The 576,716-nt window shown below is 45.7% G+C and overlaps 10 protein-coding genes, 1 long non-coding RNA gene and 2 other non-coding genes across 35 annotated transcripts; 9 read left to right on the forward strand and 4 right to left on the reverse strand.

Annotated features, from left to right (window-relative positions):
* Nucleotides 1-703: 703 nt before the first annotated feature.
* LOC124515355 (bone morphogenetic protein 8B) lies at nt 704-29,592 on the forward strand. The gene is made up of 7 exons (XM_047084167.1): nt 704-1,037; nt 17,315-17,504; nt 17,928-18,076; nt 24,450-24,644; nt 25,403-25,482; nt 26,048-26,158; nt 29,443-29,592. The coding sequence occupies exons 1-7, from the start codon at nt 704-706 to the stop codon at nt 29,590-29,592; spliced, it is 1,209 nt and encodes a 402-aa protein (XP_046940123.1).
* OXCT2 (3-oxoacid CoA-transferase 2) lies at nt 20,559-22,116 on the forward strand. The gene is given in 2 exon segments (XM_047084815.1): nt 20,559-21,802; nt 21,894-22,116. Coding segments are annotated over 2 exon segments (1,467 nt in total).
* A 5,249-nt stretch (nt 29,593-34,841) lies between the features above and the next one.
* PPIE (peptidylprolyl isomerase E) lies at nt 34,842-49,581 on the reverse strand. The gene is made up of 10 exons (XM_047084695.1): nt 49,547-49,581; nt 48,523-48,621; nt 46,962-47,005; nt 46,485-46,511; nt 45,266-45,347; nt 44,639-44,739; nt 41,699-41,822; nt 37,108-37,293; nt 36,005-36,147; nt 34,842-35,823 (listed from the first exon to the last, which is right to left on the reverse strand). Exons 1-10 carry the CDS (start codon nt 49,575-49,577, stop codon nt 35,755-35,757), a joined length of 906 nt encoding a protein of 301 aa, XP_046940651.1. The 5' UTR covers nt 49,578-49,581; the 3' UTR covers nt 34,842-35,754.
* Nucleotides 49,582-80,404: 30,823 nt separating this feature from the next.
* On the forward strand, nt 80,405-83,602 carry HPCAL4 (hippocalcin like 4). Of its 2 annotated transcripts, XM_047085322.1 has the most exons (3): nt 80,405-80,569; nt 80,835-81,050; nt 82,590-83,602. In XM_047085322.1, exons 1-3 carry the CDS (start codon nt 80,408-80,410, stop codon nt 82,785-82,787), a joined length of 576 nt encoding a protein of 191 aa, XP_046941278.1. In that variant the 5' UTR covers nt 80,405-80,407; the 3' UTR covers nt 82,788-83,602. The 2 variants fall into 2 exon arrangements, with proteins under 2 accessions (XP_046941278.1, XP_046941279.1); XM_047085323.1 differs by lacking the exon at nt 80,835-81,050.
* Nucleotides 83,603-91,537: 7,935 nt separating this feature from the next.
* NT5C1A (5'-nucleotidase, cytosolic IA) lies at nt 91,538-104,409 on the forward strand. Its single transcript, XM_047082456.1, has 6 exons — nt 91,538-91,672; nt 98,348-98,515; nt 98,976-99,105; nt 100,299-100,421; nt 102,322-102,506; nt 104,044-104,409. Exons 1-6 carry the CDS (start codon nt 91,538-91,540, stop codon nt 104,407-104,409), a joined length of 1,107 nt encoding a protein of 368 aa, XP_046938412.1.
* Nucleotides 104,410-123,549: 19,140 nt separating this feature from the next.
* Nucleotides 123,550-137,008, forward strand: HEYL (hes related family bHLH transcription factor with YRPW motif like). The gene is made up of 5 exons (XM_047083182.1): nt 123,550-123,629; nt 130,576-130,642; nt 131,885-131,968; nt 133,164-133,245; nt 136,335-137,008. Exons 1-5 carry the CDS (start codon nt 123,550-123,552, stop codon nt 137,006-137,008), a joined length of 987 nt encoding a protein of 328 aa, XP_046939138.1.
* Nucleotides 137,009-170,780: 33,772 nt separating this feature from the next.
* On the forward strand, nt 170,781-186,080 carry PABPC4 (poly(A) binding protein cytoplasmic 4). Of its 7 annotated transcripts, none has more exons than XM_047084541.1 (16): nt 170,781-171,527; nt 174,293-174,486; nt 175,264-175,379; nt 176,626-176,765; nt 177,115-177,209; nt 177,878-178,015; nt 178,607-178,702; nt 180,665-180,937; nt 181,564-181,651; nt 181,795-181,914; nt 182,418-182,504; nt 182,599-182,726; nt 184,101-184,194; nt 184,311-184,441; nt 184,669-184,728; nt 185,773-186,080. In XM_047084541.1, the coding sequence occupies exons 1-16, from the start codon at nt 171,335-171,337 to the stop codon at nt 185,788-185,790; spliced, it is 1,971 nt and encodes a 656-aa protein (XP_046940497.1). In that variant the 5' UTR covers nt 170,781-171,334; the 3' UTR covers nt 185,791-186,080. The 7 variants fall into 7 exon arrangements, with proteins under 7 accessions (XP_046940497.1, XP_046940500.1, XP_046940496.1 ...); XM_047084544.1 differs by having other exon boundaries at nt 181,564-181,636; nt 181,795-181,866; nt 184,669-184,771; XM_047084540.1 differs by having other exon boundaries at nt 170,782-171,527; nt 184,669-184,771.
* Nucleotides 178,963-179,097, forward strand: LOC124516836 (small nucleolar RNA SNORA55). Its single transcript, XR_006963224.1, has one exon. It is a non-coding gene; the product is annotated as a small nucleolar RNA SNORA55 (small nucleolar RNA).
* A 1,752-nt stretch (nt 186,081-187,832) lies between the features above and the next one.
* LOC124515702 (uncharacterized) lies at nt 187,833-213,226 on the forward strand. Of its 3 annotated transcripts, none has more exons than XR_006962869.1 (7): nt 187,833-187,967; nt 194,528-194,660; nt 197,040-197,163; nt 205,530-205,695; nt 205,855-206,072; nt 208,051-208,221; nt 210,969-213,226. It is a non-coding gene; the product is annotated as an uncharacterized LOC124515702 (long non-coding RNA). The 3 variants fall into 3 exon arrangements; XR_006962868.1 differs by having other exon boundaries at nt 194,543-194,647; XR_006962867.1 differs by lacking the exon at nt 187,833-187,967 and adding an exon at nt 188,691-188,830 and having other exon boundaries at nt 194,543-194,647.
* Nucleotides 210,779-239,252, reverse strand: LOC124515701 (bone morphogenetic protein 8B). The gene is made up of 7 exons (XM_047084711.1): nt 238,919-239,252; nt 226,843-227,032; nt 226,271-226,419; nt 219,728-219,922; nt 218,892-218,971; nt 218,216-218,326; nt 210,779-211,070 (listed from the first exon to the last, which is right to left on the reverse strand). Exons 1-7 carry the CDS (start codon nt 239,250-239,252, stop codon nt 210,921-210,923), a joined length of 1,209 nt encoding a protein of 402 aa, XP_046940667.1. The 3' UTR covers nt 210,779-210,920.
* On the reverse strand, nt 222,254-223,805 carry LOC124515805 (succinyl-CoA:3-ketoacid coenzyme A transferase 2, mitochondrial-like). The gene is given in 2 exon segments (XM_047084831.1): nt 222,254-222,544; nt 222,546-223,805. Coding segments are annotated over 2 exon segments (1,551 nt in total).
* Nucleotides 239,253-243,492: 4,240 nt separating the features above from the next.
* On the reverse strand, nt 243,493-474,788 carry MACF1 (microtubule actin crosslinking factor 1). 14 transcript variants are annotated; one of them, XM_047084212.1, is made up of 100 exons: nt 474,470-474,788; nt 450,709-450,770; nt 438,289-438,378; nt 433,557-433,634; nt 429,893-429,985; nt 405,699-405,865; nt 404,793-404,905; nt 404,586-404,692; nt 404,052-404,171; nt 403,803-403,898; nt 403,025-403,152; nt 402,843-402,936; nt 402,526-402,680; nt 401,465-401,741; nt 400,370-400,498; nt 398,808-398,885; nt 398,028-398,189; nt 395,874-395,978; nt 394,629-394,724; nt 392,778-392,903; nt 390,101-390,253; nt 388,636-388,790; nt 386,884-387,010; nt 386,167-386,350; nt 385,576-385,745; nt 381,427-381,605; nt 380,640-380,778; nt 379,923-380,116; nt 378,700-378,862; nt 377,737-377,820; nt 375,042-375,149; nt 374,750-374,848; nt 372,758-372,910; nt 372,364-372,452; nt 370,142-370,277; nt 360,965-366,412; nt 359,981-360,130; nt 358,265-358,480; nt 358,028-358,177; nt 355,591-355,824; nt 353,213-353,362; nt 351,701-351,934; nt 350,157-350,360; nt 347,276-347,794; nt 346,301-346,477; nt 345,911-346,034; nt 344,891-345,099; nt 344,195-344,512; nt 341,379-341,545; nt 339,931-340,087; nt 337,523-337,640; nt 334,101-334,163; nt 333,210-333,451; nt 332,263-332,392; nt 331,367-331,566; nt 326,775-327,270; nt 324,627-326,098; nt 296,853-297,014; nt 296,487-296,657; nt 295,687-295,853; nt 291,342-291,501; nt 290,660-290,986; nt 289,612-289,696; nt 288,860-289,101; nt 287,960-288,166; nt 286,306-286,425; nt 285,764-285,871; nt 284,646-284,864; nt 283,232-283,435; nt 282,473-282,481; nt 281,277-281,508; nt 280,189-280,415; nt 278,740-278,862; nt 278,546-278,647; nt 277,829-277,930; nt 277,563-277,736; nt 277,316-277,471; nt 276,974-277,171; nt 276,249-276,377; nt 275,397-275,570; nt 272,914-273,069; nt 272,603-272,809; nt 272,360-272,479; nt 271,515-271,684; nt 270,301-270,460; nt 269,298-269,492; nt 268,832-268,960; nt 267,566-267,709; nt 266,897-267,085; nt 266,055-266,175; nt 265,186-265,349; nt 263,468-263,630; nt 262,058-262,212; nt 261,112-261,186; nt 259,961-259,978; nt 256,850-256,967; nt 249,272-249,483; nt 248,637-248,747; nt 245,807-245,936; nt 243,493-244,961 (listed from the first exon to the last, which is right to left on the reverse strand). In XM_047084212.1, the coding sequence occupies exons 1-100, from the start codon at nt 474,576-474,578 to the stop codon at nt 244,705-244,707; spliced, it is 22,488 nt and encodes a 7,495-aa protein (XP_046940168.1). In that variant the 5' UTR covers nt 474,579-474,788; the 3' UTR covers nt 243,493-244,704. The 14 variants fall into 14 exon arrangements, with proteins under 14 accessions (XP_046940168.1, XP_046940171.1, XP_046940170.1 ...); XM_047084215.1 differs by lacking the exon at nt 474,470-474,788 and adding an exon at nt 469,446-469,539; XM_047084214.1 differs by lacking the exon at nt 474,470-474,788 and adding an exon at nt 464,315-464,428.
* Nucleotides 474,789-511,083: 36,295 nt separating this feature from the next.
* Nucleotides 511,084-511,190, forward strand: LOC124516711 (U6 spliceosomal RNA). The gene has a single exon (XR_006963120.1). It is a non-coding gene; the product is annotated as a U6 spliceosomal RNA (small nuclear RNA).
* The last annotated feature ends 65,526 nt before the right edge of the window (nt 511,191-576,716 follow it).

Here is a 576,716-nt window from a genome sequence, read left to right on the forward strand (position 1 = left end):
GAGCGCAGGGCCCTCATTTCTCCCGACTGCCCCGCTACCCTCGTGTCCCCAGGCCGAGGCCCCCCGCCCGCCCGACGGTGCCGGCTGGGAGGAGAGCCCAGCACGACCCCGACGACCCGGCAGCTGGACAGGGGACCCCTCGCCGGACCCGCCCACCACCGAACAGCGGAAGACATCTCGGCGTCACCACCACCTGCTGCACCACCCACGCCCCACCGCCCCTTCCCCCTGGCTTCAGTCCGGCGGCCTTGGCCCCGCCCCGAGCCCCCATTGGTCGGGAGCGGAGGGGGCGGGGCCCGACGGCGGCACGCGGGACCCACGGGCGGCGGAGGCGGGCGCGCGGCGCAGACAGCAGCTCCAGCTGGAGAGGCGCCGTCGGATCTGCGTCGTCCCGAGCGCAGACCGGAGCTCGCCCGCCGCCCCTGCGGCTGAGCGGGCCTCGGCAGCAGCCGACTGACGGCTCGGCCGCCACAGATTGGCCGCCAGCCCCCAGCTCCCGGAGGAGCCCCTGCCGCGTCCACGCCGCCCGAGCCCAGCAGGTGCTGGGAAACCGCAGGCGAGCGCGCCCCGTGCGGCCGACCCCGAACCCCGCCCGCCGTTCGCCGTTCGCGGTTCGCCGTCCGCCGTCGGGGCGGCCGCGGCCCCGGTCCCCGCCCGGCCGCGGAGCGGATGCGCGCCCGCTGAGCGCCCGCCCGGCCCGGCCATGGCCGCGCGCCCCGGGCCGCTGTGGCTCGTGGGCCTGGCGCTGTGCGCGCTGAGCGGCGGCGGCCCCGGCCCGCGCGCCCCGGCCGGCTGTCCGGCCCGCCGCCTGGGCCCGCGCGAGCGCCGCGACATGCAGCGCGAGATCCTGGCGGTGCTCGGGCTGCCCGGGCGGCCCCGGCCCCGCGCGCCGTCCGCCGCCGCCCGGCTGCCCGCGTCGGCGCCGCTCTTCATGCTGGACCTGTACCACGCCATGGCCCGCGACGACGACGAGGACGGCGGCCCTCCCGAGCGGCGCCCGGGCCGCGCCGACCTGGTCATGAGCTTCGTCAACATGGGTGAGTGAGGCCGTCGGGGTGGGCGTCCGGGGCCCCGGTGACCATACGACCAGACCACCGGGTGGACGCGCGGGTGCGGACGGGTCCAGGGGACCGCCTTGGCCGGTGCGCGCCCCTTTGATCGCGGCCACGCCCCCACAGAGGGCTGGGAATGCGGAGCTCAGGGCAGCAGAGTCCAAGGGCTGTGGGCCCCGCTCACTCCGACAGACGGGGATGTGAGTCCCAACGATGTGCGCGTTCGTCCCGCCCCTGGAAACACCCAAGGGTAGGAATCATCTCATGTCGGGTGGACCGGGCAGTGCCAGGAAGACAGTGTGGTCCTGGGGAGACGGATGAGTAAACAGGCCGGGATGCTGCCACAGTGATAAGGGCAGTACTGGAGAAAGGGACAAAGTTCAGCGTGGAAAGCCCCGGTGACATCATCAGAGTGCCCAGAGCTGAGATGAGAGCCCAAGATGTCATGAGTCCACAGCAGCCCATTCCCTGGCCAGAGCCCCAGCCCCTGTAGGTGAGGGTGTGGCTGTCAGGGCAGCGGGTGGGGAAGGAGTGGACTCTGAGCTCAGTGGGGCCGTCGGCGGTCTTGTCACCCTGAGCGCAGCACCTGGGATGTGGCTTGGCATGCTGTGAAGGTCCAGGCTGTGGAAGGACATGGTGGGCAGCTCGGACGCCCCTCCTTCTCCCACACAAAGCCCAACCCTTCCTCTCTGCAGAAACTCTGTACAAGTCGTGGAGCCATTTATGGTTAGTTTTCAAAGATGTCTTTCCTATTATTAAATGCTCTTTAATCTGCAGTCCTGACTATCTGTCCCCTATCCACTTTGCTTCCTGTCTGTGGGGTCAGGGCTGGAGCAGACACCAGACTGGATCTGGGGCACAGGGACTACAACTCAGGCTTAGATGGGAGAAGACCTTTGCCAAGGCCAACAGCCTCCCTTCACCCACAGCGTCACTCTTGACCTTCCCGACAGCCCTGTTACCAGACATGATCTTCATCCCCATCTCCCCGATGAGGACTTTGAGGCTCAGAGAGACAATGTTATGCCCAGGATAGCACAGCCTCTCCGTGGCCCAGTCAGGACAGCAGGTAGCCCTACATCCACCTCCTCAAGGAGCTGATATTTCTTTCTCCTGTCAGGAGGGCAGGCTTTCAGGGTGTAGAGAGCTTCCAGAGGGGTTTAGGCAGAGAAACCCAGGGGATGGAGCAGCGGCAGGTCTTGTGGGGTCTTTAGCCATTTGCTTCCTGCACTGGGGCAGGCCGAGGGGACAGCCAAGGAGGCCTCTGTCCCCGCCCCCAGCCCCAAGCTGGTGGGTGCCTGAGGTGAGGGAACAGCAGGAAGCGGCTGTTAACCTCTGCTGAGAGCCCGGTGCCAGGCACAGGACTTGGGCCAGTGAATGCCACCTTCCTGGTTAGAGGGCAGGGTGGGGGACGCGGGATAACAGAGACCATGTGTAAAACTGAGGCCTGTCCTCAGAACAAGCTGACCTGGGGCTCAGAACCAAGAGGGGCTGTAGATACAGTTATCCTGAGATGTCCCCAAGGGAGCCATCCGTTAGTGAGTCACTGCCCGGCCAATGTCCTGCTTCCCCAGCATCCCATGGTCAAGGCGCACACGGCCTTGGTGGGAGCTGCTGTTGTGAATCAAGCATCACCCTTAGTTCAGACACATCTGATTCCTCTTGTGCCTCTGCTGTGTGGTCTAAGGCACGTCCCTTGTCCTCTTGGAGCCACAGATCCCTCCTTGTAAAGTGGGGCTCCTAGAGATCAACGCATCGTCAGGGTTGTTGTGTGTTCAGTTGATAGATGGGAGGAACAGAAAATCATGCCTCTGGTTGGTGAGCCTGGGCCTGGTTGCTCCTGACTCCGGTCCCTCCCAGCTGCTGGCCAGCCTTGGTTGGATGTGTGGGAATGTCCCACACTTCTTTCTTTAACCTTTATTTATTTGTTTTGAGAGAGGTGGGGGTGGGGGAGAAAGGGAGGGGCAGAGAGAGAGGGAGACAGAATCTCAAGCAGGTTCTGAGCTGTCAGCACAGAGCCTGATGCGGGGCTCAAACTCACGAACCATGAGATCGTGACCTGAACCAAAATCAAGAGTTGATGCTTAACTGACTGAGCCACCCCAAGCCCTTTTCATGGGCTCAGAGAGGTTAAATGGCCAGTCCAGGGCCACACAGCACATCCATGACATCATCCAGGGGCTGTGGATTCCAGATGCCAGCTTCTTCCCACGCCATGTCTGTGTGTTTCACGAAGATCGAAGGCCTCTGACGCTGTGGGATTAACAAGCAGATCTTTGTTCAGTGGAAGCCCGGTCTGTGGGCGGGCCCAGCCAGCTGTCAGAGGGCCTCCTTTATTCTGATGTGCTAATTGCACTAGTACAACTCCTTCAATTTGAGTAGTTTTAACTGGTAATTACCTGGGCTGTGGGGGCGGGGGGATTAGACACCTACCAGGATTCTTTCCTTGTTTGGAGGCCCAGGCCCCAGGCCCCTGAACCACCACCGAGACTAATAGCAGAGTCGCTATGGTGTCAGCACCCACGCCCAGGCTCCCACACCTGTTGCCTCCAGCTCCACCTCCTGTTGGCCTCATCCGGGTCCTGAGAAGCCAGACCTGCTGCCTGCTGGGCCCCTGACCGTCCATGGCAGCCTGTGGAACCCAGAGACCTCTAGCCTCCCACAGGCCTCTGGCCCGTGGGTCAGGCCTCTGTGCCCAGGCAGGTGCTGTAGGAAGCCCGTGTCATGGCTGACAGTGTCTCTGTAGGGAAGCCAGGACTACGGTCAGAGCTGGGGCCCCTGCCTGGCCTGTCAGTGAGTCTCCACCTGTATGCTCTTGGCTGCCCTTGGTCAGGACACGGTATAATGGGGGCCGATACCTGTCCTGGGTGTCCCCTGTGCTCACGGAGTGGAGAGGCCTGAGCTGGGAGGCAACACCCAGGTTCTTGTACCGCCTGGGCTCGCCACTGAGTCCTTCCTGTCCCAGGTCACCTCCCTTCCCTCTCTGGGCCTCTTTTCTCATCCAGTCCACAGCGATGGTGTCAGAAAACACGGGGCCTCCCGGCCCTGACCCCGTGGCTCCGTGTTGGAGGCACCTCCTCATGGCACCACCCCGTCCCCTGGGCTGGAACGTGGGTCTGACTGGCTGCTCCCTGGGCGCCTCAGGCTGGCCCAGCCCGCGGGGAGGGAGGAATGAGGCCAGAAAGACCAACTCCGCACGTTGGTCCTGGTCCTTCTCCACCTCGAGCTGCTGGGCCAGCAGGTGCTGTGTTCCAGGTTGAGAAACTGAGGCACAAACAGCCGTAAAGGCAGAGGTCTAGCCAGAAATGCATCAAGCCATCTTCACTTTTGTGGAGACCCTTCTCCAATTGTCTAATTTATTCCCGTGCCTCAGGCAGCCGAGGACAGGGGGTGTTGACCTGAGGCGCTGGATTTGGGAGAGGCAGGGCTGAGTGGGAATGAGGGACCTGGCCCACGTCCTGCTCAGCCCTGTGACCTTGAAGGTACTTCCTTTGGTTCTTTACTAGGGAACTCTCTCATTTCTCATGAATTCACTCAACAGATAGTCATGTGGTACCTGCTCTGTGCCAGACATAGTTCTTTCTAGTTCCTGGGATAGGACAGTGAGCGAAACAAAGTCCCTCCCCTTGCGGAGCTGGCCTCCTAGTGGGGAGCAAGGAATAAATACTTAAGCCACAAAGATGGTTGTCTAGACCACTGGTCTAGACAGTGACCCCCCCCCAGGGGGTCTCTGGAGCCCAGGAGCGGATGGACAGTGGGAGGGCAGACAGGACCTGGGTGGGGGGCTCTAACCTGTGCATCTTGATGCCACCACCGAGTCTCAGTGTGATCTGGGCTCTCCAGGCCACCTCTCAGAGCCTCAGTTTCATCCTCTGTAAAATGGAGACACTCGTGTAAAATAGCCCACCCTGCAGGCTATTCGGGGAGTGTGTAAGATGGCACCTGGTGAGGACCCTGTGCTCAACCTCTGAGTCTGTCTCTTCATCTGCATCACACTTAAGGTCGCATCTTTGTTTTGAAAAGAGGAGAGTGAGGCTCAGAGAAGTTAGGTGGTTTTCCCAAGGCCACCCAGCAGGTCAGCTTCCTGTCTCCTCTGCTCTTCTCCTACATAGACACTGCCTCTCTGCCCAGACCTGGGCCTGGCCCACCATTAGGTGCAGTAAGTGTTGCCGAATTGGACTATATTGAATATATATTGGAAACTGAGAATCTCATTTTTAAAATTTCCTTGTTTTAGGATTTATAGAAATAATGCAAAAATTCATACCATATAAATTCATTGTAGAATTTCATTATACAAAATTAGACCATACGTTCAAAAACATACAATATGGAAGCCCCTAATAATCCTCTCTCCACTTCAGAGAAAACCAGCATTCTAATTCTTTGGTAGAGTTCCCAACCTGCCCTGACATTTTATCAATACAGATTCTAACATTTTATTATTATTTTTTTTTTACAAAGTATGACATAAATGTCCAGTCTTGCTACTTTGTCTTTCATTTAACAGTAAATCCTTTGTCCATCTTTAAAGCTATTAATGTGACCATATGCCCAAAGGTAGCATCTCTTATTAAAAAGTAATTAATCTAGTTTTTCTGATATATAATTGATATATAAAATTCTTTAAAAAAATTTTTTTTAACATTTATTTATTTTTGAGACAGAGAGAGACAGAACATGAACATGAACAGGGGAGGGGCAGAGAGAGAGGGAGACACAGAATCTGAAACAGGCTCCAGGCTCTGAGCGGTCAGCACAGAACCTGACGCGGGGCTCGAACTCACAGACCATGAGATCATGACCTGAGCTGAAGTCGGACGCTTAACCGACCAAGCCACCCAGGTGCCCCAGATATATAAAATTCTAAGATATCAAAAGTATACTACATGGTGATTTGATACACATAGACATTGTTCATGGATTCTCCTCTCTAGTTAATTAACACGTCCATCACCTTACAGATTTCAATTTCCCAATACTGTGTTATCAACTATAGTCCCTATGTTTTACATTAGGTCCTCAGACCTTATTCATCTTATAGCTGAAAGTTTGTACCCTTTTACCAATCTCTTCCTATTTGCCCCACCCCACCCAGCCCCTGGCAACCACTTTTCTACTATCTATTTCTGTGATTTTGACTTCTTCTTCTTCTTCTTCTTCTTCTTCTTCTTCTTCTTCTTCTTTTTTTAAGATTTCACTTAGAAGTGGTAACATGTAGTATCTGTTTTTCTCTGTCTGGCTTATTTCACTTAGCATAATGCCCTCAAAGTGCAGCTCGTGTTGTCACAAATGGCGGGATCTCCTTTTTCATGGCTGAATAATATGCCATTATTATCTACATACCACATCTTTTTTGTCCACTCATCTGTTGATGGGCGCTTAGGTTGTTTCCATATGTTGGCTGTTGTGAATAATGTGCAGTGAACACGGGGGTGCAGATATCTCTTTGGGGTCTTGTTTTAATTTCCTTTGGATGTATTCTCAGAAGTATGACTGCTGGGTCATATGGTAGTCTTATTTTCAATTTTTGGAGGAACCTCCGTGATAATTTCCATAGTGGCTGCACCAATTTACATTCCCAGCAACAGTGCCAGAGGGTTCTCTTTTCTCCACATCCTCAACAAGAGATTGTTATCGCTTGTCTTCTTGATGACAGCCATTCTAACAGGTGTGAGGTGGTATCTCGTGGTTTGATTTGCATTTCCCTGACGCGAGTGATGCTGAGCACCTTTTCGAGTACCCATTGGCCATTTGTATGTCTTCTTTGGAAGTATATCTATTCAGTTTCTCTGCCCATTTTTAAATTGGATTTTTTTTTTGCTCGAGTTGTATGAAATCCTTATATATTTTAGATATTAGCTCATTATCAGATATGTGGTTTGCAAATATTGTCTTTCATTTCACAGGTCACCTTTGCATTTTGTTGATGGTTTCCAAAGGTTTCTCTTTCCAAGCGTTGAAGGTGGGTCCCTTTTCTCTAAAACCCTGTCTGTCCACCAGGCTGGTGTCCCCTGTGGATCCCTGACAACTGACTCCTTACGTCCATCTCCTCAGTGTTTTCTTACCCTTCTGAGGTAAATGACTACTACCTCCCCCAGTTGACAGAGGAGGAAATTGAGTCTCAAGGAGTATTAGTGACTGGCCCAGACAGCCTGGGTACCCAGATCCACAGGGGCGGATGTGAAGAGTGGATCACAGCAGTGAGGAGGGTCAGCCCTGCAGGTGGGAGGCCAGAGTGGTGGGTTACTTTGGAGGAGGACACACGGGGCTTCAACCCTGGCTCTGCCGCTTGAGAGCTGTGAGACATTGAACAGGTTATTTAGAGTCTGTGCGTCTCAGTTTCCTCACCTTTAACATTGGGATCATCTACCTGTGTCCATAGTGCAACACTTAAATAGGTTAAGCACTTAAAAACTTAGCAAGTGCCTGGCAGTGCTCGGTACTAACAGCCAGCGCTATGGGGGAAGGGCCTGCCATGTTTCTCTGCACCCTACCTCGCCCCCCCCTCAAACCCAGCCCTACCATTTACTTAGGGACCTGCAGCCCAGTGGTCAGCTCAGGCTGCCTAGGTTTGGATCCCCATTCCACCACTTGCAGTTTGTAGTGGGTGTCGTGATGTTTCGCACATCTTCTCTTCAGGAGCGAGTCACCCATTGCCCAGCTGCCTGGAGGGTGGGCTGCTGGCAACCGAGTCCTTCTGTAGGCACCCATCAGCTAGGCCCCCAGGAGCTTTTTATCCGATGTTAGCCACCCTCCGTGGCGGCACCCCACATTTAATGGCTGGTTTATGGGGGTGTACATGTCCAGTCCCTTGTCTCCAGGAAGGCACCAGCAACCAGCCCCAGGGCTCCCAGTGCAGGTGGAATGGGCTGAGCCTTTGTGTGGTCAAATCACTGTTCGGCCATGCTTGGTGCTGCTCCCTCTGTTCCCTACAGAGAACACTCTCCCACTGAACGTCTTGACTCAGTCTTTTGCCCAGAAGCCTGATACTGTTTATATGATTTTTGTGTAAGTTAGTTAATGTTCTTTGCCTCAGTTTTCCTCATCTTCAAAATGGGAGACATAATAAATAGTTCCTGCCTCACAGGATTGCTGTATCACATGAGGTAATCTGTGTAAAATGTTGAAACAGTACCTGTTAAATGCTCATAAGTGTTAGCTTTGTCTGTTGGCTTTTAGCCCAAGGGCAGCTAGTTGGTAATAAGACCAGAAGTAAAACCCAATTATTTCCTTTAACTGCTGCCTCTATACCCTGAGCAAGCAGCCATTTATTCCCAGCAGCCTTGGGCTCTGAATACAGTAAGGGTTGGGGGGAAGTTGAAGGCTGGGAGACCTGGGGATGGAGAAAGTTGGGTTGTTCAGTCTGTGGCCATTCCTTAACGAACACTACTATGAACCTACTGTGTGCTGTTCCCTTTCCTGGTTATCCTGGGGCCTCCTCCAAAGTACAGCCCCAGCCCGAGGTCTGCTCATTAGAGTGGGAAAGGTGGGCCCAGAGACAAGTCCATATAAATTATGGCAAAATGGGAGGAATGGCCATTCACCTACTCAACAAACAGGAGCATGGAGGTTCAGTACAGCACAAGAGAGACATGGTGTTTCATTTTGTGGGAGATGAACAAGGCCCAAAAAAGAGGAAGAATGGTGTCCTGGCTGGGGGACAGAGAGGGCTTGGCAGGAAGTGTCATTTTGCTGGACCTTGAGGGAGGGTAGAACTTAGAAAGAGGTGGGAGGAGAAGGTGCGAGGGGAGGCAGGGAGGTGAAAAAGCTCTTGGGGTTTTGGAACCCCATTTCCTCAAGTGAAAATCCACTCCTAGCTTTCCCTGCTCAGAATCCTTCTGTGTGTTCCTTCGTGTCACAACTGAATTCAGGTTCCCCGAGTCTGCCACTCAGTGTCCAGTGTTCTGGCCCAGCTGAGCCACACAGTGTTCCCTTGACATGTCTCCAACTTGGTGAGGCTGTGGATGAAGGGAAAATACAGACTTTGGAATCAGACAGACCTAGACTCTCACCCCACCTTGGGTGCTCCTAGTCGTGAACTCATGCAAATCAGTTACCTTCCCTGATCATCAGTGTCCTCATCTATAAAATGGGGTGAATAATATCTCTTTCACTGAGTTGTCGTGGCCTCCAATCTGGTTCTCAGTGATCACGCCTCCTGGTGTTCATGTTCTTGTGTAGGCCCCTTTCACACTCTGCCATTGCTGGTCTGTGTGACCAATAGAATATGACAGTAGTGATGATGTGTCACTTCTGAGATTGGGTTATAAAAGACTGCCCCTTCCATCTTGGGTCCTATACCCCACCACTCCTCCGCGCGCCAGATTGTGGAGTCTGGGGAAGTCATGCCCGGAATGCCGTGAGCAGTCCCACGGAGAGGCCCACATGGTGAGGAACAGAACCCTGCCACCAACAGCCACATTAGTGAGCTTAGAAGTGATGTGTTCATCCCAGTCAGTTCTTCTGAGACCACAGCCCCAGCCAGCAACTTGACTGTCACCCCATAAGGGACCCTGAGAGGGACCCACCCAGCTAAGTGCCTAGATTCTTGACCCTCAGAAATATGTGAAATAATAAATGTTTCTTGTTTTGAGCTGCTACATTTGGGTTACTGTGTTACATAGCAATAGATAGCTAATACAATTATGTATTAACAGAAATGGCATGTGTGACATGCCCAGTATGATGCCTGACACAGTTCAGTGCTAAAAAAATGGGAGCTGAGGGAAGCCTAGCTCAGTCAGCTGAGTGTCCAACTCTTGATTTTGGTTCAGGTCAGGATCCCAGGGTCGTGAGATGGAGCCCTGCATGGGGCTCCACACTGAGAGTGGAGCCTGCTCAGAATTCTCTCTTGCTCTCCCTCTGCCCCACTCCACCACTCATGCTTGCTTGCTCTCTCTTTCTCTATCAAATTAAAAAAATAAATAAAAAGGGAGGTGGCACGTTATTTCCCACCTCTGCGCCTTTGCCTAAAATACTCTCCTCCATTTCTGTTTGTCAAAATTCTTCCACCACTTTCAAATACGTTTTCTAGAAAAGTGTTCTCTGACCCCTGCTCCCCAAGGTACCCTCCATGATTAGAGCCTTCATCCCCATCGTGTGTATGTCTCTTAGGATTTGAGTCACTTTCTGCCAGTCTCATTCAGGGCCATGTCTCACCCCTATTTTACTCCCTGGGAAACCATGAACGACCTGAGAACAGGGACAGATCTGAGTCTTTGGGGCACCCCCACCCTGCGCACCCCATCCCCTGCATGGCAGGCACTCAGGGCAGACTGGCAAGGTTGAGGGAGGACGATCACAGCTGGAGGCAGGGAGCTGAGAGCAGGGGCGGGAGCCTGGGCCTGGTCGGTGCAGCAGAGCAGGGCCGCCCTCACTGTCTTTGTGGAGGCTGACAGCAGGTTCGGCATCTCCCTGGGCGCTTCCTGGGACCTCCAGTGCCCCCAGGGCCCTGCCTGGAAGAAGGTGGCTTCAGCAGGCATTCTCGGGGGGGGGGCCCCCATTGAGAGGAGAACCTCATTGACAGGTGACTCCCCCATCGCAGTATCACCACCTGGAGGGAAGCTAGGGCCACTCATTTTACCTCAGCTGCAGGTCTGAAAGTCCACACGAAGGGCCCTCACCTGACGTGCGACCCCTGGCAAGTCTTTGCCCCTCTGGGCCTCAGTTTCCCCATGTCTGCAGGGTTGCCCTGGAGGCCTTTCCAGCTCTGACCAAAGAATGTGCCCACCCCTGCCCACTGATGGGGCTCCTCCAGGGGTGAGGCCCAGGGCAGGGAGGTACACCCAATCCATCTCCTTACGGAAATCCATTCCCTACGGGAGAGAGGGATGTGTCACTGTGACCGCATCTTTCCGGAAAAGTCCCACAGTTCAGTTCTTCCCCCGGGTTTGCACTGGGGAACCGTATCCTTGCTCAATCTCCTCGGATCTATTTTTGGCCTTGACAGACTTGATGTGGGGGAGTGTGCGGGTGTTCCCTTTTAATTTGGGGTCTGAAGCCGTCGGAGGCCTGGACCAGCAATCATGAGTGCAGAACCATTTATGGAAACAGCTCTTGAAAAAAGTCAGTAATGAAAACTGACTAAAAATACCTTAGAAATGGAGCCTTGGCCTCCTCTGGGAAGCACCGAGATTTCTGGGTGGGAGGAAGAAGCCCTTCAGACGCAGACTTGGTAGGTGGTCCATTCTGCAGCCCCTTGGTGGGCCTGCACTGGCCATGGAGACCTGGGTCTTGTTTTAGGTCTGAAGGGGTGGGGGGCCCTCGCCCTTGTCACGAGCAGGACCAGCCAGACAGGACCCACACACCTGCCTCTGGGACCTTGGGGAGCCTGCCCTCCCCCTTAGCAGCCTGGCCATGCAAAGGGGGGCCAGTCCCAAGGCAAAGTGACAACGTGAGTGGCTTCTGATGGAGGCACACCGTGACACGGAGGCCACTCCAGACCGGCAGCATGGCCAACCCAAGGGGTAGCGGCTGCTGGATGATGAGCCGCTGTCCCGGGGACCTTGGGAAGAACCAGCAGACACATCCCCTCTCTGGGCCCCCAGAACACAAGGAGCTCAGTGGAAGTTCACTGAGAGCTTCCTGTTTCCACCCCACATTGTGCAGTCCTGCCCTCAATTGTGCACCATCCAAAAGGGCACATGGAGCAGAGATGGGGACCCCTGGGACTGGGGAAAGGGAGAGGCTGGCAGGCTGATCTGTGTGGGGTCGGAGCAGGACGAGAGGAGAGTGGCCTTTGGACCAGGCGGGATGGGGGCAACTCAGGAGAGAGCGCTTTGGGGAGGGTGTCCAGGGAGGGTGTTTGCAGCCCGAAGGCCGAGGAGGCCATGAGGTTGGGCCAGGTCAGCTCAAGGGGTCCTGGAACCAGAGCCTGGGCTCCTCCCAGGGGCCCTGTGGGGCTGGGGAAGGGTTTGAGGGCAGACCGGTCAGATTTTCTTTTCTTAACAGCCACTCTGGGTGGCTTACTTATGGTCAGAAACAAGACAGATTTAGGTCTTCTGGATGACTCTAAATTTTGTCCAGGGCACAAAAATAGCCCAAGTTTTTGTTGGTGTAGGACTGGTAGACTCAGGGTGTGGCATCTGGAGACCTGGCCCATGAGTGGTGCAGGGCCTCAGATGCAGATTGTGGGTGGCAGTCATGGAGGGCGGAGGCCACAACCTCCCCACAGAAAGGGCCTTTCCCAAACATGGGATCTGGAGGTTGGTTTATCAGAGACTGAGGGAGAAGGCTGAGAGTCCTATCAACACATGTTGGTGATTCATGATTATTTCTTATTCTGGAAGCCACATTAAGGTGAATCAGAAAGTAAATTCATTTGTGGTTCCCCAGACAGAAGCTGGTCCAACGTTTGATCATTTTTGGCAGTTTTTATAATTATGTAGAAAATAAACATTTAGAAGTGCCAGGTGTCGCTCTGTGTGTTCCCTATGCCCAGTAAATACTTGGTGCGTGGCCTTTCATGTTTTTGCCAGTGCGACAAAGGGTTGTGTTGTTAAAGGGTAAATTCATATGTAATTTTGCCATGGTCCTGCAAAAGGATATTGCCAAATTCCTCTCCAATGCATTCCTTTTTTTTTTTTTTAATGTGTATTTATTTTTGAGGTAGAGCGAGCAATAGGGAGGGGCAGAGAGAGAATCCCAAGCAGCCAGCACAGAGCCTGATGCAGGGCTTGAACTTACAAACTGTGAGATCATGACCTGAGCTGAAATCAAAAGCCAGATGCTTAACCAACTGAGCCACCCAGGTGGGCATCTCTATCCAGTGCCTTCCTACCAGCAACGTGTGAGAATATTCATGTTTGCTCTCACCTACCTCGCAAAGGCTGTACTGAGCACCCTATGAAAAGTACCCTCTCCCTGTTGCCATTACTTTTGAGCCTATAACCCTCTATATTTCACTCACAATGTAAACAGCATCCCCTATCTTACTTGTTTTGTTGTTCATATTGTGTCTTCCCCCTTAGATCGTAAACTCCATCAGTACAGAGACCCAGTTTACCTGTCTTACTCACTGTATTCCCAGTGCTCAGAACAGTCTTTTTTTTTTTTTTTTTTGGCTTAAACAGAAAAACACTTATTTCTCACAGTTCTGGAGGCTGCAAGTTTGTGATCAGGGTGCCAGCATGCTCAGGATCCAGCTGAAGGCCATCTTCTAGGTTTTTTTTTTTTGGTTTTGTTTTGTTTTTTTGTTTTTGGTTTTGTTTTGTTTTGTTTTTAATTTTTAAAATTTTTTTTTCAACGTTTATTTTTTTTTGGGACAGAGAGAGACAGAGCATGAACGGGGGAGGGGCAGAGAGAGAGGGAGACACAGAATGGGAAACAGGCTCCAGGCTCTGAGCCATCAGCCCAGAGCCTGACGCGGGGCTCGAACTCACGGACCGCGAGATCGTGACCTGGCTGAAGTCGGACGCTTAACCGACTGCGCCACCCAGGCGCCCCTAATTTTTAAATTTATATCCAAGTTAGTTAGTATATATTGCAACAATGATTTCAGGAGTAGATTCCTTAAAGCCCCTTACCCATTTAGCCCATCTCCCCTTATACTACACCCCCAGCAACCCTCTGTTTGTTCTCCATATTTAAGAGTCTCATGTCTTGTCCCCCTCCCTGTTTTTGTATTATTTTTGCTTCCCTTCCCTTATGTTCATCTGTTCTGTGTCTTAAAGTCCTCATGAGTGAAGTCATGATATTTGTTTTTCTCTGACTAATTTCGCTTGGGATAATACCCTCTAGTTCCATCCATGTAGTTGCAAATGGCAAGATTTCATTCTTTTTGATTGCCGAGTAATACTCCATTGTATATATATACCACATCTTCTTTATCCATTCATCATTGATGGACATTTGGGCTCTTTCCTTACTTTGGCTATTATTGGTAGTGCAGCTATAAATGTTGGGGTGTATGTATCCCTTTGAAATAGCACACCTGTATCCCTTGGATAAATACCTAGTAGTAAGTACAATTGCTGGGTTGTAGGGTAGTTCTAGTTTTAATTTTTTGAGGAACCTCCATACTGTTTTCCCAAGTGGCTGCACCAGTTTGCATTCCCACCAGCAGTGCAAAAGAGATCCTCTTTCTCTACATCCTTGCCAACATCTGTTGTTGCCTGAGTTGTTAATGTTAGCCATTCTGGCAGGAATGAGGTGGTATCTCATTGTAGTTTTGATTTGTATTTCCCTGATGATGAGTGATCTTGAGCATTTTTTCATGTGTCGGTTGGCCATCTGGATGTCTTCTTTGGAGAAGTGTCTGTTCATGTCTTTTGCCCAATTCTTCACTGGGTTATCAGAACAATCTTACATATAGTAAGAACTTAATAAATTTGTTTATAAATTGAACTTGATAAACTAAGGAAAATTAAATGGGCAGATTAACACATTTATTTGGGAAAAGATCATTCCACTTCTTCCTTCCCTCTCCTCCCCCCAGCTTTGAAATTTCTGACATGGCCTCCTGAGGGTACCACATCTTAGCACAATGTAGGGAGATTGCAGGTCAGGCTCCTCAAGAACTCTTGTTGAATGGCCACCCCTCCCAGTCCATTGTCTGACTGTTTATAAAGTGAGGAAAGCTGGGCAGTACCCTTATTCTCAGTTCACAGAGGAGACGAGGCCAAGTATGTACCTGGTTGGTGCAGGGTCAGGCCTGCAGTGAATGTCCTGACCACTGGTCAGAGCTCCCTGTGCTGCCCCTAAGCTGCCTCTTTGGCTAAAGCAGGCTTGGTTTGCACTGTTAACAAAAGGGTCATAGAGGTCCCTGAAAATGCTTTCCCAGAGCACCAGCTTTTGGAAAATCTCTCTAGTGACTCAAAGCAACAGCCACAGAAAAAGAGGCAAATCCATAGGTTATCTCTCCGCATCCTCTCAACTGTCAGATGAAGGAGTGTTCTTTACCCAGTTCCACACTTCAGGAAATACCACTAATTACTGATGAAGAGCATTACTTTCCTAAAAATGTCCCTTTTAGTGCTTACCTGGAACAGCCAGGGTGGGGAGTTTCCTGTGCCGAACTATTGGGTGCCTCATCGATTTCACAAACCCACAATGGAAGCTGGGAACTGGGGTCAATGCAGGTACATGAGGCTCTCTCGACCCAGCGCACCTGGCCCCCCAGGTCAGCACGGGAGGGAGGCCGCAGGGTGTGGTGCTCTTGAGGAGCTGGCGGGCTCATGGGTTGTGCCCCGAGTCCCCAGATCCAGCATGAAATCAGCATTGGGCCTGCACACGGAGATTCCCAGGGGCCCCAGGACCCGCCCGTCAGCCACCACTGGGCCTTGGGAGCAGATACATTTATGATGCTCTGAGAGGACACAGGTGAAGGGTGTGACTGAGCCACCCTCCTTCGCTCTCCGTGCCGCACCCTGTGACAGCCAGCAGCCTAGACTTACGTCATCCTGCACGACCGGGATTACACAGCCACATAACAGGGGTGGTCTGTGCAGTCCTCGAGTGGATGGAAATTGTCACCAAAGCTGTGCGTGTGTGTGAGTGTGAGTGTGTCTGTAGGGGGGAGGGGACATGCGTGTCCATATTCTTGGCGTGCATCGCTCGGTGAGGGTCCAGAACCCTGCCCTCCGCGCTCTCTGCCTGTGTGGGAGGACCCGCATCCGCTCTGGGTCATGCTGCCTCCGCAACAGCCTGGGCCACGGGTGGGCATTTGCCGCGTGTCCGGCACGCTGTCAGAGGATGGACGTTCTGTTTCTTCTCCTCCTCGGCTGGGGATGAGAAGCCCGTCTCCTCCTGTCCAAATGTGCGTCCACGGGCCCCACCCAGCCCAGCTGTTTGTCCATCACCAGATCAGGTCCTCACCGTGAGGACGGGAAGTGCTCCCCACATCCGCCTCCGCCACCGGCCCGGTGACTTGTGGTCACTGAGCCCAGTAGCCGGAGAGAGAGAGTTTTTAAAAGACTCACAGACATGTAATTAAAATCTCAGTGTTGGGTTTTGAGGACGGCGCTGGGCGGCTCCCACCCCTGCTTTCCGGAAACACAGATTTGTGGTGTTTGAAAGTGACAAGAGGCTAAAGTAAGACGGTACTAAATATACTGTCCTGGGCACTTCCGGGCAGCTGGGGACATGTGGGATTGACTCGCCACCCACAGCCTCCTGCCCAGACAGTCCAGCCTCGCCACCAGGCCGCCCTGGCTCCCCTTCCAGCCTGCGCTTCATCTGCCCCTCCACACATACCTTCCTCCCCACCCCAAACCACACTGCGCCCCTGCTGCCCAGAGCCCTGAACCCCAGCGGCCAGAGGCACAGCCCACGCTCCTGGGCCAGAATTCCAGCCCTCCGCAGTCAGGCCACAGCCACTCAGGGCCCGTCCCCCACACTGCTGCTCTGTGGATGCCCCAGCACCCCACACCGGTGCCTCTGGGGTCCCCTCTGCCTAGGATGCCTTCCCTGCCACCTTCTCCACCCGACAAGACTCTGTCCCATCCTTCAAGGCCAGTTCAGATGTCCCCTCCTCCGGGAAGCCTGCTCAGATCCCATCACACCATGGGACTGTCCAGCTTCCCCAGGCCCTGACCAGGTCTCTCCAGGAGCTGTCACTCCTACCTTGCTACTCCTTGTTCCTTTCTGAGTCTGCCTCCGGCACACCTTCTTCCTTCCCCTTGTTCCCAAACGGGGCCTGCCATCATCTCACCCTTTGCTGTGTTTTATGGCTGTTGTTTCCCCTGCTGGCACAATCTGTTCCTCAGCCCTAGGCCTTTGCTCAGGTTGGTCCCTTTCTTGTGCAGTGTCCTTCTCTCTCGACATATCCGCTCTCACCCCTCAAGGCCCAGCCCGTGTCAGCTGCAAAGGCTCCCCCTCCGCAGGCTTCCATGCATGTACATCGGCAGATTCTGTACAGCCCCTGCCTCAGAAATGCACTCAGTTATGTCTCTGCTCCCTTACGTGGCCCTTTTCTGCCTTGGCTCTGATGTCCGTCTTCCCAGAGGAGGGACCTGACCTCTACTTCACCCTCGGGTCCCAGCGCCAGCAGGGAATGGGGATGGCAGGCCGGGTTTGGGGCTCGGGGGCCAGAAGTGAAGGCTGCTCTCGTTGAGCTGGTGTATGCTGGGTCCTATGCAGATGCCTCACCATGTAGCCCCACTGAGCCTTCTCGGCACCCAGCAGGCGGAGCCTGGGAGCAAGCCCCTTTGCAGAGGAGGGGGCCGTCACCACCCAGGCTGCCTTGGCCCCCAGCTCCCACCCAACTCCGCCCAGCCTGAGCCCAGAACACGGGTGACCGCCGGTCCCGCTCTGTCTTGCAGTGGAGCGTGACCGTACCCTGGGCCACCAGGAGCCCCACTGGAAGGAGTTCCGCTTTGACCTGACCCAGATCCCAGAGGGGGAGATGGTCACAGCCGCTGAGTTCCGGATTTACAAGATGGCCAGCACCCACCTGCTCAACGGGACCCTGCACGTCAGCATGTTCGAGGTGGTCAGAGAGCAGTCCAACAGGTGCCCGCCCCACGCCCCGCCTCCCGGTCGAGCCTCTGTCCGTGTATCGGGCCCAGCCCCGGAGGGGACATGTCCCAGAGGACAGAAGGGGAGCTCCCTGGAGAGCACACCCCCAGAGACAGAAAGATACTTGACCCCAGGCCTCGTGTCACTGTGGGGAGTGACCCAGAACCAGTCCTGCTGCAAGTCCGTGCCCCGCTGTCCTGGGGCAGGACCTTGGGCAGGTCACTGAGCTCCTGGGCATCAGTTTCCACATCTCTGCGTGGGCGCAGTAACACCTTTGTGGGGTAGATGCAGTGAGATGAGGAGAGTGAGGCACCCGGCCCGAGCCAGGCAGGTGCCCACTCGTGGTCCACAGGAGGGCCCTAGAAACACAGAGGCAGCTGTGCCAGCCCTTGGTTAATTGTTCTTTCGTGTCCACAGGGAGTCTGACTTGTTCTTTTTGGATCTTCAGACGCTCCGAGCTGGGGACGAGGGCTGGCTGGTGTTGGACGTGACAGCAGCCAGTGACCGCTGGTTGTTGAGCCGGAACAAGGACCTGGGGCTCCGCCTCTATGTGGAAACGGACGATGGTGAGGCCCAGGGTTGGGCGGCAGACCTTCTCCCGGGGGCTCCTCTGGTGCTGCTGGCAGCCGAGAGGGCTGCAGCCCCCTCCCTGGGCCCTGGAGGCCTGGCCTTTCTCAGCCCTGCGCCTGGGGTGACGATCCCTGCCCCGCCGTGGGGGTCAGCGGGGTGCAGGGGCCAGGTTCCCGCAGCAGGGGCCCCCTACCCCGGTGCTCTCCCTCCTCTCCTTGTGCGGAACCCACGCTTGAGCTGCTAAGAGAGAGTCTGTGTTTTCCCTCTCCAGGAGCAACCGTGTAGGGTGGGAGGTCCCCTACTGGCAGGGCAGGAGGGGAAGCCGTTACACCCTCAGACTTGATCAGAGAGGCCTGGGCTTGAATCCCAGCCCTACAGCGCTCTCACTCGATGACCTTGCAGGATACTTACCTGCTAAGCCTCCGTTTCCTCATCTGTAGAATGAGGATCACACCTTCATTCGTTACATAGGTATCCGGGGAAGAGCCTCCGTTATGGCAGGAGGTGGGATGGAGAGGCCGAAGGTGGGCACAAGATTGGCGTATCTGAGCTGCAGGAAGGGGCGGCCGTGGCTGGAGCAGGGGGGGCCAGGGCAGATGGGAGAGGAGACTGAGAGCTGGCACGGCGCATTCTTTTTTTTTAAGATTATATTTATTTTTTAACGTTTATTTATTTTTGAGAGAGAGAGCGTGAGCCAGGGAGGGGCACAGGGGGACAGAGGATCCAAAGCAGGCTCTGCACTGATGACAGAGAGCTGATGTGGGGCTCAGACTCATGAACTGAGAGATCATGACCTGAGCCAGTCGGACGCTTAACCAACTGAACCAGCCAGGGAGGGCCCCCAAGATTTTATTTTTAAGTAATGTCTGCACCCAACGTGGGGCTCGAACTCACAACCCTGAGGTTAAGCGTCGCATGCTTTACCAACTGAGCCCTCCAGGCGCTCCGGGCCCTCTGTGGGTAAACCAGGGCGTGGTGTTGGAGCGTGGGGGGTAGCTCACTGTATTTCATAGCAGTGGAGGATGGCAGGATCTGAAAAGAGCCCCCTGAAAACACCCCCCCTGCCCCCCCAAGGAGGACATCACTCCACCCCTCAGTGTGACAACGCTTAGCGACCTGCTTCCCAAAGTACAGTCGGGACGGGGTGGGGGAAGTAAGTTCACAGAGGAGAAAGCTGAGCGTGCTGCCTCGGCAGGTGATCAGGGTTCACGTGAATGTCACGTACCTCCCGTGTCCCCTTGACATGAAGGGATGGGAAGGGCCCTTCATCTCGTGGTCTTCCCCCCAAAACCCACACCCCGTCTAACCATGAGAAAAACCCAGACAAAGGGAAACGGAAGGGTGTACGGCAGAGTGCCCGTCAGGTCCTTCTCCGAACCGTCATAATTACAAAGCAAGTCTGAGTTCGTGTGAGAGCGCAGAGGCGCCTGAGCAGTTGTAGCAGCTGACGGCCATGTGGGATCCGGGCGGGGACCCTGGAAGAGAGAGAGGACATGGGGAAGACCGGCGAGATCCGAATATATCGTGTTAATTTATCATATTGGTTCATCAGTTGTGACAAATCCACGGCCCTAACGTAAATGTTAACATTTCCCAGGGGAAACCGGCTCTGGGTATCCGGGGACTCTGGGCTGTCAGTGCGATTTTTCTGTAAATCTCAACTAGGATAAAATAAAACCTTTCTCCGTATGTATCCAGAACGGCCCGCCCCTGACGTGAGCAAGGAGGGTGGTGTGTGGGGGACAAGAGCGCCGTCACAGAGGCTCAGGAGCCACCCAGCATGCAGGTGGAGTGGGGAGGAGCTTGTTGGTAGCGGCAGAAATGGAGAAAAGTGGGCAGCGGCGGAATCACAGAAAATGTGGAGTGAGCCAGGGGCCCATTTTTAATAGATTTGTGTCTGAGTGAAAGAAGAGGAGGGGGCAGGTCTGAGGCAGCAACCCCAGAGCACTTTCTTTGGCGGCGAGGTCATTGGGAGCCCTGGTAGACGTCCAGATGGCCGGTCACCCAGGACAGGTGAGCGCGGGGGCAGGCGGCGCAGGTGTGGGAAGCGCAGCCGTCTGGGTGGCCTGAGGGCCAGGGGACTGGAGCAGGTCACCCGGGAAGGGGGTGGTGACGGAGAAGGAAGGGGACCACCCAGAGTTGGGGGTGTCCGACAGGGAGAGGTGTGCCCGGAAGGGGCCCCGCGAAGGACCACCCTTGCCCCCGGGGCTTTGGGCTGGACACGGGAGGCCTTGCCGCCAACCCCGAGGACTCAGGGTCACGTCTTCCCCTCAGGAACGCCGCTGCCTCCGCAGCGGGGACGCAGGGTCCGGAATCCCCTTGGGAGAGGGGCCCCTCGTTGTGGGCAGGGGCGCCGGGGCCACCCGGTGTGAGCGTCACCGCCCCACGCACCCTCCCTGCTCTGTGACGCGGTGGTGGCGGCCGGCGTTGGCCTGTCCCCCGCCGGTCTCAGTCCGGGGCCCAGAGCCGGAGCGCACGATGACCGTCCTCCAGAGGCTCGCGCGGGCGCTCGGGCACCGCGTCCCCGCCAGCCGCTGGGGGCCCACGCTGGCCGAGGCCGAGGGCGGTGTGCGCGGCCTGGCCACCAGCGCTCGCGCCCGCGCCAAATTCTACGCGGATCCCGTGGAGGCCGTCAAAGACATCGCGGACAGGGCCAAGATCATGGTCAGCGGCTTCGGGCTCTGCGGGATTCCAGAGAACCTGATTCAGGCGCTGTTCCGCACGCGCGTCAAAGAGTTGATCATGGTCAGCAGCAACGTGGGCGTGGACGGCTTTGGGCCGGGCCTGTTACTGGAGGCCAAGCAGATCGCCCGCCTCATCTGCTCCTACGTGGGGGAGAACACGCTGTGCGAGCGCCGGTACCTGGCGGGCGAGCTGAAGCTGGAGCTGACGCCCCAGGGCACCCTGGCCGAGCGCATCCGCGCCGGGGGCACCGGGGTGCCCGCCTTCTACACACCCACGGCCTACGGGACCCTGGCTCAGGAGGGAGGCGCCCCCATCAGGTCCGCGCCCAACGGCCACATCGCCATCATGAGCCAGCCCCGAGAGGTGAGGGAGTTCCACGGGCACCACTATCTTCTGGAGTAGGCCATCACTGCCGATTTTGCTTTGGTGAAGGGGTGGAAGGCCGACCGCGCCGGGAACGTCATCTTCAGAAAAAGCGCCAGGAATTTCAACGTGCCCATGTGCAAAGCTGCGGAAACCTCCGTGGTGGAGGTGGAAGAAATCGTGGATGTGGGGACCTTTGCCCCCGAAGACATCCACGTTCCTAACATTTATGTTGACCGCATGATTCAGGGAGAAAAACACGAGAAAAGAATTGAGCATCTAGCCCTCAGGAAGGAGCACGATGAAAAAGCCGAGTCTGCAGATGACCCCGGGGCCCGAATTGTCAAGCGGGCAGCTCTTGAATTTGAGGATGGCATGTATGCCAATCTGGGCATAGGAATCCCGCTCCTGGCCAGCAACTACATCAGCCCGGACATGACTGTTCATCTTCACAGTGAACATGGCATCCTGGGCTTGGGGCCATTCCCCTCCAAAGATGAGGTGGATGCAGATCTCGTCAACGTGGGCAAGCAGACGGTAAGCATTTTCCCCAGGGGCTGTTTCTTCTCCAGCGATGACTCATTTGCCATGATTCGAGGGGGGCACCTCGACCTCACCATGCTGGGAGCCATGCAGGTCTCCAAATACGGTGACCTGGCTAACTGGATGATACCCAGGAAGAAGGTGAAAGGCATGGGGGGGGGGGCATGGACTTGGTGTCCAGTCCCAAGACCAGAGTGGTGGTCACCATGGCGCACTGCACCAAGCCAACGAACCCAAAATCTTGGAGAAGCGTACCATGCCGCTGACCGGGAAGCGCTGTGTGGACCGGATCATCACTGACAAGGCCGTGTTCGACGTGCACAAGAAGAAAGGCCTGACGCTGATTGAGCTCTGGGACGGGCTGACCGTGGACGACGTCACAGAGCACGGGCAGCCCTTCGCTGTGTCACCGAACCTCAGACCCATGCAGCAGGTGGCCGCCTGACCCGGGAGAGGAAGCCCTGGTCAGAGGGTGTGTTTCATTTTCGCCGCTGCCTCTCACCCAGAGGGGGTGTCATCACGCCTGTCCGTTCGTCTGACCGGTTCTCCTGGCGTCTCAGACTCGGCTACCGCCAGACAGACTATTCTCTCAAGAGGAATATGGCTTTAATTAAAAACAAAAGGAGATCTTTGGTGTTGCTCTTGCATGTTCTGTGAGTCCTGAGTTAGGTCTGGTTCCGTCGTCGGGCACTCGGACGCCCTCCTCACTGTGATGTTTACGTTAAATTCCTGCAGCTCGGATGATCCCACAGGAAGGCTTTCACTGAGGAGCCTTCTCTCCGGAACGAGCCACGAAATGTGGGGGGAAGTGATGAGGGAGGAGTAACCACCCCCGTATCCCCAAGGCTCCTTCCAGTGTCAGCCCCTGCAGCTGACCCCCCTCCCGTCCCAGCAGGATCGTTCCTGAGCGGTGCCTCTAACGTGTCCGGTGCATTTGTTTGTGGGAGGTGATGTCATAGATCAAAGTTTAGTCTCTGGACTGATTAGTTCAACCAACTTGGCCCGGGGCCCCAGGTCTAGAGCCCGGCTGTTTAAGGGCTGACCTTTGCCAGCTGAGCAGGACTGGGATGGTTTCACAGTGAATCAGGACACCCGCTAATGGAACAGACACGTAGCATCGTGTATGTGTATGTCTGTATCCTGTATGAGAAGTGCACGTGTGTTTCCATACGTACGTACGTACATGTGCCTGTGCCTGTGCCTGTGTGTGTGTGTGTGTGTGTGTGTGTCAGGGTGGCAACACTAAGGTGATGTACAGGAAGTAGAGCAGTTGGCACTGTGTTCTAAGGAGCATAAAAGTCAGTAATCACCTCCTGTCGTTTTGTTTAAGAAAATACCGTGGGAGGGGCTCTTAGGTGGCTGAGTTGGTTGAGCATCCGACTTCTGCTCTGGTCATGATCTCACAGTTTCCGTTTGTAAGTTCGAGCCCCACGACTGGCTCGCTGCTGTCCAGCACAGAGCCCACTGCAGAGCCTCTGTTCCCCTCTCTCTCTGCCCCTCCCCCACTCACGTTTCCTCTCTCTCTCTCTGAAAAATAGAAACATTCAAACAAAGAAAAAGGAAAATTCCACAGGAAATGAGAATGAAGAGATCTACCCCTTTCTCGTCTTTTAATGAAAGCCGGGAAATAACCTAAATGTCTAAAGTTAAGCTAATCTCTAAATATTATGGTACATTTTCTCAAAGGAATTTTATGCATTTGAAACGTTCATAGTGGAGACATTTTAACAGCAGTGAACATGTTTATGTGAAAAAGTTGGAAAACATACAGACTTCTTTGTTAAGATGACCATTGTGTAAAAGTTCAGGCGACATGAAAATATTCCAGAAAGATGAAAATGATGTGTTGGGGTGGGCAGAGGTTTCTGAGTGATATTTCTTCCCCAGAGGTTACCTTACAGTTGCCCTTGTGTTACTTTGACAGTTAAGAAATCAAGAGGTCATTTGGAAATACAAAGAGGTACAGGAAGTTGGTTTCATTGGTGGAGTCGACATTTCCAGGGATCGTGAGTGTGTTTCTCAGGGCATCCTCATCTCTAAGCAGCTGTGGGGTCAAATCCCATTTTCAGGGGTGTCCCTCTTCCTAGCCGGAGGTCCCCATCATGTCCAGCCCACAGCCTTTTCTCTCTTTTTTAACCCACAAACCCGGAGTAAGACCTTCAGTGGGTAAGAACTTGGGATCTGACTGAACCGCAGCTCCAGGACTTTGGCCAGATGTCTCTGCCCCACTGAACCCGGGGTCTCGTTTGTGGATGTCAGGGCAGAGTTAGTGCCCTGCTCTTGGCAGTGCTGGGCAGAGCAAGCCCTGGCTATGTCCTGGTGGCTGCTCTAATCTGCTGGGTCATAAATCCATCCACACCCCCAGAACGTATGGGGTGGAAGGGAGAACTCGGGCCTCGGAGCGCTCAGATGGACATGGGAACCGTGGTTCTGCGAGCCCCCGGCAGAGTGGCTCTGACGTTTCTCAGCGAAGCATGAGGTCCAGGGGGACTGTGGAGACACATAAGGTCACACGTGTGAACTAATTCGAAACCTACAAAGTGCTTCACAGATGGCATTGTTCACCGTTATCGCGAGTAATGACCCTGTGTTCGCGAGGCCCCCCTCCCTCCATCTCCCTCGGACCTGGGACTCCTGTTTCCAGAGGAGCAAACTGAGGCCCTCTGCCTCTGCGCTCCTGGGCCCGAGCAGGCCCTGGCAGAAGGGTCCCCGCTGTCCCACAGCCCCTGCACAGCCCCTGCCCGCGAGTGATCGCCCTCTCTCCTCTCTCCGTCTCAGGGCACAGCGTGGATCCTGGCCTGGCCGGCCTGCTGGGGCGACGGGCGCCGGGCTCCAAACAGCCTTTCCTGGTCACTTTTTTCAGGGCGAGCCCTGGTCCCGTCCGAGCCCCTCGGGCAGCGAGGCCCCTGAAGAGGAGGCCGCCCAAGAAAACCAACGAGCTGCCACACCCGAACAAACTCCCGGGGATCTTTGGTGAGGTCCGGGAGGGGCCTGGGGCGGGGCCCAGGAGCCACCTGGAGGGGACAGAACCCTCTGGGTCCTCAGTAGGTTCAGGCCGGGGGTCACCTTCCAGCACTGTTCTGTGGACCAGCCTCTGCCCTCTCCGTCCCTGCCACCCAGAAGTGCTTTCTCTGCCCTCCCCTGGCTCCCAGGGCTTTTTCCAGAAGTCTCCATCAGAATCAGGTGCCCCATCCTCCGGGCAGCACAGCCCCTGGGGACCCTGCAGGATGCACAACTGTTTATGCGGAGGTCTCTCCCGCAGACTGAGCCCCTCAGGATCAGGAGTGGGCCTGCCCTGCCCTCCTGCCCTCCTCTCCTCCACAGGGAGTCCGCCCTTTGGCCTCCGTGAGCCACTCGATCCCGTGGAATGGGGGCGGCAGGAGAGTTGGGATGAGGTCAGTACAGAAAAGGAGCCACTGATGGCCCAGGGTCCCCTGGGCTGTTTACTGAAGCATCGGGAGGGCCCACAGGTTGGAACTCAGGGGAGGCTGGGGTGAGTGCAGGGTTCCTCTGTAGCTATCGGACCACCTGGAGCCATCGAAGTTTCTGGAGCTGGGTCGTGACACCAGCAGAGCTGCAGGATGGGCTTAATGAGATCAAATGCGTCTGTTTCACTGCATTCATTTATTCACCAAGTGTGCCCGGTGGGGTGTCCCCCGCCCTGGGAGCTCCCTGTGGAAGCTGCCCAGAGCAGGAACCCCAGAACAGACCTGGCTCTTCTGTCCCTGCAGATGACGTTCATGGCACCGACGGCCGGCAGGTTTGCCGGCGGCACGAGCTCTACGTCAGCTTCCAGGACCTCGGCTGGCTGGTAATTTCTGGCTCTCCTCCTTCTTACATGACGGTCCCCACCCGGAGATGATAGGTGTATCTCCAGGGGCAGCTAGAATTATGGGTGACTTTAATTTTCTCATGCATTAGGTTCTTCAGTGTTTTCTGAAGGGAATATGTCTTTCTTTTATAGTGAGAAGGTGCTTTTTGGTGAAAACTATGGAAATGGGGATAGTCTGAATCCTCAGCCAGAACATGTCAGGGCTGCAACAGGGAAACCGAGGCTGGGAGGGCAGTGCGTGTGCACGTCTGCTGGGACAGCAGCTCTAGAAGATGCAGGCAGTGGGGCGGGTGGGGAGGACGATGCCCAGTGCACGTGAAGGGGACAGAGCTGTGCCCAGCCCTGCCTGCCGAGGGCCTCCCGGTGGACGACAGGCCTCTTGGGGGAGCCTGCCTGCAGGGACCCTAGGCTTGGCTGATGGGGCTGGGGCTGCAGGTGGGTAAGGGGCAGCCCTGAGTCGTCTTGTGCCGTGTGCTGGATTCAAGGGCTCAGTGTGTGTGGGGGGGCATCTGGATGGCACTCACTTTCTCCTCTTTCCCCCCAGGATTGGGTCATTGCTCCCCAAGGCTACTCGGCCTATTACTGTGAGGGGGAGTGCTCCTTCCCGCTGGACTCGTGCATGAACGCCACCAACCATGCCATCCTGCAGTCCCTGGTCAGTACCGCGTCCATCCTGTCCCCACCCACGGGGAGAGGGCTCGTGCAGCCAGGTGGATGGAAGCGCCTGCTCGGGTCTCAGGGAGCTCTCCCCACCCTTCACTGTGGGCACACGCAGTTAACTTCCCATGTCTGTACAGGAACTGGTCCCTATGTGGCCCCGTTCACATGTAGACCCCTAGGCATCTGAACCCACACACACCTGACTTACCCTGACTGCTTGTGCACACCCAGATCCGTGCCCTGCACATGCACGTGTAAGGCATTCACGTACATATGTGGGCACCCAGATTTACAAGACATGCTTGCTTCTGGTCACACATCACACCACAACACACATATAACATGTGCATCCCACCTGTGTACCTGTGTGCTCTAAACACACATCACCGTGTCCCCTGGCATCCTCGGCCTCCCGTCACACAGATGCCTGTGGGGTGAGTGACAGGCATGTGCATTCAGCCACCTGCTGCACGGTGTATGAGGAGAGCGTTACAGGTGTGGCCTGGGTGATGGGCTGGGCTTTGCCCCCCCCCCTTCTGTTCACCTCCCCATTGTCTTTTTCCTGGTCCCTTAGTTCTTTGTGTCTCCCACAGGTAGTAAATGCTTTTGATGCTGTCTGGGGTACCTTTAAATGCCGAATAATAGTTTCTGTGAGGAGCTTTGTTGCTGCTGTTTATTGCTAAGTGTTTTAAAAGTTTGTTGATAATAGGATTGAGATTTCTTTCTAGAACGTTTACCTAGAAGCCTACTTCCTGGTGTCCCTGCCCCTATGTTAATCTAGTAAGAGATTAAGTGATGCCCCTGAGTGAGAGTAAACATCACTGACAGTGGCTTTGACCCTGTGGTCACACTGCCTTTCTCACATCAAGTGGGAGTTGCTGCCCTCAGGGACTGCTTTCCTGGGAAAAGCTTGGTCGTGATGAGACACACATGGTTCTCCTGGCCCACAAGGGTGTGCAGCTCCCAAGTCAGGATAGCTGGGTGGGCTCGGGCTGCAGGGAGGAATGGGGGGCCGGGAAGGTGAGGTCAGAGGTTGGCCCGGGAGGGAAGCGGGACCTGCAGGTCTGAGGAGGGGCCGGGCTGAAGCTCTGGATGTCAGAGTGGCATGGGGCCGTCCCTCCAGTCCTGAGAACAGGTGAGCTTCTCTGGGGAGACGGCAGATGCAGGAGTGGAGGTGAGGACTGGCCTCCTCCATGGGGAGGCCGGGCAGTGATGGGGGACTTGGGGTGTCGTGAAGGCAAGAGAAGGAAGCATTTCCCTCTAGGCTCATCCTCTTAGCCCTTCTCCACACAGCAGCTGGGGATCCCACTAAAGCACAACCTAGCACCTTGTTCTCAGTTGAGAAACTTGGTCTCGCTTCCTACATTCCCAGGAGGAAGGTTGAGCCCTTGGCCTGGGACGCAGGACCCCTCGTGAGCCACCCTGCCGACCTCGCCAGTGTCCCCACACGTTCTAGTACCCTCATCTCCCTGCATAGGCTGTTTCTCACCTTCCTGCCTTTGCACCTGCTGTGCCCTCCACTTGCAGGGCCTCCTCCCCTGCCCTGGGCCCAGCCACCCCCTGCTCCCCTTGCACGCCTCATGTCTGTGGCCCTTCCCTGCCAGGGGTCGTCACCATGCTCATGCTCCCAGTGCTGAAGGCCTGCTTTGTTGTGCCGCTCCGGTGGGTCCTGGTTGTCTGCTGGAATATTCCCCGTCTCCCTTTCCCTCCCCACTGAGTCTGTGAAAGCAGGGACCATGTCTGGGACATTTCTGTGCCCCATGCTGGCAGAGCTGGCACAAGGCACATGTCCTAGATACATTTGTGTTGGCAATGAGAAAAGTACCATTCTACCCATTTGGCAGAGGAGAAAACGCCCACAGATGCGCGATTTGTACCCAAAGATGCACAGCCAGTAAGTGACAGACCCTTGGATTTGGTCTCCCGGTGGCTCAAAAATGAGCTGGGTGGAATGGCACATTAGCTTCCCCAAGTCATCCTGTTTGGTGCCAGATGGAATAAAAGACCTTCTTTCTGTCACTCATCTGACAAAGCTCTCGTCTGGGGCGTGGGGGAGGTCTCAGAAAGGCCGTACCCCCGCGGTGCCCAACTTCTCTCCAGCACCCCGACTCGGGCAAGACCCTCCCCTGTTCCCAGTCATTCAGAGCCCATGGCTGGGGCAGGCAGGCAGTGTCGCCTAGTTTTTCACGTGGGCCCATGAAGGCCAAGCCGGGCCACCGCATTTGGAGGTGGGGAAGTTGGGAGCAGTGGCACCCAGGTCCTGTCTGGCTGGACATCCCCACAGCGGCCTCGGCCTCCCCCTGGGCCCCTGAGAGGCTGTTGGGCCCTGAGCCAGCTGGTGTCCTCCCGGCAGGCTGGCTCAGAGCTGGGCACAGGGGAGTGGGGGCCAGACAGATTCCCCCACCAGACAGCTTCGTCCGGGTCCTGCTCGGCAGCGTCCGAGAGGGTGGGGGGCCCTGGGCTGCACGACACAGGGATGGAGCAGGTGTCCTCTTCTCTCCTGCCTCCCCACAGCCTCGGGCCGCCTTCGGGCCTGCAAGTGGGGGGCCCTGACCCGGAATTCCGTGTAAACTGCGGCTTGTCCTGCCAGGGCTTGGGAGAAATATTTTTAGGAAGCTGAAAATGGGCCGTTCCTCAGGCAGGCTCTCTCCTGGCAGTAAAGCTGTTCAGAGGGCAGCAGGTCAGCACACCCTGTCCAAGTTCCGCCACGCCTGAGAGCCATGCGACTCTGGGCACCATGCGGGGCCTCCGTGCCCTCCGTCTTGGTCGGCCCAGAACAGTAGTTGCCTTAGAAGTTATCAGGGGTGGCAAGTGCCTTGAGGAGTAACAGCACTGAACAGGAGGATGGACCTAGGATTCTAGGTCTCTCCTGTTCTGTGATCATTCACTGGCTCACAGCTGGGAGGGGAGACAGATGGCAAACAGCTAATGGGGACAAGATATGATCAGGGACGTTACAGGAGCACATGGGAGGAGCGGAGGGGACCCCAGAGGGGTGGTGCGGCAGAGGGACTGGGCACCGGGCACGCCATGTGCTGGAGACCAGTGAGCGGGTCGTGGCCTCTGAGGGGAGTGAATGTGGAGGGAGGGAGCCAGCTGGTGTGGGGAAGGGGTGAAGGGGGGCAGGGTGGGGAACATCTATAGGTTAGCGCCAGCCCAGGCTGCGGAGGATGGAGCCGGGGAGGGTGAGCAGCTGGAGACTCCGGGGTCGGTGGGACCTGGGAGTCGTGGGAGAAGGCCGCGGTACTCACACCTGACTGCCGTCCCTCCCCTGGCCAGGTGCACCTGATGAAGCCGGATGCGGTCCCCAAGGCGTGCTGTGCCCCCACGAAGCTGAGTGCCACCTCCGTGCTCTACTATGACAGCAGCAACAATGTCATCCTGCGCAAGCACCGCAACATGGTGGTCAGGGCCTGTGGCTGCCACTGAGGCCCGGCCCCACCGCTGCAGAGCCTCCCGCCTGGATCAGGCGCCTCTCCAGATGCAGAAAACTCTCAGACCCAGCCCAACCTTGGGGCGGGGGGGTGGGGGGGGGGATGGAGGGGTGGGCCCCCAGAGATCAACATATCTATGCCCTTCTTTTCTTCCTGCCAGGGCTGGATCTTCTCCAGGCCTCTCTGCCCCTTCCCTGCCTGAGGTTTGTGAAAATCTTTTGGCCTCCAGGCCTGGTGGTCTGAGTCACTGAGCAGGTTCTTTCCCAGCCTCCTCCCCGAGAAGCACATGCTGACCAGCATTTTGGGGTTGACACAAAAGTCCTATCTGAGGACCTATCCGTGTCCATTGCTGGTCCAGGCTTGTGGTGATTTGGGGTGAACTGAGGGGCACCTAGAACCCAAAATGGCTACCTCGGGCTCTTTACTATCCATTACAGGGCTTGGATGTGTGTAGACAGTCTAGTCTACCTCCGGTTGCCTGCCCCTCCCAGGTATTTCTGGGCACTTTTGTTAGAGTGTGGACTTGCCCTCATTGCTGTGTAGTTGTGGCTCTGAATCATCAAACTGCTAGCCACAGGTAGGCACGTGTGCCAACTCAAGAGCTGAATGAACCACATGACGTAGGGCTCAGGCCAATGGCATTTGTCTCTCCCGATCTTACTGCGTTGATCTGCCTCTGCTATCCAGGGAAGAGCTGCGGTGCATGGATTTTGGCCTTTGTAGAAACAAAAAACTGAGGAGGTTTCATTCACCTATCTGTCACCATGCTGAGCTCAGCTCCATGGAAAAGTTCTCTTTTTATTGAGCCCAGCATGGTAGAGAAATTGGGTGGCTCAGGATGACGATGCTGAGAACAGATGACATGACTACCCTTTCCCTTTGGCATGCAAACATCAATAATCAATCTTGATTTTTTTTTGCTTCCGAATCTGGATAGAATTTCAAAATGATTGGTATTAGAACTCCACTGTTTGCCATCTTCTGCCATAAGGAGCAATCCATTTCATCCACTGCAGTGCATCTGGGACACTGGGCAGCCTGGGGCCAGGTGTGGGGCAAGGGCAGGGTTTTCTCAGCACCTGCTTATGTCCAGTTGTCAAAATCAGGCTGGTCACCATAATCTGCATCACCCTGTGTGCCCAGGAGTGCCGTCCTGTCTCTCTAGGCCTGTGGACAAAAGAAAAGGTCCCTGTCCCACGGGAGTGACAGGCAGTAATTAGGCTGACCTGGGTGAAGGTTCCCGGAAACCACTGTTCTCCTTGGAGCAGCCGCCACAGGCAGTTGGAGTGTTTATTTGATTTCTGACTTGCTAAGCCTGTAATTTACCTGCTGAGGCAGACAGAGTCCAGCTGCCCGAGCCCTGAAATACTGTCATTAAAAGCAGATCCTGGGCCCGCCCAACCCACAGGCACAGCCCAGCTGAAGCGGAACCACCCCTGTGCCCAAAGACGAGCATCTCTGCCATCACTCTGCACCCTGAGGAGGGGCCCCGGACATCAGGCCTGGCAGCAGGTGTGGAGGCCAGGGGCCCTGCTGCAGGACAGCAGCCCCTCCACGGGGACCTGGAAGGGACTGTGGAGCAAGTACAGAGAAAGAGACCCTGGGATAGAGAGCAGGTCCAGACTGTCTGCAAGGTGGAAAGTTCCCCATCAGTTAAGGATCTAAACTCTGGCCTAGATGTTAAGAGAGCTGACCGGGTAGATGGTTTCTTCCTCTGGGTCTCATTTTCCCATGTGTACATGAAGGCATTCGGCTTTCTGGTCTCCAAAGGGCCTTCTGCTGGAAATCTTGTCTGCCAACCCTCTCTCACGCTGAGCCCAGATGCTGCCTCACAACCGTGAACTGGGGGCTCAGGTGGTGGTCACAGATCAGAGCTGGTATAAAATATAGAACTGTTTGCCATTCTAACACTTCCATCTTCCTAACATCAAAGATGACCTTTTAGGCAAATGTAAGTTTAAAATTAGCCAATTATTTTGACAATTCTTTACTTCACCCTCGCATCTTTTGTGCCCAGCCAGTAGCCCAACACAATTAGGGGTACACCAGGAATGTCTGTCAAATCACCCAAAGATTTATAGACAGGGATATATATACCTCACCTGTCAGGCTGGGCACAGCAGGAATGACTGGAGGTTGTAATCTTCCTTTTTCATGCACAACTGAAAAACAGGAAGCCTCTGCCTGCCTTCCTGGGTCAGACTTCCAGCAACTTCTACCATTCAGGCAAATGAGATCAAATGGAGAAAGCCCTGAGCAGTGAAACCATTGTGAATGGACACAAAGTTCCTGCATTTTATACCCTGTTTATTGCATGATACTGCATGCATTTATCGCATGTGTTAGATTTCCAGTTATCCGTTTGCTGAGCCAAGCACGGCAGCTGCAGGGGGTGGCCCAGGCTGGCAGATACACAGCACAGATGCCACCATTTCCCTTTCTCTTGCTCAGGGCATGGCTGGTTTATCTGGTTGCATGGGACTCGAAGGATACATATGGGTAGTTGGTCAGGCCCACTGACGACAAGGAATCAAGGACTGTTGCCAGAAGGGAGGGCATGTGGGAAAAGGCTGAGGACACATGCAGAGCAGTCTCGGCTTTGGCAGTGCAATGCTGGCCTGGAGGCCAAGTTATTACAACATCTGTGTTCATGGTTTTCTCAGGTGGGGAGGTAACCTGTCCTGGAAAATTCCCAAAGGAACAGAGGCAGCATAGCAAGAGTACAGCATTTTGGAGCCAAATGGATGTGAATCTTGGGTCCTTTTCTATGGTAGGGTAGGATATTGGTTCTTTCCTTCCAGGGCTATTGGAAAGATCAGATACGTACATACACATTTAGGACAATGTCTGCCATAAAAACACTTAGCAACTGGTACCCGTTGACCTTACAAAAGGATCTGCTGAGCCCTTTCTGTGCTTGTCCAGAACGTGTTCTGCAGGTGATGGTGTACTTATTTCAGAGCTGTGCTTTCTCCTGAAAATCTACACCCTGCAGTCTCTGGAGGGGGGACTTTGTGTTCCCACTTGCTTTCAAGGCCTGAGGAAAGTGGTTACGGCCAAGGCTGTGAACCTTTTTCCCATGTTCCCAGGGGCAAGGGGATCCCACCAGCCTGCTTAAAGGTACAAAGCACTCAACCCACCTTTTAAAAAACAGGTTTTTCATTTATTACAAAAATAATGCAGTTTTGGAGGACAAATTGGAAAAAAAAATCTGAAATTGTCACAGTTGTATGATTCATAAACAGTATTTTAGTGAATTTGTTTCTAGGCTTTTTCCTTAGGATACACATGTTTAGATGTTTACATGTTACAGGTATTTTTACAAAATTGGGATCACACCATATCATATAAATTGCTTTGAAATATGCTTTTCCCACTTTATTATGTAGTAGAAATTTTCCTGTTAATATTTTTTGAAAACATGGCTTTCTTGGTTTTTAACACCCGCAGCCTACAAGACTGTGTTCACAACTAAAAAGTAGGTCCCAAATCCCTTCCTGGAGTGTTGCTGCAGGCTTTTGGGACTGTGACATCACGGCCAGCCACATCCGAGGGCTGAGGTGCTGTCAAAGAGGAAACTCCAGCAGCCACGGGACCAACCCTGGGGCCACAACCTGAAGGAGTCAGTGCACTGGCAAAACCCAGCCCTGTTTGAGGTGCTGGGGCTGAGGCAATGCACGTGCAGACCAGGAAGCTACCTCAGACACCCTTGGGTACACTTCCGAAGGACCAGAGCCTTCCCAAGGAACAGGTTTGGTAGTATGCTGTGAGGAGCTGATCAGGTAGCCAGGCCACTGCTCCCCAGGCTCTGGGGCACCTCCTGTCTGGCAGGGAAGAACCCTGTTTCCTTAGGTCTCCCCAAAGGGTCCAGGCCAACTATAGGGACTATGTGTCTCCCTGAGGGCCTTGGGCCCCCTGCCATAGGCCGAGGCTAGAGCCCAATAAACTTCCCAGGACCCCACTTAACTAGGGGGAGGCAGGCTGAGCTTCCTATCCTGCTCTACCATGTTCTGGGACTTTGTAGCCATGTCACCCAGGCCTTGGTTTACCTCTGTATAGGGTTCTGCTGTGGATACAGGGATAACACCTGCAGATGGTCCGTAGCACACTGGGAGGGGCACTGGCACCCAGTGGGTGCTACCAAGGAACAAGAGAAAGCAACAAGGTCATCATAGGAGTCAGTCCCCTCTTGGGAGGTGGCTGTGCTATACCCTTTTATACACATCCTTTCCTGGTGGCTGACCTGTGATGGCCATAGTTTGCCCTCAGAGTGGGGGCCTGTGCTTCGAGGGAAGGTCTCTTTTGGGAGCTCTGTAGGGTCAAGGGTAACCATGTGGTACATCCTAGCCACAAGGAAAACAGAAACCCCAAGTAGGAGCTCAGCCAACATCCCTCACAGGAGCTATCCTGGGGTCACCAGGGCCAGGAGGCACCAGGCTCGTCCAGATCTTACCATCAAAAAGCCCAGCCCCATGGATTCTGAATGGTCCTAGCAACCCAACAGAGAGGTGCCTAGTGGCCACAGGGCTCGTCTCTGCTCAGGCCTTCAGCAGGTGAGGGATGCTTGAAAGCCACCTGGCTGAGCATGGAGAGAGAAGCTTGAGCTCCAAGCAGTGGCTGCATTAGGAGGACCAGACTGTGAGCTGAGCATGGGGTGGGACCATTTGTTTAAGCCATCAGCAAACTTTCTGCAAAGGTTCATGTCATAAATATTTTAGGCTTTGAGGCTGTGTTGGTTAGTTTTGCGTGTCAACCTGGCTGGGCCACCACGGCCAGTTTTTGGTCAAACACCAGTCCAGATGCTGCTGTGAAGGTACTTTTCAGATGTGATTAACATTTAAAGCAACAGGCTGGAAGTAGAGCACATTATTCTCCAAAATGTGGGTGGGCCTCATCCAATCAGTCAAAGGCCTTTAAGAGAGAAAAGACTGAGCTTGCCAGAGGGAGGAAGAATTCTGCCTCTAGACAGCCCTTCAGACTTGACCTGCAACATCAACTCTTCCCTGGGTCCCAGCCTGCTTGCCTGCCTGGCAGAGTTCTTGACTTGCAAGCTCCACGATCACGGAGCCAAGTCCTTAAAATAAATCTCTCTCTCTCTATATATACACATGTCCACACACATCCTATTGGTTCTGTTTCTCTGGAGAGCTTTAACATGGGGACCATATAGTATCTGTCACCAACTACTCAGCTCTGTCACTGTGATAAGGAAGCAGCCATAGAGAATATGTAAACAGATGGATGTGGCTGTGTTCCAATAACTTTATTCACAAAAAAGGCAGCAGGTTAGTTAGACCCAGGTAGCTGGGTAACATCTTGTCTCCAGACAAATAAGCATAGTACGTGGCACAGAGAAGGCATTTTGAGTTATAAAATATTGTGTGAAAAATTCTGTAGAATGGGAGCACCTGGCTGGCTCAGTCAGTACAGCATGTGGCTCCTGACCTCTGGGTTGTGAGTTCAAGCCCTACGCTGGGCACAGAGCTTACTTAATATCTGTAGAGTGAATATGAAGAAATAAACACATGAATCACTGAGAGTTGTAACTACACTTGCTGCCTACAAGACTAGCCAGCATGAGTTTAGGACCACAGGCAGCAGAAGACAGGAATTTCTCCACTATCTTTGATTTCCACCGTCCTGACAATGATCTGACAAGGGAACCTGGCTTGAAGATCTATTACTTGGCATCTCAGAGAACTATCCAAGGGAGTAGAGAAAAGCTATGCCCCATCCCTTTGCCAGCCTAATTCAGCAGGACAGCTTAGCCACAGACATAATCTCTGACAACTGCTAGGAACTAGCTGGACTCGGCAATACAGGAACTAGGATTTATTTTACTAGAAGAAACGTCCAGGAGCCACGCTGGCGGGCCAAGGAGAAGCTGTGGCAGCAAAGGCCGGAAAAGACCACGCACAGCCTGTCCACAGTGGGGAAGGCGGCCCCTGTGCCGGCTCCCAGGCCCACGGCCACGCCTGGGAAAGAGCCAGAGGGAGCCCAGGCCGTACCTGCAGAAGAGGTGCTCCGAGCTGAGTCCAAGAAGGGCCACGACACAAACCCCTGCTTGCCGCAAAGGGGACAGACACCCTCAGGTGCTGGTTCCCAGGCTGACAGCTCCCTCCTGGATACGCAGGGGCAGTGCCGAGACTTTGCGGACTCACACGTACTCCCCACAGTCGGCAATGATTACCTTCTGCTTTGGCTTCCCATCCTTGCTGCCCTGGGCCTTTGTGGGGACAGAAGAGGGGGAGAAACACGGGAGGGTGGAGAGTAAGGACTGGCTTAGGGATACCCTCCCCATCTGCCCACCCCTGCCTGAGCAGAAGCAGCCCTCCCTGGGAGCAGCCATGGCCCCTCTTCAGCTCTCCCACAGGGCTATGCACCCAGGGCCCGGGGAAGCCACCCACCTCAATCTGCCGCAAGACATCCAGGCCTTCTGTGACCTCCCCGAACACCACGTGCTTGCCATCCAGCCAATCCGTCTTGTCACACGTCAGGAAGAACTGGGAGCCGTTGGTGTTTGGGCCGGAGTTGGCCATGGAGAGCAGGCCTGGGGGAGAGAGAACAAGCACGTGAGCTCCTTCTCCCCTGGCTCCTGGCCGTCGGAGGGATGTCTGTAGATGGTGCAGTGTAAATGCTGCCGGGAGGTGGCACGAGCTGGCTACTGGCAAGATGGATGCTCTTGGCATCGTGGGAAGGGTGGTTTCAGTAAAGATGGGGCTAGAAGTCTGGCTGAAGGGGCATAGAGAGAACAAAAGGCAGGGAGTCTACACAACTTTTTCAAGAAGTTTTACTCAAGGGGATTGAGAGGCATGGAAGATAGCTAACAGGGACACAAGTCAAAGGAATTTTTGAAACACAGATACCATATGCTTTTACACAGACGGGCTGATCCAGCGGGGCAGAGGGTGTGGGTTACACAAGGCAGCAGAGGGACAACCACAGGAGCCAGGTTCCCAGGTAGGGGAGCAAGGATGGGGTCCGGACCACAGTTCGTGCCCTGCCCTGAGGGAAGGCAGAGCGGGCCCGTGTCAGGAGACGCAGGAGGTCATGCTTGGAGGGTGACATGGAGGTTTCGGGAGCGAAGGGAGGAACCGTCACCTCTGACTGGGACTGAGCATTAGTAACTAGGGGACTCTAGTAACGCTGCCAAGGACCCCTGAGGAAGTGTGGTCGTAAGTTTCAAGATGACCATTCAGTATAGTTGTTTTTCTCCAGTTGCTGGGGGACCAACCACTAAGAGAGAGAGGAACATCTAACAGAGACGGGGCAGCCGGGCTCAGGGACTAAGAGAGCTCACATCGCGGGCCCCAGGGAGTGCGGACAGGGAGGATGGGCAGTGTGTGAATGGAAGCCGCTTCCCTGACACCAGCCAGGCCACATGCAGGTGCTGGATCATCGACCAGTTGGCCTACAGACCTGAGCCCTCCGCCCGAACCACAGCCCGCTGCTCCATCCACAAAGCCACTGGCCTGGCCCCACATGCCACCACGCCCCGATCGGGTCCCACCTGGTCCCGTGTGTTTGAGGATAAAGTTCTCATCATCGAATTTCTTCCCGTAGATGGACTTGCCCCCAGTGCCATTGTGGTTTGTGAAATCGCCGCCCTGGCACATGAACTGGGGGATGATGCGGTGAAAGCTACTTCCCTTAAAGCCGAAGCCCTTCTCATGGGTGCACAGGCATCGGAAATTCTCTGGTGGGGAGAAAGGAAAAGATGCTGAGGTTAAAAACTAGAGCAGTTCCTCAGGCTTTGGGCACGCCTCGCCTTGCATTCCATGTGAGACGCAGAAGTGAGTGACCAAAGCCAAGAATGAAATGCAGGTGGCCATAGAGCCCTATAGACAGTCCCAGCCGAGCTGCTTTGACCACATGAAGATGTGCTTTGTGATGGGCTGTGCAGTGGGCACGGCGGCTGGGGAGCTCCGCACCACCTTCTCCTGTCTCAGGATTGGAATGCAGGGTCGGGAGCTGGTGGGCGGCATTGGGAAAACCATGATGCTGAGCATGGAGCCTGCTTAAGATTCTCTCTCTCCCTCTCTGTCTGCCCCTCTCCTCTGCTTGCACGTTCTCTCTCTCAAAAAAAGAAAAGAAAAGAAAAGAAAAGAAAAGAAAAGAAAAGAAAAGAAAAGAAAAGAAAAAAGAAAAGAAAAGAAAAAGAAACAAAATGGATGAACACAGGGGAAGGGGAAAAAAAAGTGAGGCAAACCCTAAGCGATGAATCCCTAAGTTCTCCTGAAACTAATATTATATGTTAATTAACTAGAATTTAAATAAAAATTTGAAACATTCAAAAAAAAAAAAAGGAAAGCTGGATCTTAAGTCAGAAGATCCAAGAAGCAACTCGCTTTATGTTGCAGAAATGCCAAAAGCTCAGGTACAGGGTAAAGGTGGTTCTGAAAACAGGAAAGTAGCTAACCACTTCCTCCCCAGTAGCTGGCTGGAGGTCTACTCTCTCTGGTAGGTTAAGGCAGAGGGTCTCTGGACTGGCTATACTACATGTAGCCGAGGGCAGAGGTACTGTAATGACAAATGGAGATTAAGTGAAAGTTTACATACTGCCCCCGTCTCTCCTGACCAAGATGGCAAACAGCTGGATGTAAGAGCCTCTAGCAGGAGACTAGACTCTTCTCAGAGGACTCTGTGCTGTCAAAGAGAACAGAAGTCAGGGAACGAACATCCGGGGTCTGACAGAGAAAGACCCCAACCGACTCATCCCACAGGTGGAAAGCCTCAGCCGGCAAGCCTTACTGATGCCTAGGAAGTTTCCGGGCAGATTGTTAGGGCCCCATTCTTTTTTTTTTTTTTAATTTTTTTTTTTCAACGTTTATTTATTTTTGGGACAGAGAGAGACAGAGCATGAACGGGCGAGGGGCAGAGAGAGAGGGAGACACAGAATCGGAAACAGGCTCCAGGCTCTGAGCCATCAGCCCAGAGCCCGACGCGGGGCTCGAACTCACGGACCGCGAGATCGTGACCTGGCTGAAGTCGGACGCTTAACCGACTGCGCCACCCAGGCGCCCCAGTTAGGGCCCCATTCTTAAAGATGAGGAAGGCATCTAACGTGAAAAGCAAAGACCAAAACAAACAGACCAAAAAGAAACCAACACATAACAACTCAGGAAAAAGGGACTTGAAACATAAGCCACAGGAAGACAAAACTTTAGTAATGTCCCCAGAAAGATCAATTATCACCTCTGTGAAATAAGCACAGAACGCCATTAAAAAACAAAAACAAAACAAAAAAAAAGACACTTAGGAAGGTTCCTGAAAGAGAGAAGAGAGAAATCAGAGGGGACAAAAGTGAAGAAGTAATTGAAAGAAATTTCCCCAACCAGAGGATAAAACACTGTCCTGTGGGTGTGGTACACAGGAGAAACATCTCTCTAAAGACATCCATACCAGTCCCTGGAACCTGAGGACGTGATATAGCAACAGAGCCTTTGCAGATGTGATTAGGGTTATGGATGGACCTTGAGTGGGGAAAGCAGCCCCAATTATCCAGAGGGGCCTAACAGAATCATGAACCTGTAACAGGGGAACTTTTCCTGGCTAAGAGATTCAAAATGTGAGAGGGACTGGATCACCACTGTTGGCTCTGAAGATGGAGGAAGGGAAGTGGCGAGCTTTCAGAAACTGGGAATAGCTTTCAGTTGACAGCAGCAAGGATGGGACACCTCAGTCCTACCCATGCAGGAAACTGAATTCTGCTGACAACCTGAATGCCCCTGGAAACACACTCCTGTAGGCTTTCCAGTAAGGGAGTGACCTGGCCTCCAGATGGGAGATAATAAATTTGTGTTGCTGAAAGCCACTAAGTTTGTGGTAATCAGTGACAAAAGCAATAGAAAACTAACATAGTAGGTCCCCCACTGAATATCCAGCATGATGGATGTAAGATCTATCCAAAGGCACATGGTTTCAGAACACAGCACAGACACCCTAAGGGCCTCTAGGCTAGGGCTATCTAACAGCTATTAAGCACTTGGCTAGTGTAGGGGCACTCAGGTGGCTCAGTCGGTTAAGCATCTGACTTTGGCTCAGGTCATGATCTCTCGTTTTGTGAGTTCGAGCCCCGTGTTGGGCTCTGTGCTGACAGCTCAGAACCTGGAGCCTGCTTTGGATTCTGTGTCTCTGCTCTCTCTGCTCCTCCCTCGCTCATACTCTGTCTCTCTTTCTCAAAAACAAATAAACATTAAAAAAACAATTAAAAAAAAAAAGGACTTGGAGGGCACCTGGGTGGCTCAGTTGGTTAAGCGTCCAACTTCAGCTCAGATCTCACGGTTTGTGGGCTCAAGCCCCGCGTCAGGCTCTGTGCTGACAGCCTGGAGCCTGCTTCTGATTCTGTGTCTCCCTCTCTCTCTGCCCACCTCCTCAGCTCACACTGTTTCCCTCTCTCTCAGAAATAAACAAATATTAAAAAAATATTAACAAATATTTAAAAAATTAACAAATATTAAAACAAATATTAAAAAAAAGAAAGAAAAAAGAAAAAGCACTTGACTAGTGTAACTGAGGAAATTAATTTTAATTTTATTTAATTTAAACAGTGACATGTGCCTAGTGGCTACTGTACTGGAAAGCTCAGCACTAGAAAGAAAGAAAGGGCTTTATATAAAGGACCAAGAATCAGAATGACCTTAGACTCCTCTAGAATTCTGTACCCTATCAATCAAGTGAGAAGGTACTTATGTTTAGATTTCAGTCTCAAAAAACTTACCTCCCAAGCTCTTTCCTGCAGATGCTACAGAAGCATGTCTTCTACTAAAATGAGGGAATACACCAAAAAAGAAGACAGCAGAGAACACAGGAGACCCCGTGACACTAGCTGTGCAGCAGGCTGGGAAAGCAATGGTCCAGGCTAAAGAGAGTTAGAAGGCTCTAAGGAGGACTTCTACGGGAGAGGGAAACCGACAGAATATCTGGTGTGTGTGAACATGAGGAGAGATTTACGCAGGCAGCAGAATTTGGGAGAGCATCAGGAATAAATGCATAGACTGAGCTTGTGTGAAAACAAGACAATTACAGATCCCAGGAAAACAAAATGCTGTGTGTGAATGGCAATTACTATAGTATGATGTTAAATAGTTAAAATAACCTCCAACTTAACCAAGCTTATGGCAACTAGATATGTCAGGAAGATAACGGGGCAGGGAAAGGGATTTAAAAAGCTGATTCCTTATCTCCTGAAGTGGAAGAGCCAACAGATGTCTAAAATGAAAAAACCAGGGAGCAGCAATATAAATCTCTCATCTACTGGGGCACCTGGGTAGCTCAGCCGGGTAAGCGTCCGACTTCGGCTCAGGTCATCATCTCCAGTCCGTGAGTTCAAGCCCCGCGTCGGGCTCTGTGCGGACATCTCAGAGCCTGGAGCCTGCTTCAGATTCTGTGTCTCCCTCTCCTCTCTCTGCCCCTCCCCTGCTCACGCTCTGTCTTTCTCTGTCTCAAAAATAAATAAAAACATTAAAAAAAAAAAAAATCTCTCATCTACTAATACAAAAACCAAAAGAACCAGCTAAGAGTTGAAACTGGCTGCCTCTGGGGAGCAGCAGATGGTGTTGGGGGGGGGGGGGTGGGGGGAGGTGCCCAGGGCAGGGGCACAGTACCAGGGGAGTGAGGTTTTTCATGACAAACTTTGTGAAACTGACGCCTACATAATGAAACTAGATGTAAAAAAAAGAATAAATAGAAGTGAATATTTACACGAGAAACTCAAGAAACTGTTCGTTAACAGTAGTTAGTTCTGGAGAGTAAAACTGGATGTGGAGAGAGGGAAAAAGATTTAAGTTTTCAACTTACTGCCTTCAGTATTGTTGCAGTATGTGTGTATGGTACTTGTTTTTTGTTTTGTTTTGAGCATGGATACATGTTTACTTGTGTTAAAAACAAAACAAAACAATTATTGTTAAAAAATAGTAAACCAGCACCTATAAAGCTTCAAAAGTGCCTGCTTCGACTCTTTTGTTCCTAGATCCCAGGATCTGAGATGCCTCAAGTCAACTCAGGTCAGAGACAGTGTCAAGGGCACAAGAACTGTGGCAGTGAGGACCTTGGGAAGGCCACTGCTCAGCCACCGGCATCCTGCCTGAAGTCCCACTCACCTGCCGTCATGGGGACAACGTCTGAACGCAGGAGCATCTGGATGCGACCGGCTGGCTTGTTCCCAATCTTGATGTCCATGTACACCTGAGGATTTGATCGGGCCTTTTTCGCAGCAGGCTCTCCCTGGGTGCAGGAGAAATCATTAAGTTGGGGAGAACTCTAACCCCCAAGTAGGAGAGCAAGTATTCCGAATATGCACCAAGAACCCAACAGCCGTGAGCGGGCTGCAGCAAGATGCTGGCAGGGAAGGCCCTGGGCCGTGAAAGGGAAGGCCACGGCCGCAGCCCCCGGCCGGACACCCAGTGACAGGACACCTCAGCACCAGCTAACCTGAGCCCCACCCCGCAGGCTCATTACCTCATCACACTTACCCTCAGACACGCCAGCTCGCTTCACCCTGCCCTGCGGTCACGGAACACTTTTCTGGCCCACAGAAGGTAGCTCTCAACACGTTCAAACCCACCTCACTCCAATTAAATAAGACGCCACCTCCTCCCTTCTATGCTCAGTCCTGCGCACCCACAGGCTGGCTACAACGGAAGCCGGGAGGGCAGCCCTCTGGTGTGCTCAGAAGACAATGGGGGAGGCAGGGGCCTTGATTTACACCCCAAGGAGACAAGGCTAAGAAGAGGATAAGGAGACATTTGCTGGGGTCACATGTGTTCCAAAGAGAAAAGTCAAGCAGTGCGCTGAGGTCGCCCGCTGGCACTGAGGATACTATTACTATTACTTGCCACTAGCAACAACAGCAGCAAACATTCACACAGCACTTGACAAGTACGGGGTACTATTCTCTGAAGGATACATATACTAGCTCATCAAGTCTTTACCACCACCCTAAAGATCAATCAGTACTGCTATTTATCCCCATTTTAGAGGTGGGGAAACTGAGGTACAATGAAGTTCAGTAATTTGCCCAAGGTCAGAGAAATGGTTAAATGGTGAAGCCGGAATTCAGGCCTAAATCATCCCCCCCCCACCCCACCCCCGATCCTGCGCTCTTAACCACATTCACCCACCTCACTTTTTAATTAATAAGATACTTAATACAAGGCCCCTACACTCACAGAATTACTGCCTAGAAAGGGACAGGCAAGAAACACCAGAGTAGCCTGCACAAAAGCAAAGACGTACAGCGAAACAGAGACTGGTTTTCCTGAGCTTGAAGTGGGGACCGGAGCGGGAGAGTGGAAGGGAGACAGATGGTGAGGTGGGAGGACAGGAACTGGGGAGCACACCCCAACTTTCTTCCTCGGGACAGGCAATGGGAGCCACTGAAGAATTCTTAGCAGGAATCAGGGGCTCAGTCTGTGCTTTATTTATTGATTTTTTATAATTTTTTTAAATTTATTTATTTATTTAAAAAAAAATTTTTTTTTCAACGTTTATTTATTTTTGGGACAGAGAGAGACAGAGCATGAACGGGTGAGGGGCAGAGAGAGAGGGAGACACAGAATCGGAAACAGGCTCCAGGCTCTGAGCCATCAGCCCAGAGCCCGACGCGGGGCTCGAACTCACGGACCGCGAGATCGTGACCTGGCTGAAGTCAGACGCTTAACCGACTGCGCCACCCAGGCGCCCCTATAATTTTTTTTTTAATGTTTATTTATTTCTTGAGAGGCAGAGCATGAGCGGGGGAGCGGCAGAGAGGGAGTCACAGATTCCGACTCAGTCTGTGCTTTAAACAGGTCATTCCGTCTGTCTCAATGAAGGACTAGAGAGAGGTCAGCAGCCAGAAGACTAGTTAGGGAGCTTCTGCAATTATCTGCACAAGGAGAGGCTAACTGGGGCAATGGGACAAACCAAGGAGGGGGACTCAGGAAAGTCTGAGAACACTTGGCAGCCTTTGATGATGTGCTGGCCGTTCTAAAGAGGGGGGTCTAAGGTTACTCCTTGGACTGTGAAGGCCATGTGTGCTCTGCTTTGCAACCAAATTTCTGGCTTGGGTCGGTGTGTGTGTGGCTGGATGGTGGCAAATTGACAAGATGGAGAGCAAGATTAGAGAGAGGAGGGCACTCGTGCTGGGCAACTCTAAGCTGCCTGTGAGACTTGCAGCTGAAAGATCTGAAAGCTGGACACTAGAAACAGAGGCCAGGAAAGGTAACAGCATGGGAGAGGCTGCAAAAAAAAATCAGTGACTGCTGGGGTGCCCAGGGGGCTCAGTCAGTTAAGCGTCTGACTTTAGCTCAGGTCATGATCTCGTGATCTATGAGTTTGAGCCCTGCGTTGGGCTTTGTGTTGACAGCTGAGAGCCTGGAGCCTGCTTTGGATTCTGTGTCTCCCCCTCTCTCTGCTCCTGCCCCGCTTGTGCTTTGTCTCTCTCTCTCTTTCAAAAAATAAACATTAAAAACAAAAAATTTCAACCAAGGAGAGGAGGGGAGATGGAGAGAGGGAGACAGACACCATGAGCCAAGAATGAAATCCAGAGAACAACAGTCACAAGGAAGAAAGGGGAAGCCCGGGGAGCCAGCCAGGGAGGGATGCTCAGAGTCAGGAGGGAGTGCTGGCAGGCTCCTCCTGGGAAGGGAGAGCCTCGAACCTGTGTACAGACTGAGGGAAGGTGGCACCACTCTGGCCTGCCTCCTCTGAATCAGGGCAGCGACAGGGAGACAGTGAGCCTCTGTAAAGCACTTCAGTGAAGGAGGGACTGGGCAGGAGGGGTGAAGAGGACCACTCGTTCACTTTCCTCACCTCAGGCTTCCTCCTCGTCAGTAGACAATCCCAACACGGGACTAGGCAGACCGGAGCAGCTCAATATGACACAGGGCACAAGGCTAAAAGGACTAGAGCCTCTCACTCACTCACTCACTCAATACCACCTTCATCACAACACTAAGGGTCTGCTTTTCACTCTCTCTGCTTTTGTGTATGTATTTGCAAATTTCCATAAAAAATTAAAAAAAAAAGTTTCCTATAGAAGCGCACGCCTTCACTCTCACCTCCTGGGTCTCCACTTTGGGAGGCTCTGACCCTTCTTCCTCTTTATTCTCTTCGAGAGTCTTCCCAGAGAACTTCTTCAACCAGTCATCATCTGACCACACTGAAAGGAGAAGAATCGAACAAATGCTAAGAAATTCAAGCTAACGGCCAGCTGCTCACTAGCTGTTTTGGTCAGCAAAGTGGAACATACTCCATGGCCCTCTGAGCCAGACACTTCTGCTGAGGAACTCCCAAGGGTAAGGAAAGTTCCCAACAGGAATGTGCGCCCTGAAGTCCAGCTCGTATGAGGCTAAGTAAAAAAAAACGACATCAAGAATTAAGTAAAAAAAACTACATCAAGGGTGAAGGCACAGCCTTGCCAGTTCCAGCCTTGAAGAGCAAAGTGCCAAGAAACTGGGGAAGAGAAGAGATCGGGCAGGGTTTCTCTTATAATACAGACAATCACTCTGAGCTCAAACTCTTTTCATTCCCCACAAAGGCGGCACATGCCCTTTGCCAACGTGAACCATCCTCTATTATCCATCTGGAGCGGCATTCAGTGCCTACTTCCAAGTAAACAGGAATAAAAATGTGACTAAGGCCACACTGGAGGATGTGATGTGGAATCTGTGGTTGTCCCCGCTCACCTGGTCTGGAAGAGCCTTCCTTGATCCTCATTGGTTTTGCCAAATTGACACGAATTGTCCGTCCAAAGAGCTCAGATTCATTCTGAAAAGATCGAAAATCCAACTGCTTAAACTCTTGTCAGGTTAAAAGAGAGTCAGACAGCTTTGCATTTGCTTCTAATACATCTGAGACATGCTCATGCTTCATTCTCCCTGAATCCCTGACCACTAACAACAAGCTGTGTGCCTACCATACAGCAGCCCAGGGGCTGCAATTCCCCCCCCCCTCCCCCCAGGGGTGCTCCTGAAAGTAACTCCAGAATGCTCTGGAATTACACGGGTAATTGCAGTTTCCAAGTACTTGGGTTCACCTTCAAAAGTCAAGATCTGCTTTGAAATGGTGAGAAATGATCTCTGAGGGCTAAGGAATATGTTCTGTGAATGGGTACCAGAGCAGGAGTAAAGGAGAACTTTATCATCCAAAGATAACTAGTACTGGGAAAGGTCACTTATCATAAATCCATTTTAAGCAGTGAAGACAAATTCAGAGTAAAAAGAGAAGGGGGGTAAAAAAAAAAAAAAAAAGGACCAGGACTTTGTTGTGGTGAAACTAAAAGTAAGGGAAATAAATTTCTTATAAATTTCAGGTTTAACTATGTACTAATTTGTAGAGCAAAGACGTAACGGGTGCTGATGAGTTTGCAGTGGTTTTCCAACAAAATTCTGTCAACAGTATATGACATTATTGCACGTCATATCTGATATGAAAATCACAAAGACGCTACAAATACTCTAGAGATTCATCATTATTCCCAAAGTCTTCTCCAGGGTATTCAAATCTTCCACAGCAGTAACACACCCTGCCATTACCCTTACTGAACTTCTCTTCTTGTCACTGGTCCGATGTTTCATGAAATTCTGCCTCTCTTGCAAAACGTGTGATTTCACCGTGCAACCAACTTACATAGTGTTTGCGATTATCCTAGACATGGGGCAGTCAGTGAGAGACTGGCCAATAGGGATGATTAGAATTTATATCACTGGTAAATGGGGAAGGCCGTTCAAGTAAGGACCAATCTTACAAGTGATCAGTTCACAGCGAATATTTGCACACGATGACAATTTTTACTTCCCCGTGCAACCCTGTAACTTTGGAGGTTAGGCAAACCAATCTAGGCATAAGGACTCTCTGTACCACCAAAAAGCAACTTCAGTTAGGAATGAAGATTCTCAGCCATACCATGTTGTCAATAGCTGCCGCGGCATCCTGCCGAGAAAAGACAAGGTACAAGTTTAGCTTCCTATGGTGTCTAAACGCATACTTGGCAGCAGATAAACAAAATTAAAACAAAATAGGAAAAAGTCACATCTTATACCTCCTGCCTTGGTTGTATGTGTGTCTAACAAAGAGCACTTCAGCAATTTGCCATCTAGAGGAAGACCTAAGAAATGATCACCAGTGTGGCCAGGCAGGAATGCTCAGTGAGCAGGGCTGCAGAAGCTGTGCAGAGCAAGAAGGGCAGGTCTGTGTTGTTAACTCTCTAAATGTTATTAACGGATGGGCAGCTTTCCATTAAGCAGCACTTCATGTCTCTATGGAAGCCTCAGCAAGAGGCCTAGACACCTAACCAAATGGAGACTGGTTCCCTTTGTAATCAGTAACAACATTAACACAAAACAAAGACTAATAAACAGAAGTAACACAGAATTTTCTCACCTCTGCCAACTCAAATTCAACAAAAGCAAATCCTCGGTGCTTTTCTGAAAGGAAAAAAAAAAAAAGGGAAAACAAAAACAAGTAATTAGCACTGGGGGCAATGGGAAGAAATATAGTCACAAGGACAGGGAAGTCAATCACATGCCATGTCCCGACATTGGAAATTCTACCCAATCACTATTTTGTAAGAAAGAATCTCCTTCTTTGATTCTTCCCGGTTTGAACAATATTTCCAGTAATATTGAACTCTGTCTTTTAGAAAACATGGCTAAAGAATGAACTGTACTTTTAATCTTTAAGGCATTCAATTCTTACCAAAGCCAAATTAAAGCCTTAACCTCTGCATACAAGGCAAGTAGAAAAATTAAGTTACTTAACTTATCAATTATTGGTCCCAAATACACATTTTGAGCATCAACTGTGCATAAAGCATGAATCTTAAAACCCGGATTAGCATGCTCACTCTTTACCCTCAGAAAAATGTTGACCTAACTTAAAAGGCCAAGCACAACAGTGCTAACTTAATTAAACCAACTAACTTTAGAGAACCACTATAACCTTACAGGTATACCTGGTTTTATTACATTTTGCTTTGTTGTGTCTCATAGATACAATCTTTTACAAACTGAGAAGGGAACCCTGCACCAAGCAATTCTGTCAGCACCAGTTTCCCAACAGTATTTGCTCATTTTGTGTCTGTGTCGCATTTTGATAATTCTCACAGTATTTCAAGCTTTTTCACCATTATTATATTTGTTATAGTGATCTGTGATTAGTGATTACAACTCTCTGAAAGTTCATGTTATGGCTAGCATTTTTCAGCAATAAAGTATGTTTTAATTAAGGTGGTACATTGCTTTTTTAGACATGTTATTGCACACTTAATAACTATAGTATAGATTAATGTAACTTTTATATGGAAAAGCAAAAAATTAACTTGACGCATCTTATTGCGATACTGGTTTGATTGTAGTGGTCTGGAACCAAACCTGCAATATCTCCAAAGTATGCCCATATTGATTTTTACAGATAAAGGTCCCAGACCCAGAGTGTTTAAAGACCTTGCTAATAATCGTGCAGGGTCGATGACTGATCTAGGCCTAAAACTCCAATCTTAAAAAAGACAAGAAAGGGAAAGTAGAAAAACTGCACTGTACCTGTGATAGCAATTGAAGGAAAACTCCCCCAGGTAAGCAGGGGCCAAAGTCCCTCAGTTGGGGCTGAGCTTCCCTGGTGCCCTGATTAACAGTGCAGCTGCCAAGAAAGGAGCAGGGGTGGTAGGGTACCCAGCAGGTAGTTTGAAAGAAGTCTGATCGCCCTGTAGCTCAAAATCTATCTTCCTACTGGGCTATCGAAAATTTTGTTATCTCACACTCAACAGATGGGACTCTGCAAGTTATGTTACAGCTTACAACCACAAGACTCAGAACATTCCTTCTCCATCAAGATCACTCTCATGCTGCCCTACTGAGGCACCCTCTTGAACTTTTCTACATATCAACCATATTTAGAATTTTTTCCTCTTAGTATTCTGAACATGAAAGACATGAAAAGGACTCACCTGTTTCATAATCCAGGGGAATCTGAATATCTGTGATGTCTCCAAATGGGATAAAAGCAGCGTGAAGAACTTTGTCGTCCACTTCCTCTGCCAGCCCACCTGCAAAGAAGCCAAGTGCCTTCTGAACCACTGTCTTCCATTCTCTTGAGAAGTCCCTGCAGCCCAGTTAGCATGCGACAGCCAAGGAGAGGGGTCGTTCCATCCAGTCCTTTGGGTACCACCCTTCTCATTTGCTCCCTCATCCGTCCTTAAGGAAACACACCTCTTTACGCTTCTCACAGACGCCCATCTTAGCGCCAGGATTACTGCAATAGCTTCTTAACTGCCCTCCCTCTCCACACAGCCAACTGGAGCGATCCTGGGATCATGCAGATTTTAACCCATTACTTCACTGCTTAAACTCCTTCAAAGATTTCCCACTGTCCTCAGGATAAAATACAAACTCCTTAGCAGCGTACACAAAAGGCTCTTGATAACCTGAGCCCCGCCAACTTTCCCTTTGCTTCCTCAATTCCCTGGGTTTCTCCCAAGACGACCCCTTTGTCCCACGTATAAGTCTCTTTCACATCTTCGGGGTTTTGCTCTTGCTGCTCCCTTTCGGTAAACACAACTGCCCCTACTTGGGCTACAAAGCGCTCATCAAACTTTGCTACTGAGGTTATTCTCACTGCTACCGGTTAGTCAGGGAACCCCTTCCTTTAGGGCAGGGGCCGGGACTGAGCCAGAGCTGCAGTGAGTGTCTATAAAATGAATGAGCGCGAGGATCTGGAGCCCCATAATATTCCTCTACCAATCCTCCGGGGCCAGTGGGTGAAGGGGTTCCTGTTAGAGCTCAGCCGTCCCGGAAGGGAGCGGGAAAGACTGTTACGTCTCGGGCTAACTCCCTGAAGCAAAGCAGTACCGCCATGGATCCCGCCTAGACAGCTGCTCGCTGCCCTCCGCGTTCGTAGACGCGTCCTGCGCTACGCCAGGACCCACTCCCTGCGGGTTCGCCCCGATTCCACCTAACTCCGGGCCTGCTCACCCACGTACAGCACACGCTTGGTGGTGGCCATCTTGCTCCCGCGCGCACCCACCGGAAACCGGAGTTCAGCCCGCCCCCTTCCGCAAGGCCCCGCCCCTCCGGGCCCGCCCCCGCCTCTAGGCGCTCACAGACCTCGCCCCTGGCTGTCAGTCAGGCGTCCGGGGTGGTGGGAGGTGCCCTGCCGTGAGTGAGCTGCAGCGCCCCGGCGTGGTAGGTGTTCGGTACTGGGGCAAACCGAGCTCGGCGGAATCCTCCGGCTCCGCGAATAAAAAACCGCCAGTAAACGATGGGCCACCCTCGCCTGCGTGCCCTTGGACAACCTGCTACAGACACGAGACAAACCCATTTTTAAAAAATCTTTGTTTAATATTTATTTATTTATTTATTTATTTATTTATTGAGAGAGAGAGAGAGAGAGAGAGAGAGGCTCCCTGCCAGGAGCACAGAGTCCACAGGTGGGGGGGGGGGACTCTCAGGGCTGGAACTCACTAACGGTGAGATCATGACCTGAGCCGAAGTCCACTGCTTAACCGATTGAGCCACCCAGGTGCCCCAGAGTTGGTGGCTTTTTACCTCCACTCCATCCTCCAGCTTTTTCCTAGGGTGATCTTTCTTCAAAATAAATCTAAACTCTCCAGAGCTCCTTCTTAAACTCTGCTGCCGATAGTTAACAAGGCTCCTAGAGCCCTTGACAAGGGGCCTTGGACGTAAGTCAACACCAACTTCTGGTTCTCTCTTTCCTCCATCTGGAGGCATCCACCAGTCCCTGTTAAGCTTCACACCCACCCCCGCCCCTTTAGACAGAAGCCATAGCTGCCAAATCCAGAAGCCAACTGGACCACACCCTGTAACTGTGGTCAGGTGTGTCTGTCTCTCCCACTTTGACACCAAGGCCTGTGCCCATTGGCCTCACCAGTCTCAGGCCAAACCAGGGAGGTGATCGTAGAAATGAGGCTGTGAGATCTGATTATGGGATCTCCTCGGGTACCTGTCACTATTCCAGACCAACAAGGTCACTCTCAAGAAGAATCTGACCAGGCATCCTTTAAGTGGGTGTGGTATAATTAGAAAAAAAAAAAACCACAAAACTATATAGGGGCTCCTGGGTGGCTCAGTCGGTTGAGCATCCGGCTTCGGCTCAGGTCATGATCTCGCAGTTTGTGAGTTCGAGCCCCATGTCGGGCTCTGTGCTGACAGCTCAGAGCCTGGAGCCTGCTTCGGATTCTGCGTCTCCTTCTCTCTCTGCCCCTCCCCAACTTGTGCTCTGTCTCTCTATGTCTCTCAAAAAATAAATAAATGTAAAAAAAAAAACTTTATGTATATACACCCATACACACACATATATATATGTATATATATTTGATCTTTGTCTCTAATACCTGGCACTGTTGGTCTTGCACCCCTGTGCCTCAGCTACATAACAAATTGAGAAGTGTTTATTCGTGAAAAACTGGTGAATTTCAGGTAAGAGCAGTGGGAACCCGTGGTGTTTAGCGTGGGGCTTGCTCTCACATCTCCCTGTCTCCCCTCCCATTCAAGGAACTCCAAGGCCATTGTGGCTCAAGTGGTGTGAGCTGAGGGAGAGCAGCAGGAGGTGAGGCCAGAAAGACCGCCGGGAGGTCAGATCACGTGGGCGCTTTGGAGGTGATTGTAAGAATCTTGACTTTCATCCTGAATAAAATGGGAAGACACCCCCGGTTTGCTTGGAGGAGTGACAAGACCTGATATGTTTCACTGGCACCGTTCTGGCTTCTGTGGCGAGTGAGGTCAGGTAGCAGGCTGTTACAGAAATGCAGTTGAGAGATGATGGCATGGACCAGGGGGAATAGCCGTGGAGGCGGTGAAAAGTGGTGGGATTCTGGATATATTTTGAAAGTAGATGTCAAGGAATGTGAGAGAAAAGACTCATGCCATATGCTTGTTTGTTTGTTTTATACACTGCTGGATTCTATATGCTAGCATTTTACTTCAGGAGTTTTGCAAATATATTAACAAGTTTGGGCTAAATTTTCTTTCCTCATACTAGCATCCCAGGTTTGTTTGGCATCGTTCCTTAGTAGGCCCACGATCTTTACCTGCAATTCTAAAATTCAAAGAGTTCTGAGAACTAACAATAGGTGTCTTTTTTGGGAGAGCACTTTTTCAGCAAACTCAGTTGGCAGCAAAGCCAGATCTGAATTGATGCAAGCCGATTTATAGCATTTATTTACCCCACTTAGTATGTTATACCGCAAAAACATTAACATATTTGATTGTGGGAGCTGGTTCAGACTTTGCTGGCGTGTTATACACAACTTACATATTACACTATCTTTCTAAGCTCCCCAGCCCCAAAGAATTTAAGATAAAGGATTGTGGACTTAGTTTAACCTAATAAAATGAATTGGTCAGCTTTCTTCTCTTTCTTTCTTTCTTTCTTTCTTTCTTTCTTTCTTTCTTTCTTTCTTTCTTTCTTTCTCAGTTTATTTATTTTGAAAGAGAGTGTGAGCGAATGTGTGTGGGAAGGGCAGAGAGAGAGAGAAAATCCCAAGCAGGCTCTGCACTGTTAGGACGGAGCCCAACTCATGAACCATGAGATGGGCTCGAACTCACGAACCATGAGATGATGACCTGAGCCGAAACCAAGAGTTGCCACTTAATACAATGAGCCATCCAGGTGTCTTTTCCTTCCTTCCTCCCTCCCTTCGCCCCTCCCTGCTTTCCTCCTTTCCTTCTTTCCTTTTATTGTTATTCGAAGTAGTTTGTGTATGGTGGGGATAATTTCCTTTTCTTTGAAATGTCAGAAACTCATTTGTAAAGATATCTGGGTTTGCCTCGTGTCTTGTGTGTGCTGTTGTTACTGTTGATAGTGAGTAACTGACTTTTCGTGGGAGTCACACTTCTCTGGTGCCTTGGTGCCCTGCAGTACCCAACTTGGCCAAGCTTTGCTGCTTCCGTTTTGTTTTGTTTATGTATTTATTTTGAGAGAGACAGAGGCAGCGTGAGCAGGGGAGGAGCAGAGAGAAGGGAGAAACAGAATCCCAAGCAGGCTCCACGCTGCCAGCACAGAGCCAGACACGGGGTTTGAACTCATGAAACTAAGATCATGACTTGAGTCTGAACCTAGAGTCAGACGCTTAACCGGCTGAGCCCCCCAGGCGCCCCAACAAGCCTTGCTGATTACATTTGGAGAAGCCTGATATTGCAATTCAAGGAGATCAGAGACACCACAAACCAGTGGTTATTGAACCATTTGATTTGCAGACACTACTGGCTTCTTTGCTGGACAGTTTGGGAAGAAAAGAGCTTTCCAGGAATTGCATTTAGCATAATTATAGAGTGCAAATTTTTAATTTTACCTCTAGGGGGCAGTCATGGATCATAAATTGGTATGCTTAAAAAAATTATCTGAAAGAGATTAAACTGAGTACCATTTTAGGTATGTATTATTTTTCCCATTTTATAGATGAGAAAACCGAGCCTTAAAAAAGCTAAGTAACTTAATTAGTTCATGAAAGTTGTAAGTGGTGTAAGTCAAATCTGGGATTTTAACGTAGATCTATTTAGCACTAGAGTCCATGCTCTTAACAATACTATATTCTTGGTTTCTTTCTTCCTCTCTCCCACTCTTTCCCTCTCTCTCCTCCTTAGAAGCAGTAGAAAAAAGTGGTTAAATGTATCAATTCTGAGGTCAACCTGAGCAGGAAGGCTTGGTCCACATGAGCACCTGCAGGGGAAAATGGCATCAGGAAATTGATTCCTGTGAAAAATAAGCCACCGACTTACCTACCAATGTCTGGCTCTCTCACTGACTAGCTGCGTGACCAAGGGGAGGCTACTAAACTGCTCTGTAGCTCGGGTTCCTCGTGGTAGAAATGAGATGATAAGGAAATGTTTGCTAAGTCTTGAGCGTCTGCAGATAGGCTTACCTGCTGCATGTCTCTGAGACTATATTGCTAGTAAAAGGCAAGAAGGCATTGGTCAGGGCTCAAAGCAACTGCTTCTGGGAGAAGTAATCAGAATCAGCAAAACGAAGAGCCTGGTGATGAGCCTGCCATACGTGTGATCTGTGTCTCAACTGTCCTATTTGGACTCAACCCGATGACTTTTTGGGTCAGTAAAGTTCCAACAAGTCACAAATGGAATGGGGGCTCAGGTCCATTCCACACCAAACAATCTTGTGCTGACAAGCTAAAGACTTACTTGAACCAACCAATCACTTTTGCTTCTGAAACTGGGGCTGTTGCCCTGAGAAGCTCACCTTTGCCTTTGAATGGAGTCAGTTTTCACAGGGCCTGTTCAGCCCTTGTACATTGTCTACCTCAAAGTAAACCTTTCCTGCTTCCTGAGTTGTTTGCTAACACTTCATCTGAAGATACAATCTCACATGGCCTAACTTCTTTTGTTTGTTTGTTTGTTTGTTTGTTTGTTTTGAGAGAGAGAGAGAGAGAGAGAGTGCACTCGAGTAGGGGAGGGGCAGAGAGAGAGGGGAAGAGAGAATCCCAAGCAGGCTCCACACTGTCAGTGTAGAGCCCAACACGGGGCTGGATCCTACCAACAGTGAGATCATGACCTGAGCCAAAATTAAGAGTTGGACGTTTCACCAACTGAGCCACCCAGGTGCCCCTCCCATGGCCTAACTTCCGTATTGGATCAAGTGGCCCTGCTTTACCTGGCAGTACATTACATTTAATACTCACTACGTATCAGTATTGATTTTTCCTTTTATTAGGGCTAATAGTTCCTATCTATAAGATTACTTTGATGATGAAATGAGATAATGCCTGTAGGGCACTTAGAACAAAGCCTGAGGTCGTAAGAACCCAATAAGTGTTATTGCTAGTCAACAAATTTTTTTTCAGTGCTACATTCTAAGGTATGTGTATTGGGAAGGGTCTGATCAGGATACAGAAACCACACTCTTTGAGCAGAGAGAATTTCATCTAAAGGACTGTCACCGAGGTATGAAGTTATTAACCGTTTAGCTGACAGGGCACGAACAGAAGAAGGTATCTGGGAGGAAGCAATTATTGGAAGCAATACCACCATCGGGGCTAGGAGAGCAAAGGGAAGGTTTAAAACTCAAGCTTAGTGGAGAGGCCGGGCAGAGCTGAAACTCAGATCTCTGAGTAGGGGTACTGGTCAGCTGTTGTTGGGGTTTCTGAGTGAAACACAATAAGGCTAGTGTCCAAATGTTGGGAAAACCAAAAACTGGATTCACAAGCCCCACGGGATCTGCTGTGGCTGTGGTGAAGAAGTTTGCTGGATAATAAAGGTTGGGCCACGCAGGAGAAGAAGCCAGTTCTTTCTTCCTTCAACCTTGCTCTCCCTCGTATCACCTACTGACAAAGCCCATAGGGAGCCTGCTTTCGACAAAGCAGAGATGTGGTTGGCAGGGTCCCTGCCCCAGCATCGCAGGGCAGAGTATGGAAGGGTGAGTTGGAGTTAATAGACAACAGCTTAATGAATGGCGCCATCCCTCCCTTTGGCTATTCAGCATCCCTACACACACATCTTCATGTATTTGAGCTTCCTATAAGACAATGAAAACAACTCTTTCTACCTAACAAAATAAAACTGTCCTTCATACAAATGGAGACATCTAATCTTCTCCCCCAAATGAGGAGATGCAAAGTTGCAGTAATGGTTGTATCCATTTTTGAGACATTCACACATCCATTTTTAAGATATGTTAATTACTCCTTAAATGCAGTCATAATTCCAGCTGAAGATTCATGTGAGCTCATCATCTTCTTTCTATAAGCACTCTGGTGCATTCAAAAGAATTCTTCTGCAACGCCCAGGTGACTCAGTTAGTTGGGAGTCTGACTTAGGCTTGGGCCATGACCTCACAGCTCATGAGTTCGAGCCTGGTGTCAGGCTCTGTGCTGACAGCTTGGAGCCTGGAGCTTGCTTCAGATTCTGTCTCTCCCTCTCTCTCTGCCCCTCCCCAGCTCATGATCTGTCTCTCTCTCTCTCTGCCCCTCCCCAGCTCATGATCTGTCTCTTTCTCTCTGCCCCTCCCCAGCTCATGATCTGTCTGTCTCTCTCAAGAATAAACATAAAAAAAATATTCTTCCTATACCATGGTCCTTGTGGTTGTCATTACTGCTGTAATGACCAAGTGAAACAGCCACTTTGTCCCCTGGTATTTTCTCTTTTTTTAAAGTTTGTTTGTTTATTGAGAGAGAGAGAGGGGGGGGGGAGTGGGTGAGGGAGGGGCAGAGAGAGGATCTCAAGCAGGCTCCACACTGTCAGCGCAGAGCCCAAGCTGGGCTTGAACTCATGAACTGTGAGATCATGGCCTGAGCCAGAGTCAGACACTTAACCAACGGAGCCACCCAGGTGCCCCACTGGCACTTTCAACAGTCATTTGACTATAGTCAATAGTCAGTCCGTTGACTGTGGGTCATAGTTTGTTGAATTGTGAAGTCTTCGCATGCCACAGATTGCTATCGTGCCATTGTCTGTGGGTAAGGTTAGCACTGAGTTCTATCCAAAAACACAACCAAAGTAATGCCAAAAAAAAAAAAAAAAAAAAAAAATCCCCTCCTGGCACATTTTCTCAGTCAGCCAGAGTCCAATCCGGAGACAGAACCCACCAATTATTTGAACATAGAGAACTGAATATAAATCATGGCTAACTAAGTAGAAAGTTGTTAATGAAGTCACTAAAGGAACAGTTAAAAAACCATCAAGGTACCGAGAGGTAGCAATTGCAGGAAGCAGCTACCACCCCCAGGGCTGAAAGAGCTCAGAGAAGAGGTGTGAGTAATCGAACCTCATGGAAGTTTGGAGGAAAGCACAGCAGAGCTGGAACGCAGGCCTCAAAAGGTTGGGCGCTACTTGGAGGATGCTGGTGTCTCTGAATCCGGAAGAGGGTTCCATGGGGCTGAGACCCAGACCTCTTGGGGACAGGGCACTGACTCCCTGGTGCTGGTATCTCTGAGACAGCACAATGGGGCTGGCTCTGCAAGTGACAGGAAATTGTAAACTGGACTCAGCTGCTGCTGCGGGGAGGCCCTGCTGTTACCAGGGAGTCAAAGCGTTGCTGGAGTGATACAGAGAGTGGAAGCCATCAGGAGAGCCCACGGGAAGTTCACAGGGCAACAATGCAGGGGAGTTTCTTCTTCCACCCCCGTCCTTGCACACTCCCTCCCTGTACAGGCACACCTTGGGCCCGGTGCTGACTCGGTTCCAGACCACTGCAATAAAGCAAATAGCATAATAAAACGAGTGAAAGGACTTTTTTGGCTTCCCAGTGTATATAAAAGTTAGTTTAGGGGCACCGGAGTGGCTCAGTAGGTTGTGTCCTACTTCAGCTCAGGTCATGATCTCACAGTTTGTAGGTTCGAGGCCCGCATAGGGCTTTGCACTGACAGCGTGGAACCTGTTTCAGATCCTCTGTCTCCCCCTCTCTCTGCCCCTCCCCTGCTCCTGCTCTATCAAAAATAAATAAACATTAAAAAAAATTTTTTTTAACAATTAGTTTACACTGTACTGTAGTCTAAAAACAAAGTATATGCCTTAATTAAAAAATACTTAATTGCTGGGGCACCTGGGTGACTCAGTGGGTTAAGCGTCCAGCTCTTGACTTTGGCTCGGGTCATGATCTCACAGTTCATGGGCTCAAGCTCCACATCGGACTCTGCACTGACAGTTTGGAGCCTGCTTGGGATTCTCACTCTCTCTCCTCTCTCTCTGCCCCCTCCCCTGCTTGTATGTGTGCATGCTCTCTCTCTCTGTCTCTCAAAATAAACTGAAAAAAAAAAAAAAACCTCATTGCTAAAATATGCTAACCATCATTTACCTTTCAGGGAGTCATAATCACTGATCACAGATCACCACCACAAATATAATACTAATATATCACAAATACATCACAGATATAATAATGAAAATTTTGAGATATTGTGAGAATGACCCAAATATGACACAGAGATGCGAAGTGAGCAAATGCTGTTGGAAAAATGGGGCAAACAGATTTCGTTGATGCAGCATTGCCACATTTGTAAAATAAAAAACAAGCAAAACAAAAACAAAAATCCACAATATCTGTGAAGCACAACAAAGTGAAGTACAATAAAATGAGATATGCCTATATTAATCATGCCTGTTTATTTTCTTTTATTTGATGCTTTGGTGTCTTGGGGCCTTACTGACTCTGGAGGGACTGCCCCTCTCCAGGCTAGCTTACAGGCCTTTAGAGATAGCACACAATTTGCCCTAGACCATGCCTTTCATATGCAAACCAACCATGAGTCTGGAGCCTTGAATGCCAACCACATCCTCTAGTGGGCTCTCACACTCCGGGCCACTATTCACTATCCACCTGCTCTAACTGCCTCAGGGCCAACTGAAGGACAACTAAGGACAGCCCCAATACCCCAGAGCCCACTGAAATTATTCACACTAGCCAATTCTAGACCCACTTACCCTGCCTTGCCCATCCCTTCCAATGAAAACTGCAATCAATCAATACTCCTCCCACATTTTCCCCTTACTCCCTCTCCCTCCTGACCCACCCTGGTGCTTCCCCCACATGGCCCTGCATGGTGTGCCTTGTCTTCCTGTTTCTAGGGACCGTGACTAAGCATCCTCCTTCATGACAGTCATTTCTGTGTGTGCACGTCCCACCTCATCTGATTAAACAAACCCCAGGTCCCCTTAGGGCAGTCTGTAGTGGCCTCATTGGCAGACCCCAACAGGGAGCCAGCTAGCAAAGCAGAACGTGGGCCTCAGAGTCCCAGCTCCAGCCTCACAAAGCCCAGTATAGAAGAGGGGTGGGGTTTGAAGCAGAGAGATTACAGCCAAAGCACTGGCCACTGTCCAAGTTAGATAAGATCCTTTTATTAAGGAGTTTCTAGTCCAGAGCAACAAAATTGTTCACAGTGAGATTGTACTAGTAGAAAGCTATGCCTTAGAGACAAGCCTCACCTGAGACCTCCATACAGGGAAGCCAGCACAGAAGCCTGGGAGCACTGGGCTGTCAGAGGAGGTGTCACTAAATGACATCCAGCAAAACCCATAGAAAAGGAGGGAGGAACTTCTGGATATCCAGGAGTCGTGGTGGATATCCTGGAGCAGAACATTCGGGCAGAGAGAAGAGTGAGGGTGAAGGTCCCGAGACAGGAAGGTGCCCGCCTTCAAAGAATGGCAGAGTCGCCGTGATGTTAATTTTATGTGTCAACTTGGCTAGGCCGTGGTGCCCAGTTCTTTGGTCAAACACCTTCTCGCTGTTGCTGTGAAGGCACTTTCTGGCTGTGATCGCTATTTCAGTCGGCGGACTTTGAGTAAAGCAGGTTACCCTCTATGATGTGGGTGGGCCTCATGCAATCAGTAGAGGCCTTAAGAACAAAGACTGAGGTCCTCCTGAGGGAGAAGGCCGTTCTGCCCCCACACTGTAACACAGAAATTCTGCGCGAGTCTCCAGCCTTCGGACTCCAGACTACATCAACTCTCGCCTGAATTTCCATCCTGCTGGCCTGCCCTGTAGATTTCAGACTTCCTGCCCCCATGCGATCGGAGCCAATTCCTTAAAACGAATCTCTCTCCAAATACATAATGTGCATCCTACTGGTTCTGTTTCTCTGAAATAATCAGACTAATGCAGGCCAGGGTAGCACAAGAGGGCGGTGACAGGGAGAGTTCTGTGCAATGGGCCTGGGGTGAGGCATGGGGTGGGGAGCTGACGATGTGGGGCCGTGTGGCCGTGGGGAGGGCTGTGGGCTTTCGTGGGCGAGGAAGTCACAGAGGGTGCTGAGCAAAAGGGTGGCCTCATCCTTGCATGTTCAAAGCTGCTGGGGCTGCTGTAAGGAGAATGGGCTGCAGGGCAAGGGCAGAGCAGGGGGATGGTGAGGAGGTGAAAGCTTGGGGGACCTAATGGAGAGAGTGGACAGGTGCCTCTTAGAGATTTGGCTGTTGGGTGCCTGCCTCTGGACTTCGGGGGCTTGGGCTGAGAAGCTCAGAGCTTGGAGCCGCCTGGCCCTCGACCACACAGGGAGGCCAGCAGTGCTCTGCCTGGGACTCGGGCCTGTGTGCTCCCCTCAGCACCTCACCGTGGGCTGTGTCCTGGAGCCTGCTGTAGCTCCCCACGCCAGTCCCACCCGGGGCAGGCGGGTAATACCCACACCTCTTCCAGGCTGTTCTCTGCACCGGGTCCTCACACTGCAGATCACCGTTTCCACAGAAAACAGGAATGAGCCTGGAAAACCCCAAACCTGGTTACCCATTAACCCAGCCCTGAGCGAGGGCCAAGGGGACGGGCCTCGTTTTCTCACCAGAGCTGGTTACAGTTAGTCCAGGGGAGGCACACGGGTTTCATCTTGTGGGCCAGTCTTGATTAGTTAAGTTCTGGGTAGAGTGTCTTAACGAGGGGGAAGTGGGCAGTAAGCTATCAGTGATGTTTCCAGTAATCAGTAAAGGGGCAGGGGAAAGGAAAAGCTGTTCTTTAAATTCCTGTAACATGGGCCTAATATTTAGGGAGTTTGAGGATCAGCACAAGGGTGGTATATACAGCTGAAGCAGTTGTACAAGTAGCTCGTGTGGAGTCCATTCATTTATTCAGGAAATAATTTTCCTGTGCCTACCATGTACCAGTCACTAAGCTCAGTGTGAGCGATAAAAAAATGGAAACAAACAGGTTCTTTAACCCTCCTGTCCTATTCAGCTAGGGCCGCCATAACAAAACACCACAGACTGGGTGGCTTCAACAGAAATGTATTTTCTCACAGTTCTGGAGCCTGGAAATCTAAGATTAAAGGTCCAGCCGATTCAGTTCCCAGCGATGGTCCTCTTCCTGGCTTGTAGACAGTCACCTTCTCACTATGTCCTTCCATGTAGGTATGTCCTTTCTCTGTAGGTATGCTTGGTATGGAGGAAGCGGGGAGAAAGCTGTCAGCACAGACCCCAATGCAGAGCTTGAACTTACAAGGCATGAGATCATGACCTGAGCCGAAGTCAGACGTTTAGCCGACTGAGCCATCCAGATGTCCTGAGAGAGACAGAGATTGACAGAGAGAGATCTTTCCCTTCTAACACCATCAATCCTATTAGATTTGCACCCCATCCTTCATTTAATCTTAATTACCTCCTAAAGACTATATATCTCCAAATACATTGGGGGTTAGAGCAACTTATGAATTTTGGTGGGAGGGAACACAATTCAGTCCATAGCACATGCCCTTATGGAGATTATCACCTCATGAAGGTTGACGATTCAACAGTATAAACATGTAAACAGAAATATAGTTACGAGTCCTACTGAAAAATAAACAGGGTGCTGTGACAGAGCACAGCAAGAGGGAGAACTTAATTCATACAGGGTGATAAGTGCTCTCTGGGGATATGACATGCAGTTTTGGACCTGAAGCATAAGAAATAGCCATTCAATGAGAAGGATGTTCCTGGAAAAGAGACCCACAAGTGCAAAGGCCCTGAGGTAGGAAAGAATTTAGTATGTTTAAGGAATTGAAAGGATGGCTTTTGCTTCTAAAGATCTTTCTGGTGTCTTTGTGGAGAATAAACAATGTGGAAAGAAGGGTGGAGGAGGTAAACCAATTCCAAGGCTTTTCTGTCTTCCAGGCAAAAGATGACGGTGGTTGGAAGTAGAATAGTAAAAGCAGAAACGGTGAGAAGTCGATTGATCCTGGTGTATATCTCTTGAAGCTGGAGTTGGTAGGATTTGTTGATTGATTAGAGTTTGGGGGTGTGAGACGGAGGCAAAAAGCATGATTCCTGGGTGACCAGCCTGACCACTAGGTGCAGAGTGGTGCTATGGATTGACATGTGGATGTGCGTGGGCGCCCTGGATCTGGAGGGGTTAATCAAGAGTTTCTAATTGGGCTTGTTTGATTTCAGATGCCTATTAGTATGCCACTGAAGAGCCTGCAGAAGGAGCCGTGGTGAAGCCAGCAAGTTATAGGAAAGGTGTGTTATAGGAGGCAAATGAAGAAAGTGTTTCAAGGAGGAGTTTGTTCAACTGCCTTATTGAGGGGATTAAGAGGGGTAACACCATAGAATTACTGTTGGATTCGGTAAGGGGGAAGACATTTGTACCCTGGACTGCCTTTAGATGGGAGGTGAACACTTCTCCATGTTCATGGGCGCAAAAGAGATCCAGATATCAGCTGATATCTGATCCAGATATCAGCTCTTTTATAAACTTAGCGATGGAAGACAATGGAGATTGCCCTTTTCCCTAACAAAGCGCCAACAAAACAAACTCATGAGTTGTGACCATTGTCTGAAAGAGGCATATGAGATCATCAAAATTCCTTCAAACACGTGTTAGCTGATAGGAGTTACGAGACCATCCTTTGACACGGTGACCGTGCCAAGGGTTCTTGAAATAGTGGGGATGCCGACCTCAACCACTAGAGATGTTTACAGCTCACCGGATCTCACCAGATGAAAGCCTCTGGTCGTCTGTAACTAGTAAATGAACAGAGATGGTTATTAGTCAGGGTAATGAATGTTAGCTGCTGTAACACACAGCTCCTAACTGTAGATGGCTTAATAGGAAGTAATCTCTCATTCATGTCACAGTCCGGTTCAGGGCTTTGAGGGCTTTGCTCTACACAGTCCCTCAGAATCCCAGACTTCTTTCACCTTTGGGTTTACCTTCTTCTAGGTCTTTGAAGTCCTGTGCATTCAGCTGACAGATGGAAAAGAGAAAGGATCATACGAGAAGTTTGTATGGGCCAGGCCTAGAAGAGATAGTATCACTTCCACTCATATTTCATTGGCCAGATCTCAGTCTCATGTCTACACAACAACAGCCCCAGCTGAGGTCCCCACTGACACCAGGATCAAGCACCTGATGTATGTGTGAAGATGGTTCCAGATGATGTTAGCCCTCAGTGTCAGATTTTCCCAGACATTGAGGAACAGAGAGAAGCCACCCCCCCTCAACCTTAAGGTTGAGGTTCCTCAACCTTAAGGAAACCCTACAGTTGCATAAACTCTAATCTCTTGATGAATTCCTTTTTCTATATTATTCATACTGTTTCCGCTTATTTGTTCCAACCCTGACTGATACAAACCATGAACTCTGGCCGAACATGCTTGCCATTCTGAATGGTACAAGGGCCACAGAAGGTGGGCACCTTTAACTTCTAATAAAATTGGGGTACTTTTTAATTCAACATTTATATTACTAGTAATTATTAATATCTTTAAAAAAATTTCTCCCCCAGATTCAGAAGACTTTTCTTTCTGATATTTAAAAGAAACATTTACCCTTGGGGCGCCTGGGTGGCTCAGTCAGTTAAGCATCTGACTTCAGCTCAGGTCACGATCTCATGGGTCATGAGTTCGAGCTCCTCATCAGGCTTTCTGTTGTCAGCACAGAGCCCTCTTTGGATCCTCTGTCTCTCTCTCTCTCTCTCTGCGCCTCCCCTGCTCTCTCTCTCTCTCTCTCTCTCTCAAAAATAAGTAAATAAGCATTAAAAAATAAATAAATAAATAAAAGAAACATTTACCCAAACACCACTGTCTCTTTCTTCTGGATGTTCATCTTTAAAATTTTTCTGTGGGGTGCCTGGGTGCCTTAGTCGGTTAAACGCCTGACTCTTGATTTTGGCTCAGGTCATGATCTCAGTTTGTGAGTTCCAGTCCTGCATCAGGCTCTGTGTTGGTAGTGCAGAGCCTACTTAAGATTCTCTCTCTCCTTCCCTCTTTCTGCCCCTCCCCTTCTTGTGCTGTCTCTCTCTCGCTCTCAAAATAAATAAAAATTAAAATAAAAATTTTTTTCTGTAAGTTCTGGATCTTCTAAGAAAATGTTAAAACCCTCCCCACTTACTAGTTATACAAGTATAATGCACCAACAAGAAAGCCAGCGGAAAGGGTAAACTATTTAGAAGCTCTAACATGTGAGTAATTTGAGGATAAAGATAAACTGATGATTCCTCTAGAGCACAGAGCGCTTCATAAAGAATGAGCAACGCAGCGTGTGCTGTCTGCAGAGACGTGGGCGAAGTAGCAGAGAGAGCCACGGGGGTTTCTCAGAAGTGACTATTTTAGGAGGACCATTGACCGATGTTCATGATGGTACCCAATGAACTAACGAATCTGTATTATAACTTATGTTTATAAATAATTTACTATTTAGTGCAGTTACCGTGTACCTTTGTCCAACTAGGGCATTCAGTTGGCAACATTTCATCAGCTGTCCCAGTTGTAAGGGTGCACACCTGCTCAGCAGCCCTGTGTAGCACAGTGCCTGCCATCATGGGGGCTGTAGGTGGGGCAGAACTGGGTGATTTACTTAGAAATCTCTCCCCACTTGCAAACTTTCCTTTCAGAATTCAAATGACAAAAGTGTTTTGTTTGTTCTTTTTAAACGAAGGGGAAAAACACTTCCCATTGCAGTCAAAACCTGGGACCTCACCCTTTGTACATCTAATTTATTGCGGGGGGCCTTTCTTTCCCATCCAGTGCTCCTCACCCAAGCGCACTCACTCTTCTGCTTTTTGCTTCTCCTCCTTTGGCCTGAGTCTTTCAGAACCGAAAATAGATAAGATAGACAAGTCAGTAGTCTGCGAACTTCAGTGTACAGAAAATGCCGATTCCCATGAGTCACCCCAGAGTTTCCAATTTTGAGACAGTGTGATATTTTCCGGATCACTTCGAACTCTGCCTTTTTCTGCCCTCCCCCACCCTCCACTGCTACCTCCCCAGTTTCCAGATCTGGAGCCAGATTCTCCACCCCATGGAACCAGGCTCTGTCTGCAGATAGGGGGTGATTTGGCTGCAGAGCCTCCCAGGTCATACAACCTGGTCCCAGATGGGGCACCTCTAGTCTCAGCTGGAAACTGGAGCTTTCTCTAAGGCACAGGGAAGCAGCTTCCATTTGTTGAATCCCTGCTATGTGCCTGACACTGAGCGATGTATTTTTTCATGCATTGCCTCGTTTAATGCTGACAACAAATCCTATGAGCCCGGGACCATTATTAATCCTACTTCAGAGAGGAGGACACCAAGCATCAGTGAAGGAGAGGTCCCAGCAGGGAGTACAGGGCAGAGTTGGGATTCGAATCAGATTTGTCTTGAGCCCTGCTCTTTCTCTTCCTACATGCTCACCCAAGAGCAGAAGCTAGAACTCAGATCTGGAATTGACCCCAGAATTCAATCTAGCTAGCCATTGTCTGCCAGGAGGAGAGGAATACGTTTAGTGCTTCCCTCTCAGTGGGTTGGCTACCGTTAGGGTTCTCCCCCCACCCCCACCAAGTACCCTGATACAAAGGCACCTTCCCACCCAGCACCCAAGAGGCTCCCAATATCCAGAACAGGGAGTCAAGCTCCCAGTTACCTTCCATGTTATTGGTATGGAAGGCCATGGGAGCAGGTCTGCAGACCCTTGTCCCAAGTTTTACCTGTCATCCCTCTCCATCAGGCTGCTGGCTCTCTAGCCCAGATTCCAGCCCTCCACCACTCCCATTCTCCCACCTCTACTTGCAGCCCCCCCCCCGCCCCTGCCCCAGTCTCTAGTTAAAAGCCTGAGTAACCCTGAACAATGGAATTCGGGATGTGTAGCCCATCCCCAGCTACAAAACAGTCTGATGGTACTTAGGATAAAATCCAGTGAACTCACTTCTCTCAGCAAACTCATTTCTTTTTCTGCCACAAAGGTCTTCTCTGAGCTCACACTTCCCTGAGCCTCACTCCCTCACCAGAATATTCTTCCTCTTCTTTCCCCTGGCTGTCCACTTCCAATCCTCAACATGGCATCTTCGTGGAGATGCTCCCCCGAACCTCCAATCTGCATTCCATTTGGGACCCGCTTATTTGATCACAGACCCTGTTCATTTGTCTCAGTCATTGTTTTACTTGTTGTGTCTGGTGCTCCTGTCTGACCATAAACTGCATGAAAGGAGTTGCCATGTTGGTCTTTACGATGGTTAATTTCACACGTCAGCTTGACTGGACGATGAGGTGCCCAGACATTATTCTGGGTGTGCCTGTGAGGGTGTTTCTGAGGGAGATTAGCGTTTGGATCAGTGGCCTCAGTAAAGCAGACTGCCCTCCCCAGTGTGGGTGGGCAGCATCCAATCCATTCAGGCCTACGTACAACAAAAAGCTGAGGGAGAATTTGCTCTCTCTGCCTGACTATCTCTGAGTTAGGACACTGGTCTCCTGTCTTCGGATGTGGACAAAGACCAGACCGTAGAACATAGGCTCTCCTGAATCCCCAGCTGGCTGACTGCAGATCTTGGGATTTCTCAGCCTTCATAGCTGCATAAGCCATTTCTTCTTCTTATCTATCTATCTATCTATCTATCTACTTATTATCTTCTTTTGGTTCTGTTGAGAACCCAGACTAATAGAGACTCTTTTATATTTCCAGAGCTTAGTACTTAATAGGCATCCAATAGATATGTGATCAATGGATGAATGGTAAAAACTAAAAGAAGACAAAGTAGGACTCACATGACAAAAAAGGCTCAGGCTTGTGAGGGTGGAGAAAGCTGAGCCTCCTCAGCTACCCCCACCACCCCAACTAAGCGCATGGCATGCTTCCCAAAGACTAGAGGCCTGTGTAAGGGGAGGAAGCCTCTTGACTTCCACATCTGTCCCCAGTTTTTCCAGTGTTTCTCCTGATTTCCTTTCCTCTCACCTCAAAGGGGTAAGTGTCCCCATTTCCCTTTTTCAGATCATTCCACCAACCTTTGCCCTCAGAATTTCCTTCCATCCCTTCTCTTCCTCTTCCTCTGCACCGAGGACCTCCTGATAACATTCCCGTTCTCTGAAATCATCTGAAGTCTGCGACTACTGCCCAGTAGCCTTTTTTTGTGTGCCCCTTGTCATTTTCTGGCTCTATCTCTGGACCTTTGATTATGTGCTCGGTGAGATGAGAGTAACAATAATAGCTAAAATGTATTAACAGTGTATAGGCCAGACAATGTTCTAAGCACTGAAGAAGGATTGTTCTATTTAATCCTCACGACAACCTCATCAAGCAGCTTCAAGTCTTATCCCAGTTTTACAAATGGGAAACCAAAGAGGTTACATGACTTGTCCAAGGTCACACAGTGAGATGAATGACATAGATACAATTGCAGCAAAGGTCCCGACTTTCCATCTCATCATCGTCTCCTTGTGTGTCCTCCCTACACTTGCTAGGATAAAATACTGCAAGGAAGAGCCTTCCCCCCACTGCCTGGCTCCTCCACCCATCTTCCCTTCAAAGGCTTCCAGAACCTTTGGGGCCTCTCTAAGAGAGAGCACAGTGCCCTCTGCTGGCATCTGCCTCTCACTGCACGTCCCGTCTCTGACCTTAAATGGCCTTTTATTAGTTGAGCCATTTGGCTGAAAGCCATAGAAACCAGCTCTGGCTAACTTAAAAAGGTGTGTGTGGGTGGGGGGGAGGGAGGGTGAGTGAGGAGAGCATGGGATGAACATTAGAAGGGTCATAGAGTAGCGCATGGGATTCCAAGACAGGGTTGAACAACCAAGGCGATTCACAGAATGGCAGACCTAGAGCGCCCCCCGCAGGAAACCAGAGGACTTTTCTCCCAGAGCACTTCGATCAATGTGCTTCTGCTGTAAAGACACTGAGGTTTCTGTGCCTCTCCATTCAAAATTCCAGATTCCCGGGAGACAACATCTCACTGGTCTAACTTGAGCCAAATGTCTTCCACGAGTACAGACTGAGGCTATGGGGCCTCTATGGTGGGTCTACCTCCTCTAATGGCCAGGCTGGCCCGTGAATGCCTTGATCTGCTCCTGTACTCCCAAAGGCCCTTGGAAGTCTTAAGAGCTGGCCAGGACTGCTGGAGTGTGTGTATGCAGGTTGCCAAAGGACCAGGCATTCCCTGGGCTCAGTGACTAAGCAAACCAGAGCCAGGGTAAGGAAGGAGCTGTGCCAGGGATTGGCAATGGCAGACAGGAGAAGGAGGTCACTAAGAAGATTAGCACCGGACCAAGGGAGTTGATTCCTCTCACCCTCTCACTCATCCCTACCCCAATCCTGAGCCCATCATCTCAATCGCTTTTGGTTCTTGAATTTCAATTAAAGTTTCCGTTTCACATTTGACTCAAAGCTCTTTCTCAGCCCCACCCCGTGAAGGGCAGACTTAAGGCTCCAGCGGCTGGAGGCAGTTAGGGAGCTCTTAGGCACTCACCCCCTTCCTTGTGATTGCTTCTCTGGTGTGGGCTTTCGGGTGGAGGGAGAAAGGAAAAAATAGGTTCTCATGTGACTGCCCATAGTGAGTTGGAGTAGGCGTCTTCCTGTGGGTCATAACCGCCATTCCCTGCACGAGTAACCACACGTTGGTTGCTGTGCTTTCAGTGTCCAACAGCAACAGCAAGTGACTTCAGACTTCCAGACTGTAGCATCAGCCAAGAGGGTGAGTTCCTGGCTTCCTTCAGGGCAGCAGCAGTGTTGGCTCTGGTGATGGCAGCAGCAGGTGCAGTGAGCATGGGCTCTGGCTGACTTCATTTTCCCTTCTGCTCCTCCAGCCTAGGTGGGGGTAGTGGCCTCCTCCAATTAGAACTCTCTGGGCACCCTCACCGTCTGCTTCCTCCACTCTCTCTTTCCCTTTCCACTGGCTGGAGATCCCAGGGAATGGTGGAACCACATGGTAGATGGAGCCCCAGTCCCAAATCCCTGCAAAAAGGAGAGCCACCCATCCACCTGACAGCGACCCTAGACTCTATGTAAACAAGAAATAAACTTCTCTTTGAGTTATTGTATGTTGGGGTGTATTTGTTACAGCAGCTTAGCCTTTGCTCCAACAAATACAGCACTTTCACAGCCATGGTTCATATGTTTATGTGAATGACAGGCACTTCAGTAAAGACTCTATCTTCACTGGGCCCTCACAAAACAAGTAGTTCTTTTTATTATTCCCACTTACAGACTAGGAAACTGAACTGCAGAGGGGTGAAGTGACTTGTCCAAGAGCTGTCTAACTTGAAAGCCTAAGCACTCGGATAGATATATAGATACTTTACATACAAATACATAATGTGTGTATACAGAGAGATATAGGTATAGGCATCATCTATTCCTGTTAGGTTTGTTTTCTGCTTGCCTCCACTCTCTGCCCTCTGTGTGCCGCTCCAGGAGGCTGCTGTGGGGACTGCATCAGTGGGGCTTTTTTGCCCTCTGGCTTCCAGTTGGGTTTGGCCAATGGGAGACATAAGTAGGAGACTTCTGGGATGTGGGAATAGAAGGAGATCAAGGTTGGGGCGCCTGGGTGGCTCAGTTAGTTGGGCGACCAACTTCGGCTCAGGTCATGATCTCCAGTTCGTGAGTTCAAGCCCCGCGTCGGGCTCTGTGCTGACAGCTCAGAGCCTGGAGCCTGCTTCGGATTCTGTGTCTCCCTCTCTCCGTCCCTCTCCTGCTGGCACTCTGTCTCTCCTCTCTCTCTCTCTCTCTCTCAAAAATAAACATTAAAAAAAAAAAAAACAAAAACGAAGGAGGTCAAGGTGCTTATTCTACCCACCCTCAGTCTCTCCCTATCAGGCTATGTGCTGGCAGTGCTGTCCTTACCAAAGACCATAGCTTCCCTTGAAGACTCTCTTCTACAACAACAGCTCTGCTCCCTCTCCTTGCCCCTTGGGGTCTGGAGGTGGTAATGGCTCTCCAAGGGTGCTAGCCCCAGTGTTGGATAATACCTTGTTGATTTCTCTCAACCCTGCCCATATCTGTGCAAATAGTTCCCTCACTGACCTATCTTCAGTCATCTCTTTGAGTGCCGCCATCTGTTTCCTGTCAGTACCCTGATAGTAGAGCTTGGATGTGTTTTTATAATTTGGCAATTTCTGCTGTCCTTGGTAAGAACACCCATCTTTCCCTACTCTGGGTACACACTCTTTGGGAGGAGTTGACCTTATCTAGGGGTAAGCAAGTGACTCAGCCTTGGCCAATCAGTGCACTGTATCCCCTGTTTTCAGTGACTGTTCTGAGCTTAGCATGGATCCCAAACCAGGCCAGTGAAAACCATCCCAGAATGCTGGCTACCTGCACTGGGGGAAGAGAAGCTCTCTTCTTTTCTGTGGCACTCCAACCTGAGAGTGTGTTGGCCCAGAGATGTTGGCAGATATCTTGCCTTTATGTGGATCTCAAGAATGAAGTCAACATGGGAGAGCAAAGCCAAGCCCTGGAAAGGGGTCGGATATTAATCACACTGTATAAACCCCTGAATCAAGCCATCCCCAAAGTCCAATCTCCTCCTGGGTTTTCTCTTACTACAGTTTCTTTTTGCTTAATCCATTGTGAGTTTGGTTCTGTGTCACTTGCAAGCAAGAGTCGTAACAGAGAGAAATATGCCAAGCTCATATGTTTTCTGCAGGCAAGTAGAAATCTCCTTTAGATAATGAAAGAAAGAAAGAAAGAAAGAAAGAAAGAAAGAAAGAAAAAAGAAAAAGAAAAGAAAAGAAAAGAAAAGAAAAGAAAAGAAAAGAAAAGAAAAGAAAAGAAAAGGAATTTTGGGGAGGGATGTAGGTGGTTCATAGAACCAAAGGAAAAGCCGAAGTAGGTCTTGTACGTGGATGTGTGCTAGAGTCACTCCCGAGGATTCAGATAGCAGGAATGAGTGGACAGTCATCAGAGCACTGCCCTGGCATAAACCAACGGTAACCATCTAGTGTCCTTGAGTCACTTTACTCAAGATTCAGATTCGCTTGGACGGGGTGGGGGGTGGGGGTATCCATTTAACCCTACTGGGGTCTCATGCCCAACCCTGTCCACAGGAAGGCAGGGCACCCGGATTGATAATTCCACCAAGACTGTACACAATATGGGCTGTGTAATTCCCCAAAGCAAAATCTGTTCTAAGCACTTTGCATATACTAACTCATTTTAATACTGAGTAACCCTTTGACATAGGTACTGTTATTATTATCCCTTTTTTACAGATAAGGAAACTGACACACAGAGAGGCTAAGTAATTTGACTGTGGTCACACAGCAGGTGAGTGATAGAGCTGGGATGAAAACCTGGAAAGCCTGGCTCCAGAGTCTGCACATCTAACCCACTATGCTATAGGGCTTCTCCAGAAGAAGGGGAATGAAGGGCAGACAAAAACGCAAGGTCCCCTGCATGGAAATGCTCAAGGGAGGAATGGGGGGGGGGCAGGAATTTCCACTCTCTCTGTACCATTTGTTTAGCCATCATGTATTAACAGGAAAAGAAAAAAGATAATAGATTTCTATTTTGGAAAAGAAAAAAAAAATGTCCCGCTTAGCCAATAAGGGAGAGGAAGGAGCCCAAAGCTGGTGATCTCACTCTCTCCCAGCCACAAAAAAGACTGAAATATCTAAGACCCAGGGGAATTCTAGCTGTCACCAGACTGCAGGAGCCAAGTCTGAGGAAACCCAGGGAGTGAGGAAGGTGTTATCCATCATAAAGGCATCCTTGTTGTCGGTACCCGATGTGAGGAATGCTAGCACTCTGGTGAAGCAAATTGAAGTGTCCGCTGCCTGCAGACCTCTGTCCTCATCAAAACCTTACTGAGGTTTCCCTCTGTGTCCGCTCTTGGGGTCTCCCACACATGCACGCTGTCCCATACAGCCTGCCCTCCTCACTCTGCAGGGGCACGGCCTGCTCTTTTCAACAACATGGAACAGGTGTTGCCAAGGCTCCAAGCCTGAGAATAGTAAGGCCACAACAAAGTCCCAGAAGTTAAACCACATTCCCCTGGCTCAGCCTTTAGCTGCAGAAAGTGGAAACCCCAGCTCTCTCTTCCTAGGAACACAGGTCAGTCAGTACTAAGAGTGTGGGTTCTGGAGTCAGACCTAGATTGGAGTCCTCTCTGTCACTAATGAGCTGTGTTACAACGGGCAAATTGTCTAAGCTCTCTGAGCCTCCATCCACTGCCATGAAATAAAGTATGCTAGGGCTGAAATTCAGTCCCCATGCCTGGTACAGCTGAACTGGTTGTTAAAACACCAAAATACTTCCAAATTGATTGGTAAATAGGTAATCGTAGGCCTTGGGCGCCACACCCCCCCCCCCCACCCCACCCATCCCTAAGCTTCTCTCCCGACTATTCCCCTTGATCCAATAACTAAAGTGTTAACTCTTGGCAGAACGAAGACCTACTAAGTCTTTGGTCTAGCACTAAGGTCAGCATCCACTTTGATTGGTGATGCTCATGTTTGAATGGATTGTTAGATATCTTTAATGGCAGGGATCATCCGTGGGATTATGTGAGATGATGCAGATAAAGGACTTGGCAGGGAATTTAATACATAGGGAAGCAACTCGGTAACAGCCACCATTATTGTTTTAAACACCAAACCTAAAGGCAGAGACAGGATCAAGATCAGGATCTCAAGTGTTATAAGCAGGGGAAGATGGGTTATGACCGGCAGGTCAGGAACAGTCACAGGGCCCGGGATGATTCATGGGCGAGGCTGCATGAGTGGTCCTGCCTGGTTTAAACAGCCAGAGAAGGACCAGTATATCCTGTTTCACCGACTGCCTTTGCCTTCCTTTCTCCGCTTACCTGGGATTCCTGGATCCCATGCTGATTCCAGGGTGGGGGATGGGGGAGTCAGGTGCAGCCACATTCTGGCCCTCTTGCAGTCCAGGAGAGCTTGGAACCCTATGTCTCAACCACTTCAGAGTTCCAGAAGCTGCTCCCAGGAGGCTGGGCTTTGTTTGCCTTTCTCATGCCTTGGAGGATCAGATAAAGAATATTCCAATCCAAGGTCCCTGCCATTAAGGACTTGAAAGATCTTAAAGAGAGGCAGTATTTTTTCTGTCTAAGAGTGTATTCTGGAGCCAGCCTGCTTGGGTTCAAATCCCAGCCCTGCAGCTTTACTAGCTTTGTGAGCTTGGGCTAGTCACTTAAGGGCTCTGAGCCTCAATTTCCTCATCTGTTACGTGGAGTCATAATAGTACCTGCCTCATAGAGTTCTTGTGAGGAACAAATTAGGTAATACATATAAAGTGTTAGGATACAAAATGTACATCATATTTACATAGTGCCAATGCCTAGCACAAAGTAAGTTCTCATCAGTATATGTTAGTTGTTGTTAAGGAGCTCACAAGTGTAGTGAAACAGAGTCATGCCCACACAATTCTGTCCAGGGTTGCAAACAGTCTGTCTTCACTCTTCTACTTGAAATTCTTCCCCTGCTCCCCTGGGCCTCTGGCACCAGCTCTCACAACTTCCCCGTAGACTGGGAAGCCCAGAGAGAGAATGGTCTTGACTTTGGTAATACGTAGCATCATTGGCAAAGGTAGGGCCCCATTGTAGAGTTTCAGATACCACTTCCAGCAACCCATGCTGCTGCTTCCCACTTTCTCATGCTTTGGATTATGCTTATCTGTGAGCAGGGATGAGTTCTTGCCTGTCTCCGTGTCCCCAGGGCAGGTGAAGGTGCTCAGGAAGTGATAGTGTCAGGACTTTCAAACACCTGTCCCTGTGAATCATCAATCAAGGGGCCAGGGATGTGCCAGCTAACTGGAGGCCCAGGTAGTGCTGTCATCCTGTTAGGGCCCCAGAGAGAAGACAGTCTGCAGCCGTAAGAAAGGGACAGCAAAACGGGGGTTCCACAGGAATGGGTCGGGTTCCCACAAAGAGACGTCCATGGGTTCCTTCCGCCGGGAGCTTGGCCCGGGAATTTTGGGGACCAGTCGTTGAAGCCTCGCCTCCATTCTTGGCTGGCCTGTCCTCATCTCCTATAGCCGGCGCACCTCAACTTTTGCTCTTTCGGCAGAAGCCTCACCTCTTCCCCCCCTCCCCCGCTGCTCTTCAGCATCCCCGCTCCCATTCGGCCAATCTCCAGACGCCCCGCCCCACTTCTGACAGATGCCTAGAAGTCCCTCCTCCGCACGTGGCCCAGCGGGAGAGATACCTGCTCCCCTCCCGGCCAGCCCCCTCCCAGTTTGGAATAAAAAGGTTCCTTCCCACCTCCTTGGGTGGGGAGCTCTCAGCTGCCAGGGCAGCCCGTCCGGGCTTTGGGGAGACCCCTAAGTGCGGGGAAGAGGTGTTCCCGGGGCCCTGAAACCTTCCAGACTCACTCAGTGTAAACCACCTCGGGTTTGTGTCAACATCCGAGGCCGGAGACTGGGAGACTGGCGGCGGCTGGGGACCGGCTCCGTCTGCGGGACGGGAAGATGGGAGGGTGGAGACTGGAAGGTGCATGGGGTAGGCAGGGGGACCTTCTGGGGGAGATCCCGAGAGGCCTCTTGGGGGTCCGTGAGCAATAAGGAAGGCCTGTCTGGAGAGGATCGGAATTAGGGGCTGTAGGGAGCCCAGGACTAGCGTGGGTCCAGATAGAGGTTGGGCGCTTCGCCACTGGCGCTGCGTTCTCCGCGCCCGCCCACCCTCCTCTCAGTTCCCCGCCGGTAGCGCAGGGCGTGTGTTGAGGGGGCGAAGCGAAGGCGTGGGCGGGCGACCACCCCAGCTCTTCCCTCCACCAGTCAGCTTCTCTGCAGCTCCCCGTCGCCCTCCTCCAATTTCGGGTGGGACTTGGAGGGGGTCGCATCTTGTGACTCATCCCCTCTTCCATCCCCACCCCCGGCTGGGGCCCTGGAAGGGAAGGCTTAGAGACTCGGCTGTGGCTCTCCCGTTTCCACAGCAACCGTGCGGTTGTTTGCGCGAATCCACTTCAATCATCACCTTTGGCCGCAGACTGAGGCCCGGAGTCTGAACCCTAGGGCGGGGTACAGTCGGGGGCACAGCCCTTCCCCCTTCCTCGCGACTACGAGAAGGTCAGCGCGGGCGGGCGGGGCGCGCTCCGGCAGCCCGGCCTCACTGGCCATCCAGTCCCCACCTGAAACCCCGCCTGCCACTCCGCCCCAGCGGAGCCAATCAACGCCCGATCTGCCCGGGATGAGGCGGGGCTTATGCAAATCGTGTCGCCTCCGAGAGACATAGTGATACAAGAGCTGGGAGGCGGCTCCGGTGCGGACCTCGGAGAGCCTGGCCTCCAGCCCGCGAGCCAGTCTCGTTCCCCGCGGCCCGCCGAGGCTCAGAGCCATCCAGCGACCCGGCGAGCGGCCTCAGGTAACGCGGGCGGGGCCGGGCAGAGGCCCTTGTCCCCTCCCCCTCCACTCTCCATTCCCATTCTCCTCTCCTGTTCCCCTCATTCATCTCCTTGACCCCTGGTTCCTCCATAGGCGGCAGCATCTGCCCCCGGGCAGGGACTCCCACCCTAATCCAGGCCCCATGGGTCTCAGGGAAGGAGGCAGAGCCGCCTTCTTACTCCCAGCTCAGGTAAGAACACCCACTGCTCTGGCCCCCAACACACACACCGCACACCCACACCCACACCCACCCACGCTGGGGGTGTGGTGTTGCTGGTGCTCCAGGAGGCAGTAATCACCCTTCCCCTTTGCCTATGGGTAGTTAGTTGCCCAGCACCGTGGCAACCTCCCACCTCCACAGATAGCCCCCACCCATGCCACCCGGCCCCACCAGCAGCTAGCTCTGCACTTCACATCACAAGGTCCCTGTCCCCAAAGACAGCCCCCACCTCCATGGAGAGCCTACTCCCACCTCACGTTGTCCCCTCGGACTGTCCCCATCTCCCACCCCTCAAGGTGATAGAGCTCACAGCATACCTGGGGGAGGGAAGAACACCTCCCCCCCCCCCCCAGTTCTTCTCCTCACACTTCCTCAACAGCACTGCCACCTCCCATGGTCCCGGGGCTAGGCAGTGGTCCCATGTTTGGCCTCTTTCATCCTGGCTGGAGGATGAGCCAGGGGCACCACCCCCAGCAGGCTACCCATACCTGACTGTCACTGCTGTCAAGGTCCCAGCCTTCTCCTTTCCCCTCACCCTTCACAGGTGCTGAGTCCTGCCTCTCAAACATCTCTAATTTGAATCCTTTCTGGCCTTCTTGCACTCAGTCGCTCTCTCTCTCTCCTATCTTCCTGCTGCCCCACAAGGATCTGCCAAAGCTCCATGTGGACTGTGTCACTCCTTTCCCTAAGGTGGCCTGAATCTGGAGGGCAGAAGAGCTGGGTTAAATCTTCCCTTTGCCCCACCTGCTGTTTGCCTTTGACCAAGTTACTTCCCTTTCTGACCCTTCGTGAAATGGGGAAGGGGGCCGGACAGAGGGTGGACTTGATGAGATGGTCTTGAACGGCCTTCCAACCCTGACATGTTCTGGTTCTGTGGCTAATTATGGGCAGATGGGACCATTTCACTCTTGCCCTAAGCCATTAGGCATTTCAGAGAGGAGGCCTGGGGGGGCGTTAGTCCTCACCAAGGGGGCATTGCTTCTAACCCAGGCCTCCCCCTCCCACACACTCTCCAAGCCAAGGCCCGGTCTCAGCTGTCCGGAGTCCCCTCCCAGACCACCAGCCCACGTGGCATGGACAGTTCCAAAGTGGAGGTGGTCACTAGGGCCCACGTTTTGTTTGTAATGCCCTGCCCCTCGTTAAGGAGGAGAGGGAGAAGACGTGCCGCTATGGCAGCTGCTTGGAGAGGAGCAAAGGGAGGAGAGGAAGGAGAAAAATCTCCTGACCAGGGAGCTGTTGTCACCATGGCAACCGTCTCAGCACCAGCTCCTTTGAAGCTGGGTGAGGGTGTGGGATTATTGCCTCCCTCAATCCCTCCTACCCTCACTGCCACTTCCCCATTTGAAGCCCACAACCTGGAGCTCTGCCCTCTGGAAGAAGCCTGTGAGCACAGAGGGGCAGCAGCTTTGTGTACGGGGCAGTGCCAGCTCCTTCACAGCTGGAGGGCAACCCTCAAGAGGTAGGCAGGGGAGCCTGCAGATGTTCAGCGGGGCCACAGTCCCAACAGAACATGCCCCCAGGGCCTTTGCCTTGCTACTGGTGGGCTGTAGTTGGCCTTCAGTGAACCCTTCCTTTCCCCGGGTCTGGGTTCCACTGTCTCTGAAGTGGGTGCCATGGCAGGAGAACACAGATAAACAAAAGAGACTGACGCCATTCCAAGGAGGAAGACGAGGTTTCTGCCCCTCTTGTGTAATCCACCAAGGGGCATTCATTGAACTACTCTGTGCCAGACATGGCCTTTGGGTCTCTGCCGGCGGTTCTGCATAGCCACAGAGGGCAGAGCGGGACTGGTGTGAGGCAGCTACCAGAGGGCAGAACTCGGAATGATGGGAAAAGTGCTTTTCTCACTCTCCGATCTGCCCCAAAGTGGACTTGGTTATATGGCGGAGGGGGATAAACACTTTGCCATTGAGCAAAAAACTTAAAAGAATATTTTTTGGCTTGGGCCAGGGCTTAATACGAAGATCTCTCCCAAATCAGGTTCCCTTCTGGAATTCTAGAGCACAAGGTGAGGGTCAGAGAGTTCTGGAGTCCACACACTTGTGGGGCTCAGTTCCACAGCCCTCAAAGGCTGGGTGCATGCTGCTGACTGTCCACTGTCCAGGCTGGGAAGTAGGCTTCAGCCAGGCCTGAGTGCTGAGGATAGCTGCGTCAGCCCAGAGGGGAAGAAAGGATATTAGGGGAGGGGAAAGCCACTATGCAATAGGGAAATAGGTCCTGGCTGTGTGAAAACTAACTGAAAAGCATGTAGTTATGAGGGGAGCAGTGGGAAGTAAGGCTAGACAGGTGGGCACCTTGATGCCAGATTCTAGAAGACTCTAGAGTACAAGGGGGCCCATGGGCATATCCACCTCTAGCCTGTATCGTATACTTATGGGCAAAACCAGAGATGAAGCTGCTTCAGAACGGAGAAATCAGAAGAAAGACACTTCCTCTGAGGCAGCTGAGCCCATGGGCATGGCTTCGCATGCAGTGCTCCAGCTGGATCTCAGCCCCTTTAGCTGTGCCCCTGGCCTTGACGATGGGGGGTGGGGGGAGAGAGGACATGGTGAAGTTTCCAGGAGAGCATCAAAAGAAAGAACAGCAGGGCTTGGTTGCAAGTTGGACCTAGGGAAAAGGAAGAGGGGAAAGTAAAGGTAATTAACATTGCACTTCCACTCTGGGATGGAGGAGGAAAGGAAGGAAGGGCCGATGGAGAGAGAAGGTGGCCACAGGTTGAGGGTGTCTGGTTGTAGATGAGGGGAGTCAGAGTTGCTGTTGGGCTACCCCGAGGGGTGGATATTTCCTGGATGTCAGATACAGTGGGCTGGAGCACAGTAAGATGGACCCACTGAGGCCAAGAGGGAGATCAGAGCTAAAGTTTTCCCAGAAGGCAGGCAGGAGTGGGGAAGGTCTGTACTGGACAAGAGTAGTCATAAATTGGAGAGAGTAGTCCAGGCAGGTGGCATGGATTCAGCCTGGGTGTTCATCTGGACCCTTCCACTGACCTGATGTGTAACTCTGAGCCAGTTGTCTCCTTTCTCTGGGTTCCAGTTTTCACTAAAATAAGGGGATATCTTTTTTTTTCAGGTTTATTTATTTATTTTGAGAGAGAGATACAGAGAGAGAGAGAGAGAGAGAGCTAGTACAAGCAGAGGAGGGGCAGAGAGAAGGAGAGACAGAATCCCAAGCAGGCTTTGCACCCTCAGCACAGAGCCCGAAGCGGGGCTTGAACTCACAAACTGTGAGATCATGACCTGAGCCGAGATCAAGAGTCTGATGCTTAACTGACTGCACCACCCAGGCGCCCCCAAATAAGGCGATATCTTAAAGGGACTGCCAGCTTTGACTGGTAATCCAAGAACAACAAAGGAAATGAAGAGAAATGAAGGAAGAGGCATAATCCTGGGACCAAATTGGGGCTGGGAACAGGTGTGACCCCAAGAGATAGAGAATTGTGGGAAGGGAGCACAAGGCAGGAAGGAGTCAAGGGACGGAAGGCCAGAACCACACAGACATCATGACGCACACACGCAGACATGTGTGCTCTGACAGATTTGCGGTCTCATTCACTGACATGCTCCCGCCCACACCCAGCCCCTCACACAGACGCTCAGGCACATCCCCCAGAAGAACGCGGGAAAGGCTCCACCTCCCCTATTGGACACCTCTCCCTCTGGGTTCTCTAGCTCGCTTGGCTACACCCTGAGCCTGCAGTGTGCTTTGGACTTGGGGAGGGGTCAGCAGGGGATGTTGCCTCCTTCTTCTGCCCATAGGTGTTCCAGAGGCATCCTTGTGCCCAGTGCAGCTGTTTTGGACCCCACGTTCGGGGTTCCTGAGGATGGCATGCCTCCCCCTCCCTGGCTTCTCCTGGGAGCATAGAGGATTCCTCATCCTCTGGGGGTGGTGGGCGGGGGAGGATGTCGCTCCCCCACTCCTGCTTGATCTTCCTCATGGCACACTGGAGGCATGTGCGGCCCAGAGATATCTTGTAACTAACTTGAAGCCACATAGCAAGGGAGGGGACATGGAACAGACCAATCTCAGATCTGGTTGTTCAGGGCACCCCTAGCAGTAAGGATTAGAAGCCACACTGGCATGCAGTGGGCTATGGAAGAGGAATTTCTTCTGCTAACCTGACAACTTCCTCTTCCAGAGTATCTTCATGACAGGCTACCCTGGGGTCGGAGTCTGGTGCCTTCCCAAAGAGACTCCAGGCAGGTCAAACTCACCTCCAGGGCCAGGTCCTGGAAACAGTTCCTGGAGGGATATTCCTCCCATGGAGGTCAGCCAAGAATGTCTACCTGGCCTTCAGGGCCTGGCAAGGCCTCACTCCTGATACATCCTGGGGAGGGCCTGTACCTCCCTCTGCAGAAACTCCTCTGTCACAGGCTACATGAGGGGCTCCTGTTCCAGTGGGGGAATGACTCTTCATCCTCCCCAAACCCGCTTCTCAGCAACACCACCTCCACTCATTCAGCCCCAAATCTGAGCCTCTGCCTCAACTTCTGTGTTGCTCTCATCCCCACATTCAGTCACCCGAGTCCTGCCAGCGCCTCCTCCTAACATGGCTCGGTCCATCCATGTCACTCCACGGCCTCTGCTCAGTGTCACCATCTCTCACCTGAACCACGCAGCAGGCCCCTCTCTTCTCTGTACCTTCCCCCACCCAGGTCATCTTGCACGCTGTAGCCAAAGGAAAAATTCTAAAACACATTCCTACTTTCTCATCCCAGCGCCTAGTTCAGGACCTGCCATTTGTAAGCATTCTGTGTTGATGGACTGAATGCTATCTTCTCAGCCCTTGCTTTAAAATCCCTGTGGGTAAAGGCCAAACTCCTTGGCATGGATTGAAGGCCCTTGACAATCAGCCAGCTACCTCTTTGGCCCAATTATGAGCTATTGAGGGTTGGCCCGTATCTACTTTATCCCCATCACTGGCATGGGACCTAGCACAGCCAGCCTCAATAAATGCTCAGGGAATGAGTGACTAATGAAAAACAGGATTAGTCAGGGTCATCAATGCTATCAGCTAGGACTTTTATTTGTACAGAGGAGGGGAGGGACAAGCTTCCTGCTGGGGTGGCCCAGAAAGCCTTGAGGAAGAACTTGGGAGATGGTGCCGGGGGCGGGACATATGAGGAACCTTCCTCAGGTCCTTGAGCAGAAAAAAGCCTGCAGAGGCGGGTAGGGGCCAAGCGTGGAAAGCTCTAAATAGCAAGGAGAAGGGATTAAGACTCTAGGGGTGTGGGGGGCTATGCCAGGTGTAAACGGGAGAGGGGAGGATGCAGGCTGTGGCATCAGCGCCAGTCAGCCAGAAGGCCAGGAGCCGAGACCTGGGGGTGGTGATCCTGGGTGCCAGGAGGGAAAACCTGCTGCCAGGAGGGGGGAGGGGCCGCTATGGGAGAGAAATGAATGATGAGGGGAAGGGGGTGGGGGAGGCAGGGCGTCCTGTGGGAAAGTGTGTGAAGGATAGAGCCTAGCTGTAGGAAGTGGGGGAGGCTGTGGAGGGTGGAGGTGAGAGCAGGAGACCCATCCTGCTGTGGAAGGAGGAATCCTGGCTGTGAGAATGTGGGACTTGTTATGGGAGGGGTTGTTGTGGAGAAAGAGAACCTGTCCTATGGGGACCTGGGGACCGCTGGTGAGGCGGCCTTGCCCTGAACCAAACTGAGGGAGCCCCTGTCCTCTAGGCCCTGCCATGGGGAAGACCAACAGCAAACTGGCCCCAGAGGTGCTGGAGGACCTGGTTCAGAACACCGAATTCAGCGAGCAGGAGCTGAAGCAGTGGTACAAAGGCTTCCTGAAGGACTGCCCCAGCGGCATCCTCAACCTGGAGGAATTCCAGCAGCTCTACATCAAGGTGGGCGGGGCCAGGCCATCCCAGGAGGTGGGCTGATGGCCAGGGACGGGGCCAATCAACCCCAGGGGGCGGGCCGGATGGCCGGGGGCAGGGCTAGGCAACCCTAGGAGGCGGGCTGACAGCCAGGGGCGGGGCTAGGCAACCCCAGGGGGCGGGCCGGATGGCCGGGGCGGGGCTAGGCAACCCCAGGGGGCGGGCCGGACAGCCGCGGGCGGGCAGAGACATCTAGACTGCGGCTTCACCACTACCCGCGTCCGCGCCTCAGTTCTTTCCCTACGGCGACGCCTCCAAGTTTGCGCAGCACGCATTCCGCACCTTTGACAAGAATGGCGACGGCACCATCGATTTCCGGGAGTTCATCTGTGCCCTTTCCGTCACCTCCCGCGGCAGCTTTGAGCAGAAACTCAACTGGGCCTTTGAGATGTACGACCTGGACGGCGACGGGCGCATCACGCGCCTGGAGATGCTGGAGATCATCGAGGTGCGCTGGGGCAGATCCGGGAGGCCGGGGTGTGCTGGGGTGACGCGCTCCTGGCTTCGGGGCATGTCCTCTCCAGCCATCTCCAGTCACCTTACTGTCGGGCCTCAGGAACATCCCCGCTGCACCCCACCTGCCCCCGCATCCCGCCTCCCAGGACCCAGTGGCTAACTAGCATTGGTTTGGCGTGCAGTGTAAGGACTGGCCTTATGCTAAGTGCTTTACCCAATAACCCTATGGAGTAGGTACTGGCAGAAACCCCATTTTACAGATGTGGAAACATAGCAAATAGTGGTTCATGATTCAAATCTAGGAAATCTGACTTCAGAGCCTATGTTTGTAACTCATTATTTTTTCAACAAGTATGTATTGAGTGCTACCATGTGCCAGGCACTGTTCAAAGGTACTGCTTTTTGCGGGGGGAGGACATTCCTTCTACAGTGAGAATATTTTGAAACAACAAGAAAAAAACCCTGTGCATGTGAAGCAATAAATGTTAGGACATAAGAAAAACAAAGTAAGGGGAGCTAACGCGATGGAGGAGGTGTGTATAGGGTGAAATGTGAGAAGCAACCTGAATAAGGTGAGGGAGTTAATCATGTAGATTAATCTGGGGGTGGGGGAGAGTATTCTGTGCAGAGGGAACAGTAAATGCAAAGACTCTGAGGTGAGACTGTGTTTGCAGCGTTCAAGGAGTAGCCAGGAGAGCAGGGTGGTACAAGAGAAGTGAGAGAGGGGAGAGTGGAAGTGGTCAGGTAGGCAGCCAGGATCCCGGTCTCACAGTCTGGGGTAGAGACTTAACTTTATTCTGAGCAAGAGGGAAACCATTTAGAGCCCTCTGTTCTCCGTGTGGAGAATAGACGAAGGGCATGGGAAGGCAGCAGAAGCAGGGAGACCAGTTAGGAGGTTTCCACTGCAGGCCAGTCAGGAGCAGTGCAAGTGGTTGGATATGGGACCTAATGCAAAATCTGGGCTGACGAGTTTTGCTGAAGGATTGGACTTGAGGGAGAGTCAAGAAAGTCAAGGTTTTTGGTCTGAACAACTAAAAGAATGAATTTGCTCTTTTTTTTTTTTTCCAACGTTTATTTATTTTTGGGACAGAGAGAGACAGAGCATGAACGGGGGAGGGGCAGAGAGAGAGGAAGACACAGAATCGGAAACAGGCTCCAGGCTCTGAGCCATCAGCCCAGAGCCCGACGCGGGGCTCGAACTCACAGACCGCGAGATCATGACCTGGCTGAAGTCGGACGCTTAACCGACTGCGCCACCCAGGCGCCCCTGAATTTGCTCTTTAATGAGAAAGGGAATGCTGGGGGGAGGGCAAGTTGGAGGAGAAGACTTGGGTTTTAGACATCTTTGGTTATGAGATAACCATGAAATATTCAGTCTTAGTGACCATACATCACCTTCCAGTATCCTTGCCATCTCCCAGTGTTCTCTCTGCCCACCCCTATTCATTCACCACCCCGCCCCCCCCACCGCCATTGTCTCTGTTCACTGTGGGTGTTCACAGTTCCCCTCTTTCCCCTCCACCCCTGCCAGGCTATCTACAAGATGGTGGGCACTGTGATCATGATGCGTATGAATCAGGATGGGCTCACGCCCCAGCAGCGTGTGGACAAGATCTTCAAGAAGATGGACCAGGATAAGGACGACCAGATTACACTGGAGGAGTTCAAGGAGGCGGCCAAGAGTGACCCATCCATTGTGCTACTGCTTCAGTGCGACATGCAGAAGTAGAGGGTGGTGAGGGGCAGGGCCCCTGGCCAGGAGGGGCGTGGCCACCTCCCAACCCGATGACCTCTCAGGGGGAGGGGTACTCTAGCCTCACTCTCTGGCTCACCCACCCCTCTGCCCAAGCCCTTGCTCCCCTCAGTCAAGATCCTTGAGGGACCACCTCACCCTGGAAAACAGACAGATCCTCAGGTATTCTGTGGTCTAGCCCCACCCCCCAGTCATGGCCCTGAACATGGGCATAGAGAGTTGGCTTTTGCCCCAAGAGACAGGGTTGAGGACGGGGGGGCTGTGGGTCTGCTTTGAAAGTCTATTCTTCCTGGGATTATGCTTTACAGGATGTGGCCCCACAGATCCCAATTAAAGGGCCAAAGTGGACCTGTCCTTTGCTGAGGATGTAAATTCCTTAAAGGTGGTCTCTGCCCTGCCCCCTTGACTCTACCTGGCCCCTCCAGCCCCAGCCTTTGGAGCGTTCATTCAATCCTTTCTTCACCTAACGTTTATTGAGCACCTGTTCAATGCCAGGCACCTCTAGGTGCTAAGGTTATGGTATTTTACAGAACACATTCCATGCCCTCTGGAAGCTCATAAAGGAGGGTGAGGCAGTGGTCAGAGTCTCAGATGGAAACGTCACACACAGCTGAGCAGAGGGCATGGAAAGGCTAGTTAGTTCGAAAGGAACTATGAAATCTTTCAGCTCAGCTCCACCCAGAGCTGCAGAGAGATGAAACGAAAAGTGTTTGGAAGTCTAGGAACCATGTGAATGGAAGTTTTAAGAAACACTGATATTTATGTAATACTTATTTTTTTAGAACCCTTTGAAAGAGCTAAAGTCATTTTATTAGTTTAGGATATTAAAACATACTTTATATTACTTGGTTTCTTGTAAAATGATTAAATGAATATAGAAAATGCTAATTTTGCAGGGGGGGGGAAGGGAGAGCTGAGAAAAAAGAGGGAAAATACCAGCAAACTTACCAAATAACACTTTTTCTTATCAGATCAAGTCCTGAAGTGTCACTGTCAGCAGCTTCTGCTGCTTCCTTTTTAATGACCATTTTCAATTCAGTGCGCAACTCTCTATTATGCGCTTGCTCTGGTTGGATGCCGACTTCAGAAACAGAAAAGACAGGTTTGCTGAGAGTGAGACGAGTGTATCTTCCACATGTTGGTAGTTCCTTTCCGGATTGGTCTAGTTTCAAAGAGGGGCTTTTTCTTTCACTGCCACAGAAACAGGAGGACCTAGAAGAAGAGGACCACCTGGCCACTGTTCAGGTTGCCAGACTACACTTATGGACCAAAATGCCTAAAAAGTGCTGGGGATGTGCTCCATTTGAAAGGCTTTTTCTAACCCCAGATCCTCAGTCTGCCAGGTAATTCCTCATCTTCCAGGTGCACTGGCTTTGCTTTCCAATGTCTGCTTTCTGATTTTGGATCCGTGAGCTATACAGCTGCATGCTTTGACTGCCAGAAAATTAATCTTGCTCCTTCAAGCCTTTCACTTTATTTTCTCCTGTACTTGTGATCAGAAATTAGCTTTGATATGCAGTGACAGATTTCCTCTTAAGCTGTTGGTGACAACAATCTCGTATACAGGTGCTGTCAGCCCAGGGTAGGAGCAGGGAGTGATTGTCGAGTCAGGAGTACGGGATTGTATCTCCAGGAAAGAGATGCGGCCTGCCTCTTCTTCTGAGTGCTCACCCGTCCTCCCTTCTTTGCAGGTTGCTTGAGGATGCTGACCTTTGGTCCCAAACTCTATTGGACCTTCCTTCTTGCTGCCCTTGGAGGTAGCAAGGCCACTTAGCTGCCACACTCTTTCTGTCTTCTGCCTATGACCAGCCATGTGGTAAGGCTGGGAATTCACATCCTCAGGCAGTAACCAGCAAGTTTTTATCCAATAATGCCTCAAGGAATGTTCCATTGCTCCGAGGAGCTGGTCATTAGGTGTATCTTGTGCTACCACTCAGCACTGAAGATGCATAGATATTCAACAGCCTGGCTTAGCTGAGACTTCCAGTGGAAGGCTTTTTACAAACTGGGGTTCCCATCCCCCAAATATTGAATCTAACCTAACTCACGATCACAAAACTTCGTGACTTTCAAAGGCTTGCCATCTACTCCATTTCTTTCTATTCTCCAGCCTAGGAAATAGAGATTTTCATTCTCTTTCTCCAGGCTTGGGAAGTGAGACACAGAAAGGGGGGGAATCCCTTGTGCAAGAGCACACGGTCAGGGAGTGTCACAGTGCTAAGGCTCGAACCCAAGGCTCTAAGAGGGTTTCTTCCCTCAGAGTCTCTCCCTCCTCCTCTGTCTGGATCTGAGTCATATGAAGTTGCCTGTAGGGCAGGCTAAGTTAGTTTTGGTCTTGTACATGCTTCCTGCTAAGAAGTTTCTGAGGTGGTGGTCTTCCAAAAATAAGTAGGAGCTTGGTTGAACTCCTGACATTTTTCAGTATCTTGTTGTCTGCTTCTAGGCAGCTCTGTTAACAGGTCAATGCTGTCCTGGGAAGCCCCTGACTCAGATCCCTGGAAGCACCCTGCACTTTCTTTGCACTGTCTTTACTATCCTATTCCTCCCTACGAGAACTGTTTTTGTCTTTCTCCAGTTGGTGGGTAAGTCCTGCCCGTGAGAGCATGTTTGGTCACTCCAAGCTTCTCAACGTATCCTGTGGGTGATATTTGCCAGTCTGGCCAAACATTGTCAGACAGCCCAGTGATGTGAACACATAAAACCAGGCTGGGAACTGGGAACACCATCTTGCTGATAGGAGGAGCCCAGGCAGGCCACGTCTTGCTCCCACATGCTCCCGGATGTCCTACAGGCTGCATGCTCAGGAGTTCCTGTGGTAGAGCACTGACCCTGCCCTGAGAAGAGAGGCAGGCCTCCAATCCCTGTGCCAGTATGAGGGACTTGCCATAAAGCTCAAGGTTAGTGGAGATTGAAGTATGACTTGTAGAGACACAAAAATATATAGACAATGAAAACAATACATAGAGTATATTCAAACTCTCCTTTTGAAGTTTTGTCTCTTTTTGCAGCAAGTCTGATTTACAAGGTTTCAGAATCTACCTTCTAACTGCATTCTGTCCTCGTTCATCCTTTGGGGCTGATTGATGAGCCCCTTATTTCTTATCTCTAAAAATCATCAGCAAAGTCTACTTCACATGGCCACTCCAGTCCTTTGAGCTATAATCAGGATTATATAACTTACCTTCAAATCAAAAGTTAAGAAAAAGGAAGCCCATAAGCTAAGGCACTGAATCTTTTCCTGACAATTTCTAGAGGTAGAATTTCATCATGCTGCAGAGAGAGAGAGAGAGAGAGAGAGAAGGAGGGGAGGGAAGAGAAAGGAAAGAGAAAGAATGAGAGAATAATGTGGTGTTTCTACACAGGGTAGTAAGCTGACACTGTAAATGTTTTTACACAAAAATTTACAAAATCAACACATTTTCCTGAAGATCCACCCTGGGTGAGGTTTTGTTCTGACTTTAGAGATCACTGTGGAAGCAAGAATATATTTCTTAAGTATTTTATTTATCATTTTCGGGAAAAAAAAGTCAAATTCTGCAACTGAAAAGTCTCAGAAAAACATGGAATTTTCTTTCTGAAATTTTCAAGGTTTTCTTTTACCTTTGCCAGAAGGTGGGGCAGGACCAGGCCTCCCAAGGTGTATGGCCCTTCCTGCTTTGTGGAGGCTGTGGGCATGTGGAGACCTGGGGAAATAGGGGAGCTGGGTGGCAGAGGGGGCATCCCAACTCATTCTCTAGTGTGGCTCCCTGTCCTCTCCACATGTGCTGCTCCCGACTGTGCCCGCAGTGACTGTCCTCACTATCCAACCCTGTGCTGTATGGTGTGTTTTTTCACTGACAGTGAATAAAAGGTGTGACCATGCTGAGGTCTCTTATTCTTCCCTAAGCTAAGAGAGGGTTGGGGTTAGGGACAGGGGAGAAGAGGCCCCGGGGAGGGGGGTGGGGAGCTCATCGTTGGGGGTACCTCAATGACTCCCTTGGGGCTGAGGTCCTTATTCTAGCAACGACTCTGGTTATGTGGAACAGAGACCCACCGGAGTTAGTTCAAAGAAAGGAGGAGCAGATTACAAGGGACCCTGAAGATGAAAAATCAAGAATGGCTGGGCCTCAAAAGAACTGAAACTGGCCACAAGGTCTCTCCCTTCTCCTCTCTGGGCCTCACAGGCTCTTTTCCTCTTGGCAATATTTGTATCTGTGTTCTTTTCCTCGGTTTCTCTTCAGATTTCCTTGGTTTCCCTGCAAAAGTGGCTGCAGCCCCAACACTGTATCAAGACTCACCAATAGCTGACAATACTCTGCATCTCTTAGTTCCAGTTTTCAAGCAAAAGGGTCTGATTGGCTCAGCTTGGCTTACAGAGGGAGGCCTTGGTCCATTCATCAATAGCCAGACCAGGTACTGATATGTGGGCCTGTGAGCAGAGCAGTTTCCCCAGAAGGGAGCTAATGGCAGCCAACAATGGACTTTGTTTCTCCCTCTGTCCAATGGAAAGCAGCACAGAGCCCAAATGAGTGGATAGTGGGGAGTGAAGAGAAAAGCCAAGAGCCAAGATTATAATTAGGCCATATGGTGCCCTTTTGAGCAAATTAGGAAAAGCCACCCCTTCTGAGTGTAAACAGCCTCCTAAGTATACAGCTGGGCCAGTGGATGGCACCTTTGGCCTAATGAGAAAAGTATACCCCTTCTTCTGAACAAATACAGCCTTGTCATGCCATGGTACACAGCTTGGCAAGTGGAACAAATCCTGGATTTCAGTCTCACCTGCCCTGCTGGTCAAGGATGTTGTGTAGCGTGTAACCTGCTCCACCATCCACAGGAGCTCAGCCCAGGCCCTGAGACCTCCCTGGGATGCAGTTAGTGTTGACGTGTTTTTCTTAGAATTTTCCCTCTCGTCCTCCTTCCCCTGCCCTGTAATGGCCAGAGAGGCACTGTTTGTTGTTGCAGTAGTTGGGGGCAGTGGCAGCTGGAGGTGCCTGCTTTGTCCTGAAACGCTCAATTGCATTAACAAGGATTTTCTCAAGGACGCTTGGAGGGGGCCAGCTTCCTTGGCAGGAAGCAATTAGGACAGAGGAAGGAGGTTGACCTGGCCTCAGGGCAGCCATGAACCCAGAAGGTGACTCAGGAGCCTGAGAACTTGGGGCTGCTATTCCCAGCTGAAGCCTCACTGGGGGGATGGGGAGTTTTATTCCCTGCCTACCTTGGGGTGCACAAGTCCTGGGTTCCCATCTCTTAAGAACTTCCCCCTCTGGCCTTCATCACCTCTGACCCAGGCTGATCTACCTCCTGCTTTCAGGCTTACCCTCTGTGCCATCCAGCTGTCCCTAAGAAACCAGAATGTTTTCCCTAAAGTGCAAGTCTGGACCATGTCAATTCTTCAAAATCTCCCCTCTTTCCTCAGTGTGATAAGCTCCTTAAAAGTCCCTCAAGGCCCGGCATGATCTTCCTGCCACCTGCTGACCTCTGAAGCCTGTTTTTCCCCCACCCCCCTCCTTCCCCCTGCATTTGAGTCATCCCGTATTGTCCTCCATTTTCCTTAAGGCCTCTCTCATGTTTCTGTGGTTGTACACAAGCCATTGCCTCTGCCTGGGCCACCCATTCCCTGTCTCAATGATGTCTCTCTCAGTGAAGCCCTCCCAAGCCTCAAACAGTTGACCCCTCATGTGGACACAGTCCATCATAGTTACCAAACAGCTTTCTGTTTGATTCCGGGTCAGCTGAGCCAAGCACATGTTTAAGTTTCCTTTTGTTTTGTTTTTTTTTCAAGGCAAGGAAATGAAAGTTCAGGGAATGGTAAGGCTGCAACGTGAACTCAGGTCTTCTAACGTCAAGGTTACTGTTTATTGTGCTTTCTGTGTGTGGGGGGGTCGGGGGGTCAGGAGAAGGGTGAAGGGGGGCTTCATGGAGTAGGTGGCTTCTTGCCCCAGGTCTCGCTAAAGAGCAGCCAACAGGACCAGGCATGCTGGGTTAAGGCTGCTCAGGAGAGCAGTTCAAGTGCAGGGATCCTGGATTTACGTGCAAAGGGGTGTGTTCCCAGTTTATTCATCTGCAGAAGAGCTGGACCCTGAGGGGAAGTGCTGGCCAAAGTGCAGGAATGCAGAGAGCCAGGGAATCCCTGCATGAAGCCAGTGGTCAGGGTGTGACAAAGAAGACAGAGACGATGGCCAGAAGCCAAAAAGGGTGGAAAGAAGAATCTAGGATTGAGTTCCAACCCTTCCAAAGAGGGGTCTAGGGAAAGTTCTTAAAGGAACTGAAGCCGGAGTCAGACAGAATCCTTAGAGGCCTACTCATGTCAGTATGAGTAAGAGGACTGGATTAGTTGAGGCTTTTGGTTTGGGGGGAACAAAAGCCAATTCAAACAAGCCCAGGTGTAAAGGGAGGCTTGTTGGCTCCTGTAACTGGGAATTCCAGCACTGATGGATCCAGAGGCTCCATGTTGCAGCCTCTCTCCCTCTCTGCTTCCGCTTTCTGTCTCTGTGACCTCACTGTCCACTCCAGATGGGCTCCTCTCATGTGCTTTAACCTGCCACGGGGAAAGATGGGTTCCTAGCTCACATTGTCCCAAATTAATAATCCCAGAGAAGAAAAAGCCAAATTCCCAGCAACCCTATATAAGAATGCAGGAGAGTGGCGCAGCTGTGGTCGCATGCCCATTCTTTGTTCAATCACTGTGTCCAGGGAAATAGGGTTTTCCAATTGGTCAGGTCTAGCTCACATGCTTACTCCTGTGACCGAGGAGGCAGGGAGGTAGGGCCCATTAGTACAATTGACCCTTGAACAATGCGGGGCTTAAAGGCACTGACCACCCTCTACCAACAAGCATTCGACAATACACGTATAAATTTTGACTCCTCCAAAACTTAACTACTAATAGCCTACTGTTGGCTGGAAACCTCAATAACATAAACAGCCAAATAACACATATTTCGTATGTTATATGCGTTACACACGGTATTCTTACAGTAGAGTGAGCTAGAGAAACATGGCTTTAAAAAATCATAAAGAAAACACATTTACAGTACTCTCTCTATATTTATTGAAAAAAATCTGCATTTAAGTGAACTCATGTACTTCGTACCCATGTCTTACAAGTGTCAACTGTAGAAGAAGGTGGGAAAGGTTGCTAGACAAAATCAATAGCCGCCAACTTTTGAGGGGCATTTGTTGACGGGGTGTGGAGCATCTCATGGAGACTGAGAGATGGACAGTATCGTCTGGCCTCATTTGGGGCTTGGGAAACTGTCTGGACCAGTGGCAGCTCCCTATCAGGGTAGCATGGTTTCTCTTTCATGGGGTCCCTGCTGCCCTCTGCACATCTTTCCCCATCTTTATCTGCTGATCGGCTCATTCTGCTTAGAGTTTCTAACCCCATTTAGCTTTACGTGGCACACAGCTGCAGCTTGCTAAGGCTCATCTAGGTCTCTGTGTCAAGCCACACTGCCAAAGGGCAGTCAGACTGGAGTTTGGGGCCATCCATGGAAACAATCTATCAAGTCTGGAGAAGGGCAAGTCTAAAGTACTTACCCCAATCCTAAAAGCTTTGATTATTTCCCCCTTCCTCCCACACAAGGTTTGGTTGGTTCCCCCCAGGACCTGGGAATATCCTTTTATTTTGTGCCCCCTTCCAGCCAGACACCCTCCAGGCTAAGCCAGTATGTTCTCCTCCTGCTCCCACACACCTGTGCTGACTTCTAGGCTCACACAGAGATGCCCCTTGTCTGCTTCCTGACCTGTGCCTTGGGATAGGTGGCACAAGTGGCTGCACACTAGGCTCTGCACCAAGGGAAGACAGTGCCCTGGAACTCCAGGGTGGTGGTCCAATCGTCTTTGGTTCCCAAACTCCTTTTCTACTCTTCCCCTTTCAGTCACTCCATAGCCTGTGACTAACCACCCCAAGCTCTGCAGGTGGAACCTGTGAACCCGCGCCCTCTGCTGGCCCGCAAGGGGCCAGCAAGGACCTGGGTTCAGAGTCCCCGGGTGTCTCCCGTGCCTGAGTCCCCCGCCAGGCTGAGGGGACCTGGTCTTACCAGGGACTTGAAAGACCCTTTCGCCTTGGTTGAGAATAGCTGCCCAGCTGGGCCCTCTATTGTGTGCCCGGCTAGGAGCAGAGTCCTGCTCCTGGACGGAGCTGTCCATCCACCACCACCCCCTCTCCCTCCTCAGAATAGACTAGGGTCTGGGAGAAGGGGACGCCAATCGGATCCCCAGGGCCCTGGCACCAGAGGGGAAAGAGGCGGGTTAGCTTTTGGCAGGGTGGACGGGGGGGGGGGGGGGGTTGGAATCTAGCTTTTCATTTTCTTCTTTGGGGATCACCATCCTGGGAAAAAAGTTGCGAGGCCTCTCCTTTCTGGGTGCCCTTGAGCACCAGTGAAGAACACGATCCCCGAAATCCGGAATCCGCAGCAGCCCGCAAGCCCAGCTTTAGGGCCCCTCCCCCTGGGAGTCCCAGAGGCCAAACCCTCCCTAGTGCCCCCTCCCCGCCGCCATTCATTCCTGGACTCCGCTGCCACCCAGTACACATCCCGCAAAGAGCAACGCGAGGGCAGCGAGGAGGGCGAATTTAGCCACCCTCCCTCCGGCCCCCCGCCTCCCCGCGGGCTAGCGCGCGCACACTCCCCGCCGCGGCCCGCCCCCTTCTCACGCCCGGGACGCGCCTCCCTGCTGCAGCCCAGCCCCACCAGCGCCGCGTCCCCGCCGCCGCCTGCTCCCGCCGGCCGGGTCGCAGCCGGATCATGGAACTTGGGGACCCCCGCGAGCCCCGCGAGCCCCGCGAGCCCAGGCCAGGGGCAGAGACCGCGGCGGCCCCGCGATGGGAGGAAACCAAGACTTTCTACGACAACCTCGCGCCCAAGAAGAAACCCAAATCGGTAACATCAGGGCCTGGGTACGGAGGAGGGCTGGGGAAGGGTCACCGGGGGAGGGTCGTAAGCCCCCTAGAGAGGGGCCCGTGGCGGCCCTCCGGGAGGGGAGGCGGCTCCTCAGCACCAGAATGCGCCGGGCAGTTGGCGCTGGCTCACGTTTATTTTGGGAGCTCCGCGCCGGTGTTGATGTTGTTGTTTTAACCGGCGCTCGGGTTCCACGCCAGGACCCCCTCCCCCATGCTGTCATCAGGGCCCAGCTCCTCTGACAGCGGGCGGCCAGGGGCGCGCGGACAGCAGCACTTGTTGGCAAAACGGGTCTGCGGCGCCTACCGAAGCGCCCCGGGCTCGGGTAACCTGACACTGGAAACCCGGCTCCTCGCTGTGCGCTCAGGTCCCTGCGATCTGGGCACCGGGCCCCGGACCCGAGCGCCTGCGTTCGGACTCTGGCTCAAGGCCCTGCGCCCTGGGCTCAGGGTGCTGCTCTGCCCGCCTCCTAAGCTGCACTGGGATCTTCGCTCTGTGTTCAGGGCTCCCGACGCTGGACTCCGCCGCACAGCTCCGGGCTCTGCTCCCATCGCAGTAGTCACCAACATCCCCGTGCCCCCCATGGTGGTCCCAGCCCTCTGGTACTCACACAGAGGAGAGAGCTCCTCTCCCCATAGGACAGATTCGCCTTGGCGTTGCTCATCCCTGCTTCCCAGATCTCACAGCTTGGGAAGGGGACTGAACGGAGGTTGGCCCAGAGGCATCCTCTAAACAGCACCTGCCTGACCTTAAAGCATCCTGCTGCTTCCCTCTGGCCTTCCCCAGGAGGCCCACCCTGTCAACAGTCATTTCCTGCAGCACCTCTAGGCCCTCCCTGCTCAGCAGTGGGGATTGAGAGATGAACTGGGTTGAGTCCCTGCCTCAGGAGCTCACAGTGCACTGAGGGAGACCCTGGACATAGTGAGAGCTCAGATAAAAGACCCTACAAGGTGCCTGGGATGGGGGGAGAGGGAGCATAGGGGAGCAAGTGACGGCCCACGAAGGAAGGCTTTGTAGAGGTGGTATCTGAGCTCACCTTAAAGCCTGAGTAGACAGCATTTCCCAGGCAGACAGGAAAACGGGACGGGCAAAAGGCTTGGGGATGTCTTTGAGTGGGAGAATGCAGGATCTTTGGGAGATACATCAGAGCGATGCCAGAGACCCACATGGGGCCTTGAGTGCCATATTAAGGAGCCTGGGTATTCAGTGGGTTAGGGGTTTTAAAACTAGGTTCCATTGGGGCCCCATGTTTCTGGGGGTCTGCTTATATGCAGATCAAATTTATTTTCATTTTCCTTCCAACTTCCTTTTAAACAATTAAAATGTGTAATAAAGCTCAGTTCCCTCAAATGTGTTATGTGGACGTCTTAGCACCTTGTATACCACCAACATATTAACTTATGCTACAGGTTCTTTTTTTTTTTCTTTTTTAGCAAAAATCAGAATAAAGCTTTCCCTGTGAACTGCTTAATAGAAGATTATCTTGAAATTGCTGGCAATTACTATTGCTGAGTATCTTGAGACTTGTAGTTTAAAACAATACAATTTTTTTTTTTTTTTTTTTTTTTACCATTTGCAACTGCTTATTGGTGTGACTCAGGACTTTCTCAATACTGTGCAAAAACCAACAAACACAGAAACAAATAACTAGATGATGAAGCGTAAGTCTGCATTGGCAGCCTAACCCCCAGTTTCAAATTTATCACCTGTACAACTGTGCCATTTCCACTGGTTGACATTATATCATGTGCATGTAATACATTTGAATCAAATAGTAAATTAGTAAAATAAATTTATACTCATAAACTATAGTAATATCTGATTTACATATTGGGGTTCTGCCCAGGAGTTCATTGAAATAAAAGTTTAATCTTCTTTTTAAAAAGTATGACAACGATTAGGGTGCTATTGCAGGATTTTTCAGCAAGGGATTAACTTGGTCCCATTTCATTTTAGCAAGATTGTTCTGGGGCTGTGTGGGAGATGGCTGGGAGAGGGTGAGTCTGGCAGCAGGCAGACCAGTGAGGAGGCTGGTCCCTGCCTGAGGAGGAAGTTTGACTAATGTCATGGCATGGCCCAGGGGATGGAGACTGGGACTGGGGTCGTGTGTGGAGCTCACCAATGTATCTCCTCCGTGGAACCAGGGAGCTCAGGTCCAGTTGTCAGTCATGACCCCTGATGCCTCATGGTCCTCTGGGAGGCCAGGACCTGGCGGCCTCCCAGCCCCCCGCTCCTTCCTGTAGCAGCCTCCCCTCCCAAAGGCTATTTTGGGGGCTTTAGGCCTCCTGGGCCCCATTAGAGCTTATTCTCATTCCCGGGGGCTTGAGTGAAATATTTAAGCCCTGAAAGCCCATAGGAGCCCCTCACCTCATGGGGTCAGAGAACTCCTCAGTCCAGACCTAGCTTGTCACTCTCTCTTCCAGCAGCTCTTCTCCCAGCATGACTTTTTAGAAATAACAGCTTTTGGCTACGTTCCTCTCTTGGGCCCAACAGGCAGAATCTTGTCAGTCTAAATGAGAGCTCCTCTGGCAGGCTGGGCGGGGCCGCCTTTCCTGCATTATCCCTCCTCACCGGCCCCCCAGCGCCCGCCCGTGGAAGGCAGAGAGAACTGGCAGGACTGTGGCTCCCTGGAGCCCAGTGTTCTCGGGCTGAATCCCTGATCTGGGAGAAGGGTTGCTCTGACCCAATTCCCGGCCTGGAATCTGGACTTCCTTCTGCATTCTGGAGGAACTGTTCCCAGGTATGCCTGACAACACGTGAAGGGGTGGCCTTCCTCTGCAACTGGGTCTCCAAGTGCTTGGCTTCTCCCCAGCTCTGGTCAGCCCTTCACCTGTCCCTTCAGCTCTGCCTAAAGCCTGGAGAGGCCACTCTCTCTGTATCTCCCACAGCAGTTCATGCCCTCTGGGCCCTAAGAACCTATCCCACTTGTACAGTGTCAAAGCAGATGGAGCTGGCAGAAGGGTCCTGCCCTGGGGACCTCCATTCTGAGGAGAAAGAGAGCCCTGCCCATAGGAACCTCCACCTTAGGGCATGGTGTTCCCTCATCATTTCTCTCAAATCGGTAAGGGGAAGTCTGTGTGGGCCAAGGGTCCCAAGGAAGTGGCTGACATGGAAGGGGTTGGGGTCATCTGGGAGCAATCAAGGAGGGGTTTATGGGGGGAGGTGCTGCTGTGTGGACAGAGGCCGAGTTAGAGACCAGAGACTTGGGATCTTCCATACCTGCCTCTGCCTTGACTTTGCTGTGTGACCTAGAGTAATACTCTGCCCATCTCTGAGTCTACTCCCCCATTTATAAGAGAAGAAAGGCAACTGGGATGTTTTTCCTGGGATGGGATGGGGTCTGAATAGCTCAGCCAGAGGGGACCCAGAATGCAGTAGTCTGGCAGGGACTGTGGGACAGCAAGTGAGGAGCGAGACCTTGGCTGGCTGCCTGGTTTGGAGCGGCTGACTTGGGAACCTGCCTGAAGGGGCTGAGAGGGCAGCTGGCTGTCTGTCCTTGAAGGGGTGATGGGCCTGTCCCTGGGGGCAGGAAGCCCAGGGGGTGGAGCAAGCTCAGGCCCTGTCCTGAAGCCCAGCAGGTTTCCTGGGTTTGTAAGAGTGGTCTCCACACTCCCCCTATCCCACCCTCACCATCCCTGGCCAGGCCTCTATCACCGCTTTCCTGTTGGTCTTTTAACTTTACCTTTTTTCCTTGAAAGCTCACAGTTGCCAAGGAGATTGGGAGGTACCCAACCCATGATCAGGGGGTGCTTGGCAACTGGGAGAGGCACTTGGGTTGAGTCCCAGAGAAGAGGCACCTGTCTTGTCACTGCCTTTCCCTGGCCCTGCTGGCCACAGACACCATCTTGGTTGGGGTAAAAGTCAAATGCAAACTGAGGTTTACCACATGAGCTTGGGGAACTCTTTGGTCTTCTGTTACTACTTTGAGGTTTAGAGCTCCATTAGCCACTAGCCATTCATAGCCACTGGGATTTACATTGATTAAAACTCAATGCAATTAAAAATCCAGTTCCCCAGTCTCACTAGTCACATTTCAAGTTGCTCCGTAGCCACACGTATCCACACAGACAGCACTGAACGTGTCTATTATCACAGAAAGTTCTACTGGACAATGCTGTTCTAAAGGATGGCACAGATCTCTGCCTTGGGGGTAGATCATAAGCTCCATGGGAGCGAGGATCATGCCTGTATTGTTTCCTGCCATGTCTCCAGCACGGTGCCTGTCACATGGTAATCGCTCAATGTTGTCAACTGATTGGGACCCAGGCTTGACTCCAGAGGGAAGCAATGGGGTTGAGCGCATGGCCCACAGTGCTGGCAGCAGCAGGTCAGAATTTGAGGCCCATTTATGAGTGTTACTCTCACCTTGCACCTGTGTTTCCTCATCTATAAAGTGGGAATCACAGTTCCAGGAATGCTCAGGCCACACAGATGTGCTGGGACTCTGGGTGCGTGTGCACCCACAGGCAAGCACCCACATTCTAATCCTCCCCGTGGATTATGAAGGGTCCAGCTGCTGTCTGTGGTGGTGCCCCTTTCCCCATTCCATTGCAGGTGGTGAGGGAACTCTGAGGCCCTCCGAGGCCCCGACAGAGGCCTTCTAGCACCTGCCCCCTCTTCTGGGCTCATCTCCACCCACACCTGCCCTGGTCTCTGCTCACCTTTGTGAATGCACTGTGCATGTGTTCACCTCCTATGCCTCCCTTCACCTGACTCCTCCTTCCGGGCTCCATGCAAATACCTCCTCTCCTGTGGCAGCCTACTGTGAACCCCTGTCATCAAAACTCTGCTTTCACCTGTGTTCTATTACTCATTCTAACCCCCTTTTGTGTCTCTGTTTACCTGCTTTTCTTCCCTATTAGCCCGTGACTCTGAGGGCAGGAGCCAAGTCACTACCAGGGCCACTCCCAGGCAGAGCCCAGGGTCCTGGCACAAAGGACCAGTTAATGCGTGTAAAATTTGCATCAACCAAAAAAGTATTCTCTGAGCACCTACCATATGTCAAGCAATCTGAGCAGATCGAGGTACTGCGCTGGAACGTCCAGTTCGCATTAAGTTTGTCGTGGCAAATACTGTTTCTCGTTGAAACAGATTACTTGAGCATTGCAAATTTACCGAGCACCTGCTGGGTGCTAGGCACAGTTTTAAGCACTCTAGATACAGTAAATAAACAAGATAGTCCTGGTTCTTGCTCCCTCAGAATTTAAGCATGGTTCCTGCTTCCTCCCCAGATCTGTCTAGAAATGGAAATCGTTAAATGAAGGCTGCACTAAATTTGATTAAAAAAGGAAATCTATGGGAGGGGTAGCAAGCCCAGGACTAGGAGCAAGGAGTGACTTCCTGCAGGCAACATGCAGTTTGAGATCTGCAGGCTGGGTAGAAATTGGCCACATGGAGGGGCGCCTGGGTGGTTCAGTAGGTTAAGCATTTGACTTTGGCTGAGGTCATGATCGCTTGGTTTGTGCGTCGGGCTCTGTGCTGACAGCTTGGAGCCTGGAGCCTGCTTTGGATTCTGTGTCTCCCTCTCTCTGCCCCTCCCCCTCTCATGCTCTCTCTCTCTCTCTCTCTCTCTCTCAAAAATAAATAAACACTAAAAAAGAAGTTAGCTAGATGGAGTCAAGGAAAGAGCAGATCAGGCAGAGGGGACATCACATGCAAAGGCTCAGAGACAGACAGAAGGGTATGTTCGGACATGAGAAAGGTCAGACTGAACAAAGTGGGATAACAGGAAGGTGACAGTGGAGAGAGATAGGGGTCTGTCTCAAAGGGCTTTCTACTCCATACTCAAGGCTATGGAACAGAACTTAAGAAGAGTGGGTACCACTGAAAGGGGGAGGGGCATCATCAGATGTGAACTTGAGAAACATCCCCTGACAACAATATGGATGACCTGGGGTGGGAGATGGTGATGGGCTCGACTTTGGCAGGGAAGACGCAAAGAAGTAGATGGATTCTATACAGTTGACGGGTTTTGGTGATTGATTAATGGATTGATTGATTGGTGGGGGAGGGGGAATTGAGGAACAGGGAGGAGCTGAGGTTGACATCTCAGCTCTGACCTTAGTGTTGAGTCCATGGTGGTGCTGAGAATGAGATGAGGAGGTGGGTGGGGGATCAGGTTTGGAGGTGCAAGGGGTGGTGGGAATTCAGCTTTGGGCACGTTGAGTTTGAGTGTCTGTTGGTCAACTGGGCAGTTAGATGTAGAAGTCTGGAACTCGGGAGAAAGATCTGGGCTGGAGATAAATTTTCTTATGTAACTGCTACGTTTCTGGGCACCATTTCTTCCTAAGGGGCATATAGCTCTCATTTGGTAATGGAACCCATCAGGAGACCATCTTGGGCATCAATACTCTGGCTACATACACTGTATTCATTTTTCCGTTGTGTCCAGATAGCTGACTAGATTGCAGCCTGCCCGAGGGCATATCCCTCCCACCAGATCATGCTCTTTGGTGGGGAGCCACCATCTCCCTCAGTTCCTGGCTGGGTCCCGCATGGAGGGGGTCCTGACCCAGGTCTGCCCCTGCCCAAGGCAGAGGCTTCTTAGGGCAGAGACGGGGCCTGGGTCTTCTCCCTGTCCCCAGTACCCAGGGAAGCTGGCATGTGCGACCTGCCTCAGGGAGTGTGAGTAACAGCCCTCCTCCTGCACCTGCACAGCCCAAGCCTCAGAATGCCGTCACCATTGCTGTGTCCTCCCGAGCCTTGTTCCGCATGGACGAGGAGCAGCGCATCTACACGGAGCAGGGCGTGGAGGAGTATGTGCGCTACCAGCTGGAACATGAGAACGAGCCCTTCAGCCCTGGGCCGGCCTTCCCCTTCGTGAAGGTGGGTGCCATGTAGTGCTTTTGTGGGGATCAGAAAAAGCACTCCTAGGTGTTTGAGTAAGGAAAGCCACCCCCCCCCCCACCACCCCCGGGCAGATGCCAGCCCACGGGAACTTGGCTTGGCAAGGGGACAGAGCCATTGTGGGAAGAAGCCTCCCCATCCTCTGTGCTAATGCAGCCCCTCTCCAGGTAACTAGCTTGGTGAGTGGAAATGGACTGGATTTCAGCCTCCACTCACCCTTTTAGTGAGGCCCCCCTGTGCAGCCATCAACCAGCATGATGTGAGGTTAGGATGAGACAGTCCAAGTCCACTGTTCTCACCCCTGGCCAGTCCCTGACCTCCCCTCTCCCACTCTCCCACCATTAGATCCCAGCTGACCCCCCTCCTCCCCAGCCCTGGCTACCAACTCCAGATATCAGTCCCCGGGGCTCTGAGCAAGAGGGTCCTCTCTCCCATCCAGGCTCTGGAGGCTGTGAACAGGCGGCTGCGGGAGCTGTACCCCGATAGTGAGGACATCTTTGACATTGTCCTCGTGACCAACAACCACGCTCAAGTGGGCGTCCGTCTCATCAACAGTATCAACCACTACGGTGAGCATCAGGGGCTTGGCCATGGGACACCCTTACTAGAGGCTTGGGGATAGGGCCACACTTCTGCAGGAGGGAGGCGATACCAACTGGAACCTGAGCCCAGGGGTATTCTGGTAAGCTGGGTCTTTAAGAAAACAAAACAAACAAACAAACAAAACTCTGATTGCCATCTTAGGGCATAAATATTCCCACCATGGCTGATTTCAAGTTGTCAACAGTTGAACAATCTAACTGGCTCAAAAAAAAAAAAAAAATCCCTGAATGCTTAACATTAGGCTCTCACAAGCTGGTACAAGCCAGCTCCGGTACACCACTGCACAGGCCACCCTGCCTATGCATTGGGCAGGGCACTTGCTGCCTCCGTGCCTCAGTTTCTCTGTCTGCAGTGGGGCTCACAGGCCTCACAAGGCTGCTAGGTGAAGTAGGTGCAGTTGTCAGAGAGAAGGGACTTTGTGTCTTAGTCCAAACTCTTGATTGGAAGTAATAGATCCTCCAGAGCTAGCTTTATAAGTTTACAAGTTCTTGTTTTAAGCAACCAACAGAACTTCGGGGGCATTTTTAAAATCCTAACTTCAAATCGCTGGGAGCGATGATATTCAAAATATTTAAGTGCCCTAGGACGTAAGCACCTAGTAAACAGGAGACACCATCTACAGTACTGGAGCATGGCCTTCAAGGGCCCCTGCTGCACCAGGCATTAGCCCTTCCATTGTGGATTGTCCCTCATGGGGGCTAGGGTAGCGATGGAATAACTCAGTGGGCTCAGACAGCCTCTTAACCAACCACCAAATCTTTTACAGCCTCCGCACACAGGGGCAGGGAGTCACTATCAGCCCAGGCTTGGAGAGGATCTGATTGGCCCAGCTTGGGTCAGGTGTCTGCCCCTATCCAATCAGCTATGGCCAGGAGGGCCAGGCTTGGCTGGGGACCCACCTTTTGTAGTACTGTGACTACCTGGCAAGAAGATATTACCCTGAGCCAGGCAGTCGCTCCTGGTTGCCCATCCATGTTACATGAATGAAGGATGGAGGGGCTCAGAGAGAGGAATGGTGACGTAAAATCACTCAGAGAATCCCTCTGCTGCCCCACCACCACTCAGAACCAATATGGCACCCACTGGACACCAAGGGACCACTCTGAGGCCCTGAGGGTTGACTCGGGCATCACCTGGGTATTCTCTACCTCCTCCCCAGACCTGTTCATTGAGCGGTTCTGCATGACAGGTGGGAATAGCCCCATCTGCTACCTCAAGGCCTATCACACCAACCTCTACCTGTCAGCTGATGCGGAAAAAGTGCGGGAAGCCATTGATGAAGGTGAGTCAAACTGGGAAGGGAGAATATGGGGGAGTCTGACAGAGGGGTTTCGGGGGGTGCGGGGCCTGGTCCTAAAGCTCTGAGCAGGTGCTAAGGGTTACCATGGTAACTGGAAAGGAAGTACCTTCCTTAATTCCTATGACCTGTACTCCCTTCTAAGAACCCTCCGGGTCAGTAATTCTGATTCCTGTGTGACCATGAGCAGCCTCCGCCCCTCGCAGGGCCAGTGGGGAAGAAGGTCAGTATCTAGAACATCCTGAGCACTGGCGTCTGGGAAATGGCTGGCATTGCAGCAGCTGCCCTGGCCGTGCCGAGGTGAAGTTAGGAGACACAGCTGCAAGTACTGACGAAGAGAATTTCCCAGAGTCCATGTGTCTCTCTCAAGTGGCAGTTTGGGGTGGCATCCACAGTCTCGGCCCTCCTGACAGGGTGCATATCCCCCTTGCTCGTGGAAGAAAATGGGCCCACAGGGGAGGAAGGACTGTCCCCCTGCCTGAGATGGCTCCTTAGGCTGAACACTACTGGTGGGTTTCTCTATCAACCAACAATATATCCACTTTCCTCTTTCGTGCTGTCTCCTGCCTAGAAGCGTGGCCTCTTTCCCACTGATGCCTCACTCTTTTGAGTTGCTTTGGGCTCCAAGAGGCTTTCTTTAACCAGAAACCGGAAGTGATTTCCCTAGGCAGATGTCACACCCTCTGGTTGGGGCCTTGGCAGTGACCTGCATGTGTGTCTCTATATGTCTGTAATTTGAGCTCAGGCTAGCAAGCAGGGGATGGTCAGGAGGGAGGCCCTGCCCAGAGTCGGGTGGTCCTGGTTCATCTTGGCTCCAGTGTTGCAGGTGCTGAGAAGGTGCCTGGCCTGATGCCCAGGACCTGGTCCTACTTAGAGCATCCTCAGGCTGCTGAAGGGAGCCTGGCACTGCTCTCTCCTCACAGAGCTCTGCCCTGGTCCAGCCTCTGTGAGCCTAGATTCCCAAGAGCAGGGCTGAAGCAGCCTTTGGAGAGATGGCAGCTAAAGAACAGATCCCCAGGCCTCCAGCCTCTTAGCGCTGGCTCTCTGCTGTCCAGTGCTGCTCTGGTCTGGGGCCAGGGCTCCCACAGGCATCCCTGACCCCTAGAGAAGCCCAGGCTTGCAGAGATTCTATGTACACAGTCACATAGCATTGGGACTGCCCTTGATGGTCACCCATGTAGCTTTAAGGAGGCCTGAGTGGGGCATACCTGGTGGTCACTGTGGCAGTGGACTGGGGGTGCCTATAGGCTTCAGCCTGGAATCTCAGCTCCAGACAGAGCTCAGACACCCTTAACTCTACCTTGGTCCAGAGAAGGTGAGAGACTTTGCCAGAATCAACAGGAGAGGGTAACTGAGGCCAAGCCCAGGTTAGGGCTCCTTCCCAGCCCCTAGCAAGTCAACATCAGGTGCCTGTAAGTAGCTCCTAGAAGGACAAAAGTGACCTGGGGGGCCCTTCCTTCCAGTCAGGACTGACATTTAGCTGGTCCATACCAGCATGACCTTACTAGATATTAAAGAACTGAAATTTCTCCCTACTGATTGATAAACAGCTGCTTCCCTGCGTTCTCTGAATGACCCCTGTTTCCTGCTGCCCCCACCCCAGACCTTCCCACACAGCAGCAACTAAAAGGAAACCCTGACCTGGACCAGCGCCCTCAAAGTCCTGCTCAGAGCAAAAGTCACTGTCCATTTTTATTGGCCAGTTTTTAAATATTCTGAAAATGAGCCCTCATTAGCCTTGCTCTGAGTCCTGGGTGAGGCCAGTGGGACATGAACAGCCTGAGATAGTGGTCTCCTGGCCCCAGGCAGCTGAAGCAGGTGTCAGGGCACCCTTCCCCCCCATTGCCTAGATGAAAGCAGACAACGCTTGCCTCTCTCTGCCCAGGGATTGCAGCCGCCACCATCTTCAGCCCCAGCAGGGACGTGGCTGTATCCCAGAGTCAGCTGCGCGTGGCCTTCGATGGGGATGCTGTGCTCTTCTCCGATGAGTCGGAGCGCATCGTCAAGGCCCATGGGCTGGACAGGTTCTTCGAGCATGAGAAGGCCCACGAGAACAAACCTTTGGCTCAGGTGCTCCACACACTCCCCAGAACCCCTGAGAGGGGCAAGGAGGGTCCCCAGAACTTGCCCTTGGCTGGAACTTTGAGCCCAGAACCAAACCCCAAGCTCAGCCCAGAATCCAACTGGGTCCCCTCAACCAGGCCTCCAGCCCTCATCCCTCTCACCTGACCCCTGGCTCCCCTCAATGAACCCCATCTACCTCAGTGCAATCCCACCCCCCTTTTGAAGCCCCCGTTCTCTAAGTTCCCCTGCCCTCTCCGAAGCTTCCCTCCTCTCTTCAAAGGCCTCACCCTCTCTCCAGAGCTGCCATCTTCTCTCTGGAGCCTTTGTTCCTTCTCTGAAATTCCCTCACCCCTCTGAGTAGTCTCCCAGGTCCTCAGGAAGCTCCCATTTACCTCACTGGAGAAAAGGAAAAGCTGGACGGCTCCTCAGGGGGCAGGAGATCCAGACAAGGGTGGGGTCTGCAGCAGCCTACCTGCTTTGGGCCACACCGGCCCTCCTACCTCCTGCCATCTATCCCTTGGCCGTGAGGCTCAGGGGCCCTCCCATGGCTTGGAGTCTCCCCGAGACTGTGCCCTGGAGCCTGTGAAAAACCCCTGGGGTTAGAGGTGTTGGGATTCTCAGACCCCCTGGGAGCTCCTATTTGCGCTTTTAACAAAAATCTCGTTACTCAATAATCCCAGAACCACTTTCTCCAGAGCTTAGCAGGCTTTCTGTAGTTGTGGCCCCCGGATAGTCATCCAACTTGCATTCTTTTGGGATTCCTCTGAAATCCCCGGGAATCCAGGGCAGGACAGTTTTACCACTAAGTGGTAGGCAGAGTCCCAGGAGAACACTGCTTGCCAGTGACCCCTGTTTCACTGGCTCACCCAGCCAGTGAGGGGTCTCCAAGATTAGAAGCCCACAGGCCCTCATCTCCAGCTGCTGTTGCGATTTCCCTCTTCATCAGCATCTGGTTCTTTATTCACACATCCTCATTAAGCTTTGTTGTTCTAGGCACAGTAGAGAGTAAATCCTTTCCCTGACCCTAGAGAGCTGGAACACGACACCCTGAGCCACCTGTGCCCAATGGGTAGGGCCGATATTCAGCAGGTACCCATTGGTCTGTCTGTCCCAGTTATTTGCAGCTGGAGTCCATTCTGACTGAAGGGTGCCCATGCCATAGTTACTAAGTATTTTTAATATCCTCCCTGCTGATAAGCACAGAAGGCCACACTTACACAGCTGCAGGACAGACACCCATGTACCTGGGGGGGTACATGGATGGATATACAGAGTAACAGTTGCTCTGGTATGGTTATTCTGACACAGACATCCCCAATCACAGCAGTGTGGAGACCAGACCAGTATAGGTACCTACAGTCCCCTTGATGCACACAGTGGCCCTAGCAGGCATAGCAGAAGTGGGAGATTCGGGGATCCCGAGAAGCTTTCCTGTCCCAAACAACAAGACACTCGTGCTTTAGGAAGGAGCCCAGCTGGAGGGGGGAGGGGGCAAATGTTTGGGAGATGGATGAGCTCACAGTGTTCCCTTGCCTTCTTGTAGGGCCCCTTGAAGGGCTTTCTAGAGGCACTGGGTAGGCTGCAGAAGAAGTTCTACTCCAAGGGCCTGCGGCTGGAGTGTCCAATCCGCACCTACTTGGTGACGGCACGCAGCGCGGCCAGTTCTGGGGCCCGGGCTCTCAAGACCCTGCGCAGCTGGGGCCTGGAGACAGACGAAGCCCTGTTCCTTGCGGGAGCGCCCAAGGGCCCCCTCCTTGAGAAGATCCGCCCACACATCTTCTTCGACGACCAGATGTTCCATGTGGCTGGGGCTCAGGAGATGGGCACAGTGGCCGCCCATGTGCCTTACGGCGTGGCACAGACACCCCAGCAGGCTGCACCTGCGAAGCAGGCCCCGTCTGCACAGTAGCTGAGCCGCCAGCTCCAGGCACAGCCCCCTGTCATATACTTCACCATGTCGTCCAGTGGACCCTTCTAGTTCCTCACCACTCTGTCCTACACGACTGCTCCCATCCCCACGAGTGAGGGACTGGTGGGGAATTATGCGGACTGAGCCAGAATTCTCACCAGCCCCTCTTTCGGGCAAACACTGTGCCATGATTCCGGCAAGGAGAGGAAGACTGCAGAGTAGCTGGGTTGCAGAGAAAGTTGAGGGAACGAGGGCGGCAGGTCAGAGGAGTCAGGGTGGGGCCTGGTCAGAGGAGCCAGGTAAGAAGGGAAGGGGCCTGGGATGAAAACCAGCTCAGTGGGATGCAAGGAACATGGCTTTGAGAGAGAAGGCATCTGGCTTCCAAGCTCCGTCCTGGCATTAGCTGTCTGACTTCGGGTAAGTCCCTCCCTTTCATGGCCCTCAGTTCCCCCATCTTGTAGGTGGTTTTCAAAGTCTCCTTCAGCTCAAGAAGCTTGGTTTAATAAGATTGCCCTGTGATAGGGCCGCTGCTAGTCCATATGGTACATTTGTTCAATTAGAGAAGAGCCCTGTCTCTAGAATGAATTTCAAAAAGACGGCCCTTCCTGGGGGCTGGCCCAGACCCACACTGGGGTCCTTGCCTTGCTCGGCAGCATGTAGCCTGTTTTTCAGCCCCCACTGGCTCCTCAGGCCAGAGGCCTTTGTCAGATGGGCAAAATGCACAATTGTCTGCAGCAACCCTACCTCTAATGCCACACGTTTGGAAACCACTGGACAAGATGACCCATCTGCTCCCTGTGATCCTCTACTCTGAGTCATGCACCAGGGGTCAGCTGCCAGGGGCAGGGTTTGCGGAAGGAGAGAGGAGCCAATTTAACCTGCGCACAAGCTCTCCTTCCACCAGCAGGGGGCACTGCAAGCTCTCCCAGGGAGGAGCGGTGGTGGCAGCCTGCCCAATGCTCCCTTTGCTTTTGCTTTCAGCCAAATTTCCTTTTGTTCCTGCCTCCCAACCCCCCCAGCTCAGCCCCCCCTCCTCCCTCAATGACCGCATCCTGCTGTGCTGCCAAGCAGCTCCGCCAGTGGGGGAAGAGGTGGGGTTTTGGGTTCACTGTTGTGGACCCAAATGCAGAGGAAGAAAGCTCAGGGGCTAAAGGGGGAGGTAGTCCTGCCTGCGTGGGAGGGAAGGCCCACCCCGGGTGACGTGGGAAGGTCGGATCTGAGACAGTGACCAGCTAGAGAGCAAGGAGCTGAAGTGTGTGCACTAGCAAGATTCTCCAGCTATGGGACTGCGAGCGGAAGTACTGAGCTCTCTGTCACTGGGATGCTGTGCAAGGGACTCCAGGATGAAGTGACCTCCCCCTGCAGCGCCCCAGTGGATCCTCCACCCTTGCAGGAGCCTCTGCAGCCCCTTTGTCACCACTTCCCGCGGAGAACTCTCACTCCTTGATGAGTCAGCCTCCTCCTTTGCAGACGAGCCTGGCTCTCGCTATGAAGGGAGGGTGGGGACACTGAGAACTTGTCCCTCGGGAAGACCCAGAAAGGGTGAGCAGCTGTCTGTGTGAGCGACTGATTGCCTGGCTCCGAGAAGAATCCCAGCGTGAGCAAGCACTCCGTGAAGCAAGCCACAGGAACCATCATAGGGACAGGAGCCTGGAGGTGTGTGCAGGAGGGTTGGACGGCTTATGAGGGCGGGAAAAGGGGATGAAGGGCCACGTGGGGCCTGACCTTCTGACCTTTGTCATTTTGAGGACTCGGCTCAGAGTCCGAATGGGTAATGGTTCTGGGCAGTGTAGGGCAGGGTAGTAGTTGCAGAAAGATAATCCAGGATGGAGAAAAAAGTGGAAAGACAGAGGTGGTTCTTAAAATGTGCAACAGTTGGGGCCAGAAGAGAAGTGCTGGGTCTGATTTTCACTCTGTGTCGGGGGCTGCAGGGAAACCGGGGGGTGGGGGGTAGGTCTAGACCTTGCTAAGTGCTTGGGGCAGACCCCGCCAATGACTGCCTTATCACAGGAGGGGCAGGATTCTTCTGGCCAACAGAGGACGCCTCAGGGCAGAGGGTCTGGTTTTTGAGCTCCTCCCTCTGCTCCAAGCCCAGAGATAGTGAGACCTAAGAACAGCCTGCAGGAAAGACAGTGGGAGAGGGAGTTATCTTTGATCTTGACTAGACCACAAAAGGGCCTCTGTCCTCCCCCCATCAGAATCACCCCCTTGGATGAGCCTCTAGGGCTCACAGAGCCAGCCACAGCCATAAGCAGCCTGCAAAGCTGGGCACAGCCGAGGTCCATGGAATAGTATCAGGCTGGATGACCAGGGCAGACATGTATATCAGGTAGCAGATGGCGCCTAATTAAGATAAACCCCAGGGCTTCTGGGAACCAAGAGGTCCTGCTTCCAGAACCTAGTGATAAACAGCCCTGATTCTTCTAAGTCTCTCAGGAAGCAGAAAAATATGATGCTGGAAGCAGAAAGATAAGGTGTAGTAAAAGTCGTGATTTCACTGGAGCCACCAGTAATAGACATGGATAGCCCTGGGCAGTGAGCGACACTGGGGTCCAATTCTATTATTAAAACCCTAAATGAGCATCTCAGGCCTGGAAAACAGCCTTCAGTGGCTACAGTCAAAGGCCAGAATCCTGGAGGCAGGCAAGGCAGCAGCCAGACACACGTTCTGATTGTTTCCAGTGGCGAGGAGGAGCTCCGGGGCAAGGAACATCCTTGATTGTCTCACTAGGCAAATTAAAAAGACAGCTGAGCACCAAAGCCCCCACTGGACTGCAGCATTGGGGCAGAGGGGCCACAGCTCCTGAAATGCTGGACCCCTGTAAGCCAACAGTCCCGCTCCCTGACAAGTCCTGTGGAACACTTCCCAGGATGTGCTTGCCAACATAAGTCCCAGACCCAGTGGAAACTGCCACTGAACATAACAAGCCCTGTTCTATGCACTGAGGCTGTTAAGATCAATGCAGAACTCCTCCCTCCTTTTCCTGAGTGCCCAATCAGAATGGTGGGGATGGTGGCAGAAAATGCCAGAAGAAATCAAAACCAGCAAGAAGTTCAAACCCGCGGTGGATCTGGCATTACAATGATATTCAACTGGTGTAACTGGTGTGCACCAGTACACCAAACTGGTGATAAAGGTATTGAAATACCTCCATAACAGTTAGTAAATAGCACTGGCCCGAGCCCGAGTGACCTTCCATGGCCTCAGCTGCCCTGGCCATCTTCCACTGTGACAACACCATCTTCCCACAGTTCAGCCAGAGGGGCGTCCAGGAGGCTGCACCAGCACGATGGCCATCATCCACTCGACTTAGAGACAGTAACCTGCCCAAAGTCACGCAGCTAGTAAGTGGCCGCACTGGTCCTCAAGCGCATGTCTGTTTGTTGGGACCCAGGCTCTTAGCCATTCTGCCGTCCAGCCCAGACAGCATAGAGGTGGCCAGAGAAGCTTCGTGACAAAGTGGGTACAGGTTTGTTGCAGTTTCCTAAATAGCTAAGAGGGATTTAAATTAGAGCCAAACATTTGTAGAACTCCTGAAACACCTCCAGACATCCCCCCCACCCCCGCCCGCCGCCCTTCCCTGGAACCCAGCTTGAAGACCTTTGTATTGGGCTAATGCAGGGTTTGGCAAATTATGGGCCACACCTAGCTCACCACCTATTCTTGTAAAGAAACTTCTATTGGAACACAGCCATGCCCGTTGGTTCACATATGTCTATGGCTGCGTTTGCACACAACAGCAGAGTTGACTTCTTTCAACAGAGAACAAGGAGCTGAAAATATTTATCTGACCCTGGGCTAAGGCAAACATCTCCAGTCTGCCCCATACTGGGAGAGACCAGCTCACATCCACCTAAGCAGTGGAGTTAGATGCTGGTTTTACTGCCAGAAAGGGGAGCATGGGGGTGGGGGTTCCATGCCCATCAATGAGCATCATTAGGGTTGCAGAAAATTGCAGGCCCCACCCAGCTAAGTGCCTTGACGTTGACTGCAACCGACTCTTGGCATTGGAGGATTTTATATTTCAAGTTTTGACTATTTTCAAGTGACCCATTGCCTGTTGTAATTTGAAGTGTTGTTGATGCGCAAATTTGACTTGAACGTGCCCTCCTAAACGGACGGGTGAGGAGCAGGGAGCGGGACCCCTGGCGAGGGCTGAGCCCAGATGGCTGTCCAACACCTGACCAACATGGCTTTGTAAGTTTGTCATTGCCCTCATAGGGCCTCTCGGGAAGTGACAAGTGCTGGTAGATGGATGGGTTTCGCTAAATATTAGTTTTGGATAAAGCAAAGTGCCCAATGTTGACTTCAGCACTCTGATCTGACAGGTCACTTGCAAGCTTTCTGTGGAAGCAAGAACAAGTTCTTCATGAAGAGTTTCAGTGAGGGCTTTAGCTGGTGCAGATGTTACCGATCAAGAGATAAAATTCCAGCAAAAGTCAGAGCGGCAATTGTCTTGTGCTATGCGGGTGTGAGCGACAAACACACATACCCTCGCGGTGGAATTGTGCATCACGAGAAATCTAGGACCCTGCAGGTTTAGGAACTTACCACGGTTGCAGAATCCACTGCAAGAATGGCAAGTGTGGAAGTGGTCCCACCTGTAGACATCACTGTTCCATCATGATACTCTTCTCCCATATGCCCAGACTTGGCCTCAGAAGCCTTATCAACCCAGCCTTCCAGGCGGCCCCTACCAGTGAGTTAGAGTTGGCATGAAAGATGAAACCCTATTTTGACTTCCCTGTTGGTGTTGGGCATTGCTTTCCAGAGGGCATTCAAGGCCCTGAATGTTCATTCTCTGATTCCGTGGTACAACTCAGGATGCCGGGGTCTCACCCCACTAGGGCAGAACACAAGGAGGAGGGGGGATGGCATCCTGGGGCTGGTGGCTTCCCTGGATCCCGTGCCTGGGAAACTACTGGGTTTCACCATTTTGAGGCAAAGTACAATACCCCGTCCCGCCAGAAGATGGCACTACAGGCCAGAGTTGGTGGTTTTATTCAGGGGTTGATTTTTCTCTCCCGTGTTAGTTGGTGCTGTGCTAGATTCCTGCAGGAAAGGACTGAAAATTTCCTGTGTGACAAGCTGATTGCTCTTACCAGCAACCACTGTGATTGTGTGTTTGGACACATTCATCTGAGTGTGTACAACAGGATAAAAACTGCATGTATGTTTGTTTATGTGAGCGTGTAATGGGTCAGATATATCTGCTGACAACTGTGTGTGTGTGTGTGTGTGTGTGTGTGTGTGTGGACAGTGGACAGGATGGTTATCTCTGTTAACTAAGGATCCTGGGCCCCCCATACTATGGCCAGCCCTGTTTCCTGGGACCGCTTCTGGCCATTCCCATCATCTCATGGGCATTTGCACATGTGCAGCATGGGGGCCACTTATCTTTCTTGCCAGCTTCCAGACTCTGGCCAACAAGATCTTGACTTATAATCCTCTACCTCCCAGTCCTACACCCTGCAGTCTTGGGAAAGAAGTGGTAGAATCTGTGCTAGGACACCCCTTTGGACTGCATTTGCCTCACCATTTCCACTTATTTCTTTTCTCCCCCTAATAGTCCCAGGGTTAACACGTACAGTTGGGCAGATTGTATACTGCACGAATCCAGATGGTGTCATTCACACAATGACATGAGTGGAGCTTTCTTAACACCTGCAAAACCTGCCAACCTCACGCAGCTGTCCTGGTCATCTCATGGTCATGGCCAGAAAAGCTACCTTCTTCCCTGCTCCCCTGGCCCAGCCCGATCTAGTCTGGGATTCCTTTCTCTGCTTGGGTGTTCTAGTCTGGCCCAGAAATGACTAACTCTTGGCCTTGATCAGGAAGTATCTCCCCAAAGCCTTTGGGATTGAATTTATGAAAGTGAAATATGGCTGGCAACTTTTCAGTTATTCATCTTCTTAGGATTAGAGGTCCCTGTAAGACAAATGAAAGTTCTACAGACTGGGGTTACTGCCTCCCATACTCCTGGATTGTGGGTGAAAATGCCTCCGTGGGCCCACTGTTAAGATGGGTCCACCATGGAATTAGGATAAAGGCCTCAAGGCTAAGCTTGTAGCTTCCACCAGGTAGAAAATCATGAGGTCACCACGGACTGGGTGTCTGGGCCTGGTCACAAGGGCCTCCACGGACCAGGCAGGAAACATAAATGAGAGAAGAGAGGCAGAGTCTTTAGTGAAAGGGAGTGTGCATATGCTGTTGTCTGACACGGTTTCTGCCACATGGGAAAGTGTGCTGGTGTGGCCAGATATCCCCACCCCATTTTTCAAGAGAAGCTAAAAATCTGGACTTTTAAATGTTGGCAACTCTTTTGAATTTGGAAAGCACTGCACAAGCCAAACAAAACACATCCTGCAGGCTCAAGCCAGCCCTGGAGTCGCCTGTCTGCACCTTCTGGCCCAGGCCCAGTGAACTGGGTTCTTCAGAACCGACTAACTGAGCATGTAAGGGTATTTCACTCAGGCTCCCAGAGTTTAGGATCTTTAAGAGACCTCAGAGATAACCTAGTTCATCCCTGTGTGTTTTAAACTGTGTGCATATCAAGTACTTTATTAGCATGTGTATCTTTAGCTTCTGGTTTCTACTTAAAAAGCATCTCAGTCCCCTTCCCCCCCTCAATATAGAACAAGATTTAAAGTGAAGCCTTATACATAGTGTGCTTGTATCTACCTGACTGAAGCCCTATTTATATCTTTATAGGTCTATTTATATCTTTGGCAAACATGGGCTGCCCTGGTCTTCCTTACAACCTAACCTCCTTGGGTTGTTTTTTATGGTAAATCTCCTAAGTGCCTCCTTAAACGGTTGGAGCATGCGCTTCGTTATCTATGTGAGTTCCCTTGTCTGAGGAGGGGGTGAGACAGCTCATACGTTTTCAGCTCAGCCCCTCTGTGGTCTGCCATCAGCCCTCTCTGGGCCCCAGCTCTGTCGGGCTCACAGCATTTACCCAGTCACGTGATACAGGGTGCTGTGTGCTTGTCAGTGTGGATCCCTCTCATTCCTCATGCTGGTCCTATACCTGAATTTTACAACATGAGCTTCTGCCTCATAAAAGCCATTCAAATAAATAGATGACTTTTAAAATAAATTTCTATTGTCTTCTTTTCCTTCCTCACAATTATATTTACTAACTGGTCCTCTCAAGAAATGCCAGTGGCATTTCATGTAGTGAGCAGGCCTGAGATCAGTTCCATCCAGGTACCAGTGTCTCTCTGTAGACCTTCCCCCACACGAAGACCACCCTGAGGTTCTGCAGCCTGAACCCATCAGAAGGCACGCTTTTCCTGATAGTGCTCTTGGCTCAATGGACTCAGTGTTCCCATCTGGAACTACCAAGGGAGGGTGGAATGGGGTGGGAGGAAGAAGAGGAGATAAGAGAGGGTGTGAGATGGAGGAGGAAGGGCATGACTCAGACTCTTGCCTCAGCCTTCACATTTCTTTCCCCCTACTCCTCAGCCCCCTCCACAGCCCCCTTGACACGGGGCCAATACCTCTCCACCATTCTGTCCACCGCCCTCATTTCTGCTGCCACTCGACTTCCCCTCTGCTGAGGTCCTGTCAAGACTCATCCCAAATACAACTTCCTCAACTAGGCTCTCTCAAAACCCAGGATATCATAAGGGATAGATCACTTTCTCCCTTGCATCCTAGATAGGCCCATAGTTCTTTCTTCCATATCCCAAAGGAGAATCTCCCGCTTCATTTTGGGGTCCCCCAGCCCTAAGTGGGTGTCAATAAATGTGCCTATAATTGAACAGTCAAATTCAGGGCTGTCAGGACTGGGCCAGCTGTTTGCAGCCAATGTCATTTCGGAAGTGGTTGTAAAATATTTTGAATATCCCTCCTAAAAAGATCACCAAAGGATCACCCATCTGGGTAGGAAACCAAAGGCATGGAAGTCTTATGGCACATTAGTTATCTATTGCTTTGTAACAAATTGTGCCAATTAACTTAGCAGATTAGAGCAACAAACAATTATTATCTCACGGTCTCTTTGGGGCCGGAATCTAGGATCAGCTTAGCTGGGTGGTTCTTGCTTAGAGTGTCTCAGGAGGTTGTGGTCATGCTGTTGGCTGGGAGTGAAGTCACCTGAAGACTTGTCAAGGGCTGGACGATCTGCTTCCAAGGTGGATCACTCACATGGCTGTAGGCAGGTAGGCTTAGTTCCTTGCCATGGGATTGCCCAGGTGTCCTCATGATATAGCTATGGCTTCTTCCAGAGTAATCCAAGAGAGAGCAAGGCAAATTTACTTTAAAAGACTGTCTTTTAAGACCCAGCCTCAGAAGTGACATATCATCACTTCTACCATGTGCTATTGATCACCCAGACCAACCTGATACAGTGTGGGAGGGAACTACACAAGGGTGTCAACACCAGGAAGTGAAGATAATCGGGGGCCATCCTGGAGGTTGAGTCCCACATACCATTACACCCATCAGCCTGGTATAACTGGGGACCTCCAAGTTTATCTTAGCCATTTCATTGCCTCCAAGCAAGACTAGGCCCAACTGTACCTCCTTGATTCTCCAGCCTGAAGTTCTCCACCTTCCCAGCCGACCAGGGATAAGGAGAAATGTGACTCCTCATCCACTTCCTTCCTCACACCTCCCATCCAGCAGATTCCTTGAGGGGTCCTGAGGTCACCTACTTGGGAACGTCATGGAAATTTTGTGTTCTGAGATGTCTCCGTCTCATTGTGAAGTTTTTATAATGTCCATAAGGCCAGCGGTACCAGAGTTGTTTATCCTGGTTGTCGCTGATGGGCCATGTCTAAGGTGAGGGAAAGGGCAGGGTGCAGAGGGGTGGTGGGAGAGCTGGTGGTCTAACATCTCCACCTGCCCAGGCCTTGAGCAAACAGACTGAACTCTCTGGTGCCCTAACTGAATCCTCCACTTTCTGACAGGATATTGGGCTGGATTTGGGAGCAAAATCCCTACAACATGGAAGAGGTGTGACTGTGCCTTGGAACAATGGGATGGAGAAATCAGGCACATAATTCTATCTCCTCTGTTGTGCCCTCACTTTTCAACCTGCAAAGCTGAAAGACCTGAGGGCTGAGACCTGAGAACTAACTGTTCTACTTCTTTGCCTTTCTTTCCTTTTCCTTATTGGTGGTCAGTTTTATTTGCCAGTAAGTCATTAAAAAAATTTTTTTATGAACAAGTAACTCGAGGAATAAATGACAAATTCACATCATAACAGTAAATATAATAGATTTTCTATGCACTTCATATAAATCAATTAATTTGATCTTCACAATAGCCTTATGAAGTAGGTACTAGCTATTATCTTGTTTTACAAAGGAGGAAACTGAGATTCAGAGAGGTAAAGTAACTCACCCAGAGTCCATAGTCAGTAATTCACAGAGATTGATTTAAACTCAAGTTGTCCGTATCTTAAGTGCTACTCTATACTAACTCTCTCCTGTATGTTTTTAAGATGAAACACACACCAGAAAATTTGAGCTTTGGGGGTGCCTGGGTGACTCAGTTGGTTAAATGTCTGACTCTTGATTTCGGATCAGGTCATGACCTCGCGGTTTGTGGGACGGAGCCCCACATCAGGCTCTGTACTGACAGCGTGAAGCCTGCTTGGGATTCTCTCTCTCCCTCTCTCTCTGCCCTCCCATGCTTGTGCTGTTTCTCTCTCTCAAAAATAAATAAACATTTAAAAAATTTTTTGAGCTTTCATTGTTAGTTTGAGCTATGTCCCCTTGAACCTCAGAGATTGTACAAATAATATTCTGCCACTTGGGTTAATCCAAGGGGAAAGTTTGAGGAGTGGCCTTTAGTGGGCACCTGTGTAAGAAGAAGAGCCATCTTTACAGAGATAAAAATACTTGTTCCTTTTGCCCGACTCTTTTGGATCTGGGCAGGGGAAGCATGAGTGAGATATTCTCCTCCACATCTTGCAAGGGTGAAAGCCAAGTGTTAGAGAGGAGAAGGAACTTGTCTGAGGACACACACTAGTAGTCGCGGAAAGGACATTTCATGCCAGGCCGTTGCTCTAGACTCAGTGCTATTCCCTTTGAAACACCATGTTTTCAGCTGACTTCTTCTGAATCGTCATTCTTTCATTCCTCTGGCAAAGCATCCCCCTGGAAGCCCTGCGAAGATCCAAGTGGTTTAAAGCTCACCCCCATGTTAGGACAGTGCAGCCACATCCCAGGAGTGTGAACTTGTCACCTGCTTGTTGGGCTGGGTGACCTGGCAAAGCACGGACCCTCTGCAGCTGCCAGGAGGGTACCTCACTCGTTTGTGCCTTCAAGAGAAGCGGCGGCAAGGGCTGTCATTAGCGAACAGTCTCCAGCGGCTGTAACTTCAGATCCACTGTGACTTTCAGGAAGTAGACAGCATGGTCTCCCGGGACTGCCCTCAGTCAGTGACTGGGCACAATGGAGAAACTAGAGTCGGGCTATTTCTGCTGGCTGTGGGACTCCCCTAATGGGGAATCTCTACCCCAGGCCTGACCAAGACCTTGTCAGAGCTGTACTGAAGTGTGAGGCTCTTCCTACCCAGTCCTCCTTCCTGTTCCCTGTCTTTCACAGGTGTCAGGCTAAAAAGGATCTTCCTACTCATCCCTGCTCCCACCCTTTATCCTTACAAGTGGTTTCCCTAATGAGTCTCTTGCACCTCTAATTCACCTTAGGGTATGTCTCCTAGAAGACCTGAACTGACACACCCTCTCTGGGCCCTAGGGCCCACACCCATCTACCCCCAGGATGGCTTGTGCCAGATGGTCTTAAAATTCTCCATCATCACTAACGGTGCAATAGAGTGAGGTTTCCTTGTCAATACCAGGGAGCATGGTGGAATCCAATTCAAACCAATGGGGCCCTGCCTTGACCCCATTATCACTTCCCAGCCCTAACCTCCAGGAGGGAGTTAGGGGTGGGAAAAGGGCCTAAGAGCCTTAGACTAGGGTTGGAGCCCTGAAGTCTAATATACTCTTTACTACCAATTTCTCTTCTCTGGGCTTCAATTTTCCCCATCTTTACAGTAGGATTTTGATTTGGCTGACCTGGGTAGGGGAAGGGAAACAGTGGCTGTTTTCTGGGTTTAAGAAATGCTTTGGCAGCTGGTAAGGACTATGCTACTCCCTCTTCCTGTTAAGACCAGACCAGTGGGGATATGTGGAGAGCTCTACCTGGTAGCATCTGGGTGAGAGCCACACATACAGCCATGTCCTGATTATGTTCTGACACCCGCATGTCGTGGGTGCTGTGCCTGGGCTCCTGAGAGTGGCCATCGGCCCCAGAAAGGACAGCTTCCTGAAGGCCATAGTCAGGGGAAGTAAACAGACAGGCAGTACAGGAAGATCAGGCTACCACAGAGGGCACCAAAGAAGTACAAAGAGGCAGTAGCAGTGCCCAAGGGAGGCTAGACAGGCTTCTTGGAGACGGACTCAAGTGCTGGGTTCTGAAGGCTGAGTGGGAATTTTCCAGATAAAGAGAAAGGCTTTCAAGATGGACAGAATACAGACTCAGAAGTATGAACCTATATTATATGTCCTAAAACATATGAAAAATGGCAGGAGTGGGGTAGAGGTCAGGGAAGCGATGAGAGGGTGAGCTGTGCCTCGAGCATGAAGGGCATCCCCCAAGGGTCAAGATTTTATAGCCTTCATATTACACTTAGGAAGGTAGCTGCTAGTCTTGTTTCTGTTTTACAGATGAGGAAACTGAGGCCCCAGAGATGGCAGGGGGCTCTGAGAGGAATGTACTGAGCAGTGTCGGGACCCAGTCAGGCTTGGGAGCAAGAGGTCAAGTCACCCCTTCTTTTTTGGGTGGACTCTCCCCTGTTTCCACTCTTCACAGCCATCTGACTTCAGGGAGCAAAGTGTCCTCAGTCCACCCGCCCCCCTCCACTCCCAGCGTCCTTGTCCTGCTGACATCATGCACACATGGAAGAGAAATTCGCAGAGATTCCAGAGGCCAGAGTGTGGGAACCAGGACAGATGCCGCTGGCGCTGCCCCAGGGCTGAGACTCCTCTGGAGCCTCAGGCGCTGCCCAGGGGGCTCTGGAATGTGTCTGAGGCCTCTGGCTTCCTCCATTGCGGGCCACCCCCCAGGGTCTGGAAAAGCAAGGGAGGCTCTGATCACCCAGGCCGCCATTCTGGTCCTTGGTAGTCTCGGGGAGGGGGAGGCGGGGGACAGGGGTAGTGCTGCCTACACACAGGGGCAGGGAGGATACAGGCACCAGGACAGCTAAACCAGCCCAGCCAGTCTGCCCTCAGGGACCCCCAAGCTGGGACCACTGGATCCCTGTAGATGGAGCATGGACTCTGCAGCCCAGGGACAGAGAAGGGGTCCAAACCAATACTGTCCAGCACCTTCCCTGGAGAAGGAGATCAGGACTCTGTGTGTGTGTGTGTGTGTGTGTGTGTGTGTGGTGTAGATGGATGAACAGACACAGACAGATGGTCCCACCCCCACCCCCGCTTGGCCCCAGGGGTAGCTGCGCACTGCCTGTTCCGCACATGTGGCTCTCAGCAGCTGCACATTCCGTCAGCGACCAGCTGTGGCAGCAGCTGTGGAGGTGGGGAGTGAGCACTGATAGGTCCCAGGGGAGCAGGGGAGGAGGGCAAGGGGAGGACAGGAAGGGCCTGGGACGAGCAGGGGTCAGGGAGGGGGTGAGGCAAAGAGGCTCAGATGGTTCTCAGGACGGAACAGCAAGCAGGAAAGTGCTGATGGGGATGCTTGACATCTGGGCTGGGAGCCCTGTGGAAGTGGTCCTTGGCACAGAGAGCCTGGGGGAGGCCCTGGGCAGGCCCGGCACACCATCCCTCTAGATCTTGGCACATTGGTGGACCAACACGAGTATAAGGAAAAAGACTCCGGGCAGTTGGATACATGGGTCCGAAGCTCTGAAAACAATGTCTGCATTAGATATATAAATTTGGGAACCAAATGTGGCTTAAAGGAGGTAAAGCCATGAAAGCGGATGAAGCTCCCAGAGAGAAAATGTATGGAGACAAAGGCTTATCCCAAATGCTAACATTTCCAAGTTTTCACCCTAAACACCAGGTATTTTATGCATCTTACCTCATTTTATCCTCACAACAAGCCTAAGGAGTGGGCAGCTGTGTTATCATCCCATTTTACAGATAAGAAAACCAAGGCACAGGAAGGCCTCTAATATCCAGGCTCACCTGCTGCCTCACCGTGAGGCCCTCCAGATGTTTCTGCCGCTCTGTGGGTCTCAGTGTCCGCAGACACAAGTGGAGGGGTGAGGGAAGACTGAGTGGCACCCAGGTGCTCCAGCCCTCCCTCCTTGGCATCTCCCCCCAGACCCTGGCTCCGGGTTGTGCCCACTGTGACTCTACTGTTTCCCAAGAGGCCAGGTACCACCTCCTCCACAGAGAAGGTAGAGGACTTCAGGAGTCCCCCAGCTGACCTCCCCATCGCTCCCACTCCGCCAATACTTACCAAACACCTACTAAGTGCCAGACATTGCTAGGCACAGGGGAGCTGACCGTGAGCAAACCTGACCTGCGTCCTGCCCTTGTGTCCCAGAGACTGACGAAAATTACTGCACCGCTGGGCACCTATGTGGCTCAGTTGGTTAAGCGTCCAACCCTCGGTTTCGGCTCAGGTCATGACCTCACGGTTTGGGAGTTTGAGCCCCACGTCGAACTTGAGATTCTCTCTCTCCCTCTCTCCCTGCCCCTCCCCCCTCAAAGTAAATAAAAAAGCTTAAAAAGAAATTTCCGCACAACTAGTAACTCCCAACCGCTGCCCTGAGCATCTCTGCACCAGCCATCCACCCCCCAGATACCGCTACCACCCAACAGTCAGAGGCTCGGTGCCAGACCCAGCAGAGGTCTCATGCAACCTAACTCTCTGGAGCTCTGGCCATGTCCATTCAGGAATCTGAATACCAGCCCCAAGAGGAGACGGGAGTGACCGAGGGTGGGGGCCGGACATTGGAGAAGTATCATGAGAGCTGATACCTGCCTCTGGAAATCTCCCGGCTTACTCAGCTCTGGGGTAGGGAGGACAGAGTAAGTGGGGAGAGCAGAGGTCCCGCCTCTGCCTCCCTCCCTTTGCACTGAGGCTCCCCGGGGCTCACCCTTCTGCCTATTCCTGACTCCCCTCCATCAGCAAGCAAATTCCTCCTGAGGCCCTGCTGGGCTCTCTCATGGACCTGTCTCTTCTTCAAAACTGCTTTTGCATTCCACAGACACTTCCCAATCCATGGATCTGGCTACTGCCTTGACCCACCCATTCAGGCCAGGGCCTCTGTGACCTTGTGACTGCACATCTTCCTCTTTGCGTCCCTGGACTGGTGACCCAGAGCTTGTTCTTGGTCTTCTCTGGCCTTGGCCCCTGGCACTCCATTCTTTTCTGATTTTCCTCCTTCTTCCCAGAGTTTCCCTTCCCAGACTTCCCAGCGTTCCCAGAGTTCCCTGCTGCTCCCCAGGGTTCTATCCCAGGTCTCCTCCCTCTTGCTCTGCACTAGCTGCCCTGGGTATCTCCTGTACCCCCATGGTTTCCAGTCTACGAGTCTCCAGTCTGCTCCAGGCCAGGCCTCTTTCCAGGTTCTCCTACCAGTATTCCATGGGTCTCACAAACAGTATGGCCACACTGAACTTCTCACCTTCTCCTGTGTTCCCATTGGTGCCTGTCACCTTTACTCACTCAGTCACCCAGACAACGATCCAGCATCACTTGGATTTGTTCCTTCTTCTTCCACCTTGAAACCAGTCCCTACTGCCTGGCCTGATGCAGGAGTCTCCTGCTTGGTTTCCCCCACTCTGATGCAGGATGCAGTGGTTACCAGCTGGTGCCAGCCTGCCTGGGTAAGATCCCAGCTCGACCGCTTACTGGCTGTGTGATCTCGGGGAAGTTATTTAACTTCCCTATGTCTCAAAAAAGCGGGATTATAATAGAGAGTCGCAGTAACCTCTAAGACTGTTGTGAGGTGTAAACGAGTTCATAGATGTCAAAATACTTGGTACGATGCTTGGAATAGGGTAAATGCAATAGAATTGTGTTATCAACATCATCATTACTTCATTTATTTCTTTTATAACTATTTTAGAATGCCCACTATGAGCTGGGCACTTTCCTAGGTATTAAGGGACGTAGTCATGAACAACAAAAATGATCCCCACCCCCGGGAACTCCATTGTCAAGCTGGAAGCCTTTTCATAAAAGTCCTTGCTACTGGATCCATACTCTACTCTTTCCCATCTTAAAACAAAAGCAGAAGCAAACAAACCCTGGATTCTACATCACCCTCCAGCTATTGTCCTAGCTTACTCTGCCATCACAGACAAGCTTCTCAAATGAGTTTATTCTGCCATCCAGTATTTATTTATTGTACATCTACTACATGCCAGACACTGTGCTGGGTGCTGGAGAGTCAGCAGTGAATGAAAGGGACAAATCTCTACCCTCAATGAGTTTATCTTCTGGTTGGGGACACGGACAGTTAACAAATATATCAGGGCACCTGGCTGGCTCCGTCAGTATAGCATGTGACTCTTGATCTTGGGGTTGTGAGTTCAAGCCCTACACTGGGTGTAGGGATCACTTAAACAAATATATATTAACATACATAATATAATGGCAGTGACATTAATAGATGCTGCAAAGTAAGATGAAGTGAGGGAGGGGACACAGAGTGACTAGGGGATTGGTGGCTGTTTAGATAGGAGGTCAGGAGGATCCTCTGCGAGGATGTCATGTTTGAGTAAAGTCCTGAACAAAGTGAGGTAATCTAAGAAGATCTGGAGGAAGAGGGTTCCAGGTAGAGGGAATAACAAACGTAAAGCCATGTGGTAGCAACAAACCTGAAATCTTGGTGGAGCATCAAGAAGGTTCTAGTAGCTGAGTGAGCAAGGCAAGGGCAGGGGCCAGAGCTTAGGATGACCATACACATCTGCATGCCTTGGGCTGTCCCGACATAGTTGTTACTATTGCCTCCTTTCACTCTCAAGGGTGCCCTAGGTTTAGATGCTAAATTATATAGTCACCCTATGTAGAGGCCATGGTAAGCAGTTGGCATTTATTCTGAATGTGATGGCAAACCTACGGATGGTTCTCAGCAGGGAGAGACGTGACTTGACTGACATTTTAAAGGATCATGACCAAGTACTTGAAACACTCTTTTGGCTGCTGTAACACCCCCCTTGGCTCTCCTCCACCTCCTTGGCTGTTCCTTCCCAGTCTCCTTTGGCAGCTCTTTCTCTTCCACTCAAAGCCCAAATGTTGGACTTTCTTTAGACCAGTGGTCTCAGCCAGCAGTGGTTTCTCCTCTAGGGGACATTTTGTACTATCTAGGGACATTTTTAAGTGGTGTAGGTACTACTGGCATTTAGTGAGTAGAGGCCAGAGATGTTACTAAACATCCTGCGATGCACAGAACAAACTCCCCCCCCCCAATAGTTTTCCAATGCCAATCGTGCCAAGGTCAAGTAACCCTGCACTAGATTAGCACTGCCCAATAGAAATATAATGAGAGTTGCATATACAACATTTTTTCTAGTAGCCAATTTAAAAAAAAGAAAAAGAAAAGAAGCAAAGTTAATTTTAGTATTTTATTTAATCCAATATATATATATTATCATTTTAACATGTGAGTCAATATTAAAGATATCAATGAGATTTTTTTTTTTTTTTTTAATTCTCAAGTTAGTTCACATACAGTGTAGTCTTGGCTTCAGGAGTAGAACCCTGAAGTGATTCCCCCTTAAGTATGACACCCGGTGCTCATCCTAAAAAGTGCCCTCCTTAATGCCTCCTTAACCCACTCCCATCAACCCTCAGTTTGTTCTCTGTATTTAATTTTTTTTAATGTTTTTATTTATTTTTGAGAGAGAGAGAGAGAGACAGAGACAGAGACAGAGCGTGAGCGGGGGAGGGGGCAGAAAGAGAGGGAAAACAGAATCCGAAGCAGGCTCCAGGCTCCGAGCTGTCAGCACAGAGCCCAACCCGGGGCTTGAACCCACAGACCAGACCGTGAGATCATGACCTGAACTGAAGTCGGTTGGACGCTTAACCGACTAAGACACCCAGGCACCCCTGTTCTCTGCATTTAAGAGTCTTTTATGGTTTGCCTCCCTCTCTAAAGATATCAATGGGATTTCTTTCCTTCTTTCCCTTCTACCTTCCTTCCTTTCTTTTCTCTCTCTCTTTCAATTCTGGTGTGTACTTCACACTTACTACACATAGTCATTTAGACCAGCCACGTTGCAAGTGCTTAGTAGCCACATGTGTCTCGTGGCTATTATATTGATGGCATAACTCTAGACTCAGTACCAGAATACAGAGCCTGATGTTTAAGAGCTATACAAGGAAATAAAGCCTAATGGTTTGGTTCTGGAACCCAATTCTCTTGTTGAATTCCAGCCCTTCCATTTACTTCCGGTCCTCTCAGTGTTTCTCATTTGTAAAGTGGGGATGATAATAATATTACTACTTTATAGAGCTGTCCAGAATGAAATGAGCTAGTACTTACAAAACAGTTTCAGGTGTTGTAAGTAGCTCCCTGTTAACTGTTTCGCTCTATCTCCACCCACACTTTCTCTCTGGGTAATCCGTCCACTCCTGTAGCTTTTATGTGCCACCTATTACATGATGACTTCCAGATTTAAGTATCCAGCTTAGACCTCTTTTCTGAGCTCCAGACCCCCTCTTTAACTGTGCATCCCATTTTGAGGACCTGGGGCATCTCCCATGAACATGCCCTCAACAGAGCCCTTGACCTTCCCCTGTAAATCTGCTCCACTGCCAGGCCTTGCAATCTGAGTCATTTCACAGGGCAGCTATCTGGTGGCATCTTTGATTTCTGCCTTTCCAGGGAATGCATAGTGGTGCATGGATTGTGCAACTTCTGTGTCGGTTGAGATTTCCACCCCACTAGTATATGTCCACAGAAGGCATGTGAGTGCTTGAGGGCACCTGGAATAAGAGACCAGAGGTGTGGCTGGGGTGACCACCGGGCCTCCTAAAGAAGAGGAAACACAGGCTGCAGGTGCAAACTGCTCCTGCTACCCGTGTATCAGAGTGTGTATGCGTTTGTGTAATTGGCCACGTGGTTGTGTCTGTGAACGTGTGTGGAAGGGGGCACAGGAATGTTATTTCACACTACCCTAACCAAGTGTCCCCAAGCAGGTTTTGCTGTGGGGGTGAAAGCACAGTTATTCTCAGATGAACAATCCTATTCTCCCAAGTGAAGGGGTGGCTTCCTCTGTGTCCTTGTGGGCAGGTCAAGGGGAGAGACCTCTGGTGTCTGACCCACCACATCAAGACCTTCCCATCTCCTCCTCCCTGCTCTTGAGGAGACCCAGGAAGGGAGGCTGGAGAGTACCTCCCCACCCCCCTTTTTGAGGCCCTGCCACAGCTTGGAGAATGAGCCCTCTCCTGGCACTCTTGGCCTCCCAGGCCAGTAATGCCTCTGGTGAACTGGAAACTGATTCCCAGGGACACCCACCACCCCCACCATCCAGTCTGGTTCTCTTGGCCTGAGCTGTTCTGCTCGGGTGGCGCAGGCACAACCTCAGCCATTCTTGGCGGGAATGACAGCCTCTTCTCATGTTAGAGCCTTTCCTCCCCCCTCCAGCACACACATTCCACTTGCTTTGTATCCCTATGGGAAAAGCTGCTGGGAGATTCTTGTCGAAGATCAGGCCACAGACACCCCCACCAACCTCACCAAACCCGAAGTGTCTGCCTCCTCCAGAACGCCAGGAGGCAGGAGCCGGTGGGCTCGACGCTTGCAAAAACTGGGGCAGACCCGCAGCGCCCGCAGCGCCCCGCTCAGACCAGGGACGGACGGGGACCCCTGGCTTCCCGGGGAGGGCGGGGGGCTCCAAGGGCACCTGCCCAAGGCCACCCAGCGCGCGGCGGCCAGGACTGCGGAACGGAGCCGGACCTCCCAGCCGTCGGAGGGGGCGGTGACCGCCCGGGGCCTTCCCACGGCTCGGCCTGCGCGTCACCGCGGGGGCGAGGGGGCGCGGGGGCGCCAGGGGCTGCGGCGCAGGAGAGGGCCCTGGGAAAGGGCGGCGGGGTTGGGCGGGGCTGGGCGGGGCTGAGGCGGGGCCGGGGCGGGGCCGGGGCGGGGCCCGACTTCCCGGCCGGTAGCCGGCACCGCCGCGCGGAGACCTGGAGCCAGCGCTGGCCATGAAGCGGCCCAGGGAACCGAGCGGCTCTGACAGCGAGTCCGACGGACCCATCGACGTGGGCCGCGAGGGCGAGCTGAGGTGAGGGCCGGGATGGGGATACTGGGAGTGCCTGGACGGGTTCAGCGGGCCCAGGACTCGTCTTCCGTATGGCCCCGGGAGATGCAGGTGTGGGCGACTGCCCGCAGGTGTGTGTGGGGTAGGGGTGAGGGTGGGAGGCGGGGACACTTGTGCAGCGTGGGCCGTGACACGCACGAGTGCCTGGATCTTCTGCGCTCTGGGCCATTCAGGGCTGAGGGTGTCGGGATGGAAGTGGAGTTCAGCTCCGGGATGCCGTGCCCAGTTGGTGATCCTCCTTGCGTGGAAGTGCCAGGCTGAGGCTCTTGGAGGAGATTTCCCTGAAGATCTTAGGAAACCTTCATAGACTATTGGTATCACACACCCCGGTCCAGAATCTGCCTGAGTAGGCAGAATAGCCGTACTTTTTCAATTCTACCCTAGCTTGGGTGCACTTTTCATGCAGTACACAAAACGCTTCCAGGGGGAAGGGAAACCTCCCCTCCCTTGAGCAAATTGGACTTTGGAATTAAGGCTTTGGTACTGAAGAAAATAATAGCTGACTTGTCAGTGCGAGGGCGGAGACTCCAATTCCAACACTCTTTCTACTGCACACCCTGCTGCCAATGTATTTCAGCTCTAAATATTCTGCCTTGCTTCAGACTTGTAGAACAAATTGCACTTGTACAGTTCTGCTACTTCTCCCAGTTCTGTGAACAATCTAAGCTTCAGTTTCCTCATCAGTAAAATGGTTATAAACAATATAACCGATCTCAAGTTTATTGGGAAAATCAATAAGATAGTGTATGTCATGAGCTTAGCACAGGGCTTAGCACATAGCAAGTATTTAATTCATGTCAGGCACCCAACATGTGATACCCAGAGCCCTGAAAGAGAGGCAGGGACTGATTGGGAGTCTGTGGGCCTGGGTCCCAAATCTGCCACCAACTCACCACGTGAACTTGGGTGATTATTTTTTCTTTCTGAGCCTGTTTCCTCATCAAAAAAATAAAGGAGGACATGGAGTGAGAAAGAGAGAGGGCTATCTGATCTCTCCTGGCTCATCCAAACCTGACTCTCTAGAATAGATTTGAAAGGGGGACTCAGGGGGCGCCTGGGTGGCTCAGTCAGTTAAGTGTCCTACTCTTGATTTCGGCTCAGGTCATGATCTCAGCGTCCTGAGATTGAGCCCCCAGTTGGGTTCCACACTAGGCGTAGAGTCTGCTTGAGATTCACTCTCTGCCTCTCCCTCTCCCCTTCTCCCCCTCTCCCTCTCCCCCTCTCCTTCTCTCCCTCTCCCCCCTCCCTCTCCCTCCCCCTCCACTGGCACTCCAGCATGCTCAGAAGAAAGAAAGAAAGAAAGAAAGAAAGAAAGAAAGAAAGAAAGAAAGAAAGAAAGATTGATTCAGCTCCTTCTTAGGGATGTTTTTGAGGGCATTTCATAATTTCAATGACTTCAGTTTTCTGAGACCAGGATATCCTACCTCAATCACAAATCCTTGTAAAAGGCCACCAGCTTCCAAGTATTTATAGCTTATAACAGGAGGTAAGGCAATAGATAACCCCCTTGCATCCTGTACATTAATTAGGTTTTGGGGTATATGATATAATTTCCTATGCAACTTATTAGCTTTCTTAAATTGTTTAGCAGAAGCTGCTATTTAGAGAAGCAATTCTCTGAGTCCGGGCCTGCTAGCAGCAGGGAAGGGCCCAGCCCCATGTGCTGCTGGTGGAAGGGGGGTCTCAAATTCAATGTCATTGGGTCTTCATGAATCAGAGGGACGAATCGATGCCAGAGAGCCGGCTCTGTCTTCTAAGAATTTGCAGCCTGGCCAGTGACCTGCCAGGTCACACAAAGACCATGGACAGGATAGAAGACAGAAGGAGAGACAGACTGTGGGCTGTGAGAGCACCCAAGCAGGGAGGGGTCACTTACAACCAGAGGCATCAGGGAGGGCTTCTTGAAGGTGGTGGCATTTGGGCAATGGCATAAAGGATCAGTGGGTAGATTTTTCCTATACAGCATTTTGTGCTTTTAGCCAGAGCCCATTTTTAGACACTGTCTAGATTCTTAGAGGAGCAGACCCCCTCAGAGCAGAGAAAGCAGTTGGACATCTGGCAGAGGCTGACTTATAGACCCCTCTTTGTAGCACTCACCAAAGGGCCCTCCCCCCAGCAGACATCAATGCTTCAATTCAGGGAGTGTTGAACGATGCCTGCTGTGGCCCAGACCCTGGGCTGGGCATGGGGGACCCAGATGTATCCTGCTAAGCCTCTGCCCTCGGGGAACTCTCAGAGAAGAAGAGCTTCATGTACAAAGAAAGTCAGATAAACAGTGGCAAGGGCCACAGGACTGGGGCAGCCAGCTTCCCTGGGGTCAGAAGCAGGGCGCAAATCCCTCCCCCCCCCCACTCAGAGATGTGAGAATAAGGAGCAGGGTGTATTCTGTTGTCCCTGTGGGCATCTGCCTAGTGATGGCATCTTGCCCCATATAAGAAAATCACTCCTATCTGAACCCAGCCTCCTGACACATGAGAGTATAGCCTCTCTCCCCTCACCCTCTCTGTGAACATTCAGTGAGCACCTGTCATATGGCAGGCACTGGGTCAAGGTCTGTGGGTCTTTCCTACATGATTTAGGGCACATGGTGGCCTTTGAAGTTAGATAGACCTGAGTTTGATTCTCACCACCATTAACTTGGGCATTTCTGAACCTCCATTTTCTCCCTTACAACACTGGTATGCTAATAACCTACCTCACAGGGTGAGCCTTTGATGAGATAATGTATCTAAAGGGCACAGCTCCCTGATTTGGCCCAAGGTAGCTTCTGGCAAGTGCTGCTCTCGAAGGGGTCGCCATTTAGTTGGAAGATGCCATGTTCAAGAGGCAGAATGGTCTAATGAAAAGACTAGAAGTCTGAAGACTTACTCGGCACGATTCTGAATTCTTTGTGTCTCTGTCACTCCATCTATCAAATGATTATTTTTCCTAATGTGAAATAGCCCCAATACTACTTAATTCACAAGGCTGTTGTGCAATACCTGAGACAAGTGAATGTGGAAGTACTGTCTAGAACAAGGAGTACTGGCTGCATGACACACGTGAGGGAGTGACACACATGGGGGGGGTGACAATACTGGATTAAAAGCCAATAGACTTGGCTCCAGTTCTGGAATTTCCTCTAATTTGCTGTGTGGCCTGGAACAGACCCTTCCCCTCTCAGAGTTTCCTTATTTTACAAGGGGGCTCAGCACTCCCTGAAATCCCTTCATTGGGGGACATTGTGATCCTGCCTTTCTTTGGCTGATGCAAAATGAGTGGGGTCACCTGCTTCCCGAGGGGGAAACCGAGAATGGGTGTTGAGGGCAGTCAGGACTGGCAGCCAGACCACCTTGAAATCTGCCCGCCCCCCCCCAAGAGACCTCCCCAGAAATCAGGCTAGGGACCACTCGAGGCCCATGGAGCAGATCTTGGTGGTCAGCATATCTTCTCTGGGTCTGTGAAAATCTGCCTTATTTTCAGACTCGCAGACAAGAAACTCTCACACCTCCCCCCAATGTCAGGGCCAGATCACAGCCTGGAAGTGAGCTCTGGTTGAGCTCTTGGGAGCTTTAAGGATAAGGGGACTGGAGGGCTATTCAGACAGACAGGAAATAGGAATCAAGAGGGAAAACAATGCTGAATTTGGAGCCAGAAGACATGGATTCCCATGCTGGCTTTGCTCCTTAGCAGCTGCATAGGCTGGGCAAGCTGCCTTAGGTCTCCAAGGCTCAGCATCCTCATCTGTAAAATGGGGCTTTTGTTAGGCTTGAAGGAGGGAAAGATATGTAGTAATGCCAAGACAACCGTGAAGTGACGTTTGGCTGTGAGATATGGGAGTCAGGGAAGAGGGATAATACTGCAGAGAACAAGTGACCGAGTGAGTGGAAAAAAGAGATAGCAAAGCCACCATGCCCTGAAAGGGGTGCGTCAGCCTCTGACAGATGGTCCCTGAGGAGGGATCAGGCTGAGGGGCAGTGACGTGCGCAGTGCTAACCCAATACCCCTGGAGACTCCTTATCCAGCCTAGGGGGGACAAAGGCCATGTTTTAGTATCCCTTGACTCTTGGGGCTTGTCCTGAGTGTAGCTTTGTAAACACAGTGCCCTCCAGACCTCAGGATCTGGCTATCGGAGCCCTGGACCCAGCTTGCTGGGCCATCCTTCCCAGGAGCTTCATAGGCCTCTTACCGGCCCTTCTCATCCAGATGTCTGGATGGAGATATCCTTTTCCAGACGTAGCTGGACAAAGCCAGGGACACAGCAGTGGGATTTGATCAATGTTGATGTGGACTCTCCTGCAACCTTCTTTCTTTGAGCAGCTGACGAAGATGATCTAACCTCTCATGCCAGGAGGGTAGTCACTTGGGCTGGCACCTTCCTCATGAGCCACACAGGTGCCCATTCCACAAAGGCCTAGCAGGTAGCTTTTATGCTGTCACTTCTCTGTTCCCCAGTGATGCCAAGGACAAGGGCAAGAGGAGGGAGCTCAACCATGAGCTCTGCCCTGTTCCAAGCACTGTTGGGTACTGGGGCTACAATAGTGAATGAGCCAGACATGGTTCGTGACCTCAGGGAGCTTATGCACTTGGTGGAGAGATAGACATTAATCAAATAATCATATAAACAAAAAAACAACAAATGAGCAATACATGCTGTGAATGCAGGATGCTAGGAGAGGGTAGAGCAGGGGCTATCTAGTGGGAGGGAAGATGTCAAGAAGGCTCCCCCAGGAAGATAACATCTGAGTTGAGATCTGAACAGTGGGAGAAGGTACTAGGCAAAGGGGCTTGGGCTTGGAGGTGGGGAGACAGCGTGCACTAGAGAATTTTAGGCTAGGGAACAGTGTGTGTAACCACAGGAACAAGTTAGGGCATCCGCAGGCTGGAGCACACAGAACAAAAGAGAGTTGAGTCTAGGAGGTGACAGGAGCCAGCTGGGCCACCTGAAAAACAGTGGTCTTGATCCTAAAAGCATTGAGAAGGCCCTGAGGAGGGTTTTTTTTTTTAATGTTTATTTATTTTTGAGAGAGAGAGATTGAGAGAGAGAGAGAAAGACACAAAGCACAAGTGGGGGAGGGGCAGAGAGAGAGGGAGACACAGAATCCAAAGGAGGCTCCAGGCTCTGAGCTGTCAGCACAGAGCCCAATGCAGGGTTTGAACCCATCAACTGTGAGATCATGACCTGAGCTGAAGTTGGACACTTGACTGACTGTGCCCCTTTTAATATATATATATATATGTGTGTGTGTGTGTGTGTGTATATACATACATATATGTATATATATGTATATATATATATTTTTTAAATGCGCCCTTTTTAATGTATATATATATATATATTTTAATGTTAACGTTTATTTATTTTTGAGAGCCTGAGGAGTTTTAAGAGAGTGACAAGTACATTTAAATGAGCGCTGTGCCTGTTTGTAGGGTCTTGCAGCCATCCAGGTGAGAGATGATAGAGGTTTGATCCTCAGAGCAGTGGTGGAGATAAGGAGGATAGAGGTGAGATGTGTCTTAGACACAGAATGGGCATGTTTGGATGAGCGGGTGAGGACAGAAGAAGAATCAAAAGTGGTAAGGGACACCTGAGTGGCTCAGTCGGTTGAGCGGCTAAGCCTCCGACCTCAGCTCCCGTCATGATCTCCCAGTTCAAGCCCTACGTCAGGCCCTGTGCTGACAAGCTCGGAGCCTGGAGCCTGCTTTGGATTCTGGGTATCCCTCTCTCTCTGCCCTTCCTCAGCTCGCGCTCTGTCTCTCAAAAATAAATAAAAATATGTAAAAAAAATTTTAAAAAGTGGTAGCCAGGTAGCCTTGTAGACCTGGGAGATGGGGTGCCTTCGCTGAGATGGGGGCCCAGGGGAGACAGGAGAGGGGGAGAGGGAGGAGGAGGCAAGCGCATGGGTGCCTGTTCATGTGGGTGGCACTTTGCATTCTGAAATGGCCCGGGAGTCACCTCGTCTAAAGTTATCTGTTGATAGGGCATCTCACACTCTGGGCCTCCCCGGCCACTCCGGGAGCTGAGCGTCTGGAGCGCTGGGACCTGGCCGACTGCGCATCTAGGCCAGCGCGGGACTTGAATGGGGCCTCCAGGGTGTTGGCCAAATGAATGGTCCTCAGTGTAACTCTACGAATCCCCTCCATTCCAGAAGAACCTCTAAGCAGGAAACCGTTAGGGGGTCGAGCAGTTGGGCTGCAGAAGATTTTGGTCAGTCTGGGCAGGAAAGACCCCCCGGGGCTGAGCCTCTTCCGGGTGACATCCATCCTGTGCCAGACCTGCGAAGCGAGGCCCGACGCGATGCGGGCCCGGGGCCTTCGCGGCATCCCAAGAGTCGGAGGGGGCCTGTGACCCAGATGCCCCCTCCCCCTCGTCCGGGCCGCGCTGCGTGGGAGGAGGCGGCAGCTGCCGGCGGGGCGGAGGGCGGCCGGCGGGCGCGCCCGGCCCGTGGGAAGCGGCGGCATCTGCTCTTTCCACGCTCTTCCCAGCGGCTCTCTCTGAAACCCAACCCGCCGGCCCTGCCCCGCCGCCGCCGCCCGCGCCCTCGCCCGCCCCGCCCGGGATCGGGTTGCAGGAGCCCCGAGGCCGGCTGCGGTTCCCCGACGCCCGCGGCGAGGGACAGGGGGCGAGGCCGAGGGGGGTCGGGCCGAGAGCCCAGCCCCCCCCACCTCGCACCCCGCGGCCCCAGCCGCCGCGCGACCCTAGTGCAGGAAACCGAGCGCAGGGGGGACTTGGCCGGGGGGAGCAATGGGCCCCCACCCACGCCTGCCCTGCGCCACTTCCCGGCCTGGGAGCCCTGAGCCGCCTGGGAGACCATGGCTGCCTGGGAGGGGGCTCTGCCCGCCCACATCCCCGCCTCCTCCAAGGTCAGCCCAGGCCAGGGAGGTGGTCCCTGAGCTCTGAAAAATCAGCCTTTCTCTTCTTCGTCTGCAGCCAGATGGCCAGGCCGCTGTCCACCCCGAGCCCTTCGCAGATGCAAGCTAGGAAGAAACGCAGAGGGGTGAGTGTCTGTCTCCGCGGAGACGCCCGGCAAATTTTTGCCCTGGGTCCCCAGGGGCCCAGCCCAGAGAACCCTGGTCGGAAATATCACCCAGACTGCCTGAGTGCAAATTCTGGCTCTGCCAGTGGCTAGTGGAGTGGCCTTGGGCAAGCCACTCAACCTCTCGGTGCCTCATTTCTTCAACTGTGTCACTGAAAAAATGACAGTGCCTACCTCAAAGGGCTGTTTTGACGACTGAGTTAATATAATGCGCCCAGAACCACACCTGACACACAGTTAGGCTTTATTATTTATTCCAGCCTTCTGTCTCTACTCTGAGCCCAGAATTTTCATTTCCTCTCTGCGTGCCAAGGGGTAGGGCAGGGGGATAGAGAAGGAAGCTCCCGGGCTTGCTATTGGCCGTCTTATCCCGGCACCCCCTTCTCTCCCAGGATGCGGCTATGCTTCTGCCCTGGGAGTCCCAAGACCTGGAATGTGGCAGAGACCAGCCCTGCCACTCACTTAGGCAAACCACTTCCTTCCAGCCCTCATCTTTATCTGTAAAATAGGGGTCATAATGTCTGCCCCGCTGTCAGCATTCTGCTACCAGTCTGGTGAGGTGAGAATGAGTGTGAATGGAAGGTCTTCCGGACTGGAAGCAAAGCCTCTTCATGACCCAGCAACTGAGGAGGTGACCTTGACCTGCGGGAACCTCCAGGAATTGCTCCCACACGGGAGCTGGTGTCCCTGTTCTGACTGGTCGGTACCCTGATGTGCAGTGGTTAAGCATTTTGAATAGCACCCCAACAGACCAAGACAAGAGATCTGAGTTCTACTCCCAGCTTTGCACTTCCTTCTTATGTGACCTTAGGCAAGTCACTGCTCCTCTCCGAGCCTCAGTTTCCTCCTCCATAAAGTAAGACTAGACTTCTCTCCTTCACAATATTTAAAAAAAATTTTTTTTTCAACGTTTATTTATTTTTGGGACAGAGAGAGACAGAGCATGAACGGGGAAGGGGCAGAGAGAGAGGGAGACACAGAATTGGAAACAGGCTCCAGGCTCTGAGCCATCAGCCCAGAGCCCGACGCGGGGCTCGAACTCACGGACCGCGAGATCGTGACCTGGCTGAAGTCGGACGTTTAACCGACTGCGCCACCCAGGCGCCCCTCCTTCACAATATTTTAAATACGAGTCAGTGGTCATCAAAGCACGTTGGAAACTGGTGAAGTGGCTGCAAGTAAATTCTTGTCGTTGTTTTTTAGATTATAGAGAAACGGCGCCGGGACCGCATCAACAGCAGCCTTTCTGAACTGCGACGCTTGGTCCCCACTGCCTTTGAGAAACAGGTGTGTGACATTCCCCATTGTGCTAGAGGAAGTACCATGCAGGTGGCAGATAAGGTCCATTTTTCATGGCATGTCTTACTGATTGGTGGCAGCTGCCTGAGGTGCTGGGGTTTTGTGTACTGATATCTGTCACTGGCCAGGGATAAGGGGAATGGAAATTTGTATTTACTGTGGCGTCTCAGATGTTGTGGCTCTGTGTCCATCACCCCATGATCCCAAAGGGTAGGGATTATTATGCCCATGGCACGGGTAAGGAAATTGAAGCACAGAGAGGTAAAGTAACTCACACTAGATCACACAGCTAAGTAAATAGCAGAACGGAATGGGAACACCGAACTGTGTTTGGTTCTAAAGCCCCCTAGCCCTCTGTGCTACTGACAGTCCCAGAGCCATTTGAAAGTGGAACAGGCTACCCGGGGAGCGAGCCCCCTGCCGTTGCACCTGTGGAAGAGGAAGACTACAGTGGAAGCCAGACAGTTAAACCAATCAGACTGCCTGGAAGATTCTCTACCCTGTGCTCCAAGGCATGGTCATAGGTCATGTGCCTTTCTTCCTGAGAAGAAGTCAGTCATTCCACAGACGTTCGTTCACTCAAACTGTCACAGGCCCAGCTAGACCTAGACCTGGTACCTGCCCTCAAGAACTTACGTGGAGAGTCTGACACTCAGGTTTCTCTTGGGAGATCAGGTGATGCTGGACGCTTAGGAATCATTGCTCAAGAGAGAATAGAGGAGGAGCAAGCGCTGTGGGGCTAAGATGATGAGCTAGATCTCGGGCGTGGTGGGTGTGGAGTTGATTCCCAGGAAAGCTGGTCTAGAAGGCAGATGGGCACGCAGGAGTGGCATTCCGGTGACGGTGCACTAAGTCATGGAGGTCACATACGAGACCTCCCAGGGAGAGTGTGTCTAGCGAGCAAGAGCCAGGTGGAAGAAGAAGCAAGAACACGGGGTGTCGTGGAAGTCAAGGGAAGGGGGGACGTTGCAGGAGGGATGCTCAACAGTGCAGCGGGCGGGCGGATGAAAATGAGACCTGAAGAGAATCTATTCGGCTGGGCGCCTTGGCCAAAGCAGAAGCCGAAAGGCTGGCAGTGGTGGAGTGGGAGGACGACCTTGAGCTGGTGAGGTTGCTGACGCCGCCGGGAAGTGAGAGAGAGGTCAGCTGGAAGCCTTCACACTTCTGTCCTCTGCGCACACAGGGCTCCTCCAAGCTGGAGAAGGCCGAGGTCCTGCAGATGACAGTGGATCACTTGAAAATGCTCCACGCCACTGGTGGGACAGGTACTGATGCTTTTCTCTCCCATGAGTCATTCAAGCAACAAATATGTGGGGGCGAGGCCCTGGGGATCCACTGGTGAGCAAAGCAGATGGGGTCCCTGCCCTCATGGAGCTCACAGTCTATGGGGGGGCTAAAGCAGGTCCAGGTGGAGCAGCCACAAAGCCTGTCTCTCTTCTTTCAGTATCGCCCTCTCCACTGTCAGTGTCCCCATGTGTCCCAACCTTGTTCTCAACTCCACTCCTTCCGGCCTTAGCCCTTGGAGGAGCTCTTCTACACAGACTGGCTTCCCCACCCTTAGCCCCCCTCTGGCTTCCCCACCCTTAGCCCCCACCCTCCTTAAGCATTAGCCTGAATGAACTCATTCTCACTGGGATCCCAGTTGAACCCCTGGGTGGGGCCTGCCTGAGATTTTTAGCCACAGATGTTCACTGGGGTGCCTTCTGGGCTAGTGCTGGGGTAATAGTGTGTCCTCAGCAGTGCTGGGATCGTATGTCATGCTCACAGTTCAAGATCGGTCGTGGGATTGTGGTAGCATACAATTGTAACTCATTCCGTTACTTTGAGCTGGTGCATTACAGTGAAGTCATGGAACTGTGGCTTTCAAAAGACTAAGCCTCACTGTATATTTTGGTGATTTCACAACCGAGAAAGCTGGAAAGCTCCACAGACCTTGACACAAGAACCTAAGTCCTAAAACCTTAACTTGCTACCTTTGGAGGGGACAGTTGCATTTTAATTGACCCAGCCTGGTGCTTCTCAAGCTTCAGTGAACTGCGCAGGATCATCTAGGGGCAGGCAGCCCTGGGGCACACCCCGGAGATTCTGAGCCAGGAGGTCTGGCCTGGAGGTTAGGAATTTGCAAGTTTAGCAAGCATGCCTGATGACCCTGATGCAGGTGGTCGCTTTGAGAACTTCTGCCAAAGGAATGCATGGCCAACAGTGAAAACTTCTGATTTCGGTCAACCAGTGGGGGAGATACTTCAAACTACATTTATGGTTACCCAATTAAAAGAAAAACAGTGACTAATATTTGGGGCAGCATTTTGTAGTTTCAAAATGCTTTCACCATCGTTATCTCATTCGATTCCTATAAGAATCTCGAGGCTGGGGGTTGTCGCCATCACCATTTTCTGGCTAAGGGCTAATGGGAAGACAGAGATGTGGCTTAGAGCACTGCCTTTGGGTTAGAATCCTGAACTGAGTTGATTCGAATCCCATGAATTGTGAGGTTGGCTCTATGACTTGCCAGCTCTATTACGTTGGACAAATGATTTAGCTTCTCTGTTCCTCAGTTTTCTCATCTCTGAAATGGGAGTAATGACAGGGTTTTTCTAAGGATTATCAGATAATGCAAATTAAGTACTCAATAAGAACTCAGAAAATGTTAGTTGAAAAAGAACAGCAAACACAGAAACTGAAGGGTTTTGCTCAAAGTCGCATAGTTAAGTATGCAACAAGGTCTTGCCCCCAAGGAGGCCTGACTCCAAACATCGTCTCCCGTAGAGCTGTCCCTCTGTGGGGGCCTCAGCCATGAACCAGGGACCAGATATTTGCTGCCATAGTCATGAGGCCAGTGCTCACAGAGGCTATTCTGTCTTTGCACAGAAGGCGGTTGATAGCGGGGCAGGTATAAAGGCAGTGAGAATGAAATACCTCTGTGGGCAGTCCACCTGGTCAGACCTCACTGAAACCAGCCAAAGAGAGGGTCCCAGCCTGATGGCAGCAGCTGAGGACCAGAGCGGGGTCCTGCTTTCCTGACAGCCCTTCAGGCTAGGGGACAGACTCAAATGCCCACAGGGGCCAAGCCAGTAATATGCCCTTGACCCTTGAACAACACAGGTTTGAGTAGCACAGGTCCTCTTCTATGCAGAGTGTTCGCAGTAAATGTGTTAGAAAATTTTTTAGAGATTTGCGACAGTTTGAAAAACAATTGCAAATGCACCACATAGCCTAGAAATATTGGGGAAAACGTAAGAAAAAGTTAGGTATGTCATGAATGCGTGACATAAATGTAGATGCTGGTCTGTTTTATCATTCGCTACCATAAAATAGACACGCATCTATTATTGACGTTACAACTTATCAAAACTTCCTCGTACAAATACTTACAGACTGCACATGGTGCCGTTTGCAGTGGAGAGAAATATAAATGTGAAGATGCATTATAATCTTAATTGCATAAAAGTCGCTGTAGTTTATACATACCGTGCTACTGTGATAATTTCCTAGCTACCTCCTGTTGCTCTTGCGGTGAGCTCAAGTGTTGCGAGTATCTGCTTAAGACTCCATGTGACACTAATCATCTCCGCGTGAGCAGTTCGTCTCTCCAGTAAATTGCTATCACGGTAAAAAGTTATCTCTGGCGGTTCTCACTCTAGGTAGTTTCTGGGGAGTCAAAAGTTTGCTCAGGTTTTCAACTGCACTGGGGGAGGATCAGTGCCCGTAACCCCATGTCGTTCAAGGGTCAGGTGTAAATGATGAATTCGTTGACTGTTTCTGTGCACCATTGCATTTAATTTCACCTTCACAACCCTGTGCAGCAAGTATCACTATATGCCCATTTTGCGGCCCCAAGGAAATTGAGGCTTAGAAAGATTAAGAGGCTTGTCCACAGTCAGGCAGCTAGTCAAGTGGAGAAGTTGAGGTCCAAAGACCTCAGGCTTCACTGTGACATCATGCTGCCTTCTCTGAGGAGTCCCCAAGCTCTGACCGCTGCTGCCGCCACCTCCCAACATCCGCCCTCACCAGCAGGCAGGGGTGTTCTACACCTCTACGTGCACAGGCCTGTCACACCTGGCAAAGCGTCCACTTAAATGACAGTATCTTGGTCGCAAAGTTTCTTTTCTGCATTAATCATGAATTTTGATGAAAACAATACTCTACATTTTATCCTGCTTCATAGTTCAGTGAACTCACTTGGTCCTCACAACACACCCCAGATACCCCAGGAAGGGGTGATTATTCCCACTTTACAGATGTGGAGACCAGGGCTCAGAGAGGTGAGGTGACACGCCCAGGGTCACACAGACCTGACCCCAGGATCAGCACTTGTCCCCCACCTGGCATGCCCTCATCATGCCTCACTTTGCAGGATTCTTTGATGCCCGAGCCCTGGCAGTTGATTTCCGGAGCATCGGTTTTCGGGAGTGCCTCACCGAGGTCATCAGGTACCTGGGGGTGCTGGAAGGGCCGAGCAGCCGTGCAGACCCTGTCCGGATTCGTCTTCTCTCACACCTCAACAGCTACGCAGCTGAGATGGAGCCTTCTCCCACGCCCGCTGGCCCCCTGGCCTTCCCTGCCTGGCCCTGGTCCTTCTTCCATAGCTGTCCAGGGCTGTCAGCCCCCAGCAGCCAGCTCACCGTCCTGGGAAGAGTGCCCGGTCCCATCCTCCCCAGCGCCTCCTCTCTGGTCTACCCCATCCCTGCCCTCCGAACCACTCCCGTGCGCAGAGCCGCTGGTACTGTCCTGCCAGCCCGGAGGCATGTGCTGCCCAGTCGAGGGGCATCTTCTACCCGGAGGGCCCGCCCCCTGGAGAGGCCCGCTGCCCCCCTCCCCGTGGCCCCCAACATCAGGGCTGCCAGGAGCAGCCACGTGGCACCCCTCGTGCGATCTTCTTCCCCCGTGCTCCCTGGCATCCTGGGGTCCCCTGCTTATGTGGGTGTTCCTGCCCCCAGGCCTTCTTCCCCAGGGGCTGCTGGGAGGCCAGCAGGAGCTGTGCTCTGCCACTCCTGGGTCTCTGAAATCACTGAAATCGGGGCTTTCTGAGGCGGCTTCTCCCCGGGAGTGAGGAGGGTTCTTTTTCCAGGAGCTCTAAAAACAGTGCTATCATCTGCCCTGCTTCCTGGCCTGGCTCATCTATCTATGAAGGCATCTTCCTCACCCATCAGAGGTGCCCCTTCCTCCTCTGGCCCATCTCCCCTCCTCACTGCCTGTCCCAGCTTGTCCACCCAGCTCTCTTGGAGCTGTTGTGATCTCAGAGGCCTCGTCTCATTTCTTACCTGGACAGATAAGTTGTGGGAGGGCCCCCACCAGCTTTGCCCAGACTCTTACCTGCCCCCCGGGCACACAGGGGGCAGCAGGCATGAATCTAAGGTCTGGGAACAAAGCTTTCACCTAAAGGCACAGTGGCCTCGGGCAGATTGCTTGCCTAGAGAGATCAGACCCCCAGCCAGAGCAGTGACTGACTGGTGCAGCCTTCCCAGGCCGCCAGGGCCAGAACGTAGTGTCTGCCTTGCTTCCGGAGACAGTAACCGAGCAGGGGCCACAAAGTTGTCTCCGGAGAACCCCTGTCTGCCCCTGCCCACCCCACTGCAGTGAACCACAGGACAGCTGCCCTGTGCACCACGGCCAAGGCCTGGGGATTAGGGGCCCAGCAGGGCCTGCTCGGGCCGTCTTCCCCACTACAGACACCTACCCTCCAGCTGACCCACACTTCCTGCACAGAGCTGGGAGATTTCTGGGCAGCAGTAAGACTCCAAAACAGGGCGTTCTCACCAGCAGGCCTGGGACAGCGTTCCCAGACAAGAGCCAGGATTGAGCAAAGAGAACCCAGCTCCCGGCCTCTCGCGCCGTCACCATCCTCCAGATGTGTGGTCCCCGTTGGGTGCACAGTGTGGAAGGTCATGTTCCCATGTGATGGCGCCCAGAGAGGAACCCTCTTGGGATTCCACACCAGACGTTTGTGCTGCCTGGTTTGTATCCGGCTCACAGAGCCCAGACTGTGGGGACAGCCAAGGGCCGTCAGGCTGGACAAAAATAACTGCAAGGAGGGGTGAGAGGAGGGACAGTCAGAGGCGGCTCGGCCCTTCAAGGTCACACGGTGGGTCAAGGGCCTGAGATCCTGTTCACCCAGGATTCCGCGCAGCTGGCTCTGCTCAGAGGCCATTTCATTACCCAGCTCCGCCTGGGCCTAAGAGAGGGAACAAATGTCCTGGTGACCATTCCTGGTGGAACAGCAGAGACTGGACAAGATCGGGGCAGACCCAGGACTGACATTCAGCTGGACCAGTACTGCCAGACCAGTTGTAACAAATGTAGAACCACTTCTGTGCTTGTTGGCAAGTATTCACATCCCCCGAGTGCCTCTAAGTGGCCCCCTGCCCCAGGTAGCTTTGGGTGGCTTTTCCCCCAGGACCCCATGCTGGTTAATACCTGGTAGACCCAAGACTATGGGGTCCTCCAGCTGGCAATTCCTTGGTGCTTATTGGCACTGGTTATTAAATACTTCCTTCAAATGTCACCCCTGGCAAGATTCTTTCACCCCCACCCTTTGATGGAACTACCCTCCCCAGAGACTAAATTGAGGAGGTCCTTGGGCTCAGAAATAGAGTTTGCTAAAACCCTGGGGGAGAGGGCCCTTTCAGATAAGTAGAGCAGAGGGCAGAGATCATTTAAATGACCCAGAAATCTCTTTTAAAAAAGGCAAATTCCTCAAGAAGGCATGAAGAGCTGAAGTGTTCTTTCAGTCCTCAGGGTTAGGTCCATCAGATCTCTGTCCTCCTGGATACATCTGAGATGTGTAGCAGTGGGGAGAGAGGGTGTCGTTTTAAGGAGGGGGTCACCGGCCTAGAGTGCTCCTGAGGGAGACGACAGGGAGGGCAGGGTGGTTAACAGGCTCCCAGGAGCAGGGAGAGGGGGACAGAAGGCAGAGCCCGACTTGTCCTTTCTCACAGAGGACGGGAGGGGCTGCTTCTGCTCCGAGACTCCCTTCTTCCCTTCCTCATCTCCCTGGCTATCCCAGCTGGTGGCTCACTGCTCCCCTGACACCATGTCAGTGCCACAATCCTGCAGTTTGGCAACTTGATAGCCCGAGAATACGGAAAGCCCATTTCCATGTTTCCAGTCCCCAACTCCAGGAGAGTCCGTTGACACCATTGAATGAGATGGAAATGGCCCAGAACTTCCAGCATCTGAGTTGACCTTGGGTTCATTCTCCCCCAAGAGATGGTGGGGAGGATTGGTGACTATGTATTTGTTTCCGGGGTTGAGGACTTGCATCTTTTGTTTCTATCCCCAACCCTTTCTGGTGTCCCCAACTCCTACCCCATTGCTGGGGCTGTTGCCGGCATCCAATAAAGTTGTTTTAGTTCTTCTAAAAACCTCAGAAAGATTCTACTTCTTAATATCTCTGGAGTCAATACTCTTCTCTCTGAACCTACAGCTATCACCCTGGTGTGGCCACTTCACCTGCCCCCAGATCACTGCCCTCCACAAGGTCACCTTGCTTCTCTCTTGCTTTGTCACTCTGTTCTCAAAGCAACCAGAAAGAGCTTTAAACATGCAAATCATATCATACCAACTCTGGTATAAAACCCTTACTCGATTACCCTATTATTCCAAAGATAAAATCCAAGCTCTTCCTCTTCTGGTCCCAACCTGATTTCCAGCCAGTTCTGATCTTGTTCGCTGTGTTCCTGCCACCCTGGCTTTCCTTCCTTTTCTCAACATTTCAACCTATTCCCACCTCCAGGACTTTGCATATGCTGTTTCCTTGCCTAGAATGCTCTTCCCCTACCTTTGTCATGGCTGAGCTCTTTACACCCTCAAGCCTTGGCTTTAACCCACCTCCTCAGAGAAGGCTTCCCTGACTGCTTGAATAGTTAGTTCATCTATCTCAAAGTCCCTTATTCTTCCCCTTCATGGGGCACTTGCCATTACACATCATGTGTGTTTACTTCTTGGTTGACCATCTCCCCTGGCAGCATGTAAGCTCCGTGAGGCCAGAGACCACGTGTGCTTTGGCTCTCTACCCTGTATCTGGTGCCACGCACAGTACCTGGCTCTAATTTGGTGTTCAATAAATATTTGTTGAATAAATGAACTGGGGAGGTGAGGAATCTTCCAGACTCAAGCTGCTGGATGGTACAGGCCCCTGTAGGGGTGAACTCCCAGCTGGCTGACTTTGTGGGGAGGCTGGAGAGCAAAGTGAGAGACGGGGCCAAGGTACTGGAAGTTCTGGCAAATGGGGAGGAGGCTCTGGCCAAAGAAAAGTGCACTCGCTCTGGAGCGCACACTGACAGCTGAGAGCAGGCAGGCGTCCCTGCCAGCAGGTATCGGTCTCCACTCTTGCCCTGATGGATTTGGCTTGCGGTAATTCTAACAAGCATTTGCAGAGGTCTGCTCTGTGCCAGACCAGGCATGGTGGAGCCAGAGGTGATGGGGACACTGTCACCCTGAGGGTGTGTGCCCTCCTTCTAATGACAGTTTGGTGAGGTGAGAGTGGAGTGAGGCCTGTTGAGAAGGCTGAGGGGACACAGAGGGGCTGTCTGCCTCTGCCTAGGGTGGCCACGGGGGAGGGGACAGCTACCAGAGGAGGCATTCTACCAGCACAGGGAACCTATGTGCAAAGGCCTGGAGACGTCACCAGGTGCCCTGCAAGTTGGTTCTAAGTTGAGTGCAGGCCTTCAGCAACGAAGGGAAGGCAGGCTAGCCTGGGCACTGAAGCCTGACTTCCTGGGTTCAGGCTCCACCTCTGTCACTTTTCAGGGTTGTGGTTTTGGGCAAGTTACTTAACACCCCTAAACCCCAGCTTCCTCATCAATCAAATAGGGATGATGCAGTAATAGCTATTAACTGTTGTACCTACACCCCAGACACTGTGGGGATGCTTTTCTTGGAGCGTTCCCATTTTATAAATGAGACAACTAAGCCAAGTCACCATCTCCTAAAGTTAGTGGAAATCAAATGGGGCAACACGCATAAAGCCCTCAGCCCAGAGCTTGTGCCGTATGAAACACTCAATCTTAGTCATTAGTGTCATTAATGGAAAGAGGCTGGATCCAAATTGGGGAAAACCTTGGGTGCCATGCAGAGTTTGGGCTTTAGCTTATAGGCAATACAAGCCATGGAAGGTTCTGCCAGGTGAATACCAAGGCAAATGCCAAGGTCAGACCTTTTAAGAAAGTGCTGCTTGGGGGTGGAGGGGATGCTGGGTGGCTCAGTCAGTTAAGTGTCTGACTCTAGATTTTGGCTCAGATCATGATCTCATGGTCAGGCTCTGTGCTGACAGCCCAGAGCCTGCTTGGGAATCTCTTTCTCTCTGTCCCTCCCCCGCTCACATGCTCACACACTCTCTCTCACAAAACAAAGAAATAAATTTAAAAAGAGAGAGAGAGAGAGAGAGAGAGAGAGAGAGAAAGAAAGAAAGAAAGAAAGTCAGTCCTGCTTGGGGTAGTGACTGGGAGAAGGAGTTTCCAGGTTCAAATCTACCTATTCATTGGTAACACCTAGATGCTTTTTATTTTATTTTATTTTATTTTATTTTATTTTATTTTATTTTATTTGAGAGAGAGACAGGGAAAGAGAGAGTGGGGGAGAGGGACAGAGGGAGAGAGAGAGAATCCCAAGCAGGCTCCATCCCACCACCCTGAAATCACATCCTGAGCTGAAATCAAGAGTCAGACACTCAATTGACTCAGCCACACAGATGCCACCACACCAAGATGATGATTTAACCTGGGTGTGGCAGGGCCCAGACATCCAATAAGGAGGTGGGAAGAAGAGTTGGGATTTCTTTACTAGTCAACATAAATTTCCATTCAGTAGGTGAACTGAACTCCAGCTTGTGAGCCTGGAAAGGACTGATACTTTCTGAGAAGCAAAGTGGAAATTAATTTCCACAAGGGCATCTCTGTCCTCCAGGTCCCTCCTAGTCCCTGGCCCATAGTAGATCCATAGGAAACATTTTTTGTTTTTGTTGGATGCTTTGGAAATTTATAATTCATTTAACAGTCACTGAGTATTTTTTGACTTTGTGGAAAATTCAAGACATTAGCTTCCTTCCCTCCTTCCTGGGGAAGGAGGGTAGGAAGAATCAGGCCCGGATACCAGCTGATTGCATTAATAACAATAAATAGTTTTGAGCCCTTGATTTACATGATCTCATATAATCCTCCTATAGCCCTGGGAATAAAGTACTATTATTATCCCCATTTTACAGAAGAGGAAGTTGAGATTCAATTTGTTAGTGAAAGCACCCAAACTTTACAACACTAATCAATGTTCTAGCCAAAGTGGAAATGAAGGTCTATCTGATTCAGTCTTACCCAATAGAGTGCACTGCTTCGTTCCCAAGCTGCGTCCTGTAATACAAAGCCTAAGACATCCAGTGGCAGGCCTTAAAGGATTGGTGGGCTGGACTATTATGTTAGCCTGAGAAGCCTTCAGCCCATCATGCTTTTCTCCCCTGTACTAGTGAGAGTAAGCCTTGGCTGCTGTAACAAAGAGGCCCAGCTATAACACAGTGGACGAAAGAAGATAGAACTTTCTTTCTTTTTAAAAAAATGTTTATATATTTTTTTTGAGTGAGAGGGAGTGAGCATGTGCAAGGTAGGGAGGGGCAGAGAGGGAGAGAGAGAATCCCAAGCAAGAGCCACACCGTCAGCACAGAGCCTGACACAATGCTCGATCTCACAAACCTCAAGATCATGACCTCAGCCAAAATCAGACACTCAACCAACTGGGCCACCCAGGTGCCCTAGAAATATATGTATTTTTTGTGTCACTGCCTGATGGATGTTCCAAGTCAGCAAGAAGCTCTGCCCAATGCAGGCATTCTAGAACCCAGATTCCTTCCATCTTGATTCCTTGCCATCCCCTAGGGCATTGTGCCTACATGGTTGACACTAGGTCTCCAGGGGTTTAAGCCAGCAGGAGAGGAATGAAAGTCTGGTAGAGGCATGACCAGTCTTAAAGCCAAGTCCTGAGAGTAGCATGTGTATATATGTCCATCCACTTGGTGAGAACTTTGGTGGTTGGCCACATCAAACTGCAAAGGAGGCTGGGAAATGCATTTTAGCCCTGTTCTCTGAAATAGATGTGAATGGACGTTGGCAGATAGTCTCTATCAGCTGGTCCTTACCTTCCAGCCTGGGAGTTCGACACGAATGGGAGAATCAGGGCCACTGTAAGCTACTGACTACTGTGTGTGCACACACACACATACACATGGTCCAGGGGTCAATTTACTTTGAGTTTAAGGAACCAGGTATAGGGACTCCACCTACAATTCTCTGATCCCACAGGGGTAGGTTGGATACCCTCAAATGGAATTGTGTCTGCACTGGGCCCAACTTTCTGGAGAACTCCCCCAGAAAACATAATGTAAGACTAGGAGGGCTGATTGCCAGTGGGTTCCAGGCAACCAATGATCAGTGTCACCTGGAGGGCTTGTGTGTCACAGTGTCACCATCCCAGCTCCCCAGCCACTGGGGAGGAGGCACTATTGATGTTCATACCTTCCCTGACCCAGACTGCCTGTCCTGCTTGCTTCTCTCCTGACTGCCTGGGACACAGCCTACCTGGAGCTTTGGTGAAAGGCTGGCCACATAGGCCTGCGGGTTCTGTTTGTGGAAATTGAGTTTCTCATGAATAGGGCTGCTGAGAGGGCCCTCATTAATCATTACACAGTGACAGGTGAAAAGAGGCCAGGCATTGGGTCTCCAAAGACCCCAGCTCTCAGGACTTTTTTTTTTAACTTCATGTCAGAGTAAAAAGAAGCAAGAGTATCATTCAGCCCATGAATCTTAGAAAGCTAGCTGGCCAACCTATCCTGCCCTGAGCCCCAGGGCCATTTTAAAGTCAGGGTTGACTCAGGCTTTTGGGCAGATCTGGATTGCCCTGCTCTGTTCAAAGAAGTCCAGTGTGTAACACCCCAGCCCAGGCACCCAGATGTTCTGTTAGAGCCTCTGTAAAATAATGAACAACTCCAGCAGCCATAAAAGGAACCAGTCAACAAGAAGGAAAAGTAATAATGCCCTATATCGTATAGCGTGTTACATTTCAAGTGCCTCCAAGGGTATTATCCCACTCACACCTCTCGACAATCTGGTCAAGGGAGCCAGGACTGGAATTATTATCTCCATAAGGCAGATGAAAAACCCAGTCACATTAAGAGGTAAAATAATTTTCCCCCACATCAGAAAAATAGTAAATGGCATAGCTTGTCTGGACAGTAGCAGAAAGTCCTGGATCATAAGCAGGTGCACAAGTCACATAACATTATCCAAACATTACTGAGCCCTTGCCCAGACCAAGTGCTTTACATGTGGGCTCTGAGTCTGTCTACACAACTCCACAGTCTGGGTTTTATTTCTATTATTATCTCCATTTTATAGGTGAGGAAACAAGCTCAGAGAGACTGAGTAACTTGTTCAAGATAACACAGCTGTTAGGTGGCAGAGCTCTTAACTGCCAAGTTCGACAGCCTACTAAGTGCTCTATCTTCTACCCCTTCCACATATCAGAGGAGGAGGTACCCAAGCCTCCACAACAGCTCCTGGCCTACACCTCAAAGCTTTGGCCTCAGACCCATCAGTATCAACTCAGCCACCCCTCGGGACATAGAAACCAGCTCTGCTTTCTTAACAACACGTAGGGAGTACTGACTATGTGCCAGGTACTCATTTAGGTGCTGGGATACAGCAATAAATAAAACAGATCCCCAGATTCACAGAGGCAGACAGATGATAAACACCTAGGCAAATACATATATAGGTGGAATGCTTGATGCGGAAGAAGGATGATGTGGATAAGGGAACAGAGAGTGATAGGGAAAGGTGCTGTTTTACATAGGATGGACAGGGAAGGCCAGAGGTAGCAGTCTGAACTGACACTAGGGGAGGAAGGTAGGGGCGGGGGGAGAGGGGAAGGGAGGGGGAGGGAGCCATGAAACTATCAGAGAAGAGGGTGTTTTAGGCAGGGAGGGTCAAGGACTAGTCCCAGAGGCCAGTGTAGCTAGGGTTAGACAGCAAGGGGAGAGCAGAAGGAGATAAAGTCTGAGAGGGGTGGGGGACAAGTCACGAGAGGGTGTTAGATTTTACTCTGAGTCAGGAAGGCATAGGAGGGTTAAGTGTCCAGGAGACTCTTGATCTGGTGTATGTATTAGGAATCACCATGTGAAGGATAGACAGCAAGGGGACAGGGGTAGGAGCAGGGAGGCCATGGAGACCCCTTTGATTCCAGTGACCTCAACTGCCCACACCCACAGAACCCACCATCATCAAAAATGGCTCCTCTAGAGAATCCTGTTTTTCAAATACTCAGTTCTCCAGCCTCCAAGTGCTCTCCTTCAAGCTCCCCCTCTCAGCCTTCCCATGGCAAAAACTCTCCAACCTTGGGGCACCTGGGTGGCTTAGTGTACTAAGCATCTGACTCTTGATTTTGGTTCAAGTCATGATCTCATGGTTCATGGGTTCGAGCCCCCTCATCAGGCTCTGCTGACAATGAGGAGCCTGCTTTGGATCCTCTGTCTCCCTCTCTCTGCCCCTCCCCTGCTTGTGGGCTCTCTCTTTCTTTCTCAAAATAAATAAATAAACTTAAAAAAAAAAAAACCCAAAACCCCTCCAACCTCAAGGAGTTCTTCAAATCATTGACCCCACCATCCCCTTCCAGCCATTGGTCACCTCCTGGTTCCACTTCCTTCCTTATCTTGCTAAGGGCTCATGGACCCTCATATCTGTAACCACCCCTTCAAATAACCTCAGTCCTTGTCCCACCTCTCCCTCCACTGCAGTCACCAGGTGTGGGAACAGACTTTATAATGGACCCCATGACCCCCACCTCCTGGTGTCCATACCGTTGTATAATCCCCTCCACAGATACAGGCAGAATCTGTGGCTTGGTTCTAATCAATAGAATATGGCAAATGTGAGGGATGTCATCCCCATGTTTAAGCTGTATCATACGGCAAAGGTGATGGGCTGCACCCCCGCCAATGATTGCCTTATCTTATATAAGACTGTCTTAGCCATATGGATAGAGGGACTCTCTCTGCAGGTTTGATAAAGTTAGCCATGGCTCCAACAGTAGCCATGTTGGAGAAGCCCACACGGCAAGGCACAGTGAGTGGCCTCTGGGGCCACAGGAGCAGTCTCCAACAGACAGCTAGCAAAAAGCCAGGGCCCCATCATGCAGCACAAGGAAGTGAATTCTGCCAACCACCTGAATGAGTTTGAGAGTGGAGTTTTCCCCAGTCAAGCCTCCAGATGAGCCTAGCCAACACCATGATCGCAACCTTGTAAGACCCTGAGCAGAGGACCCATCTAGGCCATGCCAGGCCTCCTGACCTACAGAAATTGTGTGCTAATGGTTATGTGGCAATAGATAATATACCAGGCAAAACCTGGATCTTGGTTACAACTAACTTCCTGCTTGTTCTATACCTGCTGTAAAAGAGTCATTCAATCAACTAGAAAAGTCATTGGTCTGATTCATTCATAATCAGAAATTTCAAATGAGGGCCTACTCTGCCTCTCCACCAGCTGGTTCTCCAGCTTTCTACCATAACCACATTATTCCTTGGCCTCTCTCCTCACAACCCGTTCCCCTTCCCATTAAATTCTCAGAAGGTGATCTTGCTTCATTCCTCATGTTGAATATGGAGGTTTTAGTGACCTTGAGAATAATATTCTTTCTTTCTTTTTTTTTTTTTGAGAATAGTATTATTTTCTAAGGCAACAGTATTGAGGTACAATTTACATACAATAAAGTTCACCAATTTTAACTGTACAATGTGATGAGTCTTGACAGTGTATACACTCAGGTCATCAAAATTGTGGTGTAGAACATTTCTGTCACCCCAAAAGTTCCCTTGCTCCCATTGGCAGTCATTCTCCTTGTGCTATGCCAGCCCCTGGCAAACACTGATCTGCTTTCTGTTGGAGCCTGGCTTCTTTCTTCACTGTGCATATGGTTTAGAGATCCATCAATCAAATTCTGTGAATCAGTTGTCCCTCCCTTTGTTACTGCTGACTAGTATTCCACTGTATGGGCATACCACAGTTTGTTGATCCATCCATCTGTAGATGGTCATTTGGGTGGTTTCATGAAGGTGGTTTATTAAAGAAAGTTTATTTGTAGAGTCCACAATTCATTTCTATCAGTAAAATTACTGAATCAAAACACTAGTTCTTTCTTAACCTCTAAAGCTTGGAAATCTTGTTTCAAGGGGTGCCTGGGTGGCTCAGTCGGTTAAGCATCTGACTCTTGATTTTGTTTGTATGTTTGTTTGTGAGTTCAAGCCCCGAGTTGGGCTCCACATTGACAGCGTGGAGCCTGCTTGGGATTCTCTCTCCCTCTCTCTCTGCCCCTCCCCCTTTCAAAATAAATAAATAAACTTAAAAAAAAAAAGAAATCTTGTTTGAAGGTCTAACAGATCTGCAGCACCTGGGTGGCTCAGTTGGTTAAGTGTCTTACTCTTGATCTCAGCTCAGGTCTTGATCTCAGGGTTATGAGTTCAAGCCCCACATTGGGCTCTGTGCTGAGTGTGAAGCCTACCTAAAAACAAAATTAATTTAAAAAAAGATCTAGCAGATTTTATCAAATGCTTCAAATGGACCTTTAACAAACTTGTGTCTTCAAATATTTTAAAGTGCATTTATAGATGACTGGATCTTCCGCATCTCACTTATCTGATAAAAACAAAAGTTTCCTGAAGATTTAGATCGTTCTTGTAAATCTAATAAACCCAACCTATAAGTATGGTGAAACTTAATTTCTCTTAAAAATCTATTTATATAAGAGTGCCTGGGTGGCTCAGACAGTTAAGTGTCTGACTTCGGCTCAGGTCATGATCTCACGGTTTGTAGGTTCAAGCCCTGCATTGGGCTCTGTGCTGACAGTTCAGAGCCTGGAGCCTGCTTCGGAATCTGTGTCTCCCCCTCTCTCTACCCCTCCCCTGCTCTCCCTCTGTCTCTCTTTCACTTAAAAATAAACATTAGGGGCGCCTGTGTGGCTCAGTCGGTTAAGTGACCGACTTCGGCTCAGGTCATGATCTCGCGGTCCATGAGTTTGAGCCCCACGTCGGGCTCTGTGCTGACAGCTCAGAGCCTGGAGCCTGTTTCAGATTCTGTGTCTCCCTCTCTCTGACCCTCCCCTGTTCATGCTCTGTCTCTCCCTGTCTCAAAAATAAATAAAACTTAAAAAAATTTTTTTAAATAAAAATAAAAAAATAAACATTAAAAAAATTTTTTAATCTATTTATATAAAAAACTTTATGTAGATTTCTTCTTTAAACAGAAATAGTATGCTAAAGTTTAAAAAAAAATTTTTAATGTTTTTTATTTATTTTTGAGACAGAGAGAGACAGAGCATGAGCAGGGGAGGGGCAGAGAGAGAGGGAGACACAGAATCTGAAGCAGGCTCCAGGCTCTGAGCTGTCAGCACAGAGCCCGACGTGGGGCTTGAACTCACGGACTGTGAGATCATGACCTGAGCTGAAGTCGGACGCTTAACCGACTGAGCCACCCAGGTGCCCCCTAAACTTTTAATTCTTGGTTTAGTATGCTATATATTTAATTCTAAATCTGCCTAGGGTTAACTTGTATACCCACATCAGGTGCCCTCTAAGGAAGAAAGTTTCATTCAGACAGCAGAAGTTAATTAATTCTACACCTTCCTGAGGTTGAAAGATGTGCTTCAACTAAAAAAGAAGAAGATGAAAAAAAAAAAAAACCCACAGACTTTCCAGTTCATGGAAGTCGCCTGACCACTAAGGAAGACAGCTGTGGGCTGTGGTTGCCAGCCATGTCCTCACCAGGGCCTCCCATCCTGCTTGTATGGCTGAATCTCTGATCCAAAGGACTGCTGAGAGGCCCTCATTATGTAGCTGGTGGGATGTGTGAAACGGTGACAGGTGTTGGCTTTGGGGGCTCTTCTGTCTGATTCAGGCAGGACTGAAAGCATCTGACTCAACCCTGAGAGTCTCAGGAAGCTGTATGGTGCTGCAATGGGCCCCTTTAAGTAAAGACCCACAAGCCTCTGCAGGTGGACCAGGAATGACAAATACCTGACACCTGAACAGCCACTTCCGGATCCTGTTCCCTTGACAGACATTGCTAGTCAATTGCTACGTCCCTTCCCTGTTGTTAAGACAGCACTACCCAGAGCCAGACAGAATTAACTGAAGTTGGCACAAGAGCTAAAACCCGCGTGCCTCCCCTGGACTAACTGTAACCAGCTCTGGTGAGAAAATGAGGCCCGTCCACCAGGTTTGGGGTTTTCCGGGCTCGTTCCTGTTTTCTGTGGAAACGGTGATCTGCAGTGTGAGGACGCGGTGCAGAGAACAGCCTGGAAGAGGTGTGGGTATTACCCGCCTGCCCCGGGTGGGACCGGCGTGGGGAGCTACAGCAGGCTCCAGGACATAGCCCACGGTGAGGTGCTGAGGGGAGCACACAGGCCCGAGTCCCAGGCGGAGCGCTGCCGGCCTCCCTGTGTGGTCGCAGGCCAGGCGGCTCCAAGCCTGAGCCTTGGGCTCAAATGTGCGCGTCTGAGCCCAAGCCCCCGAAGTCCAGATGTGGACACCCAATGGCCAAACCTCTAAGAGGCATCCAAAACTAACATGTCTTAAAACCAAACCTCTGAGTCTCAGCCCCCTCCCTGACACACTCCTCCCCAAATCCTCAGGGTCTCAGGAAAGGACAGCTCTGCCCTTCTAGCTGCTCTGTCTGAAAGCCCCGAGGTTGAGGTTGTCCTTGACACCTAATTCCCTCACGGTCCACACCCAGCAAATCCTGTCAGCTCAGCTCTGCCTTCAAAATACATCCAGGGGCGCCTGGGTGGCTCAGCTGGTTAGGTGTCCAACTCTTGGTTTCCGCTCGGGTCATGATCTCATGGTCTGTGAGTTCGAGCCCCACATCAAGCTCTGGGCTGGCAGCCCGGAGCCTACTTGGGATTCTCTGTCTCTACCCACCCCGTGCCCCTCCCCTACTCACGCTGTCTCTGTCTCTCTCAAATAACTAAACTTAAAAAAAAACATCCAGAATCTGTCCACTTCTCACCACCAGCGCTTGTGTCATCCAATTCAAGCCATCAGCATGTCCTATCTCTCCTCCGCATCCCTGCAGTGGCCTCATCACAGGCCCCCTGCTCCGCCCTTGCCCCACAGCCCGTTCTCCTCACAGCAACCCCAGCAGCTTTGAACATGCAAGTCTTTTGCTCAGCACCCTCTGCTGACTTCCTCGCCCACAAAAGCCCACAGCCCTCCCCACGGCCACACGGCCCCACATCGTCAGCTCCCCACCCCATGCCTCACCCCAGGCCCATTGCACAGAACTCTCCCTGTCACCGCCCTCTTGTGCTACCCTGGCATGCATTAGTCTGATTATTTCAGAGAAACAGAACCAGTAGGATGCACATTATGTATTTGGAGAGAGATTCGTTTTAAGGAATTGGCTCCGATCGCATGGGGGCAGGAAGTCTGAAATCTACAGGGCAGGCCAGCAGGATGGAAATTCAGGCGAGAGTTGATGTAGTCTGGAGTCCGAAGGCTGGAGACTCGCGCAGAATTTCTGTGTTACAGTGTGGGGGCAGAACGGCCTTCTCCCTCAGGAGGACCTCAGTCTTTGTTCTTAAGGCCTCTACTGATTGCATGAGGCCCACCCACATCATAGAGGGTAACCTGCTTTACTCAAAGTCCGCCGACTGAAATAGCGATCACAGCCAGAAAGTGCCTTCACAGCAACAGCGAGAAGGTGTTTGACCAAAGAACTGGGCACCACGGCCTAGCCAAGTTGACACATAAAATTAACATCACAGCGACTCTGCCATTCTTTGAAGGCGGGCACCTTCCTGTCTCGGGACCTTCACCCTCACTCTTCTCTCTGCCCGAATGTTCTGCTCCAGGATATCCACCACGACTCCTGGATATCCAGAAGTTCCTCCCTCCTTTTCTATGGGTTTTGCTGGATGTCATTTAGTGACACCTCCTCTGACAGGTGTTCAATTCTCCCATGTTCAATTCCCAGCCCCCCTCTAGCCCTGGCACTTCTTACCCTCCCTTCCATGCTCTATTTTTGGCCATCTTCATTACTCATACTGAAAGAATACAAAAGTTTTTTTTTTTTTTTAATTGTGGATCTCCCTCCCTAGAATGTAAGCTGCAAGAGGCAGGGATGCCTGTGCGTGTGTGGGGTGGAAGGTGGGTGGGAAGGGTTGTTGCTGTATCCTCAGTACCTACAGCAGTGATATTGAACACAATAGTCTTTTACTAAATATTAGTCGAGTTAATAATAACAGTAGCTCAAATCAATACTAAGTGCCAGACACTATTTTAAACACTTTTCGTGACTCATCTCATTTCATGTTTGCAAGTTTTATGAAGTAAATCCTGATATCCCCAATGACAGATGAGGAAACTGAGGCACAATGCTCTTACGGTGGTAGCTAGTCTGTGATGGAGCCAGAATTTTAATCCAAATACTCTGGCTCCAAAGACTGAATCTGAAGCCACTCTGTCTTGCTCTCAAATGAATGAAAATATGAACGAAATTAGAGTAACTATTTACTGTACCCATACCAGAAACAATAAATTTTGGAGTCAGACCTAAGTTAAGATTCCAGACTTTCTATATATTGGAATACGTGACTCAGACAAGTTTGTTGGTTTCCCTAAGTCTCAGCGTCCTAATGAACAGAAAAGGAAAAATCTACCAAATGTTGGCTGATTTAATATATGTACCCGTTCTTGATCTATTACTGCCCTCTAGTGGTCAGTTAAAAATAATGACTTCGTAGGTACCGCCCCAAAGCCAGTAGTTTCTGCAAAATAAAACAGCCCACGATTCTTGGTTTCTTTTGTCTCCTAGATCCTATTAGTCTTCAAGGTGTAAGTGAAGATCAGGCTTCCTCAAAGGGAAACATTAAAGACTAGCCCATGGTAGTCCCTGTAGGCAGAATGTTTCCAAAGAAATCATCCTCATGAAAAATAAATTACCCAACCTCCCTACCCAAACAAACACACATAAAAAACTTAACAGGCTCAGTAGGTTTTGCAGTTGAGTTGTCCACACCTTCAAAGAAGGTGTACTTTAAAGAAGGTGTACAAAGAGGGTGTACAAAGAAGGTGTACAAAGAAGGGCACTAAGAGTATTTTTGGATGATATTAACATTGCAATTGGTTGACCAAATAAGCAAATTGCCCTCTACATTGTTGGTGGGCCTCATCCAATCAGTTGAAGAGCTGAATAGGGAAAAAAAAAAAAAGACTGAGTAACAGGGATCTTGTCCTGCCTGCTATGTGGGCTGGGACACTGGTCTTTTCTGGCCCTCTGACTCAATTGGAAGCGTCAGATTTTTCTGTGGCTCAAGCCTGCTAGCTTTGGGACTGATACCAACACCATCAGTTCCTCTGGTTCCCAGCCTTCAGACCTTCAGACTCAGAGTGGACCTGGGTCACTAGGTCACATCAGCTCACCTGGGTCTCCAGCTTGTTGACAAAGATCTTGGGACTTCTCAGCCTCCATAAGTGTGAGCCAGTTCCTTATCATAAGTTTCTCTCTCTTTCTTCCTCCCTCTGTGTGTGTGTGTGTGTGTTTAAATACAAACATACATTCTATTGGTTCTGTTTCTCTGGAGAACCCTGAACCATACACCCTGTTTTATACACACCCCTTTAGAGGATGGCAAAAAAGGAAAACCACTTAACTCATTTTTCTAATGCTAGTATAACCTTGACATCAAGCCCAGGCAAGGGCAATCTGAGATGAGAACATTATAGAACAAATTTACTTATGATTATAGATGCAAATCCCCTAAATAATAAAACATAAAACAGAATCCTTATTTTATAGAAATATAGAATAGACTTTAGCCAAAAATGCAAGGGTTGTTTAACACTAGGAAAACAATTCCTATATTCTGAGCCTTAATACATTAGAAGAATACAAGCATATGATCACTTTAATAAATGTGCAAAAATCATTTGACAAAATTAAACATATTTCTTTCCTAATCTTAGGAAATTAAGATGTGTAGGGTAATACATCAACCTGATAGGGATATTTGCCAAATATCTAGGCATAATACTTAAGTCCGGAACTCGAGCATTTCCATAAAAATAAAAATAAAAAAAAAACCAAGGTAAGAATGCTTTCTACTCACAATTTTACTGGAGTTTCTAGCTAATGTAATAAAATAACAGAAAGAAATGAAGTTTAAGAAATAGAAGAGTAACACCATCCTTAGATGCATATGATTTATTTTATATCTAGAAAATAAAGGAATCTACATGCAAAGTATTAAACTAATAAGAATATTTAGTAGGATTGCTGAATACTGGAGGATCCTACATAAATCAGTAGCATTCTTGTGAATGCTTATTGGATTAGCAACAGGAAACAAGAAAATATAATCAAAAGGATGTCATTTCCAATGGCAACACAAATTATGAGACATCCAGGAATATATATAACAAAAACTTGCTAGATGTTTTCTCAGAAAATCATGCAACTGTTTCTTTGTAAAGGAATACAAATCTAAACCTATTCTTCCAGTACAATTTAGCAATCAGGCTGCTTGGTATTTACTCGAATAAGTTGAAATTTTATGTCCGTGCCAAAACCTGCGCACAGATATTTATAGCGGCTTTATTTATAATTGCCAAAACTTGGAAACAAACCAAGATATCCTTCAGTAGATGAATGGAAAATTGTGGTAGAGCCAGACAATGGAATATTATTCAGCTCTAAAAAGAAATAAGCTACCAAGCCGTGAAAAGACATAGAGGAAACTTAAATGCATATTACTAAGTGAAAGAAGCCAATCTGAAAAGGCTACATACTGTGTGATGCCAACTATGTGACATTCTGGAAAAGGCAAAACTATGGAGATGGTGAGAAGATCAATGGTTGCCAGGGGTTGTGGGGGAGGAGAGGATAAGGCTAGGCAGAACACAGAGGATTTTTACAGCCGTGGAACTATTCTATGTGATACTATAATGGGTATATGTCATTGTACATTTGTTAAAATCCATAAGGTATTCAACACCAAGAGTGGACCCTAATGTGAATCACGGACTTTAGATGACAATGATGTGTCAACATAGGTACTACTCGATGCAACAAATGTACTACTCCAATGTGGGATGTGCAGATGTGGGAGATGTTGACAGTGGTGTGTGGGGGAAGCAAAGGTTCTATGACAATTTTGTACATTCTGCTCAATTTTGCTGTGAACCTAACACTGTTCTAGAAAAAAAGTTCATTTTATTTTATTTTATTCTATTTTATTTTTTTTTTATTTCCTTATTTTGAGAAAGCACAAGCTGGGGAGGGGCAGAGACAGAGGGAGAGAGAGAGAATCCCAAGCAGGCTCTGCACTGTCAGTGCTAGAGCCCAATGCAGGGGGCTTGAACCCACGAACCATGAGATCATGACCTGAGCTAAAGTTGGATGCTTAACTGACCGAGCCACCCAGGTGCCCCAATAAAGTCTATTTTAAAAAGTAAAAGAAGACCTAAATAAATGGAACTATATAATTTGTTCATAGATGGGAATACTCAATATAATAATGATCCAGGTAACCTGCAAATATGTTTATGATTTCAGAACTATTCCAAAAAAAGAAAAGAAAAGAAAAATCCCAATAGGGTTTTTCATGGAACTAGTCAAACTGATTCCAAATCCACATGGAAGTGTAAAGGTCCAAGAAGAGCCTAGAAAATACCAAAAAAAGGAAAAGAAGGAAGGAAGGAAAAACAAGGATAGAAGGAAAGAAAAGGAAAAAGGGGAAACAATGAAAGAGAAGATAGCTAGAAAAAAAGGAAATACCATTGTAAATTGAAACTGCACAGCCATCAGATAGGCAAAATCAAAGTCTGATAATAACAGGCTTTGGTGGCAAGGACTCATAGAAATTCACATGCTGTGGATGAGAGCGTAATTGACACCACCACTTAGGGAGCAATTTGACAATATTTTGAAAATTTGTATTCCCTGCCATCCAGCAGTTGTATACCCTAGAGAAATTCTCCCAAATGCATCCCAGGAGACATTGTCAAGTCCGTTCATAGCAGCACAGCTAGTAGAGAAAAATTGCATCAACTGTAATGTCCACCAGGAGGAAAAGAAAATATGGCATGTGCTCTAATAAAAGGCAACTAGCAAAAAAAAAAAAAAGAAAAGAAAAAAGAAAAAAGAAAAGAAAAGAAAAAGAACCAGGCCTACATGTATCCATATAACGTTGGATGGGTCAACAAGGTGCAGAAATAATCCACAGAATGAAAGAACTCAGGAAAATATTTTATTTATTTATTTATTGAATTTTATCTTTATTTTAGAGAGGGAGAGTTGGGAGGGGGAGAGGGAGAGAATCTTAAGCAGGCTCCATACTCAGCACTGAACCCAACTCAGGGATTGATCCCATCACCCTGGGATCACAACCTGAGCTGATGATATCGGGGATGGAGTGGGATGCTCAACTAACTGAGCCACCCAGGCACTCCTAGGAAAATATTTTAAAATCCTGTTCTGGCTTTTTATTATTGAGATAAAATTCACATGACAAAGTTCACCATTTTAACCATTTTGAAAGGTACATTTCAGTGGGATTTTTTTAATTTTATTTTTTTTAAATTTACATCCAAATTAGTTGGCATATAGTGAAACAATGATTTCAGGAGTAGATTCCAGTGATTCATCCCCTACATTTAACACCCAGTGCTCAGCCCAGCAAATGTCTTCCTTAAGACCCCTTACCCATTTAGCCCATCCCCCCCTCCCTTCAGTGGGGTTTTTTAAAGATAGGTTTATTTTTTTTTAATTTTTTAAGTTTTTTTTTTTATTTTGAGAGACACAGAGACAGCGCACGTGGGGGAGGGGCAGAGAGAGAGAGGGAGACCGAGAATCCCAAGCAGGCTCCGCACTTTCACCTTGGAGCCCAATGTGGGGCTGGAACTCAGAAAACCATGAGATCGTGACTTGAGATGAAACCAAGAGTCAGATTCTTAACCGACTGAGCCACCCAGGTGCCCCTATTTATTTTTAACTAATCTCTAAATCCACTGTGGGGATGCCTCACGACCCCGAGATCAAGAGGCATATGGTCTTCTGACTGAGCCTTCCAGATGCCCCCATTTCAGTGGTGTTTATTATATTTACAGAGTTGTGCAGCCATCACCACCATCTAATTCCAGAACACTTTTATCATTCAAGAAGGGGTCTCATGCCTACTAAGCAGTCACTTGTTACTTACTCCTCCTTCCCCCCCCATCTAGCAACCACTTTGGCAACTACAAATCTCTTTTCTGTCTCAATGGATTTGCCTACCCTGTAGATTTGGAATCATACAATATGTAGCCTTTCGTGTCTGGTTTCTTTTGTTATGTTTTCAAGACTGATCCAAGTTAGCATGTAGTGGCCCTGCATTTCTTTTTATTTCTTAATAATATTCCATTATGTGGATATACCACATTTCATTGAGCCATTCATCAGTGGATGGGCATTTGGGTTGTTTCCACATTTTGGCTGTTACAGTTAGTGCTGCTATGAACACACACTCTGTTTTGTTTGTAGAAATAGATTAGAAGGACACACATTGGACTAATAATAACAACAGCTCCTGGGAATTAAGGGAAGGAGAGGAATTGAACCAGGAGGTGTACAAAGGGGCTTTATCTGTAGTGTTCTCTTTATTTTATATAAAAAATATATCTGGAGCAAACATGTTAACAGTTGATTATTTTGGGTGATGAGCACATGGATGTTTGTAACATTATTCTCTAGGCTTTAAAAAATTTCAAGAATTTTAAAATTAAATCCATATATATAAATATGCACACACATATCTGTGTGTGTGTATGTGAGTCCGTGTGTGTGTATATATATATATTCCTGTAGCAAAGTTCTGGCATTAGAGGTCTAAGGAGGCTGGGAAGAACAGACCCTGAGGGGTGGGGAGAGGCCAGGAGCAAGAGGCCAAGCCCAAGGCCAGGGAGGAGCAGCTGGAAACTCTTGGAAGAGACACTTGGAAAGTTGGGGCAGAACCCCTTGACCCCACCTGCACCTCTGTCCTGGGGCCCCTCAGTAAGAGGGCCTAGATCTGGTGTCCATGATCCTTGATGGCAGAGCCAGGGCCAGGTCAAGAAAGAGAGGCTGCAACCCCATTGATCTTCCTTCTCAGCCATGCTTCTGGAAGGAGTCATCCACCTCCCCCATGCCACCACCATTGTCCTCACTTTCCATTTTCCTGAGCCCTCTGTTCAGGGCCAGCCACATAATTTGTGAGACCTCGTGCAAAATGAAAATGTGGGGCCCCTTGTTCAAAGGCCAGGGCCAAGGCCTTCTAATTCCATGGGGGCAGCCACAATGTGGGTGGTGTGAACAATCAGGAGCCTCTAGGTCAAGTCCCTGGGCTTGTTCATTTGCTCATGCATTCACTCATTCATTCAAATGAGTGCTTCATATGTGGCTGGTGCTGTGCGAGGTGCTGGGAGTACAATGGTGAGCAAGACACAGCCCAGCTTCAAGAAGCTTGCATTCTACCCGGGGCTGTGGGTTGAATCCCAGACACAAAATAGATCCTCACAAGCTGCAGGAAGTGCTGCGAAGAGCAAATAGCGGGGCCTGTGAGATAGGCCCCTGACCACAAGAAAACCCCTGCCAGAGAGTGACGCTGCTGCAGAGTTCCCAAGGACAAGTGTTGGGGGGTGAGCTGGGGGAGAACATCCGGAACATTTCTGGCAGACTGGTGAGTGACACCTTCAAGGACTTGCAGGCCATATAGCAAGAGCCAGGGAGGCCCAGATGAGACCGCAGAGGGGCCTCTACTGTTCCAGTACCTTGTTCACGGGATTCCATTTGTACTATTATTCCCTTTAAAATTGTCTTCAAATTGGCTCCCTTTGTATCCTTACCCTGAGCAAGAATATTCATGAAACCAAAGGATTGACCTACCACGTACTTTTTTTCTAATACACAGCTGAAATTTAAAAAAAATTTTTAAATTCCCCCATGTCCCACCTACAATCATTTCCTTTACCACCGCAGTTTGGAAAATACTATTATCAGTTCCTATCTTAAGAGCCATGGGAAGCCTGTAACAGGATTTCAGCCTGTTGAGGCCAGTGACACGGTCTCATTTACATTTTTGAAAAACGATTCTGGCTGCTGCGTATAGAGTAGATGTCAGGGTGCCGGAGGGAGACGGCTGAGGGGGTTGTTGCTGGTATCCAGGGAGGAGCTTAGGGGATCTGTAGGGAGGGGGATCTTGGCCTTCCCACCCGCACCCCACACAAGCCCTACCCTCCACCCGAAGCCAAATCTCCTTTTTTTAAATGTCCCTGTGCTGATTCAAGGCCTTCCCAGATAAGCGGATTCTTCTGTGATCCTCCCACCTCTGTATCAGCACCAGCACTGCTGGGAATTTGGACAGCTTTTTCAGCGCACCCATGAGAGCCCAGCTTCACAAGCGGGTTCGGGCTGACCGCAGTTTGGCCTTCTGGGTCACATCCAGTCAGGCCCTGTGGTCTCCAATCCAACAACAAGGGCTCCCACGACACCCCAGTCAGCCCGCGGTTCAGGTGGTTTCTGTCACCTGTAGGTTGATGGCTTGTAAACCTATAGGACCCAAAATCTGCACCCTTAGCCACTGGACCCACCCTCCAGGGCCTGCCTTGCCCCCAAACTTTGTACCTTCTGCAAGACTTGACTCCCCTGACATTGCTTCCCTGAGGACCTGTTATCTACCCATTCTCCCACCCCCCACCAGAAGTGGCCTTCTCTATTGCTGTTCCAAACCGTTACCCCGACATTCTGTGAAACAACAGAACGTCTCCGCTTTTAAGACTCTTGCAGGGGCGCCTGGGTGGCTCAGTCGGTTGAGCGTCCGACTTTGGCTCAGGTCATGATCTCACGGTCCGTGAGTTCGAGCCCCGCGTCGGGCTCTGTGCTGACAGCTCAGAGCCTGGAGCCTGTTTCAGATTCTGTGTCTCCCTCTCTCTCTCTGCCCCTCCCCCGTTCATGCTCTGTCTCTCTCTGTCTCAAAATTGAATAAAACGTTAAAAAAATTAAAAAAAAAAGACTCTTGCAAAACTGCCCCCTGCTCTTCCAGTTCCATCAGCTTTTGGATGAGGGAGCGGGGAGGGGTGGGTAGGAGGAGGGCTCTAGCAGGTGCCGCCCCTGGCTAAACCCCAGAGATACCACTGTGAACTAGACTGCCCCCGCCAGCGCCCCCGTGCGGTGGGAAGGAGGCACTTCCAGCACTTCCGCGCGTCCACGGAGGAAGGGAAGGCAGGCTTTCTAGAGCAGGCGATTTCAGACTTGAAGGTTGTAAAAAGCCTGACGCTATACTGGAAGGCGGAGGCTGGGAGGGTGGGCTTTGGGTAAGGAGGGCGGGAAGAGCAGGGCCAGACAGTTTGGAAAGCCTTTGTCAAGACATTTGGTTCTGAAAGCAATGCTGAGATTCTGAAGGGACGAAGTAGGGGAGTGGCAGGTCTGGCTTCCCACTTTAGCAAGATTAACCCTGACTGCTAACTCACAGAGCAGAGGGGAGTGGAGAGGAGACCCCGGCTGAGACCAGTTGGCATAGAAGGCACAGCTGGGTCAGTCTGGGATCAGGATCTAGGACGTGATGATCGGCTGGATGTGGTTGGGGGAGAGGTTGAGAAAAAAAAAAAAAAAAACAAAACCCGCACCATGCCTGGGTTCTACTGGTTTGGGCAACTGCGAGCTAGGAATTGAAGACTTAAGCATGACTGAGACCTGCCAGGCTCTTGCCCTCACAGACACGTGCTCTAGATACAGAAGTACATTCTAGATTTTCATGCATTCTGGGAAGATAACAAGCAGAGTGCCATAAAGGAGAATCACAGAGGCAGCCACTGCAGAAGGTGGCCTCTCTAAGGAGGAGATAATGCAGCTGAGACCTGGAGAATGAGAAAAGTGCAGGGAAAGTGAGTCCTAGGAGAGGTCCCAGCTAATGCAAAGGTCCTACAGGGCCAAAAGGCCAGTGTGGCTGGAGTGTACGTAGGAAGCCAGGGTGGAGTGCTTCCAGATGAGCCTGGAGACACTCTTCTCCACCTGGGGAGGGACAATTGAGGGAATCACATTCTTCTGCCCCAGCCTAAGTCCTCCACTGGAGCTTCAGATCCCACCCCTTCTTCCCTTGGGGACCTTGTCTCACGATTCTTCACTCCCTCTGAGATCTTCTGTCTCTTCTATGGGCTTATCTCCTTCGGCAGTAAACACCTCTAGTCACCCTCATCTTTAAAAACTACCATGTAAAAAAAAAAAAAAGTTAAAAAGCCGGGGGTGGGGGTGCGGGTACCTGGGTGGCTTAGTTCGTTAAAGGTCCGACTCTTGATTCCTGCTCAGCTGATGATCTCATGGTTCATGAGTTCAGAGAATCCCTGCTTGGGATTCTCTCTCTCCCCCTCTCTCTCTCTGCCCCTCCCCAGCTCACGCACAGGCTCTCTCTCTCTCTCTCTCTCTCTCTCTCAAGGAGACACTGTCGGTCTCCTTCACTGTCCCTTCCATGTGGGCCTTCCATGAGGCTTCAGTGTTCTCTCTTCTCCCCTCCGCTGGCTCCTTCTGTCATGCGCATGCCGATGGCTCACAAACATATGGTCATTTGTTCATTCAACCAAAATGTATGGAGCACCTACTCTAAGGCAGATACTGTGCTAGGCAATGGGGATACAATGGTGAACAGGATAGAATGGTCCCTTGACTGGGTGCAGTTTATGGTCTGGTGAGATAGACCTCCTAGAACGGACAGACAGTGCTATAGCTGTGAAGGAAGCTGGCAGAGTTAAGTGGTGGCGACGCTGCCTGGACAGGATGTTCATCAAAGACCTTTGGTGGGAAGTGATATTTAAAGGGGTGCCTGAAGAATGAGAATGAGCCAGGCAGTCAGAACCTGGGGGAGTGGAGCGGAGAGCAAGTGCAAAGGCCCTGAAATGAGAAGAGTTCAAGGAACCGAAGGAAGGGCAATGTGGCTGGAGCAGGGGTGGCAAGGCATAAAGTGAGATGAGATTGGAGAGAAAGGCATCCGTGAGCTCTTAAGCTCGTGGGCCTCATAAGCCATAGTAAAGAGTCTAGAGGTTATTTGAATAGCAGTGAGAAACCTTGAAGGGTTTTACGCAGAGGAAAGGATTTTCTAGTGGATTCCTGTTGCTGTGTGAAAAGCAGATTGGAAGTCAACAAGAGCTGAGCAGGAGGCCAACTAAGAAGCTATTGCATTGGTCCAGGTGACAAATATTGGCCCGTCACCTCTCTTCTGAAGGCCACCCAGACTTGTATGCCCGGCTCTTCCCTGGGCATCCTCCCTCCATCCTTGAGTCCCCATCTTTCACAGAACTGTTGCCATCTATCCAGTACCCTACACTAGAAACCTGGGAGTGTTTCTTTCTCCCTCACCCTCCATTGCATTTGTGAGGGAGGCAAAATGATTTTCCCCCTACTTTTCTGATTTCTTGGCTGAGACCCCTGTGATAGAAGGCAGGTTAACAAGGGAAGAGTACAAGTGTGTAAACAGGTAAACCTCAGGCATTTGGAGGAGACACCCAGGGAAAAACAAGTAAGTCTCTGAGATGGCTTAATATTCAGGCTTAAACGCCATTTTGATAGGCAAAGGGGAGGGGGGATGTAGGCCTCTTAGAGGAGAGCACATGCATTTTAGAAAAGATGAAGCATCCCTTAGAAGAATAGATGAGAGAGAGAATAGTTTGTGACAAAGTTTGTCTGGGTGTGGCATTACTTCTAGTCTCCTCTTCTGTGATAAGAGTCAATCCTCTCTGGGTGACAAAACTCCCCAGGAGAGGACTGATTACCACTGAGTCCTCTTGGAGGATTTGTCTTTAGGCAGATAAGGAGAGTTCAGAGAAAGCCTCTCCTGAATGTGCTGTTTTCCAAGTGTTCCAAATAGCAATTTTCTGCTATTTCTGAATAAACCTCACTTTTTTGCTGGTAAAATAACTGACAGTTTTATTTTTAAGGTTAACAATCTTTATTCTCTTACTTAGAGTTTGGCTTGTTTCAACGAGCAAGAATTGCTTTTTAGTTTGAAAGAGAAAGTAAATTATGTCAGGAAAAAAAGAAGGACCCAGATGTTCCCTGTTGGAGAGAACTTTTCTGGCCTTGGCACTTAATTACCCCCCCCACCTTGGACTTCCACTGTGTCCTCTCCAAGGCATTTATCATGTTGTGATGGAATGTATTTGTTTGCATGCCTGTCTCCCATGCAATTCATCTTGGTTCCCTGTATCCAGCATATAATAGGTGTCAGGTAATTATTGGATGGACAGATGATGGGTGGATAGATGGATGGATGGATGGATGGATAGGCCAAGTTACTTCTCTCTTATGATTTGCCTGACATGTTATCTGTACCCCATTCAGAAATAATTTTTCATTCATTTTTGGAGGTTTTGTTTCTTATGCCTTTGTCATTTTTTTCAAATGACAGCCTTGAGCTACTCAAGGGCAGGGTCTGTGTCTGCTCCATGGTAGCTAATCTTGCTTTACACACATGGTTTTATTGAGTCCTCACAATGATTCTATGAGGCAGATACTCTTTTACATATATGCTAGCTTCATTGAGATGTAATTCACAAACCATACAATTTACTTATTGAAACCATATAATTCAATTGTTTTTAATATATTCACAGAGTTGTACAACCATCATCAAAACCAACTTTAGTACATTTTGATCTTGTCAAAATGAAACCCCTGCCCATTATTAGTCACTCCCCATTTCCCCTCAGCCTCTCCCCACCCCCAGTCCTAGGAACGACCAGTCTACTTCCCATCTCTACCAATTTGCCTCTTCTGGGCATTTCATGTAAATGGAATCCTACAATGTGCTATCTTTTGTGACTGGCTCCTTTCACTTATCATGATATTTTCAAGGCTCATTCATGCTGCAGCATGTACTAGTACTTTTTATTGCTGAATAATATTGCATCGTATGGATGTAAAAATCACCTAGTACCAGGGAAGGGCAGAGTGGATGGGGCACAATAGAATGGGGTTTCCCAAATTTTTTAAAAATTTTTTTTCACATTTATTTATTTTTGAGAGACAGAGACAGAGCGTGAGCAGGAGAGGGGCAGAGAGAGAGAGAGAGAGAGAGAGAGAGAGAGGGAGACACAGATCCGAAGCAGACTCCAGGCTCTGAGCTGTCAGCACAGAGCCTGATGTGGGGCTCGAACTCACAAACTGTGAGATCGTGACCTGAGCCGATGTTGGACGTTCAACCGACTGAGCCACCCAGGTGCCCCGGGGTTTCCCAATTTTATTGGGAATCTTGATGAAATGAAGATCCTAATTCAGCAGGTGAGGGGTGGGACCTGAGATACTGTGTTTCTAAGAAGCTCCCAGGTGATATGGAGGGATGTAGAGGACTTTCACTAAAGGTCAGAGAATTTGAGACTCTTTCTTTTTAAATTTTTTTTAAAAGTTTATTTATTTATTTTGAGAGAGAGGGAGAGCAAAGGAGGGGCAGAGAGAGAATCCCAAGCAGGCTCCACGCCGCCAGCACAGAGCCTGATGCGAGGCTTGAACTCATGAACTGTGAGATCATGACCTGAGCTGAAACCAAGAGCCAGATGCTTAACTGACTGAGCCACTCAGGTGCCCTGGGGCTCTTTCTCATATAAGGCATCCATGTGGCTTTAACTCTATGGGCCACCAAGGTTGCCTCTTCTCGATGAATGAATTCTTTCCAGACATCAAATTTCAAGTGAAGAGTCAGCATGGTGAGTATGAATTAGAGAAAGATGGATGGCTATTTTTGAGGGATGATTTGGTCCATCTCTGAGTGGAGCCTGCTGAAGCCTCCTCTTTTCTCTGGGTCTGTTTCTGTGTCAGAACCTGATCATGGGTCAGGAAGCCAAGCTGCCAGCCTGCAGAGCTACCCTGGAACATCCTGGGACATCCCTGTCCCTCCTGGGTGCCCCTCTCCATGCTTATGGCCATCAGACTTTCATGACAGGTTCCTGTTCCCAGGTGTTCAGACCCTGATTTATCAAATACACTTTCTGTCGACATAAAATGAATTTGTGGGTATGAACTGCATTGTCAACCTCAAGGGCCATCTGCAAGAGGCAGGATTGTTGAGCATATGGTCGATGTGTTAGTTTGGGTCCTCCAAGAAGCAGACACCAAGATGGGATTAGGTGTATGAGAGATTTATTGGGAAAAAGCCTGTGAAGGATAAAGGGGATGGGAGCAGAAATAGTCATGGAGAGCCTATAGACCATGACATAAGTCTGACACCTGCTAGGTCAGTGGGAAGGAAGAGCTTCAGACTGCAGTGAAGGTTTGAGGAAATCTTGGCCAGGCAGAGAGTCCATGAGCAAGGATATCCATTAGAAGAGTCTAATGCCAGACAGGAACAGTCTGTGCATTCCTCCACCATGCCCATCATTGGCTGTGGCCCCTGCGTGAGCGTGATGGTGAAGCCAAAGGGGTAACGGCTGTCGATCAAGAACACCCCCCACAGTAGGTTCTTTTGAAGGAGTTAAGAGTGACCTGGCTCCCAGTTTTCTACCAGCTACCAGTGGTCAGGTCACGAATGTCACACAACTTCCTCACCACCCTCAGTTCCCCCATCTGCCAAGTTGACGATGGTACCGACTTTCCATGACTGTTGTGAGGATTGAATGAAATGATATGTGTAAGCCTCAATAAATGTTAGTCATCATTATTACTAGTATTATTTTTGCCAGCATGAGATTTAGGGCAAGAAGAAACTCAAGTCTCGACCCACTCTTGCCAGCTTTGTGATCTTGGCCAGTTGCTCTACAGAGTTTGGAATAGTGCCTGGCATGTAGGAAGCACTGTGCAGTGTTTGCTGTTAATGTCATTATTTCCAAATAATAATATTGGGTCAATTACTTCTGGGGAATGCCACAATCTAGAATGGCATTCAAGGACCTCTGCAAAATCTCAAACTCTACTTTGCAGTTTCCTTCCCCACTACACACACACACACACACACACACACACACAAGTTCTAGCCTCATTGGCCACTCACAGCAACCTTGAAAATGTTATGCTGTCATAACACAGTATTGTATAATCCACTGTCTGTCAAGTGCTTATCTTATGGCTGGCAATGTGTGTAAGTTTACATATATTATGTCTTTTCTATTCTGTCAATGAGGAAACTGAGGCCCAGGAATGTGAAGTGACTTATCCAAGCTAATAAATGGCCTGTCCACCTCTGGACTTCTGTTTGTGGAATGCTCTCTCCCTGCCTCCATTTTATTTCTACCCTCTAAGACATTATCTTCCTTTAAACCCAGATTCATCACCACCTCCTCCTTCCTTGATCCTCAATCTTGGTACAGATAACCACTCCCTTAGTGCCTAGGGCTCCTGTCTGTGGCACCTAACTCCACAGGCACTGAGTGTAATAATTGATCTGGAAGTCAGTTTGTTCCCACAGGATTGTGACCAGTTCCAGGGAAAGGACAAAGTCTTGTCCATCTTTGTAGCCGGCATCCAGCCTGGGGCCCTGAACAGGAAGACAGCAGTTATGAATCTCCTCATTTATACCCTTGACCTCCACAGATGATGTTTTTGTTTTTGTTTTTTGTTTTATTTTTCAGGCCAGTTCCAGCTTTTAATACCCTGGTCTTTGGCCATGCCATGCACGTTTAGTCCTAGTTTGAGGTTTGAAAATGATGTCTTCCACATAGTCAGTGCTCAGTAAATGGTTGTTTATTCTTGGCATTTTCTGACTAACTGTAAAGGCCAGCAAGGGGTCATGCAGATTCCCAGCTCTCCTCGATGTGGGGAGGACAGGAAAGGAAAAACATCTTTTCTCCAGTGGTCAAATTCTAGGCCCATCTTCATTAAAGGGCTTACTGAGATCATCAAACAGATATGGAGGCCCTGAGATGTGACAACCGATGTCCGAAGTTCACAACTTGTCTTGGTTCCTGGAACAAACCTCTAAGATCTCAAAGATCCTGTCTGTACACAAGGAAGGGTCTTCCTTCCTGAGGGGCAGAACCTTTGTTGCTTACGAGGAAGAGAGCTTTTGTAGGTAGAGTTGGCCTTCTGCTAGGAGGATGGGGCTGGGTTTCCCCTGTTCTTACCTTCAAAAAGTTTCTAGATTCAAAGCAGTTTTCACAAATTTTACATGTGCATACACACACACACACACACACACACACACACAGACTCATACATACACTTATTTGTTTCTTATCTCTCTCCCCAGTAAGGACAGGTTGGTTTGTGAATGTTTAGCTCATAGTTCTGTCCCCAGCACACCCAGAGCAGAGAGAGCCTGGCTCTTAGGAATGCCTCATAAAGTTTGTTGAATGACAAATGAATCAGGAAGGTAAAGCTTTTACATCTCTGCTATACTGCAAACCCCTCAGCTGCAGAGAGCTACCCCTGTGTGCATCTCCTTACTTTGAAGTTGTATCCTCTTCCTCTTCCCAACCCTGGACATATTCTTTCTCTTGCTTGATATGTCATACCATCAAGTACAGACCTAAAAGTAGCGTCCGCCCCAGTGGAAAAAACAAAACAAAACAAAACAAAACTGCACCCTTTCCTGCCCCAGCAAAGGCAGATTTGACTGATGTGCTCAGCCCTCTTTCTAAGATCACTGGCCTGGTAAGTTTTTGTTTGTTTGGTTGGTTTTGGTTTTGATTTGAAGTGTAGTTGACACACATGATACGTTAGATTCAGGTGTGCAACATACTGATTCAACAAATCTATACATTGTGCTATGCTCACCACAAACGTAGCTACCATCTGTCACCATAACACAATTGACTCTATTGCCTATTGCTGTCCTTTCATCTCTGTGCCTTATTCATTCCATAGCTGGAAGACTGTACCTCCCACTCCCTTTCACCCATTTTGCCCAGCCCCCTCCCTTCCCTACCATCTGGTGACCATCGGTTTATTCTCTGTACTTATGGGCGTGTTTCTGCTTTTTGTTCGCTTGTTTTGTTTTTTAGATTCCACATATAAGTGAAATCATGTGATATTTGTCTTTCTATGCCTGACATACTTCACAGAGCATGGCACCCTCTAGATCCATCTGTGTTGTCCCAAATAGCAAGATCTCATTCTTTTTTATGGCTAAGTAATATTCTATTATGTACATATATGCCACATCTTCTCTATCCATTCATCTATCAAGGGCCACCTGGGTTGCTTGTGTAACTTGGTTATGGTAAATAATGTTATGATAAACATAGGGGTGCATGCGTCTTATTGAATTAGTGTTTTCCTTTTCGTTGGGTAAATACCCAATAGTGGAATTACTGGATCATTTGGTTTTTCCATTTTTAATTTTTTTGAGGCAACTCCCTACTGTTTTCTACAGTGGCTGCACTAATTTACATTCTCACCAACAGTGAATCAGGGTTCCTTTTTCTCCACATCTTCGCCAACACTTGGTATTTCTTGTCTTTTTGATTCTAGCCATTCTGATGGTTATACTGTGATATTTCATTGCAGTTTTGATTTGCATTTCCATGATGATGAGTATGTTGAACATCTTCTCATGTGTCTGTTGGCCATCTGTATTATTATTTTTTTTTCTTGGAAAAAATATCTATGTAGGTCTTCTGCCCATCTTTAATGGGATTATTTGGGGGTTTTTTTGGTGTTGGGTTATCTAAGTTCTTAACATATTTTGGATATTAACTCTTTATTGGATATATCGTTTGAAAATATCTTCTCTCATTCAGCAGGTTGACTGGCCTGCTAATTTGTCCAGCCTCTTCCCAGGCTTCTTTTAATCTGGAAAAAGTCCTCTTTGGATTTTGCAGGCCGGGAGTCCAGGTGGCTTTTTTTGGTGACTTTGCATATATCTCCCCTCTAAGACCAATTAAGTGATGCTCTTGTGTTTAGATATGGGGAATCGAAATTTTTTTGACTTCCCAGAACCTTGGGAACCATCTGTGACACCTATACTTTCTCCTTCCATATCCAATTAATCACAAATTATACTAAATTTTTAAAAAATTCAAGCCACTTTCTCTATCTCCACAGCCACTATCTATCTTAGTGGCCATAACTTCCAGGTCTCCCTGTCCCCACCCGCTACTCCTTTTCCTTTCTGTGGCCAGAGAGGTATTTTTAAAAATTTAATTTGAGCCAAGGCGCTTCCTGGTTAAAATTCTTCAGTTCTGCTCTTTGATCTCAGATAAAGTCCAAAGTGTTTCAAGTCTCCCAGAGTGGGCGGTCTGCAGGCAGTCTTTTCCACCTCCCACTCTACCACAGTCCTGCAGGCTCAGCTCCGACCCACTCCTTCTCAGGGCTTTTGCATGTGCTTTTCTCCTTGTCTTCATGAGGGTAACTCCCCTCTCTTCTCGGCACAAGTGTAGCTTGATAAAAATAACATTTACACAAAAGACTCGTGTGTATATATGTGTATTAGCTTATTCTCACAATAACCCTACTAAGTGATATCGTTATCAGTTTACTTACAGATTGGAAATCTGAGAATCAGAGGTAAACTTGCTTGTTCGAGGTCCTACAAGTAGCAACCCCCCCCTCCCCACGCCGCTGGACAGTCAGCTGCATGAGGACAGGGATTGTGTGGGCTTTTCTCATGAGTGCCTGCTAGTCATTCCTTTCTTTAACAAATATTTATTGAGCATTTAGAGTGTGCCATTATTAGGCACTGTTCTAGGTCCCTGCTTTCATGAAACTTATATACAGTGAGGAAAAGACAGGTATCAAGCAGGTAAACACATATTTGAACAATGTAATTTTAGGTAGTTAATAAGAGTCTTGAAAATAAAACAAAACAGGATAGTGTGAGAATGATTAACAGTGTTGGCAGGCTACTTCAGACCGCAGGGTAGTGGCTTCCCTGAGGAGGGGATCTATCTAGAGGAGTATTCCATAAATGTTTCTTGATATAATACACCATCTGGACTAACTCTCCATGAGAGAGGGACTTCCTCTGCCTTGTCTACCATGGTATATGCACCTATATCTGATGTTGGCAAAGAATAGCCCCAATTAACCACTGCTTTGGATGAATGTATATACAAATATGTGTATTTCTTCATTGCTTTACTTAAATCAGTGATTTTCTTTTTTTTTTTTTTTTTTTTTTTTTAAATTTTTTTTCAACGTTTATTTATTTTTGGGACAGAGAGAGACAGAGCATGAACGGGGGAGGGGCAGAGAGAGAGGGAGACACAGAATCGGAAACAGGCTCCAGGCTCTGAGCCATCAGCCCAGAGCCTGACGCGGGGCTCGAACTCACAGACCGCAAGATCGTGACCTGGCTGAAGTCGGACGCTTAACCGACTGCGCCACCCAGGCGCCCCTAAATCAGTGATTTTCAATGGGAGTGTCTGTGGGCCCTTTGTTAATTTCTGGATTCGTTTGTCATAGCGATGAGAAGGGTGGTTCCTGGCATTTTTGGCAGAAGGGATGTTGTATATCCTGCAACACATGGGACAGTCCCACATAATGTAGACTCGTCCCATATACCACATGACTTTCAAGTGACCTACTAGATTCTCGCGTGGATGAAAAAACTTTTTATAACTGTTGAAGTCTACACTGGATTCCTTTTTATGTGGAAACAAAGTAGTTTTTATTTTTAAAATTTTTACTGAAGGGTAGTGGACATATTAGTTTCAGGTGCACAACACAGTGATTCAACAATTATATATGGTATGAAATGCTCACCACTGTACATGTAGTTACCCTCTGTCACTGTACAAAGTTATTACAATATTATTGACGGTATTTCCTACGCTGTACATTTCATTCTCGTGATTTATTTCGTAACTGGAGGTTTGTACCTCTAAATTCCCTTTACCCATTTCAAATCTATTCCCCTCTCTGCCCCCGCCCAAGCAGAAATATTTTTGCGCCCTTAAATGTCAACTAAATTTCCAGGAATGCCACCACCATGTAAATAGAGGGATGATTGCATTTTGTTCCTTGGAAGCTTTCCCAACACTTAATCCCATCACCCATGGGTATTACTGCAGATGTGGCTGTCGGGTTCTCGGTACCTCTCCCTCTAGGTCCTAGTATTCTGAAAACATCAGAATGTCTTCTGTATTTGCACCCAAACATTTACATAATGAACCACTTATTATATAATTATACTTATTTCATGTCAGCTTTATTTTACAATAAGCAACACACGGATCCTAGACGTTACGTGTGTGGGTGGGTTGAAGGCGCTCTATCTATTCCCGGAGGGGCAGGTGGTGTATACAGTCGCGCCGTCAGGAAAGCCGCCCTTGGGTCCGGCGGAGACCCCAGCGGAACGGTCCTCCGCGCGCCAGGGGTCGCTGTGGCGCCGCGCGGCCGCGCCGGGTCGCTCTCGCGTGGCCGCCCCGCCTCGGGCCCCCGGGCCGAGTGGGCGGGCACGACTGCGCCCAGGTCGCGAGGCGCCCTTCGACCAGCAGCGCCCGGGGCGGGCGGGTATAAATGGAGCGGTGGCTCCCCCGGCCGCCTCTCTCCGCCCCGGGTCGCCGCAGCCTCTGCCGCTTTCAGGCCCAGCAGCCTGAAGGAAAAACAGGAAAAGAGTAAAAAAAAAAAACGAAAACGCTTTAAAATCTAAAAAAAAAAAAAAAAAAAAGAAGGGAGAGAGAGAGAGAAAGAAAAAGCGCATCCTCCTCGGAGAACCCGCGGGGAAGTCACTTCTGCACGCTTCCGGCCTGCCCGCGCCCGCCGCCGCCGCACCTTGGCGTCCGTCGGTCCGGTGGTGAGCCGCCCGCCCGCGTCCACGCGCCTCCGCTCCGGCCGCCCCCGCGCCGCGTGGCAGCCCCGCGCCCGCCGCCCTCGCCCCCAGCGCGCCGGCCCCGGGCGCACCACGTGTCCGCGCTGCCCTTCGCCGGCCCGGCGTGGGAGGCGGCTGCGCGCCCGGCCCCCGGGGCTTGCCGAGTCGGCACCGACCAAGATTTGGTTTCCCTCTTCCCCTGGCTGCTGTAATCTTAAACCGCCGGGAGCCCGAGGCCTATATTTATAGAGAAACGCGTGTCCTGGAGGCCGCCGTGGGCACCATTTGGTCGCCTCTTGAAGAATTTTTATAATTTGGAGGGGAGTCCCGTTTTAATACGTTATTTTTTTTTCTTTTTTGAAATTTGGAGCTTCAGACTAGGACAGCTGCAAATTACAAACTCCCAGGGAGGGCCATATTGTTTTTGAGAGCCTTTTGTCTGCGGTTTTGCAGTCTCAAACGAGCTGTCCCTGAACTCCTCCTTCCGGTCCTCCGTGTCTCTGAGCTACTCCGGCGTCTCTTAGCTTCAGTCTGCCACCTGTGAGCCGCGGCGCGGGCCACGGCTCCGAGAAGAGCCCCTTTTGTCCTGTGTGGTCCCTATAAGAAGTTCTCCTGGCGGGGCTCGGGGTGGTGGGGGCTGGGGAGATGAACGCTGCGGCCAGCAGCTACCCCATGGCCTCCCTCTACGTGGGTGACCTGCACTCGGACGTCACCGAGGCCATGCTGTACGAAAAGTTCAGTCCTGCGGGGCCTGTGCTGTCCATCCGGGTCTGCCGCGATATGATCACCCGCCGCTCCCTGGGTTATGCCTACGTCAACTTCCAGCAGCCGGCTGACGGTGAGTAGACGCTATATCCACAAATTCGTGAGATCCTAGGGGACCCTAGGAGTCTACCCCATGGAGGTGGGGAGCACAGGATGCAGGGGTTGAGAATGAGGATCCTGGCATCAGGTGACCGGAGTTTCAATCTCGCTTCCACTGCTTGCTAACTGGGTGACCTTGGGCTAATCAGTGGTGGCGGTGGGGTTGGAACCCAAGGAGACTGTAAAACGGGATTTGGAGGAAATCACTGTCATTCCATTGTGTGCATGGTCCTGCTTTAGTGGGAACCTTGTCTGGTCAGTGAGTATGGGCTCCTGCCCCTCACAGGCCTGCCGAAAAGGCAGAACATCTGAAACACAATTCCTGCCAGAATTTTAGGTTCTAAAGCTGCTGCCATCTCCCCTACTTTGACCCTGGACTGAGTCTGTCTGATTTTGTGCTGATAAGGGGTCTTTCAGGGAAGGTAGGAAGCAGTGAGAACAATTCTGTTGGTTTTACTTGAGCAGGGACTTGTATTGGCGCCACCAGCGCTGCATGTGCCAGACCAGCTCCCTGGTCTCCGGCTTTGCTCCTGGGGTGGAAGGGTCCTTTACTCTCTGGACAAAGCCCTGAAGTGTGGAGAAAGGGTAGCCAGGTAGTCTGGGGAAACACTGTGGAAACTGACTGGGCTGGTGGGGATTATCGCCTCACCTGTGAACAGTGCCTTACCCTTGTCTAAACCCTTTTCCTTCATCCCATTTGAAGAAAATGGGACTCCAGAGAGGGCAAAGGAGGTGGGAGGCTCAGCTGGGACTGCCAGTGCAGTGCCCCGCCAGCCCAGACTGGGCCCTTGCTTGGAACAGTGAAGAGGTATGCTGCAGGCGTGGCCGGAGAGAGGCCAGAGGAAACCTAATCAGGGGCTGCACGTGACTTCAGATTAAAAGGGAACAACTGTAGACACCATTACTGGGGGAAACAAGCCATTCTGTGGCAAAGGATCTCTGGGTCCCTATTTTTGTCCACACTTTGTTCACTGTCCATGAAACACAGAGAATGTCACTTGCCCGAGCTGCAGCTGAGACCAGAGAGTTGGACTTGTTGAGAGACAAGAGGCACTGATACCATCAATTCTGTGTGCTCTGAGTTGTGTCTGGCCAGAGGGAGGGCACAAAGGTGGCCAAGTGTGGCCTTTTTAGGGGGAGTGGTGGATACATTGGCAGTTGCCTGCCTTTTTGACACTTTCTGAACAAAAGTCCTGTCACTTAGAGATAGTAGCAGAAGCCATTGGTCAGTGTGTCTGCCAACACATGCCTCTGCAGGACCTCTCCCTGCTATAAATAAGTGCAGCCAGATTTGTTAGGCTAAGCCGACTTGCCTTCTGCAGCACTGTCTGGAAAGACACTGAGGAGCTGTGTTGAAATGGCTTCTTTGCTGCTAATCAGTCAGACACAGTTTGGGGTCCTGGGCTGTGGATCGCAGAGAGCCATCACAAGTGACTGCTTCTGTGCCTGGACTTTTCCTGAGTTGGAGCTGCCCAGTTTCCCCTTTCTCTGACCTCTTTCCTTCCCAGAGTCAATGAGGCCACCTGAGAAGGTGGGAAGGGTGGTTGGAAAGGGGTGAAAAGGAGATACTCCCTTGGCTGACTGGACAGCTGAGCTTGTGGAGAGGCAGGGTTAGGGAATTTTGTCCCTGTTATAAGTGAGGTGGTTCCTTGAGACAGGAGAACTACCCCCCCCTGCAGTCTGTTCATGGAGGAGATTCTGGGGGTTTCATCGCGTAAGTCAGGAAAAGTGGCCACCAGCTCTGGGAACTTGTCGCCAATAAGAGAAGCGTTCCTGCTGACAGGTGATGGTACGTTTTAGCTTCTGGTCCTTTTTGGTACACACATGGGTTTGTTGGGAAGCCAAGGAAGCATCCCAAAGCAGTGGATGGAAAACTTGGCTGAGCACCAGGGCACTTGAAGTCCGGAATTCCACAGAACTCAGATTAAGACTTCACAAGGCCCTGAAACCCCTAGGTGCAGAGTCTACTGCACTGTGTGCTTAGGCAGAAAGATGCGGTTTCATCTTTATCATCCTGATAATAAAAATATTTCCGTGCGTGACCATTAGTATTTATCATTTTGAGGCCTTTGGAATCTGTTTCTGTTCTCAGAAATTGAAAATACAAGAAAGTGGGCTGAAGATACAAGAAACGGATAGCGCTATCTCCCCAGTCAGTTGTTCCCAGGTTTTGTTCTGTCACTTGTTTCCTAGACAGACAGATTGTAGACTAAATGACAGCTCGTTGGTAATTTGATGCAATATCTAACTGAAAAATAATCAGAAAATCTAGTATTAGTTTCTTACTCACTAGTTAGCTGCACGGTTTAGCCATCCTGGACATAAGTTTGCTCATTTTATGAAATAGATAATATCACAACTGTTCTACCTGTGTCACCATGGGTGGTCAGCAGCAGATCTTTATAACTGATAGAGCTCGGTCAAATGTATGGAATTGTGACTTGATATTGGTGCCAGAAGGCCATTTAGATGCTCTCGCCTACCCCTTTTACACAACAAGGGTGCAGGTCCAGAGGGCTGGAGACTTGTGCCAGGAAGTGGGAGCAACTGGCCAGAACGTCTACCCTCACTGGCAACGCAGGCTGGAGGGATCTGATGCCTTTTAATTTTAATAGAGTTGCCTTTTATCACAGTGATTACCTTGAAAAGTCTTGGAGTCCTCTGTTCCTGGGATGGTGGCAGTTGTCTGCACGGAGTGATGCTTTATATCCTTGACCGAAATATGTTTCTCTCTTGCAGCTGAGCGGGCCTTGGATACCATGAACTTTGATGTGATTAAGGGAAAGCCAATCCGTATCATGTGGTCTCAGAGGGATCCCTCTTTGAGAAAATCTGGTGTGGGAAATGTCTTCATCAAGAATCTGGACAAATCTATAGATAACAAGGCACTTTATGATACTTTTTCTGCTTTTGGAAACATTCTGTCTTGCAAGGTAAGCATTGATTAAATGATTTCAGTAGAGTGATCATTGACTCATGAAAACAAGATAAATACCAAATGGGGAGCAGCCTTGGAATTGGGCGATGGGATATTGGGCGATGGGATATTGGGCGATGGTAATTGGCTGGAAATGGCTCCAAAGGCTAAAAGGTCCCTGTAGATAATCTTGTGTCACAATCCAGTATAACCAGCAGGTGCTTTTGTTTCTCTGTTTATTCTTCCCTCTGCCTGAAATATCCTTTCTGTTTTCTACCTTTGGAGGGCATTGAAGAGTTTATCTTTTCTGGGGGGAGAAGTAGAGCAGTGCCTCTGGTCTCCAGGCAGCTATACTTAGTCATCTCAGAAGTATAAATTCATCCTCTTCCTTCCTTCCCTTTGCACCTGTTTTTGTGGAGAATTTAGTACAACTGGTGTGGTGGTGGTATCTGACTCCCTACTAGACTGAAATTGTATTGTGGGCTTGGCCATTGATCACTTTTTCTGCGGCACGGTGGTTTTGCACCCAGATCTCAATTTTTTTTAATGAAATAAAACATTTGGACTGGAAGCAGCCTAATAGTGGCTGCCATTTGTAAATGGAACATCACTAGGTCCCTTGTAGTATGCTCACTATTAGGAAAAACCTTATCTGCTGGAGTCTCCTATCTTTTGACTATGGATGGGCTAGCGGCCTCTCGGACACAGGAGACTCTGAGGAGAAGGTCATGTGGTTGTCAAATACCTGGAGATGCCAGTGGTGCTAAAGTGGCCCCCCCCTTGTCTTTGACAGGTGGTGTGTGATGAGAACGGCTCTAAGGGTTATGCCTTTGTCCACTTCGAGACCCAAGAGGCTGCTGACAAGGCCATCGAGAAGATGAACGGCATGCTCCTCAATGACCGCAAAGTGTGAGTGTCCCAGTCCGGAGCAACAGCCATCGCATGAGCCAGCCGTGGCCCCACCTCGGTATTAACTGGCACACACAAGGCGGCTACTGGTTCTCTCGGCCCAAGTGTGGCCTGCTCCTACCTCTCCACTCCAGGGCTGGTGAGTCTCCCTGCCCGAGCCGTGGCAGCCCTTTTGACTCGCCAAGGTGGGCTTCCTGCCCAAGCCATGGCCTGCCTGCCGCCTCTCCCTCAAAAGCATCATTCGTCCGTGGGTTTTATGAGCATCGGCAACTGGGGCTTGCTAGAAGGCAGCTCTGAGCCCTTTCTGAGCAGGGGTCTTGGCCAGCGGCAGAGTGGAGAGGGCCCTGGACTGACCAGGAGCTGTGTACTAGCCATGTGACCTTGGCTTTCCTGTGATTCAGGTCTGTCCGTGGGGTCATTTGCTAGGAGTTGATGCCAAATTGTCCCCAGATCTCCACTTGGCTAACTTATGACTCAGTGGCCTTCTCATACAAGGCTGGCTCCACAGTAATGCTTAATTTGGTTATAATGAAAAAAATCTCTGATTGCAGAAGACACTGTTTATAGTAGACCTTCTCGCTTTGGTATGGTTATTGCAGAATGGGGACAAGAGAGTCTTAAGCCATTCAGGGAGAGAGAAGGGACAATAAGTCTTGGCTATAACAAGCAAAGATCATTTCTGTCCTTTGTTTTGAACAGACTAGGGGATGGATTGCATTGATAATGTGTATGTGGCCAATGGTCAAGTCTTCCAAAGGTATCACTGGAAAGAGATCTAAAGATTTTCAGTGTGTGGATACATTTTCCCATTAAGTGCAAACACCAGAATGTGCGAAGTGCAAAAGCAAAGGCTACCTCATAGTTCACTCTAGCAATCTCACCCCTAGGATTAACCACTGTTAACAGTTTGGTTTGTATCCTTCCAGACCTTTTCTATGCATTTACATAGATGCACAGAAATGAACGTTTTAATAATGGTCACCAGGTTTCTTCATGAAGGCAGTGTGATGTGGTAGGAGTAGCCCTGGTCTGAGCCAGGAGTCCTGGGACTGATCCTTGCAGGACAGTCCTGCCTCTCTCTTTCTGCTGGGGAGTTGGGGCATCTCTGAGCTTGCTCTCTTGGTGGTTGGATGGGGACTTGTGTATTTTAACCTCTCCTGTCAGTCTTTAACCTATATTCCTTTGGGCCCCTGGAAACCTGATTTGTTCTTCTGGGTAGTCACTGTTTCCTATGATTTCTTTTTAGGTTTGTGGGCAGATTCAAGTCTCGAAAAGAGCGGGAAGCCGAGCTTGGAGCCAAAGCCAAGGAGTTCACCAATGTTTATATCAAAAACTTTGGGGAAGAGGTGGATGATGAGAGCCTGAAAGAGCTGTTTAGTCAGTTTGGTAAGTTGGGCTTCTTTGCCCCATGTGCCCCCTTCCACAGTTCACCAGACCTAAAACGTGTGGATCTTAGTTGTTTAAGAGACAAGGGCACCTAGGCCCAGAAGTAAACTACCTTGTGTGACAGGGTCACAGAGTAGATAGGAATAGACTCTTGGCTTTATCCTACCTTGTCCCAGCCCCAGGGCCTTTCCAGTAGCTTGGTCTGAACTAGAAGACCAGGCACCGCGCCTCTTTCTGGACCCCATCTGGGTTCAGCAAGAATTGGCTTCATTTGGACACTTAGAGAAGCCTTCTCTCCTTGAGCTGCAGTAGAGATGGTGTTACTAATAGTTCTGTCCTTTGGTAATAGGTAAGACCCTAAGTGTCAAGGTGATGAGAGATCCCAGTGGGAAATCCAAAGGCTTTGGCTTTGTGAGTTACGAAAAACACGAGGATGCCAATAAGGTGAGAGTACCACGAGGGTCGGGGAGAAATTTTCAGGAAGTGGCCCCTGAGTGTGGTCAGGCCTGGCTGGTAAATAGAGTAGAACTGGAATTGCCCGGGTATCGTAGTGATGCAGTTACTGGCCTGAGGGACTTCACATGGTAATACATCATTTACCTGTTCCCAAAGCACCGGGCATGTAGCCTGTCACCTCAGCTGTTCGGCCCTGTAGGTTGAAAGAGTAGGATGGATGTTTGCTTCCATTCATAGTGAGGGGACTCCGTCTTCCCTCAGGAGTTGCTGACTTGATAACAGGGCAGCAGCTATTTTTGTAGATAAAGCATGGTGCTGGCCCTTGACATACATCACTCACTGCCCACAAGAGAACCTGAGAGACTTAGCTACAGCCAGATTATCAGCCTTGGCTCATGTCTGCCATGCTTGTATTTATAAAACTACCATTTTTTTTTCCTGTATCATATGGACCAATAATCCATTTAAGTAGTAACCCCCTTTTACTCATGAGGAAGTTTGGATTTGCTTAGCTGGCTTCAGAAATGGAATTAAACTAGTTTTTAACCCTGTAGGAAAGATTTCCTTCTCTCCGAATGTTTGGTGGGACTTTGAGGCCTCCAGGGCAAGGGCCCAGCCTCTACGTCTTGGTTTTAAGACCTGTGTTTCCTCTTTAGGCCGTGGAAGAGATGAATGGAAAAGAAATCAGTGGGAAAGTCATTTTTGTAGGCCGCGCACAGAAGAAAGTGGAACGGCAGGCCGAGTTAAAGCGGAAATTTGAACAGCTGAAGCAAGAGAGAATTAGTCGGTATCAGGTGAGAGGTGGTCTCAGCACAGCCTCCCCACTGAGGGTTTACTGTGCAGTCCCGACAAGAGCGCCTTTCTGTTTATCAGCCTTTCTCTTTGGGAACTGGGAAACTGCCTCTTCCTCTCCTTTCTCCCAAGATCCCCAGGTTTGGAAGGATATACTTACCAGATACAGCAGTGATTCTAGAACAAGGGCAAAAGAGATTGATGTATTATTTAGGGACTCACTCCCGGAAGCCTCAGTCTATTGTTCTTAATCATGTGGGTTCTTTTTACTTAAATGATTGCCTTTTGTTGGAATGGTGGCAAGAGCCTTGCTGGGGACAATGGTCAGAGCATTCCAAACCCTTATTGAGGGTCCCTTCAGAAACTGCGGCAGGAGTCTCAACCCTGAGCCTACATCAGAGTCCCCTTTAGGGCTTGTGAAAGCATGGCTTTCTGAGCCCCAGAATTTCTGGGGTCCTGGTCTGAGAATTTGCTTTTCTAAGAAGCGTCCAAGGAGGTGGTTGCTGCTGGTCTGGGGACCACATTTTGAGAACCAGTGTCTCAGGGCATCTATAGGGTACAGATGTGCATTAACTGTGGCCCCTCTGTTTCAGGGAGTGAATCTCTACATTAAGAACTTGGATGACACCATTGATGATGAGAAGTTAAGAAAAGAGTTTTCTCCTTTTGGATCAATCACCAGCGCTAAGGTATTTTATACTGTGGTTTGGAGATCGAAAGTAGAAATTGTAATTTTTTTTATTTCATTGAAGGAGTGGAATCTAAATTGTGTTCGTTGCTGAAAATAGCTATCACATTCATCTAGCATAATTCCTCCTGGCCTCCAATATTACGCATCTGAGTATGTGCTCTGGAGAATGGAATTTCATTAGGTTAAATGGCACCATCTCTCCCAGGCACTGAGGTATGGAGGTGAATCTGAGCAGTCCCTCTTGCCAACGCCCCTCAAGCACCTGAATCTTTCCCATTCTTTGCTGCTTTGTGCTGGTGTGGGGACAGATGGTGCAACAGTATGAGCAGAGGAAATCCAGACGGGTTGTTTTCCATTTGTCTTGGGGCCTGTCTCTACAACTCTGCCACACACTTTGTCCTTGAATGAAGGTGTTTGAGGACTTGGGAGCTGGGGTTAGGAACTTCTGTCCTGGCCTTATAAAAGCTAAAGGCACACAAAGAGGAGTGGAAAGATGACTCTTCCACATTTTGCCATGTGTGTCGTCTGCTTGGTGTTCTTTGATAGTCCTATCAACTGATACAGCAGGGTGAGTGAGTATGAACCCCCTTGTGGAGATAAGGAATTGGAGTCCTTGAGCATGAGTACACTCGTTAGAGGCTGGTGTGCCGCACGTCCTTGGTCCGTGGGGGGGGTGGATGGGAGTGGATGGTGTGTGAAAGTTTTGGGTTGTAGCCTTGAGGCACACGCTGTTCCTGCTCAGCAGAGGTGCAGCAGGTGTCAGAGTCTTTTCAGGGATGAGAAAGAGGCCAAGTGTCTGGTAAAAAGACTTTGGTGTGACCCTGTCTTGGCCCTTAGTTTAAGTCGTGCACAACCTGGGAGCGTTGTCAAAGGAACATTATCAGTTGTAGGAGAGTTGACCAGAGGCCACCCTGTCGGGTTCCTTGTTTCCTTGGCCCTTCCCTCTTATCACTTCCTTCACTGGCCTTCCATCAGTGTGAAGAATGATGGTCTCTCCTTATCAGCACAGTGCTTAAGTTGGCAGGAAAAGAACAAAAGAACCAGGTCTTTCAAGTTTCACAGCCCCTGTTTTCAAGATCAGGGTGTCATGTTTTCATACACCGTGTTGGCCCATCTCATTGGTAGAAAGATGTTGGGTTGATATACATCCTTACTCTCATGTCCTCCACCTCAGGAGGCTGTCCAGGCAGCGAGCTAAGACACAAAATGGTGCCAAGCATACCTCGTCCTGTTGCTACCAATTATTTCTGAGGATGTAGACCAGGGAAAGCAATAAGTCACCTTCTCAGGTGAGGATAAAGAGCTATCCATGAATGACTAGCTGTATGTGGGAAGAGAACCAGTAGACATGTGGTTTTGTGGTAGTTTGCCTTAGAGGTCATCATGGACATTGAGGCTCACAGAGGGCAAGTAAATGTTAAGGTCACGCAGCTTAGAGATTAGAGTTGGGACAAGAATCCCAGCTGTCTCTCCCAGCTGGCCATCTTTCTGCTGTTGGATTAATGGTGGTGGTCATTGGTTTTGTAATTCCTGCCCGCATGTGGTAATTCAAAACCATATCCTAACCTTGATAAGCAATGATTAAGGTTTTGTGCACCAAGGTCTTGAGCAGATGAGTTCTGCAAGTAAATAGCTTGACACTGCCCAGATTTCTAGTGGGTAGCCAAAGGTAGCTATGCTTCAGGTATCAGGAAACATCTTTTGAGTTCCTGGTTTAACCATTAGCTATGTCATAGTGTTTGGAAACTTTAGGATCACCCGGAGATCTAACAAAGTGAAAATGCCTAGGTCCTGTCCTTAGAGGTTGTGACTTAATTGGCCTGTGGGACATCCTGGCACAAGGCTGAGAACCCTTATCCTACGCTTGGGGACTCTTGCGGCAGGACCCAGGGTTTTTGACTCTTAATAGCTGTCCCCCAACATAGAACACTTTTTCCTTAAGTAGCTGGTCCCTTTGTAGGTAATGTTGGAGGATGGGAGAAGCAAAGGGTTTGGCTTTGTCTGCTTCTCATCTCCTGAAGAGGCGACCAAAGCGGTCACTGAGATGAATGGACGCATCGTGGGCTCCAAGCCGCTGTACGTCGCCCTGGCCCAGAGAAAGGAAGAGAGAAAGGCTCACCTGACCAACCAGTATATGCAGCGGGTGGCTGGAATGAGAGCACTTCCTGCCAATGCCATCTTAAATCAGTTCCAGCCTGCAGCTGGTGGCTACTTTGTGCCAGCAGTTCCACAGGTGGGTCTGCTTGTGTTCATGGATCTTTGGAACCTGCCCCCTGACAACTGCTCCGGCAGCCTGTGGTGTTGGGGGAGAGAGGTTTTGGATATTGGAGTTCAGACTGTTGGAGTTAGGACCCATGAAAATGAAGATATTTCTCTTCTCCCTCCCTGTTCCTTCCCTGCCCCCCACAGAGTTAAAATAAAAGAATCCCCATTAACTGGCCTTGAGGCTGCTGCTCCCCCCCCCCCCCCCCCCCCCCCCCGCCTTTGAGTAGAGAGTTTCTGCTTAATTAGCCTTGGGCCTGGCAGTAGGATGAGATCTTTCATGTGGATTCAGGCCCTTGAAATAAAAGGGCTCGGATGCTCTTTCTTTTTTTTTTTTTTTTTTTTTTTTTTTTTTTTTTTTATTTTTATTTTTTCAACGTTTATTTATTTTTGGGACAGAGAGAGACAGAGCATGAACGGGGGAGGGGCAGAGAGAGAGGGAGACACAGAATGGGAAACAGGCTCCAGGCTCTGAGCCATCAGCCCAGAGCCCGACGCGGGGCTCGAACTCACGGACTGCGAGATCGTGACCTGGCTGAAGTCGGACGCTTAACCGACTGCGCCACCCAGGCGCCCCTCGGATGCTCTTTCTTGCAGGCTCAGGGAAGACCTCCGTATTACACACCTAACCAGTTAGCACAGATGAGGCCTAATCCACGCTGGCAGCAAGGTGGGAGACCTCAAGGTAGGTGGTGGGGAACGGTGACTTGGTCACCCAGGATAAACCTATTCTGGTCTCCCCGCCTCTCCTCCTTGCCCCCTCTGAGGCACAGCCTAGGTTGTGGTCCATATGCTTGATTAGTGATGCACAGTTTTTGTCTTCACCAGGCTTCCAAGGAATGCCAAGTGCTATACGCCAGTCTGGGCCTCGTCCAGCTCTTCGCCATCTGGCTCCAACTGGTAATGCTCCGGCCTCTCGTGGCCTCCCTACTACTGCTCAGAGAGTCGGTGAGCAAACTGGCCTTGAGAAGCGTGGCCTGGGGAGGAGGGAGTCAGGTTGACTAGCTTCTGCCCAGAGTTGGTCACTTCGTTGGGCTCATGTTCCAGTTCTGGTTCTGTAATCTCAGCTGTGTGCTCTGGTTGGTACTTAAAGAGCAGAGAAACCATGGGAGTTCTAGGGCTATGTCGGTGACTTAAGATTTTTTTGCTCATTGGTGACTCATGTGAAAAAGGTTAATTATAGATGCTTGTTAGCTGGATGACTACAGAGGCAGCCTATTCTTCTGGGTGGGGTTGGGAGATTGAAGGAAACTGTTGTTTACAGAATGTGTCCTGTATTCCAAGAGGCGGGAAGAGTTGTATGTTATCTGTTGGCTGTTCCTCGAAAGTAGCAGTAGTGGCTCCACGTGTGATGTGTTGTGTGAACATGCTTTGGAATTGCTCCTTCCGTGGGACGTGGCCAGTTGGACCTCTGCTGCCGACACTGATGTGCATTTGCTGGTCTGTTGTAGGGTCTGAGTGCCCGGACCGCTTGGCTATGGACTTTGGTGGGGCTGGTGCCGCCCAGCAAGGGCTGACTGACAGCTGCCAGTCTGGAGGTGGTATTGGATGCACACAGAATGGGGAAAGATGGGATTTGACGGGTCTTTGCCCAGACTGATTGGCTTTAATTTTACTTATTCTTTTCCTAAGGTGTTCCCACAGCTGTGCAGACCTTAGCACCTCGTGCTGCTGTTGCTGCTGCTGCTCCTCGGGCTGTCGCACCTTATAAATACGCTTCCAGTGTCCGCAGCCCTCACCCTGCCATCCAGCCTCTGCAGGTGAGGTCTACCAAACGGAATGCTGAAAGGATCTGCCCTGTTTGCATTTGATTGAAAAGATGTCTTTGCTTTGATTCCTTCAACAGCCATTAATGCCTGCTCTGTGTCAGGGTGTTGTGTTTTCTATGATGACGCTGCCTTTTAGGGGCTTTCTTTACTGTGAGGGAAAGGGGCTGGAAAGCCTTCCCCCCCATAATAATTTACTTAGAAATGCCCCAGCCTCAGAAACAGCTGGTGCTTCTGCCTTCCTTTTTACAACATGTGTGCTCGCTTAGCTCTTTGAGCTTCTCATTTCCACTGGCTGAGTTGATGCTTAGCCTCTCTGTAAGATTGGTACATTAAGGCAGTAAAGAACTTCATTTTACAGATGAGACATTCAGTTTCAGAGATGTTAAGTTGGGGTTGGGGGATTAGACCCAGAACTCAGTAGTAATTTGCTTAGAGGAGCCACACTTAACACTTAGCCTTGTGACCCCTGAATTGCCTGCTCCTACTTCATGCTCTCTAAATTGGAGATGCCTCAGAACTTTGCTTATGTAGCTTTTGCCTACAGGGCCCTACTTTTAGAGTTGTGACTGGCGTTGACAGTGTATGTTGGTAGTCCTTAAGCATTTGATAGAATAAAAACGTTTGATATGGGGTGCCTGGGTGGCTCAGTCGGTTAAGTGTCCGACTTCGGCTCACGTCACAATCTCACGGTTCGTGGGTTTAAGCTCCACATCAGGCTGTCTGCTGTCAGCACAGAGCCTGCTTTGGATCCCCTCTCTCTGCCCCTTTCCTGATCACTCACATGTGCCCTCCCTTCCTTCCCCCACCCAAAGAAATAAGTAAACATTAAAAACATTTGGTATAATAAAGTGATGTGGGATATAATTATAAATGGAATCACTTGATAATTGTTGAGCCTTGTAGGTTTATTTTCTTACTCATTTCTTTTCTCTTCTAATAGCATGCTGTTTCCTTTGTTTTGTTTTGTTTTGTTTACTTTTGGGAGAGAGAGCACAAGCAGGGGAGTGACAGAGAGAGAGGGAGACACAGAATCCAAAACAAGCTCCAGGCTCTGAACTGTCAGCAAAGAGCCTGACACGGGGCTCAAACCCATGAACTGTGAGATTGTGACCTGAGCTTAAGTCAGACACTTAACCGTCAGGTGCCCTGCATGCTGTTTTCATTGTAGTTGGTTTTTGTTTATGCTGTGTACCCCTCTGTTGCTCATGTAACCCCTTCCTCCCCAAGACCGCTATTAGTTCCTTGGCAGCAAGGACATCCACCTCTCTCTCTTTCACATAGTAGGCTTTGAGAGCGAATGGTCAGGCTCATGACCATCAAATGTCCTTTCCTTGATGCTAACCTTCTGCCTCTCCTGATTCCCAGGCACCCCAGCCTGCGGTCCATGTGCAGGGGCAGGAGCCCTTGACCGCCTCCATGTTGGCTGCAGCACCCCCCCAGGAACAGAAGCAGATGTTGGGTGAGTGACCCATGTGTTGGCAGAAGAGGGAGCCAGAACCTGGTACTAACCTGGATACCCGTGTCCATTCTTTACTGGGATTCAGCCTGGTTTTTAATTAAATATTCTTCCCCCAGGAGAACGTTTGTTCCCACTCATCCAAACCATGCATTCAAACCTGGCTGGAAAAATCACAGGAATGCTGCTGGAGATTGACAACTCTGAGCTGCTGCACATGCTGGAGTCCCCTGAGTCTCTCCGCTCCAAGGTGAGCTGGTTTCTAGACCCTTCGGCTTTCACTTGCTCCGCCTGGGAGGACGAGGGGTGGCCTTGGCATCCTGGTTCAGCAGAGAGACGGAAGGCTGCTTGTGGGGTGGGTATTGGGAAAAGCATGCAGCACCAGGAGACCCTACTACTGGATCTGGGCACCAGGGAGGGGTGGAGGGCCTCTCCTCAGATGTCAGATGTCACTGACCACCTGGAGATTCCTCACAGGTGGATGAAGCTGTGGCGGTTCTACAGGCTCATCATGCCAAGAAAGAAGCTGCCCAGAAGGTGGGCGCTGTTGCTGCTGCTACCTCTTAGACAAGGAAAAACCGTATGTTTGGCTGTTTTTGTTTTTTGCAATGGTTTTGACTTGTGAAGATCTTCCTAAAAGATTAGGGGCAGCATATAGAGCCATGTTTCTGCTATTTAACCTGATAACTTGGGCAGGCTGTCACCCGAGTATTTTCTATAATCTGAAGGAGTTAATTTGGAGAAAAGAGAGAACAGGTTGTAAATTATAAGGAGCAAACAGGGCAGTTTTCTCCATAAGGAGCACCTGGTTAGATCTTTTTCAAGAATGACTTTTTTTGTTTAGATGGATATACAAGGTGTTGTCATAATCTGATCCCACAGCCTCATTTCTATGAACATCTCCCTGGTTTGGCTTAAGGTTGGTGAGGTGAGCTTGCGTGTGAAGCCACTGCTTAGCTCTGAGAACACAACGGACACAGGCCCTGTGTAAGGTGGGAGAGGCAGACACACCTGACTACAGTTACAGGGTGTGGTTTTAGTCAATTCCTGGACCTGGAGGCCATGGCCCCCATCTGCAGAGTGAGTGAAGCTTAACTAGGACCTCTGACAGGGACTGGTGGGTGCCTCTCCTGGTGGAGGAAGGAAAGAACCAAATAGGCAGAGGCAAGGGAAAAGGGCATATGGTAAAGGCCTGAACACTTTTCATTGGGGATTTAAGCAAGTGAACCATCACTTTGGGTACAGGATGGCCAGGAAGGGTGCGGGGTGGGGCTGTATAGTAAGTACATAGCCTCAAAGTGGGTAACTCTGAGTCAGGGGTGCCTCTTTGAGAGGACATTTGCCAACGGAGACCTATTTTGGTTGTCATACCTGGAGATGTGTTACTCACATCTAGTGGGTAGAGGCTAGGGATGCTGCTAAAACATCCTGCAATGCACAGGACAGTCCCAACACCATTGTCCATCCCACATGTCAGTAAGCACCGCTTTCTACAATACCGTCTATAAAGCCAGAGATTTCAGTGAATCTCTGCACTTTTTCTGATTATGTATTTATTTGTGTTGGTGCTTTTCTTTTCAGGATTCAAAAGCCAAATAACCCCTCCTGGAATTCAGCTCAAGGTTTGAAGATTTCTAGCGTGTCCTATGGACCTCAACACCAAGAACCACAAATTGGAAATTTAATAGGTCATTTTGTATCAAAAGGTCAATTATGAAGCACCTAGAATTTTTCAATTAAAAGAATATATTCTCTGGGTTCTGCTATGGCCCAGACAGTGTTAACTTTTTTTTTCTATTGTGGGTTTTGATTTTTTTCCCCCAGAAATTGGTTTTATTTGATGTACCCAAGTCTTAAGTTTCTCAATAAAGAAAAAAATCTCCATAAAACTGCCTGTCCTGTTTCACTCTGACCAGTTTTACCCTGTTAAATTCAGTTATCACTGGAAGTAACTTTTAGTATGTATAGCCTATCATCCTTTCCTGATGGTTATAAACAGACTATTTTGAGTTAGCCAGGTATACAGAACTGTCCCATTGCATTGTTGTGGGAGGAGTTTTATAATGGACCTCCATTTAACTTACAGGGAACAGAAGTCTGGCACGGGAGAATTGGGTACAGGTTGGGGTTGGCACATGAATGAAGGCTGTATGGGGAGATCAGCAGAACCCGGCCCCTCCCTCCTTGGATGTGTTAGCTGGGGTTTGTGGGTCCCCTTTCCTACATTCGGTTGATTATGCGGCTAAGATTTCCTCTGGCACTGGGAAAAGGCTTGGTGGCTAGGTCTGAGTGGCAACAGCAAGCAAGTGCTGGAGTCCTAAGTGTGTTGTGGTTCCTTTAGTCCTCAATTCTCACCTGGCCAAGGTCAACCAGTCTACTTGCCCTCACTGTCCTCCAGGAACACTTTCTCCTTTTCCTTGAAACCTGGCAGGCTGTCTTTTCTCAGGGCCTTACCCAAGGTATCATTTTGCTTGGAATATTCTTCTTAGCAGGCTCCCCATTTTCTTGAAGGTCTGGTTTCACTTTAAACTAAATAACTAAGGCCTGATCTGCACAGCAAAGGAAATAAGAAAACTAGGACAATCTGAATGGGAGAAGATGTTTGTAAATGACATCTAAAAAAGGCTTAGGATTCAAAATATATAAAGAACTACAACTTGGGGCACCTGGGTGGCTCAGTCAGTAAAGCATGCAACTCTTTAACTTAGGGTCATGAGTTTGAGCCCCACGTTGGGCATAGAGCCTACTTAAAAACACAAGAAGTGTTGGCAAGGATGTGAAGTAGGAACCCTTAATGCACTGTGAGTGGTAAGTAACCCAGCCACTATGGAAGACAGTAAGGAGGTTCCTCAAAAGTAAAAATAGAACTGCCCTATGATCCAGTAATCACACTACTGGGTGTTTACCCAAGAGTAGGAAAATACTAATTCAAAGGGATACACGTACCTTTATGTTTATTGCAACATTATTAAAATAGCCAAATATAGAAGCCCAAGTGTCCATCGACAAATGTACGACTGAAGATGTCGTGTATATATACAACGCAATATTATTCAGCCATAAGAGAAGGAAATCTTGCTGTCTGCAACAACATGGATGGAACTAGAGTATAATGCTAAGCAAAATAAGCTAGAGAAAGACAAATATCCTAGGATTTCACTCACATACGGCATTTAAGAAACAACAAAGACCAATAAAGAGGTAAACCAAAAACAGACTTTAACTATAGAGAACAATCTGGTTACCAGAGGGGAGATGGGTGGAAGGAGGAGTGAAACGGGTGAAGGGGATCAAGGTTACATTTATCTTGAGCACACAGCAATATTTGGAATTATTGAATCACTATATTTTACATTTGAGACGAATATAACACTTACTTATGTTACACTGGCATTAAAATAATTAGAAATAAAGGCCGGATCTAAAGTAGATTCTTCTATTTCTTGACTTCCCCAGTTAATGCCGCTATGTATTTGTGATCTCTATTCTGAGTGCCCTCCAAACATCCGCCGCAGGCCACTGGCCAGGAGCACAGCGGCTGCGCCAGCGAGCGAAAGGTCGGGCCCGGGGGCGGGGCCTGGTTTCGGCTTCCGGCGGAAGAGCCAGGGAGCAAGATGGCTGCCGACAAGACCGTGTTGTTCGTTGCCGAGCTAGCGTGGGTTTCTCTTGTGGCTCTGCCCCCTCAGCCTGTGAGCAGCGCCCGCGACTTGACGGCTCTGCTGGTCCTGGCGCTGCCCAGAGCCCTTTCCCTCTATGATCTTGGTCTCGGAGAGTTGGTAAGATCTGTTATTGTGACCTCAGACCGCATTCCAAACTCTCAAGCCCATTTATTCCATAAACTCCGCAGCCCTGACCCCTTAGAGGAAGGAATTCACCGAATAGTTGGGGAGTTTTGGGAACAGCCTTACTGCGCGGGCTGGCAAGCCTCATGATGTGACCATAAAATAGACAATGTTGATGAGGGTCGAGCTGAGGGCTTTGGGGAATGAACACTTACTCCATCAGGAGAGGTGAGGGCAAACTTTCTGAAGCGCAGAGGCCAAAGCTGGGTTTGAAAGATCATGAGTAGAGCTGTGGCCTGAATGGAGAGCAGCAAGAAAAGAGCCCGGAGAGGTGAGGTAGTCCAACATCTGGGATTTGCGTTCAGGGAGGAAGGCTAGATAGGTCGGCAAGGCTCAGACCTTATGAAGGTCTTACTATATGCCGTGTCAAGGAATTTGGGCTCCGTCCTGTGGGCGTTGGTGAGCTTTTGGAGACTATTAAGCTAAGCTGGATAGTGATGTGATCCGATTTGCACTTTCTTGGAATCATTCTAGTAACTATTGAAGAGATTGTGAAACTGGAGGCAGTGAACCTATCACAGTAACCAAGGGCTAGATGTAAGTCTGAAGGGGGATAGGGGAAGAGTGTACCTCACCGGTCATTTTGTATACCTAAAAGACTGGGGACTCCTTCTTCTCCCTGTGGCTGTCTTGCTAACAGAGCATCTGTACCAAGAGTATGTAGGGCACTGGTTCAGAAGGCACTTCCTCTTTGCTGGTGGGCTGGCAGAGGAGGTAGACAACAAAGTTCTTCGTGTTACTTTTATTTTTGTTTGGAGACATCATGGATAATTAGTTTTCCCTGGATTATGAAACAGGTGAGTTCTTTCAATGTCTCTCTTGTTCAGATTCCTAATGTCAGGAAAAGAATTTGAGAAGAATTTTAAGTCATGTGCATTGTTTACGGTTGATATGTAATGAAGTTCAGGAGGATGTCTCTCTAGGTCAACGTGACTATGATCTTGGTGATGGAAAAGGAATGTTCCAAGGACAACAAGGCCAGGATGCTGGTGTGGCTATGGGCTGAAATTTAGATTGACAGTTTGTTGGATTTGAAGAAAGGCTTTCTCCACATTGGAACCATTTGGGGGCTTTGATATTTGATCATTTAATATATAAACTGTATAGTAAGATTCAGTAGGAAGCTAGTTTTAGAAAAATCTTGAAAGGTCTGAGTAATGTTTCACATCCCCGTGCTGGGTAGCTATACCCCACCACACCTGCTGCCCAGACCTCCTTTATTGGCCGTTGTGATTTTAAATAGCAGCAGGCAGCAGGAAAGTTCAGCTGCAACAGTGGCAGGGCCTTGGACTCTGCTCATCTGGGGGAGTTTCCCTTAAATTGGTATTGTAGTTATGGTGCATATTTCTATTTGATCCTTGGTTGTAATTTTCTAAGATAGGAGTTTTAGAACCAGCTGTGCCACTAATTCTGGGTTGATACCTCTCTGAGTTCTTCATTTCTTAAATAAAACAGTAAGACTGGCCATTGGGGGCTCGTCTATCCCTGAATTCTATAAATTAGTAACTCTTGTTGCCCTTGCTTTCTGCCAGCTAACATGTTTTCCTGAGGACAAGCATGAGGCTCCTTCACTAATAATCACTTAACGCCATAGTGAGGTCAGCGCTCTGTCCTCCGTTGGTGTTCAGTTGGAATGAATAATTGGTAAACAACTTTGTCTACTTTCTGTATGTCTTATAAACAAGTTATTAAAATGCTTGGAAAGTAACTTAAGCCTTAAATTCTGTTGTGGTAGAATTGGATACTACAAAGTTTAAAAATTTAGTTCACTATTCAGCTATGTTTATTTAAAATGAACAAAATAACCTTAATATTTCTGGAAGCCCTGTTGACTAAACTAAGGAAACCCTAAAAATTAGATTTCCATTAAAAAAAATTTTTTTTAATGTTTATTTTTTTTTTGAGAGCGAGAGCGAGTGAGAGCAGGGGAGGCGCAGAGAAAGAGAGAGAGAGACACAGAATCTGAAGCAGGCTCCAGGCCCTGAGCCATCAGCACGGCGCAGGGCTCAAACTCGTGAACCGCAAGGTCATGACCTGAGCTGAAGTTGGATGCTTAACCAACTCAGCCACCCAGGCGCCCCTAGATTTTCATTTTTTTAAATGGCGTCTGGATATGGCATGCTTCCTTCTATTGCTCACATACTAACGATCTGCTGTTGTGAAAAGCACCAAGGATTTGCTCTTGTTGAGTTTGAATTGGCAGAGGTAAGAATTTTTCCTTGTTTAGTATTTGGTGTTGCCTATTGTCATTGGCTACAAAAGGTGCCACTCTCCATTTGGGTGGATGTAGTAGATTCCTGGGGCTGCCATAACAAACTACCACAAACTTGGCTTCACACAAGAGAAATTTATTCTCACAGCTGTACCTGCTCTGGAGGCTAGCAGATCTAAATCAAGGTATTGGCAGGACCATGCTCCCTCTGAAAGCTCTAGGGAAGAATCCTTCCCTCCCTAGCTTCTGGTGGCTCCTGGCAGTCCTTGGCATTCTGTAGCTTATAACTGCATCAGTCCAGTCTTTGCCCCTGTCTTCACATGGCCTTGTTCCCCACATGTGTCTGTGTCCCCTCTACTTACAAGAATACCAGTCGTTGATTGGATTTAGGACCACCTTAATGCAGTATGGCCTCATCTTGACTAATTATGTTTGCAAAGACCCTATTTGTAAATAGGGTCACATTCTGAAATTTGGGCAGACCTGAGGTTTTGGGGGATATGATTCAACCCCCAAAACCCTGGTTTGGTGGTGACAGTTGCCAAGGGACAAGAAGTTCTGGTTGAAGGAAGGCTCACCAAGCCAGGCTCATAGCTCCCCTCATGTAGTCAGAATGTGGAAGACAGATCCTGCAGAGATCTGTCTCTGCCTTCTAGAGCCTGCATTGCTGGTTCCTGTCTCCTGTGTGTTTTCAGGTTTCTGTGCCTGAGCACATATCCTTACATCACCAGCTCTAATAAGCAGTTAGTACATACACTTTGTTAAATGCATATAATCTAGGGAGGGAAGGAGGGAAAGTGTGGGGTTTTTTTCCATGTGTGTGCTACTGAGTTTTTATTTGAGTGCTAACCACAGGAAGAGTTGGACTACACACATGAACTCTTAGATTCTCTTAGCAGGATGCTACAGCGGCCATCGACAACATGATATGGCTGAGACTCTTTGCTTTTTACTGAAGCTATTTTTTGATGCTACTTTACAGTACATGGGACCCTCAGGTGCATATTGTGTTTCCAGGTTTCCAGTTTCCACAGTCTCAAGTTATCTAGGAAGCAAAAGTTGTCATTATTTGAAAGTATTTACTGTGAACTGACTACTTACGAAATGAATTCTTATTCAGAAAGCCTTCCTATTTAAATGTTTGCATAAATGCCAACCATCTTTGTTGGTGAGTCTCTCCCTGACACTTTGGTGTTTTTTTGTTTTTGTATTAAAAAATTTTTTTTAATGTTTACTTTTGGGAGCAGAAAGAAACAGAGCATGAGTGGGGGAGGAGCAGAGAAAGAGAGAGAGGGAGACACAGAACCTGAAGCAGGCTCCAGGTTCTGAGCTGTCAGCACATAGCCCGATGCGAGGCTCAAACCCATGAACTGTAAGATCATGACATGAGCTGAAGTCAGACATTTAACTGACTGAGCCACCCAGGTGTCACTTGTGGGTTTTTTAAAAAATGTTTATTTATTTTGAGAGAGAGAGAGAGAGAGCGCGCGTGTGAGTGAGCAAGCATGAGAGGGGCAGGAAGAAGGAGAGAGAGAATTCCAAGCAGGCTTCATGCTGTCAGCACAGACCCCAACATGGAGCTCAATCCCATGCACCATGAGATCATAATCTGAGCCAAAATCAAGAATCAGACACTCAACTGACTGAGCCTCCCCAGTGCCCCTCTCCCTGACACTTTTGTATCTATGTCAGGGGTCAGCAAATTCAGACGGCAGGCCACATCCGTCCTGCAGCCTGCTTTTGTATGGCCCATGAGCTAAATAGTTTTTTGTATGTTTAATGGGTTTTGGAAAAAAAGGGAAAAACATATGCAGTAGAGACTCTGTTTGACCCACAAAGAAATATTTACTGTCTAGGGGTACAAGGGTGACTCAGTTAAGCGTCTGAATTCTGCTCAGGTCATGATCTCATGGTTCGTGGGTTCAAGCCCCACATAGGGGTCTCTGCTATCAGTGCAGAGCCCACGTTGGATCTCTGTCCCCCTCTCTTTGTCTCTAGACAAACTCTAGATAACTCGTTTTCTCTCTCTCTCAAAAAGAAATAAACATTAAAAAAATTACAAACCAATGTTTACTGTCTGGCCGTTTACAGAAAGTTTGCCAGCCTCTAGTCCAGGGCAATATACTGCAAATAGAGTGTAAAAGGATTGCAAGGTAAACTTGTGAATCTGGCATAAAAGACAGGGTTTCATGGAAAACTGCTGTGGTTGGCTCTAGTCAACAAAGTGTAAACTTTTGAGCCATGGCTCAAAAGTGGCTCTCTCTAAGTAAAGTTAAACCAGAGAAAACCTGTAAGGTTTGTTAGGCTGAGTGCTTCAAAGAAAAGCAGTTTAAATTCCTACTGCTGCCGTAACAAATTACCAAAATTTAGTGGCTTAACAACAACACAAATTCATTATCTTAGAGTTCTGGAAGTCTTAAGTCCAAAATGTGTCTCACTGCATGAGCAGGACTACATTCCTTGTGGAGGCTCTACGGGAGAGTCTGTTTCTTTCCAGCTTGTAGAGATTGACCTCATTCCTCGGCTTCTGGTCCCTTCTGTCTTCAAGCCAGCAGTGGCCAGGTGAGTCTTTCTCACCCTGAGTCACTCTGAAACTAACTCCCCTGCCTCCCTTGTCACATTTAGAGGATCTTTGTGATTACACTGGGAGCACCTGAATAATCCAGTATAATATCCTTATTTGAAGGTCAGCAGACCAACGAGCGATAGCCTTCCTTCCTTCTTGCCATATAATATTACATATTCACGGGTTCTGGAGGATAAGATGTGGACACCATTGGGGGGGGGTGTTATTTTGCCTACAACAAAACTCTTACATGTTTCTACCCTCCCCTTTTTTTTATCTTTATGATAAACCTTTCTTGTCTTATAATCAGTCTTTATGATTAAATATGAAATAAGGGTATTTCATGCTATCATTCAGTCTTTTTCTTAATTGCTATAAGTAAAATTAGTACTTGATTCATCTTTGTTTCTAGGAACAAAGCATAGCTATAATTATAACTTAAATGTTACTAATTAAGGAATCCTATTTCATATTTTTTTAGTTTTCATGAAAAGGCCCAAAACAAACCTTTTTTAAAAATCTTGGGGTGCCTGGGTGGCTCAGTCAGTTAAGTGTACGACTCTTGATTTCAGCTCTGGTCATGATCTCATGGTTTGTGGGTTTGAGCCCCGCATCGGGCTCCATGCTGACAGTAGGGAGCCTGCTTGGGATTCTCTCTCTCCCTCTCTCTCTGCCCCTCCCTCCCTCCCTCTCTCTCTCTTAAAAATAAGTAAATAAACTTTAAAAAAAAAACTACCCAAGTGTCAGTTGTTCTTGGATAATATTCCTGTACATCCATGTTTTCTGTTACTTTTTCATCAAACATGTCCCCCACCAGCCAGCAATACTATTTCTTTCCCATTTAGTGCTGATCTTGACTTTTAAAAATGGACTCAATACATGGTAACTGCATTTACCCTTATAATTTCAGAGTTCTGAGCTCAGATTCAAAGGTCATGCCAGCACAGATCTTCCTGTTGGTGTTGAAAGAAAAGAAATGAGTAGTGGCTCAGGAACATTTTATGGTTGGTTTTGTGTTTAGCTTGCCATTGCGGGGTGTGGGCTCCCAGCATAGAATTAATCATGAGCAAATCTCAGACTTCTTAGAAGTAGAATGGAAGGTCTTTTATTAACCTTACAAGGTTTAAGCAGCTGAGTTGTATTGCAGTCATTTTAGAATGAACCTCAACTCTTTGGGTGGACAATTTGTGTCCGTTTAGCCAAACTAGTGAGCGTTAAGGAAGGCTCATTCAGACCAGGCAAGCGGGGCAATCACAGATTCCCAATCACATCCTCAACTTTGGCCTCTGTTGCCTTTTTATCCCTGTTTTACTTCCTGCTGTGGTGGGAGTATATACACGGGTAGAGTAGTGTACAGGGGAGGGGAGAATGCAGCTCCTCCATGGAAATAGACTTTGAGATTCTCTGCAAAGCTAGAGGCATGGTCTCTGTGAAAGTCTTGCTCCGGGATGTAGACATACACTGTTCCCTTTCGGCCTTGACAGTGGTTGGAACTTCCCTTTTGGCTCGGCTTAGTCCTCCCTTGTTACTCTTATCTGCCTCTGCTGAGAGCTGGACTTGAAGGCCTGACATTTCCCAGTGACAGCTTCCCTTGTCTGAGAGGTAACTTCTGCCTGTGAGAGCCACATGGTGTGTCCATTCTGCTGACAAAGTGAAGAACTGGGCACAGCTAGTGAACAGCTGGCCAATAGCCTGAATTTCTTAACATCTGTTCAGTTCTTTTCCTTTCAGTGTGGTCAGGTGATGACTGGTTGAAGAAGTTTTCTGGGCAGACTCTTGAAGAGAATAAAGAGGAAGGAGGGTCGGACGGAGCCTTCCAAAGTGGAAACCCAGGAGGTGAGGTTTGAAGGTGTGTGCTTCCACAGGAGGGGCTGGCGCTTTCCACCCAGGGCGCTCCTGATGTAGGTGGCGGCAGGTGAATGGAATGGAGAAGCGTGGCTTTCTTGTCTGTGAGGGGTTCTAGGTGAGAAGTATGGTATGCATGCTTGGATACCGATTTGTGATTGCTTGAACTAGGTGGGGGTCTGAGATGAGAAAGGACAGTGAGGACTCCCCCTCACCAGTATCCGCCATCCTCCTGACCTTTCCTGCTCCCTCGCTGAGACTTTGGCCCCAGGCTTGCTTTCTTCCTGTTCCTGGCCTGATTCCAGAGAGGCCTCAATCCCTCCGTCCTTAGCCAGTTGCTGCCTGCCTCGGCACTTTCTCCTGCTTCTCGATACACCATCCTGACCGTCACTTCTGGGGATAACTTGGAGGCTCCCTCTCCTCTGTCCGCCCTCTGAGCAGCGGTGTTTCTCCAAGTTCCTCCCTTAGCCCCCCACTCCTCTCTGCCCGTTGTCCTTGTAGTTTCAGCCACTGTGTCCCATGTCTGAGCTTATTGCAGCACTCAGTGTTCTGCTCATTTCCTGGTCTCTAGTCCTCACCTTGACCTTGCTCCTGAGTTTCACGGGTTTCTGCCTGCATGTCTCCCAGTTACCATAAATCAACAAAGCATGTCCCAAGTGGATTTCCTCTTTCCTTCCTCTCTGGTTGTCCCAAGTACCCAATCTTAGCAAATTTTGCCATCTTCCACAGTCACCCAAACCAGGGACCTCACTGTCATCTCTGACTCCTCGTCACAATCCACACCTGATGCACTGCCATATCCTGCTATCATTCTCTTTTACACCTGCCTGAATCTCTTCTCTCCTGTTTGCTTCTGCTGCATTGGCTTGCTGTAGCCTCTGTCATCTCTGCTACGAATAATGATGGTAGCTTCCTAGCTGGTCTCCCACCCTGGGCCCGATTCCTCTTGTCCTGAGCAGCCAGAGGGAGCTTTCTAAGGCATAGAGCTGACCATGTGGCTCCTCTCAAGCAGTCTAGGGACTCCTCATCTATAGGAGGAGTAGTCTGGGCTCCTTTAGGGGGATAGAAGGGCTCTCCGTGTTCAGACCCTGCTCACCTCTCCACATTGTATGTACATTTTACATTCTAGGACAGAGTTTGTAGGTACCTATAGGTGTCTGTGTTTTTACCTAAGCAGTTCCTTTGCCTAAATTCCCTTTCCCACTTACTTTGTCTCGCCATTCACCACTTATCTTTCATAGCTGAATTCGGTTGCTGCCTTCTCTAGGAACCTTTTTTGAATCCTCTAGTTGAGTGAGATCAGTGTCCCTTCCGGGCTTTTGTTGCCTCTGGGATTCTGTAGCACCCTCTATCCTGCATTTACAGCGTTATTTTGACATTATTTACTTAACAAATGTTCAAATGTTGCTTCCTCTAAACCAGCAACTGTTCTAAGTGTTTTACAAATATTTAATACTAATGATAATCCTTTGAGGTAAGTGCTAATATTATCTCCAACTCTTGGTGACAAAACTAGGCACAAGGAGATCAAATAACTTATCCAACATTACATAGCTCATAAGTGACGGAGCCTAGATTTGAACCGAGGCTGTGTAGCTCTGGGATCTGTGTGTGTCTCGTGTTTGTGGCCAGCCCTCCCCCACTGGATAGCCAGTTATTTAACAACTCCAGTACTGGGCCTCATAGCTCAATACCTGTATCTTGACCTATCAGTTCACACCACAAATAGGTCAGAGACAATAGAGCTTTCTCTATGAAACAAATGGTAGGGTTTGTACTGAATGTTGTGTTTATCGGCTAGTCATCCTGGTCCACCTGGAGCACAAAGCAAGGCCCAACCTCCTCATTAATCATGAGCAAATCGCAGACTTCTTAGAAGTAAAATGGAAGGTCTTTTATTAACCTCAGTCTTCTGAGCAGTCAGGCCCAAGCCAGAGAGCAGCCCTTTCTGCTTCCATTGAAGCCAGACTGTGAATCTGTAGGGGTAGGCATGGAGGAGAAGGGTGTGGGTCGCTGTAACAGGAGTGCGGTGGGTGGGCTTGAACTGGTGTTTGAATGTGTCAAGAGCTATGTGCTATGGGCCAGGAAAGTTCTGTGACCACAGGGCAGGGTGAAGCAAGCTGGCATGTCTGAGGGTAAGTGTGATGAGGGAATGAGCTTGCGAGGTGGGGCTCAGGTTAGCTGGTGCTGAAGTGTCCTGTCACTGGGTGTCCAGCCGGGGGCTGCGGCCGTGGCCTTCCCTTTCACGGCCCAGGGCCTTCCCTGCTAGCATCTTGCTGTAGCCTGCTTGCGGCTGTTGGGTTCTTGGTGTGTATTCAGAATACTTGCTCTCCTACTTGGGGGGTCGAGTTCTGTCCAGCCTAATGATTTATCCTGCACCCAGGGAGATCCCGCTGCGAAAAAGGCCTCATCAAATCCTCAGGTGTACATGGACATCAAGATTGGGAACAAGCCAGCTGGCTGCATCCAGATGCTTCTGCGTTCAGACATTGTCCCCATGACAGCAGGTGAGCGGGACTCTGGGCAGGATGCCGGTGGCTGAGCAGGCCGGAGAGGGGGCTTCCTGGAATCCTGAGCCTTTAACACTTTTAATCTGAGTCCTTCTGTTGGGATCCCAACATCTAGTAACTAACGAGACTGAGCAGACATTTTCGAAGTTCTGTAAAGGCTTAGGACTATTAGAAAGAGTAGGCAGTTGAAAGTTATAAATTGTATTTTTTTTTTTGTAGTTTTGATGTATTTGTAGACTTATGGGTATATGGAATAAGAGTTCTGTAAGAATAGTACAAGGAATGCATATATCCTTTGCCCACTCATTAATTTACTTTTTGCCCTCTACACTTTACATTGAATTGATATACATAGATGTATCTTCCCCCTACTGTCCCAGTTGAGAGGAAGTTGAAGACATCATACCTCTTGACTCCTAAATAGTTGAGTATATATTTTCTTAAAAAAAATTTTTTTTATGTTTATTTTTGAGAGAGGGAGACACAAAGCACAAGTGGGGGAGGGGCAGAGAGAGAGGAAGAGACAGAATACAAAGCAGGCTCCAGGCTCCGAGCTGTCAGCACAGAGCCCAACATGGGGCTTGAACCTGAACCAAAGTCAGTGCCCAACCAACTTGAGCCGCCCAGGTGTCCCAACTATATATTTTCTAAGAATAAGAATGTTCCCTTTCACTCTTATGTGGATCCTGAGAAACTTAACAGAAGACTATGGGGGAGGGGAAGGAAAAAAAAAGTTAGAGAGGGAGAGAGCCAAACCATAAGAGACTCTTAAAAACTGAGAATAAACTGAGGGTTGATGGGGGGTGGGAGGGAGAGGAGGGTGGGTGGTGGGCATTGAGGAGGGCACCTCTTGGGAGGAGCACTGGGTGTTGTATGGAAACCAATTTGACAATAAATTTCATATTTAAAATAAATTAAATTAAAAAAAATGTTCCCTTACATGATCACAGTATGACCATCAAAATCAGGAAGTTTAACATCAGTACAACACTGTTTACTAATTTTCAACCCATATTCAGATTTCATCAGTTACCCCGGTATTGTCCTTTATAGTAGTTTTAGCAATTGTTCTTCCCTGGCAAGGATTCACACACCACACACTAAAGAAGTCTCTTTAGTTTCCTTCTATTTGGAACAGTGTTTCAGTTTTTTGTCTTTTTTTTTTTTTTTTAAGTTTTATTTATTTTGAGAAAGAGAACATGAGTGTGAGCAGGGGAGGGGCAGAGAGAGACGGAGATAGAATCCCAAGCAGAATCCACACTAGGAGTGCAGAGCCCGATAAGGGGCTCGAACTCAAAAACTGTGAGATTATGACCTGAGCCAAAACCAAGGGTTGGGCGCTTAACTGAGCCACCCAGGTGCCCCTTTCATTGTCTTTCTTGATCTTGATGACTTTGAAGAGGACAGGCCCGTGTTTAAGATTATTTCTCAATCTTTGCCTAGTACTTCCTCATGATTAGGTGTAGGTGTGATGTGTTTTGGCAGGAACACCGCAGAAGAATGCTGTTTCCTTACCAGTGTATCGTGTAAGGAAGTGCATGATGTCCGTTCCAATATTTGTGATGTCAGCTTTGGTTGCTTGCTTAAGGAGATGGCTGCCAGCTTTCTCCCCTGGAAGTTACAACTATTTTTAGGGTTATAAATTAAAAGCTAAAGTTTTTTCTCCTCACTACCTCCAGCCCATCTCTTTGAGGTAACTACTATTCACATTCACAGTTGTGTGCTTCTTATTTTCTTTCTTTCTTTCTTTTTTTTTTTAATGTTTATTTTTGAGAGAGGGAGAGTGCGAGTTGGAGAAAGGCAGAGAGAGAGAGAGAGAGAGACAGAGAGAGACAGACAGAGAGAGATAGAGAGACACAGAATCTGAAGCAGGCTTCAGGCTGAGCTGTCAGCACAGAGTACGATGTAGGGCTGGAACCCGGGAACAGCGAGATTGTGACCTAGGCCGAAGTCAGACACTTAACTGACTGAGCTCCCCCCCTCCCCAAGCACCTCTTCCTATTTTCTTAAATATTCATATTTTTAAAATATGTTTATCAAAAGTGTTTTTTTTAAAAACAGTATTTCTTTTTTTTTATTTTTTTTTTTTAATGTTTCTTTATTTTTGAGACAGAGAGAGACAGAGCATGAACGGGGGAGGGTCAGAGAGAGAGGGAGACACAGAATCTGAAGCAGGCTCCAGGCCCTGAGCTGTCAGCACAGAGCCCGACATGGGGGTCGAAATCACAGACTGTGAGATCATGACCTGAGCCGAAGTCGGACGCTCAACCGACTGAGCCACCCAGGCGCCCCTCAAAAGTGTTTTCAAAAAATGTTGATCAAAGTCATAATTTGCACATAGTTTAAAGAAAATCATTGAAGTTTGTTATAATGTGATGTTCTTCTGTTCCCCCTCACCATAATTTTCCTGCCCTGCTAAAGGTAACATTCATTTTTTTCAGATGATTATTTTGGCTTTTATTGCTACAGCTCTAAAAAACATATTCACATTATCACTACTTGATTTTTTTTTTCAGTTTTTGGCTGTTTTGGGTCAGATTTTTTAGGAAACAGACTCATGGAGAATTGCATGCAGGAGGCAGGGAGTCATCTCAGGGACAACTCTTGCAAGGGAATGAGGGGAGCAGAGTAGGCAGAGTGTAACTGAGATGCCATCAGTCACATAGAGGCCTCAGCTGGTCCCGGGGGTGCATTGGAGCTTGGATAGCCCTTCTGAGTTGTTCTGAATTGAGGCCTGGGAACCAGGCCTCTGAACCCTCACATGGACAGTCATGTATTCTGGCTGATTCCCAGAAGGGGTGAGCAGCTCTCTTCAACCAAAGGCATTTACTGGGGTGGAACTTCTCCTGGAGCTGCTAGCATCTCACACTCCTGGGAGGTGAGAAAGTGAGAGTCTTGGTCTTGAAGGGGATCCAAGTGGCTTCCCAAAGCCTCCACCGCAGTCCACCTCTCACACCACTCAGATCCTTATTGGCTGCTGCGTCTCAAGTCTCTCCTGTCTCCTCCCTCCTGACCTCCGAACGGTTGCAGGGACCCAGAGCTCAACACTTTTTTGTCTTCTCTACCCTCACTCTTCACTTAATGGTTCTTAACGTATTAGCCTCGTGCCCACCTCTTAGAACTGATTCTTTACTGGGTGGGAATGAAAGTCACAGCTAATATATTCTTCCAACACATAGTTTGTAAAAAGAAAAAAAAAAAGTGTTATGTGGGGCTCCTGGGTGGCTCCATCGTTTGAGTGTCTGACTCTTGAATTTGGCTCAGGTCATGATCTCGAAGTTCATGAGATCGAGCCCCAAGTTGGGTTCTGCACTGGCAGGATGGAGCCTGCTTGGGATTTTCTCTATCTCTCTTTGCCCCTCCCCTGCTGGTTCTCACTTTCTCTCTTAAGTAAAAATAAATATATATTTTTTTAATATTTATTTTTGGGAGAGTGCAAGCAGGGGAGGGGCAGAGAGGTGGGCAGAGGATCCAAAGCGGGCTCTGCGCTGATAGCGGCGAGCCTCATGTAGGGCTCAAACTCATGAACTGCCAGATCATGACCTGAGCCAAAGTTGGACATTCAGCTGACTGAGCCACCCAGATGCCCCTAAAAATAAACATTAAAGTTTTTTTTAAATAGTGTTATGTAATAATTATAATATGAAAGAAAATGAAAGTAATTTACAATAAAATAGTATGTATTTCAGTATTTAAATGCTTGGACACAACTAAATATGTGAAATATTTAAACATACACTCTGCCTAGAGCAATAGTTAGCAGTGTGGACTGATATAGGTGTATTTTGTTGGCAGGGTCACAGTAACATGATTTCCTGACATGGTGAAAATCCCCTGGTAAAATTCTGAACGAAACCAAAAATTATGTTCCCTTCGTTTATGTAGTAGGTCTATTTCTGGAAAAATTCAGTGCAAAAGATAAGTCTTTGGATTTATATGTAAAATGGAGTTAGGTTCTCAGCTCAAATCATTATAAACAGATTTTTATCCAATACATGAATGTTTCTCAGGGCATTTGAAAGTCTGAGAGGATTAAGAATAATTCTTCCTGACATGTGACATGGCAGGACATCTGGATTCCCTGTTCCCTTCCCACTAATGCCAGTAGCACCCCCATTATTCCTGACAACAAGCAACATAGCTTGGAGTTTCCAAGTAGCCTCGAGGGGGCAGTCTTACCCTATTTATAACCAGTGCTCTGGCCAATCCCTTCCTGTCCCAGGTTTTCCAGGGTTTCCAGTCACATCTGTAAATGAATCCTGTCCACATGTCAGCCTCCATGCTGTTCTCTCCCTGTCGCCTTCCCCTGGACGTCCCCTGGATGTCTCAGACCTCACAGACTCTCATGTTCTTTTCTCCCAGACCCTTCCTCTCCTCATCCCTGTCTCCAGCAATGCCACCACCATCTCCCTAACTGCTTGCTCAGCTTAGGACCCCTCCTCGACCCTTCTCCTCCATCTGACATAGGTCAGATCCACGTGTTTCAAGTCACTTTCTCGTCTGCCCTTTCTTCACCCTTCCTTCACCAGTACCAAGTCCTCACACTTGTCTCCCTGTTTCCACTCCTACATCTTCCCCTCCTGGTCCAATATGTGAGGTAGTCAGAGCCATCCTTTTCAAACATAAACCCAGTCCTGTTACTGTCTGGCTGAGAGTCCTCCCGTGGGGCCCCATCACGCAGGACCCACTGGCATGAGGCCTGGCACCTTCCCAAGCTCCCAGAATGTGCTGCTCCTCCCTCTGTCCTCAAGGCAGTCTTGCTGTTCCTCAGTCACAGCTTACTCCCCCTCAGGGTCTTGGTCATTCTGCTTCCTGTCCTAGAATGTTCTTCCTCTAGCATCTACAGCGTTCACCCCTCACTTCCTTCAGGTGCCATGTACCTTGTCTTAGAGACCTGCCTTGCTCTCTGTCTAGAATGGGCATTCCTGTCATCTCTTCTTTTTAGTCAGCTTCATTTTTCTTCATATATTTAATACCTGAGATTATATTATGAAGTTACTTATTCTTTCACTTATTTTCTGTCTCCCTTTCTAGAATATTAGCCTCATGAGGGCAGGACCCAGTCTTTATTGGTCACCACTGTATTCTAGAATTGTGTAAATATTTGAATATTTAAAACTGATGTTCACAGGGCAGTTTTGTTATGTGTCAGGCACCTTGATCAACTCCATCATTGAGAGTGGAATGGAACATGGTCCCCATCCAAAGGGAGCATGCAGTCTAGAGCCCCAGCCATGAAAAGGAGGCTTTCTCACTGAGACAGATGAGCTTATAGGTACCCTCCCTCAGCCTCTGCCGAACCTGGCTCTTTTAAACTCAGATGTCACCTCCTTCAGAAAGCCTTCCATGGTGCTGTTGTATGTGTGTGTACGTGTGCATGTGAGAGAGAGACACACACACAGACACATATACTTTTAGGTGATTGCGTCTTGTGCTTCCATTCGCTGAACAGATGTCTGTGCCACGAGGCTTTGCTGTTCCATAGCATGATTTTCTTTAAAAAACAAACAAACAAACAGTTTTATTGGGATGCAATTCACATACATTCAGTTCACCCATTTAAAGTATACATTTCAGTGGTTTTTACTGTACTCAGTTATGCAGCTATTACCACAAATAATTTTAGAACATTTTCCTCCCAAAGGAAACCTCACACCCTTTAGCATTCTCCTTCTCCTTGTCCCCCAGGCCTAGGCAAACACTAATCGACGAAAGTCGATTAGTGTTTGCCTATTCTGGACTGTCATATAAATAGAATTCCACAGTATGTGGCCTTTTGTGACTGGCTTCCACTTAGCATGTTTTCGAAAAAGTTCATCTACGATATAACATGTATCTGTACTTAATTTTTTTTATTGTCAATTAATATTCAGTGTGTGCATATACCACAATTTGTTTATCCATTCATAAGTTGAACATTTGTGTTTATACATTTTGGTTATTATGAATAATGCTGTTGTGAACATTCATGTATAAGTTTTTGTGTGGACCTATGTTTTCGTTTCCCTTGGGTAGGTACCTACAATTGGAATTGCTGGGGCATAGGATAACTATTTTTTCATATTTTGAGGAACTGCCAGACTGTTTTCTAAAGTGGCTGCACCATTTTACATTCCCATCAGCAGCCTATGAGGGTTCCAGTTTCTCTGTATCCTCACAGTCACTGGTTATTATTTCTTTTATGTTCTCTTTATGTTATCCTAGTGATGTGAAATGCTGTCTCATTGTGGTTTTGATTTGCCTTCTGACTGATGGAAGCAAGATGTTGAGCATCTTTTCATGTGTCTATTGTCCATATTTTAATCTTCTTGGGAAAATGTCCATTCAGATCCATTACCCATTGTTAAATTGGGTTATTTATCTCTTTTTTATTGAAATACAAGAGTTCTTTAAATATTCTAGCTGTAGTTCTCTTATCAGATACATGGTTTGCAAGTATTTTTTGTCATTCTGCGGGTTGTCTTTTCACTTTTCTTTGTTTTGCTTCGAAACACAAAAAGTTTTAATTCTGTTGAAGTTCAATTTATCTCTCTTCTCTTCCATCAGTATATTTTTTGCATCATAACTCAGAAGGTTTTGCCTAAACTAAGGTTGTGAAGATTTACTCCCACATTTTCTTGTAAGAGTGTTAAAGATTAGCTCTTACATTTGGGTGTTTGATCCATTTTTAGTTCATTTTTGTGTATAGTGTGAGAAAAAGGATCTAATTTCATTCTTTCGCCTGTGGATGTCCAGTTGTCCTAGCCTCATTTGTTGAAAAAGCTGTTCTTGGGTGCCTGGGTGGGTCAGTTGGTTAAGCATCTTACTTTGGCTCAGGTCATGATCTCATGGTTCGTGAGTTTGAGTTCTGCTTCAGGTGAGCATGAGCTCTGCTTTGGGTGAGCCCTGCTCGCTCTCTCTCGCTCTCTCTCGCTCTCTCTCTCTGTCTCTCCCTCTCCGCCCCCCCCCCCCCGGTCTCTGCTCTTGTGGGATTCTCTCTCTCTCCCTGCCCTCGCTCACTTGTGTCCTCTCTCAATAAAAGAAAAAAAAAAAGGCTGTTCTTTTAATTGTCTTGGCATCCCTCTTGAAAATCAATTGACCATAAATGTAAGGATTTTGTTTCTGGACTTTCTGTTCTGTTTCATTGATCTATATATGTGTCTTATGCCAGTTCTACATTGTCATGTATTCTGTAGCTCCATAGTACGTTTCGAATTTGACAAGTGTGAGTCCTCCAACTTTGCTCTTCTTTTTCCAGATTGTTTTGGCTATTCTGGGTCTCTAACATTTCTGTATGAATTTGGGGAATAGTTCTCAATTTTTGCAAAAAAGCCGGTTGGATTTTGACAGAGATTGCACTGAATCTGTAGAACAATTTGTGTATTGCCATCTTAGCAGTATTAAGTTTTCCAGTCCATGAACATGGGATATATTTCCATTTGTTTAAATCTTCTTTAATTTCTTTCTGTAACATTTTATAGTTATCAGGGTATAAGTTTATATTTCTTTTGAATTTATTCTGAAGTTTATTCTTTTTGATGTTACTATAAATGGAATTATTTTAATTTCATTTTCAGATTGTTCATTGCTAGAGTATAAAATAACTTGATTTTTGTATGTTGATCTTGTATTCTGCAACTTTGCTGAACTAGTCCTAATAGTTTTTTAGTGGATTCTGTAGGATTTTCTTTATACAAGATCATGTCATCTGCATATTTCATTTCGTTGTTTTGTAGATTGCAGTTGCTGGAACATCTAGTACGATATTGAATAGAAGTGGTAAGGGCAGATGTTTTGGTCTTATTCCTGATCTTAGGGGGAAAACATCTAGTCTTTCACTGTGTGGTTTTTTTGTAGGTGCTCTTTATCAGACTGAGGAAGTTCCCTTCTATTCCTAGTTTGTTGAGTGTTTTTATCATGAGAAGTTGTGGGTTTTGTAAGATGCCTTTTCTGTGTCTATTGCGATAATAATGTGGGTTTTGTGCGTTATTCTGTTAATGTGTTATATTGCTTTTTGGATGTTGAACCAGCCTTGCATTCCTGAGATACATCCACAGTTATCTTTTGAGTGACTCTTTTCCACTAGACTATGAGCTGCACCAGGGCTGGGACCAATGTCCCCAGGGCTCAACAGGAGCTAAGTTACAAAGTAGACAATACAAGTATTTATTGAATGAGTGAAAGAAAGGATAAACCAGTATAAAATGATTTAAGCAACTTTGCTCACCATTTCACTATCAACTGAGTGGCAAACAAGGCATCCACATGGTATTATCCTAGAGTCTGAGCCTGCCGGGTTGAAGGGCTGTCAACAGTCTGCACAGATGTACGTCTGACAGCAGGGAGCCAAGGATAGGGCCTGACGTGCTCCTTCTCTCCCCCAGGCCTGCTCTCCATGGTCAGCTCTGGCCCAAACACCAACAGCTCCCGATTCGTCCTGACATGTGACAAGACAGATTGGGTAGATGGCAAGCACATAGTGTTTGGGGAGGTCACAGAAGGCCTGGATGTCTTGCAGCAGATTGAGATGGGTGCCCACTTGGGCCCTGGGTGCGTAGCCCTGTGGGAGAGCTGGAGAGAGGGGCCGTGGCAGATCCCAGGGAGGGCTGCTTCTGCTCAGGCAGGGGTGGGCAGATGGGGAGGGTATCCCTAAGCCAGTCCTTACTCTTCACCTTCCCTTGGTTTTCCCCCTCTTCTGTCCCCACAAAGACCCAGGGCAGCAAGGATAGGAAGCCAAAGCAGAAGGTGATCATTGCCGACTGTGGGGAGTACGTGTGAGTCCGCAAAGTCTCGGCACTGTCCCTGCGTATCCAGGAGGGAGCTGTCAGCCTGGGAACCAGCACCTGAGGGTGTCTGTCCCCTTTGCGGCAAGCAGGGGTTTGTGTCGTGACCCTTCTTGGACTCAGCTCACAGCGACTCTTCTGCAGGTATGGCCTGGACTCCCTCTGGCTCTTTCCCAGGCGTGGCCGGCACAGGGGCCACCTTCCTCATTGTGGACAGGCTGTATGTGGCCTTTTCTGGGCCTTTACTGCCACAGCTTCTCCTCGTCCTGCCAATGTGGCTCCTGGACATTTCTTCTAGTAAAATAAATCCTAGTTCTTGTATGGCCGCCTGCCAGGCAGGTCCCAGGTATTTTCAGAGAGCTGTGACTGGCCCATCTTCCTGTGACAAAGCAGAGCACCTCCCCTGCTGTTTCCCTCCCACCCGGGCTGGGTCCCTAAGACTATACCCTTTGCAGACTACTATAGGGCAGCAGAGGTCAGAGCTGGTGCCAAAGTGCCTCTGTCCTCTCCTCTGCTACGAGGCCAGTGAGTTAGGTAAGCCATGCTCTATTCCTGCCCTCATACCTAGTCGTGAGTCTAAGGGGCACCTGAAATCAGTCTTGGTGACCCATTCACTTATTATTCAGTCATTGAACCAATAGTCCACATTGTAGTACCGCAGAATGCCCAGAGTCCTTTTACCAGGCGCTGTGCGTGGTGCTGGGGAAACACGAGAAATCAGCCGAAATGGTACTTGCATCCTCCCCATACCCCAGCCCCAGTGGAAATCAAAGTCTGGTGCCACAGTCTGTAGCATGTGTGGCCTCTCACCCTATACCAGTGTTTGGCCAGCCGGGCCACCTCCCAGCATGTCCCATGTGCTGAGGCTGGTCACCAGAAACCATCAGTCATCAGAAACGATGTCCAAGGCTGCCACCTGCTCCTCTGCCGCCTGCCAGTGGCTCTAGATCAAGGTTCGACACTCAGAAACCATTGGGCAGGGCTGGTTCTCATTTTGGGTTGAAGTCAGGCTGAGCCTGGAGGGGAGGAGAGAAGCCTGCTGGCCTGTGACCCCAGGGCAGCTTCTGCAGAGGGTTGGAGGCTAGCCCTCTATCTAGCTAGCATCCTGGGCCAACCTTGGTTTCTGCCTTCAGGTGGGGTTTGGCTTGTACTCCTTTGGTTGGCTGGCGCCTGCTCCCGTCGCTGAAATCATGGCCTGCAGTATTCCCAGCAGGGACCCTCGCTCCCTAACCTAGGTGTCCCTCTAACTGGTATCAGTCATGGCTATCAGGACAGGCAGCAGCGAGGCCAGGAAAATGCCAGCCACTCAGGGCTGGTGTGATGTCTGGGAGAGAAGAGATGTACTTGAAATACTCAACAAAGCTGGCTCTAGGGATTACATGTGGGGAGGGGGAACCGACTGGCCTGAAGCCCCAGGAGGGAGGACTGGTCACAACTCTGTGAAACCAGGGGAGAGGTTGTTGGGGGGAGGGAGTTCTGTCCCTCACTGTGCTTCCCTGATTGCCCTAGGAAAGTGGGACTAGTACACTGGCCAGGAATCCAGTGGATGGGGACCTGACAGGTGGCAGTTGCTCCCTCTGTGCTCTGTAAGGGGCTTCCCCAAAATTTATCATGTGGGTCCACCCGTAACCCTTGTGTAGGTGGTGACCTGAGCCTCAGTGGTGAGATGCCAGGTCCCAATGCCATCAGCCTGCTGATCGCGTAGGTATTGTCTGACCAGAGCACCTGCCTTCCTGATGCAGGGCCAGTGCTCCCGATGGTAGGGTCATGGGGGCCCCAGACCTGCCTCCAGGGAGGGAATCGTGGCAGAACTGGGGCAGAGGGAATGCTACAGCAAAATCTGTTTTCAAAGAAGATTTAATAACAAATTTTCAATATATCATAGATCGAGTAAATCAGATCACCAAGCAGTAGAGTATGATCCTGACTTCATGAAATACCCAGATGTTCTATATAAAAACATGTATGTGTCAAAGAAAAAGACTGGAAGGAATTATTAACAATGCTTATCTCTGTGTACTGGGATTATGCATTTTGGGGATTATGCTGGGATTATGTTTTTTATTTTCAAAAATTTCCCTAGCACACAAGTGAGGAAAAACTTTTTTTTTTCTTTTTAAAGGTCCAAATGCTTGCTCAAGGCTTCATGGTAAGAAGAAAAACCCCAGGAAAGCTCCCCTTTCAGCTTCCCAGAAGCTGTAGGACTCTGGACTTTGGGAGGAAATGGGGACAAAACACAGCCCCGTCCTCAGTCCCCAGCAGAGGCCCCGGCTCCACAGGTCACCAAGTCACGGTAGGTCCCTGCACGCCAGGACTCCCACAGGCAGGGGATTGTGTAAGTCCCTACCTCATCCCTAGAGATGACCAAATTTAGATTTTTTAGGAAAAGCTCAGCTTTAAAGTAGACACAGCAGCACCTCCTGGACATGTTCTGGAAGGAGGGGGTTTTAACAGGAAGGTTTTAACAGGGGAGGCCCAGATATATAAATTCATTTAAAGTAAGACCACTAGTAAATGCTGTTCATTCAGTACCCATGCACGCACGGTGCTGAGTGCTTTGTGGACACACCAAATCCCCACGATGGCCTTGCAAGGGCAGTACTAATACTCCAGAGGAAAAACTTCTAACATAGAGGTGACATAATTTGGTCAAATTAACAAGAGGCAGAGCCAGGATTCTATGCCAGGTCTACTGGCTCTAAAACCCACCATATCCTATTCACAGCCTCCTTTCCTGTGAAATTGCAGGGCATTTCTCGAAGCATGTTACCCATTTCTTTACACAGAGACACAAAAGAACAGGGCTTTGCCTGGTGAGCTGTCGTCCGGGCCAGTACCATGCTCTGATTGTGGAGGTGCGCTGGGTGTGAGGCGCACAGAGCAGTTCCCCCTGCACCCCTGCCCCCAGACTTGGCTGTTCCTCTGCAGCCTCCCTTCCTGGCAGCACTTACTTTGCTGTCAGTGGGCCTGAGCTGACCACCCTTATGTATTCTAATGTGCAGCCTTGAACGTAACTTGGGGTATCAGGCAACCATATAAATGAGATGGCTGCCCCTTCATTGACTTTGCATCCATAATTCTCCCCCTTCTCCAAGGCCTTTTCTGGTTGGTTTCAATTTGTTGGTTGGCTGGAGGTTCTAGAAGTCTGTCAGGAAGTCCATGACCACTGTACTTTCAGCTTTATTGCACAGAAAGGGATTCAGATCATGATACTTACATTCCTATTCGGCACACCCAGTGGACAAGGCAGTCTGCATCTTTAAAACATTCATTCTACAAGCTTTCTTGGTATCCCCAAAACATGCCAGGTTATGTGCTAGGTGTTGAGGAGACCAAATACTGACATTTGTTAAAAGTTTTCAAACCTCCACTGCCATTGATACTGGGAGGAGAGAGCTGCTAAGGCCCCGAAGTGGCGGGTTTCATGTCCTATGTACACAGCAGCTGGGCACTCAGGCTGTCTTTGCTCTGTGACAGAGGAGACAGCCAGCGTTTCAGGCAGGAAGGAGGCTTATATCCTTGTGTCACAGATGAGGAACTGAAGCTTGAATCAGGAAGGGAACTTATCCTGACACCAAACCCATCAGTGGCTGAGTTGGAACCAAAGTACAGGTCTCCCGACATTCCAGCCACTTTGTGATTCAGTCCCTTGCCAGCCAGAGCTCAAAGCCCCAGGCTAATAGGGAACTCCCCACTTTGCAGACAGTCTGGGCCTGCCCTCTGTGTACACGGGGAGGGTCTCTTCCTCTGTACTTGCTCCACAGTCCCTTCCAGGTCCCTGTGGAGGGGCTGCTGTCCTGCAGCAGGGCCCCAGATTCCTCAACTGCTGCCCCGCCTGCTGTCCTGGGGCCCCTCCTCAGGGTGCAGAGTGATGGCAGAGATGCGAATCCTTGGGCACAGGGGTGGTTCTGCCTCGGCTGGGCTGTGCCTGTGGGTTGGGCGGGCCCAGGATCTGCTTTTAATGACACAGTATTTCAGGGCTCGGGCAGCTGAACTCTCTCTGCTCCAGCAGGTAAATTACAGGCTTAGCAAGTCAGAAATCAAACACTCCCAACTGCCTATGGCGGCTGCTCTGAGGAGAATAACGATTTTCGGGAACCTTCACCCAGGTCAGCCTAATTACTGCCTGTCATTCCCTTGGGACAGGGACCTTTGGTTCACAGGCCTCAAGAAACAGCACAGTGCTTCTGGGCACACAATGTGGTATAGACTGTTGAGCAGCCTGTTCTTAACTCCTCGGTTCTAGCAGACAGACAGTTCCCTCCTTGCCCTGTGCCTGGCCCGAGGTGGCCCAAGCACCATGCTGTGGGTAGAATGGGTTGCTCCTTAGTGTGGGGAAACTGAGTTCACTTTGTGTCAGTGCTAAGCCTCACATGGAAAAAAGGCAGAGGAAACTGGAAGCCCCCAAGGTTATTTGCTTCTGGGGTGGGGGCATCATACCACTTTCCCAAGGAGGGGAAGACATATGCCATAAAACATCCCTGTCACCCTCAGTCTTAGCATGAGGCTCATCCAGCTCGTTCTTCTTCCAATGTGCTGCCAGTGGGCCAAGTTAGGAGCCCAGTAATGCACTACTGAGCACAACTGCATCTCTGTGCCCTGGAAATTCCCAGTGTGGTGCTTATAAAGAGGGACAGACCCCCTTCTCCCCCCTCAAAGCCCAGCCAGCTAAGCTCACACTCCAGATGCTCCTCAGACAGGCCCGGGTCAGCTACAGTCTGGGTTGGGGATGGCCAAGGACAGGTCCTAAGACAGGATGTCTGAGCTGAAGACCGTGCAGTCAGCATGCCTCGGAGGCTGCTGCACACATCAGGCCAGCCAGTCTACAGACATCGGGGGGAGGGGGCAGAGGGACCTGGGGAGACCCTGGCAGGGATGCAAGTAGGGGTCCTTTCTGCCACCCCACCTGAGCTGTGATGGCATTTGAGGGTTTCCTGCGTCTGGAGAGGGGCCTGATCCAGGCGGGAGGCTCTGCAGCGGCGGGGCCGGGCCTCAGTGGCAGCCACAGGCCCTGACCACCATGTTGCGGTGCTTGCGCAGGATGACATTGTTGCTGCTGTCATAGTAGAGCACGGAGGTGGCACTCAGCTTCGTGGGGGCACAGCACGCCTTGGGGACCGCATCCGGCTTCATCAGGTGCACCTGGCCAGGGGAGGGACGGCAGTCAGGTGTGAGTACCGCGGCCTTCTCCCACGACTCCCAGGTCCCACCGACCCCGGAGTCTCCAGCTGCTCACCCTCCCCGGCTCCATCCTCCGCAGCCCGGGCTGGCGCTAACCTGTAGATGTTCCCCACCCTGCCCCCCTTCACCCCTTCCCCACACCAGCTGGCTCCCTCCCTCCACATTCACTCCCCTCAGAGGCCACGACCCGCTCACTGGTCTCCAGCACATGGCGTGCCCGGTGCCCAGTCCCTCTGCCGCACCACCCCTCTGGGGTCCCCTCCGCTCCTCCCATGTGCTCCTGTAACGTCCCTGATCATATCTTGTCCCCATTAGCTGTTTGCCATCTGTCTCCCCTCCCAGCTGTGAGCCAGTGAACGATCACAGAACAGGAGAGACCTAGAATCCTAGGTCCATCCTCGTGTTCAGTGCTGTTACTCCTCAAGGCACTTGCCACCCGATAACAACTTCTAAGGCAACTACTGTTCTGGGCCGACCAAGACGGAGGGCACGGAGGCCCCGCAGGCCCCGCGTGGTGCCCAGAGTCGCATGGCTCTCAGGTGTGGCAGAACTTGGACGGGGTGTGCTGACCTGCTGCCCTCTGAACAGCCTTACTGCCAGGAGAGAGCCTGCCTGAGGAACGGCCCATTTTCAGCTTCCTAAAAATATTTCTCCCAAGCCCTGGCAGGACGAGCCGCAGTTTACATGGAATTCCAGGTCAGGGCCCCCCACTTCCAGGCCCGAAGGAGGCCCGAGGCTGTGGGGAGGCAGGAGAGAAGAGGACACCTGCTCCATCCCTGTGTCGTGCAGCCCAGGGCCCCCCACCCTCTCGGACGCTGCCGAGCAGGACCCGGACGAAGCTGTCTGGCTCTGGGAGGGCAGGAGGAAACCGAGTCCCTGCCGGAGAAGATGCAGGCAGAGCTACAGCACTGAAGCAGCAGTTGGAAAAACCCCCTGGGCGTGTGGGAGGGGAAGCTGTTTACTCCTCTCAATAGAGAGGCCCCAGGGACAGAGATCACTGGGGGACTCCAGGAACAAGGGAGCAGGCCTGCGCTGTTTCCCTCCTGTCCCGCAGCATAAACCCGCCACCTGTGGGAAACAGCGCAGCACTGACACTGCTGCCTGACTTGCCACCCTGCCCTCCCCCAGCCATGCCCCCTCAGCTCCAGTACCCTGGGTCCCTTCCTGCAGAGGACAGTCGTGCAAATCCTGCTGACACCACCTCCCTGCACCCCAAGCCTTGGCAGCTCCACCCCTCCAGTCAGGCTGGGCCTTGGTCCCCGCAGCAGCTGGTCCCCTCTCACAGAGGTCTACCTGCAAACCTTGTAGACACTGCATGTCGTAGATCCACCCCCTCCAACACACCCATGGCTGGAGCCCATCCATGTGGGACCACAAGCGTGGCAGTGCGCGAACAGCCCCGACGGGGGTCAGCACCTCTTCAGAGACTCCTTCCCCGGAGAGAGGGAAGGACAACTACACATACGAGTCAGGCTGCACCCCAGCAGTGGACTGGGGGCAGACAGTCTGATAAACAGGCCCTGCCCACCAACAAAATCTTCTCAAGGGACAACCCAGGAAGAGAGCCCTGTGTTTGGTGCTACAGCATCTTGCGAATGCCTGGTATGACTCAGCTCAAGCCCAGAGTGGCCCCAGACCAGCCCACTAACACCACAGGGACCAAACACTGCCCATAACATCAGAGAACTATTGCAGATGACTGGGCTGAAGGAAAACGCGTCACAGCAGCAGGGTGTAGGTGGCACACACAGAAGACACCCGAAGCACCAGCTTCCGGCGAACAGGGGGGTGCACTGTGCTGCTGGGCACTACGGGATGCCTTCAGAAGGCCACTACTTTCAAGAGCTGGAGACATAGCAGGAACAGAGAGACAAAATAAGGAGACCGATAAATATATTCCAGATGAAAGAACAGGACAAAATCATGGCAAAAGACCCAAGGAAGACAGAGATAAGTAATATGCCTGATAAAGAATTTGAAGGAATGATAAAGATACTGTACTTGAGAAAAGTGGATGACATCAGGGGTGCCTACCTGGCTCAACTGGTAGAGCATGTGACTCTTGATTTCAGGGTTGTGAGTTCAAGCCCCACATTGGGCGTGGAGCCTACTTAAAAAAAGAGAGTGGAGGACATCAGTGAGACCCTTAAAGAGATAAAAAGGAACCAAACAGAGACAAAGCATACAATAAATGAAGGGTGCCTGGGTGGCTCGGTTAAGCTTCTGACTTTGGCTCAGGTCCTGAACTCACAGTTTGTGAGTTTGAATCCTGTGTTGGCATCTGCTGACAGAACCTGGAGCCTACTTTGGATTCTGTGTCCCTCTCTCTCTGCCCCTACCCCACTCGCACTCTCTCTCTCTTAAAAAAAAAAAAAATACAGTAAGTGAAATTTAGAACACACTAGGATGGAATAAACAGCAGGCCAGAGGAATCAGAAAATGAATCAGTGACCTGGAGGACAGAGTAGTGGAAAATAAGTTCGCCAGATGAGAAAAGTTATGCAAAATGAGAATACACTTAGGGAACTCAGCAACATCATCAAGCATATAACACTTGCATTATAGGGATCCCAGAATGAGAAAAAAGAAGGGGTCAGAAAATTTATTTGAGAAATAAGGAAACAGAAATCCAGATCCAGGAGGTACAGAGGTTCCTGAACAAAATCAACCCAAGGAGGTCCACACTAAGACATATAGAAATTAAAGTGACAAAAAGCAATGATAAGAGAATTTCAAAAGTAGCAAGAGGAAAAAAAAAAAAAAGTTCTATACAAGAGAAACCCCACAAGGCTTTCAGCTGATTTTTCAGTAGAAACTGCAGAGTAGCATGATATATTCAAAGTGCTGAAAGGAAAAGTTTGCAGCAACAGTACTCTATCCAGCAAGGCTATCAATCTGAATAGAGAGAGCTTCCCTGGAAATGAAAGTTAAAGGAATTCATGACCACTAAACCAGCCCTAAAAGAAGTTTAAAAGGGAGTCTGAGTAGAAAGAAAAGACCATAAGTAAGATTAGAAAAGTAGCAGCAGGGGCGCCTGGGTGGCTCAGTCGGTTAAGCATCCAGCTTTGGCTCAGGTCATGATCTCACAGTTGTGGGTTCGAGCCCCACGTCTGGCTCTGTGCTGACAGCTCAGAGCCTGGAGCCTGCTTTGGATTCTGTGTCTCCCTCTCTCTCTGCCCCTCCCCCGCTCATGCGCTTGCTCTCTCTCTCTCTCTCTCTCTCAAAAATAAACACTAAAGGGCGCCTGGATGGCAGAGTCAGTTAAGTGTCCGACTTCGGCTCAGGTCATGATCTTACAGTCTGTGGGTTCGAGCCCTGCATCAGGCTCTGTGCTGACAGCTCGGAGCCTGGAGCCTGCATCAGATTCTGTGTCTCCCTCTCTCTGCTCCTCCCCTGCTCATGCTCGGTCTCTCTCTCTCTCTCTCTCAAAAATAAACATTTAATTATTTAAAAAAAAAAAGAAAAGAAAAGTAGGAACCACAAAAGCAGTAAAAAATAAGTATTTATAAAAATCAGTCAAGGGAGTCACAAAATAAAAGGATTTAAAGCATGATACCATATACCTAAATCATAGTGGGGGCAGAGGAGGAATAAATAATGGGCTCAAACTTAAGTGACCATCAACTTCATATAGACTGCTAGATGCGGCAAATGTTATATACAAACCTAACAGTCATAAATAAAAAACCAATAATGGATATACAAGAATTAAAGATGTCCCAATACACCACTAAAGAAAGCCAACTAATCATGAGAGAAGAGCAAGGGAAGAAAGGAACAGAGAATATCTACAAAAACAACCATAAGGGAAGTAACAAAATGGCAATACATACATACTTGTCAATAATTGCTTTGAATGTAATTGGACTAAACAATCAAAAGCCAGGGTAATGGAACTGATACTAAAAAAAGCAGCAGTTGGAAAGACCACCTATATCTGCCTACATAAGAGAATCATTTCAGATCTAAAGACATGCAGACTAAAAGTAAAATGGAACATGAGCATAAAGTCAGGATGCTTATATGGGACAAAGTGGACTTTAAAAACAGACTATAACAGCCAAATTTGACACTATGTAATCATAAATGGAACCATCCAACAAGAAGATACAACAATTGTAAATATTTATGCATCCAACATGGGAACACCCAAATACATAAAGCAGTTAATAACAAACATGAAGTAGTTTATAGTAATACAATAATAAGAGGGGACTTTAACACCCTACTTACATCAATGGATAGATCATCCAAACAAAATCAACAAGAAAACTGGCTTTGAATGACACATTTGACCAGATGGTTTTGACAGATGTATTCAGAACATTCCATTCTAAGACAGCAGAATACACATTCTTTAGAAGTACACACAGAACATTTTCCAGAATAGGTCAGATAGGCCACAAAACAAGTCTGAACAAATAAAAAGATTAAAATCATATCATGCATCTTTTCTCAACACAACACTGAAACTAGAAACCCACAAGAAAAAATCTGGAAAGAGCACAAATACATGGAGGTTAAATAACACACTACTAAACAATGAATGGGTTAACCAAGAAATTGAAGAGAAAAAATACATAGAAACAAATGAAAGCAGAAACACAATAGTCCCAAATCTTTGGGATGCAGCAAAAGCTTTCCTAAGAGGGAAGTTTTAGCAATGCAGAGAAGTTTACTCAAAAAGCAAAAAAGAACCTCAAATAACTTAATCATATACTTAAAGGAGCTAGAAAAAGAACAAGCAAAACCAGCAGAAGGAAGGAATTAAAGGTTAGTGCAGAAATAAAATAGAAACTCAAGACAAAAACCAGGCTGGTTCAGTTGGTAGAGCATGCAACTTTTGATCTTGGGGTTGTGAGTTTGAACCCCATGTTGGGTGTAGACATTACTAAAACAACAACAACAACAACAAAAACAGAACAATGAAATCAGGAGTTTGTTCTTTGAAAAGATCAATAAAATTGATAAACATTTAGTCAGACTCAGGAAAAAAAGGGCTTATATTTTAAAACATCAGTAATGAAAGAAGAGATACAACCAATACCACAGAAATACAAAAGATTATGAAAGGTCATTATGAAAAGTATATGCCAACAAATTGCATAACCTAGAAGAAATGGATACAGTCCTAGAAACATACAACCTACCAAAACTGAAGCAGGAAAAAATAGAAAATTTGGACAGACCAGTTACCAGCAAGGAGATTGAGTCAGTGACCAAAAACCTCCCAACAAACAAAAGTCCTGGACCAGATGGCTTCACAGATGGATTCTACCAAAAACTCAAAAAGGAGTTATACCTATTCTTCCCAAACTATTCCAAAAATTAAGAGTGGAAGGAAAATTTCCAAATTCATGCTATGAGGCCAGCATTACCTCAATTCCAAAACCAGATTAAAAAAACAAAAACAAAAACAAAAAACCCGCTACAACAAAAGAGTACTATAGGCCAATATTCTTGATGAGTAACAGCAATATTCTTGATGAACAACAGCTGATGTAAAAACAGCAAACTGCATCCAATAATATATTTAAAAAATCATTCACTATGATCAAGTGGATTTATTCCCAAGATACAACAGTAAATCAATATTTGTAAATCAATATAATACATCAATAGGAGGATTAAAACCATATGATCATTTCAATAGATGGAGGAAAAGCATTTGACAAAATACAACATCTATTCATGAAAAAACCCTCAACAAAATAGGTTTAGAGGAAACATACCTCAACATAATAAAAGCCATATATGAAAAGCCCACAGGTAACATCATAATGCTGAAAAACAGAGCTTTTCCCCTAGGTCAGGAACAAGACAAGGATGCCCACAGTCACCACTTTTATTCCACAGTACAGGAAGTCCTAGCTATAGCAATCAGACAAGAAAAAGGATTAAAAGGCATCCAAATTGGTAAGGAAGAAAAACTTTCACTATTTGGAGATGATGTGACACTATATATAGAAAACCCTAAGGACTCCCACCAAAAACTGCTAGAATTGATACAATCAGTAATGTCACAGAATACAAAATCACTGTACAGAAATCTGTTGCATTTCTATGCACTAATAATGAAGCAGTGGAAAGAGAAGTTAAGAAAGCAACCACATTTACAATTGTACCAAAAAGAATAAGACACCTAGGAATAAACTTAACCAACGAAGTGAAAGACCTGTACTCCAAAAACTATGAAACAATGATGAAAGGAATCGAAGATAACAAACATGGAAAGATACTCAATACTTACTGATTGGGAGAACCAATATAGGTAGAATGTCCAAACTACCCAAAGCAATCTACAGATTTAATGCAATCCCTATCAAAATGCCAACAGCATTTTTCAACTAGAACAATCCTAAAATTTGAATAGAACCACAAATACCCCTCATAGCCAAAGCAACTGTGAAAAAGAAAAACAAAGCTGGGAGTATCACAATCCCAGATTTTAAATTCTACAAAGCTGTAGTAAAACACTTAGCTATAAGCAACAGCAACAGTGCTCTTCATGGAAACTATTTTTCAGCATGTGAAGTTACCCCAGACTCAGCACTGGTAGCCATACCTACTTTGGGAAACACAAAGAACTAAGGATCAGGAAGAAGACAACCGGAAGGTGAGCAGAAGGGGGGGTGGGGGCAAAGCCCAGCCCCTCACCCAGGCCACACCTGTAATGCTCTCCACATACACCTTGCAGCAGGTGGCTGAATGCACATGCCTGTCACTCACCCCACAGGGGTCTGTGTGACAGGAGGCCGAGGATGCCGGGGGACATGGTGATGTGTGTGGTGTCTGACCAGAAGCAAGCATGTCTTGTAAATCTGGGTGCCCAAATATGTACATGATGCCTTATATGTGCGTGTGCAGGGCACAGATCTGGGTGTGCAGTCAGGGTAAGTCGGGTGTGTGTGGATTCAGATGCCTAGGGGTCTACATGTGAACGGGGCCACATAGGGACCAGTTCCTGTACAGACATGGGAAGTTAACTGTGTGTGCCCACAGTGAAGGGTGGGGAGAGCTCCCTGAGACCCAAGCAGGCGCTTCCATCCACCTGGCTGCACGAGCCCTCTCCCCGTGGGTGGGGACAGGATGGACGCGGTACTGACCAGGGACTGCAGGATGGCGTGGTTGGTGGCGTTCATGCACGAGTCCAGCGGGAAGGAGCACTCCCCCTCACAGTAATAGGCCGAGTAGCCTTGGGGAGCAATGACCCAATCCTGGGGGGAAAGAGGAGAAAGTGAGTGCCATCCAGATGCCCCCCCACACACACTGAGCCCTTGAATCCAGCACACGGCACAAGACGACTCAGGGCTGCCCCTTACCCACCTGCAGCCCCAGCCCCATCAGCCAAGCCTAGGGTCCCTGCAGGCAGGCTCCCCCAAGAGGCCTGTCGTCCACCGGGAGGCCCTCGGCAGGCAGGGCTGGGCACAGCTCTGTCCCCTTCACGTGCACTGGGCATCGTCCTCCCCACCCGCCCCACTGCCTGCATCTTCTAGAGCTGCTGTCCCAGCAGACGTGCACACGCACTGCCCTCCCAGCCTCGGTTTCCCTGTTGCAGCCCTGACATGTTCTGGCTGAGGATTCAGACTATCCCCATTTCCATGGTTTTCACCAAAAAGCACCTTCTCACTATAAAAGAAAGACATATTCCCTTCAGAAAACACTGAAGAACCTAATGCATGAGAAAATTAAAGTCACCCATAATTCTAGCTGCCCCTGGAGATACACCTATCATCTCCGGGTGGGGACCGTCATGTAAGAAGGAGGAGAGTCAGAAATTACCAGCCAGCCGAGGTCCTGGAAGCTGACGTAGAGCTCGTGCCGCCGGCAAACCTGCCGGCCGTCGGTGCCATGAACGTCATCTGCAGGGACAGAAGCCAGGTCTGTTCTGGGGTTCCTGCTCTGGGCAGCTTCCACGGGGAGCTCCCAGGGCAGGGGACACCCCACCGGGCACACTTGGTGAATAAATGAATGCAGTGAAACAGACGCATTTGATCTCATTAAGCCCATCCTGCAGCTCTGCTGGTGTCACGACCCAGCTCCAGAAACTTCGATGGCTCCAGGTGGTCCGATAGCTACAGAGGAACCCTGCACTCACCCCAGCCTCCCCTGAGTTCCAACCTGTGGGCCCTCCCGATGCTTCAGTAAACAGCCCAGGGGACCCTGGGCCATCAGTGGCCCCTTTTCTGTACTGACCTCATCCCAACTCTCCTGCCGCCCCCATTCCACGGGATCGAGTGGCTCACGGAGGCCAAAGGGCGGACTCCCTGTGGAGGAGAGGAGGGCAGGAGGGCAGGGCAGGCCCACTCCTGATCCTGAGGGGCTCAGTCTGCGGGGGAGACCTCCGCATAAACAGTTGTGCATCCTGCAGGGTCCCCAGGGGCTGTGCTGCCCGGAGGATGGGGCACCTGATTCTGATGGAGACTTCTGGAAAAAGCCCTGGGAGCCAGGGGAGGGCAGAGAAAGCACTTCTGGGTGGCAGGGACGGAGAGGGCAGAGGCTGGTCCACAGAACAGTGCTGGAGGGTGACCCCCGGCCTGAACCTACTGAGGACCCAGAGGGTTCTGTCCCCTCCAGGTGGCTCCTGGGCCCCGCCCCAGGCCCCTCCCGGACCTCACCAAAGATCCCCGGGAGTTTGTTCGGGTGTGGCAGCTCGTTGGTTTTCTTGGGCGGCCTCCTCTTCAGGGGCCTCGCTGCCCGAGGGGCTCGGACGGGACCAGGGCTCGCCCTGAAAAAAGTGACCAGGAAAGGCTGTTTGGAGCCCGGCGCCCGTCGCCCCAGCAGGCCGGCCAGGCCAGGATCCACGCTGTGCCCTGAGACGGAGAGAGGAGAGAGGGCGATCACTCGCGGGCAGGGGCTGTGCAGGGGCTGTGGGACAGCGGGGACCCTTCTGCCAGGGCCTGCTCGGGCCCAGGAGCGCAGAGGCAGAGGGCCTCAGTTTGCTCCTCTGGAAACAGGAGTCCCAGGTCCGAGGGAGATGGAGGGAGGGGGGCCTCGCGAACACAGGGTCATTACTCGCGATAACGGTGAACAATGCCATCTGTGAAGCACTTTGTAGGTTTCGAATTAGTTCACACGCGTGACCTTATGTGTCTCCACAGTCCCCCTGGACCTCATGCTTCGCTGAGAAACGTCAGAGCCACTCTGCCGGGGGCTCGCAGAACCACGGTTCCCATGTCCATCTGAGCGCTCCGAGGCCCGAGTTCTCCCTTCCACCCCATACGTTCTGGGGGTGTGGATGGATTTATGACCCAGCAGATTAGAGCAGCCACCAGGACATAGCCAGGGCTTGCTCTGCCCAGCACTGCCAAGAGCAGGGCACTAACTGTGCCCTGACATCCACAAACGAGACCCCGGGTTCAGTGGGGCAGAGACATCTGGCCAAAGTCCTGGAGCCGCGGTTCAGTCAGATCCCAAGTTCTTACCCACTGAAAGTCTTACTCCCGGGTTTGTGGGTTAAAAAAGAGAGAAAAGGCTGTGGGCTGGACATGATGGGGGCCTCCGGCTAGGAAGAGGGACACCCCTGAAAATGGGATTTGACCCCACAGCTGCTTAGAGATGAGGATGCCCTGAGAAACACACTCACGATCCCTGGAAATGTCGACTCCACCAATGAAACCAACTTCCTGTACCTCTTTGTATTTCCAAATGACCTCTTGATTTCTTAACTGTCAAAGTAACACAAGGGCAACTGTAAGGTAACCTCTGGGGAAGAAATATCACTCAGAAACCTCTGCCCACCCCAACACATCATTTTCATCTTTCTGAATATTTTCATGTCGCCTGAGCTTTTACACAATGGTCATCTTAACAAAGAAGTCTGTATGTTTTCCAACTTTTTCACATAAACATGTTCACTGCTGTTAAAATGTCTCCACTATGAACGTTTCAAATGCATAAAATTCCTTTGAGAAAATGTACCATAATATTTAGAGATTAGCTTAACTTTAGACATTTAGGTTATTTCCCGGCTTTCATTAAAAGACGAGAAAGGGGTAGATCTCTTCATTCTCATTTCCTGTGGAATTTTCCTTTTTCTTTGTTTGAATGTTTCTATTTTTCAGAGAGAGAGAGAGAGAGAGGAAACGTGAGTGGGGGAGGGGCGGAGAGAGAGGGGAACAGAGGCTCTGCAGTGGGCTCTGTGCTGGACAGCAGCGAGCCAGTCGTGGGGCTCGAACTTACAAACGGAAACTGTGAGATCATGACCAGAGCAGAAGTCGGATGCTCAACCAACTCAGCCACCTAAGAGCCCCTCCCACGGTATTTTCTTAAACTAAATGACAGGAGGTGATTACTGACTTTTATGCTCCTTAGAACACAGTGCCAACTGCTCTACTTCCTGTACATCACCTCAGTGTTGCCACCCTGACACACACACACACACACAGGCACAGGCACAGGCACATGTACGTACGTACGTATGGAAACACACGTGCACTTCTCATACAGGATACAGACATACACATACACGATGCTACGTGTCTGTTCCATTAGCGGGTGTCCTGATTCACTGTGAAACCATCCCAGTCCTGCTCAGCTGGCAAAGGTCAGCCCTTAAACAGCCGGGCTCTAGACCTGGGGCCCCGGGCCAAGTTGGTTGAACTAATCAGTCCAGAGACTAAACTTTGATCTATGACATCACCTCCCACAAACAAATGCACCGGACACGTTAGAGGCACCGCTCAGGAACGATCCTGCTGGGACGGGAGGGGGGTCAGCTGCAGGGGCTGACACTGGAAGGAGCCTTGGGGATACGGGGGTGGTTACTCCTCCCTCATCACTTCCCCCCACATTTCGTGGCTCGTTCCGGAGAGAAGGCTCCTCGGTGAAAGCCTTCCTGTGGGATCATCCGAGCTGCAGGAATTTAACGTAAACATCACAGTGAGGAGGGCGTCCGAGTGCCCGACGACGGAACCAGACCTAACTCAGGACTCACAGAACATGCAAGAGCAACACCAAAGATCTCCTTTTGTTTTTAATTAAAGCCATATTCCTCTTGAGAGAATAGTCTGTCTGGCGGTAGCCGAGTCTGAGACGCCAGGAGAACCGGTCAGACGAACGGACAGGCGTGATGACACCCCCTCTGGGTGAGAGGCAGCGGCGAAAATGAAACACACCCTCTGACCAGGGCTTCCTCTCCCGGGTCAGGCGGCCACCTGCTGCATGGGTCTGAGGTTCGGTGACACAGCGAAGGGCTGCCCGTGCTCTGTGACGTCGTCCACGGTCAGCCCGTCCCAGAGCTCAATCAGCGTCAGGCCTTTCTTCTTGTGCACGTCGAACACGGCCTTGTCAGTGATGATCCGGTCCACACAGCGCTTCCCGGTCAGCGGCATGGTACGCTTCTCCAAGATTTTGGGTTCGTTGGCCTTGGTGCAGTGCGCCATGGTGACCACCACTCTGGTCTTGGGACTGGACACCAAGTCCATGCCCCCCCCCCATGCCTTTCACCTTCTTCCTGGGTATCATCCAGTTAGCCAGGTCACCGTATTTGGAGACCTGCATGGCTTCCAGCATGGTGAGGTCGAGGTGCCCCCCTCGAATCATGGCAAATGAGTCATCGCTGGAGAAGAAACAGCCCCTGGGGAAAATGCTCACCGTCTGCTTGCCCGCGTTGATGAGATCTGCATCCACCTCATCTTTGGGGGGGAATGGCCCCAAGCCCAGGATGCCATGTTCACTGTGAAGATGAACAGTCATGTCCGGGCTGATGTAGTTGCTGGCCAGGAGCGGGATTCCTATGCCCAGATTGGCATACATGCCATCCTCAAATTCAAGAGCTGCCCGCTTGACAATTCGGGCCCCGGGGTCATCTGCAGACTCGGCTTTTTCATCGTGCTCCTTCCTGAGGGCTAGATGCTCAATTCTTTTCTCGTGTTTTTCTCCCTGAATCATGCGGTCGACATAAATGTTAGGAACGTGGATGTCTTCGGGGGCAAAGGTCCCCACATCCACGATTTCTTCCACCTCCACCACGGAGGTTTCCGCAGCTTTGCACATGGGCACGTTGAAATTCCTGGCGCTTTTTCTGAAGATGACGTTCCCGGCGCGGTCGGCCTTCCACCCCTTCACCAAAGCAAAATCGGCAGTGATGGCCTACTCCAGAAGATAGTGGTGCCCGTGGAACTCCCTCACCTCTCGGGGCTGGCTCATGATGGCGATGTGGCCGTTGGGCGCGGACCTGATGGGGGCGCCTCCCTCCTGAGCCAGGGTCCCGTAGGCCGTGGGTGTGTAGAAGGCGGGCACCCCGGTGCCCCCGGCGCGGATGCGCTCGGCCAGGGTGCCCTGGGGCGTCAGCTCCAGCTCCAGCTCGCCCGCCAGGTACCGGCGCTCGCACAGCGTGTTCTCCCCCACGTAGGAGCAGATGAGGCAGGCGATCTGCTTGGCCTCCAGTAACAGGCCCGGCCCAAAGCCATCCACGCCCACGTTGCTGCTGACCATGATCAACTCTTTGACGCGCGTGCGGAACAGCGCCTGAATCAGGTTCTCTGGAATCCCGCAGAGCCCGAAGCCGCTGACCATGATCTTGGCCCTGTCCGCGATGTCTTTGACGGCCTCCACGGGATCCGCGTAGAATTTGGCGCGGGCGCTGGTGGCCAGGCCGCGCACACCGCCCTCGGCCTCGGCCAGCGTGGGCCCCCAGCGGCTGGCGGGGACGCGGTGCCCGAGCGTCCGCGCGAGCCTCTGGAGGACGGTCATCGTGCGCTCTGGCTCCGGGCCCCGGACTGAGACCGGCGGGGGACAGGCCAACGCCGGCCGCCACCACCGCGACACAGAGCAGAGAGGGTGCGTGGGGCGGTGACGCTCACACCAGGTGGCCCCGGCGCCCCTGCCCACAACGAGGGGCCCCTCCCCCAAGGGGATTCCGGACCCTGCGTCCCCCGCTGCGAGGCAGCGGCGTTCCTGAGGGGAAGACTCGACCCTGAGTCCTCAGGGTTGGCGACAAGGCCGCACGTGTCCAGCCCAAAGCCCCGGGGGCAAGGGAGGTCCTTCGCGGGGCCCCTTCCAGGCACACCTCTCCCTGTCGGACACCCCCAACTCTGGGTGGTCCCACCCCCTTCCCGGGTGACCTGCTCCAGTCCCCTGGCCCTCAGGCCACCCAGACGGCTGCGCTTCCCACACCTGCGCCGCCTGCCCCCGCGCTCACCTGTCCTGGGTGACCGGCCATCTGGACGTCTACCAGGGCTCCCAATGACCTCGCCGCCAAAGAAAGTGCTCTGGGGTTGCTGCCTCAGACCTGCCCCCTCCTCTTCTTTCACTCAGACACAAATCTATTAAAAATGGGCCCCTGGCTCACTCCACATTTTCTGTGATTCCGCCGCTGCCCACTTTTCTCCATTTCTGCCGCTACCAACAAGCTCCTCCCCACTCCACCTGCATGCTGGGTGGCTCCTGAGCCTCTGTGATGGCGCTCTTGTCCCCCACACACCACCCTCCTTGCTCACGTCAGGGGCGGGCCGTTCTGGATACATACGGAGAAAGGTTTTATTTTATCCTAGTTGAGATTTACAGAAAAATCGCACTGACAGCCCAGAGTCCCCGGATACCCAGAGCCGGTTTCCCCTGGGAAATGTTAACATTTACGTTAGGGCCGTGGATTTGTCACAACTGATGAACCAATATGATAAATTAACACGATATATTCGGATCTCGCCGGTCTTCCCCATGTCCTCTCTCTCTTCCAGGGTCCCCGCCCGGATCCCACATGGCCGTCAGCTGCTACAACTGCTCAGGCGCCTCTGCGCTCTCACACGAACTCAGACTTGCTTTGTAATTATGACGGTTCGGAGAAGGACCTGACGGGCACTCTGCCGTACACCCTTCCGTTTCCCTTTGTCTGGGTTTTTCTCATGGTTAGACGGGGTGTGGGTTTTGGGGGGAAGACCACGAGATGAAGGGCCCTTCCCATCCCTTCATGTCAAGGGGACACGGGAGGTACGTGACATTCACGTGAACCCTGATCACCTGCCGAGGCAGCACGCTCAGCTTTCTCCTCTGTGAACTTACTTCCCCCACCCCGTCCCGACTGTACTTTGGGAAGCAGGTCGCTAAGCATTGTCACACTGAGGGGTGGAGTGATGTCCTCCTTGGGGGGGCAGGGGGGGTGTTTTCAGGGGGCTCTTTTCAGATCCTGCCATCCTCCACTGCTATGAAATACAGTGAGCTACCCCCCACGCTCCAACACCACGCCCTGGTTTACCCACAGAGGGCCCGGAGCGCCTGGAGGGCTCAGTTGGTAAAGCATGCGACGCTTAACCTCAGGGTTGTGAGTTCGAGCCCCACGTTGGGTGCAGACATTACTTAAAAATAAAATCTTGGGGGCCCTCCCTGGCTGGTTCAGTTGGTTAAGCGTCCGACTGGCTCAGGTCATGATCTCTCAGTTCATGAGTCTGAGCCCCACATCAGCTCTCTGTCATCAGTGCAGAGCCTGCTTTGGATCCTCTGTCCCCCTGTGCCCCTCCCTGGCTCACGCTCTCTCTCTCAAAAATAAATAAACGTTAAAAAATAAATATAATCTTAAAAAAAAAGAATGCGCCGTGCCAGCTCTCAGTCTCCTCTCCCATCTGCCCTGGCCCCCCCTGCTCCAGCCACGGCCGCCCCTTCCTGCAGCTCAGATACGCCAATCTTGTGCCCACCTTCGGCCTCTCCATCCCACCTCCTGCCATAACGGAGGCTCTTCCCCGGATACCTATGTAACGAATGAAGGTGTGATCCTCATTCTACAGATGAGGAAACGGAGGCTTAGCAGGTAAGTATCCTGCAAGGTCATCGAGTGAGAGCGCTGTAGGGCTGGGATTCAAGCCCAGGCCTCTCTGATCAAGTCTGAGGGTGTAACGGCTTCCCCTCCTGCCCTGCCAGTAGGGGACCTCCCACCCTACACGGTTGCTCCTGGAGAGGGAAAACACAGACTCTCTCTTAGCAGCTCAAGCGTGGGTTCCGCACAAGGAGAGGAGGGAGAGCACCGGGGTAGGGGGCCCCTGCTGCGGGAACCTGGCCCCTGCACCCCGCTGACCCCCACGGCGGGGCAGGGATCGTCACCCCAGGCGCAGGGCTGAGAAAGGCCAGGCCTCCAGGGCCCAGGGAGGGGGCTGCAGCCCTCTCGGCTGCCAGCAGCACCAGAGGAGCCCCCGGGAGAAGGTCTGCCGCCCAACCCTGGGCCTCACCATCGTCCGTTTCCACATAGAGGCGGAGCCCCAGGTCCTTGTTCCGGCTCAACAACCAGCGGTCACTGGCTGCTGTCACGTCCAACACCAGCCAGCCCTCGTCCCCAGCTCGGAGCGTCTGAAGATCCAAAAAGAACAAGTCAGACTCCCTGTGGACACGAAAGAACAATTAACCAAGGGCTGGCACAGCTGCCTCTGTGTTTCTAGGGCCCTCCTGTGGACCACGAGTGGGCGCCTGCCTGGCTCGGGCCGGGTGCCTCACTCTCCTCATCTCACTGCATCTACCCCACAAAGGTGTTACTGCGCCCACGCAGCGATGTGGAAACTGAGGCCCAGGAGCTCAGTGACCTGCCCAAGGTCCTGCCCCAGGACAGCGGGGCACGGACTTGCAGCAGGACTGGTTCTGGGTCACTCCCCACAGTGACACGAGGCCTGGGGTCAAGTATCTTTCTGTCTCTGGGGGTGTGCTCTCCAGGGAGCTCCCCTTCTGTCCTCTGGGACATGTCCCCTCCGGGGCTGGGCCCGATACACGGACAGAGGCTCGACCGGGAGGCGGGGCGTGGGGCGGGCACCTGTTGGACTGCTCTCTGACCACCTCGAACATGCTGACGTGCAGGGTCCCGTTGAGCAGGTGGGTGCTGGCCATCTTGTAAATCCGGAACTCAGCGGCTGTGACCATCTCCCCCTCTGGGATCTGGGTCAGGTCAAAGCGGAACTCCTTCCAGTGGGGCTCCTGGTGGCCCAGGGTACGGTCACGCTCCACTGCAAGACAGAGTGGGACCGGCGGTCACTCGTGTTCTGGGCTCGGGCTGGGCGGAGTTGGGTGGGAGCTGGGGGCCGAGGCAGCCTGGGTGGTGACAGCCCCCTCCTCTGCAAAGGGGCTTGCTCCCAGGCTCCGCCTGCTGGGTGCTGAGAAGGCTCAGTGGGGCTACATGGTGAGGCATCTGCATAGGACCCAGCATACACCAGCTCAACGAGAGCAGCCTTCACTTCTGGCCCCTGAGCCCCAAACCCGGCCTGCCATCCCCATTCCCTGCTGGCGCTGGGACCCGAGGGTGAAGTAGAGGTCAGGTCCCTCCTCTGGGAAGACGGACATCAGAGCCAAGGCAGAAAAGGGCCACGTAAGGGTGCAGAGACATAACTGAGTGCATTTCTGAGCCAGGGGCTGCCCAGAATCTGCCGATGTACATGCACGGAAGCCTGCGGAGGGGGAGCCTTTGCAGCTGACACGGGCTGGGCCTTGAGGGGTGAGAGCGGATATGTCGAGAGAGGAGGACACTGCACAAGAAAGGGGCCAGCCTGACCAAAGGCCTAGGGCTGAGGAACAGATTGTGCCAGCAGGGGAAACAACAGCCATAAAACACAGCAAAGGGTGAGATGATGGCAGGCCCCGTTTGGGGACAAGGGGAAGGAAGAAGGTGTGCCGGAGGCAGACTCAGAAAGGAACAAGGAGTAGCAAGGTAGGAGTGACAGCTCCTGGAGAGACCTGGTCAGGGCCTGGGGAAGCTGGACAGTCCCATGGTGTGATGGGATCTGAGCAGGCTTCCCGGAGGAGGGGACATCTGAACTGGCCTTGAAGGATGGGACAGAGTCTTGTCGGGTGGAGAAGGTGGCAGGGAAGGCATCCTAGGCAGAAGGGACCCCAGAGGCACCGGTGTGGGGTGCTGGGGCATCCACAGAGCAGCAGTGTGGGGGATGGGCCCTGAGTGGCTGTGGCCTGACTGCGGAGGGCTGGAATTCTGGCCCAGGAGCGTGGGCTGTGCCTCTGGCCGCTGGGGTTCAGGGCTCTGGGCAGCAGGGGCGCAGTGTGGTTTGGGGTGGGGAGGAAGGTATGTGTGGAGGGGCAGGTGAAGCGCAGGCTGGAAGGGGAGCCAGGGCGGCCTGGTGGCGAGGCTGGACTGTCTGGGCAGGAGGCTGTGGGTGGCGAGTCAATCCCACATGTCCCCAGCTGCCCGGAAGTGCCCAGGACAGTATATTTAGTACCGTCTTACTTTAGCCTCTTGTCACTTTCAAACACCACAAATCTGTGTTTCCGGAAAGCAGGGGTGGGAGCCGCCCAGCGCCGTCCTCAAAACCCAACACTGAGATTTTAATTACATGTCTGGGAGTCTTTTAAAAACTCTCTCTCTCCGGCTACTGGGCTCAGTGACCACAAGTCACCGGGCCGGTGGCGGAGGCGGATGTGGGGAGCACTTCCCGTCCTCACGGTGAGGACCTGATCTGGTGATGGACAAACAGCTGGGCTGGGTGGGGCCCGTGGACGCACATTTGGACAGGAGGAGACGGGCTTCTCATCCCCAGCCGAGGAGGAGAAGAAACAGAACGTCCATCCTCTGACAGCGTGCCGGACACGCGGCAAATGCCCACCCGTGGCCCAGGCTGTTGCGGAGGCAGCATGACCCAGAGCGGATGCGGGTCCTCCCACACAGGCAGAGAGCGCGGAGGGCAGGGTTCTGGACCCTCACCGAGCGATGCACGCCAAGAATATGGACATGCATGTCCCCTCCCCCCTACAGACACACTCACACTCACACACACGCACAGCTTTGGTGACAATTTCCATCCACTCGAGGACTGCACAGACCACCCCTGGTATGTGCCGGTGTAATCCCGGTAGTGCAGGATGACATAAGTCTAGGCTGCTTACTGTCACAGGGTGCGGCACGGAGAGCGAAGGAGGGTGGCTCAGTCACACCCTTCACCTGTGTCCTCTCAGAGCATCATAAATGTATCTGCTCCCAAGGCCCAGTGGCGGCTGACAGGCGGGTCCTGGGGCCCCTGGGAATCTCCGTGTGCAGGCCCGACACTGATTTCATGCTGGATCTGGGGACTCGGGGCACAACCCGTGAGCCCACCAGCTCCTCACCCTGCGGCCTCCCTCCCGTGCTGACCTGGGGGGCCAGGTGCGCTGGGTCAAGAGAGCCTCATGTACCTGCATTGACCCTAGTTCCCAGTTTCCATTGTGGGTTTGTGAAATTGAGCCATGGGGGAGAAGAGGAGGACATACAATTTTCTTCTTCTAAATAAAAGATTATACAACATAAAAATATGTCAATTCAACTGAAATGCATTTGGATGGCATTAAGGTGCCTCCTTTTCACCTGCCTGACCTGTCAAGGTACTTGATCCTCTGGCCTCAGTATCCACATCTGCAAAATGGTCATTTGATCCAGGGTCAAATGTAACTGCAAAAGGCCGTGTTTGCTACTGCAGCAGGTACTTGGTTATTATGGTCCAGGCAGTGCCTCTAACGTATTATTCAGGAGCATTTCCTTCATAGTACACCTTCCTGCCCAGCCTCCACTTCCCCTTGGGGAATCTGGAATCTCCCAAAGATGCCCAGGCATAGAGAGGCAGCCCCTCAGAATCACCACTGAGGCTACTCTGGCTCGGGCAAAAAGCAGAAACTGACCCTTTATGAATGTGCTGTATAGTCCAGAACACCAGAGCTCCAAGGACAGAGGTCACTGCACACACTGTCCTTCCACTTTTATACACACAGAGAGAGGGAACCCAAGGGTCTTGACTCCCATCTGGGCTCCTTCCACTATATCAGGGTGGACCTCCGCCATCTGATGTTGAAAGAATGGCACAAAAATCAAGTTGGAAGTGGCCTGTTGCTGCCTCCCACACCCCTGCTCTCGTCGATAGTCTGCAGAGGGAATTTATGGGAAAGGCCAAGTCCGTACAACGTGATTTCTTGGGTTTTCCCAGTAATTTTTTTTTTTTTTTTTTTTTTTTGCTACTGCTTGCAGGGTTGGGAAGTTCATTTCCCGGTCCCCTGGCAGATTTGGACAGGCTGAGGGGCAGGGGGTGCTGGACCCCAGCCACATGAGATATGTCCTGCCAGGAATCATCTCTCTGTGGTGGCCTTGAGGGGGATCACTGATGCCTGCAGCAAGCTTTCTGGGAAGTAAACTATTTCTCCGATCTGCAACATCTGGGCCAGGGATTCCTAACGTTCCCATAATTTCACTTTTGGGCCTGTGGGAGAGGACTCCTGACTACACATGCTCAGGAGGCTTTCTAAAAACGCTTTTTCCATTCATTTTTCCTGGTGACATCCAGGAAAATGTATTCATTTACTCGACACATTTGGAAACAGGGCTTAGAGGATGCAGGTGCTGTGCACGGCAATGGGGAGGCTGCAGGCAGTGAGACAGGGTGACCCGCCCCCACGGAGGTTATGGTGCTCATAGGGCTGCAGGGAAGGCGGGCAGCAAACAAGACGACTGTATGTGACCAGCTGTGATGGACGTCAAGACCAGGATGGGACTGGGGAAAACGCAGGGAGGGGCGTGTGAGTCACTTGATGCCTTTAACTTTATTTTGAAATAATTTTAGATGATTTAGATTTAGAGAAAAGTCTTGGCAGGAATAGTACAGAGACTTTCCCTACACGCTTTACTCGGCTTCCGCTAATGATAACATTGTATGTAATCAGACCGTAGCATAATTACCAAAACCACAAAACTGATATCGCGCAGTGCTATTAACTATAGTCTTTTCTAGATTTTTGCCAGGTTTTCCACTATTCATCGTTTAAGTGTACCTGACTTCAACCCAGGGTCCCACATCGCACTCAATTGTTAGGTCTCCTGGGTTTCCTCTGATGTGTAACAATTGCTAAGACTCTGCTTTTCTTTCATGACATTGACACTTTTAAAGAGTGCTGGCTAGCTCTTTTGGTTTATCTGACATTTTCTTCCCTTTTAAAAAAAATCTTTATTGTTGAGAGAGATATAGACAGAGCACGCAAGAGCAGGGGAGCTGCAGAGAAAGGGGGACACAGGATCCAAAGCGGGCTCTGTGCTGGCAGCAGAGAGCCCAATGCAGGGCTTGAATTCATGAACTGTGAGGTCATGGCCTGAGCTGAAGTTGGATGCTTAACCAACTGAGTCACCCATGTGCCCCTGATGCTTTCCCATTAGACTGAAGTTATGGATTTTGGAGAAGAATACTACAGAAGTGATATCCATTTCTGTGCACATCAAATTGGACAACATGGTGTCAATATGTATTATTACCAGTGATACTAATGGATTTGTTGATTAAGGTGTTGTCCAGGGATTCAAAGAGGCTTTGTGACCTGGGAAGAATTTGATAAAACTCACCAGTTCTTGATGCTATGATAGTCCACGGCCCTGTGAGGTGGATTAGAAGCCAGCAGCCAAGAGAGGCTCTTGACAGCCAGCTCCATTGAGGTTTGGCAGGCATGGGCCCACCACTGGGGATGGACAAGGCCAGCCCTGTTTCCACAGGTACCTTATTTTCTGCAAAGCTCTACGTGGGAAAGCAAAGACTTTACTTTCTTAACTCCATTACTGTGGCTCCAGGAAAATAAACAATCACAGGACTCCTGGATCTGTGGTCTTCTCCTACAGCCTCTGATAAAATGACCCCTGCTCTCCACATTTGTGGGAAAGACCCACTGTGTGCAGATGTCCTTGACCACCACGGTCGCCAAATACATTCTAAGTCTGAGGCTCTGCACTCACCACTCATGGACTAGATCTCCAGATGCCTCACCCTGAGTCCACCAGCCCAACACCAACAAAAACTTTGGGTATTTTTGTGACTTAGACAAAATTTAGAGGTATCCGGATGATCTAAATCTGTCTTGTTTCTGACCAAATAGTAAGACTCCAAAAAAACATCTTTTTCCTTCAGCTCAGAGTAGCTATTAAAAAAAGAAATCTGACCTTTCTGCCCTCAAACCCTTCCCCAGCCCCACAGGGCCCCTGGGAGGAGCCCAGGCTCTGGTTCCAGGACCCCTTGAGCTGACCTGGCCCAACCTCATGGCCTCCTCGGCCTTCGGGCTGCAAACACCCTCCCTGGACACCCTCCCCAAAGCGCTCTCTCCTGAGTTGCCCCCATCCCGCCTGGTCCAAAGGCCACTCTCCTCTCGTCCTGCTCCGACCCCACACAGATCAGCCTGCCAGCCTCTCCCTTTCCCCAGTCCCAGGGGTCCCCATCTCTGCTCCATGTGCCCTTTTGGATGGTGCACAATTGAGGGCAGGACTGCACAATGTAGGGTGGTAACGGGAAGCTCTCAGTGAACTTCCACTGAGCTCCTTGTGTTCTGGGGGCCCAGAGAGGGGATGTGTCTGCTGGTTCTTCCCAAGGTCCCCGGGACAGCGGCTCAGCATCCAGCAGCCGCTGCCCCTTGGGTTGGCCATGCTGCCGGTCTGGAGTGGCCTCCGTGTCACGGTGTGCCTCCATCAGAAGCCACTCACGTTGTCACTTTGCCTTGGGACTGGCCCCCCTTTGCATGGCCAGGCTGCTAAGGGGGAGGGCAGGCTCCCCAAGGTCCCAGAGGCAGGTGTGTGGGTCCTGTCTGGCTGGTCCTGCTCGTGACAAGGGCGAGGGCCCCCCACCCCTTCAGACCTAAAACAAGACCCAGGTCTCCATGGCCGGTGCAGGCCCACCAAGGGGCTGCAGAATGGACCACCTACCAAGTCTGCGTCTGAAGGGCTTCTTCCTCCCACCCAGAAATCTCGGTGCTTCCCAGAGGAGGCCAAGGCTCCATTTCTAAGGTATTTTTAGTCAGTTTTCATTACCGACTTTTTTCAAGAGCTGTTTCCATAAATGGTTCTGCACTCATGATTGCTGGTCCAGGCCTCCGACGGCTTCAGACCCCAAATTAAAAGGGAACACCCGCACACTCCCCCACATCAAGTCTGTCAAGGCCAAAAATAGATCCGAGGAGATTGAGCAAGGATACGATTCCCCAGTGCAAACCCGGGGGAAGAACTGAACTGTGGGACTTTTCCGGAAAGATGCGGTCACAGTGACACATCCCTCTCTCCCGTAGGGAATGGATTTCCGTAAGGAGATGGATTGGGTGTACCTCCCTGCCCTGGGCCTCACCCCTGGAGGAGCCCCCATCAGTGGGCAGGGGTGGGCACATTCTTTGGTCAGAGCTGGAAAGGCCTCCAGGGCAACCCTGCAGACATGGGGAAACTGAGGCCCAGAGGGGCAAAGACTTGCCAGGGGTCGCATGTCAGGTGAGGGCCCTTCGTGTGGACTTTCAGACCAGCAGCTGAGGTAAAATGAGTGGCCCTAGCTTCCCTCCAAGTGGTGATACTGGGATGGGGGGTGGTCACCTGTCAATGAGGTTCTCCTGTCAATGGGGGCCCCCCTGAGAATGCCTGCTGAAGCCACCTTCTTCCAGGCAGGGCCCTGGGGGCACTGGAGGTCCCAGGAAGCGCCCAGGGAGATGCCAAACCTGCTGTCAGCCTCCACAAAGACAGTGAGGGCGGCCCTGCTCTGCTGCACTGACCAGGCCCAGGCTCCCGCCCCTGCTCTCAGCTCCCTGCCTCCAGCTGTGATCGTCCTCTCTCAACCTTGCCAGTCTGCCCTGAGTGCCTGCCATGCAGGGGATGGGGTGCACGGGGTGGGGGTGCCCCAAAGACTCAGATCTGTCCCTGTTCTCAGGTCGTTCATGGTTTCCCAGGGAGTAAAATAGGGGTGAGACATGGCCCTGAATGAGCCTGGCAGAAAGTGACTCAAATCCTAAGAGAAATACACACGATGGGGGGGGGGGGGGGTGGGACTTTCATCAGAGAAGGAGCCTGTCTCTTGAAGAGGAGTGGAGGTGGGAAACTCCTGCCTGCCCCTTTAAGAGGTGGAGGCAGGGATGTTCTATGCACAGGGTATGAAAGGAGCAAAGGCACAGGTGAAATGTAACAGAGTTCTCTGTTAGTTAAGTTCCTGCTGTTGCCAGCGTCTGCTAGCCTCCCCTCACAGTGCTGGGAATAGGCCTCATTCACCTGCTCTTAAAGGTGAAGAAAGGAGGTTCAGAGACTTTAACAGGAACCTGTCTAGCATCTCACAGCTCCCAGGTGGGACAGCCAGGATTAAAATATAGGCTCAATACATCCACGTGAGCACGTTCTGGGCACCTTTATTCATAACCCCAAACTAGAAACAACTCAATATCCACTAATAAAAATGGACAAATGTGGTATACTTGCAGAATGCAATACAATTCAATTATAAACAAGTGCTACAGGGGTGCCCAGCTGGCTCACTAGCAGAGGATCTAACTCTTGATTTGATTTTGGGATCATGAGTTCGAGCCCCACCCTGGATGTAGAGATTACTTTAAAAAAAAAAACAAAAACAAAACTTAAAGAACTAAAGATAGGAAGATAACAGGGATGAATCTCAAAAAAATTATATTAAGTGAAAGACTAGACATAAAAGTATATATAGTAGGGCTTCGGGTATAAGGGGACCAAAGAGAGGTGACATGAATGCATTGTGATAGAAATCAAAAAGTGACTGCCTGGAGGCACTGGGCTAGTGGGAAAAGGATGCCCAGGGGCACCCATGTTACAAGTTTCAATGTGGTATGAAGGGTATCATGAGCATATCTTATTTTGTAATCCCCAAACAATAAAACCACTTTAAAAACAGGATTCTCAGTTTATAACATACATTCAAAGACAGTCGAATTCAGCAACACTTACTGTACCTAATGGTGGGCCAGGCCCAGGTCTGGGCAGAGAGGCAGTGTCTATGTAGGAGAAGAGCAGAGGAGACAGGAAGCTGACCTGCTGGGTGGCCTTGGGAAAACCACCTAATTTCTCTGAGCCTCACTCTCCTCTTTTCAAAACAAAGATGCGACCTTAAGTGTGATGCAGATGAAGAGACAGACTCAGAGGTTCTGAGCACAGGGTCCTCACCAGGGGCCATCTTACACACTCCCCGAACAGCCTGCAGGGTGGGCTATTTTACACGAGTGTCTCCATTTTACAGAGGATGAAACTGAGGCTCTGAGAGGTGGCCTGGAGAGCCCAGATCACACTGAGACTCGGTGGTGGCATCAAGATGCACAGGTTAGAGCCCCCCACCCAGGTCCTGTCTGCCCTCCCACTGTCCATCCGCTCCTGGGCTCCAGAGACCCCCTGGGGGGGGTCACTGTCTAGACCAGTGGTCTAGACAACCATCTTTGTGGCTTAAGTATTTATTCCTTGCTCCCCACTAGGAGGCCAGCTCCACAAGGGGAGGGACTTTGTTTCGCTCACTGTCCTATCCCAGGAACTAGAAAGAACTATGTCTGGCACAGAGCAGGTACCACATGACTATCTGTTGAGTGAATTCGTGAGAAATGAGAGAGTTCCCTAGTAAAGAACCAAAGGAAGTACCTTCAAGGTCACAGGGCTGAGCAGGACGTGGGCCAGGTCCCTCATTCCCACTCAGCCCTGCCTCTCCCAAATCCAGCGCCTCAGGTCAACACCCCCTGTCCTCGGCTGCCTGAGGCACGGGAATAAATTAGACAATTGGAGAAGGGTCTCCACAAAAGTGAAGATGGCTTGATGCATTTCTGGCTAGACCTCTGCCTTTAGGGCTGTTTGTGCCTCAGTTTCTCAACCTGGAACACAGCACCTGCTGGCCCAGCAGCTCGAGGTGGAGAAGGACCAGGACCAACGTGCGGAGTTGGTCTTTCTGGCCTCATTCCTCCCTCCCCGCAGGCTGGGCCAGCCTGAGGCGCCCAGGGAGCAGCCAGTCAGACCCACGTTCCAGCCCAGGGGACGGGGTGGTGCCATGAGGAGGTGCCTCCAACACGGAGCCACGGGGTCAGGGCCGGGAGGCCCCATGTTTTCTGACACCATCGCTGTGGACTGGATGAGAAAAGAGGCCCAGAGAGGGAAGGGAGGTGACCTGGGACAGGAAGGACTCAGTGGCGAGCCCAGGCGGTACAAGAACCTGGGTGTTGCCTCCCAGCTCAGGCCTCTCCACTCCGTGAGCACAGGGGACACCCAGGACAGGTATCGGCCCCCATTACCGTGTCCTGACCAAGGGCAGCCAAGAGCATACAGGTGGAGACTCACTGACAGGCCAGGCAGGGGCCCCAGCTCTGACCGTAGTCCTGGCTTCCCTACAGAGACACTGTCAGCCATGACACGGGCTTCCTACAGCACCTGCCTGGGCACAGAGGCCTGACCCACGGGCCAGAGGCCTGTGGGAGGCTAGAGGTCTCTGGGTTCCACAGGCTGCCATGGACGGTCAGGGGCCCAGCAGGCAGCAGGTCTGGCTTCTCAGGACCCGGATGAGGCCAACAGGAGGTGGAGCTGGAGGCAACAGGTGTGGGAGCCTGGGCGTGGGTGCTGACACCATAGCGACTCTGCTATTAGTCTCGGTGGTGGTTCAGGGGCCTGGGGCCTGGGCCTCCAAACAAGGAAAGAATCCTGGTAGGTGTCTAATCCCCCCGCCCCCACAGCCCAGGTAATTACCAGTTAAAACTACTCAAATTGAAGGAGCTGTACTAGTGCAATTAGCACATCAGAATAAAGGAGGCCCTCTGACAGCTGGCTGGGCCCGCCCACAGACCGGGCTTCCACTGAACAAAGATCTGCTTGTTAATCCCACAGCGTCAGAGGCCTTCGATCTTCGTGAAACACACAGACATGGCGTGGGAAGAAGCTGGCATCTGGAATCCACAGCCCCTGGATGATGTCATGGATGCGCTGTGTGGCCCTGGACTGGCCATTTAACCTCTCTGAGCCCATGAAAAGGGCTTGGGGTGGCTCAGTCAGTTAAGCATCAACTCTTGATTTTGGTTCAGGTCACGATCTCATGGTTCGTGAGTTTGAGCCCCGCATCAGGCTCTGTGCTGACAGCTCAGAACCTGCTTGAGATTCTGTCTCCCTCTCTCTCTGCCCCTCCCTCTTCTCCCCACCCCCACCTCTCTCAAAACAAATAAATAAAGGTTAAAAAAAGAAGTGTGGGACATTCCCACACATCCAACCAAGGCTGGCCAGCAGCTGGGAGGGACCGGAGTCAGGAGCAACCAGGCCCAGGCTCACCGACCAGAGGCATGATTTTCTGTTCCTCCCATCTATCAACTGAACACACAACAACCCTGACGATGCGTTGATCTCTAGGAGCCCCACTTTACAAGGAGGGATCTGTGGCTCCAAGAGGACAAGGGACGTGCCTTAGACCACACAGCAGAGGCACAAGAGGAATCAGATGTGTCTGAACTAAGGGTGATGCTTGATTCACAACAGCAGCTCCCACCAAGGCCGTGTGCGCCTTGACCATGGGATGCTGGGGAAGCAGGACATTGGCCGGGCAGTGACTCACTAACGGATGGCTCCCTTGGGGACATCTCAGGATAACTGTATCTACAGCCCCTCTTGGTTCTGAGCCCCAGGTCAGCTTGTTCTGAGGACAGGCCTCAGTTTTACACATGGTCTCTGTTATCCCGCGTCCCCCACCCTGCCCTCTAACCAGGAAGGTGGCATTCACTGGCCCAAGTCCTGTGCCTGGCACCGGGCTCTCAGCAGAGGTTAACAGCCGCTTCCTGCTGTTCCCTCACCTCAGGCACCCACCAGCTTGGGGCTGGGGGCGGGGACAGAGGCCTCCTTGGCTGTCCCCTCGGCCTGCCCCAGTGCAGGAAGCAAATGGCTTAAAGACCCCACAAGACCTGCCGCTGCTCCATCCCCTGGGTTTCTCTGCCTAAACCCCTCTGGAAGCTCTCTACACCCTGAAAGCCTGCCCTCCTGACAGGAGAAAGAAATATCAGCTCCTTGAGGAGGTGGATGTAGGGCTACCTGCTGTCCTGACTGGGCCACGGAGAGGCTGTGCTATCCTGGGCATAACATTGTCTCTCTGAGCCTCAAAGTCCTCATCGGGGAGATGGGGATGAAGATCATGTCTGGTAACAGGGCTGTCGGGAAGGTCAAGAGTGACGCTGTGGGTGAAGGGAGGCTGTTGGCCTTGGCAAAGGTCTTCTCCCATCTAAGCCTGAGTTGTAGTCCCTGTGCCCCAGATCCAGTCTGGTGTCTGCTCCAGCCCTGACCCCACAGACAGGAAGCAAAGTGGATAGGGGACAGATAGTCAGGACTGCAGATTAAAGAGCATTTAATAATAGGAAAGACATCTTTGAAAACTAACCATAAATGGCTCCACGACTTGTACAGAGTTTCTGCAGAGAGGAAGGGTTGGGCTTTGTGTGGGAGAAGGAGGGGCGTCCGAGCTGCCCACCATGTCCTTCCACAGCCTGGACCTTCACAGCATGCCAAGCCACATCCCAGGTGCTGCGCTCAGGGTGACAAGACCGCCGACGGCCCCACTGAGCTCAGAGTCCACTCCTTCCCCACCCGCTGCCCTGACAGCCACACCCTCACCTACAGGGGCTGGGGCTCTGGCCAGGGAATGGGCTGCTGTGGACTCATGACATCTTGGGCTCTCATCTCAGCTCTGGGCACTCTGATGATGTCACCGGGGCTTTCCACACTGAACTTTGTCCCTTTCTCCAGTACTGCCCTTATCACTGTGGCAGCATCCCGGCCTGTTTACTCATCCGTCTCCCCAGGACCACACTGTCTTCCTGGCACTGCCCGGTCCACCCGACATGAGATGATTCCTACCCTTGGGTGTTTCCAGGGGCGGGACGAACGCGCACATCGATGGGACTCACATCCCCGTCTGTCGGAGTGAGCGGGGCCCACAGCCCTTGGACTCTGCTGCCCTGAGCTCCGCATTCCCAGCCCTCTGTGGGGGCGTGGCCGCGATCAAAGGGGCGCGCACCGGCCAAGGCGGTCCCCTGGACCCGTCCGCACCCGCGCGTCCACCCGGTGGTCTGGTCGTATGGTCACCGGGGCCCCGGACGCCCACCCCGACGGCCTCACTCACCCATGTTGACGAAGCTCATGACCAGGTCGGCGCGGCCCGGGCGCCGCTCGGGAGGGCCGCCGTCCTCGTCGTCGTCGCGGGCCATGGCGTGGTACAGGTCCAGCATGAAGAGCGGCGCCGACGCGGGCAGCCGGGCGGCGGCGGACGGCGCGCGGGGCCGGGGCCGCCCGGGCAGCCCGAGCACCGCCAGGATCTCGCGCTGCATGTCGCGGCGCTCGCGCGGGCCCAGGCGGCGGGCCGGACAGCCGGCCGGGGCGCGCGGGCCGGGGCCGCCGCCGCTCAGCGCGCACAGCGCCAGGCCCACGAGCCACAGCGGCCCGGGGCGCGCGGCCATGGCCGGGCCGGGCGGGCGCTCAGCGGGCGCGCATCCGCTCCGCGGCCGGGCGGGGACCGGGGCCGCGGCCGCCCCGACGGCGGACGGCGAACCGCGAACGGCGAACGGCGAACGGCGGGCGGGGTTCGGGGTCGGCCGCACGGGGCGCGCTCGCCTGCGGTTTCCCAGCACCTGCTGGGCTCGGGCGGCGTGGACGCGGCAGGGGCTCCTCCGGGAGCTGGGGGCTGGCGGCCAATCTGTGGCGGCCGAGCCGTCAGTTGGCTGCTGCCGAGGCCCGCTCAGCCGCAGGGGCGGCGGGCGAGCTCCGGTCTGCGCTCGGGACGACGCAGATCCGACGGCGCCTCTCCAGCTGGAGCTGCTGTCTGCGCCGCGCGCCCGCCTCCGCCGCCCGTGGGTCCCGCGTGCCGCCGTCGGGCCCCGCCCCCTCCGCTCCCGACCAATGGGGGCTCGGGGCGGGGCCAAGGCCGCCGGACTGAAGCCAGGGGGAAGGGGCGGTGGGGCGTGGGTGGTGCAGCAGGTGGTGGTGACGCCGAGATGTCGTCCGCTGTTCGGTGGTGGGCGGGTCCGGCGAGGGGTCCCCTGTCCAGCTGCCGGGTGGTCGGGGTCGTGCTGGGCTCTCCTCCCAGCCGGCACCGTCGGGCGGGCGGGGGGCCTCGGCCTGGGGACACGAGGGTAGCGGGGCAGTCGGGAGAAATGAGGGCCCTGCGCTCCCGCAGGGCGTGTCCTCCAGCACTCTCGACCGGGCGGGATCCGGGGCCTGCGTCCCACCATTGGAGTGACCCCGCAGTCCCCGCCTTAGTGCGCGGAATGTCGCTCCACGCGACACGAAGAAAAGCCTCAGTAGGGTCTAGAGGTAGAGAGGCCCAGAGGTGCCAGTCGTGCCCGGAGAGTGAGACGCGTTCCTTTGCCATCAGCCGCCACCTCAGTTCCTCGCTGGCCACCCGGCTCCTTGCCCGCTGTCCCTTTGCACGCGCTATTGGAGGCTTCTTTCGCGACACCTGCTCAGTCTCTGCTCCCAGCGTTCGTGCCACCCACCTGGTTCCCGCGTGCTCCTGGCTAGCGCCCCAGGCGAGACCCCCCATTCCCCCATGTTCCGGCGACCGCACTGTCACCGCCAGCCCTCGCTGTGCGCCCTGGGGATCCCCCAGTGCCCGCCTCCCGCAGGAGGGAGCCGCGCATCCGCCTCCAACTGGGCCAGGGAGCTCTGGGGCCCTTCCAGAGCGCCCGGGAGCCGCCCTTTACGCGTCTTAATTGTTGCGGCTTTCAGAGGCTTGCAAGAGAAAGAAGACTCTACACGGAAACTCGTTATTGACTCAGCCCCTTTCTGCACACTCTGCTCCTCCTGGGCGCCCTCTCACTACATTGATTCATTTATGGCTAAGGCGGTGGTGAGCTGGGAGGAAGTGACACCTAGACTGAGCTCGGAAGGCTGGAAGGAATCGGCCTGGGATGACAGGAAAGGGCAGAGGGAGAGCTGGAGAGCAGTTTCCAGGCAGAGGAAACAGCTGGTGTCGAGGCCACAGGACTCCAGGGAGCATAATGCAGGTAACACTTAGCACTTACCATGTGCCAGGCAAGGTCTGTGTCACTTCTTGAATGCTTGCACATATAGAGTAGATGCCGTTTCAACCCCCTCTTTTAACAGATGAGGAAACTGAGGCACACGGAAGTTAAGGGACTTCCCCTGCAGGTGAGCTGTTCAGTGGAGCCTGGAAAGCCTGGGAAACAAATGGCCAGGGTGAGGGTGAGGCTTGAGTGGCTGGCAAGATACGGACCCAAAGGACCTTTCGGGGAGACTAGATGAGGGCTCCGGACAACAGATGGTTATGGTGGCCCCAGTGTGGACTCAATACGAAACTTCAGAAGAAACTAAGAAGTCCATCGAACTTTAAAAATTCCCATCATCACTTCAAACTTTAAAAAAAATCAAGACTTTTCTCTCACATTCTAAATCGAACCAATCATTTGTTGGTGCTTTAAGCCCATGCCTAGTCTGCCTTTTATCCAATGGGTAAATTTCCGCACTGCTTATAAGCCCCATAAGGATGTGGCAGCTTCAGCACTGAAAGTGCCCAAGGCAGAGTCCGCTGCAGAGGGGAACATGGATTGCAGGGCTGAAGATTAGAGTCAGGGCCCACAGATGGAGGCAAGTACAGTAATGGGGTGGGCAATGACCATGATCCTTTCTGGTGACGGGGTAGAGGGCAGAGGAGAAGCTGTTTAGCAGGCTGCATCCCCAGGGCTTGGTGAGTGCATACTGGGGCAGGGGCAGGGTCAAGGGGATATCCCTGTGTCAGGCTAGTTCAGGGTCTCTGAATCTCCTGTCCTCCTCACTGTCCTTCTCTGGCCAGCCCTCTGCACTCCCCTTTGAGTTCACACCACATCCTCCGGGTCCTCAGATCTAGCCTGGAGTCCTCAGGTAGTGTATCGTGCAGCACTGGGCTTCCAGCTAGACTGTAAGCAGCCCAGGGCTGGGCAGATTCTTGTAACAGAAATCACTGATCTCAATTAAGGGTGAGCAGAGATAGCTGTGTTCTTTAAACAACAGGCCTCAAATTCCCATCAACCTAAACATCAGGTTTCAGTCATTCCAAATGGCGTCTCCCTGAAATTCAGTTCAGCGGCAACCACTGTGGGCTGCTCTGTGCTCTGGCCTGAGCCAGAGATGAAGCCGACGGTTCCCTGCCTCCAAGGCCCCCCACAACAGGGGCGACAGTCTGATGAATATACAGTCTTAACGGGAGGCAGAAGGAAGGCTGTGCTCCCACCGAGGGCCCGGTAAAGTGCCTGGATGGGCAGAGGACAAGGAGCTGGGAAGTGGGGGTGGGGATGTGAGTGGAACCCTGGAACTCCGGCCCTGGAAGGGAACTGAGGTGGGGGGGAAGATTTCTTGAGAGATAGTGTCAAACAAGGGCTTTCCCAGCCGCCTGGTAATGCTGTGACCTTGGGCACGTTACTGAACCTCTCAGGCTGTTTCTCATCTGTGAATGGGGGTCACAGTAGCTGGCTTGTACACGGAGCACTTAGCACAGGCCTACCACAGTCAATAATGGTCAGCTGTTACTGCATCATTGAAAACCCCAGGGACTTGTGTAGCGCTACCCAGCAGACACCAAATTTGTATCACGTGTTTAGCACCTGTATCCCAGAACTGTAATTTTTTCTGGCACCCTTACATTCTCTACATGGCCTTGCATATGGGTGTTTGTTAAATGGAAATGCACTTTGTATAGATTCCACTACTAGGTGACCTTTGTTGTACAGGCTGAGAGAAATCGGAATTACTTGGTAAAAACAACAGCAAATGATCACAGTCCAGAATCTGAAAAGGATGGAGGTCAAGTGTTTTAAATATGCTTCCACTGCCAGGAGGCCTAGAGGGGATGTAAATTTGGGTGAAAACACTATCCTACACAGTTCTGGCAGCTTGAAGTTACTTAATTCCAGGGGGAACAGAGTAAGCACTTCCTTCAGAATCCATTAGGATGGATTGTTTTTAATCCAGGTATCTGGCCTCAAACAGCTTTGGCAAACACCTACGCATCTCACCAAATTCCTGATCACATGAGGAGTATGGCCTAATGGTCAGAAACACTGGCAGCCTGAGTTTGAACCCCTTACCTACCTCTTAAGTCTTCTTTACTTCTTAGCCTAATTCCTTCTGTTAGAATTAATATTTGGCTGTTCTAATTATTATAAAGCCAAATAGGGGCTAGAGGAAATAGGAATGCCAGACTTGAGTAGGGAATCAAGGATTTGATTCAAGGTCCATTTTTTGCCATTTATTAATTCTGTGATCTCAGGCAAATAACCCTCTTTCCCACCCCGGTGTCTCCATCTGCAAAAGAAAGGAGCTAGATTTGGTGACCAATTTGGCATCCACTTCTGAAATTCTGTCATTTAACCAGATATCTCAGCATACTGTGGGAAATCAGCCCCATCCTCTCAAACCCAGGATCTCTTGATTTCTACTACAGAAGTTTTCTTACATATTGCTATTTGTGTAATCACCTAAGTGGAGCAGATACCCTACAGATTTACATTAACAATAGTCTGATTATTTCTTTGTTGCTTTAAAATTAACAAGGATGAAATAAACAGGAAAAAAAAATCTGTTAATGAGCTCCTTAATTTATCCACCAAGATGTTCTGATCTGAATAATGCGTTTATCTAAAACACAATCATACCCAGAGTAACATGTTATATATAATAGTTGAGAAGAAAATCAGGAAATACAAATTTGTTACTGCAAGCAATTTTAATACAAAAGTGTGTCTTGTTTTTAAACAGTTCATTGGTAGAGCTTCAGTTTCTGCCTCAATTAAAACCAATTGAGATAATTACACAGCAACATGGTCGGAGCTGAAGAGGAACAGCAGCTAAAAAACGGGAGCCCCAGACAGCCCCTCTTCATGGTCACTTGGTCAGTTGACTTTATTACGCACAAAAAAAGACGGAAGCAAACGGGACTTGATAACAAGTGTGCTGGTGAACTCCTTTAAAGGACGAGCAAATGTTTGTCTTATGTCCACATTTTCAGAATAAGCTCGTGGAATTCATTCCTCAGTTTGTGGGAAGTTGATCGACCATTTAAATAAATAGGAAAAATGCAGATAAACAAATCTGTAATTCACAGTGCCACCAAGGAGTGTCCCCTTGCCAAGGGCCTGGGTCCTGGTGAGCACAGGAGTTATTGGTGGCTGGGTTGAATAGAAAGTTACAAACCAGGACTCTTAAAAACCCCAATGTTCTGACATCTTCGGAACAGTCACATTTACCCCTGAATTCTAGCAGCTATTGTCCTTTAAACACCCAGTACTGAAACAGGATTCAGAGTATTGCGATGAACTCCTTCTGCTGATCATGTGCAAACATTACCTAGAGGAGGTTCCCTCTCCTCAGCTAAAATCACACAGCATTAAAAACATTGGAAAAAGCAATTAGAAGTGCCCTCCCCTCAGTTCTTGCTAATTGAGGTGTCTGTGATTTACAAAAAAAGAGTTCCTTAAACACTGCAGGATTCTTATTATTTTTTTAATATAATTTATCTTGCTGAGACAGCAAGTCAAGTTTATAAAGAAGATGCATTTAGGAATAATCCTAAAAGATAAAGCAGGTTTACAACCCTGCACCGCGCAGAAACCCTATTTAGAGGCATTTTTTTTTTTTTTTTTTAATACACATTCTCATCTTGACCTTTTCACTTGTTTTTCTCAAATATTTCATTTCTGGGCCCCATCCATTACAGGGTTACCAGGAGGCGAATTTTATCTACATAAATATTCACATGAAAATAGTAACTTACAAAAAGAAAAAAAATAAGGCAGCTTCATAACACAATTATTCTTTTACACTTTTAACAATATAACTTCTCCTGTTCAGAATAAATATACACCCAATGTACGGAGCAGGCTTCAAAGTGGATAGAGGCTTGGGGGTGCTTGTACAGTGTTATCGCTTGGGACCCGGAGTCCTGGGGGAGGCAGTGGTGGTCTTCTTAGACATGGTCGGGATTTTGGAAGGCTTGTTTAGCCCTCTTCTGGAGCTGCCCTGGCCTCCTGCAGCGCTGCTCTCCGAAGTATCTGAACAAGCAGACTGCGTCTCTAAAAGGTCAAAGTCAGAGGCATCGCTTCCTCGCCGGCTACTGGCCCGACTCCCGGCCCGACTCCCGGCCCGACTCCCAGGGCGACTGGCTGATTTTTTAGGGTCTGGAATTTGAGAATAAAGCAGCAGACTTAATAGAGACAACATGGGGGGTGGTGAGGACAAGCGACCAGAGGCTAGGGCTCTGATGTAAATACCACCAGATATGCTGTGTGATGTTGGGCAGATCAGAGCCTTTCTGGACCCCATCTTTTCATCTACACAGCAGCCACTGAAACCTTTTCGGGCTTTGTGATTCTGCTTGAGAAGCTTGCCTCCTGAGGATTAGACAGCAGCTTCTCTCAGCACAGTGACCTCCTGTGCCCCCAAAGTAGTGCCGAGTGGGGCTGCTCAGTCACCTGGGCATAGAGGAGAGCCTGCTAGCAGGGGTGGGGGATCGGGCAGGCAAACAGAAAGCCAGAAATGAGGCCAATTCCTGGACTCGCATGGGGAATATCAACAGGTGAACAGATGTGATCTTTCCCTGATGTTCTCTGCTTGCCAGTGGCTATAATAAATGCAGAATGTTGGAAAAATTACTAGCCAACTGCCAGCCCCAACACTGGGTGGCCTTATGAGGAAAAGCCCACTTCAGGAGGTCCCTCCTGCCTTTTAGATTCTCTCAAATACAGTCATTTCTGGTCAAGAACAGGGGCCTGGCTTTAGCTGTGGACACATCTGCTCTCAGAAGGCATGGCTGTAGGCAGCTACAGTGGCAGGAGGGAAAGGAAAGAGCAGCAGAAAATCTGCAGGTCTCTCTTTGGACATCACATCTGTGTGCTGCTCTGATTATCTGCTTTCCTTGGGGAGCAGTGAAGCACCACCCAGAGGCTGCTGTCCCCCAGTTCTAAGCCTGGCCACTCCCCTTCCCCTTTCACCCCAGTGCACATGGATGGGGGCAGGCACTTACCTGCCCGATTCGTTCTGGCACCTGTGGAGGCTGGGGAAGAACTATTGCTGGTATCACCAGCGAGGGATGTGCGGCTAGAGTGAAGGGCTGGGGTTGGTCGTTTCAGCTTGCTCCCTGTTGATGGAATAACCTTAAAAAAAAATTTTTTTAACAAGTTCTATTTACTAGGTGAAATTTTTGAAATTCAATCTGAAAAGGTCTATTTAAGCCTCCTTACACCTAACTGATTGAAAAGCAAATTAAAAGTCCAGGAAAACAAAGATTTTTGAAAGTATCCTAGGTCATATAGTTTGAGGATTCCACCCCAGAAAAGGTCTTATGTTCCAATTCAAAATTTCATAATGTCTTCTATATTTCCACTAGAAAGTTCCTGACAAATTTCCACCAGAAATGGCCAAAAAAAATCCAAATAATCCTGAGTGTCGAAGTGTTGGGGCTAGAAATTTCAAATATGCGTTCTAGGGGCGCCTGGGTGGCGCAGTCGGTTGAGCGTCCGACTTCAGCCAGGTCACGATCTCGCGGTCTGTGAGTTCGAGCCCCGCGTCGGGCTCTGGGCTGATGGCTCAGAGCCTGGAGCCTGTTTCCGACTCTGTGTCTCCCTCTCTCTCTGCCCCTCCCCTGTTCATGCTCTGTCTCTCTCTGTCCCAAAAATAAATAAAAAACGTTGGAAAAAAAAAAATATGCGTTCTAGCTCTAAATATTTCATATGGAGATGCCAATATCACTCCAACCTCTCTCACTGGATGGGTGCAGGAACTTCAGTCAAACCAAGATCTTTCAGTCCATTTCCCTCACTGGAAAAACTGCAGATAAGCACACTCTTTTTCAATCCACTGAGCCACCATGGTCTCCTCACTGTTCCTCCCACCCTGTTTCTGTGTGGCTCACTCCCTTGTTTCTTTTGGGCGGATTGGCTGAATGACCCATCAGAGAGGTCTTGCCTCACTACTAGAGTGACACTCTAACTTTCTATTTTCTTCCCCTGCTTTATTTTCTGGCATATCACTCATTACCACCTGACATACGATAGATATCCTTGTTTGTGGTTTGTCTCGCCTGTATTAAAGTGTAAGCTCCATGAAAGCAGGGACTTTGTTCACTGTCACATCCTCAGCACCTAAAACAGTGTCTGGCACAGAAGAGGGGCTCAATAAAAACTTGCCAAATGAATAAATCATGTGTGGAAGCACTTCCTAATGGAAAAAGAGCTGGACAGATACACGTTATTACTACTGCTACCAGCAGGAGAAACATTTCCCATTTGAGTGTTTTGTTTTGTTTTTTTTTTAAGACAGTAGTAGACTTAATTTGGAAGTCCTCATTAAGAATTTTTAAGTCTGTTTTAAATATCACTCATACCATAACACTATTCTAATTTTTCTTTGAAATAAATTGTGTAAACTGTTTTCCAGGACCTTTAAGATGTTCATACAAATGGAAGAGTAAAGCAACCTGTTTTCACTGTGTTTCTCATATTTAATTTAGGGAAAAAAAGCAAAAGCGACAGAAAGTGATTAACGGTCAAGCGCAAACGCTCCTGGCCACACAGGAGGAGGAGCACCAGTTTCAGAAGCTACTGCTCGTGAGCATGCCGCTGGCGAGACCGCAGCCCTGGAGGCCCTGGGCTGGAGTCCACGTCGGGAAGCGGCCCGTAGAAAATACCCACAGGTAAGGAAAGATGAAACCTCGAAATGAGCAAAAGGTAAAACCTTAAGATGAAACAAAAAGGCTGATCTATTAGAATCCTGTGAGTATTTTGTACTTTATAAATACATTTAAAATTTTAGAACTTTTGAGACTTTCATGAAACTGGAGCCATTAAGGAAGAAGGAAAGCAAGATAAGCAGGTAGAGTCCTGGGGTTTTGGTGGCAGGAGGTCCCCAGATCATGTTCTAAACCAGACAGATTTCTGAACTGGAGCTTTAGCTCAGAGCGGATGAATCCCAAAGCAGCAGCCCATTCACAGGCACTGGCTTCTTACATCTCCCGCCTTCGCCTTCTGGGGCTGAAGCTTTGCATGACTGAAGGCAATGCTATCTTTTGAGGCACAAGGAACCAGTATTTCCCAGCAGGAGCTAGAATGCAAATTTTCCCGCTATCAGACAAGCCACTAGCCCATGTTTTGTTTCTGAAACACTGCTCTGCCACAAATGCTTTGGGCATTTTAATGACTGCACTCAAACATGCTTAACTGCCAGCATGTGTATTCAAATCAAGGCTTCAGACACCCAAGTGACTAGGCCACTAGTCACACATCCGCGTGACTTAAATTCAGAAGTTAAAATCTGAGCCTTGGAGCAGTGTTCGCTGATGCAGTGTTTGGCTGAAGAAGGCAGCACCCGCCCCTCACACCAGTTTGGCAGTATCAACCACCTGAGGACATGGCTCAGGGCAGGGGACGCCAGCCACTCTTCTGTTCTAGCAAAGATAGAACACTGCTGAACATGCACCGTAGTTGAATTTCAAGTGTTCATAACTCGTCTGTGTATCTGAGGTTTGGAGACTCCGAGAGGCCCGAGTTTTATGAATAATATCCATCAACAGATCACCAGGAATGACAACTGTTCATCACCCTGGAAAAACATCATTCTAAACACTGGCAGCAAGTTGTTAATCCAGTTTTAGGCATCTCTTGTTTATCTCCAATTTTGGTGAATCCGAGTTAGAAACCCCTGAAAAGCACTTGACTAGATGAATCGGCTGTGAGAGCAAGCACCACACAGATGGAAAAGAGCATGGACTTGTGTCAGGAAGAGGAGCCGATCCAGTTCTTGGCATTAGCGAGGGCCTCGTCGTGACCGTGTCCTTAGTCAGCAAAACCATACTCTACCTCGGGGCTGGGCAGCTGGAGGTCAGGATAATGGCTGTCCCTGACAGGGGTGCCAGCTTTACTGTTTACCAACCAGGGTTTGTCATAACAGCGAGGGAACTGAAGTGGAGTCTGCGAAACGGAAATCCAAAGGGAAGGATGGGAACAATTGAAAATGGAACAGAAAAGAAGCAAATTGGGAACACAAAAAATAAATAGAAGACACTGAATTTTAAAGAAACAGAAAACAAAACAAAACGTGCATCAGTTTAACAGGATAAAAGGGACCAGGCAGAAAGGCAACAGCATACTTCATAAGTAACCCATCAAAACAACCAAATTTATTCGCTGGCTTCAGCTGCACAGAGAGTGCCTGGATTTCCAAAATTAGTAATTCTGGATGGGAGATTATGTGGAAAGAAGTGTTTCTGACTTAACGATCTGAGTTCATATTTTAATAATGTCCTTCAAAGTAAGATCTTAAAGGTCCTGTTCTCTACTGGGGCCTGGAGAGGCTGGTCTAGGTAGAGCTTGGTCAGTATATCTTCATGTTCCTCTCCTGGCTGGAGGCGTTCAGAGGCTACACTTAACACCAAACTTCTGTAAATATGGGAACAGGGACAAAGGCCATAAGAGAGGTCAGTGTCAGTACATACCTTGGTACCACTGGCTGGGGTGGCTGGAGAAGACGGCATGGATGTACAGCTGTGGTTACTCTGACTAGCACTGGAGCTGGAGCGGGTGGGGGAGGCAGCCCGTGAAGATGGTTTGGACCTTCGACCCCGTGATCGGAAAGGGGTCATTCCCTGGGATGCCCCCTCAGGCAGGATGAATTTCTCTCTAAGTTCGATGTTAGTTCTACCTCGTGCTAAAAAGGAACAAACACACACATACAATGTCAGTTAATCTTAAAAAAAAAAAATGTGTCTTTGATGGTCATACAGCTGCTTGACCCCATGATAACAGCTATATAAGTTATAGATTTAGTACTATCTGTGGATTCTTTTAAAATAAATTCATGATTTGTCAGTCTGTCATGATTCTTACCCATAGCAATGAAGTAATAAGCCTCATTGGTTTGCCATGATAAAGAATTTTATATAAGAGATAGCATCTCATTCTGTGGTAATGATCTTGCCATGTCACTGTCCCCTGGGGTAAGCACACCGTAACGGGTCAAAGAAAGCAGATGCAGCAGTGCACAAACCTCTGACATTAGATCAAAACCCCTCTTTTCTCTCTCATAGTACATGTGTACTTTTTGCTCAGATTTTTGCAGGATAGTGGAGAAAAACAGATCATTGCAATCAACATTGTCCAGACTCTTATTTGAATTCAGTTGCTAACAATCCTCAGGGAAGCGGTCCAGGAACTCAGGATGGTAAAAAGACTGGGATAAAATCATTAAGAAGTAAACATGTGGGAGGAGAGAGAGAAAGATTGAGACCATGCACAAAACTTGCCAGTGAGAAATGTGAGATCAAAAACTGAAAGCGACAAGAAGCTTAAGGGACAATGGTGAGTGGCAGGAATGTCAGGTGGGAGGCGATCTGGAAACTGCTCTGAAGGCCAACAGGTGCTGTCCCATGGCTTTCTGGAGCTGTATAACCAGAACTTAAAATTTGGATTCGGTCAGAGGATTCCAAGGATGACCAATGTAAATGTTAAATGTGAAAGACACTGCTAATTTATTTATTTATTTATTTAAAAAAAAATTTTTTTTTTCAACGTTTATTTATTTTTGGGACAGAGAGAGACAGAGCATGAACGGGGGAGGGGCAGAGAGAGAGGGAGACACAGAATCGGAAACAGGCTCCAGGGTCTGAGCCATCAGCCCAGAGCCTGACGCGGGGCTCGAACTCACGGACCGCAAGATCGTGACCTGGCTGAAGTCGGACGCTTAACCGACTGTGCCACCCAGGCGCCCCGTCACTGCTAATTTAAAAGAAATAATTCCTCTGGAATATGTCCTTAGATTATTTCTCACCAAAAGGGTTTATCCTGTAATAACTTCCTCCCTCCTTCATCTATCCTAAACTGTTCACTTTTTAGAATACGCTAGATAGATCTGAACAACAGGACCTCTGGTGAAACTTGGGAAAAGAACTGTTATAAACAAAATGTTTGTCATTCTTTTCTAGTAAGATTTTTCACTCTGGCCAGGAACCATGGGTTTAGCAGATCTGAGGTACCTGTGCCCACCCCCCTCTTCTGCCCAAACCTGCAGGTCTTCAAGGGAACTGAGGAATTTTGGTACAATGAGATTTTAAATCAGGTTTCATGGGTGTCCAAGCAGCGTATTACCAAATTCCTAGATCAAATTCTTCTCAATATATTATGTTGACATAACATATCAAAGCGTCAGGTTAAAAGGGCCAATGTGGGTATCAAAACCTGAGTTACAATCTAGGCTCAGCTACCAACCAGGTCTTCCTGCCCTGGGCCTCAGTTTCCTCCGGCTGATCCCATTGTCTCGATGGCCTACGAACGCTGTTTCCTTCCTCCTCAGGCCCCAACAGCATGTGCCCCTCAAGGCTCATTCCTTGTCCCTGGGTTCTCTACTCATGCATTTTCTGGACTTCAGTGTTTTCCCCTGTGTCTACACTAAAGATTCTCCAAGAGAATTTCCTTCAGCACTAACATGGGAACTTCAGTAAGAGTTCTCATCACTAATAACTGTGGGTTCAGGACTTACATTTCTTTATTTTGTGTTTGCTGAAGTGCCCAGCGTAACAGTGGACACACAACAAAGGCACTAAGATAATAGTGATGAATAAAAATCATCACTTAGCTGAGGATTCACCCCAAAAGAAATGATTATGTCCCTGAGCTGTACAGAACTTCAGTCGTGTAATTTAAACCTAGTAAACATTTAACAGTTTACTTGTGCACTGGCTCCCCCAGACAAAAACAACAGAGTGATACAAGAGGAAGACTCCGAAGCAGGACCTCAGGTGAGCGCCACAGCATTACATTTAAAATGTAATGATATGATATCATGTTGCTCGTGCACTGCACAATTTACAGAATGTGATCACATGCAGTAGGGCACTTGACTGTCACCAGGGACCTGTTAGCATCCCTGTCACAGACAAAGGAACTGAAGCACTCACAAGGCTGAGGTCAAGGAGAGCTGTGGTAGGGCTGGGACTAGAAGCCACGTCTCCACCTGAGCTCTCTCCCCGCCCCACGCTCCTCACATCCTCATCTACACTAGCGGTTCTCCACTCGTCCCTTACCTCACTCAGGCTCCCGTCCCCACCACAGCACCTAAATCACTCTGCCAAGTTATTACTGATAGCTTTAAACTGTACAAAGGTTGAAATATACAGAAAAGTACAACGAGAATAAAAATTCCTTCATCTTACAACCTAAGGGACATCACTTACAATGATGGTGTGTCTTTATTCCTGTGCACAACTGTGTATGTGTACATATATAATTTAATACAAAAACATCAGGAGCATTCCTCCATGCTTGACAGGTCTTGCATAATTTCAACTAGCTGCATGGCCTTATTTCATCATATGGACATCAATTTATTTAACCAACCCTACTAGTTATATTTTTAATTTGCTTACAATTTCTTAAACATCATATACAATGTCGTGACAAACTACTCGTAAAAGGTTTTTGTGCATATCGATGATTTCCTTAGGATAAATTTCTGTTAAGTGCATTTTCTGGGGAGAAAGGATGCACACGAGATTTCTGATACTTCTCAATTGATCTCCCAAATTTTATACCAACATACACTCTCCAAAATAATGCAGGAGTATACTGAAATTACTTCCTTCTGGCTAATGCTGTTATTAACATGTGCACACATATACATGTACAGATAAAAATCTAATAATCTGACAAGTAAAAACACCTCTCTGCTGTTGTAATTTCCATGTGGGGGGATAACTGCTCTTGTCTTGAAATACTCTCTTCCCTTGGCTCCCAGGACACTCTCTCTCCTGCTTTTCCTCCTTCCCGCCCATTATCAAACACTGATGTCCCCTGCTTCTGTCTGTAGTCCTGTTCTCCCTCTTAGTTTTTGAACCCAGTGGCGATGAGCTCACCGACCTGACACCTCATTGCCATCATACAGTCGTGCCTGACTCCAAACGTGTCCCGTGAGCAGACCCTTTGCTGGATCACAGAATCAGATTTAAATTTATTTTGAGAGACAGAAGAGTGAGTGGGGTAGGAGCAGGGAGAGAGATCAGAGCCAGAAACCAGGGGGGTAGTGTAGGTCTCTCCTTCCTGATGGCAGTTTGGCCTCCTGATTCTATCCTCTAAAGCTCCTCAAATCCCCAGTGCATTCCCACACCCCCAAACCTCCTTACACTTATGTGGATCATGGGCTATCTCCTCCACCATGCACGGGATATAACAGGCTTCCAACTGGTCTCATTTCTCATCTCATCCCCTAGAACTGAATTTCTAAATAAAAACCTGATAACTCTAAATGGCCCAAAATCCTTTCATGGTCTTCCATTGTTTACAGCAGAATTTCCCAAACTAAGGTTTTCTGAGAGGGTTCCTACAAAAAGAGCTCAATAAACACCTTCCCCCTTTGGAAGAGCCTTAATGAGATTAGCATTTTGTGAGCTCTAGGGAGACCTACAGTAAAGAAACCTGCCTTAGCTTTAAGCCAGTGTTTTCCAAAAACACTTAACTGTAATTTTTTGAAGATCACATATTGGAGACCAGGGCCTGAAGGCAACCATTCTAGTTTTTCAACACCAAAGGGGCCACCATTTTCTAAGGGACTTAGGCTGGCCACATGATGTTGGCTAGAACAGGCTGGCCAGTCACAATTGAGTTCTTAGCTCCTGTTTAATGGATATGGAAGTTCAGTTTTACAAGATAAAAAGAGCTCTGTGGATGTGTGATGGTAGCACAACAGTGTGAATGTACTTAATGCTGCTGAACGCTTCAAAAATAGTTAAGATGGTAAATTTATGTTATGTATATTTTACAACAATAAAAAGAAAAGGAAAACAATCAGTTCTAAGCCAAATTGTCTTTTAAATCTTCATGAATGAAGTGTTCTAGATCTCCACTTATTTGGAGGAACTAATTTGTCTAGTGCTCAAAAACATATATAGTACCCTAAAAGTAGATCTGTTCTTAGGCAGGGCACTGTTTTCATCTCTAACCAAAACATCACGATCTCCTTTGCCATGGATGAATTCAGAAACTGAAACCTCCAATTTTGGCAGTGTTGGGAACCTACCTAGTTGAATATTTTCACTGTATGTTTGGCTAAAGCAATGTGCGGTTTGAGAGCTCTCTCACTTTATTTTTTTAAGTTTATTTTCAGAGAGAGAGGCAGAGAGAGACAGAGAGAGACAGAGAGAGAGAGAATCCCAAGCAGGCTCTGCGCTGTCAGCACAGAGCCCTAGGTGGGGCTCAAACTCATGACCAGGAGATCATGACCTGAGCTGAAATCAAGAGTTGATGCTTAATTGACTGAGCCACCCAGGTGCTCCTCTCTTACTTTTTGTTTTAAATTTATTTTGAGAGACAGAAGAGTGAGTGGGGTAGGAGCAGGGAGAGAGAGAATCTCAAGCAGACTCTGCACTGTCAGCCTGGAGCCTGACACAGGGCTCGAATCCACGAACTATGAAATCATGAGCACAAACCATAGTCACGCTCAACCGACTGAGCCACCCAGGCCGCCTCTCTCACTCACCTTTTTAAGCAGCTATGTAGCAGGAGGTAACAAATGACTGTGTGTGTTAGTATTATACTGTCATAAATTTTGTTCTATCCTCAGTCTAACATTCTCTATGGTCTAGACAGCCAAGGAAATGCAACACAAATGAATATAAAATCTACCCTAAGTGGTGCTTCTCGAAGCCACATGAATCTTCACAGAATCCTAGATAGCTTCAAGAACTCTCCTCTTTGTGATATTCACGCCCTCCCCAGTCACTTCTTACATCCACCACAGCCCATAAGTGTTCACCTCCTAGTGCAATTTTTTGATTAGAAATACTCATCCTGTCACTGGTAGAGTTATGATAACTAAGACTGCTGGGCAGTTCTGTACTCTGCAATCAGCCCAATCGAGATGATTACTGAGTGCTAGGAGGTCATTCCTGGAGAGGCATAGAGGAAAGCCTTACCTTGTTTTCTCCAAGGGATGCTGAAAAGGCTACTATTTTCCACAGAATACAGGTACTAGACGGCCCTCCCAAACTTTCTTGGGGTTCCAGTTTTTAGCTATTAATGTAAGGACAAAGCAAGCAGTGTTCCCCTTGGCCATCAGCATAAAGTTATTGTAAACAGAGCAAGTAAAGCAGGCAGCAAACAGGCAACCAGATTCCAAAATGTCACATGCAGTATCTCTTCTGTTTATTTGTTTAGTCCAATCACACAAGACCCCCCCCCAAAAAAACACGAACCAAACAAACAAAAAAAAAACCCCAAAATCTTACTAATAGGTTTAGAAAAAAAAATGTTGTCTTACTGAGTTATGGTTAAAATCCTATATATACATTGCTCCTGCTCCTGATGTAAAACCATGAAAGAGGACTTTTATATCAAGGAAATTAGTTTGCAACATAGTAACTTCTAAAACTGATTAAACACTTTCAAGTTTTTATCAGAATAGGTGCTTTTAAAATTAACTTTTTTTTAATTAATGAAAATTATTTTTGTTTACTGGAGTAATTGCAGAATGAGTTAAAATAAAAGAAGCTACTTATGGGCATATCTGAATTCATGTGAGAACTGCACCCTTTAGCTCTAAACACTTCAAAATAGGACTATAAATCACTTCCAAAGAAGTTATGTAACTGTACTGTAAACATTTCTACCAGGTTTATAAATATGCCTCACCAATTTAATTACACAGGCCGAACCAGCAATCCACACACACAAAGGGGAGGTGGTGGGTATGCCAGCCTCTGAGACACATGGCACCTTGATCAGGAGCACACACTTTAGAGCCAGACTGTCTTGGAACTGAATCCTGTTCTGCCATTTATTATTTGTCTGTCCTCAGGTAAGTTATTTAACTTTTCTGTGCTTTAGTTTCCTATTCTGTAAAATGGAGACAATATTGGTCTGCACCTCATAGCCGTGTAAATATGTTATCATCTGTAAACTGCTTATAACAGCGTGTGGCATCTAAAATGTTATGTAAGTATTTGTTAAATGTACAGAAACTCTGAACAAATTCCATGCGTACTGTTTCAACAGAAGGGTTCTATGCTCCATCAACTTATAACAGTTAGAAAAGCTAGGGCTTGGCTATTTCAAAGCATTCGTAAAGGCAGCAGATGCCACAGAGCCAAGAGGCACCACAGTTTAAGAAGCAAAGCCATTCTCAGTGGGCTGGGGTGTGGGTTAGGGGGACAAAGCTTAAAAGCCAACCTATGGGAGACTGACTGGAAATCGAAGAGCTGGAATCAGAGCGCTTTATTTTACTCCCAGGATGGTGAACTAGAATAAAAAAATAAACAAACACAAAGAAACAGAGACAGAGCAGGAAACGCAGAAACTGGTCAAGAAAGACAAACTGGCAGACAGTGGAGGAGCCTCCTGTATACCCACATGCAGCTTGGCCAGCAGGAAAAGGGAAAGGCCGAAGTTGAAGAGGGTTTAGCCACCGGAACCTGATCCCCTCTCCTCTGTTGCAGCCCTCACATGCCTGTAGCTGCAGCTGCCATCGTTCGCATGAAATTTCCCATCTTCTTTTGCCTTTGGGCTGGCATGCCCACCCTTTCAAGTTCAGCACCCCAGGGTCTTGCTTCAGTGATCACCTGTCTTAGAAGCATCTGCGCTGAGGGCTAGGTGTTCATTATCCCCTCTCCTAGCCATGGGAGATGCAGTCCTTCCCTGCATGGGAGGAGCCCAACACCCTCCCCGAGTTTCCGGCATAGGAATCAGGAGCACTAACCAGGAACTTCAGAGGCTTCATTAGGCTCCTTTCCAGGCTAGTGTTAATTTAACACCTCAAACCGAAACACTGGAAGATGCCAATAAATTCCTAATTCTTGTTACTGTATCTCAAAACCTGTCTCTCCTGACAGCATCCACCTCTCCTGCTTTCTCTTCTTGGTCTACTCAGGCACCCTCAAGTTCCAGTCTGTGCTGGTGGAGTGACATCTAGGTAGCTTTACAAAGTAAAACCCAAACAGACCCACTACCAACACTTTGTGTAAGCATGAAAGATAAAGATCAGCGGTGAGGGAGTACCTAATGTGTGATTTATGCTCAGGAAGGTTCCTTACCTCGGCAGGGATCATTTTTCACTAAAAATTCATCCAGGGCCATCCATCCTCCACCAACTCGGACCATCACTGTGCTGCGCAGGATGCGGACCAGCCGCAGCTGCTGAGAGTCTCCAAACTGCAGGACCAAGGGGACAGTGATGAGTGAGTGTGTCCTAGAGCAGGCCGAGGCCTTCTTCCCAGAGCAGACTGTATTCAGACATGACACATGACAGTTTGACAGTCTGCAGGAGAATTTTAACTATTTGGCATTTTTCACAAAAGAATTTAAAATACGGAACAGCTGAGATATCAAGGTAAAGACCAGTGTCTTTCTATTGGGATCAAGTTAGCTTTTGGTAGTCATGCCTCTACTGTGGGGCAGGGCAGAGGATGGACAAATGTTAGCTCACCTCAGTTTTAAACATTCTGCCCAAATTAAAACCCAGTAGTAAAATTCTTTGTTACGTTAGTTTGCTTTCATAAATGGTAGACATAAAGTATATGTCAACTTCTGAATACAGTGCGCTCAAAAGGTAAATGAAGAACAGCAAATACTATTTCAAGCCTTAAGGAAACCCTTGCAAAGCCATCATTATTACGAGCTTAGAAGGAAAACTGATTTTCCACACAAGGTTTTCAGAAATAAGCCCTCTATATTCTCTAATTGTGAATTTAGCAGAAAGTTTCTTCAGCTAAACAAATGATTATAGAATTTTACTAAAAAATTTAGTTGAAGAAAATAAAATTTTAATCTACCATGATTATATAGTATTCAACAATTTCAGAGATTAAGACAAGTATGACTTTCTGATATTTATTTTTTCCTTTTTCCTCACCTAACATCCCTATTTCTTAGCCCCGTTAACATATGGAGTTTCCTACTACATAATAAATTACCCTCTTCCTAAAATAAAGGCAACAAAAGAGAATCATGCGGAAATCCCAAAACAAAAATCAAACATCTGGTTGGAGAAATAGCATTCCTAAAATTATTTAATTCAAGGAGAATGCTGGGGTTGGGGTGGGGGCGGGGGAGTGAAAGGACTAATTAATTAGTTAATTTACATTTTTAAATTTATAAAGGAGAACCACAACTTTGAAACAAGGCATAAAAATTGAAAATGCCAGAAAGGATGTTTGAGAAAGGCACATAACCAACCTCCCTGAAAATTAATATATTTGCAGTAATTCTCTGTATTACTCTGCACTGGCTCAAGTGCACTGTTTATATAGGCAGCAAGGTGACTGAAAAGTATTACCCCCCTCCCCAATCCTTTACTTTGAAAATGACTCCATTTTCAAATGACTATATCTCTCATCTACAGTTGTTAAGATTTCATACAGAGTGACCACAGCAACAGCATGGTGTAATATAAAAAGCACTGAAATGGGTGCCCAGAGATGTGAGGGAATAAACGTCCTGTCCTGGGAAGGAAGCTGCCTCTTGGGCCTCTGAGGGTGCCTCCCTCATCAGCTGGCCCAGCAGAAGAAATGGGGAGGCACCGCAAGAGGAATGGAGAATCCCACCACAACCAAGAGCAGTGACGCCAGAGTCACTAGTCGGGGTTCTCTCTGGCTTGGTGAGGAGAGGGAGGAAGTAAGGAACTCACTACATCCTCCACAGTGAGTCAGGAAGGGACTCCAAGTATCCTCCAATAGTATCCTTCTATTACTGTGCCCTGTACTTTATCTGTCAGTGCTTAGAATTACTTCACTTGACTCATTCCTCTTTAGTCCTAATTTTTTTTTCTGAAGTGCTCTCTGAAAGATTCTAACTTGTTTCTGCTGAGCTGTAAGGAAAAGGGGGTTTGATCCAAGCCAGCAGCAAAAGTGGCTGGGGGAGTTGAGGCCAGAGTAGTAGAAGGGGCCATAGCAGCTCTAAAAATGGGGAGCTGTGCAAACCTGGCAAAGCTGGGCAGTGAGGCAGAGGCCCCAGAAATGTCTTGGGGTGACAGTAACTTGTTTCCTTCTCTTCACTGGAAAATCCCTTACAGTGACCTGGGTTCTTGCAGTGGCTCTGACACTAGCTGTGTGACTATCAGCATGGGATCCTTTGGGTCTCAGGTGCCTCATGCACAAAATGAACTCCAGGACTCTGTTTCCAATATTGGAGCTAACTCATCTGACCCTTACTGTCAGTGGAGCAGTAGAGGAGGAGGTCACTGCCACTTCAAGGACCCGCCGGCTGTGTGTGCAGGTTATTAGCAAACAGGTACAACTTTTAGGTATGCTTGGCACTTTCATGCAATGACATTTTAAACCCAGTTTCTTTCTATCCTCTGTTCTTCCCACTGGCCCAGAATGTTACTGGAGTGAATGACTGTTGCAATACCTAGAACCTAATATTGACTGAAGGCCTCAAATAAACTCTTAGTGGTTCTGATTTCATATCACAAGACAGACTTTACCCATGCAACTTCCTTCCATTTGAAGGCACAGGACCCCAGAGCCCTCAAAAGATCTGTATGGTTAGAATTACCAAGCGGAGTCAAAAGCATTTAATCTTTTCTTGCAAGTCTAATTTGATCCCTGAGATTTTGGCTGGCTGGACATAATCAGCACACTTGAGGCTATGGCCAATCATGACTGCTACACTATAGTTCTCAGGCACCTTATAGTTATAAAACATGTAAATACAAGTAAATATTAATAAGGTCTTTAAATAGATGCAGTACTTAAGTACCCCAAGACTTTTTTGATTTATTGTACATTATAAAATTTGTGTTAACTGTCAAAAGACTGGTATAAATCAGAACTGTGCTGTTTGGTATTCTGATTTCCAAAACAGAAGTATAAGACCAGGTTGCTTTTAGAAACACGTTGGATTGATACCACAGCTTCAAATGCCCCTGAATCACATTACTTCAAACTCAGTCCAGCATAATACCATTTTTAGCCAATCTAATTTTAAATGGAAAAGTTCATCTCCTTTAAAAAATAACGTACTTCTATCCTGCTGCTAAGACAGCTTTACAATATCAGCCCTGTTAGCAGTTTCTCCACTTGGTAAGACAACCAGATGTGACCCAGGCATGCTTCAGATTATGTCCTCTCCCCACAGCAAAGAACAGGCAGCACGAGCTACACAGACCATTTCCACCGAGGAGAATGTTGCAAGGCACACTGTACCTGATTGCCGAGGAAGAACTATAGACAAAAGAGTAAAGGATGGAGGAAATGGAAGAAAAAAAAAAAAACAGAGAACATTTTGTCAAATTAACACTAAGGAACAAAAATCATGCAATCACGTTACCAGTCTTCAAACATATTCTTCGAGAGCTCCTGCCACAGGGGCGTGGTTTTACAAATTAATTAAGACCTAACTTTTCCACTCTATTGCTCTTGTTAATTCATGTCTCTCAAAGGCATTAAAAAAACAACAAGAAAATAAAAAGCAATAAGCAAGCACAAGATTGCTTAAAGTTTTATTAACTAGATGCCCTGGACTGGATCCAAGGCACAATCACCTAACACTCGCCAGCTAAAGAGCAGCCCAGGGTGGTTTTGGTGTACTTGGAAGACACTTTAACGTACTGATGGAACCTAGATTCCCTGTTTCTAACTCAGTACAAAAAGCTGTACAATCTGAACCCTCTTTACCAATCCTAGATTTTCCTTAGGACTTCAGAGAATCCAGATAAGCTGCTGAGTATATTTAGAAGTGCTGTTTCAGATCCCTCCTATGCCCCAAGCCAGGTCCCAAAAGAAGCTAGAACACAGCATCATTCATGGTCAATTATGTCCACACTCAGCACAGCCTTCCAGGGAAGACTACTGAGGCTGGCATCCCCTTAGTGCATCAGCTCAGAGCAGACAGAGCATCCTTTGGGACCTTGACAGAGTTCCTCCAGCCCCTTCTGAGCTCGGGAGCCACTCAGGCTCACAATGCTCAGCACTTTGGGGTAATCCGTCAGTCTTCAGGTAATTGTTGCCTTATCTTATGGAACAAGTGTCTCCATTTCCCTAAAGGCTTTGGTCAGCAAAAGAGAGAACTTCGATATGTCTCCTATACTAGAACTCAAGTACAAGCCTCTGTTAGCTAAATATGACGGTATTTTTCAGATGGGACTATGTAGGGCACTAAGCTTAGCCCAGCAGGACACCTGACCTCTAGAACCTACAGAGAGTGACCACATCTTAAGTCCTACTGGCTCTGGTCCTCCAAGCGTTGGTAGAGGGAAGGTGGGACCATCTGGTCAGCTGTGTGCCAGGTTACTTTCACCTGGAAGGACCATATAGGAGGAACAACTACCACAAAGGACTAGTTTTCTCTTCCTTACCCGATATTTATTCTCTCCAATCTGCTCCACCTGAAACCTTTTTGCACATTTGCACTGAGCCACTTGTCTTGTGACCTATTGGTTGTGAACAACAAAAAAAGAAAAGTGTGAGGGGTAAAACAAGACTTCCTCTTTAGAGAAACAAAGATTTTTACATGTAAACAGAAAGCTATTTGTTATGTCTCTTTTAGATATTTTAGATTTTTGATACATGCATTTATCCTTTATTCCAAGTTAATACATGTCACACATTTGTTGGTCATACATTTGTTTCCAAGTTCCTTCAGAAAAATGTGCTAATATGCATGCATCAAAATCAAACCAAGTACAGCAAACTATGAACTGTTTTAAATTTAAACCTAGGAGCCTCAGAGTCCCCAGAGGTCAGTCCTGGGGTGTTCCAGGCCATACCCAAGACCTGCCCCGCTAACCTCTCCTTTTCTAGGATCAATAAATCCTGAGATCTCCATGTGTTACTAATGAATTTGCTATTTTCAATGTGATGGATGAGATTTTCAACATGGAGAAAATTTTTAACTAGGCAGAAAGGTTGGTTGGTATACACCGTGTTAAACATTACTTCACATTTTACTCCTTAAATGCTTTATTTGAAGACCACATGCTCCTGGATACTGGCATAGAATGCCCAGGACTGACTGAGAGAGGACTTGTTCTAGGCAACATGGTGTCTGTGAACTGGAATGGGTGTGGTAAGTCTGTGAACATGGGAGGAACCACAGATGTGACTCATGAGTAAAAAGTCATCTAGGCTGAAAGAGAGAGCTCAATAGCCAGAGATACTCTGGGGAATCATCCTCCAAATGGGAATTTGCCAAACAGGACTCCAAATAATGATCTTGTGACAGGTAAGTCACAGGGCTGATATGGTCATTGCACCCAACCACTATGGTCAAACATGTGCTCAAAATACAGTTATTTCCCATACCTCATCTTCAATTTTATCCGCATCGGTTGTTGGGCGGTAAGCATCCTTGTTGGGATGCAGAGCAGCCACGAATTCATAGTAATCGATGTAGCCATCTCCATCTCGGTCAAAAATGTCAGCAACAGCAGTCATCTCTAACTTGGTGGTAGGAAACTCTGGAGAAAAGCAATCACATTTGGAACATTTTAACGAACAGTGCTTACTTGGCTTGCTGGAGGGCATATAAATACTTCTTGAAAGAAAAAACATTTATGTCTTGCTTTTTGCTCAAAAATAATATATGCCCACTTAGAAGATATGTTATAAAGATACAGTACCCAGAGACTACTTACTGTTAAGTTTTTGGTGTTTTGATTATAGACTCCCTCCTCCCCCACTCAAAAGAAAAAAAGAAAAGAAAGAAAAAAAGGCAATATTTCAGGTATATTGAAAGATGTGATATTACAACTACCCACAGGCCTACCATCCACCATGAGAATTTACTTATCTGCTCCACTACTGCTGGATACTTCGATTATTTCAGAATAGTGACAATGTGGACTAGGATGAAGTTTTTTTTCCTGTTTAGACAACTACCTTAGGCTCTTGAAAAACTGCTTCCCAAAGAAGTGTGAATATTTACAGTAGCCAGGGTGATTTATTAAAATGTGAATCAGATGGTCCCTCAGGTGAAAACCTCTGGTGGTTTCCCACTGTCCTGCTGCCTCTAGGATCAGAGGTCAGATCTGCTCTCTTCACCCAGGGCCTAACAGGTCCTGCACGAGTTGGCTGCTCTTGACCTTTCCAACTTCATCTCTTACCACTCCCCTAGATCATGACAGCCCAACCACATTAATCTTTCTATTCCTAGAACATGCCAAGTTCGTGCCCACCTCAGCGCTTGGAACCTGCTGTTCCCTTTGCCTCTCTTCCCTTAAATATCACCTCTGCAGATAGGCCTTCCTTGGCCACCCATGTAAAGTTGCACAGCTGTGAGATGTGCTCTGTGGCCCTGGCAAGTCACCTAGCTACTTTATGCCTCAATTATTTCTCTTGCTAAAAATAATTGAGATCATGTATTTTGTAAGCTGCATACAGATGTCAGAAACGGGTGTTATGAAAAATTTTGAATTTCAAACACTTTACTTAGAACCTTATCGTTCACAAAAGTTGGCTCTTTAATCTACACCTCAAACAGGTTTTACTTGCCACTCTGTGTCAACAAGACCTTTTTTTTTTTATTCCCAGCAAAATGAAATTCTTCTTTCCATCAAAATGATAGGCCAATTTTAATAATAAGCAGGTACATTACTTCCTCCCTAACCCTATTGCTTTAACTTCAGAAAGACTCTTTAGCCAGAATATCGCTTGCTTCTACCAAGTACAAGGAATGCAGATGTGACCCATGTTTGGAAGTATGAGTGAACTCACTGGATGCTAGAATGCCATCAATAAACTCCTGACGTGTTATCTTCCCGTCCTGGTCCTTGTCAATTCGCCGGAAGAAATCCATCACCCGAGATTTTTTGTGATTCATCCAACGCATATACTTTTTCCTCCAGACATCGAAGTCAAAGTTGGCAAATTCCTTCAACTAGAGAGAAATCATAGGTGTCAACACGATTTATTCTTTTGGCTCTCAAATCTGCCCGGAGCATACCAAAACTTTCAGACATTCAGTAAAGCCATGCAGGCCTTCCGGAGGGGCATCAACAATGACATCCGCGTGCTCTTTGTGAAGGCACAATCTGGGTCCTTCACTTAAAGCTGTGATTGTTTACATGAGCTGTGGTATAGCTCCCTTTGCACTTTTCGAAGGATCACCTTCTCAGATGTAAGGGAATGGATTCTATCCCAGAAGAGAAGTCCTTAGCACTCCTCACTTATGTGATTTTGAAAAGAACTGTGGTCACACTGAGGCCCGGGTCGGAAGGCTCATGTTTCCCATCATTTTCTGAGATGAGAAAATTTGAGTTCTGGCTGGAAGCATTAAGAATCCAACCCGTGCGTGCAGCAAGCATGTTTCTTTGGAATGGTGCCAGAGGGGGCAAACTGCCCGTCTGACCTCCATGTGAAATATTTGGCTTTGGCAGAGGACAGCAGGCCTGAGCAGTGGGCAAGGCGAGGTTTAGCTGCTCGGACTACGTTGGTGAGACAGATTCAGAATGACTGAGACAGGGCAGCCGCTCTCCCCGTGGTCATTCAAACTCCAAAGTTGGAAGGAATAGGGAAAAAAGAAAAAGCCAAAAACCAAATATGCTTAAAACTCAACTGACCTACAGAAATAACAACAAAAAACACAGAACACTCACTTCCGGGCATAGCTGCTTTGACAGGCACAAATAAAAAAAATATAGAAGATATTAGAGGTTTGTTTTAGAAATTAGGAAGTGTAGTACTAGATTTTTTTAGGTTGGTGTTAATGATACTTCAAAACAGATTTCCTCTTCATCATTAGTGAATATTCAGAGAAATCACAAGGTCATAAAAGTTACCCTTGTTTCCTAATTGTGTAACTTACACCTTTACATAAAGGGCCCAATAATGGTTGTTAGTGTGATAAGCTGCACACCTGGAAGTAACTCAGCCAAGTTCTGCTTCTGATTCTTTTTTTTTTTTTTTTTTAAATTTTTTTTTTTTTTTTCAACGTTTATTTATTTTGGGGACAGAGAGAGACAGAGCATGAACGGGGGAGGGGCAGAGAGAGAGGGAGACACAGAATATGAAGCAGGCTCCAGGCTCTGAGCCATCAGCCCAGAGCCTGACGCGGGGCTCGAACTCACGGACTGCGAGATCGTGACCCGGCTGAAGTCGGACGCTTAACCGACTGCGCCACCCAGGCGCCCCTCTGCTTCTGATTCTTGACCACAGCCAGGTGCTGAGGAGGGTCGCATCACAGACCAGAGCCTCATGGACTGGCTGGTCGCTTGCTTGCTTGCCTTCCACAGCTAGGTGCTATGTATGACCTACTCCGTTGTGAGTGGTCTCCTCACCCATGAGCTTTCTCCTAGGGGGCCTGAAGGACACAGTACTGGCTCACCCTGGTCTGTCCTCTCCTTCTAGAGAAGTAGGTCAAGGTACACATAGTAAGAGGGCCTCAGAAGGTTAAGTCACCTCCCTCCAGGAAAGGATGCTTGGCAAAGCCTTACCTCTTCCAGTCTATCCAAGGCATCGTTCAGCTTCCGCTGCCGCTCCAGTGCTAGCAGCCACACCTGCTGCCAGCGGGCAGACAGCTGGTTGATTCGTGGGTTTTTCGCTTCAGACTGTGAAAGGATTGGCATGGGAGGAGGGGTGGACTGACTCAAGGACTTCCCTAAAAGGAAAAATAACTACAAGATTAGAAAAGCTGCTTTTGTCAGTTCACAGAGAGAAAGTGCCATATGTGTTAACTTAGGAGACCCTTAAAATGGTATCCGGTCAGTAAATGCGAAAAAAAATATGGGCAATATTCATGTATTAGGACTGCTCGTTTCAAAACTATTGATCTTCCCTCCCAGCCAACAAGTACTTATTTCATATCTTCAAATCAATTCTGTCCTCAGCGAACTGAGGAAATGTCAACTCAACCAAAAAAAGCAGTGGCTCTAGAGGAGCAGATTTATCTTTTTAATTAAATTAACACAAGACAAACGTAAACAGCTAGCACTGATGACCAAAACACTGGAAAGGCCACTGCAGTAGAATCTGCTCAACCACTTCAAAATTATGCCAGTCCAAGAAAATGGAATATAGTTACTGCATGTTGGTATACAAAAAGTGAGTTTCAAAAAAACATTTTAGTTCAAATCCAATACAGTTTTTGAAAAAATGGGGAAGTTTTTTGTTTTGATTTGATTTTAAAGTAGGCTCCACAACCAATGTGGGGCTTGAACTCACAACCCTGAGATCAAGAGTCACATGTTCTACTGATTGAGCCAGCCAGGTGCCCCAAAAAGAAGTTTTTTGATAGGGACTTGGAAAGTGGTCATCTTCAAATAGCAGGAAGGAAACACCCTAACACAGGAGGCTAGAAACATACTGCTGCCGCTGCGGGATTTCTCGATGAAAGGCGCGTGAGCAGGCTCTATATTCTTCCTTTTGTACGTCTTGGTGACCCGGTCCACATCAGGCTGTTTGCGAGTCATTTCCTCCATAAACATCTGTCAGACACAAACAGGGAAAAGAGTTAAAGAGTTTTCTTGGACTGAGACAGAATCAGGCAACTTCACTCACAAAGCCCAAGCTCATGATGGACAGACCAATTCACAGATGCCTTTGTACACTGTCTCACTCCTTTCAAGAAACAACTGAGCAAGGCACTTACTTCATCAGGTATGGGAAACCTGAAGAGATAAGACATGGCTTCTGACTCCAAGGAGCTCACAGCTGAGTGAGGAAAACCAGGAAGTCAGAGCAATGAATGCCACACAGGATACCAAAGAAGGACCTAGGAGACCCTCTCCTGCTGGTGGCTGTGAAGACAGGCTGCCATGCTGTGAGCGGGCCAGGTGGCTGAGACCTGAGGGCAGCCTCTGGGAGCTAATGGTGATTCTTGGCTGACAGCCAGCAAGAACATGGAGACCTGGTCCTATAACCACAAGGAATCAGATTCTGCCAACAACTGAATGAGCCTGGGTGAGAACTTGCAGCTGGGGCTGACATCTAGATTTTGGCCTGGTAAGATCCTAAGGAGACCCAGCTAACTCAGGCCCAGACTCCTGCCCCATGGAAACTGCAAGAGAGTAAGTGTGTGTTGTTTTAAGCTGCTAAATCTGTATGAATATGATAAGCAGCCATTTAAAAACAAATACACAGGGCAAAGGAAACGGGCTCCATGAGCAACACAGGAAACACCGCGGCCACATGACATGGTGACAATACCTGATGTTCGGCAATGAGGGCTTTAACTCGGTCGATGTTCTGAGGGATCGGCTCCTGGTCCCGCTGAATGAGGGTGGTCTCGGCCCACTGGATCCACGCCAGAAGTTCTTCCAAGAGCTCGGCATTAGCCACCAGTTCTGACAGGGCTGTTTCAAGACGCTGCTGGTGCTGCTTAGCCCACGTCAGGACCTAGGGAGAGAAAGAAAATCCATCGCCTCTCTCAGTCAAGCACATCCTTTGTTTCCAAAGTTTTTTCTTCCATCTGATCCTAACAATGACTTTAAGGGGGAAGAACACTCGAATACTCCAGAGGCCTCACTCTTACTCTAGTGACAGAGCTGGAATGAGCAATCAGCACTCCTGGAAGCGAATCTAGTATGAATATCCTATTAAACACAGGACTTCTCGGGAAGGAAGGAAAAGTACCAAACCATGTCCACTGGAATTCATCACTGAAACCATCACTACACCACCGCTATTCTCTCAGACTGCTGCTCATTACCAAGAAAACAGTCATGACTAAAACGCTAACTTAATTCTTACTGACATATTCACGGTGGGTGAAAAGAGTCCTTATCTGGGGGTGGGTGGGGAAAGCTCAGTAGCATTTTCTCACCAGAAACCCGCTTCACGGGGCACGTGCTGTCCCCTCTGCAACCAGGAACCCACCTCCTCAAAGCGAGCTCGGATGATAGTGATCCAGTGCTTGATGGTAGTGATGCAATCAGGATGGCACACAGCCAGGATGGCTTCTCCCATTGCTACTGCCGCGTTAACATCCACTCGCTTTTCTTCCACTTTCTTCATGAACTCCTTGAACAAAAAAGATTTGAAAACAAAAACTTGAGAAATCTACTCTAGCAGCACTGTTAGTTTACACTGTGAGGGGGAAAAGATTTCAATGCATTTTTCCCTCCTCTATGTGTTAACACAGACCTCAAGCCTGCATTTGGGTGTCTCTGGCACTTTGTTCCCAGTTCTGAAAGACGTGAAAAGGTGAAGGGTTTACACAAGAATGACTTTCTCAGGGCTCCTGGGTGACTCAGTCGGTTAAGCATCCGACTCTATTTTGGCTCAGGTCATGATCTCGCAATTTGTGAGATCAAGTCCTGTGTTGGGCTCTGCACTGACAGTGTGGAGCCTGCTTGGGATTCTCTCTCTGCCGCTCTCCCACTCATGCTCGCTAGCATGCTTTCACTCTCTCAAAATAAATAAATAAGCATCAACAAATAAATTAAAACAATGACTTTCTCTGCTACAGATGACAAGGTATAGGGACCCAGAAAGGTACCTCCTATCCCACACCAGGCATGACCCTCTTCCTATTCTTAGTTTTTCTTCAAAAAAAAAAAAAAAAAAAAAAAAAATCCTGTTTTTATTCATTTCCATGCGTATAAACAATACAGTCTTAGACAAATGACAACTATAAAACACTATGGATATTTAAAAAATACTGAAAAAAAAATCTGCAACAGAATACCACATATAAAGCCCAGATCAAAATCTCCTGATTAATTTCCCACTTTATTAGGACAGACAGTGGCCCTCAAGACTGCATTATATTCTGGATATATATATTCTATATAGACCTTGGTAAGAGGTCCAGTGTCTGACGCTGGTAATGTGAGTAAAGGCAAATGAAGCTGTGTGCAGGTGAGGATTCTAGGGGGTGGTACAGCCCACATTTTTCTTTATATGATACCACGCTGTTTTCACTTGTTACAACCAATACACATTACTTTTGTAAAAACGAATGATGTTTAAGGTATCAAAAAACCCACTAGTCCTTTCCCTTTCATTCCTGCCAAACCAATAATCTGGACCCATTCTGGTTCCAGTCCTTTGCATGTGAGGTTGGAAATTCCCAAACAAAAGCAGGAGGCAGCCCTCACCCTGGTGGGTAGCATGGGTCACTGCACCCTGGGGCTGGATTACCTTATGGGTGTCAATGAGAGACTGCAAGGCCTCCGTGTCATCAGGAAGTGCTCCCCGAAAACGAAGCGTTTGCTCTGCTTCAGAAAGCCACTCCAACAGCATGTGGACTGTGTCCCGAAACTCTTCCGCCTGAAATAACGAAGCACAGCAGATTGAGCCTCTCTGCAGCCAAGGTCCCGGACATTGGGGTAATGTCAGAGAAAGGGTCGGGCCTGAACGCCTTTGTGTGTCACAGGCACTGATGACCCTATCAAGGCCCCACAAAGGTCATCTTTCATTTGTAGATCTTTAAAACCCAAATTAATTTTTTTCTCTAATATGAGTGAACATTAAAATCTTGTAGAATATTCAGAAGATCAATGTTTGGCTTTACATTCGAGACTGGGTGGAACTGATCCTGATAAAGAAATGAGAATGAATCTGCTAGGATCCTCTCCCTTGGGTTGTCGCCAAAAAAGTCTCTAACCTGTTTTAAGGCCTGCTCCAGTCGGCTTTGTTTGGAGACGGAGAGCTTACACACAGTGTCCCAGCGAGTGCTCAATTCCTGGAGCTGCCCTTTCACCCATGTGGTGTCATCACGGCTATTCTCAATCAACTCTCGGCCTGACCGCTTCAGTACCTGAACGGTTCCTGTTCGCTTTCCCAGTTCCTTCTGGAAAACCTAGAAAAGAAAAACAGAAGAATTAGTTTGCTGAGAAATGTTCTGAACCCATGACGTCAAACCACAGAGAAAAGGAATCGTTCAGTCCAGTTGTCCTTGGTAGGTGCTAGTCGTGTGTCTTTTATGCAGAGGGAGGCAGGACAATGTGTAAGAAAGAACCATCAGAAGAGGTGGCTCTCAAGATGAGTGGTGTGGCTCTGGGTAAGCTGTTTACCTGGAGTCCCAGTTTCCTAACTTGTAAAACAGTAGTAACGTTACAGCAAGATTTCCAGAATCGTGGGAGTTAAGTAAGAACACATTCTGCCATGCACATAATAAGAGTTTGTTGTAAATTCGAGTAAAGCTGAATGCTTTCTGCTAAAACAAGAGGATATAATGGAGGTCAACATGACAGGTATAGGTTACACTAAATACCACTGTGCAAGGTGCTGGGCTAGCGAGGGTCAAGGATAGCTCAGAAAAGAACTCATTTTCATTGTAGGAGTCAGTGGAAATGGGTATCTTGAGGGGCTCCTGAATTTAAATTCATTGTGTGACTCAACTGAGAGATACAAACAAGAAGGGGGGAACCCCAAGACAAATTGTACACATCACCAAATCCAAATCAAAGCAATGTTGGCGAATCCTTTGTGACTGATGCAGAATCCCAGCGATACACACGGAGCGAGGAGTGGTCTCTCTGACAAGCAGAGACACAGGCTCTTCCAAGACTTCCTTTCTCCCCTGGATGGTGAGTCGGAGCAGGAGGCCTGCTTAGGCGGAGGAACCCAGGGCTCTGCCTCCACGCGGCGCAGCTCCCGCTCCTCACCTTATGGGCGTCCATGAGGTTCATGACCAGGTCGAGGTCCCCGTGCACGGGCTGGTCCTCGGCCAGCTGCGGCTCCACCTTGTACAGCCAGTCGACCAAGGCCTGCAGAGCATCCATGAACTGACCCGAAAACAGCAGGGCCTCCTCCAACTTGTGCTGCCTGAGAGAAGCACACAAACCTCACTGTTTTGGGGGATCCCTTTTCTTTGACTGGCTCACAGTTCTGACTGCTGAAGGGAACACTGCTTGCACTCTACAGAGACAGGGCCCTCCATGCTGGGCTGGTTCGAAACAGATAAACAGTGACAAAGAGCTATGCCTAGACATTTTGAACCAAACTGCTCTCTAGAATGGATTTAGTATAGGAAACAAGTGCAGATACCCTTCTGGCATCTTAGGAGTCCAATGGTTATATATATGGATACACCCTAATGCCCCAAGTTCTGTGCTAATCACCTTACACCACTCAGGTGGAGGAGGACAGTTTCAGCCACGGTCTGAGTCAGGAGTTGTGTGACCCTGGGCTTTCTCTTCACCTCTGTGAACCTCAGTCACCTCATCCAAAAAATTGTGGAGCACAATATAAAGATATCCTAATACTTAGCATAGCATAGTGGGCACCCAGGGACAGGAGTACAACTTATGGAACCAAACTCAAAAGCTTCAAATCCCAGCTCTGCTGCTTAGTAGCTGAGTGACCTTGGGGGAGTTAAAAACCCTCCTTATGATAGTTTCCTCATGTGTAAAATGGGAATAACAGAGCCCGCCTCAGTGGTTGTCAGGTGGATTAAGTGATTAGTAGCCCCTTTTTGGCACATGCTCATTAGTGATTGCCCTGTCAAGGGCAGGTATTACAATGGTTACACGAGGTGCTATGTGCAGAGGCTTTGCTCAGTGCCTGACAGTGAGAGAACTGACACAGCCATCAGTGTCACAACTTAGTCACTGACAGAGAAGTGTAGTTACTAATCTTCTGTTGCTATTGGCTTGAGTTTATGGCCTTCTTGCTAATACGGTAAGGTTCAAGTTTAAAATGAGAATTTTAATACATTTTATTCAACTTCACAACTTGCATTGAATGAACCAGAGATATTGAGATGCTACAAAACCTGTTCTGATGCATTAGCTTTATTGCCATTTTATGGAATCCAATTAACAGTCTTTGTTAGTTTCAGGATGACATACAGACCCACAAAGCAAATATTCGTACTCACCTCTCCACAGACTTGCCACAAACAGTATCCCATTTGTCTCTGACTTCTCCCAGTAAATTGTCAAGTTTCTGAGTGTCATCAGGAAGCAAAGTCTTTTCTTTCAGGGCTCTGCCAGTTCGAATTGTGGTATCATACACAGGCTGTTTGCCACCAAGGGTTTTCTGAAATTCCTGTTTCCAAAGAGAACAGAAAGAATCCACGCTAAAAGATGATGTCTTGATTTGGAACAAAGAAAATTTTTCAGTGTTCAGGTTGGTAATGGATGTCACTACTTCTTGAGTTAACAACAGCTTATCCTCGAGAAATTTAAAAATTTTGGGTGCGCCTGGGTGGCCTACTCAGTTAAGCATCTGATTCTTGATTTCGGTTCAGGTCATGATTGCACGATTAATGAGATTGAGACCTACATTGGCCTCTGTGCTGACACCATGGAGCCTGCTTGGGATTCTGTCTCCCTCTCTCTCTCTGCCTGTACCCCGGTCTCTATCTCTCTCTCAGAATAAACTTTAAAAAAAAAAAAAAAAGAAAGAAAAAGAAATTTATAAATTTTTGTTTATACTACATGTAGCAGTGCACAAAAATTTCTAAAAGCTTGTTGTTTTAACTGGTTACTCCCACAATCACTTTGTTTGAACAGTTATTTAAATGAGTGATTCTTATGGTTAGACCCTATGTAGATACAAGACAGCTAGCTTCATCATCTTGATTTTTCAACATTAACCTTTTTTTTTTTTTTTTTTTTTTTTTTTTTTTTTTTTTTTTTTTTTTTACTAGCTCTGATTTCCATTTTTTGCAAACTTCAGTGAATACCAAGGTCAGGACCTAAGAGCCATGAACCGCTTTACCTTATGCTTAGAAAGCTGGAGTTTAATTTTGTCCGGGTCATTGGATATCTCCAGCTCTGAGTCCAGGTGACTCTCTGCATCTTCTAGCCAATCAATCAGTTTTTTCCAAGCTTCATGGAACTGCAATTATATAAAAAGTAAGAATGAATATGCAAGCTACACTTTCATGTAAATCATATCAGAGGCTCTACACATGCAGCCCAAGATTGTTCAAGAAATTGGTAGCTTTCTTTCCTAACTTACTTGTTTTGCCCTCTTCCTGGCATCATCCAGTGATCGCCCTCTTTCAATAGACCGCTGGACAACCTTCTCCCATCGAGACTGGACGCTGACCAGCAAATTCTTGATCAGAACAACATCCTGTTTTTGGCTAAGGAACTTTAACTGATTCCCGGTTTGATCCAGTTCAATTATCTGGTCTCGATGAGCATTGACCTCATTAGCAAACACCTGAGGGGAAAATATAGCTCTTTTTAAACTGAAGATAAGATAGAGGAGCTTCTTTCTCAGCTAGTCCCCTCAAAAGGCAGGCGACATTGTAATGTCACAGTTACCTTGTGCTCCTCTATCTGGGAGAGGACAGTGTTTAGAATCAGGCTGGGAGGAGAGGCGATGTTGAGATTTTGCTCTGCTAGAGTGAGCCAATTGATGAACTCTTGCAGGGAATTCTGGAATTCTGTTGCCAGGTTGAGGGCCTCTTCCAGCTTTGACTGAATTTTAATTAAAACACAAAAAGAGAAAGTGCCAAATTCAGGAATTGTAGTTTCCAGGACAAAGGCGTGAATTGTACACTAAAAAAAATGATCTCTAAAGAGGAAGCCTCACTTAACCTCCAAACATGCCCTGTTTACAAACAAGGGGGCAACGTTAGTGTCTGAAACCAAAACAAGGATGTATAAAAAGGAAAGAGCACAATTTGCAGCAAAGTTGCTTTCTCTGCCATTCCCCACTTCCTGGGACATTAAAGAACAGGGATAGAGCTATTCAGTAAGTGTAAGGGAACAGATCCTTCAGCGGTGACAGCTGCAGGGTCTGCAACTTGTTCTGGGCAAAGCCTCACTTCCCTTTGATGTACTTTTTCCAGTATAAAAACAACTGAATGAAAAGCACTTTACTGTAAAGATGATGGTCACTGCATTGCTCTATTTAAATGTTTTCAGAAAATATGGCATCTGAAAATGTGAGGCTGAAGCTCATTCTTTTTTTATTTTTATTTTTTTAAGGAAGCTCTAGGCCCAACTTATGACCCTGAGATCAAGAGTCGTGTTCTACCAATTGAGCCAGCCAGGTGTCCCTGAAGCTCATTTTTAAGCTACAAGCAGAAAAGGTGAGGGGGAAAAAAAAGCCATAATATTCTAAGCAAAAATGTGACACTAGATACAAATTTTTAGACACTGCTCTAAATCAGAATGGCAAAAACAATGGCTCATTCAGGGCATGTCCACTGCCCAAAAATGCACCCCAATTCCAGAGTCTACGAGCTCCAGAGAAGCTCTACCCACAACACGTAGGTGATGGCCTCTGTCCCTGGTCCATTTAGCAGGCAGGCATGTAATAATGACAGGTTGCTAAAAATGAATATATTTAAGATATTCATAGAAACCCAAGATGTACACTACAAATGTTATTGTTAACTGAGTTATATATACTGTATAGGTTTTTATTTTTCTTTGTATTTTCAAGTCACTCTTGTAACACAGAAAAACACTATTATCAATGTTACAAAAACGTACAGACCTAATGTAAACAAACCAAGAGAAAAATAAAATCTACCTCAAATTTATTACAGAAATGCTTAGAAATTAATAATATTGCAAGTTCCTAGATAACAGGAAATCTTTCCACATCATTTTATCTATTTATTCCTTAATATAGCACCATACACACTTACTACAGAATATTAGTGATACTAAAATGTAAAGTTCTTGCAAAATCAGAAATAACTATCCCTGACACCAAGCCCTTGTTTGACCAGTTCCACCAATGATGGGTAAGTATATCTTGAGGCAACTTGCTCCACTGATAGGAAAACATAGAAATTTCTTGATTAGGAGCCAGAATCTGCCTCAGTTTCTTTAATTAGTCTTAGTTCTGCATTCTGCAGAAATTAGATGATAGTCTGTCAAAGAATTAGAACACAGCTCCACACTCAGTGTCTCTGGTCATTCTTCATATAACAGAATTACCAAATCTCACACTAAAAAAATTCTAGGAAATTAATGGTACTCTCAAAGTATCCATTTATATGTGTGAATACTTCTGTCCATTAAATTTCACAATGATAGGGTTCATGCCTTTGCTTCCACTATATAGCTAGCACAGTGCCTGGCACATACATGCTTAATAACTGTTGAATGGATATGGCCAACAGATTTGAACACATATTTTACATTAGATCTGCGCAGTACAGAAACTCTGTGCTGAGTAATACTCCGAAATTTGGTACTCATAAAAAACAATGTTGTGAGGCCTTGATCCCTGATCACTTTTCTTTTGAAGAGAATTTGATTTCTGAAGAAGAGTGGGAAAAGGTCACAAAATTTACTCCTCTTCTGATTTTTTTAGTAAAATTATTTGCACACTGCCAAATTCCTGTGGAGAATATTAGCCCAACTCCCTGCATGTTCTGTTCCCACCCTCCCAATCCCAAGCCAGTGACTCCAACATGACCTTGTTTTTCAGTAGGAACACAGATCAGTGATTACTATGAGTTATAAGTCCATCACTCAGCAGTTAACAGCCTCATATGTCTCAACTGGTAAAGGCAAAAAAAGGAATGAACGACAAAAGCAAATATTGGCAGAAACCAGTACCATCAATGCAACTTGATATGGATGCAAAATAGAAATTTAACATCAGGAAAGATAGCTTGATTAGTACAAAAACGATTAAATCAAAAACGATAACCAGTTCTGCAACTTCTGGTACTATATAATGGTCTCTGAAAAATCTTCACAGAAACTAGATGGTAATTACATGCGATGGTCAAGCAAACTACTCAAGCCCAATAATCACACACTGTATTTTGTGGTGATACCTTTCTTTCTTCCATCTTACTGCTGACCACATGCCACTTCTGTTCCAAGAGAGCTACACTCTGTTCTGTCTTTGAGCCAGACCCAGAATCATCGCGGCTTAGAAGCATGAGCCTGCCCTTGTCAAGCAGTTGATTATAAGTCTCTTCCTTGGCTTTGAGCTGGGAATAGAGTTCCTACCAAAAAAAGAAAAAAAAGTCAAGAAAGGGATTGGTAATGCCAATTCTCTGAAAGCCACCCACACACAGATTTATAAGCACAGTTGGAAAAGTCCAGGAAGGTCTCATCTTGATCAAAACCCTTTCTTTTGGATTCAGTTCAATTCCTGAGCAATGAATCCTACCATTCTTCACTAAAATTGAAATAATTTTGTTATCAAGAAGATTTCCTTAAGGATCAGAGATCACAAAAGTAGACCCCAATAATTTATTTCTCCTTTACTTGAAACATTTGCCTAGAAATTATGTTGCCTTTTTTTCTCAGCCCCTTTCTTAAAATATTGTCACAGTATCTATCGATTTCTGTAAGTCCCTTCAATACTCTTTTCTTAGACACATGCATGTTAACATATTTGTCTTAATGCTCTCACCTTCAAGTCAATATTCTTAGGCCAACTGACTGACCAACTCAAAATTTAACAGCTCACCAATGTATTTCCAGTCAAGCTTCCCTGTCACCACTGCTGCCTGTGGTAGGGGCTCTTAAAAGCCCACGTAAAAAGCAGTAATCCTTAAGGTCATACTATATTGTCAGTAAAAATGTGCTGCTTTGTAGACTCCTAGATACATACAGGTCTGTGAATTCAGAAAGTTCTGAGTAGGGGATTATGTTCAACTTCAAGAAGCTTCCATTACCATATGTGTATCAAGCTGTTCCCTTGCAGTTTCAGGAAGTCCTCCTGTGGGCTTAGATGCAGAGAGTTGGGTCTCCATTCTAGTCAGTTCCAAGAGAAAATCTTCAATTTCACTGTGGAAACCCTGGGCCTTTGAGAAAAGACACATCAGTAAGGTCAGCAGTCAATTCTCAGCTTCAAAAGTAGACTTCCTAAATGACCACATGAAGAACCTATCCTGAGGGAGGAATTCTGGGTTGCTCACAGGGTTGTTCTGTTGCTGGATTAGCACGGGGCCAATATACTTATTTATTTTTGGAATCTAGCAGAATCCTTTGGACTTCACTGTAATATATGATAGATGTCTGATATAACCTGATGAATCAATCAACAGACTGAAGTACTATTGAACATGGACATGGGGGGATCCTCACTTGATTTAAGAAATAACTGAATCTGTGAGCAAGGTTTGTTATGGCAAAGATTTACTAACTAACTTTGAATAGTAAATAAAGAGACAAGGCTACAAACAAATCTGAAAAGAATCACTCAATCAAAAGCTATTCTTTCCAGACAAGTTCCAGCACAGAATTAACCATCTTCTTAAGACATGGAGCAGGGGCTGGGGTAGGGAAAGGAAGGTTGGTGAGACATTCTCCAAATTGTTTTCCTTTCACTGACTCAGACAGGCTTTCTTCGGATGTTATGTGCACAGCTCCACCTCCCTAACTTGGACAATACACGCACCTGCTGCAATGTCAACTGAAGCTGCTGTTCTCTCTCCTCTGTTTTTTGTAACACTGACTCCCAGCACTGGTTCATAGTTTCCAAACGGCTCCTTAGGCTGCTGGCGTCATCTCCAGCACTAGATTCAAGAAGCTCATTGCCAGCTTTGTTGACTGTTTCTACTGTGGCTTGATGGGCCAGAACATCATTTTTTAGAACCTAAAAGACGTTGAACAATGTAACTTAGCTCCACAGATATCATCAAGCCTGGTTCCCAACGGTACACACAATATCCAGAGGCTTCTGGTGACAATATTGGGTCTCAAGGCAACAGGCTTAGAGATGAAAACTGAGGGCACTTACATGGTGCTTTGCGAGCTCAACTTCAATGACTTTTGGGTCTCCGCTTACTGGTCTCTGAGCATCCAACAACTCCTCAGTGTGAGTCAGCCAACTCATCAGTTCCTCTAAGGCATGCTGGAACTGGCCAAGGGCCAGGAGAGCACCTTCTAGTTTGTGCTATTCAGAAAAAGACATAAAGGGAATGTTGGTCAGGAAATTAGAAAAAAGGAACTAGTTGTCCACTGATGTACTCTACCATCTGCCTCACCTGTCTGTGGGCAATTTTTTCACCCAGGTTCTCCCAGAGGTGTTTGAGTTCTGTCAGCGGTTCTCGGATAATGTCTCTATCCGTCTCATCAGTAGCTTTCTTTAACATCAGCTCACCCTGGTGATTGAGCTTCTCCATCTCAATTTGCTGCTGGTAAACTTCCACTTTGAACTCCTATCAAAGACATACTAATGTTAACATCAAACCAAATCTTTAGAAACAAAAAAGAAGCAACTCTTCTTCAAAAGCCATTCCTATTTACAAACCTTCATTTCATTTAACTGATCTTTAACAGTGTTGAGGTCCGTGCCAACAGGGGGCATGGTGCAGAGCTTAATCACAGTGTTATCTAGCCAGTCAAACATAGCCTAAGACAGAAATACAAACAGTCAAAAACCAAAAGAACACAAGGAGTTGGGAGAGAATTAGCATTACCTCTGCTGACATAAGTGGACAAAAATTAAAGTACCTTGTGATGTCTGTGTTTTCAGGTGGGGGTCAGAGGTAAGGGATAATGATCTTTATTCCAGTGATATGGGGATTTAAGAACAGAACCAGTGTTATCAGGATAATGGCCAAAATAAATTAAACTCTGGAAAAACTAAATGTGAATAGCAGTTGAGTATTTGTCATGGCCACCTAGCAAGCTCAGGATGTGGTGAAACTACTGTGCCAAGCTGTGCTTCAAGGTAACTTGGTTTTGGAACCTTTTGGCAAGCAATGACTTGCACAATAAGTCCTGCTTCACTGTACAGCCACCCTGAGGATAAATATGATGATGAAGAGCATGGCAAGAATCGTAGAAATTTGGAGGTATTTTTCTCACTAGGAGTGGAAAGCTTCAGCTGGAAATATCAAAACAGCACTGTCTTAGTTTGGAAAATGCTCCAGTCCTGTAAAGGTGATCCACTCAGATGCTGGATCCAAAATATGACAAAGAACATGGAACTTATTTCTATGGTGGCCACTGTGTGGCCTCTCACCTGAAGAGTGTCCTGATACTGCACAGCAGCTTGCATGGCATCCTCAAGCTTTTCTAGCCTCTCCTTCCAGGTTTTGTTTAAGTTCTCCCATGCATTATTCAGCTGGGGGGAAAACAGATTCTTTAATTAATAACCCTCTTCTGTGTGAGTCCACTAATGTTTCATCTGAATTCCTTATCCAGTTTTCCATATACCTCATCAATGCTCTTCTTTACTTCGGGCTTCTCAGTTTCTCCACAGGCAAAAATCAAATCTGCTCCAAGGATTCGAATAAATTCCAACTCCTCATGCAGACCATCTGTCTCTTCCTTAATAGTCTACATGTAAATGAACAGATCATAAGCCAAAACAGAAAGCAGAACAGAACTTCCCAAACTTTGCAAATGTAATTTATACCCCCATCAACAGCAGATGCTGAACAGAACTGTCAATTTCACAGAAGCCTTTCAATGTCCTTAATATTTCACTTATATAAACAGTGAAACTTCAGACTCAATTTATTTCTCTTTCTCTCTCACACACAATATGTATATATGGAATATATTTATATATATATAACAATACATAAAAAATAGTCTGGGAAAGGTCTAATGAGCTTTAATAATTTATGGAACGTTTATCCTTCCAGCTGCCAGAGATTTTCTCTTTTTTTTTTTTTGAGAGAGAGAACATGCTTGAGTGGAGGGAGGAGAGAGAGAGAATGCCACAAAGTGCAGAAAGAGGGAGAGAGAGTGCAGAGCCCAGAGAGGGGCTTGAGCTCACCTGACATGGTGCCTGAACTCAAAAACCTTGAGATCATGACCTGAGCTGAAGTCGGATGTTCAACCGACTGACGCAGCCAGGCGCCCCCACCAAGGAGATTATGATCTATAGCCAGAAGTCTATCATGGGGAAGTATATCAACAAGGCTAAAATAATATAGTACAAGTCACCAACTTCAGAGCTGAGAGACTAACATAATAGAAATGCTAGGCTGTATAATTGTGGAGAAAGTCCGTTCTGTGCCAGATCCTAAAAACTGGTTCATGCACTGGCAATGACAGGGGCAAGGAGGGGGGAGAATGGCAGAAATAAGACAAAATATCAAGATAGGCAGGACTTTACTTAAAGAGACAAAATGAGATGAAAAATGCATTTCATAAAAACTAGGCTCTCCAAAAAGACTAGAAAAGGGTAGGTCAAAGTAACAATTGTTATCTCTGGATGATGAATCCAAAATTTATTTTCTTTTCTATCTGCTATTTTTCTACATTAAAGAAATTTACTTGAAAAAAGAAATTTACCTGAGAAATAACGTACACTATGGAAAGAACTAAAATCAGAAAGCACATTCTACTAATTTGAATTAAGTTTAAAATTGATAAAAGGATTACTTTTGAGTGATGGAACTACCCTATATCAAAATTACAGAGGTTGTAGGAGTGTATCCAGGCGGTGAAACTTGTATGTATAAAGAAGAGAGAAATCTTTATTATAACGAGCACATATTTTTTAAGTGGAAAAAAGTCCTATTAAACAAACAACAACAATAACAACAACCTCTTAAGGAGTAGGCCTGGGTAAGCAGTTAACACAATATACTTGGATAAAGTGATTTTCTAGAGGACAAACACATAAAAGACAAGGTTTTGTTTCTGTCTTACCTCAGCAGCTTCAACCTGTTGTTTGATTATAGATGGGTCAATGCCTGGGCTTTCCAAGTCATGGACAATGTCCTGGGTGTCTCTGATAGTGGTCAAGAGAGCCGCCATGTCATACCAGAACTTCTCTGCTAGTTCAAGGACATCAAGGAACTTAATTTCTCGTTCTTCAGCTCGAGCTTTGATGTCCTCCCAGAAGAATACCATCTGATCCAATTTGTCCTGGATTTCTGAGGGAATAAACAACAGATATGAATGGGACTTGAGTACTTGAATCCACTTCATCAGAAATTTCACCCAGTTCTCACATTTTCCCCTGAAATTATCCTTTAAAAAGCTCTAAAAATTTATAACCTGAAGGACAGTTTTTTTTACCTTTGTTTTATTATTATTTCAACATTTGTATTTTCTGCTTATGGTGGTCTCCCACATAAAGAGATCACAGAGATGGCATGGAAATGTGTTATCATCTAATACAAAGGTACTGCTCAAGTGCAAAAGACCTAACTTCTAAAGGGGCTGAGATGAGAACTCTATTTCTTTTTTTTTTTTTTAATTTTTTTTTTCAACGTTTATTTATTTTTGGGACAGAGAGAGACAGAGCATGAACGGGCGAGGGGCAGAGAGAGAGGGAGACACAGAATCGGAAACAGGCTCCAGGCTCTGAGCCATCAGCCCAGAGCCCGACGCGGGGCTCGAACTCACGGACCGCGAGATCGTGACCTGGCTGAAGTCGGACACTTAACCGACTGCGCCACCCAGGCTCCCCGAGAACTCTATTTCCAGTGTTCTGTGTCAAACTCACTGTTTCCTATGGAAAGTGTTCTATAAGATAGTTATGCTCCACCTACATTGGACACTGCAATTCATATTAGGGGTTAAAAGAGCATCTGTTTCCTGGCCTAGGAATCCAGCTACCAATTGTAATCTTGTTTCAATGGGGAGATGTGTTCTGAATTCTAAATGACTTTCCAATTACTTGGGGACTGCCTTTACATTCAGTGAAGTATATCTGGTGGGATGCTGGAGTAAGCACAGCCTAGAATTTACTTTACTGATTTTCTTTAACAATAATTAGATTCATGAAGCACCTTTTGCAGCCAAGTCCTTGTCGGCTCCCTGAGATCGTGCAATGAGCTCTTCTCCACGGCGCTTCAGGGCCTCAAAGGAAGGCTGAAGCTTTTCCAGCTCCACGGTGGCGCTCTTGTTGTCACTGACACACTCTCTGATCTTGTCCACTTCGGCAGGGATCAGCGGTGGCATACGCAGGCGAGAGGAGAGATTCTCCAGAGTCTCCAACATAGGCTCGATTTTATCATGGAACTAAACAGATGTTGGAACGTTAGCCATCACAGCAATACTACTTCATCACACTTCTGCGGGAAATGTTAGGGAATAACAGGTTATGAATCTACTACTCTTTCTGGTAACTTGCATTCGGCTTAGCCCGATGGCTGTCAAGTGTTAGGTCTGCCTAAGAGACTGCTTTGGGCATAGCACACCAGTGCTGGCCCATCAAAAAAAGAAAGTAAACGTTTATTTTCAAAACAAAAAAAGATATCAAGTAATATGCCAGAAATCGACTCAAGTCATTAGTGCTGTCACAGTACTTCCCTGATCCCAACTAGTGTGACAAGGAAGGGACAAGACCATGAAACTGGTGAGAGTCAGTGTGTCAACATTTCAGATGACAGCTGCATGCAACAGATTAGACCAACAAGTTAGAGGCCCTCTACCAACTGTGTAAATGGATGGGGAACTCAATATGCCACATGACTTAGAGATTAAAAGTATCCTGGCATGCAATTTAATAACCCATTATATGTAATAGTGAGAAAGGAAAAGGTCAGCATGATGAAAGGTAATTAAAGAAGGCCAAATCTATCCTTATTCTAAAAGAACAATTTACCTTCCCGCTTTTCAGGTACTGTGAATAACATGATTGTAATTATAAAATTTTCATTTATAATCTGAAGCAGAGAAGGGGGAAAAGGGTGCAATGCAGATATTCTTGCCCCCTTAAGAAGTTCTCTAAAACCAACTCTGGATTCATTGCAATGAAGCTTAACTCTAGTGTCTTACACGGGAGACACAGTGGGATTTCCTTGACAAAATCACTCCCCGCTGCTCCCTCACTTTTAGGTTTTGCCCCAAGTGAGACTGGCATAATAAACCAGACTAATAAAACTTCTTCCACGACAGTAAAGGGCAATTTCCTTAAAGGTAAATCTTCTCAATTCTCAGCTTCATAAGAACCCCCTAATCCCAGTAGGGGTGGGTACCTTACCTCTGCAATCTGTAATGGTGGGCGCGGTCAACACAACAATGAAATGTGACGATGTGGGGAGGACAGGAGCAGGCAGCAACAACACAAAGTAACACATTCCACAATGTGAGTGAGAGATGGGACGGAAGGTGGGGGGAAAAACTTGAGTAAGTACAAATATTAACCAAGAATATTGACACTAAACATAGGAATAAAATACCCAGACATGACAAAAATACCACTAACAGCAATATATTAGTTGAAAAGTATGTAGTTACATGCTTTAAACTCCACTGCTGGTGGTTTATGTTTCTCTTTGGCTCTTACTTCTCCCTACTCAAGCATCTTTCTCTGCACCAGGAGCTAGCTGGTGGCCTCTTGAGTAAGAAAACTAATGTGCTGTCTTCCAAATCTCGAAAGTAAGAGGCTGATAGGAATCTCACTTTTCTTGACACATTTGTTGCTTCAAGGTGAATTTATCCAAAATCATCCCTGCTAAAGACTCATCACGATAGAAAAGTTTTCAAGAAAACTGTCAACAGACAGTATATACCAGCCAAGATGAGACACCCCCCTCCCCCCTGCAACCAGCCATAGTGTTGGTATACCAATGTTCCTTGGAATGAAAACGTAATAGGCACAGGTTCCTGATCTACTGATGACATATCATCTGCACGTTGGTCTAGACATTCCAGACCACAGAGGCACACCTGATACAGAGATCTCGTGCTTAGACTAAAGGGTAGTTGAAGGGAATAGGACTTAAAGACACACACATACCTGAGCCGACTGGGAAACAGCCTCGTCCAGAGCCAGTGCCCGCTGGCGCACCTCCTCTTTTATTTGGGCATATAGGTTTTCTGCTTTCTGGTATTTTTCCTCCACCATTTCCCCCTCTTCAGGGTTTAACTCCTTTAGTTGTGGGCCTATCTTTAGCAGCTTATCAATATGGGGTTTGTGTTCAGCAATGGATTCCCTGAGTTGCTATGTAAGAAAATAAAATGATTATTTTTGTACCAAGCTCGTATCAACTTTGAGAGGAAAAAATGGAATTGCTAAAAACCAGCAAGTCCCAGCATCGCACCATTTATGGAAAAGAAAAAAAAACGATCTAAGTCTTAGGTTCTAACACTACCTAATTCTCTTAATTTTCAAAAGCCAGTTCAGACGTCCCAACACCAGGAAGCCTTCCCAGACACATCATCTCTCACTCCTCCTCCCCCTCCCTGTTGATACAAGCTTAATCCCCCTCTTCTGTACATATAAATACTTCCATGCACTATAATTTGCATGGTTAAATAAGTATCTGTCCCCCTCCTCAAACTGAGAGACATTAAGCAGGACAAGGCACAAATGGCAACTTTTCTAGTAATCCAACCACTCCTTGACTCTACTGCTGGCCCCTTCCAGTTTATATCCATCCATGTATAGGAATACAGAGAAAAGAATAAGCGCAAGCCATTAGCCACAAATAAGAGAGACATTAAAAACTATCTTTAGGGGCGCCTGGGTGGCGCAGTCGGTTAAGCGTCCGACTTCAGCCAGGTCACGATCTCGTGGTCCGTGAGTTCGAGCCCCGCGTCAGGCTCTGGGCTGATGGCTCGGAGCCTGGAGCCTGTTTCCGATTCTGTGTCTCCCTCTCTCTCTGCCCCTCCCCTGTTCATGCTCTGTCTCTCTCTGTCCCAAAAATAAATAAACGTTGAAAAAAAAAAAAATTAAAAAAAAAAAAAAACTATCTTTAATGGTAAAAGCATTAGTTGAAGTGTCTACAAATTTCCCTTTTCCCTAAAGTCCATGCAGCCAATGCTTTCTGACATTGTTTCACTCCAGCTAGGGCTTACCCAAACGGAAAAAGCCACCCAACCATATCCCAAGTCTCATGACGCCCCACCATATCTGGAAAGATTTAAAAATACCCTTGATGTTTACTTAGTTCTTTATTTCTGCAGTACCCAGGTTTCTGACATCTCCATGCTCTTTTTCTTTAATGGATTCATATTAAGGACAAAGGAAGTAATTCAGGTATGTATTGTGTGTGTGTGTGCGCGCGTGCGCAAAAATTCTAACCAATTAAGATTTAACTTCATAACACAGAACTTCCACTTGGTAGGCACTAAAAAATATGTTGTTTTAAAATAAAGCGTAGAGCCAATTTTGAGTTCTGCCATTGCATAAAACCTGGATTGCTCCTTACCCTCATTTCCTCTTGCTGCTGCCTGAGCTGCTCATGATCAATGGCTGGAGGAGGTAACTGTGCTATCAGTGCCCGGGTCTCCTCAATCCAGGGGCTGAGCTCCTCGTAAGTTTCCCAAAACTGGTTCACCAAGACCTGTGCCCGTTCTAGGCGGGTGTAACGCTCTGAATTGAGCAGACTAATGGCTTCATATTGCTGTATTAGAGACTCTGTCTTTTCCTATGAACAACAAAATATAAAACTTATTACTATCACGAATCCTTCTCTTAAGGAAAAAATGTAGGTATATATCCATAAAAAATTAAAGAATTTCTTCAGTTTTTTATGTCCAGAAATGGATTAATTAAGCAAAATTACAACTGATTTTATTTTCTTTATACTTAACTGAATTTTCTATTTTTTCTTATCATATATATGTATTGTTTCTAGACTTTTTAACACATGAAAGTAGTTTCAAAGACAAACAGAGCAAGCACGACACAGCATAACAACCTCTTAGAGATGACATACAACCTCAGACATAGCATTATTACGGCAGGTCAGTTCAAGACAGAACATCTCAGGGGCTGAAATGGACCCTCTGCCCACTAACTTTGACTTGTCTTTTCTCCTCTGATAAAAATGTCTTCACAAACCAGACACTTAGGCTTCATATGTTTAAAATGAGTAGTTCAATTTATGAACATTTCGGAGGAAACAGTGGTTAACCATAACTTTTACAAGAACAAGCAAAACTGATCTACAAGTCTCTTGGCCAATCCTTTTAGAAATGGGTATGATCATTTACAAGGGCCTGAAGAAAGAATATCTGCATATGGGTCTGAAAAATCTATCATAGATACTTAGAGAGGTAACTCAAAGACCCTTATGGACTGAAGATACATAGCAATTCCTCTGTTATAAAGAAAACAAACCTGCAATGTATTTCACATCTTCTGGCAGGACTGTTTGGACATTTGTGCACATAGGGTTAGGGACATGGCTCCCCCCAGAACATCAAATTGCACTTTAATACCATTACCAGTGACAGAGGGGGAAAAACCTTGTCATTTCACAATTGTACTGATTCACCACCATCAAGACAAGATAAACATGGTAAATAAATAAATGCAATTCACCTGTAATATAGCTTTTTGTTCCTCTCCACATGTGCCAAAGATTTCACCACGATGACTGAAGAGTTCATCCATTGAATCTTTGTGTCGAATGATGTCAATAGAGAAAGCCTTTGAAAGTGAACTACAGTTAGGTCACGAAGTAAGAGAACCCCAAGCCTGTGTTACTGAAATGTTATTAGACACAATTTATGAAAAACTCCTCACTCTGATGAAGCCACATCAAAACTATTCTATAAAGTTTGACACTTTGCCTATCCATACATCTTCCATGCTTATCTTTTAGTAGCTTACAAAAGTATCATCTATCCTAAAAATCATCCAGAAAACTGCTAACTATTCTTTCCTGGATTAATGGGCCTATTGCTCCCTCTTCACAAAGCAAAAGAATCTCTTCCTCATCTTACCAATTATTTTAAATCTCTAGCCACCATCATGAAACTGCGTTAGTCAACCTGTGGCAGTCAGAAACTCTCGTAGTTACTCTAAACCAGTGAAGATTCTTCTAGCTCAGGGCACAGCAGATATGTCAGTGTTACACTTACCTTCTGTACCTGCAGCTGAGCTGTGGTCTGGTCCTGTTCTAGGCGAATTGGACCCAGGGCCATCAGTTTTCGTTTTGTTTCAGCAACCCAAGCTAGTTCTGCATCAGCAGCTTGCTCATACTAATAGGCATATTAAAGAAAAATGAAGAAATTATGTTCCTTAGAATTACCATTTCCTCAACACAGAAAGGCCTGGATTTTTACTAATATGGTTTATTTCTACAAAGGAAAGCCAAAACTGGGGAAAATTGCATAAAATCATAAATCAAGATGCAGATAATTTGTAACTGATTATACTTCAACAAATAGGAGTTGATCCTATTTCAACTTCTTTATAAAGAAGTCATAGAATTCAATTAGTGATCCTACAGCTAGAAACAACAATGGAAATTGACACTCCTAAGACTATACTTCTAATCACAATGCTTTTATGAGGCTGTGCTCTCTCCCATCTGCCAATCCTGTTTCCTACCCATACACTCAACGGTAGTTTTAGCCGTATGTTTAAACGCATGGTTAAACATGGCAACAGACAGCTGAGTCAAGCTAACTTGGAAGTACTCTCATAGTTGAAGAAGCGTAAGAACACCAAACCTTTAAAGGGTTCTGTGGAAACAAAGAAAACTAAGAACTTGTTCTATGTAACTGTTTAATGAGGTCCCCCAATTATTTCTCTTCAACTGTGCCAACAAACACCAATATTTAAAGAGGAAAGTAGGCTTTTCCCAAGCATGATAAATCTCATACCCAAGTATCTGGTCAAGGGTAGGGATACCAATAAAGACATGTTGGGGATGCACTTGAGAGTCACAGCAAACTTCTGTGTGGTTCACAAAGTATTTGCTTATTACTATGAACCCAAGAAGTCATGTTATATTTACTCTGCACCATGACACATTAATAGGTACGTATCCAGCTACAAAGGAAAGCAAATAACTTTTTCCAGAAAGCAGGAAGGAAAAAAGATCGAGGGAAATAGGACACCTGTGTTTACTGAGAAGGTTCTATTTTGGATACCTCTATTTTGGTTAGCATATTTGATAGTAATTATAGTTCTTGGTTCCTTCCCCTCTTCCAGCTAATACTAAAACAGTTGATTATGTCAAACTAAGATGGGATGCATTTGGACCTTCTGGTCCTAGATATTATCTACTATCAGAATCTGCCTCTTAACCGGTCAGTAGCTAAGAAGAGGGCTCAAACAGACTCTATCACAAATTCCCGTCTGCTCAAAAAGGGTCAAATATTATGGGTCGGGGCGCCTGGGTGGCTCAGTCAAGTAAGTGTCCCAACTCAATTTCGGCCAGGTCATGATTTCAGAGTTCAAGCAGGTTCAAGTGGGTTCAAGCTTCACGTTGGGCTCTGCACGAACAGCATGGAGCCTGCTTGGGATTCTCTCTTTCTCTCTCTCCGCCCCTCCCCCACCCTCAAAAATAAATAATAAATACAAAAATATTTTGAGTCAAACTGAGACCCATCTTCACATATCTTTATCCAATCACTTCCAATCACTGAAATAACTTGTTGGATCAGATTTAGCTTACTCTTATTATCCTTATTTCTGACCCTGTATTTATGTGGGTCATAATTTTGTGCTTCACACATACATCCCTGCTGCCTAAAACATTACTGTAGAGGTGTTAATAAACATTACCTGCTGTGATCTCTGAATAGCAGCATCAATTTCATCCACCCTTTGTCCCACAGTGTCACTGACCAGCTTGTACTGTTCGTTGGCATCAGACACAAGTTTATCCAGCCCTTCTCTGGCTCTCCAGGGCACCAGCTCTAAGAGAGCACGGCTCACTTCATTCACTGTGTCCAACACCAGCCTGTGCTCCATGACCTCCTTCTTTAATTCCTAAGGAGGGAAAAAAAGTTTTCAGGCCATTCCTTGCTAAATTAAGCACATTAGCAGCTGTGCTGGGTAGAAAGTGCTATCTCTACCACACATCCCAGCAGGGCTCTGACCTCCTTCCTCCACTTTTTTTCTTGTCTTAGATTTTTCAACCATTCCACAGCCTGACTTCAGGCTTAGCTGCTGCTTAGAACTGTCTGCAACACTTCTTGGGCCACACTATCTCTGGGTAGAACAAATACTGCCTCTTTCTTTTTTCTCCTTACTTCAATAGAAACGATAAAGTACTTTAGCCAAGGGCATTTTTAAGTCAATAAGTACCTACATAGTATTTCTGCACATCCAGAACTGCACTAGATCCTGTAGGAGAATCAAACAGAATCCTGAAGCACTCTCTAGAGAATGAGTTACAGAAGTCAATTTTAAAATGTTACACGTGAAGAAAACTTCCCAGGGATCTGGGATTCAGTCTTTTTTTTTTCCCTTCAGACCATAACAAGTGCTCTTATATAAGTCTGCCTTTATGTCAAATCTTACTGTCCATGCAAACAAGAGCAAACAAGAAAGGAGGCAGGCAGAACTTTTTGGTTTAGATTTAAGGTTGAGACAGTTGGTGATGACACTTAAACCCTTGAACTTAGGGATTGGAAGAGGTAAAAAAAATTCTTTCCCTTTACAGTGTGAAACTCAGTTCACCTTCTGTCTTTGCTGAAACTGGGGTATCTGCTCCCCTGTGGGAGACTGTCCTCCACTGGCTGCCAGCTCCTCCTCCACTTCCCTGAGCCACCCAGTCAGTTCCTCATAAGTAGACTGGAACTTGGTGGCCAGCTGCCGGGCTTGCTCTAAAGTTCGGAGGGCCTTGGAGCTGGTGACCGTGATGTCTGCATAGCGAGTCTTTATTCCGTCCAGTTTCTCCTGGATAAGCAATACCTCTTCACCTGTGGGGACAGTGCATAATTATTTATATTTAAGAGGATATGAGGGAGTCTCCTTTATCCCCCTTTCTTCGAAATGAGCTTAAATTTTATAGATGCTCTCTCCCTATGGAAGCAATTTCACCTAGAATCCCACACTATGGGAAGTGGGAGATAAACCTTCCAACTGATAAAAGAAGCCACTTCTGAGATTATTAAGATCTGAATTCAACTGCAAGTGTTTCTAAATGGTCCCAGCACCTCTTGGTGAATGCTGGCCTTGGACATACTGGAGAGCAGGGGGAGTCATCATCTATAACCAAATGTGAGATAATATCTTTTAGTTTTCAAAAGATTTAGCAGGAAACAGGACCCCAGGCTGCCAGCCTCCAGGAGCACATGGTAATACAACCAGTAAATAAATACTGAACTTCTTCTACGTACAAAGAGTAGTGGCTAGTGCAGGATGTTTATTTCCCTGGACATGTGCTTGAGTGACTGCAGAGGTGCTGAGAGATGCATTTTTCAAAGTACCTGTGGTTTGTTTTAGAAGAGCCTGACCATTTTTAATAGCTTGATCTACATTCTTCTTTCTATTAATGATTTCTTCATTTAGAGCCTGAAAGGAAAGAATAGCATGAATCTTAAAACTACAGCACAACAAAGGGAAAGAAAGGTGAGACCTTTAGGAGACCAAGTTTAAAGTAAAGAGACAAATACCAGTTTAGTTTATACCTCAGTTATGTTATTCCTTATCTCTTTGGTTACCCTATTTATTACTCAAAAACAATTAAATCTGATACTTATGGGCAAGCTAATCCCTTGCACCGGATAAGAAGAGATTAGGATTAAATCAGTTTTACCAATCTACTGGTACCAAACCTGAGCCCAAGAAAGGCAGATGTAGAATTCAGCAAAAATGTCTACTGTGTCCAAAACCAAGACTCAGAAAGTTCAAGAGAAGAAAGCAAGAACAGGCTGAGTTAAACCAGGATCATGGTTAAAAATTCTTAATATTTGAAGTCAATGAATCAGAAGAATCTTAGATTATTTAAAACAACAAAACAACTGCTTTGCCTATTTTTACTACCCTTAAAGAAATTTTATAAAAATGAGATGAAAAGAGAAAATTGTTCTTTCCATTAAGATGACAAATAATCCTTGGAATTTGGGCACATAAATTCTAGAAATATTTTAGAAGTTACAGCTACATGGTCAAACCTAGGGCGATATTTAGGTATTCTGGCTTTGTCACATTACACTCTCTTTCATAAAACTTCTCAGATGGAAACTGAGTGATACATTACCTAATGATGTAAAACATGAGTTGGAACTGAGATGGTCCCTGACTGTACTCTGGATCATCTTCTAGAATTATGGACTCAGTTTGTTAAGTTTGAGTATTTCCATGGACTCATCAAAAAATAGATTAGTCCTTAGCAACAAGTCTATAACTATGTGCTTATGTATAAAATGAAGTCGAAATGTTTGGAATTAAAAGAGAAAGAAATGAAGAGAAACATGAATCAGAATTACAACATAACTTAGTAACATGACCAATAAAAATGGAAAACATGAATACCAGGTGGTCAGCATGCTGTTTCTGCAGGACATCCTGTCTGTAATCCTTTACGAACACTGAACTGAGCTTGTCCTCAACCTCAGCCAGCCAGTTGAGCACCTCCACCTCATCCTCCCCGAACAGTCTAGCGTTACACAGTGCCTGTTCAAGCAGGGCTGCTTTCCGACAGCCCCAGTCTTGAATCTCACTGTATCGGGCCTGCAAGGAGTCTAGCTTCTCTGACAGCACACCCTGTTCTGCAGAGCATGTCAGGGAGGAGAGAGACTGCCCAATTTTGACTGCCTGGTGCACATCTGTTGCATGGCTTTCTATTTCTTCCTCCAGAGCCTGGAAATCCAGATGGAAAAAATGAATAACAGAAACAAAATAAATGAAAAGTAAACATGAAACAATGAATAACAAATGATATAATAAATTAAATAGAAAAAGTTCACCTACCAAAGGGCAAAAATAATATAAAAAGTGAGAACAAAAGCTGTTTTTTTTCTGATGGCAGCCTATTAGTCAATTGTTATTTTTACTTCAAGGATGTGACTATGTCAATGAATAATTTGACCATAGTTCAAATTAAACTTTAAAATATCCCCCCCCCAAAACATATCTTCCAGACTGCTATAGGCAGTTAACTTCTGAGATTTCTGACTGCAGTGCTGTGTTCTAATTTATGACAACTCCTCCCTACCTTGTGCCGGATGATCTGCTGCTGGATTTTGGCAGACTGAGTGCCAACAGGCTCTGAGTTAGCAAGCTTTTTCTCCGTGACGGACAAGAAGTCAGAAATAGGCTCAGCTGTCTCATGGAATTGTTTGGCCAGAACCAGGATATCTTCCAGCTGTTTTTGCCTACACAAATATACAGAACAAGCCGCTCAGGCAAAAAATCACATTAAGACTGATAATAGTACTATATCCAGTAAAAGACCAATCTTCAGGTACATTTTAAGTATCAATAGTAAACACGACACATATACGTAGCACTTTGTGGTTTTAAAGTTTTTCATAAGCATTGCCTCATAACCTTGTAAAGTAGGCAGAATAATTATCTCACTATGACAAAACAGAAAGCTAACCCTGAAGGCTTAAAGATTTGTCCAATTCACCCAGTGAGTAGTTAACAGTGCAAAGAGGACTGTAATCAGGCCTTCTAATGCTCTTTCTCCTAAGGGACAGAGCACATGCATCATCTGAACATAAGACCAAAATAAAGTTTAAAGGCATCAAAAAAATTATCAGTTTTCATCTCTTTCTCCCTGTCACTGCTACCTTCACTGTGAGTTAAGAGAGCATATGAGGAACAAATGCAGACTATGAGCTAGAACTTCTTCCCCATTTCCCCAGCTCCAGTGATTTCAAGCACCAGAACATAACTCTGAATCCAGATTTAAGGCAAAGAAAATGACCTCAGAGTAGCTGAATTTGCCAACACACATGGCAGTCAAAAGAACTGTAAACTTCACAGCTCACTTAGAATTTTAAGTCCTGATTAATATAACATCCATACTAAGCTTAGATTTCAAGATACTAAGCTGCAGATTAAAGGCAGCTAATTACAAAGGGGAGAGGAAGCCTGATAGAGAAAAGAAAGAAAAACCACCAAAGAACTGGATTAGCACACAGGTTAATAATAAAAGGCCATAATGATATCTTTTGGATGATTAAGAACAGACTAAACGCGACATCATTTAAAAAGGTCTGGGTATATGATGCACTTTAGTTCAACAAACCTTTACTGAACATCCACTTTGTGCTAGGTTCTATGCTGTGTACCCTGGACAAATTTATTTTAATAAGAAATGATTTAGAGGTGCCTGGGTTGCTCAGTTGGTTGAGCATCCAATTCTTGACTTCAGCTCAGGTCATGATCTTGGTGTTGTGGGATAGTGCCCTGCATCAGGCTCTGTGCTGAATGTGGAACCTGCTTAGGATCTCTGTCCCTCTCCCTCTGCCCCTCCCTAACTTGTGTGCACGCTCTAAAAAAAAAAAAAAAAAAAAAACAAATGATTTAAACATAAAGAATTACCATTTTAATGATCTGGAAATTCAATTATGTTTAAATATAAAGAAAAACATATTTCTAGATACTATTTTAATTTTTTTAAGTTTTATTATTTTTTAACGTTGAAGAATATGAAGCTTTTTTTTTTTAAACAAAGTAAACTCTAGGCTCAAAGTGGGGCTCGAACTCACAACCTCAAGAACAAGAGTCACATGCTCTTCCGACTGAGCCATCCAGGCATCCCTCTGAATGCTACTTTTAAATGTCAGTATGAAGTACAGAATAGTTTGTTTATGCCAGCCTTCAAAATACATCTTCAATTAATACAACTAAAACACATAATCTTAAAGATTATTATTAAACTAGTATATCATTAAAAAAAAACTGGGGGCCCCTGGATGGCTCATTTGGTTGAGCATCTGACTCTTGATATTGGCTCAGGTCACGATCTCATGATCCTGAGTTCAAGCCCCGTGTTGGGCTCTGTGCTCTCTCAAAATAAATAAACTTTAAAAAAAAACTTGTCCCTGATTTCTAGGTTTTTCTGACTCATCTCTGGTTTTTGGAATCTGAAAGTTTGAAAAACAATGTAATAGGATTTAGGGTACCAAAGAGCAAAAATAATTCAGCGGTATAAAAAAATCCAATATTAAAGAATCTAAATAAAAGTCTTTAGGATATCTGGAACAAATGAAGCTTCTCTTGGTATTTCTCTTTAAAATATTGACCCAGAAACTGTGTTAGGTTAGGAGGATGGAAGTGGGCAGAAGGAAAGAGTCATAAAAAGATACATTAGAAACAAATCAGCACTTTAATGAGCTTATGGGGCCTATGAAATAAGTATATAAAATAATGACAATACAAGGTACAAACAAAGAATTACAGCAGTGAAGAGGAAAATGAAGGTATTCCATCCTTGGGGAATAAAGAAAAGTTTCATAGAAGATAAACAGCATGCTTTCTCTCTCTTGTGTCACGGAAGACACAACACTATCAGTAAAGACAGAATTAGGAACTGACAGAAGATACCTAAGTATATGGTATACTTTACCAATAATACGAGGAGGAGGAACGTGGAAACAGAAATGTAGATTAGGGCCAAATAACTGAAGGCTTCAAATATTGGGTTAAAGAGTTTAGATTTTGTTTTATAGGCAACAGGGAGTCATTAAATTTCTGAGCAAGGCAAAGGGGAAGCCTGAGGGTAAGTGGCCATAGAGTGATGAGTGATTAGTTCATTAGGAAACTACCTCACATTGAGGAGCCCAAGTCACGACCTGAGGCAGGTGAGTAGGAATTAGAGAAATGGATGAATAGAAAAGACACTAGAGAAGTAAAACGGACAGAATTTAGCATCCTGACAGATGTGGGACACAAAGGAGTGGGGGAGAAAGGGTAAAAAATGGGATTAAGGTTTTAAACCCAGGTAACTGGAAGGCTAATGATACTATTAATGATTACGCCCAGGTAACTGGAAGGCTAATGGTACTATTAATGAAAATGGACAAAGAAAAAAAAGCAGTGCTATCTGTAAATAAAAATAAGTGTAATTTAAAAAAAAAAATAAACTGAATTCTTTCATTTTTGTTTCTCCCACAAATATGGGGGACAATACTTTGCAACTCTGATAAGAAATCAGCACACTGTGGGCCAGTGTAGAAGAGGGAATTATGACAACTTCTGCTGGCTACCTAGAGAACTGAAAGGCTACAACCATAACTCATCACCTACACTACTCTCATACAGATTTCTAATTGGTGAGCATTTCTTTTTAAAACTGGGGACAGCATAAACTAAAAGACCTTCATGTGACATACTAAGCTGAAGTGATGCTGGGGTATAGCTATGGAGAGAGAAAGCACTTCCTCAGAGGAGAAAAGTATACTGCCTATTTTTGGCCACTTATTGAAGACTGGTCATGCACCTGTCTCTCTTTTTAATATTTTATTTTTATGTTTTTATTTTTTATTAAAAAATTTAGGGGCGCCTGGGTGGCTCAGTCGGTTAAGCATCCGACTTCAGCTCAGGTCACGATCTCACGGTCCGTGAGTTCGAGCCCCGCGTCAGGCTCTGGGCTGATGGCTCGGAGCCTGGAGCCTGCTTCCGATTCTGTGTCTCCCTCTCTCTCTGCCCCTTCCCCGTTCATGCTCTGTCTCTCTCTGTCCCAAAAATAAATAAACGTTAAAAAAAAAAAATTAAAAAAATTAAAAAAAAATTAAAAAAAAAAATTAAAAAAAATTTTTACATTTATTCAGTTTTGAGAGACAGAGACAGAGCACAGTGGGGGAAGGGCAGAGAGAAAAGGAGACATAGAATCCGAAGCAGGCTCTAGGCTCTGAGCTGTCAGCACAGAACCTGACGTGGGGCTCGAACTCACAAACCGTGAGATCATGACCTGAGCCGAAGTCGGACGCTTAACTGATTGAGCCACCCAGGCACCCTTATTTTTATGTTTTTAAAGTAGGCTCCACACGAACGTGAGGCTCGAACCCACGACTTCAAGATCAAGAGTTGTGTGCTCTCCCTACTGAGCCAACTAGGCGCCCTATTCATGCATCATGTCCATATATTGAACAGAATCACAGACTAGGTCCTGGATGCAAAAACATCTAATATTGGGATAAGCTATCAGAAAAGAAATATGGTAAATTTCAATTCCAAGTATCAAAAGTATTATTTATAAATATGAAGGGGAAAAATCTGTTTCGAAAACTCAGAAAATAACTTGGCTAGATTGTAGGCGTCTGTGTCTGTCGGTTTGGAACCATGATTGTATCACAGCAGAACAGCAACACGGAGCAATGAATCTTCCAGTTCTGAGAAATTCACGGAGTAGCTGAGGCTCATTTCCTGAGAGCTACTGTGATTATGAGGATCATCTCCAAGAACGTATTCCTCTTCAAGATAAAAGCCATTACACACCTTCCAGAGCTCTCTATGACTCATCCAGGACCTTACAGAGCACTTCAAGTTAAAAACTGGACAAAAAAAACCCTTGTCTGACCCATTCCTCAAAACCCCTTTGCCCTTACCTGGCTGCTGCCTTGTTGAGTAGTCCAGTCCATCTACTTTCAAGACCCTCCAACTGTGTAGTGATTTTCTCTCTATCAGCCAGCTCAGCAGACTGGGCTATTCTGCCTCCTTCTGCTTGAAGCATATCTACTGTGGCCTTTCGATCATCAAGGAGCCGCTGGAGCAACTAGTGCACACAGTGTTGAAGGAGAGTGAAAAGTGATAACACAATGTCACTTTGAAATCTGAAATAAGGAAGAAAATACAAGCGAAAGATCCCCAAACCCCCACCCCACCAAATCCTAAACTGAGTTGAATAATGGTAGCTTTTTTTTCATCCAGAGGCAAAAACGTGAGATGCAGCATAGCTCCTAGCACCAGCATAAACTTCACACTCTTACATTTTTAAATAGAGGGGTGACAGTCATTATGCGACTAATAGGGAACTTAGTTTGAATCAGGAGAAAAATGCACTAAAAGGGAAATTAAACCAAGCCAAAAATACAGACAGCACCTTATACATGACACACAACATTATTCAGAATATTGCTGACCCTGAAAACTCCAAAAACCTTGTAAGAAAACGCTGTGCATGAAACACTGGAGTAGAATACACGAATAAATACACCGAACTACTGTTCGGTCCAATGTGTGCCACAGTAAATTGGTAGACTGAAGTAAGATGATGCAAATCAACTTCCACCTTTCTTTTCATGGATTCCTACTAAAACTCCTGAATATACTCCTAAATGAGAAGCCAATGTGTTGTCTGCCACTCCCTACGGCTGTTACAGTTCACTGTCCCAACATTCTCACTTACCTTCTGTTCTTGGATCTGTGCTTTCACCACTTTATACTCGGCAGATGGAGGTTTCTGATTGGCTATGAGCTCCTCAGTGTCTGCCAACCAGCTGAGCAATGGCTCCAAGGCATCTTGAAACTTCCCGCAATGCAACAAAGCCTCCTGCAGTTGTGCAATTCTTTGTGCAACCTGTATCACAGATGCAGAGGCTCGTTGTGAGAGAGGAGAGAGCTTTTTAAATGACTACTGACCCCCCTTTCCTAATTATATTTTCCAACTGCTGAATCTGTATTTGCATTCAGGTTGCAGGGAAACCTACAATTGAGATGTGCCTTTCTAAGCCCTCCATTCCCAATGCACTAGAGTTAGCCCCTCGCCACTCGCCTTTTTGTTCAGTGTGTTCCATCGAGCGTTGATCTCTTCCATGTCATGTTCCAAACCCTGCACATCACAGTTTTTTCCGGCACTCTGAATCAACCCCTGGCCGAGTCCATTCACCTGCTGTAGCTTCATCTGAAGAGGATCCACCTGTTCTTTCTGAAACATCTAGATAATTACAAGCCAAAGTTTTAATCTAAAGGTAGCAACCAGACCCTCTATACCACACAGTGACTGGTCATTCTTGGGAGATTTATGATTTAACAGAGGAGGAGCAGGAATAAAAAGAGAAAACAAGGGGCGCCTGGGTGGCGCAGTCGGTTGGGCGTCTGACTTCAGCCAGGTCACGATCTCGCGGTCCGTGAGTTCGAGCCCCGCGTCGGGCTCTGGGCTGATGGCACAGAGCCTGGAGCCTGTTTCCGATTCTGTGTCTCCCTCTCTCTCTGCCCCTCCCCCGTTCATGCTCTGTCTCTCTGTGTCCCCAAAAAATAAATAAACGTTGAAAAAAAAAAATTTTTAAAAAAAAAAAAGAGAGAAAACAAGCCATTTGTATAGGGAACTATCAAGGAAACATGCGGTTTCATATTTCAGTACATCCTCCTATGGACAATTACAGAGAGTTATGGCACTACTTAGAGGTCTTTAACCCAATGACTCATGGTTGGTTGGTTTCTGCTTGCTTAATTTTTAATGCAAAAAGCTACAGAGGATAGAGAAAAATCAGCCTCAAGATATCATAAAAGTGTGCTGTCTATCAATCCTAAAAGAGAAGAGTAATACCAAATGACTAGTATTTAAGATTAAAAATACCTTGGGGAATACCTTTAACTGACCACTGATATATGCAACATGCTTCTCTGACTAGGACTCATAATTCAATTAATTAAAACATATTAATGTTGTGAAAAACACCAACCTCACAGTTTAATCCCCCTGTGGTCACTTAATTCCACTCTGTTCCAGGGCCACAGACCACACACTGCTAATAATCTTGAGACACTATTCCCGAGATTACAAAGGGAAACGGGCCAGTAATATTGGGAAATGTCCTTACCAACTTCATACTCTGAGATGCAGATATACAGAAAGTATTTTTAAAATTATAATACTGTCTACCCATGTTCACCATTAAACAATGGAATTTTAAAACAATGTGAATAAGTGTAACAAACAATGCATGTTTCTCTCCCCTGCTGTTAATAAGATCCATTATGACTTAGAAAGTTCTAAAAGGAAACAAAGAGAAGATAATACTTTGACACTGTAATGGTATTAAAGAAAAGAATGAAATAAATAATTGTCCCTAAGATCAGATTCTTCTCAATTATCAGAGGATAAAATCAGCCACATTCCACACATTCCCCATAGATCCAATGTGGATTTATTTCTATTTTTTTTCTTCTATAAAATGTTCCTTCAGTTTCAGTGAGATAGGTGAGTCAATTAAAGCCAAAGAATGACAGAAAATGGAAGAGGACAAAAATGTAAAAGAAAGATATAAGTTTGGGTAAGATTAATTTTGACTTATATGAGACTATAGTTCACACTTGAAGCAGGAAACTTGTTCTTGAAAGAATGGGTTATGATGGCTGGATAAGCGAGTCACCAGGGAGGAAAAGCCCCAGGGAACACTAAAAAAGGAAGGTTACAAAGGTAATTACCAGTGGGCTTCATTTTATACTATAATTTGATTACACCATATTTTGTTAGGCAACACTACAAGGCGGTTCAGCTAAAAATGACTGTTTCCCCAACAACAGGGTTCCCAGAAAAGGCAAGCGCTAGGATTCCATTTTCTACTAAAGATGTTTTTTCACTGCAGAAAAATCAAAGCAGAGGGGGGAAAAAACAACTCCCATGTTTTAAGTTGCTTGGGTTCAACAAAATGGTGGTTGGTGATAGGGTGTGGGGGTTGGAAAGGCAAAGAAAGCAGAAAACAAAAGGTAAGGAGGGAAGATGTCAAGCCCACACTGAAGAGCACCCTTTTATCCAGTAAGCAAGTCTTGTCTCATACTGTGGCATTTAAATTCTTTCTGTGCTTTCCAGTATGGTAGCTAGCAGCTATTTAATGCTATTTAACTAAAAATTCAGTTTTTAGCCACACTAGCCACATTTCATGTGGTCAACAGCCATGTGTGGCTAAGTGCCTACTGTACTGGGCAACACAGATAGAGAGTATCTCCATCTTGGCAAGAAGCTCTATTGGACAAGCCATATAAATGACATAGAAAAGTAAAATATATTTAAATAGCTTAGTAACCTCTTTCATATAATAGAGTTAATTCTTTTTTAAGGAATTCCATTTACTTTGTCAGTGAACATTTCCTATAGAAACATCAGGGATTCCTTCCTCCATTTCTCAACCTCCACTCTATGGATTAATTTGAGAGGGAATGGGTGTTTCATCTTTTTCCAGAGTTTTAAAAATCTATGAGAGTACCTCTAAATAAATACTAAGTATTTATTTTGAACACAAATTAACAGAATGTTAAAGTAAATTTAAAAACAGTTGCTCCCTTCTCTCAACTCCCAAATAAAGCTGTTCTGCAAAATCAGTGCTTTTAGATGCATTAAAATTCCTACTCCTCAGTATTTCAATGGGGCTGTGCCATGTTATTAACCAACCAGAGCTGGCAGATATTTCCCAGAGCAGAATACTAGCAAAAATTACTGCAAGAGTGTAAGACGCAACTGGGACATAAAACAGAAAATTTCCCAAAGAACTTCTTACAACAGTTTTATCTTTGGTAATACCACATTCTCCTAGTTTTTATCCTGCCTGATCCTTTTTTTTTTTTTTTTTTAAATTTCCTTTATTCTCTTCCTCCTTCTCTTCTAGAGAGATGTTAGTCTATGGGTGTGGGGATCAGGGAAGGATGTCAGTTCTGGGCTCTCTTCTTGGCAATTCCATCCATTCCCACATCTTTAAATATTAACCATGATGCTTATGGCTAAAATGTGTGTGTGTATGCCCATCCAAGTACTTTAATACTGGCATATGAATGAAATCACGGTACCTCAAAACTTCTCCCTTTCCTCTCCCCTAAAAACTGTTTTTATCTACATCAACAATTTACTACTGCCCCCATCTGCTCACTTGTACAAACTAGAATTGAGAAGCCAACCCTGATAAACACCCCTTTCCTTCTCCCTCCTTCTCAACATAAAAGCCATTATCAGGTCTTGTTGATTCTACATCCAACACACACACACACCACGTATGTATACATATATGTGTATATATGTGTGTGTGTGTGTGTATATATATATATATATATATACACATACATGTGTGTATATACACACATGCATATATACATACATATACACACACACACACACACACACAAATATATATTGTATCCAACCATCTTCAAATCCAGTGACATCTCTCCAGTTCAAGCCATCTGGCCAACTGCAGTAACCTAGCAGGCCTTTCTACTGTCCTTGATCTCCTATAATGCACTCCACATACAGCAACCAGAGTGATTTGTTTTTGAAAACCATTCAGTGTTTTCTATATTTCATGCCAATCATAAGACAAACTAATAAAATACAAGACAAAATAAATCTGAGATTTATAAACCCCAACGTTGAGAATGTTTACTGTCTGTGCAGACTGGTTTGCTCTATCTTCAAGCTGTGAGTAATGTTTTAAAAACGTAAATGAAATCCTTTCGCTCCCCTACTTAAAATCTCTCAACAGCTTCTCATGGCTTTTAAAGTATAGATCCTTTTGAAAACTTCTTAGTCCCTGCATCATCTGGCCTCTTCCTACCTCCCCAGATTTACTTCAAGGCCCTCTTCCAGAACCCTTGCTTACTGTGGGCTAGCCACTTGGCCTTCTTAGAGTCCTAACATCCCAAAGTCTTCCCAGCTTCCATTTCCTTTACCTGGCATATTTTTCCCTCTGACTCTGCCTAAATAATTTCTAGGTATCCTTCAGGTTTCAGTTTTAAAATCCTTTCCCTGACACAATCAAAATGAAACATCCCTATTATGTATTACAGCCTTTATTTTTCATTCAAAACATTTGCTGTGATTTCTAACTACATATTTGTGTCTCTTTTTTTAAAGGTTCCCCCCCCCCCCAGTAATCTCTACACTCAGTGTGGGGCTCAAACCCACCACCCTGAGATCAAGAGTCACATGCTCTTCTGACTGAACCAGCCAGGCAACCCTGTATTTGTGTCTTTTTGCTCAATATTTGCCTCCATTACTGTAGCAGAAGTTCCACAAGGGGAGGGACTATGCCAATTCTATTCACTGCAGGAGCCCCAATACCTGGCACAGAGTAGGTACACAATAAATATTTATCCAGTGAATGAATGAATCCTTGTATAGAAATGGTATTAGGGAAGGCAAACAAATTTAGGAAGGTTCTGCTGATTAGCTGAGCATTCAAACACTGAACTAAGATTGTGAGGCTTCCCAACTTTTGCTGTAAAAGACTTTCTTGGCAATTTTGAATGTTATAGAACCCCTAGTTTTATACCAAAGATTTTTTTTCTTCCATTGAACCAGTCTCTGGAAATAAAACTAAGGAAGTCTGCAAAAGAGAAAAGGGTTTAAATAACCACAGACTGCTCTTAGTGGGTCTGAATTCCACTATAGGGATAGTAAATAAGTTCTAGCATTTTGCTTCTTCCACCGAACTCTCTTGTTAATGCTATTAGAAAGTTTATATCTATTTTAACCATGTATACATGTGTATATTTGTATATACACACACACACACAGCGTTTAAACTACATTTCAGGTATGATCACTTACTGAGTTCTAAGTGTTTACGTATTAAAATGACGGGTTCAGTTGCCTCTAGGAACCATTTGGGAAGAAATGAAATCCATACATCTCTCATCTTGGAAAAACTTTTTCTCTCAATAATATTTCACTGGTCAGAAAAATCTGTATGCTCATGTTACCACTATAATATTTGTTTTGTTTCAATAAAAGTTTTCAAAATAGCCTCTCTACATTCTTATTGGTTAATGTCCCGGTTGGGGTGATGGTTTAGATTTCTTTTGTACACAAATGCAGGCATTTGCTTGCTTCCATAAAGTAACCATACTTCAAAGATGGACAACTGTACAGCTGGGCTACCACTGTCTTCTCCTGTTGTTTGTATCAGGCAGTATTTCATAAATGATTACCCCCCTGGAGCTGGAGGAAATCCTCAGAAATTACCTAGCCCCATTTACTCATTTGGTAGATGAGAATCTGAGACTGATATTAAGGGTTTCTCTGATTTTTTTTCCTTTAGGCAGATTTGATCAGCTCTTTACAAATTTAACACCTGTATTTCATTGATTATTGCTGTAGGCTTTATACAAAAAATATTCTGTTTAATCAAGAATGCCTGTGACTTTGGACAAGTTATTGGGATCCCAGTGTCCATTTCGAATTTAGTAAAACTCAGAAAAGGGAATCAGTCCAACAATCTGAAAGCTTGATGGGATGCTACCTTACAAAATAGGTGGTGAAGCCCAAGGTGGACACCACCACCACTCAGCTAAGCAGGGGATCTGTAGCAAAGTTGGCCACTTGTGGCCCGCAATCAAAATGACTTTTCATCGCTGGTAGCTGCAGATTTAACTGGTGCTCTAGCCGACAAAGCTGCCCTGAAAGGCTCTGCAATGGGGTGGATGTGAGAACCCATCTTTCTTGTAGCATCCACAGATATTCAGATGGATATTCACTCATTCATTCAGTCTGTCACAGTGAATGCCTATTACAAGGCAGGCACGGTTTGGGGCCCTAGGGATGGTATAAAATCAAAACCACCTCTGTCTCTGTACTCAGTAATCCCTGGCTATATTAGATTAGATGAAACTTCCAATTCCTTCATTCCTTACCAGTGCCCAAATGACACTGGGCAGTGAACTGTAGAAAGCTGCCAATCTTAAAAGTCTTTGACTAGGACTGCTCAAGGATGTGAACACTGTTCCGGGTGGTTTCTAACACATTTCCGTTCTCTGACATTAAGAATTGCAGAACCATGGAGCTCAGACAGAATGCAGGAGGACATTCAGCCCATTCATGGATCAGGAAACAAGAGGTCCAGGAAAAAGAGTGACTTGCTTCAGGACACAAAGTTTGACAAGATAGGTAAAATACCTCTATTTTTCATAAACCTTATTATGCCTTATTCTGGCTTTAAGAAACACACATTTGTATTAAAAAGCTGTTATTCACACATCTAGATACCACCTTCACCCAAGCCGTTTTGGTGATTTCTTTCAACTAACCAACACAGCTATGTGGGAGAGAAAGGGGGAAGATATCAACAGTGATTTCCACGGGTTATCAGGTTATCCTCACAGGGTTCTGCCTTAACAAATGCGCAAACTAGAGACTCAGGACATCTAACTAATTTGCCAAGTGGCTAACTATCTCAGGTGTCTCTCCAAAGCCCTCACCCCCACTCCTCCCTCACTGCTGACATCACTAATTAAAGAGCAGCCTCTTGATTTAGGACAGAACATGGTCACTGTAATCTTCAAAAGCAGAATCATCTGTTCCAGCTAATAATCTTTTCCAAAATGCAAACCAACAACTATTGGGCTCAGTTTATAAATACAAATTGTAAAGTTTTTCACCAAATGAAAGTAAGGCATATTTTGTGCATAAATGCAACAAAGACCAGAATAGTCCAGTGCCCCAAAGAGAACCAAAGAAAGGATTATCTGTGCCCTTTCTAATCACTACCAAGGGAACTTGCACATCTCACTTTACTCCCCAGATCCTTTCCCAACAAAATGAGCAACAATTACCTCATTTGAATTTAATTCATCAGTTGCAGCCAGAGGCACTTTCCCATGCAGCACTGTGCCAGTCACCTCTTTTATTTCAAATCCTGAGGACTCAAGGTCCCCCTTAATCCACATTCTAGCAGGGGAAGCCTCTTCTAGAACAGGAGTTCCTTCTTCTGAGATAGGCACAGAATCAGTGTGGGCAGTATCTCCCAGGAGGGGTGCACCAGCAAGGAACATTTCCTCCATAGCAGGCAGTGCAGTAGCTGGGGCTGCAGGCTCCTCCGGGGTGGGCACTCTACCAGCTAGGGCTGTAGGCTCCTCTGGGGTGGGCACTCTATCAGCTGGGGCTGCAGGCTCCTCTGGGGTGGGCACTCTATCAGTTGGGGCTGCAGGCTCCTCCGGGGTGGGTACTGCAGCAGCTGGGCCTGCAGGCTCCTCCGGGGTGGGCACTCTATCATCTGGGGCTGCAGGCTCCTCCGGGGTGGGCACTGCAGCAGCTGGAGTGGCAGGTTCCTCTGGGGTGGGCACTCTATCAGCTGGGGCTGCAGGCTCCTCCGGGGTGGACACTCTATCAGCTGGGGCTGCAGGCTCCTCCGGGGTGGGCACTGCAGCAGCTGGAGTGGCAGGCCCCTCTGGGGTGGGCACTGCAGCAGCTGGAGTGGCAGGCCCCTCTGGGGTGGGCACTGCAGCAGCTGGAGTGGCAGGCTCCTCTGGGGTGGGCACTGCAGCAGCTGGGGCTGCAGGCTCCTCCAGGGTGGGCACTCTATCAGCTGGGGCTGCAGGCTCCTCCGGGGTGGGCACTGCAGCAGCTGGAGTGGCAGGCCCCTCTGGGGTGGGCACTGCAGCAGCTGGAGTGGCAGGCTCCTCTGGGGTGGGCACTGCAGCAGCTGGGGCTGCAGGCTCCTCCAGGGTGGGCACTCTATCAGCTGGGGCTGCAGGCTCCTCCGGGGTGGGCACTGCAGCAGCTGGAGTGGCAGGCCCCTCTGGGGTGGGCACTGCAGCAGCTGGAGTGGCAGGCTCCTCTGGGGTGGGCACTGCAGCAGCTGGGGCTGCAGGCTCCTCCAGGGTGGACACTGCAGCAGCTGAGATGGCAGAATCCCCCAGGGCAGGCACTCTATCAGCTGGAGCAGCAGGCTCCTCCGTGGTGGGCACTCTATCAGCTGGGGCTGCAGGCTCCTCCGGGGTGGGCACTGCAGCAGCTGGGGCTGTGGGCGCCTCTGGGGTGGTCACTCTAACAGCAGGGGTGGCAGGCTCCTCCGAGGTGGGCACTCGATCAGCTGGGTTAATAGGCTCCTCTGGAGCAGGCACTGCAGAAGCTGGGGTGACAGATCCCTCTGGAATATCATCTCTCGTGGTAGCCACTGCAACGGCTGGGGGAGCAGCCAGGATGTCCTCCTCTGTGGTGGCCACTGAAACAACTGGGACACGTGCCTCTGTGGTGGCCACTGAATCAACTGGTGTGTCCACCTGTGGGGCAGGCGCTGCAGCAGCTGGGATGTCTGCCTCTGGGAGGAGCGCTGCAGCATCTAGGGCACCATCTTCTGCAGTGGGCACTGAGGCAGCAGTGACAGGCTTCTGTGGGATGGGTGTCCATCCCTCCAAAACTGGTTCAGTACTACTAACCTTGGTAATTTGCTCCTCTAGAAAGAGATTTAGCAGTGAATCTGAATCTCTCATTTCTGTCTCCCCTCCCTCTGATGATGCCACAGTCAGCTTGGGCTTTGTCTCATTCACAGTTTCCAAGCCATCTCTGCTAGGTCTTGGTCCTTCAACCAGCAGGGGCAGATTAAGACCATCTGACTCTGTGCACTTCCTCTGGAGAGCTTGGAAGATCTGCCCTGTGAAGGCTCTGTGAAAATGTGCTGGGGCTTGGTCCTCCGAAAGCTTGGCTTCATTACCCAGCTCTTGCACCTCACCATCCTCATCCCAAACTTTCTCCTTGGACAATTCATAAGGGTCCACGGTTCCCAAGGAAGCCAGATTGTTACTTTCTTGATTAATAGCTCCTTTTTCACTTTCCAAATGAATCTCATCTGTTCGTAAATATGAATCATGCGATAACACCTCTACTTCAGATACTGAGGTAACATCTGTTAGTTCATAGCTAAAAGCACAACTGAGGGGGACCCTCTCAACACACTCCTCAAAATTCCCCTCAGTGTGACCGCAGTCTACCTGGGACAGATTGCCATTTTCTTTGGCCAGCTCAGCTACAAAGCCTAGTAAGTCTTCTGGATGAGAAGCCCTATGATCAGAGTTGGGCAATCCTCCTGGGTCCAGCTTTCCCAGAGACTCCAGATCTCCTGGGTTTCTGAACTTAAATTCCCCTGCAGTCTTGGGGCTAGAAGGCACTTTGTCATGCTCCTCCTCACTAACAGTGGAAGTGTCTCCCACGGTATCAGAGTGGGCAGTAAGTTCCACAGCATTAGGCACCTGAGAAGAATCCAGGGCATTAAAATATTCACAATCCAATCCAGTATCAAAGTCTTTCACCCTTACATTTAAAAGGCCTATGTGTTCCTCTTCTAAGTCAGTCCCTGGAAAATGACTAATTACAAGTGAATTTTCTGCATCCTGGGATGGGGCCAGCCCTTCAGAAGAGGCTTGCTTCTCCAGTTCAACTAGAGGAGTTACTCCTTCTTCACATAAACACTCTTTTTCAAGTTCAAGAAACATCTGCACTGAATCTGTGTCAGAGAGCTGCTCTGAATCAATAGGACCAACAGTATATTCTAAATCAGAAACAAGACCCTCCAGCCCCTGAGCAGTTCTATTTGTCAGCTCACCTACAGCACTCTCACCTGTGAAAACACAACTGTAATCAAGAGGTGTATCCTTGAGAACAGAAGCCAAATGTTTCTTAGCCGGCTGTAGGTCATCAGAGCAAACCTGACTGAGAGCTAGGTGGTCAAAAGTCCTTATGACAGCAGCTGAACAATCCGCTCCATCCTCTGCCACCGCTACAGTGTTTGCTTGTTCTTTTTCTTCAAAAATATCTGCCAGGCTGTTCTTTTTCTCATCTGCCATTAGAAAAGTCTTTCCTCTCTCTGACAGTTTCTCTTCCTCCCACTCCTCCTCAGCTTCCATCATTATCCATCGCTCATCCTCCTCAAACTTTAGCTCAGACTCTGTTTTCTCTCTCAGGCTGGGAGTTATGAGAAAATGCAATTCTGGATCCAACAGCTCCTCACTCAGGCAAGGGGAAAGAGGTGGCATTTCCACAGTGCAAGCTGTGTCCCCAAGGGGGTGCTGCTTCTCAATGAAGCCTCCCTTAGCTAAACTTTTCATGGCTCTGGGCCAGGTTGCACTTGAGAATCTGTGTTCCTGCATTACATCTGTGTTACCACTTGCTGCTGCAGCTTCTGGTTCTAGAGGCTGGAATTCACGGGGAGAGTGCTCACTGGGCGGCTGCAATCTGAAGTCTTGGCACTCTCCACTTAAGTTTTTCAAATCCTGCACTTCTGGAATATCTATGGATTTGGACACATGTTCCAGAGTCACTGACTCTGATTGAGGTTCCCTGTTGTCCAAATGACCAGAACTTTCTGTCAATGCGGAACTGGATTCCTTCTTCTCTTGCAAGGAAGGATTTGAAGCACCGGCTTCTGAAACCTCACTGAGAGAAGCTTCCATCCTTTCTGCAAATTCTGGGAAATTGGGTGGCATGAAAGACTTCCATGATCTCCTGTTAACATTATCTTTGCGTTCTGCATTTGGTCGCCTTCTGGGTGGAACAGGTGCTGACTTCTGCACATCACTGGTTAACTTTAGTGCATCAAATATTATTCTCTCATCCAGCTTTTTGCCTTCTGGTGCTCTCGATTCAAAAACATTAGATGCTGCTCCTAAGGTACCATTACTGGATATAGTACTTCCTTCCATCTTTTCCATGGTGCTTTTTGAAGTCTGATTAAGCTTTGACCCCTGGTCAATTTGTTCATTTATTCTCATTGTATCATATATAGATCTCTGTGGAACATAACAATCCTCTATATAGCCATCCTCTTCCTCTCCTTTCCCCAGGCAGGTGGGGTTCTGCCTTAAACAGTCTGGCCTGCTGAGTGGCTTACCCATACTTTTTCAATCAAGATGAAACATCAATCTTTTAAAAGTTTTTCACAGGTTACCCAAAAATGCATTCTGCAGAAGTTAAAAATCCTTTTACCAGTTCACAACCCAGGACCACCAACTGGATCTGCCCTCCAAAAAAGCCTGCAAGTCCAACTCTGAAACCATTCTGGGAGCTTCTAAGAGGAACAGTTTTTCCCTCACAGGCTAACAGCCTCATAGTTGCAGACAGATAAGCAGTATAATTTAATCAACAAATATAAAATAATTCCTTGTATGGCTTCTCGTGTGTGTTTTTAAGAGCACAGCTCTAATTCAGTCAGTAAAAAAAAAAAAAAAATCATTTGATATTGCCCAGTCTTATTCAATACCTAGTTCCACTCACTTCTCACCCAGAGTTAGAAGCTTTATACCGACTGTGTCCCTTAGTAACAATGGCACAGCCTTCCCAGTCTTCAAGTATGGCCCAAGCTCCTAAGAATTCCTTTCATTTTATCCTCAGTTCCAGTCCTGGAGAGTCCAGCTGGTCTGAATTAGCCATTCGTCCTCCCTAGTTCGGGTGTTTGCATTTGAACTGGGCTGGTCGGCGGATATTCCTGCAACTTTAAACACAGGAAGTCCTTCATTCGGGGCCAGCTTGGGGCTTCCTGTCTCCAAAACATCATGGCATTGTTGTGGCTCCCAGAACAGCCCTGCGCTGTGGCCGCAAAACAAGGCGAGTGGAGCCCGGCGCCGGGCCTTTGAAAGGCCGGCAGGCTGCAGCGGCGGCCGAGGGCCGGTCGAAGGGCTCTCTCAGTGCGGCCCGCTCCCCCGCGCCATGCCGCGCGCCCTGAGGGCCAGGGTTGCCTCACCGCAGGCTGGCAGGTGGCTCCGGGCCGCGCCGGCCTCCAGTCCCGCGCTCAGGAAGTTAGTTTGTCCCTCCGGCAGCTGAGTCCCGCGTGCTGTGGGCGCCGCCTCCCCCGCCGCCGCCAGTCCCCGGCCCGCAGCCGCCGCGCCGTGGGCTGCATGTCAAGCAGCCGCCTCTATTCTCCGCCACCGCCGGCCCCGCGGCCCCGCCGTTCTCCCCGCCCGCAGCTGTCACGGTCCCGGCATGCAAAACTTCTGGCTGGGAACAAAAGGCTCCGCTCGGGCCGGGCGGGGGCGAGCCCTCCTCCCCCTCGCCGCGCGGCCCGCTCACCCGCCGCTCGCTGCAAGTGCTGGGCTGGCGAGCGGCTCTCCTCCCCCTTCCCCGCGCCGCCGCGCCGCGCCGCCCCGCCCGGGCAGCCCCCCTGGAAGCCCGGGAGCGCGACGCGGAGAGCCAAGGGGAGGAGGGCGGAGGCGGAGCCGCGGCGGGGGCAGGGAAAAGGAGCGACCCGAGCGGAGGAGGAGGGTGCGGCGGAGAGGATTGGAGGCCGAGGCGGCGGGGGCGGGGCTTCCGCGCGGTTCAGGGCCTGGGAGCCCCGGCGCCAGCCGCTCGGCTCACCAAGCCCACGCCCACCGCGCCCCAGGGCCCGAGGGAGAGCCCCGCCCCCCCGAGAGGGCGAGAGGAGGGGGGCGGCACCCGCGCAAGGCTCGGCGGCGCAGCGCAAATCCCCTGACAAAGGAAAGCCCCGCCCTCCACCCGCTGGCCCGACCCCCCTGCCACCCCCGCCGCGTCCGGACCCGCCGGGCTCCGAGCCCAGCCCAAGGGCGAGCGAACCTAGAAGGGACGCCCCGCCTCCCCCAGCCAGCGGGTTCTGGCAGGGGCCACTCGGGGCCCCATCTGCCCGCGGAGTCGTGCCGGCTGCGGCGGGCGGCACGCATCGCTCTCGGCTCCAGCTCTATCACCAAAGGCTGTCCTAGTCCCTCCAATGTCACCTTTAGCGCGCCCCTGCAGGGCCCAACAACACTCTGGCCTTAAACCCGGCACTTTCTGGGTGTCCGAACGTATTCTCTTAGGCCCAGAGGCCAAGTTATTGGATGAACTCTAGGCACCTTCTCTTTCCTTCTCCTGTACATCAGGTCTTGGTCCATCCTCCCACCAGAATTTATCTGCCCGCAGACATGAGAGGTGGCAAAGACTGAGGAAGGAGGGCAGAGGTGGGGCGGTGGAGATGCCGGCAGCAGAGACCCACGCCCTAACACCTGGGCTCCTTTATTGCGGCGCACATCCAAGGAAACCTGAGCCTCCCTGGGGCCAGCTCAAAGGCATGAGTCTGTATTTCAAGTCTCAAAACGGAAAATACGAGAGAAAGGTGGCCCACAATCCTGTCCACAGCTTTTTGGCTTTTACAAAAGCCATCTGATCACCTGGTGACTGTTAAACCAGTTAAGTACAAAGGGCAACCCAGGAAACTGTCCAACAGAGACAGCTGCATTTCTCAAGGAGTACAATACTCTGCTCCCTTTGTGATGGTCATTTTCTTATTTTATGAAGGAAAAACAACAAAGTCTATTAAAATTTCTGAATCTCTGTTGAACCATGTGGTCAATATAGATGGTAAAACTTATGGAAAAGTTATTTCTATCCTTTACACAAACAATGAGTGAAGCCAATAGTTGGCATGTGGAGATCTGGCAGTGAAACCCTGAGCTGAGCCTTAGGCTTAACTCAGGGAGCCAGAGAGGTCCTTGGCAAAAATGAGGTGTGGGCTGAAGCCTGTGATCAGAATTAAGCAACTAAAGGGGCGCCTGCCTGGCTCAGTCGGTAGAGCAGTCATGCGGCTCTTGATCTCAGGGTCGTGAGTTCAAGCCTTACGTTGGGAGTGAGGCTACTTAAAAAAAAAAAAAAATTAAGCAACTAAAATAGACCGTTCACTGGCAAAATGTGTTACACTTCATTTCTCACTTTAAAAGAGGCTGCTGATCAATTCTGACCTCTCAAATCCAAAAGACTATCTCCCTATCTGTAAACTGTAGACTAGATTGTGTCTTGATAGCCTAACCTTTTCTTTAGTTTTAAAAGTTTTAAAGAAGCTGCCCTAGAATCCTGAGTCTTCCTGGTCCTATACTACAAGACACTAGAAACCTTGTCCTCTTTCTACAAACAGTAGAAAGAACCAAGAATGGATGGCCTAGAGAAGGTTCCAGGCAATATGATCAGTGTGAAATATCTGAGGGCTGGGATGTGGGAGGAAGGAGGCTTGTTTTGGATGTCTCCTTAAACTGGCACACTAAGATCCAAGGGCAGATTTTGAACCAACAAAAAGCTTTCTCACAGCTATTCAAAGAATAGAGTGTCTGCTAAAGTGAGGACTTTCCTGACCCTGGAGGTATCTGAGCAGAAATTCAAGCAATCACTTGGCAAGGATTTAGGGAAACAGATTTACAAATCCTCTATCAGTTTGTTCAGGATGAATTTTAAGGTCGTTTCTAATTATGACACGCTGTGATTCTAAGGTTTGATCAGCTTACAGATCTGGTACTTAACATTTCAGGGAATCTGGGTCTTAATTTTTCTGTTATTCAGTACAACTGGAAAAACCCAGGGAAGGCAAGATCAGTTTCACTAGCAAGTCTCCCTGGCCAAATACACTCACTTAAGTGTTCAGATATCATAACAGACTGTTTAGTGTGCCAGGGCCCCTCTGGTTGGAAGAATCTGAGGAATTCTGGCTCTCAACTAGGGTGGGTGGTTATTCCATTATAAAGAATGATCTTGATGTGGAATCACAAACTTCATGGCCAGAAATTCCTTTCCTGTTTCCTCACCAAGTCAGGTGCCAACCAATTCAGTCTTTACTAAATCCGCCCCCCCCACACCTATCTATCTACCTTATTCTCATTATTCTCATCAAATGCTCCATGTTATAATGTAAATAAGCAGAGCATTTTAACAACTATGAAGTTCAAATTTAAGGTATTTATTGGCTTAAGTTATACCCTCTGACTAAAGTGTTAGAGATTATTATAAATTTCCCCAAAGTTCAAACACACTCTTATAGAAAGGATTACATAAAATTGTCCAATTCTCTCCCCAACTACAAAAAAAAAAAAAAAAAAAAAAAAAAGATGCCAGAGAGTGCTATCTGAGTGCTTTGCTCCTTTTTTTATCATCAGCATGTGTTTAGGAAGAAATCAAGACAAGGAAGCACAGGGCTCTTTCCTCCATGTCTTATTTTTTTTTATCTGTTCATGAGTTTCTCTTTAGTTTTGGTATGTGGAACTCTGCCAATAGCCATCTCAGTGACTGAAATAAATACCTGATATAGCTTTCGCCTCTTGTTACCCTGATAGCTCCAACAAAAAAAGCATCTGTTCATTTCACTTGCTGTGTGTAAACTTTTTAAAAGACAAGAACAGAGAGCTCCAGAGAACCTCTTTGGATGCTTCCCCTACTCCTGTAACCACAAATATATGTGCTGAAGCCAAATTTCAAATTAGTTTCCAGTTAGTTGATTACAGAGTTCAAAGAATTCTCTACTTATTTTGAAATTCCTAAGAACGAAATTTGGTATCAGGTTTTCTTTCAGTGAACTTAGAAGAAAGAACAATCCTGGCCCTTCCTGCTGTCTTCCTAATTAAAGACAGCTGGGTGGAGTCTCCTCACACCCTAACACTGCTCTCTTTCCAAGTTTTGAACCTTGCATTTTGCCTTTGCTCTAGTCTTTTTTTTCTTTTTTTGAGAGAGAGAGAGAGAGAGAGAGAGAGAGAGAGAGAGGGAGAGAGAGGAAAGAGGGCGAGCTGGGGAGAGGGGCAGAGAGGTAGACAGAGAGAATCCTAAGCAGACTTCATGCTCAACATGGAGCCCGATGTGGGGCTCAATCCTGGGATCATGACCCGAGCCAAAATCAGGAAGGAGTCAGTTGCTCAACAGACTGAACCACCCTGGTAGCCCACCTTTGCTCCACTCTTAAACTACCAGCCTCCTAGGACAATCTGGAGACCCCAGATCCATACTTCCTCAGATTCTTCAGTGCCTTTTCATATGCCTCTCTCTCTCAGAGGATTAGTTCTGATTAGAGGAGGATACAGAAGGCTGGTTACATCTTGCACATTTTAAATCTACAAAATGCCTTTCATCTTAGGCTCACTAGACTTTACAAGCATTTATTTAGTGGCAAGTGGAAACTCCACAGTATTAGTCTGTACCTGTTGGGCATCAGTAACTACCATTCTAAGGTGTTTTTATAATACAAAGATGGCTACAGAGTGGCTCATTAAGCAATAAAGCATGATGTGAAGCTTGTTTTAAATGGGATACTAAGGATTTTGAGGCTCTGTGAGCTCGCATGTATTGCCAAACCCATGAGAAAACTTTCCACACACTCTGCAGGAACTCTCATGACCCTGGTAAGCTCTTTCCTGCTTGCAGACTTCCCAAAAGACAGTGTATCAATCTCTCTTTTAGCCACTCATTGAGGTAGTAATGACAAAAGCATGGGGCTCTGCAAGTTAGAAAAGACCAGACAGAAGTGTGGAGGAAAGGAAGGCAGGGGAAATCAGGTAAAGCTTTATGGAGAGAATCACATTTACTCACTAGGATGTGAATATGCAGAGATTGTGAAGACAAGATTTCTAAGTGAAAGCCTAGAGGCAGGGACCCCAAAAGAAGCAAACTCACGGTAAGCATGGCTTAAGTACAGGGTGTATGAAAGGGAAAAATGAGAGGTAAGAGTGGTAAGTAGCTCAAGGCCAGTTCAGCAAGGCTCCTGAATGCCAAGCATGGATTTATGCTTTATTCAGAAAACATTTATGACATTGAGATTTACTTATGTAAACTTATCAGGGGATCATGAAAGTTACTGAGTGGTGTGTGGAAAGTCTCCTAAGAATTTCGGACTGGTTGCTCATTAAAATGCCATTTAATAACTTAATATTATCTCATTTTAAAAATACAAATTCTTAATTTTTTACAAATGAAACTTGAGGTGGTAAACTTACTTGTCCAAAGTAGCATAGTATTGAATACCTGGGCACTTAAGATTTGAGCTTGTAGCTGATGATACTGCATTGGTCTATGTGCAGAATAAACTGTAGATACAGGAGATTGAAGGTAGAGCCATCAGGAGGGCTTTATAGTTTAGTCAAGAGGTAACAAAGGTCTGAACTTGTGAAAATGAGGAAGGGAGCTGTGAAAGAAATCACAGAGGCAGAATATTTGAACTTCACAACTGACCATATAGAAGGTAGAGGTTAAGGGGAAAATAAACATAAGATAATGCCGTAGCACTACTCTTAAATTACTGAGGGCATAATAGTCCTATAAAACAAAGCAGAGAGGAAGAAACTATTTGAAGAAGTTAACATTCAATTTAGGGTACATTGAATGTGAAGTACTCAAAGGCAACCTATGTGGAGGTATCCAGAAAGGCCCTTCACACAAAAAATTGAGGTTTGGGAATAGAGATACAGATCTGGAAGCTTTCTCCCACAGATGAGTGAGGGGGTGCCCATCTAGGGGTTAACAGTGTAGAAAAAGGGAAGAGGGTAGATGACAGAATTTTAAGAACCACATATTTGGGAAGTACGAGGACAAACTAAAAAAGAAAGCAGAATGGCAGCTAGAGAAGAGAATGGAGAGAGTACAATGTCAGGAAAGAAAAGAAGCTATGATGTTAAATGCCGCATAACAGAGGAGGATGATGAGTTAGACTTGGCAACTAGGACATCAGCGATTACTTCTAAGCGAACAGTTTCAGTGCTGTGATGGGGGCTGGATCACATTAGGGGATTAAGGATAAGCAGTGATGAGAAAGTATTCATCCTCCCTTCTTCTTGAGACTGTTCTTTTGGCTTCCATGGCACTATGCTATTCTGATGCTGTCTTTTTAGGCAGTACTTCTTTGTCCCTTGGGTTTCTCATCTGCCCTCTTAAGGGCAAGTAATTTCATAAGATGTATCCTTGATTCTTCTTTACTTGTTCAGTATTTACAGGTGTCTACTATGTGCTCTAAATTATGCCAGGCACTAAAGGAGAGAGTGATGAGGAAGATGTGGTCAGGAGCCTACATTCCAGTGGGGGGGGGGTGTGGGGGTGGGAGGGGGGTTGGGTGACATTCATTTTAATTCACTTGTAAGAAGCACTCTGAAAGAAAAGTGAGCAGTACTATGACAGCACCAGTCAAGGGGGCCCGATGTGGCCTGCAGGTTTAGGAAAGGCTTTCCTGAGAAAGTGACCACGTAGGCTTTCATTTGGGACCGAGAGCGGCCTTTCCTGTTCCAGATTTGCATGACTTCACAACTTTCACATATGAACAACTTCACAAAATTGCTTGGTTATTTCTATGAAACAGGTCCTTGGGGGTGAATTGTCAAGAAATCTTGCTATAGGGATCCTTTCTCCAATATTAGAAAAAGAGGTAGGATAAATAATACAGAGGGAAGAGATTTATGAAAACTGTCTCTTTCATTTTGTTACTAAAGCAATTCTTACCATCAATCAACAAACAACCACATTAGGTTTGCATGTAAAGAATTGGACCCAAATCAGAGCTTTTCTTTTGGGAATGAACTGCAAGATGACAGAGATATTAAATGGGTCACTTAGATAGATGCAATGAATTCAAGCTGGAGGAGGCCTCATAGAAGTTCAATTTCTTTGAATTCTTAGCTTCTTCTTCTTCCCTTAACTCATATATACATATAACTGAATATTAAAAACATGTCTGTGGAAACTATGAAGAATTAAAGCTTTTCTGTAAAACTATCTGGATCTGGTGTATACACTTGGCAGAGAGATTAATTATATCTCTGTTTTTTAAGCTGCTTTCCTCTGAAATTAAGCTGATACCTTTTCTCCTCACACCTCAATGTTTTAATTAAAGATTGATTAATATTAAGAGGTGTAGCTTCCAAAGATGCTGACTTGGTAGTTGCCATTGTATGGCAACAAGGGAAGATAACATGGTCTATGTTAAAAGCTAATTAGGCCAAGGACCCTGATATCATTAAAGCTGATCTGATGGGCAACTCTGAGCTACTGAGGAAGTCACTGAGCTGGTAATGGCTTCTGGTTAATTCTAGTTAATGATATGAAAATAACACTGATTTGTAGAGCACATAAGCCAAGGTCAAAATGGTCTCAGAAAAACATGCTGGCTGTGGGATTTTGATATGAATGAATAAATTAACAGGTTAATGAATAAGTAAGCAAACATATATGCGTATGTATGTGTACATAAAGTATATTTACAGCTGTGTTAGGAGTCATGACCTATACTGCCTATATACTGCTACTCTAAGGTTAGAAACCAGCTCTACTCTTGTTCCCCACAAATACTGTTTGGGAAAGCTGTTTGTCCATCCACTTGTTTCACTGCTGCCATTGAGCTAATTGTACTTTGTCCTCATAATTTTCATTTTTCCCAGAAGAGAAAAAGCTAATCTAATCTGGTACTGGGCCTTACAGCAAATCTTCTGGAGAATAATTATCCTTAGGAACAAAAGGCATAACTTTTTTTTTTTTTTTTTCAACGTTTATTTATTTTTGGGACAGAGAGAGACAGAGCATGAACGGGGGAGGGGCAGAGAGAGAGGGAGACACAGAATCGGAAACAGGCTCCAGGCTCTGAGCCATCAGCCCAGAGCCCGACGCGGGGCTCGAACTCACGGACTGCGAGATCGTGACCTGGCTGAAGTCGGACGCTTAACCGACTGCGCCACCCAGGCGCCCCAAGGCATAACTTTTTATTAAAAAGATTTCATAATATTCTAATTTGTCTACCTAGATAAATTTTTTTAAAATAAAAGATTATCATTTATTGATCACTTAATATATGCCCGGTACCTTCATCTACATCACTTCATTGAACTCTCATAAAAACTCTAAAGGTATGATTTACCACTGCTCACATTTTATAAAGCTAACTATACAGAGAGGTTAAGTAATTTTCCCCAAGGTCACTCAGCTAGTAAATGACAGAGCCAGAACTCAAAGCTGGATATGTCTGACTAAAACTCAGATTCAATTTTCTTCACTACACTAAATTGCATGAAGTATGAAGACTCTCCCTGTGAACTAATTGGGTAAATGACAATGACTATAAAGTGATGGGTAACTGCAAGCCAATATTTCAGAATCTGGCTTTCTTCAAGTGTGCTTGGTAGCAAATTTCTTTGTCTGAAATAAAATCCTGCTATTTAACATATGCTAACTAGTAGAGAAGGAAGGGAGCCCAGAAGCAAGAAGGAGAGGTGAAGAATCCAGGCTGGGATTAGAATTGTTTGGGATTCACAAGGATTTGCCTCAAGTCTTGCAAAGTTGACAGCATTTTGAATCCCAGAGCTCACATGGCTTATGAGAAATAAAGAGCACTCATCCAATCAGTCAGAATTCACTAATCTCCAACTATGTGCACACCAACATGTTAACTACTTCGAGAGACACAAAAATGAATTTTTCAAAGATGGGACAAATGCCTATAATGAGAAAACACCAAAGTTAGGCAGTATAGGATAAAGGCCAAATGAGTTGCACATATTAAGTGGTTTAGGAGAACAGAAGTAGTGAACTTGGGAAGGAGGCTTTGTGGAGACATGGGACTAGAACCAAGCCTTCAGGTATGGGTAGAAATATGCATAATGTATAAAGAGTGTTTGAGATAAGTGGATGGGTGGTCTATATAGGAATTAAGACTGGAAAAAACAGTGGGGATCAAATATGTGGTTTCCAAGGCTGGAAAAGGAAAAGACTAGAGGGATACAGACCAGTTCTGAAGGATGCCATCATTTAATCCATCAGATCAGATGGCTCCTACATTGAACTGGGTGAAGGATAAGTACATATAGAAAGAAGGGTAAATACAGACAGAAGCTAAGGGAAAAGCAACTTGGAAGCCCAAGTTCTAGAAGGCTACAGCATAATTTATGTCTGTTTTTTCCGTGGGAACCATGTACGTACACGCTAGCAGTCCAATCAGAGGAGCTCTCTGCATTCCTAACAGAGGATCCTTTGTTCCAAACAGCAAGACTCAAAAGAGACAGAGTCTGATAAAATCACTGAGATCAGGACACCCAGCTGGTGCAGGGGCTGATGCCATTCCATAACACACCCTACAGGAAGCAGCTTGAGATACACAGCTGATTGATTTCCACAGCAGGAGCCTTGCGGCAGGGTGGGGCTGGGACTGGTCAAGCATTAAGAGAATTCTTTAGCCACTGACTCAAATTAGTTCACCAGGATCCTGACTTTATCCAACAGATCTGTATAGTCATTCCCAGAACTAACACTATTTCTTAACTAACTTTTGGGAAAAAAAAAAAAAAAAAAAAAAAAAAAAAAGGGAGAAAAACCATGAAGCTTTGCCAGGCAGTGGAGTTGTCAGTTAACTCTTACTTGTCATGGCATCTGAAGAGGGGGAAAAATATCAAACCTCCAACTTTTTAGAAAGGGGCTGAATAATTCTGTGTTGTAACGGGCTATCCTCTGCATTACAGAATGTTTAGCACCCATTAGATGCTAGCAGAAGCCTCTCCCATTGTGACAGTCAAAACTGTCTCTGGACATGGCCAAATGTCCCCTAAGGGGCAAAACTGCCCCCATTTGAGAACTATTGGTCAAGCATGACCTTTGGTGCCAAACAAACCTTTCCAATCCCAGCTCTAACATGCTGTGTGGCTTGAACAAGACACTATAACAAACTCACAGTCTCAGTGTTCTTAACTGCAACTGGGATTGTAAATGTCTGATTGATAGGGGGTTGAGGTTAGAGCTCACTTCAACTTAGGTGTCTTTTAGGTGTACTCAGCACCACACGTCACTGCCATTGCAATCCCTGGTGCCTGTTTCCCATAACACATTGTCCCACCACAAGGGCTGGCACAGAGCAAGTGCTCAGTAAGGATGATGGACTGAAAGGAATATGGAGTCCCTTCCTCCTACCTCCCACCAAGGGATCCATGGACCATTACCACGTAGCACTCATTCTTATCCCTGAGTGGCCAAAATTCTGAAAGGTCCACACGTCAAATCACAGTGCTAGTAGCCGGAAAACAGCTTGTGAAGGCCTAAGGAATAAGTGTATCCCATTAATCTCCCACTGCCAATACCAGAGGCTGGTATTCGAAAAGCACTTGGTAGTGGTAGTGGCAAAGTATTAAGGAAGGTGGGGAGGGAGCACATTCTTCCCATAGCTAGGTTTTCCCAACAGGACAGCTGAGACTTGGGAAGAATCTGTTTGGCAGGAGACAGCTCTTTGGTGCAGTGACCTGACAGGACTCCCTGTGGGACTTATTTCATCCCTGGTGAACCAACCAATCCTAACAATAAAGTGTCCTTCAGAGCAACTCATCACACTTCCTAGAGGCTCCCTGCTTATGCTATGTCTCGTGTGCCAGCCAGCTAGCTTCAAAGTGCCCAGGATTTTTCTGACGCTAAGGCTGAGGACCAGGCCAAGGCCAAGACCGTTTACCATTCATTTCTAGACACAACGAGAAATAGTCCTGTTCTGCAAGTCTGTGCTTATCTCAACCTGTGTTCACTAATTAAATACTTAACAATGAATACAAGTCCTGTGTGGGGTAAATTCTAGTTTTCCTGGAAACATATTTTTCCTCCTTTGTGTACAAAATCATACGGTGAACTTTAGTTGCAAATGCTACATGCTGACATGATATGTGAAGAATTTCAGTAAACTCAAATCAAACTGCTCAGTCCTTTCTTACATTGCTTTAAAGTCTTCCCTTGCTATCAAAATTTCCACACAAATTTTTGTGAAATCCATCAATGGATTCTTTCTTGATGATCTTTCATTTGATTTTACTGCCTTTGCTGAGGTGTGAGTCTCCTTTAAGATGATGTAATGACTGCAATCCTGGGATTTTGCTTTGTGATGCTGATACTTAAAATACTAATGGGGCTGCTTTAAAATGGGGCTGGGAAAAGTTCAATATGAAGCAAAGCTAAAGTCCTTAAACACGCCTTTACCTTCTCCCCACCCAGTTGCTAAGTGGGGGTGGAGAGGATTATTAGGGAGCACTGGAATTCTTGGGGTTTGGTAGGTCTGGGAGGTGATCTCCCAAGGGTTATTAACATCAGCAGCCAAACTGTGAGCTCCTGAGCTGAGAACAACTGACAGACTGCAGTCTCCCCCTAAAGGCACTGAACGAGGAAGCTTCCTGAAGTATTTCCACACAGGAAGTTCCTCTTCTCTTTAGAAATGCATCATCAACCAAACACCTGCATCAACAACTCCACGAAAAATAAACTGCTGATGCCAGGGAAAGTGCCTAGGAAATTTTAAACCAGACACAGATTAGTCCCAGCAAAAATCAGGAATCCGGGGCCCAGCTTAAAGGAAGCCTGACTTAGAGGCAATTGCTGCTACCACACAGTCTTAATCAGATTATTAGAAGGCTGTCTGCAACATAAATATTTAACTTAATCAGCCAGCACTGCTTCCAGCTGAATTCCAAGTTTCCCAAGTGTAGGTGGTAATTTTCTTCTAAGGCAGCGGTGCTCAACAGAGGGAGATTTTTGCCTTCCAGGGGACATTTGGCAATGTCTGGATAGACATTTTTGGTTGTCTATGGGAAGGGTTGCTGCTGGCATCTAGCGGGTAGAGATCGGGGATGCTGCTAAACATCCTGCAGTGCGCAGGACAGCCCCCCCACCACAACGAATTATCCAGTCCCATATGTCAAGAGTGCAGAGGCTGAGAAACCCTGTTCTGGGGCATTCTCTTTACTTCCTTGGACCCTAGTAGTTCCTCTTGGAGTAGCCCTGTTTAAGGAAGAAAGACAAAACCAAGACAGGCCAAGGGTCAGCACAAGGCAGGAGTGGGGTTGCCTACTCAGCTTACCTTGCTGCTGCAAAGCTGGAGATACTGAAACCTCTAGGTGACAGACAGGTCACACACCAAGTGTGATTTCCTTTCTCTCCAAGGGCAGGTAGATAATGCTGACCTCATTTGCTTCATTCTCTAGTGAATCTAACTGGCAAAACTGTAGATGGGCTGATACTGTCTTTGTAATCGTTTGAAAGGAAGAAGTGTCTTTGTGCAAACTGGCAGCCCTTCAGCTCCATGTCAGGCCATGCCTGTCTTAGAGTTCTCATGTGTGCTCAGAGCGAAGCTTAAACTTGCTTTGTATGAGGAAAAAAAAAATCAAATGAAGTTTACAAGGCTTTCTTGTTCTGGTGTTCTGGTGGGATACTGAGGTCTCCAGACAAAGGCTGTAAGTATGTGTAACTCCTGACCCTGGGCTCTGCTCAACCTGAAATAGAACTGAAAACAGTCCTGAGGAAGCCTGCTGCCTTATCTATTTCCCACCAGCCCAGCCGTGAAGACAAGGAAGGAGAAGACCAACAGGCTTGGGTGCTTCCAACACACCATTAAGTGAAGTGAACTTTCGTGAGAAACCTATGGACCCTAAAAAGGTTTCCATTTTTCCCACACTTGTTCTTTCTTACCACTGAGTGAGTGGTAGAGGGCCGAGTATGAAGCCTGACCTGAGTACACAGTAAATATAAATACATATGAAACTCGGAGTGCATGAAGGGCATCCAGATACCGCTCTTAATGCCCAAGCCACCACCTACTTCCTGACGGAGATGCCACTGTGGTTCTCGGCGGGTGTGTGTACAACGACGGGGTTGGCTTGAACTCATAATGATCTCAATTCTTGACTATAAAACTAGCACAGGGAATTTCAAAATGAGGAAAGCCTCTTGTTATCATCAGAGTTACCAGATCTTTGGCTTAAATTTTAGTGAAATAAAGGTCCCTCCTTTTTTGTTAGTGTCCTGTTATGCACATACAATTCCTTTTCCTCAAGAATCACTGACTCTCTTGTTCAGGAAAACAGAATTTCCTGAAGAGATTAGCCAAAGTCTTTTCCTCCCAGTTTTCTGAAAACATACTCAGTATTCTCATTTGAGATTTCTGGAATGGCAGAACCCAATAAAGCCAAATGCAGGAAGGTTTGAGGTCTTTGCTTGTTTAAAGTGGAAGAGAACTCTCTTCCCATTGGACAGATCCACCCTGGTGGACCATATTCTCTCATTTATTCAGAAGCAATTGAATTAAAAGCCTTTTCTAGGAATAATGACTTTCAGTTTTTCACGTTAAGGAGGAAATAACTTTTCCCACAAGCTGCCTCTCCACGCATTTCTCAGCACTACTGCACAGTCCCAAGTAAGCCGGGGCTGTCCCCAGACCTGACTCATCGGTCTATGCCACCCATCCACAGTGGAATTAGTCCCGTCCCAGCAGATGCTACACTTGTGTCTCAGAGACTCATATCCTCTTCTCTTTGGCAGACTCTGTACTGAGAGTGTGATTCCATTAAAAATAAAAAAAAATTAAAAATTTAAAAATTAAAAAAAAGCTGAAAACTTAAAGCTAATGCTGTTTTTTATGTTCATCTTCATCTCTGGTTTTTCCTTATTAAAAACGCTTTGAATCTGAAAGCAGAGTCACACTTTATAAATCAGGCCTGCTGCCGGTATGAGGGAAGATTAATTCATTGCTGGGTATACAGCACATTAACCCAGAACTCAACACTCAAACCACGAAAATGACTCAGTTCTCAGAATGGGTCCAAAAAGACCTTCCCTTTACTCAGCCTCAGGGGACCGTGGAGCTGACACACAGAGCTTTTCCCTCCCATTGTTTTCACTTCCCATGAGCTCAGTGTGAGCTGAGCCAGGAGCGTGTTCCTCCCCTCCTGACCAAACGCCTTTGCTGGGAGGAGGCAAAAACTCTTCCCAAAGCCTTTGACTTTATAAGGCGGACATGTGGAGCCAGGCTTCTGATTTGTGCCCCCAACTTGAGGAGGATACACACAGGGGCACAACTTTGCCATCCTCTTTCTCTCTCTTCTTCCAGTCTTGCATTTCAACACTGGTCCCCTGCAGAGACACACACTCTGCCCATGACCAGCCTTCGCATCCAGAGTATTGGTGGTGGGAGGGTTATTCTTAGAAATCAGTGAAACAGGATGCGATAATAAACAGCTAAGCAGATACTGAACTCTGAGCATTTCTAAGCTACATACTAGGATACAAATAAAATATGGTAGCATCCAGTAATTTCTTAAAATCTGCCAGCTACATCAAAATTCAGAAAGTTTCTAGCAACTAAGGATTAACTGAAAAGGACAGTGAAAAGTTGTCCTCAAATCCAAACACTATATACGCCTGCCTGTGGACTCTTTTTTATATCCTAGCTTGTATTTTAATGCAATTTTAACAGGCTTGTTTACTTCATTTTCTAGCTCACTGATGATTAGAAGCAAGGGATAGACAGCAAAAGGCAAACCCAATGACAACAGTGAAGTAGCTGCAGTGAGAAGACAGCCCTGCTATCAGGGTAAGCGGGGGGAAATGGAAGCTACACACATATGCACTAAGAGGCACTAAACAAGAACTTCAATACCCAACACAAACTGCACAATAATTTAGGAACATTTAATATAAAGCAGCCCCCAATGTCTCTAATACCCTTGAGGATATCACCGTCACAAAGAACAATATCATCTTTTTAATAATGTTAACCTGCACTCATAAAGAAAAACTTCTACACAATGTAGTGTTTAGAAGATTAGGCAAATAAAATTTAAAATAATTCCCATGTAAACCAGAATCTAGTTTGATACAACTATTTGAATCAAAGGGATGAGCTTCAGGTTTCTAAGAAATTCATTTAGTTGGTCAGATAGTTAATTCTAAGTAAGCCGGAGCCTGTAGAAGACAGTCTCTGCTTTCAGGGCGCTTACAACGGCAAAGGCAAGAAAAACACACGTGATGAAGAAAGGCCACCTGCCCCTGGAATGGAGGCGTGGGAGTTTCTAAGAGGAAAACGTATGTGCTCATGGGTTTGAATTTTCCCTTCCTATCCTCTCCTTATTTGGGTCCTCAAGAATCCCCCAAACAATGACTTGTTGCTCCAAACTACACTGTCTCCAAACACTGTAAGGAGATCTTCAGCCAATGTCCCACTTCAGAGTTGACCATCCCTTAAGCTGGGGACCCTTCTATAACAGCCACCCTTCTGCGCTCGACTCTTGTAACTTTTCTCAGGACTGCGGGGCTCTGACCGGTGTCAATCCCACCTCTCCAAACGTATTTGTACTTGAAAAAATCCTGACAGGCAGGGGCTTTGGAGAACAAATGAACTCTGACTGCAGGAGTATAACTGTGTAGGTGGGAATAATTAACACCAGTGATGGAAACAAAGTGCTGGAAGTAGCCTTTTCATATCCACTCTGTGCACCAAGAAGGAAAAGCAGCAGAGGGGTCTCCAGCAGTGGAGTAAGGCACTTTTTGGCATTTACAACAGGGGAAACTCAGGATGAAATGCTCCCATCCTGAGAGCCATGACCCTACACACAGTCCTGAGAGCTCCAAGTCCCTGACCTAGCAAAATCGCATTTTTGAGAGTCAATTCCTCCCATCTTCCTCTTCCCTGTTGCTTTAATTTCGACTCACAAAATCTCAGGACTGGAAATTCTGACTCAGGCAAAGAGTGAAAACATGTTTGCAGTCAGGGCAGTGCTTTTCAAACTCTCCTATAGGCAAAGAACTTATATTCCTGGGGGCCTGGGGTGTCATCTGACCCGCCTGCTCTAAGTGGGAAGTTTCTTTGAAGTGTTATGTTTTATATTAATAACTCATGAGAATTTTGTACTTTACTTCATAATGCATCAATAACTTTTTCCTGAAATTGGAGGAAAAAAAAATCAACACTTTATGAAGATGACCCCATGTTTACCTTATGACTTTGCACACCTCAAGTGGAAAACATGGACCTAGGGAAACATTTGCTGCTGTTACAAATCACAAGAGGAGATCCTCGAGTAAGCAGTAACATTTGGACATTTCTTTCTATACCCTCAGTTGGTTATAAACACTGAAATAAATTACAACAGAAAAACGTTCAAACCAATTGCCCAGCATCCAAGACTGTTAAGTCTCCAGACAGTGTGCTTTGATGGTGATGGAAGCGAGAATAGCGACCCCAGGAACAGAAGTTAAGATGTATATCCAATGGGTTTCCGAGTTACAGGAAAAGAAATACACATTACTGAAGGCAAAAGATCAAAAAACAAGGGCATGGCTTACCTTAAAATCTGCTAACTGCTGGTTGATGAGGTCCACTTCAGTCCCCACGACCCACTGGAGGGCCTCCCCTTCCTCTGCTGCCGTGGTCATGTCATTGAGGGCTTTCAGCTTCCTGTAAAAGTCCTCCACGCGGCCCAGTGTCAGCTCCAGCTGCTCCTGGCGAGCTCTGCTCCTCTCTGTCAGTTTGCCACATTGCTTGTTCAGGGCTTCGAGCTCCCTCTTGAGACCTAACAAGTCCAGAGTCCCCTCTTCCTCCAGCATTTGTCGACACTCTGCTTCAGAGGCCTCTATGTCTAACCTGAGGGCTTGGATTTTGTTGAGGAATAGCCGTACATCCTCAATCTGGGACTGGAGGCTATCAGTGTCTCTGCCAATGGCACCCATGCCATCTAGCTCATCATCCAGGTCTGCCAGCTGAGAAAACATCTCTCGGACTCGGCAGTGAAACTGACCAATCCCCTCCAGCTTGTTTTCCATTGTCATGCAACCACTGTTCACTCTTTGCTTTACTTCCAAGAACTCTTGCTGGGTGACCTCGGCTTGATGAAGAAGTTGGGAAGCATCAGATCCATCTGGGGCATCTTCTACCAGGCCCTGGGTGAAGTTCCTCAGATAGTCTACCTGGGGCTCCAGGGTCTGCAGCACTTCCTGTTGAGCTCTTAGCTTCTCCAGGTTCTTGTTGCTACAGGCTTGAGAGCCTAGAGCATCAAAGATCTCAAGTTGGTGTTTGGCCCCTTCAACCTTCTTTTCAATATTCTTAAAGCTTTCCTGGAACTCCTTGAGCCTCTGAGTCATTTCTTCAAGAGACCCTGTTTTGGCCTGTAGTTCCTCTGTAATGGAATCCATGTTCTGGTTGATCCCAGCCTTCTCATCCCGGATGTCATCTTCATCTGTTTCTGAAGAATTGATCAGAATGTCAGCAGCACTGTTCAGTATTTCTAGCAGGGAGCGGCGCTTTTCCACCTCACTCAGCATAGCCTTTGATCTCAGAAGATTGGACTCTAGCTGCACTGGGTCCAGAGTGACCTGCAAGTCAGACATCTTGGCCTTACAATCTTCTATCCATGGCACAAGGTCCTCCACATGCCACTGATATTTCTGAGCTTTCTGCATGCAGTCCTTGAGCCTGGATTGTCTGTCTGCAGTTTTTTTACTAAGCTCTTCCCAGTGGCTTTTGAGTTCAATCAACTGGTTTTGTAAAGTCTTTTTCTCTTCTCCAGGAGGTACAGAAAGAAGCAGAGATTCTCCCTCGGCCACAATCACCTCATAGGAGCCACTGTGTTGGTTAAGGCTCTTCTGAAACTCTTCATTCTCCTGTAGCTGAGACTGTAGCCGCTCCAATTTTGCAGAAATTGGGCAATTTTTTGCTTGCTGGCTTTGTTTGTCATCCAACCAGGTTCTCAGCTCATCAAACATTTGCTGGAACTGCTGGGTGCTGGCAAGAGCTGCCTGGAGTCTGTTCATGCGGTCAGCTGAAATGAGAAAATCAAGTTTAAACCAATCAGATCAGGACATGGCATTTAAGATGTTTGCTGAGAGTATACGGTCTATTCTTAGGGGAAGGAAACATGTTAACTGAGGGTCTGCCACAAAAGCAGCACAGAGCTAGTCTCCTTCACACACTAGATCTGATTTAATCCTCACGTCAACCTTGTAAGGTCACCTGAGTAATAGAAGTAAACTTCTGTTTCTAAGCTGATAAAAAGCCATAAATGTTTCTACAGAAAGGCAACACACTGAGTACAAAATTCTTCTGGTACAAGGCCATCACAAGCAGTCCAGAACATATTCTAATTCTGTAATATGGTATATATGTGTGTATGCATATGCATGGTATAAATAAGTATTAAAGTATGTGTGTGGCTTCACCTATAGGACATCCATGAGCACGAATCTCTACCTGCTGACAAAATTGATATTAGTGCTCTTATGTCTAGGATTATGCTATATAAAGTCTCCCATGTTGCTAGTGCTCAGCCAATGTGTGATGACCATAGCACTTCTCACTGGAGCTGGACAAAGGGATAGGGTAACACTAGTGTGAGTCCAAAAGCTGTTTACAGGTCACCCTAGATTCTTGGGACTATTACAAAGTCAATCTTTGGGCTTGCCACTAATGTCAGCAGTGTGTTCTGTACCCTAACTTACCTGCAAGGTCTTCTAAACCTTGGAGAGGCAGGGCAACTGTCTCCAAACGCTTCTTCAGCTCATCCTTGAGGTACTGCTCCCCAATGAGTACTGAGAGCTCATCACAAAGTGTCTGTGCCTCCTTAATCTCATGGTCTAACTGCTCCACATCAGATCGAATCTCACTGGTCTCCTCCAGTTGCTGCTTCACGGCCTCAGGCTGGGTGCTGATGGCCGACTGGCTACTTAGTCGCTGTCCAACTGCCTTTACCTTCTCTGATAAGTTCTGGAGTAGTTCTTGGTACTGGGTGCTTTTGATAATAGCTTGGTCAATTTGGCTGGAACGGGAATTGAGTTTGTCAGTCAGTTCAATCCACTTTTGATTGATGCTCTGGAGTTCTTTCTGTACTTGGCTGGTGGATGGAGAGACATCTCCAGGGCCTGTTAGAATGCCCTGAGCCGCCTCGTTCAGCTGCTCATGCTGTTGCCTGCGTGTTTCAAATTCCTTCAGCATAAACTGTAATAGAAATGACATCAAGATGTTTAGAGAGAAAAGACAGATCTAAAAAGAGTGTCAAAACAAAAACTGATTTTAGATTGTGCCAAGTAGTGCCAACTCCTTTGGAAAATAAACCAGAAAACTCCAAGGACCAGGCTGCTAGGAAAATGTAGTATCATTTATAACAACAACAACTGCTTAATAAAAACTTGTTTTGCAAGGGTCATTGATTGTGCCTATTCTATTTCTTTTCCTTATTTGTCATACTCTGTTTCAACATCAGTTACTAAGGTTGGCCTTGTTTTCTGGATTGGCACTCATCAGCTTTGCCAGATAAAACCTGGGGTCCCAGAGCCAGCTAGCTATACCTCTGGCTGGGCTTGCCATTTCAACTCTCAATACCTCTGTTTTTCCTAGTTTCTTTCTTGGAATTCCAACAGCATAAACAATCTGTACGTTACAACATAGCATGATTAGATAATGAGCTTCTTTAAAGCAAGGAGCATGTCTTTTTACTCTTTTCTATCCCTTATTTCATTCAGCAAGGAGTTAGGATTACGGGCTCTGGAGTTGTACTGCTTGGGTTCAAATCCTTACTCTCTTACTTACTAGATGTATATATAACCTTAGGCAAGTTTTTGAAGTTCTCCAAATTTCAGCTTACTTATCTATAAGATGAGGATAGGAAGTACTCATCTTGGCTGTTTTAAGGATTAAATAAGATAATTTATGGAAAGTATTCATCACTCACACTGTACAAAAATAAATAAGACAGGACTTTAAGGAATAACAGATGTGTAAACAATAAACTATAACAGAATGTAAAAAAAAAAAAGCAAAAACGATAAACACTGATGTGAACAAGGCACTGTGAAAGCAAGAAGTAAGGATGATTAATTCGATAGAAGATGACAAAAGCAGAAGAGGGAAGTCAGGAAGGCTTTGCAGAGGACAAAATAAGGAATTCTCCCAGTGAGCAGAGAGTCAGACTGGTGAGGGGCATTTCAGGGGGAGGGCCTAGGATTAGCAAAGGCACAGAGCTGTAGGAATATGGTATGTTCAAGGAAAGGAAGTTACCTGGTGCAGCACAAAACCTAGATATATGGGGGAAGAGTGAGAAATGAGGCTGGCAAGACAAACTGGGATCAGATAGTAGAAAGTCTTATATACGACACTGAGCGGATATTTGGACGTTGTTCAATAGGCAGCCATGAGCCAGCAAAGCATTTTCACATATTTAGATGTGTGAGTTAAGGAGATAATTTGGTAACTGTGTGGAGGATGCACTAGACAAAGAAGCCCATTAGGCTGTTGCAATGGTCTAGACCTGAGATCTAACCTACCTAAGGTAGTAGCATTTAGAATGGAAAAAGATTAGAACAGTAATTCTCAAAGTATGCTCTAGGGGTCCTCAGAAGTCTCTAGGACCTTTCAGAGGGTCCACGAGGTCAAAACTATTTTCATAAAAATAGTAAGATATTATTTGCCTTTTATAACTTTTCTTTCATGAATGTTCAATGGAGTTTTCCATAGGCTATATGGCATCTGGTATTGCAATAAATTAAATGCAGAAGCAGATATGAAAATCTATGAGAATGTTCTATTAAGCCAGACATCAAAGAGATTTATAAAGCCATAAAACAATATCTCTCTTACTAAAGTTATTATGTTTGGATAATGTTATTTTTTCATAAAAAATATATATGTTACTTATGTTAATGTTATGGTTTTACCAACATTAAAAAAATTAATTAATAAATACATTTATATTTTAAAGATTTTATTTTTTAAGTTTATTCATTTATTTTTGAGAGCGAGAGAGCGAGCACATGGGGAGAGGGGCAAAGAGAGAAGGAGAGAGAGAGAATCCCAAGCAGGCTCCCCACTGACAGTGCAGGGCTCGAACCCACGAACTGTGAGATCATGACCTGAGCCAAAATCAGATGCTTAATGGACTGAGCCACCCAGGCATCCCAACAAATACATATTTTTAGCTTCCTCAGTGTTTTAACACAGTAAATATTAATAGATACCAATATTTAAACACAAGCTCTTTGGGGTCTTTAATAATTTTTAAGAGTGTAAACAGTTGATAGCAAATAGTCTGAAAACCACTGGAATAGGGGGCTAAAAGAAAAGGTTCCTTCAAATACTACTTTTACGTCTTAATTTAGGGAACTTGGTGGATGGTAAGAAGAAATGGAACAAATTTGAAAGAGGATGTAGAACAAGAAAAGGTTTTTGGGTGCTTACAAAAAAAAAGGAGAAGGGGAGAAGGAGGAGAAGAAGGAAAAGAACAGGAAGAAGAAGGAGAAGAAGAAGGAGGAGAAGAAGGAGAAGGAGGAGAAGGAGGAGAAGAGGAAGAAGGAGAAGAAGGAGAAGAAGGAGAAGAAGGAGAAGAAGGAGAAGAAGAAGAAGAAGAAGAAGAAGAAGAAGAAGAAGAAGAAGAAGAGGAAGAAGAAGAAATGTTCTCAGCATGATTTCATTGGAAATGACATATTTGGTCAATCTAAATTTCTATTAAACAATTTTTTAAATGTTTATTTATTTTGAGGGAGAGAGAGAGAGAGAGAGAGAGAGAGTGTGTGTGTGTGTGAGAGAGAGAGAGCGAGAGAGAGAGAGAGTGGAGGAGGGGCAGACAGAGAGGGAGAGACAGAATCCCAAGCAGGCTCCTCATTGTCAACACAGAAGCCAATGCAGGGCTTGAACCAAAAAACCCTGAGATCATGACCCAAGCCAAAATCGAGAGTCAGACACTAAACCAACTGAGCCACCCAGGTGCCCCTTGGCCAACCTAAATTTCTATGATGGTAGGTACTTAAATAATTTTTTTTCTTGAGGTTTGAGTAACAGAAAAATCTTTAAATGAAACCAGCAGATATAAGACATTACATTAAGTAATATGGTCATTGTCACTGGGGATTAAAAGTAAAATACGGTTCGGTGGGCATTCAAGAGAGCTTTCCTACTATTCTTACTTTCTAATCTTATACCCTAATAAACTTTTGCCTGCTGCTCATTTTGTGTCCACCTAAAAAAAAATGTAAAATACGATTCTACAATGTAGTCACATCCACTCATCTTACTGCCTCTGTTAATGATATTAATAATACAGTTATTGACTGTTCATCATTAAAAAAATTTTTTAAATGTTTATTCATTTTTGAGAGAGAGAGACAGACCCAGCACAAGTGGGGGTGGGGCACAGAGAGAGGGAGACACAGAATCCGAAGCAGGATCCAGGCTCTGAGCTGTCAGCACAGAGCCAGACTCGGGGCACAAACTCATGAACCACGAGATCATGACCTGAGCTGAAGTTGGACACTTAACCAACTGAGCTACCCAGGCGCCTCTGTCAGGCAATGAGATAAAGCCCTTACAAACATCTCATTTAGTTTATAGCAGCACTCTCAACAATAGCCAAATTATGGAAAGAGCCTAAATGTCCATCAACTGATGAATGGATAAAGAAATTGTGGTTTATATACATACAAAATGGAGTACTACGTGGCAATGATAAAGAATGAAATATGGCCCTTTATAGCAACGAGGATGGAACTGGAGAGTGTTATGCTAAGTGAAATAAGCCATACAGAGAAAGACAGATACCATATGTTTTCACTCTTACGTGGATCCTGAGAAACTTAACAGAAACCCATGGGGGAGGGGAAGAAAAAAAAAGAGGTTAGAGTGGGAGAGAGCCAAAGCATAAGAGACTCTTAAAAACTGAGAACAAACTGAGGGTTGATGGGGGTTGGGGGGGAGGAGAAGGTGGGTGATGGGTATTGAAGAGGGCACTTTTTGGGATGAGCACTGGGTGTTGTATGGAAACCAATTTGACAATAAATTTCATAAAAAAAAAAACCCCTTAGAATAAACTATGCTAGTAAATCTTTGTGACCTTTGATTATTAAATATTAAATATATATTTACATGTCTATAAAAAAACAAAAAAAAAACCCAAACATCTCATTTAAACCGAGGAAACTGAGACACTGGAAGGTTAAGTAACTAGTCCAGGGTCATTTGAAATCTACTTGCTGACAACAGCATTCAAATCCAGATTTGCATGACTCCCATTTCTTTGCTTAAAGCAGTAAGCTTTGTGGCTCACCTGGACCTGCTGCTTTTGTGCAGTCAGCATGTTGGGGTCAATAGACAGGGGGCCCAGCACCCCCATCATCAGTTCCTTCTCCATCAGCCAGGGCCGGAGCTGGGATTCTGCAGCCTGGAAGCTGGCCAGATGATTTGCAGATTCCTCCAGCTGCCTTTGCCGGGCCACGGTCACTTCAGTGGCCCTTTCCCATCGGGAATCTGTAGAGAGGAAATGAGAGAATGTGTTCCTTTACGCTCACCAGCCACTGGCCTGATCCCTAAGTTATGTTCCTAACCAACGACAGGAAATGACCCCTGCAGCATTAAAGTTTTTTAAGTTAAAAATAACCTTCATTTAATTTTAACTAAAGTAATGCAGTTCTGTACTTGATTGTGGTGGCGGCTATGTGAAACTACACATGGGATAAAACTGCACAGAACTACATATACACACACAGACACAAATGCACGTATATCTTACACAACACATAGATTATTTTATAGCCTGTTTTTTAACTCTTACTATATAATAAACATCTTTTATGCCCATGTTTTTTCTATGTCAATAAATAATTACTACCATTGTTTACAGTTTAATACTATGAATGTGGCATAATTCACCTAATCCTTCCCGTGAGTAGATTATTTCCCATTTTTTCATTTTTATCACCAATGCTCTCTTTATCACAAGATTGTCAGATTGACTTGCCCAAGAAAGCCAAATATCTGACACTTCGAGTGGAATCTCTAGATCCTTTCCTTAATCAGACTCAATCTCTAACCCCATTTGGGCCTCTTGCTTGCTTCTGAAAATTAACTAAAAATAAGTCCTGCTTTATAGGATGTGCTGAAATTCTATATCTGCTTTGAAGATAAGCAATTTAGTGAATCTTCAATCCCCCTGTGATAACTTACTGAGTTCCTCTTGCATTTCCTTCCAGTTTTCTGCTTCTTGTGAGTTAGGATATGTCATCAGCAACCCAGCCAGGGCTTCCTTTACTTTTTGGATTTTTGGAGAATTCTGTTCCAATTCAGCTAGGAAGGCCTAGAAGAGAGAACAGCAGGGATGCCATGAGATTTCTGGATAGGAAAGAAATCTGTGTGTGTGCAGGAAAGGACTGGAAGACTGGGTTGCAATTATTCGCTCTACTTCTGATGCCATCAGTGACTTGTTTTGTGATTTTAAGATACCTAACATTTCTGCTTCAATTTTTACTTTAAAATGAAAATCTAAGTGGCAGGATTTTTATGTACAACACATTGGTAGAACTCAGTAAAAGGGTATTATTAATCCTCATACACAAAAACTGTCAGATATGATGATGATGATGACAACAAAGACGTCAAGGACATTTATATAGTTGGAGGAGATGGCACGATATGCCCAATTAGAATATAAAACATTTTGGCAAAAAAAACTTTTTTATAGGATTTTCCATATGGTCTTATTTCTTCTGGTATTTTTCCTAGTTCTACATGTCTACCTTAAGAATGAACTGTAATTATAGCTATATTTAAATCCCCCCGGGAGTTGGAAAGGGGCTTTGATGAGAATGGTTTGGCTTACAGCATCATATGGAAAACCAGATCCCATTCTCAGTGAGCTGATGCTTCTGAGGAGGGATATTCTCTTTCTGTAAACAGGTCTGGTTTTGTTTCTGAATCTTATTTATAGTAATTTCTAACTTCATAGGTAAGAAAGTTCTCTAGTAGAGTTTAGGCATATTAATCATCTGAAAGGGCTCCTCATGGCCTGGGTGGGTGGGCATGTCTCACTTTCAGGTCCCAGGCTCAGGCAGGACCATCGGTACAACAGCCCCTTCCTCTTAGTGTTTGGGATACAGCTAATGTAAACATAGTACCTTGTTAGATTCAGCTTGGGCTCTCACTGTTTCCGGCTTGGTTGGAGATGAAGAGGCATCCATGGCTTTCAGGACTTCCTCTTTTGATTCCAGCCACTGCAGCACTGAGCCTGCCTCCTTCTGAACTTCCTGCATTCTGCTGAGGACAGCTTGAAGGCTTTCTTGGTGTTCCCGAAGCACTCCACCCAGTTTCTCATATTTTAAGTTTACATCTGACATGTCACACTGGATCTCCGTCAGATCTAGCATCATAGAAACAGAAATCAGATTGGGATAGCTCTCCAAGCATCCTCCTGAATTCCTCATGCTAAATTACTCATCAGGATCAAGCGTCTCTCCTACTCCTTCTAGTGAACTAGAGATTCTGTTCCTGCTAAATTACATAAAATTTCTTGCTTACATATACAAAGCAAAAAAATGTTTCATTAATCTGCTTTCAGATTTTGACATTAGGTACTCAGATATAGAAATGAAATGCTAAATACACTTGGGAACTGCAGAAGTGAAGGCAGTAAAGGATCTGGGGTATTCTTCTGCTCCCTCTTCTCCAAACGACAGAGAAGTCATGGGGCCAGAAGGATGAATGCTAGACTAGACCACCTTTAGTGTGGCTTCTTTAGGACTCAAAGATTCGCATATGTTTTTCTTCCAGGTCTTTTCCTTCTTGCTCTTATCTAGTGGTGCAATTTATTTCCTAGTACCTTTATTTCATTGGCTGCCAACCTGTTTAGCCTTTAGCAATCCAGCAAAGAAGGATCACAGTGGCTTCTCCCCAGATTTTTTTTTAACCCTCATACCCATCCTGGCAGCAGTTCTTTCACACATACAAAAACATACACAGATGCCAACGCAAACTCTGTCCTAACACATCCAACAAAGAGGCATTCTCACCTTTGCAGGTGTGGTATCCGTTTACACTGCCTACAGAGCTTCCTACAGAGGGCAGTATGGAACCTGAGCAGAAGGACAGGGAGACAAACAGGGCAAGACAAACTTGTGTTAGGAATACATACAGGCACTGAATTTGTTCTCTGGCACTCACTTTGAGCTCAGGTACCAGGAGGTTAACACAGCACAAGACAACATACTCATGGAAAGAGACAAATCATTTTAGCTGCCAGGCAACAACTCTGATGTTTCGACTTCTGAGCAGTAGGCAGAAGATAGAAGGCTTCTAATCGCTTCTAAAGGAAACCCGAATTCCCTTCCTCAATCTCCAACTAGTATTCTCTGGACCCTGCTATAACTTTGCGAAGCAAGTACTGGTAAAATGATGAAGTCTTTAGAATAGCTGTGCTGTCTGCCATACTCTGCAATGAGGATTTATAATAAAGCCAAAAGGCTCAACTTTAACATCAATGTCCTCCAACATAACAAAAATGAACAGTAAGTGTAATTGAGGACATAAAAAGCAGCATTCTTTTAATAAAGATATTAAAATGAAGCCTTCTCATGTTGCTTCAAAAGGAAGATTCTGTCTTTTCTTTCATGACTTTCTGCTCCCCTTCCCTACCAGAAAGTGGAAATTCTAAGTGCCAATAAATCTAGCTCATAAGCATTCCCATAAATTCTGCCTTTGGTTCTGTTTCTAATTACCACAATTTCACCTATGTTCTCCCCAAGTTGATTCCTGGTACTTCAGGAGTGTCCCAAATTAAATAAATAACAGATCATGTGATTATAAAGATTATACAGAAATGTGAAGAATATTCATGATACAGTGTTACATTAAAAGGTCAGAATAAAACTCATGCACTGATTTCACTAGAAAAAGTTATACATAAGGTTACATTAAAAATAGTTAATTATAAAACTTTTAAGTTTTTTTTTAATGTTTATTTATTTCTGAGACATTATTTATTTCTGAGACAGAGCATGAGTGAGGGAGGGGCAGAGAGAGAGGGAGACACAGAATCAGAAGCAGGCTCCGGGCTCTGAGCTGTCAGCACAGAGCCCGACACGGGGCTCGAACTCACAAACCATGAGATCATGACCTGAGCCGAAGTCGGTCTCTCAACCGACTGAGCCACCCAGGCGCCCCAAAACTTTTAAATGTTAACATGATTGTATTTTCACTGAAAAAAAAAATGGATCGAACAGAAAGATCATATTCCATTGCAGTATGGTGATGGCCAAAAAAGAAACTAGACTAGTAATTAAAGCCAAGACTGTCACCAACGTGGTATGTGAGCCTTAGTCTATGGATAGACCTCAGTATCTTCTCCAGGATATGAAGGTAATACTAGCTATCCTGTTAGCTCTCATGGAGTTACTAGAGAGAGGTAATGAGGCAGTGTATATGAAAGCACTTTATAAAACAAAAAGAACTACACAAATGTCAGGAACTGGAATATTCAGGACTTCTCAGAGATAGAAGAGAACTGTGAAAACACTCAGGCTAGTGATTTTCAAAGCACCCAAGGAGGTGCTTTAGGGACTCTGTAAATGTTTGGTTTTAAGTGTAATATTCAGAATATATTTCTAACCACTTAGAAATGGCAACAAAACGCGCATGTTCAATTATGTTGAATAGCACATCTTAACCAATTTATGCTGTTCTCGGCAGAGAATAAAGTAGCTCCTGTACCTCTCTGCATACATTTATACTTCTTTTTTGAGCGTCACTGACTGGAAAAGCTGTAGCTCTTTGCCAGGACATTACAATAGTCAAACCTACACATGTTCCCTCATACAAAGAAAAACATTTATGGCACATGAGTGCTACATTAAAGAAAATGATAAAGAAGGCTGTGGTGCATCTATTCAGATCAGGCTTTCATTAGGGTGGAATCCTGTTAACAGAATTCTTAACACTTCAGATCATGGTGATGTCAGGTTACAGGCAAATTTTTGTCCTCAATGCCAGTTTTAGGTACTTCCTAGGTTTAAGAAAAGAATGTGAGTCCTCATTAAAATTCTTGGTGATTTAGCTTTGAAACAAGAATTTATTACATCACTTTCAAGCTTCTAGTTCAGCTTAATTGATGAGTGTTCTGAGACTGTAAAGTGAACTTTTTAAAACATTTGTTATCATTTACAACTACTTATCTGTGTGAGTTGCATTTTCCGGATATGATACAGGCAAACAAAATTGAGAAATAAATCAGATAACAAAGCTGTCATCCAGAAATCCTTTTCCAAATTTTTATATTCCCTAAGATAGTCTCAGTATCCTCACCGATGGATTGCATAATAGATAAATGATATAAATTCACTTATAAGGGAAATTTATGCCAATAAAATACCATTTGTATTGTTTTATGTAGTAGAGTTCGATTTGAGATTATTCTTAAACAGACTCTAGGGCTATAAAAAATTTGAACAACCACTGGTCTAGTCCAGAAGTGAAAAAACTATACTGGCCAAATCTGGCCCTCTGCCTATTTCTGTATATAAAGTTTTATTTGAACACAGCCACACCCACTTATTTATATATTGTCTATGACTAATTTTGTGCTACAATGGCAGAGATGTGTAGCGTGACAGAGACCATACGCCTCACAAGCCTGAAGTATTTACTATATGGTTCTTTAAGAAAAAGCTTGCTGACTCCTGATATAGTCACACACTAATAAGTTGCTGACTTAGAGGTTTTATGTGTTGGAATATAAGAAGCACGAATTCCCTGAAATGGTGTCATTTCTGGGTAGTTCCAAGAGATCTTTACACTCCAAAAGAAAAGTAGCCATTCTCAAGAGGTAAAAATAAACTTTTCTCTTACTATGTCAGTGACTATAGAGGTGCACTAACACAGTTTGGTAATAAAACCTATGAGATCCCAATTAACAACCAGAAAGTGATTGTGAGCTCATACAGATTTTGTTTGAAATACTTAATTTGCAGCCAGAGACTATTCATACATCTGGGCATAATCTTTGTGTCCACTTCCAAGAAGTGTGGCAGTCCTTGGTATGCCAACACTGACCCCTAAATGCTGTGTCTCTCTCAAGAGATCAAGCTAATACCCTCCAGGACTGACTCCAATGTAAAGATGATGCACAACCGTCCATTCACATGCTTAAAAGAGAGAAAATTCGTCAAAATGGAAATCTTATTTTAACCCTTCTCTGTTCATTTAGGCTAACTAGTCCCTTTAGTTTTTCCCACCATAAGAAGGAAATCTGCAAAATGGAGCAATGATAGATAGCAAATGGAAAACAGATCAGGTTGAAGGGGAAGACTGCTTTGTGGAACACTCCCCTTTGTTCTCATACTCAACCTTGATTCTGAGTTTTATTAAATAAGGGGTCATAACCAAAGGCCAAAGCAAAGAATGATGTTTATTCACTACATTTTTAAGAACCTGCACTCACCTGTCTTGGCCTGGGAATCGGGTGCTGTGATCTCCATGATGAGATTTTCTAAAGAAGTGCCTTTGCAATTGATTTCGTCCACCAAACTTCCCTTACTTGCCCAGTCATCTAGAAGATCCTGTTAAAAGAACAGACAGCTAAATGTAACATCTGGGGACTTTGGGACACCTGTTCTTCTAAATATATTCCTTAAAGTTTTGATAACATTGAGTGACCATCCTCATGTATTCAGCCACTTCAAGATCGGTTTAGCCAGTCATTATATGGGAGAATGATATCCTGGAATATTCAGGATCTTTTCATCCATCCATCCATCCATCCATCCATCCATCCATCCATCCAATATTTATTGAACATTTACTGTAGGCCAGGCATCATGCCTAACACTGGGGATAAAAAATACGATTATGACACAGTTCCTATAACCAAGAGCTCAGATAATCAATTGCACCATAATGGAATAAATGCTATTACAGAAATATAGACAGTAAAGTCTGAGAGCACAAGAGGAGACACACTTAATTCTGCGTAGAAGGAGGAAAGCTTTGAGTTAAGACAAAAGGTATAAAAAGGGAACAGGATGCATGTAAAGAATAAAAAGGAAATGGCAATTGGAGGGTAAAATGAGGAGCTCCATATGGACATGTACAGCAATACCTAGAATCATAGGCTACACTTTGCATTTTCAAGGGAACTTTATATTGGGGTTGCAGTCAGAGCTCTAACAGGGAAAACAATTAGGAAACAATGGCATCTACTCTAACTAGGTCATGTTGTCTCTGGAGGTGGATTGCCTGCCACAGAAGCAGAATTTTACTTCTTCCAAAGCAGGGACACCATCCCAGCTTTGAATTCTTTCCTCCACAACTGAAGTTCCCTGACAATCTACTTAGTTTACCTTAAAAAAATTTTTTTTTTAATGTTTATATTTATTTTTGAGAGAGACAGTAGGGGAAGGGCAGAGAGGAAGACAGAGGATCCAAATTGGGCTCTATGCTGACAGCAGAGAGCCCAAAGCAGGGCTCAAACTCATGAACTAAAGTCTGACGCTTAGCCAACAGAGCCACCCAGATGCCCCTACTTAGTTTGCTTTTGGCCTTAAGCTGCTGAGCAGCAGAGGAAGACAGAGCCATGAACATCTAGCAAGTTCATGCTGCCTAACTGAGCCTTATCAATTCACAGCTGTCAATTCTTTTATTAATCACTCTTGATTCCAAAGAGCCTCAGTTCCCAGACGATGCATTGACTCACAAGATATTTTAAATGTTTGAGGGCAACACAGTGACATCTGTTGGGCACCATGTGAACAACTACTATTACATGATTTTGATCTAACCACGTAGGAAGTTGAGGTTTTTTAGGTTTTTTTCCTTTCCTGTTTCTTTTTTTGGCCTTGAGGTACTGTGAAAAATTTCTTGAAACACTAAGGGCACTGTGGACCAAGAAATCAGGAAGCCTCTGCCCTGGGGGATTCCCTATAGCAAATGTTCCTGGCTCTCTCTGTGAAAGCAACTAAACTCTTCCCTGTCATCTGGCCTAAGACAAATCTTGCTTTACTAAGAAAAGGAAGAGAATGCATGAGAACTGGTTGGAGGCAGACTGGCTTGGTGTCAACAAAAAGAAGAGATGTATTAGAGGTGCAAGCAGAGGCCGAATGACTAAATCAAAGAAGGGATTCTGCAGGGGATTGGAGAAAGGTTAATCCTACTCTGGAAGGTACCTTCCAACCATCTGATTCTAACTTTCCTTTGTTTAGTTGTGGAGCTAATTCTTCTTTCCTCAACTTGTTGACCATATATCTAGTCACTGGCTCACATATAACAATTCTCAAACACATAGTGAGAGTGTAAGTTTCTCCAGGACTGCACTTTGACAACTGTCAAACTTTGACAAGCTGTCTTTTTGACACAGCATGAGAGGCCTCCGAGAAACAGTTGAAACTTTATAGATGTTATTCCCCATAGGTTACTTTTGTGGTTTTGGTGTGGACGTACATACATGCATGTATGTATTTAGAGAGAGAGAGTTGAGAGCACGTGTGCTAGGGAGAGGGGCAGAGAGAGAGAATCTTAAGCAGGCTCCATGCTTAGCACAGAGCTTGACCCAGGGCTCGATTCCATGATCCTGGGATCATGACCTGAGCCGAAATCAAGAATTGGGACGCTCATCCCACTGGGCCACCCAGGCACCCTGGTTTTGGTTTTTAAATTGGAGATGTTTTGGTGCTCAGTGCTGACGTAGGGGTAGGTGGGAATCACATGAAGAAAATGGGGAGATTTCTATTCTGATGATGCAGATGGATAACTTGGACTTATCACACCACTTCCCTACCACAGGGGGAGATCAGTCCACACAAGCTTCCATACCGCTGTCTAGTCTGGTTCCTGGAGCTCCTTTTGTTCACCTACCTTCAGGTGTTCGATCTGCTTTTCCAGCTCTTTAGTACTCATGAAAGTCTCTGTAGGTGGAATATTCCCTTCTGTTTCCTTCAGCCATTTCTGGAAGGTCCTAACCAGCTTCCGAAATTCATCCAATTGCTCCTGACAAGATGATGCATCTTCCTCTCTGTCAATGAAGACATTTTGTTACTTGCCAAACTAAGCTTTGTAAAGAAGTCAACTTGAACTAAAACTATACTCATTCTGGGACTCAAGGCAGCTTTTCCTTACAGGGCCTTTCCTTCCCATAATCTTTTCCACAGCAGCTTTGGCTAAACCACCACATACAATGTAAGAGAGCATCAAACTAAGGAATCTGTTGCCCTTGTTTGGACATTTCTGGGGAGAGGAGTCCTCAATCTTACCCCAGGCTAAAGTGAAAGCCAGAGAAACTGAAAGGAGCGTGCTATTTAGGTGCTATGATACAATGGAAAGAATGTAGGCTTTGGATGTCAAGGCCAGCTCTGCCACTTTTTAGGTAGTTGACTCTTTCAAAGCCTAATTCAAATGCTAATCCCCTTAGCAAGGAAGATGCCGAAACTGAGGCTCAGAGAAGTCAGCTTGTGCACACAAATGAATAAAATAAACCAAGGAGAAAGGATAATTCAATTTTGAAATTAAGTTCTGGAAGTGGCCACATCTGGCAGACTTTAAGCCAGAGATCCTGGTTCTTCATACAGCTAAATGGTCCTGAGCATAGGAAAAACCAGCCTTCCTGGCCTTTATCCCCCTCCTCTCCACTAAATAACCTGCTGCTTACAGTACTGTTTTGAGCAACTGCTTTTCTCTGGTCACTTTCCCAAGGCAGTCACTTGCCTAATCAAGGTTATATATATGGCTAAACCAAGAGAAGTCTTATCAAGCTCCTAAACCCACATGAGGTTTTCTAATGGAATCATGGCTTTTCAACAGTCAGCAGGTAATCTGAAATCAGCTACCCTTGTCATATATTCCCATGTTTGCCTTAAAAGAAGAATCCAGACACTCCTCCAAAACAGCAACTTAAATGTGGTCAAAACAAGCACAGAGAGACAGAGAGAGAGAGAGAGAGGACCAATATAACCCGTAATTACATCTGGAAAGTTTCTTCTAATTTTTGTCTTTACTTCAAATCCTGCCACAATCCTACTTGCTGTCCCAAATTTGTTCTTTTGGGTCTAGGTGACCTGGGCCTTTGATTGTACAGAGGGGAACTGAGCCCCATCACTGAGAAGGAATTCATTATTTAGTAAAAGAAAACCACTAAGGACCAAGTAGATTGAATAGCTTTGCCTGAAAGAGGCACTTTCCAACTCCTAGGACTCAGTAGCAGAGTGCCCGATGCCATATTTTCTACTGAAGGAGGAAAAGAAAAGCATTTCATTCAACAGCAAGAAAAAATTAGCTCCCCGAATTGACCAACATATATGAAAACTCACCTTTCTTTAACTGTCTTCTGTAACTCTGTAAAGTCCTTTTTGAGGTTCTGTACCCTGTCCTGGTGTTGGGAGAGGTCCAGGGCAAAGCCACAGGAGCTCAGTTCAGTGACCAGGTGCTCGAGAGTCTCAAGGTTCTCCTGTTGATCTTCCATTTCCAAATTCAGTTCCTGTTAAGCAAATAAGGAAATGTAGTAAATCCTCTCATCATTATAAATAAGTATACTCTAAAAAAAAATAAAAGATAGCTATATTAAATCTGGGGCAAGTTCCCTCTAATCTGTAGAAAAAGAACAAAAAAAGAGGCTCTCTGGATCAACTACAGCAATAAATATGGAGGATTTCTCCAATCCACCTGAGAATGGCTAGGAATTTAAAAGGAGTCTTGTCTCCTTTAAATAAATGTTCAAAGATTTGGGAGGCAGCATGGCAAAGTGAAAAGAATGGAGGTTTTTGGAGTCAAAAAGACTTCTGAAAATCAATCATGGCTTGTGATCTTAAGCTATTAAACTTCTCTGAGCTTCCATAGCTTCTCTCTTCTGTAAAACACGACAAACATACTCTCTCAACTATTATGTAACTCTGTAGTGAAGATATTAGCCAACGTGATTAAGGTAAGAGAAAACAACCTGTGGCATAAAAATTTGAAAAGAAGAGGTAAAACTATATTTGCAGATTATATGAAGTGTATTTATAAAACCCCAAGAGAAACGGGGCACCTGGGTGGCTCAGTTGGTTGGGCATCCGACTTCAGCTCAGGTCATGATCTCACAGTGTGTGAGTTCGAGCCCCACATTGGGCTCTGTGCTGACAGCTCAGAGCCTGGAGCCTGCTTTGGATTCTGTGTCTCCCTCTCTCTCTCTGCCCCTCCCCTGCTCATGCTCTGTCTCTGTCTCAAAAATAAATAAGAACATTAAAAAACAAATTAAAAAAAAAAAACCCAAGAGAATCAATACAATTAATCAAACAATGATGTAATCCAATAAAATAGCAAGCTTTATGAATAAAACCTTAAAATATTTCTGATAGACACAAAAGCATACCTCAATAAATGGAAAGATATCCATAAAGATATGTATGTATATGTGTGCATATATGCATGCATGAATAAATTTAATATGACCCAAATAAAACTACTAACTTTTCCCCCTATGACTAATAAAGTTGATTCTAAAGTTCACATGGAAAAATAAACATACAAATATAGATATGAAAAATGCTGAAGGAAAGCAAGAAAGGAGAGACTAGCCCTACTAGATACTAAAACATACCATAAAGCCTGAGAATAAAAAACAGTACGCTATGGTTTGTGAACAGACAGACCAGCAAAGAAGAACAGAAAATCCAGAAATAGACTTGAGCCTATACGGATAAACTGTATATGATAAAGATGAGTTCTCAAATCACTGAGGAAAAGATGGACTTTTCAGAGAAATGGTATTGGGAACAACTAGATAGATCAACTTGGATTCATACTATGCACTGTATCTTAGAATAAACTTAAAATGTGAAAAGATTCAAATATAAAAGAATGAAAGAAACCATACAAGTTCTAGAAGTGAATTCATGGGTGAATTCCTTCACCTGTGTGTGGCAAAAGGCTTTCAAATTATGACCAAAAATACATGTTCAGTAAAAAGTGATAAAGTTTACTGTGTAAAAATTTAAAAACCCCTTACATGGCCAAAAACACTATATAAGCAAAAGACAAAGGACAAACTGTGAAAAAAGATTTTCAACAGATCACATAAAAAGAATTAATCTCCCTAATACAGAACTTTTATAAGTTGAAAGAAGAAAAAAACCCAAAAAACAAAAATCAAACTCCTGACAGAAAACAGTAAAGGCCATGAACAAATAGTTTACAAATAAAAGCCCTTAAATGTATAAAAATATACTTAACTTCATCAGAGAAGAAATAAAAATTAAAACCACATCGAAACTTCATATTTTCTCAATGAGATTAACACAAATTCCAATGCTGACAACATATTCTGCATGCACTGCTGGTGGGAATGCAAAATGGTGAAATCTTGTTGGAGGGAGGAGGATGTAGGTAAAAAGTATGCTGGTGTTTATTGTGCATTCCTTCTACTTTTCTGTAAGTTTGCAATTATTCAAAACAAAATCCCAAAAGGACAGGAAACGAAACAAAACCCAGAGACCCTACTTTAACATGGAAAAAGCTGGATAAACCCAAGGCAGCAATGTGGCAGGATACTGGAATGCTGAAGTGCTACAGGTGGCAATGTGGGCAAGTACAGCCACTGTGGAGCCAAGGTGGCCACTACTTGGTCAAATTAAGCATAGACATATGCTATGACCTAGCAATCCAGCAGCATATGTATCTGTATCTGTGACAGGTGATACTCCTCACCAAATATTTCCAACTCTGCACCAACTACATATATGGTAAGAATACATTTCTCCACCCCCTTGAAAGCCAGGTATAGAACCTGCCTTAACTAATGAAATGTGAATGGATTTGATTGATTGCTCCCTGTTGCAGCGGTAGTCATGAAGGCATATGGCAGGATGAAGTTCCCGTGAACTTGAATCCCTGAAAATGACCGTGACGGACTAAGTAGCCCTACTGCTCTGGGTTAAACATGCAGAATGAGTGAAAAATAAATCCCAGTTTTGTTTTTAAAAAATGGACAAACAATATCTAGTTTACAGGGCGGTTGTGATAATTCTTTAAGATAACGCAGGTCAAGTTTCTAGTACACTGACTGACGTATTATGTGCTCAGTGAGTGCTGGTCCCCTCCTTGCCCTTCTTTTCTCTTTGTTCTGCCAATTTGGCAGATATATTCTCACCTGGATCTGCTGGAAGAAATGTGCAATATCTTGATCTGGCTGATTTCCAGAGGCTAGCATCCGGCTTTTGTTTTCCATGAACTGCTGCAGCTTATCAGAGAGATGTTCAAACATCTCTGCCTGGGGCAGAAGCTTCTTTAGGGAGCTCTCCTTTTCTTGCTGCTGTAGACAGAGTTGTTCGAAGCGCTGGCTCACCTCCGCCAGTTTGCCCTGCAGCACCGCAGCCGTGGTGCTGTCTGCCGTCTCCATGAACCGGGTCACCATCTCACGGGTGGCCTCCAAGCTACTCTTTTGCCGAGCAATGTCTTGCTTCAATTTCTGTCACCAAAAATGTGTCTGTCAGCTCCTGGCTCACTTATCCTAGGATATCTGAGCCACAAACCAATAAACTTCTCATAATTACATGCTCCCTTCCTCAAGGAAGGTTGGATTGCAACTGAGCCTCTGTGATACCATACAACCCATCCCCTTAGTTCTCCAGCCTATTCCACCAGTGACTCTGTAGCACTGCTTTTCCTTGAGCTTAACAATGGTTTGGAAATTGGGTAGAAATATCTTTATGTGGATTAATCATCATCGCTAAGTCTTATTAGAAGATTCATGGGAATGAATTCTTCTGATACTTTTTCAAAGTGATGAAATTCTGGAACACAGCAAATACATCCTCTATGCTAACTCTTGGGGCATTGGTCTCACCATGTTAGTGGCCAGGGCTTCCTGGATGACTCCCGATGACAGTGATGTCACCTGCTCCTCTTCCAGGTTTTGCTCGACTTCCCTGATGGACTGCAACAAGCTCTCCAGGCTTTCCTGGACACTCTGAGATTGGGCAATTGCCTTCTGCAGCAGAGCAGAGCGCTCAGCCAGGTTACTGGAGAGGCTCTGAAAATGGCTGAGTATGGAATCTGGAAAATGAGGGCCATAAGAAAAGTGTGGACATGATGTTTGTGTTGTGCTTTTAAAAAGAATGTATTTAAATTGCACATGTTAATTACAATAATAACAGGCATTACAACAAAAAGAAAGAATAAGCTTCAAGTGAATTTATATTTGAGCCAAATTCACAACGCACTGTTTACTGAGCACCTGCTAAATGCCAGAAATTGTGCTGGATGCTGAGGACTGAAGACAATTAAGATGAGTCCTTGCCTTCTGCAAACTTAGGACCATAAAAGCAAGCATAGGCAGCAAAAGGCACATCACAATTAACCATAAAAATAAAATCGTAAGTGCTATATTGATGGTAAGAGTAATGTACTAGAGAAGCCTGAAGGGAGAATAATTATTTCTTATCTTTTATTTCTTTTGGGGGTTGGAGGTGGTAGTCAGGACTTTACAAAGGAAGAAACCTCTCAGGTACAGCTAGAAGTTTGAGCAAGATTTCATCACGCATGCTAAGCACTCAATACATGTTAGCAGTTAAACCATAGGGAAAACTTCAGGGGTCAGGTAATGAAGAAATGACAAGTTTACTTGGGAAAGGAAAGAAGCAGGGCATGGCTAGAAGGCAGAATGCCTGGGGAGAGGAGTTGAAACCAGATTGCAAAGGCGGTCAATGGTGCAGGGACAAAGCTCATTCGAGGGTGAGCTATTACCGGTTGTATCCTCAGCCCCTTGCGGGCACCACAGATACTTGCATGATATAGTGTGATGTATTACAGAACAGTGGTACATACTAAGAATTAAGGGAGCACTCTTGTTATTGCTGCTTCATACCTGTAGTTTCTTGCACATGCTTGCGGTCTGGAGCTGGCTCTCCTTCAATTTCCATGAGGTCATGGGCTACTTTTTGGAGCTTTTCTACAGGTACTTGGTGCTCAGCTAATTCTTCCTGCAACTGCTGCTTGTCCATGAAAAAAGCCAAAAGTAAAACCTCTGAGTAATCAAAGCTGGTTCTAGGAACCGAGAGCTCCTTAGCATGATGCTGCTGGAGCTATGAAGAATAATGCTGTTTATCCATACCCACAGATGTTAGAATTAACTGTTTTAGGAACCAGATCTTGTCCGAGGCATCCCAACCACTGCCTTTAACCTATGAGAGTATTTGCTTTATCTTGTGGTAGGTGCTCCATCCCATGTGCTAGAACAGCCTGTGTCCCCGCCTACCTTTGCTGTTGCAAGCTGCTGTTGTAGGATCCCAGGGTCAGAGGCAACAGTATCTGAGAGGAGCTTCTCCACGTTGGCTTCACAAGCCTGCATCCAGGCCTGCAGGCTGTCAGCAGTGCTCTGGAACTGCTGATACCGGCCTAGGAGCATGTTCAGGTGAGAGCCCAATCGTGTACACTATGCGGGAGAAAAAAAGGGAAAGCAGATTTATGCAAGGGCAGGCTAGAGGCAGCAGCTTTGTAGGTAGGCACAGTCCAAAGAAAAGCCTGGCTTTGTTAAAGGGATCTCACTAGAACTACAATTGAGGGTAGTTCTGGGGACTCCATGGACAGATAAGTAGCAACCATCTTCTACAAGTGGGGCCTCTGCTGTTTGATCCATACTATTCACCCCAACTATATTATAGACCTGTGAAGATTTAGTGAGTTATATGATAAGCCACCAAAGAAATGCACACCAGGTTGCAGGCTAAGGCAGGGACTAGGAGGTACAAAAAGTGTTCCTTTTGGTGAGGTCAGAGATGTTGGCAAAATGCACAATACAAGTTAGAAGAACTGACTGGATTATACATCTTGGGAGCTAACGGGAATTCTCTGATAGGGAAGAAGGTAAGGATTTACCTAGATGCTCTGTCTAGGAATAAAGACTGTGTATGTGGTTCAAGTTTTCCTTGTACTATGTCTCCTGCGAGCCCACATCTGCTGATCAGGATACAGGAAGCGAGCACCTCCATCCACCTTCCCTACCAGAGCGAGACATGATACCCCTGATACTGCTGGGACCAGGCATTAGCCCATGGGCCTCCACATTCTGCATTTTTGCAGAGCTCATAAACACATTCTGCCTGTGGTCAATACACAAATCAGTTCACTCACTATGTCCTGAAGTTCTTATTCTAAGCCCCAGAAACCATGCATAGTTATGTGAGGGCTGCTGTGATTGTTCCCCCAGAGGCCATCAGGAACTTCTTCGTACCTTTGAATGCAGAGCAGTGTATCTTTCTGTTGCATCCTTCAGTTTGCCCTTCACTAACATTCCAGTTGCTGATGCCTCTCTGCCTTCCTCAAAGCTGTTTTCTGTGTCTAAAACTTTCTGTCCGGAGATGGTCACAAATCGCAAGTCTCCTTTGTGGGAAATGACATCCTCCGAGAAGCTGCCCTGCCGCTTCAGCAGGGAGGGAAGGGCTTCGGGGCAGCTGCCTCCTTGATGCATGTTCTCCAGCTCTCTTTCAGACCGTTCCAGCCAGTTCTCAAACTCTTCATGGTCCTGCAGAAACTTCTGCAGCTCGTCCCGCAGTGTCTGTACCTGCTTCAGCTCCGCCTCCGACCGGGCCAGGGAAGAGGCATATTGGCCCTTTAGCTCTCCGAGCTTGTCTTCTAGCACCTGGCGTTCTTCGGGGGTGAGGTTGTGGCCATGCTGATCCAGGAAGGCCTGAGCAGACTGGGTGGCCAGGATGAAATTTTGCTGCTGAGACAGCAATTCTTGGTGATGGGCCTGGCAAAAAATCCCCCCAAGCAAAGGACAATCAGCAGGTACACCACAAAAATTTGGTTATATCTACAGCTGGAAGTAGAGAAAGATCTCAATAGGCCACTTTTCCAGATGCTCAAAAAACCACCAATATCTCTCACTCTCTAAGGATTATGCCATATACTAATCCCAGCTGAACTGACACATACAAGATCTTACATTTTCAAAAAGATTTCACATGTATTATCTCAACTGATTTGGGACACAACCTGCAATGTAGGCAGACAATATAATATCTATATTAAACATATTAGGATAAGGGATACCAGAAAGATGTTATATGTCTTGACTAAGGTCACCCAGACAGTTAAGGGACAAACTGAGACTAGAATCTGGCTGTCTTTACTAAACCATCCTAAGCCTAAAAGAAGGTACAAATGGCCAGCTGATAACTACTCACATTAGTGGAAGGGGAAAGTAAGTTGGATAAGCCAGACATATGACAGTATAAAAACTGCAAATACTTAGCTGTGAAATATGTCACTTACATATCCATGAAGCCGGTCCCAACTAGAAAAGCTCTTGGAAAATTAATTCATTAAATAAACAATTTAAATTTTAGTGAGAGTAAAATGTATTTCTGGATAGCATAAGTAATTTGTATTTCTTATTTGTATGTGCTATAGCTACATGGTTACACGTGGACCTTTTTCTATTTTGATGGGATTTAAGTTATTTTAGGGAGCTGTGTTTGTTTTGTTTTGTTGTTTAAAATGTTCTTCCTGGGGCGCCTGGGTGGCGCAGTCGGTTAGGCGTCCGACTTCAGCCAGGTCACGATCTCGCGGTATGGGAGTTCGAGCCCCGCGTCGGGCTCTGGGCTGATGGCTCAGAGCCTGGAGCCTGTTTCCGATTCTGTGTCTCCCTCTCTCTCTGCCCCTCCCCCATTCATGCTCTGTCTCTCTCTGTCCCAAAAATAAAAAATAAACGTTGGAAAAAAAAAAAAAATGTTCTTCCTGAGTCTATTAGACAACAGTGGGAGTTCAGCCAGTGTTCCTGCCTACCTATAGTTTATGCAACTACCTGGGTTTAGGACAATAGCCTAATTTTTTCTGGAATATTGTCCAGTTTCAACCTGTATCAGCAACCTGACAGTGTCAGCTTCCAACATCACCTCAGGGAAGCTGGGGTGACAAATATTTCCTTCTCAAGTAAATAGTAAGGGGCAGTACCATAGCTTGTCTGTACACCCCCCCAGATGTCCCCATCTCATCCACCCATGAGTAAGGCAGTCTCTTTCCTGGGATGGAGATGCCCCTTGGTCAGGCTGACTACTGCCAGCAACAAGTATCAGGACATTCCTTGTGACAGCAGACCCATTTCTGCTCTGTGCTGTTAAAAGACTGCCACAGCTTTGGGGGACACCCTACAATGGATCTCCAACCATAGAATAGCATGCAAGAGGCAAAAATCTTACTAATACAAAACACAGCAATGACTGACAAAGGCCATTCAATAGAAGATTTCTAGCTAAGCCAAATTTTCTTTGCTATGAAGATATCACTACTAAAATAGGTAATCTATGTGTTTTCTGAGTTCCCTAAACATACTGTTTTTCAGTCATGCCTGCACATGCCAGTTAATATTCTAGGAGATGGTTCATCTGGTTCGTTCACTGGTTTAACTCCAGTGCCGGACATATAGCAGGTGCTCAATATTTGCTGAATAATGAATAAAGGAATAGAGATAAATAGTCAGGAATGGTTTCTTGAGGGCAACAGGCAACCACTAAAAGGCTCGATCAGGGATATAGCATTTTAGAGCAAGGATGGGAAAGGAGAGAGAAAGGAGCCCAGGATGATGTTTAGTTCAGACAATTACGTGGAAGTAGAGGAAGGAGAACACATCTGACTGGGGGAGGGGTGTTATAGGAAACAGGAGCTCTGTTTTTGAGGTTCAGCTGTTTGTGGTTCCAAGTTACAAATAGGCAGATGGATTTATGTACTGGTTTGAAGCTCAGCACAGGCATTAAGGCTGGAGACAAATACATACTGGAATTCACTAGTATAAATAGTAAGTGAAGTGTCATGAGTGGATGAAATTACCCAAGGGAAGCATATTCTGAAAGATGAGAATAGGCTTAGGCAACAACCCGGAAGCACATCAGTATTTCACAAGTTGGCCAGAGGAAAGGAAAAGGGATTACTGGGGCAGAGTCCTGCTTTGGAAACCAAGGCACACAGTATTTCAACGGTGTCAAAGCTGCTGAGGTATCGAAGAGGGCATAAACTGAGAAGTGCGCACTGAATTTACGGGCAAGGAGGTTATGGTGACTTGCCTGGGGTGGCAGAGAGCCCCTGGCATCGTGAGGACAAGCTAACATCCTCACCTTCATCTTCTCGCACTGCTTGTCCAGCTCCTCCAGGGCTTGGTTCACTGCCCTGTGGCCATCAGTGGTGTCCATGGCTCCTTTCCCCAGGCCAGCTCCTGACAGCTGCTCCATCTGTCTGCCAGTCGATCCCACCCCAGTCACCCAATCCAAGAGAGCATCAATCTTACTCCTGTTCTCGGCCAGTTCCTTTGCTGCTTTACTCTGAAAGCCATAGAAGAGGTTTAGTAAGAAGACCTTAGATACTCGGCTATACAAGAACAAATTAAGTAAAAGGTGAGACTTTTATGCTAAAGAAAAAGAGAAGCTCTAAGACTACGTATAAACATTCGTGGCATCCACAAAAAAGAATGAGCATCTTCTAAATCTGTTGAAAAACAATTACTTACAACAATCTCTAGATTTTGTCTGTATCTCACTGCTCAAAAAAAAAAAGTGAGTAGGGGGCAGGGGTGGGTGGCAAATTTCAGGATTTAAAAGGGCTTTAATAGAGGATTTGATCCTGGCTTCCCAGCAAGGCTTCACAGAATCCTTTCTAGGTGTGTGGAAATGATAGCCTGGCTTGGTAGGGTCAGAAACAGCACAGTCACACTCATTACTTGCTGCCCTTCCCTAAGGGAAATGCAGACTACTCCCATCCTTTTTTCTGCCACACAGAGCACTGAGTTCTAAAATTTGCCTCTCAAATTCCATTATCTGACTGTTCAAGTATTTTAATTTATTAAACATTCATGTATTAGAGAATTCCCCTTCAGGTAACTTATTTCTCCTTTCCACATTCTCCACCTCCCCCATTAGTGTCAGAGTCCGCGGCCAGGCAAAGGATTTAATTCAATCTGCCGGTGCTGAGGGGGGTGCAGAAAGCCGTTTGAGACTTTACCTACTCCTAGACTTGTACCAGTGTCACAGTTTGCACTGAATCTATAGGGGCAGCCTGGGGATAGCTTGTGGCACACTAAGACCCCCCACCTACTTCCCCCTAGTGCTGTTGGATCATCAGTATAGATTCATGTTTGAAATATGCCATTTGCTCTTTCTTCCTCAGTGTACTACCCTTCTTCACTAAGTTCTTTCCAACATTTTTCAATTGGAGGACTGAGTACACAGATAGCAAAAAAAAAATCTGTTTCTCTGGGGGGGTGGGGTAGGTGATATGAACTTCCTACCAACTATACTTGACTTAAAGTCCTTCAGGATGATTCTTGTACAAATAAATCTTGACTGGGGTGCCTGGGTCAGGATCTCACAGTTCATGAATTTGAGCCCCACATTGGGCTCCATGCTGTCAGTGAGGAGCCTGCTTGGGATTCTCTCTCTCTCTGCTCTCCCAAGCTCTCTCTCTCTCAAAACAAATAAATAAACTATAAATACACACACACATACATACATATATGACTCACAGACCAACTCCAAAGTAACCCCTTTTCATAATTCTGTTCTCTGTAAGGCAATGAGTTTCCCTTCATTATATACCTTTTACTTATTTGCCAGGTACCAAAATTTTCATTTTTGAAAAATACCAAGTATCAAAGCAGTCTGGTTACCTTTTCAGTCTCCTGCTGTACGGCTGAAGTCACCACTTCTTCCAGCTCCTTCTGGGCCACCCGTGTCCGTTCCTGGAGAGCCTCATACTGTTCCTTAGCCTGATGAAGCTTCTCCCGAAGAGCTGTCAACTCGTGGGGGCTCAGCTTGGTCTGGTTCTCTTCCAGGAACCCTTCGATGTCTTTGACAACACTGGCAAATGAGGTGGCCCGATTCTGAATATCATCCTGTAAATCCTTAACACACGAACACAGGGATGGTAAAGACTTCAGTGTTACTTCTTCTAAGATTGCTAACAGTGCGAAGATGGAATGGCTAGCATGACACAGACCTGCATCAGATATGTGTCCCTCACTATAATCTGCTTTAAGGTTTAGGTCTAAGCCAATGCAAATAATTTCTAAGATTTTTTTACTTAAGAAATTTTCTAATATTTATTAGAAATATTAAATATTAAATTAAATATTTAAATTAAATATTAAATATTTCTAATATTTAATTTTCTAAGCAAAATTTAAATTTCTAAGCAAACATTTGATGAAGACAAAAGAGGAGACTCCCCACAAACATGATGTTTATTTTGCAATGAGTTATCTTCAAAGAGATCATTCTTCTATAAAGAGGAGTTGACAGTAGGATTCCAGCTGAGTCAAGGCTTGGTTTCTCCCTTATACTTCCTTGGTTATCACTTCTTCTCCTTCTTCTTTTTTTAAAATTTTTTTTTTTTTCAATGTTTATTTATTTTTGGGACAGAGAGAGACAGAGCATGAATGGGGGAGGGGGCAGAGAGAGAGGGAGACACAGAATCGGAAACAGGCTCCAGGCTCTGAGCCATCAGCCCAGAGCCCGACGCGGGGCTCGAACTCACGGACCGCGAGATCGTGACCTGGCTGAAGTCGGACGCTTAACCGACTGCGCCACCCAGGCGCCCCATCCTTCTTCTTTTTTTAAAGTAATCTCTATCAGCCAACGTGGGCTTGAACTCACTACCGCAAAATCAAGAGTCACATGCTCTACCAACCGAGCCAGCCAGGTGCCCCATCACTCCTTATCCTTAATGTGGCCTTCAAGGCCCAGCAGGATGTGGATCCTGCCTCCCATCATTCACTAATCTTCCTTTTGCTCATTGCAGTCCAACCAAACTAGCTTCCTTTCAGTTCTTGAATACATTGTACTTGGCATAGTCTCCTCCTCCTTCCATGCCTCTGTGCGTTAACTCCTATATACCCTTTGCTTCTCAGTTTAAGGTGACACTTTTTCAAACTAATCTTTTCTGACATCCTAGACAAGATTGGGTCTGGCTGTTATATATTCTTGTGTAACTTTTCCTTTATCCATACCATAGTTAGTAACTACATGCTTGTTTTTATGATGATCTGTGTAATGTCTGTCTCTCCCATGAGCCGGTAAGTTTCAAGAGAACAGGGAGGTTTACCATTATGTTGCCTGGTACATAGCAGTCCTTTATAAATATCTGTTGAAGGAATGAGAAGAATGAATTAACTCATACTGACCTTTAAGTCACTCTGGTTCTTCTGCAAAGCGGAGAGATCCTGCTGGGTGGCTCTACCTTGGTGGCCTGCCAATGTGCTTTCTGCCTGTCCTAGCCAGTTGCAAAGATCGTCCAGTTTCTGGTAACAGGTATTTTGTTGTTTCTGCAGGGTCTAATTAAAATGCAAAGGGGCCGAGAGACAATTAATAATTCTCATTTTTACAAATAGAAGATAACTCCCTGAAATATGGAACAGGAATGTTATATCTTAAGGATGGAAAAGTTGGTGAGAGACTAGAACAGGAAAAAGCACAGAAGTCATATTCTGAAAGCTCCCCTCATTTGGACAGTCTGTTGATCCAGGTCAATAGTTTGCATAATTTCAGGTGAGAATGCTCCCAGGTTTTGGTTGGGAGTTCCTTTGCCAGACTGCTGTTATCTGGATTATCCCTGGAAATGGAGAACAGAGAGCCCAGATGCTTCAAATTCATATTCATATCATGGTGATAATAGTAAATTAGTGGTTTTAATCAATTCCTCCACCAGAACTGGAAGATATGCTACATACAAAGTTAAAATATGGAAAATTAAAAGGACTGGATTAGGAAGAAAAAAAATCAAGGAACTGGATAATTCATAAGCTAACTGAGCTTCTTAATAATTGAGCTGACTTTATAAATTAAATGTCTCACAGATGTAGACACCCATTAAATGGAATGATTACATGCCAGGCATGAGGGGCTTGGCTATTTTGAGAAGGAAACTGCCCAAGAATAGCAACTTTCTCAGTCCTTTAGGTATCTACACTGATATCAAAGAGAAAAGCCAGGCCCTGGGGGAGGGAGGGAATATGTTTCTGTGCCTGATCCTTTCTCCAGATCTCATCTTGGCTGCATGACACTGAAGCACCTAATTGAGCCATTGAGCATGATGTGTTCTCCTGACCATCCTTCTGGAACCATTTTCCACCAGTTTCTACCTTCTGATGGTGTTTTAGCCACCTGCACTTACAAACAGGTGCCCAAATTGGCCCTCTCTCCCCCTCTTTAGGACAAATAGAAGGGCTCTGGAAGAGAACTCCTAAGAGCTCTTCAGCTGTAAAACGGGATCTTCATGGGTTAGGATGGGTGCAGACTGAATCTGAAAAAAGCAAAGCAAACAAGTTAACACACGGACATACACATGCATTCAGGGCAAATATAGAGAGAAGCAGAGCATTTCTGACAATAACAAGGTTAATAAACATTGTGGAATCAATTATGTGCTCAGAGAGAATGTTCACATGCAGTTCTACCACCTGCTGCAGCTCTGCGGTCTACCCTGGATCCGGGCTATATCTTAAAGTGGCTCAGACCAATACTATTGCGTTAATTATCCACAAACTACACCATGCTATATAAGTTCCCAAGTGAGGATGTGGCAAATTTTCAGATTTGGAAAGTAACCTAAAGGGTTTCATTAGTATTTTATTTCAATTTCAATGCAATTGGAGCAGGTAAGCAGTAATGGGGGACATATGGAACTGACTAACCTAATTTCCTCTAGGCCTAACTCAAAAGCTCAATTCGACTTTGCACGATATTTAATAAAGGCGACCCTGAGACAGATTGCTGGTGATAATGACATTCTAATAGCATCTTGCTGAATTCCAACTTTTCAAACAGCAAAAATGGCATAAGCATCATTTTTGGTATTTTTAGGTTATGATGTCACCATTAATGCAATTATGTTGAGTTCTGCAAGAGGGTTATGTGTGGTAGGATGGTTTGTTTTCAAAATGTAACATCCTTGATTCTACACACTGTTTTCCATAATTGAATGAGCACTAGGCATTACAGTGTGAAGAAAGGTGCTAGAAAATAATAATTATTTTTAAAGTGCTAAAAAGTTAATATGATTCTGATAAAAATTTCTTTGTCAGCTGTTTGAAGGTGGTCAAGGAATATTACTGTCAATCATTTGAAAAGCCCCAGAATAAAACTCATTTCAAAACCATTCTTCTCAAGAGCTCAGAGTACCTAAATGTTCCTAATGGCCCTCAAAAGACTCCTGGGGGAGAAAGGAGGAGAAACTAGGGCTGGAGATTGAACTTCCATTTGAAAGTCAGAAACAATGAGGCACAGTGAGGGTAGAGTCTCACTAAAAAGAAAATACTTGCACATGCATACACAGGTAAACACATGTATTCTCTCACACGCACATAAAACCAAAAACATGGCAAGAAAAACAGCCAGAATAGCTGCCTCCTAGACCAGAACCAAACTGGCCTGGAGGATGTGAAATTTCAAAATTGGCAAACGCAGGCTCCTAGAATTATGACGGATGGAGTCTGGCCAGAAATCTCAAAGACAGAGGATACCCCAAAAGACAAAGTGAGCCCAGCCGCTGGTTCAGTCTGACCTTGACCTGGACTGCCTGCTCCATTTGTTGAAAACGGCCCTGCAAGGCATCCATCTGAGCTGTGGCCTGCTCCGCAAGGTCTTGGAAGGACCTCTGCAGTTCATTCAGAAGCCTCAGCATCTGTCGGTTCTGCTGAGGGGATAAGTCCTGGGCATGCTCCGAGATAAAGAACTGAATATCAAAAGCAAGAGCATCCAGCTGAGATTTCCTGTCAGCCATGGGCTGCTTCAAATCCTAAGAAAGGAAATGAAAGAAATAAAATAAATAAAAATAAAACTTCTAATTCTCTATCAAAGTAGAATCTGTTGGTTTTAATCAGAGTCAACATTAAAGAGAGGTTAATTTAATAATCAATACTGATAATTTCTAGGGCCAAACCAGCATAGGAAATCTCTCTCACTTCTGCTCTCTCCAAACTCCTCATATCTTACAATTAGGTTTCCTTTACTGGACTTTGATTTCCAAATGCAGTAAGCTTTTAATTATTCATGTTAATATAATTATACTACTGTTCATCCTGGGTATCTACAGACAACATTTTTTTTTTAATGTTTGGAGAATATATCATGAATTTCCGGTCTGAGATAGATCTAATTGTATTTTCTTAGATTCAAACATCTATTTGTATTTGTCCAGCAGTGAGTTACTGGGAAACCAGAAGTGAGAAAGTACTCAATTTGTCTGTGGTTCACTAAACCATGATTTTGACAGTAAATGATGTTGCTTATACATTTTAAAAAGTGTAAAAGACTACAGCGAGACCTTCTTATATAACAGTTCCATTCCTTCCTTAAAGCACTAAAACCTGCCTAAACACTAGCATTTATCTGTTTTCAGGCAATTAAAAGCATGCAAAATTTCCACAAACAGTTAGTGATCATCAGCCGTGTAATACTGCAATAAAGACAATGAAGATATCTACATCGCTATCACTTTGAAATTGAGTGTAGTCAGCAGTCCTGCAGAGCAGGTGGAAAGGACTTCTGGGTTATTTATTATTAAGCTAAGGATCTTTCTTCACCTGTGACAAATGGATTTGGGAAACTGTCATTAGGAAAACAAGACTTAGACCATGTTTGTCTTCCCATAAAGGCATGCATTTAAGTTATAACTAGGGGAGGAAGCCAGTGCATGAGACGCTCTGTGTTTTTATACCATATACTATGTCACAGGATTTTTTTTTCACTTTTTTTTTTTTTAATACTCCTGTTAGTGAAAAGAGCAAGTCTGCAACTCACTCCCCTAATGATATATTTGGATAAAAGGGTATAAACAAAGATGGCAGGTCAATTCTTGCAAGACAAAAAGGGATGGGGTTGGAAACAAGAAGCCTGACCATGGATAAACTCTTAGGACTGGGGAAAAGGAACAAAAGGAGGGGATATCTTTAGTTCTGCTCTGACTTTAGAAATAATTTAAGGAGTGTGCTATCCATAGTAGAGGGAGGGTAAACCACTGTGAGTAATATCTGATATTATCTTGAGTATAACCAAAACAAAGAACAATGTTGGGAGGAAAAAAAACCAAAACACCTCAGTTCTTGTATATCTCAGTCTTTACCTTTCTCTCACTGAGCTATAAAAAGAATCAGTTAATTTAAAGCTTAACAAGAAGAAAAGCATCAGTCTAGATCAGGGGTTGGCAATCAACAGCCCCCAGGCTAAATATGTCTGCCATCCGTTTTTGTAAATAAAGTTTATTGTAACACATCCATGACCATTCATTTACGTACTGTCTACAGCTGCTTTCGTGTTTCAACAGCAAAAGTGAATGGCTGCTACAGAAAAGGTCCATTTGTATAAGACCAGCAAGGCCTACAATATTTATTATCTGGCCCTTTGTTTGCCAAGCCACGCTCTCAACCATGGATCAACAATTCTCCTGAAATTAGTGTGTGTAAAATTAGAAACAAGGGATGGGTACTAGATGCTCAGTTATCAAGACAAGATGAAGTTGATAATCACAGACCATTCTGTAGACTCTCCCTCACAGAATAGCTGAAAGGAGAAATAACCATAATGACTGAGGTTCCAAGGGTATGAGAACCTAAAAGACTAAACACAGCAGACTTTATTTCTTTTTTTTTTTTTTTTTTTTTTCAACGTTTATTTATTTTTGGGACAGAGAGAGACAGAGCATGAACGGGGGAGGGGCAGAGACAGAGGGAGACACAGCATCGGAAACAGGCTCCAGGCTCTGAGCCATCAGCCCAGAGCCCGACGCGGGGCTCGAACTCACGGACCGTGAGATCGTGACCTGGCTGAAGTCGGACGCTTAACCGACTGCGCCACCCAGGCGCCCCACAGCAGACTTTATTTCTAAAATGGAAAACCAGTCTTTTGAAGATAGATAGATACTCGTTTGCCTGGCAGGAAAATAAAATTGACGCAATTCAAAGGACAACTAAAACATGCTTGAGAATGGGTGGACAGTCTACCTCATACCGCTGGAGACAGTGATTCAGGCTGTCTGCATTGGTGTCATCGTTATATTCTTTGCTGTTCAGAATAAGATTGGTATTGCCAACCCAGTCTCTCAGATCTTCAAGTCTGCCGTCTAGCTGTTCACGCTGACTTAACACTTTAGTCTAAGAAATAAATGTCAAATTAGACTATAAAAATCTTTGAGCCATCCCAGACGTTGTGAGCCTTTGTGAATAAAAACAAGAAGCTACCTTCTGGACTTCCATAGCACTCTGGAGGTGGAATAGTCTGGAACTCCAGGTGTCACTCACAGAGCTGAGGGACTTTTGGAGATTCTTGGCATCCTTCTCTAGAGCCTTCAACAGTTGAGCAGGAACTTCTTGAGGCTGGCTGATGATAATCTGATTTACACGGTCTAGTTGCTGATGCACCAAGGTGGACAGATCCTTTAGCTCACTGTCTAATACCTGAGGGGATAAAGTGAGTTACCTCCGAAATTAAGGCTAGAACTCTTACTATTTAGGAATCAACTGTGGACATAGTTTTCTGTCACTTATGCCTGCACATGCTTTACAGCTTAGAAAAAGGTTTTATGTACATTCATTTGTTTGATTCCCACAATCACTAATTCTTGAGGCAGGCAGAGCAGATATTATTATCCCATATTTAGAGAAGAGATGCCTCAGCACTTGAAAATGTTATTTTTGTATTTTACTTTATTTTATTTTAGTCCAAGATCACCCAGCTGATAAGCAATGGACTCAGGACTTGGATTCAGGTTTCCTGACTCAGTGTAGTACACCTTCTGCTACAAGATGATGCCTCTTCAAGAGTGTCATTAGCCTTATATAAGGTGACACAAAATAAGTCTAATGAGGGGCACCCGGGTGGCTCAGTCAGTTAAGCACCGACTTCGGCTCAGGTCATGATCTCAGTTTGTGAGTTTGAGCCCCGCGTCAGGCTCTGTGCTGACAGTTCAGAGCCTGAAGCCTGCTTCAGATCTGTTTCCCTCTCTCTCCCTGTCCTTTCCCCTGCTCCTGCTCTGTTTCTCTCTCAAAAATAAACATTAAAAAAAAAATATATATATATATATGACAAATGAAAGAAGGACTCTTCCATTCCAAATTCCAAGGGGGCAGAACCAAAAAATATAAAATATCCCAACCCAGCCTTCCCACTCAGCCAGTCTACAATATTCTGATCCTCAGCAAAAAAGCCAGAAATAAGCTGTGGAAAAGCTTGGTGGTTCTGGGCACTGTCCTCACCTGCTCTCCAGCCATCCAATGCAAGACCATACTCTGGATATTGAGAGAACTGCTCAGCTTCTACAGTCTGTCCTTGTTGTGACTCCAATCCTATGGCAAGTCTTAACCTCCACGTTTCCCCATCTCAAAACTGTCTAATTATGTCCTCAGGAATCTCATGCCATCAGTTATTACTTCTCTCCTCTAATGAGTTCTCCTTTTCTATTGGTTCTTTCTCTTGGCCCCCAAATCCACTCAAAACATTCCTCTTTCAGCGTACCCCCTCCAGCTAGTGCCCTACCTCTCTCCTCACCTGCACTACCAAACTTCTGGAAAGAACGATTTACATTAATTGCTCCCACCTTCCAACCTCCCATTTGTTCTCATGGCAACCTTGTTTATATCCTGCGATCTTACTAACACTGTTCTTATCAAGGTCATCAATGACTCTCTGGCACTAAATCTCCCTTTCAGTCCTCACTGTACTTAGTCCCCCTCCTGTATTTCCTCCTTCCGTAACTCCTCCCTCGAGTCTCTTCTGCTTTGGTTTCTGGGAGACCAGTGTTTCCTGGTGTTCTCCAGAGATCTCCAGTTCTACTTTTTCAATCTTTTTTTTTTTTTTTTTGTCCTTTAAATGGTTAGTATTTTTGAACATGTTTTTCCTCCTGAAGAGTCTCTATTTTCCCAAGCTGGTGGGCCTGGAGGAAGTCTCTGGGAACCCACCTTGGCCTGACACAGCAGATCCTGTAGCTCTGCCAGGTTTAGGTCCAGAGGTTGAATCTGTTTGGTCCTCATTTCAATGTCTCGTAATAGAGACAGATAAGATACCAGCTTCTCATCATGTTCTAGGCAGAGTTGCCGGTTGAATACATTCTGTGGAACCAAAAAGAAAACTCACTCAGATCTGACATCCTCCTTTAAATATGCTTTTCAAAGTAGTTTGGGTCTTACCAATAGACAAAATAGAATTTTTACTACACATAGGGTGGGATGAAATAAAACATGTTGCCTTCAACTGTCAGACAAAAGAGTGATTTTATTAATTTCTTTGGGGAGGAGAGACTCATAGTTATCAATATAGCATCGTTTTAGTGAAACTTCCAAAAGCTATTCTGACTTCAGATAGCATTGCTCCAATATTTCATATTAGTTCCAATGTTGGTTTCTAAATTAAAACCCTTACGATTTTCGGAAAGACATGCTGCCTATTTTCGAACAGCTGTATAACAAACAGATGATGATAAATTAAGTTATACCTTAGAGAATCATCTAGTCCCTGAAGCTGTATGGATGCACACAATTATACATATGTAAACTCAATATCCAGTCAAGAGTTTTAGCATTAAACTAGTTATATCTAAAATACACACACACACACACACACACACACACACACACACACACACACACACACAGGGGTGCCTGGGCGGTTCAACTGCTTAAGCATCCAACTCTTGGTTTCAGCTCTGGACATTATCTCACGGTTCGTGAATTCAAGCCCTGCATTGGGCTCTGGGCTGATGGCACGGAGCCTGCTTGGGATTCTCTGTCTCTCCCTCTCTCTGCCCCTCCCCTGCTCACTTGCTCTCTCTCTCAAAATAAAGAAATAAACTTTTTTTTAAATAAAATAAAATAAAATAAAATAAAATAAAATAAAATAAAATAAAATAAAATACGTATATACAAACACACCATTGGCAAACTTACTTTAGTTGCTCGGAAGGGCTCTGGGTTTACACCTTCATGTCCCTTTCCCCCAGGTGTAGTCATGAAAGCAGTCTGTTCACCGCCAGGGCTTTCTCTGAGCTCTTCTTGTGGGGTCCTCTCATCCATCTTCATTGTAGGGTATATGAGCGGCACTGGATTTTCTTCACTGGTCTCTGCAATAATGGGACTAATGGCGGCATCTTGTTGCCCTGTCCTCTCTTTTTGAGACACATCTTTGAAGAGTTTCTCTGGAAGAAGGGACACTAAGACTCTGGGATTGCCCTGAGTCACTATGCCCTCAAAAGATGCTGCCTCTACATCTGTAACTGTAGGGCTGGACATTTCTAGAAATTTCTCTCCAGTTATTTCCTGAGTTGTTACTATTTTAGATGCAAGAATTCCACAGATTTCATTACCACTTTTGCTGTCTTGATGATAAAAGTCCTTTTTGTCTGAGACTTCCAGATAGCTGACTTCTTTTGGGTCTACTCTAGAAACTGTACTTTCTTCCAGTTTAAGAGTTCTTGTTGAGTCAGAAGGTACTTCTTGGTATGATCTTTCTTTATATCCATTAGATGAGCGAATCAGATCTTTGGTTTCTTTGGTTTTAAAAGTAACACAGGAATCTTGGTAATCATTGGTCTCTGGTCTGATGGTTCCCTGGAGAGGCTTGTTTGTTTCAGAAATTTGGGATCTGCCTGCAACTTGGGTCTTTCCAACTAATTCCTGATAGTGTAATCCTTTAGGTCCTGGGGTCATAGAAGAGAATGGTTCACTCTGGGCCCCACAAGTAATTTGAGAAAAATTTTCTTCTGCTTTTAAAGTTAGGCAGAGGTTTAAATTTTTTACTTCTCCTTCACTGACTTGATTGGGTTTGAAGAATGTTAAAGCATCCTGATTTACAGAAATTCCTTTGGGTATCATTGGGGAAGAGTTTTCATCTTTACAAATAATAGAAAATTCCAGCTCTCTACCAGCTTCTTTTTCACTAATGGCTATTTCCACAGGTGGATTCTCTACGGTGGATCCCTGGTCAGCTGTAACAATGGTTTCTTGATTCAACTTTTCTTTGGAAAGAACTGGTTTGTGTGTTTCAACACTTTCTTCTAGATTCATCTCCCTCTCCTTCCTCTTACTTTTCTCTCTGGTATTCATTGATTTCTGCATAACCTGCTCACTCAGCAATCTGCCTGAAGTTTCATAATCTGATTCCTGTACTTCTGAAATAATTCTTTCTTGGTTTTCCCTTATCTCTTTAGAATCTGGACCTGACGTAGACCATTTCATATGGGAAGTAATTTCTATTTGGGCTCCTACTGTTTCCTGCTCTTCATTTGTGTTTTTTTCCACGTCATTACTAGCCACCTCTTTGAATTTAAAATCATGAGCTTCTGAGCGAGAGAGTGTCACTGAACCTTGGCCCAACAATGTACCTTTATGATCGCCAGGACTTATGATACCGACAGATTCTTCAGCATCTGGAGAAACTCTCTTTTTATCTTGATCCTTGCACTCCATTTCCTGTAATGAAATTTCCATGCTCTTTTTGGCCTGCCCCCCATCAGAAACTCTTGTTTGAACCTTTCCTTGTACAGTCTGACTTGCAATCTGAAATAATTTCTCACTTGCTCCTTTACCACAACTCATTCCAGCAGTCTGATTACATACAACTAACATTTCCTTTCTTAGAAATTCCTTCTCTATTTCACATACTTCAATCCCATCTTGCTTTTCAATCTGAGCCCCGTGATTGCAGGACTCTAAAGGATCTACCTGGATCATAGCTGTCAGTTCAGGACTGATCAATCTTTTCTCAACAGCTTCCTTTAAAGTCACTCTCTGATCATTAAATATGTCAACAATTCCTCCATTTAATACCTGATGAGATGCAATAATTTTAACCATGTTTTCATCCACTAATTTCTGTTCTAAGGCTGATGCCAATGTCAGTCTTTTTCCTGTGGCAGTATCTATGATCCCCCCAGTATTTGCTTGAGCTTCCAAAACCTTCAGTGTAGATACAAAGTCCACTTTTCCAAGCTGAGTTGCTTGAGACAATGTAAGCACTTTGTCGCTTGCTCCATCTTTAATGTCTGAGAAGGGAATTACTTCTAGATATCTCTGTCCAGATTCAATATCAATCTTACATTTCTTTACTAATTCTGAATAGGGAACAATTCTGTAATTCTCAGGATCTACAATCCCATGCATCATTCCTGAAGACAATATTGCTTCATTAGTTAACAGTCCTTCTTTTTCAGCTTCTGCCAAGGTCAATCTCTGGCCAGAAATGTGATCTACAATGCTTCCAGGCAAAGCCTGAATTTCTTGGATTTCTCTTTTCAAGTCTGGGTTAACAAGTTCTAATTTTATGGCTTCAGAAAGGGAAATAGTTTCCTTGGTTTCAGGATGAAAAAAGCGATGGAGGCTTAAGTTCTCAACTTTTCTGAGTTGCTTGGCTAAATCTTCATCAATGATGCCATGTTCAAAGGCATTATCAACAGAAAGTCTCATCCCAGATGTATGGTGAATGATACCTCCATCCGCCACCTGCTTGGTCAGCAACTGAACAGCCTCCTCTCTCTCCAGAAGTCCTCTGTCAATGGACTGCATGACTGTTAACGGAGCTTTGCTCTCAGGGTCTAGAATTCCTGTTGTTTCCATTTGTAAGCTAATAAATCTCTCCCTGACTGTTTTCTCAGCATCTCTGCCTTTGGAAGCTTTCTCCAGATTTATAAGCTCTGCCTCATCAGCACTGTCCACCAAGCCAAGATTTGAGGCCAAAGTTACTGAAACTTTTTTGCTTCGTTTCAGGTCAACAATGCCACCAGTCACCACCTGCCCCTCTAAAATTCTCAAGGCTGTTTGTGTGTCAAGAAGTCCCATTGCAACTGCTTCCCTCACAGAGCAGAGTGTGTGGCTACGGGGGTCTAAGACTCCACTTATAGCTTTGTCCGCCCTGAGGACATTATGTAATAGTTTCTCATCCATCAGACCTTCATCGATGACTTCTTCAGTAGTCAAAGACTCACAGGTCTGAGAGTCAAAGAAGCCGCGAAACATATTCAGCTTTCCCATTAGTTTGACGGCAGTGTGGCTGGGCACAATACCTTGGGCTATTGCTTCATTTAATAAGAGCTTCTGACCTGTTTGTCCGTGAATGATACCACCATCTAGTAATTGTGCAGATAACGTATTTAAGGTAGCTTCCGGGAGCAATTCTGAAGGATGACTGCATGGCAGGGAGGTTTCATGACCATGGTCTTCTGCATCTGTTTTTTCTAATGTCATCGTACTACCGCCTGCAATGTTGTGTCCTTCTGGATTATGTTTATGGTCATCCCTACCCAAAAATGTTTTATTTAAGGTTTTCTGTTTATCTAGAGTATGAATATTCATGTCATCTTCAGACTTTAGCTCTGATTCTAAGTCTAGAGTTTTCTTTATCTGAAATTGTGGCTTTTCGCTTTGGGGTTTTAGGAGTAGCCTCCCAGTTTCACCTGGAATTTCAGTTTCAAGTGTGTTTGTTTGTCCTGTCTGACACAGAAAGGAAGCCTTTCTGGAATTCTGCCATTCTTCCTTCGGTGTCTCGACAGAGAAAGGCTCTTTGCCTACTGCCAAGGTCACAGCTTCAGCTTCCTCAGTGGGTACTGTAAGGAGAAATCCCCTGCTAACCTTTTCTCTGGTAGACATTCCTGTTAGTTCTTCCTTTTTGGTACCTAGCAATTGTCCTTTTAACTCTGATTGGACTTTATCTAGGACCATCAAAGAATCAACATTTGGATTTCTCACTTTTTGTTCCCCCACAAACAGCTCCCTTTCAGAATTCTCTACTGAGGAACCTTCAGTTTCCATTGTGGTCCTTTTGCCTTTTGCTTCATTGCAATCTGCCTGAGTGGGATAGTCTTTGTTCTGAGAAGAAATCTGGAGCTCACGTGGCTTCACACTCAGTCCATCACAGAACGTTTCTGTGGTTTTGACATTCACCAATTCTTGTAATCCCTTGGGACTTTCTAGTCTCTGATGCCCAATTTCAAACACTTCTGGAGGACTTGCTTGATATTCTCCTCTTGCTGTCAGTGTCTCTAACAGCTCGTCATCTACCAGGAGCAGCCTCTGTCCATCCTGCACATTAATATAGCTGTGAGTCATCAGCTGAAACAACAGCCTCTCACCATGGCTTACTACGCCCTCAGTTTGGCACCTGCTGTGTGGTAGACCTACTGCTCCAGGATTAATGTTCAATTTGCTTCGTTCTGAATAATCTGCTAATTGCATGTGGGGCATCACATCAGGTATGCAAATGGATTTTAAGTTATTGACAAGATCTTTGTCCAACATACCATCTTCTACTGCTTTTCTCCAGGACCAAACCTCTGTGCTTGCTGGCAGAAACAGAGCTTTAATATGTTGTCGGCCACTAAGGATTTTGTGAGCTAGTTCAGTAGACACAATACCTTGTTCCAGGGCATCTGAGATTGGGAGGATCTCTCCAGATTCAGGCCACAGCAACCCCATGAATGACCAAAGGGACTCCAGAATCACAAGAGCAATCTTAGCAGCTACTAGATCATTGCTCACTGCTTCATCTATTGTCAGCCTATGCCCAGTGATGGTGTCTATGATGCCTCCTGTCTGAAGCTGCCTTATGAGAATAGCACAGGCCATATCTTGGTCAATCAAATTATGTCTTACAGCCTCTTCTACAGTAAGTCTGTGCCCTGTTCTTGGATCTACTATGCCACCAGCAAAAAGCTGAGCTTCCAGCAGCCGGACAGTGACCTGCCTATCTATTAGGCCTTCCTGAACTGCACGAAAAACACTAACCTTCCGGCCTGATTTTAGGCTCACCATTCCCCCTGCCAGTTGTTTGACGGGGAGCAGTTTCAACCCTGATTCCTGGTGGACAATACATCTCTGCGTCAGATCTAGCAAACTGATTTTCTCAGCTGTGTTGGGGTCTATCAAATTCTTGGATGATTTCAAGTAAGACTCTAACACTGAGTGAAGCCTTGCAGAAATAAGGCCTTGGTGAAAAGCCTCCTCTAGGTTGACGCAGCCCTCGTTAGGAGGGAAACTGAAACCTCCAGTTGCCAGGTGAGCTTCCAACACTTTTAGTCCAATTCTCTCACTGATTATTTTCTTTTCAATTGCTTCCACCACGGAAGGAAGGCCTTTGCTCTCAGTAAGCCTGCTTATTAAGGACAGGGCATCCTGTAGCTCCCACAGCTGCTGGTACACCTGGGGATTAATGAGGTTTCTGGCTAGACCCTCTTCCAGAGAGAGCTTTTCACTGGTCTCAGGGGCAATGAGGCCAGACATGATAACCTGGGATTCCAGGAGCACAAGGCCTGTGTCTTGGTCAATGAGGCCCTTTTGCATGGCTTTGAAGATGGGAAATATCTCCACTGTGCCTAGGTCAATCACCCCAGCAACAGCTCTGCAGCCCTAAAAGGAAAACGAAAAAGAAAACTGAATCAGAGAAGCATGCCTGGTGAAAGCATTCCTTCAAAGAACTATAGTCTATCAAATTCTGACCACAAGAAAAACCCAGCCTGGAATGAGCCCCAATGTGTAGGAAACACTGAAGCCTGGCACCGTTAATACTAAAAAAGAGTTTTTCTAAACTGCAGAATGTTGAACGTGGCTGGAAGTTCACAGATTACTTGACAGATGCTGGCATTAAGCATATCTGAGTGACAAGCTCTACAAAGTAGCAAGCAGTGAAGGTGAAAGGTCAGCTCTAAGACTAAATCACCACAAAGGTTCTTCCAGAAATCTACCAGTTCCTCAAAAGTGAAAAGTCAACCCTATAAAACAGCTTCTCAGTGTTGTAACCTGTGCAGAAGATCCTGAAGTAGGCTGTCTCTGCCAATGAGTTCGGCAGGACCAATCCACAGGATTAGAAGAGTCAAGCAGCCCAATGGCCACATGACATGTGTGCAGCTCTGTAAACAGCCCAACGTGTACCACTCAAGCAGCTGTTCCACAGCTGGGGCAGTCTCATGCAGTGGCCACTGTAAGTATCTCCCAAGGCAATGGCTCTTGGTTAAATTAGTTCTGGGAATCAGAAGTAGCAAGTCAAGGAAGGAACAGACTGGGGACCTTTGCCTCTAACCACTAGGAACTTTTCTTCTGGTCCAGGCTAAAATGGGTAGTACAGCCTCCATGATACACCTACAATTTGTTGGGCACTTAATATATTTATTGAGCACTGATATTTACTTCTCACAACAATCCTATGAAAACAGTTAATCTTTAGTTTCCAGATGAGAAAATGAGGCACAGTGAGGTTATTAAGTAACTTGTCCAAGGTCACAAAACAAGTGAGATTCAGAGTCAAATCAAGGCCTGACTCTAAGTCTCATGCTATTAAATTGCCTCCTCTAACAGACACAGAAGAGCATGAAGGAAAGGCACAGTAGACTGCATCACACTCAGGAGTTAGGTCCTACGTCCAGTAAAGCAGGAAAATCTACACATTGCCAAAATTACCCTTCCCAAAAAGTCTAAAAATGGCTCCTTCCTGTTTGAAAGCCTTTTATCACAGAATGATGGTATTCAGAAATTAAATCGTTTAACGGGCGCCTGGGTGGTTCAGTCAGTTAAGCGTCCAAGTCTTGATTTCAGCTCAGGTCATGATCTCATGGTTCATGAGACCAAACCCTGTGTCAGGCTCCACGCTCCAACGTGGAGACTGCTTGGGATACTCTCTCTGCCCCGCCCCTGCTCATGCTTGCTCTGTCTCAAAATAATTAAACTTAAAAAAATAAAAAAGATTAAATCATTCAAGTGTTTTGTCACTTACTTTTATTACTTTCAACTTTTTACCTCTTCTTGTTTATGTTCATTATCTTTGTTTCCTATAGATGATTTTGTCTGCCCCCTTCAGTCAGTATTACTTTCTGATCCTCGTTTAACTCTTGAACTAATCCATGGAGGATTTATCCATGGAGGATGTTGTTGAAGCAACTGCCAATCACTTCCCTGCCTCCTAAATAATGCATTCCATTCTGTCTCAGGGAGAGTAAACTCTGTAAGAGCAGGTACCCTGCCCATTCAGTGTCTAAGAACAGTACCGGCAGTTCAAGAAACATTTGTTGAATTAATGAATAAATTGGTAAACAGTAAGGAAATCCTTAAAATCTTTAAACTACTTGCCCCCAGATTTTAAAGGCATGCACTGAGAATTTCAAATTCAATTAGTTGCACAGTATAAGAGACAAAGAATGGAGAGCAAATGAGGGAACACATTTGGTTCACATCCCTAATCTCACTGTATTTATTCAAATAATGGACTAACACATAGAATTCTCACCACTACTTAAAATATTATGTGTTGTTCCCCATCCTCCTTCTGTGTTCTGAACCTAGAAAGTAGTTCCACTTGTATGACGCAAATGTATCTTATATGCATTTACCAGGTATTTGTTCTATAGAGACTGAAGGGAAAATTGCACTAGCATAGGACTCTTTGAGATACATGAAAAATTCCTTTTATAAAATCCATGTAAAGACTGTTCAGAAGCAGACAAGATGACAAAGGAAAAAATTCTTTTGAGAATTTCTAATTTCTTCTGTGAGATTCCTCAAATACTGATATTGAAGAAAAACCTGGAGTCTAGCCAATTGCTAGACAAAGAGAAAAGACTACAGGCTGTTCCTTCCAATACTCTCAGGATTGAAGGACAGGCAAGAAGCACCGAGCCGGGCAATAATCCAGAGAAATCCAGTTCAGTCCCACCAAACATGGGCATTCTGACCTAAACAAGCAGAGAAAGACAGACGGAGAGGAGGAAAGGAAACGTAAAAGGCTTCTACTTACCAGAGTCGCAGCACGCCTTGGGCAGATAGAGAGAGAGCCTTACGGAGCAGCTCAGCCGCATCGCACACACAGTGTAAGCTTGGGGTTAGCGTCCAGCATGCGACTGTTTGTTTTTTTGTAAAAAAGAACCCCAAACAGGTCGTCCTCTTTTTCCCTTTTGTGCATTTGTGCTTAAACTCCAAAGGGTTAGTGAAACTTGTAAGCAAGGATGTCAGTTAATCAGAACAATACTTCACATGAAACACACAAACAGTAACAGGGGACACATCATGCTCAATGTAGTGGTGCTCAGCAGCTTGTCTTTCTTTTTCCCCCCCTTTTTTAACCTTTCAAAATGAGAACTGGGTGTTCTCAGCAAGCAATTGTTAAAACTTTTCACATACTCCCTTATATGGTGAAGCAATAAGCCATTAGAAGTGGGCTACCTTACATAAGGATGCTAAACCAGCATATTCTTTCTGGAAAACTACTCTCAAACAAATCATAGCTGGTTCTGTCTTGTGATCTTTATAACTCTAGCTCCTGATGCACCAATTTCATACCCAAGGACCAGAGTCAAAGCATGTTTTGTCTGAATATCATTTTGAGCATCATCGAGACCAAATCTGACAACCACATGAGCTTAAATTTTGACCTGCCCCACATAATTTGGCCATTGCTTCACAACATAGGAAATAAGCAGGCAAACACATATATATCCCAGAGACACATGTATATAATATGGTAAGTTTACATATACACACAAAAATCCAGGAAGAACTCAGGACAACCAGCAGGAACTTGACAATTTTCCTATGGTCTGGGAAGGGAACATGAGTGGGAACTGGTAAAGATGTCACACTATGGAATGACCATGGGTGAGGGGAACCAGCGTCTCAGTCAGTACAACCAATCCACCAGTTTGCTTGGAAAATGAACATTTCTCACTTATTTAGTAGCTATGAAAAAAAATATGGAGGAAGAAGTACATGGCCTTTTCTTCCCAATATTCAGAACTTCTGGCTGTCAACTTTTGAATGACAACGCCATGAAGGAGTAATCTTGCTGCCCTGTGATCAGATATAATATAGGATTTATATTCTCTTCAATTGCGGTCTGCCATAAAATGGCAGAAACAGAAACTGTAAATCAGGTCTACAGCGTTGGCCATAAGTGCCTTCTAGTGTTCTTGACTGACCAATACGTCATGGAACCCCAGTAAAGAAACACAAGACAAATGGCTGCTATGGTGAGGTTAAAAATTAAGTCACATTGGTCATGGAAAGCTAGTGAACATGATTCTCAATCAGCAAAGCTGCTTTCATACCATTCAAAAGGTACCTTTCCTATTTGGAGAGAGAAACTAAATGTACCTTTTGTTCTGTCTGTTGGGCCAACTGGCTCTGAAGTTGCTGAAGCTGGTTTGCTGAACCATCACAAAGGTCATGGTAAGCCTTATTAAGGGCATTTAATTGTTCAGATATTTGTTCCTTCTCTTTTTCTGAGAGCCTAGAAGATGAAACATTGAAGCTCTTTTAGGGAAAAACGTTCTCTTCTAAAAATAAAATATTTTAAACAGACAAAAGAGAAAATAACCTCTCATTTACCTATTACCCAACTATCCACCTTTGCCAAGTTTTAGTATCGTACCAGATTTACTTTAGATCTTTTTCATGGAAATAAGACATTACGGATATATTCAAAGTCCCATGTACATTTGTCACCAACCATGTTCTTTTACCTTTCTCCCTAGAGGTAATCGCAATCTTGGATTTGGTGAATTTTGCAACTACCCATCAATTTATTGAGATTTCCTAAGCCCTCCTTAACTCTCCCACTTTTTTCTTAATCTATCATTCCTCCCTATGATCTTCAGTATCTTCTTTTTGTAGTCCAGACCCCACAGTCCATAGTCTCTATTAGCTCCCCGTTATTAGCCTTGCACTCTGTCCTTGCTAATCTGATGAAACTCCTGCCCCAGATCAATAGAATCACTGGACTTCTCTGCTCCTGCCTGCAGGCTAAGTATATCCTGTGTGTGTGTGTGTGTGTGTGTGTGTGTGTGTGTGTGTGTGTGTGTGTGTCTCGGGGTGGGGGGAGGGAGGAGACCCTATGGAGGAGATCCTACTGGTTTCCAGTCTCTAGTGGACCTGAGAGCTTCCTGACAACCTTCTTGAAGGCCCCAGTCAATCCCAATTCCTTTGCCCTGTGAGAGAGCTATCCTCACAGCAAACAACCTTTCAGTCTATTTCAAAAGGAATTGCAGACCACTGGGCACGAATTCACTCACCTTCTGGCTTCACTCCTTACATATTTACCTCTATCCACACCTTTCCTAATCTCCTTTTCCTCAAACCTCATAGGAAAAGCTGTCTTGACTCTGGTCTAGGGTTGTACTTTCTACCCACTGATAAATTGTGTCCTCTCCTATGACTCTGGGACCCTTCTCCTGTTATTATTCAATCTCTTTCTCCCTTTTGGTCCTTGAGACTCAGTCCATAAACATAGCTAAGTTTCTCTGATCTTTCAAGAAGAGGTCTTTCTTGATTGTATATTCTACTCTAATTATTTACTGTATTATTACCGCCATTTCCTATGGCTAAGCTTCTTGAAAGAGTAGTCTAATTTTGCTATCACTAACTTCTTCACCTCATGTACTCCCCGTCATACTGAATCTGACATCATGCCTCAACTTTTCATCAGTCATCAAAAACTTCCAACTTGCCAAATTCAAGAGAAACATCTCAGTCTCAGTCTTTCTTGACCTCTGACCACTTTCTCCTTTTTGGAACACTATTCTCTCATAGGTTCTAAAGTATTACTCATAATATTCCCTCTATTTCTATAAGGCTTCCTTTACAGGCTGAAAAGTACCAAGATGCCCTTGAACCCTTGTAAACTAATCCATTCATGGTTTCTACTATGCTGATGACTCAGATCTGCATCACTTTAGACTTCTCTCATTAATTCTAAATTTACATACACACCTCCCCATTGGACAACTTTAGTGGAACTATGTAAGGCATAAATTAACATATGAGGTATCTTCTAATACATTCTAAGTATTTCCACTCTTATGTCCTGTGGGCTCTTCACGTTCATAATGTCTAAGAATAAAGCTGCCTTCTCCCTCAATCCACACCTTCTTGTGTATTCCCTATCTTGGTTAGTGACATCACCATACATTCAGAGACCTAAGCCAGAAACCTAGAAGTTATATCTGACAATCTTCATTCGTCACCAAACCCTGTAAGTTCATCATCCTTAATAACTTTTGAATTCTTGCCCTTCTCCACCCTCAACATTTCTTGCCCATATTATCACAACAGCCTCTTTACTGGTCTCGGGCCTCCACTTTGTGAATGTATTCTCTGTAAAACTGTTCTAGAAATCTTCATCAACAAAATCCAATCATATAGAAGAGACTCCTCCCCATAGTCAACAAGGTAAAATGCAAACTCTTCAGCATGAACAATGAGGCTCTTCATAATCTGGCTCTTGTAGCCCTAAATTCTCCAGTCTCCCTGTGACCTTAAGTTTTAGCCAAGTAGATTCAGTCCCCTACATGTGCCAAAATTTCTCATTTAATACTCACTTATGACCATGCTTGGCCAAGAAGATCTGTGAGGTTTTAATGGCCTCAGAGACTTGTTCCCTCTTGGTTGTCAGTTCCTCTGCCAGAACCTAGGTGGTAGAAACAAAGAGTATAGCCTCAGAACCCAATAGATCAAAGAATCAAAATTATTTGAAATAACTTTTTAAAAATCCTAGGGAAAAACCTAGCTTAGGTCAGATTTTTATTACCAATAAGCTATATAAAGTTGATTAAGAAGGTAAAGTACAAATAGGATGACTTCTTAAATTTCTTTAAGTTAGGCAGTTAACATTTATTGAGAATATCATTCCTGGGATGGCCCATATGTGATTTGTTTTATTCCATCTAACGCATTCTTACATATTATTAAGAGACAGATGGCTCTTCTACTCACCTGCTGTTCTAAAATAGCTTTTTCAATGTCCGTTGATTCTTTGGTCTGGGATGAGGTAGCTTTGCTTTGTGTGTTCCTTGCTAGGGTAGACACCCAGCCCAAAAGTTCTTTAACCTTCTCCACATGCTCCTGCTTTTCCTCTTCTACAACTTTCTAGAACAGGAATTAGAAAATCAGTATCTTGGTCAATGTCTTATTAAACTGGCCTGACTTCTGATTTCCTAAAATAGAGACACAAAAGTTACCTAAATCAGTAGGAAGCTAAAATAACCCCAAGATAAATATAATTTACCCAGCCTAGAACATTGTTCATAGGTGCTTAACTGTGTGATACTAGTAGCCAAATTCAACATATCTAGGTTAGCACCTTTCTAAAAAAGAACAATTTTTTTAACATAACGTATTCAATAATTATTTACTGATATTTAAATATCCTTTAAATATAGCATCTTTTTTTCATGATTCTTAGATTTACAGGTAAAGAGAATGAAGTCTACAGAGATTAAGTGAGATAGTTATGACATAAAGGAAGTTTTTTGCTAATTCGCATAGGCAAAAATTGGTATGAGTTAGTATTTCCAAAGCGTTTCTTTTATAAAAGTGAGCAACATACAGAAACTTATTTTACAAAGACGTAGATTTGTATAAGATTATATACTCATTACAACAAATTCACATAATCTGAAGTGCATAACATATATCCCTTTAATCTCATTCCCCAGAATTTTAGTGTCCACCTGGCCCTTGAACAACACAGGTTTGCACTGGGTGGGTCCACTTATACATGCATTTTATTTTATAAATACAGTTCTTACATAAATGTATTTTCTCTTTATCATGATATTCTTAACATTTTCTTTTCTCTAGCTTACTTTAAGAACACAATATATAATAAATCTCTTTCATAATTTTAACAGTTTCATAGCATCCCATTGTATGGAATTTGTATGTTTCCAATTATTTCCCATTAACAAATTATGCTTTATTAAGGATCTTTGTTCATATCTCCTTTCTTCATATTTACAATATATCTATAATGAAGACACTTGGAAGTGGGAGAGTTGGGACATTATACAGTCAATCCTCATTATTCAAATTCCATATTTGTGAATTTGTTCTACTCACTAGAATTTATTTGTAACTCCAAAGTCAATACTTATAGCAATTTCGTAGTCTTTTCCAGATATGCCCAATGTTCCCAGCTGAGGGTGACACTGTACCTTCTCGTTCCAGCTCTTATACTATAAACAAGTATTGTTTTCACAGTCTATTTAGTATCATGTTTTTTCACAATTTTTTTTGGTGATTTCACCATTTAAAATGGACCCAAGCAGGGCACCTAGGTGACTCAGTCGGTTAAGCGTCCCACTCTTGATTTCGGCTCAGGTCATGATCTTGCAGTTTGTGAGATCAAGCCCCGCATCAGGCTCTGCACTGATGGCACGGAGCCTGCTTGGGATTCTGTCTCTCCCTCACTCTCTGACCCTCCCCCACTCATGCTCACGCTCTCTCAAAATAAATAAACTTAAAAAAATAATTGATTTATTTAAAAAATAAATAAAATAAAATAAAATGGACGCAAGCACAGTGCTGAAGTGCTATCTCATGTTCCTAGGCAAAAGAAGGCTGTGAATGCCTTACAGAGAAAATGTATGTTAAATAAACTTCATTCAGGTGTGAGGTACAGTGCTCTTGGCCTGAATCAACAAAATATATTAAATAAGGTATTTTTAAACAAAAACACACATAAAACAAGGTTATGTATTATTCACTGACAAAAATGTGTGACCAGAGGCTCACAGGAACCTAACCCTGTATTTCCCCTAAGTGTAAGAGTGCAGTATTCCCTAATGTGGTGTGCATAGTAACTTCACAAAACATGACTACTGTGAATAATGAAAATTGGCTGTGTGTGCACTTTAAATTTTGCAAGAGGAAACACAGGATTTTTAATTCTATTTTCAAAATGATTTAGGACCCAACCATCCTCACCTCTTCCTCCTCTAGTCGCCGGAGCGCATCACTGATGTATTTTACATGCTGAGTTGTTAAGGTCACCAGAGCTGTGTAGCGAGTCCTCAAGTCCATGAACTATGGTTCAGAAAAACAATTTAGATAAATTATCTGCCGGAAAAGTATATTTAAATAGTTGAAAATGAGAGGAAGTTTTCATGAAATCACATGCTCAACAGAAAGGTGAACCCTAAATCAAACTGTCAGGGCCCCAACAAACAAATCTTTCCTTAAGGGAAGACAGTGGCATGTCCTTTCCCCACCCTTTCACCTCTTGCGTGATGGCATCTGAGGAGGAAAGCATGCGACGGCGCTTGCCAGGGGATTTCTGCTGTGATTCCACAAATGCCTTGTATGTCATCAGTTGCAATTCATAGTCCTGGGAGAGGAAGACATTTCACCACATTTACACATACTCATGCAACATAACTCATGCAACAGAATCATAGTATTTCATTGCTGGAAGGCACTTTGGTGATCATTTAAACCAGTGATTAGCAAACTTTTTGCTTAAAGGGCCAGGTGGAAACTAGCAGGCCATACGCTCTGTCCTAGCTGCTCAACTCTGCCACTGTAAGGGAGGACAACTGGAGACAATCAGTAAATGAAAGGGTGTGATGGTGTTATCATAAACCATCATGGATGGACACTTGAAAGCTGAAGTTCATAGAATTTTCATGTGTCATGAAGTATTCTTCTTCTTTGGTTTTTGGGGTTTTTCTTGCTATTTCTCATGGGCCACGGAAAGATAGTGTGCAGGCTCAATTTAGCCTATGGGTCATAGTCTGCTGACCATCCTCATCCTCTCATACATTGGGAACCTGAGGCCTAGAGACAGGAAGTGCGTCTCCCTGATTACTCAGTGGGTGAACAACAGAGAGATCCTAAACCTATGCTCTTCTCATGTTGCTGTGCTATGCTGACATCGCCTCTGCCATCCTGAGAGTGCTGTCCTCATCCAGGACCCCTTCCTATCACATACGGATGGGTGCCAGGGAGCCTCTTATTACTCTCCTGCCTTTACTCTCTTCTCAATTTCTTTTCTATCCTGCCACCAGAATAGCTTTTCTAAAACACAATGATGATCACTTCATTCCTCTGTTTGAAAGCTTTTAATGATCTAGAGCAGAGCTTCTAAAATAGCAACATGCACATAAATCATCTTGGGAATCTTGTTGAAACTGAGATCCTGATTTGGCAGGTTAAAGATTCTGCATTTTTGACAAGCTCCCCAATGATACTGATGCTCCTGATTCTAACACCCCATTTTGAGGAACAAGAATAGAAAGTAAAGCCAAGAGAACTGAACAAGGCCTTTCATAGGCTGGCCTCAACTTTCCCTTCTCATTTTCCACAGTCACTGCTTCTTATGTACCACACACCATCTAGCTATGTCAGAATTATTTGCTATTTCCTCCTATAATCATTATATTTCCATTCCTCTGTGCCTTTGACTATGCAGTTCCTTTGGACTGGAATGCCCTGCTTTTTGTTGCCTACTTAGAAAACTCTAGGCAGGAAAAAAACACGGAATGAGTTCCTTAAGCAGCCTAGAGCAGCAGTAAAAAAAAAAAAATTATTACTATTACTACTACTATAATAGTACAATATTAGTAGTAATAAAATGGTAACAATAATAAAAGCAGGTGCTACCATTTACTGAATGTATCTTAAGTTTGAGGCAATGTCCTATGTATACACTATCCCAGGTAATCTTTATAACCATTCAGTGAAGTACTGATTCCATTTTGTAGATTTAGCAACAGGCACCCAGAGAGGCTAAGTACTTGCATAAAGTTTTAAGCCTAGAAAATGGTGAAGCTAGGATTTAAACTCAATTCTTTGTGATACCAAGTCTTTAGTTATTAACTAAAGAAATGGGTTCATTCATAGAATATTTGTTGAGCAACTACTATTACCTATCATTGTTCTGAGTGCTATATGCATAGTGGAGAACACGTTAGAAAAAACCTTACTCCCTTGGAACTTACATTCTAGTGGGAAGGAACACAATAAACAAATAAATATATAACAATCTCAGGTCATTTTTATTTAGAGACGTTATCAGAGAAATAGGGAAGGGGGACCAGATCATGCATGGCCTCATAAACTATACACGGCTTTAAATTTTTATTATGAGTATGATATGAAGTCACTAGACAGTTTTAAGCAGGTGACTGACGTGATCCAATTTACCATACTTGAGCTATTGTAAGGTGCACATCTCCCCCACATTTTAGTATCTCTAAAATTAGAATGTGTCTTACAATCAATGGTATTTGCAAAATTAGCAGAATTTCTTCTTTTTTGGTAGTGTATAAGATAATGGTGTGGCTTATAACTGACAATGTCTGAGATTCGGTGACATGCAGTATGCTCTAAAAAGGTGGGTCTAGCTACTACGTGGGAAAATAGCCTATGGGGCAGGCTGAGCAAGAGATCAGCTCAGAGGATTAGAAGAGTCTAAGGAAGATTCCTCACTCAGATGTGAAACAGGGAAATGGGACAGGTGGGTGGGTAACAAGAGATAGATCAAGGACATATTGGAAGATGAAGCCAAGCTGTTCACAGACAGAACATAAAGTTTAAGGTAAAGAGAAGATTTAAGGGTAACTCTTGGGTTTTTTGCTTCAGCAAGTGGGAAAATGGGACACTCCTGAAATAGGCGAGACCTGAGAAGTACATGTGAGAGGAAATCCAAAACATTCTGTTTCTGACATGGCAAGTTTAAAAAAACCTGTGGATCATCTAAAGTGTGATTCCTTGAATCAGAGCTGATGTCTGGTACTACTCTGAGCATCCTCAAATGTAGGGCCATGAAAAGTACACATGTGCACTAACTGGAGGATTGGGCCAGCCCCCCCCGCAGAAGCGCTTACTTGTCCAAAAGCAAACCCGACAGTGACAAGGGAGATCTTTCTCTGCTAGAGATCATTTATATGCCTTTGGGGATATGGTAGAGTTACCTTTACAATAGTGGAGTATTGCTGGGAAAATTTTTGACACTGGTCCAGCTTTGTCTGATTCTTCTCGATTTCTGCAAACAGATCCTGGAAACCAAAGTATCACCACATTACCATTGTCCGTATTGTCATCAAAACAGCTGATCATTTATTATGTTCTAAGGCAGATTTCAAATCTTAGCGACATCAGAATCACCTGTGAGGCAATCACTGTCTTGCCAGGCCACCTCCAGAGTTTCTGATTCGGTAGGTCTGGGTAAGTCTGAGAACTTGCATTTCTAACATGCTCTCAGTAATGCTGATGCTTCTAGTCTGGACTCCACACTTCAAAAACCCTGCTCTGCAAATTTTACTTGTATCCCTTCATTTAACCTTAACAATAACTTTATGAGTGAGATAGGTTAAACAAATAATGGACTATGTCCATTTAATTGATGAGGAAGTAGAATGCTGAGAAGTTAAGTAATTTGGTCAAGGTCTTATAGTGAGTGAGTGAGCCAGGACTGGAATCCAAGCAATTTAACACCAGACTTCATACTCTAAACTGTGATGTTAAACAAGATAAACAACAAAACACTAACAAGTAAAAACCACTTTGAATAATTTTTGTCCAGTTACATCTTTCCTGGTTTTCCATGACCCATGTTCTAATCCTAGTAAAATCAAATGCAGTATCAAGAAACAAAATGAGGCAAGATAATTTTAATCTGTCCACCTATGGTTTCAATATATAGTCTCTGAAACTCAGGTTTCAAAGGGACCTTACAAGTCTGTCTGGCCTAAGTGCAAAACCAGTATCATCTTGAGACCATCTTGCTTGAACTATTTTCAGAAGAGGAGTCTCAGAATACCTTGCTATTTGGGGGAAGCTTAATTGCTAGCTTTTCACCTCCTTCCATGATGAACTAACTCCTCCCCACCCCCCGCCCCCACACACAACTTTCACCATGCTACTGCTACACCCACCGTCTGCTGGCTAAGCTGCTCCGACAGCACTCTGCTATCCTCTGCCTGGCCTGGCTTCATCATTTCCTGCTGGGCAGTGGTTTCCTCAATCCATTTGATGAGAGTTCCATGGCAGGCTCTGTAATCTCCCAGAACTTCCTGAATACTTTCTAGCTCAGATTGGCTGGAGGAGCACAGGGAAAGAAACTGGCATTAGACACCTTGGTACAAACACAATAAAGTAAATGGGGCAATTCCCTCCTTATCCCATTCTTCCAGTTGGGCTTGATCACAGAGGATTTGTCTATTTTGGGGAAACAGTAGTACAATGCCAACGGAGACCTATGCACGTAAACAGTGCCCTGTGGGGTGAAAGTAAGTAGAAACCAGTTTTGCATGCTAGCCCTGGACACTGCTTTGGAGCCTGGCATCCCATGATGATCCTTGTCAATTTTTACCTAGGCTGCCAAGGATCACCAGGATGGCCAATAAGATAGTGCTGGCTGTACACTTCTGTCTCCTGATGACAGAGTACCCATTGGAGTACCACAGTTATGATTTAGGAATCGCTGTAAATTCTTGGGGAAAGATGGGTGAAAATACTAACTTTCAGTTAATTTCAGGAACAGTTTCTTATATCACTTTTGTGAGTCCAACCAGACTTGGGATAGTAATTCAATTACAGAGTATCAATCCAAACTTTTGAGTTACTATAACTCCTCCCTCTCTGTATTTGCCTATCCAGCCTAGCCTCAGTGAGGTAATTTTGTCTTTCCTATTCAAATCAGACATCAGAAGCAGGACTTCAAGTAAAAGAAATAAAAACCACTGAATTAGCAAATGAAAGTGGGAGCAAGAAATTCTGCAAAGCTCCACTATGAAAAATGGCTCATAGTTGGATTCAAAACTAATAAAACAAGAACCAGAACTCAAGATCTAGCCTTGAGAAAAGATTATCACCCTTCCAGTTTATATCCCAAAACATCACTGTCGTCATGGCTTAACTAGATAAAAACTGGTACAGGAGAAGCATTGCTAACAGGACCATCACTGCTTCACCAAATGCAGCCTCAGGTCTGCTTTGGGGTTGATGGTCCCAATTTTCTGTCATTCATCTTGTCCAGAATTCATTTAATCTGTACCCTTCTCTATCACATCCTGCCTTTAAATAAGAATGTACAGCTTTCTGTTTAAAACCTAGTCCCTGAATCCTAATAGGAGAAAAGGGTGAGGCCACCACTCACCGGGTCTCGAGCTGGACAATGACCCGGTGCCAACGTTCCCGCAGCTGGGAGCCTTTCTCTTGACAGCGCTCCAAATCCAGGCTTCGCTCTGGAGTCAGACGACTCAGTTGTTCTGCCACTGCCTTGGCCTTGGCAATTTCCTCATCCAGGACTGTAAACACTGAATTCTTGTCCTTCACGTCACTAAGCCAGTGCTATAAAAGGACAAGTACAGCAACAGGTTAAATATATTCTATGCCAAAAAGGACTCAGACTAAGGTAGCAAACAAGAACATAGCCTATAACTGGCTCCACGTTGTATCTGGGATTCACAAGCCAAACTCTATAATGTTTGCGCTAGAAATGCCTCCACAGTCCTCATGCACACAGGGAGGCCAAGGGCAGGCAGTACATTGCAGAGATGTGCAAAGAATTAGTGTTTGAAACTTGGCTATCTAATTTAGAAGTGTAACTACTGATTGTATCTGATTTAGCTGTGATTTTACGGAAATCACAGAAAATAAAACAGAAAGGCAGTCATTTATTTCCCTTTCCAGCTAGATATTTTTCTTAGTCCCAACTTCTTTGGATCCACATTAAAATATATTAAATATGCTATCCTGCCCAGTTTAAATGCAAATTTAAATCACTGTCATGCTGTCCAAAATTGCATTTCTCTGCTAACCCAAAGCAATGGATATGTTAAGTCAAGCTCCTACGAAACTCAGAGCAACCAACCCGTAACGTAGACCGATGAGATTCCAGAGCAGAGAGATCTGCTGGTACTGCTTCTTCTTGACTCAGCTTGATTTCATAACCTTTGACCAAGAGTTCAGCGTCCTGGATGCTACGCACTATAACATCGATTGTCTTTAGCCTGTGAGGGGAAGGTCACTTTCATTAACACACACATTTTAAGAGCTTGGCCACAGACTTGGAGCACTATAGAGAGGTTCACAAGATGTACTGCTAAAATCAGTTTTACCATTACTAGATGATGACAGGGTTTTATAAAAATAAGAAAGCATGATATATGTGCTGCCAATTTCAGCCAATTCAAAATAAAGTTCTAGGTGACACTGGGACACACACACATGTGGTGGACTCATGGGAGAAATGACATAAGGCCAGAAACCCACGCAACACTATGAAGAGTCTAAGATCTGTGACTCCTCAAGGTCATGGATGGATAGAGGGAAAATCTTCAAAGACTGTATTTAGCTTAACTGAAAATTTAAAATTTTCATTGTGTAGTGTCCCTTCTTTTTTTCAGAGCTATCTAATCAAAGAGAAATACTCCTAACAATGCAAATCCATCTCTCTTTCTGTATCACTGACATTTGTTTGCTGCACCCCAAGGAACCCACTCCAGTTACTTGGAGCGAAAGCCAAGGTCTCTCTTCATGGTTACATGCTCTTCAAGATCTGCAACCTCTCTGGATTGTTTGTGAAACACTCCAGGCACTTCCCCTTCTCATTCCAATGAAACCATTGCCCTCTGGATCCAAACCTGCAGCCTACTCACTTATTCAGATAGACTGTGGAGAGACCATACACATGGTCCATTTTCTCCACCAGCAGATTGAGTTCTGAGCGCAGAGTTGGGACACTCGAACCAGATGGAGACTGATGGAGAAAGCTGTTGCATTTCGTGGAAACAGTATCCAAGTCTGACCTCAGTTGCTGTAAGTCCTCTTGGGTACGCTGTCAGGAATAGGACACACAACAAAGATGGAGACAGAATTGAACAAAGAAGTAATAGCAAAATACTGCAAACAAGCTAAATACCCATATGTGGGAGACTAGTTGAATAAACTGTGAAACAGCACTGAAGGGGGAGAATGGGAAGAACACACACAAGTATTTCCTGAACACAGTATTTGGACTATAGACAAATGTGCAGGCTAAAGACAAAAGGAACCATAAATAAACACTGAACTCCAGTTAGTAGGTTTGTGGAATTTTTCTAGTAGCATTGACTCAGCAATTCTAAACCTACTCATCTCTACATGCTAGAACTGAGCAATAACATAAAGTAGGTTTCTCAGTCTTAGGGAAGGAAGTTACAAATATGGAAACGAAAAAGTTAGAATGAGACCTGTGGTGTTGGTTTGGAACCAAATGGAGACAGATACATATGAATTCACAGTTATGTCTGTGTGTGAGACAGAAAAATTGATAGATAAATATATTGGTCTACCTTTGTGATACATTTATGTGAATATAATGATACACACATCTATACACATATTTGTGTATACATATAAGTATGCATGTGTGTAACATTGGGGTGTGCCTGTATGTGTGTGTGCATTATGCGTTTGTAAGTATGTGTTTTTCTAGCTCTATCTGCTGAGCAGGCCTAGAAACAATGACACCCCAATAATAATGAGCATGCTTATATGTAGATCTTGGTTTCTAAATAGCATTCTCTACCTAAAGGAAGCAGGACTCCTTAGAGAAATGGCTGATTCCAGGGTTAGGGCTGGCAAAGGCAAGATGAACCTGAAATATCTCATTTTGTTAAGAAATAAGAAAGCACTCAAAGAATGGTGGGACATGTTAAATGACATAGATACCAGCTTGAAGGGGCTCTCAATAGCCCCTTGAGAAATTCTGACATCAAAATAAAGACAGTAACAACTTACAAACCATTAACATAAGAATCCATAAGTCCATACTGACATAAAGAATGAAGAAAGGGGACACGTGGGATGCTTAGTTAGTTAAGCGTCCAATCCTTGGTTTTGGCTCAGGTCATGATCCCACAGTTTTTGAGACTAAGCCTCGCGTCAGGCTCTACACTGACAGCAGGGAGCCTGCTTGGGATTCTCTCTCTCCCTCTCTTTCTGCCCCTCTCCCACTTGCTCTCTCTCTCAAATAAATAAATAAATTTATTTAAAAAATTTTTTTAATGTTTATTTATTTTTGAGAGAGAGAGAGAGAGAGACCATGAGTGAGGGAGGGGCAGAGAGAGAGGGAGACACAGAATCCAAAGCAGGCTCCAGGCTCTGAACTGTCAGCACAGAGCCCAACGTGGGGCTCAAACTCACAAACGCAAGATCATGACCTGAGCCGAAGTTGTATGCCCAACCGACTGAGCCACCCAGGCACCCCAATAAATAACTTTTAAAAAAGGAAGAGAGGAGGGCATAGAATAGAAATTTTAAAACGTAAAAGGAACAACAGAATTAGATAATCACCTTTTGGCAATAGTCATACTAATAATTAATTCAGTCAAGAATCAACACTAGTTGCTAAAAAACTAGTTGGTGAAAGTGTGATGTAAAACAAGATATTTACATGGTCTCCAAGTATCCCCCCACAACATGCGTAGTAATTACAAAGGGGAAAAGAGCAACAAGCAATACAAGTTATCACCAGTAATGGGACAAATCAACATCACATGCTTCCTGATATCATGTGCTGAGGACACACAATCATTTCTGTGGTATTCCTGCCAAAAATGTGTAACCTATATCTAATCATGAAGAAACCTCAGATAAACACAAAGAAAAGAATAGCCTACAAAATAAATGACCTGCACTCTTCAAAACGTTAGGGGTGGGGTTGGGGCGCCTGGGTTTGCTCAGTTGGCTAAGCATCTGACATTGGATGAGGTCATGATCTCACATTCCATGAACTTAAGCCCCTCATGGGGATCTCTGCTGTCAGTGCAGAGTCCACTTTGGATACTCTGTGTCCCTCTCTCTCTGCCCCTCCCCCACCTGCAAGTGCATGCAGGCACACTCGAAAATAAACATTTAAAAAAATGTTAGGGTCATGAAAGATGATAAAAAGTTGAGAAATTATTTCAGTTTAAGGAAATTTAAAGAGACACAGCAACTAAACACAATGTGTGATAGGTACTGGATTGAGTCCTATACTAAAAATTTGGAGGGGGTGGAGAATACCCAAAAAAGGCATTATTAAGTCAACTGATGAAATTTTAATAAAGTCTTAGATAACAGCATTATATCAATGTTCATTTCCTGATTTTAATCATTGTCCTTTGGTTACATAAGGGACTCCCCTTGATTTTTGAAAATGCACACTAAAGTATTTAGGGGTAAAAATGTATCATGTACAGAACTCACTCTAAAAAGAAGAAAAAGATTATTTAAAAAAATTTTTTTAATGTTTATTTATTTTTGAGAGAGACAGACAGCGCAAATGGGGAAGCAGCAGATAGAGAGGGAGACACAGAATCTGAAGCAGGCTCCAGGATTTGAGCTGTCAGCACAGAACCCGACACAGAGCTTGAATTCACGAACCGCGAGATCATGACCTGAGCTGAAGTCAGATGCTCAACTGACTGAGTCATCCAGGCACTCCAAAAAAGATTATTATGATGTATACATATGTAAGAAAAAATGACAAAGCAAATACAGAAAAATGTCAACATTTGGGGAATCCAGGTGAAGGCTATATGAGAAAAGAAAATTTCTGTATAATGAAACTACTTCAAAATAAAAAGTTAATGGGAAAAAAAAGGAAGATCCTTTAGAAGAGCTGAATATTAACATTTCTTAGAATGTTCTATTTTTCTGGGACAAACAGATTTCAGGTGACTACAGAAAACTAATAAGTTTCAATATGAAAATTACAGGTTTATATGATATGCTTCATTCAGGCATATTAGATCCTTCTTGGCCACTGAAAATTACACTGCCCACTCATCCTCTTCTTTACGCTTTGGAATAATTGAGAAGGGTAAGAAAAATCACTCCTAATTTAGCCAGTCCTTTCTATTCCTTCAGGCTCCCAGGTCAAATCTAATATTCTTTTTTTTTTTTAAATTTTTAAATGCTTATTTAGTTTTGAGACAGAGACAGAGCACAAGCAGGGTAGGGGCAGAGAGAGAGGGAGACACAGAATCTGAAGCAGGCTCCAGGCTCTGAGCTGTTGGCACAGAGTCCGATGCAGCGCTCGAACCCACGAATGGTGAGATCATGACCTGAGCTGAAGTCTGATGCTTAACCGACTGAGCCACCCAGGCACCCCCTATACTCTTTAAAGAGCTCTCATACCATCCCAAGTAGAAATGGTCTAATAATACTCAAACTTCCTATAGCAATGTTTGCTTAGAAATCTGTAAATATCCTAGGTACTATCTTATGACACCTCTTATACTCAAGTTTCTAATTGTGACTTCAACCTTTTATTCTTCTTTAAACTATGCTATAAGCCCAAAGCAAGGACTTTGGCTTACTGTCTTTACATACCTATGAGCACATAGCAAAACAATTAATATTTGCTGCTTTTACTTCAGAAACACTGCCCTACATTTTGATGGCATTTTACTTTTTCAGGAAACTCATTATAGTTAAGTACTATATCACTTAACTTCCAAAGTTTTCCAAAACTTTGAGCAGACAGTAACATCTCTACTACACAGTCTTAAAATATGTAGCCCAAATGCAGTGCTTAGAACAATTTGCCAGTCAGTTTGCCTTCCCAAGTGTGTAGAAAACTAATCAACATTCAGCAACACACTGGGAGTTGAAATCATTCTTTGCCACAGGTAAAGGCATTTATAGGCTGCAGGGAAGGACTCTCGAGAAGGAATGCCATGAGTCTATTGTTTTATGTCTTAGGCTCCATATTGTCTTGACACCCATTCACTCTGAAAGCATGTGCACTGCAGGCAGCACCCACCTTGCTCGATGCTTACCTCTTGCTCCGCGATCCTTAATGCACTATCCTGCCGGGCATCTTTGTCAGTCCTAGAACTGGCTGGAGACTGAATTCGTTTGATCAGCCGCTGTTCACACTCCTCCAGGCGTAGTCGGATATTCTTCAGCTCTGAAATGTACGTCTTGGCCACAGTTTCTTCTTTGTCCTCTGTGAATGCACAAGTACAGAATACCATTAACCACCACAACAGAAATCAACAAACCTGAGAATAATAGATTCACCCTCAGACAGAGGGCAACAGGCCTGATATTCCACAAATGAAAGTAAGGCCTTACATGGGGGGAAGCTTCTGCCTGATCCTAAATTCCCTGCATTATACATTCATCGTTAAGGATCTAAACATGTTATCTCCACAAGAAAATGTGACAGGCTGATAAGCAATGACAAATAAGGCCTCTTCTTCCATGATCTAATTTTCAGAATTCATCTCTATAAGTTTTTCCCTATCTCAAGTTTTTAGCAACTCAAATGGTAAAAAGGTGGTACTTTCTAGTCTATATGAAGGGTCCAGCAGCACCCTTCAGGGCTCTCATTCCACCATTCCTCTCCCTCTTGCCAAGGCACACACCATTCTCTATGGACTTCATCAGGTGCTGGAAGTGGGTTTTACAAGCCTCCACCTCCTCTTCCAAGCGCAAACGATCAGCCACTGAGAAGAGCAGAGAGTCACGGCTATCCTGCAGAAAGTCTTCATAGTGGGCCTGGAGGTTCTTCATAACCTGGTGGCACTCCCCTGGTGCTGAGGCTCGAAGCTAAAGAGAGACACAGAGAGAAGGAAATAAAAGAAATTTCAACAGAATGGGAACATAATACCTTCTCCCTTTTTCCTTTTTATTGATGTTTAATATATAGACAAATCAGCTGCACATACCGTAACTGCATTTGTTTTTTCACAAAAAGAACTTGTCCATGTCATTGGCATTCAGATCAAGAAACGATATTACTAGCACCCCAGAAGCACCCACTGTGCCCTATTGTACACAACACTGACTAATGGTTAATTCACCATTATTCCTGTACAACATACATTTATACAAGAGCTGCAGAGTGAGAAGAAGTCTTTAGTTGGCCAAGAAAACAGGAGATCTTGTTTGTTTTCATCAGGAATTTCCTTAACCATTCAGGCTGCTGTTTTTCGTTCCTAGGACCCCCTAATTCTGAAACATCCCTGACTCCACTTTACTCCCTTTGGGTGGGCAGGAGTCTTACAGTAATGAAAAAAAGTTCCTTCTGAAAAAAGCTTGCCAATAGGATGTGAGCCTGAGGGAACGCTTTTCACAATTACCTTTTCCAGGTTCCAGGTCTTTACAAGGTCAAGGTCCTTCCGCAGATAGTTCCAGGAAATAAGGCTTTTGGTGTTAACATGTAGCTGATGCCAAAGGGCCATCACTTTCTGGTAAGACTGTTCAACCCTAGAAACAATAGAGAAGCTGGCTGTGGCTATTCTAAAACCTGAGCTCCACATTAGAGACCTTTCAGGGCGAAAATGTGATTGCCTTAGCAGAACTGGATTTATATGCTGAGCAGAGAAAGGCAAGTAATCAAATACTAACAACACAGCAATCTTTAGAACCAAATTAATTGATATAGTCAAACAATTTGGACTTACAATGGTATTATGAATATGATGTCAGCATGTTTAGCAGTCTTATAAATGTTACCTGTATATATAATGATCACGAGAAGTCAGAGAGAGGGTATACCCGTGAAGGTAAGTAATATAGAAAAGTAGAGATAAAATAACCCCATTTGGAATTGTTGAAAAACGACAATCCATATCAATGCTTAAAAATACATTACTGTGGTCTATATATTCACAAAACTGCTAAAATGTTTAAAAGTTAAGAACAACTTAAAAAGTTATCTGGCATATTAAAAACAAAAAACAAAAAAAGAACTGCAGTGTGAAGGACCGGAGAAGTTTTTTTCTAAAGCATCCTGTGCCTGATTCAATCTCAACTTCTGGAAGACTTACAGACTCTAAACTCTCACATACACAGACATATTCAACACACACATTACCTTGAATTTCAAATTAAGAAATGTGACATATAAGAATAGGATAGAAAATTAGAAGCCAGGACTTCACTTAAATAGGAGACTTTAAACCCATTTAGCTTATCTGCTCCCTCTCCAAAAAACCCATTAAAATTTCAGTGACGTCAAAATAAAGGATTGAAAATAGCGGGCTTAGGAAATTAGAATTCTGGGGTGGGGGAGGGAATAGCTGGTTTTTATTACAAGCTTCATGGTGTAATTCAGCTTTTAAAAATATGTATGTAGGGGCGCCTGGGTGGCTCAGTTACTTGAACGTCTGACTCTTGGTTTTGGCTCAGGTCATGATCTCACAGTTTGTGAGTCTGAGTCCCACCATCAGGCTCTGTGCTGATGGCATGGAGCCTGCTTGGGATTCTCTCTCCCTCCCTCTCTGCCCCTCCCTGGTTCTCTCTGTCTCTTTCTCAAAATAAATGAATAAACTTAAAAAAATATGTATGTATGTTACTTTAATAAAATATAAAGAAGAAATTAACTGTCACTACAAAAATCAATCTGAGAGTTAACTGTTTATGATCAAGAATGATCACTGAATCAGGGCGCCTGGATGGCGCAGTCGGTTAAGCGTCCGACTTCAGCCAGGTCACGATCTCGCGGTCCGGGAGTTCGAGCCCCGCGTCAGGCTCTGGGCTGATGGCTCAGAGCCTGGAGCCTGTTTCCCATTCTGTGTCTCCCTCTCTCTCTGCCCCTCCCCCGTTCATGCTCTGTCTCTCTCTGTCCCAAAAATAAATAAACATTGAAAAAAAAAATTAAAAAAAAAAAAAAAAAGAATGATCACTGAATTGAACATAAGCATTTACTGAAAACCTACCATGTAGCTGCAAGCACAAGACTTGCTATCTTAATAGTAGGTCTTTCCCAAAAGAAACTTTAAAACTTGGCTGCTCTGTTTAAGATTGCAAATGCAGATTCATCCCTCCATCAATTCACTCAAGCCAAGCAGCACATGTGGCAGTCCAGAGTGGCCCCTGAACCAAGTTACCTGCTGGCCATCTCAATGGCATCCTTATTGGGTGAGGGGATAAGGAAACAGACCGATGGCACCATTGCCTCATTCCCTGTGGGGCTGATCACTTTCCACTTGGTCCTCTGCGAATTATCTTCCAACACACACTCATCATTCTTGCAAATGGTGATCTGAAGAGACAAACTTGTAAGTTATTGCTAGTGGATAAACCGACAACCTGTATGATGTGGTGCCTGACCCCAAAGCTATGAAATCCTTAAGAAAAAAATCATTTTGGAGATCTGACATCCCTTAGTGAGGGTTCCTGATTTTGATGAAAAGATAACCTTATATAAATATACAACACAGGAAAGGTTGAGACATCAAAGAAATCAAGGAAGCAAGTGTTTGTTAAATGTTTATTACAGGTCAAGTAACCTAGTATATGAAAGTTCGAAGGAGACTGTCTTAAGACCTCCAGAAACAATCTCTCTGCATCTACAGCCATTAGGGCAAAGGTTAAAGGGACATGAATAATCACAACTTTGCTTTTGTGATACTTCCCTCTTCCTCCCTTCTTGTCATCCCACTCAAATCCCTTGAAAAGCCTTAAGCATTTTGGAATCATCAATTCTTTCTCTTGGGAGACAAGGAACCAACATCCTCATCCCTATTTTATAGACAGAAATACTGAGACACAGAAAAGTGCCAGAGAAGTTCATTCTTACGCATTACAAATATTTACTGAGCCTATTATGTGCCTGGAATTTTGCTGGGCCACTGGATGTAAGAATGGTAAGATGGTAAACTAACAAACATGGCTGATATTCCTCATATTCTGGTGGGGGTAAGAGTTATAATACTGTATGTCAAATGCAATTTACCAGGGAATGCATGGAAGGGACATGACCCAGTCTTGCCTAGAAAGGTAAAGAAGGATTATTCAGGACCTTGAAGCCACATTAAGGAATTTAGGCCATCTAAATAGAACTAGGGAATTGTTCTTTTTTTTTTTTTTTTTTTTTTTTTAAGATCATTCTGGTAGAAGAATAGAGAATGCATTGATTGGGGAGGCTAATGCCATTATTCAAGTGAAAGAAATTATGGTCTAAATCAGGGTAGTAGCTGCAGGGACAGAAAGAAGTACATCTAATCTAAGGGATATTTATTTGCAAGTTGGTATTGATTTGGTATGGCTACTAGTTGTGGGGTATAAGAGAGGAAAAGCCAAAGATATGGCTCAGGGGCTACAAAGTATCATTTCTGACATCACTTAGGAAATCGGGTGGATGATGATACCAATCACAGAGGCCGGGAGCAGGTCAAGATTATAGAGTTTGGGCTTTTTTTTTTCCCCTTTTTTAAAAGAATGTTTAAGTTCTAATGAAAAAAATCAAAAAATCTGTAACATTAGACCTTTCTCTATCACACCCCTAACCTGAAGGTTTTGCTTCTCCCTCCCTTCCTTCTGGAGCCAGAGGTACCATTTCCACCTCCTCACCTCTATCTGCCGATAGTCACAGATGGCCTTCACAGAAATGGTACTCTTTAGCACATGGTCAGGACTGCGTGGCTTTAGCTGAACAATGGTTTTTGATCTCCCAACAAGACTGGCAACGGAACTCTTGGACTGTATAAGCTGCTCCTTTTCATCCTACAAAGTGAGAAGAAACACAAAAAAGACATTAATGCTGCTACTCACGGTGACTGAGCCAACAAAGAAAACTGAGTGCTCCACTCCCTCAGAGAATGTCATTTCTCAGTTAAGTAGGGATCCTTGGTGGAGCCATCTTAGAAACACAAAGATAAAGAAAAAAGGAGAGGATATTTGTCTTCTACCAAGTGCTTTTATACTCAAATTGTTCAGCTTTCTCCCTGTGCCCTTTTCAATGAATCATGAAGCCACATGCAAAAGTAATGAAAACACAAAAACAAACAAAAAAAAGAACTGCCAGCTGCCAAATACAGCTACACACAGCTAACAAGGGATTTCCCCAAATAAGGTTCAGAAAGCATGGAAATTTAAAAACAATAATAACAACATTGCTGTCGCTATTATTATTATTCGCTTTCTTACTGGCAGAAGCCAGTTCTTGCCTTCTGCTTAGGAGAAGCTAGAATTGTGCTCTTTAAAGAATTTTTAAATAATCATACCTCCCAAGCTCCACTACTAATATTTCACTTTCTTAAATTGAGTCAAACTTTCTAGAGAAAGATCTTAGCTCTTCCACCAACAGTTTATAAAGCAATGCTGTTGGTGAAGACACGACAAATGATTCAGGGTTTACCTTTTAGGGTCTTGCTGTGCCATGCTCATGTAAATTTGAATGGTTTGAAAGAAGTATCATGCAAAATTGAAACTCTCAAGTCTCTGCAAACCCAATTATCTTAAAAACTAATGAACTTCCTGTCCACAAAATTGGTAGCAATGTACTACCAATTGTGTTAGAGAGTAAAAGATAACTTTCATGTATTACCAGGATGTGTCAAGCCCATTTTGAGGTATATAAAGTCCTTAGAAGAGGACTTTCTTAGGATGGAAGTAGATGTGATGAGAGTAAAGAGTTAATAATGTTAAGAAATGCCATTAAAGAATTAAGAATATGCAAGTAAAGAAAAAGAAATGCTTAAATAAACTACCTGTGCCTGTCCCCGGGAGCATGATTGGAAGAAATACAACTTTAACTTATTAGTTAAGAAAGAGGAATGGAATATATCAGGGAGACAGCCACACTGTTCCGTACTTGACAGCTGGTCTACCCATTTCCGTTTCCTTGCAATAAAGATGTCAATTTCTGTCTAACCCACAGCCAAACATCTCAAGCTCCAGAGACCAAGTGCTCAGTGTGGTAAAAGTTCTGAAAAGAACCAGAAGCCATGACAGATGCTCCCGAACCTGACGGACAAGCTGAGGAAAAGCTGAGGAGCAGACCCAGGTGACTTCATGCCCAGATGACGCCGCCAACCCGATGCCCCTGACCTGGAGAGGAGGGAACAGAGCAGCGACCCTCGAGAAGAGAAGATATGACAACAATTGCAGAGAAGTTACCCTAAGACAGGAAGGTACTCTGTGGAAGGGAGGAGATAATAGCCAAGGATTATTATATTCCTCCTTCAAACTTGAAGTACCTCCAAGAGAGACATTCTAGAGACAACATCTAAAAAGTCAGGCTTTTATCCTTCATTCCAAGTTCATTAAATTAACAGATTATTGGCCCGGGTAAAACACTGAATGTGAACCCATTCATAGGTTAATAATACCTGGAAGTGTAAAAATAAATCAATAAATAATCAACTAATGTTCACAAATACCCAACTTTCACCTACAAAAATGTTTTGGGTTCTCTGGTTCTCTTATTTATAATTTTCTACTGAAATGTGGGAATCCTCTGGCTCCTCATATAGAAAAAATAATTTCCCTATTACACTCTTCTATCTTAATTTGGGACGTAGCTGGGGCCTTGTCCTGCCAACTCTGTGTAATATGCATTCAATAGACGTAAACACTCCTGCTCTGATTTTATTATCAGCATTTCTGAAAGAACAATTCATTGGAGAAAATGAATATAAAACTGATTTGGAGTAAATACCGGATGCAAAAACATTTTCTCAAAGTTAATACTGCTACATAAATTGGACAAATATTGCATTATATCTACATAAGATTTTAACGTCATCCTTAATTAAAATCAATATTCTAATACCTCATTTTGGCAAAACAAAATTACCACAGAGGAAAAATTTGGCTCAGGTCTAGTTCATTGGTTTGGTTTTGTTTTAATTCTCTTTGCATGAGAGAGTGAAAAAAGAATTTGATGTCAGTCACCTAATCCCCTTCAACACTATTTTTCATGCTTTACACCTCATCTTTGGTCCCAACTTTTGAATTAAAATAGGAACAATGCAAAGACAAGCATAGTGGGCACTAAGTGGCTCAGGGGAAGAGGACTAGGCCTTTACTTCAATAGCATACCCAAAGGAATCTTATCAGCAACTTCTTTAAGGACAGAAAAGAAAAAAAAGAATAAGAACAAACTGGGATTAAACTTTATTTGAATGTGAGCCACATTTTATAACACTGACCCATTACCCTACAGCTTTCAAGGATATAAACAGCAGCAGCTGATATGGTTTACTCTGTTTCTCAGGAGTAATCATCCCTCTGAGGCAACACCCACCATGGAGTCCTGGAGCAGGTCCTCGAGACGAGATAAGCTGGTATTGTGGTCACAGGAATATTTTCTTTTGATGGAGTCTTGGAGGTTCCTCAAGAATGACTCCAGGTCCCGTGCATCACTGAAGAACTGTGAGGATAGGAACGGGATCTCGGGCTCAACACATCACGACACACAGATGTTAACCAAGAAAAAGCAATCTCACTGTAATTACTCTCCTGGATTGATGACACTTCATTACAAAATCCGCACGAGTGGAAACTGAGGGCTTAAAACACCACATCTGGGAAAATATTAGTGATGACAACCACAAAGCCTATTTAACCCTAGAGAAAAGTCAGTCAGCTTCGCCTTCTCAGAAACACTGCTAGTGAGGACACTTGGCTGTGAGGTAAGCGTGTCATGAAAAGCCTAGAGGTTGAGTGATCAAACGTTCCAATTCACTGATAAGATTATAAAATGATTAGCGAGATTATTTAATTTAGGGCAAACCCAAACAGAGGCAACGGCTTATTTCCTCCTCCCATCTTCATCTGAAAATAAGGAGTATGTTCTTGACCTTGTGATAGACTGAAGAAAGAAAAATGGTCCTGGGATTTTACAGCTTCACCCATCAAGAGGGAGGGTCTACTTCTTCCCTTGAAGCCGGCCCAGGTACATGACTTGCTTTGGCCAATGATATAATAAATGTGACAGCAGAAAAAAGGGCTTGTGTACTGGGGCTCACTCTCTCTGGTCGTTTGTGGGACAAACGTGAAGAAGCCTAGGCTAGCCTAACAGATGTCATGGCCTTGTACCCCATTACCCTCACCAACTATCAGACGTGGAAGTGATGCCATTTGCAACCAACCAGCCCCTGGCCTGCCTGCCAGTTGCCTGCAGCCATCCACAGGCTAAGCAAGATGAGAAAATCATCTTTTCTTCTCAAAAAATTAAAAATAGAACTACCCTACGATCCAGCAATTGCACTACTAGGTATTTATCCAAGGGTTACAGGTATGCTGTTTCGAAGGAGCACATGCACCCCAATGTTTATAGCATCACTACCAACAATAGCCAAAGTATGGAAAGAGCCCAAATGTCCATCAATGGATGAATGGATAAAGAGGATGTGGTGTATGTATGTATACACACACACACACACACACACACACACATACAAGAGTGTTACTCGGCAATCACAAAGAATGAAATCTTGCCATTTGCAACTACATGGATGGAACTAGAGGGTATTACGCTAAGCAAAATTAGAGAAAAACAAATATCATATGACTTCACTCATATGAGGTCTTTAAGAGACAAAACAGATGAACATAAGGGAAGGGAAGCAAAAATAATACAAAAACAGGGAGGGGGACAAAATAGAAGAGGCTCTTAAATATGGAGAACAAACAGAGGGTTGCTGGATGGGTTGTGGGAGGCAGGATGGGCTAAATGGGGAAGGGGCATTAAGGAATCTACTCCTGAAATCATTGTTGCACTACATGCTAACTAACTTGGACGTAAATTTAAAAATAAATAAATAAATACATAAAATAAGAATATCATCTTTTCTCATCTCAACTGAGCCTAGCCCAAATCACCAAACCACAGAGTCAAGAACTAACTAAAGGATTACAGTTTTAAGCAGCTGTGCTTTGGGAGTGATGGTTTACACAGTAAAGTGTGGTTTAACTGATACAGATGTGTTTTTCACCCTACCTTTTCCATGTGCAGGCTTGTGTGGACACACAGGTACATACAATTGCTTGCCTGAATGGAAAAGGGTATTCTCCTCATCTTCTCTGATGCTCATGCATGCGCACGTGTGCACGCACACACACACACACGCACACAAACACAAAGTTCACATACCTGAAAATAAGCAGTATTCTCTTTTACATGCTGCTCAACACACAAGCATAGCTGCTTCATCCACTGCAACTGGGACTGGACGGCAGCGCTGTAAGCCTGCAAGAGCCAAGCACACGCAGAGAAGGGCAGGGGTTTAGCAACATACATGTGCAATGCTCTCTTCCAAGTCCAACTCTGCTAATGACAGGCTACATGGAGATGCTTGACAGGCATCTGCGGAGTGCTTCCCATGAGAAACAGGCTTGTCTTTCATCCAACATAGGTTACATAGAAAAGGCCTCTTCCACACTCAATTGCAGCTATAGCTGACCCTTGAACAATGGAGGGGATGGGGGCACCAAACCCCTGTGCAGTTGGAAATCCACACATGACTTTTGACTCCCCAGAAACTTAAGTGCTAATAGCTTACTGTTGACTGGAGGCCTTACTGATAACGTGAACAGTCAACAAACACATATTTTGTATGTTACATGTACATATACTGTATATATACTATATGCTTACAATGAAGTAAGCTACAGCATAGAAAATGTTACTAAAAAAATCATAAGGAAAAGAAAATACATTTACAGTATCCTACAGTATTTAGAAAAGTGATCAGCAAAACCTGCGCGTGAATAAATCCCTCCCAGATTCCCCCACTCTCTCCCTCTTCTCTGGGCAAAGGCACCACACCAACAAGAGACAGGATCTGCCCGCATGCCTATTTCAAATATATGGTTCAGGGGTGCCTGGGTGGCTCAGTTGGTTAAGCGTCCGACTTCGGCTCAGGTCTGATCTCGCGGTTTGTGAGTTCAAGCCCCACATCGGGCTCTGTGCTGACAGCTCGGAGCCTGGAGCCTGTTTCGGATTCTGTGTCTCCCTCTCTCTCTCTGACCCTCCCCCGTTCATCCTCTGTCTCTCTCTGCCTCAAAAATAAATAAACATTAAAAAAATAAAATAAAATAAAATAAAATAAAATAAAATAAAATAAAATAAAATAAAATAAAATAAAATAAAATAAAATAAAATAAAATAAAATAAAATAAAATATATGGTTCAATAGGAGTCAATCTCTCTTCTAGTTTCTCCTCCTATTCTCCTTTGTTTGTAGTCTTTCAGGGGCTGGGATAAAGAGAGAAGATCCAAGACAAATGATCACTGACACTTCGTTCAGGTGTTTCAGCAGAACGAAGTCTCTGATTTGGATGCTTCCACTATGACCACCCTAAGCACTTGACCCTCACACATTCTCAAGCCACATACCTCCACAGTCTGCTTGGCTGGGTGGTTCTCAAGTGACAGCAGCTCTGCTGTATCTTGTAGAGACCGAAACACATCCTGTTTCTCCTCCAGCTGCATTGTCAACTCCTGAAAGTTGAATTCAACTAGATGCAGTAAGTGCGATTAAGGGGAGAGGAGCAATAAAGAAAAAGTTGTGTTCCCTGCCCCCACTTTAAAGGAGCCTCCAACACAGGGTTAGTGCCAAAATGAGAGGAATAAATAGCACATGCCAGAGGATTTCGAAGAGCAAAAACGCTAGAATTACTGGACAATGATTTACAAAGGATATGGGGCCTGGGCCAGACCTGAAAAAGCAGGGGAACACAGGTGAGCAATGGAGACAGAGAAAGGAGATAACTTGGCAGGAGTGGCTGGTTCACGTCCCATACCTGACACACCCTGAGATCCCAGTCAGTGACTCACTGGCTTTGCTCAGACTATTCCCTCAGCCTACAGTGCCCTCCTCTGGTTTTATATTCTGTTAACACTACAGGACCCAATTTAGATGCTAGCTTTTCTATAAAGCTGGGTGCTGATCCTTGCTGTCACATTTGATCCCTTCTTTCTAAGCACTTTCTTTTTATCTTTATCATAGCCTGATTTCCATTCTCAGTTTACTGCATTAGAGCATTTACTCTTTCTTCTTTACTTTAGAAGAATCATATGCTATTCTCTAGTCAGAAGTTTTTATTAAAAAAAATTTTTTTTAACGGTTATTTCTTATTGAGAGACAGAGCACAAGCATGGGAGGGACAGAGAGAGGAGACACAGAATCCGAAGCAGGCTCCAGACTCTGAGCTGTCAGCACAGAGCCCGATGTGGGGCTTGAACTCACGAATGGTGAGATCATGACCTGAGCCAAAGTCGGATGCTTAATTGACTGAGCCACTCAGGGGCCCTCAGAAGTTTATATTTCTTTAAATCTAATGGAATTTAAAAGTATCTAAAGTAAGTGTGAATAAAAAAGCTTCCTGGGGCACCTGGGTGGCTCAGTCGGTTAAACATCTGACTTCAGCTCAGGTCATGATCTCACCGTTTGTGAGTTTGAGCCCCGCATCGGGCTCTGTGCTGATAGCTCAGAGCCTGGAGCCTGCTTCCGATTCTGTGTCTCCCTCTCTCTCTGCTCCTCCCCCACTCACACTCTACCTGTCTCCCTCTCTCAAAAATAAACATTAAAAATTTTTTTTAAAAAAGCTTCCTATTTGGGGCGCCTGGGTGGCGCAGTCGGTTAAGCGTCCAACTTCAGCTAGGTCACGATCTCGCGGTCCGTGAGTTCGAGCCCCGCGTCAGGCTCTGGGCTGATGGCTCAGAGCCTGGAGCCTGTTTCCGATTCTGTGTCTCCCTCTCTCTCTGCCCCTCCCCCGTTCATGCTCTGTCTCTCTCTGTCCCAAAAATAAATAAACGTTGAAAAAAAAATTAAAAAAAAAAAAAGCTTCCTATTTGCATAGAGTTTATAATATCTTTAAAAATGCTGAGATGTGGAAATACACTTAGAAAGAAAACAACCCCATTGTATTGACTGAAAAAGAACAAACGAATGTTGTCGTTGTCCAATATTCAATTTCCCTTCCCGTCTTACAAATGAAGATATTTGACCAAAAAATTATTAAATGAATTTAACAGAATTCAGAATATATGAAAAGCCAAGAGTATGCTTCAGTTAAACAACAGTAAGCCCTATACTAAATGCTTTGCCCATATTAGCTTAGTCAATCTTTTACACAAGTCTTTGAAGTGATACTATAATCCCATTTCACAGAGGTCCAGAGAGATTAAATGACTGGCCCAAGGTCACAGAGCCAGTTAGTGGAGGAGTAAGAATTGGAACTCAGGTCTCTCACTCCAAAGCCTACCATACTAAACACAAAGCTATTCTGAAACAACTCGACTTGCAGTCCAATACTCTCATTGTCCAAGACACTGCCTTTCTAAACGCACTCTAAGTAAATTCATTCTAGGACTTGGTTTCCCCTCTCTCCATGTACACTTCTCACATGCACAGATGCATTAAGCAGGGGGTTCCTATTTCTACCCAGAAGAATGCAAATCCAGAAATCCAAGTTCTCAAAAGATTAGCCTCTCTCTGTCTCCTTCTGCTATTACATAAATATGACAGGTCTGTTGTGCTAGACTCACAGAGAAGTAATTTCTTTTGGCTGAGATATTGGGATTGTTGTCACTCCAATCATATGCAAGTTCCTCCTCCTCCTTCTCATTCAACCAGATCAACTCAGCTGTAGCTCTGGAGACAAATTTATGCAGGCTCTGAAGGTGCCTCATCCGGAAGCTGGAAGTTTCCTAGACAAAGCAGGGATTACACGGTTAGACTGCCAGGCTTTCATCTGTAGAAGATAGCACATGTGACATCAAAGCAAAGAATAATGCAGGAAATAAATTTAGCCTTGATTTTTCATCTCTGGGTGCTCCTCATGGACTCAAATTTAAATTTAGTACAAGTTTAGCACAGGACTCCCAGAGCCCTGGTCAATCCTAGCAAGAAGTTACAACTCACCAGGCTTCTGTGGGGCTCCCTGAATAAAGAATGATCCTAAGCCTGTCCTACTCTGGACAATCTTGAAAGATGGGAATGAAGAACAGATAGAAGAAGAGTCTCCTTCCTACCAACCTCAAACTTTTTGTTCTGGTGTCTCAAAGCATATACAGGCACTGCTTTGGTAAGACACGGAAACTGGGACAGGTTCTACTTAATTTAAACTTTCTGGGGCAGTGATTTCTGATCCACTAAGAAAATTGAGAAAATGTTGTAATACATATCAACAATTGCACAGTAAATGATATAACCTAATAAGCAGAAAACCAAAACAGGGCCAAACCGCAGACTTTCTGAATTAGGGAAGACAGTTGTTTGGAAGGAACTAGACAGTCCATGAAGAGAACAAAAGAGTCAAAACTCACCTTCAGTTTACAATACTGTGTCTCCAGCTTTCCAAGAGTTTCAACATAACTGGTATGGAAATTCTGGGACATTTTTCCCTGATAAAAAATGAAATAAAGATGTATTAGAGAAAGAGTAAGTAAACTATATGTACAGTATGTTTTCAACTATGTCTGCACATAGTTAGGGACTGATTACCCCAGAAACAGAAGTTGAGATAACAGATCTCTGGGTCAGGTTTTAAAGCCTGGAGAAACACTGTATTTTAACTAACTTGAATTTAAATTAAAAAAAAAAAAAATTATGGGCCAAACCAAGAAATAGACTCTTAATGCTAGAGAACAAATTGATCGTTACCAGAGGGGAGGTGGGTAGGGGGACGGGTTAAATAGGTGATGGGGATTAAGGAGTCTTGTTGTGGGGGCAGCTAAGCGTCCAACTTTGGCTCAGGTCATGATCTCATGGTCTGTGGGCTTGAGCCCCACATCGGGCTCTGCACTGACAACTGCAAGGCCTGCTTGGGATTCTCCCTCTCTCCCTCTTCTCTCTGTCCCTTCCCCACCCCACTCAAAATAAATACATAAACTTAAAAAAAAAAACAAACTTAAAAAAAAAAAGAAAGAAGAAATTAAAAAAATATTTTTATTCCCCCCCCCAAAAAAAAAAAGAAAAAAAAGGAATGCACTTATGATGAGCACCAGGTGATGTTTGGAAGTGTTGAATCACTGTACTGTATACCTGAAACTAATATTACTCTGTTAGCTAACTGGAATTTAAATAAAAACTTAAAAAATAAAAATAAAAAATAAAGCCTGGGGCAGCCATGAGTGAGGGACGGTTTAGTGGAGTGAACACAGCTGAGAGACTTTGTGCTTCCAGTAACTCTGGGAGGTTTCTAGCAAAACTTATGCCTGATGATTCCCAAACTACTGGGCTGCTTTTTTGCAGGGGAAAGTTGAAATTACAAATGGGAAGACAGAATGAGTGAGGGAGAGACTGAGTGAGTAGTTTTTCTATTCCAGCACGCCCTACAGGCAGGAGGTGAAGTGGAAACAAGATGAGGTTCTGGAGCAGGACTGTTTGGAAACTGCACCCACCATGCACTGATTCTGACCTTAGCTTTCAGAATTGCTACTCCTTTTAGTAAAAACGGGTTAATAAAAATACCTTGCTCATAAGGGCATTTCAAAGAGCAAAAGAGGGGCGCCTGGGTGGCGCAGTCGGTTAAGTGTCCGACTTCAGCCAGGTCACGATCTCGCGGTCCGTGAGTTCGAGCCCCGCGTCAGGCTCTGGGCTGATGGCTCAGAGCCTGGAGCCTGTTTCCGATTCTGTGTCTCCCTCTCTCTCTGCCCCTCCCCCGTTCATGCTCTGTCTCTCTCTGTCCCAAAAATAAATAAAAAACGTTGAAAGAGCAAAAGAGACACTTGATGTGGAAAGGGAATTTGGTGGAAAGTGCTGCTCATGGTTCCCATTCTTTTCCAGAGCCTCCTTCTCCCTAGAGACAGCTGCACTGTGCACGCTACCCCGTTACCCATCCCACCCCACCGCACCCCGCTCTGTGATGGATTCTGAATGCACACACCTCATACAGCCTGGCCTCTTTGACACTTGAGCCCAGTTCTTCCACACTGGTGTGGATGTGCTGTTGTGTCTCCAGCTGCAACTCCACACTAGGCAGGTCATTGCCCCACTCTGCTCGCTCCAGTTTCATCTGGAAAAGAAAAGATATGTATTTCATTGGTTGAATCAGCAAAAAAAGAAAATTTTCAGAACTGATGTTTGGGCAAGGGGGCTGAGGGTAGGAGACTGGGCAAGAGGACACCTAAGCCATCTCCATCACGGCCTCTTATAGGAAAACATGCCATTATCACCCCAAAGAGCTGGAGACTAAATTCCAACTCCTGCAGCAGGGGCAGCCTTTTGTTGCCGCATTACGGGATACATTCCTGAATTCACCAACCAGAAAGGTGTTTCCAAAGGCTGAAGGTTAACTTTATAGTTTAGGCATTTTCCATTATGAAGCTCTGCATTTCACAATCAGAGTGGATATAAGAAAGAAATATCTGAAAATATTAAACTTCATTCATGGCATCAACTATTGACCAGTGGCAGGTAATATTTAAATAGCTTGTCTTTGGATGTTTTTATTTGTCGCTACATGGGGAATCGGCCATCAGGGCATGGGAAGAATTTCATGTAAAACAAACGCATTAGAAGGATAAAAAGGACAGTATCGAACTTGAACCATTATTCTGGAATACATGCATGCACAGCCCCTCAGAACTGTGAGGCACAGCACTGCTTAAACTCCAGAGGGAAGACCAACAACAAAGAGTGAGGGATAAGCTCCTCTGCTGATGAGGGAGTTTCAGAAAAGGTAACTGAGATTTATAGACTCTGTAATTTCTCCCATGAGCTCCACTTAGAGTACAGTTAACTGAAGGGAATGATTCCCAAAGGGCTTCCAATCAGAAAAGCCTATGCTATCCGGTGTGGGACTTTTGAGGATTTGAGCTGACCCTACCCATTTAACATTTGAGAAGGGGGCTTGGGTTCCAGGCAGCATTAATAATTTAGAGTTTACCCAAGGGGCACAGAGCATCCTGGCACTCCTAGACAAGCTGCTGGGTCCAGTAAACCTTAACACATTGCATAAGCATTTGGAACATACACCCACCTGCATTTCTTCTACCCAAGACAGTAGTTCATACACAAATCGAAGATTGCCTTCATCCTCAGAGGATGAGATAGACACAAGTTCAGCCCGAGTCATGGGTTTTCGGAACCAGGAGGTAGAGGAAGAATGGGTTCCCTTGGTCAAGGGTTCTGCCTTCAGATGAGTAGTGGTTAAAGTAGAGGGTGGAGCCAATTCAAGTGAAGTGAAATGGCCCTTCCTATACAAGTTTGTGCACTCTAGACGCAGGGTGACCAGCTCGTCTTGCAGACGCATAACCCTGAAATGGAGGAAGAGAAAAAAGGAAGACACTTAAATCTATAATACACATTTTTTTAAGTGGGTTCCACAACCAATGTGGGGCTTGAACTCACAACCCTGACATCAAGAGTTGCATGCCAGCCAGGCGCCCCTGAAATGCACTTTTTTAAGATAAAATATTCCCTATCCGTTTGACAAGGATGAGGTAAAAATAAAAATGAGATCATATCAGGAAAAGTGTTTTGAAAAAAGAAGTGTTATAGGAACACAAGGTGGTTTTAACATCTTCGTCGTTCAGAGTTGTTGAGGCAAATGCCAAATTACAGTGTTAATTGGAGGGAGGCAAACCAGTATCTGTTTATGTAACTCCTGGATGGTACAACAGAATAAACATGGATTAGGGACCAAAAGACATGAGTCTTAGTCTTGGTCCTGTACAAACTGCGTGACCTAGGTGATGCCCATCCCCTCAATGGGTCTTAGTTTTCTCTACAAAATGATGCGTTCGATCGGCAGGAGTTCTAACCCAGATGTGGTACTGCATCCCAGTAGGTCACCCTGAAATATGTGTGGGTGTTATAAGAGGCCACAGTGATTAGGGAATCCCACAGGTACTAAGTGGGCAGGGCCTGCAATAAGGGGCAAGTGTCCTCCACCATGAGAATTTTCCTGCCCCACATACCTGTAGTATCCCCACCAAGACACGGACCTCCAAGACCCAAGTTACAAGATTCAGTGCCAGACTCTTGATCTGTGAGCCTCAGCGATAAGCAAGCCCTCTGTCTGAGCCCCGTGCTCCTCACCTAAAAGCCAGCTCTTCCAGCTGGTAGTAATTCTCATCCCGTAGGATCTGGAGGTCCACCTGCAGCTGCCTGATGAGACCCTCACATTCCTGAATGTACATGATGACATCTGACTCGCACTGTACCGGTTGTCCCGATTCCAGGTGAGCAGCGTCCTAAGACAGAAAAGGAGTAATAGGAGTGGGAGAATGCCAGTGCCCCACCCACGAGGACTGAGGGAGCCGCGTGTGAGGAAGTGACACAGCTGGATTTCTCAATCGTGAATCTGGACCATCAGTGCACAGGGTGAGAAGGGGAGAGACAACACAGACACTCACAGCCTGCAGTGTATTCTTAGCTAGTGTCAGCTTCTCTTCACAGTTCAAAGCACCATTCTGGATTTTGTTCGCAATCTGTAGCAGCAATTCCAGCCTATAATAAGATAAAAACCGTAGTCACGTGCTGGGCTCAAAGCGGCCCGGGTGGGTAACATCAGGTTGCCGTCAGGCCCTGAGCCCACCTCTCCACAGCTGGGCGAAGTGACTTCTCTCGCTCCAGCATCTCGATGATGAGCTTTCCCCATTCTTCCTCCACATCATTTGGGTGGTAACCTTGAGGCAGTTTAATCCGGCCAAACTCAATCCACACCTGAAAAATCCCAGAGACACTCTTTTAGTCCGAAAACACAGCCGTGCCCTCAGGCCCACTTTTACGTGTTCTTGACACATGGCTTCTTGCATATTTACCCAGCCATCAGCAGTTTCTCCTGTTGTCTAATAAGAGAAAAGAATGGAGTACTTAGCAGTACCTCACCTCGAGGTAAGAGCAAAGAAACCATCTCCAAAATACAGGGACTACTAGATGCTCTAAATTTTTTCATTCCTTCTACGTTTTCCATAAATCCACCTGTCCTCTTACTAACTCCCATTCTGGAAAGGCCAAACGCTCAAACCTACAGCTTCAAATTCTCTAGGAGTGAAAATATGGATGGAAGTCTCTCTCCTTTCCATCTTAGGGAGAGGATTCGCTTCCCTCTGAAAAACAGGAAAACTCATTCATAAAACTCAGTGTTTCTGAATAAATGTCATTTTTCAAAAGCCTCTTTCAAAAATACAGATGGATGATGGTACCCATTTACCATAAATTTTCAACACCAGACTAAAAGTGATGTTGATTTGTCACCCTGAGAATATTGCTATTAATGCAGGTTGGGAAGAGCATGCTGGCAATCTAACAAAGAAATAACAATCAGGCAAACCAGCAAACCCCAAGAATCAGCAAAGGGTAAGTTTCCTTACCTCTAATAATTTATATAATTCCTCAATTCTTCCTTTTTCTCTCTCCTTGGCCAGAATTTCTGTTTCTTTGAAGTGTATATATTGGTTATAAAGTGCCTACAAAATTAATATTTGGTGAATGAATGGATGCATGCAAGCAACCTGACCCACTTTGTATACCACCTCACCCCAGGAGCCAGCAGCAGCGAGCTCTGAGGCTTAATCCCAGCATTGAACTTTATAAAAGACAATTCAGGTCTGTGACTTTACCTTTAGTTCAACAGGGTTCTGGGGAAAAGATTTATCTGACATCAGTATTGTATGCTGTTTGATCCAGGGAATGAGGGAGTCCACTCGGCTTTGGTATTCTTGCCACCTGGAGTCTACTTCCTATTGCCAAAAGGTAGATATCACACACCTTCTGATTAGCGGTACACAAGACAAGCACAGGAGACAGTAGCTCAGGCCACCCCAAACCACATAAAATCCCTTTCCTCTCACTGCCTACACAGCTGCTCAGCCTAATGTGTGGAGTCCCAGTTTCAGAGCTCCTCAAGGGCTCTCAAGATGGGATTCAATTTCCTGACACTAGAATAGTCTATGCTGGATGCTACAAAATTAGCAATATCTGGACTCATTCCCAGGGACCAAAGACAATGACCATGTATAAAGATGATGTGGATTCAGTTTGCTCTGTATAAAAGTGCTCCGCATACAGTGAGTGCTTGAGAAACAAAGTCTAATCAATGCATTCCGCCCAAACATATCAAAGCCAGAAGGTGTTTTAGGAAAGTTTTCTTTTACCGTAGCACTGATCCCTTCTCCACCCTCAGGGACTTTAGGGAAGGCATCATAAATTGAAGACACGTAAGTGATCACAGACTTTTCATCTGGAGATGGCACATCCACATCTGAGAGAAAAAGGGAAAGAAATTTCTTAGAACAGAGGGAGCTGCCAGCAGAAGGACAATGAATATAAGCCAAACAAACTCAATACCAGTCCGCTCTCACCTTCTGCGTCCAGTAAGCGGGTGACCCCCAGTCTTTCTGCTACTTCGAAAGCTTGCTCCAAATTCTCACGGTTGCTTTGGATTTGTACCCTTTCCATATCTACCAGATCAGGTCTGTAAAAGTCCACCAAGGCACGTGAAAGGCCTATACATCACACAAGTTCACACAAAGCAAACCTCTTAGAAGTACCCAGAGCTGGAACACACTAATTACATTAGAGAGAAAGCAAGACGTTTAGAAAGATACTAATCCCATTTTTAATTACATGCCAGGAACCCAGTGCTCCCTCATCCTAAACCCATAACAGCAGGTTGGTTGGATTTTATGGGAAAGCCAGTATAGGGTGAAAGCTGGGATGTGTTTATGATCATTAAGAGTGCAATAATTTTAATTTTTGTCATCAAAATTCCTATCTTCCTCACTCATCTCACTCTAGCCAGCTGCTATTCCTCATCCACTCCAAGTAAGCACCCACTTCAGACCCTCTGCACTTGCTGTTTCCTCCAAGTGAAGCCCTCTGACCCTAGGAGGACTGTGTGGCTCGCTCCTTTACAGCTCTGCTCCAGCACCCTAATCAGAGAGGCCATCTCCAGCCACCCGTCCCAAGTACAACAAAGCCCATCACTCTCTACCCCTCTACTGCACTTACCACCATATAACAGAATGCATTTCTTTGTTCACTGCCTAATAAATAAACTCCATGAAAGCAAGAGCTGTTGTGGTTCTGTTCCCTGGTGTTTGTACCCAGTGCCTAGAGTAGCAGGAATTCAATACATACTCCTTTTTGAAGTGAGAAAATGAGTCAGAGTGTTGATCCTTGGTTCAGGGAAAAAGTGGCATTATAACTTATTGCAAGCAAGATGAGAAGAAGCTCCTCCAGGCACAGTGAAATCCCACTGCATTTACCTGTATCGGTGAATAAGTGCATTGAACATCTTCCCATCACTCCAGCAGGAGGAAAAGTTGGTACATTTGATCCCTGTGTAACCAGCTGTCACCTTCTGGGTCCACAGGAGAAGCTTCTCCTTGGCTGACATGTCCCCTGACTCTCCACTAATGTAGATGTCAGAGATCTGCCAAAAGATATGGCACGGGTACTTTAGCATAAATAAGAAGAAGCCTTCTAGCCTTCTCTTCTTCATGCATATGGCTCTTAGAAGAAGAGGGAGATCGAAGGCTGGTACAACTTTGAATGACAACTCTAACAGATATTCACTCTGTTTGGTAGTCAGAGATACAAATTAAAACCACGAGAGGTCATTTTTCACCTATCAAATAGGGAAAGTTTTTTGTAATGATATTAGTTAGTACTGGAGAGAATACCTAACACTGGACATTCTCACATATTGTACCAGTGAGAATACACATGCCCTAACTCCTCCAGATGAAGTTTTGAATCAAAAGTCTTAAAATACACATATACTTGGTAGGAAACCATCAGACACACACACACCAAAAAAATTTATACAAGAATGCTTACCAACATATGATAAATGTTACAGCAAAAAGCTATAGAGCTTAAGCTCTAATAAGGGATTGATTGGTTACAAATTAATAGCACATACACAGGGTGGAATTGTTTGTAGCACTATAAAAAGGTATGCTTTGGCAAATTTTAATGACAAAAGAAAATGATCACCGTATGTTATGAAAAGAAAAAGAACGCAAACAAAACAATTTAATAGCGGTTTTGTTAAAAGATATACAGAATACCTAAATATATAGTCATATGTACATACATATATATACATACATATACATGCACACAAGGTATGTGATAAATGCATATATGTACATGAGGGTAAATAAGGGTAAATACAGGAGAGAAAGACACCAAACGAATCATCACAGGTATCTCGTAAGTGGTAGCATTATAGGCAATATTTCTCTTTCCCAAATTTTGTACATCATGTACATTTTTATAAGAAGAAAACATGTTAGTTTACAAAACCCCCAAAATCCAGCACAGGAACTACTTAGAGGACAGTTTGGGAGAGAAGAAAGTGCATGCCTTTGGTTCCATGCAGACCTGGGTTTGAATCTCAACTTCAAAAACTGTAAGCTGGACCTCAGTCATAACATCTGTAAAGTGGGAATAATACCTACTACCTTTTCTCAGGATTGCTATGATAACCGAGATTATATACTACAGCACCCAGCCCAGACATAGGGCTATGCTCAACAGAGTTCTGTTTGCTCTTCCTTGTATGGATGATGGTCTTCCTCCAATTCTTACTCCCACATAACACTAAATACTATCTTGAATTACTGGCTATTATTTCATACATTTGATCTTATCTCCCCAAGACTATATAGGTTTCCTGGGGAGCCAGTACCACAGCTAACAATCAGAACTATCTAAAATTCAAGAGCAGCCCCAAGAGAGAGAGAGCTCCTCGACACAGGGCATGTTCAAGAAGAAGCGGGGATGTTGTGAAAGAAAAACTTCCAACTCTGAAACTCAGTGATCACGTTGCTTCCGTATATCACCCACTACACCTAGTGTTGTGTTAGTTATATGCTGGACATGTAACACATTTAATTAATGATTATTTAGTTTAAAAATAAAACAATAAAAATAAACAAATGTATTTTAGGGTAAGGTCTACATAGAATCCCGAGACAGGCTACTTTTTAGACAGCAAACTTACTCATTAGCGAATTCAAAACAGTCTGTAGTATAACCAAACAAGTTTGAGCTCGTATCAACAATGGTTGTCTCTCCTGGAGTGAGACTATGGATAATTTTATTCTCTTTTTACTTTTCTTTTATTCAGGCTTTAAATACTGAACATACTTTACATTTATAATGGAAGCTACAAAACAATATTTATCAATAAGAAAAAGAAAAAGCCTTTGAGTCAGAGAGACAAGCACTGGAAAGGAGGTATTTACCAGGAACATGACTTCACATAAATAAATGACCAAAGCTTCTTGCACCCCATCTTCCCTATATTTAAGATGAAACAATAACTTTATCATACAGTCATTATAAGGATTAAATAAAGCGATGTAGGTAATATGCCTAGAGAATGTGCATTTCCTTTCCATCACAATAACACACCATGCCCAGAACAACTTGGGGGCCAGGTGCTTTGGGCAGGGAAGGCACAAGCATGTCAACAGAACACCTGTCTCTTAGCTGTCTCCATCAGGTGCAGCACTGTGAATGGCGTAGCCTCCCTGGTCGTCAGTACATGGGAACAATCAACAATAAGGCACTTTCAAGTCTCTGAATACTAAATTTACAAACTCAACTCATAGCAGATAAGATTAAATCAGGTGAAGATACTCTAAAATTCAGGGGAAAAAAAACAGGGCCAAGAACTTTCATACTTTATTGAGTATACAAGAAAGCTGAAGACTCCTAAATATTACTAAGATGCCTAAGAAAGGCTATGGGAACAAAAGAGCATGGGTGGCCTTCAAGTAGTTTGGAAAAGGGAAAGCCATAAGTGCTGCCTCCAAGACAGTGATGGTGAAATGGTGGCCTAACCAGCAGATCCAGGATTCCTGTCCCCTTGACAGGTGTATTTCTACAGGAGAAATCAGGCTGCCAAACTTTGATGATGCCACCTAGTAAGATCAGCCTGCAAATCTGTCCTCTCTACCCACCGCCTCTTTGCTCTGACTCCATGTTCAGCTGACAACCTTCCATTATTATTTGCTCACGATACAGACATCCTAAAGCGACAAAATGCACAGAGTGGTCGATTCAAATACTGTACCACTTGGCAGTTATAATTCATACTGTAAATTAATTAATTTACATCAATTAATCTCTAGCCAGTATGATCACTGTGAATCAATCCTCTAGAACTCAGTCAGCAACAAGTGTACCAAAAAAAAAAAAAAAAAAAAGCAGAGTTGCAAAGCTGAGGGCCCAACAATGGATCATGGTACACAAGCTATCATCCTGTGACTGCAGTGACAACAGCTCCTCCCTGAAACCAATTCTATTCCAGTTCTCCTTACCAACACTTGGATGTGCTGATTTCAGTGGCCAGATACCACTCACCACTGACAGATCCCAGCACTTCCACTGCAGCCGCTTCAGACACAGTAAGGTAAAACACTGCCGGGAACAGGACAGGTGGAAGTGAAAAGGGATACAATTTGAATACACAAGATGAAATCTGAGTATTTGGGCTATTTATTTTTTTAAAATCCCAGTTAGTTAATGGGTATTTTATGCCTAGTACAATCAGTCAATCTCTCTGGTGGCATCCTATCACAGTATTTTTGTATATTGCACTGAAAATAGTTCATTGAACAGCTTTACTTCAGATTTCCCACACAGCTATAATGAAACAGGGAAATGTCTGGATCCCTCAGGGAAAGGAAAAATACCCTGTTTGGACTAGGGCCCTTCCTAGACTGCGCTGGATGAGAAAAATAGGATTCTCATCACAACCATCTCAGTAATTACATTGGGCTTCTGTCCATCTCTTCATGTAACGTTCATATGTGATGTACACAGTGCTGTCCTTGGGGCTATGCAGAAGCTTCTACCTTAATCTTCCAAATACAGAAACCCGGCTTCAGTGTCAGAGAGCTCTCCCCCTCATCTGGGTTTTTAAAAATGAGCCATGTAGAGAGAGAGGACAGTCTCAACACCATCCCAGAGACTATGCGTGTCTACCTGAAGTCTCTTTCAACCCATGCTTTCCGAGGCTCAATTAATTCCTTCTCTGAAGTGTATCTAGAAACTTAAGGTGTTCCTAATAATTCAGTAAGTATTTATTAAACAACATCTCATCTGTGTTTAACATTATTCCAGGCACCATGGAGAAGAACAAAAAATGTCAAACACCATTTATTCATTCTGTTATTTCTTGACAACCACCATATAATAGGAGCTGCATTTAAGTTCTTTCATCTCAAGATAAAAAAGTCAAACACCGGGGCACCTGGCTGGCTCAGTTGGTAAAACATGGGACTCTTGATCTAGGGGTTGTAAGTTTAAGCCTCACACTGGGGCGGGGGGGGGGGGTGGGTAGAGATTACTTTAAAAAAAAAACTTAAAGAAAAAAGTCAAACATCAATTGTTTATTCTATTTTTCTTGACAACCACTATGTTCTAGGAGCTGTGTTGAAGTTCTTGGTATCTGAAGACAAAAACACAACCTTGGGCCTCAAGCCCAAGCAGTTTAGCAGGGGAGACAATATGCCACACAGATCAATGCTGTGACACAGATAAGCAACTAACCTGAAGGAGCATGCTGAAGAAGCTCTCTGAGATGACATTTATGCTGAGTTTCAAGACAGAAGTAGAAGTTAGCCAGTTGAAAAGAGGGAGATAAAAAAACAGACATGCTTGCCTTGAAAGAATTTAGGTGGCAGACTCCCTATCTGGCTAAAATAAAGCTACCCCATATAAGGTACTCCCCAATTTTTCCAAATGACAACAGATGGATGGAAGAGAGGAAGGGAGAAAGGGAAGATTTGTGGTCCTCTTGCATATATAAACTTCTGGAAATTTTTTTAGATATATACACTTATTTATTTATTTATTTATTTATTTATTTTAATTTTTAATGTTTATTTTTGAGAGAGAGACAGAGACAGAGTGTGAGTGAAGGAGGGGCAGAGAGAGAGGGAGACACAGAATCTGAAGCAGGGTCCAGGCTCTGAGGTGTCAGCACCAAGCCCGAGGCAGGGCTCGAACTCACGAACCGCGAGATCATGACCTGAGCCAAAGTCAGACGCTTAACCAACTGAGCCACCCAGGTGCCCCTATACACATATTTAAAATTAAGTAATATATCTAATGCATTAATTTAGAATTAATGCCACTTGCTGTGATGAACACCGGGAAGTTGTATGGAAGTGTTGAATCACTATTGTCCACGTGAAATATTACAATGTATGTTAACTAACTGGAATTTAAATAAAAACTTTTTAAAAATTAGAATGCTTTTTCTACTTTTCCATTTCATAAAACCATGTTATCAAACCTCTTCACATGCATCTTTAACATCAATGTCTTTTTCATCAATAAAGCTACTTTAACTAAAAAAAAAAAACAACTAAAGCTATTTTTTGAGTGAATATTCTAGAAAACTTCACCTACATTTCTTATTAAAATTTCTGAGACACAACAGCACTTTTTTGAATCCATGTTGTCACTGGAAATTCTATCCCCAGCCACAAGAATCCAGTTGCATAACATTGGATTAGGTTTTTTTTTTTTCATTTATTTATTCTATTGGTATTTACTTATGGTTTCCATAATGTGAACACTTGCTGTGTTTTTTATAAGTGATGTGAGTGATTTTTTTAAAGTTTTTAATGTGATTAAGACTTATACACAATTACATCCAACACTTCAAATTAGGAGGTTTATAGTCTGTAAAACAATAGTCTGTAATGAAAGCCTTCTTAAGTTTTTGGTCTTTTTTGGTTAACCAATTATGTCAGTTGATCCCTATAAAAGTTGATTATCGACTAAACTAGCAGATGGTGACACAAATTCATTCATCCTATTTCATGAGCTGTATTTTCAGTGGGGGCCCAATAACAAGAAAAACTTGACAAAGAGAATCCCTCTTTTCTGAAGGCTAATTTCTGGAGGGAAACAAAAATCTTACCATCTATGTAGCCATATGTGGGGGACGGGAGGGTCACATGAAAAAGTTATGCTGAAGGCCCCAAAGAAGCAACTGTAACATAGTAAATAGTAATATCCAATACAGGGGCTCAGCAGAATGAAAATTCATCTGGGTTAGAGGGATTAAAAATCATACTTAAAGAAGTGTGATTTAAACTCATCCTTGAAGAATGTTATCGAAGGGACAGGGAGAAGAAAAGAATTCTAGGTAGAAGGTAGATGCCAACAAAGACTGGAAGCTGAAATAAGCTGAAACTGGAAAAGATGGTTAAGGGGTTGACCTGGTAAGATAGGTAGATTTGGGGGACCTAGGTGGTTCAGTTGATTAAGCATCTGACTCTTGGTTTTAGCTCAGATCATGATCTCACGGTTCGTGGGTTCAAGCCCCACATCTGGCTCTGTGCTGACAGTGTGGAGCCTGCTTGGGATTCTCTCTCTTCCTCTCTCTCGATGGCCCTACCCTACTCATATGCTCTCACGTGTGTGCTCTCTCTCTCAAACTAAATAAATAAACTTAAAAAAAAAAAAAGGTACGTTCAAATGGAAAATTGACACGAGAGAAAGTCAGATAGATTATGGAGGGTTAGAATATCAGACTGAGGAGTTTGGACTTTGTAAGTCTATATAAGTCTCAGAGAACAGGACTGGATGTAGGGAGCAAACAGATACTTGATTCTCATGTCCTGAAGTTCCTAGCAGACCTCATTCCACTACAGAGACAGCATCGGACTGAAAACTTCCATCCAAGAAGCAGGTGAGGGCATAGTGTGGTTGTTCACTACAGATGCCTGGCTGGTTACAGGGATCTAATTGCAGCTGTGTTTATTACCAGCACCTGAGTTAGGCAACAGTCATGGGGTGCACCTTTCAGCATTCAAATTCAGGGTCTAAACCCTAGGTCATAAAATATGCGCATCCTTCAATTCTACTAAATGCTGGTAAACTGCTCTCCAAACAGTAGTTCCACTTTATACTTTCACGCACGAAGAGATTTTTTTCCATCACTCTACATCTTCATCTATACTTGGTATTTTCAGACTTTTTATTTTCTGATGGGTATAAAATACTATCTTGTTTTGATATGTATATCGTTGGTTACTACTAGTGACAGAGACGTGTATGAGGCATCTGGGTTTCCTTTTTAGTGAATTGTTTATTCCTGGGTTTTCCCCTATTTTTCTACTAGGGTGTTTACCTTTTTGTTTATTTGTAGGGATTCTTTAAATACTACTACTAATAACTAGCATTTATTGTGCTTCACTGTATTAATTCATAAAATTCTCACAACGACACTACAAAGTATATACTACTGTTATCCTCAACTTACAAATAAGGAAATTATATCGCAGAGAAGTTAAGTAACTTGCCCCAAGGTTCACTGCTGGTAGGTAGTAGAGCTGGAATTCAAATTCAGACATCTGGCTCCACACTCCTAACCACCTTACTTATACTACATTTCATAGATTCTGAATATTAATCCTTTTTCAGAATATGCATTATGCAACCATTACCATTATTTTTCTTAACTTACCATTTGAAATGGAAAGTTTCAAATACATGCACAAAGAAACTGAACAGTCTAGTGAACTCCTATGTACCCATCACCCACTTTCCACCATTTCAACTCACAGCTAATCTTATTTCATCTACACTCAACCCACTTCATGCTCCCCTGATATTATGAAGCAAACCCACACACATGGCATTTCTTCCATAAATACTTCAGTGAGTAGCTCTAAAACATGAGGACTCTTTTTTTATTATTATCATTTTTAAGTAATCTCTACACCCAACGTGGGGCTTGAACTTACAACCCTGAGATCAGAAGTCACATGCTCTAATGACTGAGGCAGCCAGGTGTCCCTAAATCATAAGGACTCTTTTTAACATAACCATACCACCACTGTTACACCTAAAAATTCATGATTCTTTTTTTTTTAATTTTTTTAAAATGTGTATTTATTTTTGAGAGAGAGGGAGAAAGAGCATGAGCAGGGGAGGGGTAGAGAGAGGGAGACACAGAACCTAAAGCAGGTACCAGGCTCTCAGTTGTCAGCACAGAGCCAGATGTGGGGCTTGAACTCATGAACCATGAGTTCATGACCTGAGCTGAAGTCGACGCTTAACCGACTGAGCCCCCCAGGCGCCCCTCATGATGATTCTTTGTAACAATTATTTAGGGAGGGGGTAGAGAGAGAGAGACAAAGGGAGAATCCCAAGCAGGCTCCACGCCCAGCACAGAACCCAACTCAGAGCTCCATCTCACCACCATGAGGTCATGACCTGAGGCAAAATCAAGAGTCAGATGCTCAACCGACTGAGTCACCTGGGCGCCCGTAGTAATAAATTTTTGAAAAAGAAAAAAGTCCTTTCTTAACCAAAGCTCCTTTCTTAAAAAGAAAAAAAAAATTTTTTTAGTGTTTTATTTATTTTTTTTTTTAATTTTTTTTTCAACGTTTATTTATTTTTGGGACAGAGAGAGACAGAGCATGAACGGGGGAGGGGCAGAGAGAGAGGGAGACACAGAATCGGAAACAGGCTCCAGGCTCTGAGCCATCAGCCCAGAGCCTGACGCGGGGCTCGAACTCCCGGACCGCGAGATCGTGACCTGGCTGAAGTCGGACGCTTAACCGACTGCGCCACCCAGGCGCCCCAATGTTTTGTTTATTTTTGAGACAGAGAGAGACAGAGCATGAGCAGGGGAGGGGCAGAGAGAGAGAGAGAGACACAGAATCCGAAGCAGGCTCCAGGCTCTGAGCTGTCAGCACAGAGCCCGACAGGGGACTCAAACTCACAAACCGTGAGATCATGACCTGAGCCAAAGTCAGAGGCTTAACCAACTGAGCCACCCAGGCGCCCCAACCAAAGCTCCTTTCTTAACTGTGATTTTAACTGCTACATTCGTCTAATAGGATCATCTGGTTAATTTTTCTTTCTCCTCGCCAATATTAGTAAAACAATTCCCTATAATTAAAGAGGAGACATGGGAAAGGGATACTTGTAAACTGAAAAGGCTGAGCCCAGAAAATAATATACCAACCAATTTCCTCATCATTTCTAGCCCACAGTGTTACCTTACTATCACTCAAAATTGTATGGACTCTAAGGGTTCATGGCAAGGACACTGGTATACAGCCATGTTCTTCATTCAACAGAACCCACTAACAGTGTGGACAGGAGACTGGCATGGGAGCCAAGACAGGGAGGAGGAAGGGATTGTCAGTAATTTTCCTTGTTCCAGTAAGCCAGGTATTCTGGATACTGATGGCAGCTGGCAGTAGGGAGTCCTCCTGAGAGAAGGCTTGTGCCTGACACTGCGACCCAGCTCCAAATCCCAGTCCACTTATCATTCTGAAAACTGAAAACCATTTTTGTTAGCTGGTCCCTATCATCCCATTTCTGTGTTAACTATTTCCTGACAAGGGAAGTATCAACTATAACAGGTGAACAGTAAAGTAGACCATTTGTCTTCTATTATCTAAACCCCACACTTGGGGCACCTGAGTGGCTCAGTCGGTTAAGCATCTGACTTCAGTTCAGGTCACGATCTCATGGTTCGTGAGCTCAAGCTCCACATTCTCTCTCCCTTCCTCTCTCACTCTCTCTGTATCTCATGGGATTCTCTCTCTCCCTCTCTCTCATAAATAAATAAAATTTCAAAAAACAACAAAATAAACCCCACACTTGGCAAGAATCAGAGTCAGTTCCCATTTCTCTCTATCCCTAAAAGAAATAAAACCCACTGCGAAGTTTGTGTCCAGCCACAGCAAACCCAACCCTGGCCCCATGTCCATCAATACACCTTGGGCAATCAACAGGAGAGACGATAAAGCCTAAGTTATGCCAAGGACAGGCAGCACTCCAGAACTTGAACTGTTTCCTGAGGAGGGTTACTACTCTAACATATTAGAAACAAAAGAAGCACCAAAAAGCAAACAAAAAAATCAAGTCTGTGGAACTGCCAGCTGTCTCCTCTTTAGGAAGGAGCTGGAGTGTGACCAGCAGCAGCTGCTCCTCTGACCCCTGTGTCCTCCCAGGGCAATCACCCTCAGCAGAGGGAATGCACATTCCTGTTAGATGCTCCCACTTGGGGTCTCAACCCACAGTTTACAGGAAGCCTGCAGTGTCAGAACACGCTGCTTCTGTCTCCCTGGCAGCTGCTGTCCTCGAGGCCTGTGAACAGCACGCTGATAAGGGAGCAGCTCCCTGAAGAAGTTCCTGTAGAGATCAGTGAGGGATTCAGGCCTCCTGGCCTACAGGACTTTCATTCTGAAGGGATTTCACACTTATCTTGAGAAGGTACTTCTTATCTGTGATACGGGATGGTCAGTCTGTGGTCCCTGCTTCACACGATGGGCAAGGAGCCTCAGAAATGTGTCAGCCATATGAGCTGATGCTCAGTCACTGAACTTTTCAGCCTGGGCTATAACTCAGTGGTCTGGCTGTGCCTGCTCTGGAAGGGTCGAAGGGATGGGATGCCCAGAAAATATGACATACCAATTTGATTCACATATTGAAAACAGCAAAAGAATCACACTGCTGTCAATACTGTCAAACTACAGAAAAGGTTTCTCCCACCAATCTTTTCTTTAAGACTCTGCACAGAGCTGTTCTGTGGAGATCCCATAATAGAAGTGCCTTGATCGCCTATGGACCATCATCAAGAATAGATTTTCATTAGGAGTTCTTTAAAATTTTACACTCGAAACTTTCTGAAAATCTCACAATTACAAGCATGTTTCCTAAAACATTATGATGCCTCCAAACCTCAGCTTTAATACTAATGGTATAAAAAGAGCAGTTTATAGCAAAACTGCTCTATATCCACTCCACACAAAGAGCTCAAATACTCATACACTCCACCTCAGCAGCCTCCACTGCTTTCCTTCCCACCTTCTGTCTCTTTCTCTCTTTCTCATTCTCTCCCTCATTCTCTCTCTCTCTCTCTCTCTCTCTCTCACACACACACACACACACACCCACACAACCCACACCCACACACACTTTTATACGGAAAAGCCTAAGGTCTCCTTAGACTCTTGCCCAACCATATAATAAGCATCTTTTTTTTTAATGTTTTATTTATTTTTGAGAGAGACAGACAGAGAGACAGAGCACAAGTGGGGGAGGGGCAGAGAGAGAGAGGGAGATATAGAACCCGAGCTGTCAGCAGAGCCTGAAGCAGGGCTCAAACTCACGAACCACAAGATCATGACCTGAGCCAAAGTCGGAGATTTAATCGACTGAACCACCCAGGTACCCCATAAAAAATATTTTCAATGGCCACATTTCCTTCCAGCTGTTGGGAGTCCTCAAACTCCATAATAACAAAGGGGACTGACATGAGCCTATCGATGGAGGAAATTCATCCCCAAAGAGGACATTTTAAGCACAGATCAAGCACAAGACATTGTGTCTCTATTCAGCCTCATGCTGTTGGGTTTGATATGCAGGGCACCAGTACGGAACGGAGGCCACATCCCTGGGCAAGGAAAATGCCCTATTTCTTCTTCCACCTTTTGCTGCACTGGGATCCTAAAGTTTTTATTTCTTCTACCACAGGAAGCTGATATGCCAACAAAAGTTCTTTAGTCATTGGTGAATTAATAACTTCAGTCACCTACACAATCACAGACTTACATACAAGATCCTGTGCCGCCCACTGTCTTGCTAGTCCCCTTCCCCTCACTGTGTCCAAATCTCTTGAATTCCTACTTACTCCTTGACCCTAGAAGCATTCACAGTGCCCACCACCATCACCACGGACACCTATGCCTTCACTATAACAACAAAAACGTGTTCAAGCCATAAACAAGTCCACCCAGAACACAAACTTTTTCTAGCCTTGAACCTTCAAACTATTCTAACCCCTCCTCTCTGAGTTAAGCTCCAGATAATTCTGTGCCCCTTTCCTCTAATGCTGCAATTAGGAACCCATGGAGGACCAGCCCTCTCCACCTATACAAATACCGAATGGGTGTTGTCATTAGCAGTGTCCCCATAGGAGTAGGATTACATCAGCCCTCGTAAGAACATCACTCTCCAGGGAAGAGCAATCACACTGGGGTCAGCTGCCTTGGCCCAAACCCCTGCCACATTCCCTATGCCTTCTGCACTCATTTAGGAGATTCAGCTAGGCCTCCCTTCAGCCACCACACTACAACTTCCTGTAGCAGGGATGCTCATAAACAGACCTGCCTGAGAAAGTTAAGTACTACCTAGCACTGCACTTTGAAAGATAACCCCGCTAGATAGCTCGAGCAATTATGCTGTGTGGTTACCCGGAATCAGGGATTCCCCAGAGACAACGAGACTTGGTTTCAAGCATCAAGGGGCAGATCTGAAATAGACTCCGCTTGCCAAACCCAGTCACTAACTCTTGGTACGTGACATGGGGGTAAGTCCGCGAAGAAGCACCAGGATCCTCACTTCTTAGCACACTCCACTTTGATAAGTTTGAGGGCCAGGAATCCAAATGTGAACGTAGCCCACCTACCTCCTCCAGACCCCATGGTGGGGTGTGACTTGCCTCCAAAGAAAGGGTGCCATCCTCTTCAGAGAAGGATGTGGAGCTCTTTTCAGGCTCTGTGTCTCTAGGTTGGATCCCGCGTAAGTGTGGCCCGTCACTGCCGTAGCCAGAGGAGGAGGGCAAAACGCTCACAGTCCTGCCGCTGATGGATAAATCACTCTGAGAAGTAGGCAGTCTGGGACCTTGGGGGGGCACTCGACCCACATGGGCAGGTTCTGTGCATCTGTGACCTCTCGACTGGTCCGGCAGTGATGAAGGGACAGAAGGCTCTGCAATCCAGGCACCTGTCTGAGGGCCACTGCAAATACCCGCGGTTCCTGCCCCCACACCCTGGACCCCTGAAAGTTGGTCTGGAGACCCTGCATCGGTGGGGTGGTCTGGCGGGGGGAAGGTGCCGCTCCGAAGTCCAAGCTGAGCACCTCCTTTCCCCACTGCAGTCTCCCCTTGCAAAGGCAGCAGCACAGCCCTGCTGTTGCAGGACGCCGTCCTCGGAAATTCCACCAGTTGGCTCACTGACTTCTCACAGTTCCTTTCCGCCGGGTTATCAAGCAGGTGAGCGATGACAGTCCTCCCCTCTTGCAGGGAATCCCAGACCCCTCCGGCAACTGATGACTCATTCTCCAACAAAAGGTGAGCAGTCTGGATCTCCCCTTGGAATCTCTCCTTCACCTGCACGATCATCCCCTGAGCACTCATCCCTGAGCTGGGGGCTGAGTCCCGAGGCAGTAAAATGTCCGAGGTGGGGTGCTCTGTCCCTCCTGCTCCTTCCTCCTTTTGGAGACTCACTGTTAACTTCGGTAGGGTTTCTGTCTCTTCAATTACTGTGGTTCCTTCCAAGGGTTCCTCCTCATGAGATACCTCTGGAGTAGGGGTTTTCTTCCCCCTCCACTTCCTTTTGAACCGAACCCTTTTCTTAGGAGATATGGGAGCCTTCTCCGGAATAGCTCTTGAATCTTTCGGCTCCTTAACACAGCCCAGTGAATTTCCCATCGCCTTCCTCTCCTAATCTCATCAAAAACGCAGCTAAGCCGGTCCTGGGATCCCAGAGAAATCCCAACCTTGGCTTCATCGGATTAGATGCACATTTAAAAACACGCACTATGCCGGCAATCCCTCCAATTCTTTCTCCCTCCCTCCCCGCCTCTCTGTCTCTCCCAGCCGCTGCCGATTCAGACAGCCATCTTACAGGCTCAGAGCTGCAACAAGACAAATTCAAAGCATCTCACTGCAGTTCAGAAATCACTTGACCTAAAAGCAGACAGAAACCGGATTGGCTGCAGCTTCCTCTCTCCAAATATGAGGTAATTGGAGCACTGCCCTCAGAAACACAAACAGAAAGCAAAAAGGAGCTAGAAACCAGGGGAGGGGGGGAAACTAGGGAGGGTGAGGAGGAGGGGGTGGGATGTAAGAGTAAAGGGAAAAGGGAGGGGAAAGAAGGGAGGCCATGGAAGAAGGTAACGTGAAGGGAGGAGGAGGAGGAAGAGGGGAAAGCAAACCAGCGTGCCGCTACCTTGGCAGGGAAGGGCCAAGAAGAACCAGGGCTGGGGACGCTGCCATTATCACTGCCCCCCAGACTCTGAAAGGAAAGAGATTTCAATTGTTCTGCCAGATACCCAGAAGAAAATATCAAGCAATGAAGACAGATGCTCAAATTTTTCAGGTCGGAAATAATAAAATTATCTTAAACAAATTATAACCTGAAGAGAGACCCGAACCTACTCCTCACAGTTAAGAAACACAGGCTTTAAAGATCTAGCCTCCTACAGCATTTATTTCTCTCCTCGCCTTCCCAAAAAGAGAGACAGGAGAGAGAGAGAGAGAGAGAGAGAGAGAGAGAGAGATCTGTTAATTCTGTTAGCCAATGACACAGAGGAGACACTGGGAAATCGTTTTTGAGTATTGTGTAAGGAGGCTCTGTAAAAAGGATACGGCTTCCAAATACAAGAGAGAAGCTCCACCTCTGCTGAACAATAGTTACACAAATGTTCACCAGTAATCACTGATGCCGCCAGCTAACATTTTTTTCAGCATTTGCTACGTGCCAAGCACTGTGCTAAACTATGGATTACCTCATTTAATTCTGACAGTAACCATATGGAGTCAAAACTACTATTTTACAGGTAAAGAAACGGAGGTTTAAGAAAGTTGATTAATTTGCTCCAGGCTACACAGCTAATAAGTGGCAAAGCCAGTCCGTGAACTCCTATTTAAGATTGTTAATTTCAACTCCATGTTATGCTATGTTCTAACTGTGGCAGGGATGGGTCTGTCCTCAATGAAATAAAACAGGAAGATACCCACTGTTCTGAATTGTCCACTAGACTCACATGGGCCAAGGACCCAAACAGATAACACTGGGAGTAAGAGAGGAAGTTGCTAAAATGAGTCCCAGATGGTTTTTACTCAAGTTGCAGCAGGGCAGGAAGTCTGAATTAAAGGTCTAAAAAGTTGGACTAAAAAATCACCCTGCTATGTCAATGGGATTCGCCCACCCCAATTTTTAGTATAGTGTTTCACAGATGAGATAACACCACAGCCTAAGGGGCTCTGGATGGAGTGGAAAGAGGTTGTACTTCCCTGCTGCAGCTGTTTATTCTATACCGAAAGGATCCAGACCACACAGCAGAGGAAAAGAGTCTGCCTGGTTCTATGTAAATGCTACCCACCTCTCCTGAAAAATGCCCTGCACGGAAGGAAAGCAGTAAGAAACCTGAAGGCAGCAGCCCCTACATAACTGCTTACTGAGACCCATCTGCCTCCACTGCAATAGGTGTTTCTCCCCAAGCCTTTTCCTACAGCTGAGCGCAAAGCTGCAGCACCATCTTATGGTGATCATAATCCACAGCAAGAAACGAGACCAGGAGACCAGCATGGGAGAGAAACTCAGACTACAGGAGACCATGTAATCAGCAAAAAACTCTCACATCATAGTATAATTCTCTAAGTAAGCACCAGCCTTCACTCCTCCACCAAACAGAACGAACTATGGAACTTCTCAGGTACACACCCAGGGCCGAAGCTTGAATATTTTTCATGAAATACAAGCAAACCAAATTCCTGCAACTGATCAACTCAGGGGCAAGAGAGACAGCTGCTTTATCTGACTGCTGCTGATGGGGGGGCCTGACAGAACTTGGCATATTTATTTATGGGAGTCGTTTCTTTTTTAAACGTCTTGCCCATGTTGGACAGATCGGGCCTTCATTTCCTTCTGCCCCAGAGGAAAACTGGCCTAGGGAAGGAGCAGAGCTTTCAGTAAAGGAGGCCTAGGTTCAAATTCCCACCTCTAGTAACTTAGTAGCTAAGTAACTAACTTGCTAGGTGGTTCAGTTTCCTTACCTGTAAAATGTGGATACTACCACCTGTGGAAGTGGGTGAGAGAAGGCCTTATTTATAATGCCTTATAAAGTGCTTGGCTCAGTTCCTGGTCTTCAGTAAATCCCTTTTCCTCCCATTTGTTACTTAAGCAACAAGATAGGAGACACTCTACCATCACCACCACTGGGGTCCTAATATACTCTTTTTTTCTTGACTAGGCTCTTAAGAAAGTAGATATGTTCTAAGACCCAAAGTTCGGGTGTTTGTTATTCTTAACAGGGGCTCTGCTTCCACTATTTCACTAAGTAAGTCAACTCTGATCACTAAGACTTCACCCTGTACCTTTTTTCTCACCTCACCTGAGCTCTCAACATAGGGTGCCGCCTTCTGGCAAAGCAGCTGACTAAGGGTGACTAGGAAGAGACTAGGGCACAGACATTCTTCAGGTCTTCTGCTTTGGCTTTTTCTAGTTAACTGTTCACTGCCCACAGTTCTTACATGGAGTCGGCCAGAGTGAACGAGCTCATTCATTCATTCACTCCACAAACATGAATGGTGGCTCATCTATAGGCCAACCACTAAGTGCCATAAAGTGCACAAAAGTGTAAAGCTCACATCTACCAGCTAAAACCACTTTTTACCCTAACTCCCCTGAATTTTTTTTTTATTTCAGAGTGTTAGACGTACCCTTGTATTTAATAAACATTTGAGAGTCAGAAAGCTAATTTTGTCAGATTCTGACTTTCAGAACTCATCTTTTAATAAATTATAAATCCTAACATTAATACAGGTCTGGGCAAAACCAAGGGACAGGAAATCCTATTATTAGGATCTGAAAGTGTAATCCAAAAATGTCAGTTGGATTCTGTTTCAGTTGCTCATCTGAACAGCCAGCACTGGAAAATAGCCATCACAGTCTATTTATCTGGTCTACCAGATAAAGCCTCCCAGCTTTGAGAAGATCAAATTAATAAAATATCCATTCGCTTAACAAATATTTATTGAGTACCTGTTCTAAGCCAGGAAAAGAAGAGAACAAGAGACAAAATCCACTGTTAAAATGGCATCCTACTGCAGAGATCCAGACAGCAAATAAATGTTAAAACAGTAGTGTTATCCAACACAACACTATGCATCACATACTGCTCTGACAGTAATTTGGCAAAACAAAGGAAAAGTGTATGTATGACCTAATAATTCCGGTCCAGGTACCTATCCAAAAAACCCACTTTCCTATAAACCTAAGGACACATGTACACACATGTTCACTGTAGCAATGAATGCCTTCGGCACAGAGCCCGCTTCAGATCCTCTCTCCCTTCTCTCTCTGCCCATAACCCACTTGCACACATGCGCACTCTCTCTTTCTCTCTCTTAAAAATAAATAAACAAGGGAAAAAAAGGATATATAGAAGACAGAATCTATATCAACTATAAAAACATATAAACACCACCACATATCGTTATGAATACCTCATCTGTCATAAAGACACAAAAGCATATACGGGAACCATCTACATCAACTTCAGGACAGTATTTACTTGGGGAGGTCAGAAGGAACAAGAAAGTTGGTTGTATGGGAAATGTTTCATTAGCACCAACAACAGAGATTATAATGACTATTTTACTGATCCCCTAACATTTGATAGCTCTACTCTACATTTCTATTTGGCTTTATGTAGCAGGTGTCCTTGGTGAGAACAGCTAATAGACACTCAATAATAAAAGACTAGAAAACCGCAATAATACATAACTAGCGAGAGACACGTCATATTCTCTCTGAGACAAGGATGATGGAGCCTCTATATAACCCTTTATCAGCCAACCAGAAGCTTTACAAGAAGGGGAACTTCCCCACACTCCCAAACACTTAGCTAATACAGACAAACACCAAGCCATCAAGAATAGCAAGGAAAAGGAATTAGTAGTTACTTGCATCTGAGAAAATACTCTGGCAGCAGAGCTTCCCACGACAAAACAAAGTAGTTACTCAGCTATGCTGAAATAGCAAACAGGGAATAGCAGGTAGCCAATATGCATGCAGAAGACAGACGAAACCAAAAGTATTTTATTTTCTGGTAAAATAGGTAACAGGGCAGGGAACAGTGGGCTAAGTCAAAAGCCATGGTAATTATAAGGTCTGTTAATAATTGTAACAAGTTGCTACCAGTAACTGCTGCTAATTATTGAGTATATACGTGTTCCATCTCCCTGGCTCATACCTCCCTGATTCTTTAAACCTCTATCAAGCTATTTTATGGTGCTTCTCTGAATTATTCAGTTGAACCTGGGTTAAGTCTGTGTCTAGTTCACTTTGTATCTCCCACAGACTCTACCTAAGACTTTGTTCATAGCTGGTCCTCAGTAAATGTTTGTGGAATTCAGTTAAAGAATACATTTTCCTGGGGGCACCTGGGGGGCTCAGTAGGTTTAAGCATCCGACTTCAGCTCAGCTCATGGTCTCACAGCTTGTGGGTTCAAGCCCCGTGTTAGACTCTGTGCTGAAACCTCAGAGCCTGGAGCCTGCTTGGGATTCTGGGTCTCCCTCTCTCTCCGCCCCTCCCCCACTCATCCTCTCCTCTCTCTCTCTCTCAAAAATAAATAAAACATTAAAAAAATACACTTTCCTATAAACTAAAACCACAAGAAGATACAATTTCATACCCACTGTGATGGTTATAATCAAAAGAAAAACAATAACAAATCTTGACGAGGATACGGAGAAGTAAGAGTCCTCACACCTTCCTGATGGAATGTAAAATGGTATAGCCACTTTGGAAGATAGTTTGGCAGTTTCTTAAAAAGTTTTACATCAACTTACCATACAACCCAGCAATTCCACTTCAAGGTATATATCCAAGGGAAATAAAAACATACATTCACACAAAGACTGGTACTCAAATACTCATATCAACATAACTTATAATGGCCAAAAAGTGGAAACGACCCAAATGTCCATCAACTGCTGAACAGATAAAATATGTGGTGCATATATATAATAGAACAGTACTCAGCAGTAAAAAGGCATGAAATACTGATACATGCCTCAATATAGACGAACCTCAAAATTTTAATGCTAAGTGAAAGAGGCCAGACGCAAAAGAGCACATATTCTATGACCCCATTTATGAGAATTGCCCCAAATAGGGAAATCTATAGAGACTGAAAATAGATTGATGGCTGCCTAAGGCTGAGGAGGAAAAAGGGGGGGAATGTAAATGGACAGAAGGGTCTTCCAGGTATAATGAAAATGTTCTAATGCTGGATTATGGTGAGGGTTGTAGAACTCATAACAATCATTGAATTGTATGATGACTATGAGTCAATTTTATGGTATGTAAACCTCAATAAAGTCATTTTTGAGTATTTTCCTAAAATAAACAAACAATAGAATGGCAACCAAAAAGGTGTTTTAAAACAGTCAGCAAACTATATGAAAGGAGAAGAAACAATAGAAAGGGCAGGTCTGGAGGCTAGACTTCTCTGAGTACACCTCACATGCACTTTAAAATTTTCCCTTTGGAACAACATAGATGGTCTATATAACATAAAATAAAATGGAAAGGGGAAAAGCAATCCCTAAAAATTTGGAGGCAAATAAAAACCAATGAACCTAATTGTGTACTGAATTAATAGCTTCACAACACAGAAATTTTTTTCAAATGATTTTAAAATATAATTATGTGTACATTCTTAGGAGATATACACAAAGGACAATGAAAACTATAAAGAAATCACAAACTTCTTAGGGTGCCTGGGTGGCTCAGTTGGCTAACCATCCGACTCTTGATTTCAGCTCGGGTCATGATCAAGCCCCACATGGGGCTCTGCGCTGACAGGGCTGAGCCTGCTTGGGATTTTCTCTCTCCCTCCCTCCATCTCTGCTCCTGCCCCACTCACACTTTCTCTGTCTCTCAAAATAAATAAATAAACTTTTGAAAAATTACAAACTTCTCAGTAATCATATTGTTAATAATAACACTAAGATTGCTGTTTTGGTTCTAATATATGTAATATGTCTATGTGATTGTACACACATCTACGTGTATGTAGGTATATGGAAAAGGGAGTAAGTAATATGTTACTGTTGTTAGGATCAAGATTTTCAGCATGAGTAAAAAAGATATAAAGTCAAGGAAGTTAAAATAAAACTATAATTTGGGGGTGCCTGGATGGCTCAGTCAGAAGAGCATGTGATTCTTGATCTCAGGGTCATAAGTTCAAGCCCCACACTGGGTATAGAGATTACTAAAAATAAATAAATAAACTTTTAAAAATAACTCTGTAATTTTAAGTTTGAATGAGAGATAGCAGTATAAATTCATGGTTTTTTTAAATAAGGAAAATATACTTATTAGCTAGCTCTGTCCACAGAAAAACTGACCAACCCAGTAGCATTCAGATTGTGGTCAATAAAGAATGAGAGTTTCTTGAAGAAATTGCTAATTTCAGGCCTTGGGCAGGAAATACACAGAGTCTGGAACATCTCATCACAAGAAATAAAGGAGATTATCAAAAAGGACTATGGAGATGATGCCAAAAGACTCAGAGTCCACTTTAGGAAGCTCTCATTGGCCAAAGATGGAGTTGAGTATTAGGAAGAATGATAGCTGTATTTTATTGGAACACATTTAAAAACCCAGGAGTCATAAGTGATACTAAGAAAAAAAATGAAAAAACTTTCATTTTCTTATCTTTGGAGAATCTTAGGGAACCAATTAATTATGCTGAAAACTGGTAAACAGAGGGAGATCTTTGTATCTGCCCTTTCCTAGAGGAGATATCTCTTAGGGTAATTGCTGAGGTGAAGTTCTTCTTTATAGAAGTAATCCAGCTAAATAATCAAAAAGGAATGAAGGAATTTGAGCAGCACCATTTTGCAACTTTTAAAAAGTAGGCTCCAGCGTGGAGCCCAGTGAGGGGCTTGAACTCACGACTCTAAGATCAAGACCTGAGCTGAGATCAAGAATCAACTACTTACCCAACTGAGCCCCTGCAGGCACCCCTGTAACTTCTAATGAAACAGTGGAACTAGCAACAATGATGAGTGATTGCTAAAACTATTAGGTGAAGATGTAATAGGGACTGGATGATCAGGCTGATAATAGCTGAACCCACGTGTTCAGCAGCAGACGTATACTACTCAACATCACCATCCTTGCCCTCCACATCCTCCCTAAAGGTATCTGAACGTGATTGAGCCTCAGGTCTAGATCTAAACCACCAGTTGATAAGCAATACAACAGAGGGATGGAAGAGGTCACAGAGACGCTATCAACATCTTTATAAACCTTAAAGGACAAAAGACCAGATTTCCTCAATGGATTGTTGGGGAGAGGGAAAATTTAATGCAATATGTAGACTTTGTTGGGATTCTGATTCATAGAAATCAACTTTTTTTTTTTTAATGAAGTAACTGGAGAAATCTGAACACTAATCAGATACTTGATGATTTTAAGAAATTATTGAGTTTTACAGTGTTATACTAGTTTGCTTAAATTAAGAGTCTTTAGGGGCACTTGGGGGACCTAGTCAGTTAAGTGTCCAACTTTGGCTCAGGTCATGATCTGCATGTTCGTGGGTTTAAGCCTTGTGACAGGCTCTATGCTGACAGTTTGGAGCCTGGAGCTGCTTTGGATTCTGTGTCTTCCTCTCTCTCTGCTCCTCCCTCGCTCATTCATTCATTCATTCACTCATTCTCTCTCTCTCTCTCAAATGAATAAACATTAAAAAAATTTTTTTAATTAAGAAATCTTTATCTTTCAGAGATATATGCTGAACTACGTACAGATGAAATTACATGAAGTTTGGGATTTCTTTCAAGATAACCTAACTGGGGTTTGAAGAGTGGATTAGAATATAGATGAAATAATACTGGCCATGAGTTAAGAACTGTCGGGATAGGTGATAGGTATATGGTAGTTCTTCACACTGTTTTCTCTACTTTTATCAATATTTGAAGGTTTTCATAAGAAATTTTTAAAGAAAGGGGCGTCTGAGTGGCTCAGTTGGGCTAAGCATCCAACTTTGGCCTAGATCATGATCTCACGGTTCTCCTGAGTTCAAGCCCTACATCGGGCTCTGTGTTGACAGCTCAGAGCCTGGAGCCTGCTTCAGATTCTGTTGTCTCCCTCTCTATGCCCTTCCTCTGCTCATGCTCTGTCTCTCTCTCTCTCATAAAAAAAATTTTTTTTTAATTTTTAAAGAAAGAGAAAGTACACATTTTCCTGATGGAGCTGTTCAGGAAAACAATGGTTCCGTTATCTCCATCTCTTCTGTCCCAGCAAAGTTTTGATTAACCAATTCAGTTTTTATTCCTTGGCCTATGAGTCTCCCTTTTAAAAAGAGATTGAATTACAGTCAAGATAAATAGAGACATAGTGTAGACAGAGTCCTCTTATCTCACATCTATGAGACCGACACTGGGACTCACGGTGGGGACAAGTTTGTGGCAAAAATACAAACGGCCAAAACAGTTTCTCTAAAAACAGCAACAACAACAACAACACTCCTCTGTTCTTAAGGGCTCTAAGGGGATACCTCTACTGCTCCATGAAAGCTCAGCAAAGTTCTTACACCCACCCTGCTAAGGCACACCTGCCAAGTTCATGTTCCTGGTTATCCCTATATCCAAAGCATGCTTAAAGACACCCTGTGATGGCACAAAAATACATGTTACTTCCACACTTTCCAGATTGCCAGCACTGGCTCCAAACCAGAGCCACAAGAAATAAGCCCCAAACTCAATTTCCTCAGGTAATGAGGAATGCTGGGACATCTGCTGTTCTGCTTCTAACCAGCAGGTGGCACTAATGCCCCAACTAGGACATCACAGTCACTTGGGTCCCTGGAGTCCATTCCTTGAGTTATTTATATTAGCCTTCTTTTCTTACCTGCTCAAAAAATGCTCCCTCTAATCTATCAGCTTCATATACAGGGACTGTGTATGGGGGAGCTGTCTGAGAAACAGCTTTGTTTGGCTGGGCTAAAATGATTCAAGATGGTCTTTTTATAAAAATAAGGCTGTATTTTTCCAACAGCAATCCAGACTTGAAAAGGATTTGCCTTCTTAGGAATGGAGCAGCAACAAGGCTGTGTGACCATGTGAACACTACCAAGATGCCACTGCTCTTGAGTATGATGGAAGCAACAAGCTTGTGCTTACCAGCCCATATACAAACCCAGCTGCTAAGGTGCTTGCTGTGGACTGAATGTTAGTGCCCCCTCAAAATTCGTGTTAAAGCCCTTACCTGCAACGTGATATATTTGGAGGTGGAGGCCTTTGAGAGGTAATTAGTTTCAGATGAGGTAATGAAAGCAGAGCCCCCACGCTGGGGGCATTCATGGGATGAATTACAAAAGGATGAAGAGACATGAGATCTCTTTCTCTGTACCCATGCACCAAGGAAAGATCATGTGAGGAGATAGCCAGGAATAGGGCCCCCACCAAGAACCTGACCATGCTGACACTCTGATCTCAGACTTCCAGCCTCCAGAACCATGAGAACAAGGTGTTTGTTGTGTAAGCCACCTAATCTATGGTACAGGCACACCTTGTTTCATTGTGCTTCACTTTACTGCACTTCACAGAAACTGCATTTTCTACAAATTGAAAGTTTGTGGCAACCCTACATCAGTAAGTCTATCTGTGTCATTTTTCCAACAGCATTTGCTCACCTGTGTCTGTGTCACACTTTGGTAATTCTCCCAATATTTCAAAAGTTTCATTATTATTGTATCTGTTATGGTGATCTGTGATCAGTGATTATGGCTCACTGAAAACTCAGATGATAGCATTTTTTAGCAATAAGCTATTTAAAAAAAAATTTTTTTTAACGTTTATTTATTTTTGAGACAGACAGAGCATGAATGGGGGAGGGTCAGAGAGAGAGGGAGACACAGAATCTGAAACAGGCTCCAGGCTCTGAGCAGTCAGCACAGAGCCCAACGCGGGGCTTGAACTCACGGACCGCGAGATCATGACCTGAGCCAAAGTCGGACGCTTAACCGACTGAGCCACCCAGGCGCCCCAACAATAAGCTATTTTTTAATTAAGGTCTGTACACTTTTTAAAAATACAATGCTATTGCACACTTACAGACTACAGTATAAACATAGCTTTTTATATGCACAGGGAAACCAAAAAGTTCATCTGACTTGCTTTATTGTGGTGGTCTGGATCCAAATCTGCAATATCTCTAAGGTCACCTGTATTTCATTACAGAACCCCAAACTGACTAAGGCAGTGCTATAATTAACCAGGCTTGTTTTAAGATCATTAGAGATGAGGAAAAGTCTACACCAAAGCAGGATTACAACCCTTCACCCCGCCCTTCTAAAAGCATCAAACGGCCCATACTGTGAGTCCCCATAGAGTCAGTTTTGACCCAACTGAGCAGACTTCTAACAACCGGCCAACACACAAACCAGTGAAAAATCCCATTTCAGCATGCAATAATCAGGAAGTTCTGGGTTTAGGCCGCAATAGCTGTGTCCCCAGGCTACTTCTACTCTCACCCTTGTTCACGGCCACACACAGAGAAGAAAGGCTTGGCGCTAACCATGGAAGGCTGCACATCTTCTAGTTCCTTCTAGGCAACATCCAAGCCAAGCAACAATGACCCCAAACTTCACAGGCCCTACCTGGAAGTGCAAAATAATGGTCCAGATCAGGCCCAGGGTCAGCTTGGGGTTGCCATCCGTGATGTCATCGTTGCGAATATTCACTAGTTTCACCTGGAAAACAAACAGAGGCTGATCTCAGAGCTCTGGGACTTTTGGTTTTGATTTCATTTTTGCAGATTTTCATCCTTATATCCAACTAAAATGATTGTGTGCGGTGTATGTATGCAAGTACAGCTCTATGAGTCTGAACGTCTGTATTGATGCATAATTACCACCGCAGTCAGAATAATAGAACACTTCTGTCACCCTGACAAGGTGATTTCATGCTGCTCCTCTGTGGTCACACTCTGACTTCACCTCTAATTCCTGCCAACCACTGATCCGTTCCCCATCTTACTTGTTCTAAAATGTCGTATGAATAGAATCAGACAGTATTTAAGTTTTTGATACTGGGTTTTTGGGGTTTTTTTTCACTCAGCATAGTGCCCTGGAGATCTCCATCCTCGTTGTTACATGTATCACTAGTTTGCTCCTTTTTACTGCTTAGTAGTATTCCATCGTATCAACAGACTATGCTGTGTTTACCCATTCATCCACTGAAGAACATTCGGGTTGTTTCCAGTTTGGGACAGTGATGAATAAAGCTCCTAGATTCATGAGCATATGCTTTCATTTCTACAGGGTAAATTCCCAGGCGTGGGACTGCTGGGTCATATGGTATATGTTTAGCTTTAGACAAAACTGCCAAACTCTCTTCCCCCATGATTGTACCATTTTGCGTTCCTATCAGCAAGGCAACCTTATAAGCACATGGTATTGTGAGTTGCTTTTTTATTAAGTCATCACAGCGCTGATTTTTTTTCTTTCTTTTTTCCCATGGGAGGGAATAGCAAGCCCCTCTCCCTTACTCTTTGGCCTGTTCTCACCTCCATTTTCCCTCCTCTGCTGAAGATATCCACACCTGCCCATGCCTCCACTAGCATCTGTTTTTACCTGTAAAATCTCATTCTAATAACACAATGTGCATAGACACACAGGCCCTATCCGCTGCTAGGGTGACCAAGTGTCCCACATGCTGGAAACTGAGAGATTTCCCGGGATGTGGGACTTTCAGTGTTGAAACTGTGAGAGCACCAGGAAAAGCAGCCCAGCCCCTGCGAGCCTTTTCTGTCAGACCCTCATGGAGTTCCCGTTCAATTGTGACAAACTGCCCTTGAGCTGGCCTCTCTTTATCTCTTCAGTTGAACTGAAACCTATGTGTCTCTAAAGAACTCTGGTGACCTCACTTCTCCCCCTACACCAACAGTGACCTGGTACCACAGATGAAATCCTTGTGTCCCTCCAAAATTCATATGTTAAATTCTAACACTCATTGTGATGGTATTTGGAGGTGGTCCCTTGGGAGGTGATTAAGTCACGAGGGTGAAACCCACATGAATGGGAATGGCACCCTTATAAAAGAGAACCCAGAGAGCTCCCCTGCCCCTCCACCATGTGAGGACACAGCCAGAAGACTGTGGTCTAAGAACCAGAAAACAGGACCTCGCAGACACTGAATCTGCTGGTACCTTACTCTTGAACTTCCCAGTCTCCAGAACTGTGAAAAATATAGTTCTGTTGTTTATAAGCCACCTACATGATAGTATTTTTGTTACAGCAGCCTGAACCAACTAAGACACCTGTATCTCCATTCCTCTTCTGTATACTGCAGGTAGGAGAGGCTACTACTCTTCTAGATGGAGAACACAGTTTTCTAATCACCAATCACTGACCCACAGTTGGGAGGATGTGGTATTAGCCATGTCCACATTCCTCAGCCCCACTCCCATCAGCTTGCCCCTTCCATTCTGAAGTCTACTTTGCAAACAACCTTCCAATCTCTACTAACCCTTGATGACTTTAGCACCTAAATCCTAAAAGTGGTGATCTTATTAGCACTCATCTCAATGACCCAAATATCACCCCATCTGCACAATTCATGTACGTTCTCCATTCTGAGGACTTACGCTTTTCCTCTACTTTGGACAGCTACACAACTACAACTTAGACCTCCCCATTACCAAGAGCTGTTCTAGAGTTCTCCCTGCCCTTCTCTGAGTCCGCTGTTCTTATCTGCACATACTTTAGTCTGATCATAGTAACCAAATCTACTGTTGGTCCTTATTTAGACTTGTAGCTAATCGATTCTTCTCATTCTCCCTTGCCTATTAAGAACCCCCAGGGTCCTTCCAGCTCTACACACAGACATTTCTAATGCTGCTTTCTCCAGTACCCTAAACACTGCCTCTAATTCTCCCACCACTTTTCATTTGTCAATTTATTTCAACAAATATTTATTAAGTGTCGATTAAGGACCATTCATTATGGCAGGTGATGAAGAGAAAACTGTGGAGGAAGATCCCATCTCCGGTCCTCACGGGGCCTGCAGTACGTGAGAGCAAACAGAGAAATAATAAAGTAGTAGATGTTATATTGAAAGTAAACTGCTCTGGGAGCACAGAGAAAGAATTTCCCAAGTTAATGAGAAATACTGATAAGAGTGATGAAAATGAACTAACTCTAAAAATATGCGTACCATTCAATGTCCAGCTTGGCCTGAGTGATTGCCTGGCGCCCACAGCTAGACCGATCTCTTCCACTCAACTGGCTCCAAGCAGACAAACTCTCTGACCCCCTCTTCCATCTTCCTTCCCGCCACCCCACCCCTGCATCTTCATCCCTCCTCCTTCCTTTTCCCTGTATCTCAAAGAAAGTGACATTTTCCTTTTCTTTTTCAAAGATAACCACACCAGCTGTGCTCAGGATCTCACCCTCAATCCCTGAATTTGTTTCCATCCGTTTGAAAGCAGGGGTGGGGCAGGGGGAGGGGCAGTGTGTAGAAACAGCACGGACAGTGGCAGGAACACTGAACTCCATGGCAGGAGGCCTGGGTGGAAGTCCCAGCTCTGCTCTAGCTTGTGCGCTCTGGGGCAGGTCATTTCACCCCGCCAGATCTCACTTTCCTTATCTAGGAAATGAAGACGCTGGGCTAGAACCTCTCTGTGGCATCTCCCAGGGCTGATATTTTGTCACTGTCAGCACTCCTCCTCACTCTCATCCCTGTCTGTCTCTCTTCACTGGCTTCTCCTCCTATGTGTAAAAACACGTGGAAAACTTTTTTCCCTTCTTATATCCAGGCCCACTAAACTGCTCTAACCTGCTAACTCCAAGAGCTCTTCTGCTCTATTCAGACTGTTCTCAAGTCACCAATGCTTGTTGGCCTCAGACCTCATGTGGCACCAACACAATGGCCAATCCTGACCAGCCCTTCATCTACTCTTCAGGATCATGTAGCATTCTGGTTTCTCCTCTTCCTGGATCAGGTACTTTTTTCCATCTTCTTTGACAATTTATTTTCCATCTTCCTTTTGACCCCCACCTTAGGTGAGTCCATAAGTTTCCATCTTTAGCATCTTGCTCTTCTCTGTTGACACTCTCCCATTCAGGAAGGCCTTAGATTCTATGCAAGGACCACCAAATGATTTGTCCAGCCATAATGAAATCGTTCACTAGCAAACAAGACTCAGACTGGGCCAGATGGAGCAATTACCAAGGGCTCACTAGGGACACTGAAAACATTCCTAAGTAAGGGTCAAATGTCAACACTCCATGGCAGAATAGGGAAAGCATGGAAGTGTCTTACCTGCCGCTGCTTTAGGAAGTCCAGGGCAATCTGCACATTCTGGAGCCTATGAAAACGCATCCTGCCCTTCTCCCGGGGCTACAAACAAACAAAAAGAGATGGTAATTTTAGCTACACCAGTTTACCCATGCAGAGCCCCATCCTTTTTCATTTCAGGGACTGAAAGACCACACAGAATTCCTCGTGGTTGAAGCCAGCCAGGGGAGCATTACATAAAGCACCCCTTAGTGGCAAGGCCTGTGTGTGTTTCGCCGTGCTCTCTGAGGCCTCCATGATGCTGGTTTCCCACTGTGCCTCCTGAGAACACACAGTGTGGGTAGACTACTAGTGTCGAATCAGTGCCGCAGCTCCTGTACAGGGTCTTCTGTGGCCATATACGGCAGAACCTGATTCTGGATGTGCAGTTAATGGGAACAAAGTCTCTGGCTCTGTGGCTCCTAAAATCACAGTTAAATGCTATTTTAAGGAAAGGGCGGAAAGTCCTAATTGCATACTACACAGTAATTAGAGCCAACCTTATTAAAAACCTGGCAAAAGAAGCTAGAGGTAGCGAATTTTAAACCAGGGAATGAAGAGTTATACATGCTCAATAAACAAGTGAAAAACTCAAAAACGAGAGACAAAAATCAGGAAGAAACCTATTTTCCAGGCAGATGGGTGTCCATTTTAAAAAGTCACCTTGGACCTCAATAAGAAATACCAACAACAATGAAAACCTTGATGAGTAGGGCCACTCAACAATGATACTCCAAAGAAAGGTATTTTCTGCTAGTCTCTCAGTCCCAGATGTCATACAAGCCACTGGAGAGAAGCTCATCTCCATCCCGTGCCCCTGGTACCCTGTCCATAGCTCAGCTACTATCTATCCAAATGTGGCTACAATCAGTGTACCCAGTGACAGCATGCAAGGGGTGGCTATCTGTCTCTGGAACCTTTTCTCCTGCTCATTTTCCAATGTTGCTTTTATTTTACTAAAATTGGGACTGAAACATCACTCTTACTAGATTATATATACCCAACTCATTTGTAAATGTCAAAGTGGTACTAATTAAAGGCTGATGAATAAGGTAGCTATGTGGCCAGGTGCTTGTACAGAGGAAACATCGTCCCAGGTTGAAACACAAAAAGTAACCAAATGCGTGTAAAGATAAGGGGAGAAGCATTTCTCTGGGTGCCCCCAACACTTCTAAACAACACTCCCAAATGAGGATAATCTACAGAGATGTTGAGGCTCCTCTGGGCCACAGGATAACTTCTTAAGTCAAAGGTTTAGGAAAATCCTCTAAGCAAGAACCTCTTTCCAGTCATTTCAGCTAAACTACTTGTGAACATGGCTTTGAGGATGACAGAGCCTATCAAAGTGAAGAGTCTAAGGCAATGGGAAGGGAGATTCTAAAGAGGTGAAAAATGACTTTAAGAGGACAGGAAACAGGGATATTGCTTAATCCCTGTTTCTGGAGAAAGATTATGGGCTATAATTTAGGGCCCACAAACAGGAAATGCCCTTCTCACACACTCTTATCTTTATTCCTTGGTACTTCCCACCAAAAATAAATACCCTAAGAACATGCAAGTTAAAATCTCTGTCCTCTAGAGATATTATTGACCAAAGCAGCGTATCTCCATGCAGTGAGTGGTTTGCAAACTACAGGCTGTTTTGAAAACAAATGACATGGTGTGTGGTGAGAACCTGGAGGCTACAGAGGGTGGAGAGAGAGAGTTAGTCTCAAGTGTGGAGCCGTGAGCAATTAACTGTCATGCCTTCAACTAAACTTTCCACAGTTCTGCAATCCAGACTCAGACAACACAGCAAGGCCACCAAGAAAGCTACTGGTCTCCAGGTCACAAAGGCACTTGACACCTCCAAACACCATTATTCTTTCTGTGCCAACCACTCTCAGATAAGCAAAACAACCCCCACTCCAGGATCATCTAACAGTGGCAAGAGGCACAATTAGTTTTAACCACTTTCTTTGGGACCGAAAATTCCCAGGTGCAGAGGGAAGAAGGCGATTGGTAACTGAGGTACTTGGAGACCTCGAGAACCTCAGACTCTCTGATGGCCCTGCGGTGCTGGCTGGGATCCTGGCATCCCAGGAGGACCTACTACATCATCCTCATCTTCCTCCTCCTGCTCTTCGCTGTTTGTATGGCGCCAGGAGGGCATGCTCACGAGACGGAGGGTCTTCAGCCCTGCTGGCTCCTTTGGCCACCAACCAAGGCAAAAACATGACATAGTGACAGGAAATTCACAACACAAAAATGAGAAGGAAATGAATGCAACATTTTTTTTAAAAAGTGAAAATAAATATGAAAATACCCTCCCACAACCCAAAACATGCAAAACCATATCAAGACCAGATCACATGGTTATATTGAACACTTAGTCTGAAACACATCTTCAATTCTCCATGGCTGCCCATTCTCTCTTTTTGTGAATCAACTAAAGGAGAAGGAGATTCTGAGAATAATCATGAAAGAGGTATCTGGATAGTTCTCAGTGAAGAGATGATATGCTATGAATATCTCCATAAACAACTTGCACGTTTTCAAAGGTTAGGCAAAGAAATTAGATTGGAGTGTTTTCAGACGGTTTTATAAGCAACGTCACCAAAAAAGAATCACTTTCAATATAAAATCCCTACAAGTTCATCAAATATCCCAGCCAAATTGCCCAAAATGTAACTTTGTGAGTTAAAGTCCAGCAATGTGAAAGTGACATTACGATTACTTATGAGATTTATAAATGAGGGCCAGATAAGAAGTGGAATTCGCCAGTAGTGGCTGTGCTAATAAACACATCTGTCAATTTAAGTCCATTAAAAATTATAAAAGTAGGGGCACCTGGGTGGCTCGGTCAGTTTAAGCATCTGAACTCTTGATCTTGGCTCAGGTCATGATCTCACAGTCATGAGATCGAGCCCCACATTGAGTACCCCCACAGTGGAAGCAGAGCCTCCTTAGGGTTCTCTCTCCCTCGCTCCCTCTGCCCCTGCTCCACTCAGGCTCTCTCAGGGGGAAAAATCATAAAAGTAATTCTACCGTAAGACAAAAAAGATGAGAAACCAAAACAAAGGGCCCATGGGAAGCCAAGCCCCAATCCTTGAAGAAGGTGAATAATACTTAAGGAGCAAAATCTAATGTGCTAAATTCCCTTCTTCAGAAACAGCAAACGCTGACTAAGAATTCACCAAAGGCAATGAATGCTTGAGTTACTTCAGTTCATGTTTTCCCCCAGAGATGTTTCCAGTATTTACCCCTGGACTTTTCTAAATGAAAACTATGTTGGGACACCTGGGTGTCTCAGTCAATCAAGCGTCTGACTCTTGATTTCGGCTTAGGTCATGATCTCATGGTTCATGAGACAGAGCCCCACGTCAGGCTCTGTGCTGACAGCATGGAACCTGCTTGGGATTCTCTCTCTCCCTCTCTCTGTCCACCCCACCCCCCTCAAAACAAAGAACCCACAAGTGGGGTTATTTTGATAAGCCAAGAAGCTCAGGCAGATTTGTCTTTAGATACATAGGTGTTTCCCACAAGCAATGCTTACTTAACACATTTGGGAGTAGGCAGGCATATTTAATTATCCAAGGAATTCAAATGTACTGCATCCAGGACTGTGTTCAGATAGCAACTTCAGTACTTCTCCAAACCTCTGAGATTCAGTGAATCAAAGAAGGAAGAAAGTGAGGTGAACTGGAAACAATAACTCTATATACCTAGGATTTTTTTTTAAGTTTATTAATTTACTTTGAGAGAGAAAGAGAGAGGGAGAGCACATGTGGGCAGGGGAGGGGCAGAGAGAAGGAGAGGGAGAGGGAGAGGGAGAGGGAGAGGGAGAGGGAGAGGGAGAGGGACAGAGAATCCCATGCTGGTTCCCTGCTGTCAGCACAGAGCCCAACTCGGGGTTTGAACTCATGAACCGTGAGATCATGACATGAATCAAAATCAAGAGTTGGACACTTAATCGACTGAGTCACCCAGGCACCCTTAAATACCAGGGCTTTTAATATAAACTTCATATCCTTAGCTGAATACAGAAAATAAAACAATTCACAACAGATGGGAAAATAGGAGCATCTATATAGACTAGAAAGAAAACTCTAGAAAGAAAAATATACCTTACTAAAAAGAATCTTTATTTTTTTTAAGTTTATTTATTTATTTATTTATTTAGAGAGAGAGAGAGAGAGAGAGAGAGAGAGAAAGAGAGTGCACGCCTAAGAGCAGGGGAGGGGCAGAGAGAGAATTCCAAGCAGGTTCCACACTGTCAGCGCAAAGCCCAATGCGGGGCTCAAACTCAGGAACTTCGAGATCATGACCTGAGCCGAAATCAAGAGTTGGACACTTAACTGACTGAGCCACCCAGGCATCCCACTAAAAAAAATCTTTAAATGTGAATCTATTGTTCCTGAAATAGTGTACCAACAAGTAGATAAAGAACAAATAAGGAGAAAAAAAATGCATATGAAAGGAATAAAACCGATACCTGATTCCATCAAGAAATGAGAATATGACAGATCAATTCACATTAAGATGAAACTACATCATTTTAAAACTGTAAGTATGACTTAGAAGCAAAGTCCACCAATAATGTCTTCTACTTCTTTCTCCCAAGTAACAGAGAGCAGGCAGTGGCGGCCACTGTCCTGGCATTCAACACGATGGACTGGTATGTCATTAACAGGGCCATGTTTGCGAGGTCACTCATGAGAAGAAGCGAGAAGCTCACCAGTTTGATGCCTGAGAGGACCTCCAGCAGAGAGATTAGGTTGTGGCCATCCCGCAGATCTTCATAAAGATCATTGATGTGCTTGCGGACCTGTGCATGAGAATGAAACAGATTTTTATTTGGTCTTAAAATCTCTTATTATCTACACAAGAGTTTTTGATTCTAGGTAAACACAGATTAAAGAATTTGAAATATGAAACAATAATAAAATTCAGGAATTTTCAGTTTTGGAGTACAATACATATGAAATGTAACACTTACCAGAAATGTATGTGTGTTTTTAAAATAGAAGCCAGATCCACTACATACTCTAGCCAACTCTAAACAATATTCAAGAAAGACTGGACAAGGAGATGGAGAGTCAACCATCCTGAAACCTCTCAGGAATTATTATGGACCAAAATGTGATACAATGACCAATGCAGATGGAGGAGTCCAGTCAGAATCCAAAAAGCCTTCTAGAGTGCAAAGGAAACAAAAATGCTAGGTACCCAGTGTTTGACAGGATGTACCTATATTTTAACTCCTCTCTTACCAAATATTTCTAATAGTGAATTTGAGGGTTATTTTCCTTGTGAAAAAAATAATTCCAATTTTAGAACTGAAACTATGGGAAAAAAGATCTCACTTTGGAAAAATATGTGGTCCATGTCAAACACCATGCTGAATGCTGTACACGTTATCTCATCTCTCTCTCACATTGATAAGGCAGGTGTTATTCCTATTTTACATGTGAGGAAATGAGGCACAGAGTGTTAAATAACTTGCCCAAGATCACAAGTGGGAAAACTGGCCTCAGGTTGGTCTTTCTGAATTTAGTCTTTGCCATTAACTACTATGCTTTATAATCAGCCATAATCTTATTTTATATTTATTTAAACCAAACAACAGCCCTATGAAGTTTATTCTTGTATCCACGAAGGGACTGAGGAAGCTGAGATCTTGAGAAGTTAAAGTCACATAGCTGCAGGAAGCAGAAATAGGTTTTCTGGTTTGTTACAAGTCCAGTGACAACTCCATGGGGTGACACAACACAGAATCAGAAGACTAGTAGTGGCAAGCATAAGGAAGATTAATTTTCAATATAAATAATTGTCTAGACAACAATAAAAAGGGCTACTTTCAGAAGTCGTGGGTTTCTAGTCACTGAATTCTTCAAGCAGAGACTGGGATACTGGATTTCCACATCTGAGTGGAAAACTGTACTATAGTCATTTCCAATTGTAATATTCTAGCATTCCAAACAGAATGGGAGTCCGAAAAGATAAAGGCTATGGAGTGCCTGGATGGTTCAGTTGGTAGAGGATGTGACTCTTGATCTGAGGGTTATGAGTTCAAGCCCCAAGTTGAGTGCAGAGATTACTTAATAATTAAAAAAAAAAAAAAGATAAAGGCTGGAAATATCTGGGGAGACTTCCTGGAAGAGAAAGAACTGGAAGGATTAGAAAATGTTTTGATAGAAAGAAGATGGAAAACCACAGAAGACAAGGTACAGAGGTGAAAACATGCAAGATGCATGTTTGTACCTGTGTGAGTAAAGGAGTAGGAAGGTGATGGGTAGATTACCCAGTTGGAGAAAATGGTTCATGACGAATTGGGTAATAGCTTTCAAACTTCAAAGGAACATTTCTTTAATTTTTGTGTTATTCACAATGTGAATACAGGTATAACACACTTTTTGGTTTAATCGGCAATATTAACATTTTCTCCACCACTTTAAGTCTAAACAAAATAACACATCTAGCTCAGACTTGTAGCATTTGTTGATTTCCATCATGTAAATACTCCCACCATGACCAATTTCCAGCCACTAATATACTATCACTAAAAGTGATGTCAGGAAGAAATGTACAAGAGCACACCATTATATACTTTTCCATCAGAGATACAGCATACATAATTAACTTCAAGAGCATAGAAAATATTAACATGTAGTAAAATAATTATGATGATGTGTTTTGAGTATTTATTACCATTATTTTAAATATAACTTATTTCATTGTAAGCTTATATAATTTAATATTTCATAATGGCTGTGCTTAGCAACCAACTCACAGAATTAGTATTCAGTTCTCATGAGCCCATGTAAGCTAGCTCCAGCACACCAGTGGCTCCAAAATTTCAAGACCTCTCCATCAAGTGGGTCCAAGGTTTCAAGCTTGCGCAACCATGGTGCACCATGGTTGCATAAGCAGGTCATGAGGGTTGGAAAGAATGGATTTGGTAAGTTCAATTTTAAATATACTGAATTTATTTTATTTAAAGTTTATTTATTTATTTGAGGGGGAGGGTGTGGGGAGGAGCAGAAAGAGACAGAGAAAGACAATCCCAATCAGGCTCCAAGCTGCCAGCACAGAGCCTGACGTGGGGCTCGATCTCACAAATTGTGAGACAGTGACCTGTGCTGAAATCAAGAGTTGGACACTTAACTGACTGGGAGCCACCCAGGAGCCCCTTAAATATGTTGAATTTAAAAGAGTAGAAAAGGAGCTACAAACGGTAATGTTCTGGAAGCAGCTGAAAATACCAGAATTCAATTTGGGTCAGCTGAGAACTTAAGTTTAGAAGTCATATGCAGAGAGGTGCTAGCTAAAGACAGGGGAAATGTTGGCCTTTCTGGGTTAGGGGCAAGAAAGAAGACAGAGTGCTAAGGACTGAGCCTGCGGGAATAGCCAAAATTAGAAGGCAGGAGATGGAAAAGTAATCAACAAAGAACAGGGTGGAAAAAGGCAGTGAAAGAAGTAGGCAAAAAAACAAGAAAGGGTGATCGAGGAAGGGGTGGATTATTGCTAGTATCAAATACTCCAGGACAAGGATAAGGACCAAGAAAGTGTTTTTTTAGTTTTCTTACAAATAACAGTGTTTTTTGTGAGAATCGTTTTCTAGAGAGTGGTAGAATAGAAATCAGATCATAAATGAATGGTGGGTTAAAAAAAATAAATAAAAAAGTGAGGGGTGCCTGGGTGACTCAGGTCACGATCTCAAGGTCATGGGATGGAGCTCCGTATCGGGCTTTGCACTAAGCATGGAGCCTCCTTGGAATTCCCCCCCCCCTCTCTCTCTCCCTCTGCTCCTCTCCCCCACTCGCTTGCTCTCTCTCTCCCTCTCAAATAAAAAAAAATAGGGGCGCCTGGGTGGCGCAGTCGGTTAAGCGTCCGACTTCAGCTCAGGTCACGATCTTGCGGTCCGTGAGTTCGAGCCCCGCGTCGGGCTCTGGGCTGATGGCTCAGAGCCTGGAGCCTGCTTCCGATTCTGTGTCTCCTTCTCTCTCTGCCCCTCCCCCCTTCATGCTCTGTCTCTCTCTGTCTCAAAAATAAATAAACGTTAAAAAAAATTTTTTTTAATTCAAATAAAAAAAAAAATAAAAAGAATTAAAAGTTCAAAATGAATAAATAAATAAAGTGGGAAAATATGAAGTACTTGATGTTAAGGGTTAAAAAGAGAAATGACAATGAGGGACTTATTTTTGATAGGTAAGACCTGAGCATAAGGTATTAAAATCAAGAATGGGCACTGAAGGGGCGCCTGGGTGGCGCAGTCGGTTAAGCGTCCGACTTCAGCCAGGTCACGATCTCGCGATCCGTGAGTTCGAGCCCCGCGTCGGGCTCTGGGCTGATGGCTCAGAGCCTGGAGCCTGTTTCCGATTCTGTGTCTCCCTCTCTCTCTGCCCCTCCCCCGTTCATGCTCTGTCTCTCTCTGTCCCAAAAATAAATAAACGTTGAAAAAAAAAAATTAAAAAAAAAAAAAAGAATGGGCACTGAATAATTATTTAAATGAATAATAATAGGAATGAGGACCAAGTAAGATCATATTATCAAAAGGACACTAAATACCACGAGTACTAAAAAGAAAAAGGTGGTATATTGAAATACAAAGTTAATTTCAATCAAGGCCTCAATATCTCCTTCTAAAAATGCCAGTTATGTTTTACACCTGCAAATAGCAAAATTCAACCACCTTACAAAAAACTTAGGTGAAATGAGTTTATTTTGTCTCTCAGTCTTTGGTTATAATGACTAACTATGAAAAACTATAAAAGATAGATATAGACAGAGATAATGGGGGAAGGGAGGGGAGCATTTTTTCCTGAGAATTTTCAATAACAGAGAACAATAGTGTTTCTGAAGCATATTGGGCACAGCTCTGCCTACAGATGGATAAAGTACTAGCTAACACTAGTGCTTCTATGTTAGAAAATTTTCAGATACAGAAATGGGATTTGGAGGGTTCAATTCATATCCCAAGATCACACAGCTAGTAAACGGTCAGGCCAATAAAATCCAGGTCTCCAATTCTACCCCATTCCAAAGTCTTTATCTCTTCTGCACATATCAAGTTGCCTCTAAAGTTTTCCATAAATCTCTTAAGAAAAAGTCCAATAGCAGGGCACCTGGTGGCTCAGGTGGTTAAGCGACCAACTCTTTCTTGATTTCAGCTCAGGTCATGATCTCACAGCTAAGAGACTGAGCCCCAGGGGCGCCTGGGTGGCTCAGTCGGTTGAGCGGCCGACTTCGGCTCAGGTCACGATCTCGCGGTCCGTGAGTTCAAGCCCCGCGTCGGGCTCTGTGCTGACGGCTCAGAGCCTGGAGCCTGCTTCCGATTCTGTGTCTCCCTCTCTCTCTGCCCCTTCCCCATTCATGCTCTGTCTCTCTCTGTCTCAAAAATAAATAAACGTTAAAAAAAAAAAATTAAAAAAAAAAAAAAAAAGAGACTGAGCCCCAAATCAGGCTCTGCACTAAGTGTGGAGCCTGCTTGGGATTCTCTCTCTGCCCATCCCCCACTCTCTCCCTCTTCCTCTCAAAATAAATAAACTTTTAAAAAAAAGATAAAAGAAAAAGTCCAATAGCCAAAAAAAAAAACAAGCTAACAATGCTGTATGATATATATGAAAGTTGTTAAAAATAAATCCTAAGAATTGTCATTACAAGGAAAACATTTTTTTTCTTTTTTTGCTTTCTCTTTTTATTGTATTCATATGACATTGTGGATGCTAACTAAACTTACTGCTAATCATTTCATAATATATGTAACTCAAACCATTGTGCTATACACATTACACTCATACAGTGATGTATGTCAACTCTGTCTCAATAAGACTGGAAAAGGAAAAGGAAAAGGAAAAGGAAAAGGAAAAGGAAAAGGAAAAGGAAAAAAGGAAAAGTCCAGTGGACCAAGCATCAGATGTTTTAGAGGCAGTCAGACAAAGCCAAGACTGATCAGGAATCATCAATATGTATCTTTTTCTCCAACTAATACTCATGCTATTCTGTCAACAAAAAGATGAGTGAATAACTTCAGCTACTCAGGTTTTTGCCTGTTTGCATTCCCTGTGAAAATCACTGTCAACATTAGCGAATGTCTCCAAAGAATATATACAAATGGCTAACAAACTGATGAAAAGATGCTCAAAATCATTAGCCATAAGGAAAATGTAAATCAAAACTACAGTAAGATACCAGTCCACACCCAAGAGGATGATTATAATAAAAAAGATGGATTATAACTGTTGATGAGGATATAGAGAAACGGACCCTCACACATTGCTGGTGGGAATATAAAATTGTGCAGTCACTTTGGTAAACAGTCTGACAGTTCCTCAAAAAGCTAAACACAAGTTACCATATGACCCAGTGATTCTACTCCCAGGTGAATATCCAAGAGAACTGAAAATATCTGTCCAGGAAAAAAAAAAAAATGAATGCATGTTCACAGCATTCATTGTTCATAACAGCCAGTGGAAATAATCCAAATGTCTATCAATTGATAAATTGGTAAACAAAATGTTGCACATCCATACAGTGGAGTATTATCTGGCAATTAAATACTGATACATGCTATAATGTGGATGAACTCTGAAAACATTATGCTAAGTGAAAGAAGCCATTTACAAAAAGCAAAGGACCACATATTGTATGATTCCATTTATAAAAGATATCTAGAATAGGCAAATCTAAAGAGTCAGAAAGTAGATTAGTGGTTGTCTGGGGCTGGGGGATGGTACAGAGGGACTGGGGTGATGACTGAAGAGTACAGGGTTTCTTTTGGGGATGATGAAAGGGTTCTAGAATGGATTGTGGTGATTGTTGCACAACTCTGAATATGCTATAAGTCACTGAATTGTATACTTTAAACATGGGTAAATTGTAGGCTACGTGAATTAAATCTCAAAATAGCTATTTTTAAAAATTAAGGAATGACTATGTTTTGAGGGATCAAGTCCACCGAGGCCAGTCCTCCTCAATTCCTGTGCATCAATAAGCTAAGGAAAGCTCTGCTCTCCCAGTCCTTTACAGATTAACTTGAAGTTATGGGTGTTATGGGTCAGTCAGTAGAGCATGAGATGCATGATCTTGGTTCAGGGTCATGATTTCAAGCCCCGTGTTGGGTATAGAGCCCATTAAAAAAAAAAAAAAGATTAATTTGAAGTTACAGAAAAAGAAACAGCTTCCCCAAATTTCTGAGTAGCTTTAGCAAAGGGAACAAACTGCACTTGGGTACTTGGAATCAGAATCTGGCCCAAAGGGATTTTAACACTCCCAGCTGGCAAATGAGAAAAGTGTTGCCTGGTCAAGTTAGGTACCCTGTATAAGATCACTGATATGGGAAGTGTCCATCACTGTCTCCCAACTCCAAGTTCAGTGCTCTTTCCCTTCACAAGGTTTCCATGATGCTTGAAGGGTAGAAAGGACATATTAAGAGGACCTCTTCCTTTCCCAAAGAGAACCAAGGATTGTCATGTGGTATTCTTTGACACCTGCAGAAACCCTGATCAAAAAAACCTTTCCTCTAAGACTTAAAAGAAACACAAGCAGCTCAATTTCCTTGACCCAAACTATGTTGAAGAATGATAAACAGGTCAGAGAAGAAAGTTTTAAAGAGAAGAATATGTTATTTATTCTCATCTACACTTATAAAAGGTACAGGGTATGTAAAAGTGAACCTAGTAACTTTTTTTTAAATGTTTTTATTTTATTTTTGAGAGAGACAGTGAGACACAGAGTGAGCGGGGGAGGGCCAGAGAGAGCGAGACACAGAATCCAAAGCAGGCTCCAGGCTCTGAGCAAGCTGTCAGCACAGAGCCCAACACGGAGCTTGAACCCATGAACCGTGAGATCATGACCTGAACCAAAGTCAGATGCTCAACTGACTGAGCCACCCAGGCGCCCCTGAATTCATAGATTTCTTTCTTTTTTTTTTTTTTTAACATTTATTCCATTTTGAGAGACAGTGAGAGACACAGCACAAGTAGGGGAGGGGCAGAGAGCAAGGGAGACAGAATTTGAAGTAGGCTCTGGGCTCTGAGCTCTCAGCACAGAGCCTGATGTGGGGCTCGAACACACAAACCGGGAGCTTGTGACCTGAGCTGAAGTTGGATGCTTAACCAACCGAGCCACCCAGGTGCCCCTGAACTCAGATTTCTAAACTGTAAGGGGAATTCCATATTGATTCCATGGCCAAATTTATCCTTGAGGAAAAGCCTAAAAGCTAATGCTAAAAAAACAGATTATAATTGTCCCAGACTTTTTACCTGTGAAAGACCCGCGCTCATTTAAAACTTTGGATATTTGGGGGTGCCTGGCTGGCTTGACCAGTAGAGCATGCAACTCTTCATCTCGAGGTCATGAGTTCGAGCCCTACGTTGGGTGAGGAGTCTACTTGAAAAAAAAATTTTTTTTAAATAACAAAACTCTAGATTTTTCCTTTTGATGGTTCTAGTATATGCTCAGAACTCTTGGGTTTGTAGGCTTGCATTCTAAACTAGGTTACTTATATATTAAGATGCTAACAGCCTTAGCAAATCTCTTTTAAGATTGGACCAACAGTGTTCTCAACTAAGAAAGAAGAATTAATTTGCTTATTCCACAACAAACTGTTTCCCACAGAGATAGCTGGGGATCCAAGGGATCCTAGGTCAACTAAATCCAGAACTTAGGAGGCTTGGTTGCTTTGATCTTATATCCATCTACTTGCCAATGGCCACGTTAATCTGGGTGTACTTGGGGAGCACAGCAAGGGATGCCTGAACTACAAAAAGCAAATCTCGATCTGTAATTCTCAGACCAAAGTTCAAAGGATGCCAGCATGGAGCAGTGATTCTGATTAGCAGTGACTCCCTCTGAAATATCCCTAGATGAGAAATGCCCTTGGCTGGGTGTCTGAGAAGAGATGAAAAATAGCCGGGGACTGAAGTAAAGTTCTGGCCAGCTTCCAATTTCTAACAATGCTCCGCTGTATTCATCTGGTTTCTCCCTCCCTGGGCCTCCTGTCATCACACAGCACTGAGGCAGAGGTCCAACCAGCAACAGCAGCGAGCCAGTGCATTTGTATTCAAAGTACAAAGTTTAAGGGACAAGCCTGAGTCAGGATAAATTCAGTTCTTCTGATTGTTAGAGATGAGGCATGAAAAAATAAATTGGGGGCATATTTAGTAGAAAGAACAAGTAATTTTCATCATGAGACTTGTGAGTGATCCCTAGCTCCATCCTTCCACCAGCTGTATGATCTTGGGAAAGTCACTTTATCATTCTGACTCTCACTTTCCTTAGTTGTGAGCATCGAGAGGATTAAAAACCTTTACTTCCTTCAGTTATTATAAGAATCAAGCCAGATAAGAATGTGCTTTATAAGCTATAAAGCACTATTAGAATATTACTCAGGGCAACAAATACTGGGTACTTCTCACATCTGTGGTGCAGTACATAGTAGACAAAGTAGTACAATACAAACCCTAGCCCTCAGTGAGTGCACCGACGGAGGAGACCAATGAGTGAGCACACGAGGCATCACTTCAAAGTGGTGTGGAACAGAGAGTGGCAATTAATTTAGTCTAAGGACTGGAGGTCAGATTCTCAGGAAGGTGATATTGGAGCTGGGCCTTAAAGGGTAAGTGGGTGATGGCCAGGCAGAGGACACTGGGATGTGCATTCCCGGGAGAGAGAAATGAATAAGCAAAGAGGTGTGAAAGCACACAGTGTTTAGGGAGCACTGAGTTGTGTCATGTGACCAAGCACAGGCCACACAGGCGAGAATGCCTGCAAATGAAGCTGGGCAGCTTGGAACCAGCTTGGGAAGGGTTCTGCATCATGACAGAGTTCTGTGTCACCAAACTGAGGGCAAATGGTACACACTGAAGGAATTAGAGGGGAATAGCAATTTTCTCTCCATGTGTCTCTTCCTTTCTTCTTTCTTCTGACACTAACAAAATAAGACATAAGATCTGCCTTCAAGTTACAATCAAACAGAAAATATGGAATGTATATAAATACTGTAACAGAAGTATGTAAGGAATACAGTGAGGGCACAAAGAAAAGGGTAGTCAATTCCATATGGGAGATTCCGGGAAATATTTATTGAGGAGGTGTTAAATTGGTATTATGCAGGTAAAACAGAGCTGGAGAAGGCTCCACACAGAGAAAGCAGCATGAGCAAAGATACAGAGTCATAAAATAGCATGGCACATGGTTCAGCAAGAGCCTGAGGTAGGAGGGAAATTCAACACTCTGAGGCTGGAAACGTAGGCAGAAGCCGGGGCCATTACTGATGTTAACAGCACAAGTTCTAGACTTTAGGCTGCCTGAATTCTAAAATTTCAGTTCTGCCTCTTTCTAGTGGTGTGACCTTGAACAAGTTAACCTCCCTAAACCTCATTTTCCTCATTGATAAAATGGGAAAATTATAGAGTCTACAGCAATCGTCAGTGAGGATTAAATGAGATAATGCATGTAAGGGACTTAGTACAGAATGTCCGCTTTACAGGAAGCACTCAGTAAACTATTTTCCTTAACATTGTTACTACAGAAAACAATATTGGGAACTATTACAGTGGTCAAGGCAAGCTGAAGAGGTCCTAGACTAGAACAGAAGTCATGGAGATAGAGAGGAAAAGTCAGATGCAAGCATTTTCTGAGTTGGAAGTGAGTGACTGGAGCTGGTGACAAGGGGATGATTGGCAGGCTGAAAATAGTACGATTCTAGGTTCCTAATTTGGACAGCTAGGTACGTGAGTGAAAATATTTAGCAATTTGGGATGTGTTGAATATAAGATATGTCTGAGTGACATCCAGATGAACGTGTCTAGTACACGGTCTTTGGCTTAGGAAAGAATATAGGAAATGGCTCTATTATTATGTCCTTTTTTTTTTTTTGAGAGAGTGCGTGTGCACACATAAGTGGCAGAGAAAGAATGCTGAGCAGGCTCTGCGCTATTAACATAGAGCCACACGTGGGGCTTAATCTCAGAGAGAACCAACAGATCATGACTTGAGCTGAAATCAAGAGTCAGACGCTTAACAGACTGAGCCACCCAGGTGCCCCTCATTATGTCCTTATCCATACTTTATAGTTTGAAAACTGCCCTCAACTGCAATTCCCATTAAACAAGTGGCCCTAAGGAGGTATGTTTAATTTATGTAACCATCTCCCTAGCTACAGATTACTGAGCTATAGATGGACACCTGACCCATGGAGGAAAAAGAAACCCCAGCCGATCAGATTTTCTATTGTCTTCAGAATGCTGCAGCCACAAGGGTTTATATCACCATTTGAGAGACAACCACCACAGCTTACACACAAGCAATGGGAGAAATGCAGAGACACAGGAGGCATACAGAAAGAAATAAAAGTGAAAGAACACAAGGCCTCATAAAAAGAGAGTAGCTGCGGGGCGCCTGGGTGGCGCAGTCGGTTAAGCGTCCGACTTCAGCCAGGTCACGATCTCGCGGTCCGGGAGTTCGAGCCCCGCGTCAGGCTCTGGGCTGATGGCTCAGAGCCTGGAGCCTGTTTCCGATTCTGTGTCTCCCTCTCTCTCTGCCCCTCCCCCGTTCATGCTCTGTCTCTCTCTGTCCCAAAAATAAATAAACGTTGAAAAAAAAAAAAAAAAAGAGTAGCTGCCTGATAATGTTTAGTTTTTCATAAAGCCTAGCTGCCTCCAGACACCAGATTCTATGAGATCACCTTGTATTCTTTTTCTTCCTGTGCTTTCTTGCATTCCGCGCCACCAGTGATCCCTGTGACTAACACAAGAGACTGCCAAAGACGAGTACAGAGAACAGAACTAGAAAATGGGTAAGGTTAGGTCCCTAGGGACCAGCAACATGGAGAAGTCAGAAAGAAAGGCCAGTCAGAGAGGCATGAAAAAGGCATTCATAGAGGAAAGAGGTAATTCAGGAAAAAGCAGTGTAGGAGAAATAAAAGAGGGTTTTAAGGAATAATAAATTAGTCAACAGTATCAGATGCTGTAGAGAAATCAAATAAGAGAAAGACAAAACCAGGCTACTGGATACAGCAATTAAGAGGTCACTGGTGACCTTTCCCAGAGCAGTAATCAATATAACTCAAAATTTTCTGAATTATTTGAGTAATTATTATACAATATTCAAAACTTTTGTTTTCAAATATTGACTGCCATATTAGTCACACTGCTTAGCCTGAGGTGTGTGTGTGTGTTTTTAATGTTTTTATTTATTTTGAGAGCGAGAGTGTGAGCAGGGGAGGGACAGAGAGAAGCGGTGACAGAGGATCTGAAGCGGGCTCTACAATGACAGCAGCAAGCTCAATGTGGGGCTCGAACTCACAAACTATGAGATCATGACCTGAGCTGAAGTCAGACACTCAACCAAGTGAGCCATCCAGGCGCTCCCTGAGGTGGGCTTTTAACAGGCCTCTGCTTGGGGTGCCCGGGTGGCTCAGTCGGTTAAGCGTCCAGCTTCAGCTCAGGTCACGATCTCGCGGTCCGTGAGTTCGAGCCCCGCGTCGGGCTCTGGGCTGATGGCTCAGAGCCTGGAGCCTGCTTACAATTCTGTGTCTCCCTCTCTCTCTCTGCCTCTCCCCCGTTCATGCTCTGTCTCTCTCTGTCTCAAAAATAAATGTTAAAAAAAAAATTATAAGAGGCCTCTGCCTAGGTTTCTCCTCTATTTAAAAATAATAATAAAATCTGTCCCTCCCCACCAACCCCCCTGCCAGCAATTCTGGAAGTACTCTGCATCTTAAACTGCATGGTGGTTATAATGTATATGCACATGTAAAAACTGCTTAAACATTTACGATTTGTACACTTAGAGAATAAAAGCCCCTCTTCCCCATCCTTACACAGTGGTCAAATCTAGAAAAAAAATAAAGAAGGGAGCTTAGAAGATAATTTATAAAGCTAGGAACAAAGTGTTCTTTGAATCTAGGAATCACCCCCCGGCAACCTCAACCCTCAACCTTCTGAGGTAATGGCATTTATTACTGTCGTCTCCAAGAAACCGATCAGTACAAGTTTCCACACTGTTATGACTATGTTAGTTATTTTTAAAAAGTCACATGTGTATCTACACTGAGCACATGACAAGCAATCTGAACTACCCAAGAGACAAGACTGATAAATCCAGCTGAAGAGCAGCCAGAGGTGCCAGTGCAACATCTGTGAAGGAGTCCTACCTTCATCAGGTGCTTATTGACCCATTTGGTGAATGTCTTCTTCTGAACACGGTCCCGTTCATCTGTAAAGGAAACACAGAGAAGGCACTGGCTTAGTGCTGCCCAGACAAGTTCCCACACGCCAGCTTCGTCCACACCCCAGCTTCTCCGTGGACTGTGAAGATAGTTTCCATAGACCCATGAGAAGTGTCTTGTTGTTGGGAAGATTTGGCCTCTCTGGACTTCCTCCCCTGTCCCGACCATGTTGCCGCTTTACAGATGAGACAGAATCCCATATGGCTCAGAAACCATATTGTGGCGAAGTCTCTTTAACATCATAATCCTCTGGGGAGTGAGTGATTCTCTGCTTCCCCCAAAACAACCTCCATAAAGCCAAAGCTGTGAACACCACCTGCAGAAGAGGTGGAGTGGCCTTGGCATTTGGGACCCTTGTATTGGCAGTGGTTACATCTCCCTCTCTGCAAACTGATCTGCCTGACCAATGCTCTGCCCCTACCCTCTCCTGTCCTACTTTCCTCACCAGCCTTTACCAATCAGGCAAAGTCAGAAAGCTGCTCAGTTTACCCACACTGCACATCTCCCCCACCCCTTCCTTCTCCTAAGTCTTACAGAGCCACTTCTTTGTAGGCAAATTCTTCATTCTCCATTTTGTGCACCTCTTTAACAAATACATGACTGCCAATACTTGGCAATCACTGTTCCAGAGGCCTGGTCTTGCAGAGGACTCCCTTTCTACCACACCCACCAATTCCCCAGCGTGCTTCCCAACTGATCCATCAGCCTTGCTCTTTTTCTTCTATTTGAAGCCTATGCTATCCCCATACTACCTTATTCAAATCATCCTTGCTGTCATGGACCACTCCCTGCCACCTGTCCCCCTCCACATGGTAAATCTACCTTAACGTCCGCAACAACTTAGTTCACACTGATTATCTTCATAGGCACCCTCTGGCATCCTCAAATTACTTGATCTCCTGTGCATATCCAGCCATCACGCTGCCATTCCTGGGCCTCATTTCTGCTCCAAACATACCTACTTAACAGTCATCTTTATCAACCTTCTGTACCTCTAATCATTCCTAACCTTCATCACTCCATTCCCTTTAAGAGCATCTAAGATTATTCCAGTCTATGCTAGACAACACAGTTAAGCAATTCAAAGCTGCCATCATTAATACCCCAGGAACTGTCATCTGCCTAACCTTCTACCACTACATTCACCGTGACAATCTGCAAACCTGAATTACCACATTGCTCAACTCTTCCATTTTTTGCTCCAAGTCAGTCAGCATTCCAGAGAAGAAAGTGGCAGAAGTATAGAACTCTGGTTCACTAGCAATCCACACAAACATCAGTGCGGTTTTCCCTCCCCGCTGCCTGGTTCTTCCTTTCTAACTGACTACCTAGTAAGGGTCACATAGGCACCATTCCAAATAATGCCAACACTCTCTCTCTACTTCTAGGTGAATGTACTACCTGCTCACATTTCTAAGTTTATAGCCATTTGGTAAGGCTACCTCATCCCTGTCTCTGGTCTGAACTTCACATCCTTCTTTTCAGCTTTGAATCCTTTCCTGCCTTGCAAGAACACTGATCTCTTCCTACTATATACCACAGAACTTAGGAGTTAGAATTAGTTATCTAGTGTTATTCCCTGCTGAAACATGATTCCCTTCAACAACAAAGAATCATCTATTCGGGGTTGAAAGGTGTGCCCAGATCCTGCATGCTTCTATAATATTCCTGATATTTAAGATTTAATAGAGAATTTACTACCTCCTAAGGCAATACATATTGATTTAATAGTTCTATAAAATGTCATCATCTGCTTCACTATAAACTCTACCTATTGGCTCTCATTTGGAACTGTTAGAATTTTTTTCTTAACTTTTCATTTTATTTTTTATTTTTTTTGAGACAGAGAGAGACAGACCATGAACAGGGGAGGGGCAGAGAGAGAGGGAGACACAGAATCGGAAGCAGGCTCTAGGCTCTGAGCCATCAGCCCAGAGCCCGACGTGGGGCTCGAACTCACAGACCGCGAGATCGTGACCTAAGCTGAAGTCGGACGCCTAACCGACTGAGCCACCCAGGCGCCCCTAGAATTTTTTTTTTAAGTGTAGGCTTTCACTTAATAGAGTCCTGTAAGTATTCAAAGCCAAGATCTTTATTAGATTTGACCACTGTAATTCCAACGTATTTTGATCTTTTTAGATGCTGATTCAGTTTTCTAACATCTTCATTATCCTTTCCAAACCTGTGTCATCTGCAGACTGAATCAGAATCCACTTATAACTCAAAAAGTTAAAAACAGAACTATCCTACAACCCAGCAATTGCACTACTAGGGATTTACACAAAGGATACAAAAATACTGATTCGAAGGGGCACATCACCCCAATGTTTATGGCAGCATTATCAACAATAGCCAAATTATGGAAAGAGCCTGAGTGTCCATTGACTGATGAATGCATAGAGATGTGGCATACACACACACACACACACACACACACACACACACACACACACGATGGAATATTACTGAGCCATCAAAAAGAATGAAATTTTGCCATTTGCAATGATGTGGGTGGAGCTAGAGTGTATTATGCTAAATGAAATAAGTCAGTCAGAGAAAGACAAATACCATACGATTTCAATCATATGTGGAATTTAAGAAACAAAACAGATGAACATAGGGGAAGAGAAAAAAAGGGAGAGAGACAGAGAGAGAGGCAAACCATGAGACTCTCAACTACAGAGAACAAACTGAGGGTTGCTGGAGAGAAGTGGGTGGGGGGTGAGCTAAATAGGTGATGGATATTAAGGAGGGCACTTGTTGGGATGAGCACCGGGTGTTATATGTAAGTGATGAATCACTAAATTCTACTCCTGAAACCAATATTACACTATATGTTAACTAACTAGAATTTAAATAAAAACTTGTAACAAAAACAATCACAAAAGAATCCACTTACAACTGTAGTCTCATCTAAATCACTGACACTTTGCTCACACTATTTCTCTTCATGACATGCTAATCTCTCCTTCTCTACCTCTCCAAATGCTATTTATTCCTTAAAATTTAGTTTATTCATTTACTCATTTCTTCTTTGAATACGTCTTTATTAAGGACCTAGGTCCCTAGAAGAGCCTGTGTTTGACTCTGACAATAGATACCAAAGTCACTGTCCCTATTCTTTAAAAGAGATGACAGGGCACCTGGCTGCCTCAGTTGGTGGAGGCAACTCCTAATCTCAGGGTCCTGAGTTCAAGCCCCACAATGGGCATGGAACCTACAAAGAAAAGAAGAGAAGAGAAGAGAAGAGAAGAGAAGAGAAGAGAAGAGAAAAGAAAGAAAAAGTCTAGCAGAAAAGAGAAATAACTTCAGTACAGTTTGATACATGCTATAACAGAGCTAAGCACAGAGTGCTCAAGAACACAAGAGAAATGGTTAAGCTACCTGAACAGGAGAGGGAAACATGAGCAGTTAGTGAAAGTTTCCAGATGAATGACTCTACCTAAACCTTAAAAGATGAGTAGAAGTTAGCCAGGAATTAAAAGGAAGGGACAAAGCTACTACACGAAGTTTCATGTAATGCAAATTCATGGAGACAACTGGGAGCTTATGTTCAGAGAAGAGCACAGAATCAAGGATGGTTGAAAGACAGGATGTATATTAGGTAGTGGAGAGATTTAAAACTAGATAGGATGGCATGGGTCAAATCATGACCGTTCTTGCAAACAAAGGAGTTCAAACTTTACCACTAAGAAATTGGTAGAGATAGGTAAGAGGAAGCTTTGAAAGATTTTAAATAGGAGATGACATGATCAGATGTATGCTTGAGAAAACTACTCTGGCAGCCTTTCTTGACAACTCCAGGCTCAACAGTCTCTTTGTCCTACACATTTTTATGGTTCTTACTATGCTAATCACTCAGTCAGCACTTATATATAGAGTCCTGGCTTTTAATATGCTTACTCTCACATCACCCATGAGATCATTAACTCCTTAAGGAAGGAGACCATGCTTTACTTTTTGTATCTCCCAAAGCTGCTAACAGCTAAAGCTCTGCAGGATGTGACCTAAAACAAAAACTTTCTTGACTGGCCAATATATGATTAGAAGACTGGCTAACAAAACACACAGAATGAAATCACAGCCAAGTTACCTACAAGAAAACAGTCCAACAGGTAAAAAAGCCAACAGCGCAGTGTCACCTGTGTGCTGAAACATGCAGCCATGATGAGAAAACAAAAAGCCAACTGAAAGTTCTGCCCCACCCCCTACATTTTCACCACTACCAAACCCATTCTGCTTCACTACACTTAATACCTTCTTAACCAAGAGTGGCCTGTTTCTAATTTTACAAAATTCTCACCCTGGAGACACAAGTTTTCCTTCTTATTTTTCTTTTCAGAATTTATTTTATCACAAAAGCTGTATGCGTTTGCTGTGACAGGTTAATACATAGTTGGAAAAGTTAACAAATGTCCTTTTAAACTGATCAACTTTTTTTTTTAAATGGATTTCATGCCCAGCGCGGAGCCCAACATGGGGCTTGAACTCACCACCCTAAGAGCAAGACCCGAGCCAAGATCAAGAGTCGGACACCCAGCCGACTGAGCCACCCAGGTGCCCCTAAACTAATCAACATTTTAAAGAGGCGGAATTCATAGGATTTCTCTTTAGTCCACTGCCTCCTTTATTTTAGACCTAAAGATGCAACGGGCATGATGGAGACTGTTCATTCCATCTTACTATATCCATAAGCTATTCTATTCACCTACCAAGTCCTTACAGGACAATAATGCGCTAGGTAGACCTAATGTTCTCATATCAGTCATGTTTCTAATAGCTAAAAAACTGACTTTCAATTCAGGAGTGAGAGGTCTGAGTACTTACTCTGAACATAATTACTAAGGGCAACGTGATTACAAGCCCTTTTCAAGACCAGCTAGCCTGCTTTAGAGCTGAGCCAGAAGCTCCTCAGAAACGGGTTTTATGGAACAACAGTGCCCCAAAGCTGGAGGATTCTTTTTTAGGATCCTGTGTTGCAGACCCATCAATTATATGCAAGTTCTTTCCGATTTAAGCATTAAGACAAGGATACTGCAGTACCTGGGGTTTAAGATCATTAATATTTTTAGCAAGGAAATTCATCAGGGAAGCCAAAGAGCAACTTTAACTATTATACCTTCAAAATGCTCCAAACAGCTCAGACTTTGAAACTTTTAAAATAAGTTTTAGGTTTGGCTTCCTACACACAAATCCCTAATTTAATTCCAGGCCCAGCAAAGGTACAATTTTCAAAGGTACCCAAGTCAATCAAAGAAAAGGCCATATTTTTGATGCTTCTTATAAACTTGGCCCCACCAAAGGCTATGAACTGACAACAAAAAACCCAACTGCCCACTGGGAAATTCTAAGATTGTACATATTGAGGCACCAATTAATCATTCAGGGATTACTTAATTAGAAGGATTTAATACTTGTTTCCAACTTTTATTAAGGGCATTACAGTCCACTGAGCTACCAATATACCCTAATTTTCTTTCTTTTTGTTTCACTGGCAGAGATGTCCTTCCTGTAACTTAGGCAAGTCCTTCCACCTAAAATCTGGATCCCATCTCTTCTCTTCCCTCAGGAACCTTAATCCAACAATTATCCCCTAGCTTGTATATCTTTAACTTCTCTCTTTCCTTTCCCCTTGGCTTCCTGAACAAGTATGATGACAATGTTGTCTCCACTTCCTCTCCTCCTAGTCCCCCATGTGACCTGTGTGGCCTCCAGCCCCACAAATTCACTGAAACTGCTTTCTCCACAATCACCTTCCTGTCAATTCAAATGACACTGCTGATCATTCCTTCAGCTTTTAAACCCACTCTCCCTCATGAATCTCAGACTCCATTCTACCCTAGTGTTCCTCTTCCTCTTTGGGTTATTCCTTCTCTTCTGCTCACTCCTTATATGTTTACTCATCCTTCACCCTCTTTCCTTCATTCTGTATTCTTAAGATACAGGTGGGTGTTATGTGCATGGTGGAAGGGGAAAAACATAGCTTTTATTTGTTTTTATTTTTTTTAATGTTTATTTTTGAGAGAGAGAGAGAGAGAGAGAGAGAGAGAGAGAGAGAGAGAGCATGAAAGTGAGGAAGGGGCAGAGAGAGAGGGAGAATCCGAAGGAGGGTCCAGGCTCTGAGCTGTCAGCAAAGAGCATGACGGGGGCTCAAACTCACAAACCGGGAGATCATGACCTGAGCTGAAGTCAGATGCTTATCAACCAACTGAGCCACCCAGGTGCCCCCCAAAAACACAGCTTTTAAAAAAAGTTACGAAGAGCTGTTCTCTCCATTCTCCCAGAATGACTTCATCTACTCCTATGTTTTCAATCATAACTGATAATTTTCAAATCCATATCTTAAGCTCACGCTTTCATCCTAAATACCACTCCCATATGCCTAATTGCCTCCTAAACATTTATTTCATGCTCATCTCAAATTCAATTTGTCTAAAATGGAACTTTTCTTTTCCCTCTGTTTCTAACAGGTTTCCCTACTATAACCCATGTGTTGAGGACTGAATGTTTGTATCTCCTCCCCTAAACTTATATGTTGAAATCCTAACCCCCCACTGTGATAGTATCAGGAGGTGAGGCCTTCGGAACATGATTAGGTCAAGGGGGTGGAGCCTTATAAAAAGGTGGTTCTTTATAAAAGGACCCCAGACAGTCCTCTCTCCGCCATGTGAGGGTACAGTGAGAAGACAGCAGTCTATGAACCAGCAAGAGGGCTCTCACCAGACAACACATTTGCAGTTGCCTTGATCTTGGACTTCCAGCCTCCAGAACTGTGAGAAATCAAGGTGTGTTGTGTAAGCTACCATGTGTGTGGTTTTATTATGGCAGCCCAAATTAAGACACTATCCTTCTCAATGCTGCCAGCCATCTTTCTGGCAAAACTAATCTTCTTACTGTCTGACTTAAAATCCTTCAATGACTCTGTATCCTCCTAATAATATTAACAGTTAACATTTATTGAACACCTGCTTATGTGCTACACACCTTACATATATTGCTTCTAATGCTCAACAACCCTGAAAATTAAATATTATTTTACTGGAAAAATAAAGCCTAGAGAGGGTAAGTAATTTTTCAGAGATCACAAGGTAGATAATGAAGTCAAATCTGAACTCAGCTCCACTGGATTCCAAAGCCTGATGCCTCCATTCAGGATAATATTTAAACTTTTTGTCTCAGCATCTAAGACCCATTATGATGTGCTGCCTGTATGCCACTCATTCCTCTCTCCTGTTTCATAAAAATTCTTTCAGCCTTCCTGAACATTCTTGCCGAATGTAATCTTCCCCTGTATTTACTGTTCCCTCTGCTTGGAATATAGTTCCCTTTTCTCCGATTACTTATTGTTCTGTATTCAACTCAACCATCACTTCCTCCAGGAGCTTTTCCTATCCCTTATACACACTAGTTGAGGTGATCTTCCTCTTGTGCTTGGTACAAGATATCACTGTTTACACGTCTATCTGTCCTACTCTGCCAGAAACAATTTGACAATAGGCCTAAAATTGGAATTAAAGCCTGCATTTGCAGTGCAAAGCTCTGTGTTCTAATCCAACGTAGCCTATAACATAGTCCCAGTGCATTATAAATCATTAAAAAAGCAAATAAGAGAATAGCTTTTGCTTGTTTCCCCAGGGGCCACAGAAAAATCACAAATGGTTCAAGAAGCCCAAGAAGCACCAACTACCTGGAAATGTCAAACTGAGATACCTGAGCTGACAGAGAAGGGAAATAGATAGTCAGAAAAGGCCTGTGCCTTGACCTCACGAGGTTTACAACCTAGTGCAAAGACCAATATGTAAATAATTAACAATATTATCAAGCAAATAACACACCATATACAAGCTACACAACATGATGCTGATAATCACAGAGTTAGCTAATTCTGATAGAGGGCTGGAGAAGAGTCATGGAAGGCATGATGCTTGAACTAAACCTTGCATAACAATTAGGATTTGGGCAGCCCAAAAAGGAGTTAAAGAATGCCAAACGGGGGGGCGCCTGGGTGGCTCGGTCGGTTAAGCGTCAGACTTCGGCTCAGGTCATGATTTCATGGTCTGTGAGTTCGAGCCCTGTGTCAGGCTCTGTGCTGACAGCTCAGAGCCTGGAGCCTGTTTCAGATTCTGTGTCTCCCTCTCTCTCTGCCCCTCCCCCGTTCATGCTCTGTCTCTCTCTGTCTCAAAAATAAATAAACGTTAACAACAACAACAACAAAAAGAATGCCCAACGGAAGAAAAAGCAGGAGCAGGGATTGGGACATGTGTAAGTACAGAGGATATGTTTCAGGGAATAGTATAGCTATGCATAGCCTACAATTAGCAACATAATGAGAAAGGAAGCTAGCAAGGTCATCTGAGGTTAAATCACTCCAGAAAACTGAAGGAGTATGTACTTAATTCAGTAAATAAAATAGTAACACTGAGATTTTCTGAGCAAGAGGGTGTTTTGGAAGGATTAATCTGGCACTGAACTGAAGGCCAGACTGCAGCAGACAGACAACTAAGAGGTACAAGGCAAGCTAGATGTCTACCATGACAAACCAAGAAAGAAATCTAAGAGCATGAATTAGGGCAGAGGCAGCAGGGATTAAAGGAGGGCAGTCAAGATCTGCAAGATAAAATAGAGGCAGAAACAATAGCCCTTAAATAGTGACTAGATATGGTAAGGAAAGGGAGGGTTCAAAACAATTCCAATGTTTCTAGTCAACAAATGTTGGTCAAATAATGTTTCTAGCAACTGGGAGGAGTAGTGTCTTGAGATTAGGAAAACAGAAGGAGGCACAGATTGGCTGTGCACAGGTTGGGTAAAGGAGAAGAAAAATAATGAAGTGTTAGCAGGACCTTCTTGCTGACAGTTGGAACCCTAGGTCTAGAGTTCAGAAGAGCAGTTAAAATTGAGGATACAGATTTGAAGCTAACTGTTTGCCGGTGAGGCTGTGGCAAGTACAGCAGACAGCCTCTCTCAACAAATCTTCCTAAATCACCACTTTGCCCATATTATCCCTCTACTCAAAATCTTTTAGTGGCTCCCAGGAGACTAAGTCCAGGCCCTTTACTCCATAGTCTGCTACAACCCTTTGATATTTGAGTCTAGTTTTTATTCACTATATGTTAGGTGGTTGGAGGAGACAAAGACGTAAGCTCTGACCTGAAGAAATTTACAATCTATTCTTCCACCTTTTCCTTTAGGCTCTCCCCTACAAGACCTCACTACAACCATTCTGATATCATTGTTTCCAAACACACTTTGCACATTCTTGTCTTTGTTCACCATCTGCCCCTACTGGAATATCTGCCCCCGCCCTCCACTCTTTTTGGATCATCTAAGTTAGAGCCTCCTTACAAGACCCAACTGAAATCCCACTTCTTCCTTTATACCTTTTTGGCTATGCCAGCCACCTCTAGATGCCTCAAGGTGCCTATGTTTATTCAATTTACTTGGCACCAAGCATATAAAACCTATTGTTAGATACCTCTATATGTAAATCCAATTTATCTGAACTTTAGCTCTTTGGAGTCAAGAACCATGTTTTAAATTTCTTTAAACAATTAAGACAACAATGGATACTCAAGAATACTCATTCATTTAACAAATATACACTGAAAGCCCACTATGCGCCAAGGTTATTATCTACAAGGACACTTTAAGACGGGATTTTCAAAGTCAGACTACAGAAGTATTCCCAAATGATAATTAAAAGGCTACTTTTCAAAAAAGGCGGGGGGGTGGAGGGGTGCTCCTGGGTGGCCCAGTGGGTTAAACATCGGACTCTTGCTTTCAGCTTAGGTCATGGTCTCGTGGTTGTCCAAAAGAGGCCCCCTCCCCAACCCCACATTAGGCTCCACACTCAGTGCTGGCCATGAAGCCTGCTTGGTATTCTCATATTCTCTCTCTCTCTCTCTCTCTCTCTCTCTCTCTTCTCTCCCTCCCTCCCTCCCTCTCCCTCTCCCTCTGCCCTTCTGTGCTCTCTCTCTCTCTCTAAAAAAAAAAAAAAAGAAAAAAAGGCTGCTTTTCAGCAGGGAGCATGGATTTCCATTCAGATGTCCCATCTACAGTTACAGCTTTCCTAAATTCTTCTTGCCACGTCTGGATCCAGGAGACTTTGAACCACTTAATGCAAGCTCAAAGAAAATGGGCTGAAGAAACAGATCCACAAATACAGAGGACAAACTGATGGTCACCAAAGGGGAGTGGGGTGTGGGGGTGGGCAAAATGTGTAAAGGGGAGTGGGAGATACAGGCTTCCAGCTATGGGATGAATAAGGCACAGGGGTAAAAGGTACAGCATAGGGAATATAATCAATAATATTGTAACAGTAATGTATGGTGACAGAGGGTAGATACACTGTGGTGAGCACAGCATAAGGTATAAACTTATTGAATCATATACCTCAAACATAACATTGTCTGTCACCTATGCTTTGATAAGAAAGGGAGGGAGGGAGAAAAGGAGAGAGAGGGAGGGAGGGGAGAGAAGGAGAAGAAAGGAGAGGAAAAGAGAGGGGAGGGGAGGGGAGGAGGGGAGGGGAGGAGAGGAGAGGAGAGGAAAGGAGAAAAGATGAGTTGGAGATCAAGCAATTAAACTGTGCTTACCAAAAATGTATAACGGCACCAGCATTATAAATGATTCCTATCCTCAGACATATATAAGTCAACTTTGGGAGATAAGACTGACCTAGATATTGTGTGTACTCTGTGTCAGGCACTGTGCAAAGCCTGTCTCATTTAGTATTTGATTTACTCCTCACAACTCTATCAAGTACGCATTATTTATCCTCATTTTTATAGTTCAAAGTGAGGCTCAAAGAGGCTTATTAATAATTTGCCAGAAGTCACACAGTTAGCAAGTAGCAGAATGGAGATTCAAATTCACGTCTATCACCGACTTTCAACCACCACACCTACTGCCATCATGAAATTATTAGGAGACAACACAATATAGTCCTGTGTAATAACGGGAAGAAGGGAGGTGCAAACCAAAGCTGTAATAGGATTCATGACAGAAATCTATCACCAAGGGTTGGTACAGGCTTATGTCTCAATGAAGATTGAGATTTGGGAGTTTAAGGAAGTGATAATTCTAGAAACTTCAAAATAAAATTAAAGTTTTATGTTATTTCTCAGGCAAACAGGAACTTTATGAATAATAATTCTTTGCTCTATTGGCAATCAGAGAATACAAGACAGAAGTTAGATACAGAAATAATCTGGGAGTAAGCATGTGGCAAGAGAAATGAGCCATAGAGATAGAGGGAGAGGCATACAAGCAGAAGGGAAGAGGGAGAAAAGCTCGATAGTTTCTTGAAAATTCACTAGATTATCACATTCAGAAAAACTAAATACTTCACAGATAGAAAGAGATTAGAGGTTTAAGAATCCTCAAAATATCTTAAAGATGAAGAAATCCCAGTCCTGTGAGACTTAAGAACTTGGAGAAAGTGCCACAGTGGCAGAATCAGGCCTATAACTTGGATTTGCTGGCCTCTAGCCTATGATTCTTAACTTACTGAATACTCATCTTCCCTCATTGAACCTGAGTTTCATCTATAATGTGAGGAGTTTGGACTAGATAGATCAATGCTTCCCAGATCTTAGTTTGGGAACCAGCCATATCAAAACCACCTGCAGAGCTTACACTGGGCTAAATGCTGGAATATCATGTATTCCTCATAATGACTCTGAGTTAGGGTCTATTTAAATCCTCTTTTAACAAATGAAGAAACCAAGGCATAGAAAGGTTAAGCAATTCTCCCACCTCATATAGCTATTTGGTGGTAGAGCAAGAGCCCCAAGTAAACAGGTGATGCCAAAATCCCTCTTTTAACTATCAGCCATGGGATTAAAAGAGGTAGGATGAGAGAGAATAACGTTTTTGCTTCAAAACTTTCAATAAAGATTCTAGATTTCCTGGGGCGCCTGGGTGGCGCAGTCGGTTAAGCGTCCGACTTCAGCCAGGTCACGATCTCGCGGTCCGTGAGTTCGAGCCCCGCGTCGGGCTCTGGGCTGACGGCTCAGAGCCTGGAGCCTGTTTCCGATTCTGTGTCTCCCTCTCTCTCTGCCCCTCCCCCGTTCATGCTCTGTCTCTCTCTGTCCCAAAAATAAATAAACATTGAAAAAAAATTAAAAAAAAAAAAAAAAGATTCTAGATTTCCTTATACTTCTCTGTTGATTACAGAAAAGGGGCCCTTTTATCTCTAAGCACTTTCAGATACAGAGCCTCTTTCCTCTAGATCTCAGGGAGGAAATCTCAATGATACCAGAAAGATAAAAGGCTAGACTAGATGGAAACGACAGACTAAAACGGCCTTTCCATGTGCCCCAAACATTATAATACCACCTCTGTTTCTCAGAAAGCACTTAAATATCCAGCAATACTGGCCTCCCAGTCAGGAGACAGAATCGGAACCCTAGCTATGCTACACCCCTTCTGAGATTTCTTCTGTCATCTCCCTTTGATAAAACAGCCAGTGATTTCCATTTTAGTGAAAACCTATTTGGGTCACAATTTTGTTCTGCTTTAGAGACTCGACAGTATAAAATCAAAAGTTGGATTATCAAAGTCAATGATCAATCCAGGAGTTCCCAAACTTGGATTTCACCAACCAATAAATGTTCCAAAATAAATCAGAAAACCTAACATAAAGTTGTTAACCTTTTCTTTTGTTAAGTAGGCATTATCTAAAACCAAACTACCACCTAAGAACAATTCATTCATAAAATAAAGGACATTTTAACATCAGAAAAGTAGGAAGGGCAATTTCAAAGTAAAGGACAGTTCTTTAAATGAGTTTCGCTCATGAAAAGCACACTACCTTCCCCTTATCTTTTTCATTTTACTGAGAAGTGATGAATTGATATCTCATTCCAGCACCCTGTAGTTTGGAAGCCAAAAGAAACCTGTGGCCAAAAAGGCTAGGCCATTTGCTCAAGGTCACAGATTATTTAAATGAACTCTAGTCTTTTATCAAGGGAGATCTAAGTACAGCCTACACAACACTCCTCCTAGCCTCCAACTCTTCTTTAGGTCCTGTCCACAGACCATCTTCAAGTCTTCCTAGCTCCTCGCCACTGGCAGAAGAGACTAAGTGTATGGAGAATTAGCAATCAGCCCCAAAGAGGAAATCCAGGCCATGACTCCTCCCCACCCCGCCCCCACCCCCGCCCCCCACCATCCAGTCTGCTCAGAGGTGGACTCCGTAACCAACTTCTGCTAAAAATACACCCTGGACTTTCAGAACTATGTAACATAACTTAAAAGTGGTTTCCTGATACAGGCGAAAAGAAGCATGAGCATGAATTCAGTCTCTATAAAAAAGTCCCACACCCAAAGCTCAGGCTCTTAACTGCCAGTGACTACAAGCTTAAGAAGTTCCCCAGGAAGCAGGGCACCACAGTCTATTCCCCTGCACATTTTAACAAGCCCGAAGTTTGTAACACCTGCAAGATTTCAAAGCCCATATATTCCTGTGAGTCAATGAGAGCAAGGGCTCTTTGGGATCCACAGGCCCAGACAAAGAACAAACTTCACGTACCCATACAGCACATGCGGCAAACCAGGTGGGCGTTGAACTCGTGCTCATCTTGGTAACTAGGCCACATGGCACTCTCGTGTCTGCTGACCCCACCCAAAAGAAGGGTGTTCCAAAGAACCTCCAGACAGTGGCTTGTGCACCCTCTGCAGCTCCTCAAAAAAGACTTCAGGGTGAATAGAGACAGATAGCCAAAGGGCTATTCGATGAGCAGGGAGAGACAGCAGAAGTACAGAGACGTGGCTCCACCCACCACTTCCTAATGACCTCCTCCTCCCCTTGAGGTCAGAGAGGAAGCTCCTCCTTAGGGCAATTCCAAAAACTGGGTTCAGGTCTTCAGGCAAACAGCATCCTATTCAAAAGTGGCACCAGCTCAGAGTTTTCAGACCAACAGCAGCATACAGAGGTGGGAGCTTCATATGAAAAAGTCCAGCCAAGTCACTGAGTAAGACTGAGCACATAGAAAGAGGCTGGTCTTTGAGTTACCCTCCATTTGCAGAGCAGAAGCTTGTGACCTGGCGAATCTTAGAGAGTTGCAGGACAGCTGGTAAGGTAGAATGGCTTACTGCCAAGTCAGGAACAGTGCATCCATTGCCCAACAAACTGCTCCTAGGGCTGGCCTCTCCTCAGGCAGAAGTACCTATGAAGCGTTAACCAACTGAGAAGGTCCCAAAATGGGAGAGACTACAACGCGGCGAATCCCTTCACTGTCTGCTGTCAACAGATTCCCAGATTCTAAAGGGAGCTTCATTTCCACACACTTACAGCTGCCCAAAGGGAAGAGTCACAGTCTCTCATCAATGATTCCACCTACTTTACAGAGTAGCCCAGCTGCAGCCAGCCTCTCAGGTAGATTAGCCCGGCAGATTTCATCAACTTCAAAAACACTGTTTGCCTGTTGCTCCATTCTTTCCTCTCATCCAGCCAGGAATGTCATCCCAAAGTCCCCTTCCTCTCCCAGACCCTCCCACTCTGTCTTTGCAAGTCAGCACACTTAACTCCGCGGTGCCAGAGATCCCTTTATCCATCAGAGGAAGACTGCTTGCTTGTTTGTCCAACTTGTTTTCTGAGTCTTGGCTAATTGTACCAGACACTGGAATGTTGAAGAAATACAATGAAGGGCTTTTTCATTAGGATGGCCCGGCCCATCTATTGCTTCTTCACAATTCTGACCCAACCAGGGGTTAGAGAAGCCGAGCCTCCGCCGATGGCAGGACGGCCACTAGGATCCCGGCCCCACACCACGCAGAAAGGCCCCGCTGCAGATAAGGGCCTAATCACTGGCCCTCTGCTCCAGCTCCCTAAATAGAATGACTTCTTCAGGCTAATGCTACTTCCAATCCTGTTTCTAGGCAAGGGGGGGAGGGGCAACGCCAAGGAAAGCAAGTCTGCAGAGATTAGCCCCAAAGACTGCAAGTAAAAACTAATAGACTGAGCTTGCCTAGCAGGCCACTCTGTTTACACAAGCCCTATGACCTGCCTCAGTGCCCTGACAGCTTTCTTCACTCCCTACTGGGCATCCCTCCCACCTACAAAGTGCTAATAATCCTGTTACTACTTACTAATAACGAGACTCACAGCTGACCTTATCCCTCCTTGACTAAGCTCCCAGTCACCCCGATAACCTGCGACAATTCTACTCAGTTTGTTCCTCTTATTAAACTCTCCTTAGTCAATCTTGGGACAGGAAGAGTCCTCCTAGAATTTACCTTGAACTAGGAAGGGAAAGGCACAAGGAATAGGGAAGAGAGAGGAAAAAGGAATAAATGCTTCCTGATTTGTATTTAGTAACCTTTTCCTTTATCTGACTTAAATTTCCTGAGTCTTGAGTCTTCTGCCTCCTATCCTGGTCTTACACACATTTTGAAGGCACTCAATAACCTAAGCTAAAATTAACTGAGCATCTACTGTAACTGTTAGTTCACAGGTGATGTGCTAAGAACTTTAAATATAATTTCATCTAATCCCAACAATTCTCTAAGATGGTATTATCAATTCCATCTCAGAAATGAAAATATTTTTCTTTAAAAATCTTTTAATGTTTGTTTATTTTTGAGAGAGAGAGAGAGAGAGATAGAATGTGAGCGGGGGAGGGGCAGAGGGAGAGAGAGACACAGAATTGGAAGCAGGCTCCAGGCTCTGAGCTGTCAGCAAAGAGCCTGACTTGAGGCTCAAACCCATGAACAAGGAAATCATGACCTGACGTTTAACCGACTAAGCCACCTAGGCACCCCTAGAAATGAAAATATTTTTAAAAGGCTAACTTGACCAAGATTACACAGCCATTTGTCCAGCTCCAAAGCTATGCCCCCCTCTTATACCCTGCTGTCTGTGGGAAGGACTTAATCCAGAACAACTACACTGCTGTGTGGGAGCTGTATATTTAAGAACGTGGAATATTCCTGGGAAGATAAAGAAATAAAAATATTTGACTATAGCCAACTGGAGATTTAGGGCATATCCTAAATGAATATGTGGGGCAACTTCTAGAAATACTAAGTAATTTCACAGTCTCTAAAAGTCAAAATAATCATCACTGGGTAAGTTCTGAAAAAGATGAACCAAAGCCTACCTTCTCCTCATTCCCCCTGCATCCAAGCAGACCCATTTCCCCTGAAGGCACTGTGGACTGAGAGAGTCCTGGGGACAAGGTCAGTCTAGCTACCAGGAGACCTGCCTTCCCTCCCAGGATCCTAGGAGGTCCTGAATCTCAAAAGGGAAGCTACTGCTGACAGCAGGAAGACTTTGGTTAAGACAGTCAGCTCTTGGGGTGCCTTGGTCAGTTAAGCACCCAATTCTTGATTTCAGCTCAGGTCATGATCTCACAGTTCGTGAGATCGAGCCCTGCATTGGGCTCCACATGGACAGTAGAGAGCCTATTCGTGGTTCTCTCTCCCTCTCTCTCCCCACCGTGCATGCACTCGCGGTCTCTCTCAAAATAAATAAATAAACATAAAAAAAAAAAAAAAAGACAGTCAGCTCTTAATTATTCAGAGGAGACCGGCCTGAGCAGTGATTACCCCAGCCATTCCCCTTCTTTTTTGCCCAACTTTTAGTCATGTCATCGGTCACTGTGTGTTCAGAGATGTTAGAGTCAGGAAAAGTGAGTCTGATTGCTACCTACAGATGCGTAAAATGCTGGGTGGGGAAAAAATAAAAATTAAAAATAAATAAAATGTTGAATGGAAGAGATTCAAGCCACTATTTCCATACATGGCTAAAAGATATTAGAGAATTTACAACTACTGGCATTCTTACAGTATCACAGAAAATCAAAGGAATATACATTTCTTTAAATGCCAAAATCATCCACTGTTAAGAATATTAAAGCAGACACAAAAGGCTTTCCTCCTGATGTGTAAAACAATGATTCATAATATGCCACTAACTTTTCATATACTCCCACATTGGCTTCTTTCACATGTCTTCATTCCCACTGTAAAGACAAATATTTGTATTTTGTCCCTGCAGCCTACAGGAAATTACTATGTCCTCAGTGATATCTTTTGTGAAACAAGTATCATGATGATAGTAAACAATTATATAGTCCTTGGAGTGTCAGTCTGGCTCAGTCAGAAGAACATGCGACTCTTGATCTCAGGCTCATGAGTTCCAGCCCCACTTTGGGTTCAGAGATTACTAATAAATAAATAAATTTAAACAAACAAAGAAAAAAACAATTGTAAAGTCCTTACCATGTGCAGAGTGTATTCTAAAAACTAACTCGAAACCACCATGCAGTATTATTAACCTGACTTTACAGAGGAGGAAACACAGGCCCAGGTAGATTGATGTCAATCTGCCAGTAGTGGCAGAGCTTGAATGATAGCACAAGCAGTCTGACCCAGACTCTCAACCACAATTCCATGCTATATGCAAGTCCAGGCCAGATGATCACACTGCCAGAATCACAGAAAATTAGAGACTTTAGTCTTTATTCTTCTCACTCAGAATGGAAATTTGAAGTCCAGAGGAAATAAGTGACCTAACATCTCCCAGTAGGCAGCAGAAGAGCCAGGACTTAGAACCCAGATTTCCTGACTCCAAGTTCAGTGGTCTTTCTACACTGGACAGATCTGGAAAAAATAGCTAAGGAAAGAAAAAGATAAAGGCTCCACCTTGATTAAAACAGCTAATGGTTTTGTCATCTGAGTAAAGATATTTGATATATGACCATTTACTTATTTACTGAGTGCCTGTTATATGCCTAACACATTTTCAGATAATATAAATGGAGGATGCACAGCTAATGTCATAAATGGAGGAATCAACATTCAAAACAACCTCAACACTGACGCCAAGTCTCACAGGACAAAATGTAACTAGAAAACCTGTAAGTCGTGTGCTGAAGTTCAAGAAAACTAAAGGGACAGTGGTGTGTAGCAGGGAGATTAACAGCAATCCATGGACAGTCTCTGACCATTTTATAACTGAACTTAAGCTTAATAGACTCAACAGTGTAATGGAGCTCCTTTAAAAAAAAAAAAAAAACAAGGTGACACAATCTTAGGTTGTACTTCACATGGTCCAGACCCAGGAATTATAGCTAGTATCCCAGTGGGATACTGAAAATGGAAAGAACCTTAAGAGACTGGATTGTCCAACCCTTTTACTTTACAGATAAAGAAAACAAAACCCTAGAGAGGGACACATTTGTCCTTTGGCAAATGTTCTTCTCAAGGAACCATAAAGCTTTCTTCCCATTTATGCTATAACAATATGAGTTATTAATAAACTACAACACAGGGCAACTCTCTTATCATTCAATTATTTTATATGGAGCACCTACCTTAGATTACATGTCAAGCTAATGCAAGCCCTATAAATACATAAATGAATAGGACAAGTTCATGCTACAGCTTATATCTAATGCTATCATAATTTTTTCATTTTATTTGTTCAAGTAACATTTGCTGACAGCTATTTTGTCTCAGACACTTGAGAAACTGAGGTGAGTAACAGTCCCTGTTCTTAAAGATCTTACAGTCTAACAGCCTCTAATTAGTGGGGAGAGACAGACAAGAGCAAGATGATACAGGTTTGAATAAGAAGCACTAACACAATGCTATTAGAGCACTGAAAAGGAAGTCTTACTTCAGTGGAGAAAGACTTTCCAGAGGCAGTAACTACTTACCTTGAAGGACAAGTATCAAGTAGTCCAGCTGAAAAGATGGTATGGGCATTTGTGGTAGAGATCTGCAAGTTTTTAAAAGATTCTGGAGTACTAGTTGCTTATAAGACCAAGACAGGAAATGGAACTAGTGAAATAGGCAGGGAGCAAATTATAAAAACACTTAAAAAAAAAAAAAAGTAATCTCTACTCTCGACGTGGGACTCAAACTCATGACCCCGAGATCAAGAGTCGCATGCTCTACTGACTGAGCCAGCCAGGTGCCCCACAACACTTTTATGTCATGCTGAAAAGTTTGAACTTTATTCTAAAAGCAGAGGAGAGGCACTGATGGATTTTAAGCAGGAGAGTGACACACAAAGCTCTGTATTTCAGAAAGGTAACTCTGGCTATAGGAGTGGGGAGGAGTCTGGGGGAAATAGGTTATTTTAACAGGAAGTTTTTGGAATAACAAGATGATATATGTGAATGTTAAGTGTGGACAGGGTGTATCGAAAACTATTTAAAAATCTAAATACTAACTGAATGCAAAGTGCTGTTTTACAGATATTATACGACTTCAATATAAACTATGTCTTCCTGTACCTTGTTTACATCCGCTGAAGAGATGGTGACTTAGGGATGTGGTTGTAAAAGCCATGTGCTTATATAACCAGAGCTCACCAAGGGACTCATAAACATCTAGGAAAAAAACTAAGAAAAGTGAAGGAACAGTGATCAGTGATTCCTTCCCCATGTTTCTGTTCTACTCCCCTCACCTCTCCACATGCACACATGGCCTCCAAATTTTCAAAGCAAAAACAATTGAGTTAACTGTCCAAAGGGAATACTAGAATAATGAGTTAGGTTATCATATATAGTAAGTAAGAGGAAAGTGTCTGGGCTGGCAAAGATAGCCTTCAAACCTAAGTAAGTCTGACACCTAGAAGAGGAAGTAGACTTGATCTTTGCTAGGCAAAATTTGGACTAATGGGCCTAAGTTACAAAGAGGCAACTTCTGGGGCATCTGGATGGCTTAGTCTGTTAAGCATCCGACTCTTGATTTTGGATCAGGTCATGATCTCATGGGTTCATGAGTTCGAGCCCTGCATCAAGCTCTGTGCTAACAGTGTGGAGTCTGCTTGGGATGGTCTCTCTGCCTCTCTCTGTGCCCTTCCCCCGCTCATGGTCTCTCATAAAGTAAATAAGCTTTACAAAGGAAAAAAAAAAAAAAAGAGGCAACTTCCAAATTAAAAAAGAACTCCCCAGTTACCAACACAATGAATAGTCCATAGGCTGTATGTTGTACCATCAAAGACCTTTAAGCAAAGGAAGAATGACTTCTAATAAAGGTAGGATTAAGAGGTTGGACTGGTTAATATGTAAGATCCTTTCCAACTCTACAAGAAAAACAGAACTTGTTATCAACTTTAAGAGCGGAAGAAATCAGGGGCACCTGGGTGGCTCAGTCGGTTAAGCATCCGACTTCGTTCGGCTCAGGTCATGATCTCTGGTTTGTGGTTTCGAGCCCCGTGTTGGGCTCTGTGCTGACAGATCAGAGCTGGGAGCCTGCTTCGGATTCTGTGTCTCCCTCTCACTCTGTTCCTCTCCAGCATTCTCTCTCTCTCTCTCTTTCTCAAAAATAAATAAAAGCTTAAAAAAATTGAAAAAAAAAAAAAAAGAGTGGGAGAAATCAGAAATCTATACAAACACAGTGAGGGTTTATCAGAACACAGTGTCTTAGAACCAAGGAACTGGAAGGAACCCTGAAATTACCTAGTGGTTTTTAGGGGCACCTGGGTGGCACAGTCAGTTAAGTGTCAGACTTTGCCTCAGGTCATAATCTCACAGTTTGTGAGTCTGACTTCAAGCCCTGCAAGGGGCTCTCTACTATCATGGCAGAGCCACTTCAAATCCTCTGTCTCCCTCTCTCTCTGCTTCTCTCTGTACATGTGCACTCTCTTTCTCTCTGAAAGAAAGAAAGAAAGAAAGAAAGAAAGAAAGAAAGAAAGAAAGAAAGAAAGAAACCACCTAGTGGTTTTTAACTCTCACAGAACACGTTTTCAAACAAATCTTATATGCAACTCAACATATAGAATATATAAAAGCAGTATTAAAAAAAAATAAAAATAGGGGCGCCTGGTTGGCTCAGTCAGTTGAGCATTCAACTTCTGCTCAGGTCAGGATCTCGCAGTTTGTGAGTTCAAGCCCCACGTCAGGCTCTGTACTGACAGCTGAGCCTGGAGCCTGCTTCGGAGTCTGTGTTTCCCTCTCTCTGCCCCTTCCCCGCTCATGCTCTGTCTCTCAAAAATGAATAAACGTTAAAAAAAATTTTTTTAATAAAATAAAAAATAAATAAAAGCAGTGTTTAATAGTATAAATCAATGTTATGGCTTCAAATGTATGTTACTTATTTTAAAGCTAAATGAAATAACCAGTCGAGTAATTTTGATTAAAATTAGAGATCAGTTAATTACAGTTATAATAGCCTCAGCATCCAGTCTATGTCTATGTCATGAAATACAGTGAAGCCTTTTTTAACTGGTTCATACAAACAGCAACAAACAGTAACAGTTTCACAGTGTGCCTGGTACTCTCATGATATTACTCAAATAAATTGATACAAGAGCCTGAAGAACAGCAGAAATATTTGTTTCAAAGCCAAATACCTTCAATATCTAAAACTGTGTACATTCTTTACAAAATGTAAATATGACTAGAAATGTAGGGCAAGAAGCACAAAAACTTTTAGTACATGCTCTGCCAATATTACAGTGTCATCACTTACCAATGTGTTTCCCACTCACTATGGACTGAGCACCTGAGCCCATACAACTGAGTCTTGCCCAGAATTTATCAGGCACAGGACATATATTCTGCAGTATGTTCTGCAATAGTGAAACGCTTCCAATTAAAAAAAAAAAATTTTTTTTTAAAAACCAGATGAAAAGATACTAGATACTAACTTCATTTTTTGAATAAACTGTAAATTTATAAGCAGTTAAATATATATACAGAGATAGATGGTGGGGAAACTTTATTCTGGTGATGTCCATTTGGAAGGTAGTACATTACAGCATATATGTTACTTTTTTTTTAATGTTTATTTGTGAGAGAGAGAGAGAGAGAGAGAGAGAGAGAGAGAGAGAGAGAATATGAGTGGGGGAGGGGCAGAGAGAGAGGGAGACATGGAATGGGAAGCAGGCTCCAGGCTCTGAGCCGTCAGCACAGAGCCCAATGTGGAGCTCAAACTCACGGACTGCCAGGTCATGACCTGAGCCAAAGTCAGACACTTAGCTGACTGTGCCACCCAGGCGCCCCGAGATAAATGTATCTATTTAAATATATTTTAAATAGATAAAATACATCTCAAAATTGAAATTAAAATAAAATGGGTACAGAATCTCTTAAGCATTTCTGCATAAGTTTTGGTATCCATAGTCACCAATTGGAAAACCCCTGCTCCAATTTTACAGATAAACTGAACACAGCACATTCCCAATTAACTATGAGGTACTAGAACCAAAGTTGTCTCATAGAAATAAAAAGCTTTTACAATGTATTTTTCTTTTTTATTCCAATGCATTTTATGGCTATTTATATGAAATTCACATTACTAAAACATAAAAAAGAAAGCACTTAAAAGACAGGGGTCTGCCTAGTAAGTATCAGAGAAAATCTTATACTGAAGGTAAACTTTAAAAATATCAATCAATTAGTGGTTTAGAAATGTCATTACCATAGTGCATGGGGAAAGGGAAGTAGCAGCCTCAGCCTGGATGATAATTACTTTCTCACTGCATCTGAAATAGTACATAGGGCCAAATAATTCATGCCTGCCTTTTCCTTTCTTTCTAAACTCCAATACAGGCTTATATTCCAGGAAAGCTACGTTGGGCTACCTCTTTAAACACACCACCACACAAGCAAACATATTTCTGAATGTCTGTTTTTGCTGATATAGACACATGCTGGGATCTGAATATTTAGTCAAAAGCATTTCTGGGACTTACTGGAAAGGACACTGGGGAATGACTGAATCTAATTCTAATTCTGTCAAGCATTCATGAACTTTTAATAGCAAGCGAAGTAATAAGTCATTAAATCTCTACCTTAACTTGTAAGATACCAAGTAACAAGTTCTCAATACATTGGCTTGAAGGTAGCAGGTGGATCACAATGACAGTAGTAAAAGCACTGAAATCCAAGGGTGGACTCCAGGGAAAGTTAGACTTTTATTAATCCTCAACCATGGAGACTTAGAAATAGCAAACGTGAGGCTGTTCCAGCACTGGGCTTTTAGAAGCCAAAGGAATATAATTTAACTAATAGCAAGTACTAGAAGAAAGAGGGGTCTGCTTTTTTTTTTTTTTTTTAAAGTATCAGGATCTGACTCCCTGGGGAAAAGAACAGTTAACTACTTTTCATTGAACAGGATGGCTTAGATAAACAAGTAAACTATACAGCTGCCTGAGGGGAAAGGAACAGTTTTAATCATATCAAAGAGAACAGAGGCAGCACCTAGGCAGGGACACCATTCACCCCTTCCTCTCACTGGCCTTTCCTCCACTGCCTTTTCTCATCCAAAAACACACCAAATCCAGAAACTTCTCGAATTCCACAAGTTTTCTCAGATCAGACCTAGAGGACCCAGAGGAGGGTGATCGAATTACTGTATGGTTTTGGTTAAAAACAAAGATCTAAAAGCCACTTCGAGATTAAGAAAGGAAGGAAAGGAAGAGCTTGATTCTTTAAGGACCCAAGTCAGCACCATTGCCATTTCCCTCAGCTTGGAGCCCAGACATCACTTCATCAAACCAGCACCCTCTAGCAGACAGCCTCACAGAACAGGGAAGAGTCCAGGTCCAGGGCAGCCCTGTTTCCTCAGTACATCTATACACATACTAGGTCCTAGGTCTGATAGCATCCGGGCTGAGAAGACGTACTGGCCCTTTAAGGAAAGCCACTGGGAAGCCCTCCGTCATTTACCCCACCCTCAAAAGCCCCACAGTAGATTGATTTAAAGAATACTTCAGTACAAAAGTTACCTGCTCTGCCCCTGGCACATCTCTTCCAGTACAGAACACCGGCAATTCCCAGAACATGAGTCAAAATAAAGATGGTTGATGGCAAATAGGACGAATCTAAGAGAGGCATTTCCACGCTCGACCTTCCTCCTTTCCAGAGTTAGCCACAAGCCCACAGCTCAGCGCAGGCCTCCGAATGCCTTTCTCCTGAGGTTACTGCTGTCCCGTACTATCAGCACAGAGGCAGAGGCCCGCAGCTCATTGTTGTCAGAAACTTCCTGGCGGCTTCTCCTCCATGTCGCCTCTGACTGTTTTTCAGCAAGCAGTACTACGAGATGGGGCTAAAACTGTACAGTGTATCTCAGACAAAGCCCAGGAAACAACTGGCTAGAGGGGGAGGGGAAAGCGAAGGAGGAACCAGGAGAGTGAAAAGGAGAGCCTAAGCCAGTGCTGAGCTGACTCAAATTCTATCTTTGGCATCCTCTGTTCAGCTTAAACAAACAAACCTCAGACCCCTCTACAAGAAGGGAGGGTGTCAGAGGACGTCACACTCTTAACTTTCCATTCCCGGCCAGGCTGGAACACCAGACTTCAGGATGAAGCCAAAAGAAAAAAGTCACAGAATTACTAGGGAACCACTTGCGGGGAGGGGGCCAAGTACACAAGGATGTATTGTAAGTGTCCATGAGTACCCTGGCCAGTCAGAGGGCAACCTTCCACACCCATGGCCTGGGAGGGGGAGGCGAGGGACCTGAACATCATGACAGAGAGGATCACATACAGAACAAGCTCCATGAGCTAGATCTGACATCAAGGCCTGATGAAGATGAACAAGGAGAACAAAAAACCAGTGTGCTTTCAGAGTTGGAAAACCCACCTGATTTCCACTAGCTGCCTGAGGGGATACGAGGATACTCAATGACAGCAGGAAACAACGCCTTCCACAAAGCTAAGACCTGTTTACAAATGAAAACTTGATACGGAGGCTACAGCAGCAACTGAAAACACTTTACCACTACATATCTACTAGAATGACTCAAATTAAAAAGACTGATCATATCAAGTCTTGGCAAGGATGTGAAGCAACTAGAATTCTCACACACTGCTGGTGGGGGTGTACATGGGCACCACAGCTCTGGTTGGGCAGTTTCTTACAAAGTTGAACGTACACATACCAAATGACCAAGCAACATCACGCCTAGGATTTACCCAGGAAAAGTAAAAACAAGAGACTTGTATGTGAACATTAATAGCAGCTTTATTCAAAGTAATGAAAATCTGGAACCAGCCCAAAGTCCATCAACTGGTGGACTAATAAACAAATCCATACAATGGAGTGCAACACGGCAATGAAAAAGGAACAAACTACAACAGCACAGATGAATCTCAGAAGCATTATACTACATGAAAGAAACTAAATGCAAAAAGCTACATACCGTAGAGTTCCACCCATATGACATTCTAGAACAGCAAAACTACAGGGACAGCAATCAGATTGGGGAAGACAAAAAGTAAAAACAAACAATCAAGTAGTTTGTCACACAAATACAACGGAGATGTTTGTCACACAAATACTAAAAGAGATGAAGAAAAGAGGGAGTGCCAATAGAATCAAGTTTACAGTTTTATGTTCAGCGAGGGCTTCTCTAATAAGAGCATTAAGCAGAGACCTAAAGACTATGAGCAGGAGCTCCTGGGTGGCTGAGTCAGTTAAACCTCCAACTCTTGATTTTGGCTCTGGTCAGTGAGGAGCCTGCTTGGGATTCTCTCTCTCCCTCTCTCCCTCTGCCCCTTCTCTGCTCATCCTCTGTCTCTCTCTCAAAATAAATAAACTTAAATAAATTTAAAAAAGAATATGAGCAAACAAGTCATATGGCTATCCAGAGAAAAGAGGAGCCAAAAATTTTTTTTAAAGCAAGTGCAAAGTCCCTGAGGCAAAAGTAGGTTGGGTGTGTTCAGGGAACATAGAGAAAACTATAATGGTTGGAGCTCAAAGAGAGAAGGGGAGAGTGTCAGGAGATGAAGCAAGAGAGATTATCAGGTCGCCTATGGCTGTGTAGGCCATTTGTAAAGACTTTGGCTTTTATTCTAAGTGAAGTAGGAAACTTTTGGCAAGTTTTGTGTGAAACAGTGACATGACTTAACTTAGGGTTTTAAAAGAATCCTTCTTGCTATTCTATTGAGAACAGATACTGGAAAGCAAGAACAGGAGCAAGGAAACTAGTTAAAACACCATTACAATAATCCAAGTGAAAACTGGTAGCTGAGAAACAACAGCTGGGACCAGAGTGTGGTGTTAGAGCTGGTGAGATGTGGTCACATTCTGGGTAAGTTATAAAGAAAGAGTCATCAGGATTTGCTGATAGAATGGATGTAGGGGGAGGACAGAAAGAATAGAGTCATGGCTCCAGGAGTTCTGGCCTTAGAAATTGAAAGAACGGAACTGCTACTTCCTGAGTTGGGAAAGACTGTCAGAGAAGCAGAGGGTTTGGGGTTTGTTGGTGATTGTAGCTGTTTGGTTTGGGGGGGGGGTGCGGGTAGGCAGGAATTCCCATTTGGACACATTAGATTTAAAATGCCCAGTAGACATACCAGTGGAATTTTGAATATGCAGTTGACTATATGAATCTAGGATTTTGGGAAAGACCCAGAATGAGTTTTGAAGCCTGGAAATGGAGTGAGATCATTTGGGGAGTGAACAGAGAAGAGACCAACTTAATGGACTAAGTGCTGGAAACACTACATCAGATGGGGAAGAGTAAGAACCACATAAGAGAGGCCAGGGGGTTAGGAGAACCAAAGAGCATGCTGCCCCAGAAGCCAGGAGAAATGTTTCAAGAAGTAGTAATTAGGGGCACCTGGCTGGCTCAGTCGGTGGAGCATGTGATCTTGATGTTCTGGGTTCGAGCCCCATGTAGGGTGTAGAAATTACATAAAAATAAAATCTTAAAAAAAAAAAAAGCAGTAATTAACCATGTCAAAGCTATTAATGTGTCATGATGAGGATTGAGAATGGACCACTGAATTTAGCAATGTGGAGGTTGCTGATGACTTTAACAAGGGCAGTTTTGATGCCAGAAATGGCTTGACTGGAATGATTCAGGAAAGAAGGGGATTTTTAGGGATATGATGAAGAGCATGGTGACTATAGTTAAAAATCTAAAAATGGATTGCCTATGTGAAAGTTGCTAAGAGAGTAGATCTTAAAAGTGCTCATCACAAGAGGGGCTCCTAGGTGGCTCAGTTGGTCATGCACCTGTCTCTTGGTTTCAGCTCAGGTCATGATCTCACAGTCTGTGAGTTTGAGACCCCCATCAGGCTCTGCACTGACAGTGTGGAGGCTGCTTGGGATTCTCTCTCTCTCCCTCTCTTTGTGCCCCTCCCCTGCTCTTTCTCTCTCTCAAAATACATAAATAAGCTTTAAAAAAAAATTTTTTTTAAAGTACTCATCACAAGAAAAAAAAATCTTTTGGTAACTCTATAAGGTGACAGATTTTTTTTTTTTGTACTGGTTTGTCAATATCCTTTTTTATTTTTAATTTTTTTAATTTTTTAAAATTTACATCCAAATTAGTTAGCATATAGTGCAACAATGATTTCAGGAGTAGATTCCTTAGTGCCTCTTACCCATTTAGCCCATCCCCCCTCCCACAACCCCTCCAGTAACCCTCAGTTTGTTCTCTATATTTATGAGTCTCTTCTGTTTTGTCCCCCTCCCTGTTTTTATATTATTTTTGTTTCCCTTCCCTTATGTTCATCTGTTTTGTCTCTTAATGTCCTCATATGAGTGAAGTCATATGATTTTTGTCTTTTTCTGACATTTCACTTAGCCTAATACCCTCCAGTTCCATCTGTGTAGTTGCAAACGGCAAGATTTCATTCTTTTCGATTGCCAAGTAATACTGCATTGTATGTATATGTGTGTGTGTGTGTGTACACACACACCATATACACACACCGCATTTTCTTTATCCATTCATCCATCGATGGACATTTGGGCTCTTTCCATACTTTGGCTATTGTTGTTAGTGCTGCTATAAACATGGGGGTGCATGTGTCCCTTCGAAACAGCACACCTGTATCCCGTGGATAAATGCCTAGTCGTGCAATTGCTGGCTCGTGTGGTAGTTCTATTTTTAGTTTTTTGAGGAACCCCCATACTGTTTTCCAGAGTGGCTGCACCAGCTTGCATTCCCAAGGGTGACAGATGTTAACCAGACTTACTGTGGTGATCATTTTGCAATATATGCAAATATCAAATTATTCAAAAAAAATTTTTTTAATGTTTATTTATTTTTGAGAGAGAGACAGAGCGCAAGCAGGGGAGGGGCAGAGAGAGAGAGGGAGACACAGAATCTGAGGCAGGCTCCAGGCTCTGAGCTGGCAGCACAGAGCCCGATGCGGGGCTCAAACCCACAAACCGTGAGACCATGACCTGAGCTGAAAGTCAGACACTTAACTGACTGAGCCACCCAGGCACCTCGCAAATATCAAAGTATTATGTTGTACACCTACAACTAACATAATGTGTCAATTATACCTCAATTAAGACTGATTTTTTAAGTTAAATATAAAAAAAGAATGGGAGAAGAATTAGTGACAACAAAGTAAAAACAACTCAAGGAATGTTACTGTAAAGAAGAGCACAGAGAGGGACCTAGGATCAAGAGAATTTTTCTTTTTCTTCTTCTTTTTTTTTTTTTTTTTTTTGAGAATTTTTCTTGGCATGTGAAATGTACTAGTGTTTGCTGAAAGGAATAAAGGCTACGGAAGGAAAACCAATAGCGCAATCCAGTGGAAACTAAGCCAGAGCCTCTTCTGGAGCAGGGCTCTCATGTGAAACAGAGCATTTCATCCATCCATCCATTCACTCAATTTGTTTTACTTTATTTTATTATTTTAGAGAGAGCATGTGCGCAAGTGGAGGAGATGGGCAGAGGGAAGGAGTGAGAATCTCAAGCAGGTTCCATGCTCGGCATGGAGTCCAATGTGGGGCTCAATCCCACGACCCTGGGATCATGACCTGAGCCAAAATCAAGAGTCGGTTGCTCAACCGACTGAGCCACCCAGGTGTCTGCATTCATTCAATATAAAAACACGGAGCATCATGCTAGACACAGTGGACACAAAGATGATGATGATGTACCCCTTACTATAGACAAGCCCTGGAGCTGTGATGGCCAAAGAAGATGAAAGGGCATTTATTATAATATACTATACTAATACTGCAATATACTAACATTTATTAAGTGGCTACTAGAGAGTATCTTCACATCTGTTACTTCATTTAATCTTGATAATATTATCAGTATTAGTTAATATTTTATTATTATATATTGTTAATACCACAAGTGAGGACATCTTATAAATAATTTAATAAATCTTATAAATTTTGTATATTTACAAATTTTATAAATTAAATTTATAAGTAATTTTATAAATGTTAGGGGGTTCCTAACATTGTATGTCACATGTACTCAAATTTTTTAAATAAATTTTTTGATAAAAATAAAAAAGAACTTGAGGCTCAGAAAATTCAAATTATTTTGCCCAAAGTTACAAAGTAAGAGAGTGAACTGACATCTGAACTTTTATCTGTCTGATTTCAAACCAGTGTATTTTATCACACTGTCTCCCTTTACTAAAATGTTCTGGCAAACTAACTATACTAACTTGAAATTAAACAATTTAGATATTTATATGTCTGGAATACTTCCTCTTTACACATACTGTACATAGCCTGACCTGGCTCTAAGGAAAGCATCTCAACTTCAACACAGAACATCACACTGTTAGTGCTGCCTGTATCACCTCATACAACTGTCTTTTGGCAATCTTATAAATATCCTCACCATATTTTTATTTCCCGAAGTTAAAACCATTTCTCTGCCTCACTGCAAAACTATCTTAAATTAGAAAATCATAGATCACATGCTTGTGCCATTCAAAAACACCTAGGAAATTTGAAGAAAAAAAAATCCACAGCATTCAAGTATCAAGATATATTCTGAACTTACTATTATTATTAGAGAAGACAATGGAAGGTATCCAAGGTAATTTACTCTTCATAAGATGGCATGCTATACCTTGGATACAACCATTTTTCTACATATGACAGGTAATAAGTTTTGTTTCCAGGCTTTCTATATATGCACGTTTGTCTGAAGGAGTAAAGAAGAGAAGGGGAACTGCCTCTGTGAAAATAAAATAAATTTTTCACTTAGCAAAACTAAGATGGATCTGTGTGCTGTCATTTATAGGAAGTGGTTAGAAGCTGGCAGGGGGGAGTGACTGGGGTTTTTTTTAGAGACCATTTATTATACAAAGAATGGGCCTTTTAAAGTCATATTTAGCACCCCCCAGGATATCCCTTCCCTACAGCCAATGGGCAGGGCCCCAAACCACCAAAGAAGCCCTGTAAAAGCAAGACTCTAACCTTCATTAAGATTTGAGACCTGCCTCCCTTTAAGATTATTTCACTCCCAAGAATTTAAGGTGGTCACCCACAGCCATTACCCACAAGAAATCTCAAAACAAGACAACACCCCAGAATCACTTTCATGTCTGCGACTGAGGTGACAGCAGGTCTGTGAGAAGGGGCGCTGTGACTGTTATTCAAGCTGCCATGGAGTTATACGTGGTCTCAAAATAACTGACATCCACAGCCTCTGAACTTGAGCAGATACAGACTAATAACTTAGGACCCATTTAGTCATTCATTCATTCATTCATTCATTTATAATTTATTTATTTTGAAAGAGAGCACGTGAGTGGGGTAGGCCAGAAAAAGAGGGGAGAGAGAGAATCTCAAGCAGGCCCCTCACTGTCAGCGCAGAACCCAATGCAGGGCTTGAACCCACAAACTGTGAGATCACGACCTGAGTTGAAACCAAGAGTTGGACACTCAACCTACTGAACCACCCAGGCGCCTCAAGATCCATTTAATAGACTGAAATCTGGGGATTACTGGGTAACTCAGTCAGTTGAGCATCTGACTCTTGATTTCAGCTTAGGTCATGATCTCACAGTTTGTGGGTTTGAGTTCCACATCAGGCTCTATGCTGATGGCATGGAGTCTGCTTGGGATTCCCTCTCTCCTTTCTCTACCCCTCTCCTGCTCCTGCTCATGTGTACATGCTCTCTCTCTCTCTCTCTCGCTCTCTCTCACTCTCTCTTGCTCTCTCAAAAGTTAATAAATAAACTTTATAAAAATAAAAAAAATAAAAGAGTGAAATCTGGAAAAATAATGCTTACAAAGAGGATACTTTTTTTAAAAACAACAGATATACCTGAGATTAAAACTGTGGTAGAGATTAGTATGTGGCTGTTGTCAATGGAAACCTTGGGCTTCTGGGAACGACAGGATCCAGACATCAAAGCCTGGCCCCGAGCTCTGGTCATCTGTCGCCTGCCATGAGTCCAGTAGGCATCTAACTACAGATAGGCAGAGGACGTGTGCTTCACAGTAGCTAATTAGGAGACATTGTGACTCCTGTCTCTAATGTTTAGCAATGTAGGATTATGAAAACAATAAATATGCAAAGGCCCAGAATGCCTACAAAGAATATTCTACATACCCAAGTATCAGTGAATACAATAATGGTAGGAAATTTTCCCAAATTTTTTGCTCAGTACCCTAGATGCCATTATAGTAGCGTGGTAATTACAAGCTCAGTCTGAAGCCAGACTGCCTACATTCAAATCCAGACTTTACAATATATGTCACATTAGCACCTTTGGGCAAATTATTTAATTCACCGCATACAGCCTCAATTTCCTCATCTGTAAAATGATGACACTAACAGTACCTGTCTCATAGAGCGAGTTAATGCATTTAAGGTGCTTAGATCATGGCTGGTACACAGTATGTGCTCAATAATTATTGGCTACTATTATCATTATTTGGAGGAGCAGCATACAAGCCACATCTGACCACAAAGATCTCTGAATATTGTCCAGACTGTATAAAACTTTAGTAAACTGATAATTTGCCTAATTTGCCTAATCCCAGTCTGCCAATCCTGTCCATATTCACTGTGAGATTAATATCCCAGAAGCATGCATAATGACCAGTATATCTTAAATGCTCAATAAATGTTCATTTGTAATTTCATTCTAAAACTTTCAATTTCCCACTGTCAGCAAATTAAATTCAAAAAACTCTCTCTGGCTTTACAGTGTTTTCCTCATTTAACCTGGAATGTATTTCCTTCTCATCTCCACTAATCAAAATCCCATTCATATGGACCAGCTTAAAGCCAATATTGCCACAGATTTTTCCCTGGTGACTCCCTCCATCCCAGTCAGAAGTAAACATCTCCTTCTCTTGAGATTATATTATATTTTGTTTCTCTCTCATGACATTTAGCACTTTCTATTTTATAATATAGTTTTGTGCTTATTTTTGCTCTCTCACTAAAGTTTTCGAAGCTAGATGAATTCTGCTTCTCTATATGAAATCTCTTAACAACTATTTGTGTAATGGGTCCAAAGAGCACTGTGAGAGCCAGGAGTATAAAGGCAAAACATACTGGAGTGAGTTAAACAGGGTCGAGTAAACCATGGAGATTCACAAAATATAAGCATTTCTTGGGAATGAATCTATTTTGACTGCAAAAACATACACCAGAGAGCAAATGCCTGGAAAACTATTCATCTTATGGCAGGAAAAACTCAATATACTTCTTTTGACAGACAGACCCAGCAGATATATACACTAACAGAGGAACTGAACCACTTTTAACAGAATTCCAAATCTACCTGGGGGTTTAAGGAAAAAAGTGACTCCAAGAACACAAATACAGGTTTTCCTTTTTCTTAAAGCTGGCAAGAAGTCACTTTACTGATTCAAAAATTCCACTTCTAGAAATCTCTCCAGACATGGATTCTGCCCCAACATCCAAACTCTGGGTGGCCTTCTTGTCCAACTCAGCAATTTAGTTAGGCCCTTACCCTTGAAAAAAAGAAAGAAAAATGAAAGTAAAGGTAAAGAGTAAAGGTGAAAAGTAAAATGGGTGATGTTCTGGGGTAGCACTTAGAAAACTCATTCTTTATTTTTAATGGACGACATAAAGACAGTGGACCACTATTTTTAAAGAATTTATTTTGGGGGTACTTGGGTGGCTCAACTGTTGGTATCAGCTCAGATCTTGATCTCACTATCTTGAGATCGAGTCCTATGTCGGGCTCCATGCTGAGCATAGAGCCTGTTTGGGATTCTCTCTCTCCCTCTCTCTCTGCCCCTCTGCCACTCACGCTATCTCTCTCTCTCAAAATAAATAAATAAACTTAAAAAAAAAAAAGATTTTACTTTTAAGTAATCTCTACATCCAACATGGGGCTGGAGCTTACAACTCCAAGATCAAGAGTCCACATGCTCTACTACTAACTGAGCCAGCCAGGTGTCCCTAGGAAACTCATTCTTTTTTTTTTTTTTTATGTTTTTAAATTTATTTTTGAGAAAGAGAGAGAGAGAGAGAGAGAGAGAGAGCGAGCACGCACAAGCAGGTGAGGGGCAGAGGAAGGGGACAGAGGATCCAAAGTGGGCTCTGTGCAGAAAGCAGAGAGCCCAATGTGGGGCTTGAACTCATAAACCATGAGATCATGACCTGAGCCAAAGCTGGACATTTAACCAACTGAGTCACAGAGGCACCCCCTTTTTTTAATGTTTATTTTTATTTTATTTTTTGAGAGAGAGAGATCTGGTGAGTGGCAGAGAGGGGGGGGGACAGAGGATCGGAAGTGGGCTCGTGCTGACAGCAGACAGCCTGATGCAGGGCTAGAACTCACAAACCATGAGACAATGACCTAAGCCAGTCAGACACTTAACCAACTGAGTCACCCAGGCACCCTGGATACTCATTCTTAAAACCAAAATGCCTCTCTCTCTGCACAGGGCTCTAAACTTAACAGTCTGTTAACCAAACCCAGATTCAAATGCTGACTTTACAGTTTCTGGCTGTGTGTCTATGAACCAATTAATTAATCTCTTTAATCTTCAGTTTCTTCATTTGTAAAATAGGGATAATAAAATCACCTCTTTGTGGTGTTACAATGGGGATTAAGTGAGAAAACACATGGACTATCTGGCACACAATAAGCATTCACTATTAACTGTTTAAAAAAAAACATTAAACATGAACTCATTCATGTTAGCCATTGTTATTATTGTTACTCTATTAGAGCATTTATGCCCCAGCAGGGTAACGAGCCACCTTCCATGGGCAATGTGAGGAGATAAGTCAAGGCAAAACATGTGGTATTTAAGCAGCTCTAAGCCACCAACTCAATAAATAAATCAAATTAGATTTCAATGGCACTGCTTCAAAACGAGAAAAGACAAGAATATTTAGTCCATCTTAATATCCATATTATTATTTTAAATAATCTCTCTCTCTTTGGGATTCAGACCATTTCCCCCCAACAAAGTAATAATGAAATCTAGAGCGATTAGATTTTTTTCCTGGAAATTCTGGTAGCCAGTATCTTCAATAAATGGAGAAGATTCAAGGAAAAGAAGCCCTGTCTATGGAGACTGCTCTCGACTTTTGCTAAGGATTGTTATTTTTGTCCAGAAACATCACTCATTACAAGTGAATTCATGATGGAGAGTAGCACCTGACTCCTATCCAGCCTAAACACATTTTTTAAATGCTTTTCCAAATAAAAACAGTTTCAATGGCAAACATCTTGCAGTGTGGTCTGGCTAAGAAACATGTGATCCATTTTAGTTTCTCTGAGACACCTTGGAACACAAGAGGGCAGAACGGGTATGCAGCTGACAAAGGGTCAGGAACTCAACAATAAGGTAACCAGTCAGCCTTGAGAATGCTAGTAGGTAGCTATACTCAAGGCTCAGAAGAAGAGTCCGGGCCAAGATAAAAGGTAGGTAAGAGAGACCAACTTAAACTATTTATCCATGGAAACCAAGCTATGCACACAAACAAACGGCTAATTTTAGATCTCTGTGAGATGGTTTTCTAGATCCTGGCAGTAGCCTAAATGACAAAGAGAAAAAACTTGTCACCTGAACACAAAGACAGATTTGTCAGCTTCTTTACACCTATGGACCCCTGGAGCCTGCTCTGAATCCTAATCCACAACATGAGAATCATTTGGTCTTTCTACCAACAGGCCCTGCTTATCTTCTAATAAAACCTGCTCTCATGAACCCTCACTAGGGTCCAAGGACCAAACTCAAATAAACGTGCCTAACAGGATCTCCTCTAGTAGTATCACAAAACACTAATTATGGGACCCTAGGGGCCCCACTTAATATTTCTGAATATTTCCTAAAATGTACAATGTGTATAAAAATACCTATTTCTCGGGGGGCGCCTGGGTGGCTCAGTTGGTTAAGCGTCCAACTTCAGCTCAGGTCATGATCTCAGTCCATGGGTTCAAGCCCCCCATGTGGGGCTCTGTGCTGTCAGCTCAGAGCCTGGAGCCTGCTTCCGATTCTTCCCTCTCTCTCTGCCCTTACCCCACTCCCACTCTGTCTCTCCCTCCCTCTCAAAAGTAAGTAAACATTAAAAATAAAAAAATAAAAAAACTATTTCTAGGAGTTGTAGTAGGTAAGTATACATCAGATGCTTAATAAACAGTTTTCTTTCCTTGTCTCCTTTCACTTTTTTAAAAAAAGTCTCTTCCAATCTTATTTATAAAACCAATTCCATCTCAGCTTTGGCTTCTTGTCTCACCTAGCATTTGGAATAATCTGTTCTTCATATATTCAGTAGATTTACAAATTTCTTAATACAAGTTCACATTTTTTACTTCTGTTCTAATGTTTATTAAAAAAAGTGCTCAGGGGCGCCTGGGTGGCGCAGTCGGTTAAGCGTCCGACTTCAGCCAGGTCACGATCTCGCGGTCCGTGAGTTCGAGCCCCGCGTCGGGCTCTGGGCTGATGGCTCAGAGCCTGGAGCCTGTTTCCGATTCTGTGTCTCCCTCTCTCTCTGCCCCTCGCCCGTTCATGCTCTGTCTCTCTCTGTCCCCAAAATAAATAAACGTTGAAAAAAAAATTAAAAAAAAAAAAGTGCTCAATATACAAAGATGTCACAATAAAGACGAGGAATATGATTGGTCTACCATAAGATTAGTGAGTTTCTCTCATTTAGAGCTTAAACCCCCAGTGACCCCTACTGGACAAAGACAGATACAGAAGACTGAGTTTTATAACGAAGACAAAGATTCTGTGACTGCTTTTACTCTAGTGAAATTCACACACATAGAACTTTCATAACACAAGCTCAAGCTTGCCTCAAAACCCACACACACATAATATAAAAGGCAGGGATGCTAGGTGTAGTCAGCTCTCTCCTTTCATGAACACATTATCACCTCAAAGTTGTTTGGCATATTGGCTGCCCCAACTGGATGCCCAGTATTCACAGCTTTCTGGTAAGTTCTTACAGGGAAAAGAACAGACACAGAAGAAGCAGTCACTGGCACATAATCCCTACCCCCCACTACCCTGCATTTTTCCATTTGCAAAGCTGACTCACTCTCAGCTCGGCCCAGTCTCCTCACCAGCAGTCAGGGCCACTATGTGTGCCCAGTGAGTAATGCTTCCCCGATGCATCCTAGCAGCTGCCTCTGACTTAACAAGTCATAAAAGGAAATCTGGGTAACAGTTTTAAGGGAAGAGAACACATGCTCCATCCTGGAAACAGGGATAGTTCCTCTCAGTCCTTTGCAGGGACTCAGAGCTATAGTGAATTCCCTCTAATGGCAGCCAGGTGGCAATGCAGAAACAGCTGAAGGCAGAAATACCAATGAGTACAATAAATCCCTACTCTCTAAAATCTCAGGGCAACAGATTCTACTTTGGATAAAACCAAAAGTATTGAGCATTAGGCAGAGCCCAACCCAGCCTACAGATTGGTTATGGCTCATCTACCATAGACTGCTTGTCCAGCAACAGCTTGCTCAGTGGAGACTGCAAGCCAGACTCAGTATCAAACCATCTACCATCACTCAGCCTCATTTGTAAGGCAAAACCCCAATGAAAACCAAATCTCAAAGAAAGGGAGCAGCCTAAAGAACTGCCCATCGTCTATCCTCAAGTTCCCAAAGTAGGTGATGAGGAAATGAGGAAAAGAATGACATCTGGGTTTTTGATTAGTGACTGGCATATCTGATATTCAACAAATCCTAAATGAACAATAGTTGTAGTTCAACTTTCTCCCAAAGGACATTCCTGGAGCATCTAAATCTCCAAAGCTTATCTCAAACATTCTGAAAATGACCATCAAGAGCTAAATAATTTTTGACACAATTTACTTTGAGCAATAATCTTTGATGAATTATCAAACAGCAAAACTTCAATTAACTAGGACTCAACTAAATTGGGTCTACTCTACTGTTAGGTGAAAGGTGAAAAAGAATCACTCCTGATACATAGTATCACTAATTTTTTTAAATTTCCTTGAAATCAGGGCACTTTTGGGGCGCCTGGGTGGCGCAGTCGGTTAAGCGTCCGACTTCAGCCAGGTCACGATCTCGCGGTCCGTGAGTTCGAGCCCCGCGTCAGGCTCTGGGCTGATGGCTCAGAGCCTGGAGCCTGTTTCCCATTCTGTGTCTCCCTCTCTCTCTGCCCCTCCCCCGTTCATGCTCTGTTTCTCTCTGTCCCAAAAATAAATAAACGTTGAAAAAAAAAATTAAAAAAAAAAAAAAAAGAAATCAGGGCACTTTCAGTATAGCTGCCTACATTTTTCTTTTACCTATAATCCATGGGTCCTTGATGCCTTGGAATGAAACTATTACCCAGCTCAGTTTTTAGCTAAACTTATAATATTGAAGATCCTAACTTATCAAAAAGAAAAGAAAAGAGAGAGAGAGAGAGAAAGAGAGGGAGGGAGGGAAGGAAGGAGAGGAAAAATTACCTATGATATTACCTATGACAAAATTACCTAATTATTAAGATCAAAAAGATATGTATAAAAATTTTCAAAAAGAGTGAAACAAAAAGTGTCCTTTGGCTAACCCTGTATTAATGAGAATATTTAATTAAACACATATCAGATTTTATCACTACATTTAGCAGCTTGAGAACTAGAAAAGGAGGTGATATCTCCAGTCCTGACTAGTTTATCATATGACTAAAGGATCATTTAATCACACTGGATCTGTTTATTCATTCATAAAATGAGGTGACATTCTAGATCTCTACATTCTTTGCTAGCCCTAAACTTCTGTGGTTCTGTGAAATATCTAGTTGCCTGGGATTTGTGTTGTTACCCATAACAACAACAACAAATTACAAAGCGGTCTTATAATACCCTTTTAGACCTTACAATCTAACCAGGGAAGTGGCGTGTGTATAAATAATTATAGCATAAGGCAGTATGCTGTGTCATGAGGGTGGCAAGACCACGAGAATTCAGCGAACAAGAAATTTAGGAATGCAGTCAATGGAATGGTCGTTTCCAGTTGGAGAAATTGGGGGTGGGGGAAGGCTTCCCTGTATGAGGCACATAAACTGGGTTTAGGAGAACATGTAGGATGTCAACATTCTAAAATCAAAAAGAGCACACATTCCAGGAGGAAAGATAACCTGAGCAAGAAAATGAAAATAAGAAAGAAGAAATAAAACTAGAGCACAGAGTTTGTGCATTTGAGAGTGAACGAGCAAGAAGTTTGGAAGATTCACTTCTGCCAACTTTAGGTTCTATGCGGCAGGCTTAACACGCACATTTATTTCCATTCTTTCTGAAGCCTCAGGAAAATGACAGTCAAGGGATAAAAACAGGACAAACCCACAGAAAAGAATAAAAAATATCAACAGAAGTTTCAAAAACCACAGCGTGGATAGATCAACATTCACTAATTTAAATTTCAGCTTAATCTTTCTGCTAAGTGCCTGTGAAGAATGGGGAACAAGAAGAAACCAGGGAAACTGCTGCAGGGCTCCAGAAAGTCTGGGGAACTGGATGCATCAGGGGTCGCTGTAGGCTTGAGGGCAAGGGGTAGAAAGCTGCATGATGAGGCTGAATACAAGACACGTTCAAAGTCGTGAGGCCCACATGAGGTCAGAAGTGTGCTTCACTAATAACAGGGGTATTCAGTGAAATCTGACATAATGAACAAGACTCTCCCCTCTGCCCCACTGTCCAGACTGGCAACCCCAGAGCTCTGGCTGCCAGGGTTAAAAGGCCTCAGACAGAAGACTGGCCAATTCCTCTCTGGAGAAAAAGACCTCCCCTACCTGATAATTCATTAAGAACACACCAGTCAACAAGTCAGCTTGTTAGGCTTCCATTCAGCTTTTTAAGAGCTAAGTCTTATATATGAAGATCACCAAGAAACATCAGACATTTTAAGAGCACCTCTAAGGTGAAAGACAGAGACCAAAATGAACAAACAAAAGGAGCCTGAAACAGAGACAGGGGCACCTGGGCAGCTCAGTTGGTTAAGCGTCCGACTTCGGCTCAAGTAATGATCTCACAAAGATCTCATGGTTCGTGGGTTCAAGCCTCACATCAGGCTCTGTGCTAACAGTACACAACCTGCTTGGGATTCTCTCTCTCTCTCTCTCTCTCTCTCTCTCTCTCTCTCTCTCTCTCTCCCCCTCTCTCTCTCTGCCCCTTCCCTGTGTGCGTGCATTTGCTCTCTCTCTCTCTCTCTCACAAATAAACTTAAAAAAAAAAGGCAACAAACAGAGACAATATTAGAAGCAGAGGAAAACATTGAGGGGGTTGAGGGCACTGTAATTAATATCCTCAGAATGCACTAACAAGTAATATTGCCATAAAACAAGAACAAGTAGTATAAAAAGGAACACTCAGAAAATCTTTTAAATGCTCAGAAATAAAAAATACGATAGCAGAAATAAACCATTGTAAAGAGTTGGAAGATATTGCTGAGGATCTTTACCATAAACTAAAACAAAAAGACAAAGATAGAGAAAACACAGGGAAGGAAATATTCAGAGAAGCCATCAAATTAGCTCAATATCCAGCTAACAGAAGTATCAGAAAGAGAAAATGGAAGGGTGGAAATTATCAAATAACTAATAAATGAAAGATGTGTTTTCAAATGAAAAAGACCTAGGGAGAACTCAACTCAGCAAATTAAAAAAGATCCTCTCCAATGCACATCATCACAATATTTCAGAACACCAGAGACAAAAATGAAATCCTAAGAGCTGTTGAAAAAAAAATAGGTCACAAACAAAATTCAGAAAGCAGAACGGCATTGGACTTCTCAGTAGCAGCACAGGAAGGCAGAGGGAGGATCGTCTTCAAAACTCTGATGGAACACCATTTGCAAACTAGAAGGCTATACTCAAACTCTTAATCAAATGAAAAGTAGAATAAAGACATTTTCAGATAAGCAAAGTCTCAAAAATATTTACTTCTCATGTATCTTTTCTTAGGAAACTACTCTAAGGTATATTCCAATGAAGGAATGGAGTAACCAAGAAAAATGGCAGCATGAGATACAGGAAACATGGGATTGAACACAGAAGAGAGGTAAATGAATTTCCCAGTATGATGGTGAAGGAAAAGTCCCAGAATGACAACTTTACTCAAGGCTTGAGTTGGAGAACAGAACTGGAGAAAAGAAAGCTCCTGGGGAATTTCTCCAAAGATTATTAAAAATATATACATATGTATATTATTTGATATGTTCCAACATACTGAGAGCTGTCTTACAGTCCCCATGGGAGAGCATGGAGTTAGGGCCACAGAAAACAAGTGATAAAATAAGGCAATTAATTCCAGGGGGAAAAAAGTCAGTCAAGAAAGGAAATGTAATTATAAAATACTGTGTGGCTCACCTTTAAGCAAATATTTATATGACCATAATAATCTAAACACTGAATACCACACAATGGAAATAATGTGTGACAATGAGAAAAGGGAGAAGAGGGAAGAGGGCGGGGATGAAAGAACTAAATCCTAATTTTCTATAGCTGATTATCAACAGATAATGTCAAAAAATGAAAAATCAAGAAGCAGTAAAACAAGGGTATATTTACAAAATGTAGTAGGGGGCACCTGGGTGGCTCAGTCAGTTAAGCATCCAACTCTCCATTTTGGCTCAGGTCATGATCTCATGGTTTGTGGGTTCAAGCCCCACATTGGACTCCGTGCTAACAGTGCAGAGCCTGCTTGGGATTCTCTTTCTCCCTCTCTCTCTGCCCCTCCCTGACTCGTGCCTTCTCTCTCTCAAAATAAATAAATAAACTTAAAAAAAGAGACAGAGAAAGAAATGCAGTAGAGGTGTGCCTGGCTGGCTCAATTAGTAGAACATGTGACTCTTGATCTCGGGGTTGTGAGTTCAAGCACCCTGTTGGGCTGGAAGCTACTTTAAAGAAAAAGAAAGAGGGGGTGGGCCTCGGTGGCTCAGGGGTTAAGCATAGGACTTCGCTCAGGTCATGATCTCATGGTTCGTGGGTTCAAGCCTCATGTCGGGCTCTGTGCTGATAGCTCAGAGCCTAGAGCCTGCTTCCGGTACTGTATCTCTCTCTCTCTTTCCCTCCTCCACTCATGCTCCCTCTCTCTCAAAATAAATAAACAAACAAAATTAAAAAAAGAAAAGAAAAGAAAGAGGGGTGTTTAGGTGGCTCAATCAGTTAAGCACCGACCCTTGATATCAGCTGAGGTCATGATCTCACAGTTCCATGAGATAAAGCCCTGCATAGGGCTCCAAGCTGATAGCATGGGGTCTGCTTGGGATTCTCTCCCTTTCTCTGCCCCTCCGCTGCTCGTGCTCTCTCTCTCTCAAAATAAATAAATAAACTTAAAAAAAAAAAAAAAAGGAAATGTAGTGGAAAATACTAAAAAAAAAAAAAACCTCTACATGACTTGGAAGCAGTCTCAGAAATGGGGAGGGACAAAACAGATTTTTCTTTTTTTCTTTTTTTTTTCTTTTTTAAGATAGAGAGTAGGGGAGAAGGGTAGAGGAAGAGAGAGAGAATCCCAAGCAAGCTCCACACTCCATACAGAGTCTGATGCAGGGCCCAATTCCACAACCCTGGGATCATGACCCGAGCTGAAACCAAGAGTCAGACGTTCAACTGACTGAGTCACCCAAGCACCCCAGGTAATTTTTGTTGTAAGTCTCATAGTAATATTTGATCTTTTAAAATAAGAATATAATTTTGATAAAAATAAGTTTATAGAAAGTCGGGCTGGATTATGAAAGGTCTTAAATAACAAGATGAGTTTGGATTTTATCCTATAGGTAACAATGAGCCCTTAAAAGAGTCCTCCCACTAAAGAAAAAAAAAAAAAGAAGAAGAAGAAAAAGGAAAAATCAAAAAGATATTTTGGAATCCCAATCCCCACAATAGATTCCCTTAACATTCTGGTTAATCGTTGTGTCGGAACATTTCTCCCTTATCACTGCTTGACCTTATGATTAAAGGCATTTCACCCATAACCAAAGAAAGGGAAGATCTGTACACATTATAGGCAGGTATAAAGAACATGTTCCGGTCAAGACTGCTGCTTCCACTCAGACTCATCTGACTCAGTGAATCAGGTGGTGACTTCTGAAACAGCCTCATCATAGATTACCCTCAGGGGGCTCCCAAATAAAACCCATGCTTGGGAGTATTTTCCCCTCGGTCTTCTGGCATGTCAGGCTAAAAGTCTCTTCTAATGATTTGTTATTTCATGGAGAGATACAGGGAGAAGTACAACTAGCACAGAGGAGGAATGTTGCCACCTAGGGCCCAGGGAAGTCCAGCACTCTTCTCTAAGAAACCTCTGATTCAGTCCCTCCTGATTCATATCCTTCCTACCCTTCCTCCAAAGATCAGCTATAGTTCCACAGTGTACCCAGGAGTACAGCCAGATGATCAGCCAGAAGGATGCAACAATTCAAGACAGCACCAAATAATGTTTTCCTCCATGCCATCCAATTCTGGGGGGTTTGTTTTGCCTTGTTTTTTAACTTTTTCTTCTTGTTTATGGTGTATCTTAAAGAGAGGCAATATCTTCTGTCCAATGCTACCGTAATGTACTCCAAGCCACTTTCAGATAAATGATTCATAAAGCACAAAGACAGCAACTGATATTACTAAGCCATCTCTCCCCAGATATTCCTTGGGAGACCTGAATCCTGACACAGAATACAAGCGATAAATACCCTCTCTTATCTTTTTGAAAACTGCTGGCTTAGCCTCCAATCTCACAATCATGCAGACTCTGGTAAGTGTTAAGGCATAATAGTAGTGACTAGGAACACTCTTTTATAAGTTTAATGTAAATGGAAGCCTAGGGGTGACTGGTTGGCTCAGTTGTGGGAGAGGGGCATTTGACTCTTGATCTCAGGGTCATGAGTTAATTAATTACTAAAAAATAATTAATAAAATAAAATAAATGGAAGCCTGAATACCTAACCAACTTTAGTGAGTTGCAATATGAAGAGATACCAAAAATTACTATCCTTTCTCCTGACTGTAAGTTTCCCCCACTTATCAGCTTTATCCCTACACACCACAGAGGGCCTCCAAATCAAAGAGAGGGAAAAAAAAAAAAAAAGAAATTTGAGGTTAGAGCAAAGATCCAGGTCTTGCCAAAACACTGGAGGAAACTGAAAAAAAAAAAAAACAAAAACAAAAAACAACACTGGAGGGAACCAGAGTACTTTTGGCAATAAAGTCAAGTCTCTGAGATTTGACCTTCTGATATCTAGGCAAGTTCCTGTATCTAAAATATCAGGGGAAATGCCACACTTCCAGCCTCCACGAGCATGTGAGTTTCAATTCCGAGACACAGACACTGCTAACCATAGAGCTAACACACAGAGTGTAAGACCACACTACACTGCGAGTGAAAGAAATCCACGACTGGCACAGGATGTCATGAGATGTCTCACCCAGTTACAAACACGGTACACCCAAGACAGGCAGAGACTTGACCACATGCTCTAAAGGCTCATGAACAGCACTGCCCACACCAGGGCTCATGAGAAAGGAACTAAAAAACAGGTGATGTTTCTTGTGATCTATGCTAGTCAATCATTCTGACTGCCCAGGCAACCATACAATTCAACACCTCCCTCCAGCCTCAATCGAGGTTCCTGTCTCCACCTGCTCCTCTGACATCATCCTGTCATTATATCTTCTTTGAAATTCCTTTGATGAAAAATGAGTCATCTCTTCCTGCCAACACAAGCCCAGGCCTCTTCCAGGCAAGTCATTATTTTTGTCAGTCCTCTGAGGACAGGGCGCCACCCAGCGGCTCCTCCAGCTGCTGTCTCTACACCTCCCAGGAAAGAGTGTCTCAGAGCAAGATCAACAGCCTGGAGAAAAAAATGTAAGAAATGAAAGAACTGAGGTTCTTGGTGGAGCTGGAAGGAGGCCTGTGACCCAAAACATAAGCTATCTATGCCAGTGGAACACAGAGTTGAGAAGATAAATAAGAATGAACTTAGGACACCGAGAATCACACTTAAAACCTGGAAAGCCTTCAACCTCAGGGCATTCGCCTTAAAAGCTTTTGTTCCTTATACAATGTGCCATCAACTATTCCACATAAAGTGATAGCAAACCTAAATTTCTCATCTTGAGGCTTTGGGGCAACAGTAACCTACCCAGTGCTCAAGACAGTGATGCTCTAACTTCAAGATTCACAATGGCAGGAATAAGGAGACAAGCACAAATTGACAAAATACTATTCATACATACAAATCACCCTAAATTTTTTAAATAACAGCTTTATTGAGTTTAATTCACATACCATACAATTCACCCTTTTTAAAAAGATTTTTTTAATGTTTATTTTTGAGAGACAGAGACAGAGACAGAGCGTGAGCAAGGGAGGGGTAGAGACAGAGGGAGACACAGAATCCGAAGCAGGCTCCAGGCTCTGAGTTGTCAGCACAGAGCCTGATGCAGGGCTCGAACTCACAAACCATGAGACCATGACCTGAGCTGAAGTTGGACACCTAACCAACTAAGCCCCCCAGGTGCCCTTCAGTTTACCCTTTTACAGCAAATAATTCGATGGATCTTGACATATTCACAGAGTCGTGCAACCATCACCACCATGTAATTTTAGAACATTTCATTACCCCTCAAAGAAACCCTATATCCATTAGCAGTCATGTCCCATTCCACCCTCTCCCAGCCCCAGCAGCCACTAACCTACTTATTGTCTCCATGGACTTGCCTATTCCGTATAATAGAATCGTACAATATGTGGTCTTTTGTAATGGTCTTCTTTCACTTAGCATGTTTTTAAGTTTGATCCATATTAGCATCGATTAATACTTGATTCCTTTTTGTTGCTGAATATTATACTATTGTATACATATGACACTTTTTATCTGTTGATCAGTTGATGGATATTTGGGTTGTCTCCTCTTTTGAGCTATTATGAATAATGCTGCTATAAGCATATGTTGTACAAGTTTTATGTGGATATACATACTCATTTCTCTTGGATATATACTTAGTGGAATTGCTAGGTCATGCAACTTTTTGAGGAACCACTAAGTTATTTTCTGAAGCAGCTGAACCATTTTACATTCCCACCAGCAACGTATAAGGGTTCCAATTTCTCCACATCTTCACTTTTTTATTATAGTAGCCATTCTAGTTGTTATGAAGTGGCATTCTCATTATGGTTTTGATTTGCATTTCCTTAATGAAAAAATGTTGAGCATCTTTTCATGTATTTTTTGGTCATTTGTGTATCTTCTTTGGAGAAATGTCTATTCAAATCTTTTGCCCATCTTTGAGTTGTGTGGTTTTTAACTGTTAGATTCTATTGGTTCATTTTATATATTTAAATATAAATCCCTTATTAAATATATGATTTGTAAATATTTTCTCCCATTCTGTGGTGTGTCTCTTCACTTTTTAAGTAGTGTACTGGGGACAGTACACTGGAACTCAGTGGGCTCAGTCAGTAGCTGGGCTCAGTCAGTTAAGTGTCCAACTCTTGATTTCTGCTCCGGTCATGATCTCATGTCGTGAGACTGAGCCACATGTTGGACTCCACACTGAGCATGGATCTTGCTTGGGATTTTCTCTCTCTCCTTCTCTCTCTACCCCTCCCCCACTTGAGCGCGCACACACACGCACACTCTCTCTCAAAATAAATAAATAAACTTAAAAAAATAGTGTCCTTTGAAGCACTAAAGTCTTTAATTTTGATCAAGTCCAATTTATCTATTTTTTTCTTTTCTTTTGTTGCTTGTGCTTTGGGTGTCATACTCAAGAAATGATGTCTTAATCTAAGGTCACAAAGATTTTTTTCCTAAACTTTCTCCTAAATGTTCTTATAGTTTTAGCTCTTACACATAGATCTGTGGGCCATTTTGAGCTTTTGCATATAGTGTCAGGTAGGGGTCCAACTTCATTCTTTTGCATATGGATATGAACTTGTCCCAGTATAATTTGCTGAAAAGACAATTACTTCCATTGAACTGTCTCAACACCTTTGTCAAAAATCAATTGATTATAAATGTAGAGGGTTATTTTTGGATTCTCAATTCTATTCCATCGATCTATATGCCTATTCTTATGCCAATACCACACTGTCTTCATTACTATAATAAGTTTTCAAATTGGGAATGTGAGTTTTCCAATTTTCTTCTTTTTCAAGATTATTTTGGCTATTACAGATCCCTTGCATTTCTACGTGTATTTTAGGGTCAATTTGTCAATTTCTGCAAAAAAAAAAAAAAAAGGCCAGCAGGGATTTTGGTGGGGACTACATTGAATCTGTACATCAGTTTGGAGAGTACTACCATCTTAACAATATTAACTCTTCCAGTTCATGAACATATAAGGTAAGAAGCAATCTGAGCCACTGTTTTCTGATACTTAAATTTCCTTATGTTCTATCAAATACTTAGCACACTGGAGATACTTGATTTTAAGAACCCCCCCTGAAAAGAAATAAAATGCTAAAAGATACTAATTAGAAAGCCACAAAGTGTCTTTCATATTGCAATACATTATGCTTTTTAACTAGTTTCCAAAACAGCTGAGTACTCTAAGACCTAGAGACTTAGCCGAGCTTAACTAGGTCTGAGAGGAACAGCAAAGGTCCTGTGATCTGCCAGGCCCCACTGGCCTTGGCTCATTCCACTTTAGTAAACGACAAAAGATGGAATAACTATGACCCACTTCTCTACCTCAATGAGGTAGAGAAATGCCCCAAATGAGACAAAATAAAATGTTCAGAGATTATTTTACATCTTCTTTTATATAAATTGGCCACAAATAATTTCTGAGAGAAATAAATCTTTGCATCAGTACCAGAGTAGGGAACCAGACATTTTTAATAAAATGGACTCATATATAACAATTGGGTCAGAAGAGGGGACACAATCATAGCAACTCTTGGTGCTATATTTATATAGCAAACAATTTGCACTTAAATGTGTTCATTTAGAGTGGCTGGGGTAAGGGAGGAGGGGAGGGGGTTGGGGGAAGGGATACACTAAAGGCCTATCTAGCCCTCCTTTGGGTTGCCACTGTATTTACTAGACTAGAATAAAGGCAAAGAGTAGTATAACTTTATGTTATAATATATAAACTATACAATTAACATTATGTAGTTAAGTAGGCAAAAAGCTAACCAAAGGCAGTCCACTAGCTACCATCAACTCTGACCTCTTCAATTACACTACAAAGCTCCCACTTTCAAACATAATTAAATACCTCTTGGGTGAAAATAACCCATTTTCTTAGGATTAGAGAATAATCTTTATATGCATAACTCTAATCCTCTCTAAATCCTACTTTTACAAACAGGAATTATCTCCCCATTTTACAGAAGAGGAAACTGAGACTTACAGAGATGAAGTAACTTATCCAAGATCATACAGCTAATAAGCAGCAATGCTGGGATTCAACCCCGGCATCTTCAATTCTTTATCTAGTGATTTTTCCACTCGTCCAGTGGCTTTCCAAATATCCCAAATCTCCTATCGATGCTTCATCTCAAGGCCTTCAAGGAACAGAAGACATAGGAGAGCAGCCGAGTCCCATTCCACCTCTGTTCTGAGTGGAACTGGCTTTCCTAGACCAATAACATGAAGGAGGGAGGGAAAGAGGCAGAGGTCAAGGTGGGAAGAAAGGGAGTTGTGGGCAGAGACAGAGAGAGAAATATGACCAAAGACCAAGATGGACATCAGAACAGAAGTGTGGGGGGAGTTCACCTTGCAGCTAAAAATGAAACTAAAAACGGCAGGCAGCCCTGGCCAAGAAAGATAAGATGACTTCAGTCAAAACTACAAACTTTTTTTCCTGATGATTTCCATTTCTCCTCTGTAAACAGAAGTTAAAATATCACTTAATCACGGTTTAATCATTCTCCAAGTTCACTGCAGTTTAACTCCTTGTATTCTGAAGGCTTCCAGGATGCTCCTAGAAAACTCTGGAGGGAGCTAAGCAGACCATCAAAAGATGGCTAAAGCAAACAAGAAAGCAGAAGGAAACTTTCAATAAGCATAAGTCTCCAAAACCACTTTACCAAGCCGGAAGTTTTATATTAAGCTCACATGCCACCTGTTCCTTCAGCTTTTCAATCTGACACCTAATCCACGCATGGCCATGGCTCATGATAGGATTCCAGGAGTGAGACGCCAGACCAGAATTTCACTCCTGAGGGCCAGGGCTTTAAGACTGCTGGAATGTGCCTAGTAAAGATGTGGGGGTGTCTGGGCAGCTGAAAGTCTCCACAAGGGAATTCAGTAAGGACAACTGCTTTCCCTCAACCCAAGATTATGAATTTAAAAATAAATCTCAGTGACCATCATGCCTTAAGAATCATTTGGAAAATAATGTTATTGAATCCAACAATTTGTCCCATTTGGGTGAACCACAGAGAGGGAAAAAGAGAGAAATGTTCTTACCATCCCTCTCAAGGAGTCTGATAGGACAAATAGACAAGGGAAATCCCAAGTTGGCTTCCCAGAAGCCAAGGTTCATAAAGTGTGTATTTTTATATTTCTTGTATTTTCAGGTTTCAGGAAGACTGTTAATGCACGTGCAGCATCTATGAGGTACTAACATATATATACATATACGTATATATATGTATATATATATGGTCTTTGTAATCCCACTCCATATATATATATATGGGATATAAAGTATTTGTAAAAGGAAAAACTACAGTGAATTGTAAAGCAGTATGGCGGAAGGCCTCTGTGGACTGTCATAGTGAAGACAGGGACACAACCTTAAGGCCTCAAGCTCCTCTCCTGGAATTTGTAAATAGGAGGCAGTGGGGAATAACTGTTTCCCTGACAGCCTAGATACTGCGGAAATCCTTCTCAGTGATCCCATTTCTCAACTTGACTAAAATAACTACCACCCAGATTCTTGGAAATTGCCGTTTTCCTTATTCAATTGGGAGCTTTATCACCATGGCAGTGCAGCTTTTCTTTTGAGCCGAACAGCTACAGGATTTCAGCATTATTCTCACCCAACTGATTCTTAAGACTGGAGGGTCACTGGGAACAGCCTAAGGGCACTTCAGAAGGCAAAGGCTCTCCCATTCACTACAGTTCCTGGTAGATCACAAAACAAACAGTGCATAGAACAGAACTGAGATGTTTCCACAAAGTTACCTCATAGAGCTGACTCTCTGAAAGGGTATATTACCAATACCAATTAGAAACTGGGCATGGGGCTTGGAGTCCTACCTTGCTCTACACACACAAATGCTCCTACCATGACCACCACCATCCCCTTCTCAGACAGCAATAAAAATGTTATGAATGACATAGAGGGTGGTTCCTGGACCCTTCTCTGATGTCCTCCTTGCACAGCAAAATGATGACAGCAGGGCCTGAGGCAGTTCTTTGTACGTTAGTCATCAATCTGGAAAAGTCCTGCATAAGAAATCCTATGAGGTGGCCCAACACCTGAGGCTCTACAAGCCAATCATGGTTGCTGAAGTTTTTGTTTTATTGGAGGGTTTCAGTTGTTCATTTTTTGTTTTGTTTTGTTTTAGGTTTTTTTCTGGGGTACAGAAGAAACATATGGCTGAAAATAATCCATTTTCTTAGGATTGAGAAAGCAAGGGCTGCAGCTTTGACCTTTGTTAAATGTGATGTTTTGAACCAACAAAAGCTGAAGGAACCTGACAAGTAGGATGGAGTGGGGTTACAAAGACCAGGACAACTATATGGCCCTCCTAGACAGAAGTTCCTTCTGTCTCTATGTCTGAAAATACTGACAGCATAGACTTCCCTCAAGCCTGATTACTGTTTGATTTACATGCAGGAAGGGCAATCTTTCACAATCATTTTTCTTATCAGTTATTTATTTCTGATATACACTGCTCAAAAGAAATAGTTAAAAACAAAACAAAACAAAACAAAACAAAAAACTTAAGTATGAGAAACTACCTAGCTTTACTATTTACCAGGAGCTCCCAGAAGGAAGAACATTAGAAAGAAAAGGAGGAAAGGGTATAAAGAACTCCATGTTTCCCCAACTTCCTCTTTCACTGAGTAAATACCACTGACCCTTGAGACACTAGAAAAACTCCACCTTACCCTATTTGAGACCAAACTAGCATTCAGCTTTCCAAGGTCCCAATGAACAGAAACTCCATCTCCTCCAGTTCTATGACCAAATCAGGACAAGAGAAATTATGGCTTTGCTAAGGTAGCTCTCCAAATACACACACTACCTTCTTTTCTCAAGTTGACCAGAGGACTGTGTGAGCCCTTTGAAAGCCATGGCTATGACTGTATTTTCAACACCTAGTTCTGTGCCTTTCAAAGAATGGAATTTAACAAGTGTTTGTTGACCTTAACTATGGTCACCAATTTCCCTTCTCTCAAATCCCCAGGCCAATAACAGTGATTCCTGGTCTTGGAAATCATAACATACCTCCAAGTTTCTAGACTTTCTCAAGAGATGCCACATAATTCTCAAATACATCTTTGAAATAGAATTCCTAACCCTCTTGACATTTGTATTGTTTGGCATTTTTGTTAAAGAAAGGAACTGAAATAAAGTTAATCAAAAGAAGTCACAATTCCCCAAAGGCTGGGGTCTTTCAAAGGACCGTTCCTCTCCAAGGCTTCAAAGGCAAGCACTGGGATTCAGAGAAACCAGGTCATAGTTTCGGCTTGTCAATAACCAGCTGGGTGACTTGAGGAAAGTGTCCTTTGACCTCTCTGGGTGGGCTCTTCCTCATCTACCTTTGTAAATTTGGGGTTGATCCACAAACCAACTAAACCTCTAGAGCTAAACCAGTGATGTCTAGTCTAGTGGGTATAATGAGAATTCATTTCTAACTGGCCTACCCTAAGCAGGAATTTTCTATAGAAAAATGGCCTTAAAAGGGAAGAAAATGAAAGAAAGAAAAGGCCTTATATGAAAAGGATAAAAATCTTAAGTTAGTGGAGAAAGCCGAAACTGTGACTACAGAATTTAAAAGAAGACTCTTTGAGGTCTCCCCACACCCAGCCACTCGCACTCTCTCCCAGACTCCTTGAAAGAATCCTGAACACTGAAAACAAATAAACGCAAAAGGCAAACACACAAATCAGCATTCTGGATGAGAAAAGAACTGCTGAGAGCTAGAAATCAGGTTTAGGAGAAGAAAACAAAGATTTAAAAAACAGAAGAAATAAGAAAAACAGCCAAAAGGGATACAGGAGAATCACAACGCACTTGCGTTTAACTATACAAATTTGACCACAGAGAGAGAAGTAATTTAAACACACACACATAGGTTTGCTCACGGCTCCACTCGGTGAGGTTTTATGCCAAGGTCAGGTTATGCACCAAGGTGAATATGAGAGAGAGGATGTGAATCTGAGACATCAGTGAGTCTCAGTTCCCATGTGGTCTCACACTGCCAGCACCTTGAATACTGAATATGATTCTAGTGTTTGAGAAGACTTATTTTCTTACCATAAAATGCCCCCTAACTACAAGCCAACTACTCCATGCAGTGTTCTAACTCTGTCCTGGCATATACACAAAACCATGTTTATATACTTTGATTTATGGGTCATTTAAGGTATTTTTCAAAGACAATTTTGATTCTTTGGGATTTTCACTTTATATGCTGCCATTAGGATCTAATCTCCTGCAAGAGGTAAGATGAGACTTCACCTTGTGGGGAAGACAGGGCAGACATGGAAATCCTTCCTAAAAGCTCAAGACAATACAGAAAAGGCCAAGAAAGAGACCACCAACTTAAATATCTGTGTCACCCTCTAGCCACACACCAGCAACTCGGGAAAGGAAGTGGCAAGCTTACAAAACAGCCCAGAGACTTAAGATGGGTAGCGCAGCAGGTCTCTCATGGATGGCCAGGGAAATGGAGTGGCTGGGCACTTGCTCGGACATGCCATTAATGACACTCCCCCAGCCTGGTACTAGAGTCACTGGGGCCAGACCAGCCCTGAGGACTCCCCCTTTCCCTACTGAGATTTCCTTTTCCTGCTTCTCTCACTACTGTGTATTTGGAAGACCAGGGGCACCTCCTCTACAACTCAGTTCAAGGTTCTCCTGGAGCACGAGAAACCTCACTACCCTCAATCAAAGACCAAGAAAGTAGATGACCTCTTGGAGTCATGACCCACGCCCATCCCACAAATAAGAGCAGTTTTGCCAGAGAGTAATAATATAAGCTTCTCTTAATGAAATGGAATCCTTGTTGACATTCAACTATGGAGACACTGAACCTCTAAGAAGTGTCTACATAGAGAATAAGTCTTTCCCTTTGCCTCTGACTGACAAAAAGATCATGCCTGATGAGAACCTCTACCTCCTTTTATTCTAAAAAGACAAAGGTCTGACTGATAGCCTTACACAGCAACATTAGAAATCAGAAAAATAAAGCTAGCTACACTCAGCATCTGTAGTAGACAGTAGTAGTAATATTTACAGAATAGTCAATATTTCCTGAGCACTTACTATATACCAGGCACTGTTCTAAGTACTTTTTACATAATTACCTCACTCACTTCTCATTACCACTGTATGAAAATGGCACTATCACAATCCTCATGTTATAGTTGAAAAACTCTGGCCAAAAGGGGAAGGCTAAGTTGACACACTAAGTGACAACGTAGGATCCAAGGTCATCAGCAGTGTAGATCCTTGGGGAACTCTCATTTTGGATGTATTTCATAAAAAACAGGAAGAAGGAAAGGCTAGCAAAAGCAATCATCAAAAATTGGAGAAATATTATCATTTCCTTTGTTTCCTTCTTTCCACTTCTGCAAAAGTCTCTGATTAAGTCTCTCCTGTTCTCTTTAGCTATCTTTCCTCCCCCCAAACCCCTCAAACACGGTACCTTCACAGGCTCTCAAGTCTTCCCACAGAAGCTTAAGGAAAAGAAAAAAATGTGAAGAAGGCCTTAATCAAAAGCCCTTTTCTTTTGGCAAACAAAAGGCCTTGGTATTTCCACAGACAGACTAGTTATTCTTAACCCTAACCAAAGATTCTTTGGCAGAGAAAGAAATATGAAAATGTTAGGCTTGTGGGAATGGCTTGTGCTTTGGGCTTTTGTGTCTCAGTCAGTAAAACCAGCCCACAGAAACATAAACACACCACCCCTCAGTAATTCCAGGCCGACTTGGTCCAGGGTCTAGGGAGAAAGAGAGAGAACAGAGTCCCTACTACGCCTGATGGTCTAGGCCCTCTCTCCTCTATGCCCTTCCTGAGAGGGGGAATGTTTGACAGTTTTTCAAGCACACTAGGCAGAAAAATACATCTGAAGATACAGACACATAACAGATCAAGTTCTGACAGTGGAAGAAAAGCAACAAGTGGTAGCAGATGAGGGCAGAGATGAGGCCTAACTCTGGGTGCTCTCACTAGCCTCTGTGCTTCTCACCCCAAATCACCCCACTTTCCTAAGTAAACTGCTAAGATCTGGCAATTGTTTCAAGTGCTTTCTCCACTTAGCACTGGGTTTTAGAGGCATAGTGTGGCCCTGAATGGCCTTAAGTAGTCAATATTTTCCCAGCAGGGAAAGGGAAATTAAGACTATTTTTAAAAATAGGTCAGTAAGGGGGAAAAAAGGAGGGGAAACAGTCTGCCCGAAGTCAGGAAGGCCCCGGCAGCACTGACCCCAGATAGATCTGGGCTAAACTCTGAATCTCTGACACTCCCACCCCCATCCACTGCATGAGCATAGTAGCATTATGATACTAAAGTGCCTAAAGCCTTTATACCCAGGCAACAGCCCCCTCCCCTTGCTACCTTACCCAGGATATTATGAATAAAACCACTATGAGGACACAGGCCCAGAGGCATATCTCCTAGCAGCCAGGTCTCTGTCACAGTGGGAAACAAGAGTAGCCAGGTATGAGGAGTCTCAGCCCAGCTTTGAAATCCCCTGGAGTGAATAGCCCAAATTAAGCTGTGATTGTTATCTATAATGGTACAAAACCTTGAGGTGTTAAACCATGAGGTAATAAGATCCCATGTGGTTTAGGACTCTGAATTCTCTTGATTACCCAGGAAGCAGGCCCTCATCTTGCTCCCATGCAGTATCAAAGGCAGGTGGAGTAAAAGGCACTGCTCAGCCAGGCTCAAGCCACCAGCAAGTTTCAAATGTCTGGCCTACAGTAGGCACACACATTTTTGCTGAATGAATAAATGAATAAAACATTTCATCTTCAACTGCTATAATCAGTTCCTTCCTACACCCAAGGGGGTGGAGGCAGTGTCAGAGAATTCTAGACAGTAGGGGGAAAAAAAGCTTTCTTTTCCCTGCCATTCCCCGGTGATCAAGCTCTTCTGTTGCAAAGTATAATGCTCCCTTCTATATAAAATTCATTACTTGACTGTTCTCCCACAGAGTTGGATAACAGGCCACACTATCCTAATCAAGGACAATGGTGTTTCTGCAGCTGGTGTGCAATATACAGAGTCCTCTGAAAGCCAACACAGCATAGTCAGGGAGATGTCCCTTGCAGCAGTTTTTATATAGCAACAACCTGGAAACAACCCAAGCATTCAACAACTAAGAGAATGGCTAAGTGAAGCCATTACCAACATTATAACTGAACTTATAATGACTATAGGGAAACACTAAAAATAAAAAAAATAAAAAAAATCCTTACAATGTTACACGAAACAGGCATGCAAACATACATGTATATGTTAAGTGAAAAAAGCCAGACACAAAAGGCCACATGTTATAGGATTCCATTTATAGGAAAGATCTAGAATAGACAAGTCAGAAAGCAGATTAGTGGTCACCAGGGGCTGAGGGAGGGGAAGGGATGGGGGAGTGACTGCTTAATAGGTACAGCGTTTCCATTTGGAATCGTGAAAATGTTCTGAAGCTAGACTAGTCGTGATGGTTGCACAACATTACAGATGTGTGTAATCTCAATGAACTTGTACATTTTGAAACGATTACAATGGTAAATTTTACGTTATGTGTATTTTGCCACCAAAAAAAAAACTGGATTGGAAAAGAAACACATATATAGGTCAGGATTACAATTATGTAAAAGTAGACATGAACCAGAGGAACTCAGACAAGTCCCAACATCTGTTAAATTAAAATGGAACTTCACTGATGTTGGACAATAAATAAAAGGAAAGGAAAGTAAGAAAGGTCAGAAGCATGCAACCAGCCCTGAAGCCATACTTACAAGCTACAAATAAGTGCCCACCAAGGGGGGAGACAAGTTACATGGCTCACCAGGCCCCGGAACAGCAGGTGTGTGTGTGCTAGGGGGTGAAGGAGAGAGATCTCAGGCCCTACTCAGCCCTGTCCTCTAATCCCCCTTAAAAACACTCCCTAGGGCAGAGAAACCATCTGTTTCAACAAAGCCTAGAGCCCTACAAGCATATTAACTCCTTCACTGCTCATCTCCTACACGTGGGCACACTCAATATTAAGTGTTCCTTTTAAAAATGCCTTTTCTTTTAAACAATTTTTTTAATGTTCCTTTATTTTTGAAAGAGAGAGCGAGAACAATCATGAGCAGGGGAGGAACAGAGAGCTAGGACAGAGGATCCAAAGTGGGCTCTGTGCTGACAGCAGAAAGCCTGATGCAGGGCTTGAACTCACGAACCACGAGATCATGACCTGAGCCGAAGTCAGATCCTTAATGGACGGAGTCACCTAGGCGCCCCTAAAAGTACCTTTAAATGTTAGAATATAAGCTCTACAATGGAGGAGACTTGGCCCTGTTCTCTGGTATATCCCTAACACCCAGAATAAATCGACATCAGAGGACATTCAATAAATTATTGTTTCATTTATGACTATTTTCTAAAGTCTCCCTCTTCTCGTCACTTGTCCTCACTTAGAGTCTGACCTGGTTTCCTCAAATTCACTCAACCAACCAATATTTTGTGTGCTTGTGCACAGGATAAGTAGTCTCCTCACTGTACGGTCTATCACTAGACCCCAGGGCCTAGCACAGCACACACGGTGAGTGCTCATACATATCTGTCAAATGAAAGAATAACTCACTTTGGTCACCACACCTTATCAGCGTTCAGTACTGAGCACTAAAATCTGGCTAGGTATGGGCTAAGTACCATGAGAGTTACAGAAATGGGACATCTATTAAACACTCCTTTCAAAAAGCTTACAATTTCAATGGGAAGACAAAACTACCATGCAGGAAAGTGATACATCAGCATGAACAGTGATAATCTGAGAAGTCTTCATGGAGAAGCAAGGCCTGAGGTGAGGCTGGAAGGAATGGATAGGTTTCAGTGAAGTATAAAGGGCATTCTAGGTAAAAACTGCCTAAGAAAGGGCTGCAGTAGAGAATGAATGAGGCACTTCAAGGTACAATAAGGAGATGGATTGGGGCGCCTGGGTGGCTCAGTTGGTTAAGCATCCAACTTCAGCTCAGGTCATGATCTCACGGTTCGTGGGTTCGAGCCCCGCGTTGGGCTCTGTGCTGACAGCTCAGAGTCTATGCTGACAGCTCAGACAGTTCAGATTCCGTGTCTCCCTCTCTCTCTGCTCCTCCCCGACTCAGGTTCTATTTCTCTGTCTCTCAAAACTAAATAACCATTAAAAAAAAAATTTTTTTTTTAAGGAGATGGATCTGTCTTCAGCTGAAAGTGTGTTCTGGAAATTCCGTGCGATAAGCCTGGAAGAATCGGAGTGGGGACAGAATACAAAAGTCTGTCATGGGGCATCTAGCTGGCTCAGTTGGAGGGACAAGCGACTCTTGATCTCGGGGTCGTGGGTTTGAGCCCCACACTGCATGTAGAGATAAAGTAAGTAAGCTTAAAAAAATAATTTAAAAATAAAAGGTCTGTCCTACTTTTGGTAACAGAAAGCACCAAAAACAAAATATGATGCAGTTGCAGTAGTTGAGGCGTGAGGTGATGAGTGACTGGACCAGACTCATGGCAAAGGGAATGGGAAGAAAGGGACAAACTTAAGAGAAATTCTGAAGAAACAAAAGGACCCGATGACAGACTGAAAATGGGAGTTGATGAAGAGAGTGGAGCCAGAGATGTCTCCAGGGTTTCTGATCTAAGACAGTGGAAAAATGTGAGCACAACTGTCAAAACTGGGGAAACAAGGAGGAAAGCCAAGTCTAGGCTTGGTTGTGAAAATACTGAGTTCAAAGTGATATCCAAGTACAGATGTCCTGCAGGCAGCTGAAAAACAGACCAATAAATTGAGATTTTTATACATACAATGGAATATTATTCAGCCTTAAAAAATAAGGAAATCCTGTCATGCTACAATACAGATAAAACTTGAGGACATCAGGCTAAGTGAAATCAGCCAGACACAGAATGGCAAATACTGCATGATTCCACTTATAAAAGCAATTAAACTCATGGAAGCAGAAAGTAAACTGGTGGTTGCCAATGGAGGTGTGGCGCGGGACAAGGAGTTGCTGTTCAACCAGCACAGCGTTTCAGTCACGCAAGATGAAAAAGTTCTAGAGATCTGCTGCACAACAAATGTGCACACAGTTAACAATGCTGTGCTGTACTTGTAAAAATCTGTTAAGAGGGTAGATTTGGTATGACATGTTTTTTTACCGTAATAAAAAATAATAACACCTAAAAACACTGAGAAATTTTAAGTAGTAGAAGACAGATGTGGGAGTTTGCAATTCCAAAGAAAAGCTGACGCCAGAAGAACTGGCTAGAGGAACAACAACAACAAAAAAGGTCAGGAGCAGCATCATAATGCCAGCTATGTCTGTATGGTGTATTTACATGTCCCGCTGTGTTAGGAATTTTACCTGTGCCATTCCATGTAATCCTCATAATTTTATGTGGGAGACACTCTTATCCCCGTTTTACAGATGAGAACATGGAAGCTCAGAGAAAGTAAGTAGCCTGACCCAAGTCACTCAGCTAATAAATGTAGAAACTTGGATTTTAACCCAAACCAGCCTGGATCCAAGGCCCTGGTCTTCCCACTTCACCACACTGCCTCACCCCTTAGGTAACTGCCAGAGGTAGAGTCAGAAAAAAGAAAAGACTCAGCAAAGGCACATAAGCAGCAATAAGGTAAAGGAAAACCAAGAAATGCTCTCACTGAAGCTAACAGAGAAGAACATTTTGAATAGGCAGAGAGGTCACAGACAGTATCAAATGCCAACACTCCAACACATAATGAAGTCCACACTCCAAGCTATCTGTAAAGGGTCATGAAAAGATGGGAGTCCTGGGCCAGGTTCTGCAGCCCAGAGAATTTCAAAGAAACAGAAGCGCAACGCAGAGCTAAATGGGCTTCTCCCCTCTTATCACTGACACACACTTGGAGCTGCTATTCTCCCGGCTACACCATGGGCCTCATGCCGAAGTGCATCACCTGACGAGTCCCAGGAAATACCGACCCAAACACAAACCATTGCACAACACAGGGTCATGTTTAACTTGAGCTGCGGGAAAAGTGTCTCCACTCCAACTGTAGTTCAATATACAATCCGTTTGTTTCTAAAACCAAACTCCCTTTTAGAAGGATTTCATGTGCCTGCTCTCTTCTTCTCTTGTCCTGGACAAACTAAAATCAGATACATACAGCTCCACTTCAGGTGCAGCCCTACCTCTCTATATGACCTCATACTGCTGCCAGAGTTCTACTTCTCTCCTATCAAAAAGCCCCTGATTGTTTATATCATTTCTCTGCCTTGAAAATATCTAGTGCTGTCTACTGCCTACATTATTGCTTAGCCCTTTATAACACAGACTCAACTCTCCATTCCAGCTTCATCTCTCACGCTAAACAACTGCCTATTCTCCCCAGCTTCCTACTTCACAACACTTCTCATTCTTCCCCAGAGGAAACAGACTTCCATGAGTTTATTCCTTTGCACACCTGTTGTCTTTCCAGAATACCTTTTCTCCCCTAACTGGCAAACTCTTACCCAACTTCAAGATTCAGCTCAAATACCAATTCTGCTGTCAGGTCTTCCCATCACCCACCAGGTTGCTCCTAGTAATCACTCCACCTCTGCTCTCACAGTACTTTGTTCATATCTCTATAAATAGCACCAGATAAATAGAGGGGATAGATATCCCACTGGACCATGCAAGAGACTGACAATCCCTCAGTGACAGGGATTGTCATTAATCTTTGTATCCTCAATGTCTTGGATAGGCAAAAGGTTCTCAATGAAAGGAAGGAAGTGTCGGAGGAGGCGCCTGGCTGGCTCAGTTGATGGAGCATGTGACTTTTTTTTTTTTTAATTTTATTTATTTTTGAGAGACAGAGTGTGAGCAGGGTAGGGGCAGAGAGAGAGGGAGACACAGAATCTGAAGCAGACTCCAGGTTCCAAGCTATCAACACAGAGCCCAATGTGTAAAATCTTAAAAAAAAAAAAAAAAAAAAAAAAAGAGCGGTGCCTGGGTGGCTTAGTCCATTGAGCACCTGACTTTTGATTTTGGCTCAGGTTATGATCCCAGATTGTGGGATCAAGTCCTGAGTCAGGTTCCATGCTGAGCGTGAAGGCTGCTTAAGATCCTCTCTCTCTCTCCCTCTGCCCCTCTCCCCCACTCTCTCTTGCTCACTCTCTCTCTCTCTAAAAAATAGATGAATGAATGAATGAATGAATAAAAATGTTTAAAATTTAAAAAAAAAGAAGAAGAAGAAAAAGAAGGAAGGGGAAAGATACGGGCACTTCCAGAGAGAGAGAGACAGAAAGCATGGAACATTATCAGGGAATAAACCAGTTAGTTGATAACAAATTATAAAAACTCATCTTCCAAATCAAAGGATTTCAAGATGTATCAAACCAGGAAGTCTATAAGGTTCCTGCCACTCCATAATGAGCAAAAGATACTGTTTAGCAACTGATATTCATCCAGAGGGTCCATGCCCACAGTTGCTGTAATGAATAATACATACGATTAGAGCTATATAGCCTGGCGTTTCTCCAGGAAAATTGCCAAAAGAAACTGTGGCAGAATGGTGGGGACAATACTAATAACTACTTCAAAAAACACAAAACCATGGATGAGGGAAAAATGATAATTTATACTTTGCTAACATACAGGCTCACTCTTTGAGAGCGAGACATAGTGTAACAGTCATCTCCTGTCATAACAAAAAACACAGAACTACCCCACACATTTGAAAATCTAGAGTATGGATCATTATGCCATGCAATCTCATATTCCCCACGCATTTCAAACCAGCAGCAATAGAAGCCAACCCCAATGTGAACTTGTACTGATAACCCTTTCTAGCCCAGTAACATGCAGTAAGCCTAAAAAATACACAATTAAAGCGCTTGCTTTGACAGCACATATACTAAAATTTGAACAATACAGAGAAGATTAGCTTGGCCCCTGTCTGAGGATGACACACAAATTCATGAAGCATTCCATATTTTTGATGGTAGCTATACTTGTGGTGAACACAGCACAATGTATAAATTTGTCAAATCACTAAGTTGTACACCTGAAACTAATGTAACATTGCGTGTCAACTCAGATAAAAAGAAAAAATAAAAATTATTTTAAAAAGCTAAATAGAGGAGCACCTGGCTGGCTCATTAGGTGGAGCATGCAACACTTGATCTCAGGGTTGTGAGTTCAAGCTCCACACTGGGTGTAAAAAGTACTTTAAAAAGTAAGACTTTTTTAAAAAGAGCTAAATACACACACACACACACACTCACACAATTAAGGAGGGCATAAACTTTAATAGTGTACAAAACCATCACGCATCCAAAAACTACAGGATTTACTGAAAGTCTAAGTAGGTGTGTAGTACTGTAAAGATGTTGACAGGCCTCACCCCAGAAATATGCAGATTCCCAGATTCCTTGCACTGGAGAGAATCACCCCATTGTGATAGGTTCGCTTAAGGGCTCTGGGAATGGGAGGGGTAGACAGTTCTCACTGTGGAGGATGCAATCCTGTCTGTTGGTGACTCAAGCCATTTTCCACTATCCTGGCTGCTGTAGAGACAGACATTTTTATTGACCGCCCTGCACACACGTGTACCTTCCTTCTCTCAGTCCTCAAGCTAATTTCCAAACACCCCAGTCTATCATCAGTTAGAAAGCCCACATTGTCTGCTCCAGGATGTCAACTCCAAGTCAGAAACAAGACTGAACTCTCATCAAGTCTATAATTCTACCCTAAGCCTGTCAGTCCCAAGTAACAGAAGCCAATTTGCACTTGACTGTAATATGTTGATTTAAAACACGGCACCAGCTCCATTTCTCTCAGAGGCAGTCACCTACCACAAGCAAGGGTGATGACATAGCAGTTTGTCAACCAATTAATTCTATCAAGTTAACCTGGCCTGATTTTCTAGCTCAGTAACAGCAAGAAAAGAAAAAGAGAATCTCAACCTTGGACCAATCTGGGGTTCCAATGCAGGATTTCTGTAGAGCAATGATTAGGTCATTCTTGGTATTGCGTTTCCTGATTAACACAGATGGATCTCTCAGTGCAAGAAGGAAAGGTACTAGGGCTGGGAGGATCAGTGAAGCCATTTAAATGTCCAGAGTTGCTAGGAGAAAAGTTTCAGAATAAAACAGTGCAGTGATGAGATGATGACATGTGGGAGCTGCTGACTAAGTGAAAGAGACACTTGGCACCTGTCCCATGATGAAATTAATTGCACAATAAAATATCAGAACCAGTTGGCCACCGAGCCTGAAGACAGTGCTATCCCTAGAGCACAAGGGGCCAAGAGCTATCAGAGGGGTATTCAAAGTGTTACACGTAACTTGAATAGCTTTTAGAAGTGCAATAAAATTAAAAACCAACATCCAGAGCTTTGAATATATGTTTTAGGACCAGTAATTCTACTTCTAGGGACCTATCCTAAAAGTATCATCAGAAATGCACAGAAGATTTTATTTACAAAGATGTGGATTATCATAGTACAGCTGTAAAGTATTGGAAACACACATGCCCCACAAGTGGGAAATGTTAAATAAATGGTCCTTTCATTTGAGGAAATTCCACAAGCTGTTAAGAAATGATTTAAACAAACAGGTAAAGGCATAAAAATGCTTACAAAATAATAAAGAGCAAGAAAAAGAACTACATTACAATAATGACAAACATATAAAAACAAAACGTTATGTATATACGGATAGGAAAATATTAAATGGGAGACACCTGGCTGGCTCAGTGCATAGAGCAGGTGACTCTTGATCTCAGGATTGTGAGTCTGAGCCCCACACTGGGTATAGAGATAACTTAAAAAGAAAACCTTAAAAAGAAAAGAAAAAGATTGAATGGAAACACAACAAGTTATGAACACAATAATCTGCAGGTTGTAGGATTTTTGTGATTTTTGGTTTTTATTTTCCTATGCTTTCTACAAGGCCAAAATAGTGTATCTATTTAATGGCAGAAGAAAAAAAGTGTTTTTTTTTTTTTCCCTGAGATTCTTTATTAGCCACATTGAAGAGGGGAAGAAAATTCCCCCCAAAAAAGGTCAATCTCTGAAAGGTACATGTCAGGGTATGAGGACTTCTCCTGCATGCCCAGACATGGTAATAACAACAGTCTTCCAGTCTGGCCTACTCACTGGATGTCCAAAGTAAGAGAATGAGAAAGAGGGCTTGACAAACACCTCACAGCTAAGAAACCAAACTGAGTGTGTGCCTTGTCAGTAGTCACCTTGTTCACTTGCTCAACATTGCCACTGCCCAAAACATACTTGGAACCCCTCACTTGGAACTGCCTCCAGACTAGTAATACCATCTTTCCAATGTCTTCAAGAGCAGTATATCTTCATTCTTTGAGATTGGATTTAATGTTTCAAAATAGCCTAAGTCTTAGATAATATCGTTTTTTGACCAAAATTAAGTAGGACTATAAAACAACTGTAGTTTCTTAAGGGAGTAATAACCTAGAGGTGAAGAGAGAAACCACAAAAAGGGTTTTGTGAATGTACACAGCACAGGCACCAATGTCAGAGTATTGTGGGTTTTTTTTTTAACCCTCTGCGGTGACTACTGAAGGACATTTGGATACATGAGTTTAGTTCAATTCTTCAAATGTCCTTTCATGCTTAACATGTGCCAGGGGAAGAAGATACAAGAAGAAAGGAGTCTAGTTCCCACTTTTAGCAACAGTATAAAAAACATCTTCTGGGCTCCGACTCTGTGCCAGATGTCATACTTACTATTGTATGTAATCCTCACAACATTTTGGGAGGTAAGTTGTATTATCCCTATTTTACAAATGAGAAAACTGAGGCTTACAGAAGTTACAGGAAACTTGCCAAAGAAGTAAAGACTAGGAGGAAAATCAAATGTTTAATAACTGTAACTATAACATAACATGTTTAATAACCATAGTTAATAACTATAAGCATGCTCTAAAATCAGTACGTTTAAAGTGTTATGGCAACACTGATGAGGAAAAGAGAACTCTATCTCAAAATGCAAAAGGAAGAAGAAAGAGACGAGAGAGAAAGCAAGGAAAGGAAAGGAACTATGGGGGAAAGTAACAATGAGCTAGGCACTGAAAGAAGAGATGTTTGATATAAAGAGAGAAGGATAATGGTATTCCAGGCAAAGGCAACAAAACAGTACATGCAGAGTGAAAAGAAGGGTGAAAGTATATGAGTACTGAGGTATATTTGTTTTGGGTTTTTTTATGTGTCTTTTGGTTTTATTTGAGAGAGAGAGAGAGAGAGAGAGAGAGAGAGAGAGAATCCTAAGCAGGCTCCACACTCAGTGCAGAACCTGAGACGGTGCTCAATGCCATGACCCTGGGGGATCATGACCTGAGCTGAAATCCAGAGTTGGACACTCAACCAACTAAGCTACCTAAGTAGCCAGAGATACACTTGTGTTGTTTTTTGTTTGTTTTTTTTTTTTAAATAGGTAATTATCAGGGTGCCTGGGTGGCTCAGTCAGTTAAGCGTCTGATTTCAGCTCAGGTCATGATCTCTTCATGAGTCTGCGACTCACATTGGGCTGTCTGCTGTCAGCACAGAGCCCACTTTGGATCCTCGACCTCCCTCTCTCTTTCTCTGCCACTCCCCTGCTTACACTCTCTCTTTCAAATATAAAAAATAAACATTAACAAAAAAAAATTTTTTAATCAGTCATTATCTCACAGACCTATCCCAATTTTGTTTAGCAAAGACTAGAGAACCACCTTCTCATCATTCAACCTTAACCACATATCTGCTTTCCTATTAATCCCCAATTGCCAGTCCACAGCACAGGCCTGGACTCTGCCAAAGAGCAGGACTTGGGCCAATAGTAAAACCTGTCATACCCACAGAAAAGATCCATCTGGGCAGAAATCACTTAATAACTATGGTTTTTGGCAGAACAGAGAAGTAAACCTTAAAGCCCAGAAGCAGCAACAGCAATGGGATATACTGTGCCCCAATCCTGGTGTCAAAGCACCAAGGAGTCACAAGAAATTGGAGACCAGAACTTCAAAAGACTTCTACAATGTCTCTATTCTCCCACTGGGTTCCCTTCAACACTAAATGGAAGAATGGCTGTAAGCTGAATCATCTCAAGAAAGGCAAAGTAGGTAACTCAATGAAAAGGGGAGCCTATGACCTCTTTCTGTCAGTCCCTCTGGAATACACAAAGATAGAGGTGAAATGAAAAAGGGAAGTGGTCATTCACCATAATCAGGGGACGCAGTGTGTGAAACTCAGCCCACAGGACAGTTTGACAAAGGCAATGCCTTGTATCTAACTATCTGCCTGGCCACCCAGGGTTGGAGAAATAATTGTCTAAGACCTATAACAACATTCCAGAAATGAGTATAAAGACCAAATCAAAACAACCACATGCCCTCTTTCCAGATACCTCTCTCACCTGAGAAAGATTCAAGTTCTGGGATAGAAGGAAGGTTAAATCAGGTGCTTTCTGTGGGTGAATGAACAAGACAAACTGCTGTATCTCATACATTGTACTCTATAAAGACTATTACACAGTGTATACACATGAATGTAGGATGAGAAAACAGGACACAGCTCAAGGAGGCTAGTGTGGAGAGAAAAGATTTATTGTCCTCACTTCAAAGCACCATACTCTGTACTCCCCCAGAGAATAAGGTGCCCATGAGTGTCACACATACACTTGGGCAGTTGTGGGTATTCCACCCCCTATGGCACTTGGTCCCCAGACAGCACCAGTCATCTTGGCTGCTATACTCCCAGGAAAGCCTTAGCAGGACAGATGTTCTCAGACCAGCCAAGCCTTGGGTTTACCAATGTAAGCCACCTGTTATGTGAGTATTTTAGGAGCTAAATGGATTAATACATGTAAAATGCTTAGATCAGGGCCCAGTCCATAACAAACATTTGCTGAGTGCTTACTGTTATTACTATTATCACTAATGCTACTGTCTTCCAGTCTCAACCTTGATAACTGTCCTCCAGTGAGATCAAGGAAGAGACCTGGAACCAATCATGTCAATGGGTGACAAGCACTACAAGAGTATAACTTGACCCAGCTCATTCTGAACCAAAGCAAGCACAAGGACTTACCCTGACTCAAAGACTCTGGGAGGGACAGGGGAAAGAAGGTCTAGAACTAACATTTGGTGAACTCTGGCCACATTCCAGACACTAAACTCTGTGTGTGTGTGTGTATACATATACATATATGTGTGTATACATATATGTGTACATATATACATGTATATATATGTATATATGTATATATACATATACATATGTATATCCTCGTGTTTAATGCCCATAGTAGTAAATGCTTCTGAGTTCATCTTGGAGAGCTAGAACCGAAATAACCCTAGTATCTGGGATGGGAAAGTGGAGTGTGAGCTGCCACCACTGTAAGTGTGGTCCTTTCTCTTCTCTGATTTCAGCTCCACACAGGACACTCCCTGGGATAGATGGAGATCTTGTCTGTTACTTGTTCATTCCTAGCAACCTTACTCACTCCTTGCCAGAAAGGATGGGGGTGCGGGGGGAGAGGGGGGGACTTTTTAGGTGGGTCAAGAAAATAAATGATTGCCAGGCTGGTTTTAACATAACCTCTTTCAAAAGCAGAAATAGCCCTTCCTAGTGTGCACCATCCCTGAATGGATCAAATCAAGAGCTACTTGTTCCATCAGCCCCACTGAGAAAGTCAGGAGAGTTACAAGACACTCAGGACCAAAGCAAACCGTATTTAGGGAGTAAAAAAGGACTCTCTCCTCCATGCATGTTTCATGAGAGGAAAACAAGAAGTGCCCTGATCGGTCATATCTGCACTTTACTCTCGAAGCACATACAGCAGAGGAGGACAGGGTTATTTGTGGTGTGGTCTCCTGAGAAACTCAGGAATCTACTTAGGTCACTGCTAAACTTGATTCACTTAGGCCACAGCCATCCTTATGTGGTTTAACTGCTCATCTAAACACTTGACACAAAGGGGAACCAAAAAAGAAAAGTTCTATTCTCCAATTCTATAGATAAGTAAATCTCCTGTAGTTTCCATCCACCATCTGTCCATCTTCAGGAAGCTCTGGCCTTTTATCAGAAGAATGGAGCCAAGGATAATAGGGAATAAAACTACACTAAGGAGTTTCTACTCTAAATCTTTTCTTCTACTGAAGGAACATGCAAGTTAATGAAGGTTGATAATCCTTCCATGAGTTTTGTAAACAGAGGAGGGAAAGGACTCTTGCTGTTGGGTGGGTATCATGCCCAAGAATATAGAAGGATCCCTCTAAGACAGGAAATAGGGCAAGAGAACCTCTTCTCTGCTATGGCACCAAGGTACATTCTTGCACCTCCCTTCACCCAGGCCCCAACAAGCCCCAAGAGAGTCCCTGAGAAGTTCCATGGGTTCTGTCCCCCTCTCACACCTCTTCTCCGTGATTCTGGATGAAGAAGGCCACACTCCCTCTGCCCTCTCAAAATTGCCTTTGACAGAGAAACAACAGTTAACGCGGTTCATTCTTGCTAAGACCTGCCTGATGCCTGATGAGCTTGCAGAGCCCCAAACCAAAAGGGATTGGCTCAAGCTCTCAGGAGTCCTGGGGGAAAAAATGTTTACATGGTGTGGTAGGGAGACAAAAAGGAAGAAAAGGTAGAAATTAGTAGAATAGTACTTTACAGTTGTATATCTCTTTATAGCCTGCAAAGCTCTTCTCATATACGTTCTCTTAGAAACAGTTCTTCAACACATAATGAAAGAAGGGAAAATATCTACAGACCCTGGCAGGATGGGAGTCCAGGTCTGCCGCCATTCCCTCATCCCTGTTCCTCTCTCTACCTCTCCTACTCTCTCTGCACCCACCCCATGGTTGCTCTGGATCCAGAATCTAGACTGCTGGTGAAAGAGGGATGGTTTGAGCACCTTCCTAAGCAGATGGAAACAAAATCATCTATGAATTACAGAAGAGAAAGTAAAAAGATTTCATCTATCTTCTTCCTTAAGAGCCAAAAAGAGGCCTGCATTTTTCTCATCTGTGGTCAGCAAAGAGTTGGACAATCATGTAAAGCAGACATTATTCTCTTTAAATATTATTTTATTAAAAAGTTACCTCCTTTAGGGGTGCCTGGATGGCTCAGTTGGTTAAGCGTTCGACTTTGGCTCAGGGCATGATCTTCCGGTTTGTGGGTTTGAGCCCCACATCAGGTTCTGCACTGACACTGCAGAGCCTGATTGGGATTCTCTCCTTCTCCCTGTCTCTCTGCCCCTTCCCCACTCATGCTTTCTCTCTCTCTCTCTCTCTCTCTCTCTCAAAATAAATAAATAAACTTAAAAAAAAAGTTACCTCCTTTAAAGTCAATGATTTACCCTTTACATGGCATCTCTGGCCTCCAACCTGCATTCCTCCTCCCCCACCCCCTACCACTCCCCACTCCTGCTCTCTCCAGGTGGGACTCTGACTCACTATACACACAGGTGACTGGAAAACCTGGCCCAAGAAACAACTACACCTAGGTGAGGCTGCAGTGCCAGATGGCAAAAGCCCTCCACCCACACTGCCCTGGGAGTATCCTGAGCCCTGCTCAACTCAAGAGAGCAGGGGAGAAGACGCTTGTTGGGATGAGCACTAGGTGTTATACATAGGGGATGAATCACTGGAATCTACTCCTGAAATCATTATTGCACTATAGGCTAACTAACTTGGATGTAAATTAAAAAATAAATAAATGAAAAATTTTAAAAAAGAAACAAAACAGATAAACATAGGAGGAAAAAAAAGAGAGGCAAACCAGAAAACAGAATCTTAACTATAGAGAATAAACTGAGGGTTGATGGAGGGGAGATTGGTGGGGAGACGGGTATTAAGGAGGGCACATGTGATGAGCATAGGGTGCTGTATGTATGTGATGAATTCTAAATTCTACTCCTGAAACCAGTATTACCCTATAAGTTAGCTAACTGGAATGTAAATAAAAACTTGAAACTAAAAACAAAATACAAATAAAATAAATAAGTAAATTATCAAACCAAAAAAAAAAAAAAAAGAAAAGAAAAGAAAGAGAGCAGGAGACATTTCTTCATTGTCCATTCAACATTCAAGCAAGAGAACAGACTGCTACTGAAGTAGCAGAAACGATCCCCTCCTGGTCACCCACCATCACACTTACAATGCTAGCCTTTCTGTGTCATTGTGGGAACACACACAAAAATATGGCCAGCTCAGAGTAAGAGGGTTTTCCAAGCTCCTGAGCAGCTGATGGAAAGGAAAGACGCCCGCATAACACACAACACAGTAAGCATTCACAAATTCAGCAAGGAGAAAGGCAGGGAGCCAGAAGCCTCATTGTACCTCTAAGGTTGTTGAGTCCCTCCAGGAACTTCTGGTACTTGTAGGCGTTCATGCCCCTGCTCAGCTGTGTTGGTTCAGTGGCTAGAAGTAGGCAGCATGGCACAGTGACAGCTGAGAAGTGAGAGCGTTTGAACGGACTGATCTCTAAGCCCCCGTGCTTGCTAGCCCCCAAGAACTGGACTTTGACCACATTTATAAGTGACGTCACCAGAGAAGCCTCATTACATTACAGGGCTTTGTGCTCCCTCATTTGTTGCAGTGAGCGGAAATACCTCCCCAGGAGAGGACAGCCCCTCCTTTGTGCAAAAGAGGAAGGAGACCACAACAGGCCCCTGCCTATCATCTGCCACCTTCTCTCTAGACTCCAGCCCAGGATCCACTGGGATTACCGTTCCCCTGGTTAAAACTCTAGGACACGGTTTAGGGGTTCATCTAACATTTGAGAACGAAACCTTTAAAGGGCCACACTCACCACAAGCATGTCACTACAACAGGAGCTCTTGGGCAAATATCACATGGCAATGGGGCAGGTTTTTACAAAATAAACAACCAACTCTGCACTCCCCTTACAGCAGTGATGTTTACAGAATGGAACACAGCCATACACAGGCAAGACACTGCTTATCAACACAGTCCAAGGCAGGAAGACAAAAGCAGAAACTGTGAGGCCCACTCCCTAAGTGCTAAACTGTAAAGCCCACTTGCTAAGTGCTAAATGCACAGTTCGGGGGGCAGGACCTTCTCCATAGATAACTAGGGGACAAGTGAAGTTCAAACACCACCCTCACAGCTTCCCACTCCAGGGCACTATTCCACTCAGCTAATTTGTTTTTGGTTTTGCTTTAATGATGTCAGTAGCTGCTGCAAATTTCCTTCTACTCAATTAGCCTCAAAAAGATGACCCCCCCCCCAAGTAATCACAGGCTCTTTGGATAAGCTACATAGATTATGTAATAAGGGGGAGAAAACCTGAAATTTCTATAGTATCTCGTTGTAAGAAATTCAAAATGGTTCGTCTGCATCATTATGTTCATCTTTGAAAATGTCTTTACGAAAATAACTGTAAATCTGATTTTACATATGAGAAAACAGGGTAAGCAATCTGCCTAAAAGTCACACTCTGGTGCTCGGGCTCATCTTACCATGAAAGCCTTGGCATTCTAGAAATCCATGGGCAATCAACTGAGTCAGACACCACAGAGGAGCAACCCCTCATAAAGAAGACACCCCTCTCCCAGGCCTGAAGGTTTTCTGAACAACCTGCCACGCAGGCTGCCATTCAGTGCCTTGGGGTAGAACTCAAAGTGTGTCAGATATAATGTTGCACAAAACTCCCAATTATGCAGGTTGGGTGCAGGTGAAGAAACTGTATAAGGAGCATTGTGAAAACAAAGAAAAAAGAGAGTGTTCCCACTTAAAAAGATCAGGCTAAGTAATATTAACAGCTGCTAAGATAATAGAAAGGGGAACATATTTAAATAATAAAAATATCCAACCTAGACTTTTGTGCCTTCTTATGCTACCAGTCAGTCAATAGTCACAAGGTAGCCAATCACTGTATGCAGATCTAAGTATTTATGAGAAGTCAAGGGCAACACAATACATGGTTCCTTTTCTCAAAAGAACGATTTCATGGGCAAGATTCAACAGTTAAAAGGGACCTTAATGTTTACAGGGCATAGGTTAGACAATGGGATACAGTAAAAAACCTAACAGAAATATAGATTCTATGGTACATTACTGTAAGAATCACAGTATCTTTAAGGTCACCTAGTCCAACAGACCAGGTCCTTGGATTCCTCATCTGTGAAATAAGGCTGTGGACAGAGAAAGGCAAGCATTAAACAACAGTTCAGATCATGTGTGTCTGTTTCCTAGCATTATTCCACTTATTTCTCCAGGAAGAGAATGGATAATAGAGTACTTGGGTTATAGAGTCAAAATACCTAGATTCCAGAGTCTATCTCAAGATCCAACTTTGCCACAAAACTAGCTATGGCAGGCAGGAGCCCCAAATTCCTATAAACCACTAATTGTTCTTTTCTGTTTAGGTCACAAACTCTAGTGAGAACCTGATGAAAACTAAGGATACTCTCCCTAGAAAAAGGCACATATTCATCTACATAAAAACTTTTGTTTTACAAGTGGAGAGGGGTCAATGAATCATAGGTAAAGAACCTCTGAACTGATCTCTAAGACCTGTCTTGTGTCATGATCTGAAAGCAATCAACGTAGTGCAGGTGAATATAAGAATGTAAAGGAATGATCAATTAGCCCGAGCAGAACTGGGTCCTCTTGCTTTAACGCCACTATAAAATCCCACTCAGAGACTCCTCCCACCTGAAGGAGCAAAGCAGTCCAGACGACAGGAATCTAACAGCAGGAAAAACTGACTTTTAAAATAGCTACTCGAACTAAGTGCATTTAAAAGACAACACATGCTGGTTTGTCATTTCCTCTGTGTGTTTCACCATTGAAATTGTTTAATAACATTTTATCAGATAAAAATTAAACAAAAACAAGGATGTTTGGAATTATAAAGTGAGTGATGGTTCCAATTTGAGGCTTTGGGGAAAGGGGGGGTGGGGGGCAGCCTGGACTCCAGTTGTATTCTTCTTGCAGATCAGAGACCGTTCCTCAGAATCAAAGCATTTCAAAGCACCACAGTCCAATACCTCTACATGCTCTTTGTGGCTGTTCATCTTTTATCCTCATAGGTCCCACACAGCGAATAGTGAGGTGTTACCTCAGGTGGCAAGAGAAATTCTGCCCTAGGTTCCAGACCAAGATGGACAATGTAAAAGGCTCAGGATCTGGCAGTCAAATAGGGCCTCTCTGGCCAGCTGCTGACAGGGAGAAAAACAGCCCTGCTGTCTCCAACAGCCCTTACAAAGGCACAGACACCTCAGAACTAAGTGGAACTTGACTGAATGAAGGCAGATCGAGAAGTGCAGAGGACAGAGCATGAGATGTGGTCCTTAGAGCTTCTGGCTCTATAGTGACAGGATGGCAGTTAAAAAGGAACACCTGCCCTGCCCTTGAGTGGGCTCAGGGACACCAGAACTTAGGTGGGTGGAGTGAAGGCCTGAGTCAGGTCCAGGATACAAATCCTGAAACAGCAGGACAAGTCTTCCAGCAGTCTCCTTACAACTGAGGAGAAAGTTCTAGGCCGATGAAGAGAGAGAAAGTCCTATCTTGGAGTTCACACAGTCCCCCAAAACTCCTCTACAAATCAATAACTTTCAAAATCCCTTTGAAGCAATCTTTCTTCTAAAAACAGAGGTCCTTCTTCCACAAGGCCCCCTCATGTCAGGATCAGGGAAGCAAAACCTGAGCAGCCAGTTTAAGGAATTCACCCAGCCATTCATTCTGTGTACATTTGTTGTGTACTCACCACGCAGCAGGCACTATAGGTGCCGGGAACGCAAAACTCAAGAGTCTAATGAGATGGAGAGCAGGACAAAAAAGGAATCAATCTGTCTGCTCGGATTCACAGAAGATGAGGGTCATAGGTGGTCCAACTGAAGGCACAGCTGACTTCCAACTGCTCACTCTCTAGACCAGCCCTAAAGACAAGAGGTTTAGGAACATGAAAGGTAACTCTCTTCATATAAATATATCTATCCATTTTCTTTGAGGCCAGTTGCTCCTGTTACTCCAAAGCAGCTGCTGGCCCAGGAAGACAGCAAAAATGTCTCCAGTGACTTAAGAAGTCAGTAACAAAAGCAGGTGCCAGGTTCATGGTCCTATTCAGGGAGCAACAAAGATCACTTTCTTCATTGTCTCCCCCTGGCAGCAGTGTCTGAAGGAGAAAGGGATTGAATTACACCTTGTCCCTCTGGACTGCTAGAGAGAAAATGAGTTTGCCATCTGAAGAAAGAGTTGTCCCCAGGGCCAGGGCCGCCTCTGCAGGGCTGAGGAACAGAAGACAAAAGAAGTCAGACCTCATGCTTAGAAGGAGAGAACTGAAATGGCAAGACCAAGGGAGGCTTTAAAGGGAACTAAGTGCGGGTCTGGAAGCAAAGGTCCAAGAAGCTCTGCCCACTCTGTGCTTACCCCAGGCTTGGGGAGGTACTTTGTGTGGACCAGACTTATGATTTGGGGTCTGACAATGAGCTTAAAAAGGCCTTGTGGGGGCGCCTGGGTGGCGCAGTCGGTTAAGCGTCCGACTTCAGCCAGGTCACGATCTCACGCTCTGTGAGTTCGAGCCCCGCGTCGGGCTCTGGGCTGATGGCTCAGAGCCTGGAGCCTGTTTCCGATTCTGTGTCTCCCTCTCTCTCTGCCCCTCCCCTGTTCATGCTCTGTCTCTCTCTGTCCCGAAAATAAAAAAATAAATAAATAAATTAAAAAAAAAAAAAAAAAAGGCCTTGTGCTTTAGGCCACACACCCTCAAGTCAGTTCTCTCTCCTTGATCCTTTTCTTTTTGGCCGTGTGGTTCACGGAAAAATGGGTGAATCCTATGAGTCCTCTCCTCCCTACAGTGGTTATGTAATATTACAAGACCAGACAAGGTGAAAGGCACTGACCAATTGGGAGGGAAGGCAAAAATACCTGCTCTTAAGGCAAATCTGTGTCTTCCATGACCTTGGATTCTAGCTCTACCTGAGACCAAAATTCCCTTCTACATTTATAACATCATAAAGTAACCTAAAAGCCTCATTGGGGGGGACCTAAGAAAAAGGTCAGAGGTAAGAGTCACCTACTACTGGAACAAGGTTATGGATCTCCAGCAGAGAGTTAGGAGAGAAGGACTTTTATTTCAACAAAAGTCTCCTGACACAGCCACAGGCATTCAGGTGTAATAGAGACCAACAGTATCCCCTTCCTCCAGGAACAGCTTCTCTCATCAAATCCATCAGGATCCAGAGGACACAAAGGTAGGCGCCTGCTGAGGAACACCGTATTTAGTTATTCTGACAAACCTGTGGGGAAAAAGTGCTTGCTGGCTCAATTCACCTGAGCACTTCCACCAGCAAATAAAACAAGTCTCCAAGACGACAGGCCACCAACTTCCCAGAGCATTCCTATGTTGCTTTTGAGTAGAGGAAGGAGGGAAAATAAACATTATTGAAAACTCAGATTGTAGACACTAAAAATAGCATAATGGAATTTTCCTTTGAAGCTGCCTTTTCCTAAAAATGAGGTTATTAAAAAAAAAAAAAAAAAAAAAGCCCAAGACAGACTGTATAGTGCTGACTCCAGGATGGCAGGGTAAGAGTTCTTAAGAAACTTATTACCTTGAGTCTAAGATAATATTCAGTGTGGGGCGCCTGGGTGGCTCAGTCAGTTAAGCAGCCAACTTCAGCGCAGGTCATGATCTCCTGGTTCCTGGGTTTGAGACCCACTGTCAGGCTCTGTGCTGACAGCTCCGAGCCTGGAGCCTGCATTGGATTCTACATCTGCCATTCTCTCTGCCCCTCCCCCGCTTGCACTGTCTCTCTCAAAAATAAAAATTTTTTTTAAATTTTTTTAATGTTTTATTTTATATTTGAAAGAGAGACAGAGCATGAGCAGGGGAGGGGCAGAGGGATGGAGACAGAATCTGAGGCAGGCTCCAGGCTCTGAGCTGTCAGCACAGAGCCCGACACAGGGGGCAAAACCACGAGCAGTGAGATTATGACCTGAGCCGAAGTCGGAAGCTCAACCGACTGTGCCACCGAGGAGCCCCAAAATAAATAAACATTTAAAAAAATGTTTTTAAATAGGATAATATCCAGTGGGAAAACATCACAATGTTAAGGAGGTGCTAAAAGTACTTAATAGGTAAAACCTCAATAGGGGTGCCAACAACTAATGAGTAGTGGGTACATACACATCTGCTATAGTGTTATCTATACTCATCTACATGCTTGAAATATTCATAATAAAAATTAAAGTCATGGATCAAACCATCCATCAAATTTATAAGTATGTATACTATTTGGCCCAGCAATTCCACACCTAAGAATTTTTCCTATAGATATACATTTGCAAAATGATAAGTGTACAACAGCTTTTTCATTACAGAATTTTATAACAAAAGAGTGTCCATCAGTAGGTAATTGGCCAAATCAATGTTTTATTTTATATTTGAAAGAGAGACAGACAGAGCATGAGCAGGGGAGGGGCAGAGGGACAGAGATAGAATCTGAGGCAGGCTCAGCAATTCCATCCATATAATGGAATAATAAGCAAGAGGGAAAAAGAGAAGGTCTTTATGTGCTGAAATGGATTAATTTTCAAGATCTAATAAGTAAAACAAAGAAAAGTCAAACAGGGTGTGCGTTAGCCTCTCATTTATGTTTGTTTAAAAAGGAGGGAAGAAAAATATATAGAATTTAGATTGCAGAAAGTCAGGGATTTTTATCTACTTTCTTCACTGTTTATCCCCAGAGCCTAGCATGGTACCTGGCATGTAGTAGGGGCTCAACAAATATTTGCTGAATTACTTTCTTAAATAAATAAGTGCACACATCATCTCTGGAAGGCACAAAAAGCTGACAATATTGTCTTCAGGGAAGGGGAAAGGATGGCTGGAGTGAAAGATTTTTCACTGTACTTTCATCTTTTTGGACCTTCTGAACAGTCAATTATGTGAACATATTACCTAGTCAAAAAATAAATGAAAGCCAAGAATTCGAGATTCTAAATCCTGATCCCGGCACCGCCACTGACCACATACCTACTCACTCCATCATTCATACAGCCAACAAGCCTGCCCTGGCCAAATCGGTACACCCCTGAGGGTGAAGTTGAAGAGTTCAGGGCCGCTGCTCAAGCATCTTATGATCTAGTGAGTGAGACAAGCAAGTGCACCAAGATGCAATACAGTGTGGCTGATGCTGGTAAAGGTACATGGACGCAAAGAAGCACATGGAAGCCTAGGGAAGGCTTCCCAAAAGAGATGCTGCTGCAACTGGAACTTTGGGGCCAGACAGAACCGGATTGATGGGGACAGGAGTGCTGTAGACAGAAAAAGCAAAGCAGAAACATGAGAGAGCACGATGCATTTAAGGAACTTAAAATAGTTTGACATAGCTAGAGTGTAGGGTACTCTTTCCCCTGGAAGAATAATGGCAGGACATGAAAGCTTTGCATGCCATGCTAAAAACAAAACACATTTCATCCTAAAGGCAATAGGAAGCCGAGTGACTATTTTTTTTAATCATTAGATTTTAAGTTCATAAAGCATATTCTAGCAGCTGTGAAAATGAGGGAAGCAAGACAGAAGGGAAAGAAACCAGTTAGGACACTATCACAGTTACACAGTGAGAAATAATAGACTCATAACAAAGAAAACAGTCCTGGGAGTGGGAAGAAAGGAAGGAGTGTGAGATCTCAGTAGAATTATACAGCATGTGATTACTGTTTTGTTTGAGCTAGAGTAGTGTTGGGTGGACACACCAAGTGAGGGAAGATTCTCAAATGATTCCCAAATATCTCACCTGTGTGACTGGGAATGGGAGAGAAAAAAGCAGATTTGCCGGGGTGAGGATGAACAATTCATTGTGGAACATGCTGAGTAAAAGGCACCTATAAGATATGTAAAAGAAGTCCTCCAACACTCAGAGATACGTGCATGCAGATCAGGAGAGAGAGCTGACCCAGCAGTTGAAAAAGGAGCATAAGGGGCGCCTGGGTGGCTCAGTGGGTTAAGCACCCATCTTTGGCTCAGGTCATGATTTCACAGCTCGTTGAATTCAAGCCCCACGTCGGGCTCTGTGCTGAAAGCTCAGAGCCTAGAGCCTGCTTTGGATTCTGTGTCTCCATCTCTCTCTGCCCCTCCCCTGCTCATGCTCGCTTGCTCTCTCTCTCTCTCTCTCTCTCTCTCTCAGAAATAAACATTTTTTTTTAATTAAAAAAAAGAAAATATGAGTATAAGATCACTCAAGAAAACTGTGTGGAGGGCCAAAGACAAAATCCTAGAAAGCATCTTTATTTAAAGGAAAATAAACTTGTAAACGAAGGAAGAAAATCAGGAGAGGATAAAGTCACAAAAAGTTAGGGAAGGAAAAACTTTTCTTTTGAAGTTTATTTATTTATTCTGAGAGAGAGAGAAAGCATGAATCAGGGAGGAGCAGAGAGAGAGAGAATCCCAAGCAGGCTCTGCACTGTTGGCACAGAGCCTGATGCCAGGCTCAAACCCACAAACGAGATCATGACCAGAGCCAAAGTGGGACACTTAACCAACTGAGCCACCCAGATGCCACAGGAAGGAGAACAGAGCATTTCATAGTCTCTCAAGTACACAAAAAAGGTCATGTAAGATTAGGGCTGAAAAATTCCCATTGGATTTGGCAATTAGGAAGTGATTAATGACCTTGGCAACAGCAATTTCAGGACAGTGGAGGGGGTTGAAAACTAAAGGGCAGGGGATATATACTGCACTTAAGAATCTTGGAGGAAACAAAGAACATGGCTCTGAAAGGGGAAACACTTAACATCTTTTGTTTTCCACTTCACCTCCCATAATATATCTGCATATTTAAGAAAAATAAGTAGAAGAATGTCCATAAATAGTGTTAGCACTTTATTAGGTGTTAGGTGTAGAATGATAACAATCCAACTTATTAATAATATTACATTAAAGCTGGTTCCATTTACTCCACAAATCACCAAATATTTTTGGACCCTTATGTGCTGGCAATGTGGGAGATTAAATGGAGTTTATGATACTCAACTCAAGTTAGTTGTCAACCTCGAGAAGCTTCCAATATTGTAGAAGAAAATAATGCGTATGTACAAACAGGATACTAAAGTACAATATGAAAGATACAGAAAAAAAATGACCACTAGCATTTAATAAATTAGGAACTAATACCCAGTGGGGGTGATCAAAGAAGGTTTCCTGGAAGGCTCTGAGGTGGGCTGTGACCAATGGGTGAGTGCCACACGGCAGACACAGCAAGTGAAGGCTCTCCAAGAAGACAGTCTTGTCTGGCTTAGATCTGAGGAGGCACCTGGAGAGGATGCTGGAAAGGCTATTTATTGTGTAGGACTTTAAACAGGCTGAGATGACAGCCCTGCCTCTCTTCTGACTGCTGCGGTACAGTGCCAACCGCCTACGGGGCATTTCCACCTGAGCATGCCACAGCAACTAGAACTCAGGTTATTAAAAGTGGACCCACAGCTTCCCTCCCCAAATTGATACCTCCTTTTAATTTCCCACTTTGAGTAATGGCACACTTTACTCAACCCACCATCCAGTCCTGTCAGTTCTTCCCACCGCCTTTCATCATCTTCTCCTTTATCCAACAGCTGTCCTCTCCTGTCTAATCCTCATTACCTCACACCTGAATTGCTAAAATGGTCTCCAAAAAACAGATTTCTCTCCTTCTCATTCCAATCCATGTTGCACGTGGCACAACATCAGTCTTCATAAAACACCGCCTTAATTAAATCATTCCAATACATAAAATCTCCAACAGCAACGCAAAACCTACCACAGGAAAAAAAATCTCAATGAAGTATAAAAACTCAACTACATGGTACAACTTTGGCAGAGAGTAGTTCAGCAAAAATATATCTAAAATGTTGTAAAGCATGCAATGAATTTTGATTCTGCAATTTCACTTTTAGGAATTTATACAAAAGAAATGTGGCTAAGTGTGCAAAGAAAAAATATATATACAAGTATATTCATCTCATTGTTTAAAACATCAAATGCAGAAGTACCTAAAAGTCCAACAATAGGGTATCAGCTCAAGGGCAGTACACCCATGCAATGGAATATTAACAATACAAATTATTATATAGATACATATTTTTTGACACTGATATTCACCACAGAGTAAAGAAAACTAGTTACATATATATATTTATATATATATATATATTTTATATATTATATATATTCTTAAATATATTTATATATATATATAGTTACATATATATATATATTTATAGAAAAACATCTGAAAGAAAATATGGCAAAACATTTACAGTGGTTATCCAAGTGATGAGATTTCAGGTGACTTTAATTTTTAAGATTTTAAAGTAATCTTTTTTTTAATGTTTATTTATTTTGAGAGAGAGAGAGAGAGAATACGTGAGTGGGGCTAGGGACAGAGAGAAAGAGAGAGAGAGAGAATCCCAATGAGGCTCTGCATTGTCAGCGCAGAGCCTGACGCAGGTCTCGATCTCAGGAACTGTGAAATCACGACCTGCGCCAGAACCAAGAGTCAGATGTTTAACCAAGTGAGCCACGCAGGTGCCCCTATTTCTAAGTAATCTCTATACCCAACGTGGGGCTGGAACTTACAACCCTAAGATCAAGACTCTCATGCTCTATCAACTGAGCCAGCCAGGCACCCCTAGGCAACTTTAATTTTCTAGTTTTCATTACTTCATAATTTTCATACAGTAAACACTGATACTTTATGAAATAAAAAGGGGAGAGGAGATTCTATCACAACTAATATCCAATATAGCATAGCTCTTTTAGACTTTGCAAACGTGGAGACAGCAGAAACTTTGTATACAACCCAAATTCCATCAAGTGTATGGCACCAAAGAAACAAGGATGAAGAAGGCATAAGTCTACCCTCATTAAACCCATGGTGTAAAGGAGCCAGACGATTAAACAGATAATATAAAATAAGTACTATTACAAAGGGATGTATAAAGTACCATGAGAACTCAGATGAGAAGATAAGTTCAATTTTTCCTGGTTGAGGTAGGGGGAAAGAAGCTGAAACACCATAAAAAGTTAGTTACTTTTGAGCTGGAATGAAAGATTACAGTATGAACAAGAGTTTGTGAGGCAGATGGAGCAGAAAGAACATCCAAGGCACAGGAAACCGTATAAACAAGGGATGAAACTGAGAATCATATCCATTCTAAGAAGTCTGAACTTCACCCTGTGAAGGAATAGAAAGCAGTGAGCACTGGAGTTCTTAACAAGAGATAAAGTGTAAGACTCAACCACACGGTACAACTTTCATGGAGAATAGTTCTGCAAAATGTATCTAAAAAAATTTTTTTAAGTATGCAATGACTTTGGACCCTGCAAAAGTCACTGGCAATATGCCAAAGATGATAAGGATCTAAAATAGGGCAGTGGGTCCAACCAGGATGGATGGATGGGAAAGGATGGATGTTGAGATGTTTCTGAACTAGAACAAACAGAATGTAGCGTCTAATCAGACATGGAGAATGAAGAAGACAAAAAACAAACCCAAATTTCTTAGCTCGGGCAAACAGATGCAGAGTGATACTGGTGTCGGAGACAGGGTACACAAGAAGAGAGGCAGGTATGGTTGGGCAGGGGAAAGAAGAGGGATGATGATGACCTTGGTTTTGCATATGTCAATTAGAATATCTGCAAACTCTGAAGTAGAAAAGGGCAGTAGTTATTTGTAAATACAACTCTGGACCCCGGAGAAAAGCCCTTAGAGATACTGAGAGTCATCACCATACAGACAATGTTGATAAATGAAATCACCAGAGTCACTAAACTCATCCAGGGAGAGTGCACAGAGGGACACGGAAGAAAGAGGGCCATAGGGGATCAAATGTTATGACAAGGTCAAAGGGCATGAGAAGTGAAGGAGACTCTGGAACTCTGCAAGTAGATCACCATGAGTGATGGAGACTTCAGTTGGGATGGTGGTCAAGCCCGGCTACGGGGGTCAAGATGACTAGTGGTTTAAAAAAAAAAAAAAAGGCAGAAGAAGAGACCAGTTTAAAAGAATTTTAAAAGAATTTCTGTCCTAGAATGGAGGAAACCTGAACATATTTACAAGGAGTCACTAGGTGGGGAAAGACAAGAATACAAGCCATGTACATGCCCAGAAGCCTGCCTATGACACAGGGAGAATGCAATGAGGACTGGAAAATGACAGGTGCACTGAAAGGCAGAGCCACGGAAGTGCAAGACTACTTGACTTGTTGAGAGTTACAAGGTAGGGTGGGGAGCAGCAAGTCTGAGGAGAGGAGAAAGTTTGGAATGGATGCTGTTAGGGAAAGGGAGCGGGAGTCAACCAGGAGAGAAGAGAAAGACTTCAGGGCAGTGTTCAGAGTCAAGCTGTGGCTGGAGCTCGTAAATCTGTAAAGAAATCCGTCAGCACAATGCTATGCAGCAGAACTCGGTAGCTGGGTGGAGAAAACGAACCTGGGTCCAGCTTCGAGGAAAGGAAAGTAAAGTGTGGCAAAAAGAGACTTGGAGATGCCAGGACAGGTGTTGTCATATAGGCTACAGGTGGGGAAGGCAAAGGCACCATTCAGAGGCTGAAAGACTGGAAAACAGGCAGAGACCAGGTTCCATAGGCATAAAGGAATAGAAGCAGAAGAATGAAGCTTGTGACCAGACTCTGGGATTTTCGGGGAGGGGGAGGGGGCAATTTCACATCATCTCAAATACTCTTCCCCTAGAAACAGCCATTTACACAATCCAAATTGATGCCATGCTGACTTCTGAGCCGTGCTCTGATATGTAACCTAGTTCTCCAGACAGGGCTTTCACTTCAAAGGCTGTCAGGAGTTCCAATGAGAGAATGGCAGGATTGAGTCCTCCCACCCTTCTTCCTTCCTGAACTTTGAGATTGATCTGGATATCTGGGTGCATTATCAGTAACTTCTGCTTATTGACTGGGAGATTATAGCAGTTGTCATGTGTGTAGAGTTGTTGAAAGTAAAAGTTTAAGAAACTGCCCAATTGCTAGTTTAGCAATTCCCTCAGGGTCCTGGAGTCAGCTGATGTAGGACAGGAGTCATGGGCCCTTCTCAGGGCCTCGGACCCTTCCCCCACTGCTAAAGGACAACAGTAAGCATAACAAATCAAACATAATCACACTCAACAGGGAGGCAGGAATGGGGTTTGCTAAAAGATAGGTGACATCTAAGACAGGTAGGAAAGTGAGTTCACATCCTTTCACTGTAAAGCCTGAATCTAATGCTTGTCTTACAAGGACAGGAAAACCTAAACAAGCTACTTGTTCACTCCCTAAAGATCTAGGTGCCCACACAGCCTATTATCCCAGCCTCTACAAAAAGAAAGACAAAATCCTCTCAGTGGGTGAGCCACGACATTGCCACCAAAAGGGGCTGTGGGCTTATAACGGTAATTCGCTCTAAGAGCCCCAGCTTCCTTCCAAACCTTCTCCTCTCACCCAAAAACAAAGGGTTCAATGATCACAAAAGGTAATTTCTTATATTAAAGTACACTGACGGAAGGATTGAGATTTCAAGGATGTCTATCCGGATAAGCATCTGGAATTTGGCCTCCACATCAGCCTGGTCAGCCATTCCGTTTGAACTCGAGATGGACCCTGCTGTGTGAGACAAAAAAAATGACTCCAAATGTTTGTTTAATGCAGCTCTGGTTCACCTTCACTTGGGTCACCGCCTTCTTTTGCTCACAAACACTTAATTGTCTCTGAAAAGTAGGTCAGTGCCTTGTGGAACAAGCTGGAGGGGGGGCTAAGACCCAGCCTATCATTCCAGCAGGCCTGGAGAGGCCCAAGCCGTGTCTAGGAGACCAAGACCAGTCAACAATGTATTAATTCCAAGAGTGCTCCAGGTGCTCCAGGAGGCAACCTGGCTACTGCCATTCCTAGGTAGTGTGATTCAGCAGACTGGGAGAGCAGAAGATGCCCAGGATGGGGGGGCGTGAGGTTCATGTGAATCCAAGAAATACTTGTCCCACTCTGATGGCTAATGAGGTGTCCCTAACCATCCCTGAATGGAGGGGGCAAGAGGTGAACAATCAGAATGCTAAACTCTTCCTCACTGTCCATATGGTCTCTTCTGTAGAATACCAAGCATTGCTCAACCATAAATGGAGCTGTCTGAACGTCTCCCCACTCCTTTCCCAAATATTTTCTTCAGGACACCCAAAAATAAACACTGCTCCTTGCCCATGAGCTAGACGTACATTCTTAGCTCTGTAAGTTGACCTATGAACATGGCTGATGATGAAGAAGGGGTTAAAGTTTTTTAACAGGACACAGCTTGTTCCTGGGTCCAAATACTCCATCCACCCAGAATTCTAAAGTGGGAGAGAGACATCCCCCTCCAACCTCCTCCAACCTCTAACTGGCTAGTTTACTAAATATAGGATATTGCTTCAAAGTCAAAAAGAAGGGGCCCAGGGAAATGAGGCGACAGAGGGCTGGCAGTTTGGGAAATAGCTACCCGAGGGTCAGCTGTCCAGCTGGCTCTGGAATCTGAAAACTTCCAAACCCAACAACTGCCTTTCTCAGCAAGTATCAAAAGTATGTGAATCAGCTGTGGAGGATCAAGGCTGCAGAGCCCAGTCTCAGAAGCCAATAGCAAACCACTTCCTTGGTCACTGTTCCCCACAAAGAGCAAACTGCCAGGAACTTCACCGTCAGACCAGCTACCAACTCTAAGACAGACGTATGAGAAAAGGAGTTAGTTATCTCCTTGGCAAACAAAGTGCAGACATCTCTCTCTTTCTCTACCTCTGTCTCTCTCTCTCTCTCTCACCCTGTCAATCCCTCCAATTCTCTGGCTGTAAAACCCAAACCATTGATAATGCCAATTTTTCAAAATTCTGATTATACAACTTTCTATTATCTTCAAGTCCCATGTACCTCTCCTCCTTCTGATCCCCCACTGCTTCTCCTGCGCCACAACATATGCACACTTCACCTCTAAGGTACTTTAGAGTCGGAACCACATGAACTAATAACCTGATCTCACACTATTTTTATTATTTATTCAATGTAAGTCTAGTCTTTGTTACTAGACTATAAAATCATGTCTTATCACCATTATTATAGTTAACAATGCATGTTTACTGTAAGCCAATAACCATTCTAAACACTTTACATGTATTATTTCATTCAATCTCCATAAGAATCCTATGATGTAGGTACTATCAACATAGCCACCTTACGGATGAGGACTGAAGCACAGACAGGCTTACAAACTTGCCCAGGCTCACGGTAAATGGCAGAGCTGAGATTCAAATCCTGGCAGCTTAGCTCCAGTCGATGCTCTTAACTGTTATACTCTACACAAATGGTCCCAGACCAGCAGCAGCATCTCCTGGGAACGTGTTAGAAATGACAAACTCTCAAGCCCTACCCCAGACTTACTGAATCAGAAACTGGGGGGTGGGGCGCAGCAGTCTCTGTTTTAACAAGCCCTCCAGGTGATTCTGATGTGAACCACTTCTCTGCAGTACATTCACAAGCTTCGCTGCTTCTGTTTTTCTTTATTTGAGCCACACCCAAGACAGACAGGAGTCCAGGAGGAACTTAATAGTGTAAAAATATTCAGAACAACTGATTATGGCATAATGGTTAGGAGTGCATGCGGATTCCAGTGCCAACCGGCTGTCACTATGAACCCCAACTCCGTTCCCTACCACCTGTGTGGCCTTGGGCAAGTCACTTAGCCTTCTTGTTCCTCAGTTTCATCAAGTATAAAATGGAAATAAAAACAGTACCTACCTCATTTAGTTGTTGAAAGGATTACATGAGTTAATATCAGGCAAAGCATTTATAAAGTGAATGCCATATAGGCTCTTATTAACATGGTCTTTGATCCATTTTACAATTAAACCCAACAAATATGTATTAGGCATCTATGTGCTGGGCACTGTGCTATGTAAATGCATTCACCAACATCTCCCTGACTCCTCACCAGCCTTTCAAATGTTTACTGATGCCTTACTGTGCACAATACTCTGTGCTATGAGATATAAAGGTCACAGAGAACAAGGACGGCACAAAATAGTGCACCAGATAAGATATTTTCACAAGTAACTATAGCATACAGTAGCAAGACATAAGAATCATAAGATAGCATTGTTTGGTAGAAAGAACATGGGGTTTGAGGTCATAAGATTTATATTTAGTTCCAGCTGCATGTGACCTCAGGCAAGTCATTTAACCTCCTTGAGCCTCAGTTTCCTCAGCTTTTACGTAAAGCAGAAGGGACAAACTATACGGGAAGCTCAAAAGAGCTAATATATGTGAAAAACATTTTGTAAAAGGCTATATGAATGTAAGCTGTCAGCTATTATTACTATTACTTTTAAGTGAATTTCTTTCAATAATATTATATAAATTCAGAAAGATGATATGATTTCCAGCTGAAGGGATTAGGAAATGCTGCACCAAAAAAAGTGATATTTGAGATGGATGTGGAGGGACAAATCAGATGTAGAAATAGAAGGAAAATCCAGGCAGAGGAAACAGCCTGAGCAAAGCACAGAAGCAGGAAGACACAGGGTACTAGTTCATTCTGCTGGAATAAAGAGTAAAGAGTAATGGGTGATAACATTTAAAAGGTAGGTAAAGGATAAACAAAAGGGAAAAAATCTGTTCATTTTTTCTCCTACAAACATTTTTGGTAACTCAAGTAGGAGTAATGATAGAACAGTTGGTTAAAATTAGTTTTAGGATTTATCTGTGAGTCTGAAGTATTCAGCACGCCCTCTGCTCCATTTTCAAGGGTTGATTAAGAGCCAGCTATATTGTATGTGTGGAAAATGGAATACCTCTAATTATGTAGTTTGTGCACGGGCCAGTCTGAAAATGATACTGTTATTCCCCATCAAAGCTGCTCATAGGGAATTCAGGAGAAGGACTGCTCACAACTAATTGTTTTGGCCTTTAGGACCTTTCGACATCATTATTCAAATAAGAGAAAGCTATGTTCATCTAACACCAGCTACAAAATGAAGAGCAAAGGGTTCAACCCTTTAGCCATTTCTCAAGTGTTTGTTGGTACCTCTATTGACACACAATATAAAGTACATTCATTTTGCTTTGGTTTTGTTTTCACTCATTGATTTTGTACAACAAATTATTTGATCAAGATCCTTGAGTGACAGGTATCACATAATCTATAGTAGTAAGAATTTGCCGATACAGAAATTGAGGCTTCCAATAGATTGTTTCAGACAAATTTTTAAAGCTTTATATGTTGAAATCATTAAATGAAATAATGTTTAACCTAGTATCTTGTCAAAGAGTAACTGCAAGTAAGAAAATAAATTTTAAAAATTTAAAGAAAGTCCATTTTTAGTTGACAGAGTAAATAAACTTGTTGATTATGCCAAATATTTTTATATTTCAAATCCAACTGTCAGTTTTCATAAAGAAAACATAAGGAAAAAAATATTAACTTCCCAACACGTTAAAGTTCAAAAAACAAACTGAACACTCTTGTGCATGTCTTTACTCCACTGTCATACAAGTGCCCCCTACTGTCCTTTGTATTTAAGCTATGTTTCTCTAAAATAGATTATTTTTTTAGATTCATTTTTAGATCCTCTCCTGTAGTGGCCTTCACAAAGCATAAACATAATTCTTTAGTCATACATACTTATGCAATCATAACTGAATAAGACTAAATGTAATCTTTATTAACATAGAATTAAATATGCTCTATCTCTGTCTCTCAAAAATAAACATTAAAAAAATTAAAAAAAATTTTTTAAATAAAACAAACTAAGAGTCTAGGGGTGCCTGGCTGGATCTGTCCATAGAGCATGGGACTCTTGATCTTGGGGTTATAAGTTCAAGCCCCACATTGGGTGTAAAGATTACTTAAAAATAAAATCTTATTAAAAAAAAGAGAACCTAGATATGTTGTAACAGCAAGAATCCCATTCATAGTAAGAGCAGAGGAGAGAGGAAGGTAGGCAAAGCTGGTAAGCCACAGGCACTACAAAGCACTCTATCCTTGGAAAAATTAGATTAGGAAGCAATTTTCCCCCTAGAGCTCTGCCATGCCTGGACCCTCTGTGTGGGCTCCAATGGATCCATCATATGTCAGGCTACTATCAAAATGGGTACCATCATCCACCAGACTCCTACCAAAAATAGGTCCCAGAACCAAAACCCAGAGAAATGAAATTAACACAAAAACAGTGATATCTCTCTTCACTTCATCCTCTTCATCTCAGCTTAGGGACCTCTAACTGTAGGGAATCAATCCAACAATATTAATATGAAAAATAATCATCACATTGTTAGCAACCCAAATGTCCGTCAATGAATGAATGAATGAACAAAATGTGGTATACACATACAAAAGATTATTCAGCCTTAAAAAGGAATAAAATTCTGACACATACTACAATACAGATGAACCTTGAAGGCATTATACGAAGAAGTAAGTCAGTTTCAAGAGGAATAAATATTATATGATTCCATTTATAGGAAGCACCAAGGGGCGCCTGGGTGGCTCAGTCGGTTAAGCATCCGACTTCAGCTCAGGTCATGATCTCACAGTCTGTGAGTTCAAGCCCCACACTGGGCTCTGTGCTGACAGCTCAGAGCTGGAGCCTGCTTCGGATTCTGTGTCTCCCTCTCTCTCTGCCCCTCCCCCGCTCAGGCTCTGTCTCTCTCTCTCTCAAGAATAAATAAACATTAAAAAATTTTTTTTTAATTAAAAAAAAAGGAAGTACCTAGAGTAGTCAAATTCATAGAGACAGAAAGTAGAATTGTGGTTGCCAGGGGCTGGGGGCACTGGGTGGGAATGAGGAGTTATTGTTTAATGGGTATGGAATTTAAGTTTGGAAGATAAAGTTCTGGAGATGGATGGTAGTAATGACTGGACAACAGTGTAAATGTACTTAATGGCACTGAATTGTACACTTAAAAATTGTTAAAGTGGGGGAAAAAATGATTAAAGTGGTAAATTTTGTTATGTATATTTTACCACAATTTTTAAAATCATATTGCTATTATGACTCTTTCTAATAAAGACTCCAATTACATACCCACTATGTACCAAGCAACAAGCTTTACATGCATTCATTTAACCTTTACAAAAATCCTGCAAGATAGTTACTATCACCAACATTTGCTACTGAGGAAGTAGAAAAAGCATGCACAGCTCAGAGAGGTTAAGTGACTGTCCAAAGTCACAGAGGTAGTAAGTAGCAGAACCATGATTCCAATGCCTATATCCTTTCCACTGCAAGATACTGCTTTCTGCCCTACGGGGGAAATTTATCTGATACTGTAAAACAGCCCCAAACCAGAAAATCCCTTGAGCAAGGAGAAAGGGCACACAGTCAGCAACAAAAGGACAAATTTACTGTTAAAAGTTAGGCACAGGCTCACTGATTCTATTTATAAGACTGTTCTTTCTCTGATGATCTCCAAGAACTTTAAACGTACCAATTACCCAGCCATGTAAAACCCTGGCAAACTAGAAAAAGTTGTGTTACCACAAAACCTAAAAGTGACTTTTCTCATAACCTACCAAGCAATGTCTTATTTTGTAAGAATTTTTAAGGACTTCTTCAAGGTCCAAAAAGGAAAAAAATCTAAGAATTAGTATGTTGCAAAATTAAACTCCAGCTCCCCAAACACTAAGCAGAGCTCTGCTACAAGCAAAGTGGATCGTGATGCCCTCCTCCCCAGTCCTCTCTTCTAGTCCTCTGCTCTCACTCCAGATGGATCGGGAACAGGCCAGTCAGGATTGGGCAGGCAGCTCTTGGTTAGGAACACAGAAGCTGCTGTGTGGGTCCACAGGTGGCGCTGCTCCGGAACCACCAGCTCCCACCCAGCAGAGAGGAAGCTACAGGGTCTGCTCCTAAGGACGGATGACAGGAAATCTGGAGAGCCAGATTCCCGTCCAGGCTGTGTCTGTCAGGGCTCAAAGGGGCATCCTGCCAGGTTCCATTCCAAGGGTGGGGTCACTTCCACCAGAGACAACAGTGCCTCCCCAGCAGATTCAGGCACCGAAAGGGCCGAGCAGAGGATGTGGTGAGAGTGGGATCCACAGCTAGGTCCCCATGAGGGACCAAGGACTTCTTATCCAAGTGGGAGATGGTATCACCACAGGTCAGGTAGGAAAGGGATTCAAAACAAACCCTTTAGGTCCTATGTCTCTGCCAGGGGGATGAGGATGCTTGGCTTCATGTATAGGCTTTGAATTCCTCAAACAAAAGCCACTCTGCTGAAAACAAAAGCAGCCTCCCTCCCAGCCCACATCCCAACTGATTTATAGTCAGCAAGTGTCTCCTGGTACTCAGAAAATATGCTATCAAACAGGAAATGAGAAAATATCCACTTCTTCCAGAAGGAAAGGGGAGGAATCACATCCCAGTAGAGACAGGAAATCAGCTGATCAGGATCCAAGCCTTTCTCAGGGAAACAACTGCTCCCTTCTCAAGGCACAGGGTTGTGCAAAGCCTAGTTCCCCTCAGGCTTCAGTCACTCCCTAGGTAAGAATGTCCAAACCTGGCCCATCTTGTTATAGCTCTTTACTAGTTAGGATATTTAGTAGTTAAAAGGAAAAAATAAAGGCATCCCATGCTCAAATGCCAACCAAAAAGCACATCTCCACAAACTTCCTATTCTTTGCTGTTGGACAGAAGGAAAAGAGCCAAAAAGCAATGTTTGCACAGGACTCAGAGAAACCACAAGGAGCATTTGGCAACAGCCGTGAGTGATCCCAATATTCAAGTCTACAGCCACCCAATCTGAGGTTGTTGGCTGGGTGTGGGTCTCAAGAGGTTGAGACTTTCTTGTTCGCCAACAGTGATCATCATAATAACAGCTTTATATTTCTACAGTGCCTGGCTAGCAGGGGCTCAAAGCTTTCTTTCCCCACTCCCAATCTAATCCTGAGCCCCTCCCTTTGTTGAATCCCTCCATTTGGGAGGCACAGGCAGGTAGGTGTCTTTAGTCCCTACTTACAAAGGTCACAGTGACTAGAAGAAGTCTTGCCCAAGGTCATTAGCTAGTCAGATGTTACTAACATTCATAACTTCTAAATGATTTCCCACATGAAGGAAAACTACAAGACAAGTATTTCTCCAGAAATTCTTGCCTAAGAATGAAAATTCTCTGTGTCCTATCCACAAAAATTCTTCTCTTTATCCATCTCCACTCTATACTAATGTCTTCAGACTCAACATGCTAGGCATGCATCTGTCTGCAGTCAATGCCTTTAAAGCTTCCTTCAACTATTCATTCAACTCAACATACATTTATAAGCGCTTTGAGTTGGGCACTGTTAAACATCAGGGACATAAAGATGAGTAAGACTCCATCCCAGCTCTCAAGATGCTCAGTTTCATGGAGGACAGAAAGACAAACAAATAACTGTTATTCAGAGGAACAAAAAAGAAGCATATGCTTACAATTCTTTAGCCCTTGAGCCATAGCATCTACAGAGATTTAGTGCCAGTGAAAGGAACCTTTCTCTCAAGAAACTTCTGAAAATATTTCTACTTTCTTCATTCTCAACTTAACACCTCCAAATGATGCTGCCCAAAATGCCAAGGCTGTAAATTGGTACAACGTGTAAAAACAAGAACACCACCACAATGGAAGAGAACTCTTGAGTCAGCCCTTGGAGGAAGCTCTGCAGGACCGCACCCAGGAAAGGACCTGAACAATGTGATGAATGTACTAAATCCCCCCCCACCACCCCATCATCCCTCCCAGAGCCAGAGAGTGGGACACGTAGGAGGATTTATCTGAAAGGAGAGAAAGAAGTAGACATCACCTTATTCCTGTGGACCAAAACTCTCCCGACCAAGATAGTCTCAGTAACGTCACAATGTTTAATGATCTACAAAAAGTCATTTGGCACTGTTACTCCCTCCAGATTAGTCCGCAGCTAAATAATCCCAAAGAGAGCAGGGAGGCACCTAACCTAAAACAATGTACTTAAAAAAGGGTGGGGGATTTTTAATGTTTTCTTTTTTTTTTTTTTAAGTTTATTTATTTTGAGAGAGAGAGAGATGGCGCGAGAGTGAGGGAGAGGCAGAGCAAGAGGAAGAGAGAGAATCCCAAGCAGGCTCCATACTCACGAATGCTGAGATCTTGACCTGAGCCAAAATCAAGAGATGGACATTTAACCAACTGAGCCACCCAAGCACCCCTAAAAAGAGTGTTTTTGAAACCCAAAGCCCAGGGGCGCCTGGGTGGCTTGGTTGGTTAAGCGTCCGACTTCAGCTCAGGTCATGATCTCACGGTCCGTGAGTTCAAGCCCCGCGTCGGGCTCTGTGCTGACAGCTCAGAGCCTGGAGCCTGTTTCAGATTCTGTGTCTCCCTCTCTCTCTGCCCCTCCCCTGTTCATTCTCTGTCTCTCTCTGTCTCAAAAATAAATAAATGTTAAAAAAAAATTTAAAAAAAAAAACCCAAAGCCCAATCATTATAAATGTATTATAATGATATATTCATATATTCATACTCTGTTCAAAACACCATTAATTCTGATCTTAGGATAATGAGATATCCTATAACAGAAAAAAAAAAAAATCAAGTCAAAGAGTGGTCTTTTCCCTTTCAGGGACAAGTACCAACTCCCCAGTACAAATCTTTCTTTGGGTCCATATGACTCAGAGCAAAAGAATGAAGAATGGAGTGATGCCCTTCCATCAACAAAAGAGTAGATCTTCATATTAGGAGACCCCAAGACCCCTAAATCAAACAATCAAAACATTCTGCCCTCTAGGCCACAGAGGACTTAACACAATCACATTCCATTTCCTTTTCTCCACTTTCCTACTATTTGGGGAAGGCACAGGAGTGGAGCATAGAAAGGCAGATTACAATCAAGATCTGGACAGCTAATGAAGGGTGGTCCACTGCACACCTTGGCCTCACAGATGGGAAAGATGACAAATCTAGTGTATGTGGTAGAAGGGCATCAGTAAAGCAAGATAAGGCTAAAGGAAGTAGCAGGTGTGGAAATAAGAGGTTTTACATCACTCCAGTAGCAACCCCTACTAGCAAATGCAGAGGGATCTTGGCAACCCGTAAGGTATAGGGCTGATAAGACAAACAAGAGAAAGGAATATTCCCATCCTTTAACCTGGTAACTATCCTGCATCTCTCTTAGATTTCATAATCCTAAACTAAGCCCTTATTCCAGACTCACCCTAATGAGAAAGTTGCTGGGTGGTACAGTTTTATTGCAAAGAAAATAAATGGCAATTAATAACTGGTTTGCACCAGAGAAGCTTGCTTGTCTAATCAGCCTACTGGTTCCAAGAAGCTTCTCTCTGCATTACACCATCCTTTTATTTATATTTTTAATAAAGCCATATCCCTATATCTAACAATGTAGCATCCTCCCTTCCATTCCCTTGTCAGCCCTCCTCCTACACTTACTATCTCTTTTCCCCAATGTGAAGTGTTAATCCCATTCACCAGAGGAGGAAATAGAACCTGTTGCACAAGTATTTCATCTGCCGATACTCCTCTCAGTGGCACACACCCCATCCTGACAGGCAGGCAAGATGATGTCATCAGTTAAGTGTTCCTCAGCCTTCCAACTCTGAGCACCTGATCTTTAAATGGATGTTAAATATTAAGATCTCACCACATCAACATTTAGTGAATACTTGCTAACATTAGGGCACTGTGCTAGGCAAAATAAGGAATAGAGAGAAGAATAAATCATAATCTGTGAGCCCCAGGAGCACATCTAATTGGGCAAATATGTGGGAAGTTAAAATGCAAATAATAAAATACCAGTGACGATACATTACATGGTCAAAGGGCAAATGAGTAGTCTAAGTTTCTAAGTTAACTCTATGAGTTCAGAAGCAAAATGAGTGATCACAGGTTAGTATGGTTTACAAAGGATTAAAGGGAAAAGGAGGACTTGAACCGAGCTCCACAAATAAGTAGGATTTCACTAGGAGAGATGGGGAAAGACTCTTCAGGAAAGAGGGTGGCTCTGGCAAACGCATAAATCCTAAGTACCAATGGGCACCCAAAAGTAAGCTGGATATATGGCAACAAAAATAAATAAGAGGTAAGGCTATGGGACAAGAGGAGACGTGACCAATAGGAAGGAGTAAAGGAGGGAAGGGGGCAGTTCCAAAATAAGACTAGCAAGGGAAAAGCTGGAAGAATACAGACTAAACCTTCAACACTGGTTACCCTGACGAGTTGGACAAAGTAGAGAAATAGAAATACTAGAAAAGAGAACTTTTACTTTTTTTGTACTGCTTAAATTTATTACAATGAGCATGTGTGTAGTAACAATAGAATTAGACAAACATAATCGAACTATGTTTTTTCCTTTTTGGTTCTAGGACAGTATTTTTATTTTAAAGGAACTCGTAATGTCCCACACCTGACTAGAGCCCCTTGACAAGTCTTAAACCACTAGGTAAAAAGTGTCAGCTGAAGTCACACTCCCTTTCCCACTCACAAACAATAAGAGCTCACAAGAATGCAAGTAAAGGTCACCTCCCTGACCCCTTCAGTCAGCATGCTTCCAGAACCAGGAGTTTTTAGAGAAAAAGAGACTGGGGCCAGACAGTTGTATTCAAGGAAGTGAAGGCAAAGTTTAAGATCATGGTTAAGAGCTGGAGCTCTGCAGTCTCACAGAGCTAGATTTAAATGCCTGCTCTACCATTTCCTAGTTGTGACCTTGGGCAAGTTATTTCACCAGCTGAGCCCCAATTTTCCCCTCTGTAAAAGAAGTGATGATAATATCAACTTCATGGGGCCATTCTGCAAATTAAATGGTATAATGTATATAAAGTGCTTAACATAGTCCCTGGCACACAGTAAAAACTCAACTAATGGGACTTTATTATTATTACTACTAATAACAGTAATATCCATTCGGCCCATAAAAGTGAAACATCACCCATGGAAGCTACAAAACCAGGTCCATCTCAGCTCTTTCCTATATGTAGCCAAAACCAAAGAGCAGAATTAGCAAGACCAGGATTAAACCTGAACTCTTCCTGTGTCCCTACTGAGAAAATCCTGGTAATAAGTCTTAAGAGACCAGCAAAAGCTAATTTCATGCATACTCCTCTCTTCAGGTAAGAAAGTAGCTGAACTTCTGTTTTTATAGGTTGAATTGTGTCCCCAAAAAGATGTTAAAGTCCTAACCCCTAGGACCTGTGAATGTGACTTCATCTGGGAACAAGGCCTTTAAAATTGATCCAGCTAAGGTGAGGTCATCAGGATAGACTCTAACCCAATATCAGGCTGGATTCGTATAAAAAGGGAAAATTTGGACACAGAGACACAGAAATGATGTGAAAGCCGAGAGACAGAGATCACCAGCTACAAGCTAAAGAGCTTCTGAGGCTACCGGAAGCTAGGAGAGAGGCCTGGAACAGACTCTTCCTCACTGCCCTCAGAAGGAATGAATCCTGCTAACACCCTAATTTCAGGCTTCTGGCCTCCAGAACTGTAAGACAATACATTTCTACTGTTTAAGCCCCCTGGTTTTGGTACTTTGTTATGGCAACCCCAGGAAAATTATATGTCATGTTTTTTTTTGATTATCCTATTATAAACTACCTATTTTTATTTTTTATTTAAAAAAAATTTTTAATGTTTATTTTTGAGAGAGATAGAGAGAGACCAAGTACAAGCGAGGGAGGGGCAGAGAGAGAGGGAGACACAGAATCCAAAGCAGGCTCCAGGCTACGAGCTGTCAACACAGAGCCAGATGCAGGGCTCGAACTCACGAACCATGAGATCATGACCTGAGCTGAAGTCGGATGCTCAACCGACTGAGCCACCCAGGTGCCCCTAGACTATATATTTTTAAATGAATTTTAATTTAAAATCAAAAGGTGGGTTATTTTTAAATGACAAGACCTGGCTATATGTACACCTCTTTCTCTACTATTTCTCATCTCCTAACAGTGAGAATACCATTATGGAAAAAACACATTAGGACCAAGACAGATTCTAACTCTGTTTGAATCTGGTATGTCTGCTTTCCTAACCATCCCTGGATGAACAGAAAGAAGGAAAGAGAATTCACGTATGTTGATGATCCACCATATGCCTCACATATGCTAGGTGCCAACCCACATCATCTTATTCAAACTTAACAACATCCCTGCAAGGTATGAACTATTCTCCCCATTACTAACGAAGAAATCAGTGTTTGAAAGGTTAAGTTGCCAAGCACCATAAAGCCAGGAAGTGTCGGAGCCTAGATTCAAACCCCTTGTTCTTAACTACACCAACCTGCTTGAACAAGTACTTTTGAACCAATTCCCTAGATACGATTTTCTACCAAAATTTCTATTTTAATCACTATGTGTTGAATGAATCAATGAAGAGACCTTATAAATCATGTCTAACTCTCCCATTTTTACAGTACAGAAAGTGGCTGAGAGAAGTAAAATGACGTGACCAAGGTACAAATAAGCTAGTGGCAGTCAGGTGTCCAGCCCAAGTCTTCTGATTTCCATTACACCACATAAATTTGAGAACAATGGCAGGACATGAAAATAGCATGGATGCTAGAATCAGACCACCTCAATTCAAATCTTAGCTCTGCAATTTACTGGCTGTGTGACCTTGGGCAAGTCAACCTCTCTGTTCTATTTCTTCATCTGAAAATAGAGATAATAATACATCTCTTACATGGTTACTCTAAGGACTGAATGAATTTATATATAAAGTATTTAAAATAGTGCCTGGCACATTAAGCACTATATGTGTTAACTACCACTGTTGCAATTGCTATTATTAAATAATGCTAAGCAAAACACCAAAGAATATATACATGCTGACTACACTTTTATAAAATTGCAGACAAATGTACTGAGAGAAAAGAGAGAGAGAAAGGCTCTTTATTCCTATAAATTTGACTAACTTATTAGTAATAACACTTATTATTTACTTTGTGCCAGGCTCAGTATCTGGTATGTTACAGACATTACTAAATTTCATTAAATCTAAGCTATCATCAATTGAAAAATGCACTAGTATTTCATTTGCTCTCCCCAACAGCCCTACAAGTTAGAGAGTTCCCCTATTCTGCAGATGAGAAACCGAAGCACAGAGAGGTTAAATAATTTACACAAGGTCACACAGCTAGTAAATAGTCAAACCAGGTTCCAATCCGAGGTCTGTCTGACTCCAAAGTCCCTTGCACTGAACCACTTAATTACCAACTTGGCGCTTCTCAAACTTTCATGTGCACAGAATCATCTGGGAATCTTGCAAAAATGAAAACTGACTCAGCCATCTGGGGCGGAGCCTAACGTTGTGCATTTTTAACAAGCCCCCAGATGCTGCAGATGCTGCTGGTCCTCCCAGGACCATGGAGTGCCACACTATTCTGTTTCCCGTTACCACCTCTCCTCCTCCCAGGTCTCTACTCCCATCTCAGCAATCAGCTCCTGAAAGGGCCAAACTCCCAAAGGACAGAGGAATCTACTAATCCTTTGTTTCTCTACCACCTTGCTATCAATTTCCTCTCGCCTCCTGGTTCTGTCCCTACTCTCCTTTCTAAGGCAGGCTACACAAAGCTACCTGAGAGGAAGCTAACAGGGAGATGAAAATGAATGGCTGGTTTCCAAGGGGACCTCTCTAATGAAAAAAAAAAAAAAAAGTTAACCTTATGCTTGGATGATTGGGGTGACAAGGTGCCAACTCAAAAGTCCACATCACCACCGTGACTCTGAATGGTGAGCAAATGATTCTGGAATAAATTGGAAACTAAGAGTTATTTACTCCCATCATTTCTCCAAAGAATGGGTGTGACCTCTCCCCATCCCCATTATCAGCTCAGGTCTCTGAGCAACACAGGTAATTATGGTCTGCCTACTTACCACAGACAGCTAGTTTCAACTGGGTTCACTCCTCTCCTGCTCTACCTGTCCTACATTTTAGGCATTGTCTTTGTGCTCTGGGGGCATAAGAGCACTACCGAACACACTCAGAAGCAGCTGTACTGCACACGATTGTGACATAATCATCTTCCTATAGTGGTCCTGGATACCTGGGTTAAAAAGGAAGTCTGAACTTGAACTATATGTGATATAACTGAGTGGGGGTATATAGCACTACCCACAGCACGGAATTGGGTTGTTTTGTTTTGTTTTTTTTTTACTCAAGAGCCCTACAGACTCCTCCCTATTCCCACAACCCCACTGTTAGATGGGGTTGTCTTAAGGTAAACAATTTCTGCAATTCTACTTGAGCCATTCAAATCAGACCGGTTCAAAAGTAGTCTGACTTGCAAATCTTAAAGCAATTCAGACCACAAATTCAAAATATTATACAGCCCCTTAAGGTTAAAAAGGCCTATTGCCAAGTGGGGTTTATCAGGCCTGAGTTCAAAACCCAATTCAGCCACTTATGAGCTGTGTGATCCTCAGGGAAGTTATTTAAGGTTCCTTAAGCCTCAGTTTCCTCATCTGTGAAATCTACCCATGTCACTGGACTGCCATAGGATGCTATTTGTGATGATTACATGAGATAAGGCACCTGGCATTTAGTAAGGGCTCAGTCCATATTAGTTTGCTCTCCCGTACTCTGCTCACAGTTACAGTTATGACCATACTGCACATCAGTATCAAATGCAACTACAATTAAGTATGATTTCATGGAAAAAACACCATTCACCTGGTGAGGAGATCTGGCTTTCGCACTAACTAGTTATGTGACCTTGAGCCAGTTATTGCCCCTTTCCATGCCTCACTTCATTCCCTTACAAGGAATAAGAAGAGTGAGCTGAACCGATCATTTGTAGTTCATTCACTCAACAATTATTTATTGAGTATCTACTATATGTCGGATGCTCTTCTTAGTGCTAGGAATACCAGAGTTAATAAACAAACAACAACAACAAAAATCTCTGCTCTCAATGACGCTGCATTCTAGTAGAGAGACAATAAACAAAGTAGAATATGGAGTTCCGGGAGTAAGGTGAAGTAGAACTATAACATTCCAAAAGGGAAAGGGGGGTTAAGGGCATATATAGTTCTAAAAGTTCATGAGATAGGACTTAGAAGATCATATGAGAGAACTACATTATAGTCTGCACAGTGGAATTCTCCATCTGCCGTAACACACTGGCCTTTGGCCCTTGAAAAGGATAGATTATATATTTAGTATACACAAAGCACTTAGCACAGAAACATCTCATACTGACTCCTAGATGAAAGCTAGCCATACATTCAGATTCAAAAGCCAGGGATCTAAAAGGATCCTCCGAAGAACATCTGGTTCAGTTTCCTATCTTTAGCAAATGAAGAATTAAACCATCTATGAGACTGCTTTATTTCTTGAAATTCTTCAAGAGCAAAAATGGCACACCATTCTAACAAACTAATGCTATTACCCCAATAACAGGAATCGCTGAAATGTCTTCTACTAGTATTTAATGCCATATCCTCTTATGTATTATGTAGACTGATTTCATGCGGTGAACATTTGTAACAAATCTGGGTGCACAATCTTCGCTCACCAAATACTTCTCCAGCACCTATATGTGCTAGGCACTGTGCTAAGGCTCGGGAACAAAACTTAAAGTGTGTAGAGGAGATAATCATAAAACCAACCAAACCACAATCCACTGTGATATGCATATCAGAAGACTGTAGCAGGGAGGAAAGAGATTAACCATGTGGGAAGAAAGGGTAAGAAAAGGCTTCCCAAAAGTAACAATGTCTGAATTGTGTTTAAGGGTAAACTGGAATTTGCTGGCAGGTGAGGTTAACAGGTAAAAGAAAAATTCCAGGCAGGGGAAACAACATTGGCACACAGAGACATTCTCCAGCCTGGCATGGTAAGGCAACTGGACATAGCTTCTTCCTGACAAGGTGAAAAATGCAAGAAGCAGGCAGGGATTAAACTTTTTGTTGCATGTTTGCTCTTTACTGTATAGGCAATGGGAACACCGCAGGGTTACAAGCAGCATCTCTCTTTATAAACCAGAATATGAGATGTACGCAAGAAAAGGGGAAGGAAGAAGACAAATAAATGGAGGAGTTCCAAGTTTGCTCTTAGACAAAATATGTAGGCAAAGGGAAGCAGTTCATGATAGCAATAAATATTTTGTCTTTATCATCCCCCTTAAAACAGCCCACACACCTATTTTCTCTTATACCATGAGACATGATTAGTTTAGTACTTCTGAAGATTTTTTTTCCAGGTAGGAGTGTGAAAGAAAGACCAATGGGGACAAAAGGGTTAAGTTGTCAAAAGGAATCACAACAGTAGTAAGGCCCTGGGCTCGTGTACTAGTGATGAGGCTGGAGGAGGTGACAGACGGAGAGAGATGGAGATGGAACCAACAGGACTTGATAAAAGACTCGCTGCCTGGGCAGCATGAGGGAGAGGAACACACGAAGCCCTGGTTTCTGGCTTTAACATTCGGATGGATGGGGAAAGCAGTCATGGAGATGGGGAACATGGGAGGAGAAGCAGGTCTGGAAGAAGGAATGGAGATGATGGCACCCATTTTGGATACAGCAAGTGTCAGCTGTCTGTGGGACAACCACATGCAAAAACCCATCATGAGGGTGCCTGAAGTTGCCGGAAATACAAAGAAAATATAACCACCACCACCATTTGCAAAGTGGTTCAATTCATGAAGTGCATTATACGCATCTCATTCGTTATAACCTACACCTTCAACGAGATCACAATGAGGTTGGGAAGTTCAGACAAAGACACACAAAAAGTTAAGTAACAAAACACACAGTAACAAATGCTCCCAGGCAGTTTTGGTTTATGATGAATTGTAAGAAAAACACTTGTTACACTTAAAGACTGTAATCAAATCACCACTTAGCTTTTCAATCTCTGGAACTTTTTATTTAACTTTCCACATCACTACAAGTCTATTAAGGGTATTACACATCTTTATAAGTCAGAAAATGAGATATAATCAAGAAAAGGAGAAGGAGGAACAGCAAAAGTACACAGGGGTTCTGGCTCTGCTGTGAGACAACATATGTGGGCAAAGGCAAAGGGAAGCAACTAATGATGACAGCAAATATTTTCTGCCTTTACCAGCCCCCTGAATCCTGCCTCCACATCTATCTTCTCTTGCTAACATACCACCTGTGCTACAGCTATGTTGGATACTGCCTCTTATCCCTTCTCAACAACATATTCTTGCCAGGGCCTCAGCTGCCTCACCCCTTTCCAGGAGCCACCCACAGGATGATCAGAAAGAAGAGGACTAAGAGATGAGAATCTAATGTTCCCTCTCTCTCACAGTGACAGTAGAGGGAAATTCCAGCCCCTGACAGTTCCCCATTCTTCCTTAAAAAGGCAGTATTACATGAATACTGTTTTCATACTTGTTAACAGTAACAATAATACAAACAATGAACAAGTCCTTTGAAAGATGTGAGGACCTCAAAGCACCTAAACTACTCTGGTCCCTGTTTTCCATTTGGGAAACTAACCAACAGAGGCTGGGATGGGTCCTACATACTTACACCCTTGAGGTGTCCCAGACCAGCCCAAACCAGCTTCTTTCGAACCCAACCCTGACCCCAGGGCTTATGGCTCATTTGTGGTGTTTGCGAGGGCTGGAGCGTTTGCAGTAGGTCTGGGATGCACTTCCTAATGTTAAAAAGATAATTGCACCAGAGAACACAAGTCTTCTGCATATTCTCCCTGCCTACCACTTCAGCTACAGGTCACTGGAGAGTGAGACCCTGTCAGGATCCCATCCCAGCCACAAAGAAAGGTAACACAGCAATAAGGTCCTGCATGAGACAAGACAGGACATTACTGAGAAACTTCCCGGCATCAAGGAGCCATGGAGGGCAGCTCGCCTGCCATCCAAGTTGGAACAGAAGATGATTTTGTCTCTGTTGGTCTCCCTTCCCTTAGGACTAGGTCTCTTTCTGGGATATGTTCTACTGTGAAAATGGTAGCTAAATGAGGAATGACCTTCCATTATTTATTCAACTGCTTACACATTCCTTATTGTCTTTTGTCATTTGTAATGTTTACTGTACTGTAAAGTCCTACAGGGCAGACAGAGGGTTTATGAACTCTATTCAGTGTTAGATACTCTGCTACATTCAAAGAGGCTCTTAGAGGCACTTCTGCTGCCAGCAATGACAAGGACAGTAGAAAGAATCCATACATGCAAAGTGGCATGCATTCCCCGAAGTGGACCATTCACTGCACTAGTGAAACCAGAGGCAAGGGACACAAGCAGACATACACACCTCTAGCGGGACATAGAGAAAAACTGTACCTGATAAGCCAAACCAGGGACTGAAACAAGATCAAAGATTCTCTGAATTAGTGGAGACACACCTTCCACTCCCTGGAGTGACTCATGTCAAATTCATCTGAAACAGAGTCCAAATTTACAAAACAAGGAGCAGAAAACAAGCACACTGTGGGGAGTAGGCCAATTAACAGCCCAAGGATGCACATAATGCCAATTCTGAGCTGGACCTAATACATTAGGAAATATCCTCCACTCTAGACTAAAGGTGAAGAAACCAAGCAAGTCGAGGACAAAGGAAAGGGTAACCAATACTCTTTTTAGACATAAAGGTCAGATAAATGCTGAAGGACACTATCACCATCTGAAAGGTAGTGATTATAAGGAACCTGTTAAGGTAAGGCAGGGAGGACTCTGAGTCATGAGAACAAATCCATCACGTTCGCTGCCTGCCTGCCAAAATAAACAAGGAGGAGGCTGCATGTTGTGGAGACAATAGGCACTCTGTCTAGCCTTACAAAGAACCCTGGTCTTCACAAGCCTGGTCTAAATAGACTAGGGAATACTAATCCTGCAGCCTTCATGGAAAGCACAAACGTTTCTAAACTCAACTACCCTGGGAGAATAAGTGAAGCTAGCCTGTGAGATTTATGCCGCAGCTAAGCATGCATGGAATTCCCTCTCTAACCAATGAACCCCGCTCTCTCCATACCAGATAGTAAGATGAGGATTAAAGACCAAAGGTAAGAAAAGCCACTGTGTTAAGAATCAAAATGCCCCTGACCACTAAAGTGAGATTAAGTCAACTCGTGTGTGTGTGTGTGTGTGTGTGTGTGTGTGTGTGTGTACACACACACACATACACATACATATTTTATACATGTATATATATATATGAATCAATTTCTGGCCTATACTTTACTAAATGATAGAAAGGAATGCAAAAGTTACATATTTGATTCCTGCCCTGAAAAAGCTTATCATTTTGCTAGGGGAACAAAACACAAGCCAGCCAGACAGCAATACAAACAATGAATAATCAAGCAGTTACATTTTTTGGAAGGACCCCTTATTCTACAAGGACCACTTGTTCTTCCATCACTCCTATGCTGGAAAACTGATCCTGGACCAATCCTCCTGCCTGCCTTCTCGGCATCTACACTCAGGTTACTGAGAGCGCCTGCAGCTAGAGGGAAGGAACGTGCACATGCAAGTGTGTACACATACATACACAAACACAAACACACACGCACACACAAACACACAGCCCCTCCTCTGAGCAGATCACTCCATCCCTTACTTCAAAGAGAGAATAAGAGAAATTTTCTCCATCAGAGAAAATTCCCTCCAGTTCCTACACCTGTAGCTAACCACCTGTATTCTTGCCTTCCTCCCTCTATAATCTTTTTCAGCAGACACATTCCTCTTTTTACTCTTGAACCCACCCTCCCATGGATTATTCTCTGTTCTTCGAATTTTACTAAACTCTCTTTCTCTACTGATTTTTTCCAAACAGCACTTAAACATGTTTGCATCTCTCCTGTGTCACGATAAACAAACAAAACTCCCTCCTCTGCCCACCCCCGACATCCCCCTCTTTAGAATGCCCTCCTCCATGGGGGTGCCCAGGTGGCTCAGTCAGTTGAGCGTCCGATTTTGGCTCAGTCATGATCTCACTGTCCGAGAGTTCGAGCCCCGTGTCTGGCTCTGTGCTGACAGCGCAGAGCCTGTTTCCAATTCTGTGTCTCCCTCTCTTTCTGTCCCTCCCCTGCTCATGCTCTGTCTCTCTCTCTGTCAAAGACAAATAAACTAAAAAAAAAAAAAAAAATTAGAATGTCTTCCTCCTGTTTCTTCAATGTCCAGGTTTCAAGGCTCATGGACTCCATGTCTGCACTCCTCATTTGCTTCCCAACCCACTGCTCGCTTTCGGGATTGCACTTTCCACAACCCCACTGGAAATGCTCCAGTAAAGGTGACCTTTATATTCTAGAGCCAAAAGTCCTTATCTTGCTTGACTTCTTCATAATCTGACACTGTGCAACACAGACTGTTTCTGGAATTCACTTCTCTTCCTCCTGCATCTCTAGGCACTCTCTTTTGGAGGCCAGTTTCCTTCAGGGGATCCTCCTCTTCTGCTCCCAAACCACCCCTCCCCCCCTTGCAGTTCCCCAGAGTTTTTGCCTCAAACCTCTTCTCACAGTACACACTCTCCCAGCAATCTCCTTGTCCATTCCTGGGATTCCATAAGCTGATGACTGACTCATCTATTGCTGATGACTGACTCATCACACATCTATGCGTGAGCGCTACACCCCTTACCTGCAGGACACCTCTGCCCAGCATCCCAAAGACCACCTCAACATCAACACACAGTAACTAACTCCATATCTTCCCCTGCACCAACACTGTCGCCAAGTCACCGCAAATAAGCTTTTTCCTCTTATACTCCCTTTTTTAGTTGATGATCCCACCCACCCATACAGAACCTCAACACAGAAACCTGCCAAGTCATCCTAGGTGCTTCCCTTTCCCCTCATATACCACATTCAGTTAGTCATCAAAACCCATGGATTTTACCCCTTAATCCCATTTCTTGACTTGTCCGCTTGGGTACATTACTACTTCCACAACCTTAAACTCTAATCACTTCCTGCCTAAATTATTATGACAGCCTCCTAACTGGTCTGTCACTAGCCCTGCCCCTTTGCAGTCCTCCTTCACACTGTTGCCAGAGGGGAAATATTTCTAAAATGTAAATCCAATCATAGTCTTCCTTGCCCCCAAATCCTTCAATGGCTCCCAAAAGCCCGCAGGATAAAGCCCAAACTGTATACAGTATGACAAAGCCCCTCAACACTTCAAGCCCTCCCACCTTTCCCACCTCCTCCCATTTCTCTTTCCCTCACATCCTACACCCAGACCTTACTAATACCCCATGTTGCCTCTCCTCAAGCTCTTTCATCCACTCACTTTTGTTCGTGCTGCCCAGAATGCCCTTTACCGGAACTTCTGGCCCCAAGTCCAGAATCTTTTAGGTGACAGCTCAGGCATTTCCTCTTGGATGCTTTCCCTGGCTGGCCCTCTCCCACCCTGGCCGGCCCTCTCCCACCCTGGCCAGAGTGGCTACATCCCTCCACTTCCCTCACACCAGCATCTACCTGATAGCACTCCCTGAAATGGACTGTAACTGTCAGTTTACCAAAAGGTTTTCCCCATTTGACTGTAAGACCACAGAGATGCAAGGACAATATCTTTGTTTCTTCAACACTTTGCCTACTACCTGGTTCGGAGTAGATATTCCATAAATGTTTATTAATTAAATGAATGAATGGATCCTCCAAACAAGCCCCCTGACACCCTAGGAGATTAGCAGTTCAAGATATAACTGAAGATTTTAGAAGAGACTTAAGAGGATTTCTTGTGCAATTCTTGGCCGGTATTCCTGGAAGCATACGATGAAGGTTGTCCAGAGAATGGGTAGAAGTGGAATTCTGGGGCACTCAGCATTGTGAATTTAAATAAGAAGACTCAGCAACACAACTGTGAGTCACAGGTTCAAATGCACAGCCCTATCTAACAAGTTCAAAATGGAGTAAAATCTTCAAAAGATTTTTATACAAGATAAAAGAGGCCTTTATTTTGGAATAACCCTAGCATAAGGTTAATTTTTTTTCTCCAGGCAAAATCTTCTAGAAAAAGAGTTATCAATGTTAGGATCTAAACTTAAGTCCCTGTACCTGCCCAAAATGTCTCTCAAATATACACCTCTCCTCTTTAACATCCCTTAATCTAACCTCATGACACAGTTACAAGAGTGACCTCGAGAATAAAGCTCCACTCTCATCCATCATTTACACAACTGCTACGTTAATCCTATCCATTTCATAATGGTTCCTCATCTTAACATTCAGGACCTTCTCTCCCTCTACCCCTAATCTCCATATCATTCATACATTCATTCATTCATTCATTCATTTTTATTTGACAGTGTTCTACTCGCATGCTCACAAGCGGGGGAAGAAAGGGAGAGGGAGAAAGAATCCTAAGCAGGCTCCACACTCAGCGGAGAGCCCAACACGGAGCTCGATCTCATTACCCTGGGATCATGACCTGAGCCAAAACTAAGAGTTGGGTGCTCAACTGACTGAGCCACCCAGGCACACTCATATCATTCTTTTAATGTTTCTCAGTGGCCCCTCATCTCCCCACTACCACTTTCCCCAACACAGTATCTGCTTATAGGTACGAGTAGGTACAATGTGAGCTTATTTACTATTGTTCACAAACTAAAAAGTACAGCCAAAAAAAAAAAAAAAAAATCCCTTCCTTTATGTTTCAATCCAAAACACAACTGAGGGTTGAAACCATCTGAGCTCCAAAAGACCCTTCAAGCAAGTTCATTCTTTTCATCAACACAAAGGAATTGTGTTTACCTTTCTGAACAAAATTCACAATAGAAATTTGCTGTGGTAAGAGGGAATCCAGTAAGTAATACAGCTGGCAAGGTCCTTGCCCAAAAGAAAGATACTGACTGACCAATTAATTAACTCGTCATAGGCAAATCATCCCTGATCACTGGCACCTCCTTGATGACTGACACATGGTTATGCAGAAGAAAGCAAATTTTGAACAGAGAAAGAAAAATAAATGCTTGTGCCCCATGAGAATAGACTTACACTGCCACACAAATTTATGGAGCCACAGCAAGCTGAGGGTATCAGATCCCAGATGGCCTGTCCTTGAGCACTGCATTCTCTCTGGCCAGAGCACATCTATCTGTTGGTCAGCCTCCCTCTCCATTCTCCCCCTACACACACACACACACACACACACACACACACACAAATAAGGAAGGTGTATTATTTATAACTGTATACTTTCCTGTATTTTTTACAATGTTCTACATTAAATATATATATTACTTTTATAATTTGAAAAGAAAATTATTTTAAAATATGACTTGAAAGTACTCATATGATTGCCCCTTCTCTCTTGAGAGAAACTCCCTGCCAATCAACCACTTACAAAAGAAGTTATAAAAAGTCCCTACGCTGAAAGAGCATAAAATTTCATTGGGAAACGATTCTAACAGACATGAGGCAATGCAAAAATAATACAAAACAGAATAGAGGTTAAGAGACTGTAAGGTAGACATTGTAAGATCAAGGAAGGAGAGATGAATTTCTGAAAAAGTGAGGGGGAAAAGCTGCATGGAGCACACAGGTCCCATGCTTAGCTTTAATTTAAAAACAAAACAAAACAGGTAAGATTTGAATAATCAAAGATAAAGGTAAAGGGCCTTCCAGGAAGAGAGGTCAGAACGGCACGGGGACAGATATGAGAATCTAGGGGGAATGAATACTGAGACCTACCCACAAGGAGCAGAGAGCTGTGCTGGACAATAGTCGATACAATTAGGTATGCAGAGTAAGTCAAATTATGGAAAGCCCTGAAAGCTGGAGACAAAGAATCAGAGATTCATTGTAATTTATTCCAGGAATTGAGAAGTTCTGGAATTAAAAACAGTATTTTATTAAAAGTAACCAAATGAAAGTTGAAATAACCATTCTCAGATGTTACACACCAAGCTAACAGACCTGAAAGGGCTCCTCCAGGCCAGAGATGAGCAAACACCCCGGGGTAGAAGCAAGACAACTGAGGCTCACACTCCAATCAAAATCATGAAGAACAAAAGCAGAAGCTTTAGCACACCACACAACCTCATCACAACATGGCTCAACTTATAATTACCAGAGGCTGAAAGGGCCAACCTTATTTAGTAAAAGGAGAGCCTGGGTGTTTTCAAGACCACTGAAAAAAATGCTACAAATTCATTTTGCAACCCATAATTATTTACTTGTGAACTTTGATCTTGGAATGTACACTCTGAACAGCTTTCTTTCTACCATCATCTCTAAAACCTGAAATTGGCACTGAAAAATACCAGAATAATAAGGCCTCAGCAGATGCATTTCCCTGGCGTGTATTATGTCACTTGCCAAGCAAGCCCAACCCAAGACGAAGGCAGTAGCTCCCGTAAGCACTGTTAGCACATGCACACGTTTTATGATTTCAACAGCATGAATGTGGCCAAAGTTTGTGATTTCCCAGCAGACAGACTTGACTCACTTTCTGACTTAACAGTGTCCATGTCCAGAAGTAGCAATTATTCTATTGTTCTGTCTAGAAGCTATCCACTCCAATTCAAGGGCTATGTTCTAAAAAGGAACTTAAAACCTGAGTTTACATTTAACCAAGAGGCTGCTTCAGAGAGTCATTTAGTTAAACAATACTAAAGCCTCAGAATATATTTTCCAACCAATGTGTTAACAAAACTTTATCACTTTGCATTACATTGTTTTTATATAAAAATTTCAAAGTGGGACTGCCTGGCTGACTCAGTCCATGGAACACACCACTCTTGATCTCGGGGTCCTGAGTTCGAGCCCCACATTGGGCATAGAAATTACTTAAAAAAATTTTTTTTCTCAATGTCAAAGTAATTTACATACCATGAAACCTCTCCCATAATAAAAGGAAAAGAAATTCTCCACAGTTGAGAGATCTGGAAATACATGCCATTTAAGGGCTACCCCTCAGAGGCTAAAAACTAACAACAATGATATTAATAAAGTATTTTCACAAAGGTACCTGGTCTCATCTCAGGTCATGATCTCACGGAGCCTACTTGGGATTCTCTCTCCTCTTTCTCTGTCCTTCCCCTGCACTTTCGCGCACATGCTCTCTCTCTCTCTCTCAAAATAAATAAATAAACTTTAAATAAGTAAAGTATCTTCACAATGATCTCACTTAACCCAAGTCACTGCTCTGATTTTAAAACTTCCTTCTGATACAATATGAAACCTTCATCTAGAAGTCTTGGATCCTGGCTCTTGGACAGTAATTTAAGTCTCTATGCCTAAATTTATCCATGTGTATAATACCTTCCTTACAAAATATTATAAAGATCAAATAAGATAAGAAATATGAAACTAGGTTGTAAAAAGTAAAGTATTATCTCCATGGAAGTTTTTCTAAATATGAATGGCCTCATACATGCCAATAGCTCATTTATATTCTCATGAATCCCAAGGAGTTAGTATTATCATCCCCATTTTCACGGTGAGAAACCCACAGATTACAGGTTAAGTAACTTTTCCAAGGTCATACAGGACCAGACTGGAGCACAAGGCTAAAGAAATTCAAAGCCTTATCTCTTTCTTCTATATTGTGCTGCCTTGCTAGTTTTGAACGTTAAATAACACACAGACCCTTCACTCCTCTCTGTACAGTGAGTTCTGTAAGTTCTTTTTTGGGATACAAGTAAACAAAAATCAGTCCTAACTAGCTTCTTAAAACCCATGGCACCTAGTGAGAACTCTGACGTTTTTAAGTACCAGAGAGTCCACGTCACCAAAGTTGAAATGTGAATATTCTCTTTTATTCTTTGCCGCGCCTGGCATGTAAAGACTCTTTAAGGCTTTGTGAAAACACAAAAGTCTAATTCTGCGCAAACCAACTTACATATTACCTTCCTGCTTAACCAACCACCAGAAACCTGATTGTATTTGTTTCTAAACCTCTTCTCTAAAACCTAAAACTATGCCCATAAGTGGCTGGCTACTTCCGTAGAGTTTGTCCCTATCCCAGGAAGAATCAGATCCTGGTTCTCCTCCCTCTCTGACTATTCTTAGTTTCCTTTGGTGCTCACAACAACCGAGAGGAATCTACCGAGAGGAAAACTTTGTGACTGGCCCAAATCATCTGGATGAAATATTCCTCAAAACAATACATGTCTCTTTCCTTTGTTTCCATGTGTACCAAGCAACCATCTGATTAGCTTCATAAGCACTATGGTATAAGGAAAAGGGTGCCTCAGACTGCAATGTAAGTGTTCCAATCACTGGATTGGTATGTCCTCCACTATGAATTAATAAAATTGGCATACTTGTCGCTTTTTTTAAAACTTTCGATGACTGACTCCCCCGCTGCCCATGAAATAAAGCCATAAAAGAATCTTTATAAGTTGACTCTGAGTCCTTTACAGTATCATCTGTTCCCAAAATTCTAGTCATACCCAACTAGTCACATTCCATTCCTCAAACCCCTCCATTCTCTTTGTACCTTCAAGCCTTTGCATGTGATATTTATTCCTGCCTTCTCCCCTCCCCATCCTCCTCCATCTAACTAAATCCCATTTATCCCTAAAGGCCCACTCAAGTGTCACCTCCTTTGTCAAATCTCCCAATGAACCCAAGTGGAAATATTCATCCCTCCTCTTGCTTCCACAGTGCATTATACATATCTCTGTTCTACTACTTATAGAATCATAATTGGTTGTTTGCATATGTCTTTTCCTTTGCTAGATGTGAATAACCAAGGGCAGGAACCAGATCTTATTCATTATTCTGACACCTCCAGTGCCTAACACTGGGTTACTTGTAACAGATATTTTATTAATTGTTGAAGGATTGAAAGAATGAAGAACGATACCCTGACTCTGTGGGTTGCTACCCACTCTGAAATGTTAGGATTGAGAGTTATTATCTAATATCTCCTGTTTGCTGGACAGTCAGGCTCTGAAAGAGCCTTTGGGATACTTAGGAAATGAGAGAGAGTGTTTATGTCCATGCTGAATCATCTAATCCTGCCAAAATCATGCTCACTACCAACATACAGGGAAATGGTTGCCAGGCATAATTATGGAAAATCCATGCCTGACAACCATTCCTAATACAGCTGCAATACATACTGCTCTATTACCTTCACAATACAAATGCATCACTTCCCTTCTAGCCTTTGCCCTTTCCAGGGACAGTTTATGCAGCTGAAAACTTTAGTTCTCCTTCTGAATACCAAAATCCTGTTTCATTTGTAGAATGAAGTGACTACAATTAACAGCAGCAGAGAGAGAGCTCCGACTAATCTGGTGGCCAACCAATGAGAGTCTAGAACCCCAACATCATCAATATCTATTTCCCCAAGTCTCTCCAAAACTAATTCCTGTCTTTGTTCTCCCAAACTATACTCCTAGTCACTGTTTCCAGCTTAGGTAAAGAGTTCTATCAAGGCAGTAAGGGGATTTCTAAATCTGGAAAATGCAAGAATTCCATACAGCGAAGTAACAAAGGCCCGGATGCTAATCCACCCAGACTTCCCAGTGAGAATGGTGCAGTGGGGGGAAGAGAAATTCTGCACCTATCCTAGAGCAGCCTGCACAACTCAAACAGCTCGAGTTAATTTATTATGGCCAACCATTTTCGACTCATTCTTCCCCTCAAGAAAGAGATCTGTGCCTGCAAAGGATCAAATTCCTATACACCTGACCAAAATCCTTCAGAGGAAAGGCAAACTAAGTGAGCCAGTTAAAAGGACTGAGCACAAGAGGCCCCTCCTGGAACCAGCCCTACTTCCCCCTTCTTTCCTAGTTTCATTTCCTAGGAATCCAACTTCCTTTCAGCTGGAGGCCACCAGTAACACGATCCAGTGAGGTGCTGAGATTTCTTCACTTATTCGAGTTATAATCCTGCCAGTTTTTAAAGCTGTCACTGCCCAAGACAGGCCCAGAGTATCCTCCGCCTAAAAAGAATGCCGGGTTGCCCAAAAGCCTGCAAAGGAAACTTAATGGAACCATTCACTTAGCAGCAGTTTTTCAATGAAGTTCAGCAGCACAATCTAACCTCTTTGTGCTCTGAAATGAACCACATTTCTTAAAAAGAAAGACCACAGGGGGCTGACAGAAAACTTGCTGCAGGCAGGGAAACCTGGACAGCTTACAGGAGCTGATGCAGAAGGGAACAAGCAGACCTCCTCAGCAGGTCCCTTTTAGCATTTCATTTCATTTCTGTCTGTCTCTGCCTCTCTTTTCTGGTGCATTCTCCAGCAGAACTCTAATGCCACAAGGGAAGAAAAAGAGGGAGCGTTTTACAGCTTCTGCATTAGTTTCCCTTCACTGGGTAGGTGTCGTAAACAAGTATGCTGGATTCAGTCATAGGAGCTGAAGTTCCCTCTCCTTCCGAAGAAAAGAAACTAGAGGCCCGGTCACAAGGGCCCCGCTGAATAAAGCAGGAGAAAGTGCTGCCTCTGGAGTTTCTGGGGGAAATCTCCCAGTCTGTGAAAGCACAGCTGCCACACAAAGCGCCGGCCTGGGATGTTAAAGATCGGAGTTGGGCCCTCAGCTCCCGAGGCCTCCCACCCCTGCCTCGCGCGCGAAGGGCACCCCCGGGCGGCCGGGGACAAGTTGGGGAGCCGCAGTCCTTAGCCCCTCCGTCTGTCAAAACTTTCTCGCGGACACCCAGACCTTGCAGGAGGCACTGGTGTGCGGGACTGCTCAGCCAGAGCGCCTCCGGGCTGCAATCCGAGGCCACCGCAAGCCGTTGGGGAGGGGGGGGTGGGGAGCCGCGGCAGACCCCCGCCTCCACCGGCTCGAAGCCCCCGGGGCTGGACGGGGAGGAGGCCTCTCCCCAAAAGTGCACATTCACCGACCCCGGCCGCCACGCGACGGAGCGGAGACTGAGGGAGACAAAGGGGGGCGAGGGCCCCCGGGCGGGCTCGCGGCCGGCGGAGCCTCGGCGACGGGAGCCCCGCACGGGGAGCGGACGGGGAGGCTCCTCGCGCCCGACTCCTCCTCCTCCCCTGAAACTCCCCACCGCGCCGGGGCTCCGCAGGCAGCGCCCCGGCTCGCCTCCCTCCAGATAATAGGGCGGCTAATATAACCCGTGCTGGGAAAAGGGCCGTCTCCCGCAGGCTTATCTCAACTCCGCAAATAAGCCGGCCCGAGAATGAGCAGGTCCGGGGCCGGCCCCGACGCCGGGGTGGGCGCGACCCCGCCCGGGCCCCGGCCCACCCGCCACCCCCCACGCGAGTCCCCGACCCCCGACGAGCCCCGGGGCCCCGCCGCGCCGCCCGCCGCACCTTTGTAGCGTTCCAGCACATCTTCGTACGCCTGCACGAACTCCTTCTCCTGGCTGCGGTTGGCCGGCTGCTGACCCGGCACGTAGCCGGCCATGGCCGCCCGCGCCGCTCTCCGCGGGCCCCGGCGGGCGCCGGTTCCAGGCCCGCGCGCTGAGGCGGCGGCGGCGGCGGCCCCAGCCTCGGCCCTTTGTGCGACTCGCGGGAGGCGGCGGCGGCGGCGCCCCGGCAGTCCGCTCTCCGCTCTTCGCCCGCCTCGCCCGGCCTGGCAGTCGCGCTCGGCTCTTCAGCCCGCCCGCACCCGGCCGCTTGCGCTCCGCCGGTCCCGGCTCGCGTTTCCGCCTCCCCACCCCTCGCTCCGCTCCTCCCTCAGCCCGCCCCGGCGCGGCGGCGGCGGCTCCTCCTGTCAGGAGCGCCAGGCCCGGCCCGTTCCCGCCCCTCTCCCGCCGCCTCAGCGGCCCGACGCTGCCCGGCCCCCCGGCTGCCCACGCGGGTCGCGGGCGGCAGGGGACCACCGCCGGCGGGGCCGGGGGCGGCGGGGGCCACGGGGCCGGAGGCCCCACGCGCGTCCGAATGAAGGGCCGGGCGGGCCGCCGCGGCCGCGAGACCCCGGGCCGACGCCACAGGGCGGGCGGGCACCCCGTTCGGCGCTGACCTACACCCGCCGCTGGGACAAAGGAGGGAGCCCCCTGGCTGGAGGAGACCGAGCTGGGCCTGTGCAGCTGCTGGAGACGGGCCTAGAGAACTGAGGGGAAGGCAGAGAGCGAAAGACCTAGATAGATCCGGGGCAAGACACTGTCAGCATGAGGACAGGGGCAGGACCCGGACGGGGCTGCAGCGTGAGGCCGAAGGGAACGCTGAGGCCACACGGAATCCCAGAAACAAAGGGTTTTCCAGAAACAGAAGAGACTGAACTTGAAACGGAGAGGGCACGCCAAGCACCATGAAGTAAACCAGGCCAAGGATGAGCCAGAAGCTGAGAAATGACAACGGGGGAGGAATGAACACGGGATTCTGACCTCACGGTGGGGTGGATCTACAGAGGGAAAAGACCCAACAGGATTATTGCGCTGTGACAGCCATCAGAACAGAGAGACTTCCAGATCGAAAGGGAGAAATGTGGGGACCTGAGACTGAAAGCGGGATGGTTATGGAACAAAGAAAGGGATCCTGGAGCCTAACTGGTCAGGGAAGAAGAAAAGGGAAGCCCAGTAATCTGTCAGGAGAAAGAAAAGTCATGACAGGAAACTAGTAGATATAGGTAGGGATTTAGTGGGGACCGTTTTGAGAAGAGAGTTCCCAGTATCATCTGCCAGTCCATTCATCTGTGTATCCTTCACTCCCAATATTCAAAGACTGCACTGGGGGCCCATAGCTGTGAATGAGGAACTCAGGTAAATGCAGGGGATCTTTCTGCCCCCATCTCCCCTCATCCAGCCATTATCCTCCCCAGCCTCATCAAGTCTGTTAACTTGATTTTTTTCAGGGGGGTGGGGCAGTGGTTGTGGGTAAAAAGTTAAGCTGGCGGTTGTCACAAAGCAGCATATTAGCAGGTTAAAAGAAAAAAAGAATTCATGGGACATTGAACAGGCAAAACTAGGACTTGGGTTTCCATCTCAGTCCCCATGCTCAAGATTTTTAAAAGGGAGCTTCTTCCCCCTGGGGTGAGGCCTGCCTCTTTGTAGGCTATGAGTAGTGCCAAGTATTTGGCCAGTGCTCAGCACATTAAGAAGAAGAAATGATGCTTTTAACCATTAGGTGCACACTGGTTGTTTCCACATCATACCATGATCAGAAATCGGGTGAGCAAGTCATTAATCATATTTTTCTCCATCCATCAAGTTCTGCTGGCCTGTCCAAGTTCTAGGACTGGAAATTATACAGGGAAGAGCCCAAAGAGGGCAGACAGGGAGGACTGTTGGACAAAGGCTCATTTCCTTCCAGTTTAATCTTTTGTGCTTAAAAAAAGCTAGTCCACGTTTTGGTGTCAGCTGCTTAATGAGCTCAATTTAAGAAAAGAAGGAGAATAAGGTTGAGGGTTTTTTTTTTTTTTTTAAGACTCAGTGGAAAATGCAGGGTGAAGGAGTTGGGATTGATGGCATAAGCACATTTTTCATAAACAGCAGAGAATACAGAAATGCTAACTCTGGGGACCTTGACTGTATCAGTGCTGAGTCATCTGCATTTCCTATACTATTTTATTCCAGTAGGGCTAAGAAGGCCCAGACACAAATACACATACACACACCTCCACCCTCACCCCTAGACATCTGCCTCATTTTCATTACAGTAAACAGAAAAGTCCCTCAATCCCCTCCTAGGACTGCTACGTGTGCCACTTTGTAAGCAGGTTCCTCAAGAATTGTGACTGAGGCTTGCCAAAAGTGCAGAAAGACAAGGGCAAGAAGGGAAAGAGAGTCTGTTCTGGGAATCAGACTTTGTTGAAGGCCTGGGGGACTTGCGGGGGGGGGGGGGCGAGGGCAAGAGGTTGAGATTCCTATTAAGAAACATGGTAATCAAGGAAGAAAGTTCTGGTTTGGGTTTCGTCTGAGGGCTTCTCAGACTGAAGTAGCTTTCTTGACAAGATTTGCATTTAAATGCTCCCAGGAGATTTTGAAGTAATGAATTCTTCTAATGAATGGAAAAGGGGAAGTCCACATGTTTGGCTGATGTTTCTGTTTTATACTGAGAAAATTTTATAAGGATAGAGGAACAAAGCAGCTGCTGGAGGGTGGGGGGGGGTGGCGAAGAAGGAAGCCTATGAAGGGGAGGTTTCTGGTTTTTTCCAAGCAATGGTCTAAATTTATGGCCAGACCACACAATCAGGACAGCTCTGAGGCTTTCTCCTTTTGGTCTATGATTTTCCGTTGCTCCTGATGGCCAGACGGCTGTTGCATTTCTAAGGAGGCTGCAATAAGGAAGCCAAAGGCAGCAAGATGTACTCAGAAGGCCATCTAGTGGGGGGAAAGGGTAATACAGGCAAATAAAGCCCTATTTTTCCTCCGTGTCCTCTGCCACTTAAGCCTCATCAAGTGCCCCTCTCCCTAAGGTCCATCCACTATCTATTTCTTTCAGCTTCTCAAAGATGTGCTCTCTCGCCCCAGGGCCTTCCCACCTGCTCTCCTCCTGGGCTGTGACCCTTCACTGCTCTCCTCTTTTGGTCTGGCTCACTCCTACTCACACCTCTGCTGAAACTCCTGCAGAGAAGCCTGCCTTGATCCCCCGGATTAGTAGATCCTCCCTCCCCCTCTTCTCCCCTTTGGTAATATGCATCACACTTGAAGCTATCAGTTCCTTGTCTTTCATCCTTATTAAACCATTAGCTCCCTGAGGACTGGGACTGTTGTCGGTTGTGTTCACCACAGGACCTGCATCTAGCAAATGACCTGGCACGTGCAGGGCACTCATTAAATATTTGTTTAAAATTTTGATTAAATGGATGAATGAGTGAACCAGATGACCCTAAAATACTCAGCTGCCTGTGGCTTCTGATGAGCTAGAAGGCTAGAGTATTTAAGAAGAGAATATGCCTGTCTCTCACAGTATCCCTTACTTTTTGCCTGGCGTTCAAAGTCCTCCATATTTTGACATCTTTCCTTTATCAGCTGATCTCCGATGATACCCTCATGTGCAGCATGTTTCCCTAGAATCAAACTCTGAGCCTTTGCCTGGAATGTCCTCCACTTCCCAATTTCACCTAATGAAATCCTACCCATCTTGAAAGCTCACCCGAAACGACATGAAGTTACTTTTAATCAAGCCAGGTAGAAGAGGCTGTTCTCAAAAATCCCAGCCACATTTTCTTTCTCTCATTTCTGGGGCTCCAGCCACATGTACTGTGGGTGTCTGCATGCATCACTGCCTCCTTTAAACGTTCTGGTTCAGAAGTTCGTTGAGGCAGAAACATCTATTTCATCTTCCCTCATCATAGGACCCAACACAATGCTTTGTACCTAGTAGATGTTCAATAAGTATTTGCTGAAGGCATGGATGCCTCAACTGAGGACATATGGGGGTGGAGGGTATGGGCTTGATCTGTGATTCAAGACAGTTAAGAATCCAATTCAGTGTCCACTCGGTGGCCAATGGTTTCGGGTGCAGAGAAGAAAGAGGAAAGTGGAAAATTATTTCTCCTTCTGCTAGTGTTCCTCCTCCAACATCTAGAAGGTTTACTCCCAGCACTTCTTCAGCTTGGCTCATGCTGCATTAATTTACATGTGTTAATTGATGCTTTATAAATAAATTTTTTGCTAGTAGTATGTGCAAGAGCTCTGTTCCTCCTCGCAGGGGTAAGCTGTCTCCTGTACCTCTTACATTCCCCAATAGTAGCTGGAGCGAGACACTGAAGGGGCTGCCCTAAGCCCTATCCTTTGGCAAGATCTTGGAAGAAAATCATCCAGTTCTAGTCTCAGGAGAGCTGCCTCCAGACCCATCCCACCAGCCTTACAAACAGGAGCCCAAACTCCCTTTCCGCCCAGCCCCTGGAAACACTTAACTAAGCTTTGCCTCCAGTTTCCCAGTCCCCTCTGTGGTAGGAAGCCTTTGCCCACCATCATGCTGCCCTCTTCTGTTCAGAAAGTGTAACATCACTCATTTAAGAGGTCTGGATGGTGCCAGCCACCCAGGAAGACAAGATCCCTGCCACAGGCGGCCTGTCACCATGGCAACCCTCAAAATGGTTACTCAGCCATCTGGGTTACCATAGCAACTGGCCAAGTCTCTCCACCTCAGCCTCTCCCTAGGCCTTCTCCCGTGGCTTGTCAGAGCTAATGCCAAAGAATCTCCAATCCTTACTGGGGGAAATGAGCAGAAGCTGGACCCCTGATAGGCAGCTGTCCCAAAGGGGCGTGGAATGCCTCTCCCGCCCGGGGCTTCCTGAGGCACAGTGGAGATAATGGGAGTTAAGGCACTCTGTGAACCTTGAAGTGCTGCACAGATGTTAGCTATTATTAAACTACTGTTCCTTGTAATGGGGGAGGCAGTGGGTTGCCCTAGGCAGAGCTAGTGCCGTTCCGGCGTGGCCCCTTACTGGCTGGGAGACCTTGAACAAGTTACCGAACTCTCTGGGTTTCTATTCCATCTACTATGGCCCATCTGCCTCCTAAAGTTCTTTTAAGGATAAGGTCAAATAAAGCACATAAGACACTAAGCACAAACCTGGCATTCAGAATATACCAATAGCAGCTAGAAAAGCTCCTGGCCCCTCTGCTATTTCCCAGGCTTTCTGTGACTATAACCATTTTATTTTCTCTCTTAAAGGAACAGCCTAATGTGAGCCCCACTCGATCAACCACACCCCACCTCCCTTCCTGTTCATCCTGAGGTTCCTACCAAACAGGGCTGTAGGCAGTCTGCACTCTTTGGGGGAATTGGGAGGTTCCCCAAATTAGGCGGTGTGGCTAACCCCTCCAGTGGAAACAACATCTCCCCATCCAGTGCTACCTCAGAACAGAAACCTCTAAAGGGGCTGTGACGGGCAGCCTGGAAATTGAGCACAAATCCCACAGAAGCCCTAGAGAGTGGTGGCTGCTCACATGGGACAGCTCACCAGCGTCGGGGCAGGCCTGGGGCACGTGCCCCTCTCATAAGAGCAAAATTCCTTCCCTCTATGATTTTAAAGACTTCAATCCTATTGCATCCCAAGTTCAGTCTCTTAAGACCGAATCCTTGAAATCCATTTTCAGGGTACTTTTTCAATTACACTGGGAGGGTCTTGATTCAAATCCAGGCTCCAAAGGTTTGAAGTGTTTTAGGCAAAACAGACACCATCCTCAGAAATCAAATTTCCAAACAGAGAACACAGGCATGCTTTAGCCTAGTTCTTCATGTTCCGGAAGCAGGGCACAAACCTCAAACTGGAAGGACCAGAGGATCAGGTAAGCAACACTGGAAGGGACACACCACCCCCTAGGGCCTTGGCATTTGGAAGTCACAATCCCGCACGATGCCTCTGGGAAATGTGTGGAGTAGGACTGGTTCCAGCTCAGATTGGACTACTGAGCAGATAAACCAACATACTTACTGCTGGGGGAAGAGCAATATAATAGCTTAAAAGTGAGGTGGCGGGGTGCCTGGGTGGCTCAGTTGGTTGAGCGTCCAACTTCAGCTCAGGTCATCATCTCGCGGTTCACGGGTTCCAGCCCCATATCAGACTCTGTGCTAATGGCTTGGAGCCTGGAGCCCACTTCGGATTCTGTGTCTCCTCTCTCTGCCCCTCCCCCACTCATGCTCTGTCTCTCCCTCTCTCAAAAATAAATAAATATGTTTTTAAAAAATTTTTTAATAAAAAAAAAAATGAGGTGGCAAGAGGACATTATTACTGGAGCTTCCATCTCTGTAACTGGGGAGGCCAAAATGGGGTGTGTGAGTGAAATAAGACTGGCCCTGAATTGCTAATTCTTGAATCTGGGTGATGGGGGTTCATTTGACTATTCTCACAACTTTAGTAAATGTTTGAAATGTTCTGAAGAATGCAGGTGGTTGGAGTTAGGCCAACCTGAAGGAAGCAGTGAACAATTCCAAAGGCCACATTGCACGTGTTGTGTTCCAGGGGGCGCCATACACATTCAGCAGCGCTGAAGTTCCTTACCTTCTCTCTTCGGTAACACAGGGAGAATAGCAACTAGTTCCCAGGGCTCTGTGAGGACTGAATGGTAACATGAAACGCCTGACACACATCTAGGACTCACTACATAGCAGCTTCTCCAACTATTACTTACTAGGGGATCCCAGCTGGCATCAGCTCTCAGGAGCTCCTGGACAGAGTCGAGTTCAAATCCCCAAACCACCCTCTGAATGCTTTAATTCCTAACTCCTACCGGCTGGTTCTCTCTTCATTTCCTCTCATTTCTTTCTACTGAGGCCAAAGAAAGGAGAGCAAGAATAGAAACCAGCAACAGGGGCATGCCCTTTCTCTTCAGGTTGTCCTGGCAAAGTCCTATTCCTTTTCCAAGTCCCAGATCAAATGCTATCACAGCGCTAAGCTAGCAGTGGGGGCAGAAGCAGGAGAAAGGCCTTCCCTTTCAGAACTTCTCGGAACTCGGGGCTTGCTGCCTGCACGGGAGGGAGTGGGGTTCCAAAACCCATTCGGAGCCTAGCACAAAGTGGCTCTAGAAATATTTGGTAAATGAATAAGTGCATGATCGATGAATCAGCAAAGGAATGAATGGATGCATTCATGAATTAGTGAACTGGTGTACAAGTGAATGAATGATATCAGTGAGAACAGTTACTGTGTGTCCAGCGCTGATTACATAGCAGGCATTAGGCCAAGCACCTCACTCCCCACAACCTCATTTAATCCATCCCGCGAGACTCTGTGGTGGCACTCCTGCTCCCCCATTTTAACTGTGAGAAGGTGAGGCTCAGTGAGGTTAGTAATTTCCCAGGCTCACCCAACTGGCAAGTGATGGAATTGGAACTGGGACTCCAGCTGACTCCCAAAGCCATGCCCTTGAGCGAATGAATGGAAGAGTGAGCACAGGAGGAAATGAGTAAGTAGAGAATGAGGAGGGAAAGGCATGCTGGGAGACACACCCACCCAGGCTCCAGACAGAACCTTTCCCTGGACCACAAGGCTAAAAGCCTGGTAGCTTCTGGGCTAGGGGTGGGACACAGTTGAGGGAGGAAACTTCCACCCACACTGAGTTTTCAAGTTACAGGGGCTTCCAGACCTTCTCTGCAGCAGCATCGTAAGTTCGGGCAGAGATTCCAGCCAGGAGCGCCGGTTCTGCTCCTGCAGGAGCGCCAAGGCAGAGCCAGGAAGCTGGCCCACTTCTACCTGACAGGTGGCAACAGGCAGGCTGGGGCCAAATCACGGCAGGTCCCAGCCGCAGCAACTGGCCAGGCTCAGGATCGCACTACTTGGTGATGGTGGGTTATTAATACTCACACTCAGATAGGCTCAGAGTCCTCCTCCCAGGGGGAAGGCCGCTGGGACAAAAGACAGTGCAGCCCTAGATTCCGCTGCACAGTCAGCTCCTCTGGTGGTGTCTCGTCTCTAACCCCGTGGGACAGAGAAATGACAGCCTTCCGCAGCCCCCAAATTAACCAGTCCTTCCACCACATTCCTACCCTCCGTCCTTGGCTGCTCCTGAACAGAAAGGCGTGAGTCAGACTGCCATTCCAAACCTGTCTCCGTGTCACCTGGGAAGTCGCTAGAAAAGCACGCTGGGAAACCAACGGCACAAAGCCGACACCTTGCGATGTGGCAACCACCTTCCCTCACCAGCTGGGGTCCCACAAAGACCCTGAGCCTCAGAGAAAAGACGAGTTGGCTGTCTTTTCTGCTGCCTGCACAAAATTCTGCCCACGTGGTCACTTTCCATCCCTGCAGCTAATGTGACCCAGATTTACTTTCAGAGAGCTGGTGCTGAGCTGGTGGTGTGTAGCTACAATTCATTCTGCCCCACTTTCAGGGGACTCTCAGGCTCATCTCTCCCGTTACTGAAGCCAAGCTCCAGAAGGGGATGGGGCTCGGAGGATACTGCCAGGAAGAAGTAGAAACGCTAGAAAGGGGGAGGAGCCTCCTGGGGGGCAAAGTTTGAAAAGCCTGGGGCCAGCGCAGTTGGTGGCTCTGGTATAAGGGTTCTCAGTGGAATCGTTTTTAGGGCACCCTTTCCCACCCCTGTGTTCCCTTCTTCCCAACATGGGTTGGCCAGAGAAAAGACACTCCCATCTGCTCTTGGACAAAGCCCTAGTGTGAACAAAAGAAAGGGACGGAACTTAGAGGCCTGGAGCCCCTTCCTTGCTCACCTGGGAAAACAGGCCTTCCTGGAGACTACACTGCCTTTCCTAGTTGGCCCAGAGAAGTTACAACAATGACACACTAAGTGCAGTAACAGGCATGTTAACCCGTGTTCGTCTAACACGTTCGACTCTCATTCAATGATCACTCAAAGCATATGTCATCATCACCCTTTTATAGATAAGAAAACTGAGGCTCTAAGAAGTGAAGTCATTTGCCCAAGTCTTCTGATTCCAGATCCACTTGTCTCCATGGTGCCTGGCACCCAGCCGGGATTAAATCCATTTTTAAAATTTATTTATTTATTGTATTTATTTTTTGATGTTTATTTGTGAGAGAGAGAGCGAGCAAGGGAGGGGCAGAGAGAGAGGGAGAGAGAGGATCCAAAGTGGGCTCTGTGCTGACAGCAGTGAGCTGGATGTGGGGCTCAAACCCACAAACTGTGAGATCATGACTTGAGCTGAAGTTGGACCCTCAACTGACTGAGCCACCCAGGGACCCCAATCCATTTTTTTTTTTTTTTTTTATTGAATGAACGAATGAATGAACAAGCAGAGAGGCCCCTTCTCAGAGCTTCCATCCTGGTGGAGAGACGCACGGGCACAGAGAAGCAGGCTCCTTCCTCTGACCACGCATGTGCTTTCAAAGGCTGTCTCCCCAGAAGTAAGCCCTTGAGGGACTCCAGCAGCTGAGCTTAGGCTCTGAAAGCAGGGCAAACACAGGCATGCAAGCCCAGCCCTCACTGGGGCCTCTAGATTCTAAAGCCCTTACTCTCAGAATGAGATCCTGGGGCAACACCAGGAAGGGTATGATGGGACTCCTGACACATTGAGCTCAGATCTGGTGGGGGAACCGTACCCAGAAACAATGAACTTTAATACAAGGCCAACTGAAACCAGGGCTGGGCAGAGATACAATTGCTGTCTTGCTGCAGGGATCAGGGAAGGCTTCCTGGAGGAGGCCACACTGCAGCAGAAGTTGGGGATGTGATTTCACCAGCACCTGCTGAGAGGCCCCCAAGAACAAATCCTACGGATGCTTTCTACTGGTTAACCAGGAGGCCAATCCTTAGCCCTGAGTCCCTGCGCTCCCCTCTTTCACAACGCACACAAGAATGTAATTTCTTTTCCCCCTGCCCTCCTCTCAACTAGAGTGAGCTCCATGAAGAGGGGACCACATCTTCAGCCATCTTTGGATATCGCTGCCAAGAACAAGGAGGGTCCTGAAGATGTGATATCAGAAGGATGGTGGATGGTGAATTCCTCCTGGACCCAGCCTAGCCCCTAGCCCAAACAGGAGCCCTTCTTTCAGACATTTTACTGCCATCTGCAGGAAACTTGTCATAATAAATCTACAAATCCACAATGACAGAAAGTATGAATGGCGCCCCCTAGAGTTGTACAGTGTACAGCTTGTGACATTGTCCTGTACCCGGCTTTCCCCCACCCCCCACTGCCCCCCCCAGGCTCCCCAGAGCCCCAAGAGATACAGCCTTCTTTCCCCTCCTGTGGTGTTGTGCTCCTTTGCTGGCGTGCCTTCCACAGCACCCCCATTCCTTGTTGCCCCCCACCAATAAGTAAGGGTATCACTATTCCTGTTCACTGACAATAGAGAGCCAGGGGGCTTCAAAGAGGCAAAGTTTCCAAGATCTCTGTCTCTGCCTTTTTCTACAGGCCAGGATCTTGAGACCTCTCCCAGAAGTGACCAGAAGGACTCTCAGGTGAATCTGAGACCAACTCAGGTTTTTAGATTGTCACCTGCAGAAGATTCAGCCTGGCCTGGTTGCCCCACGTTGCCTAAGGAAATGGAAATAGCAATGCACCTGGAGTTGGAGGATCTGTAGTTACTGGTGTGTGACTACAGGCAAGGCATGTAAATCCTCTGGGCCTCAGATCCTAACACGCGTCCTACCTAACACACAGTTATTGTGAAATCTCTATGTAAACCAAAACACTGATCAACAGAAACAAGGCTTTCTTGTTAATGGACTATTGTTCTGTTGCAATGTGGCTAGGGTTAAGGAGTTGGGAATAGGGCTGGCAAAGAAGAGAGAGACACGCTGAAGGCAAAAGACGAGGATAGGAAAAATTGGGTTATAGTACGCGTGGAGCCCCTAGAACCTGTTTTGACTTTAGACTGAGGTCGGCAGGTGTCTCAGCTCTGACATGCCTCTCCAGTGTGCCATGTGTGATCAGCAGAGGTTCCCCCATCAGGCCTCCCAAGCACAGGACACAGAATGGGCTAGGGGAAGGGGGAGGTCTCTGCATGTGGTGAGACTGATGCAGACACCCCCACTTGGCTTCACACCCAGACCCCGTGGGGAGGAGAAAATTGCACAGGCCACAGCTGGCTTCCAGGGCAAGACTGACTTCATTTCCTCCCAGGATGAAAGTTCTAACTTCAGAGAGCCTCAGAGCACCCAGGTCTCCCAGACATGCCCTTCCTGCACCTCACAGGAAGCAATCCCCGCAGAAGTCAGGCTGCCTTCTAAATTACCCTGGTAGAGTCCCCACCACGTTCCGAAATCACAGCAAGATTTCAGCCGGGCCCTGAAGCAGCTGTCCCGCCTCTTCTCTGCTGCTAACGAAACACGCCCAACTGCAGCGCACGAGTTATTTTTAACCATGACAGTCTCCACATTTTCAGCCTCACCGGCCCAGCCCCCTCCTCAAGACAGTCATTTGGCAGGATCAGGTTGAATAGAAGATCAGCATGGATGCCGGAGACACAGCACAGCGCCCGCCACCCCTCTGCTCATCTGACCCAGCAGCATCCTCAGGGACTCTGCCTGGGCCTTAAGCCCCCTCAAGTCCACTCTACTTTTATTCCAGACTTGGGATGTTAAACATCAGGCAAAACATCCGGTGAGGCCCCTCGGAGCAAGGAGCAGACCGGAAAGGGAAATCATCACAAAAGGGCCTATAAGTATGTATGTGTGGTGGAGGATGGGGCTAGAGGGCATAAGGAAGGAGAAGGAGGCTGCCTTCAGGAGAAGGAGAGAGCTTTGTGGATCCCGAGGACCCTCAGCTGGGGCCTCTCAAGGCTGGAGACAAGTAAAGCCCCTCCTGCATCCTAGAGACAGCTGTGAAACTCTGTGGACTGGCTGATGCCACAGGCCCAAAGGTCTTGAGAAGGACCAAAGACCTTTCTCCAAGGGCTTTCTGTTGCCCACAGAAGGAGTGCAAACTCTCCAGCCAGGTCTCCTCCTTGCAAGTCCACCCTCTGCTAAAACCCTTCCCTCATTATTTGAGCCCACATAACCCTCTCTCCCTGTCTAGCTTTCCATTACATCCCACTGCCTGTTCCTGGATCACAATCTGTCACATATTCTCCTCGAAATGCTCCTTGCATTCAATCATTCAATGCTGGTTGATCTCCAAACAGGAACAAGGCCCCATGCAAGCAGCTGGGGGCAAAAACATGAGCAAGACACGGTCCAGCATTGCTAACAGTCCTGAGGGAGTGGCGGGTTCCCCCGAAAGGGGATAATTGCCATACTGTACAAGGGAACACAGGGGAGGGAAAAGTATGAATACCAGAGCGGAGGAGGGAGCTCTGGATACCTCCGGGGGGCATTGGGGACAGAGGAGGCGGCACTTAAAAGAGGGGGAGGTGGTTCCCAGTGCCTTGCAGAGAAGAAAGCTAAAGCATGGAGGTCTGATCCTGCAAGATGCACACCTCTCGGGGTCAAGGTGCAGCTCAATGTGGCAAGTGCTTAGAAGCAGAGATGGCAAAAGGTGAAGTTCAAGAGGGTCCTGACTTTAAGGGGCCTCTATTCCACAGGCAATGAAGAACCAAAGAAGGCTTATAAGCAGCTGAGTAACAGGATCAGGTTCTCATGTTAGAACAAAATACCCTTGTTAGTCACATGGAGGAGGGGCGGGACTGGAGGAGGAGAACTGTGAGTTGGAGGTTGGAAGGTCCAGGTGCAAGGTGACACAGCAGGGGCGGGCAGGGGGCACTACTTTAGAGATACTAAAGAGGGAGCAGGACAGGCCTAGGTGATGGAATGAAGCTGGGTGATGTCACTGAACTAGCTGCCAGCACTGCTTTGTCTAGCTTTCCATCTGCACTCTGGCCCTGCTGCCTGTGGAAACGCGGAGCACTACCCACGGGGGCAGCCCTGGATGCCCTCGCAGGAAGCAGCAGAGGGAGCACTCTGCAACCCTCCCCTTTCCTGAGCCAGAAACCCGTGCTAAGAGCTTTACATACATTATCTCATCTCATCCTCAAGGCAGCTCTGTACAGGAAGCATTCTTAAGCCGAGGAAAGGGAGGCTCAGACAGGACAAGAGACTTGCCTAGAGCCACACAGCTGGCCGGTAGCAGGGCCACCCGTCCGGCACCTTATCCCTCTGACTTCGAAGCCTGTCCTCGTAACCACTGCCCTGCATGCTCGGCTACTTGGCAAAGGAGAAGCGGGCATCTCCTATGGCAGGTGGCCCCAGCCCTCGCCCAGCAGGAAGGCTAAGTGGGTACCACATTTTCAGAAAGCATTGTGAGTGAAACTGCCCTCTCCAAAGACTCAACCCAAGGAAATAACTCAACAGAAGTCAAGTGTTATTATTCATAAAGATGTTCTCTGCAGCATTGTCTGTTATGGTGAAAAAGTAGAAAGTGAGTAGGATTTTTTAAATCATGAAATGTTACGCAGCCTTTAAAAATGGTAACTGTAAAGCCTAAAGTGTAACATGGAAAATCGTTTGGATAGAAGAGTAAGTGAAACAAGTCCAGATCCAGAATGGTACGTAAGCTAGCTATGAAGGCAACTGCACGGGGACAGAGGCAGAGAAGATGCAAAAATGGAAACAGGTCTCCTGTTAGCACGCAGGGAGGAGCAGTAGCAGATTCTACCCTGTCAAGTTTTTCTTTAAGGTTATGCCATCATCTTTCCAACAACAGGAATGCCGAAGCGGACTCCAGCTGGCTTGTCAGAGTACCCTGAGGAGGACCCCTCCACCACTCGCCCCCAGCCAGCGGCCCACTCTTGCCTTGCACCCTGCCACCCCACGCACTCGGGCCTCTCTTACCAGCAACTCTGACCACGGCCCGCTCCGCAGGGTCCAGCACCGAGTCCTGGCTCTTCCGCTTTTTCTGCTCATGCAGTGGCAGGTTCCAGGGTAAGGTGTCCCCTGGGGGACATGGAGACAGGCTCCCTGACCTCTCACTCCTGTAAGACCGCTCACTCCGGCAAGACCGCTCACTCCGGCAGGACCGCTCACTGAGCGTTTCTTCATCTGAGGAAGACATTGCCCAGGCAGGGGCTGCAGCAGGGGGGTTGGGCCTGGGAGCCCAGGGAGAGATGATCTGTAGGAGAGAGGAGCGCAAGTGAACAGACGGAACGGGAACGGGTCACATAAGGTACACTGACACTTGGGAAGCAGAGGGTCTAGTCCCAGTTCTGCCCCTGACCTGACCTCTTTACCCCCTGAACCTCAGTTGCTTCATCTGGAAAATGGGATGATGCTAAACCATGGCAAAACTAATTCACAAGACTTTAGAGAAATCCCCTGACATAATATACCTGAAGATGTTCACAGATCTGAAAATACTCCGTAAAAGTTAGCTCCCATTCCTAGTAACCTCTATTATTGTTACTCGGTACATTTGGAGCTTATAAGACCCATAGATCCAGAGACATGGATTTAAGTTCTACCCTGGGGAAGCCATTTA

The sequence above is a fragment of the Lynx rufus genome, unplaced genomic scaffold, assembly GCF_022079265.1.
Source record: "Lynx rufus isolate CCGP_SWC_20201006 ecotype Redwood Valley unplaced genomic scaffold, mLynRuf1.p SCAF_2, whole genome shotgun sequence".
Classification (NCBI taxonomy): Eukaryota; Metazoa; Chordata; class Mammalia; order Carnivora; family Felidae; genus Lynx; species Lynx rufus.

What these genes read in the sequence shown, in the direction of transcription:
- PABPC4 (XM_047084540.1), top strand. Translation starts at nt 171,335, where the DNA reads ATGAACGCTGCGGCCAGCAGCTACCCCATGGCCTCCCTCTACGTGGGT. An exon ending in GATCAATCACCAGCGCTAAG is followed by an intron (nt 178,703 to 180,664) that starts GTATTTTATACT and finishes GTCCCTTTGTAG; the next exon opens with GTAATGTTGGAGGATGGGAG. An exon ending in GGAACAGAAGCAGATGTTGG is followed by an intron (nt 184,195 to 184,310) that starts GTGAGTGACCCA and finishes TTCTTCCCCCAG; the next exon opens with GAGAACGTTTGTTCCCACTC.
- NT5C1A (XM_047082456.1), top strand. Translation starts at nt 91,538, where the DNA reads ATGGAACTTGGGGACCCCCGCGAGCCCCGCGAGCCCCGCGAGCCCAGG. An exon ending in CCAAGAAGAAACCCAAATCG is followed by an intron (nt 91,673 to 98,347) that starts GTAACATCAGGG and finishes GCACCTGCACAG; the next exon opens with CCCAAGCCTCAGAATGCCGT. An exon ending in AGAACAAACCTTTGGCTCAG is followed by an intron (nt 102,507 to 104,043) that starts GTGCTCCACACA and finishes GCCTTCTTGTAG; the next exon opens with GGCCCCTTGAAGGGCTTTCT.
- LOC124515355 (XM_047084167.1), top strand. Translation starts at nt 704, where the DNA reads ATGGCCGCGCGCCCCGGGCCGCTGTGGCTCGTGGGCCTGGCGCTGTGC. An exon ending in CTATGTGGAAACGGACGATG is followed by an intron (nt 18,077 to 24,449) that starts GTGAGGCCCAGG and finishes TCTCCGTCTCAG; the next exon opens with GGCACAGCGTGGATCCTGGC. An exon ending in TCCAGGACCTCGGCTGGCTG is followed by an intron (nt 25,483 to 26,047) that starts GTAATTTCTGGC and finishes CTTTCCCCCCAG; the next exon opens with GATTGGGTCATTGCTCCCCA.
- PPIE (XM_047084695.1), bottom strand. Translation starts at nt 49,577, where the DNA reads ATGGCCACCACCAAGCGTGTGCTGTACGTGG. An exon ending in CAAGCGTGTGCTGTACGTGG is followed by an intron (nt 48,622 to 49,546) that starts GTGAGCAGGCCC and finishes GCTTCTTTGCAG; the next exon opens with GTGGGCTGGCAGAGGAAGTG. An exon ending in GGAAGGCTCTTCCAGACCAG is followed by an intron (nt 44,740 to 45,265) that starts GTGAGCGGGGAC and finishes TTCTCCTTTCAG; the next exon opens with TGTGGTCAGATGATGACTGG.
- HPCAL4 (XM_047085322.1), top strand. Translation starts at nt 80,408, where the DNA reads ATGGGGAAGACCAACAGCAAACTGGCCCCAGAGGTGCTGGAGGACCTG. An exon ending in TCCAGCAGCTCTACATCAAG is followed by an intron (nt 80,570 to 80,834) that starts GTGGGCGGGGCC and finishes TCCGCGCCTCAG; the next exon opens with TTCTTTCCCTACGGCGACGC. An exon ending in AGATGCTGGAGATCATCGAG is followed by an intron (nt 81,051 to 82,589) that starts GTGCGCTGGGGC and finishes CACCCCTGCCAG; the next exon opens with GCTATCTACAAGATGGTGGG.
- LOC124515701 (XM_047084711.1), bottom strand. Translation starts at nt 239,252, where the DNA reads ATGGCCGCGCGCCCCGGGCCGCTGTGGCTCGTGGGCCTGGCGCTGTGC. An exon ending in CATGAGCTTCGTCAACATGG is followed by an intron (nt 227,033 to 238,918) that starts GTGAGTGAGGCC and finishes TCTGTCTTGCAG; the next exon opens with TGGAGCGTGACCGTACCCTG. An exon ending in CTATGTGGAAACGGACGATG is followed by an intron (nt 219,923 to 226,270) that starts GTGAGGCCCAGG and finishes TCTCCGTCTCAG; the next exon opens with GGCACAGCGTGGATCCTGGC.
- MACF1 (XM_047084212.1), bottom strand. Translation starts at nt 474,578, where the DNA reads ATGCCTCTCTTAGATTCGTCCTATTTGCCATCAACCATCTTTATTTTG. An exon ending in CAGATGCCATCACGCAAGAG is followed by an intron (nt 374,849 to 375,041) that starts GTGAAAGGGTGG and finishes TCTGAACCATAG; the next exon opens with TTCATGGACTTGAGGACTCG. An exon ending in CAAGGACTTGGCTGCAAAAG is followed by an intron (nt 280,416 to 281,276) that starts GTGCTTCATGAA and finishes TTATTCCCTCAG; the next exon opens with AAATCCAGGACAAATTGGAT.
- HEYL (XM_047083182.1), top strand. Translation starts at nt 123,550, where the DNA reads ATGAAGCGGCCCAGGGAACCGAGCGGCTCTGACAGCGAGTCCGACGGA. An exon ending in GGCCGCGAGGGCGAGCTGAG is followed by an intron (nt 123,630 to 130,575) that starts GTGAGGGCCGGG and finishes CTTCGTCTGCAG; the next exon opens with CCAGATGGCCAGGCCGCTGT. An exon ending in CCACTGCCTTTGAGAAACAG is followed by an intron (nt 131,969 to 133,163) that starts GTGTGTGACATT and finishes CTGCGCACACAG; the next exon opens with GGCTCCTCCAAGCTGGAGAA.